The sequence below is a fragment of the Mirounga angustirostris genome, unplaced genomic scaffold (genome assembly GCF_029215605.1).
Source record: "Mirounga angustirostris isolate CCGP_5_RB_7025 unplaced genomic scaffold, mMirAng1.0.hap1 SCAF_10, whole genome shotgun sequence".
Lineage (NCBI taxonomy): Eukaryota > Metazoa > Chordata > Mammalia > Carnivora > Phocidae > Mirounga > Mirounga angustirostris.
The window spans coordinates 125,167,656-125,744,371 of NW_026991718.1; the positions used below are offsets into that span (position 1 = coordinate 125,167,656).

General features: G+C 47.3%; 2 protein-coding genes, 2 long non-coding RNA genes and 2 pseudogenes across 18 annotated transcripts; 4 read left to right on the plus strand and 2 right to left on the minus strand.

Moving 5' to 3' along the window:
- Positions 1-36,009: 36,009 nt before the first annotated feature.
- Positions 36,010-54,468, plus strand: LOC123850636 (uncharacterized). Of its 2 annotated transcripts, none has more exons than XR_006792386.3 (4): positions 36,010-36,335; positions 47,929-48,057; positions 52,729-52,845; positions 53,294-54,468. It is a non-coding gene; the product is annotated as an uncharacterized LOC123850636 (long non-coding RNA). The 2 variants fall into 2 exon arrangements; XR_010405375.1 differs by lacking the exon at positions 36,010-36,335 and adding an exon at positions 44,639-44,941.
- Positions 54,469-117,626: 63,158 nt separating this feature from the next.
- On the plus strand, positions 117,627-118,461 carry LOC123850637 (S-phase kinase-associated protein 1-like; annotated as a pseudogene).
- Positions 118,462-135,570: 17,109 nt separating this feature from the next.
- Positions 135,571-266,914, plus strand: NCOA3 (nuclear receptor coactivator 3). 9 transcript variants are annotated; one of them, XM_064573321.1, is made up of 24 exons: positions 135,571-135,728; positions 204,872-204,953; positions 205,087-205,315; positions 238,455-238,559; positions 239,442-239,614; positions 240,086-240,186; positions 241,253-241,427; positions 241,826-242,014; positions 242,183-242,284; positions 244,980-245,120; positions 245,400-245,547; positions 246,506-246,897; positions 247,072-247,940; positions 249,356-249,491; positions 250,959-251,153; positions 251,527-251,766; positions 251,866-251,992; positions 253,211-253,382; positions 259,704-259,997; positions 261,102-261,215; positions 262,462-262,684; positions 263,806-263,980; positions 264,314-264,455; positions 264,752-266,914. In XM_064573321.1, exons 4-24 carry the CDS (start codon positions 238,474-238,476, stop codon positions 264,761-264,763), a joined length of 4,206 nt encoding a protein of 1,401 aa, XP_064429391.1. In that variant the 5' UTR covers positions 135,571-135,728; positions 204,872-204,953; positions 205,087-205,315; positions 238,455-238,473; the 3' UTR covers positions 264,764-266,914. The 9 variants fall into 9 exon arrangements, with proteins under 9 accessions (XP_064429391.1, XP_045741861.1, XP_045741860.1 ...); XM_045885905.3 differs by lacking the exon at positions 205,087-205,315 and adding an exon at positions 230,480-230,567; XM_045885904.3 differs by lacking the exon at positions 205,087-205,315.
- On the minus strand, positions 243,196-243,852 carry LOC123850692 (small ribosomal subunit protein eS1-like; annotated as a pseudogene).
- A 1,880-nt stretch (positions 266,915-268,794) lies between the features above and the next one.
- SULF2 (sulfatase 2) lies at positions 268,795-383,045 on the minus strand. 6 transcript variants are annotated; one of them, XM_045885911.3, is made up of 21 exons: positions 382,825-383,045; positions 356,059-356,334; positions 336,047-336,286; positions 305,649-305,800; positions 296,694-296,863; positions 291,314-291,464; positions 289,468-289,643; positions 285,991-286,119; positions 284,653-284,709; positions 284,051-284,180; positions 282,176-282,368; positions 275,148-275,376; positions 274,918-275,014; positions 274,460-274,554; positions 273,562-273,621; positions 273,012-273,181; positions 272,667-272,809; positions 271,504-271,627; positions 270,782-270,815; positions 270,526-270,579; positions 268,795-269,639 (listed from the first exon to the last, which is right to left on the minus strand). In XM_045885911.3, exons 2-21 carry the CDS (start codon positions 356,231-356,233, stop codon positions 269,609-269,611), a joined length of 2,610 nt encoding a protein of 869 aa, XP_045741867.1. In that variant the 5' UTR covers positions 356,234-356,334; positions 382,825-383,045; the 3' UTR covers positions 268,795-269,608. The 6 variants fall into 6 exon arrangements, with proteins under 6 accessions (XP_045741867.1, XP_045741869.1, XP_045741868.1 ...); XM_045885913.3 differs by lacking the exon at positions 382,825-383,045 and adding an exon at positions 382,620-382,777; XM_045885912.3 differs by lacking the exon at positions 382,825-383,045 and adding an exon at positions 382,123-382,260.
- A 103,671-nt stretch (positions 383,046-486,716) lies between these two features.
- On the plus strand, positions 486,717-489,873 carry LOC135361694 (uncharacterized). The gene is made up of 3 exons (XR_010405376.1): positions 486,717-486,912; positions 487,564-487,709; positions 489,528-489,873. It is a non-coding gene; the product is annotated as an uncharacterized LOC135361694 (long non-coding RNA).
- The last annotated feature ends 86,843 nt before the right edge of the window (positions 489,874-576,716 follow it).

Genomic DNA, 576,716 nt, shown 5'->3' on the forward strand with positions numbered 1-576,716 from the left:
GTTGCCCTCCCGCCACCATCCCCTAGGGAACACGGTCCACCTCTGCGGGGTGCTGCTTTGGGGGGAACGGACGTGTCTGCGGGTCTGTGGCAAATCTCGTGTGCCACTAGCTTCACGACCCAATGAGGAAATGAAATACGCCACTGGCGCGCGTGGTGGATTTTAACCCAGGATTAAAGCTTGTTGCATAAGCAGCTGCAGAGTCCTCCCCGCTTCCCCCACCCCCCTCTGATCACTTGATCACTTGAAATGTTTTCTGGGGCAAAGAGCAGGAAGCTGCCGGCTTATTCTGGCAGCTCTGCTCTGAGGAATGCTATTGGCATTCGGGTAGGTCTGAGGTTATCAAAAACACAGCGATTGGGCTGGGGACAGAGACAAAGGTATGGTGGCAGATGGAATCCGGGGAGGAACAGGGATTGAAAAGGAAGCCCGGGGCAGGCCTACTAAGGGCCAGTTCTGGGCTTGATGGAATGTGGCTGATAAGTGGGAAATAAAGAAACCAAATGTTGCCGGCCTCAATCTAGAGATCATTCGGTGGCCCTTCTCAAAACACCCCTTTGCAGAGTAGCCCCAACAGCTCTGGCATGCTTGCCCAGGGCCTGGTACTGTGCTAAATCAGCACTTTGCACTGACTGACTCCATGAGGTAGGGAGCATTGTTAGAGATTTGGAATCCAGCCCAGCGAGGTGAAGTGAGCTGTGCAAGGTCACACAGCTGGCAAGTGCCAGAGACCAGACTTCCAACCCAGTTAGGACTCCGCACCCCTAAACTCGGTACCTTCCCCTGCCTCTAAAGAAAGGGACAAAAGAGAAGCCGAACCAAGCAGAGCAGAAGCAAGGCTAAAATCTACCACGAGCAACTGCAGGATCGGTGTCTTCTTTTAAGGAGATCGACTCCTTTGAGAATCAGTTTTAAGTACTGAATGATGGAGCTGGGAGACCTTCAGCTCGGGCTCATTTAAGGCCCAGAGAAAGCTCCTCTCTCCCTACAAGCCTCGAGCAAGATGTTAAGCGGAACACTCTGCCATGTCTAAAATTAGGTTTTTATACTCCTGGAAATCAGTGGTTCTCAATGAGGAGTGGGTTTAGCCCCCCACGGCGGGGGGGATATGTGGCGATATCCGGAGACTTGGGGGTTTTCACACTTGGGGGGAGAGGTGCTATTGGCATCTAGTGAGTAGAGACCAGGGAACATTGCTAAACATCCTACAGCAAGGAACAGACACCCCACGACAAGGAATTATGCTGTCCAAAATGTCCACAGTGCCGAGGTAGGGAAATTAATAAGCAGTGAACTAATAAAAGTAGATTAAAACATGTCTCTCTTAATATTCCCAGGGGATGGAGAGAATCAGGAGACAGAATCAGGCTTACGGAAGCCACACAGAGTGTCTCAGTGATGAAGCTGGTCTCAAAGGAAAGGAAGGGCTGACCCGGCTCCCTTCCCCAGGCAACTTACTGCCGAGGCCTCGCTGAAATGGCTCTGCCCTCCTGCGGGCCTGCAGCCAGGCGAGCAGCCGAGCTGCAGCCTCAACAAGCTGCATCCCGAAGATAGCCTGGTCGCGGACTAGGAAAATAAGCACGCTCGGAGTTATCTGCCTCAAGCTAGCAGTAGGCCGCTGGGGCCGTTATGTGAACGGGCAGGATGGAGGCAGGGAAGTGTTTTAAATATCTTGTTTTGTTTTGTTCCTTTTTGGCCAATTGGAACCGAGGCCAACTTCGGGCATGGTGACAGAAGGGCTCACCTTCAGAGCATGGAGCTGACCGAGGCATGTTACAGCCACAAAGAGGTAATTAGGACTTGTCCCTACCTTAGAGAAGAGGTGCCCTCTGGAAGGTCTTTTTTTTTTTTTTTTTTTTTTCTTTTTAAACTTCTTCCTAGGAGGGGCTGGTAGGATCAAAAAAATGGAGGGAGGAGGGAAGGGCAGGGGGAAAGGGGGGGTGCGGGGTACATGACCACCAGGCAGATGGCCGCAGTGTGGGTGCAGAGAGACTTAAGGGATGCAGGAAGAAAATGAAAATCAGAAGGAAGAAGATTCAGGACCTCCCTTTATCTGCTCTTTTTACTTCCTAGCAATTACCATTATGGGAAGAAGAGCATGTATTTATCTGCTGTTTGTTTCTTTGTCCCACTAGACCAGGGGCAATGTCAGGAGACATTTTAGGTTGTCCTGTCTGGAGGAAGGAGGATGCTGTTGGTATCTAGAGGGTACAGACCAGGGATGGTGCTAAACACTTTACCAAACACAGTACCGCCATCCCCCCCCACCCCCGAAAACTAGCCAGCCCCAAGTATCACTAGCGCCGAGGCTAAGAAAGCCTGCCCTAAACTGAGAACTTTAACAAGGCAGAGCCTGGTCTGAATTCCTCACCTTTGTGCCTGACAAGTGTCAGAGCTCAGTTAAACACCACCTCCCACCCGGACAGGTGCACTCGTCTCCTACCTGAGCCCCCCTATCTGCCCTTGCAAATGCTTTCGGGGACAGGGGAGTTAGACTAGGAAGAAACCGGGGATTTAAACACACACACTACACACAAACAGGCTGCAAGCAATCCTCTGAAGCCAGACCTCATCCCTTCTCTGCTCAAAACCCATTATTGATTCCCACCTTGTTCAGAGTAAAAAGCCCAGTGCTAAAAATGGTCCACCGGATCAGTGCCTTGGTCCTGATCCCTGACTCCACTCGTGTCCTTCTCCGCTCCCAGGGTTCACTCTGCTCACTCTGCTCCCGCCACCCTGATCCTCCCATCTGTTCTTTCCACCGTCTAACCATCCCCTCCCTCCTCCAGCCCTTTCCCCTTGATCTCCTACTTCCCCTCCCCCCAGACCATCTCCCCTGCTCCCCGAACCACCTAACACAAACCCAGTTCCCTCCTGGGCTTCCACATATCTGCCTTCCCGCCTTCTCTTCTGCCATCACCATGCCCCCTCCCCGCTCCCCACGCCCTCCCCGATGCCTCGCCCTCAGAGCCCTCTCAGAGCCCTCTTCTTCCACGTTAACCTTTTCCCTTTCTTTCCACATCAAGAGGCAGAACCGTGCTGTGATTGAGTGCGTGGCTGTTGGTGTCAGATTGTCTGACGTCTGGGTGTGAGTCCAGCTGCCCCATTAGCCAGCTGGGCAGCCTTGCTTGAGGTACGAAATTCGCTGTGCCTTGATTTCCTCATCTGTACGATGGGGGCAATAATAATACCCACCCGGAAATTCACTGGATCAGGGAAGGGAGGTCAAGCACTAGACCCACACAACACACAGTGAGGACTCATGCAGTCGCTGTTACGATGTCCCTCTGTTTGCTCTTAGGAAATTTCTGGATCCTTCCAAGTCATTTTTCTTCCTTTTTTCAACATCAAACTTTCCAAAGGAGGACAAGGATAAATCCCGCTAGCTGGCATGCTCCAAGCATTGTGTCAGGGGCTGATCTGAGCAGTTTACATAAACTAATCAATTGCCCTCCTAAACCTGTGAGATGGGCGCCACACAATCATCAACCCATTTCCTAGATGAGGAAGCTGAGGAACTATCAATAGTCCCCTCCTGCTAAGAAAACTTCTCGGGCGCCTGTGTGGATCAGTCAGTTAAGTGTCTGCCTTCAGCTCAGGTCATGATCCAGGGGTCCTGGGATCCAGCCCTGCATTGGGCTCCCTGCTCCACATGGAGCCTGCTTCTCCCTCTGCAGCTCCCCCTGCTTGTGCGCGCTCTCTCACTCGCTCTCTGTGTCAAATGAATAAATAAAATCTTAAATAAATAAATCTTTTTAAAAATCTTAAAAAAAGGGACGCCTGGGTGGCTCAGTCGTTAAGCGTCTGCCTTCGGCTCAGGTCATGATCCCAGGGTCCTGGGAACGAACCCCGCATCGGGGTTCTCCCTCTGCCTGCCGCTCCCCCTGCTTGTGCTCTCTCTCTCTCTCTGTCAAATAAATAAATAAAATCTTAAAAAAAAAACTAAAAAAAAAAAAAAGGTTTGCTTATTATGCACTAGATTTCTTGGAAGCATACTTAAGAAATTGCTAACACAGGGGCGCCTGGGTGGCTCAGATGGTTAAGCGTCTGCCTTCGGCTCAGGTCATGATCTCAGGGGCCTGGGATCGAGTCCTGCATCGGGCTTCCTGCTCCTTGGGAGCCTGCTTCTCCCTCTGCCTCTCTCTCTCTCTCTCTGTCTCTCATGAATAAATAAATAAAATCTTTAAAAAAAAAAAAAAAAGAAATTGCTAACACTTTGCATCCAAGGGGTACTGGGTGGCCAGAGGTCAGGAATGGGAAGGAGATTTTTTATTTTTATATACCTTTTATATTTCAACCATATGAATGTATTACTTCTTCCAAGATAAATTAGTAAATGTAATATTAGGAAAATTCTGGAAGACTGTAAAAAAGGCAAAGAAAGATTAGTGGATGGCCTGTCCAGGCATCCCCATTGGGTCACCTGCACCTTTCATTGTTTCTGAGCTTTTTACAGCTCTGGCACCACTGGAAGGCTAATACTAATGCAGAAGACTTCCGTCCATAGACATGCAAATTTAGACCCTGGAATGCAATTGATGATTGCCCTGTGGATATTGGGGAGTTTTGCTAATTTTTGCATCTATTCACAAATTCATGTCAGCATTTCCTGTATGAGCTCGGCTTTGACTCCATCTTTGAATTAGTTGGACGATCGTACACATGCCCTCATTAATAATGAGTTACATAAAATACATAAAGCATGTTCATTTTATATTTGTATGTTACATAAAATACATAAAACGTGTTCATTTTATATTGTATGCAGCTGGTTAAAATAAATTATTTTGAATAGTAGTATCTTTCAAAAGAAAAAGAAGTCCTCATTCACTTCCAAGAAATCAATTTCAACAGGCTGGTTAGTCTTAGGTACACTGTTCGTTGATCAGCTAACATCTGATGCTGGACACCTCAGAGGTTCCAAAACACTGCCCTGCCCAGCAACGGCAGCTCTAACTGCCCGAGCTCCTCTTCCTCCAGACTCTGTTCTCTCTTGGCCATCTGGCTCTTCCTCTGGCCTCTGGAGCCGGCCTGTTGGGGGTGGGGCAGGGTGGGGCAGGGAGAGGGGTCCATTCCAAACTTCCTCCCTAAGGAACTTGAGCAAGTGATTTCACTTTTTTGTGCCTCAGTTTCCAAGTCTGTGAAGTCCTTACATCAGACAGTGTGGGGATTATTTAATAGAGGCACAGAGGACCTGCTCAAGAAATGTCAGATGATTTTTTTTTTTTTTAAAGATTTTATTTATTTATTTGACAGCGAGAGACACAGCAAGAGAGGGAACACAAGCAGGGGGAGTGGAAGAGGGAGAAGCAGGCTCCCCACAGAGCAAGGAGCCCGATGCGGGGCTCGATCCCAGGACCCCGGGAACATGATCTGAGCCAAAGGCAGACGCCCAACAACTGAGCCACCCAGGCGCCCCGAAATGTCAGATGATTTTGCTTCCCTTGAAACCATTTCATCTACTACCGTAGCAGATTCCAAATCTAAGTATCCAGGTCTTTACCTCTCCCCTGAACCCCAAATCTCCATATCTAACTCCTGGGCAGGCATTTTCTTGCCACTGATCCAGGCCCCTCTACCTCTAAGCACCAGACTTCCTGTCTGTTGCTCCTGCTTTCAAGAGCTGCAGGCCAACCAGATGAGTTCATGAAGAATTAAATGAATACATGAATAAGGTAAAAAATAGCCAGTTGAGACCAATGCTACGAAGAAGAACAAAACAGGGTGAGGGTAGAGAGAAGTGACCGGATTGGGGGGGGGGGGGTCTGCTTTAGACAGGTAAGAAGAGCTCCAATGAGGCTGTGACATTTGAGCTGAAGGAGATAACAGCCTTCCTGGTGGAGGGAATGGCAGGTACAAAGGCCCTGAGGCAAGCCTGAGCTTGGTAACTCCGTGTTTCTGAGGCACAAAAAAAATGGCCCATGTGTGGCTACAGTGAAATGAGGTGCAGAGTTGCTGAGCGTGGAGGTAAAGTCAGGGACATGGTCACTATTCCGTCTGCAATCCTTCCATTACTCAGACTCAAAATATTCCAGAATGTTCTTTACCTTTCCATACCCCCGCCTTTACCTTTCCATGCACCTGCCAAACAAAGCATTTCAAAACAAACCTTGGCTGTGATCAGTTTTCCTGATGTTTCCAAGAAACCTTCAGCAATTCTCCACTAATTAACGCAACTCTGACTCCCTTCCATCAGGACCCCTTTATCTGACTCCATACTTGACTCTCCCCCCTCATCTCCCTCTATTTTTCAGTAAAGCTGGAAAGTATGGCCCACGTAGGACCCACCATGGCTCCTTCTCCACGTATCCCTTATTGGGATAAGAGCCACCCTTCAAATCCAGGTGGCACCTCCTGCCCACAGTGTCTTTCTTTCCTGCTTTCTCACCTGGGTGCCTTTCTGGCTCCCAATCTCCTACACCCCCAGAGCATATACCCCTCCCTGCCTGTGGGGCTTCTCAGCGTGGGGGCTGCTGGGACCTCTTACCAAGCAAAGCAAACCCAATTTCTTGACTCCCTCAAACTAGCCCCTCTGCAGGGCTCCTCAGTTTGGTCCACAGAATCAATCACCCCAAACAGCTCTCTTGGTCCCAACCATGGGCCAGCCTGGGTGCTTGGCCCTGAGTGTGGTGGCTCTTCTGCTTGTCACCTAATCCCTTTGATGGGTGCCACCATCCCGCTCATAGGACTGCTCCTGCCTCTTCCCAATGGTTCCCAATCCTTCACTGTAGAATTGCCTGGGAATTCTGCCCCAGTTCCTAGGAGCGCATGTTCTACGTCCCTGGGAATCACACTGTGCAGTCAAAGCTTTGAATCCTGCTCTAAACTGGTCTCCTGCCGGAGGGATCCGGGTAACAAGACATCACCTGCCTGTTCAAAGCCTGCCATGGCAGCACTATTCATGATATAGCCGAAAGGTGAAAACAACCCAACTGTCCATCAATGGATGAATGGATCAACAAATGGATAAATATTCCACACAAGGGAATATTACTATTATTCAGCCATAGAAAGGAATGAAGCGCTGACACACACAACAACATGGATGAGCCTTGAAATCATGATGCTTTGTCAAGGAAGCCAGACAGCAAAAGCCACATATCGTATGATTCCATTTCTATGAAATGTCCAGACTAGGCAAATCCACAGAGATAGAGAGACATAGGTAGAAGGTTGCCAGGGGCTGGGGAGACGGGGGATGAGAAGTAACTGCTTAATGGGTACTGAGATTTTGGGGAGGCTGGATGGCTCAGTTGGTTAAGCATCTGCCTTGGGCTCAGGTCATGATCTTGGGGTCCTGGAGTCCTGGGATCCAGCCCTGTGTTGGTGTCCTGAGGTGCATGGGGCTCCACGCTCAGCGGGGTGTCTGCCTGTCCCTCTCCCTCTGCCCTCACCCTGCTCCTGCACATTCGCACGTGATCTCTCTCTCTCTCTCTCTCAAATGAATAAATAAAATGTTTTTTAAAAAATGGGTAGAGATTTCCCTTCTGGGGTGATGAAAAAGTTCTGGGTCTAGATAGTGGTGGCTTTCACAACATCGTGAAAGCACTTAGCGCCACTGGATTGTACAACTTAAAGTGGTTAAATGGCAAATTTTACATTATTTATATTTTATCACAGCTTTAAAAAACCTGTCAGGGCCTTCCTGTGTCACTTAGGATAAAATCCCAAATCCTCCACACACCCTCCCTCAACTCCCACCCATACCATCCCCCTCACTCCACTCCAGCCACCTGTCTGCCACCTTGCTGTTTTCCAAAGCAACTATGGCTTTTTTGGGTCTCTCTTTTGACCTTGAAGCTCGTATTTGGATCTTGGTCTTGAGTTTCTCATGTTATGTTATAAACTCCATGAGTATAGAACTGTGTCTTACAGATCATGGGTCCCCTTCAGCAGCACCACGACTATTTTTTTTAAATATTTTATTTATTTATTTGAGACACAGAGAGAGAGCACAAGCAGGGGGAGCGGCAGGCAGAGGGAGAGCGAGAAGCAGACTTCCCGCCGAGCAGGGAGCCCGATGCGGGACTCGATCCCAGGTCCCTGGGATCATGACCTGAGCCGAAGGAAGACGCTCAACCGACTGAGCCACCCAGGTGCCCCAGCACCATGTCTATTAAGGGAAGTCAGTGCGTGATGAATGACTAACAAAATGACTGCTCCATTCTACATGGTTACATCCACTTTCTAGCATCATGCTGAGCCTTCATCCTTCCCATTTTTTCTTTTCTTTTTCTTTTTTTTAAGTAAACTCTACCTCCAATGTGGGGCTCACAACCCCAAGATCAAGAGTGGCATGCTCCATCTACTAGGCCAGCCAGGCACCCCTATACCTTCCCATTTTAAATCACAACCTTTCAATCCCTTGCTCAAAACCCTCCGATGGATTCCCATTACTTTAGAACAGGAGTCTTAAACTACGGCTTTGGGCCAAATCACCTGCCCACCACCTGTTTCCCTCTTACCCTCAAGCTAAAAATGGTTTCTCACATTTTAAAATGGTCAAAATGGGGCGCCTGGGTGGCTCAGTCGTTGAGCGTCTGCCTTCGGCTCAGGTCATGATCCCAGGGTCCTGGGATGGAGCCCCGCATCGGGCTCCCTGCTCAGCGGGAAGCCTGCTTCTCCCTCTCCTACTCCCCTTGCTTGTGTTTGTTCCCTCTCTCGCTGTATCTCTCTGTCAAATAAATAAATAAATAAATAAATAATCTTTTTTAAAAATAAGATTAAAAAGGGCGCCTGGGTGGCTCCGTTGGTTAAGCGACTGCCTTCGGCTCAGGTCATGATCCTGGAGTCCCTGGATCGAGTCCCGCATCGGGCTCCCTGCTCGGCAGGGAGTCTGCTTCTCCCTCTGACCCTCCCCCCTCTCATGTGTTCTCTCTCTCTCATTCTCTCTCTCTCAAATAAATAAATAAAATCTTTAAAAAAAAAAATAATAAGATAAAATGGTCAAAAAGAGGGGTGCCTGGCTGGCTCAGTTGGTAGAGCATGCAACTCTTGATCTTGGGGGTAGGAAGGGGGGGAGTTTAAGCCCCACACTGGGTATAGAGATTATGTAAAAATAAAATCTTTAGGGGCACCTGGGTGGCTCAGTTGGTTAAGCGTCTGCCTTCGGCTCCGGTCGTGATCTCAGGGTCCTGGGATCGAGTCCTGCCCTCCGGATCCCTGCTCAGTGGGAAGTCTGCTTCTCCCTCTCCCTCTGCCCCTCCCCCCCCCAGCCACCGCTCATTCTCTCTCTCTCAAATGAATAAATAAAATCTTAAAAAATAAATAAAATTTGGGGCGCCTGGGTGGCTCTGTCGTTAAGCGTCTGCCTTCAGCTCAGGTCATGATCCCAGGGTCTCTCGCTGTCTCTCTCTCTGTCAAATAAATAAAAATTAAAAATAAATAAATAAATAAATAAAATCTTTTAAAAAATGGTTGAAGAAATCATAAAAGTAATTTGTAGCATGCATAAATTTTTTTTTTTTTTTTTTGACAGAGAGAGACACAGCAAGAGAGGGAACACAAGCACGGGGAGTGGGAGAGGGAGAAGCAGGCTTCCCGTGGAGCAGGGAGCCTGATGCGGGGCTCGATCCCAGGCCCCTGGGATCATGACCTGAGCCGAAGGCAGACGCTTAACGATTGAGCTGCCCAGGTGCCCCAAGTCGCATTTTCTTCTTACACAAAGCAGTTTCTATATGAGATCTCCAATAGATCAGCCATGGCCCTAATTTGGTATTACCCCTTCTTGCTCAGTCTATCAAATAGAATCGTATATAGTGGGGCACCTGGGTGGCTCAGTTGTTAAGCGTCTGCCTTCCGCTCAGGTCATGGTCCCAGGGTCCTGGGATCGAGCCCCGCATCGGGCTCCCTGCTCGGCAGGAAGCCTGCTTCTCCCTCTGACCCTATCCCTGCTTGTGTCCCTTTCTCGCTGTATCTCTCTGTCAAATAAATAAATAAAATCTTAAAAAAAAAAAATCGTATATAGTCACAATTTGTACATGAATTTTAAAAGGTCGAATACCAGTAATTTCAACTAGGGCAAAATGTAGAAACATAAATCAACTAATTCCCCCCTTCAACTGTTTACCACACTCTGGCCACCTTGACCTACTTTGGGATCCTCAAAATTTGCCACTTGTCTCCTGCCAACTAGAACCCACCCATTATGGACCTTTGCACATGCTCTTTCTGCTTCAGATCCTGGACCCAATGTCACCTCCTCCAGGAGGCCCCCTGGGATCACATCCTGTCACAAGAGTGGTTTCATTTTCTTCCCAGCACTTAGCACATTCTAAAACTTGGTGCTGTGTTTGCTTTTCAAGGAAACTTATCGTTTTCATATACACTGGCATGACCCCAGAGTCTAGAGCAGTCCTGGCACTGGGGAATCTCTCCAATGTTTGTTCATCGGGGTGAATGCAATACCTTGGGCTTCTGTACATACTTTTTAAATAGTTTGCTTACAACTGCGTACAAAAAGGTAACTAACAGGTACTTGCTAAGTAATCGGAGTGACTTCTATGGGCTTCAACCTCCTCCTACAGCCACCCCTGCCTCCACCGGCCTCCTCATTCTCATGACAACACCATCAGCACCAGCACCATCATCTCGACCTTAGAAAAGCAGATGGGGCTTGTTGAGCCTTCGCACACCTTACGTATTAATTAACTGAATTGTCCCAATAACTCCATGAACCAGGTCCTAGCTAGTCCTGCCCTCATTTTACAGATGAGGAAACCGAAGCACAGAAAGATTAGGTAACCTGCCCATCTGAAAAAGCAAGACGTTCACAAGAAAAATGAAGTCCAAGCCCTCTCGGCCTCTAACATCCCAAGAAAACTGCTGCTATGGAGACGGGACCGAAACAGGCCGGAAACTCCAAGGCGATCAGGAACCGAGTTAGTAGCAACAACAACAACAAAAACACACCAAAGACAAAGAAATCTCAGACACGGGGCAATCTGACCCAAACTCAACTCCCAGGAGCTCTTGGGACACCAAGCTCCCTCCCAGGCATTTCCCGTGCAGTTCTGAAGCCCCAAACCTGGATGTCACCCTTGACCTCTCCCTCTCCCACCTCCCAGCCCAGAGCCCAGTGGGATCTACCTTCGGAGCCGCTTCCATCGCCGACTCCGGCCGCGAAGCTCCATCCTGCAGAGCTGGTGGCCTGCTCCAGAGCCACCATTATCTGTTATCTGGGCAGGAAGGGAACAGCCTCCCACCAGCCCCCAGGCTCCACGCTGGTCCCATCCCCCACCCCGAGCAGCCAAGAGGATCTTTTGAAATTTCAATTTGGGCCAGGACACACCCCCCTCCCCACCCCCACCTCTAAACCCCTTCAAAGGTTTCCCATTGTTCTCGGGCCAAAGTCTCAAATTCTTTAACTGAGCTTTCGCAGGCCAGCAGGATTCCCTTCTGCAGCTTCCCCTTCGGGCTCTGTGCTCCAGCCGGATCCCAGCGTGCTTGGAAGGCTCTGAAGCCAGGCTGGCTGGGTTCAAATCCCGACAAGTGCCATGAACTCACTGTGTGACCTTGTGCAAGTAACTTAACCTCTCTGGGCCTAGAAAAGGTGGGTAACGCCTCCCAGAGTGTCATCAGAACTAAATTACCTCCTGTAGTGAAAGAGGTTCTTTAGCAGTGTTTGGCACCCTTGGGTATCACTGCTGTTATCAGGTAACTCATCCTTCAAAACCCAATACAAGGGGCGCCTGGGTGGCTCAGTCGTTAAGCGTCTGCCTTCGGCTCAGGTCATGATCCCAGGGTCCTGGGATCGAGCCCCACATCGGACTCCCTGCTCAGCAGGGAGTTGGCCGCTCCCTCTCCCTCTGCCCCTCCCCTCCTGCTCATTCTCTCAAATCAATCAATCAATCAATCAATCAATCTTTTAAAAAATTTTGTGTCACAAGGAACTTCACTTTAAAATACATTTACAGGAGGGGCGCCTGGGTGGCTCAGTCGTTAAGCGTCTGCCTTCAGCTCAGGTCATGATCTCAGGATCCTGGGATCCAGCCCCGCATCGGGCTCCCCGCTCCTCCGGGGAGCCTGCTTCTCCCTCTCCCACTCCCCCTGCTGTGTTCCCTCTCTCGCTGTGTCTCTCTCTGTCAAATAAATAAAATCTTTAAAAAAAAGAAAAAATAATATTTCTTAAAAAAAAAAAAACAATACAAAATTAATGTCTTCAGGGTAGGCTTTGTGGACCCACTTCCCAATAAATCAGACACAGCAACCGTACTATGTGTTGCCCTCATGGTGCTTATGGCAATCATAATTTAATACCCACTACATGTTTAATAGCTGGGTATAAATTCCCTGATTGATTTCTTATTTAGTGCCTGTTTTGTCCAAGTCTGTATCTCCGGCACATAACAGGTGCTCAAAAGTAATTTGGTGAATGTTGAGCAGGAAATGGCCACGTGAGTCAATTGCAAGAATGCCCGAATCTCTAATTTTTAAGTCAAAGCATTAGGAAAGTCGAGTTTTAATGAGGACTCACAACACTGAAGCCCTGTGGGGGGACCTGGGTCACAAAAGGAAGCTGCAGTGATTGGCAAGGCAAGTGACACTGGGCGTGGCCCAGAGGGGCTGCTCTCCAGGCCCAGGTCAGCCTAAACTACAAGGCCTACAAGGGAGCAGCTCAAACATGGGAGCTCCTGAGGAGCTAAGCCTGAAATGCTGAAGCCTAAGTCTCCAGGCCCATGTGCTGGGCTACCCTGGAACAGGTAGTTGCAGAAACCCCCTGGTTTCTGGGCCTTCCCTGCCTTGCCCCTTCTTGCTGCTCTTACCCACCCCTTTGGTGCCCCAGCCCCAGGAACGGGCTCGCCCTGATGTCTGTAGTCCCAGGGTGACCCCAGGCCTTCCTCAGCCTGACATCAGAACCTCTGTAGGGTGGCCAAGCTTAGCAAATAAAAATACAGGATGCTCATATTTAAATTTGAATTTCAAATAAATGGACAATTTTCTAGTCTAAGTATATCCTGTGTTTAATCTGGCACCCCTAATTCTCTGGTCCCATCAAACTCTCCCCTGCAATGTGTGCTCTCAGTTAACTTTCTGTTTTGGAGTCCTGAGCCACTTGGAAGGGTGACTCAACCCCTCCGATCTGTTTCTGCCTCTGGGTAAGGGAATGAACAGCACTAGCAGCTTAGGGTTAAAGACTGTAGCTCTTACCACCCAGTATAGATGCCATGAAGAGCAACTGGAAAGGCCATTCCCCCACTCCATTTTTCTGGACACCATCTCCTAAGGCCTTCACCACAAACCCATGTGAGTTATGCAGCAAGGAGGGCATTTTGTAGAGGAGGAAAACTGAGGACCATTAATTCAAGGAGGGCCAATAAGCCAAGTCCCCAGTCTTTAGGATTCTCATACTAAAAGCCCTTCTTGACTATCAGATGTGAATATGCAGTAAACTGTAAGCTACAGAAGGTCAGGGACTTGTCTTCGGGTTTGGGGGTGGACCCCCTAGAGCCCAGCACAGTGCCTGGCCCTTAGTAGGCATTGCATAAGTGTTTATGGAATCAGTTGAATACAAACCCACCAGAGTCTTCATGACACTGTAAGAGGGTAAAGGCTCTTGTGTGCTCTCCCCAACTCCCTTTCTCTCTGCCTCTCTCCGTGTTCTGGGTCTTGAACCCCGATCTGCCTTCTTGTGCTCTCTCCATAGCACCAGCTACACAGGAGATGGGGGAGGGGATGGTTAAGCTTCAGCGGGTCGGAAGTGAAGCAAAACAACAAAATGTAGTTTCCAAAAGGCAAGAAACATGACCGTGGAAGGTCAAAACAGCCATGCTGGTTGTTTTCTCGCTGGGAAGAAGGGACTTTGAGGACTTAATTCACCACAGTTGCTTTTGGTAGTCATTAAACCCCTGCCATACCTTACCATTTGCTGGCAAATCACCCTGAAACAGTAAGGGAATAAATAAATTCCCAGGAGAAAAGGATTTTCTAAGGTATCTAAGGAGATGTGTTGAATCCAACCCAGAGAACCCTTTGAGAATACAGAGCCACAGAATGGACATGCTGATTAACTCTCCCGGAGAATCAGCCACCAGCTAAACAAGGGCATCCACTAGACCTGTTCTTAATGGTCCCCACCTGGACTTGAAGTAGGACATGAACACTGGGGTCATGAACATTGGGGTCTGGCTCAGGGAATTATTTTCTATTTCCCACTGATGTTTTCTTTTGTCAGTGATAGGGATGAGATGGCCATGAGGGGTGGTCTAAACATTTGGGGTTTGAGACCCATTTCATCAGGACTTGTGCTCTTTGTAATTAACCAGAAGTGACTCGGAGCCATTTTCATTAGGTTCTTACCTTTGGGGAGCTTCCCCCGTGACCAGTGCTGGCCTGGTCATGGATCTCAATCTGACCAGAGGGCATTTCTCCATGGACTTCCCCTAATGACGCGCTCATCTGGAGAGATCCTTCAGCGTCTCGGAGAGGTCTTATCCGGAGATGCCCAGCCCCACCCAGCAGTCACCCTCTATGACATCGTGCTGCTGTACTGAGCACGGAGGTTATCAGCAATCACACCACGTGCTCCTCTTGTTTATTGACGTGTTGGCTCTTGGTCTCTCCCCTGGGCCCTTGGCACCACCGAGACCAGATGCGGGCTGACTGGTTCACTCTGGATCCCCAACCCCACAGCAGGCACTGAGGCGAAGCCGGGGGAAAGGATGGGTAATAGTAATAATCCTGTGTGCCGGCTTTTAGATTTTTTCATCTATTAAGCCACTGAATCCTCATGGCATTGTGGGGCAGGTATCTTGATTACAATGCTTTGCACTGACCCTTCCCTCTCCTTGAAATGCCCTTCCCCCAGATGTCCACAGGACTCACCCCCTCTCTTCATTCAGGACTCTGCTCAAATGTCACCGACTCAGAGACCTTCCCTCACCCCCTCCCTAAGGCAGCACCCTTCAAACCCAATCCCTGCTGGTAGGGGGTTGAACTGTGTCCCCCCCCAAAAAAGATATGTTCAACCCCCACCCCAACAGCTCAGATTGGGGCCTTTTTGGAAATGGATCTTTACAGAGGTAATCAAGCTAAAATGGGGTCAGGAGGGTGACCCTAATTCAATATGACTGGTGTCTTTATATAACAGGTAAATTTGGACCTGGAGACAGACAGGCACAGAGGAAAGTCGATGTCAAGAAAAGCACAGGAAGAAGGTCTTAGGAAGACACAGCCTTGGAGTGAGGTATCTACAAGCCAAGGAGAGCCAAAGTTGCCTATAACCCAGTAGAAGCAAGAAAGGGGCTAGAAGTATTCTCCCGCAGGTTTCAGCCTCACAGGGCCCAGCCCACAGTTTGGTTTCAGACTTCTGGCCTTCAGAATGGTGACACAATAAATATGTTGTTTCCGGCTGCCAGGGTTGTGGTGCTTTGTGAGGGCAGTCCTAGGAAACCAACACACCTGCTTTATTTCTCTTCCTTGCTCTGATCACCACCTGCTCACTGCACGTACTTCAGTCCCCTGTTGACTCCCAGCACCCACACGGGAACGTGAGTCTCTCAAGGCTGAGGTCTCATGTTCGCGCAGCTGTTACAAGGCCTGGCATTCATTGAGTCCTTCCAGAAATGTTTATTGAGCGTCTACTACATGCCAGGTCCTGCTGTAACTGCTGGGGACACAGCGTGAATGCAATAGACAAAGACAAAGGTCCTTGGCTTTTTAAAGCTTATGGTGTATTAAGAAGAGACAGATAGGGGCGCCTGGGTGGCTCAGTCGTTAAGCGTCTGCCTTCGGCTCAGGTCAGATCCCAGGGTCCTGGGATCAAGCCCCGCTCCGCGGGAAGCCTGCTTCTCCCTCTCCCACTCCCCCTGCTTGTGTTCCCTCTCTCGCTGTCTCTTTCTGTCAAATAAATAAATAAAATCTTAAAAAAAAAAAAAAAGAAGAGACAGATAATAAACAAAAAATGGTGATGAGGATTATGGAGAAAAAGAGATCAGGAAGGGAGGTGGGGAGTTGGGGTGGGCAGCAGTGATAATCAGGGTGGACAGAGGCCACAGGAGGGAGGGGACCGCTGAGTCAAGACCTGAATGAAGTGAGGGAGGAGGCATGGGAGTGTCTGGGAAGGGCATTGCAGGTTGGCCAGTGGTTCCCAGCCAGGGAGATTTTGCCTCCCAGAGGATGTTTGGCAGTTTCTGGAGACAGGGAGGTGCTACAGGCGCTCATGGGGAATGGCCAGGAATGCTCATGCTGACCATCACAGAGTGCACAGGACAGCCCCAACTGTCCACAGCACGAGGCCGAGAAGCGCGTCCTGAGAGTCTCTGCGTGCACGTGCATGCTGCTGGTGCTGCAGGAACAGCAGGGAACTCGCTGGGCTGGAAGGTTCTGTTCCCTGGGAAGACAGTAGTGCTGGATGAGGTCAGAGGCTACCCAGGAAGGGAGGGACAGGCGGGTCTTTTTTAAACAGGATCGCTATTTGAAGGAGCTCAGTTTTCATTCCAAATAAGACGGGAAATCACTGGCACCTTCTCAGCAGAGAAGAGAGACAGACTGACATGTTCTAAGTGGTTAACTTGGCAGTGGGGGCTGCAAACAGACTGACTGAGGGGGCAAGGGCAGAGGAGGGAGACCGGTGAGGAGGCTGTTGGAGTATTTCAGGCCTGGGGTGAAGGTGGCTCAGAGGGGGTGGAGACTGTGAGGTGGGGAGAAGGGGGAAGGTTCCGGTTCTACTTGCAAAGTTCAGCTGACAGGGTGGGAGAGGCTTCCAGGGTTTTGGCTGGAGCAGCCGGGAGAACAGGGGTGGAGTGGCCTGGATAGAACAGCAGTAGGAGGGCAGGTTGGGGGAGAACATGGGAGGGGAGGAGAAACCAGTAATCCTCCAGGTGGATAATGGGGTGCAGGGGGAGTTTGCGCTGGGAGCATAAATGAGGGGCTCATCAGCGTATAGACGGTATCAAAAGCCACGATATGGGGGTGCCTGGCTGGCTCAGTCGGTTCAGCATGTGACTCTCGATCTCGGAGCTGTGAGTTCAAGCCTCACCCTGGGTGTAGAGATTAGTTAGAAATAAAATCTTTTTTTTTTTTTTTAAAGATTTTATTTATTTATTCATGAGACAGAGAGAGAGAGAAGCAGAGGGAGAAGCAGGCTCCCAAGGAGCAGGGAGCCCAATGTGGGACTCGATCCCAGGACCCTGGGATCATGACCTGAGCCGAAGGCAGACGCTTAACCATCTGAGCCACCCAGGCGCCCAGTTAGAAATAAAATCTTAAAAAAAATATCAGCAGGCCACAATACCAATGTATCACCCAGAACAGGGGGTGCTAGGGACAAGAGGAAGGTCCAAGGGCCAATCCCTGGGGCTCTCCACAGCTAGAAGGTTTGGCTACAGTGAGCCAACAAAAATGACAAGAAGTTTCCAGTGACAGAGGACGAGAATCAGGACAGGGGTGTCCTGGGACCCCAGGAAGAAAGTGTTTGAAGGAGGAAGCAGTGGCCACCTTGTCAGATACTCCTGACTGGTCAGGTTGGGTGAGGCCTGAGCACTGACCACGGGTCCTAGGAATATGGGGGCCACTGACAAGCAGGTCGCTGACACGCAGAAGCGCTTGATCAGCCTTCGTTGATGCGATGTCTCAGATGACCTCAAAAGCTTGCCCCTCCCAGCCATGTGAAAGGTGCAGGGAAAGGTGTGTGTTCAGGTCTGACTCAGGCATTTTCCTATTGTGTGACCTTGGCCAAGTTCCCTGCCTGCCCCAGTAACCCCCAACATTGTCAGGGTAAATGAGATGATGACAAGTAAAAAGGCTCTCAGCCTTGAACACAGTGAAGTACCTTATAAGAGCCAGGGGTGATTGTTGCCAACGGAGCATTTATGTAAAGACATCATCCCTGAATTCAGCTCTCAAGGTCGCTCAGCTTCTGCTGACATCATTCAGCAGAGAACAGATTGAGAATTCTCAACCTTTCAAGAATGGTGCATCCTGTTAGAATGAGGTCCAAAACTTATTGCTTCCTGACAAAGATATGATACATAGATTATATTAATTTAACATTTATTTTGAATAGGAAATGCATGTATGTTGTAAAGAATTAAAATACAGAAAATGTTTTAAATTTTGTTTTAAAGATTTTATTTATTTGACAGAGAGAGACAGGGAGAGAGGGAACACAAGCAGGGGGAGTGGGAGAGGGAGAAGCATGCTTCCTGCCAAGCAGGGAGCCTGATGCAGGGCTTGATCCCAGGCCCCTGGAATGATGACCTGAGCCAAAGGCGGATGCTTAATGACTGAGCCACCCAGGTGCCCCTAGAAATTTTTTTTTTTTTTAAGATTTTATTTATTTATTTGACAGAGACAGCAAGAGAGGGAACACAAACAGGGGGAGTGGGAGAGGGAGACGCAGGCCTCCCGCTGAGCAGGGAGCCAATGCGGGGCTCGATCCCAGGACCATGGGATCATGACCTGAGCCGAAGGCAGACGCTTAATGACTGAGCCACCCAGGCGCCCCTGTTTTATTCTTTTTAAATGGTTGTGGAGCAGTATCCACTGTGCTGTTGTATCATTATTTATTTAACCATCTCCTACTGAGAGACATTCGGGTTGTTTGCAGTCTTTGGCTATTATGAACACAACAATAAATACACTTATTCTTCTGTCTTGGGCAAGGGTTATCTATAGGAAAAATCCCTAGAAGTGGAATTGCTGGGTCAGTGGGTCTCTGTATATTTAACCTTTGCTGAAAATACCTGCAAAGGTGTGTGTCTGTTTGAAATTTGGTATTATTGATCATCACATTACCGATGTGCATGCTTCTCGACTGTGTATGGGAGAAGGTATACAAAGGCGATTTTTTAGGAGCTTTATTTTATGTGTGTTGGGATGGGGGCAGATTTGGGGTGACAGTGCCTGAGACCTGAGGTAGCTGGGTCCTTATGGAAGAAGTCTCCAGCCTGAGGCTGGGCATTCTAAGGATCAGATGAGTCTCCTTCTGACAGAGATGGGGCCATCCTGCTGGGAAGACAGCAGGAGGGACAGGATTTAACCATTAATTAGCAGAATAGGTATTTGTCAAACCCACACTGTATTAGTTCAGCGTTCAGCCCTCAGGGCACTCAGAGAGATATTCCTCAAAAAACCTAGAGTCTAATGGAAGAGGTGAAGTCAAATGTAATATGAGAATTGACTTGCAAAGCTAGAGAATAAAAAGAGTGACAGTATGTGTGGGTGCTGCCTAGTGGGCAGCAGATATAGAATGCTCCTTTTTTATTTTTATTTATTCATTTGAGAGACAGAGAGCACAAGCAGGGGAGAGGCAGAGGGAGAAGCAGACTCCCTGCTGAGCTGGGAGCCCGACGACTTGGGGCTCCATCCCAGGAACTGGAGATCATGACCCGAGCTGAAGGCAGATGCTTAACCATCTGAGCCACCCAGGTGCCCCAGAACGCTCTTTTTTTAAAGGGTTATCTTTTTTTTTTTTTTTTTTTTTAAGATTTTTTATTTATTTGACAGAGAGAGACACAGTGAGACAGGGGAACACAAGCAGGGGGAGTGGGAGAGGGAGAAGCAGGCTCCCGGCCGAGCAGGGAGCCCGATGTGGGGCTCAATCTCAGGACCCTGGGATCATGACCTCAGCCGAAGGCAGACACTTAACGACTGAGCCACCCAGGCGCCCCGCCAGAACGCTCTTTTTAACAAAATATTGGGTGAGCTTGGATGTCCAGACTTATGGCAACAGTAACATTTAGTTTACTCTCCAGTGGCGCCAGGCACTGGGCAAAGCCATGTCGGCTCATGTAAATATCAGAACGATCCCCTAAGATTGGAGCCATTGTTGTCTCTACTTAGAGATGGGGAAACTGAGGCTCAGAGAGGTTCATCCAGTGTCACTCAGCAAGCGAAGGGCAGAATCAGGACGTGAACACGGTTCTTGCGGATACCAAGGGGGATGGGGGGTGGGCACGCAAGTGGTCAGACTGCAGGAGATGGAAACATTGCCTGCCCAATGCCTGAGAGTCTGGGCGCTCCGGCTCCCACATAGATGAGCTTGGTGGTGTTACTCTGGGAGAAATAAGCCAGACACAGGAGGACAGATGCCGTATGCTCCCACTTACAGGAGGTACCAAGACAGGCAAGTTCAGAGAGACAGCAAGTAGAAGGGTGGTGGCCCAGCCTGGAGGAAGGGGGATGGGGGGCCAACGTCCAATCCCTGTGGAGTTTCCCTTTGGGAAGGTGAAAAGGTTCTGAAGAAGGGCAGTAGTGATGGTGGTACAACCATGTGAATGTGCTTAATGCACAGAACTGTACACTTAAAATGGGAAAAATGGGAAATTTATATTAAGTATGTTTTAGCACAATTTTTTTTTTTTTTTTTTGCGAGAGAGAGAATGAGAGACAGAGAGCATGAGAGGGAGGAGGGTCAGAGGGAGAAACAGACTCCCTGCTGAGCAGGGAGCTCGATGTAGGACTCGATCCCGGGACTCCAGGATCATGACCTGAGCCGAAGGCAGTCGCTTAACCAACTGAGCCACCCAGGCGCCCTAGCACAATTTTTTAAAAAAGCCTGGGGTGGGGGGCGCCTGGGTGGCCCAGTCGGTGAAGCGTCTGCCTTCTGCTCTGGTCCTGATCCTGGGGTCCTGGGATGGAGTCCCGAGTCGGACTCCCTGCTCAGCGGAGAGTCTGCTTCTCCCTCTGCCCCTCCCCCTGCTCATGTTCTCTCTCTCTCTCTCTCAAATAATCTTTATTTTTTATTTATTTATTTTATCTATTTATTTGAGAGAGACATAGCGAGAGCAGGAACACAAGCAGGGGGAGTGGGAGAGGGAGAAGCAGGCTTCCTGCTGAGCAGGGAGCCCGATGTGGGACTCGATCCCAGGACCCTGGGATCATGACCTGAGCCGAAGGCAGACGCTTAACGACTGAGCCACCCAGGCGCCCAACAAATAAATCTTTAAAAAATACAAAAATAGGGATGCCTGGGTGGCTCAGATGGTTAAGCATCTGCCTTTGGCTCAGGTCATGATCCCAGGGTCCTGGGATCGAGTCCCGTGTCGGGCTCCCTGCTTAGCGGGGAGCCTGCTTCTCCCTCTGCCGCTCTCTCTCTCTCTCTCTCTGTCTGTCTCTCATGAATAAATAAAAATAAAATCTTTAAAAAAAATGTAAAAATACATAAGTCACGGGGATGTAAAAGACAGCATAGGGAATATAGTCAATAATATTCTAATAACCTTATGGTGACAGATGGTGACATCACTTACGGTGAGCATTTTGTAATGCATATAAATGACGAATTACTATGTTGTACACCTGAAACGACTATAATATTGTATGCCAAATATACTCAATAAAAACAAAGCCTGAGTCATCCTTGCCTCTTTTCTTATGGGTGTGACCCCACCAGCAAAGCCTAAGGCCTCACTTCTGTTTTTTTTCTTAAGATTTTTGTGTGTGTGTGATTTATTTCTTTTTAAGATTTTATTTATTTGAGAAAGAGAGAGAGCAGGAACAGGGGCAGAGGGAAAGGGAGAAGCAGGCTCCCCGCCGAGCAAGGAGCCCGATGTGGGGCTCGATCCCAGGACCCTGGGATCATGACCTGAGCCGAAGGCAGATGCTTAACTGACTGAGCCACCCAGGTGCCCCTTTTTTGGATTTTATTATTTATTTTTATTTATTTTAAGTAGGCTCCATGCCCAACGTCGGGCTTGAACTCATGACTGAGATCAAGAGTTTCATGCTCCACCAACAGAGCCAGCCAAGTGCCCAGGCCTCGTTTTTGTTTTTGTTTTTATTTTTAAGGATTTTATTTATTTATTTGACAGACAGAGACCCACAGCAAGAGAGGGAACACAAGCAGGGGGAGTGGAGAGGGAGAAGCAAGCTTCCCGCTGAGCAGGGAGCCCAATGCGGGGCTCGATCCCAGGACCCTGGGATCATGACCTGAGCCGAAGGCAGCCGCTTAACGACTGAGCCACCCAGGCACCCCAGGATTTTAGAATTTTTTTAAAAAGATTTTATTTACTTATTTGACAGAGAGAGCGAGAGAGCACAAGCAGGGGGAACAGGAGGAGAGGGAGAAGCATGCTCGCCTCTGAGCAGGGAGCCCGATGCGGGGCTCGATCCCAGGACCCTGGGATTAGGACCTGAGCCGAAGGCAGACGCTTACGACTGAGCCACCCAGGCACCCCCCAGGCCTCATTTCTAAATAAATCAGAGTCCAGCTGCTCCTTGGCACCCTCCCTGCACCCTGTGGAGCAGGAGTCCAAGCCCTCAAATAAGCCCCCACCCCGACCAGGGCCCTGGCTATCTCCACCTGCTGGGTGGCCCAGCCAGTCTCCTTAACTGAGCACGCTTCTACCCATGGTCAGGCCGCAGTCTGTTCTCTCTGACAGGGTGATCGTCAGATCTCATCCCTCCCCAGCTCAGAATCCTCCTGGGGCTCCCACCCTGCTTGGAGTGAAGTCTGAAACTTCACCACGACTTTGGAGTGATGGAGATGCTTCAGAACTAGGTGCACTAGTCGAGCACAGCACTGGGAACATACTATGTGCCACTGAATTGCTCCCTTTAAAATGGTGAATGTTATGTTGAGTTTCACGTCAATAAATTATTTACAAAAAAATTTTGAAAGCTGGCTGCAGTCCAGTGAAAATACTAAGATTTTGCAGCCCAAAAGGAGAGCTTGCTTAAGTTAACTTGTGACTCTAAAGAGAACCAGACAGTAACAAACCCCTTAAGAATGAAGTTTGCACAAATTCAGAAACATACCATTTTTTTAAGTAAACTCTATGTCCCATGTGGGGCTTGAACTCACAACCCTGAGATCAAGAGTTGCATGCCCTATCCACTGAGCCAGCCAGCTACCCCAGAAACAAAAACCATTAGCATGGCCCCCTGGACCCTACACAATCTGTGCCCCCAAGCCCCACTCTCTGATTTCAACTCCCTCTTGCCCTCCCCAGCTCACCATGCACCTCCATCTGGCTGTCTACATCATAACCCTTGGGGCCCCAGGGCCTTTGCACTTGTCACTTGCTCTCCTTGGCATCCTGTTCACTCATACACTTTTTTTTTTTTAATTTAGGGCACCTGGGTGGCTCAGTCGGTCAAGTGTCTGCCTTCGGCTCAGGTCATGATCTCAGGGTCCTGGGATCGGGGAGTCTGCTTCTTCCTCTCCCTCTACCTGCCACTCCCCCTGCTTGTGCTCTCTCTCTGCCAAAGAAATAAATAAATGTGGTTTTTTTTGTTTTTTTTTTAAAGATTTTATTTATTTATTTGAGAGAGAGAATGAGATAGAGAGAGAGAGCACGAGACGGGGGAGGGTCAGAGAGAGAGGCAGACTCCCCGATGAGCAGGGAGCCTGACGCGGGACTCGATCCCGGGACTCCAGGATCATGACCTGAGCCGAAGGCAGTCGCTTAACCAACTGAGCCACCCAGGCACCCTAAATAAATGTTTTAAAAAAAAGATTTTATGTATTTATTTCAGAGAGATGGAGAGAGCATTGGGGTGGGAGGGGCATAGGGAGAGGGAGAAGCAGACTCCCCATTGAGCAGGGAGCTGGAGGCAGGGCTCTATCCCAGGACCCTGAGATCATGACCTGAGCCAAAGTCAGATGCTTAACCTACTGAACCACCCAGGCGCCCCTCCCTCATACACTTCTTGACATCCTTACCCTCACTTGGTTAAGTCTCTGCCCAAGTGTCACCTCCCTGACCACTCAGTTTAGAACAGCACCCCCCCCCACCCCATTATTCTCCTCTCTCACCCTGCTTTGCTTCTCTCTATATACTTACAGCTATGGGATGGATTGCATACCCTCCAAAACTCGTATGTTGAAGTCCTAAGTCCAGTGTAAATGTGTGACTTTACTTGGAAAGGGGGTCTTTATAGAGGTAAACAAGTTAAAACAAGGTCGTTAGGGTAGGCCCTAATCCAATACCGCCTGTGTCCTTGCAAGGAGAAGAGATTCAAACAGGGACTGACACACTCAGAGGGAAGACAATGTGAAGAGACGCAGCGGACGGATGTCTAGGAGCCGAGGAGAGAGGCCTGGGACAGATCCTTCCCTGAGAGCCCTCAGAAGGAAACAACCCTGCCAACAGACACATTGATCTTGGACTTCCAGTCTGTAGAGCTGTGAGATCATTCATTCCTGTGGTTTTAAGCCACCCAGTCTGTGGCATTTTGTGATGGCGGCCTCAGCGAACGAAGCCACGTGCCACTACCTGTCCTCCCCCGGATCTGTCTCCTGTCTCCTCACCTGCTCCGAGGGCATCAGGGATTTCTACCTGTTTTGATCACTGCTGTAGGCCCAGGGCCTAGGACTGTGTCTGGCACGTTGCGGAGCAGGGGATGTGTTTCCAGAAGTGAGTGAGTGAGAGCCTGTTGGAGTGAAGGGAGCCGTGGGGGGGCTGTGAAGGGTGGGGGGCCGCCGAGGAAAACCACGTGGGCTTCTCCTCTCTGGCCGCTGTTCTCCAAATACATAGAGCTCTGTGTGACATTTTACAGGGGAAGAAATTGAGGTTCAGAGAGGAGAAGTATTGGAGCTGATTCATGGCCCCCAACGATATCTGAACTGTAAATGCTACCTTACCTGGAAAAGGGGCTGTTGCCGATGTGCTAAGAAGGGGAGACTGCCCTGGATTAGCCAGTGGGCCCTGAATGCAGTCACGCATATCCTTCCTTGTAAGAGGAAGGCAGGGGGGCTTAGAGGACAGAAGAAAAGAAGGCAGAAAAAAAAAAGGCAAAAAAGAAAAAAGAAAAAAAGGCAGTGTGACCATGGAGGCCAAGGCCAGAATGATGTGGCCACATGCCAAGGAAGCTGGAGGAAGCAAGGAGCAGGAATGGAGTCTCACCTCGTGCCTCCAGAGGGAGCACAGAGCTGCCGACACCTTGATTTCAACCCAGTGGCACTGATTTCAGATGTCTGGGCTCCAGAACCCTGAGAGAATACATTTCTGTTGTTTTCAGCCAAACAAAAACAAAAGCAACCCAGCTCTGAACAAGGAGCCTGAGCCTCTTCCCCAACTGCTGCACCCGCCCTGGACAGAGCCACGAGCCCGGAATTCCACGTGAGGCTACCTTCCCGGTCCATTGACATCCATCCCTGTCCTCCCAAGTTCTGTACCTTCTCTGTGTTTAGCTAGAGCCACCCAACTGTCATGTTTCTCCTCACCTGAAAACCCTTCCTCGCCTTCTCATTGCATTTTGGATCCCTTCCAAAATTCCTTTTTTTTTTTTTTTAAGTAAGCTCTACACCCAATGTGGGGCTTGAACTCATGACCCCGAGATCAAGAGTCCCATGCTCTACTGACTGAACCAGCCACGTGCCCTGGATCCCTTCCCAAATTCTTTTTTTTTTTTTTAAGATTTATTTATTTATTTGAGAGAGCGAGAATGAGAGAGAGAGTACACGAGATGGGGGAGGGTTAGAGGGAGAAGCAGGCTCCTCGCTGAGCAGGGAGCCTCATGCGGGACTCGATCCAGGGACTCCAGGATCATGACCAGAGCCAAAGGCAGTCACTTAACCAACTGAGCCACCCAGGCGCCCCCTCCTTCCCAAATTCTTAATGCAGCCGGCAAAGGCCTAGCCTCAGGGTCCAGAACTGAAATGCTTGCAGGAGCCCTACAGGGTAAGGAGGGACTGCCGAAGTTAAAACCAAATCTACAGCCCTCCTCTGCTCCAACTATTAGTACACAGGAATGTGAGCCCAATATGGCCAGACTTTATGGTTTTTTAAAAAGTCTGGGAAATCCATGGGCGCCTGGGTGGCTCAGTCGTTGGGTGTCTACCTTCAGCTCAGGTCATGATCCCAGGGGCCTGGGATCGAGTCCCGCATCGGGCTCCCTGCTCCGCGGGAAGCCTGCTTCTCCCTCTCCCACTCCCCCTGCTTGTGTTCCCTCTCTCGCTGTCTGTCAAATAAATAAATAAAATCTTAAAAAAAAAAAAAGTCGGGGAAATCCAGATCTTTATGGGAAACCACTTTTTAAAAAGACTAAACTGAATCCTTTTCTGAAACACATGGAACAGGGCTACTCCATGGGCTGTCTCCGGACCAGGAACCACTGGTTCTTGGCCTTGGGACCAGCAATCATGAGCCCTGCTGGCCTCTATCAGACTCCCCTGAGCCTTAGGCTAGTTTTAGTGTTTTTTTGTTGTTATATTTATTTATTTTTAAGTCATCTCTACATCCAGTGGGGCTCGAACTCACGACCCCAAGATCAAGAGTCGCATGCTCTTCCAATTAAGCCAGCCAGGCGCCCCTAGTTTCAGTTTTAGTTTATGAAACTGATCCCAGGCTCCTTCATTCTGCATAGCCTTCTGGCTTTCTGCTCTGAATATTGCCCCACTTTGCTTCCCCTTGAGCCTATTACTGACTCATCTAATTCTCAAATGTTATCCCGGGAGAGTCTTGTCCGGCTGCCCCCAACTAGGTTAGCACCCTCACCCCCCAGTTTTAATCACCCTTTACTCCTTTTTCTTCTGAGCACTTACCACATTTGTAAGAATAGATTAATTGGGGAGATCATTTGCAGAATGTCAGTCTCCCCATCCCAGATGGTCACCTCTAAAGTGCACAGACCTAGGGCGCCTGGCTGGCTCAGTCGGTAGAGCATGGGACACTTGATCTCGGGGTCGTAAGTTCAAACCCCACATGTAGCGTAGAGTTTACTTAAAATTTAAAAAAATACACCAAAAACTCTAATTAAATAAATTAAATTTATCTGAGCCTGGGTGGCTCAGATGGTTAAGCGTCTGCCTTCGGCTCAGGTCATGATCCCAGGGTCCTTGGATCGAGTCCCGCATCGGGCTCCCTGCTCAGTGCAGAGCCTGCTTCTCTCCCTCTGCCTCTGCCTCTCTCTCTCTCTCTGACTTTCATGAATAAATAAATAAATAATTAAAAAAATTAATTAAATTAAGTGCACAGACCTGGCTGCTAGGCAGGGCCATGTGACAAAGGTGCGGCCCGCTCAGCCAGGGGGCTTGGGAAGAAAGGCGCTCTGACATCACATGACCAGAAGGGGGCAGAGCTGCATTGGAATCCAGGACCATCTGATGCCGGGTGGGACGGCTTCTCTCCTGAGCAAGGTAGCAGAGAAGCTGCTTGCCTCCCTCCTAAGTATCAAGGTTGTGTTTTTGTGTTTCCAGGCAGGAATGAGGACAAGGGGGTGCCCGGCACCGACCACACAGACAAGCTCAGCCTCTGCGGAGGGCCAGGCCAGGAGATGGAAGGGCCTGAGTGAGGCAGTGAGTCCCCCAGCTCAGAGACAGGAAGCAGGGCTGCCTGTCGGGCAAGGCTGAAGGCAACAGGCCTTCCTGCCCTGGGGCTAAAAAAGTCTGCGCCTGAGCTACCCGCTCCAGGAAACGCTTGCTCCTGGAATACGGGAACCGGCTAAAATAGCTTATTTATCAAGTCTAATAAGTTGCTTGTCAAGACTCCCTTTGCTGCGCCCAGCGGCCCAAAGCTATTAAGTCAAAGTGCTGATTGTAACCAGTTCCTTCTTATAAGACCTGTCCTGAAAGCACCCAGTTCTAGGCCCCCCTTGACTTCCCCCTTCTGAGACGCTGCTGACTCTCTCAACAGAGGCTTTGCTTGAACAACAGGTTTTTCTGGTGATTGTTGGGAGGCTAAAAGCTGACATTCCAGTGATTGTTTCGGGGCAGTCTGGCTGTTACTGTAATGGGGCCACTACCTGATTTAGAAAGAAACTTCTCTGGGCAATTGATTCTGAGGTCAGCGTACTAAGCGTAAATCGTACAAGTGTCCTGAGCAACCCGTTCTCGACCCCACAGTGGAGAGTAGATACTATCTCTCAGCTGGTCCGACGCTGTTAGCTGCCATCTTTTTTTTTTTTTTTTTAAGATTTTATTTATTTATTTGGCAGAGAGAGACAGCGAGAGAGGGAACACAAGCAGGGGGAGTGGGAGAGGGAGAAGCAGGCTTCCCGCGGAACAGGGAGCCCGATGCGGGGCTCGATCTCAGGATTCCGGTATCAGGACCCAAGCCGGAGGCAGATGCTTAACGACTGAGCCACCCAGGCGTCCCTAGCTGCCCTCTTTTTCCCTTGGAACAAAGTAACTGTTTCTTTGAGCTCTAGTATGAAGAGTTATTCAGAGGTAAACTGCATGCAAAATATGCATCTTTAATCCTTAGAATCAAACTAGAAGGCCTGGACCGGGGAGACATACTCCTTCTGGTTTGCCTGGGATTGTTTCGGTTTTTTGTTATTATTTTTATTTATTTGAGAGAGAGAGCGGTCAGTTGCGTGCACAAGCGGGGATGCGGGGGGGGGGGGGGGGCAGAGGGAGAGGGAGAAGCAGGTTCCTGGCTGAGCAGGGAGCCCGCTGCAGGGCTTAATCCCAGGATCCTGGGATCCTGACCTGAGCTGAAGGCAGACACTTAATCACTGAGTCACCCAGGTGCTCCTAGAAATAAAATGTTATTTAACACACTTTTCTTTGCAAAAGGTGTAGATCCATGTGTTTGGGTAAATCAGAGGGACTTAGAGTGTCTCTATAACTACACTCAAAACGCACACGAGTTCTCCAAGTTAATCTGCTCTTCTCTACATTTTTTTTTAAAGATTTTATTTATTTATTTAAGAGAGACACAGCGAGAGAGGGAACACAAGCAGGGGGAGTGGGAGAGGGAGAAGCAGGCTTCGCACGGAGCAGGGAGCCCGATGCGGGGCTCGATCCCAGGACCCCAGGATCAGGACCTGAGCCGAAGGCAGACGCCTAACGACGGAGCCCCCCAGGCACCCCTCTTCTCTACATTTCTTGAGTGCAGACAGGCGCTATGGGTTTCTTTTGTTTTCTCCATAGACCCCTGAACTCACATCTAGGTATTTAGTGCTGTTACTTTATTTATTCCTTTGAAAAGCTTGCCTGGAAGGCCCAGAATCTAAACTTTTTCCAGTGGCTACAGTGCATGCCGACAGTAAATTGCTTATTAATCATTAACTCACCTCCCTGGCATGCATTTATGTGTTGAGATATTTGCTCTCTGTGTAAAAGGAAGACAATTCTGTTGCTGTAACAAGATGTAGGCTTTTCCACCCGTCAGCCTGGGCAGGCCCCCCTCCCTCGTTCTGAGATCTGTTGCAGCACTCAGAGACAGCCTCTTGAGCAAGGGGACAAGGGGGAGGCCAGCAAGGCCCAGGGCCCCACATTTAAGGCGGCACTGGCTCTCAGGCTCCCATGCTGCACTCGCAGCCTCATGAGAGTGCGTGCCTCCTTAAATGGTGGTTCTGGAAGCCTCCAGGCCTCACTCTGCTTCTCAGTCCAGAGCTGTAGAGTCCTGACTCTGTGACTGACCAGGAAGTGGCCAGTCCAGTGACATTTAATGTTCCAGAGTCTCTGGGTCTTCAGCTATGAAGTGGGGTTCTTGGTGAGGATTGGGGGAGCTCACACTGGCATTTGCCCTGTGCACAGCATACTGCAAATGTCTTTTACCATTTCTGCCCAGGGCCAAGCCCCAGGCCAAGCCCCTTCTGTAGTTTATCTAGTTTCTTCCTTACAGATACACATTAGAAGCTCCTGTTGCAATTCTGATTCTACAGATGAAGAAACCAGGCTATGAGAGCAGCAGATGGGCCTCTCTGACCCCAGCACTTTCCTCATTACCAAACACCGGAGGCTTTCCTGTAAATAGCAACATGGCACTTCCTGTCTGGTGGTGTTTAATCCTCACTGGGCATCCATGTCACCTGAGGAGTCTTTAAAAGCACAGATGCTTCCAGAAATTCTGGATTAGCTGGTCTAGGGATAGGCCCAGGCCCTGAAAATGCTTTTTAAGGAGCTCAGCTGATTCTAATGTGCAGCCAGATTCAGAACCACTGTTCTAGAGAAATAAAAGATTTAGATTAGCTCTAAAGAGAACTCAAAGGGGGCATTTTAAAACAAGATTTTATTTTAAAATAATCTCTACAGCCAAACGTGGGGCTTGAACTCATAACCCCGAGATCAAGAGGCCCGTGCTCTACTGACTGAGCAGCCAGGAGCCCCTCAAAGAGGCTTTTTCTGAATTTCAGCCACTTAAAGAGGTGTGCGTGTCTACACATACACATCACACCCCAAGTCAGGAGTGTAGCTTTGCAGTTAGTAAAACAATGTGTTTTTTTCCCCTCAATCCCAGCTCTACTCCTCAAAGGCTATGAATTGGGGAAAATCTCTTTACCTCTCTAAATCGACCAGAATACTATCAGAATCCCCTTAAGCACTGATTGAAGGACCTGCCCTGTAGCTTAATAAAAAGGTCGGATGGGATGAGGGCGGGGAGGTTAGATCTGGGTAGGGCTGAGAATTTGCATTTCTAGCAAGTTCCCAGGTGCTGCTCTTGGTCCAGGGAACACACTTTGAGAACCACTGCTGTGAGCTGATTATAATGAACAACCCTGATGAGGTTCACCAAGTCCCATTTCAGATCAATCCTCAGAGCCTGCAAGGTGCCTCTCATCGTATCCTCACAGCAATGGGGTCCCCTTATTACCAGTATTTTATGAAGGCAATAGGCTCCCAAGAGTGAAGGGACACGTCCAGGGTCAGGCAGCCAGAGAGCTGCGAAAGTCTGGGTCTGAACAGAACTAAAAGCAGGAGAACACCTGCGCGATCAACTCCTTTGCAGACACCACAGCAAGTCTGCGACCACCTGCCTGAGGTCACGTCCAAATCTGCGCGGCACAGCCCGGGCTGCGGCAGGCAGAAGCCTTCCCGCCTCCCCCGCGGGGAACACCAGCGCCTTGCAGAGCGGCCTGCGAGCAACTCCGTGGAGGCCTGGCGCCCCCTGGTGGCCGTTCGGGGAGCAGCGCCACGCTGCCCCGGCGGGGCGTTCTGCTCTCTCCTGCGTGAGTCATCGGCATTCTTCGGCCTCCTTAGGAACATGGAAAATATTATTCAGTCCATTCCATCCTCCGAAAGACCTCTGGGTGTTGAAAGGGGGTGGGGCCTTCAGAGCTGAGGAATGGAAAGGAAGGGCGGTGGACTGGGCCCTGGGGAGCTCAGGGGGCTGGGGTAAAAGGGTAAAAATGGGGAAAGCGCAGCTGAGAACAATCCGGACTTTCACCTTTTGACCTTCCCAAGACTCCTGCTGAGGAATTTCCAGGACTGAGCCTCCTGGAGCGGCTGCAGAAGGCCAGCTTGTTCTCCCAGTGCCGGCGCCCGCTGCCTGAGCTCGTCCATTTCTGCTTTCATGTATTCATTCAGTGGGTGTTTTTGAGAGCCTACTATGTGCCGGCGCTTTTCTAGGTTCTGGGGATACAGAAAGAAACAGAATAGACAGGATCCCTGCCTCCATGGATGCCCTCCCACCAGAGAATGACGGAAGGAAGGAAGGGAGGAAGGAAGGGAGGAAGGAAAGAAAACTGGAGGAAAATGAAGAAGGGGGATGGGGACCTCACAGAAAAGATGACATTTAAGAAAAAACGTGAGGGAAGAGAGGGAGAGAGGCAGGTATCTGGGGGAAGAATGTTCTAGGAAGTGAGAATGGTAGGAGCAAAGGTCCTGGGGCAGGGGCCAGTATGTATGTTTGAGGACTTGGACTAGGTTCTTCTTCTTCCCTTTTTTTTTTTTTTTTAAGATTTTATTTATTTATTTGACAGAGAGAGAGCACAAGCAGGGGGAGCGGCGGGCAGAGGGAGAATCAGGCTCACTGCTGAGCCGGGAGCCGGACACTGAACTCGATCCCAGGACCTGGGGATCACCACCTGAGCCGAAGGCAGACGCTCAACTGACTGAGCCACCCAGGCGCCCTTGGACTAGGTTCTTGATAATAAAGTGGGATATATTTTTTACTATCCAGGATCCACTTGCTCTGTTATTAATTACACTAAACTGACTCACTTTCAAAAACAAATACTTATTTCAGCCTCATCAGGGTGGGTTGAGGAGAGCATAGGAGGTGGCAAAGAGTGAGATAGTAACTATAAACAAGGCTTTGGGAGAGTTTATTTTAAAAAAGAGTAGAGGGGGATGCCCAGGTGGCTCAGTCAGTAGAGCATGCAACTCTTGATCTCAAGGTCCTGAGTTCAAGTCCCATGTTGTGGGCAGAGTTTACTTACAAACCTAAAAACAGGGAGGGGTCCAAGTGGATAAGAAATACTAAGACTTGTGTGCATGTTGACCTTGGATGGCCCTGGGATTTGGGTCCTGGAACTGCCCGCTTTCTAGAGGACCTTTTTCAGTGCTAAGATTTTATTTTTATTTTTTAATTTCTTAAAAGATTTATTTATTTGAGAGAGAGAGTGAGAGCATGAGCAAGAGGGCCAGAGGGAGAGGGAGAGTCTCAAGCAGATTCCACACTGAGTGTGGAGCCCCATGTGGGACTTGATCTCTTTTTTTTTTTTTTAAATGGATTAGAAGAGTGTAGTAGTTTTTTTTTAAGATTTTTTTTTTTTATTTATTCATTTGACAGAGATAGACACAGCGAGAGAGAGAACACAAGCAGGGGGAGTGGGAGAGGGAGAAGCAGGCCTCCCGTAGAGCGAGGAGCCCGATGCGGGGCTCGATCCCAGGACTCTGAGATCATGACCTGAGCCGAAGGCAGACGCTTAACGACTGAGCCACCCAGGTGCCCCGGGACTTGATCTCTTGATATCACCCTGATATCAAGACCTGAGCCGAAGCCTGCCTGGGTGGCACAGTGGGTTAAGCGGCTGACTCTTGGTTTCAGTTCAGATCATGATCTTGGGGTCATAGGATTGAGCCCCATATCTGGCTCTGCACTCAGTGAGGAGTCTGTTTGAGACTCTCCCTCTCCCTCTGCTCTTGTGCTCTCTGTCTCTCAAAAAAATAAAATCTTTTTTCTATTCATTTGAGAGACAGCACAAGCAGGGGGAGAGGCAGAGGGAGAGGGAGAAGCAGACTCCCCACTGAGCTGGGAGCCCGACATGGGGCTCGATCCCAGGGCCTGGAGATCATGACCTGAGCCGAAGGAAGACACTCAACCATCTGAGTCACCCAGGCGCCCCAAATAAATAAAATCTTAAAAAAAAAAAAAAAAAAGACCTGAGCTGAAACCAAGAGCTGGACACTTGACCTGACTACACCACCCAGGCGCCCCCAGTGCCAAGATTTTAAATAGCATCTTGATGCTGATGACTTCTCCCTTTATATCTCCTCTCCCCTGAGCATGTCCAAATTTGCAGCTATTTACAGGCATCTCTAACTATTATCAATTGTACAAAACAGAATCATTGATTGCCTCTTGCCCCACCAAAATCTGCTCCCTTCCATAAGGCTTTGATAAGCACAAAAGTAGGGAGTGGCTCTTATTTTCTTTTTCCTCTCATTTCCCAACCAGGAGTAGCATCCCTGTGGGCTTTGGCTTCCATCCCCTTCTCTACTACACACCATCTCTTGGTCTCCCTGCCTCCACCCTTGCTCCCACTGTGATCAGTTTTCTACACAGCAATTAGGTGGATCTGAAAAATCCAGTCATGCCAGACCCTTACTTAAAATTCTTCATCAGGGGACTCCTGGGTGGCTCAGTCGTTAAGCGTCTGCCTTCGGCTCAGGTCATGATCCCAGGGTCCTGGGATGGAGCCCTGCATCAGGCTGCCTGCTCAGTGGGAAGCCTGCTTCTCCCTCTCCCACTCCCCCTATTTGTGTTCCCTCTCTCGCTGTCTCTCTCTGTCAAATAAATAAATAAAATCTTAAAAAAAAAATTCTTCATCAGTTTCCCATAACAATCAGAATAAAACCCCAACTCTTTTTCCAGGGCTTTCAAGATCCTCCATGATCTTCCTCTGGCCTCTGATTGCATCTCATACATTCTCTGCCTACTTCGTTATACTCCAACCAGTCTATTTGCACTCCCTTTCCTGTGTTTCTCAAATAGATTCCCTTCCAAAGGCATTTTGCTTGAGAGACTTTCTCCAGCATCTTCACGAGGTCAGCTCCTTCTGATCCTCCATGCTCAGCTTAAAATGTCACCTCCTTGAGAGGCCTGCCCATTCTGAAATGGCCTCCCAGCTGGACACTTTCTTGCAAACATGGCTTCCCTGCTCACCCTGCCCCCCACACCATGATCTATCTCGACTCCTCTAGTCCTCATTAGTCCCTGCCACCTGGATTCCCAGCTTAACCCCAGCCCTGGCCTTCCGGAAACTGGTTCTTCAGCCCTTCCTTGAGTCAGTCAGTTCCTCCATAGCCTACCAATAAATTCCGTATTTGCTCAATTTAGCCAAAGGTGTTTTTCGTCCCTTGCAATGAAAGAACCCTAAGGGTGGGGTGCCTGGCTAGTAGAGAGTTCAGTTGGTAGAGAGAGGGACTTTTGATCTCAGGGTTGTGAGTTCCAGCCCCATGTTGGGTGTAGGGATAACTTAAAAATGTCTCGCTGTGTCTCTCTGTCAAATAAATAAAATCTTAAAAAAGAAATCGAAAGTAAGGAGGGAAGGAAGGAAGGAACCCTAAGGGTTATAGCCTCCATTATCAGGGTACCAAGAGAAATCAAACTATATTTGAGTAATGCCTTAGGTCAATAAAGAAACAATAATGATAATTGGGGGGAGAACAACAATAACATTAAATTAATAACACTTATTGAGGACTGTATTAGTATGTAGGTTCTTTTTTTTAAAGATTTATTTATTTATTTATTTGAAAGAGAGAGAATGAGAAAGAGCACATGAGAGGGGGGAGGGTCAGAGGGAGAAGCAGACTCCCCGCTGAGCAGGGAGCCCGATGCGGGACTCGATCCCGGGACTCCAGGATCATGACCTGAGCCGAAGGCAGTCGCTTAACCAACTGAGCCACCCAGGCGCCCCGGTATGTAGGTTCTATAGCTAGCTGTACAAAGACCAAAAGGGAATAGTTTCATTTCTCACTTAATAGTCCATCTATATAAGGGGCCAAGGGTAGCCCTACCTTGTTGCTCAGTATCCTCAACATGTGGCTTCCACCTTAAGGACCAAGACAGCTGCATGGGCTCCTGGGCTCTCAGGTGGGACTAGAGAGGCGGGGCGCTGTCCCTCCCTTTCAAGGTCCTGATCCGGGAGGGTGCCTGCATTCTCTGCACTCGCATCCCATTGGCCAGAACCTCGTCACGTGGCCACGGTTGGCTGCAAGGAAAGCCAGCAAACCTCATCTTTAATTGGGCAGCCCTGGCTTCCTTCTAGTCACATCTGGCAAAGATAACTATCCTGATTACTAGCAATGTAAGCATACGTTTTACATTTACACAAATAGTCTCGTGTCAGAGGGTTCGTTGGGTTTATTTTTTCACTCAATTTTCAAGATCCATGCATGTCTATATGAACAACTAGTCATGCTTTCTAGCGGCTTCCCGGTACTGTGTGCCTCCGGCATAGTTAACCAATGCGCCCCCCTTGCGATGGGCGCCCATCGCCGTCTCCACCTCCACCTGCAGCCTCCACACGTGTCACTGCCCTAGGCGTCCATGTGCACATCTGTGCACTGAATGAGCAGTTCTTTTAAAAAAAAAATTTTTTTTTTATTTATTCATTTGACAGAGAACAAGCAGGGGGGGCTGCAGGGGGAGCTGCAGGGGAAGAGTGAGAAGAGGCTCCCCATGAGCAGGGAGTCCAATGCGGGGCTCGATCCCAGGACCCCGGGATCATGACCTGACTGAAGGCAGCTGCTTAACCAACTGAGCCACCGAGGCGCCCCTGATTGAGCGGTTCTGCGGACTCCATCCCCAGGAGAGGAGGTGCTCAGTCACAGGGGAAATGAGTGACAAGTACGGCCAGACTGCTCTCCGGCAGAGCTGCTCCCAGTCTTTACTCCCACCAGCTGCAATGGGGGCTTCTATAGTCCCCCAAAGGTATTTTGTTCATCTTTGTTACACCTATAAATGGACATCTGTTGTTTTTGCAAGGCCAGATCCATTCTTCCTTTTTCCAGTCACTGGACGCTAGGTTTCTTTTGGGGAACCATGGCCAATCTCAATGCACGTGACTCAGATGAGCGTGACCTTGCTCTCTCACTTCCTGGTTTGACCATGTGACTGAGCACTGGCCAAATCACTTTCCAGCTCCCAGCCAATCAAGTGAAGGCCCAGGACTGAAGAAGCTAGGCCAAATTAGAGCCAACTCAGCTGAAAGATGACTAAACCATGATGTTGTTGCTTGTGTCCCTGGAACCAGCCATGCCTGAAGTGGATATGCACTGAAGCTTATAATGACATAAGCCAATAAATTCATTTTCTGTTTTTCTAAATAAATTAATTAATTAATTTTAATTTTTTTAAAAGTAGGCTCCGCACCCAGTGTGGGGCTTGAACTTAGGACTCTGAGCTCAAGAGCTGCATGTTCTACCAACTGAGCCAGCCAGGAGCCCCTCATTCTCTTTTGAGACTGATTTGAGTTGGGCTTAGGAAAGCCACAACCAAAAGAATTCACACGTAATAACAGCCCTTGCCCCATCCATCCTGCCACCAAGCATGGTAAGTCACAGAACAAATGTTTGTTGAATGAATGAGTGAGTGCACGTGTGGGAATAAATTAGACATGAGAAGTGGCCACCCAGTGATAAATACTCCTACGAGTTCTCCAGGAGTTCAGATGAAATAGTACTGGGAAGGCTCATAAATAAGAAAATGGGCTTTAAAAATTCCTTTTGCTAAATTCAAATCCTAAGGCTAAGATATATGTAAGCTCCTTCGTTGTAGTTTTTGTTCGTTTTGCTTTGACAATCAGGTAACCCTCATTGAACTAGGAAGGTAACTTAAAACCCCACCATATTCCCCTTAGAGGGTTAGAAATGAGACAAGCAGGTATAAGACTTTCTCTTCTGCAGCTTTCTAGGGATGTTTTCCTTTGTGTTTATTTTTATGAAAAGTGTGGTACTGAGAAATCCAAAGGATGAGCACATTAGTGCCGTCCATTTTTTTTTAGTTTATTTATTTTTTTATTTAAGTAATCTCTACACCCAATGTGGGGCTCAAACTCACGATCCTGAGATCAAGAGTCCCATGCTCATATGACTGAGTCAGCTTGGCACCCCTAGTGCCATCCATTTGACAATGATTTGCCCTAAAAGTAAAATTTGATTTTTTTTTTGCCTTTGGGTTTTTTGTAAAGATTTTATTTTATTTTATTTTTTTTAAAGACTTTATTTCTTTGAGAGAGAGAGACAGCATGAGGAGGTGACGGGCAGGGAGCAGCAGACTCCCTGCTGAGCAGGGCGACCAATGCAGGGCTCGATCCTGGGACTCTGGGATCATGACCTGAGCTGAAGGCAGATCCTTAATCGACTGAGCCACCCAGGAGCCCCTAAGATTTGATTTGATTTGATTTGATTTATTTTGAAGATTTAATTTATTTATTTGCCAGAGAGAGAGACAGAGAGAGAGCACAGGCGGCGGGGAGCAGGAGGAGAGGGAGAAGTTTACTCCCCGCTGAGCAGGGAGCCCAATGCGGGGCTCAATTCCAGGACCCTGGGATCATGACCTGAGCTGAAGGCAGATGCTTAACTGACTGAGCCACCCAGGTGCCCCTGATTTTATTTTTAAGTAATCTCTACACCCAACGTGGGGCTTGAACTTACAACCCCAAAATCAAGAGTCGCATGTTCTACTGACTGAGCCAGCCAGGTGCCCCATGCCTTTGGATTTTTTTATTCATAAGAAACTAATATGTGTAGGGCGCCTGGGTGGCTCAGTTGGTTAAGCTACTGCCTTCGGCTCAGGTCATGATCCTGGAGTCCCGGGATCGAGTCCCGCATCCGGCTCCCTGCTCAGCAGGGAGTCTGCTTTGCCCTCTGACCCTATCCCCTCTCATGTGTTCTCTCTCTCTCTCAAATAAATAAATAAAATCTTAAAAAAAAAAAAAAAGAAAGTAATATGTGTATCTGATTTTTTAATACTTTTTTAAGTAAGCTCTATGCCAACATGGGGCTTGAACTCAGGAGTCACATGCTCTACCAACTGAGCCACTCAGGTGTCCCTGTATTTGATTTTTTTTTTTTAAGATTTTTATGTATTTATTTGACAGAGAGAGACACAGCGAGAGAGGGAACACAAGCAGGGGGAGTGGGAGAGGGAGAAGCAGGCTTCCCACAGGACAGGGAGCCTGATGCGGGGCTCGATCCCAGGACGCCGGGATCATGACCTGAGCCGAAGGCAGCCGCTTAACGACTGAGCCACCCAGGCACCCCTGTATTTGATTTTTTTTTTTTAAAGATTTTATTTACTTATTTGAGAGAGAGCACACAGAGAAAGAGAGGGAGAAGCAGGCTCCGCGCTGAGCAGGGAGCCCAATGCAGGGCTCGATCCCAGGACCCTGAGACCATGACCCAAGCCTAAGGCAAATGCTTAGCCGACTGAGCCACCCAAGTGGCCCCGCTGTATTTAATTTTTTACCAGAGGTCTAGCAGACCAGAGAGGCAGTGTCCTTTTCCCCTCCAACCTGTGCCCCTGTCACCTTCTCTAGGGACAGCCACATAACTAGTTTCTCTTGTCACTTCCTAGAGAGTCCCTAGCATATATAAGCTCTATCAGCCACGGCTCTTTTTTTTTTTTAAGATTTTATTTATTTGACAGAGAGAGAGAGATAGCGAGAGCAGGAATACAAGCAGGGGGAGTGGGAGAGGGAGAAGCAGGCTTCCCACTGAGCAAGGGAGCCCGATGTGGGACTCGATCCCAGGACCCCGGGATCATGACCCAAGCCGAAGGCAGACGCTTAACGACTGAGCCACCCAGGCGCCCCCAGCCACGGCTCTTGATGGCAAGCAACAGAGACCCGTGCTGGCTAACCTCAACTGCAGAGGGGTTTATGGGAAGGATATGCGGGGAAGGGCAGGTGCTTATAGAATCAGTAGGAAGGATAAAGACCATCAGGAAATGAGGGAGGCTAAGCGTGGAAATTCTGCCCAGGTGAATGTTGCTGCCACTCCATCTGTAGCTGCCCCTGCCTGAGTATGCCCAGTTATCATGCGCAGGGTAGGTCCAAATTCTCTGTACATTTCTCTTGGCATCACTGGCTGGAGAACTGAAACTCCTGGACAGAACCATCTGATCGCCCAGGTCATGTGCCTATGCAGCCAAGTGGTGGAGAGAGGTTCTCTTTATTTGTAATTTTGAGAAATCTTGCTCAATTTCTTTCCAAAAGATTGTTTCAGTCTACACTTCTAACAACAGTCCGGAAGAATTTATGTTGCCCCAGAGGTGCCAAAAGAGCATGAAGAATAAAATTTTGAACCAATCGTGGAAGCATCTGTGCGTGCTCTCCAGCACTTGAGAAGAGATTAAAAGCACCTGACTGTTCGCAGTGGGCTGTCTGAGTCCCTACAGAATTCAGGGATCCCTTTATAGTCCTGGATAAGAAGAGAAAAAAGCCACCTGGGTAATACAGGTGTAATTGGCCCCCCACGGCACTTAGGTGGTCCCTTTGAAGATCAGCCTCTGTGATGTGGGGGAGAGGGGGGTGTCTGATTTGTTTTTATCTCTATTTTTAAGTCCTGAATTTCCAATTCATTAAAAAAGAAATCCTGGGGGCACCAACTCTCAAGGAGCCCATTAAGATTTGGCTTTGGGGGATTGGCTTTTGAATTGCCAAGCAAAATGAAATCACAAATATAATTATGTCATTGTACCGTTGGGTCTAAGTAGCATAAGAAATGAATCACTTAGTTCGGGGTGGGGGCGGGGCGGGGGGGGTGCGGCTATCAACAGCAGATAACCCGATGAAGAGTGGCTTACATTTTCTTCCAAAACAAGGAATCTGGAAGTAGGTAGCTGCTGTCGCTGGGTGAATGGTACCAGAGCCAGGTACTCTTGATCATCTTGGCCTTGCCCTCATGGTGCAGCAATCTGGCTGCAGCCGCACCAGGCATCGTGTCAGCATTCAAAGCAGGAAGAGGTAGGGAAAGGGCTGGAGCCAGTTGCATCTGTCCCTTCTATCAGGAAAATGAACATATTCCTGGAAATCCAACAGCATAGTTGGCAACCACAGCAGCAGAAGCACTTTCCAGCTTCCAAAATAGGAGGAAGAAGAGAGTCAAAGGTTGAGAGCAGTTGCGGGGCTCAGCCCATTGGCTAGATCTGCCACAAGAAAAGTCAGAAAATCCACAGTGTTTGGAATATTGAAATCTCTTGTCCTTCCTTTAGTTCTTGCACCTAAATGATGGACACTGAAATAATTTTTCATGTCTATATACATCCACAGGAGACTTAATAGTAATTCACTATGTGAGTTATTAAGGGCTATTAAAATGCAGTATTCATGAACTAAAATTAGCCGACTTATCCACACCGGTGTTCTGCCAAGACCATCTGGCTGCCACTCAATGCTTGATGGCCTTGCCTTTGCATAAATAGCTGAGATTCCTACAATTTAAGGAAAAGACACTTTGTTAGTGGTGTTATCTTGAATTAGTTATGGTTCTCAATAGCTGCTTCTATTTCCTGTGTCCTAAAAGGTATTATACCCTATTGTGGGTTGAACTGTGCCTTCCAAAAAGATAGGTTCAAGTCTTAATCCTCCTCCTTGTAAATGTGACCTTATTTGGAAATAGGGTAATTAAATTAAATGTAATTAAATTAAAGTGAGGTCATACTGGATTAGGGTGGGTCTTAATCCAATGACTAAAATCTTTATACGGAGAGAAAACAGACCTTCGTGCACTGTTTATGAGAATGTAAAATGGTGCAGCCGCTGTGGAAAACAGTTTGGCACTTCCTCAAAAGGTTAAACATAAAATTGCCTCATGACCAATTCCACTCCTAGGGATATACCCGAAAGAAGTGAAGGCTGGTATTCAGACAGATACTTGAACAGACAAATGTTCATGGCACCACTATTCACAAAAGCCAAAAAAGGGAAGAAACAACCCAAATGTCTATCAACTGAACAGCAGCTGTTCTATGCGGATGTTGGAAGGTTACTCAGTCCCGGGAAGGAATGGAGTACTGATACATGCTATGGGGTGCAGGAACCCTGAACACACTCGGAGGGAAAGAAGTCCCATGCCTCCTGTAAGGGTGCCATTCACATGAAGTGCCCTGAATAGGCAAATCCACAGAGACGGAAAGCAGATTAATGATGGTGTGGGCGGGAGGAGGGGCGCGGAAGGAGAGGGGCACACGGGGGGACACTAACAGGTGTGGGGCTTCCTTTTAGGGAGATGGAGATATTTTAGACGTCCGTGATTCACTAGGTGATGGTGGTATAACACTGTGATTGTGCCAAATACCACCGATGGTTACTTTTACATCATGGGAAATTCACCTTAATTTTGAAGGAGGTGGGGGAGAGGGAGGAAGCAAAGGAAAAAGAAGAACCATAAGAATTATTGCCGGTGGCCAGATGAGAAAATCCTTATACGTTTGTATCTTGTTACAGCCCTTAGGTAGTTATCTTTTAACATTTTTTTTTAAAGCTTTATTTATTTATGTAAATAATCTTTACACCCAACGTGGGGCTCAAACTCACAACCCCTGGGATCAAGAGTTGCATGCTCCACTGACTGAGCCAGCTAGGTACCCCAGTATCTTTTAACATTTTAACATTTCTTTTTTCTTTAAAGATTTTATCTATTTATTTGACAGAGAGAGAGAGCACAATCAGGGGGAGTGGCAGGTACAGGGAGAGGGAGAAGCAGGCTCCCCAGTAAGCAGGGAGCTGGGTGTGGGGCTCGATCCCAGGACCCTGAGATCATGACCTGAGCCAAAGGCAGACGCTTAACCAACTGAGCCACCCAGGAGCCCCAACATTTTAACATTTCCATGGAATAGGTTCCATTCTTAGGAACCAACGTAAGGATATACATGAAAGAAGATTTAGGCAGTATTGTTCACAGTGGCAAAAATGGCAAACAAAGGGGGTGCCTGGCTAGCTCAGTCAGTGGAGCATGCAACTCTTGATCTCAGGGTCATGAGTTCGAGCCCCACGTTGGGTGTAGAGCTTACTTAAAAAAAATTAAAAACGGCAAACAAAGTAAATATCCATCCATAGGGAATGGTTGAACACCGCATGGTGTAGCCACGCTACATGCTGGAACATCCCACAGTGCACCATCACTGAAATGCTCTCTGCCAGGTCACCTGGACGGATTCTCATGTGATACTGTTAAATGAGAAAAGCAGGGTGCAGAAAAATGAGGATAACATGATCTTATGTAAATGTGTGTGTGGATATATGCGTGTTTGTATATCTATATGTACCCAAATATATCTGTGGACATGTCTTTGTATAAAATCACATGGAGAAAAAGATGGGAGTATATGAACTAGAGGTGAGGAAGGGAGATGAAAAGGAGAAAAGAAGAGGGAGAAGCCAGCCAGAAAAAGGAAGAGAAAAAACAGAACGATTTCACTTGAAAAGGAAAACCCCTCAATATGTACGATATGGTCCCTCTTATAATTGTATGTAAAGGGATGCCTGGGTGGCTCAGTTGGTTAAGTGACTGCCTTTGGCTCAGGTCATGATCCTGGAGTCCCAGGATTGAGTCCCACATTGAGCTCCCTGCTCAGTGGGGAGCCTGCTTCTCCCTCTGACCCTCCCCTCTCTCATGTGCGCTCTCTCTCTCTCATTCTCTCTCTCTCAAATAAATAAAATCTTAAAAAAAAATTGTATGTAAAATTATGTACATGTACATAATATACATGTACAAAAACTTTAAATCATAAACTTACTTTCAGTTCATTATAATCAATTAAACAGAACCAAGTACAGAATTAGAATTACTATTGCATTGGCTTCCTCATTATCAATTAATCCGTGATGGCTTCTTCGTGCAGAAGGTAAAGCTGCATATTTGCATGAACAGTGTTTCTGGTGTATAATTTCCCACTTATCTGGCATTATAATATGTATGCATTATGATTCAAGTATGAATTATTCAGAATTTCCCCCAAAATATATCCAGAATCTTCCATATTAATGTATGTGACTAAATAATTAATATAAGTAGCTTACAGCATCCCTGCCCCCACGGGAAAGAGCATTCAGTCTTTGCCTGCTGGGCAACTGAGGCCCTCAAAGGAGATTGCCTTTGCCCGTTGGTTTCCTCACTTTTATGATGCGGAGAATGAGCTAGGAGACAGAGGGGGAGCATAGAGCTGCAAACCGTATTTTCACCTGCTGAGCATCCCTTAAGTGGACTATCCCACCTTCATTGTCGTTCCATTTGGTTCCTCTACAGCCACATCTGGGTTTAACTTCTGCTGTGAACATGTGCAGTGGTGGAGGGAGGTGGGGGGTGAGGGGGTGGGGTGGGGTGGGGGGGTGCGGGGCGGGGCGGCAGGTAGTGAATCAGAGGACACTGTTCATCTGGCCACTGTGACTGGTTCAGGGCTGGACACATGACCCAAGCTGGACCCATCAGAGGATTCGCTTCCTTCCTTCCTTCCTTCCTTCCTTCCTTCCTTCCTTCCTTCCTTCCTTCCTTCCTTCCTTCCTTCCTTCCTTCCTCTCTCTTCTCTTCCTTCTTTTTAAAGATTTTTTAATTTTTATTTGAGAGAGAGAGGCAGAGGGAGAAGGAAGGAAGAGAATCCCAAGCAGACTCCCCACTGAGCATGGAGCCTGATGCAGGACTTGATCTCATAACCCTGAGATCATGACCTGAGCCAAAGCCAAGAGTCGGTTGCTTAACCAACCGAGCCACCCAGGTGCCCCCAGATTTTGCTAAACTGTCAAGATGTGCAGCCAAAGTTGTAAATCAGTGAGCCAGGTCAGGTGCTCCTTGGACTTTATTGTGCCTAAGGGTCACCTGGGTCCTACTGCAGAGATTCCCATTGAATAGGTCTGGGCCCAAGGATTTATATTTCAAACAAACTCCTAGATAATGCTACTCCTGCTGGTCCTCGGACCTTTGAGAGCCTCTCATCTAACAGGCTGAGAGGAGGGAGGGGAAGAGCATAGGCTAGCTGATGAATGCAGGGCTTGGCAAGCCAGGCCCTGGAGCAGTTGAAAGGAGTTGGGGGGTGGGGTGGGAGAGCTAAGAAAGGACAAGGACCTCTAATTAGTATTGCTGTGAATTTCTTGTAATGTTCTTAAGAGATGTGCATGGGAAATGCAATTCCTTTTTAATATCTTTTGGCTGTTGAACTGTTTCTCTCTTTTTTTTTAAAGTTTATTTATTTATTTTTTAGTAATCTCTACACCCAACATGGGACTTGAACTCACCACCCCTAGATCAAGATTCACATGCTCCACTGACTGAGCCAGCCAGGTGCCCCTGTTGAACGTGACATCTCCAAGGCTGAATCTACACGGGTCTCTGAGTTTATGAAGGTTACAAGTGTCCCGCTATTCTCCATTGTTGTCACTGATTTTTTGGTCCAATTGAAAGTGAACACAGGTGAAGGGCCATGGAGAGATTTTGCCCCATAGAGTGGGTCACAGACTAGAGAGAATTAGCTTCTGTGGAAATGAGAGGTTGAGGGGTCTTGTGGAACTAGAGAAAATGGTTTACCTTAGAGACCATATTAATTGATCTAGCACCCCCAGCAAGTGTTGTTTTGTGTTGTCTGTGGTACATTAATGCTTCATCTGAGTTCTCTCCAGATTAAGGGTTGGATTCTGGGTTTTTTTGTTTATTTCTTTGTTTCCTTTATTATTTCTTTCTTTAAACATCTCCTCAACATTTACCATGTGTCAAGCCTTGTTTAAGGCTCTGAGGATACAAATACAAATCAAACCAAACCGAACGTAGCAAAGACAGCTGCTTGACCACTAATATCTTCTTTTCTCCTTCTTTCTTTAATAAAAGAACTCATGAGTTTTGGCTGGCACAGGATTGTCCAGTTGATGACTACATTTCTGACCTTTTTCTTTTTTTTTTTTTGGATCTAAGTGTTCATGTAACCAAGTTCTGAGATGTTTATGAGAGTTTATGTGAGATATGAGCAGAAATGATGCAAGCTCATTTCAGATCATGCCATTAAGTGAAATGGATATGTTCCCTCTTTGCCCTTTCTCCTGCCCTTTACCACTGGCTGGGATACAGATGTGATGGCAGAAGCTAGTGCAGCTACCTTGGACATGGAGATTGAAATTGTGTGTTGAGTTTGTCAATGCTATTACCTTAGAACCACCTAAGTCTGGATTGGTAAGTGCGAGAAAAATAAACTTGATTTTGTTTGAGCCAATAACTTAAGGTCTCTTTGTTATAGCAGCTGGGATATTGTACCCAAACTAATAAGTCTCTGACCCCTACCTCTAGTGGAGGCAGTTAAAAAAAAAATGTGTGTGTGGGGGGCGGCAGAATTGCTCAAACAGAGATAATCCCTTAGTGTTGTGGGGTTATAATTAGGTCATGCCCAGCATAGGCTGGGATGCTGATTGATGGAAGGAGGTTATTGAAGAGGATCTCTGAAAAAGATCCCCACAGATGGAAATTGGAGTAGTGTTGGACACTTGATTCGAGTAGGATTCTTTGGCTATAAGTAACAACATCAAAATCCAACAAAGACTTTTTATTCATGGATAATTCAATGGAGTCATCCATTTATTCAACAAACATTTACCTATTACCTACTATGTTCCTGGCTCTGTTCTAGGTGCTGGTGATAGGGCAGTGATTAAAATAGTTAAAAACCCCAAATTAAGGCAAAACTCTGCCTAATGGATCTTACAATCTAGTGGGGGGAGAGATTTATTATCTCACAAAACAAGAAATCCAGAGATAGGTGGTCTTGTGCTGGTGGATACAGACAGAGGTTCAACACTATCTTCAAGAACGCATATTCTTTCCATCTCTTCATTCTGCTGTCCTCAGTGTGCAGACTTTGCCTCAGCCTTGTAACCTCATAGCTGCAAGATGGCTGCCACAGCTCTAGGCATCACATTGCGTGCACATTAACCTAGTAAAAGGACAGGGACTGTTTCCTCCTATCAGCTCTTCTTTTTTTCCCTAGAAGGAACACTTTTGCAGAAGTCCTCAGCAGATTTTAAGTTCCATTTTCTAGAATTGTACCATATTCCTGATAAAATCACTGGTAAAGGGTAGGAGACGACCATGACTGGCTTATGTTTGTGGTTTTCAAACTCTTAAATATTATAATGACCCCAAAGAGCTTTGGTTTTTGTGGTTATATTGACTGATGTTTGCTGTTTTAAAAGGTAAAACTGAAAAATTAAAATATATGCATTCATTAATTCACTTAAAATTACCCTTTACATGTTAACTTAAATAATAATTTTTTTTTAAGATTTTATTTATTCATTTGAGACACAGAGATACAGAGAGAGAGAGAGAGAGCATGAGCAGTGGGAGAGGGAGAAGCAGGCTCCCTGCTGAGCCAGGAGCCCCATGTGGGGCTCGATCCCAGGACCCTGGGATCATGACCCGAGCTGAAGGCAGATGCTTAACCATCTGAGCCACCCAGGCGCCCCTTAAATAATAATTATTTTAGTGAAAAATGGCATTTCCCCCCAAACAATAATTAGTGGAAAAGTGACATTGTTTTACATTTTTCTTTATCTCTTTAATGTCTGACGTAATAGAAGAAGCTGGATTCTACTTTCTCCTTCTGCATTTAATCCATTGTGATATGTTGTTTTGCTTGAAATATGTAAAGAAATTCTGGCCTCACACAGATACGTTGTTGCAAAAAGGAGGGCCTCATGGACCTCCTGAAAGGGTCTCAGAGACTCTCAGGGGTTCTTGGACCACACTTTGAAAACCACTGGCATGGATCAATCAAAACTCACTCCTAGGCTATGAAGAGGCTTACCACCATCCCTGATTCCACTCAGCTCCACCTCCCCATAAACACATGGCTGCTTCCATTCCTGAACAAAACCAAAGTTCTCTTAGCAAACAGAAAGGAGGGGAGGGGTGCCTGGGTGGCTCAGTTGGTTAAGCGTCTACCTTCGGCTCAGGTCATGATCCCGGGGTCCTGAAATGGAGCCCTGCATTGGGCTCCCTGCTCCGCGGGGAGTCTGCTTCTCCCCCCCCCCCCAGCTTGTGCTGTCTCTCTCTCTCTCTCTTCTCTCAAATGAATAAATAATATCTTTAAAAACTTTTTTATTTTTTTTAAAATTATTTATTTATTTGTTTAAAGATGTTATTTATTTATTTGACAGAGAGAGACACAGCGAGAGAGGGAACACAAGCAGGGGGAGGGGGAGAGGGAGAAGCAGGCCTCCCGCGGAGCAGGGAGCCCGATGTGGGGCTCGATCCCAGGACCCTGGGATCACGACCTGAGCCGAAGGCAGCCGCTTAACCATCTGAGCCACCCAGGCGCCCCTCCAGTGGTGGTTTTCAAACTCACTGCATCTCATAGGGAGAAATACCTTTAATGTATACTACATACATGCATACAGCAGAGAGAAAAGTTTTATAAAATACTTAGCCTTGAGCGCCTGGGTGGCTCAGTTGGTTGGGCGGCTGCCTTCGGCGCAGGTCATGATCCTGGAGTCCCTGGATCGAGTCCCGCATCGGGCTCCCTGCTCAGCAGAGTCTGCTTCTCCCTCTGACCCTCCCCCATCTCATGTGCTCTCTCTCATTCTCTCTCTCTCAAAAAAAAAAAAACAACTTTTTTTTTTAAAGATTTTTATTTATTTATTTGACAGAGAGAGACACAGCGAGAGAGGGAACACAAGCAGGGGGAATGGGAGAGGGAGAAGCAGGCTTCCCGTGGAGCAGGGAGCCCGATGCGGGGCTCGATCCCAGAACTCTGGGATCATGACCTGAGCCGAAGGCAGACGCTTAACGACTGAGCCACCCAGGCGCCCCCCCCAAAAAAAAAATCTTAAAAAAAAAATACTTAGCCTTACAACATGCAATGCCCTCTGATATTTTCTATTCCTTTTATTCCATTCTCTTTCATTAAAAAAAAAAACAAAAAAAACTTCTGGCCATAACCCATTACATTCATTTCATGACTCACTAGTGGGTCATAATCCTCAGTCTGAAAAATACTGCTTTCTAGGGACTTGTTGATTGATTGGACAGAGGGGCTGGACTGTGGTATCCAAGATGAATGGAATTAAATAAGAATTGCCTTGAAAGTTGACCAGGGAAATTCCCTGAGATGCCCATGTTGACTTTGCCTTTTTCCCTATTGCTTGTATTAATTCCTTTATGTTTAGCAGGGGGAAGTAGGTTCAACTCGAACAGCCTTAAGTTAAAAAAAGAAGAAGAATTCATTGACTCACAGAATAGGAAAGCCCAGGAGTTTTCGTCAGCTTCAAGCGCAGCTGGGACCAGGTGCTCAAATGGTGAGTATCTGTCAGTCCCCACCTACCAACTCTGATGCCCTCCATATTGGCATCAATCTCAGGCAGCAGTGGCTCCCTTCAGCTTGCCAACTATAGAAATGACAAAGGAAAGGGGCACCTGGGTGGCTCAGTCGGCTGGGCATCTGACTCTTGGCTTTGGCTCAGGTCACCATCTCAGGGTTGTGGGATGGAGCCCTGTGTCAGGCTCCTTGATCAGCATGGAGCCTGCTTGGGATTCTCTCTCTCCCTCTGCCCTCCCCCCAACACTCGCTCTTTCTCAAAAAACAAAACAAACAAACAAACAAAAAACAACAGAGGAAAGAAAACTACATCTTCCTGGTGGTTCTACAAAAATGTCCTCGTGCTGGTGCTCACTGGCCAAGCCTGGGTTGTGTGTTTACCTTGGGAAAGGGATGTTGAGGTCAGCTTCATCTGAACCACATGGGATGAGGGTGGGCAGACTGTGGCTCCCCAGTGGAGAACTAAGAACCTGTTGCTTGAGGAAGAGGAGAGTATTTAGAGCAGGCAAAACCAGCAGATGTTTACTACTCCAAGCACCATGAGGAAAAAGGAAAATGTTGAGTCTTGAACACTATTATATTCCTGCTGATTGGCACAGACTAGGCTCAGAAAATACTTGTTGTACGAAAAGGCCTATTTTGTTTGTGTGAGAGAGTACCCTGGGCCAATTTGCATGTTTCAAAAGGTAAAAGAAGTAAGGATAGACAGTTCAATGGAAGAGAATAGAGAGGCCAGTTTAGACTAACACATCTATGGCCAAGTGATTTTTAATCAAAGCATTAAGGTAATTCAGTGAGGGAAAAAAGTCTTGTTTTTCAACCAATGTTGTTGGAACAATTGGATATTCATACTGAAAAAGATGAACTCAACTCCCACTTCACACTATACATGAAAAATATTCAAGAGAGATCATAGACCTAAATATAAAAGCTAAAATTAGAAACTACTAGAAGAAAATACAGGACCCTGTTGGGATGGACAGAGATCTTTTATTTATTTATTTATTTTTAAAGATTTATTTATTTATTTGAGAGAGTGAGAATGAGAGAGAGTACATGAGAGGGGGGAGGGTCAGAGGGAGAAGCAGGCTCCTCGCTGAGCAGGGAGCCCGATGCGGGACTCGATCCCGGGACTCCAGGATCATGACCTGAGCTGAAGGCAGTTGCTTAACCAACTGAGCCACCCGGGCGCCCTGGACAGAGATCTTTTAGACAGGACACCATAAGCACTAACCACAAAAGAAAGCATTTATTTATTTATTTTATTATTGAGAGAGAGAGACCGAGAGCGAGTGGGGGAGGGGCAGAGGGAGAGAGAATCATCAAGCATGATGCCAAGCTTGATCTCAGGACCCTGAGATCATGACCTGAGCCAAAACCAAGAGCTGGATGCTTAACCCGCTGAGCCACCCAGGCACTCCATATATTCCTTTACGAATTCTTTTTTTTTCATTGTAGCCCCAAACTGGAAACAACCCAAATGCCCATTAGTTGGTGAATGAATTAACAAATTCTGATGTATTAATATAGGGACTTCATCTTGTCGCTTCCATCTCCCTGGGACCTAGAACTGTTGCCTGGCACATAGTAGGCAGTGTAATAAGATTATGTTGTGATGGTTGTTGATTCGAAACTTCGAATACACAGCATATATAATAATAAAATTATGTGAATATTTCCCACTACAGAACAGCTGTCACAGAAAGGGAAGTAGAGCTTCTTCTATGGTTCCATCTTCTACCAAGTGGCCCTGATCCCAGGGCTGCAGTTAGATTTCCCACTGTCCCCGAGTGTGGTGGCACTTTTCTACCAACGGCGTGCTGGAGCTGGCCTGTCCCAGCACACAGGAAGCGATTGTGCACCTCTCTTTCCTTCTCCATGCTCGGTGGCCTCATGCTGGCAGCTTGAAATTGGCCACGGAAGGAGTATTTACATCCCCCCCAACTGGAACAGACAACAAATCAGGGCTTCTTTCCAAGAGCCAGTTGACCCTTTACCAGCACTCCACTGCCAACCGCTGTCCCTAATCCCTGGCTGCCTCTTGGTCTTCTGCTGGCTTCTCGGATTTTCCATAACGAGTGTAATCAATTCCCCACACCAAATTCCCAGAGCGAGTATTTAAAATCCTCATTGATAGAAGAGATGCATTTCTTTACCTTCTGCTTTTAGAACATCTAGGTCCTTAGTAATATAATTTGGGTGGAAAAAAACGGACTTTCTTCTTTATGTTATTTTTCATAGAGCCTGTTGACTTCATGTTCTAATTTCTTGCTCTTCTGTCTCCCTGGGCCTGCTGCCCATATGTCATGCATTCTTAGCTTAATTCTACCGTCTCTTGCATACCATGCCTTTTTGCTTGTTTTGGTTTCCATTTTCATTTTTCTGGCATACATCTTGAATTCATTTTTGTTAGAAGGGTTAGGCGTGTTTGATATGGAAATGGAGGTCTAAAGCACTTAAAAAATTTTTCTTCACGCACTTTTTTGCTGAAAAATTTCAGCTCCATATTCTGAAGGATTTCCTTGCTCCGATATTTCCACATACTAATTTGGTCTTTGGCCACGTTTCTTCTATTTTTCAGCATATTCACGGGCATAACATTTTTTTCAGTAACCATATTTCTAATCTCTAGAAACCTTTTCCTATTGTCTGATCGTTTCTCTTTCATTACAGCCTGTTCTTGTTCTGAGGTGCCTTCTTTCTTTCTTTCTTTTTTTAATTTTGAAGATTTATTTATTTATTTGGGGTGTGGGGGGAGAGAGAGAGCACATGCAAACAGGGGGAGGGGCAGAGAAAATCCCAAGCAGACTCCTCGGTCAGAGCATAGCCCGGCATGGGACTCAATCTCACGACCCTGAGATCACGACCAGAGCGGAACCAAGAGTCAGACACTTAACCGACTGAGCCAGCCAGGGGCACCTGAGGTGCCTTCTTCCAATAAAGTTTGAGGGGTTCTGGCTGGCTCAGTCAGTAGAGCATGTGACTCTTGATCTCAGGGTTGTGAGTTCAAGCCCCACACTGGGCATGGAGCTTACTTTGAAAAATAAATAAATCAGGGCACCTGGGTGGCCAGTTGGTTAAGTGCCTGACTCTTGGTTTCAGCTCAGGTTGTGATCTCAGGGTCTTGAGATCAAGCCCCTCGTAGGGCTCCGCACTCAGCAGGGAATCTTCTTCAGATTCTCTCTCCCTCTCCCTCTGTCCTTCCTGCTCCTGTGCTCTCTCTCTTTCAAATAAATAAATAAATAAATAAATAAAATCTAAAAATAAATAAATAAATAAAGTTAGAGATAACCGTGCTTGTATCTATAGACAAAAATGTGGCAAGAAAAAAATTTTTTAGCACAAACAACGTTGAAACAATAATCAAAATAATAACCAGCTTTCAGGCCTGTTGTGTTGGTGAGGCTGCAGGAAAAAGACACTGGCATACATCCCCCCAGTGACCTTTGTGGGGCAACTTGCCCATATGTAGCAACAGCAGTCTGGGGGCACGTGGCTGGCTCAGTCGGTGGAGCATGCCCCTCTTGGTCTCGGGGTTGTAAGTTCAAGCCCAACGTTGGGTGGAGAGATGACTTAAAAAAAAAAAAGTTCTCTGGCATTTTCCCCTTTGATCCAGCAATTCTGCTTTCAGATCTTTGTGTCACAGATACACCTGTGCACATACAAGAGAAAGTGAGTACAAAGATTTTCAGTGCCGTATTATTGGTCATTGCCAGAGCAGAAACAACTGGAGTTTCCCTCTATAGGGGGTGACGCAGCAGCCCATGGAATCGTGTGCAGTGATAAAGAAGGAAGAGGAAGTTCTCTTTGTACTGCTGTGGAATGATCTCCAGGGTATTACCGCTAAATGAAAAAAATAAAAAATGCAGAAAAAGCTTATACAGAATGCCACCTCTTGTGTAAGGGAGCTAAGCATGTATATTTCCTTAAAGAAATACAGGAAGGATTCACAAGACTAAGAAACGTGTTTGCCAGTGGTGTAGGGGAGAGGGAGGAAGTGGGTGCACAGGGATGGGTGGACGTCAGTTTTTTCAATGGATTACTTTTTATATCCCTTTGCTTTTTTTTTTTTAAGATTTTATTTTTAAGTAAGCTCTACATACAACGTGGGGTTTGAACCCAGAACCCCGAGATCAAGAGTCACATGCTCTACCAACTGAGCCAGCCAGGTACCTCTCACTTTGCTTTTTGAACCTTGTGGATGTTTTTTATTAAAAAATTCAATAGAGGGGCACCTGGGTGACTCAGTCAGTTAAGCGACTGCCTTCTTCTTTTTTAAAAAATTTTATTTATTTATTTGACGGAGAGAGCACAAGTAGGCAGAGTGGTAGACAGAGGGAGAGGGAGAAGCAAGCTCCCCGCTGAGCAGAGAGCACGATGCGGGGCTCAATCCCAGGACCCTGGGATCATGACCTGAGCTGAAGGCAGACACCTAACCAACTGAGCCACCCAACAGGCACCCCAAGCGACTGCCTTCTGCTCAGGTCATGATCCCGGGGCCCTAGGATGGAGCCCTGTGTCAGGCTCTCTGCTCAGCCCCTTCCCCTGGCTTGTGCTCTCTCTTTCTCTCAAATAAATAAATAAAATCTTTAAAAAAATTAAATAGAAAAAATTTAAAGCCAAAATATATTGATCATTTATTATGTGCCAGGTTCTAGGGTGAAGGCTTTTTATACATCATCTCATCTAAACCTCAGGCCAAGAAGCAGGAGTAAAAACCCCATTTATGGAGGGAGAGACTGATGCTCAGAGAAGTTAAGTTACACAGGTAAATTGTGACTCTGTGATTTGGACGGGGGTATGTCTGACTTGAGATCTTTGCTCTCAACCCTAGTCGGACCACGGCGGTTAATGTTTAACAACATCCACATTTCACCTCCCTTTTGCATATTTTATTTTCCTCTTCCTGTGTTCCCACCCAGTCCCTGCCCAAATGAATACATAATCCTGTGTAACTGTCATTGTAGGGAAGTTTCAATTTTCTACTTTATAGATAATATTTTCAACCTTAGCCAAGACAGCAAAGGAGAGGGATGGACTCTGTCTCAAAAGTTTGCCACTTGGACAGGAAAGAGAGCTGCCCTCATGGTGACTCATTAAGACAAGATGCCTCCAAGGCAGGGGAAAAAAATGTGACTAATCTTGCTTCAACATCAATATGAATTGAATTGATCTTTTTTAAACTTTTTAAAAAAGATTTTACGTATTTATTTTAGAGAGAGAGTGAACGGGGAGACAAGCAGAGGGAGAAGGAGAGAGACAATCACAAGTAGAGTCCACGCCAGAGTGTGGAGCCCCACGCAAGGCTCGACCCCACGACCCCACGATCCCAAGACCACGACCGGAGCCAAAACCAAGAGCCAGATGCCCAACCAACTGAGCTACCCAGGAGCCCCTTGATTTGATATTTTTAGAAACTTGTGACCCAATTCATTGTTCCCTCTTTAGAAATTGTAACAGGCGTGCATTGGTTTCCCGTGGATGGGGTGACAAATATCCATCACAAACTTGGTGGCTTAAAATGACAGAAATTTATGCCCTCAGCCATCTGGAGGCTAGAAGTCCACAATTAAGGTGTCTGCAGGGGTGGCTCCTTTTGGAGGCTCTGAGGGAGCATTTACCCCATGCCTGTCTCTTAGCTTCTGGTGGTTGTCAGCAACGGATTGTCACCAAGGAGGGTGTCCCTTGGCTTTGTGACCACATGGCTCTGATCCCCTGCCTCTGTCTTCACGCTCCTTCTCTGTGTCTGTCCTCTAATAAACATACCCACCACTGGACTTGGGCCCTCTCTAATCCAGTATGACCTCATCTTTTTTTTTTTTTTTGAAGATTTTATTTATTTATTTGACAGAGACAGACACAGCGAGAGAGGGAACACAAGCAGGGGGAGTGGGAGAGGGAGAAGCAGGCTTCCCGCAGAGCAGGGAGCCCGATGCGGGGCTCGATCCCAAGACCCTGGGATCATGACCTGAGCCGAAGGCAGACGCTCAACGACTGAGCCACCCAGGCGCCCCAGTATGACCTCATCTTAATGATACGCTACCCAAAAATATGGCACTTGGGGTACATTGAATGTTTTAAGCTGAAGGAATCTGAGAAACACAGGGGCAGGAAGGACTTTTTGAAGCAGGTCATACATAGACCCTCCGGTGAAAGGTGCCCTCCCAGTGCTGGGAGGAACGGGGCACTCTTATCTCGGAAGACCGAGGGAAGCCGGGAGAATCTGAAGGAACAGGCCGCGCTAAGTTTCCCCGTTTGCTACTCTTAGCTCACATCCCTTTTTGTCCTATCACATTTTCCCACAACTCTCCCCTCTTCATCAAATCTAGTATAAAAATACTCAAGTGTAACTGTTTCTTTGGGTCTTTATTTGCTTGTAAAAAACTGCTGTGTCCTGTAAAAATTCTATTAAATCTATGTTTTCCTCTTGGTTAATCTGTCTTTTGTTTTGTGGGGGCTCCAGCTGAAAACTTCGGGGGGTAGAAGGAAACGATACTGGTTCTCCCCTATATTAACTCGATTATATCCGCAAAGGCTCTATTTCCAAATAAGGTCACACTCTGAGGTCCTGGGTGGATATTAACTTTGGGAGACACTATTCAACCCAGTCAGGGTGTGAGTATTTTTTTTTAAGATGCTATTTATTTATTTTTAAAGATTTTATTTATTTATTTGAGAGAGAGAAAGTGCACAAGCAGGGGGAGTGTCAGGTAGAGGCAGAGGGAGAAGCAGGCTTCCCACTGAGCAGGGAGCCCGATGTGGGACTCGATCTCAGGACCCTGGGATCATGACCTGAGCTGAAGGCAGATGCTTAACTGACTAAACCACCCAAGATTTTATTTTTAAGTAATCTCTCTACCTAACACAGGGCTTGAACTTACGACCCCAGAGATCAAGAGTCACATGCTCTACCGACTGAGCCAGCCAGGCACCCTGGGTACTTTTTTTTTTTTTAAGATTTTATTTATTTATTTGACAGAGAGAGACACAGCAAGAGAGGGAACACAAGCAGGGGGGAGTAGGAAAAGGGAGAAGCAGGCTTCCCGCGGAGCAGGGAGCCCGACTTGGGGCTCGATCCCAGGACCCTGATCATGACCTGAGCCGAGGGCAGATGCTTAACCGACTGAGCCACCCAGGTGCCCCGGCACCCTGGGTATTAATTCTCATTCCATTTTCCTAAAATTCTAGCCTCCGCTCCATGGTCTGTGTGTATGTGTGTGTGGAAGGGCAGAGCTGAGAGGTTATGTTAGTGAACTCTAGAAAGTGTAATTCCTTCCCCGGCACCAGAAATAGTTTCCTTCCTGCCTGGTATATAACAGGGTACTTAGTAAGATTATGTTGAGATAGGGGTGGGGGGTGCCTGGGTGACTCAGTCGGTTGAGCAGCTGACTCTTGATTTCAGCTCAGGTCATGATCTCCGGTTCCAGGAATCGAGCCCCGAGTTGGGCTCCATGCTCAGTCTGCTTGAAGACTCTCTCTCTACCTCTCCCTTTGCCCCTCTCCCCACTCAGGCACACTCTCTCTTCTCTAAAATAAAAAATATATATAAATCTTTTTTAAAATAAGAAGATTATGGGGGCACCTGGGTGGCTCAGTCGTTAAGCGTCTGCCTTCAGCTCAGGTCATGATCTCGTGGTCCTGGGATTGAGCCCCGCATCGGGCTTCCCGCTCAGTGGGAAGCCTGCTTCTCCCTCTCCCACTCCCCCTGCTTGTGTTCCTGCTCTCGCTGTCTCTCTCTGTCAAATAAGTAAATAAAATCTAAAAAAAAAAAAAAAAAAAGATTATGTTGTGATGGCTGTTGATTCTAAAATTTGAGCAGCCTCCACAATACAATTATGTTAAGTCAGCAGCATCTTGATTTTCCTCCAGGAAGACTCGCCTTTCTCTTGCTCAATCCACGCAGTTAGGAGGAGCTAACCCTACTCTCTGACTTGATAAGTGGGCGTGTGACCAGGCAGCCCTGGTCAATCAGAACATTCTGTCATCCTGACCACAGTGATTGGTTCAGGAGATGAGCCCGTGACCCCAAATTGAGCCCATCAGAGCCTTTGAGATTCAGTCGTAGGCTTTTGCTGGAGCCCTTAGCCCTGCGTTCCTGTTTGCATGGGTTACCAAACTGAATATAAAGCTGGAGCTTGAAGGGCCCCCCCGGGAGTGATAGGCTCCCTGGTATGAAGTCAAAACAAAGGAAATCAGGGCCAAGAGATGGACAAGACAGATTCCCAATGATTTTGTCTGAGCTTCTAGATCCAGCTGTACTTGAACACAGTCTTTAATCTGGTCGACCAAGGATAAGCCAAAGAATTCTCTTTTAACCCAGCTTGAGCTGAGTTTCTGTTATTTGCAACTCAGAGTCCTGACTAACCGAACATCCCTTCAGTTTCCTTGGATTTCCAGTTGATGGCTTAAAGGCAAATGAGAAGAGAGGGTATGCTAGTGAAGTATGGCAAAGGAAGGGGGCCCTTTCAGGTTATCTGATTCTATGGGGTTCTGTGCCTTGCTTTGTCTTTGAGCTATTTTGCAACTCTATAATTTGTACACAACTGGTAATAATGCAAATGATTCTTGCCCATAGAGATGCAAATGAATTTTGTCCAGTGGAGACCTAATTGCTGGGCAATCTATGGAAGAGATGGTTCCAAGCACTATGTGTTGCCCTGGGGATGCTGACCTGTTTTGTGCCTATTAGTAATTTCATTTCATCATTCCCGACTGCCGAAATATAATACGTCTGTGGATTCTCCTTTGATTCAAAATTAACATCTTACTGTTCCTTTATTTACTTATTTATAAAAATATTTTATTTATTTGAGAGAGAGAGCATAAGGAGGGGGAGGGAGAGGGGCAGGGGCAGAGGGACAAGCAGACTCCATGCTGAGCATGGAGCCTGACGTAGGGCTCCATCTCATGACCCTGAGACCATGACTGGAGCAAAAATGAAGAGTCTGACGCTTAACTGACTGAGCCACCCAGGCGCCCTCCCCCCATGGGTGCTATTTTAGATAAGGTGATGGAGAAGGCTTCTCTGAGAAGGTGGCATTTAATCAGGGATGTTGAACCTTGGTTTTCTCATCCATAAAACGGCTTCTAGGCGCTCCAGGACTTATTTCCAATGAGTTTATTGATTCTTCTTTCAATTGAAAGAATAGCTCTGCACTGATCTCATTGACAGTTTCTCTTATAGCCATTTTTTGTGTGTGTGTGACCAGTAACAATAATTCATAAGTCAGCTGACAAGGAGCCAAATCTTTGTTCATTTGGCTGACCCAGCATCTATTGCGCCCTCCCCTGGTAATGACACCCCAGTTTTCTGTTGGAGAGCTAGCCCTTCTCCACTCTTAGTCCGTGTGGTTTGGGAAGGCTCTTCCTATCCTCAGGATCCAGGAGTACGCATAAGACACAAGCCTGATCAATGAAAGCATCATCTCTCAGGCCAAAGTGATTGGTTCAGAGTAATTCGGGCTGAGCCAATGGGAGCCCTTCTCAGAAGTTTTCTTGAAACTTTTGTCAAAGGGATTGCCTCTTTCCATTGGGGTTGCGAGGCTGGTGGGAAGGAAGCAGAAGCAGCATGTGGAGAAAGCTGCAGGAGGGTGAAACCAGCATGGAGAAAAAAACCTAAGAGGATAGAGAGTGGTGACTGACAGCTGTGAGCCCCTTGCTTCAACTATGCCTCATATCTCCCCAACTTTTTGTTTAAGCTTGTTTGGGTTTGGCTTCTATTACTTACCAATGAGACTCCTGACTAATAGAAACCTCAAGTCATTATGGCAAAATGCTCTAACTGCTTCTAAGATATGATCAGTTTACCTAGATTACCTCCATAATTATTTTGTCATTGCTTAGTGATTGATAGCCTGGAGCCAGCCTTTGGAATCAGAGAGAACTGAGTTCAAATTAAATCTCCACTACTTACAGCATGCCTGGGTGGCTCAGTCGGTTGAGCGTCTTCCTTCGGCTCGGGTCATGATCCCAGGGTCCTGGGATAGAGCCCTACGTCGGGCTCTCTGCTCAGCGGAGAGTCTGCTTCTCCTTCTTACTCTCCCTCTGTTCTCTCTCTCTCTCAAATAAATAAATAAAATCTTTAAAAATATATAAATACATCTCCACTACTTACTATGTGGGTGAGCTTGGGGAAGTGTGATCAAGCAGACAGAACTGTACATTTAGTATCTCTAGGCTCAATGTGAAGTCACAAGCAAGACAAAATATTGCCATGCCTGTAGTCTAGTGGGGGACTTAACTTTTTCTGAATCTCAATTTCCTCAGCTGTCAAATGGGTACAAACATGGTACCTGATTTTCCATATTGCTGTATGAAATATTGCTATCTTGTTATTATTACTTCACTCAGTAGGCATGATCAAGAATCCGCATAGATTTAGACTCCCTTTCTGTAAGCTGGAGCTTGCTTCTTTTATTTATACACCATATTTATTTATTTATTTTATTAAAAAAAATTTTTTTAAAAGATTTTATCCATTTATTTGAGACAGAGAGAATGAGAGAGAGACAGAGAGCACATGAGAGGGGGGAGGGTCAGAGGGAGAAGCAGGCTCCCCGCCGAGCAAGGAGCCCGATGCGGGACTTGATCCCGGGACTCCGGGATCATGACCTGAGCCGAAGGCAGTCGCTTAACCAACTGAGCCACCCAGGTGCCCATATACACCATATTTATTGATCACCCTCTATATGCCTGTCAACCTGGAGTAAAGGGGGCACGTGTTCAAACCCCAGCTCTCCCACTGTTCCGTCTTGGCCAAGTGGCTCAAGCCTCTGAGGCTTAATTTCCAGAAAGACAGGTGATAAAACCTATGTCAAAGTGAAAATAAAAGGAGAGAAAAATAAGCAAAAGGAGAATTAAAAACATACGGAGCAGGTCAAAGAGGAGAAGGACAAACAAATTACAAGCGTGTCGGAGGTATTTCATGGCTGTTTGTCCCACCCGTCTCTCGCTGGAACACAGACCAGAACCACGCTTTGTGTTTGCGATGTTCTTCCTCTACTACTTGGCCGAGTTGAACTCATGCTGCTTCCTTTCTCCTTAAATATCCTTTCCTCTGGACAGGATGTTCCTGAAGGAGGTCACGAGGCAGAACATCCCTGCTAACTTTAGTTTGCTATTTCCAGCCTCAATTTATTCCTGGACAAATCCACCACGGACAGAGATATCCTCCTCAGGTTGGACATTGCTTGCATGATGCACCAGAGTTTTGTGGGACTTAAAAGCTTAGTTTCACTAACATCTGAGCCTTAAAACTTGGTGTGCATCTCGGGGGGAGTGCCTCATCTCGTCTAAAGAGCTCTACACTGCAGAAGGTCAGGCATGGTGAATGTATTTTCTGCATTCCTTTTTTATGTACATGGGGGAAAAACCACAATAACAAAAACCACACACACGACATACACACATGCACACACGCTCCTCAGAACAGTCCCTCCAGGGGACTGAGAAGCTTGGGTATTTAACCACTGACTCCTATATCCCATCCACTGAGGATGACCCCTGGTGGTATCAGATCCTTGGCGCTTTTCCTGGGCTCTCTGCAGCCTGTCCTGGGGAGACCCTGGTATATGGGGGGTGGGGGGTGGGCGAGAACGTATCGGCACGATCTGCCATGGTGGTAGCTGACCTTGGAGGTAGGTCAAGGGGATTTGGGATGGGGCGCCAGGAGCATCAGCCACAAAGAGAATACGTATATTGGCTTGTGGAACAGGGAATACAGGGAAAAGCAGGTTTCAGGCAGTGCTGAATCAAGGAGCTCAGATGATGTCAACAGGACCTGGCTTCTCATCAGCCTTTAGGTCTTCTGACACAGTGTTGGCTTTATTCTCCACAGTGGCTCCTGGAAGATCCAGGCATCATCCTCCCTCTCCGGGAACCCCAGTAGAACAGGATGTTTCTTTTCTAATACCCAAGCTGACTCTCCTGGCCTGACTCGAGTCCAGCCCTCCTCTAGGTCCAGGAGGTTCTCTGATGAACCAGCCCTGAGTCACGCGCAGTGGTGTGCTGATAAATGTCTAACAACTGGCTTTTCGGGAAAGTAAAACTTTGATTTGTGGTGTTTGCCGGTTTCTGTGGTGTGAATACTCCCACGGCAGCCCAATTCGAGTTACCGACGTGATGTCACCTGGCTTACCAAACTCCAGTCTCGTCGCCAGCTTTCGTGAGCCTGCTGGAGCCAGCTCAAGCACACTGCTGGCTCTCGTACCTACCCTGAGCCACACCCCACGCTTTCCACATGGACAAGAGTGGGAAAGCGGTGGTCCCTTAAAGGAGAATCAGGGAGATGTTAGGAGGGTAAGAATGAAGAGATGCTGGACTGGCTAAAGCAGCAGGTGTCCATCAATCACACTAGGTCCCTTCACATTGACAACCTTAATGCTGACTTAGAAATGACCTAGACATCTTACAATAATAAGCAATCAAGGGCACCCGGCTGGGTGACTCTTGATCTTGAGCCGCACCTTGGGTGTAGACATTACTGAATAATAAAATCTTTTTTTTAAAGATTTTATTTATTTATTTGAGAGAGAGACAGAGATAGTGAGAAGAGAGCATGAGCAGGGAGGAGAGAGAGAAGCAGGCTCCTGCCAAACAGGGAGCCCGATGCGGGGCTCGATCCCAGGACCCCGGGATCATGACCTGAGCTGAAGGCAGACACTTAACCGATTGAACCACCCAGGCTCCCGTTAAAAAAAAGAAAAAAAACTTAAAAAAAGTACCATTTATTCTCATGTTCATGGGTCTGCAGGTCGCAGCTGGGCTTAGCGGGCCCATTCTGCTCCAGGCGGCAGGGTCACTGGGCTGAGTCTGCTCTGCATGTTCCTCCTCCTCTGCAGACCAGTGGCTCCTTGAGACATGTTCTTCTCAAGGCACCCACAAGAGTTCCAGAGGCCAAAAGCACATGAAAATCCCTGTTCACAGGACATTTGCTAACATTCCATTGGCCAAAACAAGTCACATGGCCAAGCTGCTGTGGGACTGGGAAGTGCATTCCATCCACAGTGGGAGGCCTTGCCAAGTTACTTGGCATTCACAGGTTTGTGAAAAGCTACTATGAGTATTATTTGTGTTATTCTGCAAATATCTCTGATCACTTAAAGCCTTATGGACATTCATCCAGGTCAGTAGGCATGGTTCTAACTGGCTCATTTAATATTTGCATAAAATTCCATAGTATAAGCATACTGTAATTTATCAACCATTCCACTAATGAACTAATGATGAATGTTTATGTTACATCAAGTATTTTGCCTTTTTTTTTGCTTTTTGCTTCAAACATTCTGCAATAAACATCCTGGTACATATATTTGTGTATATATATATATATATATATATTTTTTTTTTTTTTTTTTTTTTTTTCTATAGCAGGGGTTGACAAACCAAGTTCCACAGACCAAATCCAGCCCCAGCACATATTTTTGTAAATAAAGTTTTATTGGAACATTGCCAAATGCATTCATTTACATAATATCCATAGCTGCTTTCCCAGGACCCTGGCAGAGCTGACTCATTGACACAGAGACTGGATGGCCCACAAAGCACAAAATATTTACTCTTTACCAAGAAAGTTTGCTGACCTCTGTTCTATAAGGAAGAATCCCACTATAGAAATGCTGGTTAACAGGAAAGGGTATGAGTTTAAAAAAATTTTTTTTAAAGATTTTATTTATTTATTTGACAGAGAGAGAGGGAGGGAGTATAAGCAGGCAGAGCGACAGCCAGAGGGAGAGGGAGAAGCAGGCTTCCTGCCGAGCAGGGAGTCCAATGTGGGGCTTGATCCCAGGACTCCGGGACCATGACCCAAACCAAAGGCAAATGCCCAACCGACTGAGCCACCCAGGCACCCCATGAGTTTTTAAAATTTATTTTTTTTAAAGATTTTATTTATTTATTTGAGAGAGAGAATGAGATAGAGCATGAGAAGGGGGAGGGTCAGAGGGAGAAGCAGACTCCCTGCAGAGCAGGGAGCCCGATGCGGGACTCGATCCCAGGACTCCAGGATCATGACCTGAGCCGAAGGCAGTTGTTTAACCAACTGAGCCACCCAGGCGCCCGAGTTTTTAAATTTTTTTTTTTAAAGATTTTATTTATTTATTTGAGAGAGAGAATGAGAGAGAGCACATGAGAGGGGGGAGGGTCGGAGGGAGAAGCAGACTCCCTGCAGAGCAGGGAGCCCGATGCGGGACTCGATCCAGGGACTCCAGGATCATGACCTGAGCCGAAGGCAGTCCTTAACCAACTGAGCCACCCAGGCGCCCCGAGTTTTTAAAATTTTAATAGATACTGACATAATTATTTTCAGCACTTAGAATATTCATTCTTCATTAATTTTAAGAGTTATACATGCTTATTGTAAAAATAAAATGAATTACAGAAGTGTATACAGAAGAAAGCCCATTCCTCCACTGCAATCATTCTTACCAGTTTGGTGTAGTAGGTCCGATCAATACAACCAAGGCAGACACATAAACAGTGTCCTCCTTCCTTCCTTCCTTCCTTCCTTCCTTCCTCCTTCCTTCCTTTATTTATTCAAAGATTTTATTTATTTATTTGAGAGTGTACTCGAGAGAGAGAGAGCAAGAGCATGATCGGGGGGAGGGGCAGAGGCAGAGGGAGAAGCAGACTCCCCGTTGAGCAAGGAGCCCGTTGCGGGGCTCGATCCCAGGATCCTGAGATCATGACCTGAGCAGAAGGCAGATGCTTAACGACTTAGCCACCGAGGCGCCCCGTCTTCCTTTTTTAAACAAGAATGGGGATTGGTTTATTCCTATAGCTACGGTCCCTTAAATACTTCTATATTATTCTGCCCTCTTTCTGATGGCTCATAACCAAAGAGGTGACTGCGAGTATTTGGACACAAAAATCCCGGCAGCCAATGCCCTTACAGTAGAATTTCAATGCAACACATTGAGACTTAGACTATTTGTTGTCTCTGAGAAGCTAATAACCACAGGTTTTTGATGCCCTTTGTCCCCGAAGAGCCATTTTCGTATGACTCTTGTGCTTTAGACCATTCAGCGGCTTCCCCGTTCACTGAGTTAAAAATTCAAACATTTACTGTGGCCTGCAAGGCCCTCCATGCCCTGGCCCTCAGCCACTCTTCTCCTGCCCATTCTCCCCTTGGGCTCTGTGCCTTCTTGCATTTCCTCAAAGTTGCACCAAGCCCTCTCTGGTCCTATCCTGGGTTAGTCAGAAACTTTTGGTTACGAGAGACAGAAAACCGATTCACATTGGCCTGTATCTAAAGGAGCACATTGACTTGTGAACCTGAAAAGTTCCAGAATGGAATAAGGAGTGGATGGCTCTAATCGCCACTGGTTGCCTCTGGTCTCTGCTGTCTTCTTTTTTTTTAAAGATTTTAAGTTATTTATTTGACACAGAGAGAGCGCAGCAGAGGGAGAGGGAGAAGCAGACTCCCTGGACTCCCTCCTGAGCAGAGAGCCCAATGTGGGGACTTGATCCCAGGACTCCAGGATCATGACCCCCCGGAAGGCAGACACTTAACCGACTGAGCCACCCAGGCGCCCCTAGTCTCTGCTGTCTTATCTTCATTCTCGGTCTCTCCCAATGGGAAGGGAAATTGTCTCTAATCTTGTGTCTTAATTCACTACCAGAGTGTAAGGAGTATTCTCACTTCCTCCCAACTGCTCTAGAAAAGGCCGTGTGGATAACACTCCCTGAATCAGCTGAGGTCAGGTGACCATCCCCAAACCGACTGCTGTGACCAGTCATGCAGGATGCACACTGATTAGGCAATCCTGGGTCTGGTGCCTCCCATCTTCCCCCCCACCCCACCCCCTTCCAACACAGGAGGCAGAATCCGCCCCACATGAAACTCAAGTAGGGCAGTCAGGGAGTTCCTCAAATGGAAACCAAGGTGCTGTTACCAGAAGAAGGAAAATGGCTGCTGGTAAGCGAAACAACCATTGTCCGTGGCTGGCCCTTCATACCTATTGTTCCCTCTGCCTGCGACGCCCTTCCCCCACTTTTCACCCTGACAGTTTTGATAGAAGAGACAAAAGATTGAAAATGGCACACATGTCTATGAACATAAGAGACTGGCAAGAATAGTGGTTTTCAAAATGTGTTTTTAAGATCAGCTGCGGCACCTGGGCATTTGTTGGAAATGCAAATTTTCGGGCCCCACCCTTGATCTACGGGTGGGCCCAGCATCTGTGTTTTCACAAGGCCTCCAGGTGATGCTGCTGAACGTTTAAGTTTGAGGAGCACTGGGGGAGGATATTCATGTTCACACACAGAGGAAAGCTATTGGGTACTCCAGTTGCAGAAACCCTATTTCTAGAGGCTTAGACTTTGAAGAAGAACAAGTTGCTCGTTAGTTACAAGAGCAGCAATCGTTTTTCTGGTGCCAAACTTAATCATTCAGATTGTTTTATGCCACAGCTCCTGTGGCTTCCGTGGCTCAGCAGGTGGGCTCTCGTAGCACCTGCTCAACACTCTTCTCTCTTGCCTCGAGGCCAGAGCTAAAGATGGGATTTTTCCAGCCCCTTTCCCTTTGAAGCTATGTGAGAGGAAGCCTGCGGAGGGGATACTGGAGAAGATTTGATTCCCCTTCTGAAACATTAACAGGGACAAATGCAACAAGCAAGGCCTGTTACTTACCACCAAATGCATATTTAAATTTTTATTTATTTGTTTGAGAGAGAGAGCAGAGCAAGGGAGAGAGCACAAGCTCGGGGGAGGAACAGAGGGTGAGGGAGAAGCAGACTCCCTGCTGAGCAGGGAGCCCGACTTGGGGCTCGATCCCAAGACCCCGGGATCATGACCTGAGCCGAAGGCACATGCTTAACTGACTGTGCCACCCAGACGCCCCAGCCAAATGCATTCCTAATACATGGACACAGTGTTTTGGGGTCTATAGACTCTTCAGATCCTGTTCGAGATCCTAAGAATAAAAAAGGCAAATATATTGACTCCAAAATATGAAAAGAAAAACATAAAATAAAAATTAATATGACTATAAGACATAATATTATAGTAGCATTATTAATTGTGAAATTCAGTCTTCATAAAAATGCCCCTAAATATGGAAAGTAATATGTCGGTTAGATTATCTCACTTTGCAAAAATGCAAGTGATGTATGTGTGGCGATTGCTTAGAAGCCTTGGCCCATAGCAAATTCGATGAATAATAATCTAATAACTTAAATTACAAAACTAATGTCAAGATTTTCTATAACAAAAAATGACATTAATGAAGGATATGGGTACATTAGAAAATCTCTTGTAAGACATGAGGTGGGACTTTTTTCGTTGTCAAACAGTAAGTATTCTTTTCGGGATCATTGTAGGGCATCGCTAGAGTCTGATAAGCCAAATAAACATCCAAGCCAATTAAATATCTAAGCTCCTAAGATGAGAAAACTGCCAAAATGAGCTTTAGGAGCAAGTGAATGGAGCAATTACCTTTTTTGTTTGAAACGTTGACCCTCCAGGGTAGATACTGTGAATTGTCTCATAGCGATTCCCTCCTTCCTCTAGGTTATTATGTTTCTGTTATTTTGCATTGCCTGTCACTCGTAGCAAAATGAATCACGACTGATTGATAGATTTGTTTGATTTTTAAATTATATGCATGTGAACAAAATATTATCGATAGTGGTGGTGATTACACACCTGGATACAATTACGCACACTCATTGAATTGTACACTTAAAATGGGGTGAATTATATGGTGTATAAATTACATCTCAAAGAAAGCAGGGCAGAAAAAGAAAAAAAAAAAGAACGTTTGAAAAATGTAAAGAAAAAATATCTGTGTGTATTAGAATTCTCCAAAGAAACAGAATCAGGTGCTCGCTTTAGCAGCACATATACAAAGAAACAGAATCAGTAGGAGATGTGTGTGTGTGTATTACTATATGACAGTATATGTATTTAATCTCTTTATATAAGGAATTGGCTCACACAATATTGGAGTTTGGCAAACACGAAATCTGCACAGCCAATGTCCTCGTTCAAGTCCGAAGGCCAGCAGGCTGTGGTAGACCCAGGAGAAGGTGATGTCCTAGCTCAAAGGCCATCAGGCTGGAGCATTCTCTCTTATTCAGGAGCGAGTCAATCTTTCACTGTACCAAGACCGTCAACTGATTATATACGGCCCACCACATTGTGTGCTTTACTCAATCTACTGATTTAAACGTTAATCATATCTAAAAACATGCTCACAAAAACACACAGAATAGGGGCGCCTGGGTGGCTCAGTCGTTAAGCGTCTGCCTTCGGCTCAGGTCATGATCTCAGGGTCCTGGGATCGAGCCCTGCATTGGGCTCCCTGCTCAGCGGGAAGCCTGCTTCTCCCGCTCCCACTCCCCCTGCTTGTGTTCTCTCTCTCACTGTTTCTCTCTCTGTCAAATGAATAAAATCTTAAACAAAACAAAAACACACACAGAATAATACAGACACATGGGCACCCCGTGGCCCAGTCAAGTTGACACACAAAATTAACTGTCACACCATGTATGTATTACATTAGTACAAAAGGCAAACAAAAAAGGAAGCTCTTTGCATGATATGCCTGTAAGCTTACTTTTCTTTTGTCACTGAAAACGTTATCCTTGTGTATGGAAAATATTCAAACTGTAACAAAATGTTATATGATTAAAAATAAAAGTCCTAGAGGCACCTGGCTGGCTCAGTTGGTGGAGCGTGTGACTCTTAATCTCAGGGTTGTGAGTTTGAGCCCCACATTGGGTGAAGAGATCACGAAAAATAAAATCTTTAAAAAAATAAATAAATGAAAAATAAAAATAAATAAATAAATAAATAAAAGTCCTAGACCCTCTGGCCAGAGTCATTCACCATTCCTGATTTCTTGTTTTTGAAATATATTTTTGAAATGTCTTATGCTTATACAAGCATAACTCTGTGTGTGTGTGTGTGTTTGTGTGTTTTGGGGGTATTAAACCAATGTGTAAAAATAATTGGTCCTAGAACAAGACACTCCATAGCCCAACATCCAGAGCCTAGCCTGGACGACATAGACAATAGAGTTCCTTGCAAAGTGTAGAAAGCCTTCTCCTTCCTTCTCTGATAACAGGGTCATGCAGGAGGCTGGGAGCCCTTGTGGGAAAGGGAGACGTGATTTAGAACAGCAGGCTTTGAACCAGGGTGCTGGTGCCCCTCGGGAGCCCAAAGAGAGTTTAACAGAATCAATTTTCAGCTCCTCTGCTTCCTTTTATACCTTTCTTGCCAGATTCTCTTTCCCACTGCCCTCTGCCCAGTACCCTGTCTGTCCCTTTACAAAGGAGAGTCACACCTCTCCTTTCTTTTGTTTTTTTAAAAGATTTTATTTTTAGGGGTGCCTTGCTGGCTCAGTCGGTGGAGAATGGGACTCCTGATCTCAGGGTTGTGAGTTCGAGCCCTACACTGGGCGTAGAGATTACTTAAATAAATTTAAAAAGTATATATTTGAAGATTTGGCAGAGAGGACCAAGTAAAATTTCCGTTCCATTGTTCACGGCTTTTTAAAAATAGATGATGGTGGAAAACAAACTATTATGGTATTGATATTCTGTAGGGAAAATTTCAGAGTGAAGAAACTATTTTAAGATGTCAGTATTTATAATGTGCAAACATTACATCCTTTCAGCTACTTCAACAATGTGATTTAAGAAAAAATGTGTGACTATCTATACAGTAGTTTGAAAATGTCTTGAGGGGCGCCTGGGTGGCTCAGTCGGTTAAGCGTCTGCCTTCGGCTCAGGTCATGATCCCTGGGGCGTGGGATTGAGCCCAGCATCGGCTCCCTGCTCAGTGGAGAGTCTGCTTCTCCCTTTTTTTCTCCCTCTGCCCCTCCTCTTGGCTCGTGCTCGCACGCTCTCTCTCTCTCAAATAAATGAATAGAATCTTTAAAAAAAAAAAAAAAGAAAAGAAAATGCCTTGAGAAAATAAGTGACCAAAAAGGTTGAAGACAATTAAGAAGGGGAGAGGGAGCCTGGTGGCTCAGTTTTATGGCTTAGTGCATTGTGATGGGGGAAGAGAAAATCAGAGGGCTGAAGGCCCGGAGGGGAAAGAGTGTGCAATGGAGGGGAACGCTAGGGAGGAGGGCCTCAGCCCACACCTGATTCTGACTAAGGGCGGGAGCGGGAGGCTGTAAGGGGCCCTGCTGATGAAAGGCGTCATAGAGGCATGGACAGGCAGAGAGCAGGCCCAGTGAGCACTCCCAGGACATTCCTGCACGCTACCTGCCATGGGGTAGATGATGGCTAGGCTTGAGGTGACCCTGCAGTGAGGCGGATGGGCAAGGCTTGGCTGGGCCTGGGTGGAGGTTGCCGCAGAAACTTACATGGAAGTCTCCAGAGCTGGGCCAAGGTGGAACCCAGCCCACAGCATACACATGGGCAGCAGATGCCAGGAGAAAGCCTCGGGATGGGACCCAACCAGGTACCCCTTGGAGGATATCCACCCATCCCAAGCTAAACACCAGCTTACATGCAGGGTCAACACAGTTATGCAGACTGTGCACTGCACAAAAGCACCAGGCTGAAGAGGACTATGATTCAGCTTTTGCTCTGGTTCAGAAGGAACTTTTTTCTAATTTGCCTTTCAGAGGGAAATCTTTAAAAATTACATAAAGACCACCCCCGCCCCCGCCATAGGCTGGGGCAGATGGCCTACAAAAATGTGTATAAACGCAACATTCTTTAGGTTTCCTTTCATAGTGGGAGCTCGCTATGGGCTGCAGTCTATAAGCAAGTTTCAGCCTGTAGACAGGTGTGGTTTGGCCCATGCAGTATATTGATGCATAGAAAAATGTCACATGGGGTGCCTGGGTGGCTCAGTCGTTAAGCATCTGCCTTCGGCTCAGGTCATGATCCCAGGGTCCTGGGATGGAGCCCCGCATCAGGCTGCCTGCTCAGTGGGAAGCCTGCTTCTCCCTCTCCCACTCCCCCTGCTTGTGTTCCCTCTCTCACTATGTCTCTCTCTGTCAAATAAATAAATAAAATCTTAAAAAAAAAGAAAAATGTCACATAAAAATCCAGATTTCCTGTTTCCCTTGTAAAATAAGACCCTGGAATGATAGCTCTTCATTCCCACATGGCAACCAAATGCTGCTGCCGGTGGATGGAGTACATGGTCTCCATTTTCCCCCAGTCCCCACCATTCCCTATTGTATCCAGCTAGCTGGGTTCACTCATTTGCTTTACCTTCTTGACCCCTATAAAGAGCATTTGGTTTGTGATCACTACCCTACCATGCTACGCCTTGCCTTCTTCATTCAATCATCTCTCTCAGAGATGGTTCAATACGCAGAGTTGCCTCATCTTTTAAATGGCTATAGTGACCCTTTGTACGTTCCTTTGTATCTCTGACTTAGAGCATCCCCTATTAATGAACATTTAGGTTGTATCCAACTTTTTGCTACACAAACAGTGCTGTAGTGAATGTAGTGAATGTCCTTGCTCATGCTTCAGACAGATGATAGCATGCCAGAGCAGGCTTATACCTGCTCCCGAGAGCCAACTGTTCAAAATTCAGGAATCTTTTTTTTTTTTTAAGATTTTATTTATTTGAGAGAGAAAGAGCATACGTGTGCATGTACATGAGAGAGAGAGAGTGTGTGCACAAGCGGGGGAGGGGGAGAGGGAGAAGCAGGCTTCCTGCCGAGCAGGGACCCGATGCGGGGCTCGATCCCAGGACCCCGGGATCATGCCCCGAGCCGAAGGCAGACGCTTAACGACTGAGCCACCCAGGCGCCCCTAAAGATTTTATTTTATTTTTTATTTTTTTCCAAAGATTGATTTATTTATTTTAGAGAGAGAGCATGTGCACACACAAGTGGGGGGAGAGGCAGAGGGAGAGAAGCAGACTCCCCACTGAGTGCAGAGCGGGGCTCGGGGCTCAATCACAAGACCCCGAGACTGTGACCTGAGCTGAAACCGAGAGTCGGTCACCCAATGGACTGAGCCACACAGGCGCCCCTAAAGTTTTTATTTTTATTTATTTATTTTTTAATTTTTATTGTTATGTTAATCACTATACAGTACATCATTAGTTTTTGATGTAGTGTTCCATGATTCATTGTTTGTGTATAACACTCAGTGCTCTATGCAGAACGTGCCCTCTTTAATACCCATCACCAGGCTAACCCATCCTCCCACCCCCCTCCCCTCTAGAACCCTCAGTTTGTTTTTCAGAGTCCATTGTCTTATCATGGTTCGTCTCCCCCTCCGATTCCCCCCTTCATTCTTCCCCTCCTGCTATCTTCTTTTTTTTTTTTCTTAACATATAATGTATTATTTGTTTCAGAGGTACAGATCTGTGATTCAACAGTCTTGCACAATTCACTAAAGTTTTTATTTTTAAGCAATCTCTATACTCAACATGGGGCTCAAACTTACAACCCTGAGATCAAGAGTTGCATGCTCCACAGACTGAGCCAACCAGGAGCCCTAAAATTCAGGAATCTTAAGAGCCAGTTGTTAAAATGTAGGTTGCTTGAAAGCAGCTCTGGTGGAAATATTTCCACCACGGGAGCTGGCAAATGCTACAAATCAGGATGTTTTCCCTCTCCTGGAAAGCCCTTCACCAGCACATCATTGCCAAAGGGGAGGCTGAAGCGTTCCAAAGGTCAGGAGTCAGAGAGAACGGCCAGTTAGCACCCAGAAGTCAGAACAGGCTTTGGCCTGAGAGGAGGAACTTACAGGTTAGGGAAGGAATTGAGATCTGGACAGCTGATTGACTTTTTCCTGAAACTATGGACCCTCTGAAGTAAAACCAGAGCTCTATGAAGGTGGGGATTTTTTTTTTTTAAGATTTTATTATTTATTTGACAGAGAGTGGGAGAGAGAACGACAGCGCAAGCAGGGGGAGCAACAGAGGGAGAGGAAGAAGGAGGTTCTCTGCCAAGCAGGGAGCCCAGCATGGGGCTCGATCCCAGGACCCTGAGATCATGACCTGAGCCGAAGGCAGATGCTTAACCGACTGAGCCACCCAGGCGCCCTGAGCATGGGGATTCCTGATCATACAAGGTGCTCGCCAATCTTGGTTTAATACCCAAACACGCTGGTCACTAGGACAAGTACTATTGCCTAGAGCTGAGGTCAGAGATTATTACACAAGCTCCAAGATTCCTCCCCTGTTTGTGGTGGTGATCAAATCGGAAAATGAATGCAAATATTTGGGAAAGTGTAAAATAGCCTCCCAAAATATTAGGCGAGTGTTAGAAAATGCCCGTGTGATGATTTCCGCTTACAATAATCACCCCCGTCTCAAGGAAAAATCAAATCCTGTGGTCCCGGCCCAGTAACATGGCAACATCCAATGCTTCCACCCAGCATGGCCTGATTGGCCATCATTTCATGCCCCCAGGAAAGGAAAGATACAGGATTAGGAAAAACAAAAGGTCCCCACCATTATCGATGACCATATTTGTGGAGGTTGAAAAAGGTGGTTTGTCCTCATAGGATTGTGAACTCGGTTCTTTTCTTTTCTTTTTTCTTTTTTTTTTTTTTAAGATTTTTATGTATTTATTTGACAGAGAGAGACACAGCGAGAGAGGGAACACAAGCAGGGGGAGTGGGAGAGGGAGAAGCAGGCTTCCCGCTGAGCAGGGAGCCCGATGCGGGGCTCGATCCCAGGACCCTGGGACCATGACCCGAGCCAAAGGCAGACGCTTCATGACTGAGCCACCCAGGGGCCCCTGTGAACTCAGTTATTTTCACAGCAGGACTAATCAACCACATTTGGGGATAATGCACACTGGACAGGAAAATGTAGAAAGCAGAATGTTTCTGATCCGTGACTCTCTTTTCTCATGAGATCTCGGTGACTTTCCATCCAGGTCCTGGCACCCTCCCTCCTCGGTCCTGCGGACATCCAGGCAGGACAAAAAATCTGCCCCCCATTTCTTCCCAGATTCCTTCCTCAAGAGCCCCCCCCAGCCCCCTGCACTGGTCAATGTTAGCAGCTCTTTCTTGATGTGTAACTTGTCCCCACGCAGTAGGGACTCGACAGCAGGCCCATGCTGGGGGAGAAAGCAGGCATCAATTTCGGCAGCCCCGAAATCAGGGCCAGAAAACCAGACGACTGCTCTCTGTTACCGCTCAGAGACAGGCTGCTCCAGGGTCCCCCTAAGCTGGGGTTCCCAGATATGAGTTCAAGGTGGCTTAAAATGTCCCCCCACATGATGAGACGGAGGCAGAGGGTAGTCCCTGACGAAGGTGGCCACTCAAGACAGATGGCTTTGCTGTCGGTGGAACGAGCCCTGTGTGTGGTTGCTGTGTGTCTCGCTCGGGCCTTCGCTTCCTTCCTGTCAGCCATGGGGGAGCATGCGGCTGCGAGGGACACCCCAAGTCCATTACCCTGCGGAAATCAGGTTAAAGTGCTTAGTGAGAGGGCGCCTGGGTGGCTCAGATAGTTAAGCGTCTGCCTTCGGCTCAGGTCATGATCCCAGGGTCCTGGGATCGAGCCCCGCATTGGGCTCCCTGCTCTGCGGGGAGCCTGCTTCTCCCTCTCCCTCTCTCTCTCTCTCTGTCTTTCATGAATAAATAAATAAAAATCTTAAAAAAAAAAAAAGTGCTTAGCTAGAGGGGACCAGGATGCTGAGGGGTGAAAGGATTTCCAGGCAGCCCCATCCCCTCCTGCCCTCGTCTCTCTTCCCTCTGCCTTGTGGAAGCTCCCACCACTCAGACTAAATCCTCCGCACAGAGACCGGAAATACGAATTCTCTGTGTTCAGCACAGACCCGGGCCAGAGCCTGCTGTTGATACTTCTGCCTCATCACCTCTAGGCCTGAGGTCTGAGCATTGATGGTCAATCCCACGATGCTCGTGACCCTGTGTTGGTTTTGTTTTTTTTTTCTTTTTCATAATTTGAGAGCCTCAAAAAATGGGCATGGCTTGAACTTCTCTCGCCTTCCTTGAGCCCCTGTCTGGTTTTTAGCTGGGAAGGTCTGGCCTAATTCCCACTCCACAGCCTTGCTCCATCCCCAGGTGTCAGCCCCTCAGTGAGGTGGAGGTGGGACCTTTGGGAAGATGGGATCTTGGGTTGGGCTTCTCCAGAAGCCGGCCAGAGACAGATTCTGGTGCAACAGTTAATTTGGGTGGTGGTCCCAGGACGTCACCAGTAGTGAGGCAGGAAAGGGAAGAAAGCCACCCCGGTAAGTTAAGGAACAGGCAACCTCCCTGAGGAAGTGGGGTGCAAACCCTCTGGAGACATCTGGGAAGGTCCAAGGCATCTAGAACACATCTCAGACTTATCGCAGCTGAGGGCTGAGCCTTGCTGCTGAGGGCTGCTCGTGGGACAGCTCCCCAGCACCTCTGCCTGCCCTGCGTGAGGTCCAAAGAATGTTCCCAAGTGGGGAATCACAGGAACATGCAGTAGAAACCCCCAAATCTTGGTGGCTCATGCGTCAGTCCATCTGTAGTTTTTAGGGGGGCTCTGGAAATTGCAGTCACTCATGGACCCCAAGTCATGAAGCAGCTGCCATCTTGAGAAGAAAGAATGCTGTCCGGAGAGTCCCAAATGGCAATAAAATGCTCCAGCTAAAAGTGACACATCTCTTCTGCTCACGACTCTTTGGCCAGAATTACTCACACGGCCCCACCCAACCGCAGGGGGAGAGGAAGTACCCTCGGCTTGAGCCTGGATGGCAGAGAGCTGGGTGCACAGAGTACCACGACTTCCCACTGGCTCCAGCCATTACAGGATAATGTGCAAGCCCATGAGCATTTCACACGTATGACTTCCCAAGACCCAGCTCCTCGATTTCCAGTCCCAAAATAATCAGGAGAATTGGCTATATTGGGCCCGCATTCCTGCCTCGAAACTCCTGGTTGAGCTGAGAAGTGACCATCTCCTACAGATGGAGTCACGCTTCCCCTGCCCCCACCCCGTCCCCATGGGGCCCATTTTACTCCTTTATGTTTATTATTTCGGTGTCCGTCTTCCTCTCTAGAGAGTCAGGGACCATGTTTGCCTTATACTCTTAAAATTTCCTAAAACTGGGTGCTTGGGTGGCTCAGTTGGTTAAGCGACTGCCTTCGGCTCAGGTCATGATCCTGGAGTCCCTGGATCGAGTCCCGCATCGGGCTCCCTGCTTGGCAGGGAGCCTGCTTCTCCCTCTGACCCTCCGCCCTCTCATGTGCTCTCTCTCTCTCATTCTGTCTCAAATAAATAAATAAAATCTTAAAAAAAAAAAATTTCCTAAAACTTTCTACCACTCCCCTGCTCACTTCCATTCCTACACCCACACTGTTTCCTTGCTGCTCCTCTAGCTTGCACACGCCCCAGGGTCTTTGCACTGTGCTCCTTTCTGTCTGCCAAAAACACTCTCCCTCCAGAGCGCCTGTGGTTCCCATACTTTCTGACTTGGTGCTGATGTACATCCTTGGAAGTCAAGTGTTAAAAATGGCGGAGCCAAAGGGGTGCTTGGCTGGCTCAGTCAGTGGAGCATGTGACTTTTGATCGTGGGGTCGTGAGTTTGAGCTCCACATTGGGTGTAGAGATGACTTAAAAATAAAAAAAAATTAAAAATTAAAAAAGATGGTGGAGGGCGCCTGAGTGGCTCCTTGGTTAAGCATCTGCCTTTGGCTCAGGTCATGATCCCGGGATCTTGGGATTGAGTCCCGTATCTAGCTCCCTGCTCAGTGGGGAGCCTGCTTCTCCCTCTCCTCCCCGCTCATGCTCTCTCTGGCTATCTTGCTAAATAATATAAATCCTGGGGCACCTGAGTGGTTCAGTTGTTAAGCGTCTGCCTTCGGCTCAGGTCATGATCCCAGGGTCCTGGGATCGAGCCCTGTATCAGGCTCCCTGCTCAGCGGGAAGCCTGCTTCTCCTTCTCCCTCTCCCCTTGCTTGTGTTCCCTCTCTCGCTGTCTCTCTCTGTCAAATAAATAAAATAAAATCTTTAAAAAAAATTTAAAAAATAAAATAAATAAAATAAATCCCAAGATTTTATTATTTTTTTAAAAGAATATCTCTACACCCAGGGGCACCTTGGTGGCTCAAGTTGGTTAAGTGTTTGCCTTCAGCTCAGGTCCTGATCTTGGGGTTCTGGGATGGAGCCCCATGTCAGCCTCCCCCCTCAGAGGAGAGCCTGCTTGTCCCTCTTCATCTGCCCCTCCCCCCACTTGAGTGCACTCTCTCTCTAATAAATACATAATATTGTAAAAAAAAAAAAAGAAGGGGATGCCTGGGTGGCTCAGTCGGTTACGCATCTCCCTTCAGCTCAGGTCATGATCCCAGGGTCCTGGGATTGAGTCCTGCATCGGGCTCCTGGCTCAGCAGGGAGCCTGCTTCTCCCTCTGCCTGCCACTCCCCCTGCTTGTGTGTGCACTCTCTCTCTCTGACAAATAAATAAAATCTTAAAAAAAAAAGAAATTTCTACATCCAACATGGGGCTCAAACCCACAACCCTGAGATCAAGAGTCACATGCCACACCGACTGAGCCAGTCAGGCACCCTGAGACTGAACTATTTTTTTAAAGTCAGAGCCTGGTGAAAAATGTAAAACATTATAAGCAGTAAGCAACAGCCTAGACCTACGTCGATCCCTTTGGATATAACAGCATGGAGAGTCCAGCTCAGCACTCTCCACTTCCAAATAACACCCTCACGGAGTTAACATTCTCCTGTCGGAGCAATGGCTTACATTCTTCACATTCTTAACAGAGATTTCTTGGCCACTAGGGCTTCTGATTTGAAAGCCTTGCCCTAAACTTGTTTCAATCTATCTTTGATTCAGAAAGGCTCTGCTTATTTCCATAGCAGCTGTGTTAATTAATGATGGTGATCAGACTGAATGAAAGGGGAAATTAGTAAACCCTTCCCTGGCCACTTTCATCAAAGGGAAGAATGCTAACAGGCACTGATCGCTTGACTCGGAGATCTCACCTCCTTGGGCCTTTCAACCCACACTCACACGCTGAAACATCACCCCAAGACTGCAACTGCATGTCTGTTCTTCCTCGTGTGAGGAGGCCCATACATGCTCAGTGTTCTCGACTGAATTCCTCCTAGAAAATAGAGCCTTCAAACTGCATGAAACATGGACTGGTAAAAAAAAAAAAAACCCTACCACTTTGCCCGTAGACTTCATAGCTGCACGATCATGTAATGTGTATTGTTGTGTTGTATTATTTTTTTCATGCTGTTTTGTCATGTTTTATAGTGTATTTTATTTGTTTGTGATCTACCTTATAAGAATGAAAACACCCTGGGGTCAGGGGTCTGGTATTGTTCCCTTATATATCCTCAGTATCTATGTGAGTGTACAGCAAGTATTCATAATATGTTTTTGGGATGAATAAATGAGTAATCTGTTTAGTATCCCAAAATCAAAGCATTTAAAGAAAAAAAAACAGCACCTAGGTGGCTCAGATGGCTAAGCATCTGCCTTCGGCTCAGGTCATAATCCCAGGGTCCTGGTATCGAGCCCCACATCGGGCTCCTAGCTCAGCAGGGAGCCTGCTTCTCCCTCTCCTTCTGCCTCTTTCCCTGCTCATGCTCCCTTTCTCTCTCTCTCTCTCTTTTTCTGTATCTCCTTGTCTCACATGAATAAATAAAATCTTTAAAAAACATATAAAAAAATCTGAATTCAAAGTAGATTGATACAGTGAAAAACAGGAGACAACTGAAATATGCATGAATAGGGGAATGGTTCTCTACATTACGGTGTATCCATGTTTTGGATTATGGGATCATTTAGAACACGTTAGGTTGAATGTAACAGAAAATCTAATAGTAACTGGCTAAGGGGATCACAGGTACAGTTGTTCCTCGTCTTGCAAAATCCTTGGCAACCTAGGCCCCTGGTTGGATCTGGTTCAGGGGCTTGATGTTTTCCATCAAGGACAAGGTTTCTTTCGATTTGTCTGGTCTGTGTCCTACGGCAGGAGCTAGACACAAAAGATGGCTCCCAATCCCATGAGCACAAGGTGGCCGTCAGAACTCCAGCAGTTATGACTCTTTAGTTATGTTCAAAGAGGGAGAGAGAGAGCTCCTCTTACAGATGTCCCAGAAAATCGAGCCTCTCACTAGCCTAACTCGAGCCCTGTGCCCATCCTTGACCTGAGAATCATGGCCAGAAGATTGGCTCCCATGGATTAATCTGGGTCTATGCCGCATGCCCGTTCATAGAGCTGGGTGCACGCCGCTTTCCGTAAGATACGTGGGCTGTGCAGGGGAAGTGTGGTGACCAGAAGGACAATTCAAGCATTTTCCAAAGAAAACGGAACAAAGATATGATCTATTTTCTATGGTTAAATGATTACATTTAAGCAAAAAAACAAAACAAAACAAAACACAAAACAAAACAAAACACCACACACTATTTTCTATACTTGCATATATATATCTATGTAAATGCATACAAAGAATTTTGGAAGCTTCCACTGCAAACTTACAGTAGTGATTAGTTCTGGGGAGGGTCCCAAGATTGGGAATTGTAGTTAAAGGGCTATTTTATTTTTTTACTTTTTTTTTTTTTTTAATCAGGGCTATTTCAAATGTACCTAGAAAAATGATCCTCAATCACAGGCAATTCTGCCCTCCGACGCTAGTCAATGTCTCCAGATATTTTTGGTTGTCACGAGGGGGCTGGGGAGGGGGAAAGTGCTCCTGGCATCTAGTGGGTGGAGGCCAGGGATCCTGCTAAACATGGAGCACAGAGCTGTCTTCAGGAGCGAGAGTTATCTAGCGTAAACTGTCAAGAGTGCCGAGGACGCTGGGAAACCCTGGTCTATCTGTCTGTCTAGAACATTTGCTTTTTACAAGAAGATGGGATCCAAGTTTTACTTGCATAGTTACAAGCTGATTTTTTTTTTTAAAAGGATGTCGTGGATACTGTGATATGCCCTCCACATACCCCTTCAGGACCAGTTACTTATTCCCCCAGCTGCCAGGAGTTTTGGCTGCTGATGACTCACAGTTCTAGGGAATTCTTCAGAAATTGCCCTTGGCTAAAAAGGAAGCTGCTCTAAGATGATGAGTCCTCTTCAAGGGTAACCTTTATTCTTGAGAAACCTCAGCACTTTTGACACTGTGGGACAATACTTCTTTGTCGTGGAGGCCGTCCTGTGCGCTGTGGGATGTTTAGCAGCATCTCGGGCCTCTTCCCACTAAACACCCAGTAGCACCCCTCCTCCAGCAGCAACAACCAAAATTTCTCTAGACATTGCCAAGTGTTGTCTGGGGGCCAGATTGACACCCCCCCCACCCCCTCCACCCTGCATTAAGAACCACCGCCGGATCCAATGCCTGGTTGATGCAGGGGTACAAAGGCCCCGCCCCCAGCCTCCTTTCCAGAACATGTCTGAGGGCCATCCCTGCCTTATGGTCCCACAGGGGGTTGGCTGAGGCTTTCACTGCAATTGCCTCTTCATTCGATTTCTCCCTCTGCACCACCTGCTCCCGACACCCCTTCACAGGTGTCGTTCGCAAGAGCTCTTCCCAGTAGATGGTCTACCTGTAAATCTCCCTCCCAGAATCTGTTCCCGGGGGCTGAACAGGTCCCTGGGACTGAAATCAAGGTAGCAGAGGGCTTAAGTGACTTCTGGAAGGAACCACCACAGGTAAGAAGTGGAGCTAAGACTGCAACCTGTCTCCTTATTCCAGAAATGGTGCTCAGAAGCAGTCAACTTCACAATCTTTGTCTCCACATTGGGCTCTGCAGACACCACAGGGAGCCCGACTTTCCCATCCCCACTCCTACCCCATGTGTGTTTCTATAATTGAGGGAGCAGAAGAAAAATGCATAGAATGTGAAACCTGATGGCATTACCTTCAATTCTTCTTCTTTATTGCTCCTAAGCTACATACCGTACAGACACACTCGTCTGCAAGCTTTCAACCGGTTGATGGGCAGCAAGTCCAAACATGTAGACATTTGAACTACAAGTAATTAACACAACCGCTTACAGGCCTCTGTTCGGAAAATGTTTTCCTTTGGATAAAAATACAGATGTGAGATAAAAAGGCCCATAGAAACATCATGGTTGGGACAAGGTCGTTGCTCAGTGGGAGGTCCATTTCTAACAATATGGGACAGTTAGGGAAGTTAGAAGCCCATGGTCTGGTGTGAGTGCTCTTACCATAGCAATAATTAATAATAATAATACTATACATTATTTTAATCATTATATGATATATACTAACAATAAGCATTAATTGAGCCATTGCTAAATGTCAGGCACGTGTTTTATATACACATGCTTTTCTTAAAGATCTTATTTATTTATTTGAGACAGTGAGAGAGAGAGCCCGAGGGGCAGGGAGGAGCAGGGGAGAGGGAGAAGCAGACTTCCCGCCCAGCAGGGAGCCCGATGCCGGAATCGATCCCAGGACCCTGGGACCATGACCTGAGCCAAAGGCAGACGCTTAACTGACTGAGCCACCCAGGTGCCCCTATACATATTTCTGTATTATATTTTCATATATTATTAAATATATTATATACTGTTTTATATTAGTATGTATTTTGCATATTATATAATACTTATATAATGACATATAAGTATTATATGTGGTATGTCATATCATATATCATGTATCAATGAGAGAGATAGTATTATTATCTTGTCCACTGACTGATGAGGAATCTGAGGCACAGGGAAGTTTAGCAACTTGCTCAAAGTCCACAACTAGTAACTGGCTGAGCCACTCCAGCCTGCACGACTGCTCTTAATTTTCCAAAGGTGTCGTTCCAACTTGGAGCACAATCATTCAGTTGAATTCATTTATTAGAAAGAGGGGGAAAATGGGGCCCTGGGTGGCTCAGTCGGTTAAGCGTGGTCTTTGTCTTAAACTTTTATCTGTTTAAACTGGTCAACCAGGTTCAATTAAGGAACCCCGTATAAATGCTGAAAATGTATTGCTGTTCATTGAGCCTTTTTTTTTTTTTTTAAGATTTTATTTATTCATTTGAGAGAGAGAGCGAGACAGAGAGAGCACAAGCAGGGGGAGAGGCAGAAGCAGACTCCCCGCTGAGCTGGGAGCCCAACGTGGGGCTTGATCCCAGGACCTGGAGATCATGACCTGAACCAAAGGGAGACACTTAACCATCTGAGCCACCCAGGCACCCTGAACCTTTTTCTTTTTAAGATTTATTTATTTATGAGAGAGAGAGAGAGAGACCACAAGCAGGAGGGGCAGAGGGAGAGGGAGAGAGAGTCTCAGGTAGACTCTGGGCTATGTGCAGAGCCCAATGCAGGATCTCACGACCCTAAGATCACAACCTGATCCGAAACCAAGAGTCGGGCGCTCAACTGACTGAGCCACCCAGGTGCCCTACTCTTCACTGTATCTTTTTATTTTTTTTATTTTTTAAAGATTTTATTTATTTATCTGACGGAGAGACAGCGAGAGAGGGAACACAAGCAGAGGGAGTGGGAGACGGAGAAGCAGGCTTCCCGCGGAGCAGGGAGCCCGATGTGGGGCTCAATCCCAGGACCCTGGGATCATGACCCGAGCCGAAGGCAGACGCTTAACAACTGAGCCACTCAGGCGCCCCTGTTCACTGTACCTTAAAAGGAAAACATAATTATGGATTAGTGATATATTTTCAAACATTGAAACTGGCAACTTTCTTGGAACACATAAGTATCTTATTCAGCTACTGATCCTTCAAGTGTCCCACTTTTTTTCCAGTCATGCGTTATATGCAAAAAAGCAGGCAAGTTGATCCATTATTCAGTGTTTAACACATTCTGCACAGAACATCTCGAAGGAGTGTTGCAAGAACTGGAACTGACTTTGTCACTGTCTCTGTGCTCAGAAACCCTGACTTGGGTTTTATATTGGTTTGTGTTTGCTTTGCCACTGACGGGCAGGAGCTGATCAGGTTGAACTTCCTGTATAATAATTCACAGAAAAGTTATTTATGGCTTCTTAATCTTCCTGATCTGAAGTAGCAACTTAGGGTAAAGAAAGAGTGGGAGGAAGTGGAGCATAGAAAAAAAAAAAAAAAGGAGGAAGAGAAAAGAAATAAAAGCCCAGGGTGATGGCCAGTGTAGACGTCCTTTATGGGAAGAAAGTGTTCAAAAACACAGGCTGAGGGCGCCTGGGTGGCTCAGATGGTTAAGCGTCTGCCTTCGGCTCAGGTCATGATCCCGGGGTCCTGGGATTGAGTCCCGCATCGGGCTCCCTGCTCCTTGGGAGCCTGCTTCTCCCTCTGCCTTTCTCTCTCGCTCTGTCTCTCATGAATTAAAAAAAAAAAAAACAAAAAACACAGGCTGAGTAGTATATCGTATTTGGTGTCATTTATTTTAAAATCTAAGAGAGGAAGTTAAAAACCAAAACAACACTTAGTTCTGAGATTGAAAACTTCCTCTCTCCCTTTTAGGTTTATTCAAGAAGTTTAGCAGAGTGGCCTGGAGTCCGATTGCCTGGGTCCAAATCCTACTTCTGCCACTTCCTAGTTTTCCTGAATTAATACATATAAAGGGCTTAGAAAAGTGCCTGGCTCTTAGTAAACACTCATAGATGTCAAATAATAATAATGTGATTAGAATAATAAAAAGAAATAATTTTAGTTATCATTGCTTTAGAGGGACACTCCTTTTCCTCACATTTCAATTCAATTCATCACGTATAGGCTTAGTTCTTTCTAGGTGCCCAAAGTTGTGTTCCATCGGATAAAACTCAGTTGTAGATAACATCAGGCTACATACTATGCTTGGGGTTGAATCTCCTGGAACCACCATTTTTATGTGAGTTGTATGTTGGGCTGGGAGAGCAAGCAGGCCTGGGGAATGAAGACTTTGAATGATCAGATGAGCCCATGGTATCTAAATAGTGATGAGTCTGATTAACATGATTTGTTTGCAGATAAAACATGAGCAGATTCCAAATGTACTACTTTACTGGGTTGAGTAGTGTCCCTCAAAAATTCATGTCTACCTGGAACCTGAGAATGGGACTTATTTGGAAATAGGTTGTTTGCAGATGTTAGCAAGTTAAAACAAGGTCATAATGGATGGGGCGCTGGGTGGCTCAGTCGGTTAAGCGTCTGCCTTCGGCTCAGGTCATAATCCCAGGGTCCTGGGATCAAGCCCCGCATCGGGGCTCCCTGCTTAGTGGGGAGCCTGCTTCTCCTTCTGCCTGCAGCTCCCCCTCCTTGTTCTCTCTCTCTCTCTGATAAATAAATAAATAAATAAATAAATAAATTAATTAATTAATTAATTTAAAAAATCTTAAAAAAAAAAAGGCCATACTGGATGAAGGTAGGCCCTAAATACAATATGACTGGTGTGTTTGTAAGAAGAGAGAAATTTGGACAGAGAGGCCCAGACACACAGTGGAGAAGGCCATGTGAAGACGGAGACAGAGATTAGAGGGATGCATCTACAAGCCAAGGAACAGTAAGGATTGCCAGCACCAACCAGAAGCTAGTGGTGGCCAGGAAGGATTCACCCTTGGAGTCTTTGAAGGGAGCACAACCCTCCTGACACCATGATTTCCATCTTCTGGCTTCCAGAGCTGTGAAAGGATACATTTCTCGGGCGCCTGGGTGGCTCAGTTGGTTGGGCGACTGCCTTCGGCTCAGGTCATGATCCTGGAGTCCCGGGATCGAGTCCCGCATCGGGCTCCCTGCTCGGCAGGGAGTCTGCTTCTCCCTCTGACCCTCCCCCCTCTCATGTGCTCTCTCTCATTCTCTCTCTCTCAAATAAATAAATAAAATCTTTAAAAAATAAAAAAATAAAAAAATAAAACCATCAAGTTTGTGGTAATTTGTCATTGCAGTCCTAGGAAACTCACACTCATAACGAGAGAAATGAAAATTAAAATTATACTGACAAGCCATTTTTAACCTGCCAGTTTGATAAAGATCAAAAAGTCTGATAGAGATGGATTGGGGACTTTTTCTTTCCTTTTGAACTTTTTGAATACTGAAAACTAAATTAAAATTAAAATTAAAAAAAGTGAACATATTGGGACTCCTGGCTGGCTCAGTTGGTAGAGCATGCGACTCTTGATCTTGGGGTTGTGAGTTCAAGCCCCACATTTGGAGTAGAGCTTACTTAAAAAATAAATATTTAAAAAATTAAAAAGTTGGGGCACCTGGGTGGCTCAGTCAGTTAAGTGCCTGACTCTTGATTTTGGCTCAGGTCTTGATCTCAGGGTCACGAGTTCATGCCCCACATTGGGTTCCACACCCAGCATGGAGCCTACTTAAAATAAATAAATAAATAAAAAGGAAGGAAGGAAGGAAGGAAGGAAGGAAGGAAGGAAGGAAGGAAGGAAGAAAGAGAAAGAAAGAAAGAAAGAAAAAAGTGGACAAATTCCTTTTACTAACACATATTTTTTGCACAGCCAGTGAGCTAAGGATGGGTTTTTATTTTTAAATGGTTGGAAAAAAAAAAAACAAAAGAATAATTTTTTTGACACATGAAATTATATACAATTCAAGTTTCAGTGTCCACCAGTAATGTGAATTGAAAGTCAGCCCCGCTCATTCATTCGTGTTTAGGGCTTACAATGGCCGTGCTGAGATACTGAGGTAGAAGAGTCACAGAGCCTAAAATATTTATCTGGCCTTTTTTTTTTAAAAAAGATTTTACTTATTTATTTGACAGAGAGAGACACAGCAAGAGAGGGAACACAAGCAGGGGGAGTGGAGGAGAGAGAGAAGCAGGCTTCCCACGGAGCAGGGAGCCGGATGTGGGGCTGGATCCCAGGACCCTGAGATCATGACGTGAGCCAAAGTCAGACACTTAACCCACTGAGCCACCCAGGTGCCCTCCTGTTCTAGATTAAAGAACAAAATAATCATTTGCATACTTATAGAAATAGAAGGGTCTATTTAATATTGAATGGCCATCCCATGAGGACTTTTTTTTTTTTTTTTTTTTTAAGTAAATCCTACACCCAACTTGGGGCTTGAACTCATGACCTGGAGATTAAGAGTCACACGCTCTACTGACTGAGCCGGCGAGGTGCCACCCATGAGGACTTTTCTTTTTTTAGGACTTTTTAAAGTTAAACAGCTCATGAAAAACTCAAAAGTAAACTGGGAATTTTCTTGCTCTTTCTTAAAGAACATTAGAAAAGCCAGGGCTTTTGTAAACTTAAATAAGACCTTTACCCCACCTGTCTGGGCCTCCCTGCTCTCTAAGCCAGTGAGGCCATCGGAATGAGAACGGATCCGAACCCCCTTTCCCTTATCTTATTGAAAATTCAAAGTATTTGATGTTAACAAAAAACCAAATGACCTAGAACTACATTTAAGTTTTCCTAAAGTTAAATCAAAGCTTTTTGTTTTTGTTGTTTTGATGGTAGGAAGAGCACTTTATCACCAATAAAACAAGTATAAAGGGATACCTGAACCCTTGAAAGTTCAGTTCTTGGTTTATGAAAGAAAACAGACCCATGTAAAAAGTTAGGTCATAATAGGATGGTCAATAGCTGTATTTTTCAAACTTTTGGACAACGATCCACAGTAAAATAGAAGTTCTATACTATGACCCAGCATACATGTGTTCACACACATACTGAAATAAAAGCATTGGTTTTAATATATGTCATTTAGTGCATTCTGGTACTTTCTACGTTGTTCCATCATTTAAAAAAATTATTGTGTTGTATTTATTTATTTATTTAAAGATTTTATTTATTTAAATAATCTCTACACCCAACATGGGGCTCAAACTCACAACCCTGAGATCAGTAGCTGCATACTCCACCAACTGAGCCAGCCAGGCGTCCACCCACCCCCCACTATTTTCTATTCCATTTTGGTCTAGTCTGGTCTGCTTATAAATAAAATATTAGTCATAACCCAGAAATTAATTTTATAATGTACTAATGGATTGAAGCCTGATGTTTGAAAAACACTGGTCTATATTCTTTAGGATCATGGTCAAGCAGAATGGTCCCAGGAAATTGTTTAAGTTAAATATGATACAAGCAAACAGTATGGCCATATAATCATTAAAATAAATGTGGTGAAGGTCTATGTACTGATGCAGAAAGTTGTCCCCAGAATATATTTGCAAGTTCAAAAAATGGGTTGTAACTAGCACAGCACTGGGCAGGACCTGTAGCTGCAGGTGACAACAAACACACACACCCCTATCCCACCTTTTTTTTTTTTTTAAAGATTTTATTTATTTATTTGAGAAAGAGAGAGAGAGAGAAACAGCATGAGAGGGGATAGGGTCAGAGGGAGAAGCAGGCTCCCCGCTGAGCCGGGAGCCTGATGTGGGACTCGAACCCAGGACTCTGGGATCATGACCTGAGCCGAAGGCAGTCGCTTAACCAACTGAGCCACCCAGGCGCCCTCCCACCTTTTTTTTAAAAAGATTTTATTTATTTATTTATTTATTTTATTTTTTTAAAAGATTTTGTTTATTTATTTGAGAGAGAGAGAATGAGAGAGAGCACATGAGAAGGGGGAGGGACAGAGGGAGAAGCAGACTCCCTGCCGAGCAGGGAGCCCGATGCGGGACTCGATCCAGGGACTCCAGGATCAAGACCTGAGCCGAAGGCAGCCACTTAACCAACTGAGCCACCCAGGCGCCCTAAAAGATTTTATTTTTAAGTAATCTCCACACCCAACATGGGGCTTGAACTCACAACTCCAAGATCAGGAGTCGCATGCCCCTGCAACTTTCCCATGGCTTCAGCAAAAAGGAGATAATTGGTCATGCTTGATCCACAATTCCCTCTCTTAGAGTTGGTCTATAAGGACTGAAGGTGGGTGAAAGACACTTTACACAGGAAAAATATGGGTAGTATTATGCAGAGAAGAGGGGTGCTACTTAAGGCACAGTAGAGGGGCACCTGGCTGACTCAGTCAGTAGAGCATATGGCTCTTGATCTCAGGGTTGTGAGTTCAAGCCCCATACTGGATGGAGAGTTTGCTTAATGAACAAAACAAACAAACAGACAAACAAAAAAGCACAGTAGAAATATGCACAATATGAGCTAACTGGTGTTTAAGATGATCTAGGCAAAAATATAGGGAGGGATAAGTACATAGTGATTTGCTAACAGTAGATCTCTAAAGGGCAGAGTTGCCAGAAGAATGTTCACCTTTTACTTTATTCCCTTCTGTATCATTTGCACTTTTTACCATGAATGTCTTGCTTTTAGAGCCAAAATTTTTTTTTTTTAAGATTTTATTCATTTATTCAACAGAGAGAGACACAGTGAGAGAGGGGACACAAGCAGGGGGAGTGGGAGAGGGAGAAGCAGGCTTCCCGCTGAGCAAGGAGCCCGATGTGGGACTCGATCCCAGGACCCCGGGACCAAGACCTGAGCTGAAGGCAGACGCTTAACGACTGAGCCAGCCAGGCGCCCAGAGCCAAAATATTTTAAAAAGCAATGAAAAATATTCTCATCTTAAGAAAAAAGTCAAAATATCTAGAAAAGGCCAATCCGCAAAGATAGAAAGTAGATTAGTGGTTGCCTGGGGCTGGGGTGGGAATGGGGATTAAAGATAAACAGCTGAGAGGTTTTCCTGAAATGAAAGAACTGCATTATATTGAAATAGTGCTAAAAATCATCGAATTGTACACTTAAAAGGGGTGAATTTTATGACCTGTAAATTATACTTCAATAAAACTGTCTTTAAAAGGGGGGGGTGCCTGGGTGGCTCAGTCGGTTGGACCTCTGCCCTCGGCTCAGGTCATGATCCCAGGACCCTAGGATTGAGCCCTACATCAGGCTCTTTGCTCAGCAGGGAGTCTGCTTCTCCCTCTTGTGCTCTCATGCTCTCTCTCTCAAATAAATAAAAAAGGGATATAAAAGAGGAGAGGAACCCAGAGGAAAGAGGAGGATGAAGACTCAGAGTCCAACCAATCCATCTGTAGGATTTTGGATGCAGTTTTTAAAAACTGTATACTTTCGCCTGGCTCCAATCTTCCAGCCGTCCCCAGTCTCCGTGATTTCTCAAAGATTACTGACTGCGTGTTCTTGATCACATCTGCAAATTGTCTCAGTCCTTGGGAATGTAATTCATCAGGTTTTAAAACTTTCTGACAAGGTGAATAAGGTAAAGAAGCCCCAGAGCTGAACGTTTTCCCGGGGCCTCCTGAACCTCTCCCCTTTGTGTGTGAGTCTCCTCTGATTACTTCTCCTTTCGTCTGTGTTTATATTTTGTGATTTCTTAAAAGCGAGTTCCTAGGCAACACAGAGAGCTGGGGTGGTTGTGGTGCCCCATGAACTAGGACTTGGGGACCGGGCTGCTGGTGCGCCCCTGCCCCAGTTTACTGCTCCACAGCAGTAGACATTCATACTGTAGTCTATCTAGCAACCTTTCCTCTTTCTGGAAATTGTGCCCCGAGTTTCCGGGGGGATTTCCTCTCCCCCACTTGACCTCTCTGGTTCCAGTGGGGCTGACCCCCACCCTTGGGCTCTAAGAATAAGCAAGTGACTCAGCTCCACCAGGCCACCAGCATGGCTCATCTCAGGCCCCGATAATTAGCTCAGAGACGGGCATGTGGCCCAAGGCCGTCCAATGAGAGTCGGTTCTGGGATGTTTACCAGAAATACTGGAAAAGAAGTGCGTTTTTTTTTCACCATGCTGTGACAGGATACCATGTTGTATCTGCTATGGGCCACCGTATGGGGAAGGCCTATCAAAGAATCAAACTGTGCGGCGGGAAGGTAGAGTGGTGAGGTTAGCTGCCTTCCAAGAACGAAGCCAACACTCAGGAAATGGACCAGGAGATGAACAAGGAGAGAGTCCTGACTCACTGTCTGGATCCATTCATACCTGAACTTGCTGCTCCCTGTGACCTTTGCAGTCAGGTGAGCCTGTGAATTCTCACAATTTGATTTGGGTTTCTTTTTTTAAGATTTTATTTATTTATTTGAGAGAGCGAGCGTGCACCGGGGGGGGGAGGGGCAGAAGGAGAGGAGAAGCAGACTCCCAGCTGAGCAGGGGGCCCAATGACGAGGGGCACAATCCCAGTCACTTGCTGTTGAGAATCCCGATTAATACAGTGTCCTTGGCTGAGCTGGTTCATCTGTTGTCTCCATTTCCTTACCTGGGGAAAAAAAAAAAAAAGGACTGATAATGAGATGTGGGAATCGAATGGAACAATTTATTGAAAACCAACAGAGAAGGATATAAAGATTACACCAATTTATACTACTGTTAATAGTGTTTGAGAATACCTGCTCACTTCCCAACATCTTTTTTTTGTCTTTTCTCGTTTTTTTTTTTTTTTTTTAAGATTTTATTTATTTATTTTGACAGAGAGACGGAGAGAGAGGGAACGCAAGCAGGGGGAGTGGGAGAGGGAGAAGCAGGCTTCCTGCTGAGAAGAGAGCCCCATGTGGGGCTGGATCCCAGGACCCTGGGATCATGACCCGAGCCGAAGGCAGACGCTTAACGACTGAGCCACCCAGGCACCCCTGTTTTTTCGTATTAACAGAACTCCAGTTTCTTTTTTTTTAAATATTTTATTTATTTATTTGAGAGAGAGAGAGAGCGCCTGAGTGCAAGAGCGGGGGAGGGGGGCGGAGTGAGGAGCAGACTCCCCACTGAGGAGGGAGCCTGATGCAGGACTCAATCCCAGGACCCTAAGATCATGACCTGAGCCGGAGGCAGACGCTTAACCGACTGAGCCACCCAGGCGCCCCAGGACTCCAATTTCTATTCTACTCTACTGCCACTGGAATAAAAGTTAAATTTCCCAGCTTCCCTTGCAGTTAGGTATAGTCACATGACTAAGCTCCAGCCAATGAGATGTGAGTGGAGGGGGGGGGCTTCCAGAAAGGAAAGGGTATGCTCTCCCCTTTCTCTCTCTGCTTTCTGCTGCCTGGGATGCAAATAGGACAGATGGCGCTCCAGCCAATACCGTGAGTCATGTGACTTTAAGAATGGCGAGCTAGAGAAAGCCAGCAAACAGACAGAAATCAGGTCCCTGCGGAAAACGGACCCACCATACCAGCTCTCACCGGCTGACCTACAGACTTCTTTCACATCATGAAAGAAATAGACTCCAACTCACTTAAATCCCCAATTGGTCACGCGTCTCTTACTTATATCCAGACCTGAGTCTGACAGTGCCATTTTCCCTACACCCTGAGCAACACATTGCATTATAATTGTTTTCATTTTGAAAGTCTGATAGATGAAAAACGACACCACTTCATCGCTTCAAATTCATTTCTCCTAAGAGTTTATCTTTTTATATGTTTATGAGCCCATTTGTTCCCTTTTTTGTCTGTGAGCTGTCTATTCTCATTTGCTTCTTTTTCTTTTTTTTTTAAGATTTTATTTATTTGACAGAAAGAGACAGCGACAGAGGGAACACAAGCAGGGGGAGTGGGAGAGGGAGAAGCAGGCTTCCCGCCGAGCAGAGAGCCGGATGTGGGGCTCAATCCCAGGACCCTGGGATCATGACCTGAGCCCAAGGCAGACGCTTAAGGACTGAGCCACCCAGGCGCCCCTCTCATTTATTTCTTAACTCCAGGCTCAGGCTGCCTCTTTTCTTGGTTGTAAGACGGCTGCCAGCCACTCTTGGATTCTATGTCATGTCAGCAACCTCAGCGGAGAGCTCACCACTTTCCTAGGTGATCCAACACAAGGTTGGGGACTGTCAAGGGAGAAAGAACACAAGCCACAACCTGGAGGAACACATTTGCAAAAGACATACAGTAGTTACCCCTTATCCACAAGGGATATGTTCCAAGACTGCCAGTGGACACCTCAAACCATGAATAGTACCAATCCCTATATATACCATGTTTTTTCCTATACGTACATGTGATAAAGTTTAATTTATAAATTACGTACAGTAAGGGATGAGCAACAATAACTAATAATATAGGGCAATTATAGCAACACACCATAATAAAAGTTAGGTGAATGTGGCCTGTCTCTCAAAATATCTTATTGTATTGTACTCATCCCTCTTGTAGTGATGTGAGATAATAAAATGTCTACGTGATGAGATGAAGTGAGGTGAATGACATAGCCATTGTGATATAGTGTTAGGCTACTATTGACTTTCTTTTTTTTTTTTAAAGATTTTATTTATTTATTTGAGAGAGAGAATGAGAGACAGAGAGCACGAGAGGGAAGAGGGTCAGAGGGAGAAGCAGACTCCCTGCCCAGCAGGGAGCCCGATGCGGGACCCGATCCCGGGACTCCAGGACCATGACCTGAGCCGAAGGCAGTCGCCCAACCAACTGAGCCACCCAGGCGCCCTTTTTTAAAGATTTTATTTATGTATTTGACAGAGAGAGACACAGTGAGAGAGGGAACACAAGCAGGGGGAGAGAGAGAGGGAGAAGCAGGCTTCCCGCGGAGCAGGGAGCCCGATGCAGGGCTTGATCCCAGGACCCAGGGATCATGACCCGAGCCGAAGGCAGACACTTAACGACTGAGCCACCCAGGCGCCCTCCTATTGACTTTCTAAGGATGTATCAGAAGGAGGATCATCTGCTCCGGGACTGAGGTTGACCTTAGGTACTGAAACGAGGGAAAGTTGAACAGCAGATAAAGTGGGAGAACTGTATTTAGTAAAAGACTATTATCCAAAATATACAAAGAACTCTTAAAAACTCAACAGTAAGAAAACTAACAACCAGATTTAAAAAACAGGCAAGGGCGCCTGGGTGGCTCAGTTGGTTAAGCGACTGCCTTCGGCTCAGGTCATGATCCTGGAGTCCTGGGATCGAGTCCCGCATCGGGCTCCCTGCTCGGCGGGGAGTCTGCTTCTCCCTCTCCTGCTCTCTGTCTCTCATTCTCTCTCTCTCAAATAAATAAATAAAATCTTAAAAAAAAAAAAAAAAAGAAAAACAGGCAAAAGACCTGAACAGACACCTCCACAAAGAAGATATACAGATGGCAAATATATGAAAAGATGCTTTACATCATATGTCATCAGGAAAATACAAACTAAATCCATAAGTAAATACCACTAAACAGCTTCTAGAAAGGCTAAAGTCAAAAACACTGACAACACCAAGTGCTGACGAGGATGTGGAGCAATAGGAACTCTCATTCATTGCTGGCAGGAATGCAAAAACGGTATAACCACTTTGGAAGACAGTTGACAATTTCTCACAAAACTAATACTCTTGCGGAGCCTGGGTGGCTTAGTTGGTTAAGCGTCCGACTCTTAGTTTTAGGTCAGGTCAGGGTCTCAGGGTTGTGTGATCAAACCCCACGTCAGGCTCTGTGCTCAGCAGAGTTGGCTTGGGATTCTCTCCCTCTCCATCACCCTTTGCCTCTCCCCTTACGGACACACGTGCTCTCTCTCTGACATAAATCTTTAAAAAAACAACCAAACTAAAAAAAACTAGGCATACTCTTACCATACAATCCAACAATGTATTCCTTGGTTAAATCCAAATTAGTTGAAAATTTACATCTACACAAAGCTCTGCACATGAATATTTATAGCAGATTTATTCCTAGTTGCCCAAACTTGGAAGGTTTCTTTCAGTAGGTGAATGTGGTATATCCAGACAATGGAATATTATTCAGAGCTAAAATGAAATGACTTACCAAGCCAGGAAAAGACATGGAGGAATCTTAAATGCATATTACTAAGTGAAAGAAGCCAATCGGAAAAGGCTATTTGCTGCATGATTCCAACTATTTGACATTCTGGAAAAGCTGAAACATTCTGGAGACAGTAAAAAGATCAGTGGTTGCCAGAGGTTGGGGGAAAGAGGGATGAAGAGGTGGAGTGCCAGGGATTTTCAGGGCAGTGAAACAATGCTGTGTGATACTATAATCATGGATACATGTCAGTATATATTTGTCCAACCCTATAAAATCTGCAGCACCAAGAGTGAACTCTAATGTTAACTATGGACTTTGGTTGATAATGATGTATCAGTGTGGCTTCATTGATCATATAAATGTACCATTCTGGTGAGGGATGTTCATAGCAAGGAAAGTATGTGCAGTGGGGGAGGACGGTTAACCTGGGAACTCCATGCTTTCCACTCAGTTTTTTTTTTTTAAGATTTTTATTTATTTATTGAGAGAGAGAGAGGGAATGATAGAGAGCATGAGAGGGAGGAGGGTCAGAGGGAGAAGCAGACTCTGCTGAGCAGGGAACCCGATGCGGGACTCGATCCTGGGACTCCAGGATCATGACCTGAGCCAAAGGCAGTCGCTTAACCAACTGAGCCACCCAGGCGCCCCTCCACTCAGTTTTACTGTGAATCCAAAACTACTCTAAAAAACTGAGATCTATTAAAAAAAAAAAAGGGTTTGGTCCTGACTGGGTCAGATGGGGTCACATGTCTCTATCTGATCAACTGAGCATGCTGATGGATTAGGCGCAGGTGCATGTCCCTCTCTGGAACCTGGAGTGGAATCAGCCCTCCAAAAGCACATGGAATGGGGGTGGGGAGGGAGAGCACTTTAGAAAGAAAATAAGAAATAAGGGTTTGTTTCCTGAGAAGAGGAAAATGGATATTGGGGAGGGTAAATCAATAAACATTGACTATCCAAGCAAAGAAGAGAATCAAATCTTAGAGCAGCAAGTCCAGAGGCCTGGAGGCAGTAAAGAGATGGAGCTTGTGGGCAGACTGAGCGACGCATTCTCTTTTAGGCATCTAATTAACTCACTTTTAAGTCACAACTTTTTTAATTTATTGGGCACCAAATATGGGCCAGATCCTATGCTTGGAGCTAAAGAGACTTTTGTGAATAATAACTCAGTGGACAACAGTCCATTAATTTTCAAAGGCTTACTTAATGTTTATTCAATGAACATTTAGAAGACCGGGTAAATTTCATCACTCCAAAATTAAATTACATATGGCCTAATTCGAATATCCACATTCCTTCTCAATCACTGCATTTTCAGAGAATTCAAGGATTCAGAGGAAGCCAGAGCAGTTACATGACTCACCATGGACCACCCCTCTCCCCCCGCAAGACTCCCAGGACACATGGCTAAGTTTTGACCTTGACTAACTATAGTGACCACTTAAAGGAAGGAAAGTGCCCACCAAGAGTTGCCCATGGTTACTCTTGAATAGCTGGACCCCAAACTATGTGCATCAATTTGGAGATTTTGTAATTGTTCAAAAGAGTGGGACAAGAAGCCTAAATTAATTGATTTTTACATAGCCTTCAAAAAAAGTTTTTTAAATAGCCTTTTAAAGCCAACAACACCAATGCTCTCTCTCTCTTTTTTCCCCAACTCTAATATAATTCATGAAACAAAATACAAACTTCTTTTATTCTGAATTTTAGTCTCTGGACACTTTGAAGTGGTTTTGTTAGTTCTTTAGATTTTTCTGCACTAATACTGAATTGCTCCATTGCTGTTTCTTTTTATCAAAAGAAGGTAACATCAATTTCTTTGTTCCCTCCACCCTGAACTGTTCCTGTTTCTACTATTAAAGAGATGTTTACCTGACTCAGATAAAGACATGCTACATCATTAGCTCTTTCGGTTAATCTGCAGTTATGAAGCACTTAGTATGTACTTGGGTACCATGGAAAACATTAAAGAAATGGACACTACAGGCCGTCCATTAAGGAATCAAGATTCAGTCTGTGTGATTTTAAGCTAGTTACTTAACATCTCTGAGCTTCTGTTTCCTGAACTATCCAATAAGGATGAGACATCACTCTTGCAAGGATCTTATTTACTCATTTGTTCAACAAATATAGTTCGAGCTTCTGCTCTGTGCTCCACACTCCTCCAGGAAGTAGGGAGACAGAACAGGGCTAAGAACTGTAGAGGGTTTTTTTTTTTAAAGATTTTATTTATTTATTTGAGACAGAGAGAATGAGAGAGAGAGAGCACATGAGAGGGGGGAGGGTCAGAGGCAGAAGCAGGCTCCCCACCGAGCAGGGAGCCCAATGCGGGACTCGATCCAGGGACTCCAGGATCATGACCTGAGCCGAAGGCAGTCGCTTAACCAACTGAGCCACCCAGGCACCCCTGTAGAGGGTTTTTGGTGGGGATGGGAGCTGGGCTATGAGCAGGAAGCATTTGTATGTGAGCATTTCTGGTATATTACCTAAACAGAGCTCAGAAGAAAAGAACATACATCTTACTCAAGGCCAGTGTATTAGGTTGTCTATTGCTATGTAACAACAATTTGTTGTTAGCAGCTTAAAACAATACACTTTTATCTCATAGTTTCTGTGGGTTAGGGATCCAGGAGGGTTTGGCTGGGTGGTCCTCATCAGGGTCTCTCATCTGGCCGCCAGCCTGTCACTGGGGCTGCAGTTACCTGAAGGCTGCTTAGGGCTGGAGGATTTTTCTCAGCTTACTCACGTGGTTGTGGTAGGAAGTTTCCATCCCTTGCCACATGGGCCTCTCTGTAGGACTGTTCATGACATGGCTTTGCTGGCTTCCCCTGCAAAACAAGTGATTTAAAAAAAGAGAAAGAGAGCGAGCAGCTAAGACAGAAGCTTCAGTGTCTTTTATAACCTGATCATCACTTCTGGGGAATTCTCCTGTTTGCCCAGACTGCCCTGGTGCAAGGAGGGGGTGGGGGCCACACAAGGGTGTGATGGCCAGGAGACAAAGATTCATTGGGTGCCATTTGGAGTCTGGCTACCAGAGTGCCCAGTTTTTTGTGATACTTTTTCTCATTTAAAAAAATTTTTAGGGCGCCTGGGTGACTCAGTCGGTTGAGCATCTGCCTTCAGCTCAGGTCATGATCCTAGGGTCCTGGGATCAAGCACCGCATCGGCCTCCCTGCTCAGCGGGGAGTCTGCTTCTCCCTCTGCCCCTCCCTCCCCCTTGTGCTTGCTTTCTCTCTCTCTCACAAAAATAAATAAATAGAAATACTTCCTTTTTTTTTTTTTTAAGATTTTATTTATTTATTTGACAGAGAGAGACACAGCAAGAGAGGGAACACAAGCAGGGGGAGTGGGAGAGAGAGAAGCAGGCTTCCCGCGGAGCAGGGAGCCCGATGTGGGGCTCGATCCCAGGACCCTGGGATCATGACCTGAGCCGAAGGCAGACACTTAACGACTGAGCCACCCAGACGCCCCAAATAAAAATACTTCTTAAAAAAATAATTTTTTTTTTTTAAAGTAGGCTCCACACCTAACGTGGAGCTTAAACTCACAACCCTGAGATGGAGTTGCGTGCTCTACCGACTGAGCCATCCAGGCGCCCCTCTTTTCTCGTTTTATTTTTTAAAAGATTTTATTTTTGGGTAATCTCTATACCCAACATGGGGCTCGAACTCACAACCACAAAATCAAGAGTTGCACTCTCTACCAACTGAGCCAGCCAGATGCGCCTCTGTTCGCATTTTATTTATTTTTAAAGATTTTATTTATTTGAAAAAAAAAAGATTTTATTTATTTGACAGAGAGAGACACAGCGAGTGAGGGAACACAAGCAGGGGGAGTGGGAGAGGGAGAAGCAGGCTTACCGCTAAGCAGGGAGCCGAAGTGGGGCTCAATCCCAGGACCTGGGATCATGACCCCAGCCGAAGGCAGGCGCTTAACGACTGAGCCATCCAGGCGCCCCTCTTTTCACATTTTAAATCACTACTCACTTTTATACTTAATTTTGTACTCACAATTTTGTATATATACATATATATATATATATTTTTTTTAAGAAGCATCCACCTCTACCCCACCACCAATCGTATAAACATCAGGTCCCAGGAAACCTGGGTCCATCTCTGGTCCTACAACAAGTCTGCTTTTCATGACACGGGGAGTGATAGAGGTTTTGCACACAGGGTCAGAATCAGGACCCAGTCCAGGGAAATTGTTTGCTCAGGACCAACCCTGCAGGTGGAAGGTGTAGATTTCAGCTCCTCCCCCCTGCCCTCCCTCAACATTCCTCTGGAAGCTTAAGCTGCTGGAATTAAAGCAGAGGTTTTGATGAGTGGCGAAGAGATAAAGTCTTGTTTGCACATTGTAATGGTGTATTTAAACATTTTGACAATGATCAGGTGAGCTCCTTGGCGAGTATTGACCCCACTCTTCTGTAAGTGATCCTACCGGGCAGGAGGGCCCCTTGGCCACGTGACTGGGGGACTCACAAGTCAATTGACTTGCTTGGTTTCTTTTTGCTTAAGCCACACATCTGAAGAAATGCACTTTTTTTGGTTCTTTGTTTTCTTTCTTAGTGCACTAAGAAGAACAAAGCTGGCTTTTAAACCCTATTAAAGTTTTTGAGGCTCAAGCTGTGAATTAGCAAAAACAAACAGAACAAATAAACAAAACAAAAAAAACCCAACAACAACGAAAAAAAAAAAAACCCAAAAAACAAAACCCAACTCTTTTGGTCCTTGCTTGAATCTCTGTGATCTGAGATAAATCAAGCCCCTCTCCCCCTCCCCCAGGTAGACACCTAATGATGTGTTGGGATTTGCTTAATAAAAGAAATGGCCACCATTTATTGAATGCCTATTTTGTGTCATGGTATCTGCATATATTATTTCATTTGCCACTCATTTAAGAGGGCACGATGATCCTCATTTTGCAGATGAGGCTCAGAGACACTATATGATTTGCCTAAGGTCACACAGCATATAAATGATCAAATTGGGCTTAATGGAGGTCTGCCTGAGGGGTACCTGGAGGGTTCAGTCAGAGGAGCATGACACTTGATCTCTTGATCTTGGGGTTGTGGGCTTGAGCTCCACATTGAGTGTAGATATTACTTACTTACTTAATTTAAAAAAAGAAACCAAAAATGGAGGTCTGCCTGGTTTAGGAGCTCATGTTCTTTTTACTATGTTGCCCTCCCCTATCCCCAGATAAGGTCAGATTTTTCCATTATATGATTTTATAGCATCCAATAGTTTTCTGCATATACTTACTAAATTTCATTATTGTGGGGCACCTGGGTGGCTCAATTGGTTAAGCGACTGCCTTCGGCTCAGGTCATGATCCTGGAGTCCCAGGATCGAGTCCCGCATCGGGCTCCCTGCTCAGTGGGGAGTCTGCTTCTTCCTCTGACGCTCCCCCCTCTTGTACACTCTCTCTCTCACTCTCTCTCTCTCAAATAAAATCTTTTTTTTTTTTAAGATTTTATTTATTTATTTGAGACAGAGAGAATGAGAGACAGAGAGCATGAGAGGGAGGAGGGTCAGAGGGAGAAGCAGACTCCCTGCCGAGCAGGGAGCCCGATGCGGGACTCCATCCCGGGACTCCAGGATCATGACCTGAGCCGAAGGCAGTCGCTCAACCAACTGAGCCACCCAGGCGCCCTCAAATAAATAAAATCTTTAAAAAAAAAATTTTTTTTCATTATTGTAATAGTTACCTATTGTGTAACAAACTACACCAGAACATAGTTGCTTAAAACTATCATTTATTGGACCTGGCTGGTTCAGTTGGGGGAGCATGAGACTCTTGATCTCAGGGTTTTAAGTTCAAGCCCCACATTGGGTGTAGAGATTATGTAAAAATAAAATCTTAAACACACACACATACACAACTAAATCATTTATTATGAGCCTTCTTTTTTTTTTTTAATAAACTCTACCCCCAATGTGGGGCTTGAACTCACCACCCTGAGATCAAGTGTTGCATGCTCTACTGACTAAGCCATTCGGTACCCCTCTTTCTTGTAAGTCTTTGGGTTGGTATGGGGTCCTTCTGTGAGTTACACCTGGGTTTGCTCATGCAGCTGCATTCAGCTGGAGGGTCAACTGGGACAGCCAGATGGCTGGGTCTCTCTCCTTCTGAGGTCTTTCTTTCAGGACTTTTTCTGGCTTGGTAGACTCAGGTCAGAAGAGTGCCAAGACAGCGAAAATGAAAGCTGCAAAGCCTTTCAAGGTCTAGGCTCTAGAACTTGTGCAGAGTCCTTTCTATCCTGTGATACTGGTCAAAGCAAGTTCCATTAAGCTTCGTATATGTTTAAACCATGTTGACCTTTTCACGGCTATGTCCACAGTGCCCAGAACAGAGCCTGGTACATAGACTATTTGCTGATATAAATGAGATTATCACAGTGTATTTTTCTCCTAGCACAGTGTCTTTTTTTTTTTTTTTTTAAGATTTTTATTTATTTATTTGAGAGAGAGAGACAGAGATAGCAAGAGGGGAGGAGAGGGAGAAGCAAGCTCCCCATTGAGCAGGGAGCCCCATGCAGGGCTTATCCCAAGACTCTGAGATCATGACCCGAGCTGAAGGCAGACGCTTAACCGACTGAGCCACTCAGGTGCCCCTAACACAGTGTCTTATACATCGAAGTTCCCTAAATGAGGGTTATTTATTTCCCAGGGGAGATAAATAATATAGGTGATCTTTTTTTTTTAAGTTATTTTTTTTAGTACTCTCTGCACTCAAAGTGGGGCTTGAACTCATAACCCTGAGATAGAGTCACATGCTCCTCTGACTGAGCAAGCCAGGCACCCCTGTTTGTTTTTTGTTTTTTGTTTTTTAATGTAAACTCTGTCCCCACTGTGGAGCCGAAACGCACCACCCCAAGGTCAAGAATCACATGCTCTTCTAACTGAGCCGTCAGGTGTCCCTGGATGATCTGTTATTTCTAGGGAAACCTCAGATTTCCACAGAATGACCTTCATTGTTCTCTCCAACCTGTCTCCAATCCTCTGTTATCTGATACCCAGTAAATTGCCAGAGATGCATAAATTAATGGAGAGGCAGTAGAAGATAAGAATGAAACAGGTGGTCATGAAGTTCAAGTCCTGGTCCAGCCTCTCGTTAGCTGTGAGACCTTGGACAAGTCATTTAAACCCTGTGCTTTTTGTTTCCTATTTTATGAAACAGATACAATAATAACACATATTTGTCGAGACTCATGAAAGAATTAAATGGGTTCATACTTGTGTAAAGTATTAACAAGAAGAGTTGGCCTGCAGTTACTGTTACATAAAAGTTTATTAGTATAATTAACCTATAGGGCCTGACCAGTTTCCAATGAGTCACTTTCTTAAGATACAACATAGATTTTTTTTTTTTTTAAGATTTTATTTAGTCATTTGAGTCAGAAAGATAGAGAGGGAGAGCATGAGCAGGGGGAGAGGCAGAGGGAGAGTGAGAAGCAGACTCCCCGCTGAGCCAGGAGCCCGATGTGGGACTCAATCCCAGGACCTGGAGATTGACCCGAGCCGAAGGCAGATGCTTAACCATCTGAGCCACCCAGGCGCCCCACAACATAGACTTCTGAGAGCTGTTCTGTTTCACCCAACAGTCTTCAAAGAATCTGGAAGCCATTGAGATGAGCTCTGAACAAGAGAGAAAGCAATCTTTTTTTTTTTTTTTTGACAGAGAGATAGCACAAGTAGGCAGAGTGGCAGGCAGAGGGAAAGGGAGAAGTAGGCTCTCTGCCGAGCAGGGAGCCCGATGCGGGGCTCGATCCAAGGACCCCAGGATCATGACCCGACCAAAGGCAGCCGCTCAACCGACTGAGCCACCCAGGCACCCCGAGAGAAAGCAATCTTTCCCAGTTCATGGCTGGGTAGCTTTAATTTACCGACTTCTTTTCTTTTTTTTTTTTAAAGATTTTGTTTATTTATTTGACAGAGAGAGACACAGCGAGAGAGGGAATACAAGCAGGAGGAGGGGGAGAGGGAGAAGCAGGCTCCCCGCAGAGCAGGGAGCCCGATGTGGGACTTGATCCCGGGACTCCAGGATCATGACCTGAGCCGAAGGCAGTCGCTTAACCAACTGAGCCACCCAGGCGCCCTAATTTACCAATTTCTAATTTCATAGACAGTGTTTAGATTTTTTTTTTTTTAAAAGATTTTACTTATTTATTTGATAGAGAGAGACACAGTGAGAGAAGGAACACAAGCAGGGGGAATGGGAGAGGGAGAAGAAGGCTTCCCGCCGAGCAGGGAGCCCGATGTGGGGCTCGATGTGGGGCTCGATGTGGGGCTCGATCCCAGGACCCTGGGATCATGACCTGAACTGAAGGCAGACGCCCAACAACTGAGCCACCCAGGTGCCCCCAACAGTGTTTAGATTTTTAACTGTGGTTTTCCATCAGTACGAACGAGGATGCCTTTGATGGGGAAGTCAACTTTACAGGCTTAAATAGAAAAGTTATATTATAGTATGGAGCTTTCCTTTATTGTATTATTATTATTTTATTAGGGAAAATTTCTAACATAATCAAAGGGAGAGAAAATAGTATAATCAACCCCCGTATCCATCATCTGGTGATTTGAGAAAACCTCGTCAACTATATTGTGGTCTGCCTATAAAACGGCATACTGCAAACTTTAGAAAGAAAAAGGTGTATTGTTCTGGAAAAACATGTCCAAAAATATGAAGTGGAAAAAAATGAGTTGCAAAAAAAAATAAAGTCTACACATTTTGTTTCCATTTGGTATAAAAACAATGTATTTTACCAGCACATATTTGTGACATTATTGTTTATTCTTACAGAGCCTGGAAGAGCAGGAAGGAACAGCCCCTTCCCAGAACGCCCAGCAAGCTTACACCCAAGCAAACACACACAGTCAAGGAAGGTGGAAAACTGGGTTTTCCTCAATGATTCATTTTGCAGTGCCTACCAGGTCTGCAGGGCACGAGATCGGGAAGTCGGCTCCCTCCTCTCTGTTGTCTCCCAGACTCCAGCTCAGGCCTGGAGGGGGCCTTGCCATCTTGGGGGTTCCCTGTTTGTCGTTTGAACTCACAATTCTCTTGACTGTGCTTGGAACTGTCTTAGCAGGACGCTCCAGTCTTCTGAAGTTCTCAGAGTGGAATGTTTGTAAGACATACACCTGTTTCGGGGCGCCTGGGTGGCTCAGTTGGTTAAGCGACTGACTTCGGCTCAGGTCATGATCCTGGAGTCCCGGGATCGAGTCCCACATCGGGCTCCCTGCTCGGCGGGGAGTCTGCTTCTCCCTCTGACCCTCCTCCCTCTCATGCTCTCTGTCTCTCATTCTCTCTCTCGCAAATAAATAAAAAATATTGAAAAAAAAAATTAAAAAAAAAAAAAAGACATACACCTGTTTCTCTTGCTTATATGAGTGCCTCCCTGGGCCCTGCTTTCATGCTTTATCATTCAGGTGGGGAAGGAAACAAGGGTGACAAGCACAGTGAGATCCCTTTTTGCCTCTTGTGGGCTTGGAGACACTGGACGCTGGTATCTCTTGAGTGTTCACCTTGAGCCAGACACTCTGCTGAGTGCTTTATTATTTATTTATTTATTTATTTATTTTTGAGTGCTTTATACTTAAAAACAACAACAACACAACAACTCCTTTGGTGTTTGCGACCACCCTGAGGGATGGGGCCTGTGACGGTGTGCCTTTTAGGGACACAGAAGATGCGGAGAGTCAGAGATGTGCCCAAGGTCACACTGCTAAGTATGTGATGCTTCAAACCTCAATCTCTTTTTTTTTTTTTAAGATTTTATTTATTTATTTGAGAGAGAGAATGAGACAGAGAGAGAGAGCATGAGATGGGGGAGGGTCAGAGGGAGAAGCAGACTCCCCGCTGAGCAGGGAGCCCAATGCGGGACTCGATCCCGGGACTCCAGGATCATGACCTGAGCCGAAGGCAGTCGCTTAACCGACTGAGCCACCCAGGCGCCCCTCAAACCTCAATCTCTTAAACCAGCTGCCTCAACATAGAGTGTTCTAGAAAGACAGCAGAAAAAGGGCTCATAATGGTTACCTCTGGGGATGGAGCCTGGGCTGGGTGGAAGGGTCCTGGAAAGGGGTGTGAGGAGGCTTTGATTTCCCACCTAATAGTGGGGCCAGGTAGGTGATAGAGCTAAGCTGTGGCTAAGATCAGAGCACAGACTCAGGAGCCAGAAGTGCCTGCCCAGCTCTGCAATTCAGGATTCTCCCTGCTCAAGTGCAGACAGTGGGGATTGTAATGCCGACTTCACAGGGTTGCTGTGAGATTTCAGTGAGTTCAGATATTCCTACCACAGTTCAAACAGTGCTTTGTCACACAGTAAATACCATACAAAATTTAACTGTCATTATCCTGAGTATCATTGGCATTGTTTTCATGAATATGTATTACTTTTAAAATAATGGAAACAATAAGTTAGTTCTTTTAAAAGACCAACTACAGTGTCTAGTAAAGTTAGACATATGCCTCCCCTATGACCCAGTAATTCCACTCTTGGGTTAAGAGAAATGAGTGCACATGGCCACAAAAATACTTGTTCAAGAATGTTCATAACAGCTTTTTTCCATAATAGTCCACACGAAAATAGCAAGTGTTCATTGACAAGAGGACAGATACAGAAAAGGTGGAAGGCATAGTGAAAAAGTAGAGTCCTCAACGATAAAAACAAATGAACTACCAATGCGTCCCATAGCCAACATGACTGAATCTGAACAACGGTATTTGAGTGAAAGAAACCAGATACAACAGAGTTCATTCTGGGGGCGCCTGGGTGGCTCAGTCTGTTAAGCGTCTGCCTTCGGCTCAGGTCAGGATCTCAGGGTCCTGAGATCGAGCCCTGCATCGGGCTCCTTGCTCAGCGGGGAGCCTGCTTCTCCCTCTCCTTCTGTCTGCTGCTTCCCCTGCTTGTGCTTTCTCTCTGTCAAATAAATAAATAAAAATCTAAAAAAAAAAAAAAAAGTTCATTCTGTATGGTTCCATTCATATAAAGTCTAAGAATAGGCAAAACTAAGGGTGACAAGATCAGAATAGTGCTTAACTGGGTTTGGGAAGGGATAAAGGGAACCTTCTGGGGGATGGAAATGTGTTGTACTCCAGAGGACAGTGCCAATGTCTGGAGACATTTCTGGTGGACACCACTGGTGCAAAGAGTGAGAGCACCTGGCATCTGGTGGGTGGAGGCCAGAGATGCTGCTAAACGTCCCACAGTGCTCAGGACAGCCCCCCACAACAGTTATCTGACCCAAAATGTCAATAGTGCTGAGACTGAGAAGTGCTGGTGTATGGTTTAAATTGCTTACACATGATCCAGGAATTTCCGCATCCTTGTGGAGACTCGCCATTATTAGAAGCACAATCTGAGTGGCAGAGATGACTAGTTACCCTGAGGGTAGACTTGTCACTTCAAAACAGCTGCCCAATAAGGGACATTTCCCAGCCCCCTTTGCATCTGAGTCCAGCCATGGGATTCGTTCTTGCAAATAGAATGTGAGCAAAAGCAAAGAAACAATGTGTGTTAGCTCAGGGCCAGGCAGTTGGGAAACGTGTGCTTTGTCCACTCACTGCTCCCTGCCAGTGCCGGATGCCGACAGTGATGGACAGCCATCAGTCAACTGGCGACACAGTGCGGGAGAGCGATGTGAACTGGAGATAAACTTCTGTTATGCAACCCCGAAATGTTGGGGTTTATTTGTTACAGTGGCTACTGTTACTGTAATAGAGTAGTCAATAAAAAGTATAGTCTCGGAAGGGCAGACCTTCCAAGCTGATCTATGAAGGAGTAGTTAATTTCACTTGTAAATTCTCTGCGAGCAGGGATCATATGGTACACATTTTCTTAATCCCCCATGATACTAAGCACCATCTGTCCTTTCTCTCTCTCTTCTTTCTTTCCTCCCTCCCTCCCCTTTTCCTTCTTTTTCTTTTCTTTCTCTTCCTCCCTTCCTTCCTCCTCCCTTCCTTCCTTCCTTCTTTCTTTCTTCTTTCTACTTTCTTTCTTTCTTCTTTCTTTCTTTCTTTCTTTCTTTCTTTCTTTCTTTCTTTCTTTCTTTCTTTCTTTCTTTCTTTCTTTCTTTCTTCCTTCCTTCCCTCCTTCCTTCCTTCCTTCCTTCCTTCCTTCCTTTCTTTCTCTTTCCTTTCTTTCTTCTTTCTCTTTTTTCCCCCAAAGTCATATAGCTCTATGGATTGGAAGAGAACTTAAGTGTCTTTTTGTAATCTTTCCAAGGTACTATTTATTGGACCACAAAACATCAATTCCTACACTGTCATCTCATGTGTTTTGGGGTAGGATATACCTTACCTAATGCTCGGAATTGGGTTCTGATTGACTTAAGTCAATTGATACATTTTCTTTTCCCTAGCATCAGAGTTTGGTTCACAGATGGGCACATAACCAAGTCAAAGCCAATAAGATAAGATATTAGCTGGGTGCCTGGGTGGCTCAGTTGTTTAAGCGACTGCCTTCGGCTCAGGTCATGATCCTGGAGTCCCGGGATCGAGTCCCACGTCAGGCTCCCTGCTCAGTGGGGGGTCTTCTTCTCCCTCTGACCCTCTTCCCTCTTGTGCTGTCTCTCATTCTCTCTCAAATAAATAAATAAAATCTTAAAAAAAAAAAAGATATAAGATATTAGCTGAGGCTCCTGAAGGGAAAACACTTCTGTTAGCGTGTGTGCGTGTGTTTTAAGTAGGCTCCCAGAGCCTACTTAATGCAGGGCTTGAACTCACGACCCTGAGATCAAAACCTGAGCTGAAAGCAAGAGTCAGACACTTAACTGACTGAGCCACCCTGGCGCCCTAAGACCTAAGTTCTTTCTGCATTTCTTCTCTGCCGCTTTCAGCATGTTAGTTCTGCTCACTTGTGGTGGCAAAATAATGCCCGCAATTCCAGACATTCAGGTCACAATGTCATGTATCTCTGTTAATGAGAAAAACCTTTCCCAGAACCACTCAGCAGATTTTTCTTCTTGTCTTGTTGCTCCAGAAGATATCCCGTAACAGTGCGCAAACCGATCACCGGAAAGGGTCTGGATCAATATGACTGGCCTGTTTCCATCTTGATTCTGTTCCTCAGGCTGAGGCTGAGACCAGGACCCATCTCTCTGGAAGTACATGGCCACCAGGAGAAGGGGAAAACCCGATCACAACCAGAATCCTGATTTAAAAAGGGAGAATTTAAAAAATAATAATAATAAAATACAAAATAAAAAATAAAAAGGGAGAATTTTTTTGAACAGGCCAACAATAGTCTGCAGTATCTTTTGCCATTTATTACAGATATTCATATATATGTTATATTGTCTATTGCAAGAAATAGAAAGCCCAGAAGGAAAAAAAAAACGGAGAAATTTATCAGCATGCACATCTCAGATGATAGGGACATTCAGCTTCAGATATGGCTGGATCCAGGCAACAATATCATCAATATTTGGTTTCTCTTTTCATCTCTTGTCTCTGCTTTCTTGAGTGCTGACTTTATTCTCAGGCAGAAGCTTACCAAATGATGACCAAATGATGACCACAGAAGCTACAGTCTTATTCCCTACTCAGCAATGAGTATCTTTTAGGCAACTGTTCCAACAGAAGTTTTAAGAATTGAGCTTCAGGGCGCCTGGGTGGCTCAGTTGGTTAAGCGACTGCCTTCGGCTCAGGTCATGATCCTGGAGTCCCTGGATCGAGTCCCACATCGGGCTCCCTGCTCGGCAGGGAGTCTGCTTCTTCCTCTGACCCTCCCGACCCTCCCCCCTCTCATGTGCTCTCTCTCTGAGTCTCTCTCTCTCAAATAAATAAATAAAATCTTTAAAAAAAAAAAAAAAAAAGAATTGAGCTTCAATGACTTGACTTGGATCACAACCCTATCCTTGAACCAATCACTATACCCAGGAGGAATGGGAAATTCTCATTGGCCAATCATAAATCTTGTCTCCATGGGGCACCTGGGTGGCTCAGTCAGGTAAGTGTCTGCCTTCGGCTCAGGTCATGATCCCAGGGTCCTGGGATCGAGTCCCGCATCAGGCTCCCTCTGCCTCTGCCTTTCTCTCTCTCTGTCTCTCTTGAATAAATAAAATAAAATAAGTAAATAAATAAATCCTGTCCCTACCTCTGAACCAGAAAATGAGGTCATCACCATATCCAAGCAGATTAAGAATGTGGGAAAAGGGGCACCTGGCTGGTTCTGTTGGTAGAGTGTGCAACTCTTAATCTTAGGGTTGGGAGTTCGAGCCCCACGTTGGGTGCAGAGCTTACTTAAAAAAAAAAAAAAAGAGGGGCGCCCGGGTGGCTCAGTCATTAAGCGCCTGCCTTCGGCCCAGGTCATGATCCCAGGGTCCTGGGGTCAAGCCCTGCACCAGGATCCCTGCTCAGCAGGAGGCCTGCTTCTCCCTCTCCTACTCTCCCTGCTTGTGTTCCCTCTCTCTCTGTGTCTCTGTCAAATAACTAAATAAATTTAATTTTTTAAAAAAATTAAAAAAGAAATAAAAAATAAAAATAAAAAAAGAAAGAAAGAAATGTGGGAAAAGAAACCAGAATGCTACCAAATTGCACTTGAAGTGACTGGATGACCCTGAGGGCACCTCCCAGTCCCAGCATGCTTTGCACGGAGGCAGGAGAGTTGGGTCTCTAGGTCCTTCATTGAATCCTACCTGTGGTTCAGACCTGTTTTCTGTACTTTGTCCCTTAGGCCAGGGCTGCTCAGAGGCTAATGTGCCTATGAATCATCTGGGGGGATTTTTTCAAAATGCAGAGTCTGATTCAGCAGGTATGAGTTGAGGCCTGGGGGTCCACATTACCAGGGGCCACGTTGAGAGGCGTGGAGTCTAGTGCCTCCTGTATATTATGTCACCTTTCCAGAGGAAACCACAATTGAGTTAAGGAAGAAAAGCAGATCATATAAACTTCCCTTTTTATTTTTTTTAAAGATTTTATTTATTTATTTATTTGAGAGAGAGAGAATGAGAGAGAACACATGAGAGGGGATAGGGTCGGAGGGCAAAGCAGACCCCCTGCCGAGCAGGGAGCCCGATGCGGGACTCGATCCAGGGACTCCGGGATCATGACCTGAGCCGAAGGCAGTCGCTTAACCAACTGAGCCACCCAGGCGCCCCTAAACTTCCCTTTTTAAAGAAATTTAACTTAAAAGGCGAGTCAATTTAAATAAAAAAAATATTAAGTAAATAATAATGAGGTGGTTTGTGGCTGTGGCAAAAATCCCAAAGGATTTTTCTGCGAGTGAGTGACTAAACTTTGGGGAACTCTGGTAGAGCCAGAATCTCTTCTAGAATTTTTTTGGCTGAACCAAGCTGAACCAAAATTCCTTGCATGAAAACTAGTGCTAGAGAAATCTTTTTTTTTTTTTTTTTTAAGATTTTATTTATTTATTCGACAGAAAGAGACAGGGAGAGAGGGAACACAAGCAGGGGGAGTGGGAGAGGGAGAAGCAGGCCTCCCGCGGAGCAGGGAGCCCGATGCGGGGCTCGATCCCAGGACCCCGGGACCATGCCCTGAGCCAAAGGCAGACGCTTAACGACTGAGCCACCGAGGCGCCCCCATGGCCTCTTTAAACCTGGGGGGCTACTTTTTTCAAAACAAGACCTTCATTTTTGGGAGAGGAGGCATTGTGTACCCTAATTGCCGGTTGCAAAAACCAAGTGGCCAGGGCGTCTGGCTTTTGAAGTCTTGCGGAACATACTTATAAAAGTTGGCAACGCTGGCAAGGCCCGGAGTGGCATCCAGAATCCAAGGCCTTGAAAGATCCCAGCGTGTTTATTTACAGAAAGCTTGCCTTTGCTGACCAGGCCGCTGGAAACCCAGCTGGGCGGCGGAGAGACCGCACGCGGGTGCGCGCATGTGTATCAGTGCGCGCGCGCGCGACCGTCCCTGCTCCTCCAGCTCCTCCAGTTCTCAACACCCGATTCCAAGGAACTGAGGCCCGTGTCACCTCGAAGTTACTTTCATTTACCCCTGGCACATCAAATGCGCATTTCAGAGGGGCTTGACAAGGCAGAGAGAGTGCAGACTAACCCCAGAGGGGAAGTTCAAGCCGGTTTTTTGCCACCCTTATCTGCACCAGCGGCCTCCCAAATACTCAAATCTCATTTGCATTAATTCCGTGAAAAGTGAAAACTGGTAAAACAAGATCGCATGTTTTGATTCACTAAAAAATCTTTATTCCACAACATGGCTGCTCAATCTGGTTAATAGTGAGGAAACCGCTAAGGCTGAATAATGGGGTCATTTTTTCTTTTCTTTTTTTTTTAAGAGAACAGCCTTACTGTATCTTCTGTGTCTGAAGACGAAGGATAAAGGAACCCATACTAATTCTTTGGCTTGCCTCTGACCAAATAAAATCTTTGGTAGGCTGGCCTTCTCTCTCCCCGTCCCCCCTTTCTTTCTAAACTTTATTGAATATTTCCTATGATCCTGCTATCTGTTTGGGATATAATAAAAACCCAAACAGGGGTGCCTGGCTGGCTCAGTCGGTAGAGAGGGCGACTCTTAAAGCCCCACGTTGGGCCTAGAGCTTACTTCAAAACAGAACGAAACAACAACAGAAAAATCTCAGCTCAGATGGAGTTCAGTTTCTGGGCAGGAGTGACAAACTCAAATGTACAGCATGAGCCCGGGATGCAGGGAATAGAACTGGGTTGTGTAAGACAATAGGTGATAACTTTCACTCGGCTTCAGTGTCTGGGAGTATCAGGGAATGGTGGGAACTGTGGTAAACTGGAGAGCCTGTGCCCTTCTCCAGGTTCTCATACTGACCATGCAGGAAAGGAGACCCTTTTTTCCCACACCCTTGTGTTCACATTTTGAAAGAAGACAGAAACTGATAGAAATCCAGATCCTCAGTTAAAATCTACCAATATCCAAAGACTGGCAATTGATTTAGACTTTTTAAAACATTGTATGGGTCAAATGGAACATATCTTTGTTCTGGAGTTGACTAGTCTAAAAGAGTAGCTTTCAGGGGCGCCTGGGTGGCTCAGTCCTTAAGCGTCTGCCTTCGGCTCAGGTCGTGATCCTAGGGTCCTGGGATCGAGCCCCACATCCGGCTCCCTGCTCCGCGGGAAGTCTGCTTCTCCCTCTCCCTCTCCACCTGCTTGTGTTCCCTCTCTCGCTGTGTCTCTCTGTGTCGAATAAATAAAATAAAATATATATATTTTTAAAAAGAGTAGCTTTCAAACGTTTTTGATCTTGATTCACAGTAAGAAATACATTTTATGTCATGATGGCTCTTGCATGCAACACACACTCCTGAAATGTAAGTTTCCAGAATACTTTCCTTTGCTCTGGGTGATGCAGTATTTTCTTCTCATTTCTATTCTAGTCTTATCCTATCCTAACCTACTCTTTGACAAAAAAGACTGGATGGGAGAGATTAAATTGCTTTCAAGACACATTAATGGATCAGTGCACAAAGTATGGAAAACCGAGTCACAACACGAGTCGCAGTGATGCTCAGCACTGGCTACACGTGAAATCAGTTACCTGGGGAATTCCGAAAAAACACTGATGCCTGAGCCCTACCCCAACTAATTAAATCGTCCATCTGGGCACAGGGGTCTGGGCTTTGGAAGGTTTCCAATGCACGGCCACTACTGAGAACCCCTGCTCTGTATTCACTTCCAGACCTAACTTGGAATCCAGGCGTGGTCTTTTCTAGCTGTGTGTCCTGAGGCAATTTGCTTCATCAGAGGCTCCCTTTGCCCAGCTGGAAAAGGGGGATGATAACTAGTACTTAGCTTGTTGAGTTGCTCAAGGATTAAATGAGATAAGATATGTAAAGAGTTTTGCACTGGGGCCTACAGTACTATATATGTGGCAGATGCTCTATCAATAGGGGCTATTGTTATGTGTGGGAAAGACAAATTTAAACAAATGAGTTATGCAGAGTCCCAATCAGACCTTCTATTGAAAGACCGCAGGTTCTGTTCACCGTTTCTACCTGCTGCCTCTGATTGCGTGGGGAAGTGGTCGGGCTTTGTTGCTTTTACTGGAGTTAGTAGGAGAGATGCTGGCAGAGCTGAATTCATTTACATGTTGCAGATGTGTGATTCTTGTTAAAATAATTACACTAGTAATAACAGTAACACAGATATCCGGTGATCAACGATCCTAGTTTCCTGGGGACTGAAGGGTTTTGCAGAAAGTGAAGATAGGTGTCCAGCTCATCCTGGTTTGCTCAAGACTTTCTGAATGTTAACACACAATGCACAGGCCAAATCCGGCCCACTTTATTGTTTTGTGGTTTTTTTTTTTTTATTTATTTGACAGAGAGAGACACAGCGAAAGAGGGAACACAAGCAGAGGGAGTGGGAGAGGGAGAAGCAGGCTTCCCGCAGAGCAGGGAGCCTGATGCGGGACTCGATCCCAGGACCCTGGGATCATGACCTGAGCCGAAGGCAGACACTTAACCATCTGAGCCACCCAGGCGCCCCTTTTTGTGTTTTTTTTTAATTGAAATTTTTGTTGAGCTAATTGTGGATTTCACATGCGGTTGGAAGAAATAATACAGAGAGAAGCTCCTGGCTGGCTCAGTCAGAAGAGCACGTGACTCCTAATCTCGGGTTTGTAAATTTGAGCTCCACGTTGGGTATAGAGATTACTTAAAAATGAAAATCCTGAAAGAAAGAAAGAGAGAGAGAAAGAGAAATACAGAGTGATCTCTTGTATAAATTTGCCCATTTCCCCCCAGTGATAACATTATGCTAGTATACACGTACACAGGAAGTATAATATCATGTTCAGGCTATTGACATTAATACAATCCACCAATCTTATTTAGATTTCCCCAGTTTACCTTGTACTCATTTGTGCATGTGTGTGTGTATTAGTCCTATACAATTTTTTAGAAGATTTTCTTTTTAAAGATTTTATTTATTTATTTGACAGAGAGAGACAGCGAGAGAGGGAACACAAGCAGGGGGAGTGGGAGAGGGAGAAGCAGGCCTCCCACAGAGCAGGGAGCCCGATACGGGGCTCGATCCCAGGACCCTGGGATCATGACCTGAGCCGAAGGCAGACAGACGCTTAACGACTGAGCCACCCAGGCGCCCCTAGAAGAGTTTTTTAAATTAATTTCTTTTTGAGAGACAGAGAGAGAGAGAGTGGGCATGGGAAGCAAGGGCAGAGGGCAGAGGGAGAAGCAGATTCCCCACTGAGTACGGAGCCCAATACTGAGCTCCATCCCAACACCCTGGGATCATGACGTGAGCCAAAGGCAGACGCTTAACCGACTGAGCCACCCAGGCGCCTTAGTCCTTTACAATTGTATCATCTGTGGTTATGTATCTACTGCCATGGTCAAGATGCTGAAACAGTTTTAACGCCACAGGGGTCCTTCACCATGCCCTCTTGTAAGCACTCCCACCTCTCCCAGATTATACACCAGTCTTCATCCCTTACTCTTAGCAACCACTAATCCAACCCCTATTTCTAAAATGTCATTTCAAAAATGTTATACAATTAGAACCATATAGTATACTACAGGGATTTTTTTTTTTTTCCGGCTCAGCGTAATTCCTGGAGATTCATCCAAACTGTAGTGTGTTGTGTATCAATAGTTCGTGCCTTTTGACGGCTGAGCAGTATTCCATGATAAGGATGTGCCTCAGTTTATTTACCTGCTGAAGCACATCTGAGCTGGTCCTTGTCTTCGGTTCCTTGTCCTGTTTTTAAAGAAAAATATAAACTTTTATTGGCACACGGCCATGCCCATTTGTTTACACACGGTCTGTAGCCGCTTTCCAGGGTTGGATAGTTGCACCACAGACCAGATGGCCCACAACATAAAATATTCACTACCTGGCCCTTTATAGGAAAAGTTTGCCAACCTCTATTCTAAGCACTTCACATATATTAATCTACTTGACTGTTATCACATCCATATGCTGTTGCTCTGATCATTACTCTCTTTTTTTTAAAGATTTTGTTTATTTATTTGTCAGAGAGAGAGAGAGAGAGAGAGCACAAGCAGGGGGGAGCAGCAGGCTCTCCGCTGAGCAAGGAACCTGGTGAGGGACTCGATCCCAGGACCCTGGGATCATGACCTGAGCTGAAGGCAGATGCTTAACCAACTGAGCCACTCAGGTGTCCCCATTATTCTCCTTTTACAAGGAAGTTGAAGCACCGAGAAATGAAGTCATTGCTGAAGGCCACGCTGCTGAGTCAGATTTTGAACTCAGGCCGCCTGGTTCTAAGTGGCTCCCTCCCAACCGATGATGCCATGCTGCAGTCCATTAACTCAAGGCAGGGGACCGCAAAACAGGAAAGGCAGCTTCCCAGTGACTTCTCTTGGCAGGCTGAGGGGATAATATGTGCCCCTGGTCCCTTGCCTTCTCAGGAGAATAATGCTTAGAGCAGAGCTAAAACTTCCCACCGGTTTGAATGTAATGATTCCACATAGACTTTCTTTCATTTTTCCAGGACTTAACCAAGGCTCAGACCCAGGGCTTGGTCACCTGGTTTCCACAGCTCTGCTGGCAAACTGGAAAATTTGCACAGTCATGTCCACTTGTCTCCCAGGGATCTTCAGATAAGTAGGTACCTGCTCCCAGAGAAAACTCCCTGGACCGGGGGAGGCTAATTGGTGGCTTTTTAACAAAAATAACTTCCTTTCCTTATTTTAGACGGGAAGCCGTATGCCCAGGTGGGAAGATTTGCGTCTCCCTTTAGGGCGATCTTGATTTTCCCAGGATTGATGTGGGCAGTTTCTGGGATGCAGCATTTTACTAAAACCGGGAAGGTCTCAGGCAAACCGGGAGGAACTGGTCACCCTAGTCCCAGCCCAGATGTGGAGGGAAAGGGTGGTTTTCCCAAAAGACGAAGATTACAAAAGTAGCACGTCTGTTCTTGCAGATGCTCTTGGTTTGTTCTTTTTTTCCTAAATGACTTGAGCGCTCCACGCAAACAGAGAGGTTCTTCACCAGTACCCAGTATCTATTTCTTGAAAACAGGGGCCCTAGCCTACCTAGCCCTATATAGTCATTCTCGTGTTCAGGAAATGGATCATGAATGTAAAACTATTTTCTACTCTACCCCCTCCTGCTCAAATGTCCCCAACTATTCCAATCAAGTTTTTCATAGCAGCATTTTTTTTTTTAATTCTCTTTCAAGACAGTGTTTTGTTTTTTAAAAAAAAAACTGTGTTTTTTTTGTTTTGTTTTGTTTTCCAGAGTCTAGGACAGTTCTACAAAATGTCCCTTAGTTTGGCTTTGTCTGATTGTTTCCACAGGTTTCAGTTCAGGTTAAACTGTTTTGGCAAAATACTACAAACATGATGGTGTGCATGTCCCTTCCTGAGGAATGATTTTTAAATTTCTAACAGGTGACCGTTCAATCTTTCGGAGGAGAAAATATTGAAATCACTGAAAGGAGAAGTACCCTGGCCTAGGTCATATCTACTTCTTAGTTGGTGAGCCCAGACTAATTTTGGTTTCCGTTTCCCTCTGTGTCTACGTAGTTCCTCAGCTTTCTGAGTTCTTAAAAATAGACCCCCTGCCCCCGCCCCCACCCCTCCTGCCATAGTATGCTTTTTTTTTTTTTTGGTCAGCACTCTGCTAAAAAAACCAAAACACTTTTTTTTTCTTATTATTTTTGCACACGACTCGGTTTTCTCCAACAAGGCCTGAACTGCTATTGTTTGCTGCAAACTTCTTTGCATCCAATCCTTCCTCTTTTCAAGATAAGGCCTGTTTTTCCCAGGGCTCAGGGAACCACACCTACAAGAGCTGTTCCAGGCACGTACAGCATTGTTTTCCTTTCTCTGATAAGCTTCTTTTGCTGAGAGCACTCCCTTTGTCTCTTACCTGTCTCCACAGCCCTCTGCGATTCACTTGTATTTTCTTTCTTTTTTTTTTTTAATTATTTATTTATTTATTTGAGAGAGAGAGAGAGAGAAACAGCATGAGAGGGGATAGGGTCAGAGGGAGAAGCAAGCTCCCCGCTGAGCCGGGAGCCCGATGTGGGACTCGATCCCAGGACTCCGGGATCATGACCTGAGCCGAAGGCAGTCGCTTAACCAACTGAGCCACCCAGGCGCCCTCACTTGTATTTTCTTGTGATAGTGAGGCCATTTCTCTTAGGATGCCAGTTGATTATCCCTGTGCTGTCTGTTCTTGATAGCCAGTTAGCTGACCATCCCCAGAATCATGGCTTGATTCTAAAGCTTGAACAGAGCACATATCAGAACCTTTGGGGGCCCCGGGTGGCTCAGTCGGTTAGGAATCTGCCTTAGGCTTAGGTCATGATCCCAGGTTCCTGGTTGGGCTCCCTGCTTAGCAGGGAGTCTGCTTCTCCCTCTCCCTCTGCCCCTCCCCCTGCTCATGCTCTCTCTCTCAAAGTCTTAAAAAAAAAAAAAAGAACCATTTGGAGGGCTTGTTAAATCCTAACTGCTGGGCCCTACCTCCAGAATTTCTGATTTAGTAGTTGTGGGGAGGGCTAGAGGATTTACATTCCTAACCTGTTCTAGGTGATGTTAATGCTGCTCGTCCATGGCCTACATTTTGAGAATCACTGGCATAAGCTGGCATTTATATAACAGCAAACCGATTATATTAAAGTATTTAATTAATTAATTAATTTATTTTTAAAGTAAGCTCTACTCCCAACATGGGGCTCGAACTCATGACCCCAAGATCAAGAGTTGCATGCTCTACTGAGCCAGGCAGGTGCCCCTCTATTGAAATATTCTAAAGTAGGGCGCCTGGGTGGCTCAGTTGGTTAGGTGACTGCCTTCGGCTCAGGTCGTGGTCCCTGAGTCCTGGGATCGAGTCCCGCATCGGGCTCCCGGCTCGGCGGGGAGCCTGCTTCTCCCTCTGACCCTCTCCCCTCTCATGCTGTTTTTTTTTCTCTCTCTCTCTCTCTCAAATAAATAAATAAATAAAATCTTTAAAAAAAAAAGAAATACTCTAAAGTAAATTACAGACATTATAACACCCACAAAACTTGACAACCCCCTCTTCCCAGGGGCTCAAACGTCTGCTTTCCCTTGTTCCCCGCATCTAATCCATCTTGAAGTTTTCTCTGTCCTAGCTTCAATCTGTACATCTGTACCCCCATCCAGCCTTCCCTCCTGCGCCATCCTAGCCCAAACACATGTCGCTTCTCACCTGCATACCCACCTACTACCTGGTCCTCTCCCAGTCCTGCCCCCCCATCACCCACCTGATCTTTGGCACCTGAGTCAGATCATGTTGCCCTACCAAAAACACATCCAGTGGCTATTGCTATCACAATTGATTGCAAACTTCTTTTACAACTGACAAGAGCTTGCATGCCCCAGCCCCTGCCTCCCTGCCTGCCATTAATGTTTACTTCTGCTTGGCTCATCACACTCCAGCTGCACCTGAGGCCTCCGGGTTCTGCATACACCAAGCCGTTCCTAAAACAGGTAAGCCTGGCTGCCTCTAGGGACAGAAACTTGGCATCTCGGGGAGAGCAGAAGAAAGGAGATTTTTACCCTGCCCCTTGTAACTTTTTAATTCTTTTTATTTTTTTTTTAAGATTTTATTTATTTATTTATTTGTCAGAGAGAGCGCACAAGCAGGGGGAGTGGGAGAGGGAGAAGCAGGCTCCCTCCTGAGCAGGGAGCCGGATGCGGGACTCTATCCTAGGACCCTGGGATCATGACCCAAGCTGAAGGCAGACGCTTAAGGACTAAGCCACCCAGGTGCCCCTCACTGATTTTATATAAACTTTATTTCAAAAGGGAACATTGGGGCACCTGGGTGGCTCTGTAGGTTAAGTGTCTGGCTCTTGATTTCGGCTCAGGCCATGATCTCAGGGTCATGGGATCGAGTCTGTGTTGGGCTCCACACTCAGCGGGGATTCTGCTTGATATTCTCTCCCTTTCCCTCTGCCCTTCCCCACACGTGCACTCTCTTTCCCTGTCTCTAAAATCAATAAATAAATCTTTTTTTTTAAAGGAAACATTATATCAATGTGTAAGGAGAAAACCTGAGTCCCTTGACATAAATGGAAGGTAGAGTTAAAGACAGTGAAGCAACATAACATGATTACATTTTGGCTAGATATGGTTACTTGCTGGAAACTTTAGGATTTCTGATGGCTTGTCCTTTGTTCAAAAAGGAAATTGCACCACACTGAGACTTCCTACTGAAGGTAGAATTGGAAGATGATCGAAAAGGGGTGATTTTCTCATAATGCTATTTAGAGTTGTCTGAATATTTGACTAAAAATCATCTCACCTGCCCGTGGGAAAACATTGAGTTCAAGCAGCTCATTTCAGAAATAGAGAAACTGAGGCCCAGAAAGGGGAATGTATTTTCCCCGGGACACTCATTTGGGAATTTATCAAGTTCTTTGGAAGGTAAGCTTTGATAATGGAAGCTACATGGGACAAGGTCTGGAACACAGCAAAACTCAAGAAACGTGTCCTAACATGTTTGTCATCATTTCTCTTGAGTAGTTATCATCTGTGTAACTTACCTGTATGGGGCAACTGACATTTGAATTTTTTTTTTTTTTAGTAGGCTGCACCCCCAGTGTGGAGTCCAATGCAGGGCTTGAATCATGACCTTGAGATCAAGACCTGAGCTGATATGAAGAGTTGGACACTTAACCAACTGAGCTGGCCAGGTGCCCCGACATTTGATCATTTTTGTCCTTAACTAAATTTTCAGTTCCTTGAAGGCAGGGAATGTATCTCATAACATATGCTTTATTTATTTTATTTATGTATTTACTTATGTATTTTTTCTTTTTTAGTAGTCTCTATGCCCAACTTGGGGCTCCAACTCACGACCCGGAGAGCAAGAGAGTCACATGCTCTACCACTGAGCCAGCCAGGTGCCACATCAATAAAAGCTGATTTTTTAAAATATATGTTATAAGGGGTGCCTGGCTGGCTCAGTTGGTGGAGCATGTGAATCTTGATCTTGGGGTCATGAGCTGGAGCCCCACGTTGGGTGTAGAGATTAGTTAAAAATAAAATCTTTAAAAAAAAATCAGCTTTTATTGAGATATAGTTCCCATACCATAAATTCACCCACTTAGGGGCACCGGGTGGCTCAGTTAGTTAAGCGTCCCACTTGGGCTCAGGTCATGATCTCAGGGTCTGGGATTGAGCCCCACATCAGGCTCCATGCTCAGTGGGGAGTCTGCTTGCCCCTCCCCCTACTGGTGCTCTCTGTTTCTCTTAAGAAATAAAATCTTTAGGGGTGCCTGGGTGGCTCAGTCATTAACCATCTGCCTTTGGCTCAGGTAATGATCCCAGGATCCTGGGATCGAGCCCCGCATCGGGCTCCCTGCTCGGTGGGGAGCCTGCTTCTCTCTCTCCCACTTGCCCTGCTTGTGTTCTCTCTCTCGCTGTCTCTCTCTGTCAGATAAATAAATAAAATCTTTAAGAAAAAAAGAAAGAAAATCTTTAAAAAAAATTCACCCACTTAAAGTGTACAATTCAAATAAAAATATATTAAGAAAATTAACAAGTCTACAATGGTTTTTCGTGGATTCACATCTACTACCATCACTGCAATCAATGTTACATTTTCATCACCCCCCCAAAAAAAACCCTGTACTCATTAGCAGTCAATCACTCTTTATGCCTTGCTCCCCCCATCCCATGGTAACCACTGAGCTATTTTCTGACTCATGGTTTTGCCTGTCTGCACATCTCATATAAATAGAACCCTACAATGTGTGGCTTTTGGTGAGTAACATCTTTCACCAGGCCTAAAGTTTCAAGATTCACATATGAAGCATCAGTACTTCAGTCCTTCTTGTGACCGGATAATATTCCACTAAAGGATACACCACATTTTGTTTACCCATTCATCAGTTGATGGACACGTGGGTTGTTTCCACTTTGGGGCTCTTACGAAGAAGGCTGCTATGGACAGTCACGTGCAAGGTTTTGTGTAGATGTATGTCTTCAGTTCCTTTGGGTATCTACCTAGGAGTGGAGTTGCTGAGTTATGTGGTAACTCTAGGTTTAACCTTTTTAGGAGCTAGATTGTTTTCCAAAGGACCTGCTCCATTTTGCATGGTATCTTACACTATTTTGCGTCCTATATTGGTTTAGAACTTTTGGTTGCAATAGATGGATCTACTTCAGGAAAGGGTGGGCTTCTGGTAAAAAGATTCACTGGAAGTGGCCTTGTTCTCCGCCTTTCTCTTCTCGTACGTGAGACCGCTCTGTTCTTGTCAGCCTACAGCCCGCAGTCGGCCTGAGACCGAGCACCATGCCTTCAATTAAGTTGCAGAGTTCCGATGGAGAGATTTTTGAGGTTGATGTTGAAATTGCCAGTCTGTGACTATCAAGACCATGTTGGAAGATTTGGGAATGGATGATGAAGGAGATGATGACCCAGTTCCTCTACCATATGTTATCGCAGCAATATTAAAAAAGGTCATTCAGTGGTGCACCCACCACAAGGATGATCTCCCTCCTCCCAAGGATGATGAAAACAAAGAAAAGCGGACAGATGATACCCCTGTTTGGGACCAAGAATTCCTGAAAGTTGACCAAGGAACACTTTTTGAACTTATTCTGGCTGCGAACTACTTAGACATCAAAGGTTTGCTTGATGTTACATGCAAGACTATTGCCAATATGATCAAGGGGAAAACTCTTGAGGAGACCCGCAAGACCTTCAATATCAAAAATGACTTTACTGAAGAAGAGGAAGCCTAGGTACGCAAAGAGAGCCAATGGTGTGAAGAGAAGTGAAATGTTATGCCTGACACTGTAACACTGTAAGGATTGTTCCGAATACTGGTTGCACGGCTCTGTTTATAATTGTTAATATTAGACAAACAGTAGACAAATGGCAGCAGTAAATCAGTTGTTTAAGCAGAATATTGTCCTCCTTGCATGTGTAGTTTGAGTACAGATTCCAAATGTATGGCTGTGTTTCTTCTAGTATGATCAAAAATTTCTTTTTTCTTTGCTCTAAATAAACCTGAACTGTGGGTTCTCTGTAGAAGGTGGCATTTTGGGCTTTCTGAAACTCTCTTTGTAAAGCGATTTCTGCCTAGTTTATTGTCTAGTTAACTTTAGTTTAATGACCTTTTAAAAGTTGGCATTGTAAATAAAACAAGTTGAAAAAAGTTTTCTGAAATAGAATTAACAACATATTCTCTTTATTCATGAGTTGGAAACTGGAAAAAGGCTACCTGAGGTCAATGTTTTGAGTGGGGTTATTAGGATGTCTTCCAGCTTCCTGGAGTCAAGGAGTACCACTGGTATTGATTAGCCTGTATGTAGTAGGGCTCCCTTAATTGGATCTAAGGACTTGTTTTTGCATTTTTAATCCTCAGCTTTGACTATGTTGGTTAGAGACTCAGTTACTACTCAGTTTGTGGTTTTGGGGGGAATATAACTAGCCAGTCTGTTAGCTTTTCGATTAAAAAAGACAAATAACCCAGGGTGCCCGGTGGCTCAGTCGTTAAGTGTCTGCCTTTGGCTCAGGTCATGATCCCAGGGTCCTGGGATCGAGCTCCGCATCGAGCTCCCTGCTCCGCAGGAGGCCTGCTTCTCCCTTTCCCACTCCCCTTGCTTGTGTTCCCTCTCTCGCTGTCTCTCTCTGTCAAATAAATAAAATCTTAAAAAAAAAAAAAAAAGACAAATAACCCATGTGGTTATGTCATCTTCTTAAAATCATGGATCCCATGTGGGGGAAACTTCACACTATTTGCATGTAAAAAATAATTTAACCTTTAACGTTAAAATGCCTGGCAAAACCTAGAAAGCATCCATCACGAATGCAAGATACTTTCAATAAAAAGTAAGTTACGTAGTAGGTGGTAAATGGTTTGCTTTTGTGTACTTAACTGTGTCTCTTCACTTACTATTAAATGAGTTAAGTATATGCACGGTTCTGTAGCTGGAGACAGCTTGCAGGAAATTCATGTCCTAGCTTGCTGGAGGCTGCTGACCTAACCATCGGGTTCTGTTAGACTTGTGTCTCTTCTGATTGTCATGATCTGGTTCCCTGGAGCCAGTGCTTCAGTTATTAACTGGTGCACGTGGCCGCACAAGACTGCACTCATTGTTCCCAGCCTCTGCCCAACAGTAGAATGAAATTTTCTTGGTGCTTGAGACGGCTCACAAATTGTTATGTCTTTTTCTTTCCTCCTTGTGCTCCCTTTTCTCTTGCTTTCCCATTTAGCATCATCTGTATTCACATGGAGTCCTACTGCATTCTCTTCATGTTTACTGTGAGCTGTTTTGGCTCAGATCATTTGCTGATAGTAGTTTGCCTCTGTACTTCACTTCTCATTTGCCCTGAATCTGTATCTTATTTAATAAAGTCCCATATACTGTAAAAAAAAAAAAAAAAAAAATTCACTGGAATCTTGCCTGTGGCATAATCTTTTTTCCCCTCCATGATCCTTACAGAAAGCCAGCAAGAGCGGATTAAAGAAACCTCATAGAAGGAACAGACTCAGGATCATCTCTTGTTACCCATTTGGTCATGCTGCCATCCTGCTGCTCCCGGGATGCCCCAGGTGAACCCCCACCTTTGTGCCCTCTGCCTGTAGTTCCCTTCCCTCAGATATTTTGAAGGCTCCTGTCTTGTCACCATTCCTGCATCACCTCAAATGTCATTTCCTTTCAGGAGCCTGACCTGACATCCTAAGGTAGCCTCACCAGCCCCCAACCTCTGTTTTGTCACCCTGTAGTTATTTCTTTCCTAGCCTTGGTCATTTTCTGTAATGATTTTGCTTACTTTTGTGTTTGCTTTGGGATTATCCATCCCTCTTCCCTGTCTCTCCACCACCACCCCCAACCCAGAACTCAAGCTTTATGGGAGCTGGTCTGTCTTCACCCTGCTATTTCCCATTTTAAAATAAGTGCATGCGTGTTACTTCACACGGTAAAGGGGACTTTGGCAATGTGATTAAGTTAAGGATTTTGAGATGGAGAGGTTATCTGGAATTATCTGAGTGGGCCTGATGTAACCATAAGGGGTCCTTATAAGAGGGAAGCTGGAGTGTCAGAGAGAAGATGTGACAACTGAAGCAGGGGTAGGACTGATGGGACTCCTGGCTTTGAAGATAGAGGGGGGCCTTGAGCCAAGGAATGTGGGCAGCCTCTAGAAGCTGGAAAAACAAGGAGACAGATTCTCCCTAGAGCCTCCAGAAGGAATGCAGTCTTCTATTTTAGCCCCATAAGACCCACTCCAGACTTCTGACATCCCCAACTGTGAGATAATAAATTTGTGTGGCTTTAAGCCACTCGGTGGCAATTTGTCATAGCTGCCACGGGAAATAAAAACAGCACTTAATAAGCACTCAGGTCAGAAGGTGAGTGAATGAAGGCCTCCCAGGCACTCCGAGTTCGGCTGGTCTTGGCCACATGGTCACAGGCTTCCACCATGCCTCTAGCGAAGTTAGCGCTCTGCCCTTCACCAAGTTCAATTACTTTCTCTATCTCTGGGTCTCGATGGGGCGTCTTGTTTCCCTCCCTGGCACCTACCAGCTTCTCACTCTCTATGCTGCTTGGTTCTTGGTCAAACTCGTTTATCTTTATATACATGAAATATGTTGTCCTTTTCTCATATTTTGGTTCCTTTTTTCTGTCTTTATAGGCCACTCTATTATATCCCATCTCTTCCAGGGTTCCTATCCTCACATCCTATCTGCTGGGGGTCTAATCGCGTCTCGACTTGTCTGCTGAGTCCTGGCTCAAGGAGGACTGTTTCTGGAGGCTGTACTTGGGGACCCTAAGAGCCCAGGACCTCACTTACTGTGCTCTCATTTGCATTTCAACCCAAGACCCTCAACGCCTCCCTCTTCTGGCTCTCGCAGTATCAGTGTGCCCTTAACTGGTTTGGTTTTCAGTTCCATTTTTGTTTTTTGGCATGTGGGGATTTCCCTCACTTTCTTGTGAACTCAGTTTTTCTCTTGAAAGAGTGTTTGTTATCTTTTACCCAGAATTGTCAGATGTTTTTGTGTGGGGCGGGTCAGGTTCTCTGAGCCTGCTCTATTGCTGGGGAGGAACTACCTTCGCTTTTCTTCTTTTTTTTTTTTCTTTTTTCTTTTTTCTTTATTTCTTTTTTTTATTTGAGAGAGAGAGAGAGCACATGAGAGGGGTTAGGGTCAGAGGGAGAAGCAGACTCCCCGCCGAGCAGGGAGCCCGATGCGGGACTCGATCCCGGGACTCCAGGATCATGACCTGAGCCGAAGGCAGTCGCTTAACTGACTGAGCCACCCAGGCACCCCGTTTTTCTTTTTCAGTATCTTCTTTCTGCCTCCTAGCTCTGAATATTCAGTTTCTATTCTTCAGGTCCCACCCTAGTCCATTCTCTCTGCTCTTTAGCCCTTCAGTTGCAAATCCTTTTATTAACTAGCTGATTCACTCCATAGTTTTTGTTTTTAAGTGTATTTATTTATTTATGTAATCTCTACATCCAATGAGGGGCTCAAACTCACAAGCCCCAATATCAAAAGTCACACCCTCTTCCGACTGAGCCAGCCAGGCGCCCCCTCTATAGTCTTTTTTTTTTTTTAAGATTTTATTTATTTATTTGACAGAGAGAGACACAGTGAGAGAGGGAACAGAAGCAGGGGGAGTGGGAGAGGGAGAAGCAGGCCTCCCGCTGAACAGAGAGCCCGATGCAGGGCTCCATCCCAGGACCCTGGGATCATGACCTGAGACCTGAGCTGAAGGAAGATACTTGATGACTGAGCCACCCAGGTGCCCCCACTTCTATAGTTTCTAATTCAAATTCACACTGAATGGAAATCTGACAAATCAACCTATTTCCTGTTTGGCCCAATATTTTTGCGCCCAGCCACCTCAAAAACCACTAGTCAGCCCATGCATTGGCTGCTCTTGGAGCTGATGCCCAATTGTGAGCCAGTCAGCAGTGGCGTGAGCAGAAGTGACCAGTTAATGGTAGGTACCAAAGACAGTGACTTCTGCCCTTCCTTTAGAAGGGACCCGTGGGTGGGGCAGTCATCATAATTGATGCATAGTGGCTTAGCCTTTTTTTTTTTTTTATAATGACTATCCTTAACAGACTCTGCAATCCAGTTGATTGATAATAGCCAGAGGGTGGTTTAAAAAAAAAATTCTTTTTTTTTAAGCTAGACTCTTCTCTTGGCTTATACATTCACCCCTGGCATAGATAATCGTTTTCATGCCCCAACACATCCATTCCTCCGATGTTCCTACTCTATAATCACTAAATAATTAGAAGAAGGTTTATCCTTTAAATAAGCTCACTGTCATCACTTTAAAACCTAACTTCATCAAAAAAAAAAAAAAAAAAAAAAGAAGGAAACTGCAATTCCAAGACTGGGGTCAGCCAACCTTTAAAAGCTTTTGAGATTCCATATGATGGGATGCCGGGCAGCCAGTAAAACATAATGAAGCTGCTCAGTGTGTTCCAGTGTGAAAAGACCTTCCAGATACCCACCAAAAGTGAAAAAAGTTAAGGGCAAAGTAGAGCATATAGTGTACCATCATTTGTGTTACAAAAATGTATCTCTCTCTCGGGGCGCCTGGGTGGCTCAGTCGGTTAAGCGACTGCCTTCGGCTCAGGTCATGATCCTGGAGTCCCGGGATCGAGTCCCGCATCGGGCTCCCTGCTCGGCAGGGAGTCTGCTTCTCCCTCTGGCCCTCCCCCCTCTCATGTGCTCTCTCTCACTCTCTCTCTTAAATAAATAAATAAATAAAATCTTAAAAAAGAAAAAAAATGTATCTCTCTCTCTATATGTGTGTTCATTTGTAAACGCATCTCTTAAATTAACACCTACGAAACTGGTAATGGCGGTTGGCTCTGGGAGAGTAGTTGTGTGGTCAAGGGATTTTACCTGGCATCTTGTTTGTGGAATTAATTTAATTAATTTATTCATGTACTTTTATTTGTTTTTTTGACAGAGAGAGGGGTGGGGGAGGGGCAGAGGGAGAAAGAAAAAGTCTTTTTTTTTTAAAGATTTTATTTATTTATTTGAGAGAGAGAGAGAATGAGAGAGAGCACATGAGAGGGAGGAGGGTCAGAGGGAGAAGCAGACTCCCTGCTGAGCAGGGAGCCCGATGTGGGACTCGATCCCGGGACTCCGGGATCATGACCTGAGCCGAAGGCAGTCACTTAACCAACTGAGCCACCCAGGCGCCCCGAGAGAAAAAGTCTTAAGCAGGTCCACGCCCAGCGTGGACCCTGATTCGGGGCTGGATCTCACCACCCTGAGATCACGACCTGAGCTGAAATCAAGTGTCTGACGCTTAACTGACTGAGCGCCACCCAGGTGCCCCTTGTTTGTGGAATTTAAAAAGAAAGCAAAAAGAGGAGGGACAGTGAGAGGGAAAATGTAAAAATAGCCCCAAAGCCAAGGTGGGAAGATTTTGCCGGCGTGTCCTCAAATTTATCCTTCTCTGGAGGGGAAGGGGTGGGATTGAGTCTGGTTCCTCAAGGCCACCATCTCCCAGACCATCGCCTACCCACTTGTCACTTGAATTTATCCTTGGCTGGGCGGGGAATGGGCAGGGAGTGGGGGATTTGGTTTTCAGTTTTATATACTAATTCTGGCAAAAAGGCTTGGGGTTATGAAAGAGAATGTATGGGCCAAAAAGTCGCCCTCCTTGCTCACTGCCTTTAAGCATTTGACTGTGAATCACAGTGACGAATATATTTCACACTGTGATTCAGTATTCACACTTCTAAATATACTTGAGATAAAAATTTTAAGAAACAACGCGTATTATGGGAGATCCACTCTGATATTTCATAAAATTCCATCACCGTGTTTTAAAATAGTGGGCAAATCCCATGATGTTGATTTCCAAACCCACAAATGGGTTTTGATTCACTATCTGGAAAACATATCGTCTCCTGAAGCCAACTCCAGTACTGCCTATTGGAGACACTTGATGTGGCCATCTTCAAAGATGTCTTTTCCCATCTGAAACAAAAGCTCCAGGAGCGCCTGGGTGGCTCAGTCGTTAGGCGTCTGCCTTCAGCTTAGGTCATGATCCTGGGGTCCTGGGATCGAGCCCCGCATCGGGCTTCCTGCTCGGTGGGAAGCCTGCTTCTCCGTCTCTCACTCCCCCTGCTTGTGTTCCCTCTTTCATTGTGTCTCTCTCTGTCAAATAAAAAAGTAAAATCTTTAAAAAAAAAAAAAAAAGCTCCAACTTCGGTGATTCTTCCATTTCAGAACTTTGAGCTGCCTTGATCCAAAACATGACCATTGCTAGAGAACATCTCTGTCTCCTCTCATGGCCCCCTCTGGTCCCATTCCTCTGCTAGTGCTGGGAGGGTCCTAAGTTTGACATCATGAAGTTCATTTAGAAAGATTTCATTAAAGCAGTGCCCGGGTGGCTCAGTAGGTTAAGCGTCTTCCTTCGGCTGGGGTCATGATCCCAGGGTCCTGGAATTGAGCCCCATGTCAGGCTCCCTGCTCAGTGGGGAGTCTGCTTCTCCCTCTTCCTCTGCCTGCCACTCCCCCTGCTTGTGCATGCTCTCAGTCAAGTAAATAAATAAAATCTTAAAAAAAAAAGATTCTCTCCCTCCCTCTGCTCCTCTCATCCCCTTCCTCTCTCAAGAAAAAAAAAGGCTTCATTAATAAGATCTCTACTTCTTTATATTTTATGATTACTAGTACCTGTTAAAATGTTGCTTTTAAGAGAGAGGTACAAGGAAATTCATTGTAATAGTAAAAGAAAGGAAACAAACTGAATGTCTACTAATAACATCCACATACTTATAAAAAAAAGCATGACAGCTCTCTATGTACTTTATGATAAGGTCCTTGCCAATAAATTTTCATGATACATTACTAAGTGATAAGGGGCAAAACATTGTGGACAGTATGCTCTTGTTTATATAAGAAGCAACACATCTATAAGTTTGTGTAGGTGTAGACTATCCCTGGAAGGACATGGTGATGGTCAGGGTACCTGGCTGGCTCTTGATCTCAGGGTCGTGAGTTCGAGCCCCATGTTGGGTGTAGAGATTACTTAAAAATAAAATATTAAAATATTAAATAAAATATTAAAAATATTTAAAAAAGAAAAAAAAGGAGATGGTGATGGTGGTAATCCTTGGAAAGAGGACGACTGGTGAACAGGAGTAGGGAGAAGCTTTCTTTTTACTCTATACCACTTTATACCTTCGGATTTTCTACCATTATTTATTTATTTATTTATTAAAGATTTTATTTATTTATTCGACAGAGAGAGAGACAGAGAGAGAGCACAAGTAGGCAGAGTGGCAGGCAGATGGAGAGGGAGAAACAGGCTCTCCGCCGAGCAGGGAGCCGGATGTGGGGCTTGATCCCAAGACCCCAGGATCATGACCCGAGCCGAAAGCTGCTGCTAAACGGACTGAGCCACCCAGGCGCCCCTACCATTATTTAAAAATGTTTTCTTTTCATATCTCTAAAAATGTGAAAATTACTAATTTCACAACTGCATTAACCACAATGGACGCTTAAAAAAGAGCTTTATTGAGATATGATTCACATGCCATAAAATTCACCCTTTTAAAGGGTATGCCGCAGTGTTTTTTTTTTTTAGCATATCCATAGTGTCACGCCATCATTACCGCTATTTAATTTCAGAATATTTCATCCCCCCAGAAAGAAATGCTGCACCCCTCCTTCGCCACCATCCCCCATGCCCCCATTCTCCAGTCCCTAGCAATCACTAACCTACTTTTTGTTTCTTTAGATCTGCCAATTCTGTACATTTCATATAAATGGAATCGTGTGATATATGTCTGGCTTCTTTCACTTAGCATGATGTTTTCAAGGTTCACCTATGTTATAGGATGAATCAGTACTTCACTCCTTTTTGTTGCCTGATGACAGTCCATTGAGCGGGTATTTTTGTTGAACCATTTTTGTTGAACCATTCATCAGTTGATGGTCATTGGCGTTGTTTCCATTTTTTGACTATTATGAATAAATGCTACGAACATTTCTGTACAGGTTTTGGAGTGGACTTATGTTTTTGGTTTTTTTTTTAAAGATTTTATTTATTTATTTGAAGAGAGAGACAGCGAGAGAGGGAACACAAGCAGGGAGAGTGGGAGGAGGAGAAGCAGGCTTCCCGCTGAGCAGAGAGCCCAACGTGGGGCTTGATCCCAGGCCCCTGGGATCATGACCTGAGCCAAAGGCAGATGCTTAATGACTGAGCCACCCAGGCGCCCTGTTTTATTTTTATTTATTATTATTTTTAAAGATTTATTTATCTTAGAAAGAGAGAGTGAGAGCACAAGCGGGAGGGGCAGAGGGAGAGGGAGAGGGAGAGAGAATCTCAAGCAGATTCTGTGCTGAGCCGGGAGCCCGATGTGGGGTTCGATCTCATGACCCTGAGATCATGACCTGAGCTGAAACCAAGAGTCAGATGCTTAACTGACTGAGCCATCCAGACGCCCACGTGGACTTACGTATTAAATTCTTTTGGGAATATACCTAGGAGTGGAATTGCTGGATCATAGGGCAACTCTATGTTTCACATTTTGATGAACTGCCAAACTGTTATCCAAAGTGGCTGCACCATTTATAGTCCTGCCAGCAGTGTATGGAAGTTCCAATTTCACCTCAAACTTGCTGATGCCTTTTTTTTTTTTTTTTTTTTACCTTTAGCGCTCCCACAATGGGTACTTTTTAAGCATTTGGTAGCAAACTAATTTTTCCCAAAGCAAACACATTTAATAAGTCTCAGAAAGAAAAAAAAAAAAAAGCAAAAAGTGAGCCGGGCTTAAGATTCTTCCACCTGTGTGGAGTCATTTGCCGGTAGTGGGGACGGGCAAGCCTACTGTAGCCAGTCCAGGTGCCAATTTCAACTGGTTCATGCGACACCTCTGGAACAAAAATCACAGGTCACCAACCCCTGATCCAGGTTTAAAGCAAGAGGTGTGAACCAGGTTACTCCGGGTCAGAAAGCTCAGGCTGCTCTTTACTCACCAAAAATTTGCCTTAAATGTGATTCTTCACAGAGGTGTTTTCCCCTTTTAAGCAAAACAACAAATAAAGCGTTCGTTGGTCTTAAGTCTCTTCTGCCTGTCTGTCTGACTCCCCCTCAGCTGTGTGTCCCAGCCAGGAGTGGAGAGGTTCAGAGTACACATAGCCTTGAGGTGGAGCCTGGTCCCGGGCCAGCTCATTTTCAGATTGCATATTTCAAAACAGAGTTTTAGGCAGATGCAGGGCTTAGATATCCACACAAGCAGTCTATTTTCACTTGCAGGGCAATTTCAGACTGTAGTAAGTATAAAGAGGCAAAATGGGCAGGGAGGGGCGGGGGGGAGGAGGAAATTGTTACTAACCTTTGGGTATTAATTCCTGCAAGCCCTGAGTTTGGACCTGCCATACGCTATCATTATTAACATTTATTGAAGGTGTACTTTGTGCTCGATACTGTTTTTAGGGTTTTCACTGTATTGTTTTATTTAATCCTTATATGAAATAGGAGTTATTTTATTTCCCATTTTAGGAAATGGAGGCACAGAAAGTTCAAGCAACCAGTCATTATCACACAGGTTTATAAGTAGCAGAACCAGCTGAGCAAGTCAGGCAGTGGGTGCCAAAGCCCACACTCTTAACCACTAGGCTATACTGTCACACAATAAAAGAAGGAAGAATGCAGGGGACCGTGAGGGGGGCAGGGACAAAAGCAGAAGCTCTGGGCTACACCAAACAACTGAGAAACATTCACTCATCCCCTCAAAGTGCATGGTTGAAATAGTAAATGCTTGGATTCCCAGATCCCCTTGCAGCCAGGGGTCCCCATGGGGCCCATATCTCCAGTATAATGAGATGTAAGGGGACATTTGCTGTGGGGGCAGGGGGCAGTGAGGGGGAGCCAGAAACTTTTGGGAAAGAGTTTTAGTCTGAAAGAAAAGTGGAGAGATATGGCATCTCTCTTGACACCTAATCACTTTTCTGCTTCCTGAATTTGAACTGGCATGTGAATTGATGTGATTCTTCAGCTGTGGCAGCCATCTTGTGTCCATGAGGCAATAAACTAAGGACAGAAAGCCAATATGCTGAAAATGGTGGAACAGAAAGATTGTAACATCCTGGCTCTTTTTTTTTTTTGTAAGGATTTTATTCATTTATTTGAGAGAGAGAGAGCGAGAGGGGGAGAGAGCACGAGCAAGCATGAGCAGGGGAGTGGCAGAAGTAGAGAGAGAAGGAGACTCCTCGCTGAGCACAGAGCCCCATGCGGGGCTTATCCCAAGACTCTGAGATCATGACCCGAGCTGAAGGCAGATGCTCAACAGACTGATCCACCCAGGTGCCCTCTCATCCTGGTTCTTGATGAACACACTCTGGAACTGTCTACCTCTAGACATATTATATGGGACAATTAAATGTTTTTATTGTTTATGCATCTATGGAGAGGCAATAAAGCATAATAGTTAAGATCTTGAGCTTGTGAGTCTGGGTTTATATCCTCCTGACTCCAGCACTTAGGAGTTTATACCCTTGGGCAAGTTACTAATTTGTTCAATGCCTCCATTTATTCATGTGTAAAATGGAGATACTAAAAGACCCACTGCTTAGGGTTAGCACAAGGATTAAATGAATTAATATATGCAATGGACTTTGACTTGTGTCTGGTAAGTCTAAGGTTTCTATGAGTGCTGGCTAGGATTATCTTTTTTTCTGCTAGAAGTTTCTCCCCCCAAACTTTTTTATTTTGAAAAATTTCAAGTCTACAGAAAAATTTCACTAATACAATAAACACCTGCATACCCTGAATGTAGATTTACTAATTATTTTCAAATATATTTTTTAAAGATTTTATTTATTTATCTGAGAAAGAGAGCACGTGAGAGAGCACAATCGGCAGGGGGAGGGGCAGAAAGAGAGGAAGAAGCAGATTCCCCGATAAGCAGGGAGCCATATGCTGGGCTCCACAAGGGGCTCCACACGACGCAGGGCTGGATCCCAGGACCCTGCGATCATGACCTGAGTCGAAGGTAGATGCTTAACTGACTGAGCCACCCAGGCGCCCCTAAATCTACTAACTGGTAAAATTTTGCCACATTTGCTCACATGCACTTTCTCTCTCCATGTGTGTGTGTGTGTGTGTGTATTTTTCCCCCCTTGAATTATTTGAGAGTAAATTGTAGGTAGGCTAGTTAGTATGATTACTGGTCTAGTAGCCTGTTACTTGCATATCCAACATGTGACACAAGCTAGACCAATTGAACAAATTCCTTTTTTTTTTTTTTTAAGATTTTTAAGTAATCTCTTCACCCAAGGTGGGGCTCAAACTCACAACCCCGAGTACAAGAGTCACATGCTCCACCAACTGAGCCAGCCAGGCACCCCTGGACAAATTCCTCTTTTGAATTTGAATCTTGGAATAGGGTGATGAGAATATAGAAAAAAAAAAAAAAGACTGATCTCTAGATTTACTGCTGATTCCAGAAAAGATATTCAGGATCTTCTTTTCCCCTGGTTTCTGACATTTCTGGCCTGATCCTCTAGTCTTCCCTTTGATTCTGTGAGTTCCTGCCTATCATTTCACTCCGTCCCAGAGTCTATTGTTGTTGCTTGCAGCCCAAGAGCCCTGACCAGCACAGCTGCCCTTGAGGAAATGAGCACCCATCCTGGGAGCATGGAAGCAGAGGCTCTGTGAAATCAGAAAGGTTGTAGGAGGAATCTCTTCATTTTTGGAGGGCTTTAGCTAGGTGACCTTCTGATCTCATCCTCACAGTGTTTATGCTTCTGTGTCCCTAGGCCAAGCCAATTTTATTGGGGTAGTTTCAGGATTTGAGACTACTCTTCCTGCCTACTGAAGGTTCTTGCCACAGGTCATCAAAAGTCCACATATGCAGAGTGTTTCGATTATCAATTGCTGAGCAACAAATCACTGCAAAATTCAGTGGTTTAAAGCCCAACCATTTCATTATCTCTCATGACATTGTAGGTTGATTTGGCTCAGTGGGTGGTTCTTCTGTTGTTGGTGGGAGCTGTCTTCCCTGAGCCCCCAGGGACTGGAACGTGCAAAAAGGCTGACTCATATGGCTGGCAGTTACTACTAGCTGGGATCTTAGCTGGGGCTGTCGATTGGACTGCCTCACTTTTTTTCCATGTGGCTTGGGGTTCCCATAACATGGTGGTTCTAGGAGGAAGGAAGCGGAAGCTGCCAATCATCATAAGGTACGACCTGAAAGTCCTACCATATAATGTCCACCGTTTCCATTCATCCAACAGTCCTAGAGCCACCCCAATTCAAGGAAGAGGAAATAAAGTCTACCTCTTGATGGAGGAGTAGCTTGTGCAAACAGGAAGGAATGATAGCAGGCATCTTCACAAACTCTTTACTACAGCGTGTCACTCATGTGGCTTAGATTTTAAGTCTAGAAGAGTGTTTCCCAGATGTCGCTCAGTACGGGATTAGGAACAGCTGCCATCAAAACCCTGCCAAAGTCAGCGCAGAAGTTGCTTCCTCCTGGAAGCCTTTTCCGATACCCCTTGAGTTAAAAGCTCTATTCTTGGGTTCTCAAACAACTTGTACATATTTAAAAATTTTTTTGTTTTTTATTTTTTTTTAATTCTCTATTGAAATTCAGTGTAGTTGACATATTCTGTATGATTAGTTTTGGTGGTAGAATTCAATGATTCATCAGTTGCATATAACACCCAGTGTTCATCTGTTAATGCCCTCCTTAATGCCCATCCCCCAGTTACCCCATCCCCCTCATCCACCTCCCCTCCAGCCACCCTCAGTTTGTTTACTAAAGGTCAGCATCTCTTATGGTCTGCCTCCCTATTTTTGAACATACTTTTTGTTTTTTAAAAGATTTTATTTATTTGACAGAGAAGGAACACAAGCAGGGGGAGTGGGAGAGGAAGAAGCAGGCTTCCCGTGGAGCAGGGAGCCCGATGTGGGGCTCGATCCCAGGACCCTGGGATTATGACCTGAGCTGAAGGCAGATGCTTAACGACTGAGTCACCCAGGCGCCCCTGAACATATATTTTTTTAATTGTTATTTTTTTTTTTTTTAAGATTTTATTTATTTATTTGAGACAGAGAGAATGAGAGAGCCAGAGAGCACATGAGAGGGGGGAGGGCCAGAGGGAGAAGCAGGCTCCCTGCCGAGCAGGGAGCCCGATGCGGGACTTGATCCAGGGACTCCAGGATCATGACCTGAGCCAAAGGCAGTCACCCAACCAACTGAGCCACCCAGGCGCCCTATTTTTTTAATTGTTAATATCAGTGCCACTTTGTGTGAACATATGTATTTTTATATATGTACATATTTTGGTTACATAAATTAACCCATTTATTATAGGCTAGCAATGTCTCAAATGGTGGAGCTTCTACTGGTCTCTTGAGTCCTTCAGACTTCCGATGGCTGCCTTTACCTTGATGGCAGAAGCAGTGCTATAGGTCCGGGAGCACCAGCGACGGTTTTCAGGCAGGAACCACAACGCCAGATCCCCACAGCTTCTCTTTTCATCTTGGTTTTGCCACAGAAGGAGCAAGTGTACTTTCATGCTGGCTCATTTCAATCTTCTTCACCATTTTCCTGTGGGAGGCACCATAACGGTCCCGTATTTACATACAACTCCGACCTTCTTGCTGTGTTTAGTCATTTCGCCACAAACTAGGTCTGAGACCAGAGAGCTGAACATACGTATATGTTAATAGAATTGATAGATTGATTTCCTTTTTACCTTCTTTCCTTTCTTCTTCTTCTTTTTTTATTTTTTAAGATTTATTTATTTATTTGAGAGAGTGAGAATGAGAGAGAGTACATTAGAGGGGGGAGGGTCAGAGGGAGAAGCAGGCTCCCCGCCGAGCAGGGAGCCCGATGCGGGACTCGATCCAGGGACTCCAGGATCATGACCTGAGCCGAAGGCAGTTGCTTAACCAACTGAGCCACCCAGGCGCCCTCTTTCCTTTCTTCTTTTCCCCCTTTCTTTTACAAATACTTATTTTTTTATTTTTATTTTTTAATATTTATTTATTTATTTGAGAGAGAGAGAGCGCGAGCACATCTGTGAGTGGGGGATGGCCAGAGGGAGAGGGAGAGAGAATCTCCAGCAGACTCCCCACTGAGCACAGAGCCAGCTCGGGGCTGCATCCCAGGACCCTGAGGTCATGACCTGAGCCAAAACCAAGAGAGGCTTAACTGAATGAGCCATCCAGGCGCCCTCTTTCACAAATATTTATTTATTTATTTATTTATTTTCTTTCACAAATATTTAAATACCTACTGTAGGCCAGACACTAATCTAGGTGCTAGAGACACTGCAGTGAACTGAACAAACTTCCTGCCCTCTTGGAACTTAGGGTTTGGAAGACCCACCCCAATGACAATAAGGAGCAGAGATCTGAATGACAATAGGGAGCAAGCTAGGAGGAATGAAAATTCCAGACAGCAAAGGGAACAGCAAGTGAAAGGCCCTGAGGCATGCTTGGAAAGTTCAGGAAACATCAAGAATGTTAGTATGTGGCATGGGGTAAGAAATGAGAAAAGAGGGCCCCTGGGTGGCTCAGTCGGTTAAGCGACTGCCTTCGGCTCAGGTCATGATCCTGGAGTCCTGGGATCGAGTCCCACATCGGGCTCTCTGCTCCGCAGGAAGTCTGCTTCTCCCTCTGACCCTCCTCCCTCTCATGCTCTCTGTCTCTCATTCTCTGTCTCTCAAATAAATAAATAAAATCTTTAAAAAAAAAAAGAAAAAAAAAGAAATGAGAAAAGATACATTAACCTGAGGTCAGAGAGGGAAGCAGAGACCAAGTCAATTAGGGCCTGCGTTTTATCCCAAATGCAATAGGATGTCACTGGAACATGTTCAGGTGACATAATTTAGTATATGATTTTTTAAAGATCCCCCTGGCTACTGTGTGGGGAGTGGTTTATGGGATCACTAAAGGGAGAAGCAAGGAGAGTGGCAGGACAGCTGCAATTGTTCAAGAGAAAGTTCATGCGGGTCTTAGCATTCATCTCTGGGTTCTCAACATCTAACATAGTATTTATTATCTGTTGTCTGATGAGGGATTGGACCCAAGTAACATATACAGTCTGAGCGAGTACTATTGCTAAACTATGTAATGGGTATTGAGAATACATCAGAGAATGAAAGAGATAGAAGTCCTACCTTCACAGAGTTTTCAATCTAGTGAGGAAAAGAGGTATTAAATGCCATAAGTAAACAAAAATATATGGTGTTTCCAATGATAAAAAGTGCTATGAAGAGAAATGAAACAGGGAAAAGGGATAGAGAAAGCTGGGACTGCAGTGGTCAGGAATTTAAAATAGAGAAATCAGGGCACCTGGGTTTCTCAGTCGGTTGGGCATCTGACTCTTGGTTGAGGCTCAGGTCATGATCTCATGGGTCCTGGGATCAAGCCCCGTGTGGGGCTCAGCGCTTGGTGGGAAGTCTGCTTGAAGATTCTCTCCTCTGCCACTTCCCCTGTGCTCGTGTGTATCCGTGCTCTTTGTCTCGCTTTCCCAAATAAATAAATAAATCTTTATAAAATAGGGGCGCCTGGGTGGCTCAATTGTTAAGCGTCTGCCTCTGGCTCAGGTCATGATCCCAGGGTCCTGGGATCAAGCCCCGCATCAGGATCCCTGCTCGGCGGGAAGCCTGCTTCTCCCTCTCCCTGTTTGGTTCCCTCTCTTGCTGTCTCTCTCTCTGTCAAATAAATAAATAAAATCTTTAAAAAGAAATCTTTATAAAATAGAGAAATCAGGGAAGGCCTCACTGAAGACGTGACATTTGGACAATGACCATGGGGGAGATGAGGGAAGGAGTGATTTCAACTTTAGGGGCACCTGGGTGGCTCAGTCAGTTAAGGTTAAGCGTCCGACTCTTGATCTCAGCTCACGTCTTGAACAGGGTGGTGAGTTAAAAAAAAAAAAAAAGTAAACTTTCCAGGGGAAAAAGTGAACTAGATAGAAGTAGCAAATGCAAGGTCTCTGAGGCCAGTGTGTGCTAGGCATGTTGAAGGGGCCCCAAGGAGTCCAGTGGACCTGGAATATAGCAGTGAGTTGGACAAGAACTGAGAGATGACTGAGAGGGGAAAGACAGGTTGTATGGGGCTTTACAGGTTACTGCAAAGAATTTGGATGACAGACATAAAGTGACTTGGTTTCTACCAGGATCTCTCCGACTGCTATGTTGAGAAGGGACTCCAGGTTGAAAGGCTGGAAGGGAAGGAAGCTGGGAGAACAGTGAGGAAGCTACTGCCAGTCCCGGTGGGAAATGGCTGTGGTGTAGCATAAAGCGGTGATTTTGTTTCTAGTCACACTCAACACACTTAATACTGATTCAACAGTATTATCTAATGTATAGTCCATATTAAAATTTCCCTCCCGAAGTGCTTTTTACATTAAGGAGAAAACCTTGATCCAATCGAGGCTCACCTAATGCGTTTAGTTCTCACCTCTTTCCCGCTTTGGTATTTTTAAGAGCTCAGGAAAGGTGTTTTGCAGCCTTTGTCCCACATTCTGGATTTGTCTGATTGTTCCTCTATAGTTGGGTTCAGGGTAGCTATTATTTGGGCAAGGATTCTACAGAGGAGGCATAATGCCATCCCCATTGCATCATATCAGGAGACACATAATATCAGATCCATTATTGGTGACGCTAAGCGATAGTGTTGGTGATTAGATCTCCCGGTTAAGGTGGTGTCTGCCAGTTCTGTCCACTGCAAAGCAAGTTACTCCGTGGGATGATACTTAGGGACTGAATATATAGAGAATATACTGTTGCCAAACAACCTTTCGCCCAGTGGCTTTAGCATCTAATGCACAACCCGGTGGCTTCTGACCTTGGGCCTCAGTTTGCTCATCTGAAAAATGAGGGTAACAGCGATCCCAAAAGGCTGCTTGTTTTGAGGATCAGTGCTTGGCACACAATAAACGCTCCGTAAATGTTAGATATTACTGGACGAAGGCAAGTGTGACAAGATTAAGGGCAGGGCCAGAGCAGCATTCTAGTCCTCCGGACCCTGCCGCAGCTCCCAGGCAGCGATCGAGGGAGAGCGGCCAGAGGGTCCACACCGCCACGCCCTCGAGCCGCGGGAGCTGGGCGGAGCGGGGGCACCTAGCGCCCAGGCCGCGCAAGGCCCCCTGGGACCGGTAGTGCTGGGCGTGGCCTCGGGACTACATATCCCGGAGGCCCCCGCGCCGCGGCTCCAGGCGCTGCCGCCTCAGCCCCTCCACAGCGACGGCGGCGGCCGCGGCGGCTGAGTCGGTGGTGGCGGCAGTGGTGGCGGCTGCGGGCTGAGCGGCGAGTTTCCGATTTAAAGCTGAGCTGCGAGGAAAATGGCGGCGGGCGGTGAGTGGAGATAAAGGAGGAGCGGCGGCGGGCGAGGGGGTGGAGTGCGAGGCGGAGGGAAAGGGCGAGTCCCGGGGCTGCCGCGAGCCGGAGGCTGCGGCTCCGCGGAGGCACTGAGGGGCGCGCCGAGAGGGGGGCGCGCTGAGATAGTTTCGGGGTGTCGGGGCCGCGCTGCTTCTCCGCAGTCCGGGGCGGCCCGCAGCCGGAGGAAGGGGAGTCGAGGTGGGGCGGCAGCCGCCTTGGGGGTGCAAGGAGGCCCCCGCGCGGAGGGGTCACCCCGACGAGTTTGGGGGGACCGCGGGGGCCCGCTTTTCCTTCCTGTCCCTAAAGTTTTACCTTCTCCCAGCCCTTAGGGCTGCTTTAACGCTCCCCGCGCCCCCCTCCTCCCGCTGCCTCGGCTCCTTCGCAGTTATTCTGAAGAATTAGGGGGCGGGGGAAACCGCACAGACCCCACTGACCCCCACACCAGCCTCCCCGTCGCACTCAGAATCGGGCTGCATTTTGTTGCTGTGTTTCCTCCTTCACTTGGGCGTTTTTAATATTTTAACACGAATTATCTGCGGAATTTCATTTTGGGCACGGGTAGGTTCTCCGCAGTTTTCTCAGTGAAAAGGCATTTTGCTACCTCTGGTGTGAAGGTTGGGAAATGGCAAGTGGGAAGTTGGCGGATCGAATTTGGGGTTTGGCTGTCTTTATTAGTACTATTTTTCCCGTCCCTATCTCTGATCTTACATACATTGATTCAATTTATAATGATTTAAATTGTCTTGCACATGCTTTAAAAAAACAAACACCCCAAAACCAAAAAACCATGAGTCGTTGGAAGGCTTAGTTGCTTCTAGTTTGAGGGCGCTTAGGGTGGAAAAGTTAACCAAAAGAGCAGTTGTGAGAGGGAGAAAGCATCGTTTCAGAATCTCACTAAGCAGGAGGAGTTCGGGATTCCTAAATGGAATGACATGAAAGGTATGAAATTCTCCCGAAGTCGAAACTTCTTTTTTCCCCTCCCGAATGTGAAGACTTCCTTTTTTGCAGTTTTTGAGCAGCGCTTCAAAGCCAACCTGTTTTTGTTATTAAGCCTGTACCGTAAAGAAACAGGAAGGCGAGTACCAGCTGTCTTGCTGCAGTGGGTTTAAATGGATTTGAATGAGATGAGTGAGCGGTAGTAGTATTGAGTGAGATTGCTGCATCTCCTTGATTTAAATGCCTGGCCTCGGATCCACCTAACTGGTCCCTGGCTGCAAGAAAGCTTCAGTATGTGTTGCAGCAGGTTGTATAGAGGATGACGGAAAAAACCAACCCCCCCCCCCCAAAGAAAACAACAACAAAAAACCCCCAAACATAGGTCTTGTGAATGCCGCATAAACTGTTAAACGGAAATCTGGAAGTTCATGAAATGTTCTTGAAAAAAATTTAAATTACTGCTCTATTTAGGTTATACCAGATATAATACCCAACTGGAAAGGTACACAAACATTGAAAAATGAGTCTCTCCTCTAAACCCTCCAATTTGGGCTCCTTGGAGGCAGTGACTTTTACTGGTTTCTAGAGTATCTTTGGTCTTTGGAATAATTATTTTAAGATTTTTACTTGAAACATATCCTTGTTGGGTGCCAAAGCAGGAAAATAAAATGAACAGGAGAAAGGGAAAATGTGGAGGGAATATTGTTTTCTTTTCACTGTCTTGAACAGATGTTGATAGCTATTAAGAAAGGGCTTCTGAACTTACTGCTTATGTTGCCTTGTGTACTAACACCCTTAAAGAAGTAACAATCTATGGGGCTTTAGGATGAAGAATGCTGCCAGGGTTCATTGTTTGTATGTAAGATGAAGCCTCTGTTTGTAACATGTAAAATGATATTGAACACTATGGCTCCTGTCACTGGAGGTTGCTTCAGGTTCTGCATTTAAATGAGCAGTAATCTAGGTTGCCTGTGATCCTAAATTATAGTGGTATTTTCTGTATTGATAGAAGTGACTTAATTGTCCAATCAGTATTAAAAAAAGGTATATGCCAGCTTCTAGCATATAGAACTACATTTTGGACATGAGGATTGTGGAATAAATGGGAAGCTGTAATGTTTCTAGAGGAGTTGTATGAAATATTTTTACCATAAAATATTCCTTACCTACAGAGGCTTTGAAAATGCAAAACAGCCTCAGCATAATTAACAGATTTTGTATTTTTGTAAGTTTTAGAATGGTGGTTTGAAATTTACCAACACTAACAATTCATTAAAAAAATTCAATGATACTAGAGTTTAGGCTATTAGGAATTATATTAAATCATTTCACTATATTTTGAAATTCAGTATACTGTGCACCCACCCCCCCAAGAGTTACTTCTTGGGGCACCTGGGTGGCTCAGTCGATTAAATGTCTGCTTTTGGCTCAGGTCATGATCCCAGGGTCCTGAGATCGAGCCCCGCATCACGCTTCCTGCTCAGCGGGGAATCTGCTTCTCCCTCTTCCTCTGGCTGCCGCTCCCCCTGCTTGTGCTCTCTCCCTCTCTGTCAAATAAATAAATAAAATCTTTAAAAAATTAAAAAAAAAGGGTGCCTGGGTGGCTTAGTTGGTTAAGCGACTGCCTTCGGCTCAGGTCGTGATCCTGGAGTCCCGGGATCGAGTCCCACGTCGGGCTCCCTGCTCAGCGGGGAGTCTGCTTCTCCCTCTGACCCTCCTCCCTCTCATGCTCTCTGTCTCTCATTCTCTCTCTCTCAAATAAATAAATAAATAAATAAATCTTTAAAAAAAAATTAAAAAAAGATTTCTTATATCGGGGATATATTCTTATCCCTATTTAAGAATTATTTCAATAAATCCTCCCCCCCCAACAAATAAATTAGAATTCATTCAGTAAGGAGTCTGTGTACTGTTGGACCCTGGATCCTTTTTCTAGGCGATGCGAAATAAAAAATAGTTTTTGAAATGGTCACTTACTAAAGCCTTCTTGACTGGTCTTTTGAAATAAACTTCCTTACCGTGTCAGGGACATAATAAAGAGAAGTTTTTTTTTTTTAAATTGTTTTTATTTAGTCTTTTGTGTATTAACTGTATGATTCTAGAATATTTTTTATTTTTTTTGAAGATTTTATTTATTTGACAGCGTGCGAGAGAGAACAGCAGGCAGAGGGGCAGGCAGATGGAGAAGCAGGCTCCCTATTTCGGAGAGCCCGATGTGGGGCTTGATCCCAGGACCCTGAGATCATAAACTGAGCTGAAGGCAGACACTTAACTGAGCCATCCAGGTGCCCCTCGAATAGTTTCTTTTAAAGACTACTGTGTTTTTGAGAAGTTTTTTAAAAGAATAATTTAAAAATATTTTAGTTTGGACAGTAGGGTAAGATAAAAAAACAAACTACTATTGTTCTGTGCCAAATTGGTGTTAAAATAAATGGCTTTAGGGTTTCTTTTGCATTTTTTTAGACTATATAATGTCAGGCCTTGGCCTGAGGATGTAGACTACTTTTGAAAACTAGATTTGTTGCAAGTTTAGAATGAGTATAGCCTCCAGTGGCTGTCTACACTGGAAAGCAACCACAATTTAATGCAGTTGTTAAATCTGATGCTACCTAGGACTAGAAAAACGAATTGTTGATCATGTTGACGAGTTTCTCACAGGTTAAACCAGAGAGTACCTGTCCCAGTTTGGTTTGAACTTACTATATATTCTGTAGTGTAGAATATTCTTTTTTTTTTTTTTTTTCCATTATTGAGTGGTTAAAGCTCTGAGAGCAGAAGATTAGTACTGGAAATGTATATTAACTTTTCTTCTTTCTCATAGTTCAACAGATTAAAGAAATAGGTGACTGTATGTTTAGATCCTCACGGATAGCATTGAGATTGAGTACTGCAGTAAAACGTAGGCATTTTCTTCTGTTTTATTGAGTGCTTTTTGGGGGTGGGGGAGGGGATTACAAAATGAACATTTCTCCGTTAAAGTGGAGGAGGGGCTCTATTGTAATGAGGCTTATTCCTTCATTTTGTTAGTGTTTGCTGGGTAAATTCATTTAGCCCATTGGATTTCTGATAGGGTTTCTGGGAGATTGTTTTGGGTTAAGGGTGCAGTTTATCCAGAGTCTAACCTTATTTTCAGCTCCTAACAAATGATGGAATTGACTTGAATTTAATCGCCTTTCCCTTTCCTACCTTCTGGTGGAGAGTTGTTAAATGAACAGGAAAATGGCCAGAAGATACACAGCAGGAGTTGAAAGGAAGACCTGTGCTGTCTAGGAGGCTGATTTAGCCACAGACTGGATAATCTTAGACTACATACTGCCAGTTCCCAACTTTGTCAGCATTAACTCAGTTTGGTAGATTCTGCCAGCCTGCCTGGGTCAATTTACAGGGGGGTAGTAATAAAGGTTTATTTAACTGTAGTAAATTTTGTGGCCTAGAGGCAAAGGAAAGAAGTCTGATCTATCTGGCAAACGGGCTTTACCCATTTCAAAGAATATTTTAAGAGCAAATGGACTAGTCTTTTTTTTGAGTGTAACTTTTCTTGTCTGCTGGTCACCTATGAAGGTATTCTTCTGAAATGTTTAATTTCTTTGGTTAGAGGTTATGAGTGAGGGTTCTGAAGTTTCACTTTTTGGAAACTAGGCTGATTAGATTACTAAATTTAACTCTTCCTCATCCATGTAAAGATGAAAAGGGAATATTGGCATGAGTACCACATAGTAATGGATAATCTACTGCTCCCTGGGGCTTTGCTTCTGGTGGCTATAGCAGCTGAGTAGGAGTGGTAGATGGATAGATGGGAAAAGACTGCAGAAGTCAGCATAATCCTCAATTAGGATAAGCCTCATGGTTAATTGAATGTTGAGTGTACAGGTTAAATCTCATTATAACAAACTCCAGGGGCCTAGCTAAATTATTTTGTTGTACTGGGATTGAGCGTTTTTGAATATTGTTTGAAATAGATTTGTCTTTGTTTTTGTTAGAGGTGTTGGAAAAATTTTTATTTATTGTAACAGTTTGACAAGTTGTTACTCATGAACCAATGTGTTTGACATTCATTTTTAATGCTTTTGCCTTTTAAAAAAGGAAAGAACACATGTTTAACTGGGTATATAATTTATCCCCCCTCCCTACGCCCCATGTCTCAGTCTAGAGTAGCACCATTGGTTTATCTCAAAAACCACATAAACTTATAAGTACGACTGCCACCATCAAAGTGTGGTCATAGGAAATGGGAAATTCCCCAGGTTTCCAGGTGACTGCTGCTGGTAATTTTTTCTGCCCTTGGTAACTTTTTTTTTTAAATATTTTTTTAATTTATTCATTCAAGACACAGAGATAGAGAGAGAGAACACGAGCAGGGGGAGAAGCAGAGGGAGGGGGAGAAGGAGGCTCCCCGCTGAGCAGGGAGCCTTAGTGCGGGGTTGGAGCCCGGTGCGGGGCTCGATCCCAGGACCCTGGGATCATGACCTGAGCAGAAGGCAGACGCTTTAACCATCTGAACCACCCAGGCGCCCCTGCCCTTGGTAACTTTTTAAAAATAAATGAATATACTTCATTTTGGTGTGAACTTTACTTTGTCAGCAATAATTAAGGTAGCCCTTTTCCATTGATCCAGTGTAGTTCGAGACAGAGATCTATATGGTGTTTAAAAAAAAGTGATGGTAGTATTGTAGTCATAAATACGGAATTTTTCAGAAACAGGATTAATATATGTATGAGAAAAATACTATTATGCTTGGCCAGAAATAGTTTTTTTTCCCTGCCCTGTACTTTCAGATTGGTGTTCGGCGAATTTAAGGCATTTACATCTCAGAGAGTTGTGATTGGGTGTAGCAAGACATTTTTGAAGTCATTCTTTTAAATAGATGTTCCATGAAGGGGGGAAAATCTGAAAGAGGGAATTTCAAAGCAACCCAAGCAGTGTTTTGAAAGTTCTTGAGTCAAGAATAATGACTGGCTAGTAGGCAGGAAGCCTGCAGTTGCATTGTGGTATTGTTCCTCCATCTTATGCATTTGAGAACTTAAGCACAAAAGAGGAGAAAGCGTGGGGAGGGGAAGAAAGAGTTTTAACAAAAAAAAAGGGGGGGGAGGGAGACTTTTAGAGTAAATATTCTTTGCTGTTCTGTTTAAGTGAAATCTAAAACCAAATTATTTTTACTTTGAGAGGAAGTGTTTATCATAATCTAAATGTCCTAAACTGACATTTTTATAAATGAGAATTAATTGTTACTAGTGGAAAGAGCAGCATGATCATACGCTCAGTTTTAAAACAACTTTAATTAAAAAAAAAAAAAATCTCGGGGGCTTGGCTAACTTACTCGGAAGAGCATGTGACTCTTGATCTCCAGGCCATGAGTTCGAGCCCCACATTGGGGGTAGAGATTACTAAAAATAAACTTCTATAAAAAAAATTTACATGTGAAAACCTTTGAATATTTTCCCCTTTTGTTACCTAATCGTTTGTTAGCTTGTTACTTTAAAAATGATACTTACCTGGGGCACCTGGGTGGCTCAGTTGGTTAAGCAACTGCCTTCGGCTCAGGTCATGATCCCGGAGTCCCGGGATCGAGTCCCACGTCGGGCTCCCTGCTCAGCGGGGAGTCTGCTTCTCCCTCTGACCCTCCTCCCTCTCATGCTCTCTGTCTCTCATTCTCTCTCTCTCTCTCTCTCTCTCTCTCTCTCTCTCGCAAAAAAAAAAAAAAAAAAAAAAAAAGATACCTGTGAAGAGTTGAGAATAATTTGTAAGCTAGTACTGTAAGCTTCCTACAAATCAGTCTTTAGGTCTTAAAATTTACGAAACAAAGGGGGTGGAGTATGTGGTCTTCCAGGGCTCATTATATTAGAAAATTTTATAAACTTGAAGCATTTTATAAATATGTAGAATGTCCTTATATTTAAATTGTTTTGGTCAAACATTAAATGGATTAAGCTCTTTATACCAGATATGGTAATCTTTCAGTGTTGACTCATCAGTTTGGAGTAGGATGACTTTGAGCCCTTGACTTCACCCTAGTATATGCTTTAAGCTGCAAAGTGTGTGCTTGCATACATGTGCCTCTGTAAGCGGGAGGGGGAGAGAATTTTCAGTCCCCTCCTTTTGTTGTAAGAAAATGAAGTCATATTTTTCTTTACTCTCAGTAAAGCTGTCATCAGTGAAATGGATTATTGAATTTAAGTCACTCTGTAGAGTAGCTGTATCAGCTTGATTTTGTTTCCAGATTGAAATTTAGCAACTTTATTTGAAAATGTTTTAAGGATTACCCAGTGTTCTCTTCACCAGATTGTGTCTTTTGTCTAAACACATTCTGCTCCATCCAAGCTCATCTCTTTTCTCTTTACCTGTCTGGTGGTGGTTGTGTTTTATAAGATTTTCATCCCAGCCAAGATGTTTGGCCCCCTTGCTGTCAGAGCACGTGTTTGGCTGCATCTAGGAAAATCTAACTTTGCCAATGAGAAGAATAACTACACACGTTACATCCATTGGAAGGCCAGTAGTATCTTCTTCATGTAATAAGACAAAAACTATTACTATGTTAAGTATTAAGAATATTTCATCAGGAATCAATAAAATGAATTCAGAAGCTACTTTCAAAGTGCACAACCACATCTAGAATGGTGGAAGCCTTAGGTGGATGGATCCCAAGTTAGGTGAACCTGGAATTGGGAAATTGTCCAATAAACTCCAGTTTTCTTTTTCTTTCCTCAAAGTACGAGATACCTCCCACATGTTACTTTTTAAACGGACTTTTCCTACCACCGTTCTTTTAGCCTTAAGCTTTAATCATCTTCAATTTGCTATTGTTTGGCGACTGCCCACTCCGCCGTACAAACACATACTTAACCAGTGTTTATTAAGCTTGTAGTATTAAGGCACTGTGAGAGTTAAAAAGGTTTTGACCTCCAAGTGTGCACAATCAATCAATTACTCACATCACTTCACTACAAGGCAATCTATTTTGCTTCTAAAGATCAAGAAGTTCAGAGGAGGAAAGGGACTACTTCTGACCAGGTGATCAGGATGCAGGACTTTGAAGAATGAGTAAGATTTTAATATGGAGAGAGCAGTGTCTGTTGGTGAGAAATCATTAGTAAGAGCTTAGACGTAAGGTATTTTAAGACTTGGTCATTTAAATATTCAATAAATGTTAAGTGAGTGGATTTGAATAAACTGGTTTTGTTTTTGCAGAGTCCTATTGATACATTTCTCTTAAATATATTTTCATTACAATTTCTGAAACTGTAGTTCAAGCCCTTTATTTCTAGATTATGTAACAGCTTTCAAAGTAGTCTCTGTTCTTTCCTTAAGTCCTCTCTGTACTTACTAAACATCATTTTGATTACAGTTTTTGCTTAAAAATCTGCACAGTACAATCCAAAATCCTTAACCTGATATTCAGTTCTTATCATAGTCTTTTTAAAATTAATCTTTCCCATTTTTGTTGCCCCTTATTTCAGTCACGCTGCTTCTTTCTGCCTCTTCTCCCTTGCTATGTAGGCCAGTCTTTTAAGGTCCGGTTCAGATCCTGTCTCATTTAAGTAAATTTCCCAGACCACCACAACGGAAAATTTGGTTATTTTCTGATATTATTGTCTCCTCACATGCATAGGAGTCAGTATTTATTGATTGGTAGGACAGATTCAGTCAAATTGTCTATTTTTTTGAGGTGGGTACTATTCCTATAATAAGCTTTTGAAATCCTGTATTATTTTTTCAGTCATACTCATTTTAAGTCCCCCCAAATGCTTGGTGTTTGGATATGAAAGTTTCTAGAGTTCTAACTCTCAAGTCCACTTTTCTATCTGGATATTGAGATAAAATTAGTGTCCTAAAGATTTGCTTGGGACCTATGTCTCCCTCATAAAGTTGTCCCAGATAAATCATGTCTGGGTCTTAGAATACATTCATATTTCCCAAATGCCCTAGGACTGGAAAGTCCTTCTCTGAGTTGTTCAAATGTTTTTATTCAGTACCACTGTTCTCCACAAAGAATTGTGCTAAGCACTGTAGGTGTTAAAAGCCCTTTGTGATATAGGAGCTTATAATCTAGTTGAGAAATAAGTATAATTGAAAAAATACAGTTGCAGCAATTCATAAATAAGTGGTTCAGAAGTTCAGAGGAAGAAAAGGTCGTTTTCAACTGGAATTGTTGGGAAAACTTAATGGAAGAGATGGGTTAGATCTAAAGGGAATTAGTTGCTGCTTCTGATCCCTCTTTCCCACATCTTTTATTCTATAATGCTTAGTTGCAGTGAAAGAAAAAAAAGTTTTTTTTAAATTGAAAAGGAGGCATAAACTTGGTGGAGTTGAAGCAGTGCAAAAAGGTATACCTTGAGAAAGTGAGGATCATGGTCCCCCAGGTCTTTGGTCTTGATAGCTACCCCCCTTCCCAAAGGCTACTGAAGTTAGAGGATATTCTCTACATATAGTTGTGGATGTCTCTCTTTCCAGTATTTTTCAGTATTTTTTCCCTAATCTCTCCCTCTCCCTCTTTGTTTCTTCTTTTCCTCTTTATTTCTTTTTTCTTTTTTTTTAAGATTTTTATTTATTTACTTGACAGAGAGACACAGCGAGAGACGGAACACAAGCAGGGGCAGTGGGAGAGGGAGAAGCAGGCTTCCTGTCAAGCAGGGAGCCTGATGCGGGGCTCGATCCCAGGACCCTGGGAATCACAACCCGAGCTGAAGGCAGATGCTTAACGACTGAGCCACCCAGGCGCCCTCCTCTTTATTTCTGATTAAAATGGGGCTCCCACTATGTTCATTTAACAAAACAACTTGGAGAGCCTTCTGTATCTCACATTTTTATTTTATTTATTTGTTATTATTATTTTTTAAAGATTTTTATTTATTTATTTGACAGAGACACAGTGAGAGAGGGAACACAAGCAGGGGGAGTGGGAGAAGGAGAAGCAGGCTTCCGGCAGAGCAGGGAGCCTGATGCGGGGCTTGATCCCAGAACCCTGGGATCATGACCTGAGCCGAAGGCAGATGCTTAACGACTGAGCCACCCAGGCGCCCCTTTATCTCACATTTTTAAAAGGCTATATAATATTCCATTGTACAGATGGATTTTGTATAACCTATTTTAACCAGTTCTGCATCGCTATTTCCAATCTTTTACTATTTTGATTGTTACTGCAGTGAACTATATGTAGATCTGTGTGTAGGCTTGAGTATATCTCAGTATAGACATTTTGGAGGTGAAATTTCTGAATCAAAGGAAACATACATTTAAAACTTTAATGGTTCTGGGGCGCCTGGGTGGCTTAGTTGGTTAGGTGTCTGCCTTCGGCTCAGATCATGATCCCAGGGTCCTGGGATCCAGCCCTGCATTGGGCTCCTTGCTCAGCAGGAGCCTGCTTCTCCCTCTCCCTCTCCTGTGTGCTCTCCCTCTCTCTCAAATAAATAAATAAAATCTTAAAAAAACACAAAACTTTAATGGTTCTTTCCTAGTTGCTTCCAAAGAGATTATACTAAACTTACACTTTCACCTGTTGCTTATGAGAGCCACATTTCTTCTTTCTTTTTTTTTTTTTTAAAGATTTTATTTATTTATTTGACAGAGACAGAGACAGCGAGAGCAGGAACACAAGCACGGGGAGTGGGAGAGGGAGAAGCAGGCTTCCTGCTGAGCCAGGAGCCCGATGTGGGACTCGATCCCAGTACCCTGGGATCATGACCTGAGCTGAAGGCAGTCACTTAACCAACTAAGCCACCCAGGCGCCCTGTTATTTCTTTTTAAGTAGTCTCTATGCCCAGTGTGGGGCTCGAACTCATGACCCCCAAGATCAGGAGTCACATGCTCCACCAACTGAGCCAGCCAGGCTCCCCTCTTACTTATCTTTTGAAAACTTATCCCTTCTCTTGCTTGACCGCTTGAAGGCATGAAATCTATTGTTCATTATCTAAGAGTATGAAACTAAACTCCTTCCCGTGGAATTCCCAAAGCCTTTCATAATCTGACTCTAATCTACATTTCCAGTATTATCTCCTTGATTCTATGTATTTTGTACTCTAGTTGCTGTTAAGTTTCCCTTGTTCTGTCTTCCCCGCTCTTATCCTAGTAAAATTCTCTTTCCTGTGTTCTGATTCATATTCTTAGATACAAAAGATAAAAGCTACCATTTATTCAAGCCTGTATGCTTGGACGGTTGGGTGTTTAATGTACATCATCTCATTTAATAGTCTTTTGTACTGTAGAGTCCTTTTTTCCCTTCAAATGAAGTCTTCTACAAAACCCTGTTCAAAATAGAAAATGTGATTTTATTAAAATTTATTTTCTAAGTTGAAATTTAAACTGTTTGCTGGTTATAAAGGCAGTGAAAATGAGATTGCTGTGATGAATATAAAAATTTGAAATTGGGTTATGAAGAACTATTATGGATCTAAATCCATCTCTGCCTCTAGTTTATTTCTGTATTATGAAAATCCCAACTCATACAGAGCTTTGGTTGCAAATGGTCTCAGTTCAAAAATATTTTTTGATATATATAACAGTTACACATGGGACAAATTAAAAAGGTACCAAAGAGAATACAGTGGAAAGTAAGGCATCCTTCCTCAGCTGTCTCCTAGCCACCTCCCTATCCCGTCTCAGAGTTATTGTTAACTGTAGTCATTGTTAACTCAAGGCATATAAATGCACATGCTTAAAAGCTTTTAAGTTTAGTGAATTTCTCCTACATTTTTGGGTAAATTTTATATTAAAGTGTAGCATACATTCAGAAAAACGCACAAATATAGGCAGATAATTTTTTCTTTTTTTTAAAGATTTTATTTATTTATTTGACAGAGACACAGCGAGAGAGGGAACACAAGCAGGGGGAGTGGGAGAGGGAGAAGCAGGCCTCCCGCAGAGCAGAGAGCCCGATGTGGGGCTCAATCGCAGGACCCTGGGATCATGACCTGAGCCAAAGGCAGACGCTTCACGACTGAGCCACCCAGGCGCCCCTATTAGTGCTATTTCTTTGTATAGGTATATCCCAGTTTATCTGTTCACCTGTTGATGAACATCTGGGTTGTGTTCAGTTTTTGGTTATCAAAAATATAGCTTCTTTGACATTTATATACAAGGATTTGTTGTGACATAGGCTTTTATTTCTCTTGAGTGAATGGAATGTCTGTTATATAGTAATTGTATGTCGAACACTTAAAAATTTTAAGAAACTGGGGTGCCTGGGTGGCACAGTCGGTTAAGCATCCGACTCTTGGTTTCTGCTCAGGTTGGTGATCTCAGAGTTATGAGATCAAGCCCCAAATTGGGCTCTGTGCTCAGTGCAGAGTCTGCTTGAGACTTTTTCTCCTGCTTCCCCAATGCACTTGAGTTCTCTCTCTCTCCCTGCCCCCTGCCTCTAAAATAAAATAAAATCTTAAAAATATTTTTTCTTTTAAAAGAAACTGCTACTTGTATCTCAAAGTGGTTGTACCATCTTACATTTCTCCCAGCAGTGTATGGTAGTTTTGGTTATTCTACATCCTTACCAGCACTTGGCATGGGCAGTCTTTTTTTTTTTTCCACCTTCTTTTTTTTAAAAGATTTTTTTTATTTTTGAGTAACACCCAGCATGGGGCTTCAGTTCACAACCCGAAGATCAAGAGTCCAGGCTCCACTCACTGACTGAGCCAGCCAGGCATCTCGATATGGTCAGTCTTTTTAATGTTAGCCATTCTAGTGGGTGTATAGTGGTATTTCATTGTGGCTTTATTTTTAAATTTTTTAAAAAGATTTTATTTGAGAGAGGGAGAGAGAGAAAAAGAGAGAACAAGCAGGAGGGGCAGTGGGGAGAGGGAGAAGCAGGCTCCTCGCTGAGCAGGGAGCCCGACGCAGGGCTTGATCATGACCTGAGCCTAAGGGAGACGCTTAACCAACTGAGCCACCCCTGTGCCCCCATTGTGGCTTTAATTCGAGTTTCCTTAATGACTAATAATGTCGAGCATATTTTCATGTACTTATTTAGGTCAAGTGTCTGTTCATATTTTTTGCCCATTTTTAAGTTGGGTTGTTTATCTAATTGAAATGTAAGAGTTCTTTAGAAACAACCCTTTTTGGATATATGTTTTAGAAATATTTAATTTGAGGGGCACCTGGGTGGCTCAGTTGGTTAAGCATCCAACTCTTGATTTTGGCTCAGGTCATGATCTCAGAGTTGTGAGATAAGAGCCCTGCATTGGGCTCTATGCTGGGTGTGGAGCCTACTTAAGATTCTCTCTCTTCCTCTGCTCCACCCCGCACCCCCCTGCTTGCATGCTGTTCTCTCTAAAAAAAATAATAATTTGAGACTGTGGTAGGCCGTTTCATTTTCATAACTTTTTGGAAGAGCAAAAGTTTTTAATGTTTTTGGAATTCAATTTATTCATTTTTGTGTTTTATAGTTCATGCCTTTTTTGTTGCATTTAAGAATTCTTATCCCAACACAAGGTTATTAAGATTTTCTCTTATGTTTTCTTCTAGAAGTTTTATAGTGTTAGCTCTTAAATTTGAGTTTATGCCCATTTGAGTTAATTTTTGTATATGGTGTGAGATAAGAGTTGAGGTTCATATTTTGGTATATGGCTATTGAATTTTTCCAGCACCATACATTTGCCATTGCATTGACTTGGCACCTTTGTTGAAAATCAGCCAAATACGTGCAGGTCAGTTTATCTGTCTGTCCTAACCCCAGTCTTGAAATCAGATAGGATAAATCATCCAACTCTGTCTTCCCCCCTCCCATTTGTTTTGCCTCTTCTACGCCCTTTGCATTTCTTTTTTTTTTATTTAAAGATTTTTATTTATTTATTTGACAGAGAGAGAGAGAGCGAGAGCAGGAACACAAGCAGGGGGAGTGGGAGAGGGAGAAGCAGGCTTCCTGCCGAGCAGGGAGCCCGATGTGGGACTCGATCCCAGGACCCTGGGATCATGACCTGAGCCGAAGGCAGACGCTTAACGACTGAGCCACCCAGGCGCCCCACCCTTTGCATTTCTATACAGTTGTTAGAAAAATCTTGTTGATTTCTGCAAAATCTCTGTGGGTGGTTTTGATTGTGATCCCACTCTGTTGTGGTTTTGATTGTGATTGCATTGAATCAATTGATAATTTGGGAAGAATTGATTTCTTAAAAATGTTATGTCTTCTAGATCGCTCTATTTAGGTCTTCTTTAATTTCTCCTAGTGTTTTGTAGTTACCAGCATATAGCTCTTATTGTCAAATTTATCACAAGTTCCATATTTTAAAATGTGATTATAGTTTTTAAAAAATTTCAACTTTCCAATAATTTTGTTAGTATACAGAAATGAGTAATTTTTATATCCTGTATATTTTATAACCTTGCTAAACTCATTTTTTAGTAGTGTTTATGTAGTTTGCTTAGGATTATATACATAGGTGATCATGTTGTTTGTGAATAGTTTTGTGCAATTATGCTTTTTGTTTTTTTCCTTTTTTTGTTTCTTTTACCTTTATTGTAATGACTAATGCTTCCAGGACAGTCTTGGGATTTTGATTGTGATCAGTTTGATCAGTTTGGGGGAGATATCTTTGATCTTTGTCTTACTCTCAGTCTTAGGGAGTAAGATGTTACTTAAAGTTCTGCTGATCTGCTTTGTATCAATATATCCTATCTCCCCTCCTTTTGTTACTGAGTTTTAAGAGTTTCTTTTTTAAAATGTATTTTCTGGATATACCTCTTTATCAGATGTATTTTGCAAATATTTTCTCTCAGTCTTTGGTGGTGCAGATCTTTATTGGTGATCTGCAGTGTCTGTGTACTAATGCTCAAGTTTTGGTTATATATATATTTTGGGGAATAACAAGTGCTTTAAAGCTTGGTTAGCAGTTATTATAATCCCATTTTTTATTCATGTAAATGGAAGGAAAAACTAAAATTGTTAATTTAGAACATATCAGTTCTTTTTTTTTTTTTTTTTTTTAATTTGACAGAGAAATAGAGAACACAAGTAGGCAAAGCAGCAGGCAGAGGGAGAGGGAGAAGCAGGCTCTCTGCTGAGCAGGGAGCCTGACGTGGGGCTGATGCCAGGATGCTGGGATCATGACCTGAGCTGAAGGCAGCTGCTTAACTGACTGAGCCACCCAGGCGCCCCTAGAACATATGAGTTCTTAAACACAGTAAATTTTCTACTGTATTTAACTATTAAAAGTCATTTTTCATCTTAAATAGGCTGGAGCTTGATGTGTCTTTTTACCTCCTTAGTAAAAATGCAACAATAAGTTCTTGTCTACTTTCTCATTTATTATTACAGATTAAGATTAAAAACATCAGATTTTTCAGTCTGGTATAATCCTAATGAAAAAGTGTTGAAGACCTTTGTAAAACTCTGAATCTTAGCCATGCCGGTTTGTCATTTTTCCTTCTTTAACCCTTACTGATCTCTGTGACTTAACCTCTGTAGTCCTTTCTCACCAAGCTACAGTGTATACTGTCTTCTCTTTTCATGGTTTGTGTGCCTTAACTATTCTGATTGTATTAGCTTTTGAATGCCTCCCCTACAAGCTAATGAGAAAAATACCAGCTTCACAATATGCTATTTATCACATTTAGTATTTATATTGAATTATTGGAACCTTAAATCACCTGAGTATTTCCCTGGATCCTCTTTTTTTCCCCTTGAAAAGAGTGACACCTTAGTTTGCTTACCAGTCCCCTCACCATAATTTGAAGATCTCTATTTTAATTCTTTTCTGTCTGAATTATTCTTTCTGTCATGCTGGAATTTTGGGATATTTTGCAATTTACATTTAAGAAGGCTAGTTTAAAAAAAAAAAACAGTGGAAATTTCCAGCTTAAAAAAATAAAACAGCTACTGGTCTAATAACTGCTTTGCAGGAAGAAAGAAATATGAAAAAGAACCGCAGACGTTCTGGATGTCAGCCTGTGAAATTTTCCACGATTCCTTATAATAACATGCAGGCATGCTTATACTGCTGGATTCAGTGCAACTGCAGTTGTGCTCTGAGTGGAATTTGAAGCTATTCTATCAATGATAAGATGGCACCTGGCCAGCTTTTAGTGATGAGTGCATAAATTCACACATCTAAGGTACTGTGTGTTTGTTTCATCTGTGGTCATAACACTGAACTTGCAAAGTTACTTAATCTTTAGATTCCAAAATTCCTGTTTTGAATGAATTTTGTTTTTTTTATTTAGTAGATTCATTATGCCCCTGAGAATATAGACACATAAAGTCATTATTGTGTAGATAACTTGTTTTATACTATATTGAAGAATGCTCAGAAAATTAAAACAGAAATTTTACACTTGAATTTTAAATTTCTTGAATTTTAAAATATTTTCATGAGCTTGATACTAATTTGGTGTGGATTCAAGAAACACTTTAACCTCTATTTCAGGTTCCTGTTAATGTTTCAAAGGGTCAGTAGACTTCAAGTTGATACTTATGTTGTGGTTTGGCTATTTCAAATTTGAAGGCAAATCCTATTACACTGTTTTCCTAGTGAAGGAAGTCCCCAGTTCTGTAAACTGGCAGAGCAGAATGGTGAGCAGATTATAAAAAGATTGGGATTGCCCACTTCTACTTTGCTTCATCTCTTTCATGGTAAATGCCTACCAGTGTTTTTAAGGAATCAAATTAAAAAATTCCGATTTTATGAATTTAACCTTTTAAATCCTTTTTTATGGGGGGGGTGGGAGTGGCAGAAGGAGAGAGAATCTTTTTTTTTTTTTAAGATTTATTTATTTTAGAGAGAGAGCACGTGTGTGGGGATAGGAGCCAAGGGAGAGGGAGAGAGAGAATCTCCAGCACACTCCCTGCTGAGTGTGGAGCCTGACGTGGGGCTCAATCCCATGATCCTGAGATCATGACCTGAGCTGAAATCAAGAGTCAGACCCTTAACTGATTTTGTTTTTAAGTAATCTCTATACCCAATGTGCAGCTTGAACTCATAACCCCAAGATCAAGAGTCACATGCTCAGGGTGCCTGGGTGGCTCAGTCGGTTAAGCAGCTGCCTTTGGCTCAGGTCATGATCCCAGGGTTCTGGGATTGAGCCCTGCATCGGGCTCCCTGCTCCGTGGGGAGCCTGCTTCTCCCTCTCCCTCTGCCTGCCACTCCCCCTGCCTGTGCTCCCCCCCCCCCGCACCGTCAAATAAATAAATAAAAATCTTAAAAAAAAAGTTAAAAAAAGTCACATGCTCTATATACTGAGCCAGCTAGGTGCCCATAACCTTTTAAAATTCTTACGCATTTCTGCAGTGAGCAGTTTGGATGTTCAAAGTGATATAGCAGATAAACAGACATATCTTTCTGTGTTTGAACACCCCTGAGTCATTTATATTTTGGAAATAAAGGCATATAATGTATATCTTTTTCAGGACTGTTAGGTCTTAGAATTGAACAACAGTGTTGTGGTATAACCATAGCCTCCACCTCTTCTCTGTGGTCTCTTGCTCCTCCTTGTACAGTCTCATCCTTCCTCTTGATGTCTCCTGTATCTATAACTCTTCTGTCCTGTTCATGCCCTTCTTGTTCTCAGTCCTTTTTATCTCCCAACTATTTTTTTTTAAAGATTTTATTTATTTATTTGACAGAGAGAGACACAGCCAGAGAAAGAACACAAGCAGAGGGAGTGGGAGAGAGAGAAGCAGGCTCCCTGCTGAGCAGGGAGCCCAATGTGGGGCTTGATCCCAGGACTCTGGAATCGTGACCTGAGCCGAAGGCAGATGCTTAACGACTGAGCCACCCAGGCGCCCCTATCTCCCAACTATTTTATCCCTTTCCTCTTGGCCTAAATTTTCTTTTGGCCCCATAGCCTTTTTTGTCTTTGTCAACTTTCCATCCTTCAAGTATCTCATTTTTTCTAGTTACTCACTGTTAACCAAGTCTCTTTACCTGTGGAAGACTTCTTTGCTCCAGGTGTTCTCTGTTCCTGTCAGATTGATTTTCTTTTTGTCTTCGACCCCTGAAACATACATCCTCACACTGTCCCAAATCCTTTAATTCTCATTTCTGTTTCCATGTTTCAGTTTATTCTACAGAGATTTATTGAGTGCTAGCCATGTGTCTGGGTGTTCTCTAGATGTTAGGGATATACCAGGGACCAGAATGACTATGAAAAAAAAGCCTCATAAGGAGACTGGAAAGTGGTGTGTATGTGTGTTGTGGGATTTACACTTTAGATGGGTAGTCATGGTTACCTTCTCTGAGAAAGTAGCATTTGAGCAGAGTGTCCAGGAAGTAAGCTTTGTGAATATTGGGGAGTGAGGAGTGATCTGTGGAGAGAGAACAGCCAGCGCAAAGGCCCTTTGGTAGGAGCATTCTTGAAGACCAGTAAGGTGGCTAGTGTGCTGGAGCCCAGTGAATAAAGGAGTAAGTAGGAAGAGAAGAACTCTGAGAGGTAACAGTGGTGGCTGTAATGTTTTCAGCTTTTACTTTGAGCATGGTGGAGAACCACTGCAGGTTTTTTATTTTTGGTTATTCCAGAAAGATCTTCTGACCATCCACCCTCCCCCCCCCCATTTAAAGCATTTCATTTTTTGTTACAAAAGTAATTCATGTTCATTTGGAAAATACAGAAAAGTACAAAGGAGAAAATAAAGAGCAAATAAAGATTACCAGTAAATGTCATTCTCTGTTATTGAAGATTTTGTGTGTCTTTCTTTGTGCTTATATACATACATACATACCCCTTCTTCACTGTAGGGTTTTAGCAGACAGCAAATAAACTGAATTAGGCTTTAAAGAGATCCCTTCAACTGCTTTATGAAAAGTAGCCTTAAGAGGGCAAGAAGCAGGGAGATTTATTAGAATGCTATTATTGTAATCCAGGTATGAGATAATATTGGCTTAGACCTAGGTGGTGGCAATGGAGGTGATAAGAAGTGGTCAGATTTTATATGTATTTTGAAGGTATAGCCAACAGAATTTCGTGATGGATTCAGTGTTGGGGGGATGGTGGGTAAGGGTGGGGCAGGGTAATAGAGAAGGAGGGAAGAATCAAGTGTGACTCAGATGTTTTTGGCTTGAACAACTAGAAACCTTTGGTTTCATTTTTCTTGTCAAACTATCCAAGGTTCAGTTCTGGCTCTATCTTTTATTATGTGTTTTTCCTGTTCATTTGAACTTGTGATTATTTCTTTCACCAAGTTTCTAGTCTGTTCTGCCCACCTTGGCACTTGGTACCCATCACAAGATGCCATATATAACAAATTGCTTCACGGGTATTAGTCTCCCTAACTAGTTAGTGAGCATCCATTTATTTATTTGTTTATTTATTTATTAAAAAATTTTTTTTAAAAAGTTTTATTTAAGTAATCTCTGCACCCCATGTGGGGCTCAAACTCATGACCCCAAGATCAGGAGTTGTATTAGAGGATCATGCTGAATTTATGAATCTGCTCAGGGACTAATAACATTGTGGCCATTCAGTAAATGTTGATTAACTGTATACTTCTCAGACTTGAGAACAAGGTATGAGAAAAATCTTAAAGTAAATGCCTATTTTAGCTTACTTTGCCATATTGGCATCTTTTGAGAATGAATTGTTTTAGTTCCCTCAGTTATTTTGAGTCTAAAAAACATTAAATACTTTTTATTTCCATAAAATGTTATCTATTTTCTTGAATTCAGCAGTATGAAGACTTTTTTTTTAATTTTTTTAATTTTTAATTTTTATTTTTTTATTTTTTTTTTTAAGATTTTATTTATTTATTTGAGAGAGAGAGAGAGCACATGAGGGGGGAGGGTCAGAGGGAGAAGCAGACTCCCTGCTGAGCAGGGAGCCGGACGCGGGACTTGATCCAGGGACTCCAGGATCATGACCTGAGCCGAAGGCAGTTGCTCAACCAACTGAGCCACCCAGGCGCCCATGAAGACTTTTTTTTTTTTTTAAAGATTTTATTTATTTATTTGACAGAGAGAGAGAGAGAGCACAAGTAGGCAGAACGGCAGAGGGAGAGAGAGAGGCAGGCTCCCCGGTGAGCAGGGAGCCCGACGCGGGGCTCGATCCCAGAACGCTGGGATCATGACCTGAGCCAAAGGCAGACGTTTAACCGACTGAGCCCCATAACTTTTTTTTTTTTTTTAAAGATTTATTCATGGGGCGCCTGGGTGGCTCAGTTGGTTAAGCATCTGCCTTCGGCTCAGGTCATGATCCCAGCGTTCTGGGATCGAGCCCCGCGTCGGGCTCCCTGCTCACCGGGGAGCCTGCCTCTCTCTCTCCAGCTCCTCCCCCCGCTTGTGTTCCCTTTCTTGCTCTCTCTGTCAAATAAATAAATAAAATCTTAAAAAAAAAGTATTGATTCATTTACTTTTCGGGGGGAGGGGAAGAGGGAGAGCATCTCACGCAGATCCTCTTACCCCAAGCAGCGGGGCCGGGACAGGCCCTCCCTCACCACCCATGAGATCATAATACCTGAGCCAAAACCGAGAGTCGGGCACCCAACTGACCGAGCCACCCAGACGCCCAGACTTTTTTTAGGTGGGCTCCATGCCCAACGTGGGGCTTGTACTCATGACCCCACGATCAAGAGTCACATGTTCTGTCGACTGAGCCAGCCAGGTGCCCCAGGACTTTCTTTTAAAATACTAATTTTTTACCTGATCTGTGTAAAGCATCCTCAGGGATAAAAAGATGAGTAAGAAAAGGTCCCTGCCCAGAAAGGAGTTTAGGCTTTGGTGCAGACAACATAATATACACACAAATATGTGTCCTTCATGAATATAACATTGTATTATGATTTAATACAAAGCAAATTGTTATAATGCTTTTGGCATTCTAAAGGTTATAGGGATTCTTTGCCTCTTTATTAAATGGTGTTAGACTTCTGTACCCTGAGTTCTTATTTTGTAAAGTAGTTTTTCAGACTTAGTCCTAACTGTTGTTACTTGTTGATGTCAGTTGTGCTTATCTACCTCCTTTCCCTTTGCTTTTCTTTGCATGAGATTTCCTTGGAGCCTTGTATCAATATTCTTTTTTCTATGTAAAAGAGCCTGATATTCAAATCTTCAGCTACAATTAGCTGCAAATCTTTAACTACAAGCTTTGGAAAAATGATTTGTTGACACATTTATAAGATGATTTTTAAAGACCTAATTTGCTGTCTTGTGTGTCATGTTTCACAAATAACCCAAATTATTACTCCTCTTTCAAATGAATCTGATGTGTTTTATTTTTAGGAACTAGAGATGATGTTATATCTCCCTTGTTCTTTTTCTTTCTCCTTTTTTCTTCTTTCTTTTTTCTTTTCTTTCTTTCCCTCCCCTCTTTCTCCTTCCTTCCTTCCTTCCTTCCTTTCTCCCTTCCTTCCAATTTAGTATCTCTTCTGGTTCTACTTTTCCCCAAACTTTTACTTAGAGCAGAAATGCTTGGATGCCCTGTTTTGCTTCCAGGACTTTATTTTGAGTTTTGGTTGTGTTTTAGTATCTTACTTGGGTTGCTTAGCTTTTTCAGTATTTGGGACAGTCTGTTGACTTAGTTGTGATTTTTTTACTTTTACTTTCGTGTGCCATAGAAAGTATATGTACTAATAGAACATAAACTCTGTGAGGACTGGGAGTTACTTTGTTGACTGCTTTATCTTTAGTGCCCAGAATGATGGCAGGTACATAGTAGGCACTCAGATATTTCTGGAATGAATTCAGAGAAGCAGTAGCAACAGTTCCTGTTTATTGAGCATATACCATATGCCAAAGTGCTGAGCACTTTGAATACATTTGGTGGCATTTCCATCTGTACTCTGAAGGAATTGTTTCCTCTTCATATGATAGTGTGTGAATCGCTGTGAGGGAGGGAGGGAGATTTATTGAAGATGTTGCCAGCTGTTACAAATTTAATCAGGTTCAAGTTATACAACGCATTATTTTATGTACCACTAGGTAAGAAATGTAAAACTGCCAGTTCAGCTATGGGATACTGAAGATAGCAGGACATATTCTGAGTTCACAGATGAAAAAAATTCAAGAATCTCTGAAATAAGGAATCCTCTAGTTTTATATAAACTCTCATTTAACATAAATGTTAACATTTAACATAAAGCCTTCTATAGGTGGGTATTACTGTCCTTATTTTAGAGATGAAGGAATTGAAGTTTATAGGTTAAGTTCACAGGTTCTCAAGCTAGCGGCAGAGGATCCAAACTGAGGTCTCGATTTCAGAGGCCATGCCCTTTTTACCACCTCACATTGCTTCAGGAGTTAGGGAAACAAAATCGTACATTGGCCTATCAGCTCTGGCTTGAAGATTCTTAGTTGGTATGGCTTTGAGTGTTTTCTTAATGTAACTGATTTTTTTCTTTCTAAATCCACAAATATCTTTGTATTTACTATGTACCAGCTACTCCGTGTTTTTATGTGTATACAAAACAATATAAAGCCTTATCTCTTCCTCTCAAGAAATTTATAGTCTGTTTGGGGAGATGAGAAATAAACATGAAAGTTAGATAACTAGAGAAGATTTGAATAACATATCAGAGAATAATGAAAGAGGTTTAACAAGGCAATGCAGGATTAATTGCCAAATAAATTGTACAAATAATTGCTTTCGGAGTTCAGAGGAAGGAGAGATTGCTTGAGGCTGGAGTAATCCAGGGAAGGATTTAAATGAATTTCTAAGAGATAGTTTCAGTTAGGGAGATTATTTACTCACTTTATTTATTTATTTATTTATTTATTTATTTATTTATTTATTTATTTAAAGATTTTATTTATTTATTTGTCAGAGAGAGAGAGACAGAACACAAGCAGGGGGAGAGGCAGGCAGAGGGAGAAGCAGGCTCCCTGCTGAGCAAGGAGCCCGATGTGGGACTCGATCCCAGGACCCTGGGATCATGACCTGAGCCGAAGGCAGCTGCTTAACCAACTGAGCCACCCAGGCGTCCCTATTTACTCACTTTAAAATTGTATTAGTGTTTGTTACAAATGGAACTGCAGACTGTTGAACATGAAGAATTTGGTATATTAAGTTTTTTCTTCTCTGTATGAGAGCAGAGGAACTGCCTCCCATAGTAAAGTAGAAGAAATCATGTGGTATCAGGTAGATGGGGAAAACACTCATTTTAGAAGGGTGAAAAAAGGGGTGCCTGGGTAGCTCAGTTGGTTAAGCATCCGGGGTAAGCATCTTACTCTTGATTTTGGCTCAGGTCATGATCTCTCAGGGTTGTGGGATTGAGCGCCATGTCGGGCTCTGCAGTCAGCACGGAGTCCGCTTGGAGTGCTTGGTTTGTGTTCTCTCTCAAATAAATAAATAGATAGATAGATAGATAGATAGATAGATAGATAGATAGATAGATAGATAGAGGTGCCTGGGTGGCTCAGTTGTTGGGCGTCTGCCTTTGGCTCTGGTCATGATCCCAGGGTCTTGGGATCGAGCCCTGCGTCGGGCTCCCTGCTTGGCGGAGCCTGCTTCTCCCTCTCCCACTCCCCCTGCTTGTGTTCCCTCTCTCGCTGTGTCTTTCTCTGTCAAATAAATAAATAAAATCTTAAAAAAAAAAAAAAAAGACTTCAAATAAATAAATAAATATCTTAAAAAAAAAAAAGTGAAAAAAGAAGAGGGAACTTCCTGTGTGCCCTGAATGCCACTCTTGTCTCATTTACAATCAGTTGTACTTTTGAACCATTGCTAAGGTTATTTTTTGTGGCTCTTGGAGTCCATGATGAACTTCTAAAGGTTGGAAGCAAGCAGTAATCCCCTTTATGTTATGTTTTGCAATATGGCCTTTTAGTTAAAGATGCACAGCAAGCAAATAATAGTCAATCATATTTCAGGAGGATATGATGGACTGGCAGTGTTTTAAGACTTCATGCCTGAATCAGACACTCAGAGCTCAACATAGGGTTGAAAAGCATGTTACTTGTTTTACAGATCAGTCAGAAGCAAAACAGTAAAGGCTTAGAAAACAAGACAACTGCCTTTTGGAACTTGTTGGATAATCTTGGGCATTTTATTAAACCTTCTGGAGACATCTGAGAGCACACCTAATGTTCTCCGCCCCCCCCCCCCCCCCTTTTTAAGAGAGAGCATTTGCAAGCATGCGAGGTGGGGGTGGAGGGAGAGGGGGAGAGAGAATCTTTTTTTTTTTTTTTAAAGATTTTATTTATTTGACAGAGAGAGCGCGAGAGCAGGAACACAAGCAGGGGGAGTGGGAGAGGGAGAAGCAGGCTTCCCGCTGAGCAGGGAGCCCGATGTGGGACTCGATCCCAGGACCCTGGGATCATGACCTGAGCCGAAGGCAGACGCTTAACTACTGAGCCACCCAGGCGCTCCGGGAGAGAGAATCTTAAGCAGGCTCCATACCCAGCACGAGCCCAACATGGGGCTCGATCTCAAAACCCTGAGATCATGACCGAAATCAAGAGTCAGATGCTTACCTGACAGAAGCCACTCATGTGCCCCTCTTTCCTTTTTTTTTTATTGTTAAACAAAAATTAGTAATACAGGTACATGGCTAATAAAAATTCAAACTCTGGAAGTCTATGAAGTGAGGTTTCCCTCCCATTTTCTTTCTTTTTTTTTTTTTAAAGATTTTATTTATTGGGGCGCCTGGGTGGCTCAGTCGTTAAGCGTCTGCCTTCGGCTCAGGTCGTGATCCCGGGGTCCTGGGATCGAGCCCCGCATCGGGCTCCCTGCACCACAGGGAAGCCTGCTTCTCCCTCTCCTATTCCCCCTGCTTGTGTTCCCTCTCTCGCTGTCTCTCTCTGTCAAATAAATAAATAAAATCTTTAAAAAAAAAAAAGATTTTATTTATTTACTTGACAGAGAGAGAGAGTAGCAGAGGGAGAAGGAGCAGTAGACTCCCTGCCAAGCAGGGAGCCCGATGAGGGGCTCGATCCCAGGACCCTGAGATCATGACCTGAGCCGAAGGCAGACACCTAACCGACTGAGCCACCCAGGCACCCCTCCCTCCCATTTTCTTTTGTTTCCCTTGTTCCTTTCTTAGGCAGTCACTTAGTAGCATTTTCTTTTGTGTATATTTACAAGCATATCTATGTTTTTATAATCTTTATAATTTATATATGTTCCCTTTTTTATGAGCACAAATTGTAGCATATTAGAAATACTGGGTTTTATACTTTGTTACATTTAACTATGTATTTGAAAATGGTTTTGTATCTACATACAGTTCTAATTCTTTCATTTTTTTCAACACATTGTCATTTTATTAATTTATTTAACCAGTTTATCACTGATGGACACAGATTGTTTCCTATATGTTGTCATATAACAGCAAAGAGTGCTGAAGTGAATTTTCTTGTGCACATTTCATTACAGTTTTGCGTCTGTAATATTAGGAATGAAATTAAATATTCTTCTCCCCACCAAATGTTTAAAGGGTATTTGTATTTCTTTATTCAATAAACTTTATATTGTTTAGCCACTTTTTTAGGGGGGGTTATTGGTCTTCTATTGATTATTTTCATGTAATAAATTTCATATATTTAAACAAGGCATTTGCCTTTGAAAATGTCTTTGGGGGAAAAATGTGAAGGTACTTGTATGCCTTTTTTTTTTTTTTTTTTAAAGATTTTATTTATTTATTTGAGAGAGAGAGAATGAGAGACAGCATGAGAGGGAGGAGGGTCAGAGGGAGAAGCAGACCCCCTGCCGAGCAGGGAGCCCGATGTGGGACTTGATCCTGGGACTCCAGGATCATGACCTGAGCCGAAGGCAGTCGCCCAACCAACTGAGCCACCCAGGCGCCCCTGTATGCCTTTTTAAATAGTAGTGAAATTATACTTTTTTGTCTGATAAGAATTGCTTAATTTTACACTAAAATGCTTTTCCAGTATTTTTTTTTTTTTTTAGATTTTATTTATTGGGGGGGAGAAGGGGAGGATGGGAGCAGGGGGTGTGGCAGAGGGAGAGGGAGAGAATCCTAAGCAGACGCCCCATAGAGTGCAGAGCCCCACTTGGGGGTGTGATCTCATGACCCTGAGATCATGACCTGAGCTGAAACCAAGAGTTGGACGCTTAACTGACTGAGCCACCCAGGCACCCCAGTATTCTTTTTTTTTTTTTTTTTAAGTTTATTTATTTATCTATACCCAACGTGGGGCTTGAACTCACAACTCCAAGATGAAGAGTTGCATGCACCTCTGACTGAGCCAGACAGGTGCTCCTCCAGTATTTTTCATTAAGTTCTTTGTAGCTCATCTTACACATTTTTATACAAGATGAAGTTATGCTTTTTAATGTATATCTTGTATGTAATATACCTAATACATTTAAAATATTTTTATTGTGGTAAATACATAAAATTTACCATTTTTAAGTGTACAATTCAGGGATATTAAGTACATTGTGTTGTGCAGCCATTGTTACTCTGTATTTCATAACTTTTTCATCATCCCAAACAGACCTAGTATGTTTTTAGGTAGCTGTTTCAATTTATAACTTCACAACTACTCTCAAATTTGAAAGAATACATGTGAGCTCTTTTCAACCCAGAGTCCTAGAACTCTGTATCCTTGCTTGAAGGAGAGGTTTTGAGAAAGACACAGCTATAATTGGGTAAAAGTCAGTTATAATCTGAGAATTTTCTACCGATGCTCATCTCCAATTTAGGTTATTGTTTTCTTTCTTTCTTTCTTTCTTTTTTTTTTTTTAAATTTTATTTATTTATTTGACAGAGACACAGCGAGAGAGGGAACACAAGCAGGGGGGAGTGGGAGAGGGAGAAGCAGGCTTCCCGCCGAGCAGGGAGCCCGATGCAGGCCTCGATCCCAGGACCCTGGGATCATGACCCGAGCCGAAGGCAGACGCTTAACGACTGAGCCACCCAGGTGCCCCGGTTATTGTTTTGTTGATCCTCTTTCAGCAATACTACTTCTTTCTTTCTATATTTTGGCAGATTTCAAACCTAAAAAGAACAGTATATTGGCCCCCATTACTCATCAGTCATTCAGGTTTATGGCAGTGTTGTTTCATCTGTATCTCCATTTACTCCCTTCCCCCATATTATTTTTAAGCAAATATCAGGCATCATATGATTTCCTTAAGTATCTCTGAAAGATAAGGACAGCCTTTCAGAAAAAAACAAATACATAACCACAATACCACTATTACATAACAGAAAAATTACAATATATCTTAGTAGCACCAAATACACAATTTAATCTTCTAGTTCTTTCCTTTGTTTGTTTGAATCAAATCCAAAAGAAAGTCACACATTACAATTTGGTTGTTATGTATCTTAAGATTCTTTAAATATAGAGTACTCTTCCATCTCTTTTTGTCTTTTGAATTTATTATGTTTTTTCCCCTGTAGTTTTCTTATTGTCTAGATTTTGCTGAGTATGTTTTTATCATATTGTTTAAATTGGCCCTCTTTTTTTTTTATTTAATAAATTGGTAGTTGGCTGTCAAGACTTGATCAGATTAAGGCTCAGTTATTACTTTTGGTAAATACTTATCTATTACTATGTAACAAATTGCCTCCCAATTTAGCAGCTTAAAACAGCATTTATTATCTTTCATGGTTTCTTTCTTTCTTTTCCTTTTTTTTTTTTCCTCCTACAATTTCTGAAGGTTAGGCTCGTCTGGGGGGTTGTGGCTCAAGGTCTGTCACAGAGAGGCCTTCATCAGGGCTGCAGTCATTGGAAGATTTGACAGGGGCCAGAAGATATGCTTTCAAGGTGGCTCACTCACATGGCTGTTTTAAGAGGTCTTGGTTTCTTGCTTGAGTATCCTCAAGGCCCTGTGCAAGAGCAGGTGATCAGAGAGGAAGATAGGAAGAAAGCTGTGATGCTTTTTATAACTACAGAAGTGACATACCTTAATTTCTGCCCTATTCTTTTGGTCATCCAGACCAACCCTGACACTGTGTGGAAGGGGACTCCTTAAGGGTATGAGTTCTAGGAGATGGGGATCACCAGTAGCCATTTTGGAGGTTGGCTACCACAGTGAGACTACTTCCCATGTGGTGTGGTTTATCAGGAGACACATGATGTTGTTTCTCTTTCTCTTTGTGATATTAGCTACTGATGATTAGTATGCTTTATCTGATAATTTACTAGGGGTAACAAATGCTGATACTCTTTTTATTTTTTAAAGATTTTTATTTATTGAGAGAGAGAGAATGATAAGAGCGTAAGAGGGAGGAGGGTCAGAGGGAGAAGCAGACTCCCTGCTGAGCAGGGAGCCCAATGCGGGACTCGATCCTGGGACTCCAGGATCATGACCTGAGCCGAAGGCAGTTGCTTAACCAACTGAGCCACCCAGGCGCCCCTATTTTTTTTTTTTCAAGATTTTTATTTATTTATTTGTCAGAGAGACAGAGATAGAGTACAAGCAGTGGGAGTGGCAGGCAGAGGGAGAAGCAGGCTCCCCGCTGAGCAGGGAGCCGGATTCGGTACTTGATCCCAGGACTCTGGGATCATGACCTGAGCCAGAGGCAGATGTTTAATCAGCTGAGTCACCCAGGCATCCCTAATGCTGATATTCTAATTGTATCATACCCTTTTCATTTAATAGCTGTAATATTTCTATAAAGAAACTTCTAGGGGCGCCTGGGTGGCTCAGTCGTTAGGCGTCTGCCTTCGGCTCAGGTCATGATCTCAGAGTCCTGGGATCGAGCCCCGCATCGGGCTCCTCGCTCTGTGGGAGGCCTGCTTCTCCCTCTCCCACTCCCCCTGCTTGTGTTCCCTCTCTCGCCGTGTCTATCTCTGTCAAATGAATAAATAAAATCTTAAAAAAAAAAAACTTCTAAACAACTATTTGGTCCCCCAGTGTGGGTATAGTTCACATAGGAAAGGCAGGATCAATGGCTCTTTCTCTTTATTTACTAGTTTTTATTTTTTATTTTTTATTTATTTTATTTTTTTAAGATTTTATTTATTTATTTGACAGAGAGAGACACAGTGAGAGAGGGAACACAAGCAGGGCGAGTAGAAGAGGGAGAAGCAGGCCTCCCGCAGAGCAGGGAGCCCGATGTGGGGCTCGATCCCAGGACCCTGGGATCATGACCTGAGCCGAAGGCAGACGCTTAACGACTGAGCCACCCAGGCGCCCCTGAAATTCATTCTCTAATAAATTTCTCAGGAAGTGCTTATTCCTGAGTTCCACTATGTTTAAATGTTTGTCTGTAGCTTTTAATACTTGAAACCTGGTTTGGCTAATTATAAAATTCTTTTCTAGAGTGTCTGTCATTCCATTGTCTTCTGGCAAAGAGCATCACTGTTACAGTCTTATGTCAATCTGGTTTTCTTTATATGCGGGCTTAGCTTTTTTGTCTTTGCCTGAATGTCCAAAACATTTTTTTCATAGTATTTTTATGTATTGCTGTTGGTCATTCTGACTCATTTTTCCTCAGGCATATACTAAGTCCTTTCATTATGTAGTTTCAACCCCTGCCCCTGTCTCTTGGTCTTTCAACATCAGGAAGGTTTTCTTGGCTTGTGAGTTTTTTTGGTTTGTTTTTTGCTTTTTGTTTTTGTTCCATTGCTTTGTTTTTTTCCTTTGGAACTATACATTGGATTATCCATTTTCTTCTTTGGGACATATATATTCTATACATATGTTAGATCTTTGTATATTATTCATGTGAGATAAACCTCTCTATTTCCAGACTTGTATATCCACCTGTCTTCTCAACCTATCCATTAGGATTTTTATTTTTTATTTTTTTATTTTTATTTTTATTTTCATTTTTATTTATTTATTTATTAGAGAGCGAGAGTGAGAGAGCGAGAGAGAGAGAAACAGCATGAGAGGGGAGAGGGTCAGAGGGAGAAGCAGGCCCCCCACAGAGCAGGGAGCCCGATGTGGGACTCGATCCCAGGACTCCGGGATCATGACCTGAGCCGAAGGCAGTTGCTTAACCAACTGAGCCACCCAGGCGCCCCCAGGATTTTTATTTTTTACATATTTTGTTTTACGTTTTAAAAAAGTAATCACTATACCCAATGTGGGGCTTGAACCTACAACCCCAAGATCAAGAGTCACATGCTCCACTGATTGAGCCAGCTAGGTGCCCCTATCCATTTGGATTTTTTTTTTTTTTTTAAGATTTTATTTATTTGACAGAGACATAGCGAGAGAAGGAACACAAGCAGAGGGAGTGGGAGAGGGAGAAGCAGGCTTCCCGCAGAGTGGGGAGCCCAATGCAGGGCTCGATCCCAGGACTCTGGGATCATGACCTGAGCCGAAGGCAGACGCTAAACGACTGAGCCACCCAGGTGCCCCCTATCCATTTGGATTTGTAATAGACATCTCAAAGTCAACATGTCTAAAACTCAACTCCTGATCTTCCCGCTAAATCTTCAGGAAGCCTTCCATTTCTCATTTGGTGGTTTTTCCAGTTCAGGCCACATACCTAGCCTCCTCTTCCTCTCACTTCCATATTTCTCTCTTTAAGATGTATCTGTAATCTGGCCACGTCTTTATACTTCCACTAGCCAACATCTTCTGTTGCTTCAGTTACTGTAATAACATTCTAACATGTCTCCTTGCTTTTACCCTTGCCTCCTTACAGTCCGTTAAGAACATAAGATTTGGAGTGATCTTTTTTAAAATCATAAGCCAGTTTGTCATTCCTCTCAAGAATCTGCAGAGGTTTCCCCATTTCACTCAGAGTAAAAAGTGAAAGCCCTTATCTTGGTGTATGAAGCTCTGCATGACTTCCCCTTATGTATCTTCGATTTCACCTTTCACTTCTCCTTCTCTCTTCTTCCCTCATAATCCAGTGCTGTTCTTCATCTACTATGGATACACTTCTGCCTTTGGGTGTGCCCTCCGTGTGGGATGCTTCTCTCATCATCTTATCTGTTTAACTGACATTCTCCTCTCTCCTCAAGTCTCACCCTCCTGGTGAGGCCCATTCTTACCACCCTATTTAACACTGGAACCTCTCCCTTCATAGTTCTGTTCTTTTAAGCTACCATGTACTTATTTATTGTGTTTAACAGTTATATGTTTTTCCCTGATAAAATAAAAGCTCTATAAGGACAAGGATCTTAGTCTCTCTTGCTCACTGATACATCTCAAACACTTATATAAGTGCCTGGCAGGGGCGCCTGGGTGGCTCAGTCGTTAAGCATCTGCCTTTACCTCGTGTCATGATCCTAGGGTCCTGGGATCGAGCCCCACATTGGGCTCCCTGCTCAGCGGGAAGCCTGCTTCTCCCTCTCCCACTCCCTCTGCTTGTGTTCCCTCTCTCGCTGTCTCTCTCTCTGTCAAATAAATAAATGGAATCTTAAAAAAAAAAAAATAAGTGCCTGGCATATGGTAGATGTTCATTATTCATTTGTTGAGTAAGTAAATATGCCCTATATTTCCTTGAAAGGAGGATGTCCTTCTCAAACTGTTACCCACCCGTCTGTGGCATTAAGATGTTTTTTTCTGTGGCAGAGCATGTGTTTTATCTTTAAACTCCATGGGACTACATTAGGGAAGTCCCTGGTTTCTGTTGGTTTTATTTTAGTTCTGGTCTATTTAGGCTGGAATTGCATCTACAAATCCATTCAAGATGGATGTTGACTCTGAAATTGGTTAAAGATAGGGTGGCCTATGAAGAAACTGAGTAGTAGTTAACCATTTATCATATATACAGGGAATTAATTTTTTATTTTCTTATTCTGCCAGTCAGATAATAAAAGGTTTCTTTCTTCATTGAACTCTTTTTTTAATTCTTTTTTTTTTTAAGATTTTATTTATTTATTTGACAGAGACATAGCGAGAGAGGGAACACAAACAGGGGACTGGTAGAGGGAGAAGCAGGCTTCCTGTGGAGCAGGGAGCCCAATGTGGGGTTTGATCCAAGGACCTCGGGATCATGACCTGAGCCGAAGGCAGACGCTTAACGACTGAGCCACCCAGGCGCCCCTCTTTTATTGAATTTTCAGTGGCAGTTTGAGGAGAGAAGATAGTAGGTACAGGCATTAATTAACATGCATTTGAAAATTGCTTTAAAGAAAAGTGTATGTGCATATTATGTCTTCCCAATATTTCTGTAATTCTGTTTGAGCAAATTAAGAAAGTTGCAGGAGTCTAGAAGAGATTCTATCATGGTAGTTTATTGAGTCTCCCCAAGAAAGGCTACTCTGTTCTGCACAATGGGATCAGGTACAAGATGTGACATATACCAGTGGGGCTTCCAGTTGGAGAACATGTTAAAATCAAATAGTGTTTTTTTTAATAAGATTTTTTATTTATTTGAGAGAGAGAGAGAGAGAGCAAGAGCAGGGGGAGGAGCAGAGGGAGAGGGAGGAGCAGACTCGCTGCTCAGCAGGGAACCCGACTCGGGGCTCAGTCCCAGGACCCCGAGATCATGACCTGAGCCGTAGGTAGTCACTTAACCGACTGAGCCACCTAGGTGCCCCAAGTCAAATAATGTTGTAAAGGATCACAAAGAAAACCATTTAGTGAGGTTTAAAAAAATTATTAGTTACTATTGAACATTTGTTATGCAAGTATTATTTTTCTCTGGATTGGATGTTAATGCAAAAAAACTTAAAAGGTGTTGTAAAATCTTTCTACAAAGTTAATACATGTTCTCTAAAGGCGATAGAAAATTAAAAGGTTAAAATAAACCCAGGAAAGATCATTTTGTGCACACCTTTTCAGGTGTGCATAGTGCCTAAGAAATGGAAATGGGATTATATTCTGTATTACAATATGTGAACGAGGGGCGCCTGGGTGGCTCAGTCGTTAAGCGTCTGCCTTCGACTCAGGTCATGATCCCAGGGTCCTGGGATCGAGTCCCACATCGGGCTCCCTGCTCTGTGGGAAGCCTGCTTGTCCTGCTTGTGTTCCCTCTCTCGCTGTGTCTCTCTCTACCAAATAAATAAAAAATCTTTAAGAAAAAATACATGAACGATTTTAGAGGCCATATAGTATTTTTTTTTTTTAAGATTTTATTTATTTATTTGACAGAGAGAGACACAGTGAGAGAGGGAACACAAGCAGGTGGAGAGGGAGAGGGAGAAGCAGACTCCCTGCAGAGCAGGGAGCCCAGTGTGTGGGGCTTGAGCAGAAAGCAGATGCTTAACGACTGAGCCACCCAGATGTCCTGAGGCCGTATAGTACTTAATTGTGAATATATAATTCAGTTTTCTGATGTGCATTTAGTTCTGTTTTTTTTTTTTTTGCTAGTTTAAAATACTGTAGTGGAAGTCTGTCTTTATGTGTTATTGAAGTGAAACCTTTTTTATGAACGTTTAATTAACCTAGGGGCGCTGGCTTGGCTCAGTCGGTGGAACGTATGACTCTTGATCTTGGAGTTGTGAGTTCGAGCCCCATGTTGGGTGTAGAGATTACTTAAAAATAAAATATTTAAAAAAAAGTAATTAGCCTTAAATTTGTATTTCTTTTTCAGATTAGTTTAAAATTGTACATAAAATTAAAATTTTATGGTACCCTTATGAAAAGAGCATGGAGTTCTAAGAGTCATTTATTGACACTAGTTAAATAAAATTCTTGAGAAGTTTGATTTATCATTTGCAGTTACGGGTTTTTACTATGGTTTCTTTTTTGGTAAGTAAGCATTGGAATGAAGGTTGCTTTAGGTGAATAACTAACATGCCTTCAACCGACTGCAGGGAGTTTTTTTTTCTTTAAATACTCGAGACTGTTTGAATATCAACTTTTATTAAGAAGTGTAATGAAAGGGGGCACCTGTGTGCCTCAGTCGTTAAGCATCTGCCTTTGGCTGAGGTCATGATCCCAGGTCCTGGGATCGAGCCCCCATCGGACTCCCTGCTCAGCGGGAAGCCTGCTTCTCCCTCTCCCACTCACCCTCCCCCTGCTTGTGTTCCCTTTCTCGCTGTCTCTCTGTCAAATAAATAAATAAAATCTTAAAAAAAAAAAAGTGTAATGAAAGAAGCTCCATCATAACTTCCCCCTAATTCATTGTTAATTTAGGCAAGAATTAGTACTGTGTGTCTTTGCCTCCTGTACATATATATTTAAAATTTTTGTGTAGTACTGTAAGGAACTTATTATTTTTGTTTTAAAATAGTTTTAATAATATAGGAGCTTATTTTTTGAAAGAGGGTCAAATGCCTTTCTTCCAGTTTCATTTGCATGTGTATTTATACATAGTTTATTTAAACACAATTAAGAAAAAAGTGATGTTTTCTGATTTTATAAAAAGTACTGTTTATTAAAATGATGCACATTTAAAAAATTCATTACAAAAAAGTATATTTAGAGATAGCAAGTACTAATATTTTTGTATGCCTTTTTCTACGTTTTTCTATATAGACTATAGCATACGTTAGAAAGAAGGGATTTTTGCATCCTGTTCTGTAATCTTTTATTATTCCATCTTATGTGATGGACATCTTTCCAGGTTAGTAAGTTGAAATCCATACAATTTTTATAGTTCCTACTACGCTTGCAACATTTTTGTTTCTTTTCTAATTTCCACTATCTTTTAAATTGATCCTCTGCTGATGTTAGTTTCTAATTAGGCATGTAAAGTATAGATTTCTCAGTACCTCCTTAACTAAACAAGACCAAGACTTGCATAGTTAGCTTTGTGCTTTAAAAATTCCCATCTGCCCCCCCCCTTTTAATTGGAAAAAGCTTATTAGGGAGTTTATTTGTAGTGAAAAATCCAGGAGATGAAGTCCTCTTGTTTTTTTTTTTTTTTAATTTATTTTATTTATTTTTTATTTTTTTATTTTTTTAAAGATTTTATTTATTGATTTGAGAGAGAGAATGAGAGAGAGAGCATGAGAGCGGGGAGGGTCAGAGGGAGAAGCAGACTCCCTGCTGAGCAGGGAGCCCGATGCGGGACTCGATCCCGGGACTCCAGGATCATGACCTGAGCCGAAGGCAGTTGCTTAACCAACTGAGCCACCCAGGCGCCCCGAAGTCCTCTTGTTTTATAAAAGTGTGTCCTGAAGTGAAAAATAAATTATTTTTGGCTGTGAATGATTTAAATATTTCTGTAATTTTAGCTATGATAGTCAATAATATATTTAATGCCTCCTGATTACAGAGCATGTCTACTAGATCCCTTTTTCTTTTTTTTAAAGATTTTATTTATTAGAGAGAGATACGGGGAGCACAAGCAGGGGGAATGGGCAAGGGAGAAGCAGGCTCCCCGTTCCCCCCGCCCCGGGGGCAGGGAGCCCCATGCAGGGCTCTATCCCAGGACCCTGGGACCATGACCCAAGCCGAAGGCAGATGCCCAACGACTGAGCCACCCGGACGCCCCTACTAGATCCCCTTTTCAGTTTGTTTCCCTTAAAAGGTTAAATGTGTTTTTTTTTTTTTAAATTTTGTTTTTTATTTATTTATTCATGAAAGTCAGAGAGAGAGGCAGAGGCAGAGGGAGAGAAGCAGGCTCCCTGCCTAGCAGGGAGCCCGATGCGGGATTCGATCCCGGGACCCTGGATCATGACCTGAGCCGAAGGCAGATGCTTAACCATCTGAGCCACCCAGGCACCCCCAAGGTTAAATGTGTTTTAAAAATAAGGTTGTATATAAATTAAAAAAACATTTTTTTTGTTTTATTAATGTTAGTCACCATACAGTACATCATTAGTTTTTGATATAGTGTTCCATGATTCATTGTTTTCGTGTAATACCCAGCTGTGTATAAATTTTTTTTAAGATTTAGTTTATTTTTGCTCGTGCAAGAGAGAGCACACAAGCACGAGCGGGGGAAAGGGGCAGAGGGAGAAGCAGACTCCCTGCTGAGCAGGGAGCCCAATGAGGGACTCGATCCCAGGACCCTGGGATCATGACCTGAGCCAAAGGCAGATGCTTAACCGACTGAGACACTCATGTGCCCCTCCCTCATACACCTCTTGATATCCCTACCCTCACTTGGTCAACTAGCTGAGCCACCTAGGCACCCAAGGTTATGTGTGAGTTTTAAAACACTTAAGCTGTGAGTCGATAAATGTGTTTTCATGTTAAAATAGAGATAAGCAGGTAGGTTTTTGGTCATGTAGTATAGGGTAACTTTTCTAAGTCATTCTGTATCTTGTCTTTGAATTCTTTCCTTTTGTATAGGGGAAACATACCTTTTTCCTTTTTAAGCATTTTATTAAGTCAGGAGACCATTTAAAGTGATGGGACAATTTTTCTTCATGCAGCAGTTATAGTTCGAAATACTGTAAATTGCAGTTTTTGGAATTTTCAGATTTGCATTTTAATTTTAATAACTCTGGCTGATTATAAATAAAATATATTTTTCTGTTTTTGAAATTTGACTTTAAGATTGTTTTGATGTGGTGTGCTTGGGTGGTTCAGTCATTTAAGTGTCTGCCTTCAGCTCAGGTCATGATCTCAAGGGGTCCTGGGATCAAGCACCGTGTTGGGCTCCTTGCTCAGCAGGGAGTCTGCTTCTCCCTGCTCGAGTGCACAGCTCTCTCTCTCTCTCAAATAAATCTTTTTTTTTGATATTTATTTACTTGACAGAGAGAGACACAGCGAGAGAGGGAACACAAGCAGGGGGAGGGGGAGTAGGGTCTGTGAAGGCTTGCTTAAGGGGTATATGAGCACAGTTTTAAAAATCTTTCATTATGAAATTTCAAACAAAAACTAGAATACTGTAGTGAGTTCTCCTGAAACTATCTTTCAGGTTTCAGAAATTACTAAGTCATGGCCAGTCTTATTTTTTATCAGATTTCCCATACTATCTTGAAGCAAGTCCCAGATAACTATTCTATCTATAAGTGTGTTAGTAAGATTGTGTATTTATTTATTCACTTATTTTAGAGAGAGTGGCATGCATGGGGGGTGGGGCAGAGGGAGAGGAAGAGAGAGAATCTCAAGCAGACTCGCTGTTGAGCACAGAGCCTCGTGCAGGGCTCCATCTCAAGACCCTGAGATCATGACCTGTGCTGAAACCACGAGTTGGCTCAACTGACTGAGCCACTCAGGCGCCCCTAGTATCTTCAAACTACACTGTTTAGGGCACCTGGGTGGCTCAGTCGTTAAGCATCTGCCTTCGGCTCGGGTCATGATCCCAGGGTCCTGGGATTGAGCCCCACATCGGGCTCCCTGCTCGGCGGGAAGACTGCCTCTCCCTCTCCCACTCCCTCTGCTTGTGTTCCTTCTCTTGCTGTCTCTCTGTCAAATAAATAAATAAAATCTTAAAAAAAACAACAACTACACTGTTCAAATCAAAACAAAACTCACATTATCTCACCTTAAATTCCTTGATGTTATATCCAGGCATATTTGAATTTTCAATTCCTTGAAACTGTTTTATAGTTTGAGATTTTATTTATTTATTTATTTATTTGAGAGAGAGAATGAGATAGAGAGCACATGAGAGGGGGGAGGGTCAGAGGGAGAAGCAGACTTCCTGCTGAGCAGGGAGCCCGATGCGGGACTCTATCCTGGGACTCCAGGATCACAACCTGAGCCAAAGGCAGTTGCCCAACCAACTAAGCCACCCAGGTGTTCCTAGTTTGTTTGAGTCAGATGTACATATTACAGTTTGCTGTTACATCTTTTCTGTTTCTTAAGTTCTTACTGCTTTTCTTTTTTTACCTTGTGGTTTATTTATTGGAAAAAATGGTTTTGTGTTCTGCAAAATTTTCTGTAGTCTGGATTTTGCACCCAAGTAGTGTCATTTAGCACATTCTTCTGTCCTCTGTATTTTCTGTAAATTGGCAGTTGGATTTGGAGGCGTTGACACAAATCACGTAAAGAGAATTATTTTCTGGATTTGTAAACTTTTGTTCTTTTATTTAAAAAAAATTTTGGGGCACCTGGGTGGCTCAGTCGTTGAGCGTTTGTCTGCCTTCGGCTCAGGTCATGGTCTCTCGGTCCTGGGATTGAGTTCCGCATCAGGCTCCCTGCTCAGCAGGAAGCCTGCTTCTCTCTCTCCCACTCCTCCTCCCACTCCCCCTGCTTGTGTTCCCTCTCTTGCTGTCTGTCTCTCTGTTGAAAAATAAATAAAATCTTTAAAAAAAATTTTATTTTTAACTGTCTTTTTTTGTTTGCTTGTTAAGATTTTATTTTTAAATAATCTCTGTGCCCAACCTGGGGCTCAAATTTATCCCAAGATCAAGAGTTGCATGCTCCACCGACTGAGCCAGCCAGGCACCCCAACTTTTGTTCTCTTAAACCCTTTAGTTGGCCTGGCTGAGAAAGCTTTGCAGAGTATCCTTTCACAGTTGCTCTTTTAACTGCCAAAAGAAAGGAATAATTCTTACTGTGTTGCCTTGATACTGGGTGTTTAAAAAAAATTGGCATTTGAAACAACACATGGACAATTACAAATGTGTGTCAGGTTTTAAAAAGTGAATGACTCCGTAACAAATCATCTGTTGGTCAGGTGCTTCTGAGTGTGTTTTCATCAAAATTGAAGGGAGAGTTAATCAAATTGCTCTCTGAGAGATAATGAAAAAATGATTTTTGATGATAGTTCACTGAGATTTTTGTCATGAAACTAAGAGTGCATTGAAAGAATTGAGTGTCGTTGCTTTCACATAACTCCTTCCACTTAATTATCTACTTACGTCAGCAAAGTCTTATTTATAACTTATAAATAAAAGTGTATAAATTAATGAACACTGTGGCATTTTAGCATTATTACTTAGATACCTGTAGGCATGGGGCTTGGGGTCCGGGAGAGGAAGCCCTGCCCATGTATCTTAACAGGTTCACTTATAATGAAAAATGTACTTTTAACGTGTATTTTACCAAAACTTGTAATACACTTATATTTTGAACAGTTACATCCTAGTAACGATTGTAGTAATAATGCAGAATAAAATGTGTTTTCAACACTTAGAAACTGTGATTAGATGGACTTTCATTATTATTTCAGCTTACATACCCTTTTGTTGTAGAGATTGGATGATCAATAAAATACTTTCAGGCATAAAATAATATTCCATTATTGTCAAGTACTGTGAATGAAGAGTAATGGAAATTCGTATTCCAGGAGAAAGGAACAGTTATAAAATTTCTGGCTGTTAGTGAGGAATGATCATAATCCAGTTTCCTTTGAATACTTGAGTGATGTAACAGTTTATTAAAAATATTAATAACAACATCTTGCAAAGAATTGCTTTGTAACTAGTTAAGTTGATGAAAACTTAAATGTCAATGTACAAATGTTCTGGGGTATGTAGTTTTTCAAGATTCTTTTGGTAGATGAGCAAAACATCTGAAGTCCCTTGGCGCTCACTTGATGTCAGGCGCTGTGTTGACTATATTGGTGATAAAATGACTAAAGAGTTACATTCCTGGCTTTCACAGGGTAGATTCCCTAGGCAAAAATACTACATCTATGTCTGAAGCAAAAGACGCATAACTTTATAAAAACACCAAATGTAAAGACGCTGTGTACTAACTACTTCTCTTCTCCCACCCCCTTCTTGGCAAACAAGCAGCTGGCTCTTTAGGGTGTATAAGCAGCGTTACAAATCCATATTTTATTTTATTTTTTGGTTTTACAAATCCATATTTTATATTTGCAATTATAAGTCAGCCCTTTTCTCCCTTGTGTGTTCTTTATCAAAGCACAGGCTGGAAAATAAATATTCTTACTAAAATGAATTTTTTGGACAGTGATTAAAGAAGATTAGAGGGCGCCTGGGTGGCTCGGTTGAGCGACTGCCTTCGGCTCAGGTCATGATCCTGGAGTCCCTGGATCGAGTCCCGCATCGGGCTCCCTGCTTGGCAGGGAGGAGTCTGCTTTGCCCTCTGACCCTATCCCCTCTCATGTGTTCTCCCTCATTCTCTCTCTCTCAAATAAATAAATAAAATCTTAAAAAAAAAAAAAAAGAAGATTAGAATAGTGGTGATTGTGTTAAAAATTTTAATCGTTCATTTTTAAAAATTAAAAATTATTCATATCTTAGTAATTGATTTTGCCCATATAGGAAACAAATAAAGGAAAAAACAAAAGAATAATTTTTGCCTGGCTTAATACTTCATCATTAAGATAACATAAGTGCCCCTCCTTCACAAAGAATAAATAGGAAGGCTAAAATAAGGTTAATATAAACATTTTTTTAAACTAATTTTTTTGGCTTGAAGGAAGCTCTGTCTCCCTAGGTTTTTAAATCCGCGTGCACCAGGTTGGTCCTTTTGCTGAGGATGAGGCACTTTTGTGGTAGTGTTGCCATGGTGACTGCCTTCCAAGTGCTGCCTCAAGGTCACTCATCACTCATAGCCGGGAATACTTGGATTTTGTTAAAGAAGAATATCCACATTCAGTGGACAAAATGGAGTTAATTTCCACATTGCACTGTTCAGTCAAATCTAGCAAAATTATATTTGTAAACAGTATTTTGTGTTGACAGTATTGGTAAACTATATTTTCTTTGACTATTGAATTTTAACCTTCCCGATAAGGCTAATGATGTATCTAGAAATTATCCATAGCCATATATTGTAATAACTTGATTTTATCCCATTTGTGATTTTGTTTTAGCACAACTTTGTTTTATTGCATTTATGTTTGAGTATGTCTGAACATACCTGCCTCAATATTTGTTTTGTGTTTTTGATATGAGACAAGGGCAGAGATTAACATTCCTTTTTTTTTTTTGGTAAGCTTAGCTTGGTGTATTTAGTTGCCAGTTGCATCAGCTTTTGTTCATTTTAGATGATCATTTTATTTTCCCCAAACTGGATTTCAGAGCTCTATTGTCTACCTGGCTTCTATTTCATGTACTCTTTGTCTCATACAGCTGTTAGTTTTCCTTGTCCTTACTTTCTGGATTTTTATCTTTTGGTTTAATAGAGATGTTCTACCATCAAAGATTTTCTTATATTGTTATCAAACTGGGTTTCAGTGAAGGAAAATAGTAAAAGAAATGCCTCCATGCATTATTTATTTTCTTATGAATCTTGTTCTGAGGAGAGAAGAATCAGAGCTATGTGCCTCGATTAGGCTGGAAGGTGACTTTGAAATCAGAGATGAGAAACATTATTCTGAAAAGGAAAGTGCCATTGAAACAAACAAAAATTACTATTCGAACGTATATGGCTAGAAAATTTGGTCTTTCAGCTAATTAGTATCTAACTAGTTGCCCTACCTCCAGGGGAATTAGATGAATTGGTTCTCATAAAGCATTTCATCTCTGCTTCTGCAGAGCAGACACCTTTTGTGATGTCTGATCAAGATACTTTACATGCTTGAAATTTCAATGAATGCAGAGCTCTATAGATAGTATTGCAAATATGCCAGGTAGTATATGCCAGCAAATGTTTGTTTCATTTATGCATATTTATGAAACCAAGTATGTTATCTGATGCTATTTTTGCTAATTTATTTGGAAAAAGGAATTTATTTAAAACTGTAAGCTAAGATGTGAGGCAGTGTGATCTAGAAAAAAGAGTATTAGACTGGGAAGTCAGGGCCCTGCATTGATCTTCTTTCTTACTGTGTGAACTTGGTCAAGTCACTTTTTGTACTTCATTTTCTTCATCTGTATAAAACAAGGTGGTTCCATTTTCATTGTGACTTTCCATGATTCCAGTTTCAGTATTGTTCTGTGTGTTAACATTGGATTATTGTCTGAAACAGGGGAGTATTGCAGTTCATACTATTCTAAAATGCTGAATCTTCACAACTAATTTGTCTATTTTGTTTTTCCTTAAGTACCATTAAAGTGATTCTGTGTTCTAGGTGCGTATTTAACTAGATTATTTTGAAAGGAGGGGAGGAAGAGTTTGAGAGTGTGACTTGGTTATGTGGCAAGTAATTAGCAGTTTTTAAAATGTTTTGTGACCAACTCCACAAAGTTAGAATTGACTGTAGAAATAGAAACTGAAAAATACAAATAGAAGTTGATATTGACTATCTTGAACATGGGATTAATATAGATTCTAGACTTTTTCAATAAGGAGGGAGGGTTAATGTGTAATATATTTTTCTTTGAAGTTTTCCTTAACACATCCCATTCCATAGTACAGGAAAGCATTAGTCTGAAACAATGGCACACATCCCTGTTTCTTTTTTTAGTAGGAAAAAATTAATATTTTGAGTTTTAAAGAAGTTTGTAGTTTAGAGGATGTGTGAGCAAAAAGTGAAAGCTATTTGTGATTTGGTATTAGATCTTTTCATACTCTCTTCCATGCATATATAAACACACAGGTTTTACTTTGTTGGGTCATATTGTGCTTATTCTCTCATGTTTTAGTCAGTATGTAGAGATGTACTTCATTTAAAAAATGACAAATATGGTTCTAGTATGGTCTAACGTTAAACCAGACCTCTGTTGATTGCCTGGTAAAACAGTGTCACAAAAAAAAATATCCTTTTTCTTCCACTTTTACCCACTTGTGCAAGTATTTCCAAAGAATAGATTTCTCTAACTTAAATTTCTGGGTCAGAAATGTTTGGATAGGTATTTCAAAATTGCCTTCCAGAAAGGTGTAAAAGTTGATAGTCCTGGGGTGCTTGGGTGGCTCAGTTGTTGAGCGTCTGCCTTCAGCTCAGGTCATGATCCCAGGGTCCTGGGATCGAGCCCTGCATCGGCTCCCTGCTGTGCGGGAAGCCTGCTTCTCCCTCTCCAACTCCCCCTGCTTGTGTTCCTTCTCTTCGCTGTCTCTCTTTCTGTCAAATAAATAAATAAATAAATAAATCTAAAAAAAAAAAAAAAGTTGATAGTCCCGTTAATAGTGATATCTACTTTTCATGCATATTTTCTTTGGATGATGATTTTATCATAGCTCCTATTTATTTATTTATTTATAATATTTTATTTATTTGAGAGAGAGAGAATGAGAGAGAGCATGAGAGGGGGAGGGTCAGAGGGAGAAGCAGACTCCCCACCGAGCAGGGATCCTGATGCGGGGCTCGATCCCAGGACTCCAGGATCATGACCTGAGCCGAAGGCAGTCGCTTAACCAACTGAGCCACCCAGGCGCCCCTCATAGCTCCTATTTATTGAGTACCCTTTTTGTGTTAGGGATTGTGCCAGGTGCTTAATATAGGTCTCTCTAATCCTAATAATCTGGTAAAATACTATTTCATCCTCATTTACAGTTGAGGAATTTGAGCATCAGAGAAGTGGATAACTTCCTTAAGGCCACATAACTGGCAAATGGCACCAGTGGGGTTTAAATGGCCATTTCTTTGAACCCAAAGTTTGTTCTGCCCAAAAACAGTGTCTCTAATATTGCTCATGTTGAGAGGACTGTCTTTAATAGGTACACATAAAAATTCAGAATATGCATATTTTCCTTCAAAAAAGTGATTAATATAATACATGTTAATAATGCTTTAGATCAGCCATAGCCCAAATAGTGTAAATAATGTACTTTATTAAAAAAAAGTGTGCATGATATGTAATTACTGATTCTGGCTTTAGGTATTTGATTTTTTGACTTTGGAAGTGTGTCTGTTTCTTTTTTAAAAGGTTTTTTATTTTTATTTATTTTATTTATTTAAAGATTTCATTTATTTATTTGACAGAGAGAGACACAGTGAGAGAGGGACACAAGCAGAGGGAGTGGGAGAGGGAGAAGCAGGCTTCCCGCCGAGCAGGGAGCCCGATGTGGGGCTCGATCCCAGGACCCTGGGATCATGACCTGAGCCGAAGGCAGGTGCTTAACGACTGAGCCACCAGGTGCCCCTAAATACTTGTTTTGTTAGCAGATTTTTTGCTCTACTAAACGTAAACTTGGTTGATTTAGCTAGTAATTATAATAACTCATTTTTATAAAAAATTTTTTTGGGGCAGAGTTTAGAAGAAGTAAGTATTCATTAGAAAAGAAGCTAAGGAAGTGAAGAACAGTAAGAGGAATGTAACTTTTGCTACCTGGCTCTTGCTTTCTAAGATTTCTTCTATTATAAAGCAGTAGTATGAATAGTTACTGTTTAAATCACTTGATACATGTAAGGATCCTAATAAGGATCTGAGTATTTTAAGTGCTTTATGTAATTCTCTCCTAATTCTCACAACAACCCCATAAAGTATTTTTTTAAAAATAATTTTATTTACTTATTTGACACAGAGAATGGGAGAGAGAGTATAAGCAGGAGGAGCGGCAGAAGCGGGCTTCCTGTAGGGAGCCTGACATGGGGCTGGATCCCAGGACCCTGGGATCATGACCTGAGCCTAAGGCAGATGCTTAACCAACTGAGCCATCCAGCCCCCCCCCCCCCCGCCAAAGTATTTTTTATGTCTGTTTTAGGATGAGGCTCTCAGCTGGATAGATAGTCTTTCTGTATCCAAAGTTTGTAATCTTTACTGTCTTCTCATTTTCTACGTATTTGAAATGTGTCTTTTATGACTGGTTTCTCTACCATATTGTACATGATTTCACCTTTTCTGGCAGCCTGGTTTCCTCACATATTGCAAAGCATGGAGGAGCCTTAGGTTTTCTTTTTTGTGTTTGGCAGAATTCCGAACATCATTCCTGGAACAGAAAACCGAAGGCATTTGGTGTTTTATAGCATGACATTAAGTCATAAGTGTGTGTGTATGTTTTAAAACTCCAGAAAACTGTAGTAGCTGTGTTGGCATCTTTCATTATATTTTAACCTTTTTTTTTTTTTTTCTTTTTAAGAGGGAGTGAGAGAGAGTACGAGCAGGGGGAGGGGCAAAGGGAGAGGGAGAAACAGAGAATCTTTTTTTTTTTTTTTTTTAAAGATTTTATTTATTTTTTAGAGAGCGAGAGAGAAACAGCATGAGAGGGGCAAGGGTCAGAGGGAGAGAAGCAGGCTCCCCGCTGAGCCGGGAGCCCGATGTGGGACTCGATCCCAGGACCCTGGGATCATGACCTGAGCCGAAGGCAGACGCTTAACCATCTGAGCCACCCAGGTGCCCGAGAAACAGAGAATCTTAAGCAGGATCCACTCCTAGCGTGGAGCCTAACTCGGGGCTCCATCTCATGACCACCTGCAGATCATGATCTGAGCTGATATCAAGAGTCGGATGCTTAACTGACGAAGCCCCTAATTATATTTTAATTTACTGAGTCCAAGAGATTTATATCCATACCACAAATTATTTGATGGCAGGCTTATTCTTTTTTTTTTTTAAGATTTTATTTATTTGACAGAGGCACAGTGAGAGAGGGAACATAAGCAGGGGGAGTGTGAGAGGGAGAAGCAGGCTTCCCGCTGAGCAGGGAGCCCAATGTGGGGCTCAATCCCAGGACCCTGGGATCATGACCTGAGCCGAAGGCAGCTGCTTAACGACTGAGCCACCCAGGCACCCCGATGGCAGGGTTATTCTTGTTTTTCAGTACTGTTTCACTTTATTTTCATTTGTGCTTGTAACCAAAAAGATAGTCTTATGTATAGTAGAATATCTTCTTCAGAGAATTTCTCAAATGTTACGAGGTTTTATGTAAAACCTTCTTATATATTAGTAAGTAACTTTCAGATGTTTCGATTTCTTTATGGGGAATGATTCTGCCCAGGTCTCTGAGCATCCTGCATATTCACCTGTATCTTTACTCTCCTCATTTATTTAATCAAAATTTTGTGTGCCTGCTATCTATTAGGTACTGTGGCTAAAACAATGCAGAGACTCGGGCTCTGTCTTCAAGAGGGGGAAGAGCAAGAAGAGAGGCATTTACCAGGTGGTAAGCGCAGTAGGGATGTTCAAAGGTGTTATTGGGCTCATTGGAGGAGTGTATAACCTAATTTGGGATTGGGAGAGTGGGCTGGAAGAGACAAAGTGGAAGCATCTGGGTAAGCTTTCAAGAGGAAGAGTGTTATTATAAGGTATAAATTGGAGGAGGGTACGTCAGTAGAATAGCATTCTGACCAAAAGTGGCTTCTGCAACAGGACTTGGTGCAGTTGGGTGTTCTCTGGGGAATGTTAAATTCTTTAGTGTGGGTGGACCATTAGGTACAAGGAGAGGTCTTTAGAAATGAGCTGAGAAAGGAATTTGAATTTTATAGCCATGGAAAGATTGCCCTGATTCAGCTGAGGATTAAGTGAAGAATAAAGGTAGGCTTTTGGAGTAATCCAGGGAAAATGTACTACCTAAACCATTAAAGGGCAGTAGTAATGGGGTTAGGATGAAGTGGACAAATTCGGGAAATATTAAAAACTAATGATACTGGGGGATGTTGGTAGGGCAGGACATGGACTAATAAGAGCATCTTGTGTCTCTGAGGTCCTGATTTGCTTATAGTAGGTATTTAGTAAAAGTTTGTTGAATGAATAAATGAAATTATAAACATACTTCTTTTTGCACTTATGCATGTTTTTAGATATCTGGGTATTGCTGTTATGGGAATGTAGTGGTGGAATTTTCACAGAAGTCTATATAAAAAGTGGCTAAAAGACAAATTGTCAAACTGTTTCCTCAAATTTCTCCTAAGTTCACATTATGTGGGCGCCTGGGTGGCTCAGTTGGTTAAGCGACTGCCTTCGGCTCAGGTCATGATCCTGGAGTCCCAGGATCGAGTCCCATGTCGGGCTCCCCGCTCGGTGGGGAGTCTGCTTCTCCCTCTGACCCTTTCCCCTCTCATGCTCTCTCTCACTCTCTCTCTCTCCAATAAATAAATAAAATCTTAAAAAAAAAAAAAAGTTCACATTATGTGCAGACCTTCTGATAGAATTCAGGCCTTCTCAATTCAGGTGTTCTTCGTGGTATCTCATAGGATACTTTTTTCTTGTGGTCACACAACATATTTACTTGAACCATACTAAAATTTCATATACACCCTTTTGAAGGCTTTATTTGGTATTTTGTTCTGAAGATAATAAATTACATCTCAACTCTAACTTAACCTGATTGGTATATTTTGAGAAATGGGAATTGTTGGGGAGGAAAATTTACCTCTCCTTTTCAAGGGTCTTTTAGATTGGTCCAAGACTTAAATTGACATGAGACAGATTAACAGGAGAAAATCAATTTAATTGTGTGTATAAGGGGTCTCCATAAGAATATGAGGCCCACAGGTAGTCAGGCAGTTGAGGCTTATATGCCATTCAAAGCTAGGGAGAAGGGGCTGGGGTCAAGGACTTCAAAGGGAAGGAAGACAATTCACAGGAAGATGAGATGGAGTAGATGTTTGCTGGGCCATACAGAAACAATAGGACATAGAGCAGCTGAATTTTAACATATAATTGTTGCTAAATTTGTACTTGTCTACCACATCTACTTCTTATTATACTGTAGTTATCTCTGGTGATAGCTCCCTTCCTGGAATAGGTCTTCTCTCTAAATTCTAGGCAGTTAGGGGGAAGGTCAGAGGTTCTTCTTGAGTCTTCTCTTTCTTGGAAATAGCCTAAAATAATCCACATGCCAAAAAGACACATTTTGGAATGGCAAATTTTGCTCCTCTACAAATTGAATTGACAAAATTGGTTTTGACTTTCAAAAATAGTCACGGGAAAGATGAGAATCTCAGTGGGCAAGCAGGAAGGATGAGAAAGGAAGGATGGAAGTGTTCTTCACACTAGGATCTGTGAGATCTGTTTGAGAGTTTGCTTTTAGTCTACTGCTACTCAAAAGTGCAGTCTGCTTTCCTGCAGTATTTGTATCATTTGGACAATATTAGAAGTGAATTCAAGGCCTCTACCCAGGCCTGTAGAATTGTAATCTCTGGGGGTAGGGCCCAGGAATTTAGCCCCTCCCACCCAGGTGATTCTGCTCCCTAACATTTGAGAAGAAGTGCTAGGCTAGACAATAAAAAAGGAGGAGTCAGTCAGTTTTCTCTTTTTAGGAGTATGATTAACTCCTTTTTTAAGGAGCATTTGTCCTAGGGCAATCCTAAAAAGTCAGGGTTTCTTGAAAGCAGTGGTTTTCAAACTTTAGAGCACACCAGAATCACCTGAAAGCTTAAATCACGGATTGCTTGGACCCCATCTTCAGAGTTTACTGTATAGCATAGGGTTCAAGAATTTGCATATCTGAGTTCTCTGCTGCTCTGGGAACCACAGTTGGATAGCTACTGCTCTGTGACAAGTGGAGTGATAAGGAAGGTACATTGAGCATGGAGTAGGAAAATGGGGGTTCTGATTCTGGCAGAATCTTGTCACCACTAATGGTTTTCTAGAACCAAGATTCCGAATTATGAAGAATAGGAAACGAGACTATATGCCTAATATCCCTTGGTTATGTATTTAGGTAGTTGTTGGGTACCTGTTTTCTACCTGTGTGCTCCTCCTCCCCCCAAAATTGCAAATTTGTTGCTATTGGGTAATTTTAGAATCAAAATTTATACAATCACAGTGATTAATACAGTTTAAATTTGGGGAGAAGGATAGTACAAGACGCATGAGCTTGGAATTCATGCTATTCTGAGTTCTAATTAATCTCTCTTCCTTCAGTTGTGAGACATTGAGCATGTTATCCTAACCTATCTAAACTTTAGATGTCTTATACATGGATAATTAAATGCTGTGCAGCCTAGGATTCTAGTAAATGTTTGTTCCTTTCCTTCTGTTAATGGTAGGATCTAGTTTAAAATAATTTAAGCAGTTTGTTTCCCTAGGTTCAAAATGGTGAATGAAAATAATTGGGTGACAAAAGGGGTAAAAGTTATTTGGGATTAATTGTATGTAAGACACATCATATATAGTATAATTCGATCAGTTAATGGGTGGTGCTAACCTATTATTTACTTATTTGAGAGAGAGAGAGAGAGGAAGAGGAGGGAGCATGCGTGCACACACGTACGCACACAGGTGCACGTGAGCAGGGGGAGAGGCAGAGGGAGAGGGAAAGAATCTCAAGCTGACTCCCCCAAAGAGTGCAGAACCTGATGCGGGGCTGGATCTCATGACCCTGAGCCCATGACCTGAGCTGAAATCAAGAGTCAGATGCTCAACCTACTGAGCCACCCAGGCATCCCAAACCAGATTTTCTTTTCTTTTTTTTTTTAAAGATTTTATTTATTTATTTGACACACAGAGAGATAGAGAACACTAGCAGGGGGAGCGGCAGGGGGAGCGGCAGGCAGAGGGAGAGGGAGAAGTAGGCTCCCTGCCGAGCAGGGAGCCCGATGTGGGACTTGATCCGAGTACCCTGGAATCATGACCTGAGCCGAAGGCAGACGCTTAACCGACTGAGCCACCCAGGCGTCCTGCAAACCAGATTTTCTTAATCTAGATTCCAGTTCAAGGCATTTAGGGAAACACTGAATAAATCCTTTTTGGGCAAGTGATATGCCTCATTTTTTTTAATGAATATGAACTGTAAGATGAAATCCAATAAAATATTCTGGTTAAAAAAATGGTTTAAGATTTTTGGTAAATGGTGTGGTTGCTGAAAAGAGTTTAGGCAGATTATAAGTATCAAAACCTAAATATAGGGAAAAACAAATATTAGATGATTTGGAAGGATGCAAGTTTATTTTGGGCTATGCTGGGTTAGGGAATGTGTGCTAAATGCCAAGTCATTGCACCTATTCAGTGTCCTTGAACTTGAGATTACCTTATTTTTGAATATTATGTTGCTGTTGCTTTTCATTGATTGGTTATATTTTATAAGAATGTTGTGATTAGAAAGTTCTTTATAAAATTTTTTTTTTCCTATTTAAAATGTTAGGGACGTCTGGGTGACTCAGTTGGTTAGGCGTCTGCCTTTGGCTCAGGTCATGATTGCAGGGTCCTGGGATCAAGTCCCACATCGGGCTCCTGGCTCAGCGGGGAGCCTGCTCCTCTCTCTGCATGCCACTCCCCCTGCTTGTGCTCTCTCTCTCTCTGGCATATAAGTGAATAAAATCTTTAAAAAAAAAAATGTAGGGGCACCTGGGTGGCTCAGTCGTTAAGCGTCTGCCTTCGGCTCAGGTCATGATCCCTGGGTCCTGAGATCGAACCCTGCATCGGGCTCCCTGCTCGGTGGAAAGCCTGATTCTCCCTCCCCTACTCCCCCTGCTTGTGTTCCCTCCCTCGCTGTGTCTCTCTCTCTGTCAAATAAATAAATAAATAAATAAATCTAAAAAAAAAAAATGTAGTATAAGACTTAAAAGAATTTTTTGCTTGGGGGTGCCTGGGTGGCTCAGTCAGTTAAGCGTTTGCCTTTGACTCAGGTCCTGATCCCAGGGTCCTAGGATCGAGCCCTGCGTCAGGTTCCCTGCTCAGCGGGGAGCCTGCTTCTCCCTCTCCTCCCTGCTCGTGCTCTCTGTTGTTATCTCTCTCTCTCAAATGAATAAATAGAACCTTTTTTTTTTTTTAAGATTTTATTTATTTGATAGAGACAGCAAGAGAGGAAACACAAGAAGGGGGAGTGTGAGAGGGAGAAGCAGGCTTCCCACTGAGTAGGGAGCCTGATGCAGGACTTTATCCCAGGACCCTGGGATCATGACCTGAGCCAAAGGCAGATGCATAACGACTGAGCCACCCAGGCGTCCCTGAATAAAAAAAATCTTAAAAATAAAAGAAAAGAATTTTTTGCTGGGCTTTTACCTGAATAAATCTAATTAATGGCTCTAATGTAGTTAAATGTAAGCAGGTTGGTTTAAGCAGAGTGGCTTAAATCTGCTTAGAATATTTTTATTACATTAGGATTTCCAATTTATCACAAATGGAATCTTAGCATACTTAAGGGTGTGCTTCATCAGAGTGGACAAATCACAGCTTCTGGAGTCCTTCCTTGTCTGTGAAATGAGATACTTTCCTGATAAGTTAGTGTATATATTACTGTAATTAACACTTTTATAGTACTGTAATAATACGGTTATTGCTTTACTTTCTACTTGTACTCTACAAGTCTCTTGGTGATGGAAATTTTAAGTTCTAATAGGAGATTTATTAGTGTCTTTCTTTTGAAAGCCTGAATGTACTTCCTCCTGTAATGCTTGAAAGAACTGCCTATGTGCAAACTTTTATATTCTTCAAGACTTGTGCCAAAAGTAGTGTTTCCTGTTTATGCATGTGTCTGAAAAGATATCCATGTAATAAACAGAAGTACCTTAAGTGCTCACTTGGTACTTACAGGCTTTGTCATTATTAGGAATTGTTAAGGTCGTATTGCTTTTCTTTCTTTTTTTTTTTTTTTAAATATTTTTTATTTATTTGACAGAGAGAGAGATAGCGAGAGCAGTAACACAAGCAGGGGGAGTGGGAGAGGGAGAAGCAGACTTCCCGCCGAGCAGGGAGCCCGATGTGGGACTCGATCGCCGATCGCGGGACTCCAGGATCATGACCTGAGCCGAAGGCAGACGCTTAACGGCTTAGCCACCCAGGCGCCCCGGTCGTATTGCTTTTCTTCTGTGTGAATCTACCCAGCTACTCTGGGTTATTGATGGGAGTAAGGAGCTGCCTGTGAAACTGGTTTAAGATATTTTCTTTCCCTGATTTATTTAGCCACATGTTTGTGCCTTTTGTATTTAATCCAAAAGTATCAAAATACTTTGTAATTTTATAAGTTAAATTTCTTCTTGGTAAGATAGCTCTGGGGTTTTTGTGTGAATCACTAACAATCTGTACTTCTGTTTTGGTAACATCTGAAGTTTGTATTTTCCCACTACTTAACAGTCCTCAGAACAAGTTTATTGGAAGAGATTTTCATTGGAAAATCAGATTAATTTTCTTGACAAGGTAGAAACTGTTATTACAGTATATTTAGCTTGGTATATTTGATAAATGTTTCTGAATTGGTAGGAAAAAATCTTAAAATTTTTACCTTTTTTATGCAGATGATATTGCAAAGATTTAACAGTTGTGTGAGAATTTTAAAGAAGAAAACTTCCATATGGAGTTAATAAGTTTAAATGTATCATTGAAGCAAGTTTAATTTATCATTGAGAACTAACATGGTTGGATTAATGACCCAGAGATTGCATGAAGTCTCTGATGAAGAATTTTCATGTTACTTTTCATTTTGGAAGTTTTGGTTGGCATTGCAGAAGTGAGCTATATGGTGTGAAAATTCTGCAGCCTTATTTTTGAAAGTTTTATACAACTCAGAAAATACAAAACTTATTACTTGTGATACTTAATTTGTGTTAGATATCCACTTGAGAAGTAGCATATTTCTTTGTAATTCTTAACATTAAAAATTAATAAACTTTATTTTATAGAATAGCTTTAGATTTGAAGAAGAATTGAATAGATAATGGAGTTCCCATATTCCACCCCCACCCATCCCTTTGGTTTCCCCTATTAACATTTTACATTAGTGTGGTACATGGTACACTTGTTATAATTAATGCACCAATATGAATGCAATATTATTAACTAAAATCCACAGTTTACAGATTTTTTGTGTTTGTAGTTCTGTAGATTTGACAAATTTGTAATGTCTTGTATCTGTCATTACAGTATCCTGCAGAATCGTTTCAGCTCTTTAAAAGTTACCTGTGCTTTACCTACTTATCCTCCTCCCCTCCCCCTGCACCCCTTGCTGCCATTGGCCTTTTTGCTCTTTGTATAGTTTTGGCTTTTGCAGAATGTCATGTAGTTGGAATCATATAGTATGTAGCCTTTTCACATTGGCTTCTTTCACTTAGCAATGTGCATTTAAAGTTCCCCCATGTCTTTTCTTGGCTTGACCACTCATTTCCTTTTGTTGCTGAATAATATTCCATTGTATGGATATACAACAGTTTAACTTATTGGAGGATATTTTGGTTTCTTTCGGGTTTGGGAAAGTATAAATAAAGCTGCTATTAAACATTTGTTTGTAGGTTTTTTGTGGATATATTTTCTGCTTAATTGGGTAAATACTTACGAGTGTGATTGTTGGATCCTGTGATAAGAGTGTGTTCAACTTTGTAAGAAACTGCCAGTATGTCTTCTTAAAATGGTCGTACCATTTTGCATTTCCCCCAGCAGTGAAGGAGAAATCCTGTTGCTCTGTATTCTCATCAGCATTTGTTACTGTTGTTTTTAAGATTTTAGCCATTCTAATAGATGTGTGGTGGTATTTCATTTTAGGGTGTTCGTTTTTTTATAAGGACAGCGATAGTGAGAGAGAGCACCAGCAGGGGGCTAGGAGGGCCAGACAGAAGGACAGAGAGAATCTTAAGCAGGCTCCACGCCCAGCACGGAGCTCGATGTGGTCCTGGATCTCACAACCCTGAGATCATGACCTGAGCTGAAACCAGGAGTCGGACACTTAACCGACTGAACCACCCAGGTGTCCTGGGGTTAAGATTTTGTATTTCAAATGCAAAACAAGTTTAGGAATATTTATAAATAAATTATAACCTTTTCACATCCCTTTTATTTTGTGATCCTAAGAGCAAAAAAAACTAATACTGGAAATATGAAGGCAATTTCAAAGTGGAGGAAGAGTACTAGTCATCTTGGGGATTAACATTTGGTGCATTTGCTAAACTTTTCTTCTTTATCCTGTGATTCAGTTTTTATATATTGCTGCATCTTGCTTTTATCTGTAATTGTGCAGAATTTTCCCTTAAGTAGTGTCTATGCCCAAAGTAGGGCTTGAATTCACAACCCTGAGATCAAGAGTTGCGTGCTCTACTGACTGAGCCAGCCGGGGACCCCTGTGCGGAACTTTTAATAATTAAAGCCTGCATCCATTTTGTGATCATTAAAGGTAATGCTGGTGAGAGCATTTGTTTTCCTAAGCTTTGTCTGCATATATGATACATAAGCCATCCTCCAAGCTTTGCTTTCTTGGGTTTCATCTGAGGTCTGGAAGCAGATAATCTTCCTTCTGATGTATTATCAGAAGGCCAGTAGTAGCCTAATGCTCTGTCACAACACCTATGTCATTCACCTCACTTTATCTCTTTTATCATCCTCCATCACATGATTACAAGAAGAAAGGGAAGTGTAGTACTTAGAGACCATATTCACATAACTTTTATTATAGTATATTGTTCTGTGTTATTGTTGTTAATCTTTTACTGTGCCTAATTGATAAATCAAGCTTTATTGTAGGTAAGTATAGGAAAAAAACATTATGTATATGGTTCGGTATCGTCCCTGGTTTCAGGCATCCACTGGGGTTCTTTGGAATGTAACCCTTGCAGATAAGATGGGGGGAGGGGAGACTACTGTACTTCTTTGGAAAGACTCCTGGAAGTAGAATCTGGATCAAAGATTTTTTTTAAGAGTCTTGGTGCATAGTACCTAATGTTTTTATAATCTGTTCTTTTTATATTACATTAAGGAGTTTAATGATGTGTGCAGCTTAACAGTTTTATTGTGACATCTTATTTAAATTTAATTTTTATTTTAAAATACTGATTATAAAGTTATTTGTAATCCCACCTCTTGAAAAAGCATTCCTTTACTTTAATCGTTTATCAAAATTATATGAACCTTTCTTTACTTTCCCCCAGGTATAAACAAATATATCTGTGTAGACATTCTCATACTCTAAAAACAATCATGTTAGATGTTGCCTGCAAGTTGTTTTGTCCGTTTGTTTCATGGACATCTTCTTATGTGGTTATATATGTACATCTGCATTTTTTTTTTTTAGAATTTTAATTATTATATTTATTTGTATATTTTTATACTGCATTCTTTTCAGTGACTGTATAAACAACATTTTGGGCTATCCTTTCTTTAACCATTTCTCCATTAATTCAGCAACTATATGTTGAGTACTTGTCACGTGCTAGTTACTGGAGATAAATATTAATGAATAGAACATACTGGAACTGGAGTCTCTTACCTCAAGGAACTTGAATGAAGTTAGTTCCTCTTCCCCTACTGATGCTCTATTTGTTCCTTCCTCCCTTTTTTTTGCTCTTTTATATCAGATAGCCTTATACATACTTTTATATCTTTGTGTACTTGTATATTCTTAGCCTTGGAACAAAGGATACATGCTTAAAGTGATTAGTTTTTGCCACCTGATGCTGTTTTCTTTCATTGTTTTTTTATTTTACATTTCCCTATCTCTTGGAAGAATTGTGCCTGTTTTCATGTATTTATTGACCATTTGTGCTACTGTGAACTGCCTATTCTGATTCTTTGACCATTTGTCCTCTTATGTTGTCTTTTCTTACTAATTTGTAAGGGCTTTTATGTGTTCTGAGTTTTTATTCTTTGTCTGTTTAGACACTACACGTTTCCTCCCAGTCTGTTATATGCCTTTTAGATTATTTTTCATTTTTCCTTAATTTGGTATTTAGAGAAAAGTTACAGCACTTACATAAAGAGGTACTGGGTGTCCTTCAGTGTTCAGTGTTAACATTTCAGTTAACATTTAGTTAACATCCCTCTCTTGTTGTCTCTGTCAAATAAATAAATAAATAAAATCTTTTTAAAAAAATCATAAAATTAATGTTACAGTATCTATTCTATAGATCTTATTCTGCATCTCACCAGTTGTCCCTATAATGTCCTCTAGAGGGAAGGAAAATCCAAGATTGCACACATTGCATTCAATTGTTAGGTCTCTTCAGTCTTCTTTAACCTGACAGTTTCTTACCTATCTTTGTGTTTCATGGTATTGATACTTTTTTTTTCCCTAAAGATTTTATTTATTTATTTGACAGAGAGAGACATAGCGAGAGAAGGAACACAAGCAGGGGGAGTGGGAGAGGGAGAAGCAGGCTTCGCACGGAGCAGGGAGCCTGATGTGGGGCTCGATCCCAGGATTCCAGGATCATGACCTGAGCCGAAGGCAGACGCCTAACCACTGAGCCACAGGCGCCCCTCTTGAATGAATTATTAATATGATTTTGCAAATGGTGATTTTCTAGTTCCATCATTACTTTCTATATTTATTAGTTGGATTTGTCCTGTAAGGAAGAGCTTTTCCTTTGTGTGTATATTTTCAAATTAGGATTTCATGAAGTTTTAGCTTTTTCAATGGATTATAATCCTTTACCATTATTATCTTGTTGCTCAAATTGTATGAGATTTGTCCAGTTGATGATTAACTTTGGTTATGGGTTTTTGTTGTTGTTATATGGCATCTATAAAAATATGCTAATTTTTAATGTATTGATGATCTCTTTAGGCTTCTGGATTTTGTGTTGTACTTAGGGGAAGGTCTCTTGCCTTAACTCTGACTCCCGACTCTTGATGATCTAAGTTCCATGATTTTCTAAGCTTGGCTGCTTGCCTTCTAATCATTCCATTGCTTGGAAGCACCATACTTGGGGAGTGGCTGGGAATGGAGGGAAGAAGGTGCAGAGAAGAAAAAGGTACATAGTGTAATGTTTGCTGGCATAGCCAGAAACACAACCATTAAGGCACTGACACTTGTGGAAATTTAACCCTTGGAAATGGAAATTCGTAAGTGTCATCACACTTCCCCTTTTCAAGCAGTGTGCTAAGTGTATTTAATCTTCTCCTAATGATACACAGGACATTAGGAGCATTATTATTATTATTTTTGCTGTGGGTGATATCTCTTGTACCTTCTGAATTAAAAAGGATTATTTCTCTTTAGGCAGAATGACTGTAGAGTCTAGACCACTTCATTTTTTTTTTTTTTTTTAAAGTAGGCTCCATACCTCGCGTGGAGCCCAATGCAGGGCCTGAACCCGCGACCCCGAGATCAAGACATGAGCTGATATCAGTAGTTGGACATGTAACAGACTGAACCAGCCAGGCGCCCCTAGACCACTTTAATTTAAGAGTTTCTGTGTTTGCTTACTATTTTAACTTTTATTTTCTATTTCACTTTTGTTTGCCAGCCAGTTAGCTGTACTGTCTTGCTGTTGTCAATACTTTGCTTCTAGTAGCCTCTTCTTTCTAATATGCTATTGCTTTTTTTTTTAAATGTCCTTTTTTTTTTTTTTTTTTAAGATTTTATTTATTTATTTGAGAGAGCACGAGATGGGGGAGGGTCAGAGGGAGAAGCAGGCTCCCCGCCGAGCAGGGAGCCCGACGCGGGACTCGATCCCGGGACTCCAGGATCATGACCTGAGCCGAAGGCAGCCGCCCAACCGACTGAGCCACCCAGGCGCCCGCTATTCCTTCTAATAGCCTCTCCCTTCTAATATGCTGTGAGGTTGGGAAACCAGATACAGTTCTAGTAAGCTGGGTTTAAATAAAAAATAAAATCAAGTGTGAGGCCCTGGGAGTTTCTCTCAGTGAATGGATGGGCTGTATATTTTTTGTACCCAGAGACATGGCTTTTCCTGACGTATTGGTGGTAGTGAAGATCTCAAATCATTCAGTCTTTTTAACTGCCATTTGAGATAGGTAGGGCAAGAGATGTTATCCTTATTTTATAGAGGAAGAAACAGGTGGTAGTCATATAATTGGTAATTAGGAGAGCTGAAATTTGAATGCCTTTTCCCTCCAAATCCATTAAATAAGTATTGTTTTTAGTAATATTTCTTCGCCTCATTCATTACTAATACTTCCCTGGAGAGCCATGCTGTTTACTGGTTTTAAGTATGGTTTTTTATTGACTCGATTAAACTTAAATTTTAAAATGGAACACATCACTTTTTAGGCAGATTATCTAGCACATAATTGTCAAGTTCCTATTGGTCTATGGTGTGGGTCCCAGACTAAACGTGGGAAGAAGATTGAGACTTGTTGGACTTAATGATATAATAAAATAGATAATTGATTAATAATACTTAGTTTCATCGTCTGTTAGTGCTGTCGTATTTAGTGCTTTCTGCTTGTAATTGTCTTTGCATAGTTGGTTCCTTTCAGTTCTCGATTAAATATTGTATCCTCAGAGAGTCCGCTTCCTGGACCTGCTTTGTACTTTCCTCCTTTTCTATATTGTATCACCCTATTTCTTTCCTTTATGGCACTTATCAGTTTCTGGAAATATTTGTTTATTTGCTGTTTGTTAATACCCAATAAAATGTATAAGCCTCGTGATTTTTATCCTTTTTCCATCTTTAGAGTGTATCTCATCTGAAAGGCATGTGTTAAGTCTTTATAGACTTTGAGCACCTTTTTTTGCCATGCTTAGGGACTAGGCTGTCTGAATTTAAGGACTTCTGTGAGGGCCTCATGCATTGTTTACCTTTGTATCTACAGAACCTCGAATAGCAGTAGTGTACAATGTGGTATAATTCCAGCAAACATTTGTGAAATGAATGGAGGATTTCTACTTATTGGGACTATGTGGTAGGCACTGTAATGACAGCCTGTTAGCTTTTTCACTTGAAGGTATGGTTGAGGCTTATAGTCCAATATGCTTTTATTTATTTATTTTTAATTTTTTAAAAAAATATTTATTTCAGAGGGGGAGAGAACAGGAGCGGAGGGGAGGGGCAGAGAGAGAGGGAGAGGCAGACGTCTGGCTGAACAGGGAGCCTGTCATGGGGCTTGATCCCAGGACCCTGAGATCATGACCTGAGCCAAAGACAGACTTTTAACCGACTGAGCCACCCAGGCGCCCCTCCAGTGTGCTTTTAAAAGAGTATATGGTGTGGAGTCCCTGGGTGGCTCAGTTGCTTAAGTGTCCAGCTCTTGGTTTCAGCTCGGGTCATGATCTCAGCTTGGACTCCACACTCAGTGCGGAGTTGGCTTCAGATTCTCTTCCTTTGCCCCTCCCTTCTGCTTTCGTTCTCTCTCAAATAAATAAAATCTTTAAAAGGAAAAAAAGTAATATGGCAGGGTGCCCGGGTCGCCTAGTCGGTTAAGCGTCCGACTCTTGGTTTCGGTTCAGGGCACTGTCTCAGGTTCATGAGATTGAGCCCTGGGTGGGGCTTGGGGCACAGCACAGAGTCTGCTTGAGATTCTCTTTCCCTCTCCTTCTTCCCCTCCCGCTTCTGCTTGCGCATGCGCATGCCCTCTCAAAAAAAATTTTTTTTTTTAAAGATTTTATTTATTTGACAGAGACACAGCGAGAGAAGGAACACAAGCAGGGGGAGTGGGAGAGGGAGAAGCAGGCTTCCCACTGAGCAGGGAGCCCTATGCGGTCCTCGGTCCTAGGATGCTGGGATCATGACCTGAGCCGAAGGCAGATGCTTAACCGATTGAGCCACCCAGGCGCCCCAATAAATAAATCTTTTAAAAAAGTGAAAGAGCATGCAGCATAGTTACATTATTACTGAGTAATAATATTTTATATGGTGTAATACTTTGAATTTTTTGTAATAGAATTTTTCAGTTGTGGGATGGCCAGTCTGTCTAGTTTGATGCTATAGAAAATACTTGAATTTTTTAAAAATACTTAACCTGTGAACCTTACAGAGTGATTCTCAAACTTGTATCTATGAGCCACTCTGGGCAGAGCAAAAAGTCATGCAGGCCAGTATTTTGTTTGTTTTTATTTTATAGCCAATGCTTCCTTTCAGGTTCTATTTTTGGCATAGAAGCTGCATTGGTACAGGAAGACCAGGCAGCTAGCTTCCCTGACCCTTGTTGAGTTTGTCTTACTTGCCAAGTAAGGAACACATTGGGTACTTGGATAAAACTAGGGGAGAGGAATGATATGGTTGGAGATGTGCAGGAATGATTGCATCTCCTTCACCCTGATGTATATGACAAGAAGCTAACTGCTGCTTAATGCTTTGCTTTGTTCTATTTTTGGAATAATTCACAAGGTCGAACAAAGATTGCATAGAGGCTAGGAGAGATTGAGGAAAAATTTACCCCTCTGAGTGCCTCACAAGGTGTTCTGAGGAAAAGGTATATGAATAATTAATTTTACCCCTTGTCCATTTTTAGAGTTTGCCTCATTTCAAAGGCAAGTGATCAGGTCTTGTTGAATGAACCCTTCTGAATGCCTACCTCTGCCATGCCCAGTAACTAGATTGTCTGAATTCAGGGACTTCTCATGGTATTTTTTACTTGGTTGACTTCCTTTTCCTAAAATGATTTTAAAAAGCCCTTCACATATATGGAAAGCTCTGTGCCTATTAAATAATAGTCCTTTCTTGCCAGTCCTTAAAAGGTAAAAGACTTAAAAAAAAAATAAAGCTGTATCCATTTATTTGAACTTGAACATCTAACATCTGTTCAGTTTTTTGTTGAAGTTATTGAACCAGACTTCAATCAAAATACAATGATGGAGGGCGCCTGGGTGGCTCAGTTGGTTAGGCAACTGCCTTCGGCTTAGGTCATGATCCTGGAGTTCCAGGATCAAGTCCCGCATTGGGCTTCCTGCTCAGCAGGGAGTCTGCTTCCTCCCTCTGACCCTCCCCGCTCTCATGTACTCTCTCTCTCTCATTCTCTCTCTCAAAATAAATAAATAAAATCTAAAAAAAGAACTAAAAAAAAAATACAATGATGAGGAGTGTAAGGGGAGGGACAAAATTATATTCTCAATTTATTTTATTTTATTTTTATATTAATTTTATTATGTTAGTCACCATACATTACATCATCAGTTTTTGATGTAGTATTCCATGATTCATTGTTTTTGTATAACACCCAGTGCTCCATGCAATACGTGCCCTCCTTAATACCCATCACCGGGCTAACCAATCCCCCCCACCCCCCCATATTCTCAGTTTATGTCATTGAAATACCATGCGTTTGAACATGCTGATGATTAAAAAAAAAAGACAGGTATTGTGTTTATTATACAACCACTTAAAATACAGAGGTGATTATATGTCTCTGGAATATCGTTGGTCCTGTATAACTCCATTTGGCAGGTAGGAAAAATGAGGCACACAAAACCAATATAATTTATCCAAGATTAAATAGAAAATTAGAAAATGAGCATATAGATTTCCTTACTCAATATTTTATCCAATTAGTTGAAATGTATATAGAATCTCATAGAGGACAGCCAAAGTACTTAGTATGGTTTCCTAGCTGTACATAGTAGTTGCTCAATTAAATCTTGATATTAAATCATTCAGGGAGAGGGTTTATGCTAGTTACTGATAATGTTTGTTTTGATGATATTTTTATTTTGAGTGTAGAAACAGTAATACTTGTATTAATGTAGGTAAGAGGAAAATTAATTGAATTTCAGTACAAAACTTCAGCGAGTATTTTGCAATATAGGCTTTTATTTTGAATTTCTACTTTCATGACTTCAGGTTACCCTTGGTTTTTCGATCAGAGAAATTGAATCTCTGATTCTATTTTCTTCAAGGGCCTGTCTCTTTCTTTGTAGGCTGTTTTGCATACAGATCTTATTGTGTTAATGCTAAGTTTACTTCAGTATTTGGTATTAGATGATTTATGTAATACTAGTAGTGAAATGTTTTATTTTTATTTTATTTTATTTTTTAGAAGATTTTATTTACTTACTTGGGGGAGATAGAGACCTAGATAGAGCAGGGAGGGGAGGGAGAAGCAGGGAGCTGGATGTGGGGCTTGATCCCAGGACCCCAGAATCATGACCTGAGCCGAAGGCATATGCTTAACCAGCTGAGCCCCCCAGGTGCCCCAAAATGTTTTAATATATTGTAGCAGTGAAGAGATCTTTTTATTTATTTATTTATTGAATGATTGCTTTTAAGTAATCTTTTACACCCGATGTGGGGTTGGAACTCACAGCCCCGAGATCCACCTACTGAGCTAGCCAGGCACCCTGACGATATCTTTGACATAGTTTTGACATGAGCATTATATATAATGAAATAAATTTCTGTTTTTAAATATTAATAACTGGAAATATGTTAATCTTTATATTTAACCAGAAATTCTGGGATCTTCATGTTGTCCCCTTCTTACATAGCTGCTAGTGTAGATGGAAGTTTATCTCAGTGTTAATGAATGCCATCACCATTCCCTTCCCCCCATCCTTGCTCGGGAGCCTAGTTTGCCTGCAGCTGCAGTGGTAGGCATCTTTCAGGAAGTGACCTTGGCTTGTATTAATCAAATTCAGAACACACAAAAAAGCTTCTTGCTAACATGCTGACTTGATGTAAAATTTTATCGCATCCATTTTCTTTCAAAATGAGGCCATCTTGTAAAAAGAAGATATACAGACGACTCCTCTAACTTAATATATAAAAGGCGCTTCTGCAAGCCATGCTTAAAAATACTAGATTTTAAATGTAGATTTTTTTATTGGCAAATATGCATAAACATCATGAAGGCTTGTGAATTGTTACTAGAAAATTACTTGTTTTAATGCTGAATTAAAAAAACTATGTATCAGCATCAAGTTTCTTTATTACTACCTTAACTGACATTAAATTGCTTTGGAAACTTTATACACTATATGGATTAATTTTGAAGTCTTCTAGCGGTCATATATTAAGGCACTTTTTTGTATTGGTTATATACTTTTATATATTGGCACTTTTGTATATTCTATATTTGGGTGTTCAGAAATAACTGGTTTCTAAATTTTGCTGGTTTGGATAAGAAAATGAGTATCTTACATGAAATCATTTTCTTAGATAGTGGTAGTGCCTACAGGGGCTTCTAAATAGAAGTTTAAATTTAAGTAAGACTGCTAAAACTCGACCACCTTCTATTAATGAGCAGTATTGCTAACTACTGATTCACGCATCTGCTTATTTAGGATTTAATTGATCATTTTGATAGAACTGTTAATATTGCCTGTTTCACTTTTATCATGTAATGCTTCTAAGAAATTTAGTCCTTTAATGTAGTATAATTAAGGTGTGTAAAGGTACAGATCTTCATTTTACCCTTGTTCAGTGTTAAATTTTGAATGCCGAAAACAGTTATTTAATGGATTAGTTTAGTGATGTTTACTGCATTCATAGATTTACATAAAATGAATGAACGAATGAACTAGGGAGCACTTGTGTGTATTGCCAAAGGGTTCACTCTTGAGTTTATTGTGTGAAAAGATCACTCCTTGGTACTGAAGTGTTTGGAAAGGTGAAATATGGGAAAAGAAAGCTTAAACCTTAGGAGCTGTACCTGCATTTTGGTAGATGCAGAGTATGAAAAGAACAGGTATGTTGCATGTTTATATTAATGATTTGGAGAAGAGATGAGGAATTTATGCAAATAAAAAATTGGAATGTAAATAAAACTTAAAATGTTTTCATTATCTGAGTTATTTTTATTATTTATTTATTTATTTTGAAAGATTTTATTTATTTGACAGAGGGAGACACAGCGAGAGAGGGAACACAAGCAGGGGGAAGTGGGAGAGCGAGAAGCAGGCTTCCCGAGAAGCAGGCTTCCCGCGGAGCAGGGAGCCCAAGTGGAGCAGGGAGCCCAGTGCAGGGCTGGATCCCAGGACCCTGGGATCATGACCTGAGCCGAAGGCAGACATTTAACGACTGAGCCATCCAGGCACCCCTATCTGAGTTATTTTTAAAGCATTCACTGGAGACACACCAACATCTTTTTTTTCTTTATAAATTTTTAATTTAAATTCTAGTTTGTTAACAGTGCAATATTGGTTTCACAAGCAACATTGTCTTTCATGATATTATAAATTGTTCTTAGAATTGCAATCTCTTGGAGATAAATCTTTCTCCTTAACCCAAGTTCACTCTTTGTCTTGATTTGATACTAGCATTAATGATTAGTTTGTTAGATATTATAGGATAAAGAAACTGGTTTCAAGGAGAAAGATAATTACTCGATCATTTCTTCCCTCACATACCTGTTTAAAATACATGGTCTTAAGTAAAAATTGTCACCTTGAACTTAAAATGTTCTTTGCCCCTCTCTAACCCCCTCAAAAAAAGAGAAGAAAAATCGAAAAATGAAATCCTAACAAGAAAATGAATGCATGCAGTCCTGGTAGCCAATGAGTTAATGTTCATTTGCAGCCTGAGGGGTCAGCATGCAGTCTCTGTTTTCTGATTGGCTGCTAAAAGGTGAAATGGAAACCACTGTAAACTTTTGACCCTGTAGCAGTTCTTGTGGAACGCCTTCCACTGGTGGAGCCCAGAGCTTCGCTCAGCTCCCCACCCCAATCCTCCCACCCCCTTTCCTGTATTTATTTTGTGTGATCGTGCAGCACTGCATGCAGTTTTTCCAAGAGCCGGCGGGGTGCGGTGGTGGTGGGGGGGGAGGGGGGGATGGGGAGGCCGAACAGGCACCAGCAAGTGACTTGCTTGCATGACTGTTTCAGTAACCATGTTAGTACTTACTACAGCTTAGCCAAAGATATGGGGGCTTGTTAATAAACTGGTCTGCCAACTGGATTTTTTAGTTGTTTCCTTTAATCTCAAGGTAATTTTAAAAATGCAGAATGGTTATATTACTGCCATTGTTCATCAGTGGATAGTATTGTTGTGTAATCAAAGTGTATGGCATAGTTTCCTGGATATGTTGAGTTAAAAATAGCTTTCATTTTCAGCAACCTTTATATATCCCATTAATATTTCCTATGTCTCATGTGATTTTTACACAAATGGCTAACATTTTATGAAAGTTTTTTTCTTCTTTACTTTGTCTTTTATTATAAAGGCATTTTAGTTATGATAACTGTGGAAAATAATTGTAGAAATTATCTGTACATTTGAATTTCATGAATTCTCTGTCTCTCTGCTGAAGTAAGTGGTTTTGGGTTTGTTTTACAGTGACCACATCAGTCCTTCGAAAAAGGCAAGGTAGTTCTCTACTCTCTTTTAATATTCTCATTGGACTCTACATCTTCATCTTCTGGTTCTTCCTTGTATCGCTGGTGTCTGGTGCCATGTAGTGAGTGGATGCTCATCACATATTTGCTGAATGAATGGAGTTGCATTTTGGCCTATTGATACCTGCTTCTCCTTTTCTAATTAGTGATAGGTACTATATTTTGCTCATACTTCTTGCAGGCCAGTGTAACACTTGGCATCTCCTAGGTACACAGGAAGCATTTAGTTAATTTAAATGTCTCATACAAGGTCCCTTCAAGAAGCTGGACTTCCAAAACGTAGGTTTTCTGAAAGCAAGCAAGGCTTCTGTTTTCACTGCATCATTTAAGTTTTTAGGTTGACTCCATATAGAATTAAACTTTTATTGTAATTTATTAAATGACTATGTAGAATAAATTAGTATGAATCAGCTTAGTCCTTTCTAGTATATATCACGAGATAAGTAGTAATACATTGTTAGTTTTTTTTTAACCCTGTCCTTACTTTACTAAACATGTATATGCTGTAATTTGAAATAATTCCTGCCCTCCCTTGTAAAAAAGATTATGGTATTTAAAAAAGTTTGTCATCAATATATTACCAACGTACACTTGGGTACCAAATACATTTTTGCTTACTATTTATTAAAACACATAATGGACTAATAGTAAATAAATTTTTTCTTAAAATTTTTTTTAAACTGTAAGTTTGCACAGCTCCAAAAAAGTGGCATCTCTAGAAATAGTTTTAAATTTTCATATGATTTTTAACTTACATTTGGTTCTTCCCTTTCAGCTTAGCTACAGATTTGTTGGGGTTGACTGTTGCAAGTAAAATCTGTTGTTACAGTTTTGGAAAAAACCCCCAAAAAACAGCACCTATATATTTGATAAATCTGAATTGCAAAATAATGTTTCATTTACACCAATTTTATGTAACCCTTACCTTGAAATTGATGGGTAAACTTATTCTGTAGTGTTTTGGAGATGAGTGGGCAAGAGCCGACTTTTCCCAAAGAGGGTGATCCCCATCCCTATGATTTTTTTTTTTAGGGAACTGAGGAGGGATTCCCTGGGAACAGTGAGCTTAATACGATTAATAGTAGAGTCCTTGTTCCCTTTCCATTTTCAACAGCAGAAGAAAAACGTGTTCATGATCTTCAGTGGCCTCTTTTGCCCATTTACTGTTTCCAAGCATCAGGATTGTATAGTTTGGATTTTCTTCTCTGTCAGTTCCCCTCCCCCAGTTTGATTCTTTGTTCTGGCCTTGAGGCACATCTTCTCAGACTAGCTATTAACAAAGCTCAGTTTGATTTTTTTTTTCTTTCCCATTAGATTTCTACTGATGCAGGCTTTGATAATGTGGCTCCCATCAGTCACATTTTTCATTAATTCTAGTAGAAAAATTAATCCCCCCCCATATTTAGTATTTTGAGGACATGTTATTTAGTTTTTGTTAGTGTGATTTTTGTTTGTGTGATGGACCAAAGTCCAAATTACGAAAAGGGGTAAGAATATGCTTACTTTTGTTAAAAGTAAAAAATAAAGTCCCAAGAAATCTGCTAGGACTGTTGGCTTTGCAGAATCTTGGTTCTAGATAACTTAACTGCAGTTTTCCAGGTCCCCTACTTCACAGTACTTTTTATTTATTTATTTTTAAAAGTTTTATTTATTTGTTTTTTAGTTATCTTTACACTCAGCATGGGGCTCGAACTCACAACCCCGAGATCAAGAGTCGCATGGTCTTCTGACTGAGCCAGCCAGACACCCCTGGTATATAGTACTTTTTAGCTTATCTACCCCTTGCAAGGTTCTGGTAGGCAAGCCAGTCATTGATCTATGACTTTTTGGGGATCACTGTAGTCCAACTGCACATTTCCTGGGAGGGGGACATTTTGGAGATGGTGTTTCTTTGGATCCAGGGGATTATGGGGTACAGATTAGCTTGGGTTAGCACTCCTTTGGGTATTTCTTTTTTTTTTTTTTTTAAAGATTTTTTTTTTTTTTATTTGAGACAGAGAGAATGAGATAGAGAGAGCATGAGAGGGAGGAGGGTCAGAGGGAGAAGCAGACTCCCTGCCGAGCAGGGAGCCCGATGCGGGACTCGATCCCAGGACTCCAGGATCATGACCTGAGCCGAAGGCAGTCGCTTAACCGACTGAGCCACCCAGGCGCCCACCTTTGGGTATTTCTCACCAGCAGTGTAATACTTGTATTAATGTAGGTTCTCTTGTCAACCTTCCACACTAGGCAGCAGTACTTGTTTCCTGCTTATGGTACTAGGTACATTCTGACTCAGATACCTTTTCCTGTCCACCCCTCTTGTTCTGTAGGTACTAACCCTACCCCACAACCTTTGTCCTTCCCCCATAAAAAGGAGCAAAACAAAAGAACCATTTCTGAAATGAAACTTGATTTAAAACTAGGCCAGAAAGCCTTGGGCTTTCTTTACAGAAGTTCTGCCTGCTTTTCCTTTCACCTTCTTCTAATTAAATTAGATATCATAAAAATTCAAGTAATAAAACACTGAATTCATTTAAACACTAAAACTAATGATTGTTTTTTTCCCCCTATTTTTTATTTGAATTTGAATGTACTTGGACATTCTTAAGTTAGGTGTCAAATTTTTAAAAAGATTTTATTTATTTGAGAGAGAGCTCAAGCAGGGAGAAGAGGGAGAGGCAGGCTCCCCACTGAGCTGGTAGCCAGATGTGGGGCTCTATTCCAGGACCCTGGGATCACCCTGAGCTGAAGGCAGACGCTTAACTGGCTGAGCCACCCAGAGGTCCCTTAATTTATTGAGTATTTATGTATCAGGTACTGATAAGTAATTTAAGCATTTTCACTTAATCTTCGCAAGAACCTTGAGAGGATTGATCCCCGTTTTATGATCATAAATCTAAGGCTCAAAGAAGTCTTTAAGTTGGGTACCTAGTTAGTAGGTGAAAGCTGGGAGTTGAGTCTAGATCTGGTGGACTCCAGAGCTTCTGCTCTTTTTTTATTTTTTTTAAAGATTTTATTTATTTATTTGAGAGAGAGAATGAGAGAAAGCACATGAGAGGAGGGAGGGTCAGAGGGAGAAGCAGACCCCCTGCCGAGCAGGGAGCCCGATGCGGGACTCGATCCCGGGACTCCAGGATCATGACCTGAGCTGAAGGCAGTCGCCTAACCGACTGAACCACCCAGGCGCCCCGAGCTTCTGCTCTTAAACCATATGCTAACAAGTAGTCATATTATTGTGGATTAGAAGATATATTCCAAGAATCCGCTTCCTTTTGACATCTCAATTATAAGCTAGAGACTATACTGTAATTAGAAATAGATATGTTAGTAGATATAATAGCTCTTTTTTATACTTTAATTGCATGGCATTTATACACTACCTGGATTTTCCTCCTATCCTTTTTTGAACCACATATGATGAGCTTCCTTGCTACCCCTCAATTTTCTCACCTTTAAATTGGGTTTCGCATGTGCAACAGACCCTTCACATGATGCAGCTAGATTGTGATTGGTTGATCCTATATACTCCATGCGGATTGGCTATGGCTATGATACAGAACTTGTAAATATATTGCTTTTTCTTGTACCCCCTCCCAACAGACTTGCTAATTCCAGCATGAACTTTAGGGTATAGTTATGGCTGTTGTCTTCATATATATACACCACTAGAATTATTGGTAGTCAGATTGTTGCTTTATTGTTATATTTGGAAGTTTGTAAGGTGAAGGTGAATGTTTTATTGGCTCACTTTCTTGCTGTACTAGAGGCTGCTTCCTCCAGTGCAAGAAAGCTGTTTATATGTTCATGTATTTTATTGCAGATTATTTTTGAAGAACTGCCTTTCATTTTCCTCTCCCACTTAAAAACATTTCCTTTCTTTTTCTGTATTATTTAAAGATTTTATTTATTTATTTGACAGAGAGCAGAAGCAGGGGGAGCGGCAGGCAGAGTGAGAGGGAGAAGCAGGCTCCCTGATGAGCAAGGAGCCTGATGCGGAGCTCCATCCCAGGACCTTGGGATCATGACCTGAGCTGAAGGCAGACACTTAACCGACTGAGCCACCCAGGCGCCCCTAAAAATATTTCTTGTTGATGACCCAAGTGCAGTCTTTTCTAGAGGGGAGGAAAACATCCATGGCTTTTTTTCCCTTCTCTTTTCCTTTTCTTCTTCCTTCCTTGCTTGCTTTATCCATCCACCCATCCATCTGGTAGATATTTATCTTTTTGGACTCGCTTATTTAAGCATTAGCTTCTGCCACGATATTGATATATATATATTTTAAAGATTTTATTTGAGAGAGAGTGAGAGAGTGGAGCGGGAGGGGCAGAGGGAGAGGGAGAGGCAGACTCCCCACTGAGCAGGGAACCTGATGCAGGGCTCCATCCTAAGACCCTGAGATCACGACCTGAAACGAAGGCAGATGCAGAACCGACTTGAGTCACCCAGGCGCCCCTCAATATTGTTTTTTATTTTATTTTTTTAAAAGATTTTATTTATTTATTTGACAGAGAGAGACACGACGAGAGAAGGAACACAAGCAGGGGGAGTGGGAGAGGGAGAAGCAGGCTTCCCGCCGAGCAAGGGAGCCCGAGGTTAGGCTCGATCCCAGGACCCTGGGATCATGACCCGAGCCAAAGGCAGACACTTAACGACTGAGCCACCCAGGCGCCCCTCAATATTGTTTTTAATTGTTATTTGTTGAGCATTCCTTTTGGACAGGTGGGGACACCCCCAATTCACATTACTGATCTGGTTTGATTACTTTTCAGGACTTGGAGTTGGTTTCCTCAACCCCTGTTTTTCATTATCCATGTTTATAAACTGTGACAGGGTATATTGTATATGCTATACCTGACTTTTAAGCAGAAACAGTATTATATGGCAAAATAAGGCATCATCTCAAATTCCTAGGAAAAGGCCTTGTACTTGATATAGCATGTTTTGTTTTTGCTTGTTTCATATGTCCAGAGAAGGGAATGATGGGGAAGATTGACTTGTGTGTGACTAATACTACTACTTATATTAAAAAGAAAGGGCAATAAAATTCAATACCATTCCCCCCTTTTTTGTTTGTTTTCAGGATCAAAATACTTGCTGAACAGTGGAGTCACAGACCAATAAAAATAAGCTCCTACTTGAACGTCATTTGACTGGTTAGCCAGGTAATTCACTTTTACTTTGATTTCATCCTTTGTGATTTTCTGTCTACGCCCTCTGAAGATCCTGACCTTTCCTTTTATGATTTAATCTTAAACTTGTGTCATATTTCATGTTTCTCTCTCTCTTTTTTTTTAGTTTTATTTATTTATTTGAGAGAGAGAGTGGAGGGAGGGGCAGAGGAAGAGACTCTTCAAGCAGACTGCCCACTAAGCGCAGAGCCCGAAGTGGGGCTCCGTCCCGTGACCCTGAGATCATGATCTGAGCCGAAACTAAGAATCGGATGCTTAACCGACTGAGCCACCCAGACACCCTCGTGTTTTTTTCTTTAATGATAGCATTAATTGAATGACTGGTCTTGAAATAAGTGGGTATATATGTATATTCATATATATGTGTATATATACAAACATAACTTTTTGGGGGAAGAAGGGAACTATGTGTTACAGTTTAATATGAGATACTACCCTCCTACCCCTTTTCCCTTAGTGTGAATACTTTAATGGGGTTTATTCAAAATCTGAATCCCACTTATTTTTAAAACTATTTCACCCTGTGAAGACTAGTTTCCCCAGATTGCTTGTGCTGGCATATAACATCTCATCTAGCACCAGGGTAGGAGAAATGAGAATAGAAAAAGTTGTCTGATAGCCAAGAAAGCAGTTATGCTTTGCTTAAATTTCTTTTTGTTAATAATAATACTGTCATTCTTTTGGTTAGCTCGGCTTGAAATCTGAGTCATCTTTGAACCGCGCCCCTGCCCCCCCGCCCCGCCCCTTTGATATATTAGCAATTTAGTAAACAGACCTTATCTGGTTTTCTGTTTTCATGTCTCCTGTATTTGTACCACTTTCTGCTAACATCTTACTTCCTAGGCCAAGATCTTGTATTTGTTCAAATGTCCCTTTACTCTCTCTTATCTACTGTTTCTAGCACTTGAAATTTTGCTTAGAAAATTTCCTTAAGTATGTCCCTTTAATTGCCTCTGTTTTGCTCTGAGTTTCTATTCCCTGGCTTACAGAAAAAAAGTACAAACTCCCTTCTCTGACATTTGAAACAGTCCTTTATCTGGGAATCTCTCTAAACCTCTGGTCTCAGCTCTTGCTGTTTCCCTGTAAAATCCTTCAATTAATTATGGTATATACCCATTATATTCTGAACATAGTAGAGAACTATCTCCATGCTATTTATTAAAAAAAACCTCTTTATTTGGAAGTCATTTCCAATTTATGAAATTGACAAAAATAGAGTATAAAGAACATCTAGATAATCCTTTAGCCAGATTTACCCACTTGTTTATCGTTTGCATCTGTGTGTGCTCTCACTCTTTCCTTCCCTCTCTCTAAATGCATGCATAGTTCTTTTCTGAACTATTTGAGGGTAAGTTACATTTGTTGAGCTTCTTTCTTCTAATACTTCGTATTCCCTAAGAATAGGGTCATTCTCTTATATAACTATTGTACAGTTACCAACTTCATAAATGGACACTGACACAAATGTATGGTCTGTCTTCCAGTTTGGTTGGTTGACCTAATAAAGTCTGTTAACAGCATTTCCTTTGCTTCCTGTACAGAATCCAGTCTAGGGTCGGGTACTGCATTTACTGTATTTATTTCTCTTTAGCCTCCTTTTTCCTGGAATATTTCCATAGCCTTTGTCTTTTATGGTATTGACATTTTTAAAGAACACAGCCCTTCCCCCCTTTTAATAGACTGTTCTTCATTTTATATTTCTCTGAAGTTTCCTTGTGATTAGATTGAGGTTATGCATTCTTGGCTGGAATATTGTATAGGTGATGTGACATCCTGAGAAAGATGCACAACTTCTGGAGACACATGATTTCTTCTGTCCCTTCTTGTGATGTTAATATTGATTTTTTGGCCAAGATGTTGCCAGATTTCTCCACTGTATAGTTTATTTTCCTTCCATGCAACAAGCATTTTGTGGGGAGATAATGCAAATACCATGGTTCTCATCACAATTTGCCCTAGATTTAACATTCGTTGATGATTTTTATTTGATCTTATTTTTCACTGTGTTGGTTCCAAAATGGTTATTTTCTGATTCCCTTTATGAGTCAGCCCTTGACATTGTTCTGTAATCAAGGGCCCTGTCTGTCAGTTTGGACTCATGAATTACTAGGTTTTTCAATTGATAAATTCATTACCTAATTATTTTGATGCTTCAGTTGTCCTAGGTTTAGAAAGTAGAACTCTTTTTTTTTTTAAATAAATACTTAAGCGATAGAAAGTGGAACTCTTTTTTTTTTTTTTTAAAGATTTTATTTATTTGAGCCAGAGAGAATGAGAGAGAGAGAGAGAGAGCACATGAGAGGGGGGAGGGTCAGAGGGAGAAGCAGGCTCCCTGACGAGCAGGGAGCCCGATGTGAGACTCGATCCAGGGACTCCAGGATCATGACCTGAGCCGAAGGCAGTCGCTTAACCAACTGAGCCACCCAGGCGCCCGAAAGTGGAACTCTTAATCAGTCTCCCTGTCCTTATGGGGAGGAAAGTGTTAGAGACTAGGATCTTGCGGGGATGGGGGAAGGTGTCCTCATTGCTCGTGGGTTGACCCTTTCAGTGGATAGAGCTAGTAAAATATGCATGCTTATACACACATATGTGCATACACCAACATACTTGTACATAAGCACATTCATAGCAACATGCATATACATAGTTTAGAAATCATGAGTTTATATCAGTATGTCCAGCTTCACTCCCTGTCTACAGGGCTCTTTCTCTGCACTTACCATTTCATATTTTTACATCCCTTTTTATGTTGTGAGAAAACTTGGCTCCCAACATTGTCAGTGCACTTACTCATATACTCTATCATACATCTCAAATAATTTCAGAGTCATTTTGCCCATTTCACCACAGTAAACAAACTTAATTAAAGTGGAGAATTTATATGTAGTTCTTCACTGCCCAAGTGAAGAACTTAAAACCATCCTGCCCAAGACTGAGAATGAATAAATAAATATTGTATTCTTAAATTACTTGAATCAACCTCCCCTTCCTTTCTTGCTTTCCCTTTCCTCTGCACTTTTCACTTTTCACTCCAACTTTCTGTATTCATTTGAAATGTAATTAGGTTCCTTTGTTTTTCAGTTTTTTTTAAAGATTTTTTAAAGATTTATTTATTTATTTTTGAGAGAGAGAGAGAGCGAGAGCGCCCTAGTGCACAGGCCCGTGTGGGGAAGAGGGAAGGGGCAGCCAGAGCGGCAGGGGGAGGAGCAGAGGGAGAGGGAGAGGAAGAGAATCACAAGCCAATTCCCCACTGAGCATATAGCATGGAGCGTGGTGTGCAGTTTAATCTTTTGACCCTGAGATCATGACCTGAGCTGAAACCAAGAGTCGGATGCTTAATTGAATGACCCACCCATGTGCACCCCACGTTTTTTAAAGTGGGCTCCATGATGGGAGCTGGGAGCCCCAACGTGGGGCTTGAACTCAAGATCTTGAGATCATGACCTGAGCCAAAATCAAGAGTCAGTCGCTTAACTGACTGAGCTACCCAGGTGCTCCCAGTTTTTTTAATGCTCCTTATTCTGATTGGTTTTATTTTTGAATTTGTAGAAAACAAGGATATTTTCAAAAGTTAAAATATACAAAAGATACACTTCCCTTCTGTATCCTTTCCATCCCATTTCCCCCATTTCACATAGGTAACCAACCTTGCTGTTCCCCCAGCCCCTTTCTCATTTATTTTTTACATAGTTTCCATTATGTGCATATACCATAGTTTACTCAAGCAGTAGCCTATGTATAGGTATTATTTAGGTTGTTTCCAGTATTTTGCAATTAAAATAATGCTGCAGTGAATAACCTTGTGAATATATATTTTTACATTTTGGGAGTGTACCTTCAGGATAAGTTCCTGGAAGTGAGACTACTGGGTTGAAGGGTAAATGTGTATGTAGTTTTTGTTAGATATTGTCAAATCACATTCCATAAGGATTACACCATTTTGGATTCCCAACAGCAATGTATGAGAGTGACTGTTGTTTTTAACCACAGTCACACTGCAAAAGTTCTTTTAACTCAGCATAATATATTTTTTAGATGTATCTGCATTATCGCATGTATCAGTAATTTCTTTTTATTGCTGAGTAGTATTCCATTTTGTGACTAGTTTCTCATTTTTGGCTACTATGATGGACAAAGCTGTTCTGAACATTCAGGTACAGTACAGTCACTGTGTAGATTTTCCCCTCTTGAATAAATACCCAGGAGTGCAATTGCAGGGTCTTATGTTAAATGTATGCTTATCTTTTTATTTTATTTTTTTAAAGATTTTATTTATTTGACAGAGAGAGAGACGAGGAGAGAGGGAACACAAGCAGGGGGAGTAGGAGAGGGAGAAGCAGGCTTCCTGCCGAGTAGGGAGCCCGATGTGGGGCTCGATCCCAGGACCCTGGGATCATGACCTGAGCCTAAGGCAGACGCTTAACGACTGAGCCACCCAGGCGCCCTGCTTATCTTTTTATTAAAAAAATTTTTTTTGTTTCAATTTTTAAATTAAATTCTAGGTAGTATATGCTTATGTTCTTTTTTTAAGATTTTATTTATTTGAGGGAGAGAGAGAGAGCGCGCAAGAGTGAGTGAGTGAGCAAGAGCGAGCACGAGCTGGGAGAGGGGCAGAGGGAGAAGCAGACTCCTCTCTGAACAGGGAGTCTGATGCGTGGCTCTATCCTAGGACCCTGGGATCATGACCTGAGCCGAAGGCATACACTTAACCAACTGAGCCACCCAGGCACCCCAAGTATATGCTTATCTTTATAAAAAAACCTGTGAAACTGTTTTTTGAAGTGGTTATATATTCCACCTGCAAGATAAGAGTTCAAGTTTGAATCGCTCCTATTTGGTATTGTCACTTCTTCAATTTCAGCCTGCATTTCCATGATATCTAATGATACCGTTAATAGTTTCTTACTAATCACACATAACCCCTCTTTTATGAAGTGTCTGTTTAAATATTTTGCCCATTTTAAAAATTGGGCAGTTTTCTTATTGTAGGAGTTTTTAAAAAGTATATATTCTGTCTACTGATTGTTCTCAGATACATTTTAAGAGTACTTTCTTTTTTTTCCCTCCCTTTTATTTTAACTTTTTTTTTTGAAGAATAGGCATTTTGAATTTTCAAGTACAACTTACCAATTTTTTCTTTTGTGGTTAGTGCTTTTTTTACGTACTAAGAGATCTTTGCCTGTTGTAGGTTATGAAGCTCTTCTCCTGTGTTTTCTTATAGAAGTTTTATACTTCTGACTGATATTTAGGTCTCTGATCCACTTTGATTTAATTTTTGTGTATGATGTGAAGAAAGGATTGAGGATCAGTTTTTAAAATGTGGATATTCTGTTCCAGAGCTATCTATTGAAAAGACTCTCCTTTTTCCGTTGCATTGTCTTGCTAACTTAATCAACTGACTGTGTACAACAGAATCTCTTTCTGGTCTTTTTTCTCTTCCATTGATTTATATATCAGTCTTTTTTTTTTTTTTTTTAAAGATTTTATTTATTTATTTGAGACAGAGAGAATGAGAGACAGAGCATGAGAGGGAGGAGGGTCAGAGGGAGAAGCAGACTCCCTGCCGAGCAGGGAGCCCGATGCGGGACTCCATCCCGGGACTCCAGGATCATGACCTGAGCCGAAGGCAGTCGTTTAACCAACTGAGCCACCCAGGCGCCCCTATATATCAGTCTTATGCCCACATACATTGTCCTGATTACTATAGCTTTTATAGTAAGGTTTGAGAGTAAGTAATGTGAATTTTTCAACCTTTTTCCTTGTCATGATTGCTTTGGCTAATCTAGGGCTTTTGCATTTTGATACAAATTTCAGAATCAGTTTGTCAATTCCTGTAGTTTTTTAATCACTCTGAGAAACTGCCCTGCAAAATCTAGCTAGCTGGGACGTCTTAAACTGTGGTCATTATCTTGTCAATTCAAGATTGCTGGGCTCTTTTTGGGTTCCTTATCCCTGTGCTGTGATGTGGAAATTGCTTTCTGGCAGAAAAGCCTGGGTAGTGGTAGGATTCTTGTTGTTGCCTCAGATGTTTCCTGTATCTCACGGACCACAATTTTTCACTGCCTGTTCTCTGATACCTGAATGTAGTTTGTTATAATTTGTCCTGTTCACTGTAGGATAGCGTTTGTTACTTTCTCTGATTGAAGAGAAGTCCCACAATTGGATTCTTGAGTTTATTAAAAAAAAAAAAAAAGGCTCTTCTCATGTATTGGCCGATTTACAGTTTTGTTTTTTTTTTTTGAAAAGATTTTATTTATTTGACAGAGAGAGACACAGCGAGAGAGGGAACACAAACATGGGGAGTGGGAGAGGGAGAAGCAGGCTTCCCGCTGAGCCTCAGGGAGCCTGATGCGGGGCTCGATCCGAGGACCCTGGGATCATGACCTGAGCCTAAGGCAGACGCTTAACGACTGAGCCACGCGGGTGCCCCCGATTTACAGTTTTTTTTTAAAAAAATTTTTTTTTAGCATAGGTGCCAAAATACGTGTTAACCATAAAAATCTTCTTTTTTTAATTAACACAATGTATTATTTGTTTCAGGGGTACAGGGAACCATAAAATCTTTGAGCATTTAAAAAAATATTTATTTTTTTAAACATTTTATTTATTTGACAGAGAGACAGAGAAAGAACAGTAGGCAGAGAGGCAGGCAGAGGGAGAGGGAGAAGCAGGCTCCCTACTGAGCAGGGAACCTGATGCAGGGCTCAATCCCAGGACCCCGGGACCATGACCCAAGCTGAAGGCAGATGCCCAATGACTGAGCCACCCAGGCGCCCCCCAAAAATATTTATTTTAGAGAGTACGCGAGTGTGTGATTAGGGGCCGGGGTTGGGAGGGGCTGAGGGAGAGAATCTTGAAGCTGACTTCCTGCTGAACGTGGAGCCTGATGTGGGGCTCAGGCTCACGGCCCATGAGATCACCACTGAACCAAAACCAAGAGTTGGATGCTCAACTGACTCAGCCACCCAGGCGCCCCTGAGCATTTTTTAAATTATTTTTTAATTTTTATTATTATTTTTTAAAGATTTTATTTATTTATTTTACAAAGGGAGAGAGACACAGCGAGAGAGGGAACACAAGCAGGGGGAATGGGAGAGGGAGAAGCAGACTTCCTGCTGAGCAGGGAGCCCGATGTGGGGCTCAATCCCAGGACCCTGGGACCATGACCTGAGCCGAAGGCAGACGTTTAACGACTGAGCCACCCAGGCCTCCCTGAAAGTGCATCCTTCTGTAAGCCTTGCTTTTCCTCTTGTAGGCTGGTTGGCAAAGGACAGTGAAATAGCCAGCACGCAGAACTACTGTTAATGCATGGCTGAGGATGTTGGTGATTTCATAAGCATTCTGGGCACTGCACTTCCATGAAGTAGGAATTGGGGCTCCACACCAGGTGCTGCTTCTCTCGTCTTCCCTGGGATGGAGGAAGCCCTTAGTAAGGGGCATGTTCTCATGAGGAGATAGTCACCACTGGAAAGTAGTTCAGCGCTTTGAAGATATTGTTCCATTGCTTTGTTGTTTCTGAAAAGATAACTTTTATCCTTGTTCCTCTGTATGTATGATCCTTTTTCTTATGGCTGCTTTCAAGATTTTCTCTTTTTGTTTTTAAACAGTTTGACTCTGCTGTACTCAGGTCTAATTTCTTTGTGTTTGTTTTCCTTGGGATTCTTTGAGTTCCTTCAATGTATAGATTGGTGTTTTCATTAAGTTTGGGGAAGTTTTGCCCATTATTACCTCAAGTATTTTGTTCTTTTCCTCCTTCATCCTGATTTCTCTGACTCCAAATACTGTTTGTTAGATCATTTGATATTTCTTGCATATACTTAAGGCTCTGTCCGTTTTTCTGCAATTCTTTTCTTTCCGTTAGGCTCAGTTACTTTTTTCTGTCATTTCCAATCTGAGTAATATTCAAAAATAAAATGCTTTTTGTCTCATCTTAGAGCCCACGGTAGAAAGGGGCTTAAGATAAACTAATGGCTTTATCAAAGTTGTATAACTAATTTGTGGTGCCATTGAATTAGAACCTAAATCTTGATTCTTTGCAAATGTCAGACCATTTTCTTTCTGTAATTTGTGAACTTTTATCTTGTAGTAAGTTGCTATCTTGTTAAATGTTCATGCTGCTATGTATAGGAGTAGGGGTGGTGGTAGGGGATCTTCATTCATTTTCTGCAATTTTACAATGTTTAAGTTCTTCTTTGCTTTAAGAAATGATTTTCAGTGGAAGAATTTAAGTATCACTGAATTCAGTAATACCTTAAGAACTAATCTTTTAGATGACATTCCCCAGCAGTGAAGATATGTCTATGGTTATTCAACAGAAATTCATCTTTAACCACAGAAGTTTTAAAATCATGAGTTTTTAGACTCTCATCTTATGATATCATTCATGGCCTTGGAAATTAACTCGTTGAAGTACAGTCTCTTACCAGTCTTTTTTACATGAAAATTTCTTAAACCAGTTTTTGTGTCATCTTAATTAAAATGAGACCACTATGTAGTTGGATAAAGGAATGAAAATATATTGCCAAGGTCAGGATAATTAATAAGTGCCTTTATATCACATTTTACTAACATTTTAGTTTCTAAAAAGTTCTGTCATAACCTTCTAGAGAATTTGATACTAAAAAGGTATTAGTAGCTGGGGCACGTAGGTGGCTCAGTCGTTAAGTGTCTGCCTTTGGCTCAGGTCATGATCCCAGGGTCCTGGGATCGGGTCCCGCATCGGGCTCCCTGCTCCGCGGGAAGCCTGCTTTTCCCTCTTTCACCCCCCCTGCTTGTGTTCCCTCTCTCCCTGTGTCTCTCTCTCTCTCAAACAAATAAAAAAATAAAAAAATAAAAAATAAAAAAAATAAAAAAATAAAAAATAAAAAAAATAAAAAAATAAAAAGCAAGTACATTAGAGGCACCTGGGTAGCTCAGTTAGTTGAGCAGGCAACTGTTGATTTCGGCTGGGGTCGTGGTTTTGGAGTCATAGGATGGAGTCCCAAGTCAGGCTCCAAGTTCAGGGAGAAGTCGACTAGAGATTTCTCTCTCCCTCTGTCCCTCTCCCCAGCGCACCCTCTAATAAACAAACAAACAAATAAATAAATCTTTCAAAAGTAAAATAAAAAGCAAGTCCATTACACTCATTTTTGTAAAGCTAGAAAGAAAAACTAAACATGGTTCAAGAATACACACGTGTGGTTTTTTTTTTTTTTTTAAGTTTTTAGCAAATAAATTACGATATCTGTTACTTCTGGGACAGAAGCAGAAGGAAGAGTAAGATGGAGAAACACACAGGGAAGCTGGTATACCTAGCAACTTTCCAGTTCTTAAGTAGTGGGTTCATAGGTGTTTTCTGAAGTTCACTTCGTAGCACATATAATATATACTCCTGTTTATATAAAATATTGCATAATTTTAATGCTAAATTAAAAAACACTAATGTTAAGTTAAAAATGTTAAGTTAGGGCGCCTGGGTGGCTCAGTTGGTTAAGCGACTGCCTTCGGCTCAGGTCATGATGCTGGAGTCCCGGGATCGAGTCCCGCATCGGGCTCCTTGCTTGCCCCAGGCGCCCCTGTACTTGCTTTTTAAAAAAACCTTTGATTGCTTGTAATATTCACCCATGTTGTGTATAATTTATTTTTGCTACTACTATATTGTATTGTTTTGTATGGCTTTATTTTTTAAATTTGGGATGGATGGTCATTAGTGTCCTCTGGTTTTTGATGTATGAATGAAATTTCTTTTTTTTTTTTTAAAGATTTTATTTATTTATTTGACAGAGAGAGACAATGAGAGAGGGAACACAAGCAGGGGGAGTGGGAGAGGGAGTAGCAGGCTTCCTGCGGAGCAGGGAGCCCGATGCGGGGCTCGATCCCAGGACCCTGGGTTAATGACCTGAGCCGAAGGCAGACGCTTAATGACTGAGCCACTCAGGCACCCCATAAATGAAATTTCAATTTCATTTTTGTGTATTTTGTTGCAAGATTATTTTTTAAATATTTTTAATTTAAATTTATTTAAATATTTATTTAAAAATTTATTTAAATATTTATTTAATATTTAACAAATAAATTTGTTAAAGTTTTTAAATATAAACTTGACTTTAACTGCCCATGTACTAAATTTGCTTTTCCTGTAGAACTTCTTTAGAAAAAGTAAATTTTCTTACTGAAATAGCCCTCTTTTATTAGCTAATTTATTTTATCTTATACCAGTCATTTATTATTTATCACAGGATTAGCAATATGCGCTGCTATTTTCCTTACATAACTTTAAGTATAGTTTACATTCAGTAAAATTCACCAGCCTTACATTTATAATTTGCCGAGTTTTGACAAATGTAACCATTACCACAATCATGATATAAAACACTCCCACCATCCTCTGAAGTTCTTTTGTCCTTCTGTGCAGTCAGTCCCCTCCACTGAGATAGCTGGCAGCCCCTGGTCTGCTTTAAGTCGTTAGTTTTGCCTTTTCTGAATTTCATATATATGGTATTCCCGTTATGTATATAATGTACTTTTTGTAATTTTCCACCATCCTTGGATAATTCTGTTCTTTTTCTTTTTTTCTCTTTTTGCCTTTCAGTTTTGGAAGCTTGTATTGATCTTTAAGCTCACTAATTTTATTTTTTTCTTCCTCAGCTGTGTCCCGTCAGCTGATGAGCCCATCAAAGGCATTCATTTCTGTTAGTGTTTTTGATTTCTAATATTCCCATTTGCTGCTTTCTCAGTTTCCATCTCTCTGCTTACATTACCCATCTGTTCTTGCTTGCTGTCCACTTTTTCCATTAGAGTGCTTAGTATATTAATCATAATTAAAATCCCACAATTGGTTTCCAATTTTTTTTTAATGTTTTTAAAGAATCTGGCTTTTTTCCTGTTTACTAGCAAATTTTAGAGGTTTCTTTGGATATATCATCAAAATCTGCTTTCACTTACCTGCGCTCATGATTTCTCATTTAAGAATATAAGTGACCACATAAAAACTTGATATATGTTCATAGCAACATTATTTATAATAGCCAAAAAAAGGAAACAACTTAAATATCCATCAGCTGATGAATAAATAAAATGATAGTTCCATACAGTTAAGTATTCACAAATAAAAAGAGATGAACTACTGATATATGCTATAACATGGATGAATTTGAAAGGATTATATGAAGTGAAAGAAGCCAGTCACAAAGGACTAGATACTGTATGATTCCATTTGTATGAATTTTCCAAAATAGATGAATCATTAGAGACAAAGTAGATTAGTGGTCTCCCTGGGGTGGGGGAGAGGTGGTGTGAAGTGGGGGAAAATGGGATTAGGGGAGAGAACAGTAAGGAGTACTGGGCTTCTTTTTTGGGATAATGAAAACGTTCTAAAATTAATTGTGGTGATGATTGTACAACTCTGAATATATTAAAAGGCATTGATTGGATACTGCAAGTGTATGGTATATGAATTATATCTGTATGAAGCTGTGAAAGAATATACCTGATACATAGAATGTAAGATCTCTGTGCCGCCATAAAGGAATTTTCTGGAAAAATATTGTTACTTTTCTCACGGCACTGACCTCAGAAGGTTTGCTATCTATCCCAAACATTTCTGGGTTTCAAAAACAACACATTAATTGAAACCTCAAGGTTTTCTAAAACCTTATTCTGTCTTTGTTATAGTAGTCAGCCTCTAATTATAGGGCTTATGTTAATTCCAGCACCATATCTTTTTCATGTATCAAGAAAATATATGTCAGAGACTTTTAAAAAATTATTTATTTTAGAGAGAGAGAGAGTGCGTGAGTGGGGGGAGGAGGGAGAGAGAGAGAGAGAGAGAATGAATTCTCAGGCCGACTCCTTGCTGAGCGTGGAGCCGGATGCGAGGCTCAGTCCCAGGACCCTGAGGTCTTGACTTGAGCCAAAACCAAGAGTCGGATGCTCAAACGACTGAGCCACCCAGGGACCCATGTCAAAGACTTTCTTAAAAATTAATTCATTATATGTTAATAAAAAAAATTAATTCAAAGTCATACCCAGACCTATCTGCACTTTTCTATTTGTCCGTTAAGTGTTTATAAGGTGCTTATGGGCATCTTATAGTAGTACATCTGGAAATTTTGCTCTTAAGTGTGTAACATCCATTTAAAAAAGTACCCAGTGGGGCGCCTGGGTGGCTCAGTCATTAAGCATCTGCCTTCGGCTCAGGTCACGGTCCCAGGGTCCTGGGATCGAGCCCCGCATCAGGCTCCCTGCTCGGCGGGAAGCCTGCTTCTCCCTCTCCCACTCCCCCTGCTTGTGTTCCCTCTCTCGCTGTGCCTCTCTCTCTGTCAAATAAATAAATAAAATCTTAAAAAAAAAAATAAATAAAGAAGTACACAGAAAGCCATAATTTTGGTGGATCTGCTGTTTTAGGGCTGATGAAGTGCTATGGTTATAAGCGGAAAAACCAAAGTTATTTTACTTTAGATAATCTGACCACACTTAGTCCCTTACCCCCTTTTTATTTTTTCTTTAGGTTTTTTACTTTTAAGAGGCTCCTTCTGGGGAAGGAGTATTTAAACTGTGGAGATTATATGATGATATGTAGGAGAATATTAAAAGCTTAAACATTTTAGGCGTGCCTGGGTGGCTCAGTTGGTTAAACATCTGCCTTTGGCTCAGGTCATGATCTTAGGGTCCTGGGATCCAGCCCCATGTCAGGCTCCCTGCTCAGTGGGGAGACTGCTTCTTCCTCTCCCTCTGCCCTTCCACCCCCACTGGTTCTCTCTCTCTCTCTCTCTCTCTAATAAATAAATAAATAAATAATCTTAAAAAAAAAAAAGCTTAAGCATTTAAATTTAATGTTGATCAAACAACTTACTTTAAAAAGAAACTTTTTTGAGTGTAGGTTCCATACTATACAGAGATGCCCTTTTTTTTTACACTTTATTTATTTGTCAGAGAGAGAGAGAGGGAGAGAGCACAAGCAGGGGAAATGGCAGGCAGAGGGAGAAGCAGGCAGGGAGCCTGATGTGGGACTTGATACCAGGACTTTGGGATCATGACCTGAGCCAAAGGCAGACGTTTAACTGACTGAGCCACCCAGGCGCTCCAATAGTTGTATTAAAGCCAAAGACTGAATGTTAAGCTGGTTTGCTTTAGATGAGGCTTTCAGAATATGTAGAGAAAATTGTTAAAATTTTAAGATCCATCTTTGACTTGAACAACAAACTGAACCGCACTAAATTCAGTCACTGTTTTTTTGTTCTTGATGAAAATGGATGGAGATAAGGTTTTAGTAGTTGTTCATAGTCAAGTCTCATAAAAAAGGGCAGTTTTATTGGATTTTTGGAAAATATAGACATAAAAAAATTTGTCACATTGGTAATAACATAGCTCATGTAGTACTTAATTTTGTAACTTAATTAAGAAATATAATTGGTGTAAATATCAGCTCAGCGATCTAGAAAGTGAACTGCTATACAAATAGTCCATTTTATACCACTGTTATAAATGGCCCTATCATATGCCAAACTCTCAGAGTAATTACTTTCTTATGATTCTGTCTTTGTTTCCAAAACCTGTTTTGATAAGAATGTTTTTGAATCTGTGTAATATTTAACATATAAAGCCTGCGTTATTTTGAAGTTGATACTGAAAACCTCTAAACTTCTGACCTTGAGTAGAATTTGGTATGTATAACCATTACATGCAGCTGCTGGATTCAGAATTGCCTTTTCTGGGACTCTGCTTTGTGAAAAATAATGTGTATTGGACATGAGTGTATGGCAGCTGACATTTATCAAGGATAACAGGAGCCTTACTCATTTTCACATTTTAAAGTAACTTTGAAAGCTTTGCATGTGCACACATGCTCAACATATGTTCCTAAGATTTAAATACATTTTTCATCATGTATCAATGAAACCAAATTTCAGTCTTTAATGAGCTTCAACGTTAAACTTACTCTGTGTGAGTACACAAACATCTAAAGATCAGCAGTGTAGGATATTTAATTCACTTCCACAGAATTTTATCTTTCATACTTTAAAATTATTACGAGTGAAAATGTACCTGCTTGTATTCAGGGTAGCAGTCTTGTTATGTAATGTGTTATTTGGCATTTCTTTCATTCCCCTACTATAAAATTTGGCCCTAATGTAGAAAACTGGATTATAGAAATTATTTTTTTTCTTATCAATGGTATATTGCTCTTCTGTTTGAAAAGATTTTTATGGAGCTAGTTATTTTACTGGAGGGTGACATAAATAAATTGGGATTGCGTGATTTTTAGTCTTTGTTCTTAGCCTTTTAAAATTTTCTTTAAAGATAGATTGTGATAATAAAAAGAATTCTAAAATAAAACTGCAAAATTCATAATGTGTTGGCAAACTTGTTAATTAAAATAACACCTTTAAATGGTTGGTATGGGTTTCAGACACTGCAGCCCTTCAATATATTGATACGCAGATCACACTGACTTGCTGCAAGGTAATAGGAGACATGCTTTGACTTCTGCAGATAAATTGGCCATGCATAGCTGTAATCCTACTGTCTTTTCGTTTCCAGATGTGATTGAATAGTATAAGGCCTTTGATACCTAGGTCCTGGGTAATAAGTTGAAACTTAATTTTTTGTGTGTATGTGAGTTTTTACTTGGGCTTTTGATAAGCCTGTTTTGTGGTATGAAGGTACCATGTAAATTCTGGACGTTTTATTACTTAAAAAGCTCTGCCTGAATTTGAAATATAAGAAGGCTGAGTTCCATTTTTCCCCCCATTTTCCTTTTGGCAGTTAATAAGGCAGTCATTTTATTTATTTATTTATTTTATTTTATTTTTTATTTTTTATTTTTTTTAAAGATTTTATTTATTTGACAGAGAGAGATAGTGAGAGCAGGAACACAAGCAGGGGGAGTGGGAGAGGGAGAAGCAGGCTTCCTGCTGAGCAGGGAGCCCGATGTGGGACTCGATCCTGGGACCCCGGGATCATGACCTGAGCCGAAGGCAGACAGTTAATGACTGAGCCACCCAGGCGCCCAGGAAGTCATTTTATTAAGAGTGATAAATAGTAAAAAGAATTTTAAATTTAGACTAGTTAAATTGCCAGTGTCTTTACATTTTAAAAAAATGCAAAGCAATTATGAATTTTAACAAGAGTTTTCAAAGAAATCATCCTTAATCACTTGTGACCTAAGTGCCCTTACTGTTTCTACAGATTCTTTTCATACAGAAATGCACCATATTAGAGAGTTTTAAAGAAAATACTTGAGGGACGCCTAGCTGGCTCACTTAGTAGATCATGTGGCTCTTGATCTCGGGGTCATGAATTTGAGCCCCACGTTGAATATAGAGATCACTTAAAAATAAAGTCTTTGAAAAAATAAAGAAAATACTTGAAATGTTTCCATAAGAACAGTTTAAAACTACTACCAAAACTTTATTTGTAGATATTAGTATCTTTGAGAATTTAGTACTTTCCAAAAGACATCTCTTTATAATCCCCTCCTAGGTACCAAGGTTTAGGCAGTTTGCAAAAGTTCTTCAGCCAGTGTGGGAATTAGAAAACCAGTACATTTCCTGAATTCATGTGGGTTGTAAATGTAGTTACTTTATAATCACAGAGGCAAAATTCTGTTTTTTTTAATAACCTTGGTTCTATCTGTAAATCATGAGATTCTTTAGGGAGCCATTTGTTAAGACTTCCATGTGCTCAGATAAGCTTTGTTTTGGTCTATGGTTTTAATTATTTCAGCAGCCTTGTAAAGATGTATTATGTCCTGGGGCGCCTGGGTGGCTCATTCGGGTAAGTGTCTGACTGTAGATTTTGGCGCAGATCATGATCATATAGGGCTCGGTGGTGGGCATGGTGCCTGCTTAAGATTTCCTCTCCCTCTGCCTCTCTCTCACCCCTCTGCCTCTCTTAAAAAAAAAAAAAAAAAAAAAAGACTGGTATGTCCATTTTAGAGAATAAGAAAGAGCTTCAGAGACTTAAATTTGGTGATACTATGCTGGGGCTTAGATCAGCTCTGAAGTCTTTTCCTTTTATTTCACTGTGCTGCGTTCGATTTGAATTCATCAGTTTTCTTATCCACTTCACTGATTGTGTTTGTGTGTGTGTGTGTGTGTGTTGTGTTGTGTTGTGTGTGTTTAGGAATTAATTCTTTATTTAGAGTTTTCAGATATGGATTTAAGCATCCCGTGCTAAGTTAGGATATTTGGTGCTCGCATAATGGGTGATACTATCTCTCTTTTTATACTTTATATTTTATGAAGGTTTGTAATCCAGTCTTTTCATAACGATTTATTGTTTTCATTTATTTTTTTCATGGCTGTCAAATTTTTATCTCTTAAGGATCATAAGCATTTGTTTTAAACTTACTTAAAGATTTCATTTTATTGGGTGGTGAATTCATCTTCCAGTATTGATGAATTTCTTGGTCAACTTTCTTAGTTCTGTTTTCACATACACTTGGGAATTTTCATTTACAATTTGCATCTTAAATGGGAAATTTAGTTTTCCTTTTGTTCATTTGGTGCTCTCCATGTGACCCCTTCTCCCTGGCTTGGTACCCCTAGCTCTGTTTTTGTTGCCTTCTCCCATATCCACTCTACCTTTAGTCTAGGTCCAGGACTCCAGTCTGAAATATTCTTGCAATATTAGAGAGATGATGATTCGTCTACACTGCAGGTTGTAGTATGATGTGATCAGTAACTTGTTATTGATGATCATAGCTTCTCTTCACCTTCTTTTCAGCAATTTTTGGTTTGGTTTTTACCTATGAGCCTTGCTTTTGGTCCTGTTATCTTGTGCATGATTGGATTTCCTTAAAAAGCAGTTGCTACTTTCTGGTCCTGAAATTCAGTGGGTTCATGGAGTCATCAATTCATTACTGTATGTTTGCTCTGTGTTTTGGTCCACAGACATATTTGTTATGTTTGAGCATTTCTGTGTCTTCCAAAATTAATAAAAAATACGTACTTTATTTGTCATTATTATATTTAGAGCAGAGGGGAAGAGTGGTTGGTTGAGAGCAGTAGTCCATGATGTCATCTTATCAGAAAGTCCTGTACTTTAAAAAAATTTTTTATTAATTTTTAAATTTTAATTCCAGCATAGTTAACGTAAGTGTTATGTTAGTTTCAGATGTACAATATGGTGATTCAACAATTCTGTACACGGGTCAGTGCTCATCGTGATAAGTGTACTCTTAATCCCATCACCTATTTCACCCACCCCCCTACCCACCTCCCCTTTGGTTTCTTGGTTTCTCTCTCTTTCTCTCTCTTTGCTTTCCTTTGTCCATTTGTTTTGTTTCTTAAATTCCACATATGAGTGAAATCATATGGTATTTGTCTTTCTCTGACTTATTTCGCTTAGAATTATGCTCTCTAGCTCCATCCATGTTGTTGCAAATGGCAAGATGTAATTTTTTTTTTTTTAAGATTTCATTTACTTATTTTAGAGAGAGTGCAAGAGCGAGTGGGGGGTGGTGCAGAGGGAGAAGGAGGGAGAGAATCTCAGGCAGACTGTGTGCCGAGTGTGAAGCCCAGTGTGGGGCTTGATCCCACAACCTTGAGATCATGACCTGAGCTGAAACCGAGTCGGACGTCTAACTGACTGAGCCACGCAGGCGCCCCAAGATTTCATTCTTTTTTATGGCTGAATAGTATTTCGTCGTACACATACACACACCCCACGTCGTCTTTATCCATTCATTTATTGATGGACACTTGGGCTGCTTCTGTAATTTGGCTGTTGTAAATAATGCTGCAATAAACATAGGGGTGCATGTAACCTTGTGAATTAGTGTTCTTTTATTTTTATGGGTAAATTACCCAGAAGTGCAATTAGTGGATCATATGGTATGGTAGTTAGTTTTTAACTTTTTGAGGAACCTCCATACTGTTCTTCCACAGTGGCTGCACCAGTTTGCATTCCCATCAACAGTGCACTAGGGTTCCTTTTTTCCCACATCCTCACCAACACTTGTTTCTTGTGTTTTTGATTTTAGCCATTCTGACAGGTGTGAGGTGATCTCCATTGTGGTTTGAGTTGCTTTTCCCTGATGATGATTGACGTTGAGCATCTGTTCATGTGTCTGTTGGCCATGTTTAGGTCTTCTTTGGAGATATGTCTGTTCATGTCTTCTGCCCATTTTTTAATTGGGTTATTTGTTTTTCATTTTGAGTTAAGTTCTTTATATATTTTGGATACTAACCCTTTATCAGATACGTCCTTTGCAGATATCTTCTCCTTTTCAGTACGTTGTCTCTGGTTTTGTTGATTGCTTCATTTCCTTTGGTGTGCAGAAGCTTTTTATTTTGATGTAGTCAGGAAGTCCTGTTCTTTTGATTTTACAACCTGGCTTATTTATATAGGCTTGCAGATAGTAGATACTGAAATATTTATTATATGAATGTGAAGAGGATCTTGGAGAAGCCATACCAGTTTCAGACCTTCAATCCCAATCTTAATCTTAGTACAGTGGTTCTCAGAAGTGTGGTTCATGGTCCTCTGGGAGTCCCTGAGAACTCTTACAGAGTCCACACAGTTAAAACTATTTTCACAATAACCCATTATTTACCATTTTCATTCTTTTGATGTTTGCACTGATGCAGATACAGTGGTCCCGAAAACTACTGGCACCTTAGCTTCAGTCAAGGCAGTACTGCTACAGACTATCCTAGTGGTCATTATATACTTTACTTTCCCGCACTTGGAGTTAAAGGAAACAAACAAAGCAGCATTTCTCACTTAGGATTGTCCTGCATGAGGCAGCAAAATTTGCTCATTTCATTAAATCTTGACTCTTGAGTACTGTACTTTAAAAAATTCTGTCTAGTGAGAATGGAAAATATGCAGAAAGCGCTCTGCCTACCATGGTTATCCTGGGGAAGGGCCCTTGTGTGATTGGTTTGGGTACTGAACTAGCCACTTTTTTCATGGAATACCATTTTTACTTGAAAGAACAGCCAGCAAGCTCTGGTTATTGAAACCTGAGCATTTCACAGATAGTTTCTTGAAACCGAGCAAGATGAACCTATTACTTCAAGGAAAACCTCTGTTGGTATTTGTTGACAGTGATAAAATTTGAGTTCTCAAGTGAAAATTGTAATGTTGCTAAATTTGAATCTGCCACCATGAGTGTAACCGCTTCTCAGTACTTAAAGACTTTCAAGATGAGATGCATGGTGATATTAATACGGAGTTTTTGATATTGTATCATGAAATATATCAGTATTTTAAAATCTGCTTGATCAGTGAACTGATACGTTAAAATGACAATGTTTGATGTTACAAAATCATTCATGGGTAGAAGATTTGCTCAGAGTGTAAGCTAGGGGAGTATATTTTAATGTAATAGCATGAAAGTTGATCAGTAGTTTCAGATTTCACTTTGCAACTAACCTTTAAGAAAGTACTTACTGCTTGTTGAGTTTTAGCATAATACCAAGGAAAATTATCTACAGTTTGCAAAAGGCTATTGCGATAGTCCTTTTTAAAAATAAGTACATGTCTCTGAGGCTGGATTTTCTTCATGTTTTTGTCACATTAACATATTGCAACATACTGAATGGAGAAGTAGATAAGCAAATCCAGGTATCTTCTTTAAGTCAGACATAAGATTTGTAAAAATGTAGAAACAATACCACCTCTCTGTTTTGTTTCAGAAAATTTGTTTTCCATAAAATTGTGAAATTGTTAACACAATGCGCTTGTTTTAAAATGAATTAATATTTCAAATATTTATAAGGTTAATTTTGAATATGGTAGCTATTGATAGGTATAACCCACATAACAAAGGCTGTTTGGCGTTCCCAGTTTTTAAGAGGTAAAGGAATCCCGGTATCGAAACGGTTGAGATCACTGATGTAGTGAATTTGGTTGGAACTCCAGAGGCATTTGACCTAAGCCTTTCACCCTGCTTGTGTATACTGGTTGTTTTGATGCACATCGGAATTCTGCTGTAGCTGTCCCTGCTCCGACCTCCTTACACAGGAGGGACTGTCTCTGCTCCGACCTCCTTACACAGGAGGGGCTGTCTCTGCTCCGACCTCCTTACACAGGAGGGGCTGTCTCTGCTCCGACCTCCTTACACAGGAAGGGGGCCACAGCTAACTAGTACGGTTTGGCCATTTTCAAGGACATGCAGTTGTCATGTACCCTGAATCTTTCTTTTAGGAGTGAGATCCAGATTGACTGCCGAAGGTTAGGACTTTGAACACTTGTCTAACATGGTGTGCCGTATCTGATACGCAGTTGTTCCTGCTTTTGAATTAACAGGTCAGCTATTAATTTCCAGTGGGAACCTTTCATAGCACATAGTACATTTTGTGGTACTCTATTTATTAGTTTGTTGATTATGGACCCTTGTCACTAGCTTATTGAAGGCAAAAAACTCTGTCTCTTTTGGCCAGCAGTTTATCCCAAGCACATGGCATGGGGAATGCAGTCTCCTTTGTTTATGTATGTGGACAACACTCAGTATGTTGAAGAATGACCAGTTAAAGACTTTTTTCCCCCTCTAGTTTTATTGAGAAATAATTGACACACACCACTGTATAGGTTTATGGTATACAGCTAGATGGTTTGATTTACGTGTATTATGAGATCAGTACAGTTGGTTCTGCTAACACCCATTTTCTCCTGTAGATACAATAAAAAGAAAAGAAAAGAAAAAATTCTTAGGAGCTACTCTCTCTCTCTGTTTTTTTTAAAGATTTTATTTAACACAGAGAGAGAGCACAAGCAGGGGAAGCAGCAGAGGGAGAGGGAGAAGGAGACTCCCCGCTGAGCAGGGAGCCTGACAAGGCGCTCCATCCCAGGACCCTGGGATCGTGACCTGAGCGAAGGCAGACGCTTAACCGACTGAGCCACCCAGGTGCCCCAGGAGCTACTCTCTTAACCACTTTCCTATATATCACACAGCGGTGTTAGCTGTAGTCATCCTGTTGTATATTACATCCCTAGTGCTTAGTGACCACTCTTCAGATGTTTGCTGGTGGGTTTGGGTTTTAACCAATTTAGGTGTATGCCTGGTTTTACAGGAGTTCATAATTAAATTTTTGCCTCTAATGTTCTTCAACAATAACGAGGTGTCCCCAGTCTTCATTTACTAGACACATGTAGGCTGGTTTTGTGAAATACAAAAAGCTCTTTAAAATCATGAATCATGAAACTGACCTTTGAAAAGCAGTGGAGGAAAAAAAACAACAACCAAGCTATGTTTTACTTAAATTATTTAAGTGATGCTCTTTTTGTCCTATTCTTCAGTATTTTACATTCTTTCTTGCTGCAAATTTCTTTTCTGGTTACAATCATGATCTAGAAGACAGATTTTTAGCTCCACATAGTAGTAGTATACTAGCTATATTTTGACGGGTATTTAGGGAGGCAGTTGAGGCTTTTGTTCAATTAGACTTTGGTACTTTTTAACATTTCTACCAGTGTTACCCTACCTTCAACAGGTAAAGGATGTTAAGAGTGCTTTCTTATTTTCTTTTTTTACTTTGATATATATGTTCTCCTTCAGTATTTGTATTTTTGTCATCCTGAAATTGATAATGACTTAAAGATTTATTTGAAGAGATAAATTCTGTTACCAGATGTATAACTTCTAGGAATATGGAAATGTTATTTTTAAAAAACGACTCTTTTGAATTTAAAGTTATTTAGGCTAGGAGTGGAATTATAATCAGTGAAGAGTAATATGCTGTGAGGTCAGAAAAAGAAAAAAGGCAGTGGAAACAGCACGCAAGGACTGAGCTACAGACTAACCTGCAGTAAAGATGATGACCCATTCAGGAAGTCATGAGTCAGACTTGCCATGTTGTGTTGCTAGCGTTAGAGAACATCTGCTCCAGTGTCTTTGCTTTTATTAAATATTTTTTTTATTTTTAAGTCATCTCTACACCCAAAGTGGGGCTCAAACTCACAACCCCGAGACCACGAGTCGCATGCTCTCTGACTGAGCCCGCCAGGTGCCCCTCCTTTGTTATTGCTTTTAAAGAAGGAAATCTAGCTAAGATGGGTTTTACCCTTGATACATCTCTCTCTCTTCCACCTTCAGTATTTTTCTTCGAAAAATTAATTCAAGTTGCTTTATCAACTTTTCATTTCCACATTGTTAATTTTTATAATGTTAGTGTCACAGGTAAACCCTCTGTAGCTACTTAATGTTTTTGATATTTGATATCGGTGGACAGGGCTACCTTCAGTACTGTAGGGGGAGTGTCTTGTTACTTTTAAGTTTTTCACTCTGCAGTACTCCGGTTCAGGAGTATCAGTGCTGCCCATGACTTACGGTTCCCATTCCCTGTAGCATTCATGGTGTGCCTGCTGCTACTTCCTGTTGCAGCTTTCTTTACCAGGTGGCTAATGTCCACTCTTAAGTATCAACATTTCTTTTAGTATCATTTTTTCTTCTCTGAGGCAGATGGAAAGAATGGGTTAGGAGAGAATGGGGCACATGCTGTGATCATCCCCCCCCTTTACATCTTTATTGCCTATTTATTGAATCTGTATCAGATTTTATTCCCACGCTCTGCACATGCTTCTCTAACCCTTATCTTTTTTTTTTTAATTAATTTATTTATTATTTGAGAGAGAGAGAATGAGAGACAGAGAGCATGAGAGGGAAGAAGGCCAGAGGGAGAAGCAGACTCCCTGCTGAGCAGGGAGCCCAATGTGGGACTCGATCCCGGGACTCCAGGATCATGACCTGAGCCGAAGGCAGTCGCTTAACCAACTGAGCCACCCAGGCGTCCCTAACCCTTGTTTATCTTAATCCAGTGCTTTACCACTTACCTCGAGGGGGCTAAAAACTTTGTTTCTCACTTGTTCCTCTTTCTCTGCTGCTTATATTTTCATTATATGCCAAGAGAAAACCTTAGATATAGTTTTGATGTAGAGATATTTACATCTATCAAGGAAAAATTAAACCACAAATCCAGAAGTAAAAAGAGATCATAAAGAACCACCACTGTGTGCTTTTACGTAGTACCTTTGAAGGTTTGTTGATACCCTCTTTAGAAAATCTTCTAAAATATGCCTCCTTATTCTTACGTCTTTTAATCTTAAGAAGACAGATAGCTGTTACAGTAATTTGTTCTCTTTTCATGGTTTTAATGGCTACTAGCTATGTCTCACCACACTATTTCAGTGGGAGAATGTTTTGAATTCCAGTCAGCTACCTGTAAGTTTAGAATAGCCTGAATAGTCCTGGCTAATTTGTTTTTTGTCTGAAACCTTTTAATTTGTTGCCATATGGGATATTTGTAGCTATTTGTCTTTCAACAGAGAGCAAATCTGAATCTTTGTTCTTGGTATTGAGGGATTACCATTATTCCCTTTGTCAGTTGCTTGCTTTGTATTGCTTTTCATGCTCACATTAAACATATGCATATGTGAGGTGTGATTATTACCAGATTTTACAGGTGATAGGCTTTTTAAAGGTGACACAAGTTTACCTTTTAGTGAAATTGAGATTCTGCTCTTGAGTTTGATTCCAGCAAAGCCCCATTGTCTTTTCATTATGTCATAGTAAATCAGCTGAAGGATTCAAACGTTTGAGTTTTTTTTTTTTAAAGATTTTATTTATTTGAGAGAGAGAATGAGAGAGAGAGAGAGAGAGAGCCCATGAGAGGGGGGAGGGTCAGAGGGAGAAGCGGACTCCCCGCTGAGCAGGGAGCCCGACGTGGGACTCGATCCCGGGACTCCAGGATCTTGACCCGAGCTGAAGGCAGAGGCTTAACCAACTGAGCCACCCAGGCGCTCCTACTCTTATCTTTTAAAAACTTCTTCATGATCTCAGCAAACATCTATTTATTTATTTATTTATTTATTTAAAGATTTTATTTATTTATTTGAGAGAGAGAATGAGAGAGAGAGAGAGAGAGAGCACATGAGAGGGGGGAGGGTCAGAGGGAGAAGCAGGCTTCCCGCCAAGCAGGGAGCCCGATGCGGGACTCGATCCCGGGACTCCAGGATCATGACCTGAGCCGAAGGCAGCCGCCCAACCAACTGAGCCACCCAGGCGCCCGGGTTTTGTTTTGATAGGCAGCTTGGAGCCACTGTATTTGTTGGAGAGGGAACACTCAAGTGAAAAATGACGTGTCAAAAAGAAGCAAAACTGCAGGCTCTTCTTGCATCTTCTCTGTATTTTAAGGAAGATTGTTGAGTTGGTGAAAAGTACAACTAAGGGGATGGTAAAGAAAAGGAGAGCTGGAGTTGGAAAAGGAACCGGGAGAATGGTGGGTAGTAGCAGGAAAAAAGAAAGAGGAAGGAGTTTGTAATGAAACAGTCTTGTACAATTTTTTTTAAAGTTTAAGAAAAAAGTTTGTTTGTTTATATAAGTAAGTAATCTCTACACCCAGCGTGGGGCTTTGAACTCACAACCACGAGATCAAGAGTTGCATGCTCCTCTGACTGAGCCAGCCAGGTGCCCCTTATATGAGGTTTTTTTTTTTTTTTATAATGGTTTAGAGCTTACAGTGTAGAAAGTGGAGACAGAAAAGAGAACAGGAGTAGAGTGCAGTGTGTAAAACAGTGTAGTAGAAGTGTGAAAAGTGCATCAGGATAAAGAAGGAAAAACTTTCTCTAATTGGGAGAGTTTGAATGGTTTCATCAGAGGTGACAGTTGAACGTAATCTTGAAGGATGAGTAGGAGTATTCTAGATATTAGGAGATTTAAAAAGGAATGACTTAGGGCGCCTGGGTGGCTCAGTTGGTTAAGCGACTGCCTTCGGCTCAGGTCATGATCCTGGAGTCCCGGGATCGAGTCCCGCATCCGGCTCCCTGCTCAGCAGGGAGTCTGCTTCTCCCCCTGACCTTCCTCCTTCTCATGCTCTCTGTCTTTCATTCTCTCTCTCTCAAATAAATAAATAAAATCTTAAAAAAAAAAAAGGAATGACTTAAACAGGAAATAATTCAGTGATCATCCTTTGTCAGAATCTCTTAGCATAGGTCATTTGGGAGGCTGCTGCTGGTGGTAGTGGCCGTGCTGAGGAAGAATGGACTGATGGTATGTTTAGAATGAAACTCAGGTGTGGAGGGATTCAGTGCGTTAAATTGTAGGATCCAGTGTTACCTTTAAAATAAGGAATTACCTAGCTAGTTAGTATGCTGTCAGGAGAGTAATTTGATTTAGATGGAAGTGGCTTGCTTAACTCCCTCTGCACAGTGTGTATTTGTGAACTTCAACTCGGTTGCTTCTGTAGAGGTTGAGAAGTCTCTTGGCAACAAGCTTCCAGTTGCAACTAACATCTGCTTTGGCTAATTGGTATGCCCAGTTCTGGTAGCAGAGCCTCTGGGGGGTTTGTGTTTGAATTCAGCTTCATCAGGTTTAAACTGGAACATAAATGTGAAGGGGCTTTGGGGTCAGCCTGTTGATTGAGAATGAAAAGGCAAGACATACAAAGGGAGAAGAGAGAATGAAACCTGTGGATAAAATAGCTGTTAATTTACATTTGGATGCTTTTTGGCTTAATTTGTATATTAAAAATGGGATGTTTTACTCTGGTGTTCTCTGCTATCCCCTTTTCAAGTTTGCTGGCATTATAAACTAAAGAAGACTGAGGAGAAGAATGACCAGGACCTAAGGATAATCCATTTTTGGCATAAGTCTGCACCAAGGTAGTTTATTGTAGACACTGCTCATCTGCTTTTTCTCTTTAAAAAACAACTGTAGGCTCGTGGTTTCCTATCATCTGTGTTCCCATGACACTTTATGCAGTGCCTTCATTTTAACACTTACCAAATTATGTTGTTACAATTGTTTATGCTTTCTTCTTCTGCTAACTTGAGAGTCGTAACAGTGTATGGTATCATTCATCTCTCTTTCCTGGACCTAAAATGGTTCTGGCCATGCAAATGTTTGAGCTGAAATAGAATTAAATTGAAAAATGGATTGCATTAGGTGGTTTATACTTGATCCTACTAAATAGACATAACAGATTATCAGCAACAAAACAAGAGGATATTGCCAGTTAGTTTTTATTTGAAACTTTCTCATTTCTGTCTTTGTCTCCTTTCAGCTCTTACCCTGTTTACCAGAGTTGAATTAAAACATAAAAGTAGGGGTGCCTGGGTGACTCAGTTGGTTGGGTGTCTGCCTTTGGCTCAGGTCATGATCCCAGGGTCCTGGGATCGAGCCCTGCATCGGGAAGCCTGCTTCTCCCTCTCCCACTCCCCCTGCTTGTGTTCCCTCTCTCGCTGTATCTCTCTGTGTAAATTAAATAAATAAAATCTTAAAAAAAAAAAAAAAGAAAACAAAAGTAGGAGACAATCACTGGAAGAGACATCTAGTTGATGAGAAAGCTTTCATAGTGGTTCCATGTTTACCCCGCCCTGGCTACACCCCATGGTCTCTTAAACACACACAGGTTATACTTCCCTCGGTTCTTTAGTCTTTTCCTCTCTGGTGCTGGTTCTCTTGGAGCTGTACCACAGATTGAAGTAAAACCTTTAATATGATATTTTAGAAATACAGTTTTGTAGGATTAAGGCTTTAACTAGTGGTGACTATATACTAAATTGTGTTGAGTAAGAGTGTCAACTTGGAACTTGAATTTTGGGTAGTGCTTTTATATATGAATGTCTCATAATTTTTCCCAGTGGTAATTTTTTTTCCTAATTGGATTGAGCAGTCTTTGCTTTTACATAGAGCTTCAAGTGGTTTTCAGTAAATCATTTCAAATCCACAGTTGTTGTTTGAAAATTTTCCTCAAGTTACTGTGATTCTCAGGACATACCAGAAACACTCCCTAATTAGCATTATTTAATCATACCTTGTGTAAGTCAGCCAAACAAGCCTGAGAAATTAAATTACTAGTGGGATAGTCAAAGTTTTTGGCCCCAGCATTTAATCTTAGAAAACCCAAGGCTAAAAAGACTTGACACACTTTTTCAGGGTATAGCTCATGCATTTCTGATCTTAAGTTTTCTTCTTGCTGTGTTAGCCGGTGACTGTTATTCATCTCAAGTGGAAGTAAGGATCATGGTTAATATTAGACCACCTCAGAGGGCAGTTTATCTGGTGACTTATAGAGTAGTGGTTAGTTTTTAGGAGCTTGAGGGGAATAGCAGCATTAGTACCTGCTGGGTTTGAGTGGCTCCTTGCCTCTATCCCTGGTACTCTGCATACCCCCCAACCCTGAATGTACAGCTGCTCTGTGTTCTTACTGATGAGTTGAGAAATTTTCTGGTTAACTGGTTGGAGGTGGTGTGATTTAAAAGTATAAATGGTTTATTTTTGGTGAGGAATAAAATGCCCAAGGAACATTTGATATATATTTTATTGGTTATAAAGTTCTGAGTCCCAGTTCTGCCATCTGGTATCTGTGTGTGACCCAGTGGAAAGTTACTTAGCTATTTCCTTATCTATAAAATGGGAATAGTAATGCATACTTTGGAGAGTCATTGTGAGAAATTACATAGAACATGTTATGCCCAGCACTGTATGGCCACAAAAGTTATCCCCTTCCCTTTCCCTTATTAATGTAGGAAAAGTAAAATATTTTATTTATTTATTTTTAAATTTTTAATTTTTAAAAAATTTTTCAATTTATTTTTATTTTTTTAGCTTTTATTTATTTATTTGACAGAGAGACACAGCGAGAGAGGGAACACAAGCAGGGGGAGTGGGAGAGGGAGAAGCAGGCTTCCCGCAGAGCAGGGAGCCCGATGTGGGGCTCCATCCCAGGACCCTGGGATCATGACCCCAGCCGAAGGCAGACGCTTAACGACTGAGCCACCCAGGCGCCCCAAAAGTAAAATATTTTAGTTGGTCTCTGTGCCATCTGAGATTTACTGAGTAACCTATCTCCTCTCCGTTTTGGATTTTGGCATCGCATGGCACCCCCCCCCCCCAGTCATATGCACAGCCCCCCACTATGGGCATTAGCATTGTTGATTGGTGTCTTTTCCTTTTGGACAGGAGTACTTCCTGCATCCTTGTCCATCTGGCTAGTTTGTCGTACACAATCAGTATTTTTTTCTCGTATATTAACTGCAGATAACCCAAACGAAAGCTAGTTGATGCTGTTCAGTCATATACCAACATTTTCATGACTTTTGAGCTGGCAGGTATAATTCTTTTCTGCTTTTTAGCCAGAATTAGTTTAGGAATGTTCATTTTTTAGCAGTTTAACTTGTATTCTGAGCATGTCTAAGCTTAAACATGTACCATAGCTTGTTGTGTATAGAAAGGCCTGTAGTATTTATATAAGGAATTCTAACCAATTCCTGTTAAGATTTTTTCATTTTAAATCCGATTTTTCCAAATAATATAGCAGTAGGTAACATTAGATTTTGATAGCATTGAAAGTTATTCTAAATTGCTACTATCTATATTTGAAGTAAATTGCATAGAATATCTTGCTTAAATGTAATCTTAAAGTGTGCGTTGTTGTATCAGTATATTGAAGTAGATAGCACAGAACTCTTTAGTAGAAACCTTTTAGAAAAAGAAAAAAAATGTAAAACGGCCCAAGGATCTAGACGGCTGAGTTCACACGGAAATGAATATATTTTGGGCCCTTGGATTCTGATTCAATAAGTTCTCCACTCTAGTCCTTTTCTTTCTTTCTCTCTCTTTTTAAAAAAATATTTATTTATTTAGAGTGAACATGAGCTGGGGGTAGGGGTAGAGGGAGAGGGAGAAGCAGGCTCCCCACTGAGCAGGGAGCCTGACCGGGGCTTGATCCCAGGACCCTGAGATCATGACCCGAGGCAAAGGCAGATTCTTACCCAGCTGAGCCACCCAAGTGCTCCTCTAGTCTTTTTTTATACTGTGGTGTCATGGGCTTGAAAAAACTGTGATTGGATTGTATTCTACCTGGAAGTGTAGTTGAGGTGTATCTCTAGTTTTATAATCACTTGGGGGACGTCTCTTCATTCGCAACTTCAGAATATATCTGCAAGTCATTATTGGATTTATGAGGTGATTTCAAGAGTACAGATTACTTGGGGGGGGCAGATATATATTGTGGTCTTTTTTTTTTTTTTTAAAGATTTTATTTATTTGACAGAGAGATAGCAAGAGCAGGAACACAAGCAAGGGGAGTGGGAGAGGGAGAAGCAGGCTTCCCGCAGAGCAGGGATCCCAATGCGGGGCTTGATCCCAGGACCCTGGGATCATGACCTGAGCCAAAGGCAGACGCTTAACGACTGAGCCATCTAGGCGCCCCTATATTGTGGTCTTAATTCTCTACTGTGTAGGTGATCTTTAATTGTAAGGAGTCAGACTGTAGAAGGGGGTTAATATTCATAGACTGTTCTTATAATCAAAGACACTGTGAGACTCTTGTGCTATATTATTTCCCCTTTGAATATGGATTTTACCAGCTCCATATATCCTCTAAACTAGATGGGTTGTAATTTAAGATAAAAATGTAAGCTGTACAGTTACTGATTTATGTTTCTTTTAGAATTTTTTTGGAAGAATGATCTATTCATGGGCCTAGTGTGTAATCCGTTCTCCCCTTGCACCCTGATTATTGACTACTGACTGAAAATGGTCTAGATTTATGTGTGTATGCTAGGCATTTACCTTTCATACCTTAAAAAGAATAATTTACCAAGCTAGATAATATATCCTCTCAGGTAGATATAGTTTGAGTCCATCTCTGCCAGTGAGAAGCAGGCAGCAGACTGGGCAAATAAAACAAATGCTATTTACAATTTTTATGTTTATAACAAAGATTAATACCAAATAAATAGAAAACTGTAAAGTATGTCATAGTCATTTGTGCTCAGGAATAATTGTATTAGTTATTGTATATACTGAAACTTATTTTTTGCACAGAAATACTAGTTTTCATTTTCATGTTGAACATTTTCTTTATCCTAATGAAATTTAGGAGATGCATTTGCTGTATTTTTTTTTCGTTGTTGTATGGTATTTTATCATTCATTCTTGGAAGTCCTGTGGTCTTCCAGGTGTTGCGCAATAAATGTGACTTGGTGTCAAGGTTCATATCTGAGTAACAACTAGGCAAGAAATTGGCAAACCTGTTCTTTAAAAAAAAAAAAAAAGAGAATGATACTTCCATGGTTTTACATTAGAATTTTGTGTTAATACATTTGTGGATAATTACCTTTGTTACTAGAGATCAGAGGATTCTGTAAAAGAGTAAATTTGGTACCACATAGACTACACAGTCGTATGCACATTATAGCTTCTTGTTACGCCAAATCAAGAGAAGGAGTCACATACGTATATATGGACACATTTGGCCTACTTATATTTCTCTACATGCACATAAAAATTGATGTAACGTGAATGACTTGTATGCCTTTCTGGTTTAGACTGGTAATTGTGATTATTGATTTCTTCCATACTAAGAGATTGTCATGGTTTTTCATTCTCTACTGATGTAATTTATGCCTTTAAAACTCCTTTTGGTGACATCCTATATCAAGTGTAGAAGTGAAAAATTTAAAAAGTTTGAACTATTATATAGTTTAGAATGAAGGGAATTCCAAAGTATGACTTAATAAGTTGAATGTTCCATTTATTCAATATTTATTCAAGACATTTATTGACCACTTATTAAATGCTAGGCACCTTCAACTGTACTGGAGATTCAGCTTAATATTTAATAGCAAAGTAAGGTGAAATAATACTGAGACTCTGGAATAAATTATGTCTTTCAAATTAAAGAAATGCTATTTGTTCACCAAATAGTTTGCCATTCAGTTTTGGGGATTCAGTTTATGTTTGATATCAAAGTAAGGAAATAATATTCAGGATGTGGAATAGATTATATTTTTAAAGTAAAGAAATGTTACTATTCACTGGATGGTTTGCCACTCAATTTAAAAATAACTTTGTGAATGAAGCAAGTATAAAACCAGGTGTGTATTGAGATGTAGCTAAAATTATTTTTTTGTACTTAAGGACTCACCGTTTTTAAATATGAAAATTGGAAATCAAAACTGAACATACTTTAAAACTTTTTTATTTGGAAATAATTTTAAACTTAAAAGTTGCAAGAAAAAGAACAGTACAAAGAATTAAAAAATTTTTCTTCTGCCAAGATTCACCCTTTGTCAATATCTTGCTGCCCTCCTTTCTCCTCTCTTCTTCCTCTCCCTCTTCTTTGCTTCTCTTTCTGTTCCTTTTTTCACTCACTTAAAATGTGTATAAATCCCATCCCTCCACCACTGGGGGGTCATTTGCATATATAATGGTCCATTTACTGTAAATATTAAGAATAAGGATAGCCTCTTTTTAAAAAAATATTTTATTTATTTATTTGACACAGAGAGAGAGACAGTGAGAGAGGGAACACAAACAGGGGGAGTGGGAGAGGGAGAAGCAGGCTTCCCGCTGAGCAGGGAGCCCGATGCGGGGCTCGATCCTAGGACCCTGGAACCATATCCTGAGCCGAAGGCAGACGCCCAACGACTGAGCCACCCAGGCGCCCAAAGGATAGCCTCTTAAATAAACACGTACAGAACTCAAGTAAATTTCACATTGATAAAATATTCTTATCGTCCATATTCTAATTTTGTCAGTTGATCCATTAATGTCCTTTATAGCACTTCCCCCATCTAGGACAGAATCCAGTATGGGATCAAATACCCATTTGTCATTTCTTTTTAGCTTTCTTTAATCTGGAATATTTACAGATTTTGTCTTTTATGAGATTGTCATTTTTGAAGAATACGGTATTTCTGGCATTGTGGGATCTGGGTATGTTTCAAAATCATAATATTGAGCCACTATTTTTTTTTTTTTTAATTGATTTATTTTAGAGAGAGGGAGAGAGTGTGTATGCCCATGCAGGCCCAGGGGCAGAGGGAGAGGGAGAGACTCCCAAGCGACTCCCTGCTGAATGCAGAGCCCGAATGGGGCTCCATCTCACAACCCTGAGATCATGACCTGAGCTGAAATCAAGAGTCTGTCGCTCGACCCACTGACCCACTTAGGCACCCCATATTGAGCCACTGTATATCAAAGATATGTTAAGTTCTTTTCTCTCCTTTTCTTGGAAACATCTCAGCTTTTCAGCTTTTACATTTTACTATCAAAATTACAGGTAGAATGAATTTTGTTGGTATTTAATTCATACCTACAGCATATGTAAAGGTGATGTCATAATCTAGAGCTCTTGGTTAACGATCATGTGGTTTTGATTTTTTAAAAGCTGCATATTTAAGTTTCGTTGATTTTGAATTTTTGTCTCCTTTCCTGGTATTATTTTGCCACCTAGTGGAAATTTATATCCTTCACTACATGTCTAAAAATCTAGATGGACTGCAAGATGCATTTTAACATACTCAGAAAAAAGTAGTTTGGAAAGTTTGAACTTCTTGATGGACTTGGAATTCTTTAGAACAATGATTGTCTTCCTAAACAAGAGTTTAGGACAAATAAAGTTCTTAGTAAGTGAAGGCTTAGTAGAGGTCTTAAAATTATGAGCTGTTGAATGTTAAAACCTGTTTTTGTTTCAACAAGAAACACCCTACATTTATTTTCTTTATCATTGAAATCTTAACCAAAACATATTACATTTCCATCAGTTAATATTAAGATAATTCTTGCTATGTGGATCTTATCAAAAGCCCTTCTCCCCCCCCGAGCTTTTTTTTGTGTACGTCTTCTCTCCAGGCCTAACATAGTGGAGTTTATGTGTTATTTACACATTCCAGGTTTATTTTGAAGTCACAGAAGAACAACACGGTGGGTAACAAATACTCATGAAATGGTTTAAAGGAAAACCATGTGGTACCTTGAAAATAGCCTGAAAACAATTTAGATTTTTATCATTTGAAGACTCCTTACCAAATGACAAGATAAGCTCTAATTTGTACTTTCTTGGGTAAAAATAAAATGTAAGTTTTTTTTTCCCCCAAAGATTTTATTTTTGGATTTTATTTTTAAGTAATCTCCACACCCAGTGTTGGGGCTCAAACTCACAACCTCGAGATCAAGAGTCACCTTCTCTACTGACTGAGCCAGTCAGATGCCCCCCAGGATTTCATCACGTGGAGAGTTGGCGGTCTTTTCTTCTTGTTATTAAATATGAAGAAGATGCCTTCCTTATCCTTTGTAGTATTTAACATACACATTTTTAGTAGGATTTGAGAAACATTTTAGTCTTGGAGTTGGACGTTCTGCATAATTAAACTGGAATGTGAACTCGACATTGTCTTCAGAATACGAATTTATAATAAAGAATATTAAGAATTATCTAACCATGGGGATGCCTGGGTGGCTCAGTCGATTAGGTGTCTGCCTTTGGCTCAGGTCATGATCTCAGGGTCCTGGGATTGATCCCTGCGGGCTCCCTGCTCAGTGAGGCGTTTGCTTGTCCCTCCCTCTGCTGCTCCCCCTGCTCTTGCTGTCTCTCTGTCTCTCTCTCAAATAAGTAAAATCTGAAAAAAAAAAAGTATTATCTAACCATGTAGGGAGTGTAGTTCTGTATTACAAAATTAAGCCACTCAAGCATACAGCAGCTTTATAGAGTCATGGATATTTTATAATATTTTCATCTTATCATTATTCTTTCTTAGTTGCTGATGTATAGTCACGATGAGCGGATTAGGAGAAAACTCCTTGGATCCACTGGCCCCTGATTCCCGAAAACGCAAATTGCCATGTGATACTCCAGGACAAGGGTAGGCAGTGTATTTCCAGATGCTTCACCAAAGGCTCCTCCCCCTACCGTTATATTTTTGCTTAAAGATAGCATTCAGCTTTCTGTTATATATATTCTCTGGTTATATATTTTTTTGTCTTTGCTTAAATAATATGATTTCGCTTTGTACTAAGTAGTGTGGCATAGTGATCAGATGGACATCCTTATGATGCAATAGAAATTTTGTTGCTGATTCAGGTAGAAGCAAGAATCTTATACTAACACCTTTGATACGGCCGTTATCAAGCATTTCTTAGTGGAGGTAGTAGGAGTTAGGAATAGATAATTAAGATTATCACAAGTAAGACTCTTTGAATTCCTGTAGGAAAATGTTAAGTTGGTATTTTGGCATTTGTGGGGTTTCATCATTCTTTTCCTGAATGAAGTTCAAAGTTTAAAAAATAGAAATCAGATACTTCATTTTATGCAGTGATACTCTAGCCTTTTTAGTATTTGCCAAGGTCAATATGACTTGAGTTTTAATGTAATTGTTGCAAAGTAAAAAAATGACCTGTAAGCCATAAAACCTTGTCATTAATAAGTAGCTAACACTGTTTTCCTTATTATTTGGTGTTTTACTGTCTCTATGAGGTAAAGACTATGTATCCTCATTTTCTGGATGACGAAACTGAGACTAAGTCTGCCCAAGGCCACCAGGCTAACAAAGAGGTGGACTTGAATTTAGGTTTGCCTGAATGAATTTCTGCTCTGTTGTACTACTTCTTCAAGACAAGGTTTTGATGGTTTCTTTTGGCTGAATTTAATTTGTTCCGATACGAAGGTACTGATGTTGTATAGAGACTGGTTCTGCTCGCTGCTCTTTTGTGATGGGTATATTCATGACCTCCCCCTTCTCTCTCAGTTTTACCTGCAGTGGTGAAAAGTGGAGACGGGAGCAGGAGAGTAAATATATTGAAGAATTGGCTGAACTGATATCTGCTAATCTTAGTGATATTGACAATTTCAATGTCAAACCAGATAAATGTGCAATTTTAAAGGAAACAGTAAGACAGATACGTCAAATAAAAGAGCAAGGTAATACAAAGTAAGAAAAACACTCAAGTCTGATTTTCAGGAGGAACTTGTTAACTGTGTTTACATTTGTCTTTTTGCTTCCTTGTTGCTCATTGGTGGACCACTGCTAATTGAACCTAGCCTGTGTGGGACTGAACAGATGAGTTGACCAGCTTTACTCTTTGAGAAAGTTAATAGAGAAGTAGATAGAGGCTTGTTTCCTCACCCTGTCATGTGTTAGCTTCCTTTCAGGAAGCCATGGATAGTACATGTAGTAGTGAAGGAAAATTGAGGGCATCTTCTGCCCTCCTCGGTAAATGCTAAGTTTTAACCTTTAAAAATTACAGCATTGCTTTCTTATCAGGAAATGTAATATATGTGCATGTGTATGCCCGCGTGTGTGTCTTTGTTCTGGGCACTGTGTGAAGGTGAGTTTGATCTGTAACTGACACATACGCTATTTGTATGTAGTACTGCCTTGTGTCTTTTCAGGAAAAACTATTTCTAATGATGATGATGTTCAGAAAGCTGATGTGTCCTCTACAGGACAGGGAGTTATTGATAAAGACTCCTTAGGGCCACTTTTACTTCAGGCAAGTATATTATACTTTTGAGGAATTTTTAAGACTTACTATATACACTTTCGTTTCCTTAAATAGGTTTGATTTACCTGTAGCACCTATAGCATGTTTCTCTTACTTTGAAGTAGGAGTTGGGAGCAGGGAGGCTCTTCATAACGTGCACCTGTTAACTTTTCTTCGTTGTTTCAACTAGTTTATTCCAACTACTTTTTAGTTGATCAGATCAGCTTAGTTCTTTGTAAATTTTCATTAGGGAGTCGTGTAGTGCCTATAGCTTGACTTGGTATCAAGTGGATAAACAGATGCTAAGGATGATTTTCTTACTTTTAAAGCTCTTTTCAAGATGTAATTCTTCAAAAACTAGATTAGACAGTGATTCAGATTTTATGTTGACTGTAGTTATCTTTTTTCCCGAGTTCTTTTTATTTTTTATAAAACCTTATAATAATTGTGCTAATGTCAATAGAAATGGTAAATGGTAGCTGATAATTCTGGTGGTTGTTAAATCAACAGTAGTTTTAAAAATTTCTGTTTAGTACTAAGTCTGGTGTCTTAATAGGCTAAGCCTGCCATAACAAAATATCACAGATTGGGTGGCTTAAACAACAGAAATTCCTTTCTTTTTTAAGAGCGAGAGAGCAGGGGAGGGACAGAGGGCGAGGAAAAGAGAGAGAATCTTAAGCAGGTGTGGATCCTGATGCGGGGCTCGATCTTAAGACCCTGAGATCATGACCTGAGCCGAAATCAAGAGTTGGACACTTGACTGACTGAGCCACCCAGGCACTCCCAGAAATTTATTTCTTAAAGTTCTGGAGGCTGGAAGTCCAAGATCAAGTGTTGGCAGGCTTGGTTTCTCCTGAGACCTTTTTCCTTGGCTTGTAGATGGTTGCCTTTTCCGTACGTCTTCACATAATCTTTCTCTGTGTATATACATCCTTAGTGTCTCTTTTCTTATATATGAACGTCAGTCCTATTGGATTAGAGCCCTGTTCTTATGAGGGTTAGGGCTTCAGCATGTCAATTTTGGTGGGGTTACAGTTCAGTCCATAATAGCCAATATTAACATATCCCACTATAGGCATTGGATGGTTTCCTGTTTGTGGTGAATCGTGATGGAAACATTGTATTTGTGTCAGAAAATGTCACACAGTATCTGCAATATAAGCAAGAGGACCTGGTTAACACAAGTGTCTACAATATCTTGCATGAAGAAGACAGAAAGGATTTCCTTAAAAACTTACCAAAATCTACAGGTAGTCTTTTAATGTGTATTTTCTAAATAAGTTAAAAAAATTTATCTTTTTGACCATTTCTTAGAAAACTGAATGTACATTTTGGGAAGTAAAGTGATCAGCCTTGTGCAGAAAGGCAGGTGGTTGGTTAATAGCAAAGCTTTCATATATGACCTCGGTGAATTTAGAATTTGGTACACATTTATATGGGGCCAAAATATATAGCGAATTACAAAATTGTGAGATTTCTGTTGAAATGGAGGTTATTCCAATATTAGATATATTGCCACTGTGAAATGTCTGTGTAGAAGTTACTGTGGAAAACTTAGTAATGAGAAAATACAGCTTAAATTCTTGATGATAGTCATAGATGGAGTTGCCAGCTTTTTAAAAAACTTCTTTTCTTTTGTTTTCCAAAGTTAATGGAGTTTCCTGGACAAATGAGACCCAGAGACAAAAAAGCCATACATTTAATTGCCGTATGCTGATGAAAACACCGCATGATATTCTGGAAGACATAAACACTGGTCCTGAAATGCGCCAGAGATACGAAACAATGCAGTGCTTTGCCCTGTCTCAGCCTCGAGCCATGATGGAGGAAGGGGAAGGTAAGATTGACCACATGTTTGAGATATCTGCCAAACAGTGGACAAATTTGTAGTTCTGTGATTTCCATTGTTGTATTCATTTAGTGAATTCCACATCCTTGGTTGCCTATTGAATAGACTTGTCCAAAAGTTAAGTATAATCCTTACCTGGTTAAATTTTTATTATAGATTTGCAATCCTGTATGATCTGTGTAGCACGCCGCATTACTACAGGAGAAAGAGCATTTCCCTCAAACCCTGAGAGCTTTATTACTAGACATGATCTTTCAGGTAAACGCTTGGTGTATGTGTGTGTGTATACATTTTGTTCATTGGAGAGTTTTTATAAAAGTTAACTATTTCTATAGCCTGCACTATGATGTAAGTGCCTACACCCACTGTCATGAATGCTTTGCATGGATTATCTCTTATGTTTCTTATGCAACTCTAAGATTCACTAAGACCCCTGGCATTTGTGTTGGGTATATTTGACACTTAAAATCCCTCAAATAAATAAAAAATAAATGTAGAGGCACCTGGCTTTCTCTCCAAATAGCATTTCATATCAGAAGTTAATATTTCTTTCTCTAACTTTAAACCCATTTTTCATAAATAAGTTTTCAAAAATACAGGTAATTTAATGAGAATTACTGGGAGTAATTCTTAATGTCAACATGAGTTTCAGTTTTTTTTTTTAAGATTTTATTTTTGAGAGAGAGGGAGAGTATAAGCAGGGGGAGCAGCAGAGGGAGAGGGAGAAGCACGTTCCCTGTTGAGCAGGGAGCCTGACGTGGGGCTCGATCCCAGGACCCCGGGATCATGACCTGAGCCGAAGGCAGACGCTTAACGACTGAGCCACCCAGGCGCCCCGTTTTGGAGAGGTTTTATTCTCTGTCCCTGATGTAAACTTTTTCTGAGCATCTATTTTGTGTTTGTCATCTGGCTCTTGGAGCTAAGCTCAGGGGAGGTGCTTGAGGATAGAACATCCTTATTCTGGGCACAGCGCATAAACATTTACTCTTTTCCTGGAATACATTTGTCCCTTCTTTGTAGGGTTGTCATCTAACCCCCCCCCCTAAGGTTTTTTTAAAAAATATGTCATTAAAGGTCTGAATTTGAAACAGATTCTTAGACTGGGGCCTCTGTTTGTCAGCTCATTTGCCATTAGTGCCTTTGTCATCCCCAGTAGCATTTTTAGAACTCTATTTTACCATGTGAAGCTGTCTGAGTTTTCCCAATCCAAACCTGCTTTTCTTCAACATTTTAACTTTTTTGACAAACACATCATGGAGAGGATAAATAGATTAGGAGAGATATAGAATAGCTTTCCAGTCTGTTTGGAATCAAATTATTGACTACTTCTTGTAAGTCATTTGTCTGTACCTTTTGGGTCAGGATTTCTATCACCTTCCTGATTTGGGGGACCCTGTTGGTGCTGAGCATAAAAGGTCATCTGGATCTGGGTATTGCATTTTTTTAGTAAGGCCTGTGCAGAATAGACAAAAACAACCATTGATAGTCTTGACAGTAACATGAGCTTTCAATCATAGTCTGACATTTTGTGACGAGGGAGCATATTTTGTTGTGGATATGCATGTCCTGAATGTTGATCACACAGTTTTTGCCCAGGGCATCCTCAGTAATTATTTTGAATTTTTAAAATGTGACTTCAACATTCTGCAAATCAGCAAGGCTCACTTCAAAAGCACAACTCTTCAGGCCATCAGAGGCAATTTTGGTCCCTTTGACAAAGTTCTTATGAATAATGTTTTTGGATTATTCCTTATATGGAGCATAGCTGGTACTTTCTCCTCATACCACTCTTTCTTTGACAGTGGGTCAACTACTTTCTTCTTGGCTCCTTTTTAAAAAAATATTTTTAAATTTATTACTATTACTATTACTTACCTACTTATTTACTTACTTACTTACTTACTTACTTACTTATTTATTTATTTATTTATTTTTGAGAGAGAGAGAATCTTAAGCAGGCTCCACACCCAGCGTAGAGCCTAGAACTAGGCTTGATCTCATGATCCTGAGATCATGACCTGAGCCAAAACCAAGTTGGACGCTTAACCGACTCAGCCACCCAGGCACCCCTCTTCTTGGCTAGTTTTTGACATTTTTTGTAAGGTGTTTATTCTTGCCGTCTTGCCCTGATACTGCTCAGAAAGTGTGGAAAGGCATAGCTGTCCATTTTTTAAGGACCATCTTCATGAAACCTTTTATTTCATAGCATTTTTTTTTTTTAAGATTTCATTTATTTATTTGACAGAGAGAGAGAGACAGAGAGGGAACACAAGCAGGGAGAGTGGGAGAAGGAGAAGGAGGCTTCCTGCTGAGCAGGGAGCCCAATGTGGGGCTTGATCCCAGGACCCTGGGATCATGACCTGAGCTGAAGGCAGACGCCCAATGACTGAGCCACCCAGGCACCCCTTCATAGCATTTTTGAGTTGTATAAATTGTATAGTCAAATACACTAGTTGTCTCTAGTGTATTTGATGTTAAGCAAAAGTCAGAAACTTCCAGAATTGTAGAAATGAGTATTTGGTTAACCGTCCTGATTTAGATTTTAAGTGTCCAAAAATGCAGTCACCTCTCAGATGGAAAGAATTGTTCCTGCTAGCTGTGTAGGCAGGTATTTTCTTAGTCTTCAGATGTTAAATGTCTTCAGATGAACAATTTTAGTGGTAGGTGTTGTTTTTTCCTTTAAGTGAAAATGAACCTAAGGTTATCTGGACACGTCATATTCTGTACATTCAGAAAGTGAAAGGAGTTTTGTGATACTCTTATGTTTTGTACAGTAGAACATTTAATGTAAGTGTCTTGTAGGACTATGTCCTTAAAAAGAAAAGTTCTGGATATAGCAGAGAAAGTGGAGCAAAGATTTAGTGTCTTTATTTTATTCTTCAGCACTATGCCATTCATGTGCAACCAGTAAATACTGTGGGTTGGATTTAAATCTATATTTTCTGTTTAATAGGAAAAGTTGTCAATATAGATACAAATTCACTGAGATCCTCCATGAGACCTGGCTTTGAAGATATAATCCGAAGGTGTATCCAGAGATTTTTTAGTCTTAATGATGGTCAGTCATGGTCCCAGAAACGTCACTATCAAGAAGGTAAAGAATTTTGAGTTTGATTCTTGGTCTTGTTACTGTGTTTGTGTACCATAAAGCATTAAGTATATACATGGCCATACATGGCTGCTTTTGTGTGGGGGTTGGGAAAGTGATTCTTGAGCAGTCTTCTTTTAGCCTGCTTATAATTTTGGTGCAGGTCCATTCTTTTCACTGGAGTTTGAAAATGTGGCACTTGAAGTACATTTCCTTTCTCTCCTCTCTTATATGTATCTATTTTGTCAATTGTAGTCACTAGTGATGACGTATTTTCCCCAACAGCTTATATCCATGGCCATGCAGAAACCCCAGTGTATCGATTCTCATTGGCTGATGGAACCATAGTGACAGCACAAACCAAAAGCAAACTCTTCCGAAATCCTGTCACAAATGATCGGCATGGCTTTGTCTCAACCCACTTTCTTCAGAGGTAATGGTAAATTACTGGGTCTCTTCACATTAAATGCAGCAGTGTTCTCAAGGTGCTTTAGTATTAATTTAGAAAGACGTTGGATTTGCTGAAGTGAGTTTAGATTCCTGGATTGTTACACTTATTTTACTTACTTATTTCTTAAAGATGTTATTTATTATTTGACAGAGACACAGCACGAGAGGGAACACAAGCAGGGGGAGTGGGAGTGGGAGTGGGAGAAGCAGGCATTCCACTGAGCAGGGAGCCTGATGCGGGGCTTGATCCCAGGACCTTGACATCATGACCTGAGCCGAAAGCAGACACTTAAGGACTGAGCCACCCAGGCACCCCTTATTTTACTTACTTTAATGTGCTGCCAAAGCGAGCATATATTTTTAAGATTATATTATTATGTGAAAATGAGGATTTGTTCATTAAATAATTACTTCCTAGGAAAGCTGGGGAATGGGAAGGCTAGTGGATAAAAGAGCGTAAAAAATCTGACTACTGCTTTTACCTTTCATTTCTGATATGTTTACGTTGCTTCTAGTGACTGAATTTGAAATTTAAAAGTAGACTTTAAGAAAAAAAGATACTATTGCTGTTGCTAATGGTAAATGCGCAGCACATGGAAGAGCAGAATATTTATGCGTTAATTATCTTGAGTAATTTGCAGTTACCTCCAGGTCAGCCCCTTGAGGTGTGGCAACTGTAGTAAACCCTGCTGCGAGCCCAGCTACCATAGTTCTTGGCCCTTCACGGTGCTGTGCTTGTGGTCACTCATTTAAATTCTGTGGCATATTAAAAAATACGTTACTGGGTTCATAACTGATCAATATTTAGATTGGAATTGACACTAAGTATTGCCTAGGAAGTTAAACTCCTGGGCACTTATTTCATCATTTAAAAAAAAAATGTGAGTGCTTTAATGCATGCCTGTAATATTTTGGTGAAAGTTTGTCCTCTTTCTTTGCAGGGAACAGAATGGGTATAGAGCAAACACGAATCCTGTTGGACCAGGCATTAGACCTCCAGCAGCCGGATGTAACAGTTCGGTAGGCGGCATGAGTATGTCGCCAAACCAAGGTTTACAGATGCTGAGCAACAGGACCTATGGCTTGGCTGACCCCAGCACCACAGGGCAGATGAGCGGGGCTAGGTATGGGGCCTCCAATCCCATAGCTTCAATGAACCCTGGGCCAGGCATGCAGTCACCATCTTCCTACCAGAACAGCAACTATGGTCTCAACATGAGTAGCCCCCCACATGGGAGCCCTGGCCTTGGCTCCAATCAGCAGAACATCATGATTTCTCCTCGTAACCGTGGGAGTCCAAAGATGGCCTCACATCAGTTTTCTCCTGTTGCAGGTACTGGTGTAGGCATTTCCTTTTCTTTATTTCTTCTTCCTCAGTAATTCTTCTCTTCTTGCTCTGTTGTAATCCTTGTAAAGTTTGTTCATTTTATAAAAAACTCGAGTTCAGTGACATTTTTGTTACAGTATCCAGTAGTTAATTCTTTCCCTTATTTCTCTCCCAATCCAGGTGTGCACTCTCCCATGGGATCTTCTGGTAATACTGGGAGCCACAGCTTTTCTAGCAGCTCTCTGAGTGCACTTCAAGCTATCAGTGAGGGTGTGGGGACTTCTCTTTTATCCACTCTGTCTTCACCAGGCCCCAAATTGGATAACTCTCCCAATATGAATATGAGCCAGCCAAATAAAGTGAACAGTCAGGATTCCAAGAGTCCCCTGGGCTTGTATTGTGACCAGAATCCAGTGGAGAGTTCAATGTGTCAGTCAAATAGCAGGGATCACCTCAGTGACAAAGAAAGTAAAGAGAGCACTGTTGAAGGGTCAGAGAATCAGAGGGGTCCTCTAGAAAGCAAGGGTCATAAAAAATTACTGCAGTTACTTACCTGTTCTTCTGATGACCGGGGCCATTCCTCCTTGACCAACTCCCCCCTGGATTCAAGTTGTAAAGACTCTTCCATTAGTGTCACCAGCCCGTCTGGGGTCTCTTCTTCCACCTCCGGAGGAGTGTCCTCCACATCGAATATGCATGGGTCACTGCTGCAGGAGAAGCACCGGATTCTGCACAAGTTGCTGCAGAATGGGAATTCACCTGCAGAAGTAGCCAAGATTACTGCAGAAGCCACTGGGAAAGACACCAGCAGTACGGCGTCTTGTGTGGAAGGAAATGTCAAGCAGGAGCAACTAAGTCCTAAGAAGAAGGAAAATAATGCACTTCTTAGATATCTGCTAGACAGGGATGATCCTAGTGATACACTCTCTAAAGAACTGCAGCCCAAAGTGGAAGGAGTGGACAGTAAAATGAGTCAGTGCGGCAGCTCCACCATTCCTAGTTCAAGTCAAGAGAAGGACTCTAAAATTAAGACAGAAACAAATGAAGAGGTAATTTGTTTTTCTCTATTCCAGCTTAGTCATTGTGTTTAATCATTGCATATCTGTGTTAGAAAGACCATGTGTTATATGCAAAATCTTATCTTCTGTTTTAGGTTTATGTGATAGAAGTTACCCTTGAGCTGTCATTTCTTTATAATTTTTTGGGCATCAGTAAAGTGCATTTTTATTTATGTATTTATTTATTTTAAAAAGATTTTATTTATTTATTTGACAGAGAGAGAGACACATAAGCAGGTGGAGTGGGAGAGGGAGAAGTAGGCTTCCCGCTGAGCAGGGAGCCCGATGCGGGGCTCGATCCCAGGCCCCTGGGATCATGACTTGAGCCGAAGGCAGACGCCTAACCGACTGAGCCACTCAGGCGCCCCAGTAAAGTGTATAATGATGGAAATACCAGATGTGTGTGTTTTAAAATGTGACTCGTTAACTCGAACCAGTTGGTAGCCAGTTTGAAAATTTTCATGGAGGTTTTTATTGTTGGAATGAGCAGATTGGGTCTTTTAAAGGGATAGTAGAAAGAAACGGGGGAAAAAAATTTGTATTAAGTAACAGATTTTGATTTGTACCTAAAAACAAATTCGTACTAGGGGCGTCTGGCTGGCTCAGTTGGTTAAGCAGCTGCCTTCGGCTCAGGTCATGATCCTAGGGTCCTGGGATCGAGCCCTGCATCGGGCTCCCTGCTCGGCGGGGAGCCTGCTTCTCCCTCTCCCTCTGCCTGCCTCTCTGCCTACTTGTTCTGTCTCTCTATCTCTCTGTCAAATAAATAAATAAAATCTTTAAAAAAACAAAAACAAAAACAAATTCGTACTATACGTGATTTCATTCTATATAAGGGTTTCCCATACTGCTTGAGGATCACTCTTCTGGGAGACTTCACCTGAGAAAATTAAAGTCTTGGGGGAAGGCTTACTGTTAGGATGTCTGTTTAATTTTGTTTAACCTAGTGCTCTCCAAATTGTGGACCAAGAACCGTTTTTAAGACATGCCTATGAATCTCTTACTGAACGTCAGCTTGTTGCCTTTATTATTAATCACATTTGTTTTTTGAAGGTAGGTGTAGAGGCAGACCTCTCTGTCAACTAATGATCCTGACATTAGCTGGAAAATATCCTACAGTTTGAGAATTAAAGTTCTAGTGCAGATTAAAAAAATGCCCCTTCGAAAGCAGTTCCAAACCCAGAGAATTTATTTCAGTACACTGATCTAAGTTTCAAGGAAGAAGATTTGGGGGTAGGGGTCTTAAGAAGCCAGACTTTAAGTTGGACATTACTGTTTTAGGTAACTATTGTATTTTACTTATTCCCATTTTATTTGTGTTCTTCTGATGAATATGTTTATACCTATGTATCTAGTAATGTTAATTAAAAAAAAATTAACACAGGTTAATTAAAGAATTTTTTTTCCAGGGATCTGGAGACTTGGATAATCTAGATGCTATTCTTGGTGATCTGACTAGTTCTGACTTTTACAATAATTCCATATCCACAAATGGTAGTAATCTGGGAACCAAGCAACAAATGTTTCAAGGAACTAATTCTCTGGGTAAGAAAGAACTAGGTTTTATTCTTGCTGCCTTTTAAAAGTTTCTGCACATTTGTATGTAGTTACCCCTTGAACAACACTGGTTTGAACTGCACGTGTTCAGTTACACACGTAGATTTTTTGGATAAATACAGTACTGTAAATGTATTTTCTTACGATTTAAAAACAACAACAACAACAATAAAAAAAAAAAACCCCAAAACCCAAAACAAAAAACAAAACACAGGGCTTGAACTCAAACCCTTGAGATCAAGACCTGAGCCGAGATCAAGAGTTGGACACTTAACTGACTGGGCCACCCAGACACACCTCTCATGATTTTCTTGATTTCTCTAGTTTATTTTAACACTGTAGTATATAACACACGTAACATACAAAATACATGCTAATTGATTTATTGATAAATCTTTTGGTCAAAGTAGGCTATTAGTAGTTAAATTTCTGGGGTCAGTAGTTATATGGACCATGTGTTGGGGGCTCAGTGCTCCTAACCCTGTGGTGGTGTTCACGGGTCAGCTGTACTCTTACAATAAGATGGGAATCTAATTAGCATTTTTAACTTCAAAATACATATCGTGCCTCTCAGGTTTTTTTTTTTTTTTTAAATAATTCATAGTGCATATGTTTTAAAAAGTTTCTTGGACATTTTCCTGTTTCTTAAAATTTCCTGCTTCTAACTAATATGCCAGTAATCATGGAACTTCTAGGAAAATGTTTGTCTTTGGTTGCTCCAGATGAGTAGTAGCTACCAGAGCGTGTATTTTTGTTAGGCACAGAGACTTGAATTAAAAAGCAGCTAAAACTGTAGATTGAAACTTCTCCTGTGACACTTGTGGGACCTTGTCATTTAGCTGTGAGTCTTCTCTTCTTCTGGTGTGTGCTGGTTCTCCCCCAGCCTCTCTTCCACAGCTGTGTGGTTTTCTCATTCATCAATTTAAGAAAGGTATACTGCAGGTATTAAAAATTCACAGTTATCAGGAATGGTGGTTACTCACTTTCAGTGGCACCATTTCCTAAACTGAAATGGGTAGTCCGATCAGTCAGATAGATTGGAGAAAGAAAAAAGTTAGGGGGAAATACCACATTTCATTCCTTGTTTGATTAGCAGGCAACTTCTCTAGTTAAATTTAATTTTAAATTTTAAACAGAATCCACTTAAGTACATATAGGGAAGAACCTCTAGGAGTTTGAACATTGATAACATTTTCAGTATTAAGTGAAGCAGAATATGAATGACCGTGTCAGGCTGTGGAAGAGTACATCAGCCAACACTGGGACTCTTGTTTCTACTGTATTTGGAATATGAGGATTTTTTTCTTCTTTTTGTTTTCTTCTGTACTTAGTGTTTATTTTAGTAAGGAAGACATTCTTGTGTGGGTGGTATTGGTATTTATGTGCTGTGCTTGGTTACTTAATGTACTGAATCATCAGAGGATTCTTACGTATTGTGCATCTGTGTTTCAACAGGTTTGAGGAGTCCACAGTCTGTGCAGGCCATTCGTCCCCCATATAACCGAGCAGTGTCTCTAGATAGCCCTGTTTCTGTTGGCTCAGGTCCTCCAGTAAAGAATATCAGTGCTTTCCCCATGTTACCAAAGCAGCCCATGTTGGGTGGGAATCCAAGAATGATGGATAGTCAGGAAAATTATGGCTCAACTATGGGTATGTTATTTTTAATCAGTACTTACGATTAAAATTTTCTTTTGGGTAAAGCAAATTTAAAATACTTAAATCCATTTAAATAATTTGGATTAAATAATAGGTTTTTGAATAACAGTAGCATAATATTTCTTTCATGAGTTTCCTTAATTTATTCTTCATCGTGGTTATTTTAAACTTTCAGGGAAGCTAGTTGAATATGTGGCAACAATTGCCTATCAAAAATGTCTTAAAAAATAAATGTCTTAATAGTTGGCCAGCCCTGTTCTTCGGAATACAGCACTTTTTTGGTCCAGTTTGCGTGTAATTACTGTACTTCTATAGGAAGGATTTTAGTGTAATCTGGGAAAGACATAATCATTTCTACCTGTTTTAGGTGGACCAAACAGAAATGTGACTGTGAATCAGACTCCTTCCTCAGGAGACTGGGGCTTATCAAACTCAAAGACCAGTAGGATGGAACCTCTGAGTGCCAACTCCATGGGAAGACCGGGAGCAGAGTGTAATGCTTCCTTGCCCAGACCTGCAGGGGGCAGCTCGATGCCCACCTTGCCGCTGCGGGTCGGCAGCGTCCCAGGGGCGAGACCAGTGTTGCAGCAGCAGATGCTTCAAATGCGTAAGCATCCCCTCCGTAAAACAAAAGAGATCAGACGATTTGGGGTCACTTTTGCTGTTGCCTTCTTTGAAAACGCATCCCCTCTTTTTCTTCCACCAGGGCCTGGTGAGATTCCCATGGGAATGGGAGTCAGTCCGTATGGCCAGGCAGCGCCATCTAACCAGCCGGGTTCCTGGCCAGATGGCATGTTGTCCATGGAGCAGGGCCCTCATGGGACTCAAAATAGGTGGGGCTTTGTTACGTGACTCTGTTGAAAATGCTAGCATTGGATTATCTAGACAAGGGTCAGAACACAGGAGCAACCCTGAAAGAGAATGAGGAAAACTCACTGTGATTGAGGTGCTTGGCTGCCATCTGGGCGTTTCTTGTCTGTGTAAAAATCGAGGCGAGGCAGCAAGCCAGCGAGGGAGGAGACCGCCTCATTGTTCAGCTGTCAGGACCAGTGAGTGCTCAACCTGGAGAGGGTAGATGACCACCAGTTTGAGAAGATAAATGGTGTTCAGGGGGTGAGCCTCAGTTTTCTGGCAGATTAATTTTTAAGGATTTTGATAATTCTTTTCTAAAATTATTTAAAACATTTCAGGGATGGTGAAAGTGAACTGTAGCACTCTGTTTTTGTGAAAGAAAGATGTGGATTTTGTCTGTATTTCATTTTTATTTAGCTTGGTCAGTAACTCATTTGCATGAAAGAAGCCACCTGTAAAAGTCAAGTGTAACTTGAATTCTTTAATTAAGCAAAGAAAAAAATCGAGCTATTGAGTAGACAGTGGCATAGCTATGTGAGTTTATTAGCTTGAGTGCTTCTCTATTCAATGGAGAACAAATAGTCTCATGATGGAATTTTTTTCTGAGGCAGAATGAATATCTGGTTCTGTGTCCTTCTAATATGTTGGAGGACTGTGGCACCTTACTGTAGGTGTATGGAGTTTGTATTATACTTGTTAATACGTGAGCTCTGTGGGCCAAGGATAACAAAAAGTTATTTTGGCAGGTCCCGGGTTCAGTTTGCTGATAGTTCAACATTTCTGTGTTGGGTTTTTTTTTTTTTTAATTTTCCTGGTCCTTTGTTGATTTCTTCAAGTTAACAAATAGCGTAACTACTACCACTTCTATTCTTGTACTAGCCCATCCCCCTCAGCCTCTGCTATCCCCTCACATGTCTGGGGATCTAGTAGTTACATTTTGGTGGTGGGATTGTAAATTAGATATGTGTAAGCTAGATGTGGTGGTTGTAAGATGGCCTGGCTCAGTTTAAAATTGTGGGCCTTCAATTTAAGTTGGTGCCATTTGCTCTTCTCTGTTACTTGGTTTATTATTTGTACTCGTCATATTTAAGTTATTACTGTGTATTAAAAATGTGCGTGGTTACTGTGTGTGTGTGTGTGTGTGTGTGTGTGTGTGTGAGGAAAAGCAGCATTGACATTGATTGCAAATCTCTTTTTAGGCCACTTCTTAGGAATTCCCTGGATGATCTCCTTGGGCCACCTTCTAACCTAGAAGGGCAGAGTGATGAAAGAGCATTGTTGGACCAGCTGCACACTCTCTTGAGCAACACAGATGCCACAGGCTTGGAAGAAATTGACAGAGCTCTGGGCATCCCTGAACTTGTAAATCAAGTAGGTGGCACTAACACGGAAATGGAGGTGTATATGTGCACGCTCTCAAATGAGCATGTGTGTGCGCACATCCATGAAGCCACGCACGTGAATGCCTGTCTGGGAATCTTTCCTGTTAACTTGAGTTACATCACTACATTCATGGAGGCCAGTGTTAAATTTAGAAATCATATTGCCAGCAGCCTACTGTTTTGTAAAGCTGTCCAATTTTTGGCAGCTATAGAAATGATCCAATAAAATTTTCTGTGCGGTTTTATTTATTTATTTATTTAAAGATTTTATTTATTTGACAGAGACAAACATAGCGGCGAGAGAGGGAACACAAGCAGGGGGAGTGGGAGAGGGAGAAGCAGGCTTCCTGCAGAGCCAGGAGCCTGATGCGGGGCTCGATCCCAGGACCCTGGGCAGATGCTTATTAACGACCGAGCCACCCAGGCGCCCCTTCTATGCAGTTTTAAAAATGCTGTTTTTTACTTATGTTAGTTGAATCCTCATTTTTATAATTAACTCTTTTTACTACCTGGCCAAGCAGTGTATACTCTGAGGAGACAAGCTTTTTTTTGTGTCAAACAAAACCCAGTTACAGTAGTGAATATGAAATATGAACATCTCAACAATAGCATCTCTCATTCCCAGTTACCTGTGCAGCCTTATGAAAATATGTCATTCACAAACCTATGTTTTTGAAACGGAAAGAACTGTGTGTGTGTGTGGGGGGGGGGGGGCAGTGTATAGGTACGTACTCAATGATAATTAAGCAGGATTCTTAGGGGGTCACACAAAGGATCATACTCCTCTGTGGCAAGCACTGCCACAGAAGTTTGTAAAGGGTGGGTGGGAAATGTAGAGCAGTGATGATGTATGTCTCTAGCAATACCATTTTCATGCCCCTGGTGCTGAAGAACGGCATCTCACGTGGCTGAGGGTGGATGTGAGGGCTACACAGAGACCGATAAGCTTGAACTACCCCTTAAAATTTTATTTAAGCCGGAAAGAGCTTTCTCTGTTCTAATGATAAAATAGTTAATGATCATTATGTAAAATCTGGCAATGACAAAAAAAAAGTACATATTAAAAAAAAAATGAAAAATCCTCTTTAATCCCTCAGTCATCTTTTTAAATTTTTTATTTAATTTTTTATTTTTTCATTTTTTAAAGTAATCTCTACGCCCAACATGGGACTCCCAACTCACAACCCCGAGACCAAGAGCCACAAGCTCCATCCACTGGGCCAGCCAGGTGCCCCTCAGTCATCTTTTTTTGTTTAATATATATGTCTTTAATTTTAATAGGCATGTAGTATCTACTATAGAGAACACTATTTAACCAGTACTCTACTGATGAAAGTTAAATTGTTTCTAAATAATTATCATAAACAATTCTATGAATTACTCCCATCCTGTTCACTTAGTTTTTCTTACCTACAGTCTGAGAGAAAGGTTGATTGGGTTAGAGAGAGTGTATATTTTAGAGTTTTGTAGGTGGTTTTCCTAAAGGATCATACAGCTGCTTTCCTACACAGAGGCTGAGGATTGGGGTTCCTCACCCTCACAAGCACTGTGCTGTGGCCCAAGTAGATGAAAGACACAGTGTGGACAAGCAAGTGATGAAACAAATACTGAGCATGATTATTCTTTTAAATCTTTCCCAGTCTGATTGGCAACAAAGATGCTTGTTTTATTTTTATTTTTTTAATGATTTTATATTTAAGTAATCTCTTACACCAGTGTGGGGCTCGAACTCACAACCCCAAGATGAAGAGTCATGTGTTCTTCTGACTGAGACAGCCAGGCACCCAGAGGTGCATGTGTATGTGTGTTTGTTTGTTTGTTTTTTCCGAAGAGGGAGAGAGGAGGAGGCTGGGAGGAGCAAAGGGGAAGGAGAGAGACTCTTAAGCAAGCTCCACGCCTAGTTTGGAGCCCAGTGTGGGGCTCGATCTCACAACCCTGAGATCATGACCTGAGCCGAAATCAGGAGTTGGAGGCTTGACTGCCTGAGCCACCCAGGTGCCCAAACATGCTTGTTTTAAATTGTATTTTGTTGATTTGCAAGACTGAACATATTTCATGTTTTTTGGTCATTTATATGTTTTTAAAATAGTTTCCTGATGGGGTTTTTATCTGCAACAGTACTTTATGCAAGTTTAGTTATTGACTTGTTGATTCTTTCATTGAACAAGTATTTGTCTTCTGTATGCCAGTTAGTCTTTTTTTAGAGGCTGAGGGGCAGTAATGAACAAATTAATTTCTGCTCCCAAAGCTCAGATTGCACTGGAGCAGGCACACATCAGGCAAGGAGCCACCCGGATGGAGGCAGACATGGTGTGGTGGAGATCAGCACGAAGGGCCTGTGTCACAAAAGGACCTTTTCTTAGGGTGTCAGCATTTTTCTCTAATTCTCTAAATTACTTTCTCTGAAATAATTTCTTCTATCTGAGCTGTGATTTGAAGGCTGTTTACTTGTCTAATATATTTGAATAGTTTTCCCAGTTTCTTTTTAGTGGGGGCTTGTTGTAGTCTTACTCTTTAGTTTAAAAATGTTTGTGTTTTCAAGTCCAGAATGATGAGATAAAGAATTACTGGGGACTGGGGTGAGTGGTCAGGAAAGCTTTTTTTGGGCAGATGACATGTAAGGTGACATTTGAAGGATGAGATGGAGCCAGCTCTGCAATCAGCTAGGGGAAGAATGTTCCAGAAGAGGTACAGCTAACTCAGAGGCCTCAGGCAGGGAAGGGCGGGGTTCTACCAAGCGACTGAAAGTCCGTGAGAGCAGAGAGGGATTTCTTTGAGCCGTCGATGGAGAAGTAAACGGAAGCTGGTTCCACAAACCATCTTATGGAGTCTGGAATTTTTCTGTTATATTGGGAAGCCATGGAAGATTTTAAGCTTGCTTTCCTTTTTTGTTCTAGTTAATTTTTATTTTTAGCCAAGTAACCTGTGTTTCAAACTGTAAAATGGTACAAAAATAGACTTTTTGAAAAATCACACGCATTTGCCCCACTCAGAGATAGTGAAACTCAAACTATTTGGGGTATATTTCTAAGTACTATGAGTATGCAGCTATTCTTCTTCAACTTCAGTCTGTATCTGTTGATTTCCTGTTACGATAGCTGACTGCATTCATTTTCCCTTGTCTGAGAACCTCGGGGTCAGGTATGCTCTGGAATTCAGGAATTTTTGGATTTAGAAAGGTAAAATGGTGCATATATGCCATTTATTTTGTGGTACCCCTGGTGTAGTTTTGAGCAAAACTTGTCATTTTAGGCATGACGTTAAGTGTATTGGGCCCTTGTGTGTCTGAAAATATCTTTATTGCATCCCCTGCATGTCTGGCTGTGTATTAAATTTTGGGTTGAAAATAATTTCCTCTTAGAATTTTGAAAGAGTTGTTCCACAGTTTTTTGGCGTCCACTGTTGCCATGGACTCATATTTCAGTCTGATTCCTGCTCTTTCGTGTGCGACCCATTGATTGTCTCTGGAATTATTCAGGAACTTTTTCCTTCTAAAGTTGCATGAAACCTTATCATGGTGTGGGTCTTATCTCATTCATTCTGCTGTATGTCAGATGCACAGAGACTCCTTTTGGTTTGGGGGTATTTTTGTGTATCGTTTCTCTTCTCTCTTCTTTTTAATTTGTGAGTTTTAATTGCATTTATTGGTAATGGGGCTGAATGTCTTTTTCTTTTTAAAAAAATTTTTTTTAGGGTTGAATATTTCTAAAGCTTATCAGACATGTCATTTGGTATCATTTCTTTAATCATTTTATCTCCTATATTTTCTTACCTCTTTGGGATATCTATTGACATGTTGGGTATTACACTGAATCTGTGTTTTTTAATCTCTATTTTCCTTGTTTCTGAGTTACTTTTTACTTGTTTGTGTCCCTTTCATGTTGGAAGCTTTCACCATCACATATCTTGAAATCCTTGACTATCTTTTTATATTTAAGTATGATGTATTAAAAAGAATCAGTCTTCACTGAAAGTATTTGATGGGGGGGCTAGCCCTTTTATTTCAGGACTCCCCAAATTGCAACATGTGGAGCTGTTACCACCTCCTCTTCTACTCACACTGTATAGTTTTCCTTGCCTGGGAATTTTAAATTACCTGGTTGCATTTTGGGAGCTGGGCTGGGAGGCAAGTTGATGATACCAGAGTGTTAAGATATAAAATATAAAAATTTTACTAGAAATTATAAATAAGATTTCCTGTTTTCAGCTTCTGCTTGCTCTTACCTCTCTGCTCTGCTTGGTGTCCCAGAACTGAAGTAGTTGAGGGAGTAAGTAGGTAGAAGGTATAGCTACATGGCTATGCAGAATTGGGGAGCAGGTTAGGGGCTGGGAGGTAGCTGCTCCCCTGCTCTCTACTCAGATTCCTAACCAGCCACGTTTGAGCACTTTGCCTGACCCTCTACATCCCCAGTGGAGTCTGTCATTGGCTCCGTGGGAAACATTTGCTTGGGTCTTACATGTTTTCCCCTACAGGCACATGGATCTCAGCTTCTCTACTTTCTTGAGTTGGTTGCTCCTCTCTTTTTCTGTCTTGCAAACGCCTGTTGAAATACTTTGTTGCCTTTCTTATTCTCATTGCTTTGTGGATAGATGCTACCTTTCATTTATTTATTTTAATAAATAACTTTTTAAAAAGATTTTATTTATTTATTTGACAGAGAGAGAGACGAGGAGAGAGGGAACACAAGTAGGGGGAGTAGGAGAGGGAGAAGCAGGCTTCCCAAGGAGCAGGGAGCCCGATGTGGGGCTCGATCCCAGGACCCTGGGATCATGACCTGAGCTGAAGGCAGACACTTAGCCGAGTGAGCCACCCACGCGCCCCAGGATACTACCTTTTAAATTCTTTGCTATTCCTTTAGTAGAGTTAGCAAGAGAAAGGAGGTAGACATGCAAGGTTAATCCATGTTTAACTTACAGTATGATTTACTTTATAGAAAGAGATTTCAGATTCCTTTCTGGAGAAGGGAATTAGAATGATGGGACAGAGCAGATGCATAGAACCATTTACTACAAGAGTCCAAGAATGTGTCTTGGAGAGGGTCATAGCAGTGGAATGGAAGAAGGGAAGGCTGTGTGATACGTCATATGGAAGAAAAACTGACAGGACTCGGTGGACTGTGTGTGCCTGTGTGTGTGTGTGTGTGCACGCACACGCTTGGAAAGGGAGAATGTGAGGAATCCAGATTGCTGGCTTTAGTTCTGGGCACATGGTGTTGCCATGTTGCCATGAGGGGAGGATTGGAGGAAGATCCGGGTCTTTTGGGGGAGGGGCTGTTGGGAATCATGACTTGTTTTTTCTGCGCGTGAACTCCTGAGATGCCGGTGACATCCAGGTGAAGTTGTTAAGCAGGCATTTGCGTAAGCAGAGTCAGAACTCAGAGACACTTGAACTGGAGACGAGTTTGGCCGTTGTCGCTAGTAGATGAGAAGACCAGAGTAGAAGATGTAGCTAGAGAAAAGAAGAGGGGCCTAGGACTGAACCCTGATGAATGCCTACCATGCCTCCAAGGAGAGGTCAGAGAGGTGGGGAAATCGAGGGTGGGGTCACTGTCACAGTGGGGTGACGTGTGTTTTGGGGTGAGACTGTTGCCTGCACACATACACTGTGTGCCCGTGGATAAGAAGGTAAAGGTGAGCGCAGTACCTGACAGGCTTTTCTTGTCTCAGTGTGGCAGGCTCTTCACTCCTTCGGAACATTTGTTTTCACTGTTGTTCTGTTACCTGTTCGACTTTACTGCATACATATCCTTTGCATGTAGAGAAGTGATGCCAAGCACATAGCAGGCACTTGATAAATACTTGTTGAATAAATGGGTTTCTTAATAATCCCTCCAGCCATACAAATTGTAGTGGACGGCCACCTTTAGGTTTTATTTGTACAACTAGTAATACGCTTCGGGGGATATGAGATTATGTTGATTTCCCCGGTCTCTTCCAAAATCACCTCTGATCACCATCAAAATATTCCTATACTAATTATATGAGAATTGATCACAATTTTAATTAGTTTTTTTATACTTGGCTTCGGAGGTCTGTGTTGGTACAGAAATCTGGTCTGGAACAAATAGCATTTCTCCAGGTACTCTTTGTCTGTGTGAGACTGTGCTAGGCACTGGGACACATTTGTGAAAACATGGGTCATGGTCTGTGTTCTCATGGAACTTCAGACAATAAACTTGATTTTACTTTTGGAATTCTGCGGCATCCTTGTTTGCATGTATTGACTTTATTTTTTACCTTCCTTGGAGCATTTGATTTCTGTTGCTTTCCAGATGTACTTTACTGTTCATTTATGTGTTTGATGTTTAAGGGACAAGCTTTGGAGTCCAAACAGGATGCTTTCCAGGGCCAAGAAGCGGCAGTAATGATGGATCAGAAGGCAGCATTATATGGGCAGACGTACCCGCCACAGGGGCCTCCAGTGCAGGGAGGCTTTAATCTTCAGGGACAATCACCATCTTTTAACTCAATGATGAATCAGATGAACCAGCAAGGCAATTTTCCTCTCCAAGGAATGCACCCAAGGGCCAACATCATGAGACCCCGGACAAACACCCCCAAGCAGCTCCGGATGCAGCTTCAGCAGAGGCTGCAGGGCCAGCAGGTAAGCAGCCTCGAGCTCGCCTCAGCCAGACACGCCTTCCCTCTGGCTGCCTCCTGTTTGATTGGTTGTCAGGCTTTGTTCTTCAGGGCTTTTGCCACTGCCTCTCTCTCTCTCTTGCCATCTCACACTTTTTTGTTTTGACTTTTGTGTAACATTTGTTTGTACAGGTAGTTCCTTGTTAGGGAGTGGTCCTGCTGGAATTGGTCAGGTCCTCCTTACCTTTTGATAAGATTATTCTATTGTACAGGTTAAAAAGTGAAAAATGTCCGAGGGGATGGCACTTGGGGGAGAAAAGTATTTTTTGATGGCTTAGAGGTAGATGATTTCTATTTTTAAAAAAGTCCTTAATATTCATACCAGATACTTACTGATTTGAACATTCTTTTTATGGAACCTCTGCTTTCTAGATGTTTTATAAAACTTCAACTCTCTTAATATTCTAAACTAGGAGTTTGCTTTTTTATTGTTTCCTTAATCTCCAGCACATCTTTTAAAATTTAATTATTTATATTGTTTATGTCTTGGGTATGCTGAGTTATTAAATGTGGCAGAACCGAACCATATAAGCTGATGAATGAGTGAGTGTCAGGTCCAGTGAGCCAGAGACTTCTAGGGTATTAATACTACTAAAAGTCAATGTAGGTACTCTGCAAAGCTGTGTTAGTACAATCATGGTATCGTTTTACTTTTTACCACTTCTTTCCACTAAAAGTTACTTAGGAAAAGCTAACAGAAGAGGTAGTTTATTTAGTGTTGGTCTGAGCAAATTAAAGCTATTTCCCTAATGGCCTAAACAATCCCACAGAAAATCTGACTTAATGAATCCTTTGAGTTTCTGTTGAAGATACTCTTTAAGCTGCAGATTTATATTTTTATTTTTCTTCCTGATGCCAAACAATAAAGCTTCATATGCTTGCCAAGGACTTTTCAGCCTGAATTTTTTGAAGTATGGAAGTATACTGGTTCAGTGTAGATGTGACTTAACCAGGTTAATGTGTTGGAAGTAGCATCATGATCTTACCGGGTGGTGCTGAGGATTTAGAAAGCTGTTTGGGGCTCAGTGACACGCTCCACTTGCATCCTAACCAACCTGTCTCTCCCCAGTTTTTGAATCAGAGCCGTCAGGCCCTGGAGATGAAAATGGACAGCCCCACTGCTGGGAGTGCTGCCGTGGTGAGGCCCATGATGCAGCCCCAGGTCACCTCCCAGGTGAGGAAAGTGAGTCTGTCCACAGTCACTCCCGTGGGCCCTGCACAGGGCCTGGTCCGTACTTGGCCCTCAGTAAATGTATGTTGAAACACAGCAGTTCCCAGTTTCTTGTGTAAGAAACCATTCCTTGCTCTCATCACACTTCCTCTTCCATTCTTCTCTCTTGCTGGTGATGAGGAAGAATCAGGAGGGGAGGCTCTTTTATTAAAACCATGGATTCGTGTTTTTTTAATTAATTCCCTTTGTGATTTGCTGTGTTGTGAAAACAGCTGACACTTTTTCGGGATTTAAAATAATAAATCTGTAAACTTTTCTTTGTTTCTGGGTTATGAAACTATATGCTCATTGGTAAAATATGAGATTGTAAGAAGAAAAAAGTAAATAATACATAATCCGACTCTCAAGGACTATCTCTGAGATGACTTGTTTCCCATAGTGGGAAGGATGATGTTCAAGTTTTCTGTACCTCCAGCTCAAGGTGGAGACTGTCCTAAGGTATTTTCTTAATGTGCACGAGGCAGATGACCACACAAAAGTCCTTTACTGTGGTTGGAAAGACTGTTCATAATGATTGTAAAAACAAACAAAACATCCCACTCTGAAGCGCCCAGTATTTGCTGTCTTAGGCCTGCTTGGAAGTACTTTGATAATCCGACATCTTGAATAAGCTGAGCTACGATGCCCTCCAGAAAGATAAAAGTTTGCTTTTTGCAGTTGCTTTCTCCCAGCTGATAGGGCCCAAGTCAGCTTTTTGGTTCTGTGCTTTGACCATGTTACCTCCTGAACTTCCAGACAGCTGCTCCTAATCCTCCATCTCTTGTTTCAAAAGCTTTCAGAGACTATACAGGCCCTTCTGGGGTAGACTCCTGTTTATTGAGTATAACCCCGTTCTTTTGGCGGGCCCCTCCTCCCACCCTCTTATTGCTGTCCTTTTCCATCTTGTAGTTTTATTTCATAGTTTCTGAAAAACTTGTCCTCAAATTCTACCCTTAAATGTTCTCTCACTTTGAGGAATGTTTTCAGTGTGAAAGTTTGACAGCTTGCCCAAACAGTTTCCAGGGCTCTGTTCTGCACCCCGTCTGCCCCACCTAGCCACGATGCCTTTACCAAAAGGAGGATTGTGCATTTTTCCTTTTGTAGGAAGAAAGGCATTGGGTGTTTTTCTCTCCCGCCTAATGTATGGTGGTGGTCCCGTGTGTATGAATTGGCTGGTTCCTGCTACGTGTGTGTAACTGCATTCTTCCTTGGGTATTAGCAGGGTTTTCTGAACGCCCAGATGGTGGCTCAGCGCAGCAGGGAGCTGCTGAGTCATCACTTCCGACAGCAGCGGGTGGCCGTGATGCAGCCGCAGCCGCCGCAGCCGCAGGCCTTCAGCCCGCCCCCGAACGTGACCGCCTCCCCCAGCATGGATGGGGTTCTAGCAGGGCCCGTGATGCCGCAGGCTTCTCCCCAGCAGTTTCCATATCCACCAAATTATGGTAAATTTTGATGGTGAAAATGGCTTCCCCAGAGTAACAGATCTGTTGCACGTTAAACGCCAAATAGTACTTACTCCCTTTTTGTCATTAACTAGAAAGATAGAATTAATTAAAAATAACAGAACAAGGGATGGTGACCAATGAGACTGACAAGGCACAAGTAGAGGCCAGATCAGACGAACCCTAGAAGTCTTGAAGAGTTTGGTGTCATTCTGAAGGCGGTGGCAAGTCACTGAATGTTCATAGATGTGTTTAGATTTGCACTGGGGCAAGGGCACTTGAGGCCTGTGAGGCACCTGCATCAGAAGGACAGCAAGGAGAGCAGGGAGAGTGGAAGACGGGAGGACAGAGCACCCCAAACAGGAGACGATGCTCTTGTAGTCAGAATGGAGAAAAACTGGTTGGTCTAAAAAAAACAAAAACAAAAACAAAAAAAACCCCAGAAGTGGTTATTGTAGTGCACAGGTGATTGTAATCCTGGTAGATGATCTGTCAGAGTGGAGCATTCCCCACCCCCCCCGGTCTTGTTTTTTCAGCTCCCCACATTCTTAATTTGGAAGAAAGACCACCAGGTTCTATCCCCCCCCCGCCCCAGTATGTCCCAGTATATCCCAGTCTAGTTGAACTCTACAGGCTTCGAATGCTTGGTCATGTGAGTGAGAAGAATGCCATGTGGGCTTTGGGGTCCTTTCCTTGGTGACTTGGGTATATTCATTACAGTAGTGCAGCTTACATCTTCAGGTCAGTCTTTGAGAGATTCCAGGAACATGGTGGGAGTGGGGATAGAGTATCTTTTGGGGAGATTACATTTTAGGTGCACGTCTGCCAGCTGGGGACAGAGGGACAGAGTGATGTGAGTAGCATGAGGTGGAATCCCTTTTATACAGAAATCTCCGTGAAGTAACAGCTCTTCAGGTGGTCTAGATGGTCTGCTCTGTGCGGTAAGCCCATTCCTTCAGTTGTCTTCTCAGTGAGAAGCAAGAGGAACTGGCAGGCAGTAGCTTGCGGCACTGTCTTCACCTGCCTTTAGAAGAGAACATAAAGTTTCTGTAGAAAACGGAGACTCTGAGGAAGGTCCCCCTTGAGCGTTGCAATTTCTTTTTCTTCCTTCTTTTTTAAAGGAATGGGACAGCAACCAGATCCGGCCTTTGGTCGAGTGTCTAGTCCTCCCAATGCAATGATGCCCTCAAGAATGGGTCCCTCCCAGAATCCCATGATGCAGCACCCTCAGACCACACCCATGTATCAGTCCTCGGAAATAAAGGGCTGGCCGTCAGGAAACTTGGCCAGGAACAGGTGAGGAACAGGGACTTGAAAAGTCATTCATGTTCTAGCGCCCAAAAGTACAGGCAAGTATCCTCTGCATTTTTCAGTCAAGCCTGAGTGGATGGAGAGATCAAAAGGCCTGGGTACATATTAGAAAGTGTGTTATTTGGCTCCTCCATTTTGAGACTCCTTCCTGCCCTCCACGTGTCCACAGGCAGCTGTGGAAACACAGAAGGCAGGGGCAGTCTTCTCCCTCGGGTTCTCTGCTGAAGCAGAGACATTTGACAGAATCGTGGTGGTCTCTATGTGCATGTCGGTTGTGACTAGAGTGACCCGGGTGGTAATCTCACACTTTGTTTACAGCTCCTTTCCCCAGCAGCAGTTCGCCCACCAGGGGAGCCCTGCAGCGTACAGTATGGTGCACATGAATGGGAGCAGTGGTCCCATGGGACAGATGAACATGAACTCCATGCCCATGGCTGGCATGCCCATGGGTCCTGATCAGGTATGGGGGGGTCTATCCCTTCCTGTTCTCAGAAAGTTTGTCCTGTTCTCTGGAGAGAGCCAAAGCTTCATCTGTAATCTAAAGGACCTCAGCAGGTTTTTAACTTGGGCATAGAACTCAAAACTAGAGTCATTGAAATACTTGTGGTTTGAAGGCACTGGGCCATTCAGTACCTTTGGTAATGTGGCTTAATCTAAGGGATCTGAATCTGTCAGCCACAGTCCTGTTGCAGGCGCTGTGGATTCTGTGTTGTACAGAGCGTGTGTTTTACTCACGTGTCTTCTGGTTGTTAACAGAAATACTGCTGACACCCTGTACATCAGGACCTCCAAGGAAATCACTGTACAAAATGACCCGGCACTGGGATTATCGGGAGTAAAGAATCATCGTCCTGCACACCCAGCTCTGAGGAAAGAACCAGCTTTGAACTCTGGGAAGGGTATTCCGAGTGATGTCATTTCAGCAGGACTGGGTTTGAAGTGGACATGCGATGTCTCTCTGTATTATTCCTCCTCCTGTGTGTCATGGAGTTCAAAACAAATATTTTTGGCATTCTGCCTCTTAGGAATGGGATTCTGGAGGTACGGAGTGTTACTGATCCCGAAACTCTCTTGTGTCCCTTCTTTCTGCCTGGCTGTCAGAGTGTTTCAGATAAATGTGGGTGGGCTAGAGAACCTCGGAGAAGCCCAGAGAGGCAAGGAGGTCTGGTTTCTCCAGTGGCAGTACTGGGTGGAGAGCACAGTCGCGGCCTTCACGTGTCCTTCTCACGACCAGATAGTTCTGTGTCCTCACCTGACTCTGTCCCGAGAAGTTGGCCTTTCTGAATTCTTGTCTTCTAATGATGGTGTTGAGTTGTTCCAGCCCTGTTCTTGACTGTCCTGGACTTTTTCCTGAGTAGGAACTTCCTCTGTCCCTAACTGTCCTGTAATACTTCACCTCCAGGGGCTGTCCTTGATGTCACATGGCTTTGCGGAAGGGACAGTGAGATGACAGTATTTAGTTGCAGCAGTAGCAATTTTTCACATGCTAACGTGCAGCCGAGTGCACTTTATTTAAAAAGTAATGGATAAATGCAATATTCTTGAGGTCTTGAGGAATGGTGAACCACATTCCCGGTTTTTGTCTGAACTAATCCGTTGGACACGAGCGATGGTTTTTGTTGTTGTTGAAAGTACTGGTGTCACCCTTTGCCTATATGGTAGAGCAATAATGCTTTTTGAAAATAAACTGCAGAAAACCCAAGGCCAGGTACTGCATTCTGAATCAGAATTTCGCAGTGTTTCTGTGAATAGATTTTCTTTTGTAAATACGGCCTTTAAGATATTGTATTATGTAAAATATGTATATACCTTTTTTGCAGGTCACAACAACTCATTTTTACAGAGTTTGTGAAGCTAAATATTTAACATTGTTGACTTCAGTAAGCTCAGTGCGGTGAGGCTACGCACAGACGTCCCCTGAATTTTGTGGCCTGGGCGAGGGCATGGTGGTCGGAGCCCCCCTCCCCCATGCTCTGGTGTTAGAGGCCTCTCTCTTTTCAGTCTCTTAATCTAAATGCTTTTTAAAAAGATCATTTGTTTAGATGTAGGAGTTTTAAATTTGTCTTTTAAATTCCTCTACCAGAACTAAGCACTTTGTTAATTTTAGGGGAAAGAATAGATATGGGGAAATAAACTTTTAAAAAAAGATACCAAGAATTTTAAAAGATCAAGCAATTTGATTTAAAAAAGAATCTTGGATTTTAAGTGGTCCATAAATTAAACAATAGCAATTCACGGTATTTTGTTTTTTAATCGAGTATGTTGCCTCTTCATCCACTGTAGGAGTGCTCTAAGGTTTTGGTTGCTAGGACCCAAATCCCACATTGAGATCTCAGGAGTAGACCCCTTGATGTGTGTTTTCTAGTGTCTGCTCGGTTGTCACTCGGAGGCGGCACGCTCCTTGTCCCTGAGAACCGGAACAGCCGCCAGGTGGTGTCTCAGGGAGCTCAGCCTCCAGGGCGGCCGGGTCTGCAGCTTCTGAGCTGCGGTCTGGCTGAGCTAGTGCCTTTGCACTCCCTGCCACCGCCCCTTTCTGCTCTTGCCAGGCTTAAGACACTTGTCCCAGTCCGTTGGGAATAGAGAGAAAAGTCAATTTTAATTCCTTTTATCTGGTTTACTTTATTAGCTTCAAATAAATAGTTGAATGAAATTGGATTTTAAAATGTCTGTGAATTTCAAAGGTCTGTGGCTAGCTTTGGTGTCAATTTCCTAGCAATAACCGAGAGCCAGTTAATTTTTCTTTTATTTCATACATGTTTAGCCAATTTTTCTAGGTGTCTCTGAAGGTAAGATCATTTAATTTCTTTGACTTATGCATAAGTGAAACCTGTATTTCCAGAACCACCACTGGAACAGATTTGGGTTTGACACCCTCTCCCCCACCTCCTGGTTAAAAATAAATCGAACATTGTAAATCCATCAACTTCCATCATAGTGGCCTGTACTTTTCAGATAACATATCCTCCTGTCTGGAGACAGAGATGTAGCTGAGTAAGAGTCTCGGTCTTTTTAGATAGAATTGTGTCACATATATCTGAACCTTTCTTGTTTTAAGTCGTGTGTGGGGAGAAACGGAATGGTGCTCTTACCTTTCTTGACTTTTAAAAATTACAAACAAAAAATACAAAGTTTTGTGATTCTTTTCCTCAGTCCCAACTCCAGGCTAACTGGAAGGCAGCACCCCCTTTTTATATGGGAAAAAAAGGAGAAAGTTTATTATAAGTTTTTATATTTTCTACTTGTTCATTTTATTGGTGCAAACTTAAGAATTTGATTTTCTTCTAATAGATGCCGTCTTTTGAGATAATTTGTTTTTACCTTTATTGCCCTTTTATCTTTTTTGGATACTTCTCTTTGTACTCCTGCTGCCTACCTCTCCTTACCCCCACCCCCCACTTTTTTAAACCTTGGTATTTGTTTCATCTGCTTTTAGAATGTGCGATATTTCCAGTACCTACTTTTTTGCTGAATCCAAAGATATATAAATATAAATATATATATTTTATAAAGATCAAAATGATATAAAGGAGATACGTTTCTTCTTAAAAAAAAAAACAAATAGAAATTCATTGTTAATGTTCATATTATGATGCCACTTTTCTAAATCATGCATCTTGATGGAAAAGGTGTAAATATCAATCACCAGGACTGCTTAGTTAATTGGTATTTAATATCTAGGTGAGTTGGGGGTATGGGGTGGGGGAGTACAGAACGTACTTGGCTTGCTGTCCTCGAAAGGACTGCCAGTTGTCCATATGCCTGTCCAGTTCCATGCGTTTTGTTCACGAGTGGGGGCGTCATAGGAGTAAAGCCTGTAGGACAGACGAAACCCCCTGCTTCGGGGGAGCAAGCTGCTGTTGAGCTCCCAAGGTCAGCTGTTTAATGAGCGAGGTGGTTTTTTCTTTCCTTCTTTCTCTCTCTTTCCAATGTGTGGAATTTCGATGATGGAAATGTCATTCTGAGAGCAATATTTAAAATTCTCAGGAATTGACTTATAGTATTGAGAATGAATTCAGTTTCAATCAAGTTTACATTAAATGTTGCTTTTAAAAATCTGAATCGTTCTTTACACTGCAAAGAATCCAGACCACATGGGATAACTTACGAGATGATTGAGTGGTAAGCTCTGACGACTGCTTTGCTTATCATTTTGGATGTCATTGTAAATAAAGGTTTCTATTTAAAATTGAAGCCTAAGAGCTTCTTTCTCTTTTCTTTTTTTTTTTTTTAAATCCTGATTGGATTAAGGAATCCTGTTTCAAATTATTCTAGCAATCTCTCTAAGGTTAACAGAACGCTGGAAAAGCACAGAGCTGTTCTCAAAGGTGAGCACTTTGGGGTCCTCTTCACCGTCTGTTTGGTGAGAAGCACATCAGGCTGGGTGATGGCCGAGGAGGGAGGGTCCTCCTGTTTCTTGCTCCTGGCCTCTGACCGCTATCTATCTTTGCCGGGCTGGACAAGCTGGTACACAGAGAGGGGTTGGCTAATACGGTGAATTGCTTTGCAGTCAATGAACATTTTTAAAAAAGTGAGGTCCTGAAGCGGGTGTAATGTGAGACTTACCTGCAAGGTTCCTGGAGTATGATAAATTTTTGTCATTAATTTATACCCATCTGTTCCCCCTTGGAAAAACCTAAGTGTCTCCTTCCAAAAGGGTGTTGACTGCTTTTTTAAAAAAACCAAGCACACCAAAAAACTCCCAAGAACGGCCTTTTACAAAATGTTAAAGTTACCTCATATGAACTGCTGGTCGTTGGTTGGGACTTTGAACACTGTATGACAATACTTAGACTACAAAATTTCTTTACAAATACAATTTTGTTAAAACCTGGGACATAACATACATCAACTTCGTTTCTTTCCAGTACTTTAAAAAACGTCAGTTCTGGGACAGTTAACAAAGCAATACTGGCAGAAATGGTATCTGGTCAGGAATAGAAATGTCCACAACTGCAAGGGGTTTTCGTTACACTGGCCACAGACCATTTATTGACACCACCACTCTCGAAAACTGGGTTTTCTTACTAGATTCCCCTGCGAGTCCCCACGCTGGTTACACGTAAATAGTCTCCTATGTACAGTGAAGTCCGTTTCTTCAGAGACCGCCTGCATCATGGTGCTCGATGAAAGTCCCCTCTTCTGTGCTGCTGAGTCCTTGTCGAACTCGGCCCCGTTTCCAAACGTCCGCAAGTTGCGTCTGTCCTGCTGCAGCCTTAGGTCCTTCTTTGTGACGAACCAAAAGAACAAGAGGATTTAAAACAGGGTCGTTCTTCCCCTAGGATTTTAAAAAAAGTTCCAGTGACTTAACACCGTTGGGGGAAATTTCCAAAGAAAATCTTTCTCCTTTGGAAGCCTCTCAGAGAGGGTTAGTGGTGACCGTTGGATCCGAAAATGCCTTTTGTGCAGCTGGTGAGGTATAATCCAAAGCAAAAGCAGGGGCAGAAGCGGACTTCCTGAAAATTCACGGCTCCCGATGGCTGTCTTCCAGAGCGTGCCATGCTGACGGAAAGCAGGTCCCGTGACTCAGGCCCCCCTGGCCAGGAGCCCAGACCCGCCTGAAATGGGTCGGTTCGGTCAGATGGCGCCTCTGGTCTGGAGGCCCGCCGGCTGCTTCTAACCTTCCCAGCCTTCCCACAGCTGTCCCCTGCGGAGCAAAGCAGACCCCTCTTAGTGCCTGAGGAGGCAGCCCCGACGCGGCTGAGCGCGCTTTGCCACAGGGGAGAACTGCCAGGGCCCTGAGCAAGGGCCTGCTCCCACCCGGTCACCCCGACTTCCAGCGGCGGCTTGCATGCTCCGTGGCCGGCGGAGGCTGCACTGGGGACATGACCCGAGAGATGATGTGCTTTAATTCTGGGAGCGCCAAAGAACTGCCTGGCCTGCCCATTAGTATTGTCCTAAGAAGCCACAGGCGGTTTCTGTGCGGAGAAAGAAGGGAGAGCACAGATGGGAGGCTGCGCACGGCAGCGCACCAGGGGGGTCCGTCGGCCTGCATGGTAATCCAATGTCAAATGAATGGCCAATGTGAATTAAAAATCCTCACACATATCTGCGTGTTTGGATTTTCACGGTGAACTGGAGGATCCAAGCCGCATCCCACTGGTGCCGTTCCCTTTAGACTCAAGGTGGCCCTTTCAGGTCGCCCCAGTCTCAGCCCTTCAGCAGCCTCTCTGGCGCTGGAGGGAGACTTCGGGGCATGGATATTTTGGGGGCCATTTCATGAGGCCGCCCCTGCTGCTGACATGGACCAGTTAGCCCTTCTGCAGCCACAGCCTTCGAGGTGTCTGACAGGTGTAACGTTTACACGCTTCTCAACCTCTAAGGACTACATTGAGTCTTCCAGGCCCAGATTATGCTATGGAGAACAAGCGTGTGAGACAAGGTATTAATCTAAAACACAGACCTTCCTGCTCCCTGCTCGTGACACGAACAGAGACAGGATTACGAAAGAAATGGCATGCACACAGAACGGCTTCGGCAGAACGAAGCAGGGCAGACCAGATCTCTGTTTGTAAATTGTTTCCTCCACTCACAGCGATTTGGAAGAAGGTCTCTTCATCTCTGGCCACTTTCGACGCTGAAACTGCCTAAGTTTTCGGGTGTCAAAAAGAGAGGGCGTGTTGGCCTCACCCAGAAAGAGCCTCCCCCTTCCCTGGTGGGCGCTCCAGGCCCCTGGCAGACCAGAGAGCGGGCAGGGCCTCAGCCTGACTCGCGCCACCTCAGAGGTTGGACCACAGGATGGGCCAGCCTAGCGGAACGGTCTCGGGCTTTAACAACAAAACCAGGTACCTGTATTGCTCATAGCTTCCTCCATCTTTAAGTCCTAAATGAGACAGAAATGAACAAAAGAGAAACTGAGTTTGGGGCAAAAATGGCACCAACAATGACAACTGCTTTATAACTGCCTTTTCTGTTTTTGTCATTCATGACGTTGACAGTGTCCCCTCGGGCAGGTGGAGTGGCTGAATCTTGACGTGAGTGTTCCCCGAGACTCACGTAGCCTGGGGATTGCCTGTCCTCTAATGTCACCAGCTGAGGCACCCTGATGTATCCGTTCAACAGTAACCTGGGGCGTGGTCCCGGTCGGGGAGGCAGATATAGGCAGGGACACCTATGCGACAGAGGACAGGAAGCCACGGGCCCCAAGAGCGGGGCAGCGGGGAGATCCTGTGGCTCGGCTCTGGGCAAGCTTCCTAGAGCATCGGCGGCCTGACCAAGCGTGTGGGCTTTGGGATCAGCCGGCCCGGTCGTGTGACTCCTCCCAGACGGTTGTCACGGGGTGATCAGATACTGTGAGACCCGTAGCACGGTGACCAGCACAGCGTGATCGCGGAGCGTCGGGACTGACAGCAACACAGCACTTGGTGCATGTTAGGGAGGGGATGTTGTACCACTGGTGAGGATTCACCAGCCCCTGGTGGTGCCCGGCCCTTCGGACTAGACTGACCCCCTACATTCCTTCCAGCGGTAACCCTGCTCCCCACAGGCCCCACGTCGGAGCGCCTCCTCACCCAGGTCCATGTTCCGAGTCCGGGGGTTGCACTGCTTGTAACCCTTGCAGCTCCTCAGCTCCATGAGCTGCACATGGAGCTGGTTGAGGACGTCCCGGTCCAGTGTATTCACCGCATTCATCAACTGGTTGGAACAGAGGTTTCAACAAGGTGAGCGCAGGGACCCCCACCAGCTTCCACCACCGAGGGCACTTCCTCCAGGCAGGTTGGGAGCAGGGGTGCTGGGGGCCGGGGGCCTTTACTCTGCAGGAGCTGGAGTTGGGGACAGTCTGGACTGACTCGTGCCCTCTCCCCCAGGACAGAAGGACCGCTGTGAGCGGCGGCTCCGGCCACTCGGTGTGGCCACTCTCCCCTCTAGCTCCAGACCGTCATCCACAGCCCCTCAGCGCCACCTGATTGCTAAGCTGCCACTTGCGGAAGGGATGGGGAAGGGATGGGTCAGGGTCCTGGGTCCTTGCCCACTCTGGGAGCTACTGGTGACAACGTGCACGCTGTGCCACCCGCTTGTGTAAAATATGGGGATGGCCTACCTGGGCAGAAAGACCGGCAGCCTGTATGGTGGTTAAAGACCAAGTTAAAGACCAAAGAGAGTGGGGCCGCTGGCCTTTAAAAGTCAGGTTTCGGATAAAATGACTAGAGACACCGAGACTGGACAGACCGAGGCCACACTGCTGGGAAGCTCCAGTGCGGAAGAGCTCAGTGGGGACCGGCCGTTTCAGAGGGGACACACCCAGGCCGCTCACCAGAGACCGGTGGCACCCATCTTACATGTTCTGGGCCACTGGGCCCATGTCTTCCAATGATTAATACTCGGAGACACTTAGGCAAGTGCCCGGCATGTCGTGAGTGCTGGCTGTAGCCCGTTACCTGTGTGGTCCCCGTAGGCCCCCGAGTGTGCAGGGTTTGGTCTGACCCTCGGGACCCCCCCCAAAGCCCTCCAGTTCTAGGAGCCTTCACACTTAGCCCTAAAGGCTGCTTCACCACTGGCAGGTGCCTATGGAGGGAGAAGCCGTTCAAGACCCAGATTCCAGGGGCAGGAGGACGCACCGAGTCCCTTCTGAACCCCCTCCACCTGCCTTCGGGGCTCAGGGGGACTTGGAAGATGTGCTGCCACTTGCTCAGGGGGCCCCCATCCCCGCTCCTGCAGCCTGTGTTGTGTGTACCTGGTAGGGATCCGTGTTGAGATCAAAGTACTCGAGGAAGCCCGTGGCGAATTCGCAGAAGAGGAAGTTGTGGGTCTCGTTGATGGTCCTCATGCACCAGTAGGTGTTGTTGTTGGCGCTGGTGCAGGCGCAGAATGGCCCCACTGCCAAGGGAAGGGGGGGCCGCACCCGGTGAGCAGCCCACAGGAGTTCCGCCTGGGACCCGGGGCCCCCTTCTGCCCCCAGGGCTTGTGACCCCCGCAGTCCTGGGCCGGGGCGGGGGCGGGGGCGGGGCCGGGGTGGGGGCGGGGCGGTCCCCGTGCGGCCCGGAGCAGCCCCCCCGCCCGTGCCTGCCCGCTCGCTCACGGGTCCAGAGCGGCGCCGTCTGCCAGTGCTGGTTGTCGTGGGTGAAGCACGTGAGGCCCGGCATGCTGCACGTGTCGTTGTTCTGCAGGCGCTTGAGCAGCTTGCGAAGTTTCTTCTTGCGCTTCTGCTCTCGCAGCAGCCACACCTTGTCCTTCTCCTGCAGGCCCTTCCTAGGGGCACACAGGGCCACACCCTTCACACCTCCCTCCGCCCCCACCTGCAGCCGCCTAGGGGTCCGGGACCCTGAGCCTCTGCTCTTCCCGCCCGAAGTGGGGCGCACTGCCGTGGAGGGTCCCCCAGGCGAAGGACCCCTGGCCAAGACCCACTGCGGCTCTGAGGCCGCGCTGGGGGCCAGGCCGAGGGTCCGCCCCTGCAGCCTGCTCCGCCCCCGCCCCCCCCGGGTAGGACCCCCTCCTGCCACAGGGGGGCGTCGGAGAGCCGCTCTGGGATCCCGCCTTTTCAAGGACTGCCGCGTACCCCTCAGGGAAGGGCCAGCACCTCTTTCCTGCTCCTGTGGGCTTAGCTCCCCCGAGCCTTAAGCTGCCCTTACCTGAAAGGATGCAGACTGGAGCCTTTGTGCTTGAGGCGGCCTTTGTGCTGGGGGTGGTAACTGTAACAGACCCCGGGTGGCCGAAGCTGCTTACAGGGCAGCTCCTGGGAAGGGCGTGGTGCAAACCGCGGTCCCCTGGGACCCCCGGCCCGCTTTCTGGGGAACCACCGCCGGGGCGGCAGCTGCCTGGCTGGCCGGCCCCTTGCCCTGGAGGCCGGCTGGGGGGCCCTGGGTGGGTGTAAGTCAGCAGCACTGGACGCTGGGCTGGCATCTCCAGGTCGGGTGCCCCCCCGACCCCTGCCCACCGCATGCTGGCTCAGGGCCAGCCCTTTCTGAGAAGGGGGCACACTGGTGCAGGAGCCACTGGCCACCTGTGGCTCTTCCCATTTACATCAAAGCACAAGTTCAGTTCCCCTGTCACCCCGGCCACACTTCAAGAGCACAAGAGCCCCGCGTGGTTGCTGGCTGTCATACTGGGTGGCGTAGACGCAGCCCGGCTCCAGCGTCACAGAATTTCGGCTGGACAGCAACCCCCAGGCCGCAGTTCCCCGAGTTGGCAACGTGGACCCTGGGCCAGGAGGGCTGTTTCTGGAAGGGCAGTCCGCACAGGCACCTCCCCTCCTGGGAACCAGTCCCCGCCCCCCCCCCCCCCCCCCTGCAAGAGCCTGCCTCCATGAGCAGGTGCGTCTGGCCGGCTCCCCGGGCCGCGGTCTGTGCCCACTGCAGGCAACGGGCATGTGAGTGCTCACTGGTTTTTTGTTCTCCCTCTGAGGGAGGAGACAGGGCTCTAAAGATCCTGAAAGGAGCCCCGGAGGGGAGGCTGTGTCCCCAGCAGTGTCCTGCAGGAGCACAAGGGGCCTTTCTGGGGTGTCCTGGCTGCTCTTCGCTGCCTCCTCACCTGATTTTGTGACAGTCACATTCCTCGGGCCGCTTTTTCTTCAGGTGACCCCGGACTTCCCGCAGGTTCTTAATTTTGTTCTGCAGGGTTTCGATCTGAGGCAGAGAGCAGGAGAGGAGGCTATGAAACTCTGGGGCGCTGGGGGAGAAGGGACGGCCTGGGGCCGAGGGGCCCTGGGTTCCACCTGCTGAAGGGGCCAGGCTCGTGAGGACCAGCTGAGCCCACCGAGGCCTTGTCGCCCCCAGGCTCGTTGAGAGGACTGGCTGTGGCGGGAGCATCTGTGAGTGAAGCGCGGTCCTGGAAGGACAGTCCTTGACTACACTGTCCTCCCCTGCAGCCTGGAAGTGGCCTGTCAGATGCCCGAGGATCCTGGGCAGGCCTCTGTCCCTCCCGGGGTGGCTGGTGGTTGCTCCAGCTCAGGGTGGGGGGAGAGTGCTCCCGGCCCAGAACCTCCTCACCTCGTGGTCGATGTGCAGCTTGTGATCTTTCCAGGCCTGCAGGGACTTGTACAGATCCAGGTCACACTGGACCGTGTCGTTCTCGAGGATGTAGCACCTGCTCGAGAGAAGGGGCCACGTGTGCTCTGAGGGGCTGAGGGGGACCAGCCAGGGGCCCGAGGTGTGGGCTTCCACCCACCCCCCAGGCCCCAGCTGCCCCCCACACCCCTGCCCTCCGCCTGGACTCTCACCGGTGTGTCACTTTAATGGGGTTGGGGGCTGAGTAGTCTGGAAGGCCCCCGGTGCCACTGAAGTCTCCGCCGTCCTTGTCGTCTGGGTCCTCAGGGGCCCCTGGCCAGTGCCGCTTGGTAAGGTTGTGGGGCTGGGATGTGTCGTCCAGGCCTGTGCGGTGAACCCCGCCATCCATCTCGATGGCCACCGAGCGGATGGAGCGGTTCCGGGCATAGCTGGTCTTGTACTCTGTGGGCGTTGGCGGGTGGTTGGGTTAGTGGGGCTGGACAGGCTGGCCGGTCCCTCTGGGCAGCGGCCCATTGATCCCGAGACTTGAGGGCTCCTGAGACCTACCTGCCCAGGAGGCAGGACCTGGAGGGAGCCCAGTGGGAAGGACCACACGATGATTCAATTGGGAAAAACTGAAGGCCCAGAGCTAAGGAGGATGTGGCTTGAGATGATGCCCAGAAAGAGCTATGTGGGGACACATGTGGTCCATCTGTGTGATGGAATGTTTGGCCACAGAGGAACGAGGCCATGATGTACGCTACCATGTGGGTGGGTGTCCACCACACGACGCTCCGTGAATGCAGGCATGAGAGGTCCCATGTTTTATGGGTCTATTTGTTCAGAATGTCCACAGGAGGTAAAGAAACTAAAAGCAAGTTAATGGTTGCCATGGGATGGGGAGACAGTACTGGGGTTCCCTCTTGGGGGTGATGGAAGGTTCTGGAATTAGAGGTGGTGGGTGCACTACACTGTGAATGTAGTACATGCTTCTGAATTGTAGACTTTAACATTGTAAAAAAGGTAAATTTTATGGTGTCTGGACCTCACCTCAATAAAAAAAGAAAAAAAAAAAACGAACGTGGATATAAAATCATTAAGTAAGGAGATTAAATCGGTAATCAGAAACTTCCCAACAAACAGAAGTCCAGGACCAGATGGTTTCACTGGTGAGTTCTACCAAACATATAAAGAATTAATAATACCAGTCCTTCTCAAACTCTTTAAGAAAGAGAGGAGGAGGGAACACTTCCAAACTCATTTCATAGGCCAGCATGACTCTGATATCAAAACCAGACAAAGACACCACCAGAAAAGAAAATTATAGGCCAGTTTCCACATGAACATAGATGCAAAATCCCTCAGCAAACCGAATTCAATACATGAAAAGGATCAAACACCACGATAAGGACGGTTCACCATCTGCCAACCAAGCTCTATCGTGATACACCACATTTAACAAAATGAGGGATAAAAATCATAGGATCATCTCAGTGGATGCAGGAAAAGCATTTGGCAAAATTCAACATCCACTTATGATAAAAACTGTCTGATAAGGACGAAGTTAATATCCAAAATAAAAATTTATACAACTCAATAGCAAAAACCCAAACCATCTGACTAAAAAACGGGCAGAGAATCTGAATAGACATTTTTCTAAAGAAGACATCCAGTTGGCCAACAGGTACATGAAAAGGTGCTCAGCGTTGCTCATCGTCAGGGAAACGCACATCAAAACCACAATGAGCTATCCTCTCACTCACACCTGTTAGAATGGCTGTTACCAAAAAGACAAGAAATAGGGGCGCCTGGGTGACACAGTCGGTTAGGTGTCTGCCTTTGGCTCAGGTCATGGTCTCGGGGTCCTGGGATCGAGTCCCTTGTTGGGCTCCCTGCTCAGCGGGGAGTCTGCTTCTTCCTCTCCCTCTGCCCTGCTCATGCTGTCTCTCTCTGTCTCTCTCTCAAATAAATAAAATCATCAAAAACAAAAACAACAACAAAAAAACAAAAACGAAAAGACCAACATGGATGGACCTAGAGGACATATAAGGCTAAGTGAAACAAGTCAGGGAAAGACACATACCACCTGATCTCACTTATACGTGGGATCTAAAAATAAACCCAAAACAAAACAAAACCCCGAGCTCATAGATACAGAGAACAGACTGGTGGCTGCTAGAGGTGTGGGGTCGGGAGTGGGCGAAATGGGTGAAGGGGCTCAAAAGGTACAAACTTCCAATTGCAGAATGAGTGAGTCCTGGGGATGCCATGTAGGGGATGGTGACTATAGTTAATAATACTGTATTGCATATTTGCAGGCTCCTAAGGGAGATCTTCAAAATTTTCACAATAAATAATAAAATTTTTGGCACTGTATGGTGACGGATATGAACTACCTATTGTGATAATTTTGCAATGTCTGCAGGTACCAAATCACTATGTTGCACACCCAAAACTAATATGTTATATGTCCCTTATACCTCAATAAGAAACAAAGACACTAAAAAAACCGCAGTAATTTGAACCGGAAAAGAAAAAAGCTAGGTAGCCCGTTCTTCTGGATAGAAAAGGGAGCGGCTCGGGGGGAAGTCTCTCAGCTTCCCCGTCTGATTGGCCAGCAGGGAGCGGGATGCTCTCCCCGGAGCTGGGCAGGGACACAGGGCTCGGAGGCATTTTTTCCAGGCTCTAAGTTGGCTACTGAAAACTGAGGCCATGCAGGCTAAAGCCAGAGCCTGGATTTCTTGCATCTTCTATACATTAAAAGACAAATTTGATCAGGTTGCTAACATTAGAGAAAAGCAGGGGTGGGTGGTCATGTAGGAGTGCAGATTTCGAGCTTCGGAAGAGAGAACTGAAGAAGTGCCTACACTGTCCCCACTGGGTCCACGGGCAGGAGCTGACGCCGTTCCTTTAGACAGGCGGTCTGTTCTGTTGGCCGTGGCCCTCGCCACCCCTCCCTTCTGTCTTAAAACTCCGCACCCTTCACTCAGGCCTGGCCCTGCTATGCATCCAGTCTGTAACACTGCTGGTCTCCAGGTGCATCTTTCTGCAGAAGGGCCTGGAGCCTGGCTCCGCCCCACGTGTCTGCTGGGCTCCCAGTGGCCACCAGGTGGCGCCTGAGGCCCGAGGCTGGGAACTCCCTGTCCCAGGCAGCCAGGGGGGCCCCTGGGCTGCAGGATCTGCTCTTGCTGCCCCCACTCCTGGGGCAGGTGTTTGTATCTTTCAGTTCTCAGACCCCTTCTATCAGAGTCACACGGGCCAAAGGATCCGGGGGCCCAGGTCCAGGAGAGGCCTCTCTTAGCAAAACCTTGGGCCAGCTCTCGCCTTGGCTTTTTCCTTTCTGAGTCCAGTCCCTGTGAAGCCACAGTCCCAGGGCCCCTGATGCACACAGTGTGAACCGCTGTCCCCGTGGGGGCGGCTCATACCTGCCCATGAGGGCCGTGAACTAGACCCACCGGGTTCTTGCTGCCCCTTTTGTCTTGCTTGCTTAGGAGTCAAGTGCTTTGGGTCTTCTCGGCTCCATCCCCCAGCCATACACCCAGAGGTCCCCAAGCTATGGCCTAAGGGCCGAATCTGGCCCTCTGCCCGGTTTTGTAAATAAGCTACTGAGTCCACAGCTCTTCTCTCGCTCCAGTGACAGAACTGAGAAGTTGAGAGACTGTTCAGCCTGCAAAGCCTCAAATATTTACTCTCTGGTCCTTTGCAGATGAGGCTGCCAGCCCTTGTAAACCTTTGCCTGGACGTGAAGCCACACTCCTCGTTCTCCTGGTCACCCTGGTGGGCTTTGTTTCCAGGGGTCCTAGAGGGGCCCCCGCTGACCCTGCATCCTGGGAACAGAGGGGCTTCATAACCCTGTGGCCAAGAGCGTGGGCTCTGGAATCTGACTGCTCGGGTGCAAATCCTGAGCAAATGTGTGACCCCAGACAATCTGGTTAACTCCCGAGCAGCTGTGTCCTCACGACGGTCCCTGCCCTGCAGGGCTCTTTGCAGCATGACCTGAACAGAACTGGTAACTTCTGCAGCACCTGGAAGTTGGCATCAAGCAACTGCTCTGTGGTTCGAGGGCGCTCGACAGCTGGGACATCCTTGTCCGAGGTCACAAGCAGAGCCTATCTACCTCCCTGGGCCTGGAAAATCCTGGGCCCTGCAGCCTGCTCTCTGGGGCTGGGACCCACAGGGTCTTTGTACTCCCTCTTCCCAGACTGAGAACATGTACAGGCCCGGCTCCTTCCCCACACTTGGCTCTCACTTAGGCATCAGCCAAGTGCCCATCCCAGGGTGGCCAGCCCTCTCCTCCTGGGCACGCCGCTGTGTCATTTCCTCCACGATCTTCCCACTCCGTTAACTTGCTTACACCTTGTCTCACCCACGAGGCCCGATCTGCGTCTCTCTCACTCAACTCTGTAACCTCAGCATCTGGCGCATGGTAGGGCTGCGGGTTTGTTGGGAGCCTAAGTGAGTAGAGAGTGGCCGCCTGGGCCCACCGCCCCGCTCTGGGCTGGCTGGCCCTGCCGGGCTTCCTCACGCCACAGCTGGTGTCCCAGTGGATCACGGCGGGCTGGGGTCTGAGCTGCTCTAAACTGGGGCTTCTCAGCCTCAAAACTGGTGAGATTTGGGGGCCAGATAATCCTTTGTTGTGGGAGACTATCCTGTGTGTTGTGGGATGTTTGCAAGTATCCCCAGCCCCTACCCACCCGATGCCAGGAGCATCCCCCCAGGGGCAAAACTGTGGAGGGGTTGAGCACCCCTCTGAGCTGGCTGCTCAGAAAGGGGCAGAAGTGCTCTGTTGGCAGGCACTTGCAGGAGGACGAATGTGGGGCCAGGGGATGAGGCCTGGGCCCCGATTCAGCTGCGTGACCCGGGCTTTCCTGTGCATTATAAGGAGGGTCCCCGCCTTGGCCCCCGGGTTGCTGTGAGGTGCGTCTAAGACAGAACTTCAGTTACATCGAGCTCAGGTGAGAACTTCGGTTGACTGGAGTCTCAGCTATTTTGGTGCATCTTCTTTCCTCTGAGTATTAATTGGGGAAAAAAAAAAGCTTAACTGAGTCACAACTTCTCGTACTATTTGAAGATTATGCACCGTGCCATGCGCTGAAGCAAGGAGGTGTCAGCTGTGGAATTCAGTCTGGAAACCAATCCTCTGAGTTGGCTACAAAAGAGCTTGGCAGCGACTCATGGGCCTGTGAGGAGATATAACGGGGGGCCCCCAGCCGGAAGCTCCATGGAGGGACCACCTGCTTGGCGCCGAGGCCTGGCGGGTCAGAGGGGCCTGCCGCTGGACGCCCGGGCCCTCGTTAGGCCACCGTGGAGTATCATTCAGCCTTACAGGAGGAAGGGGACTCTGACCCATGGATGACCCTTGGGGACGTTATACTGAGTGAAATAAGCCCGCGCAAGAGGACAAGCACTGCACGATTCCACTTATATGAGGTCCCCAGAGCACTGAGATGCCCAGAGACGGCAACACAAGGGTGGTGGCCAGGGACGGGGAAGGGGGGTGGGGAGTTTCAGCCTAATGGGGACAGAGTTTCAGTTTTGCAAGATGAGAAACTCTCTAGGGACGGACGGAGGTGAAGGTGGCACGACAGTGTGAAGGTGCTTAGTGCCGCTGAACTGTGCACTTAAAAATAGAGGGGCGTGGGGTGGGGGGTTCCAGGCGGTTCAGTGTCTGACCCTTGGTTTCAGCTCAGGTTGTGATCTCGGGGTTGTGAGATCGAGCCCCACATCGGGCTCCCAGCTCAGTGCAGAGACTGAGATTCTCTCTCCTTCTCCCTCTCCCGCTCATGTTCTCTCTTTCTCTCAACTAAATAACTCTTAAAAAAAAAATAGTTAGAATGGTAAACTTTATGTATTTTACCACTCTTAGGAACAAAAACACCCAGAACTAAAATCTCTACTAGGCTTTGGTTGTCCTTGGGTCAGGGGGCCCGATGAATGGGCGGCATGGGAAACTGCCCAGCCCTGGAGGGGACACGTCTGGCCCGCTGACCAGGTCTCACGGAGACCAAGGGCTGGCACCCAGGGGCCTCTGAGCATGTTCCCGGCACAGGTGCATTCTTTTCAGGGGAAGCTGAACCTCGCAACGGGGCCAGGACTAGTCCAGAGTGATGGGAGTTTTGCAGTTGGATCTAGGAGTCCACTTTCTCTGCTCGTTGGCTCTCTGTCCTTCCTCAGCCCCTGCGGGGAGTGAGCCATGAAGTCTTAGATGGCTCCTTGCATTGGCACGCAGGCTCTTTCCCACTCATCCAAAGGACGGTTGATTCTCGTTATTCGAGCTGGTTATGTTCTATAAAGTCACCCGAACACTGAGTTAGCCCACACCACGCCACTGCTCCTAGGGGAAAAGGGGGGTTCGGTTCCTGTGAGCCTCTGGTCACAGCATGTTTGTCAACTGTCAGTACAGAACCTTATCTGTGTGTTTCTGTTTAAAGACACCTCATTTAATAGAAACCGTTGATCCTTTAACACTGAGCTCCCGGCCAACAGCGCTGTGTTTCGTGCCTGAGGGAAGCTTATCTAACCCATGTGTCCTCTCCTTGGGGCACATCCTAGCCTTCCCGTGCTTGGGGACACCACACAGCACGTCAGCACCAGGCTGAAGAGTGACATCCCCGGGCAAAAGCACAAAATGCAAGAAACGCGATGCTAAACAGCCGTGACAGAGATGCCCCCACACGGTACCAGAGCGGAGGCTGGAAAGCAGGGCATTGCCTCGTTCAAGCTCAGCTGGGCGCGCGCGGGTGGCGGGACTCAGAAATTTCTGCCCCTCCGCACGTGCCGTGAATGACCCAGAAGGCACCTTGAGTACTGATACAGGGGCTACAGGTAAATCACTGCGAGTAAGACCATCTGCAGATAATGAGGATCCTCTCTCTGCCATGGCTCTGCCCTCCAGGCCCGTCCAGAGCCCGACTCCGCTTCCTTGCCCGCGAGGGGCCGGCCAAGCACCCAGGCTTCCCGCCAGGTCTCCCCAGCGGCCTCCGCCCGCTCCCGCCCCCTCGCAGCCCACCCAAGTGGCAGCTGGAGGGTCCCTTGAAAACACAGATCTGACCTTGGCTCTTCTGCTCAAAACCGGCCGCTGGCTTCTGGCCTCTGAGTAAGGGCCGCCGGGCGCCCTCCCGCCCTCCCCCCGGCCTCTCCCGCGGCGGCCCTGCGCAGTGCTCAGCGCGCTCGCGCGTCCTCTTCCCGCCTCGCCGCCGCCCTGTCGCCGCTCCCGGGACGCCACCCGGCGCTGGGACGCGGCCTGCGGGGCCGCACTTACTCTTCTTGAGGAACTTCTTCCGGCGGCCGGCCAGGCTGAGCTTGTAGCCGCCGTCGCAGGCACACGTGTCGCCGCCGCCCGGCGCGCGGTACTTGGGCACCAGGTTGGAGAGCGCCCTGCCCCCGAGGCGCGCGGGGCCCTTGCACTTGTGCAGCTTCAGCTTCCCCGACGCGTCCTCCACGCACTGCCACTTCTGCAAGACACAGCCGGGCCCTCAGGCTCCCGGGCTCGGCGCCGCGCTCCCCATCCAGCCCCGGCCCGGCGCCCGCCGCCCGGCCCTCGCTGCGTGGGACGCGAGCCCCGGCTGCTCGGCGACCGAGGGACGGGACGGACGCACGTCTGCGGGGGGCGGGGCTCACGGCCCCGAGGGGCGGCCGGGTCAGCAGGGCCACGACTGTGTCCTGCCCGTGGCTGACTGTTGGGGCTGGTGTCCTCAGGGCTCTAGCTGGGGGGCCAGAGACTGACGCCTCCCCAGCGGGCCCGGGCCCCAACCCCCACCTCCAGGGCTCTTTTCCTCTGGGGCTCGCAACGTGCTCTGATGCCTGCCCCTGGGCCGCCCTGGGACTGCCCGACCCCCAGTCTGGGCGGCGCCGAAAGGATCTGAACAATCCAGGGGGGACAAAGGCCGCTGGCCCAGCACCTCCCTCCTGGTAGCTCCACTGGCGGGATCTCCCCAGCACGCAGTCCCCGGAGGGCAGGGCTTTCTGCTGGGGACATTCAGGGCCATCGCTCCAGGGCCGGGAACCACGCTCGGCAACCAAGGGAGCAGCGAAACCCAAAGTTCTTGTCCAGAGACACAGACGGGCTTCTTCCCAGACGAGACATCCTCCACACACGGGGAGGAGGGTCTGGGGGCTTATGAACAAACAGGGGTGGGGGGCACGGCCATGCGGATGGGCCGGTCCTGAGTCTCGTGGTAAGACGGAGCTGCCCGCGTGGACCCCGTGAGAGAGCCACCCAACCCGCGCCTGGGCCTCGGAAGCCGCGGGCTCTTAGTGAGAAGCGGGACAGGAAGGCCTGGCTTTATTTGTACCTATGGGCGCGGCCCGAGTTACCCCGGGGGAGCTCGAGGACTGAGACAGGGACACACGGCCAGCACCCCTTGGGCGGGGCCACCCTGCCTGCTTCCCTGCCCCCCCACCCCCAGAGCCCACCTCGGAAAAGCCAAGTGCAGACTCCTCCTGCTCTCTCTAAATACTATGTGGTTGTAATTTTCTTTTTCTTTTTTTTTTTTTAAAAGATTTTATTTATTTATTTGAGAGAGAGAATGAGATAAATCATGAGGGTCAGAGGGAGAAGCTGACTCCCTGCCGAGCAGGGAGCCCGATGTGGGACTCGATCCCGGGACTCCAGGATCATGACCTGAGCCGAAGGCCGTCGCTTAACCAACTGAGCCACCCAGGCGCCCCGTGGTTGTAATTTTCTTAACACTTCTTGTGAAATCAGCTCCCTTTTTAAAAACCTTCTTTATTTAAAAAGGCAGCTTCCTGTTTCTCCTCTCACTGGAAAGCCAGCACCGAGAGGCTCCTGTAAAGTGAATTCAAGGGAACTAAGGCAGTATCCGAGGCTATGAACAGGTGCGGAGGCCGGAAAGGGGGCCGAGCGGGGGCTACCCAGGAGCTGAAGCCCCACTTGCCCCGTAGGGCGCTTCTCCTCCCATAGGATCACGATTGAAAGGGAGCTGAGGAAGGAGTCGCTTTCTGAGCGTCACCTGGTATCACCCAGGGGTGTCACACTCGGCAAACACCACGCCTCAGAGGCCCCGGCCCGGCTGGCTCCGCGGACTGAGGGTTGAGGGGCAGCCCCGGGGAGGGGACAGCTCCGGGGCGGGGAGGGAGGACAGCAGCCCCTGGGGCAGCGGCCACACTTCCTCACCTGTCCCAGCTGCTCGCACGCCGTCTGGTACTCCGCGCGCTGACACAAGTCTTTCACGCGCTGGTATTTGGGCAGGAAGTTCTCCTCCTGAGCGTCCACCTTGTCGTTGTCCCTCTTGTGGAGCAGTTTGCTGTGGGGCAGGGAGTGGGACATGCGGCTGGCCTCTGGGCTCCGCAGGAGCGTGCACCTGCTTAGGAGGCGGCCCCCGCGCGGCCCGGGAACTGTCACCACGCAGGACGCGGGTCCCGCCTGGCCACATCCTCTGTGTTAAGAGGCTTAAGAAGTGAGAATTTTATAAGAAACCTCCCAAACTGCATGAACTGGCAATAAATTAGGAAACATTTAAGACATTGTGTAGGCAGGAAAACATGTCTGAAGGGACATGTGGCCTCCAGACGCAAGTTCTGTATCAACCACGGGAACAGGGAGCGGGCTTCCTTTGGGTCCAGGTGGCTGTGGACACAAATCTGAGGGAGTCCCTTTTGGGAGGGACCACAGTGGCTGTCTCCCTCCTGCCCCCGCCACAGGGACAGGTGGGGCTGCCAGGAGCTTCCTGGGGTGGGAAAGTCAGGGGGGGGGGCCCTCCAGCCCCTGGCACTTACCCTCTCTCCACCAGGAAGGAGTCCCGCCAGACCCTCATCTTCTTTTTCAGGTGAAACCTGGAAAAGTAGCACACTTCCACGTTCTCATCAATGTGGGGGCCTCACGCATCCCCCCCCATTCTCCAAGAAGCAGGGATGGTGCCTTGGTTCACAATCAGCACAGACCCGGGGCTCCAGGGGCAGCTGGGGTGGGGGGAGCGGGCCCGGCAGCGGGCTGCGGGGAAGGCTTGGATGCTCCCACCCCTCATGGAGCAGAGCTGCGTCTTCCCCAGAGATGGGGGTCTGAAGGCCCACTGGGAGGAAGTGGCCCGGGTCAAAGGTTTTGGAGTTTTGGGGGGATTTTCTTCTTTGATCCTTTGCAGTTGGACGTGTGTAATCTGAGTGTGCATTTCATACGGTTTCACTCTACTGCTGTTTCCCGGATAGGGGCTCAGGCTGCCGGAGGAAGCCTCCATCCTGCACCCGACTCCCAGGGGCCCCGGCTCCCAAGCCAGCACGCCTCCTGCCCCACATGTGCCGTTTTACAGCCGTACAGCTCAGGAAACCTCATAGTCAAAAGGGAGGAGGCTCTGTGGAGGCTCTGTCCCCCCTTTAGGGGGACCCTCTGAGCTGCAGGAGGGACAAGCAGGAGGCTGTAACCGCACTTTGGGGTGGTGAACCCGGTGGGCAGTCCCAGTGCTGGCCACCAGATGTCGCTGCTGCCATGCCTGTCCCCCGCCAGACTCCGCTCACCCTCCCACCTGCCTAGTTTTTCACATCACCGTTCCCCTTCCTGCTTCCGGGACACCTAGAAATATGGGCCCATCACAGCAGCCGGCGTTAAAGCCTTAGGGCGCCGTGATTAGGGGTGCGGCCTCCAGCCTAGAGTCTGAATGCCCAGAGTTGGCTCCACGCTGGTGAGAGACGTCCAGCAAGTTGCTGGACCTCTCTGGGACTCAGTTTTCACATTGGTAAGACGGGATCCTCACAATGCCTCCCCCACCGGGTTACTGTGACGATCAACATGGTAAATCCTCTGCAAAGTGCTCAGAACAAGGAAGTGCCAAATTAGCGTTCACTGCTGTTGTTGTTATTACTTTCAGTTTTGCACAGTGTTAGCCCTGAGAGGGTCCTCAACTGGTCACCTGGCTATAATCCAGGTGGGAGGGTGGAATCTCAGAGAACATCTGTCTTTCCCAGGGCAGGTAAGGAGTCGGGATCAGGGACCCTAGAGTGCCAGCTCCGGACTCTTAGAGACACACCCCCCTCTCAGACACACACGATGAGGCCATGAGTTCATGCAGTTTGGGGAGCCTGGCACCCCTTCACCCCCAGTGCCAGCCCTGCTCCCCTGCTCACCGATTCACTGGCCGTTCCGTATCCAGCAGCTTGAGGATGGACTTCCCATCCATATCTGAGGGGATGTCCAGACCGGCAATGTCCAGGATGGTGGGGGCCAGGTCGATGTTGAGGACAATGTGGGGATTCCTGAGGGAGGTGGGGAGAAATGGACTCGGCCACCCGGGCATGGTGCCCCGGCCTCGCTGGGGAGAAAGGGTGGCTGGAGGTAGGAGGTCGCCAGGGACTCACACTCAGAAGGTGGGGAAGCTGTGATCTTGTCACTCTCCTGCACCCCAGCCCTCAAGGCTCCCTTCTGCAGCCTCAGTTCCGTGGAGCCCCCCACCCTCCTCACCCCTCACCTTCTGTGCACTCCACACATACCACCGGGTACTGGGATTAACAGGCCTCTACTTGGCTGCTGCTTCTACCAGGGATGCCCTCCCTGCCTCCCACTTCCCAAACACAGGACACCCCCCTTTAAGAGCCTCTCTAGACCCTGGACCTGCCCCCACACCTGTCTCTGAACCTGTGATGCAAACGCTGGTCCCTGGCTGTTCTTGGCCAGGCTGCTGTCTGGCCTCAGGGCCTTTGCCCTCGCTCTTCCCTCTGCTGGAATGTTCTTCCTCCAGATGCCAGAGGAGCACTCTCCCCCGCCCCAAGTTCTTTGCTCAACAATTACCAAGGATGCCCAAGGATGACAGACTCTGAGGGGCCCCATGATCCCCGCCCTCCAGTGTTCACACCTTTGTGTGATCCCCTCCCCTCAAGGGTGGGCCAAACCAACAGGGTCTGGCGAAGGTGATGAGACGTCATATGGAGGTTATGTTACGTGCTGTACAACTTCATCTTACCAGCTGGGTCTTTGTCTACTTTCTCCCCTGGTCGGCTCCGAAGAAGCGAGCCGCCCTAGATCATCACCCCCCACGAGGGTGAGTGGTGAATATTCTAGGGGGCAGGCTGTGTGACTTCAGGTCCCCTGCTTGCACCCGAATAGCCCCAGCCCTGCTGAGTCCTGCTTGCAGCTGAAGCAGAGGACCGAGCTAAGTGGGGCCCCGACTTCTGAGCTGCGGAAACCGTGAGATACCACCCGTGTGATGTTCTCACTTGCTCAGTTTGTAACGACTTGTTATGCAGCATAGATTACTATCACAAGACCCTTCCTGAGGACCCCTCCTCCTGCCCCTGCCCCTGCCCTGAGTCCTCATCGCCCCCATTTACTACATATTTTAGTCATATATCTGGTTTACCGTCTGTTGCCTATTTAGAATCTAATTGGAAGGCAGACACTTCCGTCTGTTTTGTTTTCACTTCCTAGCACTTTTACACTTAGAATACACAGTAGGTGCTCAATAAGTGTTAGCTTAGTGAATTTTGTTATTTATCTCCACCATACGTCTGTCACTTCTCTTGTCTACTGTTTCTGCCTGGTGGTGTTCCCAGTGTGGCGGTAAGGGACTTGAGGGATGTGCCCAATGCAGGGGTTGGCCCCTGTTGAGTGCATGATGGCCATGTAGGCATGCTCTCCACCAAGGCGGCTTGGTGTCCCCCACCCCATTCCCTGGGCTGAGGGGCAGGGCCTGGGTCCTAGGGTTTCAGTTGTCTTTGACCCCCTCCTTCTCCCCAGCCCAGCACCTTGCGAACACGAGACTGGTAGCCAGGCGTGCTGGGAGGGGTACAGGGGGTGAGGCTGCGTTGTGGAGGGGCTTGAAGGCATGACAACTTAATCTGTCAGGCGGAGGGAGCTGGAGAAGACTGCTGGGTGAGCAGGCGCCAAGTGGAATGCTGGCAACCAGCAGCTGAGCTGGCTTGAGAGCGTCCAGCAGTCCTGCTCCCCAGGACTAGGTGGGATGGACAGGATTGCTTTTCCCACCCAGCATCCACACCCTGCTTGGTGGGAACAGTGCCGAGCCTCACTCAGATTCCACCGCCCGATGGACGTGGTCTGCTCACTCAAGGTTTTCTGTCACCCTGGCTACCGTGATTGGTTCAGGGATGGACACGTGGCCCAAGTCAGGCTGGTGAGTATCAGCCTCAAGGCTTCTGTTCAAACCACTGTTTGGTTTCCTAAACTGGATGGCTGGAAGTCATGGTGAGTGTACCACCATGAGAGAAAAGCCTGCCTGAGAATGAAACCAATTCAGAGGAAGCTGGGCTGAGAGACGGAAAATGAGAGCTTCCTGATGTTATTGTGTGACTGTTGGATCCAGCCATGCCTGAAGCCGATTAGCCTTGGACTTCCCAGTTGCTTTAGTTCCTATATTCCTTTTACCTTTGTTTTTTTTTTGGGGGGGAAGGGGGGCCTTATCTGGCTTCTGCTTGCAACCAAAGTCATCCTAGCCTTCAGCCCCAAGCCTGACATTAGCCCTTTCTTTCTCTTGTCCATGTGGGGTGTGGTTTTGGGTCTTATGAACCAGATCAGAGACTCTGAGGCTGACCAACCCATGATGTCAATGCCCGTAGAGTCTTTAGTGGGTCAAATTCCTTCGATCTACAGTGGTGGCTCGAGGTTTCAGAGAGGCAGGAGTAGAGGCTGCCTGGCTTAAAGCCCTGACATACCACATGACCTCAGGCAACCTAACTTCTCTGTGCCTCAGTAAACAGGGTCGTGGTAGCATCCACCCCACAGGGTTGTTGGGATGCTCACATGACTTATGGGGCTGCAAAGGGCTCAGACCCAGGCTGAAGAAAAAGCTAGATAAGCACGCCTATTATCATAGCTCTCCTTCCATGGGGACCCTGAGATCCAAGGACGGGGAGGGATTTGTTGAGATAGGCAGGCAGAGAGCCATCAGCCCAGCCTTGAACGCACATAGGCCGCCTTCTGGAATTGTCACCAAGCGTTCTTTCCAGGGGATGGAAGTCAGGCCAAGTAAGAGTCTTAATAGCGATTTAGCTGCATTTCGAAGAACCATTTGAGTTGGTCTCTGTGATACGCACTTGATCTGAGGAAGCCAGCGCTGTGCTCCCTTGCCTTTCCAGCCCCTCCCGGCCCCGCCGTGTGGCATTTTTGCTGCCAGAACGTGGCAGCTCAAAGGTTAGCCCACGGCGTCCTGGAGGAAGGATGGGAGGGAGACTGTTTCCCTCTGAGCCGTGGCCTGAGCTGGCCCAGCTGACCTTGGCAGACAAACCCCCCCGCCCCACCGAGGCGGCAGGGTTCCTCCCCGACAGCCGACAGCCGCCCCAAGGATCACCCGGGCCAGGCAGAAATCAAGGCGCCTTCCACGCGCTGGTCCCCCCTCCCCGATTCGCTGGCATGTTGCCCCACAAACAATCGGTTTCACAGGTGCTCACGGCCCCCGGACTCTCCTTCCCCAGCAGAGGGCTATAAAATGTGTCAGCACCCACCCCGGGCGACATAATCAGGGCTTCCCTGGGCACCGAGGCTCACCTGCCCAAATCACGTGCCGCCCAAGGGAGTGGCTTGGGGCCAGTGGAGCCCGGAGGCCTCCCTGGAAACGCGGGGCCCGGGGTGGGGTGGGGGGGTGCCGCACTTACAGCGAGCCGGCCTCCACGTTGGGGCCCCTCACGTAGAACGGGACCCTGATGTCAAACTCGTAGGGCATGGACTTGCCCTTCACCAGGCCGAACTGGCCGATGTGGTAGCCGTGGTCGGCCGTGTACACGATGTAGGTGTTGTCCAGCTCGCCGGTCTCAACCAGCATGTTGTAGAGCTGAAACGCGGGCGAGGCGGTGAGGGCGCAGGGCAGGGCTGCGGGCACCGTGCGCCCTCGGGCGTGTCCCTCCCCGGCTCCGGGTCTTCGCTGCGCCTCACTGCTGGGGGGACTGACGCATTTATAACTGCAGTGACTGCAGCCTCCCACCTCCCGTCGCTTCCTGCCCCCCTTCTTCACGGCGCGTCTCCCCTTCTGTCTCTTGGGCGTGTTTGTGGATTAGAGTGGGGGGCTCCACGGGGGCGGGAGCTCTCGTCACCGTTCTCTGCTGCATTCCCGTGACACTAGCACTCTGCCAATGCTGCTGGGTGAATGAATGAGTGAATGAACAAGTGAATGAATGAGTGGATGAAGGTGGACTGTGGCCTGGGGCAGGTGTTGGTGATCTACGACAGTGCTGTCCAACAGAACCTTCCGCGGTGCTGGTGAGGTCAGTGCCTGTGAGATGGTGGCTGCCGGCCGCAGGTGACCACTGAGCACCTGCACGTGGCTAGTGTGACCCCGACACTGAATTTTAAGCTGCATCGATTTAATTAAATTTATTTATTTTTTAAGATTTATTTGAGAGAGAGAGAGAGAGAACGAGTGGTGGGGAGGAGTGGGGGGGAAGAGGGAGAAGCAGACTCCTCACCCACTGAGCAAGGAGCCCGCCATGGGGCTTGATCCCAGGACCCGGAGATCATGACCTGAGCCAAAGGCAGCCACTCAGGCGCCCCATGGATTTTAATTAAATTTAAATAGCCATATAGCCATGGAGTGACTGGTAGCTCAGTCGGTTAAGGGTCAGACTCTTGATCTCAGGGTCATGAGTTCAAGCCCCGTGTTGGGCTCTAGGCTGGGCGTGGAGGCTTCTTAAAAAAAAAAATTTAAGGGGCGCCTGGGTGGCTCAGTCATTAAGCGTCTGCCTTCGGCTCAGGTCATGGTCCCAGGGTCCTGGGATTGAGCCCCGCATCGGGCTCCCTGCTCAGCGGGAAGCCTGCTTCTCCCTCTCCCACTCCCCCTGCTTGTGTTCCTGTTCTCGCTGTCTCTCTCTGTCATATAAATAAATAAAATCTTTAAAAAAAAAAAATTTAAATAGCCATGGATAAGTAAAAAATTTATATATCCATACAATGGAATACTATTCAGCCATAAAAAGAAAGATGTGCGCTACCACATGGATGAATCTGGAAAATGTGATGCTGAGTGAAAGAAGCCAGACACAAAAGACCACATGTCGTGTGATTCCACTCCTAGGAAGCGTCCAGAAGACGCAAGTCCACAGAAACACAAAGCTGGTTAGCGGCTGCCTAAGGACAAAGGGTGAGGCAGTCCGGGGGTGATGGCTGAGGGCCGTGGGGCTCCTGTCTGGGATAATGAGCATGGTCTAAAGTTGACTGTGTTGATCACAAAGCTCTGCAATATATTAAAACCACTGGGCTCTACACTTGCGTGAATAATGTAGTATGTGGATTATATCTCAATAAAGCTGCTAAAAAATGTACCAAACGGAACAGGCCTAGCACGTAAGTGTCATGAAGGCAGAGGCTTTGTCGGGACCACTCAGGGCCATTTCCCTGGGGCGGGCACACCGCCGGCTCATTCTGCCCCCATTTCCCTTCCCCTGCAGCTGATGGCACTTGGGGACCAGGTGAGGGCAGGGAGGGCTGCGGGCGGCGGGGGCGGCCTACCGTCTCCATGGAGTCGTCCACGGACATGAGGGTCTGCAGACGCTTCCGCTGCAGCATGTTGGTGAACTCCATGTGGATGGGCTTCATGGGCCCCGTGTAGCGCATGATCCAGTGCTTGTCGGGGTTGGGCGCGTAGTTGTAGCTCGGCGTGCTGCGGACAAACACACGCCCAGGTCAGGCCGGGTGCGGCGCTACCCCAGCCCCCCAGGTCTCCAGCTCCCCAAATCCCCAGTCCCCTAGCCTCCCAGGTCCCCAGCCCTCCAAGCCCCCAGCCCTGCAGGTCTGCAGCCCCCCAGGCCTCCAGCTCCCCAAATCCCCAGTCCCCTAGCCTCCCAGGTCCCCAGCCCTCCAAGCCCCCAGCCCTGCAGGTCTGCAGCCCCCCAGGCCTCCAGCTCCCCAAATCCCCAGTCCCCTAGCCTCCCAGGTCCCTAGCCCTCCAAGTCCCCAGCACCCCCAGGTCCCCAGCTCCCCAAATTCCCAGTCCCCTAGCCTCCCAGGTCCCCAGCCCTCCAAGCCCCCAGCCCTGCAGGTCTGCAGCCCCCCAGGCCTCCAGCTCCCCAAATCCCTAGGCCCCCAGGTCCCCAGGCCTCCAGGTCCCCAAGTTCCCAGTTCCCTAGCTCCCAGGTCCCCAGGCCTCCAGGTCCCCAAGTTCCCAGTTCCCTGGCCTCCCAGGTCCCCAGGCCTCCAGGTCCCCAAGTCCCCAGGCCCCCAAGTCCCCAGCCCCCCGTGCCTCGGGGGGAGCAGCCTCCTGCACTGCTTGAATGCCCATCTGGGGAAGCCGTGGCGGTGCATCAGGGCTCTGCTAAACCTTATGTCAGCGTTTCTCCAGTGCATGGTGTGCACGCGGGAGGACCAGGGGTCACCCTGCCTTAAGTGACCGGGAGCTGCACAGTGAGAACATCAGTCCCTCCCAGCTCAGCTCTGCCAGCCAGCCCACAGCATCAGACCCCAGTCTCAGTCTGGTGTGAGTCCCCTAACACCTCCCTGGAATTTGCTCTGCTCTCTTTCTTAAGAAGGGGACAGGCTCAGGTCCAGAGCCTCCAGCAGGCACAGCCCCCCACTCAGATTTCCTAGCCTTGCTTTGATTTTTCAGTTACCTCGGGCAAGGGAGGGTTATTGTGGTTAAAGCACGACTAGAGAGCTTCCTTTTGCAATAGGTTTTGGTTAAAAAAAAAAAAAAAAAGAAAAGGGACGTTGGCTAAAAAATCAGGTCAGTAATAGTCATGGATGCATGGCCGAAAACGTGAGGATGGTGCCCGAATGTACATTTGTCACAATTACTCTTCCCGTTTCTTCTCATCTCCCAGTTACTGAAGAGGAAACAGAGGGGACCTGCCCACAGTCTCACAGAGCAGGCAGTGGAGGCAGGGGGTGACTTCTGCCGTGGGGTCTGCTGTGATGACTCACCATACTGAACAAATCACCAGAACCTCTGATTTCTTCGGAGCTCTGACCACATTCCACGTACTGGGCGCAGCTCGGAGGGTTCACCTCCTACCATCTCATCACCACTCACCACCCTGGGAGCAAGTGCCATGTTTCCTGCCCCAACGAACACACCGAGGCCCAGCAAGGGGACTAACTTGCCAAAGGAGAGCCGGGCTCTGAACTCTAGGAGTGGATATGGTCGCCCACTGCCACCGTAACATAATCACCTCCCTGACACGCGGGCCTGTCTGGAGACCATCCCATCCGTACGTGTCCGGCCATCACTTTGGCCAAGACACTCCTGCTGGAGGATGGAGCAGCTGAAACACGCAGGTTAATGTGGTTCATGGTTTTGGAAGTTGCCAGGTGATTCTAGTCATCTAGTGCTCTGTCCCAAACCAGGAGCACCTCTGGTCTCCTCAGCTCACGCCAGGCCCTGGGATCTCAGCTCCAGCATACCCCACCAACATGCGGGGTATCCTGGGTGGGGTACACCGCTGATAGGAAGCATCCTATTCACCCCACAAAATGTGACATCCCTCGTGCTGGTCTGGTTCCCCTCACATCTGACCCCCTTCCCAGTCAAAGCTGAAAATAAAGGTTGTGTTTCCACTGCCTGAAGACAAAAGGCTTTTCAAAATGGCTAGGAAGGGGGCAAGGGGTGGCGAGCAGGGAGTGAGGGCGGGCGACCAGGCCTTGCAGAGAGGGCAGAAAGCCCCCTAGCGCCTCCCCTGGCCCACCAGGACCTCTGCAGCCTCTCGGATATCAGAGTATCAGAATGTTCGGGGAGAGGTGATGATGCTGCGGCTTTGGGCGGCCTGACAGTTATGGAGACCGTTGCTATGTAGTGTGGGGGTGAATCACAAGCCTTGAGATTCCTCCTGGACTTTGCTTTGAGTCCCTGGCTGGTCTCCCGCTGCTAAATCCAGCCCGGCCCCCCTGGCCTCCTTTGATTAAGAGCAGAGGTCTGGCTCTCCTGTGGGCCGGCTTAGGGCCTGACCCTGCATGTAGAACATTCCTAGGAACAAGCCTCCCCCCAGCCCCGAGGAACTGGAAGGGGACTGCTGGGGGCAGGGGCTGTGCAGACACGCCCTCAGAGCTGTTTGGTGGTATGGGAAAATTGTTCCTGGAGGCCCAAGGGGCCGGATTCCAGGATGCAATTTTGAGCAATCATCCCTGAATCTACTAGATTCTATTAGGCTGGTGTCTGCCCTCGAGAGCAGTGAGGGGTGAGTTTGTCAGGAGTCTGCAGTGGAAGGATTTCCAAAAGCCCTTTCTCGGAGACCTCTTTCGGAGCAGGATCTCAGATCCGGAGTGTGCAGGGCCTGGGGACCTTCTCAGGCCAGTGCCAGCTTGCTGGTCACCTGCAGGAGGCCAGTCTCCTCCAGGGTCCCATTTTCACAAGAACCCAGCCGCTTGCGGAACAAAGAGGGGAAAGCCTCACCTCCGCAAGAATCTGAGGAATGTGTGGTGTGTTCACAACAGGGCCTGAAGGCGAGCATCCCCTCCTCTCTGCTGGGGGCAGCAGTGGGGGTGGGGGGGAAGAAGGACGTGCCCTCCAGCCTCTCACTGTGCAGCTGGAGTCCCCAGGAGGGGGCGAGGGCCCTGACACCCACCACCTCCAGGCTGTCAGTGCGGCCTGGCTCCCATGGGTGACGAGAGGCCCATGAGCCCACAGTCGGACGCCACACTCAAAGGGAGCTCTGGGGGCTGGTGGGGGTTGGGGTGTCTCTCTGTGTGTGTCTTTGTATTTTCCGTGTGTGCATGTCTGCGTGTTTGTGTGTGGTTGTATGTGTGTGTGTCTGGGTATCTACGTGTGTATCTAATTTGTATTTTCATGTATGTTTGTACATCCGTGTGTGCATGTGTCTGTGTGTGTCTGTTTGCATCCTTGTGTGTGTGCACAGGTATGTGGGGCAGGGAGCGGGATGGGGTCCCGGGCAGGTGGAGCGGGACGACGCTGCATCAGGCAGCATCTGGGAGAGCCCACGGGGCCCACATCAAGAACGGGACACCAGGCTTGACTGGGTGGCAGTCTGACAGGAGCCTCCGGATCGAAAGATCTGGAACTCTGACCCACCAGCAGGGCCCTGTCCCCTCCTCACCCCCCTTGACTGTCATAATTAAATAGCCCAGCTGCAGAAGTTTCTGGTTTTTGGTTTTGTTTTGGAAATGATTATACCCCAGAGATAGGAGAGCCTTCCAAACATGCCCCTAATAAGGCAACGGGGGTTCTTTGCGTAAGTAATAGCAGGCGTTACTCATGTTCAATTTCTATAATTTTCATTTCAAAGGGAAAATAAATGAGCAGGCAATGTCAAACAATCTCATGAAACTGCTGCTGGGGAGGAGGGATGCCAGCGCCTCTTTTAAAGGAGAAGCTGCGGAAGCGAAGCCCACCTGCCCCCCCCCACCCCCGGTGGCTCCCTAGGTGGGACTGAGCTGCGCACCCGCCTCCTCCCGCCGCGGGGAGCCGCTGGTGGGGGCAGCTGGTGTCCCCGGCGGACGAGCGTGCCCACAAGTCAGGTGTGCAGAGAGGCAGGGCTGCCGGCTGGGGAGCGAGGCAGCGCCGTGGCCCCTGGAATGCGGCTCACCATCTGTCCACTCTCCTCCCCGAAGACCAGGGGATCGGGAGGTGAGCACACGGCCCCATCCTCTCGGAGCCACTCTGGGCACTGTCAGAAAGTAATTACAGCCAGGGGATGAGGAGGGCAACGCAGTCTGATTATAATGACAATTAAACACCCGGAATATTCAGGCGGATTCCAAATTGCCCTGTCCTTGTCGCCCGAATGTCACAGCAAGGGCTGCTGGGTATCACTGCTAAGCGGGAGGTGGCTGGAGGCAGGAAGAGAACTTTCCAGAGAGATTTACTAGCCAGCTGGAGGGAGGAGGACAGGACGGGTGGGCAGAGAGATGGCAGGTGCGGCTGGGGGCAGGATCTGAATCTGGCTCTGCAGTTTCCCGGCTGCAAGTTACCTCGCCTCTCTGTGCCTCGGTCTCCTCATCTGTGGAATGGGAATGCCAGGTGTGGTAGGCAGCCTCCACGATAGCTCTCGACGGCCCCCCCTTCCTGGCATTCACACCCTGTGCTGCCCCTCCCACACTGGCAGCACTGGTCGGTGCGACCAAGAGAATATGGCACAGGGATGGTGTGTCACTTTTAGATTAGGTCACAAAAGACTCCGGCTTCCATCTCAACCTCTCTCTGTCTATGCCAGGCCCCCAATCCATTCCTTCATCTGAGATCATTTGCTTTGGAGAAGCCAGCTGTTTGGCATGCGGTGAGGACACCCAAACAACCCTCCGAAGAGGCTGGCTGGTCGAGGAGCCGCCCTGTGAGCCCCGGGCTGGCCGCAGGTGGCTGTAGCCCTCTGGCCGACAGCTGGATTAGAACCTCGGGAGACCCTGCGCTAGAACCTTCCAGACAGGCCACTCCCAGGTGCCTGACTCACACACACACACTGTGACCTAATACACGTTTGTTTTTAGCTGCTCAATGTCAGGGTAATTTGTTATGCAGGAATGGATACATAATACTTTGAGGGTTGTTGTGAATATTCAGGGATTTGGTGCAATGTAAGGACTCAGCACGGAGCCTGCCACATGGTCAACAGCTCAGGAAAGGCTGCTTAATATATTCATAGTCTGATGAAGCTACAGACCACTTCTCAAAATGATTTAAAATGCATGAAACAAAAAACACAGGATCACAAAGGAAACCCATTATACCGCACTGCACGCACAGACCTCTAGGGGGGAGGACGAGGGTCCCAACTTAACAACATCCGTCCGGTGTCCCACAGGTGGGCAATGCGTTCCTGGGTTCTTTGCACCAGGAGGATTTGAGACAAGGCACAGCTCCATCACGGTCGTGCCATTACCATCCACAGCCCAACCCTCCCACCTTCACACCACCCAGCGGCCCTGCGGGCAGGGTACCGAAGCTTACATGTGCTGGGACGCGTTGGGGAAGAGGCGTGAGTATTGGGGGGCGGAGTCCTCGGGGCCGTGGGGGGCCGCGTGGCTGATGACCATTAGGACGGGCCGGTGTGGGTACATCTTCTTGGACGTGCGGAAGAAGCTCACGCTGTCATTGGTGATGAGGTCTGTCAGGTAGTCCTGGGGTGTGGGGAGAGACGGGAGAACTTGTGAGGAGCTGGGGCACTGCAGTGACCCAGACAATCCCTGCCCCCCTGGGGCCGATCGTCCAGGGGCAGAGAGACAATCAATGAGCAAGGGAATGGTGTCTCGGGCTGGTGCGGAGCCACGGGGGGGACTGCCGCTCTCTGTAAGAAACCCATCCTCACTGCTTGATTGTGGACCGACATGCCTACGTGGTTGTGATTAAACATGTTTTTTTAAAAAGCCACCAGGAACATCCCTAATGCAATGATACAGCATCCAGAAAGAACAAACTCGAGCCACTTGGATTGATATGGACAGACCTTACTGGCCTGGCCCTGGGTGAGAAAAGCAGGCTGTGGAAAGACCTGCACAACGCAACACCACGTGTATACAGGCGAAAACCGCACAAAACATATTGTTTGAGACATCTGCATATGCAACAGTAGAACAAAGGCATCCAGGGAGCAGCAGGGGGCTGGTTTCCTCCCGGGGAGGGCGCGGGGCAGGCCAGGAAAGGGGCCCAGGAGGGTGACCCGGGGGCTCCTATGGCCTGTGATATCATGGTATCGCATGCTCCGAAACGTGTGTTCTGTGAGGACCGGGTCTGCCTCTCCAGGCTGCCAGGAGGGTTGCAAGTGCTTGGAGGTGAAAAGCCCTTGACATGGTGCCCTGCGCGTAGCCAGCTCTTGACAAGTCGGCTAACGTTGGCTGTCTTGGTGGTGTGGCAGATTTTCCGCATACCTGAGGGCACCCGCCCTCCTGGGTCCTCCTCAAAGCCACTCTGGCGCCAGTTCAGGCTCTGCCGACCTCTGCCGGGGGCAGCATCTGGCACGCTGCACACCCTCCCCCACCCCAGTCATCCATGTGGATCGAAGGGGACACCGCCCTGACTCCAGGGGTGGGTGGTGAGCCCCAGGCTGGCCCATGAGGACACACCATCTCTCTGGCCACAGGACGTGAGCATCCGGGCATCAGAGTGAGGGATAAGGGGACCTGGGCCAGGGTGGTGGTGGCATTGTCCAGTCATGGCTGGGAGCAGATTCACTAGACAGGATGTGTCCATTGGCTGCATGTGGGGGAGGGGGGAAGTCGCCTCCCCCTGCCCCCCCTGCCCCCCCTCACACCCTGCCACCTGGTTTCTGGTTTGAGTGAAGGGTACGGGGGGGTGGGTGTCCAGGAGAAAGAAAATGTCAGGGTGAAGGCAGGAGTGCTAAGTGCTGGACAAGCTGAGCTGGGTGCCGGGGGTCAGCCAGGAAGAATCAGGGATGGGGGTTGTTAACAGGAAAGGTGAGACAGGGGAGGCTAAAAGATGAATTTTCTAGAACCTGGAGATCAGCTGATAGATTATGAGGAACTCTCCTCTCTGCCCCCTTCAGCCCTGCGCCAGGCCCATTCCCGCTCTCCTAGGTGAGGGGTTAGACTGCCCCGGATGCCCTCCCAGCCGCGCCCATGCAGGTGGGTGGTGATGTCAGCTTCTGGGGACTTTGCTCCTAGCTGGAGCTTAGCAGCCACAGCAGTATCCCCCTTCTCCATTGTGACCTCCGACTGACTTTGATCAGTAAACCAAGAGGAACCCAGTGCATCCCTGGAGATTGTTACCCTGTGGCTCTGGGCAAAAGTGTCCATTTCCTCCAACTGGTCATTTAGCCGAGGAAGCCTGTGGGGTGTGGGGCGTGCTCCTGGGGACCTCGGTGACAGGACAGGCTGGCCCGTCTCAAGCCCTGCCTCGTTCTTCAGGCTTGGCTTTTGCCGCTGTTTCTCATTTATGTGCTCACTTAACAAATACTTGTTGGGTGCCTGTTCCCAGGGTGCCAGGCTTCCTGTTAAGGGCTTGGGATGTGGTCACAGGTCCCCGTCCCCATGGTGATCACAGTCCTGTGCTGGTTGTGGAAAAGCATTCTCATTATCGAAAAGAAGGCAGGGGACCTGGGAGGGGCAGGAGGTTTTCACTCGCTTCGGATTACTTCTGGCTGCTGGGGGTGGGGGACAGAGACTGTAAGGACAAGAGACGGGACCACAACTGGCATGATGGCAAGTTCCTCTTCTTGCCTGGCCCTGGGTGCCCGGAGAAATGCGTCCCATGGGTGTACCCTGGGAGATCCTCACATTTCTGCCCCATGGAAGCCTGTGGTTCTACCTCTTGTCTGAACTTGGGTGAGATAAGCCAGCTCACCCCAAATTCCTCAGAGCATCCCCCAAACTGGGGTCTCCTGGCTTCCAGGACTAAACTTTTTGCTTGGGAAGCCCACATGAGCTGCTTTAGGGCTGTGCCTTGAGAACGATGGCTTTGCTTCTGAGACTTGGTTTGAGAGCAGGGATGGGGAGGCAGAGAAGGGCGGCTGCCCCCGCCCCCCCAGGGGGCAGCCCTTAAGCCTACCTCTTGATATTCTCTTCACTTGGCAAGTCAAGCTGTAACAGAGGGTCTCTTATTCTGAGCCACTGGCTCCCTGGGCAGCAGGTCTAACTTTTATTCTGGATCATAGTGCTGGTCCCACCCCTGTGGAAGCTTCTACAGCAGTTTGTGTTCAAAAGAGATTCGTATCCCTTTAAGGAGCAGTCGTATTTCATGAAGTTGAGGGCTCTGGAGTCAGAAACTCTGGGTTCGCACCCCAGCTTTATCACCTGCTATTTGTGGGCCAACCACTCACCTTTCTGCATCTCAGTCTCTGCATCTAGAAAATGGGCCCGATAAGAGTCCCTTCTTCAGATGGTGGTGGGAGCATTTGACAAATGAATAAAGCACTCAGCAAGGAGCCCGGCACTGAGAAAACCCACAATGAACACTGGCTCTGATTACTGTCACATGTTTGCTCAACTGACCTTCACAGCAACTCTGAGAAATGGACTTCGTGCCCATTTGACAGAGGGGGAAACTGAGGTCACAGAACTAACAAGCCACGCACTCAGAGCGAGACCTCAAGCCTTTGTATTTTTTGTCTGCCCCATCGCTTTTCCCTCACAAACAAAATTCTTAATGAGTATATGGTAGTTTACACTAAGCATCAACAAACCGTTTCTGTAAAGGGTCAGCTAGGAAATGTGTGAGGCTTAGCAGGCCAGATGTCGCAGCTGCAGCTACTGCTCACTGTCACTGTAGGATGAACAGCCACCGTGTAGATGAATGGGCATGTCTGCGCTGCCGCAGAACTAGAGGCCTGCTAAATTGTAAATTTCATGTCATTTTCACTTGTCACGGAAGCTGCTCTTTTGATTTTTTTCAACAAGTTAAAACTGTAAAAACCACTCTAAGCTCAAAGGTTAGACAGAAACACTCGGCGGGCAGGACTTGGCCCACGGGCCCTAGTTCAGAGAATGGATTTGGAAGCCAGATGGCCTGGGTTTGAATCCTAAGCTTTACCACTTAACTAGCTGTGTGGCCTCGTTCCTTAGCCTCTCTATGCCTCAGTTTCCTTATGTGCTGGTTTTGAAGAGTAACAGCATATACGGTGTAGGCTATGGTGAGAAATGCAAGGGGTAATTCTGTATCATGTAGAAGGATTTCAACAGATCTGCTGCATGTTACGTCTAAGTGAGTGCTACTCATTATTCCTCAAGAATCACACGCCTGTGCTTTCCACATGAAGATGAAAACAGTACAAACAAATCTGGTTCCCTTTCATCACTCCTCACCCCTGCTTCTGATCTTGGCCCCTCTTGCCCCTCACCAGGAAGTACTTTTTCAGATGTGTTGTTACATGTGTTATAGTATTGCTTTATGCATCTTTTTTTTTACATTGATCAGATCATACTGTGCATATTCATTTAATCATTCAACAAACACAGCAGTGAATACAACGAACCCACACGCCTGCCTTCAAGGGCCTTGTATTCTAAAGCGAGGAGACAGACATAAAGTGAACCAGTGCTCCACACAGGTGTGGTGCATCAGTGGTGATCAGCTGGGGGGGGAGGTGAGTTGGGGGAGTGCCCTTGACACACGGTGGTCTAGGAAGGTGACATCTGAGCAGGGGCCTGGAGGAGCTCTCTCTGCAGCCTGCGCTTGGCTTCAGCCCTATGTCCAAAGCCCTTTTGATGTAAAGCCATCACACAGAACCCCCTTGTCTTTTTCTAGAATCCTCCAGGGTAGGGTTCCTTTGTGGTCATTTAATCACTTCCTGCATTGGTGGCCTTCGTTGATTTCTTTTAGTAACAAAGCTGCAAGCAACAGCCGAGCCAGTTCCCCTCCTGCCTACGAAGGAGGCTTCTCCAGAACACAGCAGGACAAATGCTGGATCAAAGGGTCCCATTCAAGTTTACAGAGACCGCCACCCCTCAGGGCCTTCCCACCACCTGGGCCTTGTCTACTCCCCACCTGGAGGCCTCTTCTGCGACCTGACCCTGTCATTCCTAGCCCCCTCCCGCCGCCAGTCTCACCTTCCCCAACCCTCCCTGACCATCAGCGCGTGCGCTTTATCGTTCCTCTCTTGCCATTGCTGCCTCTCTCTCCACTTTGCCATCAGGACCCTTTCCAGGGCATCTGGCCTTGGGAATAGTGACTCAGGACAGAGTCCTCAAAGGGCCTTTTGAAGGAACTAGGGAAGGACCGTAACTTCTTCCCCAGCTGGGCCTCCTGCTGAAGCCACGGAGGCCAGCAATGAATCCTGGTGGAGGCATCTCACCCCTCAGGCTGCTGGAGCATGGGCTCCCCGGCTCTGCCCCCACGGAAATGCCCAGCTCACTCTGGCCCCCACTGCCCGCTGCCCGCCTCAGGTCTCAACCCTGGACCTGCGCCAGCTCTGACTCCAAAGGGGCCCCCATCCCCCTGTTCCCAGGCCTCCACTAACAGGGGGCCCAGGAATCCTCCCACGGGGTTGCTCTCATTCACAGGGGAGCTGTGTCTGTGGCAGGAAACAGGGTGAAAGAACAGCCACTGTGTGTCCCGTCCTCAGCCCCAAAGGGACTCTGAGTGTCCCTGGATAACTTGATTACAGGGCCGCTCTGAGACCAGGCATGGACATGGTGAGGAATTTTAACGAGGACAGAGTGGATTTCTCTAGGTTTTGGAGGATCTTCCCGTGTTGAGTCTGGGAGGAGAGAAGCAGCGTGTTTAGCCCTAAGACACTACAATTTGTGTTTCTAGCTTAGAAATCCCCCCACCAGGACTTTGGAATTAGTTCACCTGGGAGGGAATGGAGGCCTGCTCTGTGCAGAGTGAGACACAGAGCGAGGGGCGCAGTGCTGCCCAGGTGATGTCACATGTGGTTTCTGCCACCGGGGCCTAAACTGATCAGACTCAGTGAGGGGACACATCAGTGGTGATCCCCTATCAAAGGCAGGAGGGATCCCCAAATGTGCCGGTGTTCCCCGAAGGGGAGTGGGATAGGGTGTTTTTAGGCCATTGAGCATCTGCTCAGCTTTCTTCTGTGGAAACTCTCCATTTTCATATGGGCTCTATTCTCAGCTGATGTCCAGGGTCTGGCTCCAGGGCGGGGCTCCCACTGTCCCTATCTCTGGTTCAGGAGCGGAGCGTGTGACTACAGCCCATTGAGACACTGCCTCCCTCCCTGGCCACACTGACTGGCTCAGGGGCAGACATGTGACTGATCCAGAGCCAGTGAGATGCAATGAGACTTGCTGGGAACCCTGGGAAGGAGACTCCCTCACTTGCAGCTGGGCAGGAAGGTGAGAGGCTGGAGGGAGAGGAAGGGAAGGGGAAAGATGGGGAGGACAGAGAGGGAGGGGGAGGGACTGTAAATGGCACTGAAGAGAAGAAAACAGCTTAGAGGAGAAACCACCACCTAAAGATTTTGTTTGAGCCCCTGGATCCAGCTATGTCTGATGCCATTACTGTTGGACTAGCTAAATCAGCTGATATGTTTCCTTTTCAGTTGAGCCACTTTGAGCTGAGTTTCTGTTCCCAAGCAGTTGAGAGAGGTCAGTCTGATCCAAGAAAGGATAAATCCTGTAGTCTAGGGCACCTGGGGAAGGATTCATGGAAGAGAAGATGGATAAGACTTGGATTAGTTCAGGGCGGGAGAGCACTAGTAAAGATTTGGAGATGGTTGTAATAACCAACAAGGCTGGTCTGGTTGAACTGGCTCATACTGGGGATGCTGAAATAGGAGATGGGGCTGGTGTGTGTGTGTGTGCATGTGTATGCACATTATTACGTAGGCAGGGGTGTGCCCATTTTCCAGATTTGGGAAATGAGCCCCTTAGGAGTAGGGAGCATAACCAAGGCACATAATGTGTTGAGGTGGGGCTCCGAACCCCAGTCCTCTGCCTCCAAGGGAGAAACTGACTGCACAGTCCCTGGAGGGCAGTGGGCAGAAGAACAGCACAGTGCGTTGTGAAGGCCGCGCATCCATGGGTCAGGTCTGGCCCTCAGGCAAACATTTTTTTTTTTTTAAAGATTTTATTTTTATTATTTATTTGACAGAGAGACACAGCGAGAGAGGGAACACAAGCAGGGGGAGTGGGAGAGGGAGAAGCAGGCTCCCTGCAGAGCGGGGAGCCTGACGCGGGACTCGATCCCAGGACCCTGGGATCATGACCTGAGCCGAAGGCAGTCACCTAACCGACTGAGCCACCCAGGCGCCCGCCCTCAGGCAAACTTGATTCACGCAGGATGTTAGAAGAGTCTGAATTAGCCGCCAATCTTTAAAAATCAGGAGATTTCACAGGGAAAAACACATAAATTTGTAGCTTCTGCTGAAATATCAGAAAACCTGGCCATCTTGGGCCCACATTTCTACATGGGACTGACAGGCCTGATCTGAGTTGGCCGCCCCCTCTTAGACAGATACATTCTCCATAGTCCCCACCACTCCCTACTGTGCCCCCTTCTCCCAGCTTGCTATCCTGTGTGTGGGACTGCCTGTCCCCTGGTGACTTCTGCCTGCGGGGGACCTTGTGTAGTGATTCAGAGAGAGATGAACTAGGGAGGGGAGCCCCGAGGAATCATCAACACTAACCCAGAGAGCCCTGCTTGTGACAGTCAGCCAGGCCGAGGGCTGGTGGCAGTGACAGTGGGGAAGGGAGAGAGAAAGGAAGAACGTTGTGGGGTGGGGGTGGGGGGTTGAAGAATGGATCAAGAAAGCTGCAGGGGGATGCAAGAGCTGGCTTTGAAGATTTAGCTGGGACAGGGATATTTGCTAGTCTCCGGATTTTTTTTAATGGAAAGTTTAGATGAGACCTCACTGTTGGTCTCCCATCCTCCTCCTCCTCCTCCTCCTCCTCCTCCTCCTCCTCCTCCTCCTCCTTCCTCCTTCCCCCTCCCCCTCATTTAAGCCAAGAATCAGCACACTATAGCCCGCGGGCCAAACCAGGCCCACTGCCTGTTTTTATAAATAAAGTTTTATTGAAACGAGCCGTGCTTATTTGTGTACACATCACCTATGGCGGCTTTTACACGACAATGGCGACTTAAGTAGTTGCAACAGAGACCGTACACCGTACGGCTTGTAACTGTAACATATTTAGTATATGGCCCTCTACAGAGAAAGTTTGTTGTCCTGATCTGAACTACCATGTATTGAGTATTACTGTATAGAAGGGGCTCTTCTGATGCTCTATGGGTATTAACTTACCTGGTCCTCAAAAACCTTTCTGATAACACGACAATGAAATACCACTATACCCTGGTACAAGAGAATACTAAAAAAGACAGTACCAGTGTTGATGAGGAACGTGGAGGAACTGGAACCCTTATAACATTCCTGGCTGGGGCTGTCAACTGGTTCAACCACAGAACCTATCCTGTGTCCCAGGGGTTCTCCTCGCAGGTGTGTAACCGAAAGAAAGGAGTACCTATGTCTACTCAAAGCTGTGTGTAAGGATGTTCACAGCAGCCTCATTCATAACAGGCCCCCACTGGAGAGAGCCAAAATGTCTATCAGGGGTTGAGCGGATTCACACCTGCAGTCTACACAACATCGCTACGCAGCACGAGGGGACCACGCGGCTGATGACGTGCAGGCACATGGAGGACTGTCGCAGCCGTTAGGCTAAGTGAAAAAAGTCCCGACCCAAAAGAGCCCATACAACATGATTCCATTGACGTGAGGTTCTAGAACAGGCAAAACTAATCTGTGGTGATGGAAGTTGGAATCGAGGTTACCTCAGGGGTGGAAGTTTTGACTGGAAAGGTGTACAAGGGAGTCTTCTGGGGGCTAGAAATGCTTTATATCTTGGCCGGGGTGGCCCACCCATATGTGAGAATTCCCCGAGCTTTCCACGTCAGATCTGTGCACTCTGTCTCATATCAGACAAATTAGTAGGACTAGAAAAACTACGACACGGGAACAAACACATACACTGAGGTACACTCATACAGTGGAACACCACACAACGAGAGTGGAGGATCTACGCCCCACCCCGCCCCGAGACAGCAAGGATGGGTCTCAATGTGGTGTGAAGCCAAAGGAGCTGGATGCAGAATGAGGGTGTCACGCTGCAAGGCTGAGCTGTGGCCGTCCCTGTGGGAGGGCGGTTGGTGGGAGGAGTTACGTGAGGGGGCTTTGGGGGCTGGCGGTGATAGTCTGCTTCTTGACCTACCATGTGCTGGTGACATGTGCCTGTTGGGTTGGTGAACATTCACTGAACTGGACTGGACTGTCTGTATGCACACTTCCTCTAAGAATACTCGGCTCCAGCATCCTGTGACCAATACTCTCAGACACAGACTATTATTTAAGAGATGAACACATGGAGAAGCAGAGGTGCACGTAGGCTGCTTGAGGTCACTCATTTAAGTTAGCGTCACTGTCAGTAAGCCAGGTAGTTCAGCTCCCGGGTCGCGCTCCTAACTGTCCCCCGGCCAGGGACAGGCAGGACTTACCTTGGAGTAGTCAAAGCCGTGCTTCTCCTTCACCCCGTTCCGACAGAGCGTGTAGTTATAAAAACGGGAATTTTTAAGGAGGCCGACCCACTCCTTCCAGCCAGGCGGCACATAGGAGCCATTGTATTCATTAAGATACTTCCCGAAGAAAGCTGGAGGGGGAGAAGGATCAGGAGGCCACGTGAGAAAGCAGACAGCAGAAGTCTCCTCTGTCCCCCGACCACCAAGACCACTGTGTCCCCAAGGCGTGAAAACAGCGCTACCCTCTGAGCCTCCTCCTCAAATGTTTTTATGTGCATAAGATAAAATATATAGGATTACAGAGAAAATAAGTTATTTTGAAATATAGTTATCTAAATATTAAAAGAATTTGCCACATAGTAGCATGTCCTCTTACAAAAGATATTACCTTGCAAAGAATAATGGTTTCAAAGTAGTGATAAGTGAAAATATTTTATTTTGTGATCTCTGTCACCACTGCCATGGAATATTATCATATCAGTGATTCCTACCAATGATAAAATTACAGATTCTCTTGTGCTATGTTTCATGGCCTTCCTTCCTAATGGAAGCCAGTGCTAAGTGATGGTGTAGGTTTGTAAAAATAAGAATGCAATTCTTTCCCATTCCAGCTGACGGACCCCTTGAATTCTGTCTACTGCATGGTGACCAGAACGGCTAATATCAGACCATGAATGATACCAATTGTCGTTGGGGATGTGGAGTAACAGGCCCTTGATACGCCTGCCAGGGGAAGTGCAGACTAGCCCAACTCCTGTGCGACCCTGACTGGCAGGCTCTGCTAACCTTGAACTCCCTCATACCTCCTGACCCAGTGATTCAAATCCTGGGTATTGACTCAGCAGGAAGGCATCCATTCATTCCCCAAGTCATGTGCAGGACATGGCTCAGGGTAGCACTGTTCATGGGAGCCAAGAACTAGAAACAAGTCAGATGCCCATCAACAAAAGCAGGGTTGAAGACATTGCTGGAGATCTGTATAGTGGAATGAATACCACTCCGGAACAAGACAGAACGAACCAGTGCCACGTTCAATAACAGATGCAGCTCAACCACCTAATCGCGTTGAGAGATAAACCAGAGATGAAAGAATGCTGTACGATCTCATTTATATGACGTTCAAAAAGAGGCAAAACAGATCTATGGTGTTGGAGAACAAAGCAGGGGTTCTCGCTGGGCGGGGGGCGTACTGCTTGGGGGACAGGCTGTTCTATCTCCCGCTGGAACCCGGCTCTTCCGTTGCTGAAACCCCACTGGGCTGGACATTCAGGAGCCGTGCCCGTCTCCACATTCGCCTTTCACACCGGCAACAGGGCTTACATAAAGAAAATCACCCGGATTCCTCATGAAGGGGATATACCCCCACACTCTCTGTGGCTGAAGAGGTAACACGTAAGATCTTTATGGTACTCTCTTGTTCTTTTTTCTTCTCAACGAGCAAGTATGATTTTTTTTTTTTAAGATTTTATTTATTTATTTGACAGAGAGAGACACAGCGAGAGAGGGAACACAAGCAGGCGGAGAGGGAGAGGGAGAAGCAGGCTTCCCGCGGAGCAGGGAGCCCGATGCGGGGCTCGATCCCAGGACCCTGGGATCATGACCTGAGCCGAAGGCAGCCGCTTAACGACTGAGCCACCCAGGCGCCCCGAGCAAGTATGATTTTTAATAATTACAGCCTATAAAGCCATTTTGAAGAAATAGAAAAATCTGAGGGTTTTTCCAGAGACAGAGGCCCTGTGCCAGCTCTCCTTTGGATGAGGACATGGGGGCTCTGAGACACGCGGGAGCTGATGCCGAGAGCTCGGGAATGGGAGAGTTCCAGATTGTTGAAGGGAGTGAAAGAGATTTCACCAGCAGAGTGCTCAGCGCCGTGCCTGGCAAACTGGGAGTATTCAGTGGGCGCCAGTTCGAGCCCGAGATGAGAAGAGACAGACAGCGGAGGTGAACATCCGTAAAGGGAGGAGTGCCCTGGGGCGAGGCGCTAATGCCAGCAGAGGATGAGACAGGTCCCTCTACCTGGAACCTTCGAGAAAGCATGGAGAGCTGCCTTGGGCCTGGTGCTCCCAGAGAGGAGAGGCCTGGGCAGGGAGAGCGGGGATGGAGCTGGAGCCCTCCATGGGGGTTTTCCTGGAGGCCTGGCAGGTGGCTGGCCCCGCCTGGGAGTGGGAAGCCCCTTTAGGCCCCAAGCAGCCATTCCCGAATGCCCATGGCACGTGCCTCCAGTCCTCCCCTGGCATGCAGGAAGTGGGAAGGTGAGGAAACACCTCCTGGAAGGATCTGGGCACTGGAGGAGGTGAAAAGAGGAAGGGAGGGTCCCAAGCAGCTTTGGGGTAAGGCCCAGGGTGGGGGCCCCCTTTGCGCAGGAGGGCAAAGCCAAGCCAGAAAGAACCCTGGCATTCTGGGGGCGAGGGGCAGGGAAACTGGCTCTGAGTCTCAGGGAAGGTCAATATTTAGGTGGTGGGTGCCTGGCTGGGTGTCAGGGCGTGAGGACTGAGATGTGGGCTGGAGTAAGGCACAGCGGTGCCCAGCACGGGGCCAGCGGAAGGCCTGATTCCCCTCTCTCGGGAACACGGCAGGTTCAAACACGGCTGCATCTGTCCCCTGAAAGCAGCGGGGCTCAGCCGGGGGTGGTTTCGCCCCTCCGGGGACACTTGGCAATGTCTGCAGACATTTCTGGTTTTGTCACAGTTGGGGTGGGACATGCTGCCGGCAACCAGGGGGTGGGGGCCGGGGATGCTGCTCAACATCCCACAGTGCTCAAGATGGCCCACAGCAGAGATTCATCATCCTGTGTAAAATGTCAACAGTCTGTAGGTGAGAAATCCTGCCACCTGCACGTCCCTCTCTTCCACAAAAAACCGCACAGGGAGGGCTGGAAAGGCCCCTAGAGATCAAGTCCAGTCCAGGAAATAAGATCTACTAAACCTCAACGACCTTATTCCTCACGTTTGATGTGTCTTTCTACGTGTAAGGAGGTCTCCTCTGGTAACACTTCTGGCCTCCCTCCACTCTCTCCTGTTCCTCCTCCTTGGGGAAGGATGACAAACGGCAGGGGTCAGCAAACATTTCCTGTGAAGGCCCAGATAGTAAATATCGTAGGCTTTGTGGGCCAGATGGTCTCTATTGCAGCTACTCAAGAGTTGTAGAAAACAGTCACAGACAATACATAAACAAGTGGGCGTAGCTCTGTTCCAATAAAACTTTATTTACAAAAATAAACATAGGGCCAGATGAGTAAAACAATTGGGGGGAAATATTAAGGAAATGAGAAATCAGTGTGCCCACCGATGGTAAAAATCAGGGTGGCAGCACAATGAATCTGCTCTATTTGGGGTAACACTGCCTTGGGCACGTATGGATTCACATATCAACAACTATTTATTAAACCCCAGTGGTATGCCAGGAGCTGTCCCAGGCAATGGCAGCACAGCAGTGAATGAGGCTACCAGGATCCCTGCCCTCATGGGGCGGATTTCTAGTGGGGGACAGTGACAAATAAGGGTGGTGTTGTTGGTAACACCAGTGATGAAGGAAATAAAGGATGGTGTTGCAACAAAGTGGCCAGAGTTGGACCCCTGGAGGCACCACTGTGTTGAGAGGTCAGGGAAGGCTGCTGAGGAGTGATGAGAATGAGTCAGGGAGAACAGGAGTACAAGGGAAAATGCTCCAGACAGAGGCAATAGCAAGTGCAAAGGTCCTGAGGTGGGAACAAGCTTGGGGGGCATTTGAGGACCACAGGGAGGCCAGTGAGGGAGGGAGAAGATGATCTTACAGGGTAGAGGGACAAGATCATGAGAAGAAGCAACAGGAGGCATGGCAGGGAAACTTAAAAGGGTCCACACATCCCCTGAAATATTATGCATCAGATTTTGCATTTTCCTGGAATTGGGACACATTCTGAAAGGAACCCAAGACCACGAGTAATTTCAGAAGCACAGAACATCCCTCAGTTTGCAGAAGGGCGAATGAATGAAAGCTCTGGGTAAAAGGCACTCTGAATTCCCTGCTAGGAAAACTGGGTTCTCTCCCAGGTCCCCCAAATCTGGATTGTGAGCCTGTGGTTTGTCCCTGAAGATCAGGACCAAGGTCTTCCTGATGAATGTGCAACTCAGAATGCTAAAAAGTTTCAGTCTTGGCGCAGCGGTGGGATAACTCTTTCTTGGGGGCGAGAAGTGAGGCGCCTTGGGAAGCCCACCCCTGCCCATTATCACCCAATGCTACGGGCGTCAACGTGTCTATAGCGATTTCCTCTGCTGGAATCCCCCCTTTGACATCTCTCTCCTCTCTCCAACCCCCAACCATTAAAAAATCCCGAAAGAGCTGATTATTCAGGCTCCCCAAGATCCCAGAAAACAGGGCTTTAGTCAAAGGCTTTTAGTGCCAAATTAGATTTTGCTCTCATTTGATTAGATTTCCCCAAGGCAGTTTTTAAAATGGTTATTCTGGCACCACTTGAGGTGGGCGCCGCAAATTTGCTGGGCCCCAGGGCTCCAGGGCTGGGACACACAGCCAGGAGAACGAGCTGGAAGTAAAATCAAGATTACAAATACAGCCGTGTCGTGGCTGGAGCCCGGAGTCACCGAGCTTTTGCGCCTGGGACACCACAAAAGCTAGAGCTGCAACCTGAGGGCTGGTGCAGGGGGGGAACAACTTGGCAGGCAGGTTAGGAGGAATTAAATGCCAGGCCAGGAAAGGCCACTGACAACGTGCTGGCTGACGCTGCCCCTAGGGAGCAGGCTGGCATCAGTCGAAAGGATGGAGCTCTCACCGCCTCCCGTGTGCCAGGCACGGGGTGGAGACTTCCACCTGGCAGTGGAGACTTGTGTTTAGCCTGCTTGGTTCTGCCTGTGGTCCTGTGGGTACCACCACTTCCTTCCTTAAGTACACATGGGCTGACCTTCCGACTCCAGAGCCGCAAGCATAATCTCAGCTCGACCAGTCAGAGCACTGCTTTCCCCTGGCTACTGTCATTGGTTCAGGGACGAGCATGTGACCCAAGATGGGCCAATGAGCGTGAGCCCTGGGATTTTTAGGGAGCGACTGGAAAAGAGAAGTTCTTCCAAGGGGCTCAAAGCTGATGGGATATAAACCGGAAGCTGCTGGCAGCCATCTTGTCACCAAGAGGGGAGAGTCTATTTGAACACGAAGTAGCATAGAGGAGAGCAGCATGAAGGGGGTGGGGAGGGAGGGAGGAAGGAGAGAGAGATGAATAGAGAAGGAGAGAAACTAGTTTGAGTCCCTGGGTCTACTCTTTTTTTTTTTTTTTTAAGATTTTATTTATTTGACACAGAGAGACACAGCGAGAGAGGGAACACAAGCAGGGGGAGAGGGAGAGGGAGAAGCAGGCTTCCTGCAGAGCAGGGAGCCCGATGCAGGGCTCGATCCCAGGACTCTGAGATCATGACCTGAGCCGAAGGCAGACGCTTAACGACTGAGCCACCCAGGCACCCCTCCTGGGTCTACTCTTACCTGGAGCCAACTTTAATGCTTTTTAGCATTTTCAGTTATATTAGTGGTTCCGAATCAGGGGACATTGGGCATCGGGGACATTTTTTTTTTTTTAAGATTTTATTTATTTATTTGAGACAGAGAGAATGAGAGAGACAGAGAGCACATGAGAGGGGGGAGGGTCAGAGGGAGAAGCAGGCTCCCCACCGAGCAGGGAGCCCGATGCGGGACTCGATCCCGGGACTCCAGGATCATGACCTGAGCCGAAGGCAGTCGCTTAACCAATTGAGCCACCCAGGCGCCCGGGGACATTTTTTTTTTGTTGTCACAGCTGAGTGGAGAGATACCAGTGGCATCTAGTGGATAAAGGCCAGGGATGCTAGTAAACACGCTACAGGGCACAGGACAGCCCCCCAGGACAAAGAATTACCCACCTCCAAATGTCCGTAGTGCCAAGGCTGAAAACATCAACCAATAAACCCAATCACTCCACTTTTGGTGGTTGTTATTTGCTTAATTCGGTTTGAGTTGAGCTCTTTCACTTGCAATTAAAAGATCCAAGGAAAAGAAGATGAGATGCTTAGTGGAGGGCGGGGTTTGGCAAACCAAACCTGGGCTGCCACCTGTTTTTGTGAGTACTTTCATTGGAATGAAGCCACACCCATTTGTTTATACACCATTATGGGGACACACGCACTACAATGGCAGAATTGAGAGGTTGCAACAGAGACCACATGGCTGTAAGTCCAAAATGTTTACCATCTGGCCCCTTGCAGAAAGACTTTTCCAACCCTTGGCATTAGGAGCAAAATTCCTTGTGTGGGGTTAGGGCTCCCTTAGGGATTTGAAGCAGGGCTGGGTTTAACCTGGAGGAAGTGGGGCCAGTTATGCAGAAGTGGACTCTGAAGGGGGTCACAGCTGCGAGGGCGCCCCACAGTGCAAAGGAATGACCCCATGCTGGCACAGCAGTGACAAGGACAGAGCAGCCAATCACAGGCCAGCTTTGCTTTGCATGGTCCTGATGTGCACCCGTCAGTTTCCACAGTTGAGTTGAATGGTCCCAGTTTAGCTCGCATGGTACGTGAAGTGTAATTTTGCACTAAGTACAAACTGCGCTACTGGCCCCCCAGTCCACCAATCACTGTGTAAATAACAGACGCACAGCAGGATCAGTGGCCCAGCAGGTCGCTGCTTGCACAGCCTACTGGTGACCGGTTCCCATGCATCTGTGACTCAGTTCAGGCACAGACAACAAAGCGTGTGGTTAGGGAGCCTCCTCGTCTCCTGAAGGTAAGTCTACAAGACATGTTACAAAAGTGGACTGTGGAAGGGGAGAACTGGCCAAAAGAAATGAAAGTGCGACCAAGAAATGAAGCTAGCTGGCGTGGAAAGGCGAGGGGCAGAAAGTAGGAGTTGGAGAAGATAACACAGTGTGGGAAGCTCTCGATTCACAGCCCGACGGCGTAATCATGGGTATAAATGAGGAAGCGTGATCATGACAGAAAGGATGAAGACGTCCCAGAGGAGGTGACTGGCAAAAACACTTCACATTAAAGCGGCTCTCGGAGATAGGTCGCCACACTGAACGCTGTGTGTCCTTGGGCAACTAGTTTAATCTCCTGATGCCTCAGTTTCTCTGCTTAAAACATGGGGATGATGACAATGTCTACCTGGTACGCTGCTGTGAGAACTAATATACATACATGTGCACACCCCGTCTTATCGCCCTTTCGCTTTCCTGAGCTTCACAGACACGGCATGATTTACGAACTGAAGGCTTGTGGAACCCGGTGTCCAGCAAGCCTACCAGCGCTCTTTTTCCCACAGCATTTTGCTCACTTTGTGTCTCTGTGTCATGGTTTGGTGATTCTTGCCATATTTCAAACTTTTTCATTATTATTATATTTATTACGGTGACGTGTGATCGGTGATTATGACGTGCTGGAGGCTCAGATGATGGTTAGCATTTTTTAGCAATAAAGTATTTTAAATTAAGGTATGTGCATTGCTTTTTTAAGACATAATGCTATTGCACACTTAATGGACCACAGTATTATGTAAACATAAGTTTTATATGCACTGGGAATAAAAAAAAATTTCATTGGACTCGCTTTATTGTGATATTTGCTTTGTGGCCGCAGTCTGGAACTGAACCGGTGATATCTGTGGGGTATGCCTGTTCTGCTTAGACCTGACACATGACATATGCCTGCTAAGTGTTGGTTCTTTATGGCTAGCGGGTCCCCCTTCCTAGCCATTGCTTGTTCTACTGATACCTTATTTATTTATTTAAAAGATTTTATTTATTTGACAGAGAGAGACAGCGAGAGCAGGAACACAAGCAGGGGGAGTGGGAGAGGGAGAAGCAGGCCTCCCGCCGAGCAGGGAGCCCGATGCGGGGCTCGATCCCAGAACCCTGGGATCATGACCTGAGCCGAAGGCAGACGCTTAACGACTGAGCCACCCAGGCGCCCCTTGATACCTTATTTAATACAGTCCCCACTGAGACGGATGTCAAAACCCACCCTCCCCACCACCAACTTTGAGGGGATTGTTAACCCCCAAGTCCTTCTGAAACCCTCCCTTCTGGTCCCGCGGGCTCGTGCAGGCAGCTCTGTGGTAGAAAGCTCTGTGCGCCTGTCCCCCTCCTAGCTGCTTTCTCCATTTGTCTGAGTTAAGTGCTGCTGGGGAGCCATTCTGAGTCTGATGGGAGAACCAGGCCCTTCTGTTATCTCTCCCAGCCCTGAATCTAACTGAAATTGCCTCCCTCATACTAATCACATTTGTGGTCTGTAAAGGCTGGGTCTTGCAGTGGCTGGATAAACCCGGCAGAGGAGGGCAGACCAAGGCAGCATCTTGGGTCCAGGGGAGTTGAAGGGTTTCTGCAACTGGAAACTAACAGGAATCCTGGGGCCATCTCTCTGTGCTGGAGAGCGGGTCCGGCGGGGATGGGGTACGATGTTGTCCTAAACATCAGGGCAGCCATGAGTTACTTCTCTGGGTAACACAGGAGGTGATATGGGAGAACAGTCAAGAGCACGTCTCTGCAGCTAGACTCTCCCCGTCACCTCCTGATCGCAGAACGGCAAGTGACTTCACCCCTCTGTGCCTTGGTGGGCAGACAGTGGCCTACTGTCATATGGAGGGAAAGAACCGACATGGGTAAGGAACCTGTGGATAGGACCTGGCATGTCCTAAGTGCCTAGCAAGTGGCAACTAGTGGGACTCACAGCACCCAGTGCCAGTGGGCAGCTTTCTCCCTCCCATCATGGGCCATCTGGATGGAACTATCAGCAGGGCTGCTTTAAGGACACTGGCGTCTCTCAACACACAATTATCTCATACCATCTCCACCCACATCTTACATTAGCGATAATGGATAAACAACTCAGAGTCGACATATCCCAGAGTTGACTGGTTGAATCATGCTACATTTCAGTAATTACATTCAAATAGAAATAGTTCACTAAATATTTATTCATTTTGATTTGGCAGTTTCCTCCATATTTTGGAACCAATATATCCATGCATGCATGAACACACACACACACACACACACTTTCTTTCAGGTAACCCCTGGGAAACCATAGCCACTGCACCCCTGGTTCCTCCCAAATACAAAGGTCCCAACTGTCAATCAAGGTGCCCTTTCCCACCTACGGGGTGGGTGTATGGCTGAGCTGGGCCAATCAGAGTCTACCCTGGGACTTTGAATCTTGAGCTAGGAGACTCAAAGGCAGAAAAAGGGCTGGAGTTTTGTAAGACCCCCTGAGGAGACAGGTGCTCAAAAGTTGCAACCTGGGGGCACCTCGGTGGTTCAGTCAGTCAAGTGTCCAACTCTTGGTTTTGGCTCAGGTCATGATCTCATGGGTCATGAGGTTGACCCTGCGTCGGGCTCTGCGCTCATGGGGAGTCTGCTTGAAGATTCTCTCCCTCTGCTCCTCCCCTCACTTATGCTCATTCTCTCGCTCTTTCTCTCTCTCTAATAAATCTTTAAAAAAATTGTAAAAAAAAAAAAAATGCTGCATCCTGAATCCACAGATCCAGTGTTTGGGAATCCAAATAAAAGAGGCAAGACCATCAGGGTGATAAAGTCTCAAAAGTGACAGAAATGTGTCTTGCTTCTTCATCCTCATTTCCTTGCTCACAGTGGAAATGGCCTCCCTCTGATCTTGCTGACTCCCCTTAAGCCTTCCCAGAACCCAGTCACCCCCAAATGGCCAGGAGGACCCTTCTGAATCCAAGACCATTCTTTTTTAAAATTTTTATTGTTATGTTAATCACCATACATTACATCATTAGTTTTAGATGTAGTGTTCCATAATTCATTGTTTGTGCATAACACTCAGTGCTCCTTGCAGAACGTGCCCTCTTTAATACCCATCACCAGGCTAGCCCATCCCCCCACTCCCCCAAGAACCCTCAGTTTGTTTTTCAGAGTCCATCGTCTCTCATGGTTTGTCTCCCCCTCCGATTCCCCCCCTTCATTCTTCCCCTCCTGCCAAGACCATTCTTGCCATCCCCCTTCAGTGACCTGTCCACCTGTCTTGTTACCTCTGCCCATGTCTCCCACCCCTCGCCCCTCTGCTCACTCTCTTCTAGCCACTCCGGGCCTCTTCTTCCTTAAAACACACCAAACTCACTGCCACCTCAGGGCATATCGCATCTGCTCTTCCCTCTGCCTCACACATGGGCCTTCTCTCTGCTCACGTGGACTGACTCCTTCTTACCATGATGTCTCAGATCAGACGGCACCTCCTCAGAGGAGTCGCCCTATTTCAAGGCCCCGGTCCCTCTGTACCAGGCTGTCTATCTTCTTTGTGGCCCTCAGCACCCTCGGAAATCACCTGCGGATGTGTTTGCTCTCGTTTGTCATCATTTCCCCACACAGGGGCCTTTCCTGGGCGCCATGGCACCTGCCCAGGACCCGGCCCGCGGCGGGCGCACAGTCATAGCTCAGACAGGGTGACTGGGTTGATGGTTTTGGGTGAGACACAGGCCGCACGGTGCAAAGCTGCCCCTCGCCAGTGTTTTAAGCTCTCCCCGCCCCTGGGAGGGTAGGAGAACTGGAGATGCCCCAACTAAATGTTTTATTAAAAGGGATTTCTATTACAGTGTCTGCAGACGAGAATGCTGGGTGTCAGCGGAGGTGGCCAAGAGGTCACCCCAGAGCCTGTGTGCAGAGCACACCCAACATGCGTCGGGCCAACGGGGGCGAGTGCTCCCCAGGGGACATTGGGGGCCGTGTCTGGAGGCATTTCTGGTTGTCCCAACTAGCGGAGAGGGTGCTGGGGCCTCTAGTGGGTGGAGGCCAGGGATGTGCTAATCAGCCTCCAGGGCCCAGGGCGGCCCCCACCGCAGAGCAGGACCCGACTCCACAGTGGCAAGTAGTGCCTGGGCTGAGAACCCCAGTGACTCAGAGGGGGTGCGGTGAGGCTCTGAAGGCTTGGTTTCTGGGCTCAGAGGGCCAGGTTTGAGCCCTGTCTCCTCGGGTAAGTGAGCACCCCTCCCTAAGCCTCGGTGACTTCATCTATAAAATGGGAACAGCAACAAATGAGATCATGTCTGGCCCAGAGTAAGCACTCCAAAAAAAGGAGCTGTGAGGGTTCTCAAAATATAACCTGCTTCCTTTTTTGGGGCGGGGTGGGGGTGGGGGATGAAAATGCAGTTCTCCGGAGAAATGAAAACGGGTGCTAGAAACCAGCTGTGACGCCGCCTTGGCAAATCACAAGGCCCCTCCGAGACTCCAGTGATGAGCCTGGGGAAGGCTGCTGATATGGCACAGAGGGATCAGCTGGGCACGACACTCATCTGTGAGCAATGACAGCCTGGCTGCGGAGCTGAGCCAATGACAAACAATGCTTCCCAGGGTGATTCGGAAAGGTCAGTGAAAAATGAAGTAGAACCTTCTGGAAAGTCCATCTTTCCTGGAAGAAACCACTCCATTTCACATGCCCGGAGTTTGGGAAAGCAAAAAGGGGTCTTTGCTCTTTGTGACATCTTCTAAATTCCAGTCGTCTGTGGGCCTCTTTCCCACGTTTTGTCATCTTTAGGTATTGTTTGCACGGTCACAAACTTCCTGTTTTCCCTCAGGTCACTCGGTGCCAAGCAGGCGTTTCGAACTGGACCCTTGCTCGGTCCCCTCAACCTGCTTCTCTCCCAACATTCCAGTCAATGCCAGTTGCTCAGGCCACACACCCGGGGGGGGGGCGGTCTTCAGCTCCTCTGTGCCCACTCACACCCACTGACGGTCTGTCATGGTGCCTCTACCTTCAGAAGGGACTCAGGACTGAGCGCTTCCCACATGTCCCTGTGACCGGCTGCGTCCCAGCCACCACCTTCCCTCACGGGGGCCTTGCTAGAACCTCCTCCCTGGTCTTGTGCTACAATAGCCAGAAACAATCTGCTAAACCACAGATCTGATAAAGCCACAGTTCTGCTCAAAACCCTGTGATGGCTCTACATTGGACCCCAAGTAAAACCCCAGAGTCCTTGGCCTACCCCCTCCCTGACCTCGTCTCCCTCACTTTGCCTCGGTCCATTCTGCTCCAGCTGCAGTGGCCTCTTCCTGTCTTCCCAAGGCTTGAAGTTCATTTCTGCCTCAGGGCCTTTGCTCTTGCTGTTCCCTCTGCAGGACCGTCTTCCTCAGACCCCTGCATGGATCACTTCCTCACCTTTTCCAGGCATTTGCTTGAATACTACCTTACTGGGTTACATTCCCAACCATCCTGTTCAAATGAACTCTCCCTACCCTGGTGCTCTCTCTTCTCCTCACTGTTTCTGCACAGTATTTCTCACCATCTGACTAATTTATTTGTCTTTTGGGTTTTATCACCTGCCTGCCCCACGAGAACATCAGCTCCTCGAGGTCAGAGCTTTCTGTACTCCTTGTTTCTGCCTGTGTCCCTGTATCTAGAACAGAACTTGGGAAGCAGGAAGGCCTCAACAGACATTTGTGGTGTGAATGAGGGAATGACTGAACCTCCGAATACCCAGGTTCTGGGGGGGCCTTGGGGGATCAGGTCCCACTGAGGGAAGAGCATTCTCATTGCCCATTACATGGGGTACATCATCTTTGAGTGGAGAAGCAGGGAGAATTGTTACATTATTGTCTTTCTATTTGATTTCGTGGCATCAGTTTGATTCTGGATCTACTTAACCCACACGGGGCATGACTTCACCGCGGGGTGCTCTGCAAACCTGAAGAAGGGCCCAAGGCCAGTGTCATTTAACAACGTTCTGGTACCTAAGTCCCTTTAGATTCTTAACGATTCCTGAGGACCCCAAATAGATTTATTTATGTCGGTTTTATCTAGCGATAGCTACCACGTCAGAAAGCAGAGAAATTTAAAACACATTAATTCATTTAAAAATAATAACAATAAACCTCCTTGTTAGTGTGTATTTTTAAAAATGCTAAATAGATTTTCCCCAAACAAAATAGAATCAGTGAGAAGAGCTGTACTGCTGTCTGTGTTTGCCAATCTCTCTAATGTCTGGTTTAATAAAAGGCAGCTGGATTCACGGATCTACTCCTGCGTTCAGCCTGGTGAGCTATGTTGTTTTGGTTCTGTTTCAAGAAAAATGGCCTTTTGAAATAACCGTGGGTGCGTTACACAGCCTCAGAAAACACTATACCCTTGAAGCAAATAAGGGTGAAGGGCAAATCCTGTCTCAGTATTATCATGAAGAGAGTTCTGGGTCCAAGGCTCTTGGGCCCCACTTTGAGAACTGCTAGTTTGGAGGGTAATGATGTTCCCCAACAACCCAATGAGACAGACACGCCTTTTGTCTCCAGTTTACAGTTGGAGGAACTGAGGCATGGAGAGGTGAAGTCCCTTTGTGCCCAGCGTCCCACAGTGGCCGGTGAGTGGCAGGGTTGAGACTCGAAACCAGGGGGCCATCTCACCCCCTACCTCGCCCCGCCTCCCAGCAGGATGGCACCCCCAGTCCCTGCAGATGGAAGCGCCTCCTGTCGGCTGCAGTCGGGGAGCCGGGGACACTCGTGAGGGAGAAAGGAAATAGCAAGTGAGCTGCTCAACAGCTAAAGCCAGGGGCAAGGACAGCCGGACCTCGTGATCCCGCAGACCCTGCTCCTCCATAGGCTCCAACTACCCTCCAGAGTGCTTCCTGCTGGAAGTCCAGGTGGAACAGAGATTCCACACTGAGGTCATTCCCCACGCTCCATGCTCCAAGATTTATCTGCCTGTGGACTGCTGAGGGAAGGCCACTCCCTCGCCTTTCTCAGAATGCCAGCGTGGGAACACAGGCAGGAACCAGACATCACCTCGGTCACTCTGTCCAGACGTGTAGGAGGGGTTCAAGGGGTGTTTTTGTCTTGGGAGGTAGTTGGGTGTGAGGCTGAGCATGGGCTCTGGAGCTGACAGCCCCGGTTTAAATCTAGCTATTCCCATCTGCCAGCTCAGTTTTCCCAACTATAAAATGGGGATAATAATATGCCTGCCTGACATAGGTGCTGGGGAGAGTTCAATGAGGAAACACAGGGAAAGTGCCCCCCAAATGCTGGTTGCTGTTTGTATTATAACATTATTTATCGGGATGTTGTGTATTCATTCATTCATGCATGCATGCATGCATGCATGCATTCACTCATTCAGTAAACACTTAGAAGACTACTGCTTATTTGCCAGGCATGGTTCTAGGTACTAGGGACACAACCGAACAAAACAGAATAAATTGACAAACAACTAAAGCCACACCCTCGTGGAGTTACGTTCCAGGATTGAGGACAGTCTGAAGCAGGGAAACAGGACCCCTGGAGGCTGTCACGGTAATTCAGGAGAGAGGCTGGGATGGTTCTAAGCAGGTGGGGGCAGAGGCCTGGGTTGGTTTTCAGGCTATTTTTGCAGTTGGAACTGCCACGGTTTGCGGATGGATTAGATGCAGTGTGGAAAAGAAGTGAGAGAAGTCAAGGACAATTTCAAGGTTTCTGTCCTGAGCAACAAGGACATCCGCCCATCACTGAGGAAGGGGGCACCAGGGGAGGGGCGGTTTCTGTGGTGGGGGTGACAAAGAACTCGAGGTCACACACATTAACCATGAGGTTCCCGTTAGCTGGGCAGATGAGGTGGAGACGGAGTGGGCAGCCTGGAGGTATGCATTCAGGTTCAAGGGCAAGGTCTGGGCTGGGAGGAGAAATGTGGGGTCGTCAGCATTTCGGTGGCATTTGGATCTGTGGAACTCCATGAGATCACCCAGGGAAGGGGTTCTCAATCTATAGATCCCTGAATGGGGATGGGAAAACGCCATCTGTATTGATTTTCATGACCCCCTTACTACTCTCTCCCATAATGAAAGAAGGCAACAAATCAGAATAACAGCACTAACTGTGCCTCTGTCACCAACAGAAGTCACAGGTGTTTTCCTATCATGCTACAGGTAACCAGACATCTCGAGATATCACTGAAGTCAGCACTACTACGAAATCATGCGAGTTATCAGACCCATCAGTTATCCCCCCCAAAACCACGACACCACGTCATTTAAAGTGTGAAGAAGCATACCCATCACAGGTTATAAAGTATTTTGATACCACTGGCTTCTTTTGTAATCCCGTGTGTTTCCTTCTTTGCATTTAATTTGAGCGTATTCTGAAAAGGATCTACACAAATGCCGAGGGGGACACGTGGCTCTCAGAGAGGTAAAATCCCCAGGGAGGGAAAGAGTATTGCTAGAGAAGAGGGCCCTGGGCTCCCGAGGAAGGGGTCAGGATGATGGGCCACCAGCCTAGCAGATGGAAAGGGGCTGCAGGTGGGTTAGGAGGAGGACCCAGCAGGAAGCCAGACGTAGGAAGCATTTCCAGGAGTTTGGCGGGATCAGCTCAGCTCCCGCTGCTAAGGATGATGATGGTTCCTTCTCCAGGATGAGCGAGCATGCTGACCACAGTCCCCACCAGGCATTATCACTTTTGAAGTGCAGCTCAGCTTCTGCCCGGCCCAACGCTTTGAGCCCTAGAGCTGGGAGTGTATTGGGCTCAATTATTTCCCGGTCACTAGTTTATGTAAGAAGGGGCACATGTGGTATGATTCCGTGCCTGCAACCTTCCCTCTGCTCTGGAGTACATCAGCTCCCTTTCTTCCTCCTCCCCTGGGAGAGTGCCTACATAATTTACAACCAGGCCCACAAACTCAAATGGGAGTCAGGTGCTCCGGTAAAATGAATGGAACGGACCGAGGATAAGAGGAGAGGTGTGGGGGCGCCTGGGTGGCTCAGTTGGTTAAGCGACTGCCTTCGGCTCAGGTCAAGATCCTGGAGTCCCGGGATCGAGTCCCGCATCGGGCTCCCTGCTCGGCGGGGGGTCTGCTTCTCCCTCTGACCTTCTTCCCTCTCGTGCTCTCTCTCATTCTCTCTCTCAAATAAATAAATAAAATCTAAAAAAAAAAAAAAAAAAAAGAGGAGAGGTGTGCAGAGAATGGCGATTCTAGCCATGCCTGTGAAGTCTCAGAATCTGCGGTGTCACCCCAGTGCCCCTGTGCCGCTTCTCTCCACAGAAGCAGAATTACTAGCTGGGTCCAAGGCTAGCAGAATGGAGGTGACATTCTCAGCCTCCCTCACTGCGGGAAGCGGCCATGACCGACTTTTGGAGGAGATGTAGGTGGGTGGAAGTGGTGTGAGTTCTGGTAATGCGCCTACAGAAAGTGGGGGTTGCCTCCCCCTGTATCTTCGACTTCCTGCTGGCTGGCTGTGGACGCGGTGAGCCATTCTGGACACGGGCAGCCCCCCAGGATGGTGGGGCAACATCACAGAAGGAGCCTGGGCACCAACACCAGGCCTGCCAGATCAGCCCTAGGCTGTTAGTGCCCAAACTGTCAAAGGAGAGAAAAATAAGCACTCTAAACCACTGCTCTCTGGGGACTGAAACACCTTTAGCTGTACCTATATTCTAGCAAATACCGGGGGGAGCTGTGACACAAATCCAGCTGGCGACTGCCATCTAGGAGGGGACAGCAAGCCTTTTTCTGCCAACGCTCAGACTGTAAGTAGTTTCGCTCTGCAGCCATGTGGTCTCTGTTGCAATTGTTCAACTCTGCCACAGCAGAGCATAAGCAGCTGTAGACAATACGTGAACGAAAAAGCTGTGTTCTAATAAAACTTTATTTATAAAAACAGAAAACAAATTTCTGTGGGCTGCAGTCTACTGACTCCTACTGTCCAGGAATTTTGCTAATATTTGGCCAGTTCATTTTTTTTTTTTTTTGAGAGACAGAGTGCACACGAGTGTGTGGGGGAGGAGCAGAGAGAGAGCGAGGGAGGGGGAGGAGCCCAACTCAGGGCTCGATCTCATGACCCTGAGATCATGACCTGAGCCGAAATCAAGAGTCAGATGCTTAACTGATTGAGCCACCTAGGCGCCCCCCCACCTCTTTTAAAGCAAAGTTTGGAACCTGAACTTTTTGGTGAAGTTTCCAGATTTTAAACGACACCTTATAATTCAAACAGAACGTATTTGGGGTTAAAGTGTGAACTCGGGCTGTTGGCTGCTATTTTGCAAGACCCACATGTGGTCCCAAGGGGTGCAGAATAGAGGCTGAACTGGTCCCGGCCAAGGTTCAATCTCACCGCTGCTGCCCACAGGAGGGCCCTGGGTTGTGAGACCTTCACCATCCATCCTTTGGCTTTGGGGGCTCCTGATCTGGGCAGGGGAAAACAATCCCACTAACTTTCTGGGGGTGGAGCTGGGGTCTCCTGAGGTACAAGAGATAAATGAGAAGGAAATGCTTTTGCAAACTCCAGAGCACTATAAATATTAGATGCAAAATGCCACAGGACTGAAGTCTTTGTTTTTTTGGCAGACAAATTGGCTGGGGAAGCAGGGCTGGGAAGAAAGGCATTAAATAAACCCTGAGCCCCAAAGCTCTTAGGGCTGGGGCATTTCTGATATTCTGTAACTGGATCCTTTTAACTTTGGGCTGCTTGCAAGGTTACAACATGAGCCTCTTTCTTCTGCTTTTGAAAAGACACCAAACGCAAATTGCTGCACAAAGTGATAAATCAATGCCGTGAAAGTTTGGGAAGCCAGAGATGGGATCTTGCTGAACTGAGAACTGTGGGAAAGCAAACGAGGAAGGTGGGGGCATAATTACACGCGAAGGAGGCATCTTGTGCTGGAAGCAGAGAGAGCTGGGAGAAATGCCCTCCCCCCACTTGCCCCTTGATGGGGGGAAAGCTGGATTTGGGTTTCTATAGTAGACATCTGCTTTATTTTTCTGCCCAGCATCCATTCTCCTGTCTTTTGGTAACTGTGCCTTCTGAGGTACCTATTCAAGTGAGACTGTTTCTGGCTCCCGGTTCCTAGGCTAGGCACCTGACCTGGGGTTTGCCAATCATGGTGTCTCCCTTCCCCTGGCCTCTGGGGTTGGCCAGTCAGGGTGTCCCCCCTCCCCTGGCCTCTGTGATTGGGTAAGGGAGGGGCATATGACCCTCGCTGAGCCAATGAAAGCCTCCCCTGAGACTTTTGCTGAAGCACTGGGAAGAGGCTCTTTCAGCCAGGGTCACTACACCGGTGGGGTGGGACCTGTGAAGGCCATCTTAACGTCACAAAGCAGAATCGTCCTAAGCATAAAGCTAACCCAAATGAAAGAAAATCCAAGAAGCTGAAAGACAGGTTCTGGTGACAATGTTTGAGTGCTGGGACTGAGCTACATTTGCCTGGACTAATTGCAATTATATTTCTGAATGCTGGAAAGGGGAGACAGTAATCCAAATTCCATTTTGTTCTCATTTTCTGCTTACTTCAAGCCTAAGGCCAAAGAGTCATCTGTTCATTCAAATCTTTACTGGGTACCCAATACCTGCCTGGCACTGTTCTTGGACAGGAGGATACAGCAGTGAACACAATAAATTCAAAACACCTGACATAATTTCAAGGGGATGATAATAATGAATTCAAAACACCTGACATAATTTCAAGAGGACGATAAATCCTACAAAGGACATAGAGCAGGGTATCATGGTAGAGAGTGACAGGGGTTGGAGAGGGCTAATTTATGCAGGGAGGTCAGGGAAGCAGCAGGGATGTTAGAGACAGAAGGTGAATGATGACAAGAAACAAGCTGTGTGAGCAGTGCTCTCGGCAGATGCAACCACAAGTGCAAAGGTCCTGGGGCAAGTGTGAACTTGGAATGTTTGAGGAACAGCAAAGAGGCCAGGCAGTCTGAGTGTTGTCAGAAAGGAAGAGAGGTAGGAGATGTGCACAGAGAGGGGAGCTAAGCAAGGCCTTGGCAGCTCTAGCAAGGAACTGAGTTTATTCTAAGGGCATCGGGCAGCCAGTGGAGGGTCTTGTGCAAGGGGTGACACGATTAGAATGGCATTTTTCAAAGCTTCCTCTTGGTGCCGGGTGCGGAGGAGGAATGGCTAATCACTGGGGAGAGGCAGGGACGAGCAAATAACCAGAGTGAAGGCCTAGGGTTGCTCCTGCCTGTTTGCGGCAAGCTCATTGCTACTGAGGAAGGCTGAGCTGTCACAGTGTTGAGGTGTGGAGGGCAGGCTGCTTGGGCCTCGAATTACAGGCTGCCCTTGGCCCCCCACTCCTTGGGAGGGTCACGCACCTCCAGCCAAGGAAGTTGGGGCCCATCCAAGCCCTGGAAACTTGATGAGCTGGGCACGGCGGGCTTCCCTATGGCACCGGTGACAAGTTTTATCGCTGCTGAGTCAGCATCAGGAAGGGCGGTATTTGAAAATCTTTCTGCCCCTTTTAAAGCATGGTTTTGTCCAGAAGGATAGAACGGGTGGGGGGCTGGGGGTGGGGTGGGGAGGAAACCCACAACAGACTCTTAGAACAAGGCCTGGGGAGACTGTCAATCATTGGATATTTAATTATCACCTTGGAGGAAGGTGACACTAAGCTGATGCTTTGAAGAGGAGCTCCCAGTGCCATGAGGCTGATGTCCATTTCTATAACAAATATTTTTTTTTAAAGATTTTATTTATTCATTTGAGACACAGAGATACAGAGACAGAGAGAGAGCATGAGCAGGGAGAGAGGCAGAGGGAGAGGGAGAAGCAGGCTCCTCGCTGAGCCAGGAGCCCGATGTGGGGCTCGATCCCAGGACTCTGGGATCATGACCTGAGCCAAAGGCAGACGCTTAACCGACTGAGCCACCCAGGAGCCCCTCTATAACAAATATTTTGTAACACTCCCTTATTTTCCTGAAAGAAAACGGCAGGTGACAAAAACTACCTAGGCACATTTTTATTTCCCCCCCAAAATCAATACAATGCCGTAATTACAGCCTGCAAGAAGAATAAAAGGAAGGCAATTTATAACAAAGAAAAATTTCCGTATGAACTTTTGAGCCCATCCATCAAGGAGACGCGATGGAGTCGTCAGGTGGCACCTAGACACGGATTCAGAGGCCTGTGAGAGACTGATGCAGGCTGGGTGGGCCCACGGCACTCGCAAGCCAAGTGCTTCTGGTGGTCCTGCCCTCAGTGCTGAGACTTTCAGGAATGTGGGATAACTCCTGGAACAGCTTTGCATTCAAGTATGATATTCCTTCCATTTACTGACCACTCACATTCCTGGAAAATTCAGAGGATCCTAAAACTGTGCAGAATACCTCCGGTGGTTATGCATAAAAAGGACTTAGGATCAAGGCTCAGATCACAATACATGTAAAAGAATCCATTCATATAATGATCTGGTGGAAGATCTTCTATCGGAAGCCGCATAGAACAAAAGGGAATTTGGGAGCCCCATCGGGCTCTCCCTCGCACAACAGGCCACAGAAGGTCCCTGGTTCCTGCCCCTCGGACTCCAAGCAGCATCCCCAACTTTGACAACCACCAGAAACACTTTCACAGATTTTGGCCCCTAGGGGGCAGTGTGTTCCCTTGGGAACCACCGGTTAAAAAAAGTTTGTAACCAGTGGCCTGTGGGCTGAATCCATCCCACAGGTGTGTTTGCTTTGGGTCTGCCTGCTGTTTTTATTTATTTATTTTTTAAAGTAGAGCAAACAGTCTGCATCTGAAATCTGGACAATTTGATGTAAAAATCTGGGTGTCACACTTCTGACAAATGGGAAGATCTGGCACCTCTGGGCCCATCTATCATCCAATGGGCACCTCTGCCTGGGCTCTGTGGCGCTGCCCCCTTCCCCGCCCGGCCCCTCCAGGCGCTAGGGTTTGGTTTCTCTGGGCAGAAAAGGGCTCACGCAGGCATGGTGGAGAGCGGACTCCTCCGTGGCCTTGGGAGGGCTGACACAGAGGGGCGCCCCGTTCCCCTTCCTTTGCTGAAAGCTCTCTCCCCATGACGGCACAGATGTGTTCTGCTGGAAGTGACCTGCTGGCTACGGGGTGGGATGTGCCAGGTGCTCAGAGAAGGAGGCCCTGGCCGTGGACAGGTGGGACCCACAGGCCCAGGCCGTGGACAGGTGGGACCCACAGGCCCACAGGCCCCTGGGTAGCTGCCCCGTGCTCCTGAAAGCCTGACCCGTGGCCCAGCCTCAGGGCGGCCTGGGAAGGAACCAGATCATGGAGCTCGGGCCTCAGGGGAAACACCGCAGGAAGAAGGAGGGGATGCACCCACCTAATGTGAGGATTAAGGAAGACGAATCGTGTAAAGCGCCTGGCACGGTAAGGGCTCAATAGGCACAGCTTGCATTTTAAAATTACTGTCGTTGTCGTCGTTCTTTTTATCTTCTGAAAGGTCTGTGTCCCCCTCCCCAAAATTTTACTTGAATTACACTCTACCCCAAGGCCGTCCAAGAGGACTTTTTGTGACGACAGAAAACAGTCTATATCTGCACCATCCACTCAGACACCCACGTGTGCCCAATGGGCACTCGAAACGTGCCTAAGATGACTAAAAAACTGAGTTTTTTTTAATTTTAAGATTTTATGTATTTATTTCACAGAGAGAGAGATAGCGAGAGCAGGAACACAAGCAGGGGGAGTGGGAGAGGGAGAAGCAGGCTTCCTGCTGAGCAGGGAGCCTGATGAGGGACTCGATCCCAGGACCCTGGGATCATGACCTGAGCCGAAGGCAGACGCTTAACGACTGAGCCACCCAGGCGCCCCTAAAAAACCGAATTTTTATTTTGACGTAATGAACTTAAAGTTAGTTCCCAGTGACCAGTGGCCGTGCTGGGCCCAGCAGCTCTAGTGTAGACCCTTCTAGAATGTTCAGGGGAGTTGCAGTTCACGCCAGGGAGAGACTGCAAAAGGTCACATTTAGCCTGAAAACTCCCTCAAACCGTTGGAGACCTGTAGGCAGGCTTTACACATCCACCCAACATAGCATCCTGCTTCTCACTTTTATTTGACTTCCGCGATTATTTTAATGCCCACCAAAGTTAGCGACTCCCTGAGTGAAATAAAAGTTAGAGACCCTGCGAGAGGATCCATAGCAAGTTGCCCACGGGCTGGGCGGCCACCACGCGCCATGCTTAGGACCCCAGTGGACGGCGAAGGGGGAGGCAGCAGGCTTTTCTGAGAGTCCTTGGTTGTCTGCAGGGTTTGCTCATTTAAAGATTTTATTTATTTATTTATTTATTTATTTGACAGAGACAGAGACAGCGAGAGCAGGAACCAAAGCAGGGGGAGTGGGAGAGGGAGAAGCAGGCTTCCTGCTGAGCCAGGAGCCCGATGTGGGACTCGATCCCAGGACCCTGGGATCATGACCTGAGCCGAAGGCAGTCGCTTAACCAACTGAGCCACCCAGGCGCCCAAGGGTTTGCTCGTTTAATGCAAGATTATGCAGCTTTAATGGAGGTTAACGTGTCACTGCGGGGATTAAATCAGGTGGTCTGCATGAAAGAACCCAGCTGAGGTGGGTTGACTTGCGTCCCCCAAAATACACGTTCAAGTTCTAACTCTGGGTACATGGGAACGTAACTTTATTTGGAAATAGGGCCTTTGTAGACGTCATCGAGTTAAGACGGGGTCATACGAATTAGGGCGGGGCCTCATCCAGTGACTGGTGTCCTTAGAAGAAGAGGGGAATTTGGACACGGACACGCACGGGAGAAGGCTGTGTGCAGAGAGAGAGGGACCCTCGGGGAGGCAGAGCCGGGAGCAGTGCAGCCGCAAGCCAAGGAACGGCAAAGATTTCCAGCAACCCCCAGTAGCTGGAGGAGACAAGGAAGGATCCCCCCCAAGAGCCATCAGTGGGAGTGTGGCCCCTGCTGACACTGGATTTGGGGCTTCTGGCCTCCAGAACGGTGAGAGAATAGAATTCTGTTGTTTGAAGCCAGGCAGTTTGTGGGGCTTTGTTACAGGGGCCGCAGGAAACCCTTACACCAGCTACCAGCTGCCGAGTTGGGGACGGAGAGGGTCTGCGCTGGAGTGTCGCCTGGGGGCAGAGAGGAGTCTCCACCCATCAGCCTCACACCCAGCTTCTGAAAAGTTGGGAAGCAGGACCACCTGCTTCCTGTCTTTCCAAGTGGCCCCTTTCTCTTCCAGCCCCAGGGAGCCCCCCTCGCAGATGTGTGGGCACTGGTCCCATGACCCTCAAGGGTGGGGTCACAGCAAAGGCACTGGGTAACTTATACACATACGTTGTAACGCCACTGCACAGATGGGGAAACTGAGGCTGGAGGGGGCCAGGTCTCAGCTCAAGGTTACAAAGGAGTTAGAAGTAGAACCAAGTTCTCTAGACTCCTGCACCAGTGTTTTACTTGTTTTGAAACTTAAAGATCTTGGAGAAAGGAAGTCCCCCCTGAAATCTGAGTTTGAAGAAATTCAGCTTGAAGATGAACGTGGATGTGATACACGTGTCCCTCTCAAGGACACCCTGGGCCAGCCTGGGCCCTGGAGGGCTGCCTGACTCCTGTCAGCATCCCGAAGGTGGGTCTACTTTGCGGGGCGAGTGAACACGCTCTGTGGTCACACCCCCAGGCCGGAGAGAGGGGGCAGCTGGACAAGGGAAGAAGGGAGCTGTGTGTGCAAACGTGTGTGTGCTCACTTGAGGGGAGGGGAAGGGAGCGGGGAGCACAAACAGGAGAGAGGCCAAGCACAGAGAAGGCTGCCATTGTGAAGGCGGGACAGCTGCACCAGGAGCCCCCGAGGAGGCGCCCACAGGAAGAATCCAAGTCCTTTCTTCTGTGTGTGTGCAGAAGGGCCCAGAAGAAAGGAGGAGGGGCTGAGATGGTGGGGGTGGGGAGAAGCGAGCCGGGAGAGAAGAGAGGGGTATAGAGAGATGGGGAGGGTGGTGGTGGGGGCTGCTGGCTCTGGACAGAACACGCAGACTCATCCGCTCGTCCTGCCATGACTCGCCGCTCGCCAAAGACGGGGCGCACCCTCTTGCAGGCACGGGGGTGCGGAGGGCACAGCTGTCCCCCCTTCCATGGAGCGGGCGTCTCAGAAGGGAGGCGACCAGCGAGAGCAGTGGCAGAGCCCACGTTAGTGCTGGAGAGGGCCAGAGAGCCGGGCTGAGCAGGAGCCAGGCCAGGGAGTCCTGAAGGGGCGGACGGGGACATCCCTTAGCTTGGGAGGCTGGACAACAAATATACAGATAGATGTTAAGCGGTGACGAGAGCTCTGAAGGAAAATAAAGCAGGGTGAGGGGATAAAGAGGGGACAGGAACCCTCTTTTGGATGCGCTAGTCAAGGAAGGCTTCTCTGAGGAGGCGATAATTAAACAAAGATCTGAGGGAAGTGAGTGAATGGGCCACGTAGATATGTAGGGAAGAAGTTTCTAGAAAAGGAAAGAATAAGCACAAAGTCCCTTGAGGGGGCGCCGGGTGGACTGTTTGAGAAACAGGAAGGAGTAGAGCAACGGAGGGGGAGGACAGGAGGTGAGGTGGTCAGGAGGTGAGGGGCAGGGGGGCGGATCATCAGGACCCCGAGGTGACTGTGGGGGGCCCATGGGGGCACTGCAGGCAGAGGAGAGACAGGATCCCTCGGGCCACTGAGGCGGGAACGGAGCGCAGCGGGTGAGGACAGGAGCGGCGTGCAGGGAGGAGAGGGCTGTGCCATGCAGGCGAGACATGGTGGCAACTCCAGGAAGGGTGGTGGCGGGTGAGCTCTGGAATATCCCGAAGAGAGCACTGGCGGGATTTGCTGATGACTAGATGTGGCGTGACAGCAAGGAAGAAAAGCAGGGACGACACGAATGTTCCGGAATCCTGGAGCCGCCAGGGGAGACCATGGGACACGTTCGGGGAGGGGGACGCGATCAGGAGGCTGCTTCGCACACGTCAGGTTTGAAATGCCAGGCGCGGGTCCAAGGGGAGATGGTAAGTAGGCAGCTGGAAGCTGGGGTTCAGGTTCAGTGTGGGGTTCAGGGCAAGAGGATAAAGGCAGATCAAACAGAGTGGTGGAAAGAGGGAGGGGTGAGGATTCTTCCACAAAAAGAAACAGAGGAAGGCACCTGAGCACCAATCCTCACATCTGCGCAGTCCTACACACGCACGCACGCAGTGAGTCTTGCCAGGGATGCCACCATGCCCAGGGCCGCCTTCCTGGCCTCTTGTGCGAGAGGCAGCAGGTTGCCCCAGCCTCACTAATACCTCATGTGCCCTGCCAGGGCCGGCGTCATGGCCCAGAGCCCCTGCCCCCCCAAGTGAGGGCGGCCGCCCAAGGTGGACAGCCAAGTAGTGCAGAGCCTCAGCTGACCTCCCTCCCCAGCTTTGTGTGAGCAGAAGAGTGAAAATAATTGGGGTGCTCAAGGCCAAATTTCCAAACAGCTCCAACTGGGGGCCCTGATGTAGTCTGGGCTTGTAGTGAGAGGCCTCCCCCCAACCCCCGGTGCATTCTAGAACATGATGAGGGAGGGGCTGAAAGCTCACCACCAGTGCCCACATCCCTACAAAAGTCTGTACCAGATGGCAGAAGCTGGGCACGGAGACCACCTCAGAACTGCCAGGCTCAGATGGTAGCGTGGAACGAGAAAAGCGTCATCCCAACGAGAAGACAATGGGCACTTCTGTCTAATTTGCCAGCAAGCGCCAGAAAAGGTGTCCTCCCCCACCCTGCCCCCCCGCAAAGCAGTGTAGTGGAAATCTGTGATTGCCACCTCAGTACGTTCTCCTTCCTCCTCATTCCCACAGTCCTTGATTTCCGCTTTGCTGGAAGTCACCAAATTGCTCGTGGGCAGTGGAGTTGCCCATGTGTGTTCCCACTGCTAATGTGTGGGACTCGGTTTCCCCACATCCCCACCAACCTTTGGTGTGATGGGGCCTCTGCGTATTTGCTATGGCCACTGTTGCCTTCATTTGCATTTTGCTGATTACCAGAGGGATTGAGCACGTGCTGCCAATTTTAATCCATGTGCACAACTTATTTTCACCATCCAAGCTGATCTATGGCAACATTCCTGGGAACACTGCTCTGGGGTGGGTCATGCGATGCTATGCTCCTTGTGTAAATCATCACCACCATCAGGGCTAACACTGCTTAAGGGCTTACTGTGTGTCACTGTTCTAACATTTCATCCCCACAAAACCCTAGGAGCTAAGTAACATTCTTATCCTTCCTCGAGGTAACCAAGACTAAGAAGTTAAATAACGTGTCCAAATTCACTCAGTTAGAAAGTGGTGGAATCAGGATTTGAACCTAGGCAGAGTCCTTGCTCTTAACCGCTTTGCAAAGAGCTGGGAGGAATCTCATTGCCAGAACACTACAGAACTTGACCCATGGGTATGCAACGCGAGCGAGCACACTCAGGCAGCTGACATGTGCTAAAAGTTGACTGAGTACCTTTTGTAGAAACTGAGGATGCAATTCATCCCTTTCAGGGTGTTTATAATTGAGATCCCAGTCCCCGGGGACAGAGGAAGCCAACATACAGAAATACCCAAGAACAAACTGGTATTTATCCTTCTTCTACTTTGCATGTCTCACTTCGTCCTTTGTCTGTCTCTACTGCAAGCATGGGGTAGCAGAAAGTAAGATGTTTGCCAAATGAAAACGCCAATCTTGTAAAAGATGCCAGGTTTTGTAAAATTAATTAAAGGGATGCTGGAGGATAGCTCGAAGCACACGCAAATCCATTGACAAACAATATTCTGATCCATGAGGTAACTGAAGAAGAGGCCGCTGGAAAGGATGAGGAGATAGTAAGTACTTCCTGGGGGTAAGATTCAGAAGTCAGAGGATTTAGAGAGGCCCTTGGGAAAACTGACCAAATCCCAAATGCTTCTGCAAAAATGACCTGTTATGATTTTGCTGTGCAAACTGCAGGTTCTGTAAAGGACATCACATTCTGTTATCGCTTCAATTTGTTGGACAAGTCACCCCCCCCCCCCAACTATCCCTTCACCAACCCACTTGCTTAAAGAATCAACCCATTAGTCACCATCACAACATAACATTTGTTGCTATGAGATACATCAAATAAGGTAATTTTCAAAATTTTGTAGTTTTTTTTTCCAAGATAAAAGGCCCAACTAAACGCACTAAAAGCACTATTTACATGATATGTTGGCCCACAGTTGGTCCACTACTGAAGGAACGTTTTTCTGGTTTCAATCTTGCACAGTTCAGGCTGATCTCTTGTAGTTGAAAGGGGGTCACACACAAGTGGTTGTGAACTGTTACTATAGTTTGATAATCTTCCCTCAGTATCCGCTGTCATCTTCTCCTACAGAAAGGAATTTCTAGCTGGGAAAATGGTCACCCAGAGTGGAGACTGCATTTCTTAGGTTCCTCTGCAGTCACATGTGCTCATGTTACTCATTTCTCATCAATGAGATACAAGGAGAAATGCAAAGCAGCTGAATCTCTGATCAATTTAGTAACACCTAAATAGATAGAGCAAAGGCTAATAGACCTAAAGAGAGAGACAGATGGCAATACAATGATAGTAGGGGACTTTAATACACCACTTTCATCAACGGATAGATCATTTAGGCAGATAATCGTAAGAAAACATTGGCCTTAAATGACACGGTAGACCAGATGAACTTAACATTTACAGACCATTCCATTCCCAAGGAACAGAACACACATTCTTCCCAAGTGCACATGGAACATTCTCCAGGACAGATCATATGTGGGACCACAAAACAAGTCTTAACACATTTAAGAAAACTGAAATCGTATCAGGCATATTTTCCAACCACAATGTATGAAACTAGAAATCAATCACAAGAAGAAAACTGGAAAATTCACAAATATGGGGAGAGTCAACAACATGTTACTAAAACAACCACTGGGCCAAACAAGAAACCAAGAGAAATTTTAAGAAAATACCCGAGACAAATGAAAATGGAAAGAAAACATCCCAAAGTGTATGGGATGCAGCAAAAGCAGTTCTAAGAGGGAAGTTCATTGGGATAAATGTTTACATCAAGAGACAAGAAAAATCTCAAATAAACCACCTAACTTTACACCTCAAGGAACTAGGAAAAGAAGAACAAAGCCCAAAGTTAGTAGAAGGGAGAAAATAACAAAGATTATAATAAAAATAAATGAAATAGAGACTAAAACAACAGAGAAGATCCATGAGGCTAAGAGCTGGTTCTTTGAAAAGATCCACCAAATTGACAAATCTTTAGCTAGACTCACCAAGAAAGAGAAAGGACTCAAACAAAACCAGAAATGAGAGGTGTTATACAGAAATACAAAGGATCATGAGACTACTATGAGGAATTATGCACCTACAAATTAGACAGCCTAGAGGAAATGGATAAATTCCTAGAAAGATACAACTTACCAAGACTGAATCATGAGCAATTAGAAAATGAATAGATCATTTACTAGTAAGGAGATTGAGCCAGTAATCTAAAACCTCCCAAAAAACAAAAGTCCAGGACCAGAGGGCTTCATCGGTATGTTCTAACAAACATTTAAAGAAGAATTAAGGGTGCCTGGGTGGCTCAGTTGGTTAAGCATCTGCCTTTGGCTTGGGTTGTGATCTCAGGGTCCTGGGATCGAGTACTGCATTGGGTTCCCTGCTCAGCAAGGAGTCTGCTTCTCCTTCTCCCTCTGCCTGCTGCTCCCCTCTGCTCGTGCTCTCTCTCAAATAAATAAACAAAATCTTAAAAAAAAATAAAGAAGAATTAATATCAATCCTTCTCAAATTCCTCCAAAAAACAGAAGAGGAGAAAACCCTGTTAGACTCATTCTATGATACCATAACCAGACAAGGACACCACAAGAAAAGGAAATTATAGGCCAATATCCCTGATGAACAGAGATGCAAAAACCCTCAACAAAATATGAGCAAACTGAATTCAACAATACAATAAGAGGATTACATCCCATGATCAGGTGGGATTTACTCAAGGGATGCTAGAAGGGTTTACCATATGCAAGTTGATCTATGTGATATACCACGTGAAGAAAATGAAGGATAAAAACCATACGAGCATCTCAACAGATGCAGAAAAAAACATTTGACAAAATCCAACATCTATTTATGATAAAAACTCTCAACAAAGTGGGTACCCTCAACATACTAGAGGCCCTATAAGACAAGCCCACAGCTAACGTCACACTCAACAGCGAAAAACTGAAATCCTTTCCTCTAAGATCAGATCTGAAGTTTTCTACACAGACCTTCTGGTCAGATGTTCTAAAGGCGGAGTGTGAGCTACATTCTGCCTTCAGACAGCCTTTGTTTGGCCCCTACGGTACATTTTTAAAAAAATTGAGTTCGGCAACTTTTTTTTTTTTTTAATATCAGCAGATTTCAGCTAAAAATTCGGTGAGAAATATTTGAAAGTTGGTACCACTGAACACAAAACAAATGGCTATAATTATCTGGACCTGAGTGGCAGACGCCCCTTCCAATAGGAGCCCTCTGGTCTGCTGCAGGACCTCTGTCCCGATTCTTCTATTTATATTCAGGTCCCCACAACTACCTGGGAGTGTACCTGTGGAAAATTCTGACACCTGCGGTTTTCTGTAGAGACCCAGGAACCAACAGGCTTATGTGTATAGGATCGAGGCCTTCCTGGTTCTCTCAGGAGGATCCCCTTTCTGGGTGATTATGGCAGGAGAATCAATCTGCAAGGAGACACACCTGCCTCTTGATCCCCACCACCCCAATGGGCCCCACCAGCCACATGTGTATCCGAGGAGAAGCCCCCCCAGTCTGGAAGGCTGCTTCATCTCTGAACTGAGTTGAGGGAGACGTCGATCCTTCCCTCCTGTCACTCCCACCAAACAAGCCCCTTGTCCCTCGGACACAACTTCCCCGGGGTAGCAATATCTCAGGCACGATGTCTGATTTCACGACTGCCTTGGTTCCTTACCCAAGGTGGGGAGTATTCACTTCTTAACAATTCAATTTAATTGGGTTTGGAGGATTTTGCGTGGTGCTAGAGGTAAGTGTTTTCACTGTGTCTTTGTCCCAGGCCTGGCGGGTGAGCCTTGGGAACCGACCAAGGTACCTCCCGCAAGACAGACAGGAAGCCCCACTCGCTCTGGGTCCACCCCCCCACCCCCGCCCTCCTGGAATAGCACACCGCCACACTGACCACAGGAGAGATGGAGCGTGCTGGGGAGTGCAGACAGCCAAGTGTAGACAAACCGTCCATGTCAACTCCCGGGCCAGTCTGCAGAGGGGCCACACAGTCCCACATATGCTTCTCTCCATTTTCCACACCAATTTTCATCCCCACCCCCACCCCAATGTTCTGGAACCTTCTTCCATACTGATGGTCCGAAGTCAACAAATCAGTCCCCAACATAACCCACGGTGAATGCAAATTGTGCATAAGTACTTCCAGCCTCTCTCTGTATTATAGTTCATATTTTAAACGGACTGATTTTTAAAAAAAATGCCAATTCCTTTGAAAAGGTCCGTTTCTTTCACTACTATAGGCAAGTCATTTTGCCTTTTTTCTAATGCATAAATGCACAACTTTTATATTAAAATGAAGTTGTCCGTGGGCCACCTAAGATCATCTAAAATCCCGGCAGGTTAGGGACCCCGGGCTGGCGTGAGGCCAGGGCACCTGGCAGCCTTTCTGACGCTCCCTGCCCGCCCGCCCGCCCGCCCGCGGCCTCCTGGCTCCCTGTACCTGTCCGGTACCCCGTGCTGTTGAGGTAGACGGCGAAGGTGCGGCTCTCGTGCTGTGCCTGCCAGGAGGGCGAGGAGCAGTTCTCGTTGTTGGTGTAGGTGTTGTGGTTGTGGACGTACTTCCCGGTGAGGATGGAGGAGCGCGAGGGGCAGCACATGGGCGTGGTCACGAAGGCGTTGATGAAGTGCGCCCCGCCCTGCTCCATGATGCGCCGCGTCTTGTTCATCACCTGCATGGAACCTGCAAGCAGGAGCCAAGGTGAGGTGCGGCAGGCCAGCTCCTAACCCGTGCCCCAGGGGGCCACGGGACAACAGTGGTTCTCAACCGGGTGGCACCCCCCTCCCGGGGGAGATTACATTTTGGAAATCTCTGGGGACATACGGGGGGCACCACTGTCACGTGTGGGCAGGGGCCAGCAAGGAATGTCTGTGCAAGAAATTTCCTGGGTCTGCAGTCCCACTGGGTGGTCATGGGGAGCGGGAAAATACCTGTTTGTAAATGATCCAAGCCTAGAGTGGAACTTTGTTTTACGTAGAAACAGAACATCTTTTTTGCAGGATATTAATGTACAGTGTATTCCCCCCCCACCTTTTTTTTTTTTGGAAAGCAACCACTATGTAAACCAAGGGAAGATTTTTTTTTTTTTAAAGATTTTATTTATTTATTTACTAGAATGAGAGAGAGAGACAGCGAGAGAAGGAATACTAGCAGGGGGAGTGCGAGAGGGAGAAGCGGGCTTCCTGCCGAGCAGGGAGCCCAACGTGGGGCTCGATCCCAGGACCCCGGGATCATGACCCGAGCTGAAGGCAGACGCTTAACCGACTGAGCCACCCAGGTGCCCCACCAAGGGAAGATTCTACTTTGTTTTGTTTGGAACTTTCCCAAGAATTGTTCACTTTTACTGGAATCCGGTCATGCCAGCTCACTGGGGTCACCCTCTTCCTGCACACTCCTCGGCCGAAAGCTCTCTGCTTCTTTGTCCATGTCGTCCTTCTACTTTGGAATCCACTTCCCACCTCTCCCCAGATTCAACCCACCAGCCAAGGCACACCTCTTCTAGTGATCACTCTGGCTTCTGATTCCGTGAGCTGTTACTCTGCATGCAGCATATGTTATTAGGGCTTAATTATATACCACCAGGTGTTGTGGCTTCATTCATGCCTTTTCTTGTTTCTCAATGAAGCTGTAGCAGCGAAATTCACTTAGGAAGGAAAGGGAACTACCGTGTTCTAGAAGCCTACTGTGCACAGGTGCTTTCATGGTCACTGCCCTGCTGAGGGCCCCACGAGAGCAAAGACTGTGTGCCTTGCTCGGTACTCAATCCTCGTGCCCCCGTGGTATATGATACACCGTTGGCAGTTAGTAAATGTTTGCAGAGTGGATGCGTAACACCATGGCTGGTATCTGAATATTTCGTAGGTTTAGAGAAATATCCAATGGAAATCACTTTCCGCTTTCTTTCTCTCTTTTTTTTTTTTTAAAGATTTTATTTATTTGAGACAGAGAGAATGAGAGACAGAGAGCATGAGAGGGAGGAGGGTCAGAGGGAGAAGCAGACTCCCTGCCGAGCAGGGAGCCTGATGTGGGACTCGATCCCAGGACTCCAGGATCATGACCTGAGCCGAAGGCAGTCGCTTAACCAACTGAGCCACCCAGGCGCCCCTCCGCTTCCTTTCTGTGGCCACCCTCAGTTGCTTTCATTTTTCCTTAAAGCTCTCAGGGTCCGTCATGGCTTGAGTGATGCAAAGCCTTCCCCCCTCCCCCCACATGTCCACGTCATAACCCTCAGAACCTGGGAATGTGACCTTACTTGGAAAAAGGGTCTTTGTAGATGTAGTTAAGGATCTTGGGGTGAGATTGTTCTGGATTACTTGGGTGGGCCCTAAATCCAATGACAGGTGTTTTTTAAGAGACAGAAGGGAGAAGACCCACAGACACGAAGGGGACGGTCATGTGAGGACGGAGGCAGAGGTTGGAGAGAAGGGCCTCCAGGAGCTGGAAGAGCAAGGGAGTCTCCTCTAAAGCACCCCCCCTTTTTTCTTAAGATTTTATTTATTTAATTGACAGAGAGACACACAGTGAGAGAGGGAACACAAGCAGGGTGACTGGAAGAGGGAGAAGCAGGCCTCCCACCGAGCAGGGAGCCCGATGCGGGGCTCGATCCCAGGACCCTGGGATCATGACCTGAGCTGAAGGCAGTCGCTTAACCGACTGAGCCACCCAGGCGCCCCTCCTCTAAAGCCTTTTGAGGAAGCATAACACTGTCAACACCTTAATTCTGGACTTCTGGCTTCTAGAACTATGAAAGAGTAAACCAATACAGGGCCTACCAGGCATTTGAAGTTTTTGCTGGAGAGCTGCCGATCCCAATCACCAACAGCCCCTTGGAGATGCAATGACGACTGATCAGACCCACCTCAACCCTCTGTCCCTACCAGAGAAGAATGAAAAGGAGATTTATAGGGCTCTTTTTATCCCATCTTTCTGCCAAATAGGGATGGAAACAGAGTTAGAACTTTCCTGAGGCAAATATAGATCATATCTCCTCACTGTTTAAAACCACTGGATAGCTTCCCATGGCACTCAGAAGAAAAACTGAATTCCTTACCATGGTCTAAGACTCTTCCAGACTTGCCCTTGCTGCCAACCCACCTCCTGTGTTCCTTTGACCTCATCTCTCCCCTCCCCCTTGCTCACCTGGCTACACCGGCCTCCTCATGGTTTCTCAAATACTCTAATCTCATCCTTGCCCCAGGATCTTTGCACTTGCTATTGCTTCTGCCTGGGACTCTTCCTGAGACTCTGCTTTGCTAGCTTGTCCCATTATTAGATCTCAACCCAAGGTCACCTCCTCAGCAAGGCCTAGCTGGCCTCCCCGTCTGAAGGAGCCTCCACTGTTTACTCCCTCTCACACCAGTGTATGTTTCTTCTTGACATTTATCTCCTTCTGAAATGGTCTCCTTTACTGGTTCATTTGTTTATGATCTACTTTCCCTGGACTGAGAGTTCTGGGTAACTCAGGGCGCTGTCCAACGCCCCCCCGGGGAATATGTAATCGGTGCTCTATAAAAACTCAGAGTGATGGAAGGAAACACAGCAAAGCCTGCCCTTTCCAGCCCAGCACTTGAGGTGGTTTTATAAGGGATGTCCTCCTGGAACCAGGTGTGTTCCCTGAGCCTCTCGGCTAAGGCTGCCAGCAGTGGGTGGAGGAAAGAACCAGCTTTGTGTTATGAACGGAACAGGAATCATCAGGCCTTGGAACTGTGTGAACGTCTCTTCTCAAGGTCACATGCCCTTGCAAGAAGCCCCAGGGGACCCAGCTGTAACTGTAGGCAATTAAGGGTTTCTACCAGGTATGACGCTTCCCTCTGGAGGGGACGGATGAGGTGGGCTTTCCAAGGCCTGCCTCGACCATCTGCTGCTCATGCGCTGGAGCCTGCAGAGGGAGCAGGGCATGGTCTCAGGGTCCGGCGGAGCCGTGGGATGCCACCGGCCTTGGGCCCCGCCTGGGGAAGTGGCAGGATTGCAGGCAGGCCTTCTGCTTGCCCATCAGTTCTTTCTACCTTGAATTCTTACCGCAAACAGATATCAAGGTCATGCCGCTGAGGCCCCAGGCTTGAACACTAGCCACATTCCCACCTCACGGCCTTTGCCTGAGCTGGGCCCTCTGCCTGGAGGACTCCCTCCTAACCTCCCTCAGGTTATGGAGCAAATGTCAAATATCTGAGTGGCCTTCCCTGGCTCAGAATGGACACTGCTACTCTTGCTTCTGGCACCCACCACACCCCTCCCCTCCCACTTCTCCCCACAGCACCTCCTGCCCTCGGACACCACTTCTAGTTCACCTCTTTGCACGCTGCCCGTTGCCCCTCCTGGCTCGGCCACATGGGGGCAGGGATCTGGGCCTACTCTGTTCACTGTTATATCCCCCAGCCTAGAACAGTGCCTGGCACACAGTGCGTGCTCAGTAAATATCTGCTAAATTCACAAAACAGGATCTTCCTCTTTAGGTTTCTATATAACTCAAGAGCCCCAGCTGGTTTGTGTTCACGGTGCTTTTTGTGCAGTGGATTTGGAAAATCTGACTTGAAATAGCATTCAATGGATCCCGTGTTCTCCAGTTTGCCACACTCCCCAGCGTGCCCTGTAGTCTGGCACCCATTTTTGCCCATTCGTGTTATCTGCCAGGTCCCTGAAGGCCTTGTTTGGCAACCTCTTAATATAATTTCGTTGATGAGACAGGTCCAACCTCCTCCTGGGGCAGAGGGCAATGTTATATGCCAATAATAATCATAATTATTAACAGTAGTGAGTCTGGTTGGCTGTATGCTTGCTCTACGCATCATGCTGGGCATGTGTCAAGCATCATTTTACTTAATCCCCTCAACAGCCCTTTAGAGGATAGAGAGTTAAATGACTGGTCAGAGCCACAGAGCTTGGGAAGTGGGATGTGCGGACTCAAACCCAGGCCTGTCCGACAGGAATGGGTGGTGCTGGGTGTCATGTTCCAGAAACGTATGGTTCACACCACTCAGGAGGGAGTGAGAATACAGCCAGGGAATGCACAGAGCTCTCTATGCACTTGGTCAATTCTTGGCTTCCGTGAGGCTCAGAAGGGTCCTGGGCTGCATGTTGGGTCCCCTCATTATCATCCCAGAGGTGGCTTTAGCTGGTACATCAGCCATGGGAGCAGCACAGAATCACATCGCCAAGTACTGGGGATGCCCGTGGTGGGAAAGTACTCCCTTTACTACTGATAAGCTCCAGGAGAAGGTGTCAGTCGGTGCTGTCGCATCCTTAACACCTACACGACTCCTGTCTCCAAGGGGAGCGAGCCGGCCGCCTGCTCAGAGCTCAGTGGGCAGCGTTATTGGCTTACAAGTTTAGTCGAGTGGTTTAGTGTCCTCTGCTTAGGACAAGCGATCCTGGCTTCTCTCAGTTAGGGTGGTGGAGGACTCTTGTTCTTTGAAACAAAACAATTACAGCTGACTAAAAGAGGTCAATACTAGTACAAGCAGCACATAGGTGAGAAAGTTCTGGAAGGGCGTTTGGCACACACTGGCTTCGTGCAACCTAGAACCGCGCTCACAGTGAGGTCACGTGGCTGTGCTCTACACACGCCCTAAACTGAGCTCCTGTGGTCACCGGTCCCCTCCTGCCTCCTCTTTCTTCCAGTTACTTATACAATAATCTTGCTACTCCTTGGTCCCACCTCTCTGTTCCCACACCCAATCCATCAGCAAGGCCTGTTGCCCCTCCTCCCAAGTATATCCACCATGCGGCCTTGTTGCCTCCTCCCGGGGCCCCTGGTCATCCTCCCTCCTCCGAATTAGGCCAACGGCTTTGCTTCCTGACCGGACGCTGACCATTTACTCTGCGAGGAGCAGGCAGAGAGCCTTCTCTCCTTAGCACCCTCTGCGGTTCCCACTCACCACAGAACAGAGTCCCTGGGGTCATCCACAGGCCTTGCTGGATCCAGACCCCCTCCCTGCCCACTCTCGGCAGCCACAGGGTCCTCGGCTCTGCCCTCAGACTTGCCAGGCCTGCTCCTACCTCCGAGCCTTTGCCTCTTCTGCTCCTTTTGCTTGGAATGCCTTTCCTGCAGCACCCCGATGGCCTGTGCCTTCACCCCCTTCTTGTCTCTACTCCCGAACCCTGACAGTTCAGACCCCTTCTTTAAGTTTCTGAGTCTGTGTTATCTCTAACGAACGATATGCTTTTACATATTTACCTCTTGCTTGTTGTCTGCCTGCAGCCCCATGTCAGCACCAGGAGGGCTGGGGTTACCTGCGCCTCCCAGCCCTGAGGCCCAGGGCGGTGCCTGGCACAGGGCTGGCGCTCCGTAAGTATTCCTCACAGGAACGCATCCAGGGCATTCCGCGCAGAACCAACTTTTTGCCCGCTCTTGACACACTACGGGGAGAAAGGCCGGAGCGGCTGGTCTTAAGAACTCGGCCTCTCTGGGTCTCCGGGGACTGTAGGAAGGACAAAGCTGGCTCCCCACCCGGCCTGCCAGACCCTTCTCCGGGAAGCAGGGGGCCGCCACCTGGTGCGTAATTCACCTGCCGGCAGCAGGCCCGAATGCTGCGCTGGCAAAAAGTGAACAGCCTGCGGAACCGTTTTGTATTTTTAACGGGCTCAGATCCAGGGTCTCCAAGTGCTTACGTCTCCCTCATTTCCCAAGGGGCTGAGCCATGGTGGCCCGTCGTCGTCCCTGGGCCCGGCTGCTCGGGGCACTCACCCCTGCCCAAAGCAGCTGGGTGCAGGGGAGCGGCGTCAGTCCGCTGCCCAAGTACAATTTACCAAGGCCCCGAAAGGACGGCGGCGTCTGTGAAGAAGCAGCACTAGAAGCCAAGTGTCCCCGCGGGGACAGTAACCTGCCTTATTAAAACTGCCGCAGCGACGAGGCTCTATAAATCCACATCTGGGACACCAAACCACAGCATCTAATCTGCTCGCCCAGCCCAGCCCAGCCCTGACGCAGACGGACAGACAGCTCTGACGGGAGGGGAGAACCTGGAGGATGTGGCCGCGCAGAGAGAAAAGCCAGTTTTTCATATTTTAAATGACGGCAGGCGGGCCAACCCAAACCTGCTTTGTCCCACATAAACTTGGGGACATGCAGACAAAACCAGGCCCGGTTTCCTTCCGTGATTGAAACTTCCGACCTTGCCGGGCCAGGGCTGAGGTCCCCCTGACACTTCTCCGTGACTCTCATGGTCCCCCCCCCCACAGGTGATGCCGTGTAACCCCCCCACGACACTCCCCTGCCTGTCCCTTTCTGATGGCTTTTTGGGGCCTCCTCAGTATGCTGCCTGTGCTATTATTTATCATTATCTGATATCTTTCCTTAGAGTGACTTTAAGCAATAAACTTTAGCCTCAACCCAAGTAACTACATGAAATTCTGTGTCTGATAGGCTAATTCAGATTTTTTTGGACGTACATCAAAACAAGTTTGTAAGTAGTCAAATCAAGGTTTGTTGAGCTGCCACACGAGAAACCTGTCCCTTACCTGTCCTAGAAAGGCATTTCGGGAAACACTGAATCAACGTGCTTTTCTAAAGGTCTGGGTCAGCGCAACCGCTCTCTCTAGGGAACGGGCAGGTGCTGGGGACTTTCAAGATTCAAAACATGACCCAATTTTTGCCACTTGCAGGGCTTAGGTGGTTCCTAGCTACTTTCTGCCCCAGAGGCCTGTGTGAGCTGGGAGCAGATGCACCCCCCTGCCCCTCTAAGACAGACTCCCGTGGCCCCCGACGTGGGTGGCACGGGAGGCACTGATTATGATGGATAACTAAGGAAATGATGCCTCCTAATGTTTGTTTTTTTAAAGTTATAGGTCAACGATTAGAGTCTGTGATGTCATCCCTCCTTGGAAAAGCTGTGGCAGGGAGACGGGATGCAGGGAAGAAAGAAAGCCCTTTGGTAAACCCAGGGTCTTGACTTAAATCAGCATTTTCTTTTTTCTTTTCTTTTTTTTTTTAAAGATTTTATTTTATTTATTTGAGAGACAGAGAGTGAAAGAGAGAGCACAAGAAGGGGTAGGGTCAGAGGGAGAAGCAGACTCCCCGCTGAGCAGGGAGCCTGATGCAGGACTCGATCCTGGGACTCTGGGATCATGACCTGAGCCAAAGGCAGTCGCTTAACCAACTGAGCCACCCAGGTGCCCTAAATCAGCATTTTCTACCTGTCTCTCACCTGGACTGCTGAGGCAGACTCTTCAACTGGCTTCTGATTTCCGTGCCCTCCCCTCGGCCCTTGCACTATGCTCTCCACTCAGTGGCCAGAGGGTTCCTTTGATAAAGCATGAAGCTACAGCATGATTTCCTCTGCTCGAACTCTCCCACCAATGGTCAGAATAAAAGCCAAAGTTCCCAGTTTGGCCCAGGAGACCCCATGTGACCTGGACACTGATTTTCCCCAGCTACAACTTGTACCTCTGTCCCCCACTTTCCCTCTGCTCCGGCCATGCTGACCTCCTCACCACTCCTGGAATGCACCAAGCACGCTCCTGCCTCAGGGCCTTTGCACTTGCTGTTCTTGCGCCTAGACACCCCCCACCCCGGCCCCTGTGTCATCCAGCTCTTTGCCAATACTACCTCCTCAGGGAGGCTTTCCCTGGGCTGTGTTGACTAAGCTCTCTCCATCCTCCCCTTCTTGCTCCTTGAGAAAATGTTCTTAGCCGATTTATAAACTGTAGATAATGGTTGTCTCTGAGATGAGCACTGTGAATGGTGGATGGGGAAGGCTTTGCTTTGAATTATATGAGTATTTTAAGGCACGACTGTGTCACTCATATAATTTGAAATACCCAGGAGGCATGGGACAGAGAAGAAAACTGCCTGGAAACAGGCTAATCTATGAATACTCCATGATATGTGTTACATTTCCACCTGTGCCTTTCATTTGGAGAAAAGATAATCTAGCCTAGAATGTTCTGACAGAGGCCTTTTGGCAAGGACCCCTCATATCTGTAGCGACCACAGGTAACTCTGAATACTAAACAAGAGGCCCCAGTCAGAAGGCCACAGGCAGGACCTGCCCACAGAAATGCTTAGTTATGCTTTTTTTCAGTGTATCAAGAATGCTACAGATTTTTTATTTTTTTTTTTTAAGATTTTATTTATTTATTTGAGACAGAGAGAATGAGAGACAGAGATCATGAGAGGGAGGAAGGTCAGAGGGAGAAGCAGACTCCCTGCCGAGCAAGGAGCCCAGTGTGGGACTCGATCCCAGGACTCCAGGATCATGACCTGAGCCGAAGGCAGTCGCTTAACCAACTGAGCCACCCAGGCGCCCCAATGCTACAGATTTTTTAATGAGCTTTGTGGACTCTTGGCATTTTTGCTTTCATGGGCCCCTTCCTCTGTGAAAAAAATTAAAAATTTCTCCTCATCCCAACTCTTTTCAGGTTCACAGACCCAATTCCAATGTGGGGCATTGCCTCCCGACCCCCAACACCACCAAACAATTCTGGGAAATCGGTAGGGTGTCCAAGAATTCAACTCATTTTGGACACTGTCTACCTGGAATCAGCCCTTAAGCTCAAGTCCCATAAGTCTGCCCCCCAAGCCCCACCTCAGATGCTAGATGTCACCTGGGCTTCTGACCTATAGGCCACAGATTAGTGGTTCCAATGACCTCCTCCTTAGGTTCTTTAATTTGCTAAAGTGGTCCCAGGCTGTTTTCTCCTGTCCTGTGGGTTGAAAAGCAGGAGCTAAGGGGCCACCTGACATGGGGGCCGGCTGAGGGTGAAGGGGACAAGACCCGTGTCCTCTGCAGGTGCCATCCTTCTCTGAATGATTCTTTTTGTCACCTGTTTAGTTCTGTAGGTTAAACAGGTTCCAGTGCTAAATGTGTTTGTGGGTGTAATGCATACATGCATGCTTCTGTTCTGGACCGAACACGGGGCCCTCCCTCATCTGTAGGTATCGAAGAGTCTGAAGAACAAAGTGTCAGCTGTCTTATGAAACCACTGACTTTCTTTGGGCCTTCATTCCCTTCTGGAAAATTACAGCACGTGAATAGCTTTAGGTAGAAGGTTTCTTTTGACCATGAAATTCAAGGACAATTCTAGAATGCTCTCTGTCACCTTACACAGTATGCTCGGAAGGGCTCTAGAGGCATGTGGCCTGAGTTTGAATCCTGACTTTGCTACTTCCTATTAACCCGGTACCTTGTGCAAATGATTTAACTCCCCCATGTACCTTGCTCGGTGTCCTTGTCTGCTTCCTTCCCATGGGATGTTCCAAAATTTAACTGAGGAAAATATGTGCAAAGTTTTTAGTGCAGTATAAGGCGTACCAAAAGCACTTAAGACATGTTAGCTGTTACAAATTTTAGTTATTGTAGCTCCCAAGTACTGTGGAACACAGAGTTCACAGAGTGCCTCGGGACAGAATCTGGCCTGTGTGTTTGATTTAGTTGTGCTTGAAAGGTGTTTAAAAAGTTAACTTGATTGCTGACTTTCTTTCCTTTCTTTTCTTTCTTTCCTTTCTTTCCTTCCTTCTTTCCTTTCCTTTCCTTCCTTCCTTCCTTCCTCCTTTCCTTCCCTTTCCTTCCCTTTCCTTTCTTTCTTTCTTTTTTTTTTTTTTTAAATAGGGAGATTTCACATCAATCTAGCTCTCTGGCTTTGCTTGAAAAAGACAGAGATCTGGCCTTGATGGGTCTAAAGGTGAGCGGACCTGAGTAACAGGGGCCCAGTTTAGAAGGTCTACTCTGGTTCTTCATGGCTCCCCACTTCCATGTTTACAGGACCTGCCTGGCCCTAAAGGCACTGAGTTTACAACCTGTAGCTATTTCTATTGCAGCTGAAGGCACCAGCTAAGTAAACCATCAAAGTAACACTTACTATGACCCAGAGCCCCAGAGAGAGCAGGCTTTAAGAGGGGGAGGAGAGCGGTGGGTCTGGGTATAGGCTAGAACAGAACCTTGACCTGGGGCAGGGGGCAGGGAGAGAGGAGGAAGGGCCATCAGCTCAGGCCACAGGTGGCAAAGCACCTGTGGCCTGCGCTGTCCTCCTGCCACTGGTGACCACCTGCCAGGCTGGCATTCCCATGGCAGCCCTTGTCGGGTCCTTGAGTGTCCCTGGAATGCCCGCAATGTCACCGGATCAGCTTGTCAACTTTAACAACCACGGGAGGCTGGCCCCGGCCGTACCACTGCCCAGGATAGCTCTGTGCCCACAGTGGGGGGGGGGCGACAGCGACAGGAAGGCCTGGGGATGAGCCGCAGAAATGGAGGCCACACCTGGGCAGAGGGACTCCACTGTTTCCTGAACAATGACATTTGATTCCCCTCCTCATGGCCAACTATTGCTGTGCCTTCAACTCGACCCGGAATAATTACACCGGATGCCTGGGACCTGCTGCTCAGACCACTTTTCTTCGCGATGGGGCAAAGTGGGGGTGGGGGCGCTCCTGACTCTGGGATGTCACAAAATACAATCAAATGCTGTTGCCGGTTTTAGCTCCAAGAAGCCAGGGCTCAAAATGGGTTCCTCAACCCGGTATCAGTGAAGCAGATGTCGAAGAGGCCGTGTTGGAATTCTATGAATGGACCCTGGACTATCAGAGAGAGCATGAAGTTAATTTTTCCTCCTTTGCCTTCTGCTCGCTCTGGCCGAAAAGCTTCTGGGAGAGAACTGTGATACAGCCCTTCTCAATGGAAGGGAGGTGGCCCAGAGGCCCTGGGAAAGGGCAGGTCGCAGCACTCACGGGTCACGGCCTCCCTGAGGAGCTCCACCCACATCCCGTTCCTTGCCAGAGGCTATGTCTTCCATGAGGCAGGGCCTCCGGGGTTGTTTGGCCGACTTGTCCTCATGGGCTACACAGAGCCGGTGACCTAGCCACTGGCCTGGTGGTGATGTGTGCAAAGTGGCTGGATGTCTGTCCGGAGCCTGAAAACCTGTTCCCCTGGTGTCCCTGTCCCTGTAAACAGCACTGCCATTTGCCCATCCACTCAGCCAAAACCTCAGAGTGATTCTTGATTCTCCTCCTCTCCCCTTGCAATCCAGCCACAAGCCCTGCCTGCTGACCCTCAAAACAGAACCGGCTCCATCCCCTTGCTCTCTCTGCAGGGCACCCATGGGCTCCTACCTGGAGCCACCCACTGGCCTCCCTGATTCTGATTTCGTCCCCTGGCCACTACCCCTCTACCTGCAGCCAGACTGAGCCACTGAAAACATGAATCATGCATACTTGACTTGCTCACAACAGCTTGGTGACTTTCTATAGGTTTTGGAATAAAATCCAGACCTTCCCCCATCATTCTCCCCCTCACTCCCCAGGTCCCGCTGTCCTCCTCGAAGTTCCTGGCAAGCCCATTCCTGCCACGGGGCTCTTGCGTTTATCCTGCTACCTGGGATGGTCCCCCCATCCCAAGTTCCCATGTGACCGTCTCCTTCTCATGGTGCAGGTGTCACCCATGCCCTTCATACAACATCGCCCCCGGTCCTCCCAGAGGTGCTGCCCCTCACTGGACCCTTGCTCCTGATCTCTGGTGTGGGAGAGACCCCGGTTGTCCACCAATATATGTTTCCCCTTCCTAACAGGCCCTGATTTTAATCTTTGATGCACCTAGCTAGGAAATACATTTCCCAGACCGTCTTGCAGCTAAATGTGCAAGTGGTCCTTCCCTTTGGCCTTCTCGATCAGTTCTCTGTCCAGTGATTCAGCCCCGTGAGCTGACCTAGATGGGCTGTATCCACAACTGTCTTTACCCTCTGGTTTTGGGCTGGATTTGGCTACTGGAGGGCCCTGGGAGATCAGCAGAAGAGGAAACGGATGTTGGGGTATGCAATCCTCCATTTCTCTCCCCGTGATATCAACACAGGGGGACAGCTCCTGTTGGGTGGCCCTCTGCGTTCCAGTAACCATTTGCTCCCCTCATCCCCTTGGGCTTGGGATAGGAATGGCTCCAATGTTACTAAATAGATTTCCCCACACTTGCTTGCTCACACTTTGGCAAAATATAGTTAAACCCTCCTTGAATAATCCAAATTTGAGTGTGCCCCACATTTCTTGCTGAGATGGTGTGGCTAATTAAGTAAGTTCTGTCTGTGTTGTACGTGATGTCTGGAATGAGGTCCTTAAGGGGAGCTGACTTAACTTGAAGTTCATTCTTTTTACCCTTTTGCTTCCTCCTTCTGTGATGCCTGGAATGTGGCTCTGATAGCTGGAGCTCCAGCAGCCATTCTGAACCATGGGGGTGACCTTAATGAGAGAAGCCACACAAAAAGCATGGCAGAACAGAAAGGCAGAGGAGCTTGGGTACTTGATAGCCTTAAAGCCACCATGCCAGCCCTGGAATGCCAATTTCCAGATATTTTTATGTGAGTAAGAAGCAAAATTCTATCTTGTTTAAGCCACTGTTATTTTATATTTTCTTTTATATGCAGCCAAACCTAATCCTGATATAGTTAGCTTCCAGAATTTAAGTGATCTCCCAAGTGTTGCTAAATTAAAAAAAAAAAAAAAAAAAAAAGGCCTGCAGGAATGTGCTTGGCAAGTTGAACGCCAGGGTGGGTCTAGATGAGCCTTTCTTCCTCCTGAGATAACCTGTAGCCACATGTTTTTGTAACTCTAGTGAGAAACGGCAGGAATGTCAGGAGTTGGTATCTTAAGAGAGGCCGAGTTGGAAGTTACACTGATCTGGTGTCCAGAATCTGGGCACACTCTCCTGGGCTTCCAGCCATTTGGCCCCTACGGAGTACCCAAGCCTGAAATTTAGAATTGATTTCTGGAGATCAGTCTGTAGTACAGGGTGTGGTTTCCTTGTGTTCACAGATGGAAAGTGGAAAACAAGTGCCTGGCCAGAAACCCTCCTGAGCCTTTCTCTCAAAAGCCTGCCTCTCCCACCAGGCAGCCCTCTGGGTTAGGGGCCTGCAACTTTCAAGATCACAGACCCCTTTGGGTCTTGGACCCAGTAAAGCACAAACAGGCACACGATCTACAGACACTTCTTGCCCCCTCCCTGGCCCTCGCTCACTCCTAGCTCGTCCAGGGCTGGGCCTCTTGCCTGAACTTGCGACTCTCAGAGCTGACTGCCTTGGACAGCTCCTCCTGGTTTTTCCCAGCCTCTGCAACTTACCAGGTCCAGAAACTGAACCGAGCTCCTGACCAGAGCTCTCCCCATCTCTGTCAGTAGAGAAGCCCTCCTTGCAGTCATTCAGGCCCAAACCTTGGAGTTATTCATGACTCCTCTCACCCACTCCACATCAGGTCCATCAGCCTATCTTATCAGCTCTACCTGATAACGAGGGGCAGCATCTTCTTCCCCCCACTCTGGTCTGAGCCACCATCATCTCGTGCTTGGACTCCTGCCGTAGACCCCTCCCTGGGCTCCCTGCTCTTATTACATCCCTCCAGTTTATTCTCCATATCATAGCCAGAGGAGTCATATTAACACATAAGTCAGATAATGCCCCTCCTCTGCTCAGTGTCCTCCCCTGGTGTCTGTAGCACTCAGAATACCAAAATCCTCCCTCCGGTTCAAAGACCCTGCATGATCTACCCTTCCACCATCAACCCATTACCTCTCAGACCTCGCCCTTGCTCACACTGCTCTGCCGTCCTGGCTTCCCTGCAGCTCCGTGAGCCTGGTGGGACTGCTTTCTGCCTCAGGGCCTTTGCACCCACTGTTCCCTCTGCCTGGAATGCCCTTCCTGGGGGAACTCTGTTGACTGGCTCCTTCACCTTCTTTGCCCAATGTCCCCATAAAACCATCACTCTCCCTCTCCCTCTCCTTACTGACTTCCCTTCCTTGTTTTATCCCCCTCACCTCTTTTCACTATCGTAGGCACTATATACTTTATAAATCTTTTCTATTAACTCTTGCATGAGTATGTAAGCTCCGTAAGAGTAGAGATTTTGCCTATTTCTTTTGCTGCTGGATCCCCTCTGGCACATGCCTGCTGAATGAATGAGTCTGTCCCATAAGCACCCTGCTTTGGAGAGAGCCCTGTGAGTGTGCCCTGAGCATCTCCTAGACTCGACTGCACACCTGGTGCCTGCCTTCTTCTGGCACCAGTTCTTGAATTTTCCTTTAGGGGACACACCTACTCCCTCTCTGAGTCCTCATGGCTCCTGGGCGGTTGGCCTCATTCCTGACTCCAAGGATGTGCATGTGACCCAGGCCAGCCGATCCTTGTATTCCGTCCCCCTGAATGGTTCACGGTTGACCAGCTGTCCCAGGGAGGACCAGATCTAAGATACTTCATTCAGGGCCATTTATTGGTACGCATGGGAGAGAGACACTCTTTCTACAAGGATGGCTCACTGTACCATTAACGCAGGTCTGGTGAAAAGCTGGGTTGAGGGTGAAGCCAGTTTGGAGGAGAGCTGAGAATAGGGAGATGGAGAGCAAGATGAGAGCCAGGCAGAGCTCCTGGATCCAACCACATTTGAAGCTCAGAATACACTTGGACTTTTTATTTACTTGAGTCAAATAAACTCCTTTTTTGGTGTATGGTCAGTCAGGTTTGAATTGGGTTTCTGTCACTCGTCACTGAGAGAATCCAGACTGACAGAAAGTGGTTGTGAGACATGGGTTTTTATATCCAATGGAACACTCGTTTCCATGGCATTTCTGTGGCCCCTCCAACATCGCCACTTGGTGGCCTTTCATCAGCCACAACGGCACGACTCCGTTCCTGCAGTCTTGGGGGGCACACCTGGAATCTGGCAATCTGAGGGGGCCTCAGAAAGACAGCTTGTTTCTACCCTGTGTGGACCCTCTGGAGATAAGCCCCGATATTCTGGGGCTTGGGGATCTGTCTCCTTAACCCCCAGGCACAAGAGCCCCTTAATCGTGGGGCTCCAACATGAAAAGCCCATGGCTCATGCTCACGAAAGCCCCTCCCTTTCGCAGCTTCCATCCTGCTGACCGGGGCCAGGAGAAAGTCTCGGTGAGATGCTGTTGTCCTCACCCTTCATGACAAAGACACGCCAGCCTTGTGGGAGGCAGCCGCTTGCCCAAATGCAGAAACACTGCTGTTCTCATTGTACTTGGGTTTGCAGTGACCTTTTAAAAAAGGCAGTGGAGACTGGTTTTTCATTTACAGTCATAATTTAAGACTTCCTTTTCAAATACTATTTAAGCTTCAAAAAGTACGTCCAGTTCAATAAAATCTCAAATAATGGAACAGACGGCCCTGGGATGCCGCAAATGCTCCACAAGGACTGAATCTAACTGCTCTTGGTGTCCCCAGGCCTGTCTGAACCGCTAAGGCTCACCAAAGGTTTGGCCGGATCGAATCCAACCAGTAAACCCTGGCAGGGCTCCCCAGTGACACAGCCTATGTGGCCCAAGGACACCAGATGCAAACAAGACGCCGGCTTCTGTGTGTTTCTCCTTCTCTTATGCTTCTGGTAAAGGCGGCCAGCCAAGCCCCTGCTGGTCTCCGAGGATCACCCAGACACAGGGATTTTCCCAATCACCTTGACAGTGTATCCATAATGGAGGCTGCTTCCTGACCCCTGTGTCCTGGAACCAGTTCCTCTGGGGGTATGTGACGCTTCTGAGTGACAACTCAGGGAAGGGTGTCAGATGCACACGAGCAAAGAGCAAACGAATCTACGGCCTGCCTTCCCCCGCCCCAAACTCGCAATGAGGGCACGAGACGAGCCCCTCTGTCTGTGTCCCACCCCAGTTCTCTCAACCAGACCCTAATTAGGATGGACGGCTGTTCTCCACCCGGGACTGGAAGGAAGCCTGGAATTAGCTCAGTCGAGAAGCCTTCAGCCCCGAGAACCATCAGAGCTGCCGCACGAATGAGCAGAAAATAGCAGATGATAAATTTTTTAGGACCACCCTCTGCGTTTCGGTTGTAGCAGACTGTGAGATAATGGGCTGGCCTTTTTTGGAACATGCATTATTGATCTGGGTCTGTCTAGTGGTTTATAAAAAGCCCACCGTCCCCCCGCCCCCCCCACTACCGTCTTCCCATCCCTCACCTCCCGAAAGCTGCACAGCCTCCTTCAAAAGCCAGTTCCGCTGGGGAGGGGGTGGCTCGAGCGTGGAAGGGAAGGTTCACAGGCACTGGGCATCTATGCAAGGTGGTGTGCGGCGTGGGAGCTGACAGATGCCCCAGAACACGAGGGCTCTCAGTGCACCGAACCCACTGCCTGGAACTTCTCTCTCAGCGTATGCTGAGATGCATGCATAATGACATTCCTGGCAATGGTATTTGTGACAGTGAACGCCAACTAATGAACACACGAACAATCTAGAAACAACTCAACAGCCATTCCAGGAGACTGGTTAAGTAGAACAGTGGTTAAGACCAAGGGCTCTGGTTTCAGTCTTGCCTGGCTATAGTCTAGCCATGTGGGTGTGACCTTGGACAAGAAACTTCATTTTCCTGTGCCTTAATCCCTCCCTCTGTAAAATAGAGTGAATCTATGTATTTCAAGTTAGCTGTGGTTCTCCTTGCTCTCCTCCCTCCTGTGTCCTTATCATGCCCATAGATCCTTTTTCTATATTTGCATATTCTGTTGGTTTTATTCGAGAGTCACAGATGTAAACGTACGATCACATTTTGACATGAGGCTTAGCTGGATCACATTGCTGCCCCCAAAATGTGTTGTTCCTAAGGGTGGCTGTTCAATCATTCACCTTGGTTCAGGTCAAAAGTCTAGGAGTAGCCCTTGATCTTCTTCTTTTCCTTAATCCCCACAACCAACCATTTGTCGGTGCCCCACCTGTGACTGCTCCCACCCTGGGTCCAAGCTTCCATCACCCCCTGCCCAATTCCCGCAAGCCTCCGAATGGGGCTCCCCGTCTCTGTGCTCTTGCTCTTGGCAATCCCAAATGGAACATCAGCCAGAGGGATCCTGCTGGAACCTAAGTCAGCTCACGGCCCCTGCTAAAGGCCCCCAAACCCATGTCCATCTTACTAAAACTTAAAACCCTCATCGTGGCCACAAGGCCCCTCATGACCTGGTCCCAGTCGACTCCTGGCCTTATCTCTCTCCACTTCTATCCCGGCTCTCTCCACCCCACAACCTTCCTTCTGTCCTAACCTACCAAGTTCACTGCTAACTAACACTGTGTCTTTGCCTTTCTGTTCTTGGCCTGGAATGTTCCTTTCCCATCCTCTAGCTCCCAGCACGGTGCGCTGCACAGAGTTGGATGCTTAATAGGTATCTGCCGAACGCACAAGTGGGTGTCTGGGCAGTCTTGAACTCCCAGGCATGACTACCATCGAGGGGCCCTGTGAAGCAAGACCTGTGTGCTCAGAGATCCGGGTGCTACGTGCAAGGGGTCTCTGCAAAATTCTACCAGAAACAAAACTTGCATCCCTATGGCCATGATCTGTAGACTCCCCATGGTCATCAAACACAGTTCAAGCTAGATGCTGCCGGACAGATAGGTATTCTGTATGTCCAACTGTCAATAAAGGCTCTGGGCTTTGATTGCTTCCTGGCTGCAAAGTCTTCTTGCACTTGATAAGCTCCCTGAGAAAAATCTATACTTGTGATCATTAACACAAATCATTATAAGGAGCAACTGGGATGTATATAAATCACCTTTTCTTAGCAGTTAAAAAGGCTGGTGTATGCTTTTAATAATGGATCCAAAAAGAGTGTAGATTCACAGTTGGATCTTCACCACAATCTCAGGTTTCATTGCAAAGGCTTATCCAGTAAACCTTTACATTAGTTGTCATCTATAATATTCAGTTGTCCTTTGACAGTGGATAGAGGCTAAAAAGCCCACCCCTCACCTGGTCAACTATTGGCACTCTCTACCACAACCCACGAGAGCCTCCAAGATTCAGCTCCATCCTCTCTCTCCAGTCTCTATTCCAGCTCCCTTCCCCAGGCTCCAGCCCCATGTGTCTCCTTGCTCCTGCCTCAGGGCCTTTGCACGTGCTGTTTTCCCTTTTTAAAAGGTTTCTCTTCACAGTACACAGTAGCACTGATGATTAGAAGGGAAATCTATAGGAGGAAAATGCACAAGGTGTTGTGTGTTGTCCAATACAGTAGCCACAAGCAGCTATTGAGCACCTGAAAGGTGGCTAGTCCTACATGAGATGTGCTCTAAGTGTAAATTACAGGCCATATTTCAAAAACAATATAAAAAATGCAGCTATCTCCTTAATGACTGATATGTTGAGAGAGAATCATCTGGACGTATGGGGTTAAATAAAATACATTATTAATTTCACCTGTTTTTTTTTAGCATTAAAAAATGTAGCTACTAGAAAATTTAGAATTGCTTCTATCATTTGCATTTATGGATCCTGTTATATTTCTATAGGGCAGTTCTGTGTATGGTTTCCTGTTGGAGAAATAGAACCTGTAAAATCAGTGACTTCAAGGTGGTGGTGGTGGGGAGAAGACACAAGCTAGGGAGAAAGAAGGCTTACCCTGAGGGAGACCCCCAATGGTGAGCTGGAAATATCAGTGGAGCTTGAGCCTGGGGAGCAGAAGGTGCAGCTGAGACAGACTCTGGAGGGCTCGCTCTTGGCGGCCTCGGGTGTGGAGGCTTGTCCTCAGGCAAAGGGACACGTGGGGGAGAAAAGCCTCACGCAGGTGCAGCACGCACTGCTCAGACGGAGGAGCCTATGGTCTGGTGTGGGAGCGCAGGGCTGGAGCCAGGGCGGCTTCTGCACGGGCCAAGGAGTGGTGTGGATGGCTCGCGTGGGGAATGAAGGCGCTGAGACTGTGAGCTGGAGAAGCTCTGAGAACATCAGCCAGAGGCAGACACGCCTGCCATCGGTGCAAGTGAGCTGGACCCTGCCAAGGGGCCCTGTCCTCACCCGCTTTACCCGGAGCCAAAGCACCGCGAGGGGAGGGCGCTCCACAGAGGAGGCGGGCAAGCTCATCCTCCTGAGGCACCGTCTTTGTGAACAGGGTCAGGTCACTAGCAAGAGTGTCCACCCTCCCTGTCCCTGGATGCCACCAAGGACGGCTGAGCCCACCTGAAGTGGTTAAGACTGGAGGAGCAGGGCCCACATGTGCCTGTGTGTATACACACACACACACACCCCGGCTGGCTCCTTCTCAGCTTCAGTGTCAGCTCAAACATCACCTCCTCTGAGAGGCCCTCCCTGATTACCAATTCAAAGTGGCTCCCCCTCCCTGCCCCCATCCGGTACAGCACCCTCTTAGTATCACCAGCCCGTTTCTCCCTTCTTGAAATGATCTTCCCCGTGACCTTGCTGATTACCTGTGGCCCTCACTCCACGACAGTAGGGATAGTACCTGTCTTACTCATTACTGAAGTTCCAGGCCCTGCGATCTTGCCCGGCACACAGCAGGTACTCAATAGAAACTGGGTGAAAATAATGAATTGGACTCAGCATCTCTCCTTAGGACTTCTGGAGCAATCCAGGAAGGGTTCTGCCTCAGGAACGAGTTGGACACCCCTTGCCTTGCGGACCAAGCTGCAAATGCACACGTGGGGGACAAATCCCCATGACTTGGTTTACATCCAAGCGAGCTCCACAGGTCTCCACGGCCAACCTGCGTCAGGAGCCTCAGAGCCTGCGGGCCGGCTGCTTACCGAGCTCCACGTCCTGGTCGTCCGTCAGCACCAGGATGATGTTGGGGCGGATGTTTCTGCGGTCCCTCTGAAACCTGCCTTTCAGGCGGTGGTGGGACAGGAACGCCGAACTTCCCCCCAGCAGAGAGAAAACGGTTGCGGAGAGCAAGCAAAGCAGGAGGCTGGGGGGGGCCATTTTACGTTCTGCCGATCCAGGGCTTCTGGCAGGACCCACGAGTCTGAAGTGGCGTTTTGTGGACGTGTCTCTGGTCCCTTCTTCCCGCTCTACTCACGGATCTAAAGTAGGAGGAAAAGAATCAGGTCAGTCTTTACGTAAAGGCCGCCTGACGGCTCGGGCTTGCATAATGATTCCTTGCATGGACAACGAGGGTTCCTTTGATCAGGGGGAGCTGGGAGCAGAGGAAACCTAACTCGGAGAAAGTGAGAAGGAAAGAACTTACAATGTGCTCAGGTAACAGAGTGGCAGGAAAGCTTTCTGTGACCGCTTCTGCAGACAAGATTTCTCCCCTGGGCTGGCAGTCTTCTGAACGTGCTGGTGGTGGCCCTGGCCCCCATCAGATAGCCAGCCTATCTCCGAACCCGCCAACCGGTTCAGCAGACAGATCAGCCCCAAAGAAAGGAAAAGAAGGAGCCCAGACATTTCTGGGGGTGGGGAGGCAGAAGTGCGCAGGACGCAGTCCCCGCTCTTGGGCAGCCTGTGGCTCAGGTAGGGTGTGGATGAGCAGGGCTACACAACCCTGTGTGTGTTCCAGTCACAGCTCTGTCACTCGCCAGCTGGGTGTCCTCCCCCTCAAGCCAGTAGGGGACCTCAGTTTTCCCGTGAATAAAATGAGGAGACGGGGTTGTTATAGGAGCTCAAGCCAGCAGGGATGTGTGTGAAGGCGCCCTGCAGACAGATCCCATAGCTGGACAAGTTATTCACATGGGTTTTAAGTTTGCAGAATCAACAAAAGGACAAAAGAGAAAACTGAGGGCTAAAAAGCTACGGGAGAAGAGCTGTCACAGTCTGTTGTGACCTCGGTCACTCCTGGACCCCCCAGGTCAGATGCGGTCACAAGCAAAGGTGGGAGGGAAGGCAGGATGGGCGCATCTTGGCTTGGGCAGGTCTGATCTTGTTCTGCTCTTTGCTCTCTGTGGTCATTTTTCTACTTCTTGAGGAAATGAGCCTTCAAGTCTTTCCAGATATAGACTTTAGGTCTCATTTATTTAAAACGAGAGAGAGTGAGCAAGGAGATGTGTCAGGAGGAAACCAAGCTTGTTGGAGGTGGGGCCACGTGACCTTGAAGGACTCTGCCCACCTCCCCCCCACCCTTGCCGAAGTCCCAGCTCAGGGGACTCATCAAGGGCTCTGGTCCATAGAAGGGGATGAGCCACTGCAACAGCCCCCTAAGAGGTCCCGTTTCTCCCGACTGCACCCCCACCCTCCGATTTCTCCAGGGCACCAGCAGGATCTTCCTAAAATGCAAATCCCATGTTATCACTCTGCAGCCTAGCCCAGGCTGAGACCAGCAAGGTGTTCAGGGCACAAGATAGAAGGGACTCACTCACTCCAGGTGGCACCAGTGCGAGGCACTCACTTCACTTTAGCCCCAGTCCTGTCCCTCACCTGCTCAGACCCTCCCTTGGCGTCCCTAGCCCAAGGAATACAATACACACTCCCTACCAGGGCCTACAGGTGATTCAAGTGATCCAGCCCCTGCCTACTTCTCCTCCTTCCTCCCAATTGCTCCCCAGCCCCACGGGTTTCTTTCTGTTGACAAGTCAAGTGTGTTCCTGCCCCAGGACCTTTGCACTTGTTCTTCCTTAAGCCTGGAAGTCTTTTCCCAGATTGATTTTCTATCCTGGGCTCACTCTCCTCTGCCAAGTCTTGGCACAAATGTCACCTCCTCAGAAAGGCCTGCCCTGATTGCCCTATCTAAGGTGGTGCCCCCACACGAGGCACTTTCTATATTTTGTAACCTGTTTTATTCTCCTCACAATCCCTACTACAACCTGTAATTATCTTAGTTGCCCAGTTCCCCCCACTAAAGGGTCAGCCCCACGAGGGTAGGAGGTAGGCCTGTGTTAATCACAGCTGGGTCCCCAGCACTTAGTATGAGGCCTGTCACGTAGTAGTAAGCACCAAATAAATATTCTGAGAGCTAAAGGAATGGAGATTTTGTTAAGATCCTCTGAGTTCTGCAGACCGAGGGACGTGGGACTTGGCAGGGCCATGCCATAACCTCGGTATGGAGGCTCAGAGGCATCACCAACCCCATTCCCCTGTCATCCTCCCCCAGGAAGGGTCCCGGGGTGGGCTGCTCTTTGTTCCTCGGATCCATTTTCCACTCTGCTCTGTGCCCTAGGAAGCCAGTCTCGCCTCTGCAGACTGCACCTGCCCCATCTTTGGCTTCCTGCGGTTTTGCCAGTGGGAGTTCTGCTGGGAGGCTGCTGCGCAGGGGGAGGCAGGACATCAGCGTGTTTATCCAACTCTGCTCCCCGCCTTGCATCAGCGGCACCCCAGTGCCTTTGTCTCTCTAGGCTGGCCACTGTTCTAGCTTTCCTCCAGTCCTGGGGGCACCCCTCAGCCTCCGCTTGCCCCTTCAAGCCTGCGGGTAGCGATGACTCTCCTCCCTTCCTAGCTCCCTCCGGGGGTTGTAAGATTCCTTGTTTGCTCCCTTACCCCAAACTGCTCCTGGAAGTAATGCCTTTAGTCGACACTCTTGGGGGCAGGCTGGGAGCAGAAGCAGGCTCCACGCAGTGCTTCCCTCCCCAGGGGCCTCCAACAGGACATCTGTGCAGGGAGGGGAGATGAGGGTGATCACATTCTCAGGAGCACTGACCTGGGAACCGTGACTTTCACAGGCCCTGAGGGCAAGCATCAGCTTCCATCTTGTGGCCTGTCGACAGCCAGATCCACCGCACCAACTGTGTTTTGAGCACCTGCTGTGTGCCACACTGTGGATGGGTAAGACATGGACTTTGGACTCACTCGCTGGGTGACGCCAGGCAAATAACTCAACTCTGTGCCTCAGTTTCCTCATCTATAAAATGGGTGTGGAGGATGAAACGGGTTCATACAGAGCGCTGAGACCACAGCCTGGCACACGGAATGACCCAGAACACATCATTCACAGAGTAAACCATTCCTGGATGATGGTTGCTGTAGTTGTGGGTGGGCTGTGACGGGCGCTCTGCTTGCAGAGTCTCCTCCACTCCGACCACCTCCCACACAGGTATGAGTGCTGTCCCCATTTTACAGTTGAGAACTCGGGGGCTTAATCACGGGCCTGAGATCACCCTGGGGAGGAAATGGCAGAGATAGTTTGACCTCTGCTCCCCCTTGACTGCTCAGCGTGGGTCCCCTCCCCTAAACGCACCTTTCCCAACGACCCCCATTCAGGTGCCACAGCCCCCGTTGCTGGTCTATCTGCACAACCCTTCTACTGTGACATGGCCTTATTTAAAAATAAAAACATAAATACGTGTTTTTGGAAAAGCAAACTTTCTATCCAAGGGTAAAGGAAAAATTGGCATTCCCGTCTCCATCAAACTAACTCACACAAAATGAAAGAAAGCAGACACTGTTACTCAGTCTCACAGCTTCTCGTTCCTTCCTAAGGCTCTAAGCTGAGCTCTGTGCCCACCTGCTTTCCCACCTGTACCTGCTCTCTTTCTAGGTGTTGAAAGGAGTCAAAATGCATTAGCACCATCCCAGACTTTCTGCTGGCGGGAGTGGGAGGCCGGGAGAGGGTTGAAAAGGAGACATGTTCCACCATCGAATCGGTCCCTGAATTACCCCAAATCATGGGGTTGTCCTCCAATCATGTTGTTTATCAGTCTGTGTCCCACCCGCCCCTGGAAACACATCAGGATGCTTTGTGCTTTGCACTTGAACTGATGCACCAACCATCTCACCTTCATGTGTGAAACGCACATTCATGTGCCTTCAGATAGACATCAAGCACTAAAATAACATCGAGAGACTTTCCAAGGGATGCCCCACAACTCTCTTCTATCAGAAACAGAGAGCTTGCAATGCTCCAGCCCCCGATCTGTCCATTTTACGTTTAATCTGCATTTCCGCCCATCCAATTATACCCATTTTATTGATGAGGAAGCCGAGGCACAGAGAGTTAAAAGTACTTTTCTCATTATTACATGGTTAAATAAGTGGCAGGCATGGGGTTCAAACCCAGTCTGGCTCGACAAGACTGCTCAAACAGAAGCCCCTGGAAGCAGACCGCTGAGCAAGTTCCTGAGGCTCCCAACCTGTTTCCTTCCTCATTTGTCAAATGGAGCAGCAGGTGGCCAGGTGTCCTCTGAGGGTCTTTTGGGGCTCTGGACCTGTGAGGGAGGTATGGTGCTGGGAGCTGCAGCCTGCATTGGGAGCTCTGGGCCAGATGGTGAGTGGAGCTGGGAGACGTGATCATTGGACTCTGTTCCTGGCACCCATGTTGGTTTTCTCATGCAGCCCCCCAACCACAGTCCCCTTCAACCCCTGCTCCCCAGCAACTATAACCCACCAGCCAGGATGCTCCCCCTCTGGATAGAAGTCAAAGCTCTGTGACTGGAGACTGGTGAATAACAGGGGCTAATTATTTCATCAGATCACGTCATCAGTAGGTCGATTTTTGATGAATTCCCCCAGCTCTGACTTCCCCTGGCCTTGTGCCAGCCTCTCTGGATGCTGAAGAAATCAATTAAAAATGACACATGGGATTCTGCCTCCATTTTTTTTTCCTCCTTGGAAAAAGATTCAAAGTGGTTAAACGGAGAGTATGTGGTGAATTGTACAGCACCAGCAGCCCGATGTTCTGATTATCCCTCGGACACCTTGTCTCATTCCCACCAGCTTGCTGCAAGGTCCGCCTGACTCCTTCTCTTTGTCCTGTGTCTTCTCACAGACCTTGGCAAAGGCTTGCCAGTCGAGGAAGACAGCTCTGGAAATGTCTAGTATCCCAAGTGTTCAGAAGCATCACTCCTGCTTCTAGATTTATCTGTTAATCTGCACAGAGGAACAAGTCTCTGGTGGACCAATGACCCCTCGGCCCCACAGACCACAGCTTCGGGGAAGCTCCCGGGACCTCACCCAGGCCTGTCCAGAAAGACCCAGATGGTAGTCTTCCTCTGAGGATCCCCAAATTGCCAACAAGATTAGCCAAGAGGAGTTTGGGAATGATTGGGCAGCTGAGGGGCTGGGAGAGGAGGATGTGGCCGGAGGCAGAACAAGGCACTGACCGGATGGAAGAGTGCTCAGGGAGAAGGGGAGAAAGGGGACTGTAGGGTGTGGAGAGATGCCCCGTGTGCTGGGGCCAGGTGGTCCAGACAGCTCGGCCACTTATGTCTTCCTTCATTTACTTTATAAATTTTTATTTAGGGCCTACTATGTGCGAGGCACAGTGTTAGCTGGTAGGATAATCCTGCCTGGATCCTAACAGCCTCCTAACTGGTTTCCCTGCTTCTACCCCCTCCTCCTTCTATCAAGTAGCCAGAGGATCCTGTTAAAACCAAAGAACCTGTCTCCTTCCACCGAAAAGCCTTCAAGGGCTTCCATCTCATGCTGAACAAAACCCCAAACCCTCCAAAGGGCCAACGAGATCCTACACAGTCTGCTCATCCCCTCTCGGACCTCATCACTTTTCCATTTTTTCCCCTTGCCCACTTGGCTCTGGCCACATGGCCTCTGTGCTGTTCCTTGCACATGCCAGGCACGTCCCCACCCCAGGGCCTTTGCACTTGCTGTTCCCGCTGCTTGGAGCCCTCATCCAGGTATCTTCAAGGCCCTTTCCTCACCTCCTTCGGGTCTTTGCTTACATTTTGTCTTTGTAGGTTAGCAGAAATCTCTTCCCTTCCCACCCCTGACAAACTACGTATTTTACCTCTTTCTTTATGGGTCCCCCCTCCCCACCCACTCTCACTAGAGTGTCCGCTTCCTGAGGGCATGGATTTTTGTCAGCTTTGTTTCACATCTGTATCCCCAACGCCTGAAACAGTGTTTGGCACATAGCTGACACCTTAGCTATTTACTGTCTTAGCAAAGAATTTTCTCCCCGCTGGAAAAAACTCCTCCAGCTGGGGTTGGGGTCCCTGCCACCCCCTTACTGCGTTAGGTAGGGGCAGCCTGACTGTAGGGCGGAGCATGTGACCCAGGTAGAGCCAATCAGCACTTCCTGGCTCCCTAGCTGCAGTGATTGGCCCAGAGGCAGACATGTGACCCGGGCCTGGCCAATGGGAGAGAGCGGCAAGAAGCCGTGGGATGAGTGGCTGGGTGCAGGGAGCGGGGGAGCCGTCCTTGCCAGCAACCGGGAGGCTCCGAGGGGATGCTGGGGACACCGGGCTGAACCTGTGGCTAGTCACAGGCTCAAACAAGTAGCCTTTGCTGCTTTAGCAACAGGAAGCACCGGGATCAGTACAGTAAACACCCTTAAAGAACAGTGATGAAGAATAACTGATAATTATGGGGTACTTATCACAGGCCCTGCCCATTTCTCAGCACTTTTCCCGTTCCCCACGTCACCCTTACAACATCCTTATGAAGTTGGACGTTCTACTTGCAGGTGAGGAAGCTGAGGCACGGAGAGTTTTCGAGAACTTGCCCACGGTCAGGCAGTTTGGAGGTGGAGCAGCGGAATATCGTCCCTTGGCCCACCTCCTCCCCATCCTCTGTGCTTCCCTGCGCCCTGGGAGGTTCACTTGGGTGGACCACATCAGTGGGCTCCATGCTTTCTCACACCTGGTGGGGTTTGGCCGAGGGGGAGGGGGGACACCGCCAGGGGATGGGAAGGTGGGAGGAGGGGCCCGGGCACTTGCCAGGCGTCCTTCCTGCCCAGGTGCTGGGAACTGAGCACATCCCTCTATTGCTCTGCTGGGGGCCACAGCCCCTGTGGGTGGCCCTCTCCAGGTTCCAGCAAATGCTCCCCACTGTCCCCAGCCCCAGGGATCTGTATATTCATTTTCTTACACTCTGCTCACACCTTTATTGGAGGGCACCATCTGTTTCCTGCAGGGCCCTGGGTGGGTAAAGCAAGCAGACCTCACAGCTGAGATTTGCACCCAGAGGTCCTGACCCCAGAGCCCCATCTTGACTCCTATTCTCATTTGGAAACCAATGAATGATACAAGAAGTTGTGGTTAAGTGTATCGCACAAACAGGAAGAAGAAGGGGGAAACTGCTGGCCTGGGGGGCAGTCAGAGAGGGCTGCCTGGAGGAGGTCTTAAAAGTTTAAGAAGCCTAAGAGGAACAAAGTTCTGAAGAATCCACAGGGTTTTTCTGAAGAAGAGGGTGGCGGACAGGGTGCTTCCGGCAAGGGAAACGGCCTGAGCAAATAGCAGGCTGAGTGGGAGGGATGGAAATGTGTGGTCCTGAACCTCACAAGCTCAGAAGTTGTCTAGACAGGGGATGACACAAGCACATCTGTTAAACCCTACACTCCCCTGGCGTCTCCCCTTCTTCCTGGTCACAGGTTTTTTCCAGCCTTCTCTCTTCCTCTCCAGGGCTGTCAAGAAAGGACAGGAGCTCCTGTAACCTACGGATACAGACTCTCCCTGTCTTCCCTCCCAAGGTGCCAGGGCATCTGGGGGCTCTCTGTGCCTGGTCTTAGAATTCCAGCGGGAGGCAGGGAACTAAGCCAGCTCTCCAGAGCAGGACACGAGACAAGAGAAGGGTCTTTCAAAGGGAGGAGGCAAAGATCAGCCTTCAAGACAAGGGCTCAGGATCTGGAAAGGAAATTAGGGCATAAAGAGAAGGGCTTAGGAACCCCATTGCTTGCATAACTATTCATTTGACAAGAAATCCTTAAAGACCTACTATGTGCCAGGCACAGTTCTTGGCACTGCAGATAAAGAAATGAAAAAAAAAAAAAAAAAAAGTCCCTGCCCCCAGGGAGCTGACGTTCTAAGGAGTCAACAGATCAAAAGCTAGAGTCAAAAACCTTTAGCTAAAAGTGAGAAGTGACAGGATTCACTTCTCGGCGAACTTTTAGGACAGGACCATGGAGTATAGTTAGAGCTCAAAGAAAGCTTAGAAACGATATATTCAAGGTGCTGGAAAGCTGACCATCACAAGGTTTTGTATGTAAAGTGAGTGGGCATGATTCACATGCCCGAATATCTGAGCATCTGTGGTCGAGTACTGTTTCATGATCAGTGAAAAAAAACCAGACACAAATCTCTAGTCTCATGGAGCTGACAGAGAGAGTGGAGAAAGCCAAGCAGATAGATATGTACTAAAATGCAGCAGGGAACAGGCTGAGAAGGGGGGCGGGGGGATGGGATCTGGAGCCAGACAGCTGGCATTCAAATCTTGGTTCCACTATGGACTAGTTCTTGGGCAAGTAACTTACCCTCTTGTGGCCTCAGTGTCTTCAACTGTAAAGTGAGGCCACTAAGAGCCCCTAAAGAGTTGTGAGGAGGAAATGGCTTAATGCCTGTGAAGCCTTTAGAGCAGGACTGTATACAGTTAGGTGCCCAATACATGCTGTCTAGCATTTTTTGTTGGGTTTGGGCCAACGTACTTTCTATAACAGCATCCAGTTTTCATCTGGGGATCTTCTCCCCGATCTTTGGTCCATAAGGTTCAAATTAGGCGGCAGCTGCAGAGCTCCAAGGCTAGACCATGGGATCCAGACCCGAGCCAATCAGAGCCTTCCAATCCCTCTTCCTCAGTGATTGGCCAATCAGAGTAATCTGGGCATCTTCACCTAACTAGGAGGAGATGCCTACCCTTTCCAACTGGCTAACTGGTTCCACGTCATTCCACCATGAAGGTAAGGGAATCCTGATGCCATCTTGCCTCATGTAGAGGTGGAATGAAGCCAACACACAGAAGAAAACAGAGCTGAGAAATGGTACATACTTGGGTTTGGAAACATTTGAGACCTGGATCTAGCTAAACCTGAAGGAGGAAGATTTACATCTGGATTCTTTGTTTCAGGCGCCAATAGATTCCTTTTTCTCTTTTGACTAGTTTGAGTTGTTTTCTTTCTTCTTAGGTCAGCTTTCTCACACGTTGACTCCTTAGGGACATGAATCAAATTCTCTTTGTTTCTTAGGTCGCTCCAAGTTGCTTTCTCTGTCACTTGCAACCGAAGGAACCCAAATGGTAGAGCAAGCTGGAGACAGAATGTTGACTCAGGTGGCTTCCCAGCCACCTCCTGCCTCTGTGTAGACAGACCTGACAACATGGCTTGCTAGCCCTCAGCCTGGGCCTGGGCCCAACTCTCTGCCTTACTGTAAGCAAACTTTCTTCATCCTTATTTGTCAACCGATAAGAAAAAGGTGGTGTGGAAAAGCAGAAGGAACGTGGGCGTGGGAGTCATGAATTCTGGTCCCAATTTGGTCTCAGTTTCCTCATCTGCCAAGCCAAACAGACTGTTCCTGGGCACAGCCCTGGAGTTTGGGATGGGTGGAGTCTGACAGGTGGAGAGAGGGCCTTCCCTGGCCACCCTCCTGGAAGCAAGCCTCCCTGTTACTCTTGGCCTCATCCAAATTTTGTTCTCTTCAGAACACTCATCACACGTGCGATTCTTTATGCACTCTTCTATTCTGGTCTTTATTTTGTGGCGGTTGTTTTCTCCCTCGAGCTCTGCAGGGGTAGGGCTGTCTCTTTTCTTTTTCTTAAAAAAGAATTTTTAAAAAAGATTTATTTATTTGAGAGAGAGAGCCCTTGCAAGCAGGGAGAGGGGCAGACGGGGGCGGGGGGGGAAGAGAGAGAGAATCCTCAAGCAGACTCTGCACTGAGTGGGGAGCCTGACGTGGGCTCGATCCTAGGACCCTGAGACCATGACCTGAGCCCAAACCAAGAGTTGGACACAACCGACAGAGCCACCCAGGCGCCCTAGGCTCTTTTCTAAATAGTCTCAGCCCCTGGCACAGCCTGGGTGCTAATTCTTCCAGTTACTCAACAAATATTTACTGAGCACCTACTATGCACAGGTCCTATCCTATGTGCTGGGGATCCAGAAATAAACAATCTTTCATGAATCAGACACAAAATAAATCATAGGCCTGAGGTGATGAGTCTTAAGGGTGTGAGGCAAGAGAGGGAGGTCAGAAGTGCTGGTGGGGGAAGGCTGCATCTTTAAATGGGGGGGGGTCAGTTGGGCAGAGTCTTGAAGGAGGTGAAGGAATGTGCCTTGCAGATACTTAGGGGAACGGTGTTCCAGGCCTAGGGAAAAAGCAGTGCAGATGTCCTGGGGGAGGAGCGTGTCTGGGAGTCTGTGGCACATAATGGGGGCACGTGTAGCTGGAGTGGAGTTGAGTGATGGGAAGGCTAATACTTGCAGTGAGTGGAGGATCTGGAAGGTTCCAACCTGGGAGTGTTGAGATTGGATGTAGATTTTAACAGGATCCTTCTGGCTGCATGTGGAGAACAGACTGCAGGGCGTGAGGGTGGACTGAGGGAGGCCAGCGAGACAGCTGCCTGGACAGTGCTTGGACGAGGACAGGGGCAGTGAGGGGGCGAGATGTGAGATTCTGGATATTGTTAATGAATAAATGAATGAATGAATGAATGAATGAATGGAGGATAGACTGGCACACGCCAAGTGCTCCAGTGATTATTTCTAACCATTGACCTTCAACCTTAGCAGGAGAATAAAATCTTTTTTTTTTTTTTTTTTAATGCTCAGGGACTCATGATCAGGGACAGCATGGCTGGCTGGTCTCTGCTTTAGAATGGCTGAGGCCACAGCTGAAATGACAGAAGGGCTGGGGACTTGATTCATTGGGTGGCTGCTACTGGCAATTGGCTAGGACCTCAGGGGGGCCTCTCCTTCCTCCCCACATGGTGGCCTCAGGGTGGGCTCTGATTTCTTATGTGGCAGCTTCTGGCTCGGAAGGTGGGTGCCCTAGCGATGGGCAGTGCTGCCTCAGTTTTTCCAACTGAACTCGGTCTTCTCTGCTGTCTCCCCAGTGTCACCCCCACCACATTCTCTTGGTTTCACAAGACTGGCCAGATTCAGAAGGAGGGACAGGACCCCACCTTTCCATAGAGGAGCGTCAAGGTCACGGCAGAGACGAGCATGCTGGCTATCTTGAGGCCGTCTTGGAAACACAGGGGAACCTGCCAAGTCCCAGAGGCCAGGGCACCACGGCAGGGGGAGCCATGGGCCTCTCTCGGGCACACAGCACCCTTTCTAGGAAGTGAAACTTAAACCGAGTCAGATTCCGTGTCTGCATCTGGCAAGCTTTGGAGTCTGTGCCCATGCTCAGTTCAAAGATCCCTGAGCCTCAGGAAGCCCTGGGTGACCCGAAGGCTCCCCGGACCCCAGGCCTCCATCTCATAATGGGGTCCAGAAAGGGGTTCAATCAGTGGTGTCAGGTCCAGAAGGTTCTGAAGGGAGCAGAAGAGGCAAAGAGAAAAGCTTGCGCTGCACGTGGAAAGCCTCTCACCCCCATACTTCAGAGAACGAAGCTTCTCCTGTTTTATCAGCATGGAAACCATTAATTCCCCCTTAAAAAACAAACAAACAAACAAAAACCTTCTCCCTCCTCGTTTTTAAGTAGAAAGGAAGCCCCCAACTAACCCAAAAACCCCAAGTGAAGTGTGGGACCAGGCTTCAGGGAACTGGCCCCTAACTGCCCTCACTTCCCTCCTGCTTTGGTGGGAATGACACTCCTGAGGCTCGCCCCTTGGCCCTCTGAGCCCACGGCCACTGTGCCCACGGAAGCCATCCAGGAGGGAGGCCACCGTGTCACTGGGCAGCTGGCTGGCTTGTCGGGGGTGGGCGCCAGGCCATTCTTTGATTTGGGGGGGGTGCATTATAGGGTGTCTACAGCCTCCCTGGCTTCCCTACGTGGGACATGTGAGTAGCACCCACCCCCGGCCATGGATAGCAAAAATGTCTCCAGACATTGCCTCATGTCCCCTGGGGAATGTAATCGCCCCCAGGGGAGAAGCCCTGCCGTAAATGGATAGCAGCATAAAGAAACAAATGCAAAGACACTGCAGTTGGATTCTTGCTTGCCAAGGGCACTGATCTTTTTCTTACAAGGGGAGCAGGCCGCCTTGAAGACCACAAAGGAGGGGTTACAGGGACTCCTTCCCTGATGACTCAGAAGAGAACACCATGAAATTCCATGTCATTTATGGCATGACCCCTAAAACGTGGCCCCTAAGAGGAGGACCACTGGGTCCTGCCCACCGGAAACCATGCCTTCATCCAGTCGATGGGACTGGGTTGGCCAGAGCCCAGTGGGCTGGCCCACGGCTTAGGCTCAGAAGCCTGGATGTTGTTTGGTTACTTTTGGAGAGAGACACCTGTCTGTAGTGGCCTTTGTCTAAAGTGGGGCCTCAAACTCAAATGCCTGCAGGGGCTAGGCAGGAGAAATGAGGGACGTGGTCTGGATTTAGGGGGACAGGTTGGGGGGTGGGGACTGGACCACAATGGAGAGGTCATTTCTAAAGTGAAGACATTCAATACATTTTAAACACTGAGCACACCGAGCAAAGCTCCTCTGGAGCTTGGCCATAGGCCTATTTGCAACCCTTCAAAGCTATGTGATCTTTCCTGAGCACCTACTGTGTGCCAGGTGCTCCATAGGATGTTGGGAAGCAGCCATGAACATGGAGCAGGTCAGGCCTCTGCCCTCAAGGAGCTGACATCCTGGTGGGGGAGACAGATAATAAAGGGAGATGAATTTCAGGTCGTTTTAAGAGCTTTGAAGAAAATCGTCAGGGACACAGGATAGAGAGTAAATCAGGGGAGGTCCCTAGGAAGGGGTGATGTTTCAGGTGAGACCAGAAGGTGGTGAGAAGCTAGTTGTAGGGGAAGTGCTTTCTAACCAAGGGAAAAAGCAAGTGCAAAGGTCCTGAGGTCGGACTGAGTTTGGTTGAAGAACAGAATAAAGACCAGTATGGCAGAAGCAGAAGTGGGAGCCTGCCATAGAGGAGGTTGGACATCACCTTCCCTTGGCCCACACCTTCCACATAGGCCACACCTGTTGTTCTTGCGAGGTGTTTAGGGGAAATGGGAATCAGACACAAATTCCCACGTCTGTTCTTTGTTCTTTTGTCTCAGCTGTGGACAGAGGCTTCCCTGGGAGCAAGTTACAAAGTTGTTTCTGCAAAAGGCCTTTGGCCAAAAGCAATAAAGTTGGACCTGAACAGAGTCATTATTCATCCCTAATTGTGGGCCGGCTCTCAGTGTAGACTGAGACTGTAGATCTCAGCTGGGACTGAGGATTCCAGTCTCCTATTTTTTAACCCCACACTCTTGGTACAGTTGACCCCCACAGGACACGTATTTATGGTTCCAGAGACTGTATGTAGTTCCCTTCGAAAAGAACATAAAGGGATACAGATCTGTTTTGGCGGCCCTGGTATTAATCTTCTCATTCTTTCTTCCCTTTCCACCCAAGCCACAGCCGTGGGCGCCATCCTCACCCATCATATGCCCCTGCGATTAGCAGATGAGCTTCTCATTAGCTCACCTTGGAAACGGCCCGGCGTTTACAATTATTTGAGAAGCTTGTACTCATCGGCGGGGGAAGGAGTCAGAAGCAAATTTTACCAAATAAGTCACTAAATTTAGAGACGCGAGTGGAGAGAATTTCGCATGACAGGTCCATTTCCAACCCTGACATGCTGTGCAGTCTAATCAGCAGCTGGAAAGACTGCCACAGGGAGAAAAGCCATAGGTTAGAGGTGCTCCTTGTGCTCGGATCAGCTTCTCCCGCTGGTGGTCTCACTGCACTGGGGGGGTTCACCGGGTATCAACAGGTGTACTTTGTGTCACCCTCTCCTGCCATGTGACCTAGTGGTAATCATGTGACCAAAGTTGGTCAATTAGACTCTCTTACGGGGCTTTTGACTCTTAAAAGGAATGTCAAGAGCAGAAGGAAAAATCAGGGTGCATTTGTCCCATTCGAACCCCTCCTCCAGCAACTCCTGCTGGGGGTGGGGGGCTAGAGCTTCCTAAGCTAAAGCCTTAGAAGGCCTGGCAGCTTTCATTTTTGTGTTTTAGGAGTCAGGCTACCCCGAGACCACCATACTGTGAGGAAGGGCAAGCAGCTGTGGGAAGAGGCCATGGGGAGGAGGATGGAGGATTCAGCCGATGGCCCCAGTGAACTCCCACCTGATGACCAGCACGAGCCGCTGGCCATTTGAGTGGAGCCATTGTGGACCTTCCAGCTGGTATCACAGGAAGCAAGAGAACCAGCGGGCAACCCACAGAATTGTTACAAATACACTGTTGCTTTAAGCCACTGAGCTGGGGGCCATCTGTTACAAAGCAGAAACACAACCAAAGAGCCTTGAATGACACTGATTCGAGCCCATTCCTCCAACTGAAATGTCACAAATGACTGATGATGAATCAAGATGTTTGGTCTCCAGTGGCCAATGGCTTTAATCAGATGAACACTTAGAGGAGAACTCATTCACTCATTTTTCCATCATTGTTTCAAACAGCCAGTGAGCTGAGCACTGAAGGTACCAAGATGAACAAGCGTAAGGCGCTCCTATTCCAGTGGGAGCGCCACACATGGTGCCTCAGTTCGCTCAATTTCAAAATGGAGATGATAATAGGCCTTGATCAAAAGCTTTGTGGTGATGAGGAAATGCTTGGCAACAAGCACCCAATAGCTCTTAGACTTCTGTTATTATTGTAAACAAAGTTGCAATGCATGGTCTCTAGAAATGGTGGCTGTTTGATCTGAACAAAGTGTTGTGGAGGAGGAATGAACTCCAAGGACCATGTGGGCCAGGCAGGTGACATAAATGAGTCAAGTGGGCTCAGTGCAAGAAAACCCCACACACTCTCTTCTCTCCAGCTCTCATTCTACACTTTTGACAGAGGCGTAAGAACAAAGAAGTACTGCTCCACAACGAGAACAGCAGGGCATGTGCAATGACCAATAGCAAGTGACCCTGATTGCAGCCTCAGACAATAGGGAATGGGGCGGTGGGGGTACTGTGGCAAAGTGGAGAACCCACGATCAGTGGGGATGGGAACTCAGGGTGGCCAAATATGGCCCACATCTCCCTATTTTTCACAAGCTGGAAACTCTAATTTTTAAAAGGTAAAATCTCACAATTTTTAAAGACCTGACAACTAACTTGAAAAAATGTTCAAAACAGCATGTAGGTTAAACATTTCTGTGAGCTGAATATAGGCCCTGCTTAGACAGCTTGTGACGTCCTACTCTAATAGGACAGAACAAGGAGAGACTTCTTTGTGCTCCACTTTCCCTGTCTGTGAAATGGGGATTAGAAGGTCTCTGTGCTATAGATGGAATGTGTGTGTCTCCCCCAAAATCCTATGTTGAAACCTAATCCCCAATAGGATAGTATTAGGAGGTGGGGTCTTTGGGAGGGTGGAGCTCTCATGAATGGCATTAGTGTCCTTCTAAACTAGACCCCAGAGAGTTCCCTTGCCCCTCTGTCATGTCAGGACACGAGAAGGCGTCATCTGTGACTGTGGAAGTGGTCTCTCACCAGACTCTGAATCTGCTGGCACCTTGACCTTGACCTTGGTGAGAAATTTCTGTTGCTTATAAGCCTTCTAGTGTCTAGTCTTCTGTTACAGCAGCCTGAACAGACGAAGAGGGCCGGCATCACGAAGTCACCATGTGTTCACCTGAGTGGGCATTCAGAACGCCGCCTGGTGTGCAGAAATGTGAGCTTTCAGGAGCGTGAGTTCAGGAGAGGAGGTGAGAGAGGCAGGTCTTCTGAGCTGTGACAGCTCCTTTCAGGAGGGGCCCGTATGGGTGGGGGGAGAATAGATTTCCCAGGGCACCTGCAGAAATGTCACGCCGCTGATCTCGCATATTAACATTCATGTCCCCAGCGGAGCCTTCTGCCACAGCCCTTCCTCATCCCCACTGTGGCCTGAGGGCGATGGCCGCCCCTCTCTGAGCGATGTCAACATGAACCCCAGCTCCAGTTCAGGGGCCGGTGAGTGCAAAAGCAACCCTCCCCACTCCCACCTTTGCTTTCTGCAAATGACAAACTGGTTTTGACTCCTTTGCCTTGAGCAGTCACCTGCAAGCAAGGATCCCCAAACACTAGATTCAGACCCAGCTGTACATCTTCAAGCCTCCTTCCCAGATTCCTTCATCCAAAAAATATCTCCTGAGCACACAGAGTGCCAGCCCTGTTCTGGGTGCTAGGGATACAGAGGTGAACGAGACAGATCTGCTTCCTCTAGCCACAGGGCTTGCTTTTAGTGAGAGGAGAGAGACAAAGAACAAATCAACAAATAAGCGCATTGAGATAACTGCAGAGAGTGGTAAGTGTTATAAAGCAGGCGTCATTCTAGGTATTATCTAAGGATGTGATGTTTGAGCTGAGACCTGACGGATCAGAAGGAGCCAGACTTGTGATATCCAGGCAGGGGGGACAGCAAGTGCAAAGGCCCCGAGGTTGGAACAGGCTTTGCTGTGGCCAGTGTGACAGTGTAATAAGCTTGGAGGAGCGGGGTGTGAGTTGGGGGCCGAGGCCAGGCAGCCATAGTACCCATAGGACAGGGTAGCCTATGGCAGGGGTCTGGACTTTACTATCGGCACAACAGGCCACCAGAAGGAGGGTTTTATTACAGGAGCTGCCACCACCTATTTGCAGAAATGCCTAGCAGAAGGCACCCCATCCAGCACCTTCTCTTTCTGTGTTAGCAGTCTGAAACTTCAGCTGTACATGGGAGTCACCTGGGAGCTCTAAAATATCCTGATGCCCTGGCCCTACCCCCGGGGCACTGATTTAATTGGTCTGGGGGGTGGCCTGGGTGCTGGGATTTTTACAAGCTGCCCTGGAGATGGCTAGGAACTTGTGCTCCGCTTATGAGCATCTCCTGAGTACGTGGTGACAAGCCCACCTTGGGCTTCCAGGACCGGCTCAGAGTCCTATAGGGTTGGTCCCCAAAGTTTGCTCCCTTCCTGAGCTGGCCTGGCTGAGGCCTAAAAGTCAGGTGGGGGGGGTCAGGTGGGGAGTGGGACATGGCGGAGCCCATCAGCTCAGGAAGCCTCAGACTCGAGCTCTAGGCCCAGTTACCTCTTCTACTTGTGGCCATCTGTCCGAGCTGGACTCCCTCCTCTGCGGCGGGGGGTGGAGGGGGGAACCACAGCCTTCCTTATGGGCAGGGCAGTTGAGAGAGGTGGTGTAGAACCCCTTCGAGAAGCTAAAAAGAAAGCAGTGGATAGTTCCCCGCAAAACCAAAAAACAGAACTACCCTATGATCTAGCAATTTCACTTCCAGTATTTACACAAAGGAAATGAACTCACTATCTCGGAAAGATACCTGCACCCCCTTGTCTGCTGCAGCCTTATTCGCGACGGGCCCAGACACGGAAGCAGCATTGGTGTCCGTTGAGGGATGAGCACACAGAGAAGAGGTGGTGTGTAGACACACATCATGGTCTGGTCTATCACTCAGCCATGAGAAAGGAGACCCTGCCATTTGTGATCATGTGGATGGACCCGGAAGGCATTATGCTTAGCGAAATAAGTTGGACAGAGAAAGACAAAGACTGTATGAGCTCACTTAGGTGTGGAATCTCGAAACAAAACAAAACACGGAACTCACACACAGAAGAGACTGGTGGCGGCCAGAGGTGGGGGGTGAGGGGTGAGCAAAATGGGTGAAGGTGGTCGACAAACAGGTGCAAACTTTCAGTTATAACTGGGGACAATGTACAGTGTGGTGACCATGGCTCATGAGGCTGTGTTGAGTATTTGCAAGTTGCTAAGAGAACAGATCTTAAAAATTCTCATCACGAGAAAAAACCATTTAACTGGGTGATGATGGATATTAACTATACTGTGGTAATCATTTTACAAAGTGTACGCATATCAAATCATCGTGTTGTACACCTAAAACCAATACATTGTTAAAGGTCAATTATATCTCAATTAAAAAAAAAAAGCTAAAAAGGATCTATAAGTATAAGCAACGACGCCTGACTTTGGGAAGCAATTTTCATGCGTCCACTCACGTACTCGTGTCTCACTGTGAGTGCCAGTGGTGGGGAGGGTGCAAGGAAGCTAACTAGGATTATCTCCATTTTACAGAAGAGGGATCTGAGGCTCAGAGGGGCAGAGCAGGTATGTGAATCAGGATGTCGGATTCTAGAGTGCATCTTCTTAACCACTGGGACACACCGATTCTCAGAGATGTGTCTTATGTCCAGTCTTCTCTACCTTCTTCATCTCCTGCCTGGGTGGAAGCCACACCCGGATGGACCCAAGAACACGTCAATAAGAGGGCAATGAGCAGGAAGAGGAGCCTGGGGACAGCTCTGAGGCAGAAGCTGTGGGTGCCCCCCCAAGGACCTTCCCCCGTTTACAGGACCCCAACTTTGTTAAAGAGGTGGACTCTTGTCTTGGCAATAAACCAGCATTAGTCTAAGCCCATCGTTCTCAGAAGGGTGAAATCAGCCCAAAGGGGTGTTTGCAGGAATTTGTGAGGATTCTTTTGCTTGTCACAGTGACCGGGGGATGTTTCTGGCATCTGGTGGGGGTACAGGGATGCTGGATAATTTGTAACGCTCCACACAGTGAAGAACAGCCCCATTTCCAGCACGACTTTCCAATGTCCCACAAGACACTCACGTAGGTGAAACAGCTTTTATAGTTACCTGACCTCAGAAATGAACCCCATTTCACATATAAATACAAAAGATGTTTTGCCTGGTTCTCCTCTACACTGAATTTTCTGGGAATGCAACCACTAAGTAAACTGAGGGAAGACTGTAGTTTGTTTTGTGTAGAAATTTGGGGTAATTGTTCACTATCTGGGAAAATCACATTGTTTATGGCCATAGCACTTGTGGTATTTGAGCTGTCCAAACCACATGTTCATACCCCACTGCGTCTGTAATGGTCAGATTTATGGGATCCCACACTAGTGCGGGCATCTGACTGCTTCATTATGTCTTCCAGTGTAGTGTGTCTAAGATATTGCCGTACATATGTTTACCTATAACTCACTTTCCTCTTGGTTTTCCTTTAAATTACAGTCGGGGTATTTGATCAATTAAGAAATGTGCAGATAAGTTATATTATCTATGAATTTATTTCAGGTAAACTTGGCAAAAACATTTGTTTTAAGAAGAGGGTGTCTGATCTGCTAATTTGGGGAACCACTGAGCTAAGTCAAATGAAAAGCCCATTTCCCTTTGCCAGTGTTTGGCTTAGGCTTGAGTACAAAACCCAACCCTGCAACAATGAGGCATGAAGCAAAGTCTGCTGGGATGAGGGTGTTCTTGGAAGGATTTTGCTCTCTGATTAAAAGACAAACAGCATGGAGTCCTGCTCTTTGTTTCCACTTTGTATGGAGATGTAATGTCTGGAGCTGCAACAGCCACCTTGAGACCATGAAGCAGCAAGGCCAATGACATGACAAGGACAGAGGATCTGAGGACAGGAAGATCCTGGGTCTCTGAAGACATTATTGTACAAACAAACTGGCTCCAGGGCTCCCGTCTCAGACTCTTGTTAAGTGATAACTAACGTTTTTATTGCATAAACCACTCTCAGCCAGGAATTCCGTTACTTGCTGTGAATACATCTTGAATCACATTCAAATGATTAGGACACTAAGAACTGTAGTAGGATTTCCTCTTCTCTGAAACATCCAGAAAAGTGGTCTGTGGATAGTGTCTGTCTCTAGAGCAGGCCAGTAATGCAGCTTTTGGATGATCTGATTTTCACCAGAGCATGAACATCTCCTGAACTTCTGGGAGCTGATCGTTTTTCATTCTCTTTCGAAAAGCTCCTCTTTTCTGGCTGCTGAGGTGGGTCAAGTCACTGAATGGGGCCCTGCCTGGGAGCCAAGAAGAAAGTCTATTGGCAGCATTCTTCACCTAATACATCTGGCTTCCACCTGGCCAAACACATCTTGGGTACTGCTCGTCATCCCGGGGGAAGGCCCTGTCCATCAACTCACACTTACAAGACCTACGTATGTTTTGGAGTGTGTAGAATTCAAAATGGCTGTGGTCTCTGGTGAGAGAGAATTCCATTTAGGCTGGGTCTGGGCTGGAGGAGAAGCTCTGAAGACCATGCCAACAGGTGTTCTACCAAGGAGGCATCATGTTGCCTGTGAGGCCCAAGATCCCACCTGATCTTAAATTCCCAAGGGCATCTGTTGTAGCATCATGAATATTGAGTTCGGTCTGCTCATCACTGAGCAATGAGGAGATGGGCAAGGGAAGGCTCAGCCTGGGCCTTTGGGAATTTCTCAGGAGCATGTGGGGTGTGCTAAAAATACTCATCAAATAGATGCAGAACAGGCATGATGGGAGGAGGGGACCATACCAGAGAATAAAATACATTTTCCCTAGACGATTGTGTCCAGCCCCATGGCCTCAAATAACATCGGTGCTCTGCTGACTCCCAAAAATTTAGGCGGCCAGCCCCAACCAGCTCCAACCAGCTCCAACCAGCTCCAGACTTGTGTATCCAGCAGCAACTGAGCGCTCAGACCCGCAGGTCATCTCAAACCCAGCACTGCCATGACTGATTCTATTGGCAACATTCCCCCCACCCCCAAACCTCTCTCCTAGTCTCATTCAAGAATCTCCAACCCCCCCTCCCCTACCCTGACAGGCTGTCTGATCACCCCTGGTTCCCTGGCACAATGGTGTTTGTCGTGGGGGCCGTTGTGTGCACTGGGGAATGTTCAGCAGCATGCCCGGTCTCTGCCCACTAGATGCTTCTAGCACCCTCTCCCCAGTTGTGACAACCCAAAGTGTCTCCAGACATTGCTAAATGTCCCCTGGGGGGCAAAACTGCCCCTGGCTGAGAAGCCACAGTTCTTTCCTTCATTCTGAACATGCAATGCACCAGAAAGTTCTGCTGGCTCTGCCTCCAAAATGATCTCCGATTCACCATTTCACTCCGTGTCCACCGATCGCACTGCCACCCAGGCCAGGATCAGCCCCCACCCACCTGTCCCACCTGTCCCTCGAAGAGCATCCCTCACAGGCTAGCCATGAAGATCTGCCTAAAACAAACCATATCGTTCCCTGACTTTAAACTCCTCAATGGTTTTCCATTTCCTTTGAAACAAGATCTAAAGTTCTCACCATGGCCCATTATTTCTCACCACTGACCTCATCTTCTGCCGCTCCCCACCCCCAGGTTTCTATCTGTGTTTTAAACAGGTGTCTCAGGCCACTCCTCTCCACTTCCAAGCCTTTGCACTGGCTGTTCCCTCTAGTCGGAATGCTCTTCCCTCAGATCTTTCTGAGGCTGGCCCATTCTTAAAATTTAGGTCACAGCTCAGAGGTCACATTCCCAGAGAGGTCTCCCCTGTCACCTGCCAGAGCGCACCCCCCGCCCCTCCCCCATCACGCAGCCATTCTCCATCATAGGCTATTTTTTTTCCATTGTAGAGCCTGTCACTTCCCGAAAGAGCCTTATTTGTGGACTTTGCTTGTGCATTATTATCTGCAGGGTTCTCTCTTGTTCATCCCAATGCCTAACCAGTGCCTGGCACACAGTAGCTGCTCAATAAACATGCGTGCCCTGACAAATAGGAGGAATGCTCTCTTGCTCTGTACGGCAGTTTCCTAATACCTTCACACCCCTAATCTCACGTGGAGCATTTCCCCTGCCCCCCCAACAGCCCCTGCATTAGGCAGGAAGACAAGACAGGCACACTCCAGGGGCCCCTTTCCCAAGCCTCCCTGCCGAGGTAGGACACACACGTGGTACTGTGGTTCACTCTGCAGCACCCAGGGCCCTCCTTGGGAGTTTGATTCAGCAGGGTCTGGACTTTGCATTTTTAAAACAAATACCTCCAGATGATTCTCATGTAAAGAGAACATCTGCCCCTGGCCGCCAGAAAACACAGAAACAAGGCCGGGCTGTATCTTTCAGACACTGAGGCAGAAAAGTCAGGCCTCCAATGCCTGATGACCCCAGTGGAGAGGGAGGGGACGCCGCTCACCCAGCAGCTGTTTCCATGGTGCCCACCTTGACCAAAATGATGACAGGTCCCTCTGACCAAATTAGTGTTCCCCTGCGTCACAGGTATTGGCTATTTGCCTCCCCAGCAATGAGGCTTCCTTTCACTGGCATGCCCCCAACTTGTGCTCTCCAGGGCTTCGGGGGCTCAGTCGCTCTGTCCCTAGCTCCAGGGTGGGGCCCGGGAGCGTGGCCAACTCATTTCCTTGGCCAGTGTTGGTCTGGAGTGAGCACATGACATAAACCAGTCCCATCAGAGGGACGCCTGGGGCGAGGATGGGCATTTCCAGAAAAGAGGCTTGTTCTTTCCTGTTGGGCTTGAATCAGAGACAACAAGAGGACCACTCTTCAGCAGTCAACCCGGACACCTCAATTATGATAACACTCAGTATTCACTGAGGGCCTGCCAAGCTCAGACGCCGTGCTAAGCACTTGACATTGATGATCTCATTTCATCCTTTACCACAAACCAGGAGATAAGTGCTACGATCATCGTCATTTGCTGGATGACAACACTGCGGCACAGAGAGATTAACTAATGCTCCCCAGATCACACAGCTGGGCAGGTAGCCAGGCAGTCTGGCTCCCCTAACCACGGAGCTAGGGCCTGCCCACCCCCTGGAGCCAGAGGGAAACCAGCCCCGTGGAAGAAAGAACAGAGATGCAGGGGAACAGATACTCATGACAGCATCTGAGCCCTGACCCAGCTGTGCCTGAAGCTAGAGTTACCTGAGCGTTTTTTGGTTATAAAAGCCAACACGTCCCTTCTTTTCTCCTTATGCTGGTTTGAGATTTTTTTCCTCTTTCTGTTGCTTACAAGAGAAAGGATCCTGATTACTTTACAGTCTTTTTATGAAAATACCCCTAACTGATATTCCATTTGCGACTTGCACACAGCAGCTGCTCAGTAAACACCAACAGATGTGGGTGGAGACTGCTTTTGTGCCCTACCTCCCCACCCCACTGCCCCCCTTCACTGCTGGGTGTGTAACCCTAACACCCGACTGCGGCCAGGCCAATGCCACTTCCCCTTTCGGCTCCAAGTGAGGCCTAGTTCCCTAGCAACCATCCCAATTAGGTAATCATGCCATTTATCAGGATGCCAATTAATTATAATGATCCTAATGATTTTCCAATTAGGTAGTGCCTTGAATCCAATCAGGGGCATTGCAGACTCCCCAGGCAGGGCTCATCACAAGGAAGGCTGAGGCCCTCACCTGCAGGTCAGCTCTGAGGAGCCCCACCTTCCATGTCCCCCAGCCACGCAGGGCCCAGGCCTGGTACAAAGCTGGGAACCTCAGAGCCACCTCTCCAGGGACAGGCCAATGTGACTCCATCACCAACCACAAGAGGGCCTCACCTGTAGGAGAATTTTAACCCTTCCACCATTGTGCCTTCAGTGGGCATAAACCTTCACCTCAGATGTCATGCTTTTTTCTTCCAATTTTAGTATATGTGCTGCCGAAGCGAGCACGTCATGCTTTTTTCTATCAGCCACATTTGATCTGTCTCTTTGCATTCCGAGTAGGGGAGAGTGTGTGCGTACTTGCAGGGGGATGGGCAGGAAACGTGGCCAGGCAATTGCACATTTTCCTTAGGGTAAAACCCCCTTGCAAACCAAATACAAATCTGAGATTCCCCTAAATACTGGAGATTTTTGGAGGAAAGTGGGATTATTGATGGGCTTCTGTCTTTCCAACTTTTATTGTCTAAATGTGTTTTCTTCCACTGAGCATGTACTTCTTCTACGTTTGGAAGAAAGACCAAGGTCATGGAGGGAGGAGAGCACAGTGGGTCAGAGTGGACGCCGGAGCCTCAGGGCCTCTTAGATCCAGGCTCTCCCACTGACCAATTGTCAGGAAGTCATGATCCGCTCTGTGCCTCCACTTCACTCTTCTTTAACATGATGAGAAGCACAGAACCTATCTTACAGGGTTTTTGTGTGGATTAAACAAGTTATTATGTACAAGGGGTTAGATCAGTGTTTGGCTCATAAAAACACCACCATCGTAAGTCTAGATTAAGCTCTTTCTTCGAACTGCAAGCTGGTCAAGAATTCTAATACTCTCTTGGAGGACAAGGCTTTTGTTTTCTTTCTGGGGGACTAAATCTAAGAACAGACTTGGCAGAGTTGGGTGATATTCCCAGTCTGGCTAACTTAGGAGACCAGAAGCTGCCCCTTGAGGCATGACCAAACAGATAAATTAAACCTATCCAGGGAAAGGAAGAGAGAAATGTCATCCCCAAATCAAATGGCACACACGTCAGGGTGCGTAACTATACTTCAGCTAGGTCCTGTGGATGGCAGCTGAACATAGCTGTTGGGCAGGGGACACACGCATGCGTGTGTGTGCGCTCATGAACACGCATGAGCGCGCGCGCACACACACACACTCTCCCACACAGCCACACCGTCCTCCTCCAAGCCTAGGCTTTTTACAATTAACTCATTATTCAACCCTTAAGTTTGAAAACTTAACATGTTATTAGGGTTTTTTAAAAAGCCATAAATTCAAATAAAAAAACCCCAAAACTATACGCAAAGCCCAAACACCAAACCCACATTGACTCTCAGCCATGGCAGTTAAAACACTGGGCATTTATGTACATACACTTGGCTCGAGGAAGGCAGATTCTTCATGTGCAAAAGTCCAAGGAGTCATCAGCCAAGCCTGCCACGGTTGCCCTTCGAGTTACTTTTTAGAACACTAATTTACACCCCCGGACGGGCTGTTTTGATGAGTGTTCTCCCCTCCATGACGGAGGACAAGCAAAGCTGGGAGAACCTCTCTGACAAGGTGAGTGGTCTCCAGTCTGTCCCCTCACCCTCTTTACATATGTATGAATGGCTTTAATTAAAACCCTCCCGTGGTTCTGTGATGGGTGTCGGAGATGCAGTAAGAAGTCCCCTTCGCTATTAACTACGAGAGGAAAGTGGCGCTTGCTGCCCTGGGGACAGACCCCATTGTCCTCCAGGGAAAGCCCATCCTACCCACGACTCTGTCCCCAGAGAACCGGCTCAAGAGCAGCCTCCCCTTCCCTTCCCCGAAGGAAGGGAGGGTGGCGCTGTGGGACCGAGGCAGGGGCAGATGGAGGGGGCCAGGGTGGGCATCTCAGCATGCACAGATGTGCAGATGCCCAGATTCAAACGTAAGCTGAATGTAATTACTTGGTTAATTAAATATTGACTTTTAACTCAAAAAGTGATTAAAACAAGCTGCCAGAAAGAGAGGAGAGGGGCAGGGAAGGAAGCAGAAGTTTCAGGAAGGAGGAAGAGAAGGATGAGGATTGTCCTACTGTGTGCAGGGGACGTGGTCTTCAGTCTTAGGGCAGGTAGGAAATTGCGGGCCGAGGTCACTGTGCAAAACTAGGATTTGCGGGTGTCTCTACATTTTCCCTACGTAAGACCGTCTCTCTTTACGAGGCTGCTCTCCAAGTGAACCGAGCGGGCTTCTGGCTCAGGGACTAGATACCGATCATCGCCTTTCCCTGGAACTAATGCGGTACCGGGCACGAGGACATGCTCCAGAGATGCTTTTAGAACGAATGAACTACTATCAAGAATTAAATTAAAACAACAACAACCCAGAAAAGAAAGAAAAGTGCACTCCTACAAATGGCCTCACGGTCACACTTCTGAACCCCTCGGGAGCCCGCGGAGGGGAGCATCTCTCTACAAGGCGATGAGAACTGGGTCTGACCTGGCCTGGGAGGAAGTTTGTCTTTTCAATCCTATTTGCCCTTTCGGTATCTGCGAGTTCCCAGCCACCCTGAAGATCCGGTCCACCGCTTTCCCGTGTCCTGCCTGGACAAGCCCCACGTGGTCTGGCTTCTAGCCGGTCCGTTGGGTCTAAACTCAAAGGGGTCAAGGAGGCCATCCCCCCGCGGCCGGCGGGCCCGGGCGCGCCTCCCCCGGGGTCCTCTAGCGCTCCGCGCGGCTTCCGCGGGTCCGGGGCGCGGTGGGAAGTGCTCACCCGCTCGCCCGGCCCGCCGGCGGGGTCAAACGGGTCACCCCCCCGCGGCCGGCCGGCGCCGGGGCCGCCCGCCCGGTCCCACCTCCGCGCGCCCCGCTGGGGCCGGAGCCGGGCGGTCGGGACCGGCCCCCGCTCACCTGGGCGTCGCTGCGACGGCTGGGGGGCCCCCGCCCCGCCCACCCGGGCCCCGCGCGCCCCACTCACCAGCGCGCACGGCCCCGGCGGCCTCACCCGGCGCGGGGCGCCGCCGCCTCTGCCGCAGCCCGGCCGGGCCGCGGGGCGCAGGGGACTCCGCGCCGCTGCCGCTGCTGCCGCCGCCGCCGCCGCCGCCGCCGCATCCCCGGCGAGTGCCGCCGCCGCTCCTCCTCCCCTCCTCCGCCTCCTCCCGCCTCTCCGTCGCCCCCCCACCGGCTCGGCCGCGCCGCCGCCCCCCGGCCCCCGCGCCCCGCCCTCGCCAAAGTCCGGCTCGGCGCCCCGCCCGGGCCGCTCTCACATCGCCCCAGCCCGGCCGGCCGCGCTGCCCGAGCCAGCCCCTTGGCACGGCGCGGCCCGCTGCCCGCCCGCCGGCCTCCGCGCGGGGAAGGCGAGCGCGCGCCGTGGCGGGCGCGCCGGACCCCGAGCCGCGGGCGGGGGGGCCGGGGCCGGGGGGACCCGCCGCGGCGCCCTCCCTGCGCGCCCCCCGCCCCGCGCCAGCGCTTTACCTCCGGCTCGATGGCCGCGCGGCCGGGCCGGCCCGGTCCCGTGGCCCTCCGCGCACGGCCCTGGCCCCGAAGTCCGGCCCCGGACGGGGCAGCGGCGGAGAGCGGGGGTCCGCGCAGCTCTCGGCCTCCCGATGCCTCGGGACCCGACTGGCCGCGCTCCCGGCGCCGAGCGCGCACCCTCGCCGGGACACGGACGCACACTCACCCGACACACACTCGCTCCCGCTCGCCCTCGGCGGAGAGTTGAAACAGCTGTGGGATTCGCCCCGGAGCTGGAAACGAGGGAGGGACGCGAGCCAGAGCCGCGCGCGCGTGTGTGCATGTGTGTGTGTGCAACACACAGACGGGGGGGCATCGCTAATAAATCAAATACTGCAGTAAAGTGTGGAGGACCACTGAGCAGCTCCACTTGGCTGGAAACGAAGAGAATCCTTGCCTCTTGGCCGCTTTTTCTCCTCCCTCGGAGCTGGAAGGAGCCAGTGTTCCGCGAGGCGTGTGACAGCCCCGGCCGGGCGCTCCCCTTGTAATGACACGTTAATAAATGTTTTCTTTTATCTGCTTTCACAGGGCTCGCCCCGGTCTGCAAACACCCGACCGCCTTTGCTGAAAGCCCGGCGCTGGCCTCTGACTACACACATCTGCCTTGGGAGCTGCGGGCTGGAGCGGGAGCCCCCAGCTAGATCGCGGGGTGAACTGCCCACGCGCCCGGGAAGCTTCCTGAGATACGAACTTGAACTCAAGTGAAAAGAGCTGCGGTGGCTCAGAAATGGTCCGGGAATAGGAAAGAAAGGAGAAACCGGCTTCCTCCTCCGAAAGGGGAGGAACTCGACTCAAGGTGGTGCTGTCCACCGCGGTTTCCACTGTCCCCAGTGCCACGGCAGAGGCCGGAGGGGGACGGGGCTGACAGGGGTGGGCAAAGAGCCGGCAGACAACCAACCGGTAGCAGCAGAAACAGCGCTGAGTTAAGGGGAGACAGACCCTGCTGTGGATAAGTGCACTTTAGGCAACAGCGACTTAGTGTAAACCCAATAATCTTACAAGGAAAGTATCATTATGCCCATAATACAGCTGTGGAGACCAAGTCACAGAGAGGTTAAGTAACTGGCCCAAGGTCAGACACTTGTTAAGTGATGGACCCAGGATTTGAACCTGAGAAGCTTGGCTCCAGAGTTCCCCTCAGTCCTAGGCCGTTTACTTTTCAGTCCAGCATCTCCTTTCTCCGGCTTAGTCTTCCTTCATGCAAGTTAGGGGTGTCCTATTTAGTAAATAAAAATACAGGGGGTCCGCGAGGTGTACAAAAAATTCTTTGTATATTTGAAATTCAAATTGCATGTCCTAACCCAGTTGGAGGCGCTGGAGTCCCCCACCGTATTCTCCCACTTTAGCCAGGCCAGATCAATTTATAGTCTAAATAAATCAGGAAAACCTGGAACTTCTTTTTCTGAATCAGATTCTGGCCTTGCTTTTGGCACCACTGAGGTTGCTGATCTTCTGCCCTTCTTTTGCCTTAGAACAAAATGTCAGGCTTGCTTCTTTACCATCATGGACCAAAAAATAAGGGAGCCTCCGTTCCCTTCTTGACTCATCTCTGCAGGAGGAAGAACACATTTACTGCAGAGCTTCCAGGATGATGCTGTCCCGTAAAAGCATCAGGCAGGCCCTGGTTGTAATTTAAAATTTTCTAGTAGTTGCATGAAAAAGTACAAACAACAACAGCAAAAACCAGGTGAAATTAATTTTAATAATATAGTTAACCTAGTCTATGCAAAATATCACTTCAACATGCAATCAATATAAACGTTTTTAATGAGATATTTTACATTCTTTTTTCTTAGGGAGTCTTTGGAATCTGATGTGTATTTTACACTTACAACATCTCACAATTCGTACCGGCCACGTGGGGCTGGGATTCCCATAGAAGACAGAAAGTACAGTTCTAATAGTTTCTGTGGTCCACTGCTGAGCGTTTCTACCAGGTTATCTTATGTAATCTTTGTGACAATTTTTCAAGAAAACTTGTGCTTACAAAGGTCAAGGGTTGTGACCAAGGTCACAATGTTGGCAAGTGGGATTTTAACCCATTTGAGACTGTGCCTGGCTTTGGGACATGTATCTCCTGTGATAGTAATTTTCTCCCAGGTCCTCAGAGTCCCATGGGGTGACTCCGAGGCCTGGGGTAGAGAGGGAGGTGAGATCTGTCTTTTGCCTGCTTTCATGTTGGAGAATATTTCAGAGGTGGGGCGGTGTCTACCACAAAAAAGTTAAAAAATACACTGCTTTCCTTTAGGCCTCAGGTTCATGAACACAGCTCTCCTTTCCCTAAATGGGCCCTGCCCACAATTTTCTCCTCCGTCTTTCCCTCCTCATCAGGGACCCCCAGTAGTGGAAGGGCAACTCACAGTCCCCTACATGGGGCTGTAGGCGGGGCTGAAGTGATGTCATTTGATTATCATTTTTAGGTATTTATTCTTTCCATTGTTGCTGTTAAAAGACCGAACATCTTGTTTTGCCCTTTATCCTTCCTCAGGAAGGAGGCAGATCTCGTGTGTAAGTGCCTCTTTGTGTGTGTACCTCTGTGTGCCTGGACACATGCCTGTGTGTGTGTGCAAGCAAGCACACGTGTGTGTGCTCACTGCAGGCAGGTGCTGTGGATCGGGTTTCAGGTGAGGACTTCACTCGCAGAGTCCAAGGGGCTGCAAAGCCCCCTCTGGCCACGTCTCATTCCCATAATTCAGAGCAAACTCCCTGGTCCTCTGGGTCTGAGGCCTCAGCCTGACTTTTCCAGCTTCCCTCCAGGCAGGAGGGGACTCCTGGCCCCATCTGGGAGCTCCGTGTCTGCCTGGGAGACTCGAGGGTCCTCCTGGGCTCCGATGTCCCCCAGTCTGCGGAGTCGCTCAGCCACTGAGCCGGGGGCCTGGGTGGGGCCCCAGTGCGATTCTGGGGACCCCCTGGCCTCCTGACACTCCATCCCCTGCCCGTCCATCTCCAACCACCCCACCTGGGACAGCTTTCTCCCCTCCTGTCCCTCGTCACCCTGATGGCACCTTTCTCTGTGTGCGTCCTGGCTGGATGATCGGGCTTTTCAGGTTCCTCATCCCGGTCCTGACTCCCCACCCCCTTGCTGGTTTAACCTCAAGGGGACCTTTCTGTTGACACCCACACGCCTCATTTCATCCTTCTGTGAGTTCCTTGGCGGCCCTCTGTGCAGAACGCCCGGCTGCTTCTATCCCCCTTGCAAAGCCAGAATGCTGTTTTATTTCCGGGACTCCTATACAACAATTAAAAAAAAAGAATCACTCCTGCTGTGTGTTTTCACAGTCAAGAGGCTGAAACTCAGTCTGATTGTCCGAGGACTTCTGGCTGCATTTGGGTTGGAGTAGATGGGATTTTATGAGGTTGTAAAAGTCAAGCTTTTAACATGTCTCAAACAAATTGGCATGTGAAGGAGAAGCATTAAAAGTGGAAACGTGGCCACAGATGGGAGGCCTGGGAATGCGAACACGCCACCGAACTGGGGCGCAGGTGGCTTTAATAACCCGCACCAGTTTGGCACAAAACAGAGAGGTCGTAGAGTCACCCCCAGGGGCTTGGGATCCAACTTCTCAGCTCCTGAGTGGGGACGGTTTTGCATGGGTTTTTAAAATACGAATCCCAGCATCATCCCTAACGTTAGTTATACATTTGTGGTTAATCCTGCTGAGTTTTCACTTAGACCCAAGCTGTCATGGTCGGTAGAAATGCAATTGCATTAGAGAGAAACTGTTTACATTTCTTGAGATATTGTGATAATGAAAAACAGCATCATAAACCCCCATTAAATCAGAAGAACATTAATTGTATTTCCTGCTGCCTCCCTGGGCTGGCTCGCTGACACAGACGTACTTTACTTCAGCAAAACAGGGCTAATCTTTGCAGCACGGTACCCATCCCCCCCTTAATTATATGTAATTGTATAGTCTAATTTATTCCAACGCCCGACACCTAAAAGTGCACATTCATGAATCAAGGGTTAGATTGGGAGGTAAGAGAATTATAAATGGGTGTAATTGCAGTCTCCTGGGGGCTGCTTATGAGTGATCTCAAAGAGTCATGATGTTTATTCTGAATTCTTTTTTTTTTTAAAGATTTTATTTATTTATTTGAGAGAGAGAGAATGAGAGAGAGAGAACACATGAGAGGGGATAAGGTCAGAGGACGAAGCAGACCCCCTGCCGAGCAGGGAGCCCGATGCGGGACTCGATCCCGGGACTCCAGGATCATGACCTGAGCCGAAGGCAGTCGCTTAACCAACTGAGCCACCCAGGCGCCCCTATTCTGAATTCTTACCAATGAAAGACAGTTGCCCTGCCTCCAGTAAAGAACACAGATAACAGTGACAATTTGTCTAGTTGCTTAGCAATACACCACTCGTTCTTGTTGGGATAAGTAGGCAAAAAAAAAAAGATTAAATACATGAATTTCGTGTAATTTGTGATGTGATGAAACGGGGCACACAAGCATTAGTCCACAGGTAATTGAGTATTAAAATGAGTAACGTGGCTGTGGGCAGCGCAGTGACAAATCTGTGGACAAAGTAGAGCTCTGTCTTCTGTTTCATTCTAAAAATCTCAAACCAAGGAGTTGAAGGAATAGTAGAGTAGATATGCTATACCTTACACCTGGAATCAACAGTTGTGAATATCTTGCCATGTGTGCATTATACATTGCTGCGCCATTTGAAAAAAAGTCGTGGATCTCCTGAGACTAAGCTGGCCTCCCAGATGGCTGCCCCTTCCTTATCATACCTAAGGAAATGACCAGTGATTCCATAATCATTCCCCAGCTTGCTCACATTAACAGAGCCACCAGGGTGTCTTTCTCTTTGCTCCTTAAGTCCTTTTCTGACTCAGGACCTTTGAACTTGCTGTGCCATCTCTCTGCTTTTGCTCCTTGTCATCATTCAGATCTCAGTTCAGAAGTCACATCACTGAGAGTCCTCTCCTGTCTGTTTTACCTAAAGAGGTTTCCTGGTCTCCTTCACTTTCTATTCTCCCTCCTTATTTTATTGCCTTCCTATAGCATGCCACTCTATAAACAATTCTGTTTTTATTCTGTGTCTGTGACCACAGTCCATTAGCAGCTCACTGCCCCTCGCCCGCCACCCCACATGCACCCCACACTAGTAGTTGCAGAAGAGTGGGGCTACATCTGGTTTGTTTGCTGTTGTGGGCCTTCTGCCCGTTACAGAATTTGGCACATAGTCAGTACTCCATAGGTATTTGTGAGATGAATGAATAAATACACCTGTGTGTCATGTTTTCAAACAGAAGTGATAATAAAATGGAGAGATCGGGACCCCAGTGTTTAGACGCAAAGCCACGGAGGCTCAATCCCAGTGCTACCACTCACCCGTTGTGGGTCACTGTGGGTCTCCATCCTTTAAATGACTCTGCCAAATGGGGATAATGACCATAGTCTCTACTTTCTAGGGTTGTTGTGAGTTAGTAATGAGTTTATATACAAAGTGCTTAGAACAGTGCCTGGCACATAACGACCCGCCTTCCTCGTGCACTTATAATTAATGTTAAGTCTGCTAGTCAGAGGCCTGTGATTTTAAGCACCATTGGCCACTAGCAGGCTCCCACAGAAACGGTCTCCAAGCATAATGCCCCAGGGAAAACTTCTTGGAAGTGCCGATGTGGCCACACTGTTGGCCCCATGCTGCCCTGTGAGAGGCCAGTCAGGTCTGGAAAAGGCTCTGTTTGTTTACAGTGGGCATCTGAGCTGATGCGTCAGGGCCCATCGCTAAATATTTTGACTCACACCCTTGAGACCAGCCCTTGGAGGCTCACCCAGGAGCCAAGGCATGGGAACCTGGAGAGGAGGGGACAAAGGAGCCTCCTGTCCCTGCTAAAGGAGAGTGAACCCAGTGGCATGGGCTTTGACTCAGCAGGTCCCCTCCCACTGCTCTTGGTAGGTAGACTGTTAGGAATGTTACTTAATTATTGGCCTGTGCATTTAAAAAAAAATTTTTTTTAAGATTTTATTTATTTATTTATTTGAGACAGAGAGAATGAGAGAGAGAGAGCACATGAGAGGGGGGAGGGTCAGAGGGAGAAGCAGACTCCCTGCCGAGCAGGGAGCCCGATGCGGGACTCGATCCAGGGACTCCAGGATCATGACCTGAGCCGAAGGCAGTCGCTTAACCAACTGAGCCACCCAGGCGCCCTGTGCATTTTTTAAAAAGGATATTCAGTGCAGATGTCCATATGCAAAGCCCTGTGGGGAAATACAAGTTTTTAAGCTAAAGTTGTAATAACATATGAATTAGGAATCAGGGAAAGTATTGGAAATTTGAACAATAAAAATTGCATCTAACTGGAGATAAAATAGTTTATTCAGGGAGTGTGTATGGGATACATAGATATTCACTTTTTGGGGGAGAAAGAGAGTGTGCTTCCAGGGTCCACTTGTCCAATTTTTATAACAAGAACTCTACTTTCCTTTGGGGAAACTGGTTCCTACTCTATTTTTAATCCCCGAGCCTCTGGTGGAGGGGCTTTGACCCCTTGCTTCAGATTTGGGCAGGGAACCCAGACCTGGCCAATCTGTGTATTTCATGCTGTGACCAGTGAGTGGTTCAGACATGGGCACATGATCCATTTTGAGCCATTGGGAATCAATGGCCTATTTTCATTTGCTCTGTTGAGTGACAGGAGCTTTCTTACCCCTGGGTTTGAACTGGGTGATCATTACGAAGCCATCAGACACCACGTGCAGGCTTAGAACTGAAGCAGAGGCAGAGTCATGAGGTTGATGAATTATACTGTGATTCCTGCCTCTCTGGTTCCTTCTACAGGCCCCGTAGAATTCTCTCCCCTTGAGTGTGGGCAGGACGGTGGATATGATGGGTTTCACTCCCCTGATTAGGTTAAGGGGAAGGGATTTTGAAGATGTCATTCAGTTGACCTCGAATGAATCAAAAGGGGGAAAGTCCTGGGTGGGGCTGACTCAGTCAGGTGTGAATCCTTAAAAGGGACAGGGCAGGAGAGGTGGGGGCTGCTTTCCTGGAATCAGAGATGCTCCGGCTGGCCTTGAAAGGGCAAAATGCCATCCTACGGAAAAGACCACTTGGCAGGGTGTGGCTTTTGCATGACAGCAAAAAATTGGGGATCATTGTCCTATAACTAAAAGTTGAACTGAATTCTCCCACGGCCAGGGGGTGTGGAAGAGGACCCCGAAGGTGAAATGACATCGCAGCTAAGGCTACTAAGTCAGACCCTGACCTCAGCCTGCTGTGACCCTGAGCAGAGGACCCAGCTAACCCATGGCCAGATTTCTGACCCATGGGAACTGTGCGATAATAAATCTAGGTTGGCTTAAGCTGCCAAGTTTGTGGTAATTTGTCCTGCAGCAATAGGAAATGAAGACATGTATGAAAACCTGGATCAAGCTGTGCCTGAAGCTGGATTGATAACACAGGAACTTTCAATTATGTGAGCCAGTAAATCCTCCCCTTCCCCCGCCCCCCTTTGTCTCTCAAGCCTGCTTTTTAGCAAATCCCAGGACTGCATCCCACTGACCTGGCTTATTTCCCACACTTCTGCCTGAACCAGTCATTAAGCCTGGGGACATGACCCATGGTGCTGTGATTGGCCCCATCTGGGTCATGGGCCTGAGTTGGGAGCGTGTGCTTGTGTGATTTGCCATCATGTCATGTGTCTCTTACACCCTGACCCTGAAGATAGAGATTTCTGTCCACGACCTCCGTGTTCTTTTTGATCCTCTCCTAGTAGCTGTGGAAGGTGTGGGAGGCATCATGGTCTACAGCGGAGTTGGCAGACTTTTAATATAAAGGGACAGAGGAAAGAGTTTAGGCTTTGTGGGCCACGTACAGTCTTGGTCTTTCCTCCTCCTCCTCTTCCTCCTTCCCATCCCCCCAGGCCCAGGGGCCCCTGGGGGGACGTCCAGAGCTGACACTTACGTAGACACCACCGTGTCACACCTGCTCAGTCCCTGTGGTGGCACCTCAGACCTGTTTCTTAGAGGAGGCCTGGGGTCTCCAGGAGACGCAGTTACTGCAGGAAGTGGAGCAGCAGGGGGTCACACCTGTCCCCAGGTCGTCTGGTCCTAACGAGGTTCGCCGGGCTCCCATTCCCACTGTACTGATTTGAACAGTGTCCCTCTGGAATTCCTGTCCATCCAGAACCTCAGAATATGACCTTATTTGGAGAAAGGGTCTTTGCAGATGTAAATAGTTAAGATGAAGTCATACTGGGTAAGGGTGGGCCCAGTCCAACGACGCGTGTCCTGATAAGAAGAGCAAACAGGGACATAGACACAGGGAAGGAGGCCCCGTGAAGAGGGAGGCAGGCATGGGAGGGATGCAGCTGCGAGCCCAGGAATGCTGAGGACTGTGGGCCACCCCCAGAAGCTGGGAGAGGCAGGGAAGGATCCTCCCTGGAGCCTGTGGAGGGAGCGGGACCCCATGGACACCTTGATTTCAGACTTGTGGCCTCCGGAACTCCAGGACGGAATACATTTCTGTTGTTTGAAGTCACCCAGTTTGTGTTGGTTGTTACAGCAGCCCCAGGAAGTGAACGGGGGTCACTCCTCCTCCCTCGGGGTGAGTGTGTGAATGATGGTGGCAGTGGAATGAAAGGTCTGGAGTCATGGTGACACCAGGGTGCGGGTCTCAGCCCAGGCCCCAAATCAGAGATTCCGATTTAATGCGGTAGCGATGGGCCTAGACGTGGGTATTTTTTCAAAAACAACGTTACTGAGGTATAATTTATATACCGTTAAAATCACCCACTCTAAGTGTACCACGGATTGAATTTTAAATTTCCCGGGTTGTGCAACCATCACCCTAATTCAGTTCTAGAACTTTCTCATGACCCCTCCTAATAAGGTCCCTCATGGGGCATGGATCGTTTTAAAGCTCCCGAGGTGATTCTAACCTGGGGCCGGGCTGAGAGCCCTGCTCAGGGTGGGGGCCTCAGGAAAGACAGGAGAGTGGCCATCAGTTTGCCTGGAGGCTGCTGAGGCCCACGACTGCCACTGAAGTGAGTGTAGGTAACTTTCGAGAATGTCGATCAAACCTCACAGGAGCAGTGGTTGTGGGGAGGGTAGGAAGGGTGGGAAGGGTAAGGTGGGTAAAGATAGGGATGGAGGCTGGGCTGCTGGGATGGGTGGGCCAAAGCCCAGGCCCAGGCCTAGAAAGGTCCATCTGGGCTGTGGATAGTGCTGGGGTTGGGGGTGGAATGATAAGGAGGGAGGCGCACACTCCACATTTCCACCTCCTCTGGAAGTTAGGAGGGGAGGATGGGGCTATGAACTGGGATGGCTGCGGGGGAGTCTGCCTGCATGACCCCCGGCATGGCCCAGAGCCAGGCACAGGGGAGTCACTGTTCCCAGAGGGGTGAAGCACCATCCCCAGGGACACACTGCAGGCCAGAAACAGAGGAGAATGAAGGTGCCAGGAGTTCTGCTCGTTCCACCTTGGCCCAGTTCTCTGAGCCTGGGAAGACCCTGCAGCTTGGCTCGGTCAGCTCTGTCCTGCCCAGTGTCCAGGGCTGGCCCCTTCTCGCAGCCCAAAGTGTTCATTTACCTTCCTTCCAGTGAGACCTTGCCTCGCTCCACGGCTCCGTCCCAAGAAGTGCCTCCTATCGGTCACAGTGGCATCCCCTGCTTGGCTTCGCAGTATCTGTCACTTGGCACCCAGGCTTATCGTCGTCCTGTGATTGTTCCTGGTGACTCATCCATTTGTGCTTATATCCGGTCGTCTGTGGCTCTGGCAGGTGCTGTGCCCATGAGAGCGGGGCTGCCGGCCAAGACTGCGGTAGAGGCCTCTGCCTCGAGCTGGATTTATCCCGGTCTGTCCCCTTCACCTTGGAGAGAGGACTTGGGAATAGAACACCTACCTTCATAGTGAATGCTGACTGCTTATGTCCGTGGGAACTTGGTTGCGGATGGAAGACCCGCTTGGTCTAGTTAAGACAAGAAAGGGATTGGTTAGAAGATCTTAAGTATCCCCAGATCTGCGGGAGGGTCAGCATGCAGGCTGTGAAGCCGGGCAGCCAGAAAAGACTTCAGCCCACACCATGGGGGCTGTTCTGGCCACACGTTGCTACCGCCGGGTCTGTCCTGATGAAATTGGGCGGGGACTCTGAAGGCTCAGCCACCGCTGAGCCCCAGGAAGAACCAAAAGCTTTGCCACAGTGTTTTCTAGAAGCTCAGATCCCTCGAGCACAGCCATCACCACCCAAAGCTGAATCTGTGTCGCACGTGGGGGTGTCTGATTGGCAGAACCTGGGGCACATGACTGCATCCCAGCTGCAAAGAAGTGTGGGAATTCCAGTTTCTGGAATTGGCTTGGGAGGGTGGGACTCATCGTGGGATGTTGGCAACACGTAGACAGGGAATTGCGTGGCCACAGACACACAAAAGACAAATACCTGCTCCATCTGCGGCATGCGGGAGGGCCGGCCGAGCACTCCACGTCTCTCATTTTACCTTCGTCCTTATAGTTAGGGAGCCAACGATCAGCAAGGGGAAGTGACGTGTCCAAGGTTGCAGGGAGCTCAGACTCCAGAACCTTCATCCACCTTCCAAACTCAGGGCTAGATGGAAAATGTCACAGATCGCCAGCCATCTAGATGCCCCAATGCTGGCCTGGGGCCCCAACCACAAGTGAGTGGCACGCGCAGTCACAGGATGGGCTCTGGTCTCTTGCTCACTTAATCCTTTGACTGACGCAGGAAACCACTTACAGTTCGTCCATCCATTCACAGCCAGATCTCATAAAATCATCATGTGCTCATGGTCAGAGGTCTTGGGCTCTGGTGCAGCTTCCGGTTGCTCCGCCTTGAGCCTCGTTCACTCTCCGATCCTCATCTGTAAAATGGACAGCTAAATCTTGCTCCACTTCCCTCCCTCCAGGACTGTCCTTTGGATCAGATGTGAACGTGAGTGCCCAGTGAAAGTGTCAGCTGCAGGACAGCTCTCTCCTTTGTTGACCTTATTCCCCACCAGCAACTTGTGGATAAAGGGGAATGCCTGTAGGAAGCTCCCCTCACTCTGCTTTAGAAGGAGTCACGAGTGGGGCTTTGGAGCTCTCCGTGATGTCTGCTTAGACAAGACGTGGCCTGAGGGCTTCTTTGCCTCGAACGGGGACCACACCCCACAGGCCATTAGCGGACACTACTGGGGATGGATGGCCACAGTCTGTCTGCGTCCGCCTGGGTGCAGGTAGCAGCAAAGACCCCCCAAACCAGCACCGTTCTTGGCTTATCCACAGGCAGAGTGCTGGTCCTGCAGGCATTTCAGAGCAGGAAGCCAGGCCTCCCTTGGGGGGAGATGTGGAAAGGGAAGCCCCATGGGCTGCTTTTGGGGAGCCCACTGGGGCGGGCTGGCCTGGCCTTGGAACTGCTATGGAAGGTGCCTTGATCAGGGTTATCAGAGATCCCAGCAGGCTTGCACATCTGGGGTGAGATGCTCATTTATTCATTCAGTTTACAGATCTGTTTAAAGTTGGGACTAAGTCTCCGTAACTCGGCCTCAGAGCCTCGGGCCCAAAAGGTGACTTTCATGACCCTGCTTCCAGAGACTTAGAATCTAGTAGGAGAAAAAGATACATCGACTGAGCTCAACAGAGAGTCTGTAGCAGAACATCTTTGTTCTTACCAACATCTGCTGCTTTCTTTCCCTTGCTAGTAGAAACTTGATGTTCTTTGGGGGGCAATGTACCCCACCAAAAGGGTGGCTTAACTTTTTAAGCCAGGGTTTCTCAGAGGGTGGTCATTGGACCAGCAGCATCAACATCACCTGAGACCTTGTTAGAAATGCAGACTCTCGGGCCCACCCCCATACCAGGGGATCCTGACTCTGAGGGTGGGGCCAGCAATCTGTTTAAATTACCCCCTGCTCCCCCCGCCCATCGTATGTGTGGGCACATGGCCAGTTCTTGCCCATGAGATGTGAGGAGGTATCTGCTGGGGGCTTTGGGGAAATAGTTTTCTTCCTGCTAAGAAGGTAGAAAATCTTAGAAGGTGGAGGTTCGGCCTCGGGGCCCCTTCTGGCTGCTCCAGATGTGGACTTGGGTGCACAGAGGCCTGGTACTGGGTGGAGAGAGGCATCATATGGCCAGGAGGGGGCTGGGGATGACCCACAGAAAAGAGCCAGAACTGCCCAACCACTTGGGGACCTTGTATTAAGAAAACAGTAAATGTCCTCACAGCATTGCCATCTGTGGCCAAGAGCGTCCGCACAGACCCGGGTTCATGGGAGTGATGATGAGCCGAGTATTGACGCTAACGTATCCTAGCCTTATAATAATGTCATACAAGGCCTTTTCTGCCTCTGTAACTTTTCCGCATGGGTAATTTAGAACTGCTTAACCACCTCATACCCGATAGAATGGCTACCAGCAAAGACTCCAGGAAATAACTAGTGTTGGTGAGGATGTGGAGAAATTGGAACCCTGTGCCCTCGGGGGGCTGGGGGTGTATATAAAATGGTGTAGCTGCCATGGAAAACAAGATGGCAGTTCCTTAAAAAATTAAAAATAGAATTAGCACAGGATCCAGCAATTCTACCACTGGGTCTATGCACAAAAGAATTGAAAGTGGGTTCTCAAAGAGATATATGTATACCCATATTCAAAGCAGCATTATTCACAATGGTCAAACGGTGAAAGCAATCCAAGTGTCTACTGATGGATGGTTACGATGGTAAATCGTATGTGTGTTTTACCACAATAAACAAACAAACAAACAAACAAGAAAAACACACACACCCCCCTCTTAAAATCCACATCCCTTTCCTCATTTACATCTGCCCGCAGATGGTCTCTATAGCTCTTGCCTCTCCTTCGAGTTCTGGTCCCATACGTCCCAACCGGCTTTTTGACATCACCACCTGGATCTTTTGAAGGCAGCTCAGAGTTCAGTGCGCCTGAGCCTGAACTCACGACCTCCCTCTCCAAACCCGTTCCTCTTGCTCTGTCTTTGGGGTACCTGACACTTCCATCCATTGTAAGTCAGAAGGCAGCCTCTTCCTCAGCCTCCTCCCCCACCCAAATCCATTGTAAATTCCTGGTGATCGCCCTTCTTGAATACCAGCCACGGGCAGCCACTGTGTCCAATCTCCTCCAGGATTGCTTCTGATGACAGCAGTGGGGCCCGACCGGGCTCCCTGTGCATGCCCTGGTACCACCCAGACCCATGCTTTGGGGCAGAGCTAGAGTGAGTTTTTCCAACTGCAGATGATTGATTCCATTTGAGTTTCCCCCAGTAACCAATGCCATATGCAAAGATTTCACAGAAGGATCCAGCCCCTCCTGGAGCCCATTGCCATGCAGGCTCTCGTGAATTGATGTCACATCTATTACACGAGCAAGCTGACTGAGTCTCTCAGATTTGGGGGCTGACGTCGGGGGCTGCGGGTGGGACAGATGTCACTGGTGATCAGTGCCTTCGATTGGGATATCCCAGGTGCAGACTCTGAGACACGAATTTGAGAGCACGGGGTTTATTTGGGAGGTGATTCCAGGAAACACTGGCCGGGAGCAGGGAGCGAGAGCGGGAAGGCAGGAAAGCAGTTCAGGGCGTGTTATGAAGCCTGCTGGTTGGGAGGCCAGCTGGAGTTCACCCCCACGGAGAAAGTCTGGGATGAGCCAGTCAAATGTGGATGAGTTGCCCCAGGAGCCGGGGACACCAACTCTGACAAGTCATTCCTGGGGGGCTGCTGCCGGGGGTGATAATTCTCTGGCACTTTCTGCCTGCCTCGCGCGGGCCAAGTGGTCTGCTGAGGTTGTGTTCAAAAGCCCTCAGGCAAAGAGCAGCAGATATCGGCAGTTGCATTTGGGGGGGGGGTTCCAGGGCTCTGTGCAGGGCACGGCCAGCGCCTCCCTCCCAGCAGGGGGATGACAAATGACGCTCATTAAGTGACTCAGACCCTCAGGACAGAACATAGAGACACGTGGTTTGAAAGCTCATCCTTCTGAATTGTCCTTTCCCTCAAAGAGGAAAGTCTCAGTTTGTGCTAATGGGGCTTAACTCCTTTCTAAAGCTCCGTCACCTCCCTTTTGAACCCAGGGAGCCTGTGTAAGAGGGAAGGAGGGATCATGGCTCCTTCCTGCGTGTCCCTGGGACCTCCTCAGGTGACTGGACAACCAGGGTGTGCAGCCAGGGGAAGGATAACCAGGGCGGGACCAGGGCCTCGCCCGCTCAGCACTGACCTCCCCTTCTCAGGCCACAGGGTGTGGTCCTGTCTGTGGCCAAATGGAGCCTGCAGAGTTCCGGTCCCCTGCCCTGCGTGAGACCAGAGACGGCTTGTGCTGGTGGCTGTGGGTGCCAGGCACCCATCTCTGGGTTGGGTTTGGGGAACCATCAGAGGCCGAGGCCTGAGCAGGAGGCCCTCGGGTGGCCATGTAGCTGTGAAGGGGATGAGGCAGGGGTGGGTGGGAGGGAGATGCAGGAAGGCCTCGTCCAGCCCCTTCTGGCCTCCCAGTGGAGGAGTGAGGCCCAGCAGATTCCCTGGGCTGCTCCCGAGCTGAGCATGTGGGCAGGGTGGTCTGGAGGGCGGTCAGGGGCAGAGTTTGCCAGAACTGAGGCCGTGTGTGTGTGTGTGTGTGTGTGTGTGTGTGTGTGTGTGTGTGAGAGAGAGAGAGAGAGAGAGAGAGAGAGAGATGGACAGGTGGACAGACAGACAGTCTGGAGGAGGTTGGCAGGGAGAGCGGAGCAGGGAGTGAGGTGCCCTTAGAGGAGGGAGGTGTACCTGTGGGCAGTGAGCCTGAGAATAGGGCCTGAAGGGGGATGATGTGAACAGGAGGGGATCTGATGGGTTAGGACAACCAGTCCTGGTTTTATTTTATCAATAAAAACTACAGCAGCCAAAATTCACCAAGCGCTCCCAGGCATTAGACAGTGGCCTGAGCCCTTTACATGCATTTTATGTAAGTATTTTTATTTAACAAATACTTGTGCTTGCTCTGTGGAGGCACTGTTCTCATTGTTTACAAACACAAAAAACAACTAAATAAATGTTTTATTTTATTTTTAAAATATTTTATTTATTTATTTGACAGAGAGAGAGAGAGAGGGAGCATAAGCAAGGGGAGCAGCAGAGGGAAAGGGAGAAGCAGGCTTCCCGCAGAGCAGGGAGCCTGATGCGGGGCTCGATCCCAGGACCCTGGGATCAGGACCTGAGCTGAAGGCAGCCGCTTAACCAACTGAGCCACCCAGGTGCCCCTAAATAAATGTTTTAAAGCATTTAATCATTAAACCATCCAATCCTCACAAGAATCTCATGATTCCAGAGTCAGGCTCCTCCCCATGATGCCTGGGTTTCATCATTCTGATAAAAGGTGGAGGGTTAATTATGCATATTACCCATTTTACAGATGGAAAAACAGAGGCACACAAGGGTTAACAATTTCTCAGCTCGAAAGTGGCGAGCCAGGACCCAGCCCAGCCTGCGGGCTCAGGCCCACACTGTAACCACCTGGCTATGCGCCCATGATAATGAGTCCTTTGAAAAAAGGTGAGTCACTTACCTTGGACATGCCTCAGTTTCCTCATTTGCCAAGTCGGGCTCTAGTAATCCTGCCCTACTGACTCACAGGGCATGGCGAGAGAAAGGATCAGGGCCAAGTCTCCCAGAAACTTCCATCAGGGAGGAGCCTTGGCCTGGGAGAAAGCTGGTCTTAGCCAGCTCTGCCCCAGCGCCCTGAGTGCCCGTGGCCATTCACGTCCCCTCGTCACCTGCGTTTCCCCACCTGGAGCATGGGTGGCCTGGGCTGAGACCCCAGACTCATCGAGCTCCACGTGTCCCTGACTGTCCGGCTCTGTCCTGACGGACACTGGGGCCGCCCGTGCTGACCATCCAGGAACTGGGCCACTGGAGATGGCATAGCCGACAGTCTCAGACTTGTTCTAGGAAAGTGCACTCGGGGCCAGACTGGCTCGGCGGTGATCCCTGTGGCCCGATGACCGCGGGGAGATCCTTTGTGCTGAGAGGCACCAAGCCTAGTGGGACTTGGGCTCGTACAGGGTCTTCCTGAGGGACACTGGACAAGGCGTCCAGCCCCTGGGTTTGGGCGCTCCGGGCCAGCTTCTGTTGGTCTCCCCGAGTTCTCCTTTGAGGCAGCAGGCTCAGAACAGAATCATTCACTAGTTCAATTCATTCATTCAGCAATTCTTTACAGAGCAACTCCTGTGTGCCAGGCGCTGTTCTAGGCACCGAGGCTAGAGCTGTGACCGGAACAGACCGAGGCCGTGTTCTCAGGGAGCTGACTTTCCAGCAGAGGGGAGAGGGGGGCAGTGACCATTAGGGCACACCTCCCGAGTACAATCACGTAGACGTACATACATCTACGTGTGCACACAGACATTCAAATGCAGGTATGCACACACACAACATACATGTACATGTTACTGTGTGTATTCTAGGTAGTAATAGACGCTATAAAAATCAGGCAAAGTACTGGAATAGAGACTTCTGGGGGGCTACTTTAGTTTGAAGGGCTTGAAAGTCCCCTCTCTGAGGTGTGCCATTTGGGCCCAGACCTGAGGGAATTAAGGGAGTCTTGCATGTGCATATCTGGAGGAAGAATGTTCCAGACAGAGGAAACAGCATGTGCAAAGGCCATGTGGTGGGAGCTTGCCCAGCATGTTCTAGGAAGGTCAGAGTGGAGTGGGCGAGGGAGAGAGTAGCCAGTTATTATGTAAGGCCTTCTAGGCCATGGCAAAGAAATTTGGGGCACGTTCTGAGAGAGATGGCATGTGATTTGAGACTTGCCCAGAGGACTTTATAGAGTGTGACTTGATATCTGAAAGGGTTCCCCTGGCTCCCTGTGGAGGATGACCTGTGCTGTGGGCAAGCGTCAGCGCCGGAGACCAGTGAGGAGGCAGCAGCAATCGTCCAGTGGGAGACGGTGGATGCCTGGACCATTCATGGTAGAGGTGGGGAGGGGATCAAATTCTGGCTACGGTTACAGGTAAAGCCAACACCAAGTGATTTAACCAAGAACCAACACTTCCTCTCTGAAATCCCATCTCTGAAGTTTCCAGGGCAGTTTTGACTTTCTCTTTAAAGACTCAGCCTGTATTTTATTCTAATAGCTGGGGTTCATTCCCCCTGAGGAAGGGCAGTCCTGCAGTTAAAGAATGAATGGATGAACATCCCATCAGCACCCACGGTGCCCCGGGGCCACAGAGGAGATTTAGCCGGGCTGCCACTGGTCCAGATGGGTTTGTTGGAAAGTGCCACATCTGTTAAAGGGATTTTGAATGTTAAAGAGGGATATCAATTGCGGGAAGGAAATTACTGAGTCTTCCAATACCATCAACTGGGGAAGAAGACGGATGGGGCTTTTATGGACGTGTAGTTTGTCCCAGTAAAATAAAACATCTTAAAACCTGTCTTCACTGCATCCAAGTGCTGCAGTGTTGTTTAACAGAGCAGTTTACATCTCAGCGATGAGTCTCTTAAAAACAAAAGACAAAATAGTGCTTTCACCCACCTAGCTGGCTTTCTAAAGCAACTAAAATGAAACTATACATTTAGTTGTGCAATGAAATCTACAAAGCACCTACTAAGGTCAGGGCCCTGGGCTAAGGAGGAGAGAGACGGTTCAGATCTTGCTCTCAGAGGCATGGCTGGCCGGGGACGTGAACAGGGACATAGACTCGCACGCAGGGTCTGGTGGGGGTTAGTGCAGGGAGAAAGGTCCTAAGGTTCAGAGAAGGGAGGGATTGCTGGGCACTGGGGGATGAGAGAAGGCTTTTTGGAAGGGATGGTGTGTCCATTAGCTTGCTTTTGTTGGTGTGTAACTGAAATTCCTAATGAAACTGGCTTATACTGTAAGGGAATTGGTTATGTCCCATGACAAAGTCCACGGGTTAGGTAGACCCCAGGGTGGGTTAATTCAGTGGCCCTACACCACCAGCCTCTCTGTTTGGCCATCTGCTGTTGTCAGTTCCCCTCTTGGTCACAAGATAGCTGCCAGCAGCAACTGGAGCCACATGTCTCCTGGTCCAGGTGGCACTGAGAGAGAAGCCTTCAAGTGGGAATAAACCGTCTCTCCTGTACCATTGACCAGCTTAGCCCGTTGCCCATTCTAGACCACTAACAACCTCCAGGGGACTGCCATACAGTGATAATCATTGACAAGTCAGGATGACCCTGGAGCTGAGGCTCAAGGCAGTATCCCCCAAGCCAAGGGACTGCCCGGGGTGTGGCTGGACAGCAGAGCAAAGCTGAGCTTCTGTCTGGAAAAAGGAATGTGGGAAAGGATATTGGTTAGCCGTCTGAGCAGGGCACTGGTGGGTTGGTGAGCTTTTAGACTAGCAAAGACAACAACCACCACCACCACAATTTAATAATAATGAGTATTTTTTACAATCCATTAATTGCACTTAGGGCTTTCAGTGCAGAGTAGGATCTCTTCCTATCCAAAGCCCCTCATCAGACTCACCTGATTACCTGAAGCTCTCCATTCCTCTGTAAATGCATAGACAGAAACTTACAGCTTGGAATTGGTTCTTCCTAAATGCTTGTTTACTGAAAAAGTTAGTGGTTTTTTATTTTTAAAGATTTATTTATTTGACAGAGAGAGAGCGAGAGAGGGAACAAAAGCAGGGGGAGTGGGAGAGGGAGAAGCGGGCTCAGCAGGGAGCCCGATGTGGGACTTGATCCCAGGACTCCGGGATCATGACCTGAGCCGAAGGCAGATGCTGACTGAGCCACCCAGGTGTCCTTGAAAGTCAGTGGTTTTGATCCCCAAACTGTTTACTCTGGGTAAACTTGATACATCTTGATGCATGTACTTGATATTGTAATTGCAGAACTTAAAGAAATGTAGCCAATGGATAACTAGGAGCACAAAAAAGACAGCGAGCTGCTGCTTTGATGAATTATTTAGAAAGATCTGAGGGGCACCTGGGTGGCTCAGTTGGTTAGGTGTCTGACTCTTGATTTTCCGCTCAGGTGGTGATCTCAGGTGGTGGGATCTACCCCCGTGTCAGGCTCAGTGCTGAGTGGAGAGTCTGCTGGGGATTCTCTCTATCCTTCTCCCTCTGCTCCTCTCCCCACTCTCCCTCTCTCTCTCAAATGAATAAAATCTAAAAAAGAGAAAGATTTAATAAGAGCAAAAAACTTAAAGAGACTAGAAAAATATCCAAAAGCACGCTAACACAATAATAGCTGCTTGCCGTGCGTGGCCACTGAGCACTTGAAATGTGGCTGATGTGACTGAAAGACTGAGTGCTTGATTTTGTTTGGTGTTAATTAATTTAAGTTATTAAAGGCAGATACGTGATTCAGTTATTGGAAAACTCTGAAATATATTTGGGGCCAATTGTTTACATGAATCTATTAACTCGAACTCTAAATGAAGATCAAGTGTTTCTGATACACACAGAGATGCATTGTGAATATACAATGCACACCAGATCTTGAAGAGTTATATGAAAAAAATGTAGAATATCTTAATTTTAATACTTATTATATGTTGAAATGATATCTCAGATACGTTTAGTGAAATAAGATATATCATTTAAATTAGATTTTTTTAATTTAATTTATTTATTTGACAGAGAGAGACACAGCGAGAGAGGGAACACAAGCAGGGGGAGTGGGAGAGGAAGAAGCAGGCTCCCTGCCGAGCAGGGAGCCGGATGCGGGACTCGATCCAGGGACTCCAGGATCATGACCTGAGTCGAAGGCAGTCGCTTAACCGACTGAGCCACCCAGGCACCCGATATATCATTTAAATTAATGTCATCTGTTTCTTTTTCATTTTCTTCCTAATGTAGCTACTAAGAACTTCAAAATTACATGCATGGTTTACATTATATTTCTATTGGACAGTGCGGGTCTGGAAGGATTCTGCATTCAGAGCACTTTGCAAGTCCTCATTCCATGTGAAATAAATTAAAAGTGAACATCGTATGATTCTATGAAAGGAAGGAGACAATAAGAGACTCTAATAGCAGACTCACATTAAAAAACAAGGTCTTAGCTCTGTCATAAAAATCTTCACCAGTTAATGGACATTTAAGTGTTTTCTGTTAACCTGTGTAAGGATGCGACTGTAATTTTTTATTCCTCAATGTACCCACTGTACTTTTATTAATGGACCCACTGCTGGTCCCAGTTGTTCTGGATAAGAGGGCTCCTCTGGGTTTTACAGCAGCCCTTGGAGGTCAGGGCAGGGATGATGATTCCCACTTTATTTCATTTTATTTTTTAAGTAGGGTCCACACCCCGTGTGGAGCCCAACGGGGGGGCTTGAATTCACAACCCCGAGATCAAGACATGAGCTGAGATCAAGAGTCTGATGCTCAACCAAGTGAGCCATCCCGGTGCCCCATGATTCCCACTTTAGAGATGGGGAAAACTGAGGTTCCAAGAGGGAGAATAATGTGCTGAGGACTCCATAGACAGAGCATCGAGGGATAGGGTGGACTTGAGTCCTGACCTACCTGACATCATCCCAGGATTGCTTTCTTCCTGCCCCCGAGCTGCCTGGGTCCTGGACACCGTGCTCTGGCTGCACATGGAATAAGCCAGTTATAACTCAGAACACAACAGAATCCTGCTTTCTTGGGGATTTCGTCAGTCTCTCTAACCCAAAGGCTTTAAGGCTATTAGGACTGAATTTTGGGGATTCCCAGGTTGTTGTCTTGAGGCAGAAATGATCAGTGAACCGAGTGCACGCTTCCTTTGATGGCTTTAACTGGGTGCATGTTATGGACTGCATGTTTACGTCTCCCTAACTCAGATGTCAAAGTCCTAATCTCAGTTTGATGGTATTTGTGGGTGAGGCTTTGGGAAGCAATTAACTCAATGAGGGTGGAACCCTCGTGATGGGATTAGCGCCCTTCTAAGAAGAGACCTCTAGGAGAAAAAAACATGCTTCCACTCTCTCTGCTCTGCAGTGTGAGGATACAGCGAGGGGCTGGCTGCCTACAAGCCAGGAAGTGGGTTCTCACCAGGAGCTAAATGGGCTAGCACTTTGATCTTGGACTTCCCAGCCTCCAGAACTGTGAGAAAATAATTTGTTCCAGCAGCCTGAGCTGACTAGGACTCCACGGTCCCGCCCTCCTGCCTTCCCTCCCCTGGTTGACAAATTAGGTGCATCTCAAAGGCACTCAGACCCACTCAGCTTGAAGAACAGGTGCATCATTCAGGAAGTAGATCCACTCCAGGATATATCAACACCCAACCTCACAACCAATCTGAACATTTCCCAGATGCTCCTTCCGGACATCCCTCTTCTCTCAGATGGGGGTGGTGGTCGCTGGCTCATGGATGTTTCCAGAACTCTCTTTAGAACGACTCGGTTCCAACACTTCCAGCTTTAGGACTTCAGCCAAAATTCCAAGTCCCTCAGAAAAGCCTTGGTCAGTCCCATTGCACTGGATTCACTGCCTCAGAAGGGTGGGACTCGTCCCTGGAAAGAGCAATATTGGTGCCTGGGGCTGTCACCGAGGCCCCTCTTCTTCCAGCAAGGGCCCTGTCCGTGTGTGGCCAGCGGTCCGTGGTGTGGCCTGGACTTGGGCTCTGCAGTCCTGTGGTCACGGGCCCAGGAGTGTGGACGCTGCCCCACCTGACTCTGCTCCCCTGGGATATGTGGCTTCTGATGGGGCCCGTGTGAGGGCATCCAGGGGAGGGGTGAGCTCGGTAACGCACAGGTGCACTCAGGACCCCATCCCCGCACACGGGCAGGGCCCCATGTCAGCTCACTGTCCTCAGCAGGTCGCCAGTAGGGCTCACAGACGGATTGAGTTGAGAGACTGTCCTGGAATCAGGGCTTTGGGCTGAGAAGAGAGATTTCTGTAGGAACGCTGCGAGATTTAGCCTGTCATGGCAACTTTGCTTCCAATAGCTCTGAAAGGTTGACTGTCCTTAAACCGAGAGCAGAAGGGGCCGTGGGGAGGAACGGTGGCCTTGCTCCTTGAGACGCGCCCACTGTGCCGGCTGCCGTCAGGTGGCCAGACGCGGACGGACGCTCCAAAGCTCTGGGCTCAGGGCCCGCTGCCTTTTCTCCTTCTGCTTCTTAATTAAAAAAAAAAAAAAAAAAAAAAAAATCCCAAAGCCTCCATTACTGCGGATTCCCTGACATTCTGCTGTGGGCTAATCTTTTGGAAAAAGCATAGTCTTTCTTGAGTGTTTCTCTTCTCTGAGTATTCTTCCTCTTTGATCTTGAGACCAGGGAGAAACCCATGCTCTTACTCAATGCTGGAAAATACACTCTTGCTCATTCTCAAGTCTTCCTTCCTCTTTCCTCTCTCTCTTTCTGGCTGGTGTTTATCTTTCTTTTTTGGGGCAATGGATGCTTCATTCCCTGGAGGCTGAAAAGGAGGTTTGAAATACTGTGGCGCTATTATGATGAAGGTCCTGATGATAAAGGCGTGCTCCTTCCCACCCTGATCCTGGGCCACTGTGATACATCCCCTCTAAGATGACTAACTCCAGCTACTTTGAATGCTTATAGAACACAGCACGGAACCAAGCTGTTTGGATGAAGGTCTTTCCTGGGCAAGCAGAGAAGAGAGCTCTAGAGAAAAAGAAGCATGTCTGGGAGCGGCCTGGGAGCTTCTATCTGCTGGCTCCTTAGTCCCATCTTTGGTCGATTTATTCAATGAATATTTATCAAGGAATTTCTGTGCACTACACTCCATCCCAGGCCCTGGTACGCAAGAAGGACAAGGTCTCTGTACACATGGAGACCACATCTAGGAGGCAGAGACAGGAAATGAATAAGGAGACCAATAAATGATGTCATTTCAGACCATACTAAGTAGTGTAAAATAAAGTATGTTGACGTGATAGTGAGGGATGGTGGGGGGGGGCTGGCTCCCATTAAGGATGGTTGTCTATAAGGAGATGATATTTGAGTTGAGACCTGAATGAAGGAATATACCAAGCAAAAACTAGTGGAAGATGACTGAATACATAAACAAAAATGTGGCATATCCATAAAACAGAATATTACTCAGCCTTAAAAAGGAAGGAAAATCTGATATATGCCATAATATGGATGAATCTTAAGAACATTATGCTAAGTGAAATAAGCCAGTCACAAAAGAACAAATACCATATAATCCCACTTATGTGGGGGTACCTAGGTAGACAAATTCATAGAAACAGAAAGTAGAATGGTGGTTGCCAGTGGCTGGGGAAGAGGGGAATGGGCAGTTGTTGTTCAATGAGGACAGAGGTTTGGTTTTGCGAGATGAAAGGTGTCCCATCGATGACTGGTGATGAAGGTAGCATGATGGTGTGAAAAGTGCTAATGCCAAGGAATTGAACACTTAGAGGTGTTTAAGATGATAAATTTAAGTTATGTTTATTTTTCTGCACTTAAAAAAAATGATCTGGAGACAGTTTCAGTCTTACGGAACAGCAAGTGCAAAGGCCCTGTGGTAGGAATGAGATCGACACATTTGAGAAACAGAAAGTGGTCTAGTGTTTTAGGAACCACGTGAGTAGTCAGTTGGGGAGTGGAAAGAGCTGTGATTGGAAGGACAGACAGGAGCCAGAGCAGGCTAGATCTTGTAAGTTTGGATTTTATTTATAGATGTGAAAAAAGGGTCCCAATAATTACCCCAAAGCCAAATAGCCAGTAAACAGCCATGGCAAGAAGTACTAGTGGTCTGCCAAAAGCTTTCTTCCTTAGTAGTAGAATTGCTGATTATCAGCTGTGCGTATTGCTGCTCAGAGTGATGACTATAGTTCCCAGCTTCCCTTGCAACAAGGCATGGTCATGTGACTTTGTCCTAGATAGTGGGAAGGAAGGGAAAGTATCGTTGGCAACTTTAGGGATGTGTCCTTAAAGGGAGGGGGCGTTCCCTTCTTTGTCTTTTGTGCCTTCCTGCTGTCTGGAATGTCAATGTAATGGCTGGAGTTTCAACAGCTCTCTTGGACCCATGACACACGTGAGGAGGTGGCCGGTGACTTTGGACTGGGGAGCTGGGAAGCTTTTTGAGGAGGGACCGTCTGATGTGGAGGAGGCAGCCGAGGGCAGGCACATTTAGGGAAGGTCACTCCTGGTGGAGGCGCCTGGAGGGGGACAAGCTTGAGGGATGTGGGACACAGCAGTGTTGGGCAGGGTGGCAGGCGTGGGGTCAGCGTGGGCAGAGACGGGACCTGAGAGGAGCAGGGTGTGACCCATCCGTCCCCACGAGAGGGGCACTAGATGGTTTTCCGAGAGGTGCCGTGACAGGTGCAGGAAGGGTCGTTCGTGGGCAGGAGGCGGGCAGGGAGGCCAGGACGAGGCTGGGCCAGCGTCCAGTCCCCGGTGCTGGGAGGTGGAACGAGGCAGCATGTACTCTGCAAACTGTAGAGCGCCGCCCATCTGAGGGACGTGGGCTGGCACCCGCCGTGGGCTCAGTGACATCTCAGGCTGCTGGCGGTGACGAGGCGGATGACCTCAGAGCATCCTTCTCAGCCTGCGTTTCTGCAGGGAAAGGTCTGACCCCGGCGACGAGATTGATCCCAGCATAAAAACACGTGGAGCTGACAAGGCCAGAAGTGAAGGTCACCAGAGTGTCGTCACATGCGTTCCTGGTGATGATGATGATGACGTGGATGACAATGATGTGGTGTCTAACATTTCAAACCCTCACTGTCCTGTGGGCAGACGCCGCTGAGCACTTTCCCGATACTTTCGGCTTTCATCCGTCCAATGGTCCTATGCACAGGGGACTGTCATTATCCTTGTTTTACAGATGAGGAAACCGAGGCGGGGACAGAGTAAATAGCTTGCCGAGGTCACACGGCCCCCGAGCCGTGGGCTGGGATGTGAGCGCGGAGAGTCCGTCTCCAGGGCTGCGTCTCAGGAGGCTAACAGGATGTCCTGTCTACCTGCACACGTAACCGCGCATGAGCGGTTTCACTCTGTGACCTTCTTAGGTGAAATTTCTTAGCATTCCGACATCTGACTTCCAAAAATGCAAAATGAAAATACTTCATCCAGGTGTTTCCTCTTTTCCAGACTCCATCCTTCCCCCGCGACCTCCCAGTCTCTCTCCAGACTCTGAGCCACCACCCCTGCTAAGACGGGCAGAGCCCCATTTCCCAAGAGCCTGAGAAGAAGGGCTGGAGAATCGGCAGGTGGGGGGGTCTGGGTGTCCACCTGCAAGTGAGAAAGAGCAGGCTCTGTAGCTTCACGACCCGAGATGGACTCTGCTTACGTTCATGTTACACATGGGAATCCACCTGCAGTGGGAAAATGAGGGGCTTTGAGCCATAATTCCTGGATGGAGAGACTTCTCTCTCACGTGAGACCATAAACCCGAGATTATAGCAAAGATGGCCCTTCCCAGGGGGCCGGACTGTAGCTGAACGTGAGCCAGACGTTCCGCTCTGTGGAGCCAGATCTGCCCGCAGCTGGGCTGGAACAGCCATCCAAGGCTCGTCCCTGACCCGCTCACCAGAAATGCATGCCAGTGACCCGAGGAGCTTGGCGGTGGTTCAATCCCTGAGTAATAAAGATGGAAACACGATTTCCAGGGATCAGGCGAGTGAATACTCATACCACGTGAAGTCTGCCGTTTGGTGCTCTTTGCTGAGCAGAATCCTGCCGTTTGGACATCGTGGGCTGCTGGTGCAGTGTCTACACGGCACGTCTACACAGCGTGGCAAACCCTGCTGCCCACGTGGAGCCTGACAGAGGCACCCCGAGATTGAGCTTGCAGGAGAGCTAGGTCCTCCTTGAAGTTCCGAGGAATTTATGACTGTGGGTGCCTCCTGTCCCCCATTTGTGATGCCCTACATCCTAGGTCAGATCCTCAGAAGCTCAGGTCCTGTGCTGGGATTTTCCTGGCCCTGGGCTTATTAACACGTGACAGTCTGAGGGGTCCTAGCTCACAGGGACAGGGTGGGCCGGGGGCAGGGGTGATGTCCTTAGTCTAGGGCATCTCTTCAGGTGCTGGGAGGGGTTCGTCTGAAGGGCATAGGGGGCCCTGAAGCCATGGGTGCCTCTATTGGGCTGCAGCCAACAGTGGGGTCCCCTGGGGATCAGGAGGATGTTTTCTCACAAAGGCCACACCTGTTCCTCCAAACCCCACTTCCCTTCTTTTCTTTTCTTTCTTTTTTTTTTAAGTAGGCTTCATGCCCAGCGTGGAGCCCAATGCAGGACTTGAACCCACGACCCTGAGATCAAGACCTGAGCTGAGATCAAGAGTCAGACATTCAACCAACTGAGCCACTCAGGCGCCCCAACCCACTCCCTTTCTTAATGACTGGTAGGCTCTGGTCTCCCTGGGAAGGAGGGTGTTTTCCCTTGCGGAGGATCATGGGGTCGTGCTAGGCAGGGACTGTTGGAACCAGTGTTGCTGCTGGGAAGTTCACAGTACGTAGAAGGGTGCGATGGGTGGTGAGGAGCGTCAGGATGGTAGTGAAGAAATGAGATTTCCCAGAATCTCTTGCAGCTTGGGTTTTGCATATGAACTTGGCTCTGCCGGGTGGCTCTGCTTGTCTGGACCTGGGAGACAGAGTGAGGCTGCAGCCTCCCCCGAGGTCTGCCTCCCTTGGACCTTTTGTGGTGGTGCTCTCTGGAGTGAGGGGGGCACATCAGGGGACCCACAGAGGTGAATGGGACAAGAAATGCTGCCAGTGGGAAAGACAGTATCTACTGGACACAGGAAACCTGAACCGAGATCCCCGTGGCTCCCACGGGTTATCATTTCTTTGTTTGTCTGCTTTTGAGAAAGAGCTTATCAAACCCTCTCCCCGCCCCATTAGAATTTTTGCTCTGGGAGGGAAAGGATTTCGTTTGCCCCAGTGCCTGGCTCAGTATGTGTTTGTTGAAATATTAAATTAATAAATAAATGAAGGCAGCCATCGTCCCTTTCAACTTAGAACCTAGCAGAGGGCCTGGCAGGTAGTAGGACTCGATAAATATTTGTTGAATGAATGAATGAGTGGATGAATAAATGAATTCTCTCAATCCTTCCCCCTCCACACCTGCCTCTTCCAAGGTCTTCATCCCTTCCCCCATCCCTGTTTTCTGGCCTCTTCTGGGAGATTTGGGGCCTGCCCGAGCACTGCCCTGCGGCCCTCCCTTAACTGACCCTCTCCTGCCTGGGTGACAAATGTCTCTCAGCTTTGGGAGCCTCGGAGGTTTCATGCACTGTGCAGCCAAGCGCGGGTACTCCCAGCTCTGCTAGCCACCTCCAAGTGTCAGGCTGATCCAGGAAGATTCTCCTACTTCCAGTAGCTCACTCCCTGCAGAACCCATGGGGTTGCAGAACATCTGACTGGCCTGCTGCCCGTGGGTCACATCCTGCAAACAAGTTCCTGCACAGACAGACCCAGTTCCCGAGAGGCGAGGCATCAGTCATCTCCTACCAGCACCAGCACTAAAAATGGCATTATTTCCCCAAACACAGCTGCACCTGTGGAGGCGAGAACACAAGGCAGCCTATTTTTAGCAGGTGACAGACTGCACACACACGCGAACGCACACACGGGAGCTACAATTAGCCTGTTGCTCAAAGGGTGGAGTTGCCAACCCAGTGCAGGGTGATTGCCTTGGGGGTCCCTTCACCTCGGCATCTGTGTCTGGTGTCTGGCGTGGGAAGGAGCCAGCGGCACCGGGGAAGGCCCTGGGGTTCCCCGGGAGTCCTGGGCAGGCGGCCAAGGCCTTCGAGGGTGTTGTTCCCCATCCTCGCTCACCGCCTTTCTCCTCCTGGCCTGTCCGTTGGCAGAAGGCTCGAGCCAATGCTCAGGTGTAAGTGCTGTCCTCCTACCGGGATGACCTGGCCAGGCCGGGGTGATAAACATGCCCTGTCACTTGGTGTCAGGCTTGCAGGTCACCTGTCTCCCACCCACGGCTGCCCCGCTGGGGGACAGGGCAGGGGCGGCTGAGCTGTAGCAGAGACCATGCCTCTCCATGTCTCTCATAGTAGCAGGGAAGCTGGCGGCCTAGAATAAAGGCTACACTTCCCTTGTGACCGAAACGTGGCCAGTGGAAGGCGGGCACCGTCCTTCTCTTTACGTTGGCTGGGGGAGAACAGGTGTGCACGGTGATGCAGAAGGAACCTCGGTTTCCCTAATTGTGCAGTTGATAGGCAGTTGTGCCTGCCTCCTCTGGTTTCTATTAATCAGGAATGTTCTCAACTGCCAAAGGACAAAACCCCCATAGGCCAGGGTAAAAAGGAACTTACTGGCTCAGGCAAGTGGAAGTTTCCAGAAAGAGCGGCCTCAGGCACTGGCTTAGGAAGAAGCGAGAACCAAAGGGAGGAATTCTTTAACAAGAGAAACATTTACTCCATCCAGGCTTCCAAATAATCGTCTCTCGCTTTTGCGGTGGGTGCAGGTGGACCCCCTGGTGACGGCCACCCTGCCGGGGACAGGCTCCACCTCGGCGAAGCTCAAGGAACACCGGGGACCGGTGGGGGACGCACAGCGCGGTCAGAGCACCCTGGCTGTGGGAACGCACGGAATGCGGGAAACACTGTCTGTCTGTCCGTCCGGGGCCCCGCCCGCGCAGCAGACCCGCGCCTGTTGTTTTCCCAGTAAGGTTGATGGGAGCACACACCGTGCTGGCTTGTGAGGCCCAGAGCAGCTGGATGTGAGCCGGGCTGCGGGCTGGACGGATGCGTGCCCAAGTCCCGCATCCGTCTACAGGGTCTCCTCGATTCGGGGCTGACGTCTGCGTGGCGCCTCCGCCCCGCTTCCCGCCCCTGCAGCCCGACTCCTCTCTGCACCTGTCTGGCTCTTCGGGCTCCTGTGGGGGTCCCGCATGCGCACACGGCTCCTGCTCCCCCTGTCCCTCCTCCCCCAGGTTCCAGGCCAGAGGCCGCAGGGACGGGCACGTTTTACTGGGGACTCCGCAGCGGCACAGACGCAGGCGATGTGGGCGATTTTCTGGATGCCCCCGGCCCTTGGCCATGTCCGCCAACTCCAGCATCAGGAGGTGCTGCTTAGCGACCCCCAGACTCTTCTACCTGCTTCCCCCCCAAAACTGCTGCGCATCACCCGACTATAGCTTCCCAGCCACTGCTTTGTGGTCTTCCTCCAGCCTTGGCACCACACGGTCCACACAAGTGGCTTTTCTAGATCATTCCTGCCCTAGGAAAGTTCCTCTCCTCTGAGCCGCTCTCCTCCCAGCGGGTGAAAGGTGCGTGTCCTCCCCGCTGCCCTCCTGGTCATGATCGCGGCCACTTCTGGCTGTCTGCTGGCCGCCAGCGCCCGGCCTGCGCCTTTCCCGCAGGAGCTGACTTCTCTGCTCAAGGGGGGGCCTGTTTCCCCATTTTACAGACGAGGAAGCCGAGGCTGGGGCTGGAGAAGGGGCTTGATGCGGGGTTGGGGTTTGCGGGGCGCTGTCTCACCCTGGGGCCAGAGCTCCTCACTGTTGCTCACTGTTTTCTGTTTTCTTGTCTCTTCTTGAGATATAATTGAAATACAATATTGCATTAGCTTTTGGTTCCAACATAATGATTTGGTATACGTGCACATTGTGAAATAATCACCACAAGAAGTTTCGTTAAGGTCCATCAGCACACATAGTTACAAAAAGTGTTTCTGTCTTGTGATGAGAGTTTTTAAGATCTACTCTCTTAGCAACTTTACAAAATACGATACTATATCTTTAACTATGGTCACGGTGCTGTACATTACATCCCTGGGACTTATTTCTCATAACTGCAAGTTTGTACCTTTCAACTCCCTTCACCTATTTCACCCCCTCCACCCACGCCAAACTGTTTACCTAATTTTTTTTTTTACCACTCACCAGCTTTTGTCTCTGTTTTCCCCCCACTCACACATCACCACGATGATCCTCTATTGAATTTCTCTTTAAACACACTTTTGTTTTCACTAAAAAACTTTTGCTTGAAAGAGAACTATGTCGGCAGAGTGGACGGAAATGCAGCGCGTCTCGCTGGAAAAGGATGGTAACCATAGGAATAAAACAACAAGCCTGAACAGAGGGGCTGCCTTCTGCTCCGAGCCCGGGGCCCGTGCTCTCTTTGTTCCCAAGGATGACAAGCAAGGCCCAGGCAGGGGCTAAAGGCGTATTAGCAGCAAATCATGATGCTGTCTTTGAGGTCATCGGAAGTGGAGATGAATCAGTCCAGGATTCAGTGTCACTGGATGCCACATCCATCTGCTCTGTCAAATTACCTCACGTTTGCCATTTGGGAGGACTTGGCAGGGAGGAGGGGCTGGGAAGGGTGGGAGAAGAACCTTCTAGGCATGGGGAGCAGAATGGCCCGAGCCTGAGAAGAGAGGAGGCCAAGTGAGCAGAGAGAAGGCAGTGGAAAAAGAGGGCAGAAGAGGGGCCTGAGGCCATGGTCAGGGGCTCTGAGCGGGGCAGCAGGGAGCCTTGCGAGGGTGGCAAAGCCAGGGGTGGGGGGTTGGATGAGTGCTGTTGGAGTCCAGGTAGCCCTGGGTGAGGAAGAGGATGGGACAGCATCCGACCCATGGACCAGCCCCAGTTTGTCCCCTGTCCCTCCCTTGGGGCTCCCAGACACCCCTCCCCAGCAGGTGCCCAGTGCATCTCTCTGAGGCTGAGCTTGAGGCATAAATGGAGACTTTGAGTCTTTATTTCCTGAACCCACGTGTCAGTCTCTCGGCAGCGACCCCTAGGTCAGCTCAGGGAAAGGGGTTCAATTATGGTCAATGGCGACAGCCCCGCCTGTCCCCGGTGACATGCCCTGGATTGGATTTCTGCAGCCCTGCCAGCCCTGAGGACCGCCCTGCTGCCCGGGCCAGGGACCTTCTCCGCCAACCTGCCACTGCCCGATCGAATCCATTGACTCCCCGTCTCTCAGCGCTTTCCCTGAAACATGAAACATGGGATGGTTTCAATGATTTACTTATTTCAAGCCACAGGGTCCTGGCAGTGAAGTCAATAGGCTTGTGTTAAAAATGATTTCCCTTAATTATTCAGGCTCTTGAAAGAACAATGGAAATACCTTAACGTGAGTTGAGCCCCTGTAGAGATGAGGCCCAAGGCAGAGGACTGGGGTCTCTAAACCCCCTGCCCACACACGTGGCTTCTCCAGGGTGCAGGCAAGGGGTACTTGCTTCAGCTGTAGGTGGTGAGTATTGATAGAGTATCTTTACCATGTGGAGTCATATGGAAAACGACGTGGCCCTGACCTTCTGGGAGCTGACGGTCTAGTGACGGGGACAGGGGGTGTCCAGAAAGGCTGACCAGAACTGCAGCACAATTATGGCTTCACAGAAAGAGGACTTGACCATGTTAGGAGCAGAGTGGAGATGAGCTGGGGAACAAACACTGGAGAAAGGATATCTGATGTTTAAATATTTTTTACAAATTAATCCTTGTTCATTCATCATCGGTCGATGGACATCTGGGCTCTTTCCATAGTTTGGCTACTGTGGATATTGCTGCTGTAAACATTGAGGTGGTGTGTATACACACACACACACACACACAAGGAAATACTATTCAGCCATCAAAAATCGAAATCTTGCTATTTGCAATGACGTGGATGGAACTAGAGGGTATTATGCTAAGTGAAATAAGTCAATCTGAGAAAGACAATTATCATATGATTTCACTCATATGTAGACTTTAAGAAACAAAACAGAAGATCATAGGGAAAAGGAAGGAAAAATAAAATAAGACAAAATCAGAGAGGGAGACAAACCATAAGAGACTGTTAACTCTAGGAAACAAACTGAGGGTTGTTGGGAGGTTGCTGGAGCGGGGATGGGGTAACTGGGTGACGGGCACTAAGGAGGGAACGTGATGTAATGAGCACTGGGTGTTGTATAAAGTGATGGATCACTGAACTCTACCTCTGAAACTAATAATACGCTATTTGTTAATTAATTGAATTTAAATAAAATTAAAAACAAACAAATCGCTCCTTGTTGCTTTGTTGTTGTTTCTTTGGGTACGAAGGAAACCTTAACAAAATTTAAAACATAAAGACTTTTGCAGGCTACATGCTGGTCATGATCAAATGACATTAAAACAAGTAATAAAAAGATATCCATGCTGGAAATATTCTGTGTTTTGATGTGGCAATGCTTACCCTTGTGGATATATTTGTCAAAGCTCATTGAACTGGCCACTTAAAATAGGTGCATTTTTGGGGCACCTGGGTGGCTCAGTCGTTAAGCGTCTGCCTTCAGCTCAGGTCATGATCCCAGGGTCCTGGGATCGAGCCCCACATCAGGCTCCCTGCTCCACGGGAAGCCTGCTGCTTCTCTCTCTCCCACTCCCCCTGCTTGTGTTCTCTCTCTCGCTGTCTCTCTCTGTCAAATAAATAAATAAAATCTTAAAAAAATAAAATAAAATAGGTGCATTTTACTGGAAGCATCCTCTCCCAAATAACTCCTGGATCAAAGCAGAAATCAAGACTAAAGCGATATTTCTAGAAAAATAGTGAAAAGGAGAAGAGTTCACATCTAAACTGGGGATGTGGCTAAGCTGGACATGGAAGAAAATGTGTGGTGTTGAATGCCTGCATTATTCCAGAGGAAGGAGCAGTGGTACAGGCAGTTAATTCCTTAAAAATAGGGGAGAAAAAAGGAAAAAAATCAACCAAGATAAAGTGAGGGAAAGGGAATAATAAGGACAAGAGCCCAAATGGAATATGCGCATGATCGGCATCTAGAAGATGAGCTTTCAGAGGAGCTGGGGAAGTAAGAACGCAGGCTAGGAAAGGTGGTTTTGTGTTTCAGGAGCTGGAAGGTTTTTGGCAGGAGAGCATTGTGCGGGGAGCTGGGTCCAGAAGGATGGCTTTGACCGCAGGGTGGAGAGCAGCTAGAGGTGGGGCAACTAGAGGTTGAAAGAGAGCGCTTGCCTGGCCCCTCTCTCCTCCTCATCCGGGGATCCTGAGCATTTCCTCAACTCTTTTAAACCATTCCAGAGGGTTGGGTTGCTAGTGGCTCTGCCCCACCTCTGGGGGACACAGACCAGAGATGAGAACTTGAGAGGGTGGATGCATCTGCTTAAAGTCGCATCATAACCAAAGACACCGGAGGTCTGGTGGGGTCTGTGATGAACTTGTACCCCGGCTGGAGTGGTTGGGGCCAGCCTGTCTGGATTCCCCATCAAGGGAAAGAGCATGGACAGGGAGGACCCCGGGGAACTCAGGCACGGGAGGGGCCAGCCCAGCCAGGTCCTGGGAAAACCCTGCGGGTCTAGCTGCCCTCGCTGGGACACGATGAGGCAGGAAGGCAGGAGGAAGGCAGGAGGCCAGAGCAAATCCCCTAGGGAGAAGGCCGAGAGGGGTTCCTGGGGGATGGGCTCAAACACCGTTGGCAGGCAGTGGCCCACCTTTAAAAAATGTCTTTGTCTTCCTCAATCAAAATCCCACCAGGAGTAAAAATATATTGGAGTATAACGTCCCTCAGAAGATTGCCTGGATCACAAATGCAAACGTGATGAATCATCACAAGGCGAGGTCCACATGCCTGTACCCAGTCCCCAGATGAGGAAGTGGCTTTGCTGTTAATAGAGGTCATCTGCATACAATCTCGGAGGGGCACATCTTCGTCCTCTGCCCAGAGAGCCTCAGTCTCCCCCGCTGTTGTACTTGAGAAATCGATGTGCCATATTTACGTCCTGGACTTCCTGTGTTTTCAGGTTTTAATTTCATCCTGATTCTACCTGGCTGGACAACCATTACTCCAGATCATAGAACGTAGTTTCAGAAATCTGGAAGAGATGGACATATTTGTTTTAACTGCCAGAAGAAATCCACCCAGGGGGTTGGCCAGTGGAGGCAGGAGCTCAGCTCACCAGTCGGCCAACAGTGGGGACAAAGAACATGCATGTCCCCGGATGGCAATTGAGACCTGGGAGCTGCTTTCTGGAAGCCCTGAACCAGCTAGGACTCACGGGGAGGAGCCCCGAGGGCTCCAGGGATAGGTCTGAGCTGGTTCTACAGTTAATCTATTTGAAAAACTCCCACCACGACCTAAAGAACAAGTAAGCTCCATGTCACATCATCCCAGCTTCTCCTGGCTCTTCCTCTCTCTCTCTGTATTTTGCCTCAGTAAGGAAATATATTGTGGTTTCTGAAGGCAACTGCTTTCTCTTCCTCCCCTGCGAACAGCCGAGCAAAGAATTAATTTGGAGTTTTGCAATGTCGGGGCCTCTCTCATTAAATTACTCCCACTGTCTCTTGGAACCCCTGGTAACTTGGTTTAATGATCTCTCATTCCTCACATCCTAGAAAAATGCTGCACGTGTCTCCCTGCACCAGCAATCTCCAATCTGTTGGCATCTTTAGGTTTCTTTGGCCTTAGCCCCCTCTCCAAGGCCTCATCCCCTCCCTGACCCTGTCCATGGCCCTGTTCTGGCTTCCCAGCTTCCTGAATCTCTTGCTTATCAGCTGTTCTCTCTGCACTTCTTTGCTTATTGAATTCCCATGTTTTCTCCTCCTACTAAAAATTCTACCTAGCCATCCTTGTTTGGAAAAAACAAACTGAAATGATGATGGTCACTACTACGTTTTTACCAAAAGTCATTGCCTGATGGTTTACATTTGGTGTGATGGGACAGGTAGGCAGCAAGGAATGGTGGGCTTGACCTATGCTATTGAAGTAATGATCCTCAAGCATTTCATTCGCAGAAACAAACGGGTAAGAAAGGGACCTTTCACTTCTTCCGATGACCCCCTGATTAAGTGTGATGCAGGAGAGAAGTACATACATCCCCTTGCAGTCTGGAAAATTCAAACAAAGAAAGGAGTTTGTTCACATCAAAGTGAGGACAAAATTCTATATAAAGAACTATGATGGATCTTATTGCACCTCAAACCTCTGGAGACTGTCTCATGTGAATGTCTGTTTTGTTTCCCTGAGTCTTTGGCCCCCATGTATCCAAGTCTGCAGGAAAGTGAGTCAGCAGCAGTGTTGGGACTGAGGAAGGGCGAAGCTCAAGGTGACCTTGGGATCAAGCTCTGAAAAGCTCCTTGCCTCAGTCAGGCCTGGGGCAAGGCTGAGAAAGAAGATGGAATCTGTCTTGAAAGGCTCAGCAGGGAAGAGGGCTGGACATTTCTAGATTGTTGCATTTGGGGCTACGGGCTTGACCACAGGCTCAGCACGTTTAGTGCAAGGGCTACACTTGGAGATACGGGAATGCAAACCAAGTTAGGGCCATGTATCAGTCGCCTATTGCTGTGTAACAAATACCCACTCCCACCGAACCCCGAATTTAGTGTTCAAACAACACCCATTTATTACCTCCCAGAGATTTTGAGGGTCCCAGATTTCTGGGAACAGTTAGCTGGTGTTTGTGGCTCAGTATCTCTGGGAGGCTACAGTGACGATGTCCCCTGGAGTAGCAGTCTTCAAGTCTTTTAGGGGCTGGAGGAGACTCCCTTACATGGAATTACACAATCACTCCATTGGCTTCAGAGAGAGACAGACGGAGAGACAGAGACAGAGAGACAGAGACAGAGAGAGAAGCTGCTGCCCTTTAATAACCTAATGTTGGAAGCGACAGGCCATCTCTTCTGCCATGTGCTGTCGGCCATATGCCCCAACTATGGGAGGGGACAGCAGTGTGCCAGGAGCGGGGACCAGGGGAGGCCAGCGCCCACAGGCTGGATGTCTCTCTTTTATTCGGGAAGGATTTATGAAGCCCCTGCCAGGAGCCAAGCAGCACTGTGGTCTCGGGGGGTTCAACAGGAAACAGAACAGACCAGGTCTCTGCCTGAGGGGTTTCGTATTTTAGCAGAGAGGCAGACAAGATACAAATAAATAGGGGCACCTGGGTGGCTCAGTTGGTTAAGCGACTGCCTTCGGCTCAGGTCATGATCCTGGAGTCCCGGGATCGAGTCCCGCATCGGGCTCCCTGCTCAGCAGGGAGTCTGCTTCTCCCTCTGACCCTCCTCCCTCTCATGCTCTCTGTCTCTCATTCTCTCTCTCACAAATAAATAAAATCTTAAAAAAAAAAAGATACAAATAAATACATAATATGTTGCATGAGATGCGCATATTTTCCACATCTTTAACATCTCTAAAATTCGCACATGTCTTGTAAGTTGATGATGCTACATCAGAGTATATTTGACAGTTTATTTTCTTCTCTCCAGGGAAGGGCACAAATACCTCGTTAAGAAGATGAGTTTAATGAAGAGGCCATCAAATGACCATTCACAGCGGGGCTGGGGAGTGGGAACAAGGGGAGGGCCGTGCCGTCCACAGGGAGGAGCTTTAGCTCTCTGGGGTCTGGGGGGCCAGAGGAGGGGCCACGGTTTACCTAGAGCTGGGTTGAACTTCAGCCAGGAGAGGGGGCTGGCATGAGCTGTGTGTGTTGAGGATTGCCCATCCAGCATGGAGGAGGCGAGAAATCCACATCCCAACTCTCCCTGGTCCTGTCCTTAATCTCTGGCCAGGGCTCACATGGCAGAATCCAGGGGGGAATTGGAGGTGGGGGGTCTGGGGGAGGCAGTCTCTAGCGGTCAGCCTCCCAAGTGGAGAAGGGTGGAGAACAGGCATGGAGAAGCAAGAATGTAATCAGCATGTGGGATGAAAGGAGAGTGAATGAGAGAGGGGCGATACCCCAAGAAGGCAATCAGAAAAAGCCTGGCCTGAAGTCACAGCTGAGTGAAGACACAGGTAACAGGGATATCTAGGGAGTGTCCCAGGGAGGGCACCTGAGTGGGCGTGAGTGTAGGCAGGGGAGAGTCACAAGGGAGCAGGTGCTCCTGGGCAGAGTGAGCGTGAGAAGTGAGGCCAGGGATAAAGTTGGAAAGTTAGGAAGATTCTGGATCAGGTGAAGGGCCTTGGGGGCCATGGTGAGGAGCTTGGGTTTGTCTCAGATGTGGCTGGAGCCACTGGGGATTTTGAGCAGAGGAGGGACATGGTCCCCGGAAGGTTTGCACAGATGCCTGTGGCTGCCATATGCTAAGTGGCCTGTAGGGGGCGAGATGGAGATAGAGGACCAAGGAGGAGGTTCCAGTGGACAGTGGAGGTGGGAGAAGTGGTCAGGTTGAGGATATATTTTGAAAGCATGGTCGGTTGGATTTGTTGATTAATTGAAAATGATATGAAAGGGAGAGAGGAGTCAAGAACAAACCCAAGGTCATGCTACATAGATCCTACGATGTGCTCAGAACATTAGAATTTATTAACTATGATCAATTTACAATTAAGAGCATATTGGTGGATACTGTAAGTGGCCAGGCATTCTTTAGAATGTTCTGATGGTGGAAAACAAAGCTCAGCACTGTGGGAGCTCTGATGTTCACCCCTCGACACAAACAGTGTGTTCTTTAATATCCAGAGTGTGTCATTAAAGTTGTCCCATGGCTACTTGTATACTGGGAAGTGGCCAGACTGCTGCAAACCTGAAGACTGTCCGTGTCATCGGGAGAAATAGGATATTAATACAGGAAGGTGGAGTGCACGGGGCTGAGTGAACCACGGTGGGTCCTGTAGCCCCTGATAAACAATAGGAGGAGGAGTCCTGTGTCCCACCAGCTGGTGCTGGGCTCAATGACAGCATCCAGACCACCATTGTGGTCAGTCGGTTCCATGGGGAAGCAGGGCCATGCTGAGCAGAGTAGCTCAGGTGAGCCCGTCCAGGTGAGCAGATGCTGTATAGCTGAGAGATGCGAGGTCAGGAAGACGGCCTGAGGGTCAAGCCGGGTGGGGAAGGTGGGAGGTCGAGGGAGGGGATCCTGGACAAAGGTCCAGGAAGACTCCAGGATCTATCACCATTAAGGGCCCTCGGCTGCAGTGACAGCCGTGTAACTCAATACAGAGACGTGGGGGCAGGCCTGTGGGGTGTCCTTGGGCGCAAGGACCGAGCATGGAATGGGCACTTCTGGGGCCACGTGGAGGTCTCCGCAGCAGGAATTGTAGGGCAGCCTGGTCTAGGCACTGCCTCTGGAATCCACCACACAACTACCCTCAGTCTTTGGACTTGAAGGACACAGAACCGCAGAGCTATTGCAACCTCACGATGTCACACTCGAGGATCGGGAGGCCCAAAGTCACGGGGTCAGCAAGTGGCAGAGGGAGGCTGCGCGTCCAAGCCCAGGGACAGCCAGACTTAGGATTTTTCTACTGCAACAGAGTTTCGCTTACTTTGGACATCCTGGAGTTGCCTTTGTGATCAGTGTCATTTACATTATACTATCTCTTCTGTTATTAGCTTTTTTTTTTTAAATCCATTGAACTTTTTTTTTTTTTAAGATTGTATTTATTTGCGAGAGAGAGAATGAGAGACAGAGAGCATGAGAGGGAGGAGGGTCAGAGGGAGAAGCAGACTCCCTGCCAAGCAGGGAGCCCGATGCGGGACTCGATCCAGGGACTCCAGGATCATGACCTGAGCTAAAGGCAGTCGCTTAACCAACTGAGCCACCCAGGTGCCCTGAACTTTTTATTCATAAGTGTATGGCTAGTTTTATTTTGGTCCAACACCAAAATTTCTATTTGCTATGGAAATAAGCAACATTCATCTGAGAAGGATCCAAATCGTCTCTGGAGGTACGTGTGCCGTGTTTTGGGAAACCCTGTGTCATAACCTGGGTATTTTTCCCGCAGGAGGATGAGGCAGACTGAGTATTTGTTCTGTTGAACAAGAGTTCTTTGTTTGAAGAAAAGCAAATAAACCGGGTCCAGAGTAACTGGAACAGGTGAGTTTGGGGGAGCTGGGGGGATGAGGTCCCGGAGGTGGGGGCGGGGGCTGGATGGGGAGGGCTTTTCCTCTGAGGGAGTTGGGAGCCCCGGGAGTTTGGATAAGGGGGGGAGGGGAGTTCATGACCGAGGTCCTGGCAGGCTCCCTCCTGCAGCGGTAGGGAGGATAGACTGTAGGGCCAAAGGCACAAGCAGGGAGCCTGGGAGGTTGATGCTGGCCTGAACCAGATAGTGTTCATGGAGGTGGAGAGAGTGGGTTGGGTCTGGGCCCATTTTGCAGGCTGTGATTTTCCCTTGTCCTGTGTCAGGAAGGCCCGTTCTCAGAACTGTGGCAGACAGAGCGCTCCTGCCTGAACTGATGTTATCACAGGTACACATCTTCCCTGGGTTCAAGGGACTCAGGATGCTCCTTCCCTCCTATAAGTGAGTTAGTGAGTTTAGGGGTCAGGGACCACCAGACCCCTGTGGCTGGTGGGTCAGGGTGTTGGTGACCCACCCCCCCACCCCAGGGCAGAACTCGGGGCCGGTGTACCCACTGGGGAGAGTCACCAGGGCATGGGACATAGTGTGGGGTTGGGGGGCAGGGAGATCCCAGAGCCCTAATCACTGGGCTTTTCCCCACTGCCCAGTTTAAACTTGCCTCAGCAGATTCCCTTTTTAAGCCGGTGGAAGATTGATGATTTCATTATTCGTGGCACTTGGCAATAAATCTGGGAGTTTCGGCTAAAGTGAGCACTTTCCCCGCGTCGTGTCTTTGCTGAGTGTTATTCATCATGTCCAATCACTCGTTCACCTCGGGGAGCCCTGGCCTGGGTGGGGTGGGGGGTGGGGGGTGGGGAGTGGGGGGGCAGGAGGGGTGGCAGTGCCTCCCCGACTTGACATCTTTTACTCTTTAAGCGCAGGGGGAGGGGACCGCACAGGAAGGGCCAGGGCTGGGAGGGCGGGTGGAGACTCAAGGTGGGCTGGAGCAACGAAGGTCTCCACAAAGGCCAGAGAATGAACCAGAAGGGGGATTACAGGAGAGGCCTCGGGGCCTCAAAGCCCGGCCCTTTGCCAAGAAAATCTCCCATGGAGTAGAGGAGGTAACGCAGCGAAGAAAGGAGGAGAAACTGCCAAAGAGTTCTCTGCCAAGGGAGTGTCGAAGATTTTAATTCAAGATGAGATGTGTTCTTGTTTGTGTACGACTAATTTCCCTCCCAAATGAAGGGTTTTGTCTGTCACTCGGGTGTTTCAGTAGCAACCATGTAATTAAGGTAGAATGCGTCTCTCTCTCTCTCTCGTTTGTGAGGCGGGCTGTTTGCATTAACATGTTGGGGAAGCAAACGTGGCTTGGGCTGCTTCCTGGGTCTAAGGAGGAAAAAAACCTCAAAACAACAAAGAAAGGAAAAAAACACCTTCAAATAGACTTGGCTCCCGCAGGGATGACATCATCTGGAAAATGTGAGCAGGGACCATCCCCCGGAACAAAGAGTCCCCAGGTTCCAGATCCCATTTGGGGAGCCGTGAAGAGGAGAATTCAGTGTCCAGAGACTCTGGAAACTGGAGTCGGAAATTCACGCGCCTCCAGGGCCAGGTGGGAGTGTGTGTGTGGGGGTGGCCGGTGGGCTGTATTTTTTCACACCAGTGCATTTTGTTTGCATAGTAAATACAGGGGTACGGACTTCAATTCCACTCACACAAAAAAAATGCATTCACGTTTTTCCCGAACCATATGGATCTCTTAAATTAACTCCTTTTTTTCTTTTTGGCTTTTAATATAGAGATGGTAAATTACTTTCCTACTGCAGCATAACAAATCACCACTAATTAAATAGCTTAAAACAATATCCATTTATTACCTCACAGTTCTGTAAGTCGAAGTCTGGCGTGATGTAGCTGGGTTCTCTGTGAAGGGTGGTACTAGCGAAAATCTAGGTATCTGCAGGGGCTGTGGTTCTCGTTGGCAACTTAGGGTTCTCTTCCAAGTTCGTTTCCTTCTCATGCCTTCCATGGGGACTTTGGCATCTTCAAGCCAGCAATGGCTTTGAATCCTATGCCCTAGTCTTCTGCTTGTCAGGGCTCATAATCATGGGGGTGCGCTACCTGGATAATCCGGGACCATCTCCCTATTGTAATGTCAGCTGATTAGTAATCTTAACCACATGGATGAAGCCCCTTTTCCATGCAGTGGGATGTGATCATGGAAGTCACATCAGATGATGGCGATTATGGGGTCCAACCCAATATTGAGATGATAAATAACTTGATACAAAAGATCAAAGGATCTGAACAGACATTTCACCAAAAAGATACATGAGTAACAACTAAGCACGTGAAAAGATGCTTAATGTCTTTGTTGATGCGACGCAAAATCACCAAGTGATACTGCTATGCACCCAATGGTACCAGTAAAATTGAGAAAGTTTGACGAGACCAAGTGTTGGCAGGTATTTGGAACGTGGAACATGCCTCTGTCACTGGTAGTAATTCAGATAGTACAGCTGCTTTGTTAAAATAGTTTTACAGTTTCTTCTAAAGCTAAACACACACTTACCATTGGATCTAATGATCTCACTCCTCAGTATTTATCCCAAAGAAATGAAAACCTCTGTCCGCTTAATGACTGGCACTCAGATGTTTATAGCAGCTTTATTCATAATAGCTCCAAATTGAAACAAGACGAATGCCGGTCAACAGATGTTAAGTGAAGAAGCCAGACACACAAAAAACTATGTACTGAATGTTCCATTTACATGCAATTCCATAAAATTCAAAACTGAAGAGACAAAGAGTAATGGTTGCCAGGGGCTGGTAGTGGGGGGAGAAATGAACTGGAAAGGGGCAGGAGGGAGATTTTTGGGATGCTCTATATCATGACTGTTGTGATGGTCACATGACTGTATTCACTTGTCAAAACTCATCAAATTGTTCACTTAAAATTGGTGACTTTCACGTATGCAAATTCTATCTCAATAAAACTGATTTTTATTTTTTATTTTAAGATTTATTTATTTATTTGAGAGAGAGAGAGCGAGCTCACGAGAATGGGGATGGAGGGGCAGAGGGAGAGGGAGAGATAGTCTTAAGCAGACTCTGTGCTGAGCATGGAGCCCGATGCTGGGCTTGATCTCACGACCCTGAGATCATGACCTGAGCTGAAACCAAGAGTTGGACTTAACCGACTGAGCCATCCAGGCGCCCTTAAAGCTGACTTTTTTTTTTTTTTAAGATTTTATTTATTTATTTGACAGAGAGAGACACAGCGAGAGAGGGAACACAAGCAGGGGGAGTGGGAGAGGGAGAAGCAGGCTTCCTGCAGAGCGAAAAAAAGTGAAAAGAAACACATATATTTAAAAAGCATATGAAAAGAAAACAGAGATCACAACTTTGAGACCCTCTGCTCGGAGTCTCAAAAGGCTGCACAGTGTTGGTCATCCGAAGCACAGGTGGATTCATCCCTGGCAGAATGAATTTCCTTGTGATTGCAAAACTTATGGCAGCTTACTTCTTCAACGCCAGCAGTAAAGCATCTCTCTGGCTTTGAATTTCTCCCTTCAGGGAGGTCCAGGGCTCTCTTTTAAATGGCTCCCTGGATTAGGTCAGGCCCAAGTGGGAGAATCTCCTTTTTGATTAACTCAGACTCAGCTGATTAGGGACCTTAATGACACCTGCAAAATCCCTTTACCTTTGCTGTATAACATAATGTAATCATGGGAGTGAGATCCCACTGTGTTCACAAGTCCCACCCACACTCACGGGGAGTTCAGTATACACTAAGATGCCCGTACACCCCAGGGTGGGGGGGGGGGCAGAAATCTCTGGTGCCATCTTGGAATTTTGCCTACTACATAGACTCTTTGTTTAAAAGGATTTCTTTGCTGGGAATTCTTTCCATCTTTCCCTCTTGCCACCATCTTTGTCAAAATCTTATTTATCCTTGGAGACCTGGCTCAGATTCCCTTTTTTTTTTTTTTTTAGATTTTATTTATTTATTTGAGACAGAGAGAATGAGAGAGACAGAGAGCACATGAGAGGGAGGAGGGTCAGAGGGAGAAGCAGACTCCCCACTGAGCAGGGAGCCCGATGCGGGACTCGATCCTGGGACTCCAGGATCATGACCTGAGCCGAAGGCAGTCGCTTAACCAACTGAGCCACCCAGGCGCCCCAGATTCCCTTCTTATTCACAACCATATTAAGGTCTTGGGCAGATAAAAGTTGGGGTTCACCTTCCTCTCTCTGAGTCCAGATGACTTCGTCTTTGTCAGCATTGTGTGTCTAGACACACATGTATGCATTCACTTGAATGGATCATATGGTACCTGCTGCCTGTTGTGGATGGCCTCACATCTGCCATCTCCATCAACACAGAGAGCCTGCACTCAAAAACAAGACAAAACACAACCTTCTATGTTTTTCTTTCTACTTGTATAACCCCACAATCCTACAAAGTGCACCACACACGGACATGCACGCATACAGGTATAAGGGCATTTTCTTGTGGGGGAGGATAGTCATTGTTTTATGAAAATGGTATTATGTAATAGACTCTTTTCTGCGTCCTGATGTTCTCACTCAATATTTTGTAGAAACACTCAAGTCATCTCATATAGCTCTAACTTTAAGTTAGTTCTTTACATGGAGGTGCAACATGCCGCGTATTGGATATATTTGCAAAGTTCTCGCCTCCTCTCCAGAAATGGGAATTTGCTTTGCTTCTGGTTCTGTGCCGTTTAAACAATGCTACAGTACGTGTTCCTGTCCACACTGGTACGGATGGGATGGATTTCCAGCAGCTCAAGAGCTGGGTGTAAACCAGGCCGTTCACACTTTTTAAATTTTATTAAGTGTTGCCAGATTACGTTCAGAGAAGACTGTACTATTCCACATTTCTACTAGAGTATAGGAGGGTTCACTTGCCCCATGGCCCAGCTAGCAGTAGGATTTATAGCCCTTTTAAATTTTTATCAGTCTTACAGGGATAGTCACAACTCAGAGCCGAATACGAAATTTCCTGACTACTGGTGAATTTAAACATATTTTCCTTACTTTTTTCCCTTTTTGTGGCTGTTTTTCTTCCTTTCTTTTTCTTCTCTTTCTTTTTTTCCTTTCCTTATTCTGATATTGGGATTTGCTTTTTTGGGAGTGGTCTCTTTATAACCTTTGTTCCTTTTCCTGGTTACAATGTAAGAGTGCCCTGTATACTATAAATTTAGCCCTTTATCTATTGTTTGCTTTACAAATAATTCCACAGATTTATGGCTTACATGTAGATTTTATTTATGTGATCTTATGGTGTGCAAAACGGAAATATTCAAATATGTCTATCTTTTCTTTTATTCCTTAGAATTCCCATCCTTACTTAATTTGTGAGCTCTCTCCAACTACTGTATTGTATTTGAATTATCCTAGATTTTCTTGTAAACTTTTTATTTTCTTTTTTATAATTAAGTCTTAATAAGGCACTAGGATTTAATTTTATATAATGCATAGGATGGGATCTATTTTAACTTTAGTTTTCCTGCAATTGGGAAACCAATTTTTTTTTTAAAGATTTTATTTATTTATTTGACAGAGAGAGACACAGCGAGAGAGGGAACACAAGCAGGGGGAGTGGGAGAGGGAGAAGCAGGCTCCCTGCAGAGCGGGGAGCCCGATGAGGGGCTCGATCCCAGGACCCTGGGACCATGACCTGAGCCGAAGGCAGACGCTTAGTGACAGAGCCACCCAGGCGCCCTGGGAAACCATTTGTGTTGGTATGGTTTGTTAAACAGCTCATTCTTGGCCATGTGAATCGAACCAGCCTTTTTATCTGATGTTACTCAGTGGTTTCTTGGGTGCAAACTTTTATTTTCTCTTTAACCATCTGGAGTACACGGAGCAAACTGGAGTGCCTCTGCTTTGTTTGGTCATCTGTTCGTTTAATGTTAGTTGGTATCTATTGTGTTCTAGGCTGAAGAAAAATGTCCATTCTCTATTCTCTGTTCTTTTCTTTTGGTCGAGTATTAGATATAAGACAAGCATGGGAGAAGTATTACTCGGCCACCAAAAAGAATGAAATCTTGCCATTTGCAGTGACATGGATGGAACTAGAAGGTATTATGCTAAGCGAAATACGTCAGTCAGAGAAAGACAAATACCATGTGATTTCACTCATTTGTGGAATTTAGGAAACAAAACAGATAAACATGTGGGAAGGGAAAAAGAAAGGAGAAAGGGAGAGGCAAACCATAGGAGACTTAATGATAGAGAACAAACTGAGGGTTGCTGGATGGTTGCTGGAGCGGGGATGGGGTAACTGGGTGACGGGCAGTAAGGAGGGCATGTGATGTGATGAGCACTGGGTGTTATAGGCAACTGATGAATCACTGAATTCTACTCCTGAAACTGTTATTACACTATATGTTAACTAACTAGAATTTAAATAAAAAATTGGGAAAAACATTTTAAAAAAGTGATTTTATTTTTTTTATTTTTAATTTTTATTTTTTAAAGATTTTATTTATTTATTTTGAGAGAGAGAGAATGAGAGAGAGCACATGAGAGGGGGGAGGGTCAGAGGGAGAAGCAGACTCCCCGCCGAGCAGGGAGCCCGATGAGGGACTCGATCCCGGGACTCCAGGATCATGACCTGAGCCGAAGGCAGTCGCTCAACCAACTGAGCCACCCAGGCGCCCTAAAAAAGTGATTTTAAAAGTTAAAAAAAACCACACACACAAAAACCCCAAAAGACAAGCACTGGAGGTCCTTGTCAACCAGGGAGAATAGTCCCTTCAAGTGAATGTACCAAAGACAGGGACACCAATGCTCCAAATAAAGAGGACAGGTCTGGTGGAAAAGTGTTAGAGGTTCTGACTTCACAAGTCAAGTGAAAAGTTTCAAAGGAAGAGTATTTTCTTATATTTAACAAAAGTGATGCGCTAATTGCAACCGCATACTGATACTTAGAACCGAGAATGAAGGAAGTACTGATTTGGGGCTATCATTTTCCCATAACCCTCCTGCACCTCACACTTAATGTTCACAGTTTGAGCAAAGGAAGTTTTGTTTTTGCAAAGTACCTCCTGGCTTATGGATTTCCCCAAGGGATTCTTCATTCTTTCATACACAAATAGTTCTCTTTAAAAGCACCCATCAGCTGATCTCCTTTCACTAGTCTAACTGCCCTGTCTTCAGGCGTCAGTTGGCTTTGTGAGCGCTCCCAGTGACGTCACTTTTAGGGAATTCATGAAAGGCTGGAGCTGTTGCAAGATGTGTTTTCTCACTTTGCATTTGGTTTTCATTTATTTGCATTACGTGGGCAGATGCTTTGTGTCACATGCAAGGACACTTGCCTTTGAGGACATGGGGTGGCTGGTAGAGGGGAGACAGGTGCTGGTGGGAACCTGATTTTGGAGATTAATTGTATCAGCGGTCAGTTAATAAGTGGACACTTTTGGGCTGTGATGACCTTGTTACTCTTTACGACTTTGTAGTAACTCTGGGGATTCAGTTCAAAAAGATTATGTTGACAAGGACTTTTTTCTATAAGCAGCTATAATCTACGAGAAATTTCGGGGGAGTGATCTGGTTGTTCCAGGAAGGGAAATTCTTGTCCAGTTGGGAAGCTCATGAGGAAGTGGTGATGGGGGTCTTCCTGGGGTGGCAAGAGCAGGCTAAATTGTCCTTGAAGGATGAGTTAGATTTGGACGTGCATCTTGCTTGATGGGACGGCCGGGAGCCCACAGATTGCTCCTGAGTGCACCCCTCTGAGGAGAGATTATTTTGCAAGCAGACCACCTGGTTTGCTCAGGAGAAGAAAACAACAAATATATGTATTTCTCTTTTTTTTCCCTTTGGTGGAGAAGTTGCAATCATCTGGAAATTCTTTGGGGATGGTCCAAATGCCCAAGACCCCACAGACACAGACTCTTGAGCTCTGACTCCACGCTTGAAAGCCAAGGTTCCTTCTCTGCCTCTCCGGTACCAGCCCAGGGCCAGGCACGAGGCAGAGCTCAAAGCAAGGGGTGTCTGTGACCCACCAACCAGGTGAGGTCAGAGGGGACACGGCCTGCTGGCCTGTAGGACATCCCACAGTAAGGATGAATGTGACTGTTCCCGGACAGATTCAGGCCAGATGTTGTGTTGAGATTGTTAGAGAGGGAGTTCCGCCTGGCCCATTGCAGGGAGGGAGACTGTAATGTCATCAGGATGTTGGGTTTGAGTCCTTGATTGACATGGTGTTCACCAGATTTCTCTGTTGTGAGGACCCTTTCCCCCTTTGTAACTGCTAAGTAGCATGTTAGACTTTGGGGCCATGTTGGCATCCAAAGTTTCCTCCAAATTTTCCCCCCAATGGTTTTGGCGTTCACTGAGGGTCTGTAACTGAGCCTGATGGTCACACACAGTGATTTTCTACCCCCGTCATGCCTTGTGCATTTGTTAGCTTCCCTTCTTCCATGAAGAACTGTCTCTTCTGATCACCAATGTCAGTGTCAGTAAGGACTCAAGGGTTCTTTTTTTTTTTAACACTATGTATTCACATCCATTACCATAATTGTTTTATGAGCAAATATTTCTAGATTTGGCAGTGGGAGCCCCTTTATTCCAGTTTCTGTTTCCTTGATTTGTCCCATCACCCTTTGAGTACTTCCTGGCTTTCTGGTGCGAGATAAAAACCTTTGGCAAAATCATGCAAGATGAAAAGGAAGGTGCATTGTTGTAGGAGCCGAGTCAACCAAAGGCAATAACCAATCATTTAGAATTAAGGAAAAAAAGCTCTAAATTTGGACTGTACATTAAACTGTATTTCTGTGTCCACATTAAATGTTACGAGGGTAAATAAGGTTCGGACAACTTTGCAGGAGATCGTTCTTTTAAATGACGTACACACTAAAGTGTTTAGGCATGAAATATCATGTTTGCATCATTCTCTCAAATGATTTGGTCAAAAAAAGGGGGGTGAGGAGAATCCAGACCCATTTTGTAAATAATGCACATAGAGACAGAAGCAGGCATGGCATGGTGTTAGCAGGTGGGGATTGAGATAAAGGGGATGCTCACTGTACTTGGGCTTTTTTTTTTTTTTAAAGATTTTATTTATTTGACAGAGAGAGACACAGCAAGAGAGGGAACACAAGCAGGGGGAGCGGGAGAAGGAGAAGCAGGTTTCCTGCAGAGCAGGGAGCCCGATGTGGGGCTCGATCCCAGGACCCTGGGATCATAACCTGAGCCGAAGGCAGACGCTTAACGACTGAGCCAGCCAGGCGCCCCTGTACTTAGGCTTTAAAACATTCCTGTAGCTTTGACATTTTTCAAAATAGTCAGCTGGGGGAAACAAAAATAAAATCAAATAAATCAGACAGAGAATAGGAACTGTGGGCAGAGACAAGCCTTTGGCCCTTTGCCTGCCCTATAAAACGAGCTCCTATCACTGCTGTCTCTGTGTGACAGGAGAAATCTACACACCGTTTGCTTTTACCAACTAAAGGTTAACTCTAGACAGATTTGAAGAGCAATTGTCTCTCTGTCATTCAGGAGAAGGATAATAAGGCAACGAAGGAGGCAGGGAGGGAAGGAAACAAAGAAGGATGAAGGAAGGAAGGAGTGACGGGAGGCAGGAATTTAAGGATCGGGATGTCTGAGCCAGGCGCTGTGTTGGGTACTTTCTTCTACATTATTCATCTATTTCTACACTTGATCTTAGCCAAAAGGCCGAGAACAACAACCTTTAAGAGACAAGAAAATTGCGGCTTAGACGAGTCAAAACCCTGTCTCGTGGGCACAACATAAAAACTGGTCATCTCAGATAATAAAGTCCGGGGGAGAAATAGGATTAAGTCAATTAGTCATAAGGAGAGAGAGTCAAAAGCTCCCTGAACATAGAGATTGTTCACATCCTGACTGTAGAGGCCACTTTTAGGCAGCAGGCTTGAGGGAGAGAAGGTACAAAGGGCCCACGGCCACACTCTGGCAGAATCTAGATGGGTCCATCAGGAGACCCCCCTCAAAATATCCACAGGCCCTAACTGACCCATGGGCTACTTACAACCAGGCACAGTTACCAGAACGGGAAAATTCCAAACGTCCCCATACCTCCTCACCTTCCCCCTTGAAATACAGCCCTGACCCACTGCCTCGGGGCAGACGGTCTCTCCTTTGCTGTCCTGCCCACTGCTCACTTGTGGTGTATTCGATAAACTGCTATCCCCTGCCTCAGGTGAATCCTTTCACCTGGTCCTTTGCCATATTTGGGGCCCCCCATCCGCTCTGGAGAAACACCACACTGACCATGGTTTACCTGTTTTTCAGAGAGAGCTTTGTAGCAGGAGGGACTGTGGATCCTGGAAAAGCCACCCGGACCTCTCCCCTTAGTGGCACCTTGGCCCAGAGGGCGAGTCTGGGAGAGCAGGTACCGTCCCCCTCTGCCTGGTACCTGTTCCGAGGAAGCCCTGGCGCCCCTTCCCCAGCAGGTGGCCCACCCATGTCTTCGCAGCAGGGAGGGAGGCCCCTGGGGACGTGGCCTGCAGGTGAGCCGTGAGGGGGCAGTGGGGCAGGTCAGGGTGCAGCCTCCGGACCCCCGGCCTGCGCCCCGTGGGGGTCACAGCTCCCCGGGTAGAAACAAAGCAGCTTCCTCCTCCGTCTGAAGAGCTACGAGGCCTGCAGGCTTCTGCCCTCTGCCCCACGATGCAGTGGCAGGCGTGTGAAAATTAGGATATTTTGTTTGGGGTGAATGGGTGGGTCTATCCACCCCTCCCCAGCCCGCCCCGCTCCATGCCCTGCCTCCCGGGAAGGAAAGGACACGTCTGCTAAGACACTTTCTGATTGCACTCGGGTAGAGATTTAAGCAAATTAGCCAATTAAGGCAGCCCCACTAACTACATTCCACATTCAGGCAGTTCGCTATTTACTTCCCACATGGACAAAGAAACTAAAAAAGGAACCAAATCAACATCTCAGGAAGGAAAAATATCTTTAATGAACGAATTAAAATGAAGGATTTCTTGATTATCGAAAGCATCCGAAATGATTCTCACTCCAAGTTCGAGAGCCAGTGGCCCTTCCCAGACCAGTTTCTGTCATTCCTTCTGGAAGATGCTGAGGAGAGAAGTGGTCTCAGCGGTTTTGGGGCTCACGATCCCCTTCCAGGGAAGTGGGGGAAAGGAGAAAGCTGGGGTCTGGACCCTGGGGGCAGAGCCCAAATCTGATATCAGGGTTTCCCCCCAGAAGTCAGGCTTGTGCTGGAGCTGTGACCCCAAGGGCGTGTTGGTCACCTGGTGCTTTAGGAGAAAATGGCCCTGGTTTGTAGCCATGGTGTAAATCCTCCTGCCAGGCCGATGCCAAACTAGCAGGTCGTGAACTTCCTGGACATTCCACAGTCGGCTCTCAGAGCTGCATCCTCTGCACACGGTGGGTGTGAGGGACCAGGCGGGTCCCCTCTGGGGGGTCTCCTGGCAGATGTCAGGGTGGGGGCCACCATGGGGCCGCGGTGGGCATGCACACCTCAGCACAGAGCAGCGAGCGAGCCTCGCCCACAGAGTCCGGGAGGAGGAGGATCTGGCAGATTCCAGGCCAGTTAACACTGGCGGAGAGAAGCCTGCGGGCAGAGCAAGGGCAGGCTCTCCGGGGGAGAACCCACTCTGAGGGACTAGAGAGGCCCTGGGGAGGCTCCAGAACCCCGAGGCTGTTTGGGAAGGACTCTCCTTTGATGAGGCTGTGGAAGTCAAACCTGGAAGGAAGGGTAGTGAATGGGCTACAATTCTACCAGAAAAATTAGGCAAAAAGTTAATGCTTGATTCTTTTTGATTACTCTAAGAATTAGAGCACATCTCCCACTATCACCTAGAAGTTGTTAAACGTGAGATAAAAACTTATTTTTCCATCAAATGTAGTTTCATTTTTCTGAATAAAGCCTTTGTTCAGAAGAGGTGGTTGAGAACAGGAACTCCCTGCCAGTTACTAGCTGGGCAACCTTCCTGCCTCAGCGCCCTCATCTGTGAAATGGGGATGATAATAACAGTATCTATGGTGTGGAGGATTGACTGCTTTAATGTATGTAGAGTACTGACAACAGTCCTGGACTGAAGTAAAAGGTAAATGTTGGTTAAATACATCACAAATATTTGCTACGAAACTTTGGTACCCAATTTAACTGGATTTGCCTAAAATTGCCGTTTTATCTGTTTGGATCATCCTCACATAATAAAGACCTCATGTCATCATGCGTGGTCCTTGCTGGGAAGGAAAAACAATGGCATCATGAGAGGGGCTTTGGGGGACCAGACCTGGGCCCTGGGTCAGGGTGTGGGCCGATGAGAGACATAGAAGGATCCCTCCAAGGAGGTGACATTTCATCTGAGACCTGACAGGTGGGGTGCAGGTAACTAGGTGAGGGATTGGGAGTGGGGTAGATACTCCAAGAGGAGGGAACAGCATGTGCAAAGGCCCTGAGGTGCCAGGTGTGTCCAAGGCCAGAGGAAAGACCAGTGTGGCCGGGACCCCGTGGACACTGCGAGTGTTGGGTGGTGGGTGTGGTGAGGGGCAGGGACCTGGGGGAGTTTGGGCTCCGTCTTAAGGGCTGAGGGCCCTCTGGAAGGCTTGAAGCAGGGGTATGACTGGGATCAGACTGGCCTCTTTGGATGTTCCCAGTTTATACTGGGATGCTTTCCTGGTCTGGGGCTCTTGTTTTCCTCCTCGTTCCCCGTCACAGCCTGTTTCACAGCGAAGGGCCTGGGTAGGACTGCGGAGCTCTGGGCCTTGGTCACATCTCAGAGAAAACCAGTGCAGAAGGTCAGAAATACTGAGCAGGGAACTCCGGTGTGGGCAGCAGGGGTCTGGAGTCAGTCAGCAACGGTGTCTTGTTCTGCGGCCAAGTCAGATGCAGGGCTTCGAGCAGAAGCTTCGGGATGGGTCCAGAGTCATGGGGACGATGGGCTCCGAATGGCAGGACCAGCTTTGGGGGCGTTGACCGGTGAGCACTGTGGCCGGGATTCAGATCCCATCCGGGCGACTGTGTGCGCGGGGCACCGGGAGACACAGGTGCATCTCTGTGCAAACACCCTCTGCACCCGCGGTTTGCACCCCTGCGAGATGTGCAAATTATTGCAATTCCTCCAGGGGGTACACCCGGGCCTCTCTGGTTCATCTGTGTTTGTTGTGGGTTGAATGCACAGCTTCATTAAGTAAATCAAGGGGCATTTGGAGTAAAATATAGAGAATTAACTAAAAATCGGGGGAGCAGTGAAGTCCGTCACGGGGACGTTTATGAATAATTAAGGGACCAATGCCCGGCTGTATTTCAACGAGACGCACGCTCGGCCTGTCGCTTCTCCCTGCCTGGCACGGGCGACCCTTTGTTTTGCAGCGTGACGAGTCTTCTAATTAAATCTTATTTGTCAAGAAGGCGAGATGTATTTGTTTCCCCAGGCTCCCATTGTTGTAAACTTTGCAGTGTTTCCTCTGAAAAATGCTCCTTTTCTGCTCAGCGGAGCCGGCTTGCTGGTGGTCCCCTCTCCCACTGCGAGGGGGAAATGCTGCAAGTTCTCTGTCAGGCCGTCCATTCCCCCCTTAAAGGGTCCCTGACATCACCGTCCGAAGATTATGGCTGGGGAACAAGAATACAACTGCACGTTTACATAGCGCGGCAGGGCGGAGTCACTCCCCTCGCCCTCCGATGGAGGAGCCTGTCGATCGCCCGTGTTAATGACCTCGGGCTCCAAATACGGTCATCTCTGCCTGTCATGTGGGGGGGTCGCTCTTGACACCGTGTCAGCTTCTCAGACGCCTGTAATGCGCTCCAATTAGCGCCGCGTCCTTCATCTCCTACCACTCAGTCTAATGGCTCTACTTCGTGTCCCTCGGCAAGTGCACACCATGCGTGTCATCTGTACCTCTGTGTGGAGTAGGAAGGGCTCAAGTTCAGGTCCCTGGTGGGGAAACAACACAATTTCAAGTTCAGGGACATCCTCTGCAATCAGCATCAACTACTCGTCAAGAAAACAAGACCTTGGCATTGTTGGTGAGTAGCAGATCCTTTATGAGCTCATCAGCATAATCCACGGTCCCTGATCTATATCAATATCAATAAGAAACCACTTGAGAGGATTGGGAAAACATGGCATCCCTCCCTCCTCCTCCTCCCAGTCCACATTGACTCATCCATGTATGAAATTGTGTCTTTGTAATGGCGAAACATGAAAAATCCTCTGTAGTCAAATTAATATCATGGGAGCAGAGAGTGGAAATAGGTTATTATATGTCCCCTTGTTCACCCTCCTCCCAGCAGACGGAAGTAAGAAACAGGAGGCCCAGATGCAAGTGTGAATTCACGTGCAGGTGTTCGGAAGAACCAGCACAGGCTGAGAAAGGGAAAGCGGGGTCGATGTCCCAGGTAATGTGTGGGAAAGACTTTTATTAAAAGCATCACTGTCATCCAGGCACAGCTTTTAGATTCTGTCACAGGTTGTGCATCCTGTCTCTTGTCAATGAGCCTCAACGTTTATGCCAACATCTAGAGGACGTGTCGAAGCATCTCTGAGATTCCTTGAGCCGAAGGCAGGTGTTGGGGTCCCAGCTCTGCCACCGCATGAGAGCTGGGCAGACCACCTGCCCTCCTTGGGCCTCAGCTCCCGCATTGATAAAGTGCACACTCCCTCTGACCTTGCTTGGTGTTGCCCAGTGCAGGACAAAGCAGCCTGAGAGATGGGAGAGAACCTGCTTCTGCTGGGGTTCCAAGAAGAGTCTCGATCTGAGGACACCCTGACGTGTGTCCTGGGGAGAATGACGCCTTGAAGTTGCAAATGGGTTGTGCAGGAATCACAGCCTCTCATGGAACAGCAAACCTTCCACTTACCCAAAGTTCCCATTTGGGGTGGGAGATCCCTTGCTCACCGATGGGGGGAGTAGGCGGCGGTCAGAGCACAGTGGGGTCCCGTGGACCTGCAGCGAGTCAGTTTCTGGAGTGCGAGACAGGTGAGGCTGAACAAATCGGATGGGGTGGGTAACCTGCATCGGATACATGTCCCTTACCGTCTGCATCTTTATGTCCCCATTTCCCTCTTCCAAAAAATAAGCTCCCCAGGGAAGAAACTTGGGTTTTTCTTCCCTGTTGTATCTCAGGCACTTGCAAGAGTGTCTAGCCCACGGTGAGCCTTCAAGAGCTATCTAAGGAATGAACAAACATACAAACCAGTGCAGTCTCAAAACCAGCTTGGCTGGGAAAGGATGAAGTTGTGGTTCTTGACACGAGGATTTGTAGCAACTGTGGACGTAGAGCCTCCAGGCGTTCCCTGAGCTGCAGCCTCTCACCTCCTCCGTGCCTTGCCTCCCGGGATGGAGGTGGGGTGGACAGGGGGGTGGGGATGGTCTGGCTCCCCCTTACATCCCTCCCTGCCCCCTCCACTCCCCGCCAATTCCCTCCCCTCAGGGGACGCTTTCCCGGCTGCTGCCTTTGATCCAATGTTTGGGCACATCCCATTTCTTCCATCAGTCCCAGGCCGGAGTTTTACAGTAGGAATGAAGACACACAGCCTGAAACTGTTATGACTTAGCTAATGTGTCTGCTTGTCCTTCGGTCGCTCTGGGAGTCACGTTAAAGAAGCAGGAAGGTAATGCTGGCCTCATAGAATGAGTTTGGAAGTTTTCCTTCTGTTTCTATTTTTTGAAACAGGTTCAGTAGAATAGGTATTATTTCTTCTTTGAATGTTATCCAAAATCTATAAAGAGCTTCTCAAACTCAACACCCAAAAAACAAATAATCAAGTCAAAAAGTGGGCAGAAGACATGAACAGACACTTCTCTGAAGAAGACATACAAATGGCTAACAGACACATGAAAAAATGTTCATCGTCATTAGCCATCAGGGAAATCCAAATCAAAACCACACTGAGATACCACCTTACACCAGTTAGAATGGCAAAAATGGACAGGGAAAGAAACAACAAATGTTGGAGAGGTTGTGGAGAAAGGGGAACCCTCTTACACTGTTGGTGGGAATGCAAGTTGGTACAGCCACTTTGGAAAACTGTGGAGGTTCCTCAAAAATTTAAAAATAGAGCTACCCTATGACCCAGCAATTGCACTACTGGGTATTTACCCCAAAGACACAGATGTAGTGAAAAGAAGGGCCATATGCACCCCAATGTTCATAGCAGCAATGTCCGCAATAGCCAAACTGGAAAGAGCCGAGATGCCCTTCAACAGATGAATGGATAAAGAAGATGTGGTCCATATATACAATGGAATATTACTCAGCCATCAGAAAAGATGAATACCCAACTTTTACATCAACATGGATGGGACTGGAGGAGATTATGCTAAGTGAAATAAGTCAAGCAGAGAAAGTCAATTATCATATGGTTTCTCTTATTTGTGGAACATAAGGAATAACATGGAGGACATTAGGAGAAGGAAGGGAAAAATGGGCGGGGGGAATTGGAGGGAGAGATGAACCATGAGAGACTATGGACCTGAGAAACAAACAGGGTTTTAGAGGGGAGGGGGGAGGAGGGGTTGGTTAGCCTGGTGATGGGTATTAAGGAGGGCACGTACTGCATGGAGCACTGGGTGTTATACGAAAAACAATGGATCGTGGATCACTACGTCAAAAACTAATGATGTATGGTGACTAACATAACATAATAAAATTAAAAAAAAAAAAGAAGAAGCAGGAAGGTGTTTGCTGAGCACACTCCCCACACTGGGCAGCAGATCCTTCCTTGGAGGCAGATGGGGGCATCACACCTCCCGCCCACCCCTGACAGGGGATGGTCACCAGGGGACAGAGGTCACAGCCCCGGCCTGACCTCGGACTGTCCGGGTGTGTGTGAACAGGCAGGACCCTCTTGGAATGAGTCTACACAATGGAAAGAACGCTGAATCCCTCAGATCCTGAGATGCACCTGTTTCCATGCTAATAGCGCTCTAATGTGGTGGCGTCCTCTGATCGCCGGGCCTTGTGATTACATCGTGATTTAACTGTCAGTGTTGTCTTGCTTAGTGACACATGACACGGTGATGCATCATCGCATCCATTTGTCTGAGATGTGGGGAGTGCAGTGTCATCTGCCCCTGACCAGCTGTTGGAAGGTCAGATGTGCCCCGTGAGGTCGAGCGGCCCTTGCGAATCATAAACCACCGCACGGCCGTTCGTTCGGGCTCTGCCTGCTGAGCGTCTTTGGCGGACATGCCTCCTCTCCAGGCCCCAAGGTCCTCATCCCTTACTAGGGATGGGGGAACGGACGTGACCTTGAGATTTGCTCTCCTGGGGGCTGGGGTGGAGGGGTGACTCCGGAAACCCCAGGCCAGGGAGCACAGCCAGGCCGCTCTGAGCAGAGATCTCCCAGACGAAATGGAGAGGAAACCTGGGATGAGATGTCTCCCAGGTGCTTCCAGACTCACGTTCTAGGATGGGTAAGGGTCTCCTGAGGTCTCGAGGGCCGGGCAGCCGGTAGTGGTTGGTGTGCCCACCTCTGGGGCACCAGTCACACGCACCCCGGTGGGATCGGGCCCTGGAGGTGTGCAGTGAGCGACCCGTATGTCCATGCCTGTGAGGTTGGTGCCGCTCTTCCGGGAAAGGGTGACCGGCCCCGAGCACGTGCTGCTCCTTGGGCCCAGGGAAAGCGGCCCCTGCAGGGGAAATGGAAACCTGAGGAATGACACCGTCCCCGGGAAGTGCGGGCAGTGACACACGGGTGTGTGTCGGCGGAGTCTACACCAGGCGAATGCAGCCCGTCACTTGTTCCTGCTCTGATCCGATTACGGGCAATCGACCGGATGCTCTGCAGTAAAAGGAAAGCCCGGCCAGGCACCTGCAGGCAGGAGTTTCCAGGAGAGTGACAGTTCTGACAGCCCCCACGGCACCAACCACAGCGCGGGAGCCACACTGGGGACAGAGAGTGTGCAGATGACCTGACCCGAGGCATTTGTACCCATGAGCCTCAGCTCCTGGTTTGCTACTTTCAGAAACTGTGGCTTTGTTTTCCTACATGAAAAATCATTTTTATTATTAAAGTTGTAAATATTCATTGTACAAATAAATAATCCTGTGAGCAAAAGGAGAGCTGCCTTTTCCGTAAAAAGCCATCCTGTGTCCCCTGAGCCCGCCTGCCTGTGCAGAGAAGCTGAGAGTCATTAGTTCGGCATTCAAGGCTCACGGTGGTCCATCCCAAGTGACACGTAGGGGACAGAGCCATTTCTGGCTTCCCACGAGCCACCCCCCACCCCGGGGCTACCTGCCCTCCTTTTGGGAATCTCCCATCCTGTGTGAGGGTGTTGCAGGATCTTGCCCGGTGACACCTTCCACTGTGAAAACTGAGGCTCGAGGTCCCGCCTCTCCCACCCTGCTTTCCTGGCAGTGGGCGCTGGCCTAAGGCTGGCCTGTCACATGCTCTTTCCTGAGACTTGGTTTTGAGCAAGTCAAGGAAAGAAGGTCGACTGCAGGGAGGTCACGTGTCCCAGGGCAGCGTCTGGGTCAGCTGGTTCTGGGTGTGAGATGCCGAGTCTTGGCCCCACGGCTCCTGTGGTTCCCACCTGGTCCCCCCGACTCCTCCAGTCTGTGGGGCTTGAGATCCTGTGGAGAAAGCCCGTTGTGCTCCCGTCACCCAGGTGGGTCTCTGTCGCTCACAGCCAAGGACCCGACTGCATCATGGGCGGCCTGGCGGGGTAGGTGAGGATGTCCCTCAGCACCCGCCCTCCTGCTACCGGAGGAAATGATAATCCTCTGGGGCCAGTTCTTAGCTACCTGCCTGTTTTGAAACTCTGAGATCTTGTCCAGGCGAGAAAACAGGGTCCATGTAAGGTGCGTTCTGGTCGTGCAGACACCCGATGAGACCACTGGACCCAAGCAAGGAGGGGCGCGCACTGCCAGGATGGGGGACATGAGCAGGAAGTGGCAAGCGGGAGGTGAAGCCCAGGCTTGAGAGGACAAGCCGTCCCCATACTGGATGGCCATTCTGCCCCTTTCCCTGGGGCCTCCTGTCCTCCCCGGCCATCCACGCAATCTCTCTCGTCTTCCTGCCTCTCCGATGACATGGCTGGAAATGGTGGCCCCTGGTCACCCAGTGTGTGTCTCCTTAGTTCAGTGATATTTGGCACTTTCTTATTGGCCCCGATTAGGTCAAACGTGGCTGCTGGAGGCCACCCTGCGAGTGTGCGGGGCTGGCATGGGAGAAGGACCGCAGGTGAGCACGGGCCTCAGTTTGTCCACCTCGGAGCCCTGGGGACGGTGTCTGTTTCAGGGACGCTGTGCAGGTCGTCGACACACACCTCCCTCGCCGAGTGTCGGAATGGATTAACCGACCCCCCTATCAGAGGGATCTACAAATTACTTTTTAATAAATGGCCTCTTTGGAAAGTGCTCCAGGGAGAAAGATGATCTCTGGTTCTTATAGCCCAAGTCTGTTTCCCTTTGAGATAAGGACTGATTTGTAACACTCATCATAAAGCATTAATTTTACTTCTGTGGGACGAACTCCAGAAGCATTTCTATTTCGCAAGCCTATCAAATTATAGGCGGTTTTGAGCAAGAGTTTTCATAAGCAGCGTGTCTGGCTTACCGTCAATAATACGAGAAGTCTCAAAAATAATTAGATTATCTCCCTCCATCTCCCCTCCCCAGTGAGCTGATATGTGTGAAAATGTAAGGAAGGGGCTCTGTGCCGAAGGCTCCATGTCCACACAGAGCATGACAAGCCCGCCTTCCCCAGCCATGCGAGCTTTGATTTTCTTGGTCTTCTTTTTAATCAGGCCTCCTTTTTTTGTTTGTTTGTTTCATTTTAATGTGTTGAAATATAAACTGCATACCATGACATTTGCCCCTTTAAAGGGTACAATTCAATGGTTTTTAGTATTCACAAGCTTGTGTGAACATCACTACGAATGCCAGAACATTTTCATCCCTTCAAGAAGACCCCACACCCATGAGCAACCGCTCCCTGCAACCGTCTTAGGTGATCACAGAACCTATTTTCTGTTTCTATGGATCTGCCTGTTCTGGACATTTCTTATAAATGGAATCATTTGTGCCTGGCTTCTTTCACTTAACCTAATGTTTTCAGGATTTATCCACATTGTAGCATGCATCTTTCCTTTTTATGGCTGCATAATAGTTCATGCAATGGTTTTATGTGTAGAACAGTTCATATTTCAACAAACAAGCAAGCAAACAAACAAAGCAATGGAAGGTCTCATGTTGCTGACGAGTCTAGAGGTGTGGTGAGCAGGATTCTGAGGTGATTCCCAATGGCCCTTATATAATCTCCTCTTGAGTGTGGGTACAGCCCATAAATATGATGAGATATTAATCCTGTGGTTATGTGATGTTATGTGACAAAAAGGATTGTGCAAGTCTAGTTCAGGTCGTTACTTAGTTGACTCAGTTAATCAAAAGAGAGATCATGCAGGTGCACCCGACTTAATTACTCCCGCTCTTTTAATCTGAGTCTAGGGATAAGAGATAGAGGACGGTGGGGATTCAGAGCATGTGAGGGATTCAATGCGCTGTTGTTGGCTTGAAGAAGGAGGGACCCAAGTGACAAAGACAGTGGGAGTCCTCTAGGAGCTGTGGATGGTCCCAGGTGGACTTCCAGCAAGAACACGGGCACTTGAGGCTGAGGGACACACGACACTGAATTATGCCAACCACATGAGCTGGCTCAGAGGCATATTGTTTCTGTCAGAGCATCCAGGTGAGAACTCAGCACCTTGCTTTCAGCCTTGTGATGCCCTGAGCTGAGAGCCTACTCATGCTGTGCTGAACTCCTAACCTACAGAACTGTGACCTAAAAATCAGATGTTGTGTGGTATGGAGTGTGTGGTAATCTGATGTAGCAGTAGAAAACGAATGCAAGAAACACTCTGACTTCAGGTATGGCTGTATCCAGGTACTTAAAAAAATGTCACCAGGACTCAGTTTCTCTGCATCTCTCAAGTCTAATCCCTTCCCCCTACTCAGGTCTCAATAATGTTTGGGGTCCCTTCGTGGGGAGGGCACCAGCTGCTCCTTCTTCACCCTCCCTCCTCCTCTGCTGCCTCCAGTGCCTCCAGGGTTGGGACAGCAGCAGGAATGTGGAGGCATGGTACAGGAGAAAGGGTCTTTGCCTTTTTCATGCCAGTGATGACTGATGTGTAGCAGGTAAACAAATGTTGGCGCTCTTGTCTGGTATGTTTCCTTCATTAATTCATCATTCATTCATTGAATAAATATTTACCAAGCACTGCAACGGCAGGCACTGTTCTTGGCACTTGGGATACAGCCATCGAGAAGACACAACACCTGCTCACATGGAGCTTGCATTTCCATTAAGACAGACAAGCAGAAGCCAAATATCTATGTACATTATTTAGTACCTTAGAGGGTTGCAAGTGCTATGGATAAAGGCAATGGGGGGTCGGGGTGTGTGGTCCCTTGACCCCCTATAGTTCTCTGCAGCATTCATGCCTCCCTGAGTGCAGACTGCCTAGGGCTTGTGATGGTATTTTCAGGTGAATTTCTTGTTCTTCTCAACAGTGGGAGGCAGTTGGGAGTGTCTTGGTTCTCCACAGGGACCATCAATTAACTAAACCTGCAGGCACCTTGACAAAGGGCAATGAGCTCAGGTAACGTGGCTAAACATACCTGCACAGACAGAGTCTAGCACAGGGACACAGAGGCCAAAATTATTTGCAAGTCCATTTGTCAGTCAATCAATATTTGTTAATAGACAACATCCTGGGGAACAGGCATGCATTCATTCCTGGCCTTCATGGAGATTCCAGTCTAGAAGGGGAGATAGCCGTTCAAAGAATAAATAAGAATGATCACATGATAATTTGAGGGTGTACAAAAGGCTCTGAGGGGAATATTGGATTCTAGGAAAGTCTAGCATTTTCCTTGGGGTCAGGGGACAAGGCCTAGGGCTTAGGGGTTGGGAATGGAGGGAAAGCATATGGAAAGGGAAGACAGCAAGGGGAAGTAAGAATTCACCAATGACTGCAGGTGGGGGGAGGGAAAGAGTGGTTCAGGCAAAGGGAACAGCATGGACCAAAGCCTGGAGGTGAGGACGATACCATGGCTTCCTGGAACAAAAGACCATCCCACAGGCTGGAGGTGGGTGGGGGGAGGAAAGATGGGGAGCTCTCCTTCATTGATCTATTTGTCTCTTCTGCCAATCCCAGACTATCTTGATTACTGTAGCTTTATAGTTTGTCTTAAAGTTGGGTAAGGTCAGCCCTTCAATTTTGTTCTTTTCCTTCAATACTCTATTGGCTATGCTGGGTCTATTTGCCTCCCCATAAGAACTTTAGAATCAGTTTGTTGAGATCCACAAACTACCTTGCTGGGATTTTGATTGGGTTTTCATGGACTCTGTAGGTCAAGTTGGAAAGAACTGACATCTTGACAATATTGAGTCTTCCCATCCATGAGCATGGAATATCTCTCCACATATTTAGTTCTTTGATTTCTTCCATCAGGATTATAGTTTTTCTCATATAGACTTGTAGATATTTTGTAAGATTTATACCTGATTATTTCATTTTTTGGGTGCTAATGTAAATGGATTTGAACTTTTAATTTTAAATTCCACTTGTTTATTGCTGGCATATAGAAACACAGTTGACTCTCTAAAAAAAGATTTATTTATTTATTTGAGAGAGCGAGAGTGTGTGCATGTAGGGGGAGGGGCAGCTCCCTGCTGAGCATGGAGTCTGATGAGGCACTCCATCTCACGACCCTGAGATGACCTGAGCCCAAATCAAGATTTGGATGCTTAACTGACTGAGCCACCCAGGTGCCCATGACTGACTTTTTAATATCAATCTCATATCCTGAAACCTTGCTATGATTTCTTATTAGTTCCAAGAGGGTTTTTTGTTGTTGTTGTTGTCGATTCTTTCAGATTATCTGCATAGAGGATCATGTCATTTGCAAACAAAGACAGTTTTCTTTCTTTTTTTTTAAAATATTTTATTTATTTACTTGAGAGAGAGAGAGCGAGCAAGAGTGAGAGAGCATGAGCAGGGGAGAGGGGCAGAGGGAGAGGGAGAAACAGGCTCTCTGCCAAACAAGGAGCCTGATGTGGGGCTAAATCCCAGGACCCCAGGACCATGACCTGAGCTGAAGGCAGACGCTTAACTGACTGAGCCACCCAGGTGCCCTGACAATTTTATTTCTTTTTAAAAATCTGTATACTTATTTCACTTTCTTGTCTTATTGCATTAGCTAGGACTCCTAAATAGGGAGCTCTGCAAAGCACAATGAGTGCAAAAGTTCTGAACTGGGCTGAGTCTGTTCTATTTGAGAAACTGTGATAAGGCCAGTGAGCAGGAACTTGGCAGGCCTGGGCATGGTAGGCTGGGGGCAAGTCGGGATGTCCTAGGGCAATGGGAAAGTTTTAAAGGATTTTAGGGAGGGGAATGACATTTGGGGACACTGCATATTCTGGGAATCTCAGTAAATTCATAGTTTGAACGTTAAGAAGATTACTTATGTGTATAGAGACAAAGGGTAATGTTTTTATAACTGTGATGAAATCATATAGAAAGTACTTGACACTAATTTTTTAAAAGATTATCTAAAACGATAGATTTATTTCTCAAATTCATGACAGTTATGCATTTTAAAATTTTAATTTCAATTAATTAACATATATTATATTACTAGTTTCAGAGGTACAGTTCAGTGATTCATCAGTCTTATATAATACCCCGTGCTCATTACATCACATGCCCTCCTTCATGTCCATCACACAGTTACCCCATCCCCCCAACCCTCTCCCCCCCAGCCACCCTCAGTTTGTTTCCTATGATTAAGAATCTCTATGGTTTGTCTCCCTCTCTGGTTTTGTCTTGTTTTATTTTTCCCTCACTTCCCCTATGATCCTCTATTTTGTTTCTTAAATTCCACATATGAGTGAAATCATATGATGTTTGTCTTTCTCTGATTGACTTATTTTGCTTAGCGTAATTCCCTCTGGTTCCATCCATGTCATTGCAAATGGCAAGATTTCATTTTTTTAATGGCTGAGTAGTATTCCATAATATATATATACCACATCTTCTTCATCCATTCATCTGTTGATGGACATCTGGACATAGTTTGGCTATTGTGGACATTCCTGCTATAAACATTGGGGTACAGGTGCCCCTTCAGGTCACTACATTTATATCTTTGGGGTAAATATCCAGTAGTGCAATTTCTGGGTCATAGGGTAGCTCTATTTTCAACTTTTTGAGGAACCTCCATGCTGTTTTCCAGAGTGGCTGCACCAGCTTGCATTCCCACCAAGAGTGTAGGAGGGTTCCCCTTTCTCCGCATCCTCACCAACATCTGTCATTTCCTGACTTGTTAATTTTAGCCATTCTGACTGGTGTGAAGTGCCATCTCACTGTGGTTTTGATTTGAATTTCCCTGATGCTGAGTGATGTTGAGCATTTTTTCATGTGTCTGTTGGCCATTTGTTTGTCTTCTTTGGAGAAATACCTGTTCATGTCTTCTGCCCATTTCTTGACCGGATTCTTTGTTCTTTGGGTGTTGAGTTTGATAAGTTTTTTATAGATTTTGGATACTAGCCCATTACCTAATAAGACATTTACAAATATCTTCTCCCATTCTGTTGGTTGTCTTTTGGTTTTGTCGACTGTTTCCTTTGCTGTGCAAAAGCTTTTTATCTTGATGAAGTCCCAGTAGTTCATTTTTGATAGTTATGCATTTTAAGATTGACAGAGAAGAGGGGGGTCTGGCTGGCTCTGTCAGAAAAGCATGTGACTGTTGATCTCGGGGTCGTGAGTTCAAGCCCCACACTGGGTGTAGAGGTTACTTAAATAAATAGATAAACTTAAAAGAAAAAAAGATTGACAGAGCAGAAAAATTTACTGGCTGGCACAAAGGTGTTAAAGGTATCTATTTAAAACCAAATCACCAATTTTTATACTCTCCAAAGTAATTTGACTGCTGTGTTTCTTTTGTTAGATGCAAACAAAGAATATTAATGAATGCTTTGAACATTTCTTTCCTTGAATTATAAGTTTTGATAGCAGAATTTTAAAGATTTTATTTATTTATTTATTTGACAGAGAGAGAGAACAAGTAGGCAGAGGGAGAGAGAGAAGCAGGCTCCCCGCTGAGCAGGGAGCCTGATGCGGGGCTTGATCCCAGGACCCTGGGATCATGACCCGAGCCGAAGGCAGCGGCTTAACTGACTGAGCCACCCAGGTTCCCCAATAGCAGAATTTTAATTGAAAAATAAACTATCAATTATTAAAAGACCTGTATATTTTATGACAGTTTCTATATTTTGTGGAAATTACCAGAGAATATTGTGCTGTTTACCTGGTAGCTGTTGGCAGCTCTAAATAACTTTTTTCTTCTGATTTTAAAAGATTTGCTCATTCTCAAAAATTTGGAAAAATACTGCAGAAAATGGAAGCCAATTCTAACTATACTGCTCATATGTTACCATTGTTGGTGTCTTGGTTTATCTCTTGAGGATTTTCCCTGAATATGGGTGTAAGTCTGATGAGAGCACAGTATACATCTTTTATCTACTGTTTTTTTCTCATTTCACATGCTATCATGAACATTTTCCATACTACTAAAAACTTCATGTAAACCTATTATAAAATTATCCTCCAACATTCCCTGGACAATTTATGCAATCTTCTACATTCCTATGGTGTTGGACATTTGTTTTCAATTTTGCTGTTAAAATTTATGTTGCAATGAACATCTCCCTACATAACTTTGGTTCATATTTATGAATAACTCCTCAAGATAAAGTCTTCTGAGTACAATGGCTGCATTGGGAATTAGTGCTTTTTTAAAAAAGCTCTTGATGGGGCCACCAAATTGCTTTTGGAAACACTGGGACTGAAAGCCCCATTGGTAGGTGTTCTGTGTTCATGGAGCTTCTCTGAAACCACAGAGGAGCGGGTCAGGAAGGGGCATGTCTGTCTTCTGATAGCAAAGCCCCCCGGCTTTGTCTCTCTGACCCTGCGTTGGGAAGTGGCTTTCCCCCTGAGACCCGCACTGTGGGCATTCTGTGCCCCTGTCACCGTGTCCTCACAGGCACAGAGTAGTACATGTTGAAGAGTGTTTGTGTTCGATGTGTTTTGTTCCTTTCATTTGCTGAGAATTCGTTGCTGGGACCGGCTAGGCCGGGCTGGTTCTACCTTCTCTGTCAGGGGGACTGGAACCCCGCTTCAAGCCAAGAAGAAGCCAAGTCCCTGCGCCCCTGAGAGTCATTTGGGGCCCAGCAGCCCATCTGGCAAGGACCCCCCACTCACTTGGAGAAGAACGGTCAGTAACCCAGAGTGTAGACGGGAACTGTTCTGTACCAGAATCCACACCTGCTCCCTGATGGGAGGCCTGGGAACCCGGCTCTGGTTCTCAGTCCCCCCAGTGGGGCCGCCCCGTTAGCATGTGGTTATCGGGCACCTTGCAGATGCTCCAGACTCGTCCCTTCTAGCCTCTCTGGTTCGGGGAGCCTGGGGACACAGGCTCATCTACTACACGTTGTGGCAGGGTGTCCCGTCCTGCTGGCGCCCCGTCTTCTGACGCCTCACCCGACGATCTAGGCACCAGGTCCCGCAACCATTTCATCCTGGAGGCTGATCCCAGAGCCTATTTCACGGCTCATTCAAAAGGAAGATGAGGAGGAGTATTCTGTGCCATCTAGTAATGATTTCATTCCCGAGGGACCTGCTCAGCAGCAATCCCAACACAGCCCAGTGCCTGGACCGTTTGCAATTTGCCATTCTGATTAAAACCACCCAAACCCCATCAAGCTCTGCATTGGACCCCCAACAGAGGCGGCACCACCAGGCCCTCGGGGACACACGTCCCATCTGGTCACCGTGAAGGAGGCTCGGACGGGGAGAGGAGAAGAGTGTGTCTGAATCACATCAGGCCGTGGAGGTGGGAAGTGATACCCACCAATGACAGGAATCCAGACCCCCCTGAAGACAGCCATCCCTGTGAAAATACATCTGAGAAACGTTAGCCCCAGAGGACAGAACAGAGCCCTGTTCATGCCCGTGTTTCTGGGCACACCCACTGCCCCCCCTTCCCCCTGTCCTGGCTGCTCCCGGTGGAGACCCTGGGGACAGCCTGGCCAGCCCTTGAAACAGGGCACCACGGGGCCTGAGTGGAGGAGCAGGGGCTTGGCTGTCGGCGGGAGGTTTCAGGAAGGGGGACATGAGCCACAGTCTGCATCGACATGCCGGGGCCAGCTTGATGCCCCTGCCGGCCTGTCCCCGGGTCCCTGCAGGTCTCCATGGTGCTTCTGCAGCTCTCCGTGCTCTCCGGAGCCTCGAGGTCCCACGGGTCCTTGAAGAGGCTCTGTCCTCCACCGCGAGCCAGGAAGGACCCTCCTGGGACCGCAGACTCCGAGAACCTGTCCCGGGTGAAAAAGATGGTGGCTGCACCGTGGGGGCTCTGGGGTCGCAGGCGGCAGAATCCACGCTGAGTTCTGAAGCAAGGATGAGAGCACATGACCAGAAGGGCGTGGGGAGCAGGGCACCAGGCTCGGAGGGCGGGGACCAGGGCGTCCTCGGGGTGTGGGCCGAGGAGCGCACGGGAAGTTTGCTGTTGGGGCAGACGGATCAAACCCTCCAGGGAGAACAGATGGGTCCCCACCCACAGGAGGCGGTGGGGCCACAGTGCCAACGGCCACCCCAGGACCTGTCCCCAGCGCAATGCCTCTTCCCCGACCCTGGCCGGGACCCTCCCCCCTCTCCCCTGCCTCCCCTCTTTCCTTCCTTCACCAGACAGTATTAATTAGCTATAAACTGCCAGAAATGACTCTCAATATTTAAATTTGAGTTGTCACCAAACTTGGTCTTGTATTTGCCTCTCTTTGCACCTCGATCTCTAAGATGAAAAAGAGAGCCCTGTGAGTCAAGTGGAGAGTTGCGGAGGGACCTTCAATCTGTCAAAATGGACTTTTTCATGCAGGAAATGTCAGCAGGTGGAAATGGATGAAATCTGGCACCATGTTGCTTGCGATCCTGAGGTGAGGGTCTTTGAAGTGACCTTTATTCCAAAGATATCACAGTAAAAAACTATTATAAAAGATGCTCTCATGAGTGATAGGAACCTGATACACACTGTATTCATCAGGGGTCTCCAGAGAACAGAACCAGTAGGATGTGGATGTATAAAAAGAGATTTGTTTTGAGGAATTTACTCACACAATTATGGAGGTCGGTGAGTCCAAAATCATCAGGATGGGCTGGCAGGCTGGAGGCCCAGAGAAGAGCAGACCCTGCAGCTCAAGTGTGAAGGCTGTCTGGTGCAGAATTCCCTCTTCCTTGGGGGACGTCAGGCTTTCTTCTATGCAGGCCTTCAACTGATGGGATGAAGCCCACCCACATTGTGTCGGGCAACAGCTTTACTCCAAGTCCACTGATTTAAATGATGCTCTCAGGGGCACCTGGGTGGCTCAGTCGGTTCAGCGTCCGACTATTGATTTGGGCTCAGGTCATGATCTCAGGGTTGTGAGATGGAGCCCTGTGTCGGGCTCCAAGCTCAGTGCAGAGTCTGCTTGTACCTCTCCCTCCCCCTCTGCCCCTCCCCCAGCTCACACTTTCTCTCTCAAATAAATAAATAAATAAATAAATAAATAAATAAATAAATAAATCTTTAAAAAATTAAATAAATGATGCCCTCCCCCAGCTCACACTTTCTCTCTTAAATAAATAAATAAATAAACAAACAAATAAATAAATAAATCTTTAAAAAATTAAATAAATGATGTTCTTATCCCAAAACGCCCTCACGGAAACATCCAGATTAATCTTTGACCACATAGCTGGTCACTGTGGCCTGGCCAAGTTGGCACAAAATTAACCATCATGCCTGGGTTTGGATTTTCAATCTTCTGGTTTCTGAATGTCAACGAGGGGTAGGATGTCCATTTTCTGTTCCCTGGCACAATGGTCATCTATTGCTCCTTCCTGCCCATGTCTCCTGAGAACCCCATCTCAGGAACCACCATGCCTTCATGCTTGGGCCAAGGGGTCCCATATTCCGTTCCCCTGGCCCCTGTGATTGGCCCAGAGATGGGCCCATAACTCAAGGCGGGACAGTGGGAGAGATAGCTGGACTCCGCTGAAGCTGTGGCGAAATGGCTATCCTTTCTGTTGGAGTCACTGAGCTGAAGGCCAAGTTGTAAACCTATTAGAGCCATTGTTCTCTACCTCACCAGAAGAGCCTTCTTGAGAATGAAGTAAACACAGAGGAAGGTGCAGTTGAGAGAGACGGAGGGAGGGAGGGAGAGAGAGAGGGCAGCTGGGGGGACCCACAGGAACCTCTTGAAGCTCTGGATACAGCTGTACCTTGAGCAAGAGGAACATACGAACTTCCTCAGCTATGGGGGCCGGTGCACTCTTTCTTCGCTTAAATAGTTCACATTTGGTTTCCGTCTCATGATTTGGAGACCAAAGATCCTGATTAATAGCCCCAGGAATTGCAGACCTGAAGAAACCTAGATAATAATAAGAGGAATTAAGTCATGATTATCATGACTGGCAGAGACAAAATTATATATAATTGTGATTATCTTTTTACTCTGATATTAAAATACAAAATATATAGAAAAATAGACCCAAGCAAAGCTTTAGGAAGTTATTTCATGGAGAAGAAATGGAGAGCAGAGATTGATTTGAGAACTTCTGTTTACGAGGAAACGTAGAGTTTAGCATGTTCCTTACTACATTGGGGTGCAGATGATTTCCTCTGAGCCTTGGTGGCACAGCCGTACCCCACGGCACCCCAACGAGTACCGCCTCTGCCTGGTTAGGGGGAGGTCTGCTACCTGACAAACACCTGAGGCCAGCCTCTTGTGCAGGAAGAGCATCTCTGGTCCTCCTGATGTTCATCCACGTTCCTGCCATTTCATGTATTTTATTTGTAGTTGCTTTACTAAATATTAAATAGAAAAAAGAGCATTTATACAATGTGGGTAAGATGTAAAGAACATGGATGCAAGGAACACATGTGACCTCCCCCGAGTTTAAAACATAGAAACTGAAGAAATAGAACCTTTGATGTTCCTGGGGGGCCACTTGTGAATCCCAGCCCTTCCCCCACAGAGGGAACCACTTTCCTGATTTTGTCTTTATTATTCCTATGCTTTTCTTCCTAGTTCCACCACGTGTGTGTGCATCACATATGTATATAATATAGCTGTTATAGACTGAATATTTGTGTCCCCCCCGTCCCAAAGTTATGGCTGAATCCTAACCCCCCAAATGGTATCAGGAGTTGGGGGCCTTTGGGTGATTGGGCCATGAGGGTGGAGCCCTTGTGAGTGACATTAGTCATTAGGAAGAGACACGAGAGAGCTCTCTTGTTCTTTTTGCCCCGTGAGGACGCAGTGACAGGATGGCCTTGCACGAACTGGGAAGCGGGCCCTCACCAGACACAGAACCCGCTGGTGCCTTGATTTGGGCTCTCCAGCCTCCAGAACTGTGCGAAACAAATGTTTGTTGTTTAAGCCCCACCATGTATGGTGGTTTTCTATAGCAGCCCAAACAGACTGAAGACAATTGCATTTAGTTTTAGAACTTTGATATTAGGAATTCTACTATTCTATTCACACCTATTCTATTATGTGTGAATGTTTCTGCGTGTCCGCTTGCTATGGGCATTTATGAGATGTCTATTTTTGCTCACCCTTCTCTTCCTGAGATTCATCCATGTTGACGTAGTTGTCTGGTTTTGTTCATTTGTCACGGCTGCGTGGCTTTTCATTGTGTGATGGGGACAGGAGACATGCATGCATTCTCTCACTGATGAGCACCTTGGGGCATGGAGGACGGTGTTGCTACGAACGTCTTATGCATTTCTCCTGTGCACGAATGCAAGGTTCTCGCCAGTTGCTTTTCATTTTTTTGATTTCACCCTAGATAAGAAATGTGATTTGCATCATAGCCCAAACACACACACACACACACACACACACACACTTTCACATGCATATATGACAAAGAGATATCACGATGTATTCTTATCCTTGTAATGGGTGACGGTGCTTCGATCTATTTTATTTACTTAAAAAATGCTGGTGTTTTGAAGATTCTCTGATGGAAGCCGTGCCCTTGTTTATATACCTAGGAGTAGAATTGTTGGATCATCACGTGTGCACGGCACCATAGTAACTAGAAAAAAACAAATGGGTCTGTGAAAACGGTTGTAACAACTTCTCTCTCACCAGCAGTGGGTGAGAGGTCTCTCGCTCCATGATCCCCCCAACGCTTGACTTTGTGGGGTTGTGAGATTTTCGCCAATCTTGTGGGTGTTACGTGGTGTCTCACTATGTTTTAATTTGCCTTTCCTAAGTGCTGTGGAAGTTAGGAATGTTTTCATGTTTTTCTTGGCCATTCACTCACATTTCCTCTTGTGTGGAGAGCTGGCTCAAGTCTCGGCCCGTTTTCTACCGGATTGTTGGCATTTTTGACTTTCCCTTTCCTGAGGGGATTCTTCGTGTGGTCTGGATATGAATCCTGGTGGCTATATGTGTGGAAATACTGGTTCTAATATACCAGCATCAGCCTGAGGAAAGCCTCTGTTAGTTTGTCGGATAATGTGAGGGATCCTGAATATCGGTGGGGTGGGGGCGCTGAGCCTGGGAGAGAGTCTCTTTAGGGCAGTTGGGGTTCTGGGGGGGACAGTGAGCATCTTCTGCCTTCTCACGAGGACCCCGGAACTGTGCAAGGACCTTGACATAGATGGCCTCGCTTAACGCTCACAAAACCCCGATGAAGTCAGTATTTTTATCTTCATTTTATAGGCCAGTGAGAATCCGAGAGGTTAACGCACATGCAACTTCAGACGTCTGGTGAAGGCAGAACCAGAGTCAAGAGTTCAAGTCTGTCTTACTCCCAAACTGGTGCTTTTGAGACCACACTGCTGCTTCCTTCATGAGGTGGGTACTTTGAGGTTTAGTTTACAAATGAGAAAATAGATGCGGGGACGGTCTAAGCGATCTGTGTCAGCCTGTGTGGCTAGTGCGTGGCCCTGATAGGATTCAAACTCAGATGGACCTAACTCCAAGTGTCCTGTGTCCTCACTGCCTGTCACCTGTTTGTGGAATCAGTGGAGGAGAAAACCACAGGGTGGGGATAGTCATCCCAACACAGGTGTGGGGAGAGAGCCCAGAATGCCCATCCGGGGCTCCTGTCCAACGCTCCAGCCCCTGCTTGCGGGAAGTTCACAGCTGATTCACCATTGCATTAACCTCCAGCATCTGGGTAAGTTTTCTTTTCCTTTTTTTTTAAGATTTTATTTATTTATTTGTCAAAGAGAGAGGGCGAGAGAGTGCACGCGCACAAGCAGGGGGAGCTGCAGGCAGAGGGAGAAGCAGGCTCTGCACTGAGCAGGGAGCCCGATGCGGGGCTCGATCCCAGGACCCTGGGATCATGACCTGAGCCGAAGGCAGATGCTTAATGACTGAGCCACCCAGGAGCCCCAAGAATGACTTTTAACTTCCCCAAATGGTTGAAAAAAAATTCAAAAGAAGAATATTTCATGACCTGAAAACTACATGAAATTCAAATTTCAATGTCCATAAATAAAGCTTTGAATTTTTTTTTTTAAATTTTATTTATTTGAGAGAGAGAGAGACAGAGATAGTGAGAGAGAGAGCACAAGTGGGGAGGAGAGGGAGAAGCAGGCTCCCCACAGAGCAGGGAGCCCGATGCGGGACTCGATCCCAGGACCCTGGGACCCTGACCTGAGCTGAAGGCAGACGCTTAATGACTGAGCCACCCAGGCGCCCCTGGGTAAGTTTTCTACTCAAAGATTGCCGTCACTCCCAAGCTAGGAACTCCACGAGAATGCTCCCCATGGAATTGCCGAGGCTGCACAGCAAAGCAAAGAGACGCCCCGACCCTGTTCACTATAGAGCAGAGAGAGCTGAGAGCCCTGAAGGCCATTCTGGGCTGACCCGCTGGACTTCTGGGGGTCACAGCCTGGCCCCTGGCAAACCACTGTGGCCGTGGGTGGGGTGCGCCCATCGGCTCAGCCTGGGTCGCAAGCCCGGGGCTGGGAGGGAGGCTGGCCCCACTGAAAACAGCGGGGCGGAGAGTCGGGTCGGGTGGTTTCCCAGGGAAACTGCGTGTGCATTAGGGACCGAAGTGGGGAGGGCTTGGGAGGAGAAAAGAGAAGGCACAAACCATCTCCGCGCTAACGGAGTCCATCGGCGGACATGCGGCACCGTAACAGCTCTGTTTGAGGGCGCGGTTTGGGAGAGCTGGATGGTTCATGCTCCTGTTTCACGTCAGGGAGCCCCTCGGCCCCCGAGGCGATAGCAAGTGGTACTTGCAAGTGCTCTAAGAACCACAATGTCCAGTGTGACTTTACAAGTCCCCGGAGGGTCATACGGTCGGTTTCCCCTGACCATTCATGCCACGGAGGCTTACGGAGTGCCCAGTGGGTGTGGGACCCGGAGCGAGGGGCGGGGGTTCCGGGGACAAGCCGGGCGGGGAGCTGCTGTCCTCGCGGGGGGCCGACAGAGAAGAAGCAGGTGCACAGACGCGGGACCCAGAAAGTTCAGCGTGACCAGCGCATGGAGGCAAGTAAACCGCGGCGGCGTGATGGCGGGGTTCCTGTTAGATCGGGGGTCCCCCGAGGAAGGGGCTCGGGGGCTGAGACCCAGGGTGTGGGAGCAGCTGCCGGGGGCTCCGGGCAGAGTGTCAGCGGCCGGCAAGGCGCCCCCACAAACTCCGAGTTAATCGCTCGTGGCTTCTGGGGGAGCAGCGACCTCTCGGATGGTCCTCCTTCCCGCTCCTGTCTGTGGCCTTCGCGGCGAGGGCGGGACTGCAGTTGCCACTTTGCTGCCGACTCGCCCGGCCTGAGCATGTCCCCTGGGTCATCTGTATTTGCCCTTCAGCAAATGGAGGGACGCAGATTCTCGAACTCCACCCTAGTTATTTTAGAACACACAAGTCCTTCCGAGTCCCGGAGGTTTGCCCGTCAGTGTAACCTTAGGCACGCGTGCATTCACGCATGCATTCCACAGAGATTTAGGAAGCGTCTGCCTCGTGTCTGACACCGTTCTAGGTCCTGGGCACAAAGCAGCAAGAAAACCAGACACACGAACAGGGAGATCCCTGCCCTTGAGGGGCGGATGTCCTAATGAAGAAAGACGAACGCTGCCAGGAATGTAAATCAGTGGAAGGAATGGTCTGTGGGTCCTGGCCAGTGCTTTGGTGGGAAATAAAGCAGGGAAGGGACAGTGAGTGTGCAGGATGTGGTGGGGGATGTGTTCTCCAAGTGGGCTCCTGGAGCTTTCCTTGAGAGAGTGAGGGAGAGGGAGCAACCCCGAGAATCTCTGGGGGGAGGAGCTTTCCCAGCTGATGGAATGGTCGTGCAAAGGCCCTGGGGTAGGCCTGCACCTGGTATTACCAGGCACAGCCAGGAGGGCAGGGAAGCCAGAGAGGAGGGAGAGAGGGGTATGAGCCAGGGGGAATCAGAGTAGTGAGGAGGGGCTGAGTCGGGCAGGCCTCCAGGGCACTGTAAGAACTTGGCTTCTACTCCGAGTCAGGTGGGAGCTGCAGAGGGTTTTGACCAGAGGAGTGACAAGACCTCATTCCACTGTTGGTTTGGTTGAACTCACTTCTTAAACAGGACTTGGCCTCGGCCGTCTCAGAGTCCCGTGGCTGCTGACACGTCCACTCCTGGCACCTGCCTGGCTGGGTGGCCCAGGGCCTGCTCTGCCTGGGCCTCTCATTTGTGGCATTTCTCACGTTCATGGCCTTCCGAGCCTGGCCCATTTATGAGCCTCATTACACCTTGGCACAGAGAATGAGGCTCAGCAAATGGCTCATAAAGCATCTTTTTAAAGGTTGATGGTCACTGGCGAGGGAAGAAAGGGCCACTGAGCATGGATGCTCTCTTTGATGAGGAGGATTTTCGATTAAGTGAAATGAGAGCCACGCCTCCTTACAAGTACCTGGTCTGATTACCAAGCAGCCTCGGGGTGTCTTGGAGGCTGGGCCCGTCAGCCCCGTGTGAGCACAAGAGCTGGTACCTAAGCGGCTGCCAGGTGGGGGGTCAGGCGGTCCCAGCCCTGCTGCCTGCTCGGCGCAGGTGAGCTGTGCGTGTGCAGACACTGCGCTGGAGGGACCGCGCTCTGGCCAGGAACTCCTGGGAGGGCAGGGATGAGGTCTGTTTTCGGATTCGTCGTGCATGGGGCCTGACACCTGCTCTGGCCAAGGCAGGTGTGTAGGTGTGGGGTCGATCTCAGATAATGGGCCCTGCTCAGTGGCCCCGGGGACAAGAAGGGAAATGAGCCTGAGAGTGCTCTTGGCCACACCTCACCAAACTCCGACAGTATTTCCAGGCGACATTGCTGTACTCGGTGTTCGTGCATTAGTTGGGACGAGTGTCAGCCGAGGCTATAACAACTGCCTCCAAACCTCGAGGTGGACACACGCAGGGCTCTTGTCTCGGTCTCTCTGCGTGGAGAAGCTCTCCTGGCAAGATCTCCTCTAAGCCATGGCTCAGGGATTCAGGTTCCTTCAATTTCATGATGTCACCATGCTCAGCTTGTGTGTTCAAGGTCCCCGTGTCAGGGGACTGGAGACGAGAGGCTCAGAGTGTTTAGGGTTCAGTCTGGCATTGTCATATGTCCCTTGCACCTTTGTTCTCTTGGTTAGAACTCAGGCCCATGTTCCCAGAGTCACGGCAAGGAGGCTGGGGAATGTCATTGTCCTGTGTATCCAGGAAGAGCAGATGGGGTTGGTGAGCAGGTGGCCAGTCTCGGTCACACCTGGTGAGCTCGGCAGCTGCAGACACTGGGAATGAGTTATTCATTCACCCAGCATGCACTGTGTTTCCTGAGCAGACCCCGTGCCAGGCACTGGGGACACGTTGTGAACAGAACAGATGAGGTTCTGGCCTCATGGAACCTCCATTCTCATGGGGGAGAGACAATAAACTGATAAACAACATGAATGTTTGCTATAATGCCAGTTAGTGATTAGTGATGAATGCAGGGACCGTAAAGGAAGACAAGGGACTGGAGAAGGAGGAGAGGCTCTGTTTTACATAAGAGGTCAGGGGGCTGCTCTGGTGACTCTGAGCAGGGACAGGGAGTGAGGGAGCAGGCCTGGGAACCTTCAGGGAGAAGAGGTTTCCAGGCAGAGGGAAGAGCGATGCCGAAGTGCAGAGGCCAGCATGTGCCAGGCTGTTTGAGGATGGTGGGGAGGCTGGTGGGGCTGAGTGTGGCAGAAGAAGGCATCTGGGGTGGTTGGGGAAGGTCAGGGATGCAGAGAACATCGGTCTCCTGGGGGAGGGTTTTCAGTTCGTTCCTGGCTCAGGAGGAAGGTCTGGGGGTGCTGGGAGTAGGCGACAGCACGGCTGGGTCCTGGCTCGGAGGTGCTCCTCCTGCGAGGCTGGAGCCTGGAGAGGGCTTCTTTCTCTTCCTCCCCGACCACCCTCAGTTTCAAAATCTCTGTGGATTAGTACTTTTCATTCTTTGCAGCCCTGAAAGGAACATCTCTTTCCCAAGTCTCTGGCAGTGCCCTCACACAATCTGGTATATCTTATATTAATTATGACCTGAAAGGAGAAAGTGTATTAAATTCTGAGATTAGATACTATGAAGCAAGGATTTTGAAGAGAGGTATAAGCCTCATAAGGGCAAAGGGTGGATTAAAGGAAATGTGGGGTGGAGAAAATTTTCAGTAAATAAAACCACACCTCTTGGGTGAGTTTATTTTTTATTTATTTATTTTTTAAAGATTTTATTTATTTATTTGAGAGAGAGAATGAGAGAGAGTACATGAGAGGGGGGAGGGTCAGAGGGAGAAGCAGACTCCCTGCCGAGCAGGGAGCCCGATGTGGGACTCGATCCAGGGACTCCAGGATCATGACCTGAGCCGAAGGCAGTTGCTTAACCAACTGAGCCACCCAGGCGCCCTCTTGGGTGAGTTTATTGCCACAACCTTTCTGGAGGGCAATTTGGCAATGCAGAGCAACTGTACCTGAAGGTGCATAACTTCAGGCCCCAAATTCCATGGACAGGAATTTATCCCAGGGAAATAATTAGAAAAATATGCAAAGATGGATCTCTTAAGAATTTTTATAAGAGGAACGACGTATCAAAGCCTAAATGCCTGGTGGGGTAGGTGGGGAGCAGAGACTGCTATCCTGTGCCCTGACACCCAGGATGTTCTTCGGATGAGGAAGCAGGCACAGAGAGCTTAAGCAATTTACCCAAGGTCACCCAGCAGCTAGTGGCAGAGCTGGATTTGAACCAGGGAGGTGATTCCAGAGCTCACGCCATTCCCTACTCGGCTCTGCCACCTCCGGGGCCTCGAAGGGGGATGAGAATGTCCGCCTCGGAAGAACACAGAGATTTCTCTGGGAGGCAAGAGGATGGAGCAGGACGTGGAGGTCTGAAGTGGGGAGTCCTGGGGCCCAGTCCTTGGTGCTGCGAACATCAGGCTCAGATGGCAGGACCGTGGTGGCTGAAGTATCCCCAGGGGGCCTGGGGATGGAACCAGCTCTGCCACCCCTGCTTGGAGTGGGGGTTGTGTCCTTTGCTGCCCTGCCCTCCCATCGGCCCCCTTGGGGTCCCGAGCCAGCAAACTGGCCCTATGGCCTCCTGAACACCACGAGACCCCCCTACCCCTGCTTCACGAGGGACTGGGAAGGAAAACCTGCTTTTGTATGGGAAATCAGGTGAGATCCGGCTGCAAATAAGTGTATCTTTTATTTATTATATTTTATTTATAATATTATAATGTTCTTTATCATAAATATAAAGTATAAAATATTAAAATACAAAATATTATATTTTATTTATAATATTAATTATAATAAATAATATTAATGTATTAAATGTTTCTTTGGGCCTGGGGAGTGGGGCTGTCTGCAAGCCCCTGAGAACTTGCTCCCGAGGGCGGGTCAGAGAATGGGTGTGGGGTTCCTGGGAGGGCCCAGCTCTGAGCCTGCTCCTCTGCTGGGGGCCCAGCCCCCACACTTGGCCCAGGGTGGGCTTGGGAGACCCCAGGGCTGAGTGGCTGCAGACCAGGGTTCTGCCAACTAGCCTGTGCCCCCAGCCCCAACACCCTGCTTTGCAGGTTCTGGGCAAACACCAGAGGTCGTGATCTCTCAGAGTCTGGTGGGCTCAGCCCTCGTCCTGGCCCCCCTGACTGGGGGAGAAAGTGGGTTACCCCCCCATAACTGTAGGATGAATGTCGTCTGATCAAACACTGTCTACACCTGATGTTTACTCATTAACATGTGATCATTAGTGGGTGTTGCAATCAATGTAGAGGGTTGAACCCGGCATTTAAGATAGAAGAGACTAGATAAGTGCATGGCAGGGGCTGAGGGTAGGCAGTGTTTGGGGAAAATGCTGCTTCATTTTTCTATAGACATGTGTGTGTGCATGTGTGTATGTGTATGTGTGTCAGTGTGAAATGTGTTTCTCAGTGTGGGTTGAATTAAAGAAGTTCGAAAAACTGTCTTACAAGTTTTGTGTCACATGACCCAACTGGGAGGTCAGCTGGGGGGCCCAGCAGGTGTGGGCTCTGTTGATCTGGGGGGAGACAACCTGGGAAATAAAAGCGAGACAGAGCTGCAGGGTGGGTCACAGCGGGCCTGAATCCTGGGCCCGTCCTCCATCGCTGTCCTCCTTGTCACTCGGTCCCTACCCCATGTCCCTGCTTTCGCCTCCTTACAGTGCTGAGAAATGAATGCTCCAGGGGGGCCCCAAGCTAGGTCCCATGGAGTTGGGGCAATGGCCAGCTCTCTTGGCCCTTGGATGAGATAACCCCGAGGATCACGTCTTTGCTGCGGGCTCCCCAGCAGGTCGAGGCTCTATTCGCCCAGGGTGGTCACTTGCTAGAGGGGACACTACCCTTCCCAGGATCCTCAGGTCCATCTTCTGACAGGTGCCACGGGGCCAGGCTCAGAGTCTTGCAGATGACGCCTGGTTGCTTCCCAGAGAAACAGGCAGAACCCTCGCTGGCTGGCTCCATCCCTTCCCGGTCTCCCTGCCCCACACACCCGACTGGCGTTGTTTGGGCTCACCTCCCAGATAAACTACTTGACCTTGAAGCCTCACCTCAGGGTCTGACTCTGGAGAAACCAAAACCAAGACACAGGGTGGAGGGCTTACATCTGGTCTGTGTTTACCCTCTGCACGCGTGATGGACATATGTGCGTATGCATGCATCATGCGTGTATTTTCCCTGAGTTGGGGGATTTGCAAGACCGAGACGTGGGTACAATCCTGTGTCAAGGCTTCTCTGTGCGAGGCGGGGAGCCTGCGGTCCTCTCATCCGTCTCCCTCATGGGCCGGGAAGTGCAGGACAGAAGCTGCGCAGGGGGAAGGAGGGAGGGGAGGGGGGCGAGGCAGGCGAGGGAGGGGCGGAGGAAGGAGGAAAGAGTGGGAGAGGGGGAGGAAGGGGTGAGGGGGGTGTTCGTGGAGCTGGGGGGGCGGCAGGAGCAGCCTGACGGGGAAACACGAGTGTCCCTCAGCGGCCCCTCGGAGCTGAAGAACTCTGGTGTCCATCAGACCTTTGGGGCCAGTGTCCCCGCCAGACCCGGGGGGCCCGGACCTATGTGTGTGCAGACTGACACACTCGCGCACACTCTCGGGCCCTCACACGCAGCACGTCCCGTGTCACTGGAAGGCCAGGCCGTGCCTCTGCCTCCTCGGGCAGCCCCGGTGACCCTGCCGATCGGAGGCCAGCGTCCCGAGGGTGGGCCCTGGGGCCGGGCCACCTGCTCTCCCTGGCAACCCGGCCTCGGACCTGCCCGTCAGTGCGAAAGCTCGGGGCTTCCGGGCCTCGCCCGTTCGCTCGTGCACGTCCGCTGCTCACTCTTCAGGACCCCCGCGGGGATGTGGGGCAGCGAGGGACAGCACTGGCGTCTGCTCTGCGTGAGGGGTGAGTGGGGCACGCAGTTGGGATGAGGTTGGGGGCCAAAGAGCGTGAAAAATAGAGCCAGTAGTCCTTGGCGTACAGGTGGTAGGTAACACGGCGTGTGCATTAATCCCAAAGGTCCATCACATCTGGTGAGCTCTGAAGGGTCTCGCTGATGGAGTGAGGGTGGGGGGGAGAGAAGCCCAGCCAGTTCCAGTCTACCTCCCACACAGCCCTGGAGTCGCCGTGGGATCGCTGGGGGCTAACAACCGGGCACAAAACGTGGGAGAAAATCTGAACGTGTCCACCCACGGGGTGTCTGGGGGCTGGGGGTGGCGAGGTCGGTGGAAAACCCGGGCCCCACATGGCAGGACTCCGCGCTCTGCACGGCTCGCCTCGGGGTGTGGGACCCGGTGTGTGGCGGGCTGGGGCGGAAGGTGGAGGCAGAGAGAGCTGGGGAGAAAGAGCCGAATTTGTTCCTCCATCTCTAGCAGGGTCTCAGATGGGCCTGGCAAGTGGCAAAAGGAGTGAGGACCCCACCCCAGCAGCCAGCACCTTCCGAGGGATTCCTACCTGCCAGGCATGGTCCCAGCTGGTCGGGGTATGGGCTCGGCCCATCCCCAGTCTGAGCGGTGGGTCCCATTACCGTTGTGGTCACAAAGGGGCAGCACCAGGAGGCTGAGGGGCCGGCCCAGGTCACACGGCCGGCCAGGGGCACATGGACGACTCGGCACAGGAGTCTGGGGGGCAGGTCCCGGGCCTCGTGTTGGGACATGATGGGGAGCGGTGGAGACCGTCCACATTTTGGGCACAGGCCCATCTACAGGGGCAGCGGGACTCGCCCACCGATCGCTACACAAGGGGATGTGGGCCCAGGGTGGCCCCATCTCCCGAGACCTCAGGAGAATCAAGCTATCGGAGCCTCAAGGGAAATCTCCAGGTTTTCACACGTTGACGCTGGATTCACATTTCTCAGAAAACACCAAGGGGGAGAGACCAGATGCGTCCGCCAGCTGTTTTTGGCCAGTGTGACCTCTGACCCGTGGAGAGAAACAATCATTCTCGAACACTGTGATCATCAAGGGTGGGCTGGGTGGTGTGGGGGTTATAGGACGAATGAGATGAGGGGTCTCCCCCCAGGAATCAGACCCGCTTCAGCCGGTCAGTCACGTTTGGGGGTGACCGACCGCCCACTGAGCTAAAGCCGTTCAGGCTGCAGAGTTAGAGGGGTGACCCCTCCCTTGCAGCTGGGGGGCCGAGGAGGGCGCCCCGGGCAGGGGTGGGACACAGAGTTACAGGGATGTGATGGGAGCTGTCCTGACAAGTTCATGGTCCCGGAGTGGACAGTGGACAATGACCCCTACGTTCCGGGGTTGCCCTGGCTGCTGGAAGGTCGGGCAGTGCTGGGCCCCTATTTCCTTGTAGCCTCCACTGGCTGGAGACGGGGCTGTTCCTGTGGGCCACGCCCCCTCCCCCTTGCCCGCGCCCCCTGCCACCCAGGCCTGCAGCCACTTGCCTCTGTAGACCCCCCGGCCCCACGCCGAGCCCCGAGTCCTGCTGGGCCAGGGCAAGGCAGGTCCGCACACTGTCCTCCTGGCCCCTCGTGGGCAGAGCGACCCCTCCAGAGGCCGATGGAGGCCCCACAGGAACCATGTCCCTCACAACGGCCATCTCTCCCTAACAGGTCACTTCTGGAGGATGCCAGGTGGTGGACGCCAGATTTCGGCATCTGACGGCTCCCATTCGCTCCCTGGGAGCAAAGCAATCCTCCTTTGTGGCTCTGATGGACAACAAGTGGCCACCGTCCTTTAATTAGGAGGGAGCGTGCTCAGCTCTGGCCTCCGGCAGGGCCCCCTAAATGTCCCCGAAACCTGCCTGTGCGCTCTGTGGCTCCCTGCAGCCGGCCAGGGGCCACTGAGGCCACCGAGCCCCCAGCCCCGATCCGGCTCCCGAGTCTGAGAACAGCTTCCAGGAGAAGACGCCAACCAGCCAAGATTCCTGGCAGCCGCTCAATCCGGCAAATTATTTCTTGCAAATTACTTCTTAAGACTGAAATCCGGGCAGGACTCCGCAAGTTCACGGGCGTCTCTAATCTGCTGGTGTTCAGCCGCCTGGACACATCTGAGGGCAGGCTGCTCATCTGTGGGTGGGGGTGGGGGAGGTTGTGGAACCCGTGGCCGCCCTGATCAGCCAGGTGCCTCCTCTGCTCCTTCTCCTCTCCTTACGGAAAGTGGTTATGGCGCCAGGAGGAGGACCGGCGCCAAACCCACTCTGGCGCATCACCAGGACACGGGGTGTCAGGAGGCACAGGAGCGATTCTAGCACCGTTTCCGCTGGGAGGGGTCCCAGGTGCGTCCCGGACCTCCCTGTCTCGAGGGGCGCCCGTCTGAGGTTGTGCATGGGCACGAGGCGGGCAGGGGTGCGGGGTGCGGCTGAAGGGTGTCCGATCACCAGGCGCAGGTCACGGGCAGGGGGCCAGGAGCCCAGATGGAGACCTGGTGCTCACCCCAGTCACACAGATCAGAGGGCGGGGGAGGCGGGAGCCCTCGTGCCAGGGCTGAGACTCGGAGTCGGGGGCAGCCTGGCAGCGGACTGCGGAGACAGCAGGTCCCGAAGTGGCCGCACGGAGCCGGCCCTGTGCATCCCGCTTGCCCAGTCCCCTTGTCTGCGGAGATCTCCCGGGAGGGACCCACACCCACGAACATGCCGGTCTCTGTCACTTGGTCTCCCTTTGGTCACTGCAAGGACGGGGCTCACGGCCCTGCTGGTGGCCTGTCGGTGTCTCCCGCTCCCTGCCCTCTCCCCGTGCCCTGCTCCACGTGTGTGTTCTCTCTGCATCTGGTGCTTGGTGTCTGCGCAGCAGACTTGCTCCCAGGGTTGCTCCCAGGATGGCTGTCTCCCTCCTGCAGAAAGCACCCTGCGGGGGTGTTGATCTCCCCTGCTTCCCCGTCTCCCAGGGACTCCTCTCCCAGAGCCTCCCCGCCGAGTCCCGGTGACTCCCCGGGCCTCACTGTTGGAAGCCCCCGGGGTGACATCCCTCTCCTGCAACTCCAGGAAATATCTAGGGGTGGGTGAGCGCGGGGGGAAGCAGGTTAAACACGGAGTGTAGGGAGTGACAGACAGCAGGGGTATTAATTTTTCTTAAAGAGTTTCTAGGCTGCTGTTCAATTCCTGGTCTATATAAAAGTGTAGGCACAGGTTCCAGGAAAACTGATGTTCCAATACCAACTGTGCCTACATATCAATGATGCCCTGTGCACATCAGTTTGGACATCTGGTCTACTCACTTCGCTCTTTTGTTTTTTTTGGAATCCCTTGCGAGATGCTGGGCTTTTTCACCCAAACGGTAATGGTGGACAACAGACACACAGGCCAGGCACTGTGCTAACTGCAGTATCTCGTTTCATCTCACAACAGCCCTATGAAGTGGATGCCATTGTTATCTCCATTCTGTAGATGAGGAAATAGGCACAGAGGTTAATTAACTAGCCCAAGGTCGTCTAGCTGGTGAGTGGTAGAGCTGGGATTTGACCGAGGTAGCCTGGAACCAGAGACTATGTTCTTTTTTTTTTTTTTTTTTTTAAAGATTTTATTTATTTATTTGAGAGAGAGACTGAGATAGAGAGAGCATGAGCGGAGGAGGGTCAGAGGGAGAAGCAGACTCCCTGTTGAGCAGGGAGCCCGATGTGGGACTTGATCCCAGGACTCCAGGATCATGACCTGAGCCGAAGGCAGTCGCTTAACCAACTGAGCTACCCAGGCGCCCAGAGACTGTGTTCTTAACCATTCATTATAGGGGCTCTTAATACCCTTAGATAGAATTTCAGGAACTTTTGTATGGGGGCAGGGAGAAGGATGTTTCTCGGTGGGTCCTACGGGGCCCACTGGGAAGGGCGGCGTTGACTGTAACTCAGATTCCACTCTGCTTTGGTCTGTGCCCAGAGCCCCCTTCCTAACCCCTCCCAAGATCTGCTCCTTCTCCTTCCTTAGGACTGAGGTCAGATGACCCTTCCTCATTCCCTGAGTCCCCATCCAAGTCCGCCTGCCCGTCCCTCCGGTGCTTCAGCCTGGTTAAATTCCTTCCCAGTACGTTTTAGCCTCTGATATTGTCTGCAGTGTTGCTCATTGCGTGTGTCCCGCCAGGAGTGCAAGGTCTGTGGGGGCAGGACAGGGATCACGGCTGCATCCCCAGAGCCTAGAACTGGGCTTGGCACAGAGCAGGTGCTCAAGGATGCCTGTCGGATAAATACCATGAGCCGGAAGGAATCTCCACCATCGCCCCATCCAACCTGCTCTCTCGACAGAGGAAAATGGAGGGGGGGGGCTCCCGGAGCTGTGGCCCCGACCATGCGGCTGCATTGCCACAGGGGCCCACGCCACGGACACACCTGACAAGGGTCGTTGACCTTCCAGCAAGAGGGAAGTCATCTGTCCCAGTCTCGGCTCAGCCTCCAGAACCCACTCCATGAGGGTGCCCCCAAACCAATGATTTACTGTGAGCTCTTTGCTCTGTGGGATGGTGTCTTTATTTTTCCTTGGACCTAACCCTGGGCACTGTCCCTGCCATGCCTGTTCTGTAAATGCCCACCACCTGGACGGCTCAATGTCCTTTTTTTCTATTCTCTTGCATTTTGTCATAACTGTCTATTTTTGCAGGGTTGGATGCTCATCCAAGTAGTGTCCACTTTGGAGATGTGGCTGGTCAGTGATGGAATCTTTGTAGGCACCAGAGCTCAGAACTAACCAGTTTGGCACGCTTGTAAAGAGTTTTGCCCAGGCAGTGGTGAGCGAGGGAGGGATGTTTCCCCCACTGAGGTTCTGAGGCATTTTAAGACTTAGATTTGCATGCAAACCCAGTGCCTGGAAATGAGTTTTCAGTTGTCACAATGATTGGGGTAAAGATAAATGCCCTTCAATGCTTGGGACAGTCCCTTGTAATGAATTGCCTTGCACAAAATGCCAACGATGTCCCCTATTGAGATGCTCTGCCAAAACTAGAGTGAGATTGGAAATAAGGTGATGGGGGTGTCTGTTTCGTCCCCCATAGGCTTTCCTTCTTTTCAAATTTTGGTCAGTAAGCATTAAACTGGGGGAGGCTGTCCCTGGGACATCTGGTGGACACATTTAAGAGAACCACCTGGCCCTGCACGGCCAGGTTAGGCTGCAGGAGTGATGAATCCTGACAGATCCACGCTCCCCGGGTCCTCCATTGATGGATGCACCGCAGGCATTCCATCAACGAAGAGAGGGAGCCATGCTCCTTCTGGGTAAATCGTCTACAGTCACACCCCGGCATGCCTTTCTAATCACTGCGCCACCACGAGGAACCCTTCCCCTTCCCTGTACACACACAGGTGGGGCTCAGGCTTTCTGGGAGCGTTTTCTTGGGAATGGGTCTCTGAGAGTGGGTCCATCTGCTCCTCCCCAGACATCTGCACTGGTCAAACATCAGACGCCCAGGGGCTCAGGCAAATGCCCTGGGTCTCCCTCGACTCGTTCTCTCCCCACCACCAGCCCATCAGCACAGCTGTCTCCATGGATCTGCTTCCAGAAGTTACCTTACATGGGTCCCTTGGCTCCATCTCCCTGCCTCTCCCCAGCACCAGCCACCTTTGCCTTGCTGCCCCAGTAGTTTCTCACCTTCTACTCTAGCCCCACACAACAGTCAGAGGGACCTTGGAAGAGAGAAAATCGGACCATGTTTTTCCGCTGCTCAAATCCCTTCAACGGCTTCCATCACGTGTTGAAATTCTTCACTCCAGTCTCTCCCTGCCTCTGTAAACTTACTCTACTCAGGTCACACAGGCCTTGTTCTTTCTTGAACACCCTGGTCCTTTACCCACTCAGGGCTTTTGCATTTGCTGCACTGACTCCATCTGAGATGTTCCTTGCTTGGTTCTGGGCACTTCCAGCTCCTACTCATCCTTTGGGGCTCAGCTGAAAGGCACCTCCTCCACGAGGCCTTCCAGGATTACCTCGTCTACAGAGGTCTCCATCCCCTCTTCACTGTGCATCACACCACGCTGTTTTATTCTCTTCATAGCACAGATAATTGCCCATAATTGTCATGTCTGTCTGTTACCCCAATCAAATGTCAACTCTGTGAGGATAGGGACTGTGCCTCATTCACAATTGTAGCTCGTGTGCCTCAGACAGTGTTCAGTCGACATTTGGTGAATGAATAGTAATAATAATCAAAAAGTATCTAGGGTGCATACGACATGCCAGTACTCTTGTAAGCCTTTTATGTACCAGACTCCTTTAATTCTATCCAAGCCCATGAGAGAGGCTATTATTACTACCCCAGCCTAGATAATGAAATGGAGTCGCTGGGGAGTAAAGTGACTTGCCCAAGGTCACCTGGCTGGTCAGTGGCAGGCAGGAACTTGACCCTGTGCAGACCGAATTTAGATTCTTGGTGCTTCCATCCCGTGCTTGACTGCTGCTCACCGTGGGGATGGATGGAACATCAGCAATCCTGAGGCTGTGATTCTAGAAGGCACACGGTCAAGTGATGGGGAGAGAGAAATCTGTAACAGAAATAGATGCCCACGCGGGGCTAGGGAGCTCCAGGCTTGCGGGGCGGTGTGTTCATTTCCTAGGGCTGCTGTAACAACTGATCACAGACTTGGCTGATTAAGACAACACAGATTTTCTTCTCTTACAATTCCGGAGGCCAGAGTCTACAGTCAGTTTCACTGGGCTTAACGTCAAGGTTTCAGCAAGGCTGCGTTCTTCTGGGGGCTCAAGGGGAGAATCCATTTCCTTGCCTTTGGCTTCTAGTGTCCCTTGTGTTCCTGCACTCCCTGGCTTGTGGCTCCTCCCTCCATCTCCAGGGTGCATCTTCTCCATCCCTGTTTATGCTGTTACACTTTCTCGGACTCTGAGCCTCCTGGCTCCCTCTTGTAAGGACCTTCTAAAGACCTGTGTGGTTACCTTGGGCCCTCGCAGATAATCAGAATAATCTTCCCATCTCAAGATCCTTCACTTCATCACACCTGCAAAGTCCCTTTTGCCCTGGAAGGTAAAAATGCCCAGGTTCTGGGGATGAGGTCATGGATGTGTATGGGGGGGGTGTATGCATTATTCAGCTGACTCCAGAGGGTGGTTGGCAATTTTAAATGGGTGAAGCATAGTGATTTATCCTTGAAGGTCTAGAATAATGAGGTAGAGAAGAGGTATTTATGTATTTTTTTGTCCAATCTGAGTATGTGAAGGTTCTTCATAGAGTCTAGGCACCATCATTCCCTGGTCAGATCCATATTACACAGAAAAATGGAACAAACCAAATGCAAAGCAACACATCCCCTATGTGAAAACTACCAATATAATCGTCTACTTATGGATCTGTTCATTCATTTAGCAAGTATTGATCTGTACCTTTGCACATAACCCCGTCTGGTTTCTAGGACATAGCAGTGAACAAAATAGATGTGATCCATCTATTCTCATGAAGTCCCAGTTCATGAGGATAGACAATATACAGCTAAACAAATAAATACACAGAAAATTTCAGATTGTGAAAAACGTGGAACTGGAAACAGAATGGGGGATGGGATAATAATGGGGGATGGGGCCACTGTCTCATTTTGGGTGGTCTGGGAGGGCCTTTCTGAGGAGGTGGCAGGCAGTCTGAATCCTGAAGGATGAGAAGGGGCTGCCATGCAAGATCCGAGGGAACAGTATGCCAGGCAGAGGGAACAGCAAGGGCAAAGGCCCAGAGGAAGAAACAGGGCCTGAGAATTGAAGGACCAGGAATGAGGCCAGTGTGCATGCAGCAAAACGCATAAGAGTGTTGGAGGTAGGGACATGGAAAGACTTCCCAAAGCATCAAGTGGGATAAAAGGAGAGGGAATAGGGATGTCATTATGACTTCGGTGACAGAGGGCTTTGCGTCCAGCCCTATGCTCCAGAGACCGGGAGGACCTTCCCATTATTTCAGCTCACGAAGAGCCCTAACCTTCTCCCTTAAATCTCCATCAGCTGCAGCAGGTTGCCTCTGCGGGCTGTCACCCGTTCTCTGTTTATCAAAGGCTCTTGCAGGCACTTTAAAACATATGAACCCGGCCCCAGGCAGATGGAGGAGGCACGGAGAGCTTTGAATCAAAAGGAGATGTTGATCATCATTACCCTAAGATACACCTGCTTTCTCTTTGTTAAGGAATTAGACACAATACTTTAATCTTCAAAAACAGGTAAATAAAACTTGATCTCTTGACTGAAACAGGACCTGGAGGGAAATACATGTTTTACAATTCCGGCATTTGAGACAATATTTCCACATTCCCTTTTGTCTGAGTCAAGGGTTAGATTATGCAAAAATATTTTCTCATGCACAAGTTTATTTGTACTCATTGACATGTGTGCAAGGTATTTACATGTCGCACATATTTATAATTCTTTTCCAGATCAAATAAAAAAAAAGAAAATGCCTGCAAACCCTCAGTTGTACACACTTTCTGGTAAGCACGATGACTCACTTTTGCATTTTTTCCTCATCTCCCGCTTCATCCCTCCCTTTCTCCATAGTGTATGTCTAACATGACAAACCCGTGCTCCCACCCCTTTCATTCATGAGCACGTGGCGGGGGCATCTGTGATTTTTGTCCACCCAGCATCCACTCCTCCTCCTTCTGGCAGCTGTGCTCTGATTTTATTTTGGGCAGACGATTCCTCCCCTCTTCAATCCACTAGCCTCCAGTTTTTAGATTTGGCCTTGTGCCCCAGGCCTCGACAGTCAGAAAGTTCTCCCTCTCCACCCCCACCCACATTCTCTTAGGTCAAAGTGGTTCCTGGGTGACAAATGGAACTCAGTGCCAGACTTGGTTTGATTTACTGGAAAGAATCTCTCTCTTTTCTCTGGACTTGTTTCTGCGAGGCTGTGAGCCAGGCCACAGAACAGAAAGGTCCTGTTTGTGTGTGAGGTCAATGCAGAGGAAAGCAGCCAAGAATTGGAGAGAAATGGGGCCTTGTAGACATTATTAGCACTCCTGGATCCAGCCATGCCTGAAGCCATTACCCCTGGAGCAGGTTTTCTCAACCTCGGAATGATTTTACAGTTCCGGATTGGATCTTCCTTTGTTTGGGGGACTGTCCTGTACATTGTAGGACATTTAACAACATCCTTGGCCTCTACCCACTAGATAGCATGCTGCACATTCTCCCCCACTCCTCCACCGCCCCGCAGTGACCACCCCAAAGGTCTCCAGACGTTGCCAAATAGCCTTGGGGGCGTGTACATAAAATTACCTCCATTAAGAATCACTACCTTAGACAGTCCCTAGTTAGGTAGGTCAATAAATGTCCTTTTTCGCTTATGCCTGTTTGAGTTGAGTTTCCATGCTTGTCTCTAAGGGGAAAGCATTGTCTTTAGGATGCAGGGTGGCACCTAAATGGCTACAGCGAGCGACAAGACGCCCTGCTGCCAAGAAGCCAATTCCGACTGCAGCTAAGCAATTTTGTGGTCTGCAGCTATATCCTGAGGGGTGAGACAGAGAGCCTCTGAACTCACCTGATTGGTGATGAGAAACTGTCTCATGACCGCCTCCCAGGGAGAGAGGGAGGAGGGTGGGGGACCGGCCAGGAGCACCTCCTCACAGCCTGCCATCCTCTAGCGTTCCAGGAGGGTCATAAGACATTCTGCCAAAACTCAGATGAGCCGTAGCTCCAGCCTTGCCCAGGAGGCCCATGCCGATGCATGCAAGACCCCCAGGGGGCCGTGGTGCATTTGTTCCCTGCAGTTATTATGAAAACAGGGTAATGTCTGTGGCGGTGATTAAAACAATATTTTGCCACTATAATAACCAGTCCCAAACACATATGGGGTAGAGGGGGGGCTTCATTCATCTGTATAAAAAAACCAGGGGAAAACATCACTGACTCAAGTAGAAATTTTCAGTTTCTAAATCTTTTTTTTTAAAGATTTTATTTTATTTATTTATTTGAGAGAGAGACAGACAGAGATAATGAGAAGAGAGCATGAGCAGGGAGGAGAGAGAGAAGCAGGCTCCCGCCGAGCAGGGAGCCCGATGCGGGACTCGATCCCAGGACCCTGGGATCATGACCCGAGCTGAAGGCAGACACCTAACCGACTGAGCCACCCAGGCGGCCCGATATTTTCAGTTTCTAAATAGTTGGCATTTTCCAGGCCAAACATCCAAGACTTTTGGTTGTTAATTTCCATAGCTGGAGCAGACGCTTGAGAACACTGGGCGTTCCAAAGCTGACTTTTATGTCTGTCTCCACGCAGGGCTGGGGAGGGCTGCCCGGGTCACAGAGGAATTGTAACTCTTGCTTGGAAATCCTGGTTCTTCTCCCCAGGCCCTATGGGAACCCCGATGTGTACACAATAATAATGTGGGGATCCTGGCGCTTTGAGGTTTCATCTGAGAGACCGTCCCCTAAGGAATGTTCCCGCACTCCATTGTTCTCACTTGAGATGTTGCTGGAGCTGTGATGCTGTCCTCGTCTCTGGTCCCAAGAACGCAAGAGTGAGAAGGAAACGGAGGGCACTTCGGCGGGGAGGCCGGGAGCCAGGAGGTTGAGGCAAGAGCTCATTCCTGGGCTTTGGGAAGATGGAGGAGAGCCAAGAGTCTGGGACCCACTTCAGACTTTAAATTTTCCTTTCCTCCAGGGAAGACCCAAATTCACACCATCTCTGATCTCTGATGAGGGAAAGGTCGAGGTTTCCCCAGGTTCCTGTCCTTGGTTGGGGACCCCCAGGTTCACCACTTCCTTGATCTTGAAGTAAAATCAGGACTGGGGCTAAGTTGAGGCAGGTCAGGCACTGGCCTTGGGCACGAAAATTTGGGGGGTGCCCCCAAATCTCAGTGATAAAGATAAATATGATTTTAATGCAGTATTTTAAAAATCAAAACTAATGCAAAAACAATCTGCAACAAACAAAATATCAAATTTTAAAATAAAGACAGGATCTGTTATATCAGGAGTTAAAATTTGAGATATATGCCTCTAACTTCCTGACTGACTGCTAAACCAATCCCATTTTTAAGGATTATGATGAGACCCATGGCTTATTACATAAATAAAAGCCCTAATCAGCCAATTTACATCAGAAACAAATCCCGTGATTTTTTTTCTGAAACAGCTGCACCAGATTTTCACAATATTTTATGATCCAAATAGATACGATGTTTGAGTCATTCATTGATAGAAATGCCCAAGTGAGTTAGCTGACAACAAGAACAATCAAAACAAACCCTAATCTCAATGGCAATCCAGTTAGGGTTTATAAATCCAGCCACCAAAATTCTTGCAGTCAACTCAGGATCTTCACTTCCTCCGTCCCAAAGGACACTCCTTGAGTGAAATGAGGAGTATTTCTCAGGTCTGCAGAAACCCAGAGAAGAAAATTCATTTTATGATCTGAAGGGAGATGAAAAGCGTATTTTAACAGCGCATTTCAAATGCATTCCGTGCTCATGACAGAAACATCCAAGTACCTACCTCATTTAGAAAGCTGCAGGAGAGCAAATAATGAATGTGGAATATGCGAACGATTCATTTTGCTTTTTAAAAAATGCAACGGAGCCAGAGAAAGCCTCACAAAAGATCTAAAGACAAAAATAAAATCTCTGCTGTTTGCAAAGTCAAGGCAGTAAAGAGATGATTTAGCAAAAACAAACCTGAGATTTAACCTTAACAGAATTGAACGTTTTAATTTTTTAAAAGGTGGAGAAAATGCCATAAAAGGGTGTCTGCGGGTTAAGGAAACTGCTAGGAAAATGAGAATGATGCGCTCTGGGCTGTTCACAGCTCTGTCCCCGGAGTGTGAAATTAGCGACTGAGGCGGATTTCACAGGCACTTCGGGGGAGCGTGGCGGTGTGGCGGCGGATTTGCGGCAGGGGCCTCCCCGCCAAGTCCTGCCCACTTGCAAGCTGCTGTCGCTATTCATGCAAAGCACAGATAATCCCGAGTGTCTGGAGCGGTTTGCATTTATATTGAATGCAGCCTCTCTTTCCGTGGGGGTGAGTCTAGCCCATGGGTGGAGCGCTGGGGGTGTGGGGGGGAAGCGTCGAGAGACTAACATTCTCACCAAAATCCTATTTTCTCTTCTAAGGAAAACTCCATCCATATGGATTACGTTTGTTGGAAATTGTTGGGAAAATGTATATAAAATAGGAATATGGTTAAAAACGTTAAATCTTAAAATATCTCCTAGGGCAACAAGGAATTCTGAGTCTGAGTTTTAGGTCTGGAGTGATTGATGGTGACGTCCCCGTCACACCATCACGGTCTGGAGAGCTGACTCGGGGAGATGGAACAGAAAAGAGAAACCTCGGGAAACAGTGACTGGTAGGAGGGTTTTTTCCTGATTCTCTCTTCCTGTCTTGGTTTCATCCAGGTGGTTTTACACAGCAACCGAACACACGTGGGATTTTTCCTTGTCACACTCTCACCATGTCACGGTTAGATGGTCAGAACTGAGCTTGGCGCCAGATAAAGGGATTTTTCTTGAACTCCGATAACAGACCCCAGAATTCAGTTACCCCAATAACCGGAGAAAACAATTGTCTCAGGAGAAAATCTGAGTCGTTTTGGCAGCTTTGGAAGCACTTTAGACTGTTTTATTGGTTAACTTTTCGGAACATTATATTTTCTAAACACAACCCAATATCAATCATTAACAAATCACCTCCCTTTCAAAGGCAGCATTCTCCCTTTTATGGCCTCCTTGCTGTTGGCAGGTGTTTGACGCCTCCCAGACACCATTTGAACTTTGAACAGTCTTATGGAAAATTTGAGAGAGTGTTAAGAATCGGCTCACAGCTCTCGCCCACACACTGTAACAAACTTGTACTGACATTGGCTTAAACAGTTACAAAGTATGTTGGTTCTCATCACTCAACAGGTGAGTCAGCAATCCGAAGAGGTCTCCAAGGACCGGATCCTTTCCATCTGGGCTGTGGTCTTCTGGGTGGGCTTCTGCCTGAGGCTGGAGATGCTCCTGAGTAGTGAAGGTTGCTGGGTTCATAAGAAACAGTAAGTCGAAGAAAGCTTTCTCGGAGGAGCAAGCAGAAAGTTTTCTAGAAAGCCCAGCAGACCTTTCTGGAATCCCCTTGGCCCCAACTGCATCGTATGTGTGCTCTTGACCAAATCACTGCCAAAGGAAATGGTTGGGGTTACCCTCAGACTAGTGCTCTCATTGGGATAGGGTGGGGTCAGCTCCTCTGAGTCCCATGGGATGTGAGGGAAGCAGCAGGTTCCTGAAAAGTCAAGGATCTTTTTTGGGGGGAGGATAGGTCGCAGATGCTGTAGGCAGTGAACAATCCTCACTGCTGTCTAGGAAAAACCCACCACTTCCCCACCACTACCCTCACTGAAGGAAAACCCTGTTTTCTTCTCAGTCACCGCTCACACCAAACATTTCTGTGACCAGATGTGTGGGCTTCTCTCCACACCCACCAATTCTGCGATACCAGCTCGGCGTCCTATCATTCAGTTCAGGTCTGGCGCTGTCTACCTGGAGTTAGCATCAGACCCCACGGGTTAAGGGCTCAGTCTCACAAGACCACTCCCACTACAGATGCCAATCACAAGTCCCAGGCTGTCACCTGTACTTCTGGCCTTCAGGCTATAATTTGGGGTTCCCATGACCTCCTCCTTGCATTTGATAATTTGCTAGAATGGCTCACAGAACTTGGGGAAATACTTCCTTTTGTTTACTGGTTTATTATAAAGGATATAGTAAAGGATGCACATGAACAGCTAGATGAAGAGACACATTAGGAGTGGTCTGGAAAGGTCCTGAGTGCAGGCCCTTCTGTCACTGTGGAGCTGGGGTATCCCACCCTCTAGCACGTGGATGTGTTCACCAGCCCAGATGCTCTCTAAACCCCCTATTTTAGGGACTTGTATGGAGGCTTCATCATGCAGGCATGATCCATTATTAGCTCAGGCTGAAAGTTCCAGACTTCTAATCTCCGCTTGGTCTTTCTAGTGACCAGCTGCCATCCAGGAGGCCACCAAGAGTCACCTCATTAGAACAGAAGGCACATCTATCACCCAGGAAATTCCAAGGGATTTAGGAGCTCTGTGTCAGAAACAAGATCAAAGGCTAAATATTAGGACAAACCAGGGAGAACATCTTCAAGGGTTGGGGCCTGATACTCAAAGGGTTGGGGCCTGATACTCAAAAATAATTTCGCAGATGTGGAAATAGAGACAGAGAAAAGCAATAACTCATCCAAGTCCCCATAGTTGGTGAGTGACAGAGCCGAGCTTCAATTCTATGCAGCTTCCCTTGTGACCCCGTCCCTCCTCTGTGGTAGGAGGTGACACGTATCCCGCTGGGGAAACTGAGGCCTGAATTGTCATGTGTTACAGCAGTATGTCAGCAGCCGACGTCTCAAGCGGTTAGAAGCGGACGTGGAGCACGTGTATGTCCGCTACATTGGTGGCGGGAGTGTAGAATGGTCCCACCACTTTGAAAAACTCTTGGGCAGTTTTAGAAAATTAAAATGTACATCTGTTCTCTGACCCAGTAACTCCACCCCTGGGTATATAAGCAAGAGGCATGAAAACACATCCACAGAAAGATAAGAGCAGGGCGTTCATAGCGGCTCTCCCCATAATGGCCCTAAACTGGAAACAACCCAAGTGTCCCTCAACAGGACAATTAATAAATTAATAAACATGTAACATTAATATCCACATGGTGGAATACCACTCGGCAGTAAAAAGGGACCCACTTCTGAGGCATGCCACCGCATAGGTTAAGGTTATTATTAGTCAGGTGTGTTGCTTTCAGAAATATCTAAGTTCGGAAGCAAAATCACCAAAAATGGTTGATTCTGAATGTGGACTGAAGGGCACGAGGCAGAGGCCAAAGACAGATACTATATTCTCAGCCTCTCTGTACTTTTGCTAATTTAAAAAATCATGTACTATTTATTTCTTTTTAAAGGTTTTATTTATTTATTTGAGAGTGTGTGTGAGAGAGAGAGAGAGAGAGGGAAGACACAGAGGGAGAATGAGAGGGAGAAGCAGACTCCCCGCTGAGCGGAGAGCTGGACGTGGGGCTCGATCCCAGGACCCTGGGATCATGATCTGAGCCGAAGGCAGATGCTTAACCGACTGAGCCACCCAGGCGCCTCAAATCATGTACTATTTAATTTAATAAAACTTAAAGGCTCTGTTTCTTCTCTCCGCCCATGGACCCTCAGTCAACACTTTAGGTAAATAACTAGACTCCCCACTCTCTCAAGTTCAGCTTGGATATTTAGAGTCCAATTTGGAGAGAAGAGAGATCAAATATATAGAACTACACAACTCAGTCCAAAGCCAAGGAAATTGATCGTCTAAGTGACCAGGACTTGGTGGCTCTGGCCTGAGCATGGCTCAACAGAGGTGGCTCATTCCCTGGGGGGGGGGACAAGATGGGGATATGTCATATGAGAATGACTTTGAAGGTGAAGCCCCCATACCCTCAGGTCACGTGTGCGCACCCCCGAGGGATGCCACTGCCAGCCCTAACAGAGCCCCAGCCAGGAGCCCGTAAAAGAACTAGAAAAGGTGAGTAAAGGAAGGTGCGCTGTTTTACATAAATTAAGGATTCTCTGAGAAAATAGTTTCTCATGCTCATTGGCCCTGCAGTCTCTGGAGGAATTGAAAATGCAAATGAAAACAACCTTTGCTAAGGGTGCCTGGGTGGCTCAATCGTTAAAAATCTGCCTTTGGCTCGGGTCATGATCCCAGGGTCCTGGGATCCAGCCCTGCATGGGGCTCCCTGCTCCACGGGAAGCCTGCTTCTCCCTCTCCCACTCCCCCTGTTTGTGTTCCCTCTCTCACTGTGTCTCTCTCTGTCAAATAAATAAATAAAATCTTAAAAAAAAAAAAGAAAACAACATTTGCTGAACCAGGGCTCCCTGCTTCTGGAAAGCTCTAGACAGTGAATCCAGAACTTAAAAAATAAGAGACCCCCCCCAAAAAAAAATTAGAGGTTTGCCACTCATATTACATAAGTATTTATCACGTTGAAAGAAGCAGAACTTGGAATGTGATTTGTTCTACAGAAATTCTGTTTGGACAGCTCTTTCCATAAATATTCTAAGGTCAGTCTGCATTTGTTAACCTGCCCATTGTCTGGGTCCCACCCACCCCAGCTGTGCTCACACTCAGTGGGGGAGGGGATCCCCACTGCAAAGTGTCACACCTGCCCCACGTTAGGAATCCAGGAGATGCTTCTTGGGGTAAGGAGGAATGAAAGGTTTCTTTGTCCCAAATTAATTTTCTTCCATCTGGTTTTCAAGGGCTATATTATTAATATTTTAGGTAGATATTCCAATAAGACTTGGGTAATCTCTTGTTTAAAATGATTTTTTATTTATTTATTTTTATGAGAGGGGGGAGAGAGAGAGAGCGCGAGCGCAAGAGCAAGCATGAGTGGGGGGAGGGGCAGAGGGAGGAGCAGACTCCCCGCTGAGCAGGGAGCCCGATACGGGACTCGATCCCAGTACCCTGGGATCATGACCTGAGCCAAAGGCAGACGCTTAACGACTGAGCCACCCAGGCGCCCAAGACGTGGGTAATCTTTTATGGTTTCTTGTTTGTTGTCGGTTGACTTTGTTGTTTTGTTTTGGGGTCAGAACTCTATAAGCAGCAAGAATCTACTCTGGTTGCCAGAATAGACATGTTTCAAGTGTTTTTGATGTTTTGGTCACCCTGCTTAAGATGTGGTTTTAAGACACAGCTTCTGAGAGAGAGAACAGATTGTCCAGGCTTGGGTCAGTGGCCACCCCTTGAGGGGACCAGGAGCCTTGATTGGCAGATCCTCTAGCCTATATCCAATTGCGAAAAATTTGTTCCCCCAAAAGAACTGGAAGGCTGTTATCAGAGAAAGATAAAAATCCAATGGCAGTAGTCCATGGAAATAGTGGTTCTCAACCCTACTGACTAACTCAACACCTGCCTTTTTACAAATATTGTATAATGCTGTCCTACACCCCTGAAATGCAATTCATGAATAATATGACCTACACAGACACATAATTTAAAAAATTAGAATATTGCCCTAGCCATAATATCAGGGCGAAATAAAAGGAACCTAATCTGTAGAATATTGCTTATAATAAAAATAATAAAACAGTAGAACTATACAAAATTAAAGGATAATAAATATGCACTCAGGAGCAGCTATAGTCCAAGATTTAAAGAATCAGTGAGATGTTTGCTTGTGCTCTTGATGAATAAGTGGATTTAAAAGCAGCAAGACAGGGGCGCCTGGATGGTTCAGTCGGTTAAGTGTCCAGCTCTTGATTTCGGCTCAGGTCATGATCTCAGGGTCGTGGGATTGAGCCCTGAGTTGGGCTCTGCGCTGGGCGTGGAGCCTCTTTAAGATTCTCTCTCCCCCTCTGTCCCTCCCCACCCCTCATGTGCCCCCCCACCCCAAAAGGCAGCAAGAGAATCAGAAGCCAGCCTGTACAAGAAATATTCGAAATGAAAGAACAGATGTGGGGCGGACAGTGTAGTAAAACCTATTCAATGTGCATTAACAGGTGCAAGTCCTTTGTGTTCCTAGGTTTGAGACTGTTAATTATAAACAGGGCTCCTAGGGGAAGATCCAGAAAGACACTTAAAAGCCCCCGGGGGGACACAGTGGGGGGGGCTGTCTTGCATGTGGGAGGAGTTGCAGCATCCCTGGGCTCTGTCCATGGAATGCTAGTAGCCCCTGTAAGGAAAGCTTGGGGGAGATTCTGAAATTTAGTCGGTGTCTTTTTTTTTTTTTTTTTAAAGATTTTATTTATTTGACAGAGAGAGAGATAGCGAGAGCAGGAACACAAGCAGGGGGAGTGGGAGAGGGAGAAGCAGGCTTCCTGCAGAGCAGGGAGCCCGATGTGGGGCTCGATCCCAGGACCCTGGGACCATGACCTGAGCCGAAGGCAGACGCTTAACGGCTGAGCCACCCAGGCGCCCCTAGTCGGTGTCTTAACTCGCTCATCAACCTGGGTGATCTTCCCCTTTCCTTATCTCTGACTAGGCTGTTTTACAATTCTGGAAAGACAAAAGTTAATTTGTAGCAAACTGATAGTAATGCAAATAATTCCCGTCCATAGAAAACCATGTTATGTCCAGGGAGGGTTTAACTGACTTTCTTCCCCTGTTATGGAAGAAGCCAGTTTTATATGTATTAATGAAATTCATTTTAACACTCCCAATGACCTATAAATGTGTTTGCACTTTGGATTTTTCTTTGACTTAGTTTTAAAACTTTTCCGGTTCCTTCATTCATTACTGAGTTAAATATAACCTTTGACACATTCTTTAAGTGTTTGTATGACAGTCATGATTTTACTTTCTTTAAAAAATTATTCTTTAACAATCCCCATCCTTGTGCAACCCCAAATTAACCCCTCAACTTTTCAAACTCCCCATAAGACAATAGTCTACACATTGAGTCACTGTGTTAACACACACACACACACACACACACACGCCAAACCTAAGGAAACTGACTCATATTCTCGGATCCCTACCCTGTAGTCACATGGCACAATACTTGACTGAATGCTATATGGCTTCTGCTTTCCAAATGTTCTGCTCTGGGTTCTTAGGGTTGGAAGGCTCAGCCTCAGGGTGAGGTCGTTGAGATCACGCTTTGTTCATAGCCATTTTGATTTAACCAACGTCCTCAGCTTTTTGGCTCCAGCCTGAGGAAGATCACAACTCGAGATGACCCGGCACCCTTCGGCATTTATGTGAAAGGGAATTACCTCCTGTGTTAATTCTAATCTTCTCAGCCACGGTTGTTTCTTTGGTGTCGTGGGGGTATTTTTAAGCATCAAAAGGAAAAAGAAGGAGAAAATCCGAAGAGACCACCCCCCAAGTCTGAAATCCTGTTAAACCTCCAACAAAACCAAGCCCACCAGGGCTTGATGAAATAAGCTCATTAGCAGAAAAGGGCATGGTCATAGTGGTGAGATTCTGCGGGTTCCTTTGTAATCCCAGTTCCTTCCATCTGGATGACAGCGGACAGGGAGTGGTTCCCATTTTCCGGGTATTCTGGTCAGGCTGTGTGGAATGGAAGGGACTATGCTTTGATCTCTAGGGTCAGGGCTCATTTTCATAACCCTGGTCCTTTTAAGAGCAAGGGACAGAAATCATCACCAAAGGCTTGCAGCAGAACACGGAAAGGGCTTGGACATTTTTGTGCCCTGCTGTTTAAAGTGATCGTCCTGACAAATTAGGGTCGTGCCAAGAGATCAAGAGGTCAGGGTGGGGAGGATGAGATCTCCTTCCTAAAAGCCTTATACCCCAATCAAGATGGGACATATTACTAATATAGAGAAGAGGGTCTGTCTGAAGTGCTTTTCTTTTTTTTTATAAAGATTTTTATTTATTTATTTGAGAGAGAGAATGAGAGAGAGAGAGAGCACATGAGAGGGGGGAGGGTCAGAGGGAGAAGCAGGCTCCCTGCCAAGCAGGGAGCCCGATGCGGGACTCGATCCAGGGACTCCAGGATCATGACCTGAGCCGAAGGCAGTCCCTTAACCAACTGAGCCACCCAGGTGCCCTTGAAGTGCTTTTCTGAGGAATTTTACGATACTAGTAATTGCTGTCAAATATTCAAATACTACAAAATACTCCAAAGTGTAATTTGCATGCACAACATGTATGATGTGTTAGTTCCCATACGCCATGTAGGTGCACCTCTCTGTGCATCCCGCCTTGTTCATGCCACTTGAGCCCCTGCCCCCCTTCATTCAGGTCGCTTCTCTAACATCTTCTCCCTCGTGACACCATCCCTGGCCACCCATCTAAAATAATGCCTTCACCCTCTCTGCCTTCTTTTGCACATTATTTCCTCCATAACACTTTTCACTTCTGGATGTTATATTGCATTTTTTTTTAAAGATTTTATTTATTTATTTGAGGGAGAGAGAATGTGAGAGAGATCACGAGGGTGTGTGGAGGGGCAGAGGGAGAGGGAGAGAATCTCAAGCAGACTCTGCACTGAGTGGGGAGCCTGATGCTGGGCTTGATCTCACCACCCTGAGATCACGATCTAAGCGGAAACCAAGAGTCAGATGCTCAACTGACTGCACCACCCAGGCGCCCTGCATTTCTATTTTTTTTTAATTGGTCATCGTCATTCTTCCCATTAAAAGATCAGGTCCCAGAGAGCAGGGATTTTGCTTTGTCCAGTGCCTAGGGCAGACCTTCATGCATCGTAGGTCCTCAACCAGTATTTGCTGAATGAACGTGTCTCTACCATTCTTTAAAGCACCCGTCTAGACTCACCTCCTTCGTGAGCCTTTTGGGGTGCCCATGAGAATCAGTCCCTCTTTTCTCAATGGCCCCACTATATTCTTGCATCTGACACATGGTTTTTGAGCCTCTGGGTGTGAGCTTTTAGCTTCACCTGGGGGCTGCATCAGGGAAGACAACAGAATTCCTGCTTCAAGGAGCTGCCATTCCCACAGGGGAAAATGGGCAATAAACATGTTACTGGTAACTCCGTCCCGTTCTTAGATGCCCCTGTACCTCAGCTTAGAGTTACTTTGATCATTTGTTCAAAAAACATTTTTTGGTGGAGGAAAGGCTTACCATTTGACAGAATCTGAGCCAGGCATAGGAGATCTGAAAAGTGAATAAATGATCAAAATTAACTTTAAAGGACTAACAGTGTGCTGAGCAGAGAAGTAGTGAGGCAGATAGGACCATCACAATAGCAGTGACGTGAGGCATGGGGTAGAGCAGAGACGGTGGGTCAAATTTTGCCTGAGGATGGTAGCGGAAGAACCAGGGAGAAATCAGAGAAGGCTTCACAGAAGAGGTGACCGAAGCAGAAGGATGAGTAGGAGTTCACTCTGACAAGTGCTACTGAGGGAAAGGCATTTGGGCAGAGGGAACAGTCTATGCAAAGGTACAGAGGCCAAAGAGCTGCTGCTGACCAAAGAATGTGGCCAAATTTTCTAAATGACGACTCCACTTCTCATGTCCCAATCCAGTCAAATCCTGAGTTATCTTTTGAGAGTTGTCCAAGCGTAGGGCGTGGGGGAGGATGCAGAGAAGCACAAAGCACATCCCCTATCCTCCTGGACTTCTGTCTAACCGGGCAGGCAGCAGGCATGTAAAGAGAAGCAAGAGTGAAAGATTTGATTCATGTTCAAGGCATCATTAGATGACCACTGAGCACACATTGTGGATCTGTGCCTGATTCACTGGGTAAGGATAGAGTAGCAAAGCTCGTTAGATAGTGGCCAGGTCATTCATTCATTCATTTGTTCTCAAATATTCCTTGGCACTCACATTATGTACCTGGCACATCTGAGGTGTTTGGGAGAGAGCGGTAAACAGGAAAGATGGGATCCCTGTGCTTATGAAGCTCACACTGAAAATTCATCCCAAATGCAGGTGAACAGATGAGTGGATGAGACCTTTTCAGATGGTGGCAGTGCTGTGAAGGAAACACAACAGGGTGGTTGCTCGTGGGGGTGCGAGTGGGGAGCAGGGGTCCCCCGCAGCTACAGGGTCCAGGAGAGAGCCCCTCTCATCCCGCTTAGAACCGAAGCCTGAGTGTGGAAGAAGGCAGTGCGTGAAGGTGTTGGAAGAGGAAGTACATAGGCTGGGGGGTGGGACAGTCATGGGGTGTGTTTTGGGGAACAGCAGGGCCAGTGTGGCTGCAGGGGTGGGGAGCACAGAGTCGAGGGGGGTAGGTTGGCAGGGCAGGGGGTCAGCGCTCTGTAGCTCTGAGAGGAGGCAGGTCTATTCTCCGTGGGAAGGCAATGGACAGAAGCCTCCATTTCCACACATTGCCTGAAGGTGCCCTTCTCTCCTACTGGGGACTTCTGACATGGAGGAAGCCCTCATGACATTTAATTTAATTTAATTTAATTTGGGCCGTTGACGCCTATCAAGCTATTCTCTTGCCCTCCCCGAGGGTCCTCCTCTTTCCTGCCCTTGACTCTCCCCCTCCCACCTGCTCCGTCCACGTGGAAACAGCTCCCCTCTGATGCCGAGTCCCCAGGCCACCCAATTTCCTGTGCATTATTACAATTATTAAAACACAAAATCCAAGCACAGCTGTTATCTTTCTTGTTGATCCACAGAGGAAAAAAAAAAAAAACAGGCAGAGAAAAGAAGAAAATACAGCTCTGCAACGTTGGATCCTATCGGCCCCGTACAGTGAGAAAAAGACGGGGCGATTCTCCGGTTGGCATGTGATAGCTCACCGGGCGCTTGGCACAGGGACCTTTGAAACAATGACACCGCGTGGAGGCTGTCATTCACCGAGGCTCGCGGGGGCTCTGGCGCTGGGGAGTCAGAGAGGGGACCGCGTAGGTACGGGGCCTCAGTATATCAGGGAACCTTTATCGAGCACTTACAGTGTGCCGGGCACGCTCTGCACATGCACAAGTGTTCATCTAAGCCTGACAGCGGCCCTTGGAGAGGGGCAGTGGTATTAGCCATGTCTCATGGGGGGAAACTGAGGCCCAGGATGGTGAAGGGCTTGCTGCTACTCGTCGCACAGCTGGTGAGAGCTGGACCCTGGGTTTAACTGCACACGCTGTGTCTGACAAGCCCTGCCTGGTGGAAGAAAGCAGACCATGTGCTGGAATCACGGAAATCAGGATCCCGAGCTCCCCAGCCCCTTCTCATATGTGGTCATGTACCCTGTGGCTGGGCAGCCACTCAGGCGCCCCCGGTTTGTGGGAAACAGCCTTGCGCTCAGACATTGCTCCTGACGCTCCACGTGGGGGGTTAACACTCTTCCAGTAAATGTCGTCCGCTGCTGACTCTGGGGTCTGTGTGCACACACACACACGTGTGTGTTTGTGTGTGTGCGTGTGCACGCCGCAGTTAGGAGCAGCGTGTCGGGAGCCAGACAGCCTGGGCTTGGATCCAGGAACAACCTCGGGAACATTGCTTACACCATCCGTGCCTCAGTTTCCTCCTCTGTCACATAGTGACAGTCAGCTCCCACCTCATAGCGTCGATGTGAGGATTAGGTGCGTTCGTCCGTGTGAAGTTTAGGGGGCCCGGCGCAGGGTGGGTGCTGGGTGAATGCTGCCGTGATTACTGTTGTTCATCATCCCCCCATTTCTGTTGTTCGTGCAGCCTGAACCCCTTGTCCCCGGGGACGGCTCCTCTCCTGAGTGCAGGGGAGAAGCACCCTGGCTCCATTGGCACCCAGTTGGGTGACCCTGGGCGGGGTGCTTCACCCCCTATGCCTTGGTTTCCTCCTCTGGAAAATGGGGCAATGATCACCCTTACTACATGGGCTTGTTGCGGGGATTAAATGAGTTCTAGGAGCACTCGGGGTCATTAAGTGTTAGTTGGACTGTCCTCCCCTGGACCAGTATTGGGCGACTTGATGTTCACACGTTGTCTCCTTAGTGAGGCCTCCCTGACCAGGTATCTGATGGGGCTCTTTGCCCAGCCCTGGTCACTCTCCATCCCAGCACTCAGCAATGCACAGTTGGGGGGCAAATCCAGCCTGCTGTCTGAGGGCATCAGGGCTGCTCATCGTCCCAGGTGTCTCTGTCATCATGACTGCAGATGCCATAGATTCTGCCTCCTCTTCCCTTCATTTCTTTTTTTTTTTTTAAGATTTTATTTGTCAGAGAGAGAGAGAGAGAGCGAACAAGAGAGAGCACAAGCAGGGGGAGGGGCACGCAGAGGGAGAAGCAGACTCCCCCCCTGAGCACGGAGCACGTCGCGGGGCTCGATCCCAGGACTCTGGGATCATGACCTGAGCCAAAGGCAGATGCTTAACTGACTGAGCCACCCAGGCGCCCCTCTTCTGTTCATTTCTGACAAGACACATAGGTTTGCTTGGGGTAGCAGATAGTGAAGTCGGGGTCCAGAAACGTGCCCTATCTCAAACCTTGCAGTTGCCCAGGGGATCCACTCAGGGACCAAGACCTTGTAGGTCTTGGCTTGTCTGGACATAATCTCTCCCCTGCCACTCCCTCAGGGTCCTCTACATGGTAGGAGGACAGAAGGACTCACCCACCACCTCACCCAATGTCCCCCCGGTCTCCTCAGTGCAGCCAGACCGATCACTGGATGCACCACACCCACATCACCCTGCTTTCTAAATCCTTCTATGGCTTCATCTTGCCCTAAAAATGAAGACAAAAGCTCCCAAATGTGCTGTGTCAGTTGGGGTTGGCTTGATTGTGAGTAGCAGAGACTCAAAATAACAGTGGTCTAAGTAAAGTAGAAGAAACAGAGAAAGGCTCGCGTGCCTGGGCCCAGTAAGTCTGGGAAGAATGTCAGGAGGCTGTCAGAGAGGCAGTGACAGTCACATCCCGTGGGGCCGGTAGGGTGTGGACTTCACTCTGGGTGTGGGGAAGAAGCCAGAGGCTTCTGAGCAGGCGAGTAACATAACTGTGCTGACTTGGAAAGGATGTGCTTGTCTTAGTCTGCGTATTACATTTGTTTGAACGACTGTTCCATTAGTATCTGCCCTCCCACGCTCTACCCCAAATGGACCATCCATGATGGCAGGGACCATGCCTATTTCTTTCCTCAGCAGCCTCTGTCCTACTTCTAGCACATTGCTGGGCATACGGCAGACAGTCAATACATAGTTGTTAAGTCAAGAGAGAAGGAACGGAGAGAATGTTTAGCATGGACAGCAGGGTAGCCCTCTCTCTGCCTGTTTTCCCCGTGTCATATGTGTAAATCCCGGGTGGACTGGCTCCATCATCTTGCAGGCTGTGCTGACATCCAAGGTTTAGCATATAAAAATCTATCAGGAACAACCGCATTGATCCTGAGGTTGACTTCGTGCTGAGCAAGAATAAGTAATGACTCGAGCTACTTCGACAACAATTCAACCGTCTCTTCTTTGCCTTGAAGGAAAGTGGTTAAAGAGACAGAGAGGCCTTTGGGGAAGCGGTTCCAGCGGTGTGTGTCACCCCCGAGGAGAGACATAACTGGAGGATGATTTATTGCAGCCTTCTGGTGTGGGAAGAGCCAGTGGCTTACAGGGGAAAATAGCTCTTCCGTGGCCACCTGTCTGGAGAGTGGAGTGAGCATTTGTATTTCGTTTAGCTGTACAGAAACTCTGAACTCCTTTCCTGCACTCGGCAAACTTTACACCTTATAAATGGTCCAGCTACTCAGCCTGCCAGCCTCCCTTGCAGCTAGGGCTGGGGCAGAGGATTCTGGTTGTGCTCATCATCTGCACCCATATACATAAACTTTGAATGGGAGTGTTGTCACGTTGAGAAACAGGAACCTCATGAAATCGGTTCTGGGGATGGCCAGCAAGTGAGGGGGGCTACGCATCAGTGCTTTGAGCAGTGGGAGACACAATGTCTGTGCCCAGAGCTACCGGAGGTATCTTCATGTGAATAGCTCCATGGGATGATTTTCGGACCGAGTTCTTTGCTACGTGGCCTTTACGTTTGATTATCTGGCCCCTCTGGGAAATCTCCTAGCTACCCACTATGTTTTTGTAAATTCCTTTTCTGCTTAAATTTACTGGTATGAGCTCTGTTGTTTTCAGCTAACTGCCCTGACTCACACATGGTGTGAGTACTCGGAGGCAGAGAGGCGGATGGTGAATGAGGAAGGTGCGTGTAGGAGCTTAACCAGGCTCCTAGAAACAGGAAGCGGGTAAACAACCACAGGCTGTCTACAGCCAATCCCACTTACTTTCTCTTATTTAGTCATTCATAAATATTTATTAAGTACTGACTATACTGAGCACTGTGCTCACTGCTGGGGATAAGTACTGAACAGGGCAGACAAGGTCCCTGTCATCCTGGGGCTTCCATTCTGGCTGGGGAGACAGCAAGAGATAATCAACAAATGAATAAATGAGATACACTGAGATGGTAAAAGAAAGGCACACACAGGATGACAAGACAGAAGGTGACGACGGTGGAAGGCTGATTTCTACAAGGCGGTCAAGGACTAATTCTCGGACTTGCGGTAAATCTTGCGGATGAGAAGCAGCCGGCCAGGCTGAGTGTTCGGGAACACGGGTCCCGGGTGGGAGGTGGTGAGAAGCACCATGGCTCTGAGCAGGAAAAGATGTGGCCTGTTACAGGAGGGCTAAGGGAGAAGGTCATGCAGGGCTTCGTGGGCCACAGCAAGGAGTCTGGATTGTATCTGATGGGAAATCATCGGAGAGATTTATGCAAAGGAGTGACAGGGTGCAACTTGCCATGTAGCAGTGACAAGTAAGCCTGTGTGGTGGCAGGGCCCAGGGAGACCCAACACGTGTGAAGTGTTGTCTACCAGGGAAGCTCAGTAGAGACTCAGCACCCAGGGCTTTTGTTGGGGGCACCCCCCGTCTAGCCCAGGTTCCAGACGGGCAGAAGGAAAGCCGGTACACAGCATAAACCACACTGTGGTTCATCCGTGCCGGATAAAGATGGGGAGGGGTAGAGAGGAGAGATGTGCATGGATTCAGAATCTACTTAGGGGGTCGAGCTGTCAGGAAACACGGATGGTTTGGGTGGTGGGGGGTGTGAGAAAGGGAGGTGTCAGCCTCTGGTCGTCATCGGAGGGGGAATCCATTACCATCATGGGGCACTTTAGAGTTCAAAAACCATGGCTGCAGGTGTCTCTCTCACTTAGTCACAGGAATTTCACCATGAGGAGGATCTTAGGAGCATCTGGTCTGACTGCTTCCTTCAACAGATGAGCAAACTGAGGCCCGTGAAGGGTTATCCGGAGAGTTAGTAGTCGACAGGAGACCGGAATCTCCATTCTCTGATTTCCAAGTAAGTGCTCTTCTAACATGCCCTTTTGAGGATGGCTAGAAAGATCGGGAGTAATAGAATGTTAAGGCCGGAAATGACTGCATGCTGGTTACTAAGCTGGTTTCTCAGCCTCCAACCCACCCTTCTGAACTTTTCTGTAATGCCGGGGCTGAGACTCTACCCAGTCCGTTTAGCCTTTACCAGTTGGCTTTTTGCTGGGTCCCACCTATGTGGATTGCAACAGCCTGGGCCCCATCGAGAGGCAGAACCTTAGGGTGATTTAAATAGGGGAAATGTTACATAAAGAATTATTCAACTATAGGGGCACCTGGGTGGCTCAGATGGTTAAGTGTCTGCCTTCGGCTCAGGACATGATCCCAGGGTCCTGGGATCGAGTCCCGCATCGGGCTCCCTGCTCCTTGGGAGCCTGCTTCCCCCTCTGCTTCTCTCTCTCTCTCTCTCTGTCTCTCATGAATAAATAAAATCTTTAAAAAAAAAAAGAATTATTCAACTATGACAAAAGAGTCACTATGGGATGTAAGAAAAAACTAGCTTGTTTCCTAGGGCTAAGAGAGAGTCCCCCAGGAAGGACAAACTTGGAAGGGGAGCCCCTTCCCTGTTTGAGGTTCAGATCTCTTTGTAGGAGGTAGTTCGCTGGCCCCTGGGTTAGCTCACTGGTGGAGTGCAGTAACACCTAATGAAGTCACCAATGTTCCAAATATTCACCAGTTTGTCTCTCCATCCACCCCTGTTGCCATCTTGGTCCAAGCCACCATCATCTCTCACCTGATTATTGCCATAGTCGCTTCACTGGTCCCTTGATCTTGACCCTATATGAGGTCAGTTTCGGAAGCACAGCCTATGATGGAGATCCTTATGCACATGATTTATCGAAGAGGTGCTCCTGAGAGAAGGGAGTGAGGCGCACAACAGGGCAAAAAGCTAAGCAAGGGAGGAGAGCAACTTCAGCCTGAGCCCGTGGAGAGCCTGGAGCGTGAATTGCATCCCAGAGTTGTCCCAACTTGAGGCAAAGGGGGCTGTTGGCATTTGTATCTCCCTGTCACTCTGTCATTGGCTATCGGCTGCTCCGTGCTGTGCATAGGGATGAAAGCCTCCTGCACAAGGAAGCTCCCATTTGGCCTTAGGGCTATCCTCACTCTGGGGAGGGGGGCACCTGTGGGCCTCTGTCAGCTATGACTCAAAGCAGCCGGGGCCTGAGGTCAGGAAAGGGGGTCCAGGCAGGGCCCCCGGGGTCTAGGCAGGGGTCCAGGCGGGGCACCATCACCCCTCCCAACATTCTACTGATAGATGGGCGGTCCCGGTGGTCCTCCTCTGGTTCAGGGGAAAGTCAGAGATGGAATCCGTCCATCTTGTGTGGGGACTGCATGGTCCCTGGGCTGCTGTGGCATCTGCCAAGAGGTGGTCGAAAGGTCAGGAAATCACGATGGAGCTGGATTTAGAGCCTCTACTCCAACAGAGTTCCGTTTAAGCCCCAACCTTGCCGCTCTCTGGCTGTGCGACCTTGGGTGAGCTGCTTCTTTGCTCTGGATTCATTTCCTGTCGGCAAATCCGATCTGACACCTGCCTTCGGGATGGATTCTGGGTCTGTTCTCTGTAGCCCACTGCTCTTACGTGTTCGTCATGCATTGGCACTAATTTCGAACGCCCGTCTGGATGTTCCCATAGATTAAAAAGCTGCTTAGGATGACCTGAGCCCAGAACCAAATTCCGTTTCGCATAGACACACAAATATTTTTTTCACTGTTTTAAAATATACCAAGTTTTCAGGAATGAAACTATGGCATCAACTGAGGGAAGATCATACTTTGATTTTTTCAGGACTTCACCGAGGTCTGTTCACCAGGTTGAAAACTTGTATCACCAACGGCAAAGCCTCTTGTGCCGTCTGGGTGGCCCGCCCACAGCTGTCCTGGTCTGCGTCTGTAGCTTCATTCCCTGGGATTCTCCGTCCAAGTTCAGGCATCGGACGACGAGTGTATCCTCCAGTTGAGTCGTGCCAGAGTCTGTGTGTTGAAAAGTGTTTGATTTTATTATAAATTCCTTTCCTTTCCCTTTTATCTTATACGCGGGATTAGGATATTGATTAAAAAATGGGTATATAGGTAGGTTATGTTGATGAGGAATTTCATTTCAGTTGAATAGAAATCATTAAATATTTGTTTTAAAAACCAGGCATTGGCTCTGATAGAGTTGAGAACCACAAGTCTGAACAGAATTAGCAACGTCTTTTCTTTCCCCAGGGGACCCATAGCCGTATTTAGAGACGCCTTTGAGCTACTTGTTAGCTTGAGCTCAATTTTACAAGGACAGAGTCATTTCTGCCCTTCGGGCCAATCTAATTCTCCTTTGTTGCGCTATTAAGGAGTCTGCTGAAGACCCGAGTGATTTTTACCCCACCTCCCTGGGCTGTGTGTTCTGGAATGGTCCCTACCGAGGGAGTGTGGCTGGCTGGCTCCCCTCTGCCAGGCCGAGCAGACCTGGGCTTTTGCCAGATTTAGGTCTCTGTCCAGTGAGCGAGTAATTGCTTTCCTCCATGGGAGACACAACAACAATCAAGAAACAAACAAACACATTAAGAAAAAAAAAAAAAAAGGCAGAAACGCTCAGTCATGCAAATCAGGGCGAGCAGAGGGTTAAGAAAAGAGCCTCATTTGCATGTAGCAGCTCCTGCAGGCCCGGGCCCACCGGCCTCTCTCTAAGAAAACCCGCGGCCCAGAGCAGCAAACCCCCGGGCACATCAATGCACAGGAATAAAGGTTTGTCCCAAGCGGAGTAAACACCACCCGTTCCCAGGACACCGAGAGGCAGAAAATGATCTGGAGGTTAACTGGGTCATTAGCTGTGGCACAACATGGGTCATGCTGGAGGTAATTTCGTTCCCTTCCACCGGTGGCTACAATAAAGCCACTGACCGGCTCTCCCAGCGAGGGGCCAGTGACTCAGTGGCAAGCTGAGGTTTCCGGGATACCGGACCAAAGCTGTCATTAGGATTCATGGCACCTCTGACATCGCGGGAACTTTTGTGATGCAAAGTTCCATGTTGTCTAAACACACCCGGGACCCCGGAATCTGCGTGTCCTCGCTATGTGCGCTGCGCCCACAAAATGGGACACGCACAGACGTATTATTACATATAATATGTATCAAACCAGTTTTAATCAGGTAGCCAGGATTTGTTTTCTACCTGAAGGGTAAGACATGTAGACATAGAAGTGACAGTTACAGAGGGAGTTTATTATGCTTCTAGACTTATAGAAACACACAGGGCCAAGTGAAGAAGCACTGGGGTCTACCAGGAGGCAGAGGGAGAGTGGGGAGTCTGTGAGCAAGAGGCTTTCCTGTAGTTCCGGGCGGGGGAAGCTGGTGAGGCAGGGCAAGAAGGCTTAGGATTGGCTAGTTTGAATGATTTCAGTGGGCTCTAGGCACAGGATTTGTCCCGAGCTGCCTGGTACCTGGTGTGGGAGTGATGAAGTCAGGAAAATAGTGGCCAGGAAGTGGTGCCTGGATGGCTCAGTTGGTTAAGCATCTGCCTTAAACGTCTGCCTTCCGCACAGGTCGCGGTCCCAGGGTCCTGGGATTGAGTCCCACTTCGGGCTCCCTGCTCAGCCGGAAGCCTGCTTCTCCCTCTCCCTCTGCCTGCCGCTCCCCCTGCTTATGCGCGCTCTCTCTCTCCGTCAGGTAAACAAATAAATAAAATCTTTATTAAAAAAAAAAAGAGGGGAAAAAAAGAGCACTCCAAGGCTCCAAGGCGAGTGGTTTGCTATCTCAAGGAGGGGCAGTCCTTACAGGGCAGCAAGGTCAAGATCGTCAGAGCATCAGAACCCCCCAAAATAAAAGACATGGTTAATACATATACAGAGACACCACACTATACTCATGCGCACACACAGGCACACACGGAAAGCTGGGTTAAAACTGCCTTCTGTTCCTGTTCGTAGTAGTTAGATCACTTTCCCCAAAGCACGTCTTATTATACAATAGTATTCTTTTAATTGCAAGAACACTTGAGAAATTGCAGGGATGAAGTTAAACAAATCCGAGTGTTCTAATTATGCCTTCTGCATATGTTCTGCCTTTACATCTTGTTTGGAGAGTCTAAGAGCCAAACAGAGAAGGAGGCTCGGGCAGCGGAAGTCACGTGAGCAGAACCAGAGACAATTACAAGGGAGGGACCCCCCCCCCGCCCCCCGTCAGGGTCACCTCCGCAGGCACAGGGAAGCCTCTCATAGGATGCTACCTGGGTCTGGAAATCGGGAAGCAGGTGTTCGCCCGTGACAGTCTCACTTCCTGCTCCTCATTCGGAGGTGCCCCAGCCAGATGGCGGAGGCCCAGGAGGAAAGGAGCAGGCTGGGCTGAGGCCGCTGGCTGAGCCAGCCCTGGACTTCCAGCAGGGACGGCAGGGGCTTGCCTCCCACGCCCCAGCGCCCTCCCCACCCGCCCAGCACGCCCTTCCCGCCCAGAGTGGGGGCTCTCTCTGCCCCGAGAACATGCTTGAAGACTCGGAGATGTTCCCGGATTCACAGGTCCTGGGGGCACGTGGAGGCCTGTGCGCCCCTCTCCCTCATCCCCCTTCCCCTGGACTCACTGACCTTCCTTCTGTGCCTCAGACGCGCCAGGTTCGTCCCAACCCAGGGCCTTTGTCTGGGCCGTGAGTCCTCTTCCAGGCTGTCCCCAGCTCTTCGCACAGCTGCCCCTTCTCACCTTCCAGGGCTCTGCCAGGTGTCACGTCCGCAGCGGGGTCCCCTGACCGCCCTGTCCACAGTCACCCCCTCCACCCAGGCCCTTCCCAGCATGCCGCTCTGTTTTCTCTTCTGGGTACCACTCGTCACCATTGGAAGGGACCCCGGGGGCGTGTTTCCATGGTGTCATCTCCCTGGCCTTCCGTCTTGAGTGTGAGCTCCAAGGACGCAGGGACCTGCCTGTCCTGCGAAGCCCCGTATGCCCAGCACCGGCAGCAGCGCCTGGCCCGGAGGTGCCGCCCGGTACGTGGCCGGGGGACGGCTCGGTGGCTGAGCCTGGCATCCGGAGTCCTGGGCTCAGCTCCCGCAGGCTGTTTCCTGGCCCCCTGCCTGTCGGACAGGGACGCCTCCTGTCTGGGTGCAGGCTTCCTCCTCTGAGATGCGGGGCTGATACCAGAACACTTGTCTCCCAGGACTGCTGGGAGGCGCAGAGACAGAGGAGACCGACATCGGAGCTCGGCCAACCCGAGAGCCGAGGGGACGGGAGCGGCCCCGTCACAGTCACGGCGCACCTGGGTGGAGGTCAGGGCTCGGGCTGAGGGGCCTTGGTGCGTGTGCGTGCATGTGTGTGTGCGCACGGAACATTGTCGAATTACCACGTGGACCCATAAATAGTAGCAGCTGATGCTTCCTATGCCAAGCACGAATTCACTTAATCCTCACAACCACCTGTGCATAGGTCTTGTCATCATCATCATCATCATCAATGCTGTTCTACAGATAAGGGAACTGAGGCACAGGGAGGCGATATTACCTGTCTGAGGCGGCCCAGCGGGCAGGTAGAGGCGCTGGGGTCTGAAGCTGGCACTGGGCTCCAGAGCCAGAGTCCTTACCATACACATTCTCTCTGCTTTCTTTACATATTCTACTCCTCTTCTCCCAGCAGGACTGTGGGCAGAGCAGGCAGCAGCCCCGGGAAAACCCAGGCAGAGGGGAATGCACTTTATCGTGTGTTCACCCACAGAGGCCTCGATGTCTCTGGGACGCCATGAATTCTCTGTAACAGCAATTTTAGTAAGCCTCATCATTTCTCCAAGGGAAATCTTTTGATTTTGCAATGAGTAAGGGTGTGTTCAAAAGAAGATTTCACCACATATTCACCATGATGCATGGAATGTTCCAGATTGATATTCTGCGTGAGACTGGAGCCCAGTTGGAGCTCTAATGGAAAGGATTACTCCTCCATGGGGCGAATTTGCTTTATATCCCCTGACTCTGGCAGAGCCAAGTTTCTATAATAGGTAGTTCAACCAACCAGAAGCTTCTGTTCCAAAGACTGCTGGCTGTTCCCTAATATCCATCCCTCCTTCCTTCGGGCTAATAGACTCTGACATATGAAAGCTGGCATGGCGCTACCCAGAATAAAGCCTACATTTCCCAGCCTCCCTTGCAGCTAGGTGTGGCCGTGTGGCTAAGTTCTTTCCAGGGGGATATAAGAACAGCAATACGTACAGCTTCCAGGGGAGCCCTTAGAGGTCAGAGTCTCTGTCCTCCTCCTTTTTACCCACATCCTGATGGCTGGGTCCAAGCATGGCGCTGAGGCATGATGGACCATGGAGGGGAGAGCAAGCCCATGGGGGTGGTGAATGGACAAGACAGAAGGAGCTTGGACCTTGAGCTGCCATGCCAATCTGGGCTGCCCCCTCTCTGATGATTCTGGAGAGAGAAAGAAGCTGCAGCTGGAGCAGTATCCTAATGCATGGAGATACATGCCTCACCACAGCTGTTTGCACCCCACTCCAAGAGTGGGGTCGCACCAGGTACCTGTCCTTGTGAAAAGGGCGGCACTCTGCCTCTCCCATCAGACTTTAGCATAAGTCATGTTTTCTGGTATCGTTTGGTCTCTGGGCCTCTTCTATCCATCAGGAGTTGAGGCTCTTCTCTCCCTCCTCCCACACGACTTTCCCTGCTGCCCACGCCAGGGTTGAAAGCCCGGGCTCCCGGCCTGTCCCCCAACCACCCACAGTCCCTGCTCCATAGAGTGACCAGCCCGCAGCCCATGGCCCGAGAGACCCAGAGGAAGGCTGGGGGTTCCCGTGCCTCTTCCCTGACTGTGCCCTGAAGTCACACTAGCCACATGTCTGGGGTCCTGTAATGATACGTACCGGATGGTTACCACCCTGGGCAATGCAGATGCAGAACAGTTTCATCATAGTAGAAAGTTCTCTTGGACGACACTGGCCAGACAGACAAGGTTTTGAATCTAGCAAGTCATCAGGTGGGAAAGAGGCACCAGGCAAGAAGGAAATGAGACGTAAAGGGAGGTTTGACCAAAAGGTCCTCCCTCCCTCATTCATTCGATCCTTCATTCACTCACCGAATTCATTTCACATCTATCGAGCTCCTTCCAGGGACCGACCACTGTGCTGGTCCCAGGGAAACAAAAGAGAATTAGGCAGACACAGCCCCCAACCTCGGGGAGCTCAAGGTCTAGTCCGGGGAGGCAGACAAGAGAGAAGGAGGTGAATAAATCAGCAAACAAGACAATTTCAGAAAACAGCAAATGCCACAAGCAAAGCAGAGTGGGGTCGTATCCTGGGGACTCAGTGTCTGCGGAGGGGGAGGCTGGGACTTGGTTTAGGAAAACATATCATCTCTGGGCAACCCAAGATTACAGGCCGGGGGTGACGCCAGACCCTCAAAGGGGTGAGGAGTGAGATGCTCCAGAGCTCACCTCCTGAAAGGCAGGGAGGACCTGGGGCCAGGACACCCCTGAACTCTGGGAATTAGGACATGCAATTTTAGTAAGCCTCATCATTTCTCCAAGGGAAATCTTTTGATTTTGCAATGAGTAAGAGGTGTGCCGGGGCCCCCAGAAAGCAGAGAGGACGTGAAATGCAGCAGTGGTCTCAGCCGTCCGCGGAGTTTATTCCGAGGACGGATCAGAAAGGCTGTCAGGGAGGCCCCGCCTGGGCCTTGACCTGACACTTGCCTGGTGGGGGTTGCTCTCGTTTCCAGCTCTGGAGGCGTCAGCATCCCCCCCCTCAGAGCCCCTGTGCACGCACTGTCTCCGGGCACTCGGGGCATGTTGCCCCGTCCAGGAAGCAACGGGCTCCCGCTCGGTAGGGGCACCATGAGCCGTGGCCCTCACTGCCGCCTTCATTCCCAGGACAAAGCTCGCGGGAGGCCAGAGCCCGGGACGGGGCTGCGGCGGCCCCCACCGAGGGCCCGGGGAGCGCTGGAAGGCGGGAAGGGGACCAGGGAGCCTCCGCGACAGCAGAGTTTGACATCTGGCAAGGCGCGCTCAGCAGGGTTGTTTTCCTTGAACAAAACCTCAGAAATAAAGGTGCCCACCGTTCCCTCTGCAATAAGAACTTTCCATTTCTGCATGTGAGGGGCATGATGATGTCATTCAGGCTTCAGCACAGACCAGAATGTGTTCTCCTGGCAGGAAATGAGCAAAACCAACCCCAATTACGGTTCCCTGACAGTTCAATGATTTCAGCCAAAGACAATGACCCCACATGGCGCGGGCGAGGCCCACACAGGGTGATCATGAGCAATAACTGAGCAGGTTTAATGTTCTCTTGGTTTCTGGGCAGGCTGGAGGTTTCCCAAGGGGCCAGGGAGGTTCCTGCCTCAGACTGAACTGTCTCCTCCTGAATTCTCCTGGTGACGGGACACCAGGCCTGACGCAGGTGTCTCGAGGGCATCAGTAGGCTCATGCGCTGGTGCCTGGTCTTCAGGAAGAGCTGGGTCTGGGTGCTCAGACGCCATCCCCTGGGTTCAGCTGGTCTCCCGTGTCCCCCCTCCGCCCCGGCGCTGGGTCCCCTGCAGGCTCCACTCAGGGTCGGACAGCTGCAGGTGCCCTGTGCACGGTTGCAACGACCCAGGGTTCCAGTTCCAGCCCCACACTCGCTCAGGTCCAAGTCCAAGGCCAAGAGCATGATGCCATGGGAGCCCCCGAGTCACAGATGAGCCAGCTTAGGGCCCTCCTGTTGCTGAACCGATGCTGGGCAGTGGTGGCTGGTGCAGGGTCTGGGGTTTGGGGTCAGCTCACCCCAAACACATGCACTGAGGTAGGAAGGTGAATTCTCAAATGCCGCTCAGGCTCTGTTTACAGCCGAAGGGGAAGCAGACGCCGGAGCGGGCGGGGAGGTGTTCATCGCAGGAAGGGAGCGTGTAGGGTCACACCCCACACCGCCAGAGCGCCTTGCTTGAGGCAGTCGGACGGTTGGTGCCGAAGAAGCTCCACAAATTCCAGATTTAGTTTTGAACCCTTCAGCCCCCCTGGGAATGGGTAACCGTGCGCACGGTCCCCGAATCTAGGTGACGGCTACATTCTGTCTGCGTCAGAGAACAAGGGGGTTTGGGGACCCCACCTGCTGTGACACCAGGCCTCAGGGAGTGAGTGCAGCCCCTCGGTCACCAGGGGCCAGCTGTGCTCGCTTCTCCCAGCCAGGACCGTGCTCGGCTCTGAGCCCCGGCAACCAGCTCGGGGAGCCTGACCAGTGGTGGCTGGCCTTGTTCCTGATGAACAGGTGCGGGGCTGGTGCGGGGCTGCACAATGTCACCAAGGGCCACTCCTGCTCTGTGGCCCTGTCCTCAGCTTGGGCCTTCCCTCAGGGTCTCTTGTGGCTGCAGATGGTGTTGCTCCTTCCCCACCAGGACAGAGGAAGAGGAGGAGGGAGAGGAGAAAGAGAAGGAGTGGGAGGAGGGGGAGGAGGGGGAGGAGGACGAGGCTGAAACCGGAGAACAGTGCTTTCCCAGATCCCCCAACAACCGCCCACTGCCCCTCATGGCCAGAACGGTGTTACAGGGGCACAGCGGTGGGGGCTGGGTAAGGTTTAAGGGACTCATGACCATCGGATCCTGTGAGTGAGAAGGAAGGGCATGCCCTGGGTGGACACCCGGCGGTGTGCGTCAGAGTCCAGAGAACTGGCTCAAAAGATTGGTTTATGTGCAGAGGACACACACAGCTGCTTTCAGTCAAAGGTACATAATTCATATCTTTGCAGACGCAAATTCCTGCTTTTGCGTAATGAAGGCAACCAGACCACATGATTCTGCCTGCAAATATTCCACAGGGCCCCGAGCTGCTCCAGTGAACCATCATGTGGTTCAGATTCAACAGAAATCCCCAAATCTCCTCCCTCCTGGGGGTGCACAGACATGCTCTCCGCAGGGGCCTAGGTTGGCTGCTTTTCTGGGCCCAGAACGGATCAGCCCGAGCCCTGGTCGCCTGGGCCCACGGAGGCTCAGCGGTCCCTCCATCTGCAGACAAGCCGGCGAGGTATGAAAACCTCCTCGCCGGCCAGGGAGCCTTGGATCGTCCTCCAACAGCTCCAGCCTGGATGTGGTCCCAGAGAGAAATCATACCTCTTTAAAAAGCCACAGTGGCCCATTACTTCTGCTTGAAAATACCCCTGGATCTTCACTAGAGAGCAGGGGTGAGAGGCCCCGGCTGTTGTGCTCAGCTCTGCATAAAATCGCCATCAGCCAGTTGACTTCTATAATGAGCAAGCTGGTCGCTTCTGATGGGTGTCAATAAAATCCTTCCCCAGTATGCGGGACCTGGCTGAAGGTTTCAGAGTCCTGTCTGCAGAAGTCGTGGGAACATGCACAGTCACGGGCTCGTGCCCACGTGAAACGCCCTGTTGTCGTGGGCTTCACATGGGGGTGAGCCAAAATGACTGAATGGCGATTCCTGGTCTGCCTTTTGCCATATCCTGCCATACTTCCTCAAGTAAGCAGCAATCTCACAAAAATAAACGGGGCACATTTAAACAATTATTATGGTGATTTTCCAGCAGAAGAATATAATGAACCGTCATGTGCCCATCACCCAGATTCCACAGTTACCAGGATTTGCCCCACTCCCTCCGGCTGCCTCCCCTCTTTCCGCCAAAGTATTTTAAAGCAAATCCCAGACTGCGTGTGGATTTTTTATTAACATAACTGCAATGTCCTTATCACCGATCCTGTGCAGATTTCTCTGTCTCACAGACGTCTTTTTCTCGTTGCTTATCCAGAGTCAGGACTCAAACAAGAGCCGCCTGGCCTTTGGTTATGTTTACAGGCCCTCGGTGGAATGTGATCGGCTCTTTTCTTTTGTAGCTCGTGTCACTGCCGGGTGGAATTCGCAGGATCAGTGGCCCTAAGGGGCCCCACAGTCTGGATTTGTTGGTCCGCTGCCCCTCGGTGTCACATTCCAATTCCTCCACCTGGGAGGAGAACGGGATGCCTCTGAGCAACGTTGGCAAAGGCCGTGGTCTCCAATCAACCCAGCCTGGGGTGTCGGAGCCCAGAGGAGCAAGCCTCAAGCAGTTGCCGCAGAAAGTGACTGCGGTGTTTTAAGGACGTTTCCTGGGTTATTGTTGGCTAGCAAAGTCAGCGTTTGCTCCCAAGCGTCACCACCTCATTTGGTGTCTGCTCCGTTCCTTCATTCTGCAGGTGAAGACAGGCTCAGGAAGATCAATTTGCTCAAGGGCACTTGTCTCGTTGACCTGGGGATCAGCCTGACCCCCTGTTTCCACGGTTGCCCCACTGTGGCTTCCACCCCACATTCCAGCAGGGCTAATCAGCCCCATATAAACCCCTCCAGTTGCTTCCCACCCTTCTTCTTGTGAACCCCGGGGTCTCCCCTTGGCCCTGGAGGCCCGGCCTCCCCTTCTTGCCTCCCTGCACCCCACTATCCCCCACCGCCTCGGTCCCGGGCCTCCTCTCTGTGTCTTGTCCAGCTCAGACTTGCCTCCAGGCCTTTGCATGTGCTGTGCCCTTTGCCTGGAATGCTCTCCTGACAGCTTCTGCCTTGGCTGGAATGTTCTGTGTTCACCTCTCGAGAGGCTGTCCCTGACCTCCCTCTCTAACGTGGTCTCGAGGCCCTGCTTTCTTTCAACTCTCGGTTTGCTTCCTGTAGAGCAGTTCCGTCCTCTTTATCAACGTGTTTTGTTTTTTTTTGTGTGTGATCATTCACCGTCTCTCCTGTACTCTAAAGGCTTCACCCTCTGAGGCCAAGGCCGGTTGTTCCGATTCATAGGTCAGAGAAGGTGATTAGTAAATAACTGCTCAGAAAATGGTGAATCAATGCATGAAATGGGTCTGAATTAATGAATAAAATCTAAGGTAGGGGCGCCTGGGTGGCTCAGTTGGTTAAGCGACTGCCTTCGGCTCAGGTCATGATCCTGGAGTCCCGGGATCAAGTCCCGCATCGGGCTCCCTGCTCGGCAGGGAGCCCGCTTCTCCCTCTGACCCTCCCCCCTCTCATGTGCTCTCTGTCTCTCTCATTCTCTCTGTCTCAAATAAATAAATAAAATCTTTAAAAAAAAAAAATCTAAGGTAAATATGAATGATCTTCCCAAGAAGCCATATTATGGCAAATATAAAAGAAAGAAAAGGAAAGAGCCTGTCCCATCTGCAGAAAGCTGGGCTGTTAGGCCTGACTGCCATCCTTCACGGGGAAGAGGAAATAAGGGTGTTGGGGGCTTTAACTGCAAAGAGCATCTGTACACAGTCTCCACTTCCGATCGGGTCCCTGGAGCAGCCATCCACATTACAAAGGATAGGACTTTGCCTGCCTGCAGGGGTGGGAGGTCCACCCTCTGGCCCTCAAGGGGCATCTGGGCCCATGGCTGTTTGGTGTCTTCATTAAATTCCATAGAGCTCCGAGGAAATGCTTGGTTTGTTTTTGCCTCTCTATCTGAGGACCTTCCTTGCCCCCTGCCCCCGGAGGGCATGTCCTCAGCCCTAATTACATTGCAAGGACACTGAGAAGGGCTCTGAGTGGCCCTGGACGGAAGGAGACCGCGTCATCCCCCAGAGGGAAGCTAGGGCCTGGGAAGCATTTTCTTTTCCTTCCTCCCTTCGATTCAAGCCTGATGGAGGCGGCCTTTTCTTCCTGCTTCGCTCAGGCATCCCCCTTCTCTGCAGCCACATGTACCTGCTGCTTTGTCTGAGGGGCCTCACCGTGACTTTCATCATGTTTTTATTCCAGAATCACCTCTGCACCTGAGAGAAAGGGGAACTGGCTATAAAAAGGAATCATTTCTCTTAATTACTCTTAAACTCCAGAGAGACTCACCCAAGGGCAGGGAGCCGAGGTGGTGGGGTGTTTGTGAAAGCAGGGGCCATTAATCATGCTGGCCTGGCTGCTCACAGAGCGGCCTCCTGCAGACTATGTCACCGCTGCCCTCGGTGGCACTTAATCGATGGCCTTTCTGGGAGCTCTGAGTGATGCTGTCCCATGTGAGATGAGACTCCACCGGCAATGGCCTCTGGAGAGAATGTTCCAGAAGGCCAGGTTCTCCCTCTGCTGAGTATAGGGAGAGCTCACAGGGGATGCTTTGACCCACCCGGCGGCCCTGGTGTTCCTCAGACTCCGCGGATGCAGCCTCGGCACAGAATATTCTGTAGACCACGCTTCCTCCGTGTAGGCAGGAGGGAAGAGGCCCCTGACGAGGCCCCCAACTCCCTCCCTGTCCACTCACATCCACTCTGTCATCACCTCCCCTCGATTTCACCTTTGTCCAGTTCAGGTCAGCTGGCGAAGGCCACCCAGGATCCTGGTCCTCCCTCCTCCCCAGGCCAGCCCCCCACAGCTGTGGGGCCAGAGAGGATGCCCCCACTCTCCTGAACCCCCTTTCTCTCTCCCACAGCACGTCCACCTTGCACACACCCAGCGTCTTGCTCATTTACCTGGTTGAGTTCTAGAATGCAAGCTCTTGCAGTCGGAGTTTTGTCCGGAGATTTTTATCTCATGAAAAGCTTGAGGCAGCTCTAGGAGAGGGAGCAGCCCCCCCATGCCCTGTTTGCAAACGGGGTTCCGAGCCGCAGGTAGCCCACGTGGAAGGGCCGCATGGGGTGAGGCCGTCTGCTGGGGTCGGGCTGGGGCTCTGCACCCCGCCGAGCTCTGTGTGTCCTTGCTGACCGGGGACAGGATGAGTGAGGGGACACACGAGTCATGCCTGGAGCACCACTGGCCCTTTGCTTTCTGGACGGGCCACGGGACAGGCCAGAGGGGCCTGCTCTGAGGGCGCGAGGAAGTCACCGGACACCAGAGTTCCCTGTGCTCCGGTTGTCCCTGAAAGCACCACTGTCTCAGCCCCAGGAGCCCGGAGGTCCGTGCAGGGACGGGGTTCCGCACCCCGGCCTGGAGCATGGTTGGGCTGCAGCCCCGTCATGGGGGCTGTGAAACCCGAGCCTCAGTGACCCGCGCTGTCCCGGACTCGGTTCCCAGCTGCTGAGGCCATGCTGCCGCCGGCCCGCCCCGAGGTCTGAGCTGGTGACAAGGCCGCGGGGCCCGGAGGTGTGGCCGCTGCCCCTGCTGTGTCCTGTGTCCCGGCGGCTCTGTGCCCACTTGGTGGGTCTTGTCCCCCCACCCCCACCCCTGGAGAAGATGCCAAGGGATGGCTTGCTGCCTTCCCCGCGGACTTCCAGCACTCCCGGCTCTGAAGGGACAGACAGACGCCTTTCCTTGTTCCTTCTTCCTTTTTTCTCTTCTTTCTCTCTCCTGTTTGAGTTTGGGTTTTATTTGCCCTGAAGGGAAGCTCTGCTAGAAGGATGCTCACTGAGTGCTGCCCCTGACAGCAGGATGCGGGCGACAGTCGGGATGAGGCCTGGGGCAGCCACTCGGCGGACCGCACGTAAACTGCGAAGGGACGTGAACTCGTAGGAAAACTAAAAGAGCAAGAAGAACGGTGAAGTGAGAAGTCAGTCTAACACTTAAGCACCTGCGTCAGTGCCCAGCCCGTATGGGCTCCTGGCCGCGCACCTGGCAGCCTGCTCGGGGCTGTGAGACAGTGTTTCCGCCTCCAGGGCCCCCACGAGCCACCTGGGGGTCCGGCTAAAGTGTGGGGCCCCCAGTAGGACCTGGATGGGACCTGACATTCTGCATTTTCAGGACGCTTCTAGGTGAGGAAGATGCTGCTGGGCTGTGGACCACACTTTGAGAAGCAAGGCCTTGGGTTTTGACTTTGAACCTTCATGACCATCCTTGAGCTGAGAGAAACTGGTTCAGAGAAGGTAGGTGACCTCCTCAGGTAAGTGACCTCTCATGTAGGTGACATCTTCAGGTGAGTGACCTCTCAGGTAAGTGACCACTCAGGTAAATGACCTCTCCAGGTAAATGACCTCTCAAGGTAAGTGGCCTCCTTAGGTAAATGACAGTGTCAAGTAAGTGACGTCCTTGGGTTAGTGTCTTCCCTGGGGTCACGTGGCAGGTATACGATGGAGTCAGGATTTGATCTCCTCAATCTCAAAGCTCCCGTCTTAACCTACACACGCCTATAACTGCAAGTACATGGGTGATTTTCCTATAATTTTTCCTTAAAGTCTGTTTTGCATGATGGTTTTACTAATTAAAAGTTATAAGATGACTTCTCCTCAAAGTCACTAGACTACGAAAATTGCTCCCGCGTTAAAGCGCTCTTATCAGACTGGGAGAAGTGAGTGAACGTCCAGGTCGCCCTGGAAGGAGGGCACACGCAGAATCCGTATTCCCAAGCTCTCCGTGTCAGTGCTCAGCAGAAACCAAAGGCATTTTACAAGGACCCAAATGTGCAGTTGCTTTTATCATAATGTTTCAACGCAGACTCTTTACTGTGAGAGTGCTCAGTGCTCGAAGAGGTTGCTGTTACCTTGACGAATGTTTTCAATCGGGTGAAGCCCAAGAGGGAGAATTCTCATCTGGACACTAACCTGCACAAAGCTACAGTCTCTCGTCCAGGTGCCCTGCTTGTTTGCCCCCGAGCCCTCCACCGTGCCCATGCCCGGCCAGATCCCATTTGGGGTCCGCCTCTCACGGGCCTGCTTTAGGTAACCAGGTTGGGGGGCGGTACGTCAGTCCCTGTCTCCTTGTCTTAGGAGAGAAGTGGGTGAGAGGAGACCACCCAACAAACAGACAACAGCGATGCAAGCAAAATCCCCAAATAGTAGAGTCCAAAGGTAGTGAGGACAGGATAATTCATAATGTATTGTGCATGTATACCCCCTTTAAGATTTTTTTTTGAATGGGAACATGTGCTTAGAAACGCACCTCAGATTTATATGCAAGCAACAGTATTAAGTAAAACAAATTAAGTCATCTGATTAAGCAGAGAAAAGCAAAATTCCACATAGACAGAAGACCAGAACTCCTCCCCATTTTATAATTGGGACCATCCGGGTCCCTGGAGGAGAGGAGGTTTTCTCACTGCACTGTCTACGACTGCACATGTTTGCCGCTTGATTTTGGGTGTGTGGACGCAAACTCTGCATTGGGAGAGGAAGCCCTGATTGTCTTGCCCCAGTTGACCTCTTGCCCTGGGTGAACCCGGAAACAGGTATAGCCCGCTGCAGAAGGGCCAGCCTTGCCCCGTCCCCTGGGATCTGGGCCTGTCTCTTCTTCACCACCCTCCTTTGCCCACAAGGCTGAGCTAGGTGAGCTCAAGAGCCTCTTATCTAACTCCAAAGTGTAGATTTTGGGAACCAGGCTGTTTTTGAGAATGTGTGTATCACACACAGGGATTGGCAAGGGAAAGCCTTGCTTTATTTTTTATTTATTTATTTATTTATTTATTTATTTATTTATTTATTTGACAGAGAGAGAGAGAGAGCGAGAGAGGGAACACAGTCAAGGGGAGTTGGAGAGAGAGAAACAGGCTTCCCGCCAAGCAGGGAGCCCGATGTGGGGCTCGATCCCAGGAACCTGGGATCATGACCTGAGCGGAAGGCAGACACTTAACAACTGAGCCACCCAGGCACCCTTATATCTCACATTTTTAAAAGGCTATATAGTATTCCATTGTACAAATGGATTTTGTATAACCTATTTTAACCAGTTCTGCATTGCTATTTCCAATCTTTTACTATTTTGATTGTTACTGCAGTGAACTATATGTAGATCTGTGTATAGGCTTGAGTATATCTCAGTATAGACATTTTGGAGGTGAAATTTCTGAATCAAAGGAAACATACATTTAAAACTTTAATGGTTCTGGGGCGCCTGGGTGGCTTAGTTGGTTAGGCGTCTGCCTTCGGCTCAGATCATGATCCCAGGGTCCTGGGATCCAGCCCTGCATTGGGCTCCTTGCTCAGCAGGAGCCTGCTTCTCCCTCTCCCTCTCCTGTGTGCTCTCCCTGTCTCTCAAATAAATAAATAAAATCTTAAAAAAAAAAAATTTTAATGGTTCTTTCCTAGTTGCTTCCAAAGAGATTATACTAAACTTACACTTTCACCTATTGCTTATGAGAGCCACATTTCTTCTTTGTTATTTCTTTTTAAGTAGTCTCTATGCCCGATGCGGGGCTCCATCCCAGGACCCTGAGATCATGACCTGAGCCGAAGGCAGTCGTTTAACCAACTGAGCCACCCAGGCGCCCCAGGAAGGCCTTGCTTTAATCATCTGCCTCTTACTCTTATGTGACCCTGAGCTATGGTCATAAGGAACAGAAAACTCAATGCAAACAGGTTTGAACAACAGGAGATTGATGGGCTCAAGCTTTAAAAAGTCCTGGAGATAAAAGGCTTCAGGAATGATTTGATCGGGCAGTGGTTCAGTTTCCCTGAACTTCTCTTGATGTCTCTCTCTAGCAGGGGTCAGTGCTGATTTCAGATGCCTTCTCTCAGGATAGCAAGGAAAGGCTCTAGTGCTTCTAGAGCTGCATCCACATCTACATTGTCCAGAGAGAACCTCAGAAGAGCCAGGGAGCCCAGACAAATGTCTCCTTATATCTCAGGGCCCACCTGGGCCAGGTGTCCATCCCTGAACCAATGGAGGTTCATATCCCACATCCCAAGGAGTGGGACGAGCTGACTGGTGAGGACAATCATGGCCCACATGCTCCTGGAGCTGGGGCTGGGCCAGGCCCACTAGTCACGTGAAGAAGGGGGTGGCAAATAGTTGCCTACAATCTTCCAATAGGTCCCCATGGCATGGAGAAAGTCACTGGATCTTCTTCTTTGGCACAACTGAACAATGACTATGATAATGTGGATAATCATAAACTTCTTCTCCAACCTGGCAACATTGTCATAAGAACCAAAGGAAGGAGACAGACACTTTGGAATCAGCAAATCCCTGAATAACGGTTAGCAGGAGCAGATGCTGTGGTTATTACTGTTATTATTATTAATGCACCGAAATTTGTTTGTTTACTGTGAAATGGGTTCTTTCAGGATGACGGAGTGCTTGGTGTCAGATATCTCAATCAGGGACACTGAAAATTCTGTTTCTTTATTGTAAAATCGATATTGCATGAAATTGATTTTTTAATTAAAATTAATTTTCATTACAGAAGCAGTACATAAGGATCTTCCCCCTGTAAGGAAATCAAAACATTAGAGACGAGCCCAAGTCCCTGTTGACCTCCCCTGGCTGCTCCCTGCCCACACATAACCACTATTATCGGTGAGGTGTGATGAAAAGCCTGTGCACGGGCTTTTTCTTTTTTTTTTTTTTTAAATTTTAGAGAATGTTATTTATTTTTATTTTTATTTTTTTAAGATTTTTATTTATTTGCGAGAGAGAGAATGAGAGACAGAGAGCATGAGAGGGAGGAGGGTCAGAGGGAGAAGCAGACTCCCCGTTGAGCAGGGAGCCCGATGCGGGACTCGATCCCGGGACTCCAGGATCATGACCTGAGCCGAAGGCAGTCGCTTAACCAACTGAGCCACCCAGTGGTTGTCTGTATGGTTGGTTTCTCAGGTAACGTATGTACATATTTATCCTCTCACAAAGGCTTATTGAGTACCAGCCCTATGCTAAGCCCTCATGGAGGATACATTCTACTGAAGGAGTCAGAAAGTGAACAAACAAAACACAGAGCAGGGTAAAGAAATGGAAGGTGGATGGTCAGGGTAGGCTACCTGGCGGAGGGCTGGTCCAGCAGAGGAGGGGCAGGGGCCGAGAAGCAGGAACATGTTGCGCTTCCAGGATCAGAAGCAGGGACAGCAGTGAAGTGGGAGGGGCTCGGGACTCACAGGTGGACTCTACAGGCTTTTGAGCAATAAATGTATCTATGTGTATGTAGATCATAATGTTACTTTGTGGGATTTTAAAGTACATATACATATTCACATGTGTGTGCATGGGTGTGTGTGTGTATGTAGACTGATGTATGTATGTATGCACACATGTGTTTGTGTCTAGTATGTGCTTACTATTGTTTGTACCCTTCTGCCCTTCCACACAGTGGGTCTTGGGCTCCATCCACCTGTGTTCCGGGCAGCAGGCTCTGCCTCACTCCTCACTGCACAGCTCAGAGCTCTTCAGGGAGAGCCCACCACAGCTGGTTTAGCTCTTCCTTGTTCAGATTTTCGGCCATTAATCTCCTCCTCACCCATGTGCTCTTGTCCCTGGAATCTCTAAAAGGCCACCAGGCAGTCATTACAGAGTGGGGACCTTTGTCTGCCTCCTTCACTGCTGGGGGCCCAGAGCCTAGGGCTCCCGCGGAGCAGAGCAGGTGTCCGCTGGCCTCTGCCAGTCCACGGAAGAGCCCGCCTGTCCCAACCACACTAGACAGTGGGCAGGAGGCGGCTGCGGCAGGGACGCAAGGACGTAGTCCTGGACCGTTTCATCTGCTTAGAACAAGGAGATCCAAACGCTCTCTGACCACTCGGGAACTGTTTGGTAGGGTCCACCACAGCTAAACATAGGTGCGCCATGATGCAGAAGGGTGGGAGCCCTCTGCCCTGGGGCCACTGTATGGGCGGGGTCTGCACAGGGGCGGGGCGGGGCTAACCTGGGAGTGGGGGGCCAAGACAGGGGTGGGGACAAGCTGGGGGCGGGGCCCGGTCATGGGCGGGGCCGCGGGAGGGGCGGGGCCTTGCTGTAGGTTGGTGAAGGTCAAAGCCCACACAAAGTCTGTTACTCCAGAGTCCTTTCCAAGTGCTTCGTATTCCCTTTGCTGATGCTTCAGTCCCACATTTCTCACTGCTTCTGCTAACAGTTTTCATTATAATCTTAACGGTCACGCCAACATGTTTTTTTTTTTAAAAAAGAACTAGTGAAAAGGTGTCACTTTGGAGAATTTGCTCAGGAGAATAAGCTCAGGAGAATAAACTTGCCCAGGGAGTGCTTCTACAATCTGATTCTCTTGGAGGCTTGATCTGTGAGGGTCTGCACTGCCCTGTGAGTGCCTCCATACCCATTAAATAGTGAATCACAAGAGAGACCACAGAAGAAAAGAAAAAGCTTTCTTATTTTAGAACTTCCAATAGCATTTTGTTCCTGCTTTTGACCACATTTTCATTTTGCACAGGCTCCACAAATTATGTAGTTGGAGTTGCCTGGAGAGCTGTAATAAATCTCCTGGATGTCACCATTGCTCGCTCTGACCGGCTGCACGGTGTTTCTCAGCCGGCCGGAGGAGCTCTGAAAGGTCACCCCACAGTCTTACCTTCTCCATAAGTGGCAGCACTCACAGCCCCGAGGCCAACACCTGGGCACCATCCTCCCTCCTTCCTTCCACACTCTGCTTCTCAGCCAGCAGCGCGTCCTGCCAGCTCCACGCCTCCCTCTCACCTCTGGCACCGTGACTGGCTGGCTCAGGCCACCTTCCCCTCGTCCTGGCCTCCCGGGTCCCCCGCTCCAGCCCTGGCCCCATGCCCCGCCTGCACCAGCCAGACAGTCCTGTTCAAATGCGAACCAGGTCTTGTCCCGGTGGCTCTCACTTCCCTCGGAGGAAAGGCCGAAGCCTTCACAGGGGTCCACGAGCCTGAGAGGATCTGTCACCCCCTCCCCACCATCACCTGTCACCTCTCTGGCCTTATGTCCCCCCATGCTCTCCTTCGCCCACTTGGCTCCGGCCACACCAGCCTCCTGGCCGCTCCGCAAACTCATGCTACTCTCCCCTCTCAGGACTTCGTCCTTGCTGTTCCCTCTGCCGGCAACACGCTGTGCCCCACCCCGTCCCTCCTTCCAGCTTCACCCTGGGAGCCGAGCCTTCCCTGGCCGCCTGGTTACCCTGGAACCCCATTCCTGGCCGCCCCCCCACGATTCTGCTTCGTCAGTCTGCGTGCACCCGTCTGCACTGGATGTGGTGCATATTGTCCCTCTGCTCTGTCACTGTCTGTTGTCCCAGCAGAGCGTCAGCCCCATGAGGACGAGGGTCCCTTGCCGTGCTCACGGCTGTGTCCGCAGTGCCCGGAGCTGGCACCCGGTGCATACTCGCTGCATGGTCGAGGGCATGCATGCGTGCAGGAGAGCATGCCTTCTCTGCGGGGCCGTCTGCTCCCGGGGGGAAAGGCGCTTGCTGGGTGAAAAGATCCCCCTCTTTCTGTGAGAACACGGACGGACGTTCAGCACATAACGCCGAGCGGTACTTCTGTGGTATTAAAATGTCACGAGGGCCAATCCAGAAAAACTTGTCTAAAGTGGCTCCGTAGGGGACGATAATGAAATGAAGGTTGAGAAGCGAATTAGAGGAAGCCCAGACGGCCCGCGCTGCTGAAGACCACTCAGGATGTGCCACGCCGGGGACACTAATCACAGGCATTTTCCACGTGGGGAAACCGCGGGAGGAGTGGCTCGGAGCTTTGGGGAAACGTTTGTCCTGCCAAGGGACAGACTTACAAAGGATGATTCTTACATTTTCCTGAAGCCTCTAATTTCCTCATTTATCATTTGTCAGCGCCCGAGGCCCTTCCACGGCACGTGGAATGTTTGCACACATCTAATGATCCCTCTTGCCAAACAAACGTCACAGTCTCCACAAAAATTCGTTAACGCTGCCGAGGCTGCTAATTTCATCCATTAATAACACACTGTGCGTCGCACGCGGGGTCTGGGGCAGCTCCAGTCACCCTGTGCCCCGGGGCTCCTGGGGCCAGTTTCCCGGGAGCTCTTCTCAGAGAGGGAACCATGGAAACCGCCCCTCGCAGGGGTGCGGAGAAGATGAGCGGAGCGATCGGACGCCCCTTCCAGTCTCTGTGCTGGGGTGAACGGCGACCTGGGCTGGGGACCCAGGCCAGGTTTCTAGAACTCCGCCCACGCCGAGGTCAGCGGCCTGCCCCTGCTCCCTGGACTCACCCGTGGGGAACGTCAAGGAGGGCCTTGCACCAGCCCCAGGAAAAGGCAGAGCAGGCTGGTGCCGCTGCCCCTGGGAGAGTCTGGGGCGCCAGGAGGCCCCCTGAGGAGCGCTTTCCTCCCTCTCTCCCTCAGCTCGCCCAAGCTGACGCCCAAACCCCAGAACCCCCAGGTTCCAGCTGAACCTTCAGGGAGCACTCAGGTCCTGCCGAGTCCCAGGGTTCTTGTGACAAAGGGACAGGGGAACAGCAAGCACCCTCTGGATCCTTCCTTCTGGATTAGCTGAGGCAGCAGCATGCTGACGAGCTGCCTAACTTCACAAACAGAATCTCAGAAAATGGGAAAAAGTGTTTTATAAGTTGTTAGATACTCATGAGTCCCAGAACCTTTGAGGGAGATTGAAAACATCTCCAGGCTGGGTGTCCACACGACACAAGGGACTTGGGGGGACGTTACTTTTACAATAGAACCTGTATCCACGGAGAAGCCGGAGGTTTACTCTTCACTGAGTGCAGCTGAGACGTGTTATTTTGCACAAACCAGAAGCGGGGCACCCCAGCCACAATGGGGCCCTGACCTCCCGGCCTCACTGAGGTCCTGCTCAGGGCATGGGCCGGGCCAGGGGCCGATGACCTTGGAGACCGTGCACAGTGTGCAGAGGACAGAGACAGGGGGTACACGGGGAAAATGCCTATGCCTTAAAAACCAATTTAAGAATGCTGAATTCAGGCAGCTTTCTGCCTTTCCCAGTGCGGGGTGAGGCCTGCCTCTGTCGCTGTCCCAGCCCCTGCTCTGACAGTAGTCACATTCCCTGAGCCCTTCCAGACCCTGCTTCAGGCATTGGTCTGAGTGCTTTAAGCAAATTGGCCTTTAGCAGATTAATGCCCATGGGTGGGCTTCCTCGGATGGTGGCTCAGCCACTCAGCACACTGGCTTTGGCTGATGACGCAGAGTGGCCGGAGGAAGGCAGGTGCACGTCTGGGCAGCAGGGGTGACCTGCTCTGTCCATTGTCTGCAGAGTTTCCATAATCACCCTCATGCCCATGTCCGCAGACCATGGAGCTCCAGCAAGACATGGGGATTTGTTCTGTGTTCTTCTTCAAGCTCCGACGGGCTTGCACTTCCTTCCCTGATTAGAACCTAGAGACACCTCTTCCGGCCAAGTACCTATGTCAGGGTCCACATGGCTCCACTCTCTGGCCCTCTCCTGCCCGTGGGTTCTCCTACCCGGTCTCCTTTGGTTCTGACAAGCACGCGGCGCTGGTACGATCACTGTCCCCGCTTTACAAGCAAAGGGACACAAGGTAAGGAACTTGCCAAGGTCACGGGGATGGCTGGTTCCAACACACTTCAGCACACACAGATCTGAGGATGTATATCAGGGGGATTTCAGATCTCAAGCCAAAGTGACGTCACATCGCTGCCTCTTGGGAACGTCCCCTCCGCTCCCCAGAAGGCGTTAGACACAGTCAGTAAAGACACCTACGTCCCCTTGTGCACGGGGAAGAGAGCACGGTTTAATAAGAAGGACAATCTCATCTTCCCCACTGTCCTGAGAAGTTGATGGGACCGTCCCATGGGCTGTGTTCCACCCCAGCCACTCTAGACTCTGCCTCTGCAAAGCCCGGGCTTCCTGCCGGCGAGCTGGTATCACACGGGAATTCGGGATTGCTGGGAGTACACCAAGCACGCCAGATGCGGTGGGTGCTGGGGGCGACCGCTGACCCAAGGCAGGTGGCGGCCGTTTGTGGAAACCGAAGGCCAGTGCACATCTGGGTCTGAGGCTATGGGACCATGAGACCTTTTGTGTGAGCGCTCCTGGAGGACGGGGAGGAGCGGGGGGAAACCAGGGACGTAAAGTGCAGGGCCAGCCAGCCAGGCGTTAGTGAGCAAATTCAGAAAGTGAGCTTTGGAGGTCGGGCCACCGCAGAGCAACACGGCGCTGGATTACTAGCCACCTGATGCGGCCAACAATCGGAGCTGTGAGGCAGGGAGCTGGGGGCCAGCCAGGCACCTGGGGGGCTCGGTGCTGAGGCCCCCGCGGCAGGCAGGAGGGTGACCCCGGCTGCGGAGGCCTCCGTGTTTCCCGGATCCTTGCTCGGTTTGCTCGCACTTTCCTGAGAGGAAGTCTGTGCCTTTGACCCCCAACCCTGGTTACCTTGCTGCTCCCACGTGCCTCATATCACCTTTCCCAAGTGGACGTGGATGCAAGGGACCGGCTGTCCATGGAGCCCCAGAATGGAAGACAGGCCCTATCAGGCAGTTTCCTGAGCTTTGGTCCCTCGAGCGTCACCTTCAGATTCATCACCAAATCCTGTGCCATTATCTTATTTAATATTCCCTTTACGCCAAACCAGCTCCCACTTTTCTTAAATAAATTCATGCATTACCTTCTGTTTCAACCTCATCCCCCATCCCAATGGCATCATGGGCTTGAGGACAAGCTGGAATTTCCCCCCTAACTCACATTAAAATGAAAAAGCAACTATTAAAATTAAAAATGTGCTCCCATACTTGGGGGTGTGTAAGTTCACCAGCTGGTGCAGAGACATGCGTTCCAGTGGCTTAAATAAAGCAGGAGTTGGGTCCCCTCTGCAGCAGTCTCAGTGTGGGAGGCCTGGAGCTGGTGGCGCAGGTCCATGGGGGCGCTTGCCCTTCTTCTCTTGCCACTCTGTCACCTTAGGATGTTGTTCCTGGTCACCTGGTCCAAGGGGTGCAGGTCACATTAGGCAGGAGGGAAGGGAGAAGGAAGGTAGGGGTGCACCCATCCATTTGAGGACACATTGGGAAGGTGCATTCTAGCTGCATCTGATTGGGTGGAGAATTCAGGTTTGGTTTAGAATGCCACATGCCCAGCTGAGAACTGGGATTTCTAATATTGCACAAAGGGATGATGGGTATCGAGGGACCACCAGCAACCTCTGCCTCTTCTGTGGACTCCCCCAAATCATGACCATACCATCAGGGGTGTGCATCCTGCTTTTTGTGAAAATTAGTCTTTTAGGAGAGTATCTTTTCTGACACCACCATGGGGTGTAGGGATGAGCAATTCCATAAATCATGGTTAAGAGGACCTCACTCATCTCAGGGAGCAAAGGTTACCTGTATATTCCCCCAACACTGATGAAATCCACCACGTTTCCTGATGTTGGTCTCCTAGACACTGTGTTCATTTTGCTGATGTTACTTGACATAGAGACAAATGGGCTTGCTCAGAATTTCAAGTTATTTTGTAGTGAGACAGACCCACAGGGCTGAACGAGTGGTCAACACAATGTGGTCCAACCTCTATTTTAGGGATTGGTCACTGGAGTCAAAAGCTGGGAAGGGACTTGTTCAAGGTTGCACAGCTTAAGTCACAAACCAAAAGCCACCTGGGTCCTTGGGCTCTTTCCAGCAACCTCACCACATGCTTGCTGGTCCTGAGTTCACCTGCATTTGAGTCCCCTTTTGAAATAAGGAGATATGTGGATGCTGAGTGAAACATTGACTCTGTCCATTCCCTGCCCACCTCTTCCCAGAGACATCCACAATATTCCTTTAGCTAGTCTACAAGTTCCAAATCTTGGATGAGTAAACCATTCATGGAATTTCTAGTTGTGTTGTTATCTCTCAAATGTCTGCCACCCTAGATGAGGGGTGAGGTCTCCTATTCCACCTGCACCATCCCTCCCACCACCCTCCATGGGTCAATCCTGATTTTAATTACATCATAATCCTCATTTGTGTCATGTGACCAGGGAGATGTTAGGCACTGCAGAGCCAATTATTATAATATGATTACATTTTCTTTCATATGCATCTTTTGCTTTCCCCAGAGTTAGTAATTTCCTTTATTTTTTGCTTGCAAAATCGCTTACATATACTTAGTTCTTTCCAAATCCTCCATCATTTCATCCACTCCAGGGTTTTTCAAGTTGTTTTGCCCACAACCCGTGGTAGGAAATATATTTTACAACAAGGCCTGACAACACAACACACATAAGCTATGAAACTAAAATTTCACAACATAATATTCACCTTCACTATAAATGATACCCTTTGATATTTTCTACTCAATTTTGTTATTTCACATCTTAAAATGTTGGTTTGATCAGCATCAAATCATGAAAGTGATCTCAGGCCCCACTAAGGAGGTATGACCTGTACTTTGAGAGGCTCTGACTAGCCTCACATGGCCCTGCTTTCCCTGGGTCCTCCTGAAGCCTCTGTCCCCGCCACACTCAGGCGTGGTGACTCATGTGACTGACCAATGTTCCTGGAGACTTTAATATGCTCCTCTCTGGGATGATCCCCTGTTTGATGAACCCATGTCTTCTTTCTTCACTAATTTTCAGCTTCCCATGAGTAGTTTCCAAATTATGTTTTTTATTGAGGAAAACAAAATTTTTTATCAACTCTTCAGGCTATTTTATTTTTTCACCATTTCTCCAGTAACAAAAATAGAAGTGGGAAGGAGAAGATTACCATAGGAAAAAGCCAGGGAGCATATAGAATTGCTTTATGCACGGTTTTGGTTGTGCACGAATCCAGTGAAACCCAGATGAAGAGCCAGACCTCCAGCTGTGTATCATTCCTGGCAATATCCAGACGATGGGATGAAATGTTGCCTGTGGCTCTAAATCAGGGCTTTCACTCTTGGCTCTATTGACATTCTGGGCAGGATTAGCCTTTGTTACGGGGCATCCTGTGCATGACGGGATGTGTAGCAGCATCCCTGACCTCTACCCACTAGAGGCCAGTTGCCATCCTCCACCGTTGTGACAACCAAAATGTCCCCAGATATTGCCAGGTATGTCCTGGGTGCAAAATCACCCCTGGCAGGAACCTCTGCTCCCAGGCTCGGCTGCAGCCTGTACCTGCAGTTCCACGCAGCCTTGTGGCCAATGATGATGTGTCAAGTGGAGCTTGATCTGGCCGAGCGCATCCGCAAGCAGCCCCACCAGGTGTAATTTGCTGACATTTGTGATTTGCCATCTTAGTGAAGTGGGGGACAACACATGGACTCATGCAAAGCAGTGGGCTCAGGGTCCATCCCAGGTCGCATCTGCACAGTCTCAATGCTCCTGCTGGGGGGGATCTTTGCCTCCTCTGACTCCCTACAAACTAACATCGTGGATGCCCCAGAACTGACTCTGCCTCTTCCTGATGGCCTCAGGGGCAAATCACGGTAAAAATAATCTGGGGCTTCTGCGACTATTATCAAAATGGGCCATTTGGGGACCTGTCACCATGTCTGTTTCAGCATCGGTGTCTGTGATGACGTCTGTGGGGAACAGGGACCAAAGCTGCAGTCGATGCGGGGACCACAGACAATCCCGTGGCCAGGATGTGTCACTCACTAAGATGAAACCCACGTCACAACTGTGGGTCTAACGTTTCCTAGGAATTCCTTCCAGGGGCAGGAGGGATGTACAACCACACGGTGACTGTCCCGTGTTTCAGAGCAGGTCTCTCCCTGCCGGCGGCGAGCGGAGGGACCAGACAGCATCCCCGGGCAGCCAGCGCTTCGGGCCAGAGCCGCCACGGCCGCGCCCCCGACACCAGCCACGCCGACCAGTTCCCTGAGGCTCGTGGCTGCCATGTCCACATCTCCACCAGCGGGGCGGTCGGTGGTGGGGGACAGGAGCAGAAGTGACAGGAGAATGTCACAGGGGGGGTTAGGGGGATCCGGGGATGTTTGTTAGATTTGTCCTCCCAGGCCACCCACACCGCCCTTCCCACCTCACTGGTAGGCCCTGCGAAGGGTTCCCCGGGGGCCGCTGACCTGGGCGGGCATCCACCTTTGGGACCCTCTCGTCCCGTCCTGCTCACCCAGGTGGCTGAGCCCCGACTCCTCCCACGGCCGGAGCCCACCCGCGAACCTGGGGCCCAGCGCATGCGCACGGAGGCTCTCGGAGCCGAGGCGGGGTCCAGGGGTGGCCTGCGTGGTGGTCGTGGGTTTGTCATTGTCTCTCTGCAGTTCCGTTCTCAGAGCAGAATTCAATGGCCCTTTTAGAATGTGGGTCACCTCAGTGTCGTGTGTCCTAGAGGGAGGCATGGGGGGGGGTGGCGGCTGCTGAGCATTTCATGTAATTCTGTGCCTTTGTCCCCGCGCTAATTCTGGGTGTCACACGTCCCCTGCCCGCCCGAGCCGGGGACGGAGTGACTCACAGGTCTGTGTTAGCCGGGGCCTCTGCAGGAGCCGTCGCCCCCCTGGGCCCTCACTCACACGGACACCTGCTGCTTCCAGCCATCACGTCCATGCCACCGCTCAGTGCAGGGTGTGCAGTGACGAGTCTCAGGACCCCGTGGGTGAGCGGGGGGCTGGCCGGGGGACCCCGGGCCTGACGTCCTTTCCTTCTCGGCCCCAAGGTTTGAGGTTGGGACACAGCTGTCCTCTCTGCGGTCGATGGGTCAGAGCTCACAACCAGGCCCGCGGGTCTGCAGCGAGCCTTCCGATCCCTCTCTGTCCGGTTGTGCGGAGAGAATTCGGCCCCGGGGGTCGCAGCATGAGGGCGACCTCTCTGTCCGGTTGTGGCCCCGGGCCGAGTTGCTTCCTGCAGAGTTGCCTCAGGAGTAACAGAGTGAGGTTCACCCACCGCCCCTGGGACCCCCGAGCCTGTTTCTCAGGGCTCAGAACCCGGAGCAGGGGAGGCGTGAGATTCCCTGTCGTTTACACGTCCCAGCACAGACTTTAAAGTCACACGTGGTTACACCAAGTTCTTCTCATGAGCCTTATTTGTGCGATCAGCAGTGATGTTTATCTTCTGTGGTCTTCCCACTGTGGGATGGTGGGATCTGGGAACAGGTGTTTTGTGGAAACTGTCCTTGCTGGGGGGACAGAGACGGGGGTGGCCGGGAGCCCATCGTAGGCCTGGGAAGAGCCGGCCCAGCTCCTGGCTGACTCCTGACTCCATCCAGGGTGTGTGGGGGGGTGGTCTGTGGGGGGACATCACGCAGGGGAGGTTTGCCCCAGGCCAGGCAGGAGCACCCGCGAATAATGCTACTCCCCAGCGGAAGACCAGCTCCTGTTTGTTCTCTGAGAGGCCCCTGCAGGCCGGACACGAGTCAATAATGGCCCGCAGGCTGAGGGAGAGAAGACCTCAAAGGAGAAAGAAAACCCTTGGAAATCTTGTCTGTGAAGCACAGTCTTTGTTGCAGAAGTGCACTCCCCGCCCTGAGCTAACGGGGCGTCCCTGGGCTTTGTGGGAGCCTGCCTGGCCAAGGGTCTGGGGACGCGTGTGCAGAGCGGGGGTTCCGGAGAGCTGCAGGGACCTGCGTAGCCTGACGGCTGCAGCCACCGCCTGCCCATAGGGGACCGGCGAGGCTCAGGGACCCCCAGGTAGTGGTGGCAGGGCCAAGGCCGAGGTCCCAGCTCCTGCCTCAGCGCTCTCTCTCCCGGCCCCTCGCGGCCCCTCCCAGGCCCAGCCGTGCTGAGCGCTTAGAGAGGTCAGGCCATTTCGTCCCGACCATCACAGACAGGACACTGGGATTCTACCCATTCTGCAGATGGGGAAGGGGCCTGTGACTTGCTGGAGGTCCCACAGCTTTTAGGTGGCAGGCCTGGGACTCCAGGGCCCCAACCTCTGCTCTCCGCTCCTCACACAGGATATTCTGCCCCGTGACCGTTCGTTTTCCTCACAGTAAAAGAAAAGAAAGTGTAAGTTGTCGGGGGGATGACATTCCAACGAGACATTCGGGGGAATGTGTACACCCCGGGCCTTAACAGGAGCGCTTATAGCTTATACCAGTTTCTGCCCCGCGCTGTGCCCGGTCCTGCTCTGAGCACGCGTCTGGCCTTTGCTCGGTTCACCTTTAAACAAACGTATGTGATAAGATTTGATGTGACATCATTACCCCTGTGCTACACATGTGGAAATTTCTGGAGGGAGAAAAGAAATGTTCCCCTAAAACCCAGGGTCCAGGAATCTGTTTCCTTGGAAATATGCCCAGATGGGGCTTGACACCTGTGGGAGGCTATGTTGTTGATCAACACTGCTCCTTGTTCTACACCCTTTCTTCCCTGATCCGTGCCCCTTATCATGTCACTTTGGGGTTGTCCCTCTAGATGGGAAGTCTCTGGCTCCCTGACACTGAGTTTGATTGTGTGATTTTGTTTGGCTGGTGTCCTGCGGGCAGAGGGTTGAAATGTGCCGCACGGCTGGTCTTGACCTCTCGTCTCTTGCTTTGTTACGATAGGAGCGTGCTCTGGTCATCGCTGGTCCTGGGAAGATGGGGGCCACGTGGTGCAGCAACCTTGGACTCACCCTACAGCCTGAAGCCATGAAAAGCCAGGCCCGGCCTAGACGTGATGGACCCAGCAGCCCTGTAGACAAGAGAATGAGTAGCAGATGCTCGTTGTGCTTCACAGCTGCGTTTTGGGTGGTTTGTTACACGGCTTGGTTAGGCCAGCAGCTGACGGCTACAAGGCTCGTGAGGGGACACACTCCAGTGCTCAGCAGGATCTGGGTCTCCTTGCCCTCAGCATCTTCCCCCTAATGCACCACACTTCCCACTGCCCCCTGGAGCAACGTCATGTTAGACCCTGTCCCTGAGCACCACATCATCTAACACATGTTCCCAAGGGGCAGGTGCCAGGCTCGTCTTGTCTGTGTCTAGTGGAGTGGTGACATTGTGCCCGGGTTTTGTTTATTAGTGTTGTTACTTTCTTCTCATCAGACATTCAAGGACCCATCAGGTCCCACTGATGCGGAGAACATCTGCTTGGACTCAGTATGTCAGCCCACTTTCTACTTCTCCCACCTGTTTTCACGAAGCATTTGTCAGACCTAGAGTCGGCCTTTTCCTGGGGACAGGAAGACAGCAGGGGTGGTGTGTTCCTTCTTGGGATCATACATCACTCTGTTTCCTGCTTGTTCATCCTGGCATCTTTGCTGGAGAGAATCCACCTGGGTCCCCTCCTGATGACTGTCCTTCTGTGGAGTTTATGACTGAATAACCACCAGCATCATTATTATGACTCCTGTTTGGGAGCAGGTGCAGGGAGCACAGCTCTGTGTTTCCCTAGTCAAGAGAGAAGAGAGAAGTCAAGAGAGAAGTGTTGAGAACTGCTCCTCACCATGTGCTTCCCTGAGAGGTGCTGTTGGGCTGGGCTGCTCTTTATGTGCCATCTCCTGGCTTAGACTGCCTGCTCTGGAGGACATCGCTATCATTATTTCCATTGCATGGAAGAGGTGAAGCTCAGAGAGGTTCTGTAGCTAGCCTGAGGGCACACAGCGGCAGAATTTCCATAGGCAAGAAACTTTGGGCAATTTGACTAGAAGGGGCTTTAGGGGGCATATCTGTTGCTCTTTTCCAGAGCACTCTCCCTGTTTATTTGGGGCGAGTTTGGGGGAGTGGGAGGGAATGGACAGGGCCTGAAGCCTCCCCAGGCCACGCCTTGGTGTCACCCCGATGACAAACGGTAGTCACACTCAGGTCAGAGCCGAGGGGTGCGGGCCTTGGTGGGAGAGGTTGCCATGTCATAGCTGCCCGGTGTCCTCAGTCCCGGCGGCTCTGGCTCCCCCCAGCAGGTGCCCTGGAACACGCTCGCTGTGCACCCACATCCTCTGTGGGGTTCGGAGGGGTAGCAGGCGGCCGTCCCCTCTCCAGCCCATCCTTTCTCACTGTCTCCCCCAGGGTTCCACAGAGGCTCCGAACCTCCTCGTCTCAAGTGACCCCACCTGTGCCTTGTTGGAGTCCGACCTTTCCTGACGGAAGTAGCCCCTTGGCTTAACCTCATGTGGGGGCCTGGCAGAGAGAGAGAGCGGGGAAGTCACCGTGCCCCCTGTGCCCTGGGACCACCCACTCGGCTTCAGGTCCTGAGCAAGCGGCTGAGGAGCGAGGACGCCCATCGATGCAGCGAGGAACAGGGTGACGTCAGATGAGAGTGTGGCCCTTGCTTTCCTTGTATCTTGGAAGTACTGTTAAGCTCCTCAGTGCCTAGTTCTGCACATTTGTTCAATGAGAAATTCTTTGGGGAGGGACCTAGAATAAGCAGGAAAGAGAGGAAACAAGACTAACTGATCTGAGTGGGAGAAGGGGAGCACGAATGTGTGAGAAGCCTGAAGACAGTTGCAAGAGTTGTTGGTAAGTGTTGTAAAAATGTCTGGGAAAATCTTGCTGCTCTATGACTCTATGATAGCTCAGTAAAATGAAGCTACCGTTCAAGGAGTTACTAGAATCACCTCTGTATAAAAACACTTGTCTGCACACCGAAGCCCTTTATGTAGTCATTTCAGTGGCGCCTTGTTTTAAGTATAAATATAGGCTTTCAGGAGGAATAAAGAGCCTGAGGCTTCAGGTTCAGGAAAGGTAGGGGCACTTCTATAGATCTGCAGCTGGATGAAATGTTCTTGGTTATGGACTCAGAGCTGTGAAGGTGAGACCCTAGAGTTGCAAGCAGCCATTCTGCCACAGCGTGAGAGCATCCAAGAAAGGAGCCCAAACCCGTGAAGTCAGAGCCAATGATGGAGAGAGTGTGGGTCCTGGATCTACCCTTGCCTGCAACCCACGCTACCCCTGGAGTTCTCTGCTCATGAAACCAATGTATTTCTTTTATTTTTTTTTTTCTTAAATCTAGGTTGAGTTGTGTTTCTAGTACATGCAATCAATGATCTTGACCTATACCCACCTGAACTGTCAGGAGTCATGGATTAACGAAAAGGTGTCATGTCAAATTTAAATGGCTCATCCCCTCAGGATCCATGACAAGGGGCCTACAGACTGTGAAGCCACATGGAGCCTTTTCTTCCGGAAAAAGACGTGGCAGTGACATCGCATTTGTTCCCTTAGACGCAAACCCAGGGCCAGAGCAGCTCATTGTAATAGGAAAAGACACCTGTGGACAATCATTCAAGGATAATTCTGTAAAAGGACAGTTGAGTATTAAGCTCTCAGGCTGAAATTTGAGCTTTTATATGAAGTCAAATGAGCTTAGGAATATGTGAGCTGGTTTCTTAGAAGACAGAGCCTTGGTGACATGCCAATTTTAAACTGGAGGTGTCCAATTTTCCACCATTCTTCTGTCTATTACGGGAAAGAGGAGAGAGACATGTCCTGGGCATGGCGGCTTCCGCCAGGCAACCCCGAGGATGCCTGGGTCTCTTCCCTCCACTCAGGGCAGAGACGCAAAACCAGAGGCTGATCTCTGCCTCAGTGGAGCGTCTGTTCTCGGATGATGCTCAGAGCCATGTGCACCTGCTCCAGAACAGACACTTTGTTATATTGCTTTAAAAAATAAGAATACACAGAGATGCTCTATTTAAAAATAACCAATTTGCACAGGATGGTTTAAATTTCGCGTGGTGCAGGGGTTCCTCAGGCTGAAAGGTCTGAGCAGGTGCCCGCGCCTACCCTGGGTGTGCACCCAAGCGGGAGGTCCTGGGGGGGGCTCTCCAGGTGATGGCTCGTGGTGCGCACGTGTGGCCCCTGGACGGCTTCTCCGGCTCCACGCACGCTTCCCGCCCACCTTCACCTCTGCAAACAGAACCCTGGGAGAGCGTGGGGTTTACTCCCAGCTTAGGCTTAGGTTTTCCCTCCTCTCCATCAGGAACTTCAACTATCACAAGAGTTATTCAAGATTCCCAACTAAGGATGTTAAGGGCAGGTGTTTGTTTTTTTAACTAACAAACAACCACAAAAAGTAGAGAAAACCACCATATAGTCGTGCAAAGGGGAACTGTTTGTTGCATATCTATGTGCTGGAATGTCTACCAGCTGTTCCCATCTATGCTTCTGTCGTCTGCGGCACAGAGACATGTCTATGATGCGATCTGAGGTACGAACCAAGGCAGAATCGGAAGAGAACATATTCAGACTAAACCCTTATTTTATAAACTAAGGAGACTTTTTATATGTGCAGTAAAATCCTGGAGTTGCATTTTATTTTTTCTCTCTTCTGTAGGAATATTTTACAAACTGTGCTCTACCTTTCAGATCAGAAAAATAAATGAACGTCATTAAAAGCAAAGCTCCAGTAAAGGCACAGAGCGGCCTCGAGCCATGACATGTCACTGTCTTTTCAGCTGGAACATTTTTTTAGCTTCACAAACTCTCCTTTCTCCTCTGGGAAGGCCCCAGGGCAGGGACCCTGTCTTCTTTCTGTTTTGGTGGTGCCAGGAACATAATTAGGGCTCCATAAATAATTGATCATCACAAAGACCCCAAAAGGAGCCCATTCACTTCACCAGGGCGGCCTGCTAACTCCTGAAGTCATTCTCTTAAGTGCATTTCATTTGTTTTCAATTTTCCTGCTGCTTCGATGGATGGACACGGAAGCCAGGAGAGAGCCGGCTGAGAGACGACTCCATGAATGACAGCCGGCACGCAGGGCCCCGCGTGGAGCCCGACCTCAGGCACCTGCAGAACCGAGGGCCCCTCTCAGGGGACGGGAGGCCTTTCCTGCCTGACCCGACACTAATTGAACCCACCTTCCAGTTTCCTGGGTGAAAACGGGTGCTTGTCGCCAGGGTGCTCTGAGGCTCTATGATCTCAGAATCACTAAAGAGAGGGCATGATGTCTGAAATCCATCCTAAATCAGCGTAAGGAAGACCGACCCCTGAGATCAGAGGGAGAAGGCCCTGCTTCTGAGTCATTCACTAACAGGTGTTTACTGGGCACCCGCCCTGCGGGCACTGCTCTGGGTGTTGGGACAGGACAGGGAACCAAACGAAGTCCCCACTCTCATAGACCCTACCTTCTAGTCTGAGGACAAGCAATAGCCATTGAACCGACCATTGTATGACTTGTAGGGAGGTGATACTTGCTAGAAGGGATGATAGAGCTGCTGGGGGAGGTCCCATACATGGGCAGGGAGGGTCCTATATGTGAGGAGGTGAGCCAGTCCTGGGAAGAGCACAGCAAGCAGAGAGAAGAGCAGGTGCAAAGGCCCTGAGGCAGGAGAGCCCTTGGTGATGCTTGGTGAGGAGCAGCCAGGAGGCCAGGGCAGCTGGAGCCATGTGAAGGACAGGAGATGAGGTTGGCGGAGTCCGGGGCATCCCGTCTGCCACACCACAGGGCCCCACAGGCCAAGGGAGGGCACCGAGTGAAGCAGAAAGAAGGTGGCCCATAACCTGATGGTCACTGTCTTTGGGTAGACAGGCTTGAGAGGAGTAGCTCTTGGGGTGTTGTTCCAAGGTCAGCAGCAGCAGCGTCCCCTGGAGTCTTGTTAGAAATGCCAGATTGCACACCAGTCCAGCCCAGCTGATTTGGAACCTCTGGCGTGGGCCCGACCAGCAGCGATATTAGGGGCTCTCCAGAGGGTCTTGACGCTTGCTGGGGTTTGAGAAGAGCAAGGAGAGCTGGACCCCTGGCTCTGATCTTCATCTGGGAAACCAGAGAAATTAGGGTTGAAATGCCAGGGGGCCGAGGGTCACCATCAGAAGGAGCTTCCTAGGAAAATGGTCACATGGGGGCCTGGGCATGTGCATGTCCTGCAAATCTCCTTTAGGGTTTCCCTGGCGGGAAGCGATTCTCTGGGCCGGGTGGCACTGTATTCTGGGAAGCAGGAACATGGACAGAAGGGAAGAGGGTAGATGTGGCCTGATTAGGCCTTCTTAGTGACAGAAAGTGGGAAAATCAGCAAAGAGGGAGCGCTGTCCTCAGGGCTGAGGGGCAGGCCAGTGGAGACTGGGGCCATGTATCCTGTAGAGACCCCACGTCAGCCCCTCCCTCTGCTCAGAAGCATGTTCCCCCCCGCCCCCATCCTCAGTCCGTCAGCTCAGGCTCCCAAGCCCTACCATATACCGGGAGTGGGGCATGCAGTGGGGACGGCCCCCAACCCCATCTCCCGGGGTTGTTCCCATGGTGGTTGACACAAGCGTGAACAGCCATGTCCCAATTGTGTTGGGAACCCCTAGGACGGTGTCCCCAACCCTGAAGAGGTCGAGAAGTGTTCTATGAGGAGGTGACGTCTGAACTAAAGCTAGGGACATCAGGTGCTTGGCTGCGGGGGATAAAAACCTGGTCAAAGGAGCATCAATGACCAGAGGCTCGCTGTCCCCTGTCAGAAGGAGGAGGTGCCGGCTCAGGTTTCCCAGCAACTCAGCCTCCTCAGGGCCCAGGACCAGCTTCCCAGCCTCGCTGGGTGTTCTCCTCCTGGTCACAGAGGTGCCTTGGCCTCAGGCTGGGGACTCACGTGGGAAGCTATGGCCAGGAAGGGGTGCTGCGTGATTTGTCGCTCTCACCCCAAGAAGCTTCCTGGCAGCCCCTGACTCCCTCGGGTCTCATCCCCACCCTGGTCAGACTGTCAGGTCCCTCTGGCTCCCCCCCACCCCCATTCTTACACCAACTCACCCATCTCCAGCTGCCACCCTCACCTGTTCCCACTGAGGGCCCTATCTGGCCGTCGGGGCCCAGGCTGTCACACAGGTGTGGAGGGGGGAGGCTGACGTCCTGGAGCCACCAGCAGGGTGTGGGACTGAAGGGTGTGGGGACTCGAGGTGTGTCTTCTGCACAGATTCCAGGTGTCCCAGAGTAAGTCGGGGGGGGGTCCAGAAAAGTGATCGGTGTGACCAGAAGTAAGAGGAGGCTTGTCACATAATTCCACTGGTCTGGCAGGTGTCTGGGGAAGGGAGAAGGACTGCCGGGGAGGGGCAGAGCAATGACCTGGGGAAAGGACATCTCCCTGGTGAAGTTGACCCACAGGTAAGTCTCCAGTGACGTGAGGTAGGAAGCGCTCTGACTCACCATTCAGTGCTCAGAGAGTCTTGGAGACGGGAAATTCCTACCGGGAGGGAATAGCATCTTCTCTTCTTTCACAGCAAGATCAAGAGCATGAAGAGGGAAACTCAGCAGCACGCCCTGCAGAAGCATCTGGGAGTCTGCACAGCATCCGTTCCCTCCAGGCCTGTGACGCCAGAGACATGACCATCACTATCGTTTTCAGAAGAAGCTGTGAGTAAGGCTCCCTTGTCAGCTCTGGATTGAACACACCAGGGCCCTGAGGAGAAAAACCCGATTCTGGGTTGTGGCATGCATCTCCAAGCAAGTCCAGAAACATCCAGGGATAATGTTTAATTAAAGAGACATTATTCCTCCCCACCATATTTTCTGACTTTCTCAGCATCCCCAGACTCGTCACGGTAGCTCCCAGTTGCCGTGTGCTGGTCCGGTGTCAGGTGCTTCGTGGAGGCAGGGTCACCTTGGGGACCTCGGGTGCATGTGTCTCTCTGTCCATGGTCCCCCCTCCCCCGTTCTGCCCGTCCCCAGGAGGGAACCAGGTGTGGCTACCTTGTCGCAGGTACGTCCCCAGGGCTGAGGTGGGAGCTACTTGGGAGCAACGACCCTTCCTGTCTGGGAAGGACTCAGCTCACTGGAGAGTGTAGAGGGGGTGGGGACAGGGCAGAGAGAGAGCAAGGGCAGGAGAAGATTCCTGAAGAACAGAAAGAGGCACGTCCACGGATGCCCAGGGGAGGTGCCGGAGGGCAGAGCGTGGCTGTGAGGTCCCCACGTCTGCAGGGGGGAGCCCTTGGATCCCGCAGGGGGCTGGTGTGAGCTGTTTCTCCTTCTGTGGAGTTGGGTCTGGCCGTGGCTCTGGGCCTGGGCTGCGTGTTGGTAACTCCCGGGGAGCTTACACATTCCGGGCGCCCAAGCTGGCGGCAGACTCATTCCGTCAGAACCGGCGGGAAGGAGCCCCGGGGGTTGGTTGGTGTTTAGCCGCATTCCTGGTCTGTACCCCGCAGATAGCGGGGGCACCCTGCCCGCCTGGGCACCCAACACGTCTGCAGACATTGCCCAGGGGCCCCTGTTTGGGGGGTGGTGTGCGGAATCGACCCGGGCTGAGAGCCTCTGCCTTGTCTGAGCCCGAGTCCCTCAGGTTTCCGGCTGCGGCATTTAGTTCCATTTTAACACTTATCTAAGTTTTCCTACCTGCTTATCGCCTTTACAAACAGACCGCGAGCAGCGAGGAGGGCCCCCACTCTGACCCCGAGTCCGCAGTGAGGGCCACCCCTGGGCCGTGTGGCGCTGGTTCAGGGGAGAGGACACTGCAGCCACTCATTTCGGTCTGTGGCTTCGAAGCCACTGCCAACCCCGGGAGGCTCCCAGCTTCGTGCCACGCCTGTGGGTCCCTGACCCGGGACGGGCCTTCCCTCCTCAGGACACGCTTGCCAGCTGCAGGGTACGACAGAGTTATCAGGGGGCCAGTGGAAAGCCGAACCTCCTGCCCCCTTGCCCAGTGACAGTCACCCCTGTCCCCCCTCCCGCCCCGTGCTCCAGGCACAGCTCACGGCAGCTCTTGCCACGTGCTGCCTCATTTGCAATGAGTGGGTGCGAGCGCCCCATTATCAGAGATCGGGCAACTGAGGCACAGGGCGTTTCAGTGTCCTGCGCACATGCCGAGCGAGTGGGGGCAGAGCCCGCTTTGTCCCGAGGGGCCCGACTCCAGGGCCGGCGCTCCGTGGGGCACGTCACTTGGGGGAAGTGAAGGCAGTGCCCACCTCGCCTGCATCCGGCGCTAGCTCGGGTCCTGTTAGCGCGAGGCCTCTCTGACGTTAGAGACGCCCGGTGGGTCCCCACTCTGTTCCACCAGCCCCGCCGTGAGCGGACTGCGTGTTGCTCGCTGCTGTGTCTCAGCGTCTAGCAGAGTTCTCGGTGCAAGGCAGGAGCTTGTCACCGTTTGCCTCGTTTGACGGAATTGTATTACACTGCTTTGTACACTTCATCACACCTAACAGTGTTCTGCACAGACTAGTTGTTTGAAAACAATTGTCAAATGGTTAAATGTTTGGTCAATCAATAGGTTTTCAACTGAGAGTCCTTACAAGGGAATATCATAAATGACTATAAAAATGCTTTTATTACTGTATGTTGATTACTCCAATTAAAAGCTTTTCCCTAAGCATCAGAGAGCACAATGATTCAGTACTTCTCATTTGAAGCTCCGGTCTATTCGGTTTTGATATATGCAGGTTTGGAAACCTGTGAAATTTATAATATAGAAGCTGTGAAGCCAATGCTGGTGGCCAATTTAAAAAATTCTTATGGAAATTTATATTCATTAGAAATGATGGCGAGTTCTAGAATGGGATTCTGCAGAATCAATTTAAGGAAATTTGTTTCGGGGAGATAACCGAGGAGCAGTAAGCCGAGAAGCCAGTGTGGATGTGACATCCCCGAGAGACAAAACGGGACATGATGAATAGGGCTGAGCTCGGCAAGTGCTGAGAGCCCGTCCCAAGGGGGCCGCTTATTTTCTGACAATTGGCAACTCTATCTGTTAGTTACAAACGTGTTGTGGGACAAGGAGGAAAATTGTCTTCAGCCCTCGGAGAATGAGACAATTGTCCTCTTGACTTCCACACCCTCCTGCTTCTAAGTGACCCTTTGGGATTCATCAGTGGTGAGATCCTTGGGTATTTAACCAGGTTCCACTACGGGCTGTGACAGTCTAGATGGGAAATATAGCTGGCAGGCAGGGGGAAGGGAGGCCAGGGAATGGTTCAACCCTGGACACATTCTCTGAAAAGGGTACCTTTGCTACAGCCATCTTGTTGAAGTATCATGTTGATGTGAGTGGTATGAAGACAATGATTGAGACTTTCAAGCAAGCATTCTGAAATATGCAATTGTAGGAAGAGTGGTCAGCCTGTGAGACTCTCTCTGAAGGGGTTAGAGGTTAGTGGCTCTGCATCAACCGTCTGCCTCTCGAATGGCACAGACCCTATCCAGATCCACACTGAGGTCCACTGCACCCAGGTTAGAACCAGAACCAAGTTGGCTCTGCCACTTGCAAGGCAAAAATGCTAGAAGAATCCCCCCTCCCTGGAGGAGGGAAGTTTAGGGCTGGGAGAATTGCAGGCAAGCTCTCCTCTGGTGTTCTGTGGGCGCTGTTCATGCTAGAGCCTACGGTGATTCTCAGAGCTCACGTCTGGGACTGCTAGGTTCCCGGAGCTGAGTTTCTTTGCCAGGGACTGCCTCTCCTCCTGAGAGTGCAAATACACCTTCATCACTTCTAGGTGAGGAGTGAGAGGACCACAGAGCCATGTCAGCCAATCATTTCACACGGGCAACAAGACGCAAAAACAGTTTTGAATGTGGGACTGAAGGTCATGGCCACGTCACAGGGAAATTCCCTTTCAGGAGGCTCCCTCTGCACCAGAGAAATTGGTCAGCACGGACAAGTGTTTGTCACTGTCTCATTCTGTACCAAGTGTCGGACACACTCTGAAGCCATCCTCAAGTCCACGGGCTTCTGGCTCTGCAAGGGTGAGTTAAACTGGGATTTGGAAAGCTGCTTATGAGTGGGCTTAGTCACTTTCTTTGTAAAGGGAAGTCTCAAATTTAGGGACAAGGTGACTTTAGTTTGGACCCCCAAACTTTTTTTTTTTAGAGATAGAGAGTGCACATGAGCGGAATGGGGATGGGCAGAGGGAGAGAGAGAACCTTAAGCAGCCTCCATGCTCAGCCTGGACATGGGGGTCGATCTCACAACCCTGAGATCATGACCTGAGCCAAAATCAAGAGTCGGAGGCTTAACCCACTGAGCCACTCAGGCACTCCTGGGCCATAAACTTTTTAAAAGTACTTTTTTCTCATTCCATACTTCTACTTACCCAACAACACAAAAACAAAAAACTGGGAGGGCAGAGTGGAGAAGGAACACAATACTTTCTTCAGGCTCCAAGAGAGAAAATCCCCATAGTTAGTACTGAATTGCAGCAGGAAAAGGCCTGGAAATGGGTCTGTAGTTGGGGCAGGACACAGCGGGTGAGACTGTAAGAGGGCTGTACCTTGGCTGGGGCCAAAGCTCTTAGTAGCGGGCCTCATCCCCTGCCCTCCGTCTGGGGACCTTACGGCGCATTTCCCAGACTTCTGGGCCCCTGTCGTGACAGAGAATCTTCCTTTACAGGTGACGTTCTCACTGGGCACCCTGTCAGCCTCCAGTCTTTGTCCAACAGTTTATTTTTTATTTTTTTAAAGATTTTATTTATTTATTTGAGAGAGAGCATGAGAGGGGCGAGGGTCAGAGGGAGAAGCAGGCCCCCTGCCGAGCAGGGAGCCCGACGCGGGACTCGATCCCGGGACTCCAGGATCATGACCTGAGCCGAAGGCAGTCGCTCAACCGACTGAGCCACCCAGGCGCCCTGTCCAACAGTTTAGAAACCCCACTTTCTTTAAGACATTTTAGTTTGCAGAAGTGGACTAATCCACAGCCAAGCTAAACCCGAGGTGGAGCGACTACAAGGTGTGGTTGGTGGGTAGACAGTGGGGCTGGGGTCTCCCGGAAGTAGAGGAGTATCACCCAGAGCCCCCTCATTCAGATGTGCCTGTGTGCATGTGGGCGTGTGTACAGGGATGTGTGTGTTTGCGTGTGTGTGTTTTAGTGTGTGCATGCAAGTGTGCGTGTGTCCCGGTGTGTGTGTGCCTGTGTGTGCATGCCTGTGTGTGTGTGCATTTTGCCTCCTGCATTAACTCGAAGATCCTGGGGGCTGGGGCTCTGCATCCATGTCCTTCCCCTGAGTTATTAGCTCCCAAACCAGCTGAGAAAAGAATAAATATTTCATCAGTGAAAACGTTTGGTAACTTGGAGATGGAGATGGACCTACAGAAGGATCACGGTCCCCTCACCACTGTGATTGGTTCGGGTGCATCACGAACACAGGGCTAAGCCGATGAATGGTTGGCTTTCCCCTCAGCTATCCGAATTGAGTCAGAATTGGGCACGTGACCAAGTTGGCCCAATCAGAGTAAAGATAGGACTTTTTTTTTTTTTTAATAGACTTTGTGTTTTAGAACAGTTCTGTTTCACAGGGACATGGAGCAGAAGTTTCGGAGATCATGCCGCTCCATGCATAGCCTTCCCCATTATCAACATCCCCCAGCAGAGTGGTATATTGTTACCATTGATGAACCTGCATTGACACACAATGATCACCCGGAGTCCCCAGTGTACATCAGGGTTCACTCTTGGTGTAGCACGTTCTGTAGGTTTGGGTAAATGTATAGGGCATGTATCCATCATACAGAGGATTTTCACTGCCCTAAAAATCCTCTGCGCTCTGCTATTCAACCCTCCTTCCCCAATCTGTGGCAACCACTGATCTTGTTACTGTTTTTGGAGTTTTGCCTTTTCCGGAATGTCATATAATTAGATCCCCCCCATAGAGTATGCAGCCTTTTCAGATTGGCTTCTTTCACTTAGTAATATGCATTGAAGTTTCCTCCATGTGTTTTCATGGACCAATAACTCATCTTTTTAGCACTGAGTAATATTCTACTGTCTCAATGTATCATAATTTATTTATCCACCTACCTACTGAAGGACATCTTGGCTGCTTCCAAGTTTTGGCATTTTAAGTAAAGCTGCTATAAACATCCATCTGCAGGTTTTTGTGCGGATGTAAGGTTTCAACTCCTTTCTCATGTAGAAAATGAGGGTGACACTGTTGGCCTCGTCAGGAGCCGTGGTGCCTCCTGGGGCTGGGGTGTGACCCAGTGTCCTCCATGGTTTTCATCTGCCCAGCAGCCCCCATCCCAGAATCCTCAGAGCAACTACACCCCTACTGCAGGTGTCTTCCTTTTGATTGAATTATCACCTACATCCATGACTAAGAACTATTCTTAAGTGTAAATGCAGCCCATTTTTTCATATATACACACACCCAGGGTGACAGTTTTCAAGCAAAGATACAGACCATTTCCAACAAACAGGAGGCTCCCCCCAACGACTTCTGATTTGACACCCATCCAGAATTAACTACTATTCTGGTTTCTCTTATCATAGATTAATTTTGAAATTAGTTTTGCTTTTTCTTGAAATCATATATAGGAGGTCCAGCCATATTCACGCTTCTCTGTCTGGCTTTTTTTTCTTTGCTCCTCATTACATCTGTAAACGTGTCCATGTTGTTCCTGTAGTGGCGGTTCCTTCTTCTTTTTATTTTTAGGTTTACTTATTTATTTGGGAGGGAGTGGGAGGGACAGAGGGAGAGAGAGAAACTTAAACAGACTCCCTGCTGAGCGTGAAGCCTGACGTGGGGTTCGATCCCAGGCTGCCGAGATCACAAGCTGAGCTGAAACCAAGAGCTGGATCCCTAACTGACTGCGCCACCCAGGTGCCCCAATTCCTTCTTCTTTTTTACACCTAGCATCCCATTGTATGTATGAATAGACTCCATTCTACTGTGAATGGACATTAGTTTTAAAGGGTTTTTTTTCGTATGTAAGAATACAACTGCTATGAACACGCATGTATGTGTCCCTTGGTAGACGTGTGCGCTCCTTTCTCCAGGGCAGATTTCCAGGGTAGGAGGACTGGGTCATAGAGGAGGTGGAAGTTCAGCTTAGGAGATGTTGCCAGACATTTTCCAAAGTGGTTGTAGCAATTTTCCCTCCCATCAACAGCATACGAGAGCTCTAGTTGTCCCACATCTTTGCTGACACTTGGTATCTGTCTTTAAAAATTTTAACCATTTGGTGGATGTGTGGTGGTCTTTCTTGGCTTTAATTCATGCCTCCCTTAGGATCATGATATGAGGCTGATTTTTACACGTTTATTGGGTATTTGGATCTCCTCTTTTGTAAAAGTCTGTTCAAATCCTTCGTTTATTACTTAATCGGTTGTCTTTTCCTTATTGATTTGTAGGAATTTTCTATATATTTCAGATACAGCCCATTGCCGGGTATACATATTGTAAATGTCTTCCCATGACCTGAGACTTGCCTTTTCAATCCCTTTCACTCTGTTAATGGTGTTTTTGATGAATGGAAGTTATGAATTGTACTGAAGTTTGGTTTATCAATCTTTTCTTTTACAGTGAGATTAAGAGATCTTTGCCTACCCTTGTGTGCAGTTTGATAGTTTCTGTTGATTAAGCAGCCAAAGCAAGCTCACTGAGAATTTTTCCCCAAGTTTAAATAGCTTGAAGAGGAAGCAAAAAAATTCAGTTGGGTCTTCTGACTCCAAAGTGCATGCTGGTAACAGTCACGCTGTTTTGCCTTTCTGCTATCAGGACTCTTCATTGCAAGCGATTGGAATCTAGTTCTTAAGGTAAATAAGGAATTTGTTGGTTCGTGTAACTTAAAGGTCCAAGAGTATCTGGCTTCAGAAGGTGGATCCAGGTGCTGGCATGATATTATTAGGGTCAAGTCTTGCTCTTCATCTCATGGTTCTGCTTTCCTCTGTGTTGGCTTCATGGGTAGGAAGGCTTGTTCCTTCAGCAAGCACAGCTGTGGTAGTTTATGTCTTCCATGGGTGGCGACAACCATATTCCTGTTTCCCATGCTCATCTGTACTATGACCTTGATATTCCTGCCACTGAGAGGTGGCTCTAGGTCTGCTCTCCTTAAATCTGGGCAGTCCTGTGGTCTCAAAGACCAGGTCAGAAAAGGCACTGCAGCTTCTGCTTTGTCTCAGGGACACTTTCCTTCAAAGCTCTGAGCTGCTAAGAAGTCCTGCTATCCTGTGGCTGCCGTGCTTGAGGCAACAGCCTCATCTGAGGTCCCAGCCAAAAGCCAGCAGCAAGCATGAGGTTGAGACCGAATGAAGCTAATTCTGGATGATTCCAGCCCCTCACTGTCCAGACATCTTCAGCTGATGATACCTCCTAGCTGAGGCATCATATGTTGGGATACACAGAGAAACCATCCTGCTCTGCTTTGTCTGTATTCCTGACCCACAGAATCTATGAGATAATGAAATGGTTATTTTAAGCCCTTACATTTTGGAGTAAATTTGTTATGTGCTAATACTAGGTGGAATAACAGGCTTATCTCCTACCGGCGTCATGGCCCTACGAGAAAGAGGGTCTTCTTCTGACTGTTCTGAGGCAGGTCATCAGACCAGGCTGGGTCACATTCCATCCTAAGCCAGTGGCTACGGTCAGGAAATATCATGCTCTAAAAGGCCAGACTTGGATCACATGCCCGTTGGGAGTGGGGTCAGCCCTGGGAACTGCCACGGTGTTTGGGAATGGGGAGAGATGCTTCCCCAAGGAAAAATTGGAATGATATAGGGAAAAAGTGGTGGCTGGAAGATGGACAGGTGGAAATAACAGTTGCTCCTCCAGCAAGTTACTATGATAAATGATCTTAATTTTTGAATGAATAAAAGCAATCTCACCACACGGTGCTACAGGATGCAGCCGGGTCCTGGGGGCTGGGCACTTTGCTTCTTCCCCACGACTCTCCGCCATGGATCCTACTGCTGGGATCTCACATCTCCATCCACTCTGACATAATGCAGGGGATGGATGCTAATCTACCCATTTGGCTGATGGGAAGACTGAGCTACAAAGGAGAAGGCTTGAGCTGACCCCAAGCGGAGCAGGAAAGAGAAGTGGGGACTGAGCTGCAGGTGCTGACCCAGGAGCCCTTTCCTCCGGGCTAGGCAGACAGTCAGCCATGGGGACGTACTGACCTCCAGGACATCTGCAGTCATCGATGGCCTCTGTGGCTGCTTGGCCATTGGGCTAATCCTTGCCCCATCTGTGGGGAGGACCCCTGACAGGCTGAGGAAGACCCCAGGCCCAGATTCAGCAGGTCTATGGAACGGTCAGAGCCACTAAAGGTGACCCGTGTTAATCCCCAGGGAGTTAGGACTGGGCGTCCCAGTGCATCAGCCGGAGGAGAAATCAATACCCATCGCCTCCAGGACTGAAGTGCCTAATATTTTTTGAGCAGCCGAGGGCTCGGCTGACATCTGGGCCTCTCCTGCGCCTCTCACCGCACAATCATCTCTGAATGATCCGGTCAAGACCCGAGAAGGTGGAGAGAGGCCCTGAGTGTGTTTCTCTCTGATCGGGCTTCCCTGGCAGGCCCCACTTCAGAAGGACGGCCTCTCCCCCTTTCTGGACCGTTGGCCTGAAAGAGACAGCCACAGGTTGTGACTTTTGCCCAGAGGCCCCAACCTGTTAAACACTGCTATCGTGGACAGGAGTCGCCGAGACGTCGGGCTGTGCCCACGTCCGCTCAGCCGTCGGCCCCCAGCGGCCCTGGTGCATTTCTCTTCGTCCTGTTCCTGATGCTTCCCCCGGGGGTTTACCGGCCGCACAGCTAGGAGGAAACGGTCACCACGGACACCGCGGGCTGAGCTGACCAATCCCCCGTCAGATGTGTCCGACCGGTGAGTGGGGGGACGTGGGGGACCAGAGAGTGGGAGTCCCAGCTCTCTTCCCGGAAGCCACGATCCAGCTGGGGAGAGGAGATGTGGTCAATAAAGCCTTAGTTCATTCAACAGACACTTGCTGAGCCCCCCCTGGCACGTGCCAGGCGCCGCCCTGGGCAGTGGGCCAGGCGGTCACCGTCCTTTGCTTGTGGGAACAAAGGGGGTGGTCGGTGTGCCTGGGGGCAGGAGGGAGGAGAGCGTCCCCCAGGAAAGGCTCCTGGGGAGAGGGGCAGCTGTGCCGGGGCTTGGCGGGCCGGCGGGGATCCTGCCTGCTGGAAAGGGCAGGGGGGGGCCGTCTGAGCAGGGGCACAGCGTGGGGGAGGCTGTGGGCCACGGGGGCGCAGCAGGTTCGGGACAGAAAGCAGTGCGTCGTGGCTGCAGCAATGCATGAGGATGCTGAGGGCGGAAGGCAGGCGAAGGGCCCGAGGGGCGCCGGGGGTGGAGAATGCAGGGCCTGTGGGGGGCCTGCTGGAAGTGCCGAGCAGCGGGGAGGCCTGGCTAAGCTTTAGCAGGGACGCAATGTGGTTGCTGTGTCCACGGTATGGGGCAGGTGGGAGCGTGTGCCCAGGGCCAGGGCGATCCATGAGAGGGGAGAGGTGGTCGCTTGGTGGGAGAGGCGGTCACCCGAGCTAGGAGGGTGACGGCAGCGGTGGAGGAGAGGGGCGAGCCTGGAGATACCCAGGAGCTAACGCACTGGGGATGAGGTTGGCGATGCGAGGGAGAGGAGGGGACAGGAGAGATGCCCAGGACCTGGCAAGGACTTGGGGCATGGTGTCACCAGCCACTGAGGTGGGGACATCCACAGAGGCCACGGCCTGAGTTGGGTTGGAGGTGCCTGTGAGATATTCACATGTCACATTCACATTGTGGACAATGCAGGTCTGAAGCTCAGGAGAACCGGCTTGGCTGGGGACAGGGAGGGGGTCGCTGGGGACAGTGAGGGGGTCCCTGGAGGCAGCGAAGGGGGTCATTGGGGCGGTGAAGGGGTCACCCACATGTATATGGCTCCTGAAGTCATGGGGAGGCTGAGACCCCCGGAGGGTGAGCAGAGTGAGACGGGGAGGCTGCTGGACCTGCACCGTCCACTGTGGTGGCTACAAACCCCATGGACGTGTTTGTGTCTAGGGGTGTGTGTGTGTGTCTAGATGCATGTGTGTATGTCTAAGTGTGTGTGTGGGTGTGTGTGCATGCGTGTGCATGTGTCCACTGATGGGAAGGAACCTGAAGCCCGTGTGCAGTGGAGGCAGGAAAGAAGGAGGCCTGAGCTGCGGGAGGAAAGCCAGGCGGGGGAGCCGTGGCCTGGAGGAAGTGACCAGAGCTCGGGTTGACCGAGCTGGTCCTGACGCAGGCCCAGAATTGAGCACTGGGCCTGGAGCACGCCAGGGAAGACCCCCTCTGCCCCACAGGGCCCAGTATGACACCCACTTGACAGAGGAGGAGACTGAGACCATGGAGGATGGTGACATCCCCAGGGTCACAGACTGGAAACCTGAGCCCGAAGCCCTCGCCCCTGCTCTGCAGCCCACTGTGGGCGGCTGCGAAAGTGGGTGGGGGTCCGAGTGGGAGACCGGAGGAGATCTGGGGGCTGGTGGACAGAGAGGTGGGGAGAGGAATGCAGCGGAGCGGGGGTGTCGAGGTGGCGCCAGGCTCAGCGGGGACTCGACACGGGCTGTCCGCTAGCCCTTGTCGTGCGTCAGTGTCTGTGGTCTGCTTCCAGCCTCGTGTTGCAGGTTTGTACAGCAGGAGGGAAGAAGTTGACGGTTCCTGGGTCCTGTGGGTCCACAGCCTCATAGATCTGCTGGCTCACAGAGGATCCCTTGGGCCTTAAGATTTCTGCTCAGATCACTTAGTGTTTGAGATACGATCTAGATGCCTTTTGCGTTTTTGGTGGGAGTTGGAGTAGAGGTGTTTCAAATATTAGTATAAGAAGGTCACTTAGTTTTTCACTCGGAGATTATAAATCATTTGGAACTCTTTGGGGATAATGCATTTCACAGAAGCTCTGTCTGACCAGCTGCAAACTGAACGTTCAAATTCAAATGTCTCTCATCCTTGACTTTGATGTACCACCACGTCGTATTTTACTCATGAGCTGCAGGCCTAGGAGCAGTCAGCTTTCAGAGCATAGCACCCCAGCTAAAGGTGAGAAAGCCCTGTGCTCATCTGCTCTGGCTGCAAAAGGGCCCCATCCTGGGGCTATAAACATCAGACATTTATTTTCGCACAGTTCTGGAGGCTGGAGGCCCAAAGTCAAGAGATCAGCAGGGTTATGTCTTTCCCTTAGAAGGAGATGGCTGTCTTTTCCCTGTGTCTTCACATGGCCTGTCTTCTGGGCGTATCTTATAAGGACACCAGTCCCTATTGGATTAGGGCCCACCCTAATGACCTCATTTAACCTCAGTTACCTCTCCAAAGACTCTGTCTCCAAATATTGTCATGTCCTAAAATACTAGAGATTAGGACTTCAACATACAAATTTCAGGGGGACGCAATCCAGCCCATAAAGGCTATTTTTCACGAAAGCAAGGCTCTTCTTTCTTTTTCAGCTATCTCAGCCCACACTCAGATCTGTCATCTCCTGATTCTCAGAGTCATTAATCAAGCTGTCAACAAGAATTTACTTAGGACTTCTTGCTTTCAGGGTCAAGGAATAATGGATTGTGCTAAGATCTTAAGAATGAGACACTGAAGGCACAGCACGTTTGGTCCAGCTGGAGAGATGAAAATATTGTATTAAAAAGATGCCCCAATGTTCTTTTCCTATTGCCAGGAAAAACCGACAAGAGGAAGACCCTTCCTGGGGAGCACTGGAAATTCTTTTGGTAGTAGCGTTTACCATTTCTAGTCTCTTAAGGAATATGCTGAATGTTGCCCATATACTAGTTCCAGACTTCCCATTTTGCCCACATGTAATTGAAAATCCAGCCATTCTTGTTCTAGTGACTCAGCACTAAAGAAGTCATCAATCTCAGGTTTAAAATTAACTGCAAAATGTAAAAGAGACAATTCAGCATAGGGGGAAGGTAAGCAGTGAGCTCATCTTGCAAACTTAAAAGCATTTTGGAATAAAATAATCATACTTGGAAAACTGGAAACTGGAGGAAAATTCTGCCAAGTTTGTTATAAAAAACTCATTATGTATCTTGAAACTCTTTAGGAATATTTTATCAAGTGATCCATTTCCAGCAAGGTTATTTTGGGGATCCATTTGATACCAGCTGACATGCTTCTATTCTGCTCTGACTTTGAAAACCACAGCCCCTATATTACAGTCTCCAATAAAAGAAGTGAGCGGGTGGAGGCTGATCAATACATTTATTTCTATACCCGTCTCATTCCTGCTTTAGATGATGGAGGAATCTGTTGCATGAGTTCTGCATTTATTTTGGAAGAAAAGAAAAGGAAAATGGGGTGCAGTTGTCCCCAGCTGAACGGGCTCTTCATCTGTTCTCCCTGGTCATCCATGTGAAAGCAGGTCATTGCATACTGGCCTGGCTCATGGAGATGGCTTGTGAACTTGGCCACTCTACCTTAGATGAAAGCCCTATAGTCCAAGAGGGCCTGTGGCCCTTCCCACAGAGGCCAAGAGCAAACCTCTACCTGGTGAGCCCATCGTGAGATGGTTTTGTGAAGGCTGATGTCTATTTGTGATGCTGTGGGCTCCCTAGGGCTTGGTCCCCTCTGAGAGCAGATAAAAAAAGGGCTCATTTTTGAAGAAGGGGATTCTGTGTCTCTAGGTAGGGACTTCTTTCCTCAAAGGCTCCACAGTTGACACAACTTGGGAACCCCTAATGATTCCTTTGGCCTGCAGCAATGCTTCCCCTAGAGATCTCCATGGTCTGAGAGAGCATTCAGGGAGATCTTGACTGAGTAATGTGACCTCCATGTTGGGTTGGCAGGACTCATCTGGGTTCTGGTGTTTCTGGCTGATTAAGTTTCTCAAATTAGGTTCTTAAGTGATTACCTGTGAAGACCTCAGTGAGGTTAAAATTATAACCAGGCACACCAGGGAATTAGAATGTGAACGGAATATTTTGTGTTAGTAAACCATTTACAACTAATACCTTCTATCTTCAACAAGTGTTCCCCAGTGCATGGGGGACCACCACCACCACCACCTCCATCATCAGCATCATCTTCATCATCATCATTTCAGCTGCAGTCTGCATCAACAACTATTACTCATGAGTTGGAGGATGCAGGAAAATGCTTTGGTAAAGCAGAGTGCAAATGAAAAAACATACTGGTAACAAATCAACAGGTGGATTTCTTGGAAACAATTTCTAAACCAGTGAAGATTTAGAGCATGCTAACTGCTCTTTGCTATGAAAATACTGTAGGCTACTTGTAAGAAAGGGCAGAGACATGAGGCCCAGAAATAGCCCTTGTTAATGGTGAATACTTTGAAATGAATTGGTGCTATGTTTGACATATTCTGAATTTTATATGTTCAAAGTGGATGAGAGAAAAGTGAATCACCTGCAGAGAAAAAAATAAAATTTCCCAGAGTATGTTTTTCTTTTCTTTTTAAATGGGGCCACTCAGATGTGGTGCAATTTGAGTCAATCCAAATCCTGCCATGCTGTCATAGGGTGGATGAAACCAAATCAAAAGAGGGGGTATTTTTCGCCTTTGTTAATACTCATGCATGCATCATTGTTCTTTCTCTTCATGAAATAGAGAATTTAAAGGTTATTATAAAGCTCTCCCATATATTGTGCTGTCTAGGGAAAGCAGACAGCCAGGAAGGGAAAGAGAAGTAAAACTAGAAGACCCGAGAGGTCTTATAAAAGAAAGCAGAGTGTGTAATGATGTCAGACTATATCCTTGGGTACGTTTCCTTTGGTCCCAGAGACCATCACAATTTTCAGTTGAAGTGGACTCAATTTAGAATTCATTTCTACCTAAACCCAATCCCATCCGATAAGCCTGGAGGGTCCCCACTTTTTTTTGAGGTTGAATCTCTGAACAGTGTCTTCTCTTGGGTCCCCCCAGGGCAGAGCTAGAGATAAGCGCTCCAGTCAGGTAGAAGGGAGAAGTGACTCCAGGAACAGAAGTGGGGGTGCTGGGGAGAGTAACATAGAGAAGGAAGAGAAGCCAACCCACTAACTTGAGTTAGTTACTGTGTGTAGCAGTTTTAAAATATGGCCACACATTTTTTTTTTTTTTAAGATTTTATTTTATTTATTTGACGGAGAGAGACACAGCGAGAGAGGGAACACAAGCAGGGGGGAGTGAGAGAGGGAGAAGCAGGCCTCCCGCTGAGCAGGGAGCCCGATGTGGGGCTCGATCCCAGGACCCCGGGATCATGACCTGAGCCGAAGGCAGATGCTTAATGACTGAGCCACCCAGGCACCCCGTGGCCACACATTTTTGACACTCTTCCAATCAAGAGGTGGGACCTATGTCCCCTCTCCTGGCTTGTGACTCTCCCAGCAGCGGAAGCTATGCTATATGAACCTCCAATGCTAGATCAGAAAAGGCCATTCATCTTCCACCTGGTTTGCTAGAACCCTTGCTTTTGGGATCCCGAGTCCCCATGCAAGCAGTCCCCCTCCCCTGAGGCTGCCATGCTGCAGGCCCGCTGGTGGATAGTCCCAGTGACATTCATCTTTGAGCCTTCCCAGGCAGACATCAAGCATGGGAAGGAGTAAGCATCCAGATGATTTGGTCCCCCAGGGATCTGAGTCACCACCTAGCACTGCAGCTCTTCCTAGCAGGGGCCTTCAGACCCCATGGAGCTGTGTCTTAGCTGAATTCCTGACCCACAGCACCAATGAGCATAACACACCAGTTACTGCTTTATGCCACTCAGTTTTGGAGTGGTTGCCTACACAGCAGTAGACAATGGGGCCACGCAGGTGGGTAAGTGGGCTCCGTCCCATGGGAGAGCTTCTCAGGAACCATGCAGAGTGTGACTTCTCGCTGTCTGCTGATTCACAGGGAGGGGAACGTTTGCCCACTGACTCTCATCCCGGGCTGGCACTGTTTATATTTATCTTATGCTCCGTCTGGACGTTTTCTCCAGATAGTTCACGACTAGATCTTTTACTCCATCAGATCCTTGCACAAATACTGCCTTCTTTGGGAGGCTTTTCCTGCCCGTCTTTGCTAAATTGCATCCCCTCTCCTTCTGGCTTTATTTATCCCCACGGCACCTAATGCCCTCCAGCAATCTTTATTTGGGTTACCACTTTCTTCCCCTAATTAGAATATAGACCCCACAAAGGCAATAATGTTTGTCAGTTTGCTCCCTGGTTTATCTTTGGCTCCCAGAAAAGTGTCTGGCATGTACTAGGCATGCAATAAAAATTTACTGAATGAACCAAACAAAATTCATTGCCTGAAATTCATTGTCTCTTTATCATTTATCTTGCCCTAAAAGACAAAGAAATACAGTGTGCATAACTGTTAATGTTTGACAGAGAAAGACATATAATTGAAATTAAGGTTTTTAATTTTTGGGGAATTTCAAATGAATGTTATTTGATCTGGACTTTTCTGGGTCTACACTTTCTCTTCTCATTATGAGCTCAAAACGTGGACTCTAGTTTAACTTTTCATTCCTTCTGAAATACTGGCTTTATTTCCTGGGTGGCCCCATTATCTACTAAAGACATTTTAATATGATACGTTCAAGGTTACTGCTGATGTTTTAAATATTTCTCAAAACTTGTTTTGTTTTGGCAAGATTCAGAATCCATAAATACATTCTGTTATGTATTCTCTCAGTGTTTACATATTTCTTTAAAAAACATCGATTTTCCTTCTGTCTTAGAATTATGTTCATGCCTTTCTTTATTTGCCTCATAGCCTGCTGCCACGACACAAAAATTTGTTTAAAAGGAGAGAATAATTCGTATCTGCTTCCCCAATGGCCCCTAAATAAGTATTTTCCATCAGTTGATATATCTGCTATTAGAGTATGAAATCTGCTTTTATCCAGAGGCACACAAATGAATCTTTGCAATACCTATAACAACGTGTGTATCTTAGGGGAAAAAAAGACCTTCAAACATTCGTTATCTTCCCAAGCAGTGGTTTTTAGAAGCTGAAGTCAAAAGGACCAGGATTGTCTTGAGAGAAAGATAAGGCAGAGCCTTGGCAAAGAATGTAAAATCGCTTCTTCGCCGAACCTGGAACTTTGCTTAACCTGAGTAACGATGACTCCCCCTTGGTGTGACTGGCTGTGCGTGGTGGAAAGAAGCCGTCCCGCGCGGGTCCCTGTGCACCTGCTTGGTTTTCGTTACCTTCCGCCCCGGGGAAAACGGCCGATTACCCCGCAGCCCGGAGCCCGAGCTTGTCCCGCGCGGCCGCCTCTCGCTCCCGCTTGCCGTCGGGAGGCGTCCGGAGGCTGGAGGAGCTCCTGCCCCGGGGCGGTGCCGAGGAGACCCCGCGGCGGGCAGCGCCCGTGCTCTGCTCCTCTCTGCCCGGGAGGCGGCCGGGCGGGCGGCCGCGGGGGCGCCGGGGCCGCACGAGCGGGGTGGGCGCAGGGACCTCCCGGGCGGGCCAGGCGGGGCTCCGCTGTGCCAGGTCCCTGCTCTGGCTCCATCCAGACGCGGGACTCGTGACGGAAAGCCAGTCCTGCCCTCCTGTGACCCCTCTGTTTACGTCTAGTTATGTCCCCTGAAGGCCAAGTTCAGCCGGGAGCCAGTCGTCTGTGTGCCCAGAACGTGGAACACGTGCTCCCCAGGCTGCCTTCTGGAAGGAAGAGGGGCCGGTGGGCGGGGAGGCGCTGGGCTCCCATCCCTGCTCCCCAGCCCACTGTCCCCAGGGAAGCTGTCCCCGTCCCTGAACTCTCCTTCCAGCTGGGAGAGGGGCTTCGGGCAGTTCCTCCTTCGCCCAGCTCCTGGGGGGCTACCTCGGCTGACATGCGCAGAGCATTTGCATCGGGCACTCGGTGGGGCTCCTGGGTCTGGGGTGTTACCGGGCAGGTGATGCTTACAGCCAGAGCGGGGGTTTCTGGGGCCCCTTCGAGAAAGTTACCCGCGTCCCCAAAGGCGAAATGTAGACAAGGGCTCTGTTCCCAGGAGGATGTTGGCCCACTTCCAACACGAAGCGGCACTAAAAATGCCTCGGTGGCTAATAAAGGCCCGGGTTCCCCAAGAAGTAGAGCAGCCCGTCTAAGGGAGAATGTGTCCTTGATTAAGACGCGTCGCTGGGATCTTGACATTTTTCGGCAGTAAAGTTATCCCCCCATTTCTGGGGGAGGAGGCGGGGGGTGGGGGGGAGGTGCCGAGAGAGCAGCCCGGTGCATCCACATGGCGGGTGTGAGGCGTTCTGTGCAAACCCACCATCTAACGACCCCTCCTCCTGCGGTTGGGGGTCAGCGAGGATTGTGATAGGGGAGGGCTCCTGCGAGGGTCGCTGGCCCTTCAGTTTCCTCCATCAATCTGGGGCCCAGCTCTGCCCAGGCAGCCACCCGACCCTGCGCTTTGTGCTGCCCCCACGTCCAGATCCGGGTCAGTGCTCAAGCCAGGGCCTGGTGCATGGTGACCGCACGCGGGTCCCTGATGCTCACGGCCTCCTGGTCCCCTGGGCCCTGAGTGAGGCGTCCCAGCTGCTCCGTAGGCAGAGCCGCTCCTGCTTCCAGATCTGGCAAGTTTTCAACAAAGCTGCAGAAGACCCTGTGTTCCTTTCTTCAGGAAGTGGTGCCACCAAATGCCTGTCACCCAGGCCAGTGACCTGCACACGTGTCATCCTATGGGCCTCCCTCCTCTTCCAGCGTATGTCCAGTCCACAAAACTCAAACTAGCCTCCAGTCTGTCCACCCTTCCATCCCCCTGCTGTCACCCATGTCCTCACTTGGGTCACTACCACGACCCCTGACAGGTCCTCCTGCTGCCCTCCTCGCCCCACGCCCAGATCTACACTCCACACGCACCCAGAGTGAGAGTGAGCCCTGTTAGATACACATGAGACCTGTCACCCTGAGTCAGTGTGTTTGTGCAGAAAGGGGACCTACCTCCTCATCGCTCCCACGAGGCCCAGCACCATTCCCACAGGTTCCCCCAAATCATCTGCCACCACCTCCCCCTCACTCCCTGCATCACAGCCGACCGGCCTCCTGGCTCCCCCTGCAAACCCCAAGTCTTCCTGTCACAGGGCCTTTGCATGTGCTGCCCCCTCTTCCCCAAGACCTGCTGTCTCAAGCCCTTCCATTCTCTGCTCAGCCCTCACCTCCTCAGAGAGCAGCCCTGGCCACCTGTACCTTATGTCATGTCCCCATTTCCTGCACAGATTTTGTCACCATCTGAAATGGGTTTACTCATTTTATGGCCTTCTATTGTCTTTTGCGCCCACAGGAATGGCGACCAATGAGAACGGGGATCCTGTCTGTCTGTCTGCTGTTGGATTCCCGCTCTGAGAACAGGGCCAAAGCAGAGTCAGTTCTTGATTTGCATTTGTCCAGGAACTGCAGGAGAAGAATAGAATGGAATCTTAAGAATTCTAAAACAATTAAATCATAGAATATTTGAGTCAGAAGGAGCCCTTGGAAATCATTTAGTCACGCCCATTCATTTTGCAACTGGGTAAACTGAGTCTCAGGAGGACAAGTGATTTGCTCCACATCTGAGGCCCCGGGGCCAGAGAGGGACCTGCCGTGTGTATCAGGTGATGAGTGGCTGTCGGGGCTTCTTCTCCCCTTGACACGTGGCCAAGGGCAGCAGGGACAGAAGGCACAGACACACTGAAGTCTAAGTGACTAAAAGCAGGGGGGTTTGGAGGAGACGGAGCTGGTGGTGGGTGGACGGTGGCACAGGAAGCCTCCCCGAGCACGAGGAGGTCGATTGGCCTGAAGAGCAGGTGAACCCCAAATCTGATGGTCAACCCATGTGAGGGTCTTTGGCAAGAATGGGGTGAGGCCCATCCCTCGAGAATTTACCTCACGGCCTGAAGCACTGCTGACCGCCCGTCCCGGCCAGAAGGTCTTTCAGAAGGTAAATCAGCTTCTGCCGGGTTGTCTATCAGCTTCCTGGGCCGCCTTCACAAATCACCGCAGACAGGGGGCTTGAAATGAGGGAACCTTGTCTTCTCACAGTTCGGGAGGCCAGAGTCTGGAATTACGGTGTCGGCGGGGCAGGTTCCTCCCAGGCCAGCCAGGAGGACAAGGACTCTTTCTCTTTTGTTCTCTGGGGCGTCTCCAGACCGAGAGCTGGCCTGACCCGTCGGAGGGGCTCGGTAACACCAGCAAACGTCTTCTGAGGAGCCTGCCAGGCCTCGCTCTTCAGGTGAGCTCCGTCCAGCCAGCCGGGCCGGACACCTGCCTTATCCGCAGCACTCTTGCAGGCAGTGAAGGGACAAGCCAACAGGTCCCTGCCCTGAGGGGTCCCCTGCTGGCTGGGAGACAAAGAACAGGAAAACCAGCGGGCATATAGCATCAGGTGGTGATGGTCGCCCAGAGACAGGTGCAGCGGGATGGCGAGGGAGTGACAGGCCATTCGGACAGGGACTCGGGGCCACGGTGACAGGGAGTCAGGGTCTGGAAGGCAGGAGCCGGGGCCGTGTGGGTGCTGGGGGCTGGCAGGGGCGGAGGGCACCGCGGTGCCCGGCCTGGGTGTGTGTGCGGGGCAGCGAGGACCAGAGTGGCTGCAGGGACGTGGGAAGGGGGATGGGGGTCGAAGTCGGAAAGGCGCTGGGACCCGTCCCTCGGATGACCCTGCCGGCCACTGAGAGGACACTGGCTTTCCCTCAGCCTGACAGGAGCCACTGGGCAGGTCCGAGCCCATGAGTGTATGTCACGAGGACCCTGGGACCTGTGAGGGGACAGTCTGCGGGGCCCCTGAGGAGCACGAGGGGCGGGGCAGGCAGGTCCCGTGCAGCGTCCCCAGGACACAGCTGGGCAAGGAGGGGCCGAGATGCAGGGAAGGGAGGCTGGTGCTGAGCCCCCCAGAGACGCCTTCTGGAGGGGACCGGGCCTGAGCCCACTTCCTCTGGGCTCCTGAGCTTCCTTCCTTCGCGCTGCAAAGACGGCCACCTGTGTCATCACGGAGTGGGTGAAGCCGGCCAGACTCTGCGCTGTGTCTCCCTCTGAGGGACAAAGGTCAGTGTCACAGCAGTCAGCTCTGATGCTGGCTTCAGGCCAAGACCCTTAATATTCAATGAGAAATCTGCATTGATGAAATTTTCATTAAAGAAACATTATCCCTTTCACTCTCCTTGTTATTCTGTGGCTTTGAGTATCGGGCTAATTTGGGTTTGATTACCCTGATGATCTGAAGATTGGAGCATTATTAAAAATTTAGATGAGCAATGATATGTCTGGACCTCCCTCTCCTCTCTCAGCCGGAGCACAAGGGGCTCTGCTAATGAATTCGGGCAGCCTGGCAATTAGGGAATTATCTATAGTTTGAGGGAGCTTCGACCCCTCTGCCTTCCACGGAAATGAGCTGCTTGGCTTCCAGGGCACACAGATTTAATTGACAAGATGCATGAAAGGGAAATTCCAGTCCTAGATCCAGTTTTAGGGCTAACGAGCTGTATGTGTGTCAGTGCAGTTCCTTCCCCTTTCTGTGACTCACAGGTGTCCCGTCTGTAGAGTAAGGAGGCTGGACCAGGGCAGATGCTTAAAAGTGGTGGCCTGTGGGCTGAAATCAGCTCAAGGAGGGAATCTGTCCTGCACACTGTTTCATTTGTTTGATGAGCACTTTCCCAGACTTGTGATCTGGGGTTCTATGTGTTTCATGTATGTTACCTTGTCTAATTCTCCCACCCATGAGTAGATACACTTATTCCCACTTTACTAATAGGGAAATGCTGACCAAGATGGCTTAAACGACTTTCCCTGGGTCACCTGCTCGGCAGGATTTGAACCCAGGTGGTCTGACTTCCAGAGCCAGTGCTGTAAACATTTATGCCAAACTGTTGTTCTTATAATTATCATTTTTGGAAGCACACTGTTAAAAAATAATTGTCAGAATTTCAATAGCATGTATTTCTATATAAAAGATAGCTTATAAGGGCGCTTGCATGGCTCAGTCAGTTAAGTGTCTGACTCTTGATTTCCACTCAGGTCATGATCTCAGGGATCAAAATCCCATGTCAGGCTCCATGCTCAGTGGGGAGTCTGCTTAAGGATTCTCTCTCTCCCTCTTCCTCTGTCCCTCCCCCTGTGCTCTCTCTCTAAAATAAGTAAATAAATCTTTTTAAAAAACCACAAAAAGCAAAAAAAAAAAAACCAGCTTATATGTTAAAATAATTAAGCTCTTTCAATACTCAGTCTACATTTCCTCCTTGCTATAAACAGCTAGTACCAACATCCCCTTAGGATGGAACATTTTTCCCCAGGTCTGTCAAACCCCCAGTCCCAGAGTTTTCTCACTGCTGTGGCTGAATGTCATTTGCTTATTGAATTTTCCTTTTTAATGATGCTTGGCCTGGTGCTGGTAGCATTTGGGTTGGTAACCTCTGAGCTCAATGCTCTCTTTGTCTTTGCCTGTTTTTGGAAAGTTTGGTTTCATGAGAAAATAGCAACAAAGCCAATTTACCATTTATCTAGTTAAATATGCAGATATGCAGACACTCTTCAATCCTACCTTTCTAGGTATTTATGTCTTATGTTTAATATGCAAGAAGGGACCCCTCTCTATTTAGGTATGATAGAATAACATAGATCAGACAAAGGGAATACCTAGCAAAGCATAGTAAACTGAAAGAACAGAAGGGAGGAAGAAAGATGCTCGAAGGCATCAGAAAGCAACCCAGGCTGCCAGGACTTGAGGGTCCATGACTCCAGAGAAAGGTGATATATACACAGTAAGCCCCACATTCTTCACCCCTTCTCTCTTTGCACTAGTTTTCAGTTTATAAGTGCAGAGGGGTCCTGAGAGCAGAAAGTGGCAGTGCAGAACTCAATGCTAAGTTTACAGATCTGTTCAGATAAGAGTTGGAATTCGAGGCTACCAAGAAATCCAGCATTGGGGGGTCCAATGCATCAGACCCCTTAATGGTAAGTCTGACCTCCTGCAGCACTTTTACAAAGTATTTGCTGATTTCTAAGCTTATAGAACAAGATGCCAAGGAAATCAAGCCAAAAGGGGGGCTGCAGAGAAGCTAAGAAACTTAGCTGAGTGTTCACCGATACCATATGGCCCTAACAACACATATTAGAGTTCAAGACTCAAAAAACAGGAGTCCTGAAAAATGTGCAAGTCTTACAGTTGAGACCCTAAAAGGACTTTCTCTAGGAGCAAGCTCAAACTAAAATAAACTAGACCTTGTAAAGACTGTCAATATGCATTAAATGATCTTAACTCCAGATTTGATCAAGGAAATCTGCCCCTATCACTGTAGCTGGTGGAAGAATTCACTCTCTAGGGGAAGGCAACATCATTAAGGGACACTAAATTTTTTCAAATAAGACATCCAGAATTCATAAAAAGTTACCAAACATAATAGGAACAGGAGCCAATGACCAAACCAAGCGGTAAAAAAACAGAAGACAGGAAAAGACTCATAGATGACAGGTGCTGGAATATACCAGAGAAGAACTTTGAAATAATTATTATCCATGTGTCAACAGTGGGAACATTTTATCAGAGAAAGGCAATTTGTATTATTAAAGAGTCAGATGAATAGTCTGAAACTGAAAAATAAAATGAATAAAATAAAAAAACCACAAGAGATTGGTATGTCAACAGTTTAGTCAAAGAGGAAAATAAGTTTGTTGAAAATATCCACACTGAAGCATAGAATAAAAACATAGAAAATATGGAATATTGTGAAACGTTCTAAGATATGTGTAGTTGAAATTCTAAAAAAAAAAAAAAAAAAAAGGAGAGGGATATGTTTCAGAAGCACAACTTAAAGAGATTTTGAGGATTTTCCCATAGATGATGATGAACTAGATCAAGTTGCAGATTGAAGAACTCTTACGATGATAAAAACAAGGAAATACACACTTGATTGCATCATAGTGACACTGCCAACAGTGAAGAGAAAGAGAAAATCTTGAACTCAGCTAGAGAAAAACCACACATTGCCTTCAAAGGAGAAACAATGATGAACAGCTGACTTCTCAATGAGAACAATGGAGCCAGAGTATGATGGAAAACAGTGCTGAAAGAAAAAAAACCTGGCAACTCACAATTTTATACCCATCAGAAATATACTTTGAAGATGAAATAGGACATTTTTTAGAGAAGCAAAAATTGAGAGAATTTATTGCCCCAGGTCAGCACTTAAATATTTTTATTTTTTATTTTTTTAATTTTTTATTGTTATGTTAATCACCATACATTACATCATTAGTTTTTGATGTAGTGTTCCATGATTCATTGTTTGTGCATAACACCCAGTGCTCCATGCAGAACGTGCCCTCTTTAATACCTATCACCAGGCTAACCCATTCTCCCACCCCCCTCCCCTCTAGAACCGTCAGTTTGTTTCTCAGAGTCCATTGTCTCTCATGGTTCGTCTCCCCCTCCGATTTCCCCCATTTCCTTCTACCCCTCCTGCTATCTTCTTCTTCTTCTTTTTTTTTCTTAACATATAATGTATTATTTGTTTCAGAGGTACAGATCTGTGATTCAACAGTCTTGCACAATTCACAGTGCCTACCATAGCACATAACCTCCCCAGTGTCTATCACCCAGCCATCCCATCCCTCCCACCCCTAACCCCACTCCAGCAACCCTCAGGTTGTTTCCTGAGATTAAGAATTCCTCATATCAGTGAGGTCATATGATACATGTCTTTCTCTGATTGACTTATTTCGCTCAGCATAACACCCTCCAGTTCCAACCACATCATTGCAAATGGCAAGATCTCATTCCTTTTGATGGCTGCATAATATTCCATTGTATATCTATATACCACATCTTCTTTATCCATTCGTCTGTCAATGGACATCTTGGCTCTTTCCACAGTTTGACTATTGTGGACACTGCTGCTATAAACATCGGGGTGCACATACCCCTTCGGATCCCTACATTTGTATCTTTGGGGTAAATACCCAGTAGTGCAATTGCTGGATCATATGGTAGCTCTATTTTCAACTTTTTGAGGAACCTCCATACTGTTTTCCAGAGTGGTTGCACCAGCTTGCATTCCCACCAACAGTGTAGGAGGGTTCCCCTTTCTCCACATCCCCGCCAACATCTGTCCTTTCCTGACTTGTTAATTTTGGCCATTCTGACTGGTGTGAGGTGGTATCTCATTGAGGTTTTGATTTGGATTTCCCTGATGCCGAGGGATGTTGAGCACTTTTTCATGTGTCTGTTGGCCATTTGGATGTCTTCTTTGGAAAAATGTCTGTTCATGTCTTCTGCCCATTTCTTGATTGGATTTTTTGTTCTTTGGGTGTTGAGTTTGATAAGTTCTTTATAGATTTTGGATACTAGCCCTTTATCTGATATGTCATTTACAAATATCTTCTCCCATTCTGTCGGTTATCTTTTGGTTTTGTTGACTGTTTCTTTGGCTGTGCAAAAGCTTTTTATCTTGATGAAGTCCCAATAGTTCATTTTTGCCCTTGCTTCCCTTGCCTTTGGTGATGTTTCTAGGAAGAAGTTGCTGTGGCTGAGGTCGAAGAGGTTGCTGCCTGTGTTCTCCTTTAGGATTTTGATGGACTCCTGTCTCACATTTAGGTCTTTCAGCCATTTTGAGTCTATTTTTGTGTGTGGTGTAAGGAAATGGTCCAGTTTCATTCTTCTGCATGAGGTCAGCACTTAAATAAACACTGAAGGGAGTTATCGAGGTAGAGGGGAAATGATTTTAGATAAAAATTTGAAACACATGGGAGAATGAAGAGCCATAATATGAGTAAAATGTGGCATGTTTAATGAGTTTACAAAACAATAATAATAATAATAATAATAATGTCCTGCTGGGTTTATAATCCACATAGAATTAAATTAAACTGTGATAACAGGAACATCCAGAAGGATGCTAAGTGGTGGGACAGTGTCCTAAGGCTCTTCGTTGTTCAGGAAATGGTAAGGTTCTATTTCAGGGCAGACTCTCATTAGCGGAGGGTATATGTCCTGATCCCTAGTACAGTGTTAAAATAATAATGAAGCCATCAAAACAGTCTAATTGAAGTTTACAAAATAGAATAATAAAAATAATTGACAGTACAAAACAGGGCAGAAAAGGAGAGAAAAAGGTGATACAAATAGAAAACAAATAGAAAGTAGACTTAAATCATAGGAATAATTACATTAAATGTAAACAGAAAGGCTAAAAGTCTGGTTTTGTTTTTTCATCTGTAGCGAAACATGGATCTCTTTCTCACCTACTGCACTGTTTCAAAGGTAGATGTGAGTCACTCGAGGAGCTTATGGAAATGTGGGGGCTCTCCAGGCCCAAGTTCAATATTTAGGGGTGGGATTTGAGAAGCTGCATTTATAATAAGCACAGACCTGTCTTTGAGGGAATGAGAGGGAACAAGAATGAGGATAAATTGAAAACACGTAGTTAGTTCTTGTCAAACTTAGAGCTTAGCAAGGGGATAATACAAGCACACAAGTAAATGCAGGAAATCATAAAAGAATTGTCTTCAGTGAGGGACCTTTGCCCTCATGCAAATGACCCAGACTCAGAGATTTTCCTAAAACGTCACCTACTCAGGTCTTGACCACTCAGTACAGACCAGCTGTGAGGAGGATCCAAAGTGGGCAGGGATCCATCCCCATACTCGTCTATGTATTGACTGATGGAACTCAAGCACAGACAGTTAACCCGGGGCCGGAGAAGGAACCTGACACCGTGTGGGGACACACAGCTCCATCTCGTTCAGGACGCCAGCTCCCCCGGGGCCATCTGTGCACCCGGCCAAGGCCCTACTGGGGACAGACACAGATGGGGAGTTTCAAGGCCAATAGCAGCTAGCCTGGTCACTGGCTCCTGGTCTCCCCAAGGGTCCCAGTCCTTGGCAAGCGAAGGTGAAACAGGGATTTCATCCCAGGGCAGGAGGGGTCACATCAGCCCTGACGGGTTGGGAAGTTCTTTCCGTGACTGCCCCTGACGTGCAGGCTGGGTTTCCGAATCCACAAAGGTGGACCTCAAAGGGATCCCTTGAGGCAGAGGCCACGCGGAGTTTGGGGCACAGGCCTATCCCACCTCAGGCTGCCCAGGGCACATGTGCAGGGCTGTGAGTTTCTCCTGGGGGGCCTGCCGGGGCTGGAGGGGCAGCTCCAGAGCTCTAGGCTCCATGGCCCAATGTCCTAGGTCTGACCAGGGAGCTATGGGTGGCGGTGAATCTGGCCGTGCTAATTTGCTTAACTCTACCCCCCTCTGAAAAAAATTGGGTAGAATACAGGTGACTTCCTCCTATTGTCTCTTTTCATTTTTACACTGATAACGTTTTTTCTTTTTTTGAGCAGTTTTAGGTGGTTTTTTTTTTTTTTTCATTTCAATACCATTTTAAAAACACAGCTGTCCCACAGTGTTACATTAGTTTCAGGTGTACAGCGTGATTGGCCAAGTTTGTACATCATGCTGTTCTCACCACAAGTGTAGCCACCATGTGTCACATGGACATTGACTGTTCCCTATGCTGTGCCTTTTCTTCCATGACGTATTCATTCCACAACTGGAAACCTGTATCTCCCTCTCCCCTTCACCTGTTTTGGACAACCCCTCACCCCCAAGCAGGTTTAGGTTCATAGAAAAAAACGGAGCAGAACATACTGAGTTCTCAAACACCCCCTCAATCCCCTCCCTCCCTTACTTTGTGTGGAGCATTCGTTGCAATTGATGAGCCAGTATTAATGCGTGATTATTAACTATAGTTCATAGTTTACACTAGGGTTCGCTCTTTGTGTTGTATATTCTACGGGCTCTGACAAATGTATGAGGATCATACTCCCCACTGCAGTGTCTTACAGAAGAACTTCACTGCCTTAAAAATCCTCCGAGCTCTGCCTATTCATCCCTCCCTCCCCCAGACCTCGGCAACCACAGATTCCCTGATCTAGAGTCTCCCTAATTTTCCCTTTTCCAGAATGTCATATAGTTGGAATCATACAATCTGTAGCCTTTTCAGATTGGCTTCTTTTATTTAGCAATGTGCATTTACGTTTCCTCCGCATCTTCTCGTGGCTTGATAATATTCCATTGTCTGGATGTATCACTCTTTCTTATCCATTTACCTATTGAAGGATATCTTTGGTTTCTTTCAAGGTTTGGCCATTATGAATAAAGCTGCGGTAAACACCCATGTGTAGCATTTTGTCTGGACTCAAGTTTTCAGTTCCATTACGTAAATGCAAAGAGCACTATTGCTGGGTCATATGGTGAGAACACGTTTGGTGTTGAAAGCAACCACAGAACTGTCTCTTAAAGTCTCTTTTGTCCTTTCCAGACTTTAAAATTAATTTCTATGGACCCCCATAGTGCTCAGAAAAATTAATTTTAGAAGACGCAGCACTGGGGACATCATCATGAATTCACAAAAATCTGGGAGGAAGAGAAAACCCTAGTAGCCTCCAAAGGGAAGGAATTGCACTCACATTCAGGACCAGGACTCAGGATTCTACCCTGGGTTTGAAAGAGAGCGGTGCCTTCAAACTTCTTGGGAAATTCACTCCCAGTGTAGAGTGTGAACCATCCATATTATATATCAAGGACAAGGTCAGAATAAAGACACTGACCCATAAGATCATAGAGAATTATCTCTTCTGTGCCTTTTCTCAGGAAGCCATGGGAGGAGGACGTGCTGCACCAGCAGGGGGTGGGTCAGGAAAGTAGCCCCTGCGGGTCCCAGACAGGGACACAGGAGATCCTTCCCGGGGGAGAGGGGCAGGGTCTCCAGGATGAATCAGAGCACCAGGGGAACATCGGGATCACTGCCCCGAAGCAGATCTTGGGAGCAGCCCTTCCCTGGAGGGAGATGGCAAGAAAACCATCACCCTGTCTCCTGACCTGACGGTGTGAGCATGCTGAGGGTTGGATTATAGGCAGGGCAGAGAACGTAGGGATGGGTTAGTGATAGAAAACATAGGAAGTAGGAGAAAGTCAAAGTGATTGCTCATTTTAGAGAAACAAAACAAAACACAAATTTGTAAAAGGGACAATTGAATTTTATATCACACTGTTCATCTGTGGATGCTTTTTGCTTGACAATGGTAGCATGAGCAATGCACGTGCCTTAGGCACCACAGAGTCTCGATTTGACTGTCAGGATGCTGGGGGAGGGTGAAGGCTTGAGCAGAGCTGCTCTGTGGACTAAATCCTCCTAATTCTCTTTCGTAGCAGGAAGGCAGGAGGTAACAAACCAGCAAAATAAATGAACAGCTACGTAAACATATTACTCAGGAATACAGAAGTAGATACTCCTAGAAACACTAAACTTGCTGAAAATGGTTGTTTCTGGAGCACAGAAATCCATGGCAAGGGGTGGGGCAGGGGCCTGCAGGTTTTTACTCCCAGCCCTGTAATCCAATAATCTTTGACTTTGATAAAAAATTATAATTAAATTAAAAAGAATTGGTATTTTGGGGTGTAGGTTTCACATATAAAGAAAAACGTGCTGTGTCATGGTCCTAATTGCTTTTCGTCCTCTAAGATGTGGTTTTGGTTCTCATGTTGACACATGTAGTCCAAACTTTTTTTTGTTCACTCTATCATATTCCTTTGCGATATCACCGCCACTGTTCTTGACCCATTCGCCTGATAGACATTTGGGGATCTTCCTGAGTGTTCCCTCTTATGGACAGGCCTGCAGTGAGCATCTTGGTGTGTGTATGCACATGTGTGTTTTCCCCAAGTTCAATTCCTAAGACCATCCTTGCTGGATCGGAGGTGTTCATGGATAATGCCAAGTCGCCCAGCACTTGTCTAAAGAGCCAAAACAACAACAAAACATTTTTTTAAAAAAAATCTATCTGATTCAAGCTAGATTTTCTTTTCTTTTTTTCCCCTTTTACTGAGGTTTCTACGGTTGACTGCTTCCACCATATGTCTCCTCAACCTCTCTGTACCCTCTATTTATTTCTTCCACCAACACTGACTGATTGCTCTATTTTCCAGGCCCTGGCTGTGACACTGGCCACATGGTGACAGAGGGCACGGGCCCTGTCTTTGAGAACCCGAGGCTGGGGAAGAGACATGTGAAGAGATGATTAAGGGGCAGACAAGGGAGGTCATGGTGAAAGAAACAACAGCTGTGGGATCACAGGCCTGAGTGACCGCCTGGCCTCCTTCTCAGGGCGTCTCTGTCTCCCTCCCTCCAGCAGCTCCGTCCAGAAGCCTCTGAACCAGAGTCACCTCTCCTTCCTCTCTCTCTGTCCTCCCAACCCCAAATTGGCAGCACACCCTCCTCCTCACGCATCTCTCTGCCCTTGCCTGGCTACTTCCAGACTGTCTGCACCCCACAGGGGCCCTGAGGGGCCTGCCCACAGGGGAGTCACATCTGCCACACCTCAGCTCAAGGTGACCAGTGGATTTTCATCTCCTTCAGAGTAAAAACCAGTGACATTACAGAGAGTTATGGGCTGAAGTTCTGTGTCACCCCCAAACTCATATTTTGAAAGCCTACCCCCCCCAACATGATGGTATTAGGAGATGGGGCCCTTGGGAGGGGGTTGGGTCATGAGGGTGGAGCCTCCATGAGTGGGATTCATGCCCTTATAAGAGTCACAAGAGAGCTTGCTCCTCTTCTCTCTGATCTGCCATGTGAGGTTACAGGAAGTCTGCAGTCTGCCCGCTGGGAGAAGCACCAGAACCCACCTATGCCGGCACCATGATCTCAGACTTCCAGCCTCCAGAACCGTGAGAGAGAAATTTCTGATGTGGATAAGCCACCCCATCTATGGTGCTTTGTTGGAACTGCTCCAACTGCCCAACACACAAAGATCCTCAAAGGCCCGTAGGATCTTGTTCTTTCTTCCACATTTTCTGTCCTGGAGTATGACACCAAAGAGAGACAAACAGATAGTTTGTTGACCGGAACACGAGAGGAGCTTGCCTCTCCAACCCAAAACAGCCAGAACAGAACATTCTTTTCCTTAAACAGTGACCAAGTGTGTGAGGAGATCCTGGCTCTTGTGATCACTGCAAACATCATTATTCTAGAACAGTGAGTGTGTTAGGACTACTGCTGGCTTGTTTGGTGTTTCAACCAAAAACAAGCAGGAAGCAGGTTACCACCAGCTTCTTGTTTTCCAAGTGTGATGGAAACACAAATGATGGAGGCTCCCTGCCCTTGGTCACCTGACAGGTGGAACGAAAGGGGACTTGATTCCCTTAAAGACAGCCTCTGAGGAGACACTCCAGGCTGGAGGGAGCTGGCATGAGGCCGAGAGGGTCTCTGTAGCAATGCTTACCCACAGCCGAGTCCAGCTTGGGGCTGAAGAGCCCTGCTCCACATGCTTGGAGCTCAGCTGGAAGGGAGCAGGGACAGGGTCCCACCTGTGTAGGACCAGGTCCAGGCCTGAGGACAAAGTGGAGGGCTCCTGACAAGAAAGCTGGAGCAGTATTGTTAGCTGGTTCCATGTTCCTGTCATGGAGCCTGAGGACAGAAGACAGAAAGCCCAGCAGGGCTTTTCAGCTTCCAGGCGGCATGTCCAAGGGCCCAAGCTGCTTTTTGTCTGGTTTTCTTTCTTTATTAGGGAATGTTCTGTAATGACTAGAGCCCACTTAGAGCAATATGGATATTTTAGGGGTTTTTTTTCAGGTTTCAATTTTAATTTCATAAGTAATATAAAAATATATTTTATTAAAATGGAAATAGTTTGGAAGTATACAGGGTAAAAATATCCCCCTCTTCCACAATTCCACTCCCCTTCTCATATTAAACTCTACTATTATTTCAATATGAATTCTTCTAGCCTATTTTGTATGCCATACTTCTAGAAATGTGGACATGCAAACACACATATGTAAGATATGCATACATGTAATTATTCTTTACTTACTCTTCACAAAATAGATGCCTTGGTTGTTATTCTCTGTAAGTACATATTGGCCCACCTCATTCCTTTAAGTGATGACATAGTAATGTGTAGTATGGATGGACCATTAATCATTGTGTTGTAGATATGTGGATATTTTCCATTTATTTGTGTATTCATTTATTCATTTACTTTTGCTGTTATGAATATTACCACAGAGAACATCTTTGGGCATATATTTTTAAATATTTAATGGTATCTTTCGTTATGCAGAAGTTTTAAAGTTTAATGTAGTAAACTGCAAGAGAGACTCAACTAGAACTGATATGAGCAATTCATGTAACTGAAAACTCAGAGGTCAGTCTCCAGGTACTGATGGATCCAGGGGCTCAAACAGTGTCATCAGGATCCTGTTACTTGAGCTCTGTTCATCATAGTGTCACCTTTGGGCTCTCTGGAGTGATAAAGGGGCCTCCGGAAGTTCCCAAACCAGCCATATTTCTAGTCCACTTAAAAAAAAAAAAAATTCACTAGAATAATGAAGGCTCGGTCTAGAAATAAGTTTAAACACAAGTGCCCCTCCCCCAACACATAACAAGAAGGCTAAGGTAGTTTAGCTTTGAGAGTGATTCAGTAACACAGAATGTGAGGTCCGGGTGGATTTCTATGTAATTCTGTCAGCCTCTCAGGGGTAGTCCTCACAGGGCTGCTGCATCCCTAAGCATGTTGCGTTCACGCACAGCCCACAATGAAGCAGGCAAGGAAACCTCTTATGCAACACATCGCCCTTTTACTAGATCTGGCGAATCTTTCCCTGCCCACACCCCCCAACAGGTGCTACCTCGGATTCCATTGGCTAGAGCCAGTCAGGTGCCCATGACTCGCTGCAAAGGGGGATGGGAGAACAAGTAACTGGCCCCCTCTAGACTGGGGGCTGTGCTGTGCTGGCAGGAATAAGGGGTGGGGGAGCTGTTGGGTCGACATCCAGCAGCACCTGCCCCCGGGGAGCATCTCTCCCAGTCATTCCTGCTCCAGAGATGGGATTCACTCTGCTTGGACCGACTCTTGTCATGTGCTCATCCGGAACCACTTCTGGGTCTGGGGGATTCGCCAGCAGATTGGCCGGGGCAGGTCACATGACCACCCTTAAACCCAGATGGGGAGCTCATCCTGAACTCCGTGAATGGACAGTGGGAGAGTGACCATTTATTGGGGTACAGTTACCAGAAGATGGGGGGCAGGGAACGTGTGCTGGAAACTCAAAGCAGAAGAGAGAGAGAAGCTCCACGAACAGATAATAATCACTGTTCAGAGTACTGTCAATTTCTGAGAGTGAGTTTCTGGTGAGTTTCCCCACTTTCTCTCCACTGTGTCATCCTCTCGGAGTGAACCATGAAAAGGACTTGCTAATGAGCTCTTTTCCTTTTCCTCTGCATTTCCCTTGTTCTCACCCCCTCACACCTGTGCCAAATCTCCCTTTGTCTGTTAGGAGAGAATTCAGGGTCACTGTTGGCCAAGTTGAGTGCCCATTAAAGCCACAAATATCTTTAAAGACCTCACTTCCAGCCTGTGCCTCCAAAGGGCCTCTGTAGAGGTAGGTGTTAGTGTGAAGGTTAATGACATCTCCCATCTTCTATCGGAAGTTCTATTTCTGCTGTCCTAAATGGAAGACATCCAATGTTGCTTTAGTCTCCCTACCTACCTATTAGCAGCTTTTGAAGAATCAGAGCTGCACAAAGGCTTGAAATTGGTGAGTTCCAGCATGGGCTCAGCGACACAAGCAATGTGAATGTTCACAGCTTTAAAATGACTTGGCAGTCTGTTTATAAAATGTCCTGTGGTCTGAACGGAGGTGAAAACATGCTGCATATGTTAGTGATCCACTGATTGTTTCTGGAGCTAGGTAACCTTTGTGACCAAATTGAGAGAACAACTGGGACCTGAGCAAACAAATCAGCCATTAAGAATCCTGCCTCCTTCCCAGGCCTGCTGTACCTCGGGATTCCTGGGGAGAAAAATGAAAGGGAAGGAAGTTTAGCCATAAATGCAGGAGACGTGCAATCAGGCTGGACAAAGGTTGGCGAGGTTGAGGACTGTTCATTGCACTGGTGATCTGTGACTTCCCCTAACCCCCTCCTGGGTTAAATACAGGGGAGCAAAATGCAAAGTGACATGGGGGCTTGGAGACCAGGAGACACCGGGCAAGGTGCCTGTCCCGCCATCTCCCGCTGCTGCAGATCTCAGCACAGCAGAGGTGCACGCGTGTGGTCGGGGCAGATATGGAGGAAGGACCCTCTCAGTTCACCTCTTCTCAGTAAGAGGTCCCGTGTCTGTGAGTTCCTTCAGGTCAGGTCTGCAGAGTCCCTGTCCCCAGGCCGGCCACTAACTGTGACTGTCTAATTCAACAGCAATGTCACGGGGAGAGTGGATGGAAATTACTGGAGCTTTATATTAAACCAGGAGCGATGGATTAGTAAGTGGTATTAATGTATTTTAACCTCAGGCATATTGGGTATTTTAGATGAAATTTTATTTAGCAGAAAGTTCATTTTTACTCTTAAAAATGAAAGCACAATTTTGGGGAATACATCCTTTGTTTAAAAATCTAAATTTGAGGAGTGCCTGGGTGGCTCAGTTGGTTAAGCATCTGACTCTCGATTTTGGCTCAGGTCGTGATCTCAGGGTTGTGAGATCGAGACCTATGTGAGGCTCCATGCTGGGCGTGGAGGCTGCTTAAGATTCTCTCTCTCTTCCTCTCCCTTTGCCCCTCTCCCCAGCCCTCTCTAAAAACCAAAACAAAACAAAGCAAAAACTCTTAATTTGAGGAACACCTACATATATCAAAGAGATGTGACGATGTCCATTGAAGCACTGTTTGCTGTATAAAAAAACATCAGGACGCATACCAGCTTCTTATCACTGTATGTGTAACAGATTACCATTTTTTAAAAAAAGATTTTATTCATTTATTTGAGAGAGAGGGAGAATGAGCAGGAGGAGGGGCAACGGGAGAGGGAGAAGCAGGCTTCCCATGGAGCAGGGACCCGCATGTGGGGCTTGATCCCAGTACCCTGAAATCAGGACCTGAACCAAGGGCAGACGCTTAACTGACTGAGCCACCCAGGCACCCCAGGAACTTGGTGTCTTAAAATAGGAATTTATTCTCCCACAGTTGTGGAGGTCAGGAGTCTAGAAAGGGTTGGCAGGGCTGCTCTAGGGGAGAATCCACTTCCCTTCCTTTTCTGGCTTCCAGATGACACTGTGTTCCTTGGCTTGTGGCCCATCCCCCACGTTGATGCCGAGCCTAGCAGATCTTCCCATCTCTCTCCACTTCTGAAGTCACATCCCCTTTTCCTGACTCTGATGCCTCCACCCTCTTATGAGGACCCTTGAGATGACACTGGGCCCACCTGAGTCATCCAGGTTGCTCTGTCTATCTCAAGACCTTTTTTTTTTTTTTTTAAAGATTTTATTTATTTGAGAGAGAGAGTGAGAGACAGTACAAGAGGGAAGAGGGTCAGAGGGAGAAGCAGACCCCCTGCTGAGCAGGGAGCCCGATGCGGGACTCGATCCCGGGACTCCAGGATCATGACCTGAGCCGAAGGCAGTCGCTTAACCAACTGAGCCACCCAGGCGCCCTATCTCAAGACCTTTAAGTTAATCATGTGTACAAAGGCCCTTTTGCCATGTAAGGTAGTGTATTCATCACAGGTTCTGGGGATTGGGGTGTGGACAGCTTTGGGGGCCTGTTACTCAGCAGACCACAGAAAACCTGCATCCATCAGGATAGACAAGGTGCTGCCCCAGTAACAAATAGCACCCAAACCCCAGGGGCTTACACAGTGAAGATTGATTCTCAGTCATACTCCACAACCCTCTTAGGTGGAAGCTCTGCTTTATGTCATCCCCACTCAGGGACCAAGTGAGAGTGGTGAATCAGGCAGGTTCTTAGCGTCTGCCTTGAAGTGAGATGTGGGACTTGTGCTCACATTTCATTGGTCAAAGTAAGTCAGGTGACCACGACTGCCTGCAGAACAGGGCAGAGAAGGGTAGTTGTGCCGTCTGCCCAGAGGGAGGAGAACTGGAAACAATCCGAAACAACGAGTGGCCACCTCACAACCTAGATTCGCATTCCTCAGAGGAGGCAGTGTGACCTGGGGTTTCTCTGCACCGTGAGTACCATTCAGCAGACGTGGGGGTGAGGGACCTACATGCAACAGGGTGGACAGACCTCTAATGCATGTACCTTAGGGAGAAAAAGCAAGGGGCAGGACCTCATGTGACGGGAAGGATGGTCTGTGTAAACATGTGCCCACAAAAATACCATCTGGTCTGTGGAGAGTCATGGCTGTAGTACCTGGGAATCCATTCTGGAACCAGCCACTGAGAGCAGCATGGTGACCACCTCTAAGGAGGAGGGGTCAAGCCCAGGACTGGGAGGGATTCTACCTGTATTTATAAGGTTTTCATTTTTTAAAAAGGAGACCACCTTTAATATTTCTTATTTAAATAAGAAATAATTTTAACTTGATTTTTCCATAGCCTGAGGAGAACACAGAGACCCTGACTCTCATCCCAGGGCTTCACCCAGCACCCAAAGCCCCAGCCTGGGGCAGGAGTGCCAAGACTCAGCCCAGCCACTTACTTGCTCTGTGTCCTTGGGCCAGTCACTTGCCCTCTCTGTGCCCCAGTTTATTTTTTCACCTATGAAATAAGATACGGTGGTAAGAATTCTCCAACATGCCCCATTGCCCTTCCCTGTCCTCTTTCAAGGATCAAACTAGATGTCACATATGAAAGCATTTTGCACAGTTTTGTATAAAACACTCCAGATTATTTTATTTTTAAATAATACATTGGTATCTAAGTATTAATAATAACGAGATGATAGTTATCCTTAATCATCCAATTGCATTACTAACATTGTTGATAATTATTATTAACATATCTAGAAGCATGATATAAATGTATAACTAGAATAAAGTTCAGGTCAAGAACATCGACCTCTCTGGGACAAACCACCTTGTCTGTAAACTCAGCTACTGCTCGACCAGACTCTCTGAATGAGAGTGCATTTCCCCATGGAGCCACTGCCCTGGGCCAGGAACATTCTGTGAGCTTCCTGTGTCTGCACAGGTGGAAACAGTTGAGACTCTGGCGGTTTGCCATGTGCGCAAAGGTGAGCTCCCGAGAGCCCCCGCGGGCCTCAGCCAGACTGTAACGGGGAGGCCCCCTCTGATCCTGGAAGGAAACCCCGTAGGGCCTCAGCTGCCTCAGATCTTGGGCTTGGAGACAGGGAGGGGGCACGAGGGAGCTCTACCTAATTTAAGCATCCTCAGTCCCTCCCCATCCACCGCTTTTTTTTTCTTATTTCACACGTTGGGTGGGGTTGACCATGAGCGGATGCACCTTCTCCTTGATTGTGAATAACATCCCCGAATCCCAGTTGCGGCATCTGGCCGCAGGGAGTCTGGCTCCCGCGGGGCCCCCATGGGCTGGCTGGTGGCAAAGCAGCTGCCATTGCAGATAGGGCCCGTGTCTCCCTGTGCCCAGCCGCGAGCCCCTGGCCCACCTGGCTTCTCTCTACCCAGGACCTGCCCAGCGCCAGGGGCATCGGAGCGGGCCACCTCTGGCTGAGAAGTGGCTTCCCACAGCGGTCCTGTCTGAGCTGGCCCTCCACGTGTGGGCGGAGAATAAAAAGCACAAACGTGAGGGTGGATGACACCCAGTTAGAAGGATTATGCCCCGGCCATCATTTAAAAAGTGTTCTTTTAATTTTGAAATATTTTAAACAGAAAAAAATAAACTCAGCCAAGTGTTAAAACAGAGAAGAGGCTGATTTAAAATGCGGGAAGATTCACACTCTCGATATTTCTGTTAAGTTCTGGGATCCATTGAAGAAAAGCTTGCTGGTAAGAGTTTCTAGTTTCATGAACTCTGGGGAGTCAACTAATATAAATATGATCTTCCTCTTTTTTTTTTTTTTAAGATTTTATTTATTTATTTGAGACAGAGAGAATGAGAGACAGAGAGCATGAGAGGGAGGAGGGTCAGAGGGAGAAGCAGGCTCCCTGCCGAGCAGGGAGCCCGATGCGGGACTCGATCCCGGGACTCCAGGATCATGACCTGAGCCGAAGGCAGTCGCTTAACCAACTGAGCCACCCAGGCGCCCCCTTTTTTCCTCTTTTATTTTTAATTTTTTAAAAGATTTATTTATTTGTTTGAGAGAGAGAGGGAGCATGCAGGTGGGGGGAGAGGTAGTGGGGGAGGGAGAAGGAGAATCTCAAGAAGACGCCCCAGCTGAGTGCAGAGCCTGACGTGAGGCTCCATCTCACAACCCTGAGATCATGACCTGAGCAGAAATCAAGAGTTGGCTGCTTCACGGTCTGAGCCACCCAGGCACCTCTTTCTTCCTCTTTTAAAAGAAATCAAGCGCTTTGCCCCCGGCCCCATCCCCTGCCTCCATTGCATTTGGGTTCTTGGGAAGAGCCCACACCTCAGGACCTGCAGAGGATTCCTTTTCCACTGTCCCGTGTCATCGGTCGTGTGGCATTGTATGACTCAGGCTGGGACAATGACCCCTAGCTGTGGCCTCCATTGAGCGATGGTGGCTGTGTCTCCCCTGACGCTGGGTCCTTGGCAGGTGGTTCCCTCTCTCCCGGCTCTGGGGTGGGCCTCTCAGGGGACACCTGGTCTCCAAGCCCCTCCAAGCTGCCGTGGCATCAATCTTTCAGACCCCCCAGATTCAGGGCTTGAGGCGCTGCCAATGTTAATGTCCCAGATTTCAGCCAACAACTAGGGGACAGAGTAACATGCGTGGAAGCACAGTGTGACGTCGGGTGGTGGAGCTCGTGACTCTGGAGACAGGCAGCGTAGGTTTGAATCCTGATTCTGCTGCTTCACTGTGGGACCTGGGGCAAGAGAACCCCCCCGCCCCCCGACGTGGCCGGGGCTCTTGTCTTCAGAGTAGGAGAGTAACAGTACCCACCCCACGGCGTTGATAAGTGGCTTCAGTGAGATACTTCTGAGAAGCTGGCTTGCAACAGGGGACATGTCATATAAGGTTTGTCAAGAAAACCCCCAAGTCGGCTAGTCTCCTGTGTGTTCCTGACCCTCCGATGGCCCCTAAAGCAGAAAGGCTTCTCACCAGTGTTGTTTCACTTCTTCAACCCAGGGAGAGGGCAGATGGGGTTCCTGTCAAGGGCCACACAGCTGTGGTGTAGGCAGTTGGACTCCAGCCCGAGTCCCGGACCCGACTCCAAACCCGCATCCCTCCCGCTCCCCCACCCCCATGTTATTCCGTCACTCTAAAAAAATAAATAACAGAGTCAGGCTGAGCTAGCTGGACGCCCTCCTCTGTTTATTTTCCAGCATCTGCTTCATAAACCGTTGGGCGTCCATGTTAATTTTCCTTATTGCTGTTAACGTCGCCTTCCAATTATGCAAAACATTCAGGCACAGCAGCCCCTTATTACTGGGGCCCCGTCTTTGGCTGACATTTGCTGGTGTGTATCTTGGCCTTGACTGACAAAGGCAGTGACTTCTCATGTCGGCCTCATTTTCTTGTGCAAATGACTCCATGACCAGACGGGTGTCTGGGGGGCCAAGGAGCTCCAGAGGTTGTGGAGTAGGCAAAGGAATACTTATTAAAAAAAAAAAAAAGTCAGGGCCCAAACTCTAGGTTTACTTGGTTTCTTCAAAAAAACATACAGGTTGAGAGAAACTGAAAATAAAATAAAATAAAATAAAGGTTTCATGGAACTCTGTGGTTTTAGCTCTTTTCCTTCTATGGACACCCTAAAGTTCATGTGGCCCATTTCACTTGGCATCTGAGGCTCCCATGACGGCTCTGTTATGGCTGGTTTCCCAATTAAACACTGAATCATTCATTCTTTCAAGATCTAGTTATGACCGTCTATTATGTTTCAGGCACTGTTCTAGGCTCGATGTATATCGCAGATGATTGGTGAAAATCTTGACACTCTGGAGCTCACCTTCTGGTCAAGGACAATCAATAAAAAGATGACATGTATCTAGAATGAATCAGGAGGTGGCTGCTGCTAAGAAGGAAAATGTGGCAGGGACTGGTGGGGCTGGGGTGCAAGGGAGGCTCCTCAGAGGAAGCTGACATGGAATGGAGACCTGAAAGCCGAGAGGGAGGGATACAGGCTAATGTCTGGGGAGAGAATGTATTCCAGGCAGTGGGAACAGCAAATGCAAAGGCCCTGGGGCAGGAGCATATCTGGCATGTCTGAGTAGCAGTGTGGCCACAGCAGAGTGAAGGAGGCAGATGGGTGCCCAGAGAAAGCCAGAGGGGCGGGGAGACCAGACCACACCGGGCTTTGTAGGCCATTGTGAGGATTTGGATTTTATCTGAGTGAGGAGGACTTTGGAGGATTTTGAACAGAGGAGAGTGTATTAGTTATCTATTATTGTGTAATTTGTTACTGTATAGCAAATGACCACAAATTCAGTGGCTTAAAACAATACAAATTCATTTTCTCAGTTTCTGTGGCCTGGGAGTCAAACACTTTTAGCTGGATCCTCTGCTCAGGGTCTCACAAAGATAAAGTCAAGATGTCAGCTGGTTGCAACCTCATCTAGAGTCTGCATTAGGAAATGGTCTGCTTCTAAACTCCCTCAGATTGTTGACAGAATTAATTTCCTTGTGGCTGAAGGACTGGGGTCCCTATTGTCTGGCTAAGTCTTAGCTGGACACCACTATCAGCTCCTGGAGCTCGCCCTCAGGTCCTGGTCACCTGTCCCCCTCCATCGTAGCTCATATCCTCCTTCAGGAAGATCCTAGCTCCTTTAAAAGGCTCACCTGATTAGGTGAGGCCCATCCAGATCCTCTCCCTTTTGAGTAATTCAAAGTCAATGCATTAGTCACCCAATCATAGGGTGATATCCCATCATCTTCCCAGTTTCTGCCATACTCTAGGGGAATGGAGGCAGGAAATTGGGGACCCTCTTAGAAGCCTTCTTGTGACAGAGTGAGCAATTTGACTCATGATTAACAGGATCAGTCAGACCATCGTGTTAAGAGCAGACTGGTGGAAGGGCCAGGGCGGGGGCAAGGGCAGATCCCAGGAGATCAGTGAGGGAGGAGCCAGTTCTAACAGTGGCTTTGACCAAGGTAGTAGCGAGAGGGTGAAATGGCTGAAGCTTGGCTGTGGAGGTTGTGGAATGGATTGGATATTTTTGTTACATGGATTGAATGAGAAAAACGAAAGCCTGACGGGGGTCTCAGGGACGGTTCCAAGCTCGTTTGGTCTGAGAAACTCGAGTTTTGAGCTGTGACAGCTTATCAAATTGATCAAGAAGTCTACAGGTTTCCAAAGGGTTAGTTTTATGCTCATGGAACTCGAGGCAGACGCTTTCTCCTGCTTTGTGATTTCTTCATAAAAATAGCAATATATTATCTATGCAGATGGAACTTGTGTCATTAGGGTCCCAAATAGCCATTTTCATCTTTTAGGAAAACAATATAAAAAAGAAAATGAGATCGCCTTCAACTTCATCAGGTGTTGTTCCTTTTTTTTTTTTTTTTTTTTAACCCCAGCTCTTGGTTCCTGAAAAAATTGCAGCACAAGACAATCAGCGACAATAATTTGGGAAGAGCTACAAATAGGCCAGGAATTGGCTCCCTTTACTGGTTTTGACTTGCATCAGATGGAAGACAGATGAGTCGAATCAGGTCTGTTATGCAGCAGAAAGTATTACGATGTCACATGGAGCAATAAAGGTGCAAAAATTGAGCAGAAACATATGTTCTTCAGAAATTAGCTGTTAGCTACGTGCCTTTCTCTCATTGATGTTATCACTTCGAAATCCAATAGTATCTGAGGGAAAGGCAACAAGGCCACTGGCTGTTGGGTGGAGAGCTATCTTACACTTCAACAAATCCACTCATAAACTTGACACATGGCTTGTCCCACTCAGGAAGACAAGAGGGATGATATCTCTGCTTTTCCTCACGGCGTGTTATGGAAGAGCGGCCAGCTTGGCGTGCTGACTACGAGGTATGCGGCCATTCAATATGGGCAGGACGTCGGCACAACGTTCTGGGTTTTTCCAAGTACAAAAGACAGACGGCTAAAGTCAACACCACCCCTCTGGACTCTGGCGCCCATGGCTTCCTCCCATGACCACGAGATGTTTCCTGGCAGACGAAATGCTGCCTTTGCTACCTGATGTCTTTCTTCTTTTTGCAAAATGATGCTGCTGTATTAATTTCAGATACAAGTTTGTTAGGGATGCACCCTGGTGATCCACTGCACGTCGGGAACACAGCTCATCAAGAGTGCATGCTGCCAGAGTCCTCTCCCTCCCTCAGAGAAGCTTGCAGTGGGCAGGGGGAGGGGGTGCGGAGCTCTTTGTTCCATCCCCCCTGTCTCCTTGACCCGAAGATGAGGGGTTTCCATCTTGGAGGCTCCTGGGCTGAAATTGTAATAGTAGAAGGACAGAAAGTAGCTCAAATATTAAACCACGGATGACCTGCCATTTTTACTTGAAGTGCTGGAATTTTTCAGTCAATGTCGGAGGAAAGGAGGAGGTCAAGTCAGCTGGCTCAGCAAACCATCATCTCTAAGTGTTAACTGAACAGAGGCAAACTCCGAACGTGAGCACGATTCAAAGGGGCCGCTGAGCGGGTGGGCTTCGGTGTCTTGTGCCGCAATTGTGGTTTTAGGTATTTATGTCTCTTACTGAGACAGTGAGCGCCTGGAGGAAGAGACCCCTGCCTTCGTGCCTTATTCATCCAGGAGTCCTCTGGGTCCAGCACGGTGCCGGGCACCTTGGACGCTCAGCACTTGGGGCGAGCAGGTGTCCTGGTCTGAACGGGAAGATCCCCGTGTGCGCCCGCTTGCCTCCTTCATCTTTTTTTTTTTAAGATTTTATTTATTTATTTGACACAGAGAGATACAGTGAGAGAGGGAACACAAGCAGGGGGAGCGGGAGAGGGAGAAGCAGGCTCCTGGTTGAGCAGGGAGCCCGATGGCGGGGCTTGATCCCAGGACCCTGGGATCATAACTTGAGCCAAAGGCAGACGCTTAACGACCGAGCCCCCCAGGCACCCCATTGCCTCCTTCATCTTTAACAGCAGCCCCTTCCAATCCCACCGATGACTATGCCTCAGAACTGCCCTTTCGCTAAATTAAGCAGAAAGAGTTCATTGCAAGGATATGGAGTGCCTTTATCAAGAGATCATGTCTTGCCTCAGGTGATGAAAAAGTCAATCATAAGTAGGGGGTTGGGGTATAAGTCCAGTTTGCCCGGTATTGTCCCCATTTATGCCTATTGTTCTGGCATAATTGTCCAGAGTGTCCCTTTGCTCTCACACGTGTCCTGTGGACAGTACGTTATGTGGTCGTCTTCGACACTCGTGGGGTACAGCTACGTTCAGACATCAGATTCAGTGGTCATCAGGACATACAGGTCTTGGCTTCACTCTCCAGGACCAGATGGGGGTAGAATGGTCCCCGGGACCCTTTTCTGGGGGGGAGGTTCAAACAATGGACTATGGTCGGCCTGTTTTCTAGTAGCTTTCACAAAAGCCCGAGATGAACTTTGATTGGATCAGCTTAGGTCACATGCCTACCCTGTAATGAATTCCTGTTGCCAGGGCAACGCTGGTGCTGTTAGGTTTAACCTGGCTCTCATAGGTCCCACCTCCCGAGTGTGGGGTGCCTTTCCCTGCACACCATATTGACTGGGTATTGACTGCAGGGTAGAGTCTTCTAAATGAAAATGAAGTTGTTGTTATAAACTGCCCTCAACAGAATATGGGCCCTTTTGAGACAGGGATTTCTGTCCATTTTGTCCAATGTTACACCTTGAGCGTCTAGAAGAGTACTTGCTTAGAGTAGAAGCTCTTTAAATAGCTATTGAATGAATAAACACCGAGAAGACAAATCTCAAGTTTCCTTGACGCAGGCTCTTGTATAAAATATGATACACTTCATCGCTGCAAATGCTCTGAGAAGCAGCCTTGAAATAAAGGTAAACACAAGGACCTTCACCAAGATAAGCATCCTTCAGTGTGGCAGAAGCATTTGAAACCATTGACCCGTGGCCCATGTCGGTCTCCATACACTGATGTGCAGACCCTCCCCACATCTCAAGCGCTGGACTTTCCCAGGCCGTGTTTACAGCAATTCCAGTGATGTTTACAAGCCCTGTTTACAAGAGGATATTCCCTCTTCCAGTCAAATCAGGGTGCTGGGCAGGAAAGAACTCACAGGAAGCTGGTGTCTCATAGCCTTCTCTGTGAACTGCACACTTTGGAGGATTTTCTCGTTTGAGCTAATAATGAATTCTGGTTCCCCCTGGGAGTTTAGCTGAATCACTTACTAGAAGCTCTTCAAGGGCAGGGATTACATCACTCTGTTCCTTGCACAGTGCCTGGCACCCAGAAGGGGATGGAAAATGTGACCTTGTGGCTGAGAAGGTGAATTGGATCTACTGCAACCCCCCCCCACCTGCCACCCTTGGCACATTCCATGAACAGCTGTATCCATCAGCCAGGGTCTTGTGGTTGCAAGCAACAGAAGCTGGCTTTGGCCAGACTTACCAAAACAAGATTCAATGGAAGGATGTGGGGTGACTCTGGAAAGAACAGGAAGGGCTAGGGGACCAGCTCTGAAGGACAAGAACTGGGTCAATTCTGGGGTCCAGGGAGCAGGAACTCCTGGACAATCTCTTTTGGGCTTGTATTTTGAGGTGATGACCCCAAATCATTATTGTTTCTTGCACCAGTCACCCAATATAAAATTTCCCAGGAGAGAAGTTTGAGCTTCAGCCTCATGTCCACCCTCTGGCCAGAGCAGCATAATCATCTGCTCTGTTCAAATGGCAGCAGGGTGTGTGTAGAATCCTTAAGGGAAAATTGAGGTCCGGGGCAGAAGAGTGGGAAACTGAGGCTGGCCAACCCCCAGCAGCAGAAACCCACCCCAGCCAGTTTCTACATTACCCATCTAGGGATCCTCGCAGCCTTGGATGTGAGGTCTTCAGAAGATGTTGACTGCGCCCAACTTACTTCTACCTCTGAACTGGAATTGTGTCTCATTTATTTCTGTTTCTTCAGTGGCCAACTGAGTTCTGAACACAGAATGGGGCCCAAGACATGTTTATTGAGCAGAGGAATGATTGGATGCCTATGTTCAAGGGGAGAAAGCTCCAGTCAGACCAACATATTTCTGAGGGATGGGAGAAAATTTCACAGGTGTTCAGAAAACAAATATTCAAAACTCGGGAATAAGGCATAAAGATGATCGTGAGATCTTTCTGCATCAGGGTTGAGGACACTGTCACATGCCCCTGGGAAGGGACATCTGATGCTAAGGAAATGGGACTTGGACTTCCTAGGACTATTGGCTATAGCTCAGACATTTCACAATGCTGGAAAGGTAGAGGTTAACATGCAGAAAAATGGTAACATACAAGATGTCTTTTTCTTTTCTGATAGTACTAAAGACAACCCAAAAGCTGTAGTTCTATTGTCCAGGGAAATCCTGAAGTGGTTGCCTCTAACTTAGCATCGTACCACACCATCCTTCCGTTTCACTGCCCAGAACACTTGTTTGCAGATCCTGCTGTGAATCAACCATGCCATACTATTAATATCATCATTGAGGAGTTAAATAGATTTGACAAATGGTCACCATGTAATGTAGCTCATCAAAATTATGTTTTTAACATTTTGAGGATTATACTTTGACACACACTTGAGTGTGAGCACACACACACACACACATTCCCTCTCTTTCTCTCTCTCTCTCTCTCCTGGGAAACTAGAATCTTTCTCTTCTAAAACTGAACAGCTTTCATTACATGAAAATAGCACGTCCATGCCAAAAACACCTTTTCCTGGAATAACATCTGGAATTTATACTGTGACTTTCCTCGACCAAACATTAGCTCCAGCCTCCCGATCTCTCCATCGGGGCGCTGGGAATTTAACACTGCATTTGTCATCACCTCTTTGCCAGTTTTTGAAAGTGATGTAATTATGGTCAAGAGCAGAGCTGGGACGGCTAGGCTGAGAGAATAACTGGGGAGGGGACATCTGTCATGATGTGCAGTCATCCAGAACTTTTAGAAAGCCTTTTTGCATTCAGGGGAATATTTCCCCTGATGTGTCTGCACATCCTCAAAAGAGAAGCCAGAAACCCACCTTCCCAGTCTCCCCTGCAGCCAGAGAACAGGCATGTGATGGGGATCCCATGGATCAGCTGGGAACAAAGACTTGAGTGCCGAGGAGAGAGGTGGGCGAGGGGCGGCAGCGGGCAGAGTGCGTTCTGGGGAGGGTGGCCAAGAGATCTGGGGCTCTCAGAAGCTACCCGGGAGGCAGAAGTCTGTCCCCTTGTACCCCAGGCTCAGCGCCAGCGACTGTGAGCTACAGGCACCGTGCCCAGAGCCAGGGGTGAGGAGCCTGCCTTGTTCCTGGTTACAACCTCCAAGTCTGATTCTCTGGCTTTGTGGAGATCCTGGGAGCCACTAAATAAATTCCTTTCTGGCTAAACAAGGAAAGGGGTTCGAAATATGCCACCTCTAAATATGCCACTTTGGCATATTGATGATTCTGAACTGAAGGCATTTGAAAAAGCCCAGAGGCAGGAAGGGCTCTCTGACTTCCCATTTCTGCCTAAAAGCAGGTCATAAAATTTCCCACGAGAAAGATGTCCTCCCTACAGGGAGAAGAGCATTCTTATCACCAGAGACTGGGAGGCAATGCCAAAATGGATCTGTCCAAACAAACCTACTAACATAACCTTTATCTTCCATTAGTTTCCCCCATATACTTCCTAGTCACTGTCTCACAATTTATTGCCCCTAGTCCGAGCCGCCTTGTCTTGCCACATTCCTACTATTTATCATTCTTTGTTTAAAAAGGGGTATAAGCTTTGGGGCCTAGTGGCATCTTAGAGTCTTTATTATTTTTTTTTAAAGACTCCCATATTTAATAAAAATATTAAATAAAATGTGTATGCTTTTCTCTTGTTAATCTGTCTTAAGTCAGCTTAATTCTTAGGCCCAGCCACAGCATCTAAGAGGGTAGAAGGAAGTTTTGCCTCCCCTATGCTGCCTAGAGTGGATTCTGCTGTTTGCAATTCAGACCCACGCCTGATCCAAACCATGAATAATTGGGGAATGGGGACGTCAGAGGTGCCTGGATCAGAGATAGCTGGGGAGAGGGACAGGAAGCTCACTCTCCTGGATGTGTTCTAGCACAGCTGGAGTTTTTCATAGGACTGAGTGAAGTTTTGCATTGCCAACAGCTTACTTTGCTGACAATGCCTGTCAACTCTTACCCTGGGATGTAAGCACTATCTCAACTCTAATTATTCTTGAAGTTCCATCCAGCTCTTTGACTTCCTGATTCTATGATGCTTCTTAACCAGTGCGTGCAATTGAAGGTCATCTGAAGTTTGACTTGTATCCATCTTAGAAGGGGAAGAGTGAAATCTCCAGGGATTAACATGCCCACCACCTGGCATGCCAGCAGGGCTTAGCAAATTAAAAATATATAGATTCAAAAATTTGATGATCAGGAAATTACTCCTGAGATGAGCTTTCTTGTTATTGACTTCAAAGAAGGATTTGTTATTATGGCAAAATGAAAACAATGCATTATAATTTGATGTTTTCCATGCAAATGGAAAAGTAGCAGAAAATATCTGTCATTTCAGTTCAAGGGAGGACCCGCTTGGCAAAAGAAGAAATGTACATGCTGTCACATCAGGAGGTAGAGATTCGAGTATCCTCTGCCGTCATCAGGATACAACACGGCTTCGGCAGCCTCGAAATCTCTTTGTGCGGCCCCTTTGTAGCGCACCCCTCTTTTATTCTCCAGCTGCTGGCAACCACGGATCTGATTTCCAAACTCTGGAGCTTCCATCTCAAAAATGTCCTATAAATGGCATTCTACGGCACGTGACTTTGTAAGCCTGGCTCTTCTTCCTTAGCAGAATGTCTGTGAGATCTGTCCAGGGGACGCATCAACGGTTTTTTTCCCTCTTTTTGTTGCTGAATAGTATTCCACAATACGGGCACACCACAGTTGGGTTTTGTTTCTGTAATCCATCCACTCCTATTGGGGTTGTTCCCACTTCTCGCTTAATATAAATAACGCTGTGAACGCTGATGTCCACATGTTTGCGTGGACATGTGTTTTCACTTCTCGTGACTTGTGACTGCAGGGGAGGGGGTGGTCTCCTGGAAAATATATGGGGAATATTTTGTTACTAAAAATAGTGCGAGTGAGTGTGTTTGGGGGGGGGGCAAAATCAACACTTGTCTTCTACACTGAGCCAAGTGCTTTCTTTCTTTTTTTTTTAATAAAATAAAGTCAGTTTTGGTGTTTTGTCCTTGCAGTTCACCAACTCTCACATCTTTTTATAGCTCATTCATTATGAGAACAAAAGCAATGGGAGCTCTTTTGATTTCCGCAGTTGTGGTTAAAACATGTTGACCAGCCTCCATGTAGAACATATTTTCTCTATGTTTTCTCCTCCCACTTCTTAATGGATTTAAGATGAAATACACTCACAATGTGGGTGACAATTATGTAGCGCAGATAATCCCCAAATGGCACCATGCATCCAAGCCTCACTGGTTCATTCCTACCTGTCACTAGACTCTATTTCCAAATTTAGATCTCTTTTCACACAGCCATTAAAGTGTCCAACCTTGATGTCAGCACTTTTAAATGCTTCTTTCCTGTGCATCAGATTCAGTTTTGGGGAAGCAGTACTGATTTGCCCACGTCAGCAGCTATCTCGTCCGTGACACTTCCAATTTTTTTTTTTTGCCTGGAGGAAACTTGAACACCAATCATCTTTTGAGCAGAAGTTTAGGAGGATTCATGGGCTTTTAATGTGCCCATCTATAGGATATGGTGGGGGAAGATACCGGGTATAGTAATCTGGGTGCGCGAGGCTATGTTGCAGAAACCACCCTGAAGTTTCCATTGGCTTAACACAACAAAAGTCTTCTCACTCCCACTATGTGTCTAATGTGGGCTATTTGGGGGCTCTGATCATCATAGTCATCCAGTGACCCAGTCGGATGGAGGCCGGTACACGCCGCCCGTGACCACCACGGCATAGGAAGGGAGCAGAGCAAATCACAGTCCCTGCTCTTCCAAGCTTCTGCAGGGATGCTTCACTTTCTCTCGGATTTCATTGGCTGGGGGTGGTCACGTGCCCACAGGCAGCCAGGGAGTCCGAGCCTCCTGTGGGCCGGGAAGAAGTGGGGAGCCAGGGATATTGGGGAGCCCCGGCAATGTCGGGAAGAGCGCGTGCAGAGGGGAAAATTGACTTCATAAACAACTTTACTCACGTGATGATTTTCTCTTTGACTTTGGATCTCAGCAAATTATTGGGTCTCCGTGTTGATGGATTAAAGGGAAGTATTATTTGAGGTTGGGCATTTTTTTTGCACTCAATATCTCTATAATCTTATTTTTGTCTGCACGAAGGCATTAGCATACATATTCTGGGCTCGGAGCCAAGGTGAGTCATTTTGTCTGTTTCCTCGTCTCCATGGTGCCCCGGTCCTTGCCAGAACCAAACAGCCGTCCCAGGCAGGAGCTGCAACAGGGATCCTGAATCCCCCCCAAGCCTGGTGCCCGGTCACCCCTCCTGCTGGCGTGATGGAGCCCACCCTCCACATACGCCACCAGCAGGGCCAGGCGCCAGGAACAATGCCACTTGGAATCTGATAAGTAGCACTTGGTGCCCTGCCCAGATCAACTTTTCATCACCTTGGAAAAGGGACGGGCTTGGGACCTTTCAGTCCCCACCGAAACCCTCAAGCATGCCTTGGTTATTACTGGGTGGGATTATTGTTAACACTCTGCTGGGTGGTCCCCACCCCCACCTCAGGCTATGTGAAGATTAGAGAGGCTGAAAACGCAAAATGAAAATGCCAGATTTCTACTGGGGATTAGGAGGCACTCAACTCTAGCCAAGTTTTATTTTTCCTATTCTCAAGGAAGAAAGAAAGAGTGCAACCTGAACTCTCCCACCCTCTGTAGCATTCCATAAACGCATGAATTAAAAGAAGAAGAAGAAAAGAAAAAACCCTAAAACAAAACCAAACAATTTGGCCAGGCAGCCAGAATTTCTTTGCCTGAAATGTTCTAGTTTTCTATAACTTTGAGGTCAGCACACACAAGTTTCTAAGACCCATCTCTGGTGTGAATGAGGGATAAATCCAGGAGACTCAGGCTTCCTAAAAGTGGGAAATAAAAGAAAATGCAGCCTATCAACCGGCCCACAATTTATTCCATCAACCATAAAAAATTCGATCCGAATATTTGCTCAGTAGAATAACCACGTTGACCAATTCCTCTTACTCTGGAAAAGGCAGTTGCAAATTCACATGGCTTCAGTCTAGATTCACGTAGTCTTTTGCAGTTATTTCTAGGTGTAAACATTTTCATCGCAGAAAACCCGTCCTAAAAACCTCAATTTGTGAAATAAACCAGAAACAAGAGCTGCTCTGGGGGTGAGCCCTGCCCCTACACCCACCCCAACTGTTGTCTCTGAATCCTGCAGACCCAGTTCACACATTTTAAGAATCTTCAGCACAGACTGAGGGCAGAGCGCATTAGAGAGCATTTGGATGTTTCTAGGGGAGTTCTGGAGCGTCCCAGTAGCTGATGCTGATGTCCTTTCTAGCATTCAGTGTGTGGGATCAGGATGCTCCAGTATGACTTGCAATGGAAAAGACAAGCCTTATAGCAAAGAATTGTCCTGCGCAAATGTCCACATAGGCCTTACCTGTCTTTCAGGGGCAGGAGCTAAGGTTCACCTACTCAGCTTTAGCCTCAGTTTCCCTGTCAGGAGGAGCATGGCTCTCCTTGCACTGTGGAAAACAATGGGCCAGAAACATCTTGCCCAGGCTCCACCGTGGCCAAGAGTGGCCATGGGACCCAAGTCTGACTAATGTAACAGGAGAGTACGTTTATTCTGGGATCTGGAGAACCTTCTAGGAAGGTTTTCATCTTTAATAAAATGGACGCACAAGAAGAAACTTTTATTTCCTCGCTTTGAAAAGAATTGGTTGAGAACAAGATGCTAGGACCGAAGCAGCCGTTCTGTGATCATGAGGAGATATGCTTAACAACCAAGCCAAGCCTTCTGGGAGTGCAGAGCAGAAAGAGGAATGTAGTTAAGCTAAATCAATCATCGCTTCTGTTACAGGGGACAATAAACATGATTCTTTAAGTTTGTGTTAATCAGATATTTGGTTACTAACATCCAAGCACAGTTGAGTGGATATATTTTCCCACTTCAGATTCATCTAGAAGTATAGAGCAGAGCTCCAAGGGAATATTCTACACATACATTGACACTTTGATTTTTACTGGGGTTTTTCTTGTTGACTCAAAGGCTCTATAAACCGTTTCCGACATTGCAATTGATATTCCACTTCTGCCTGAGGGTAGTTGTCTTTGTTCTGTTAAGTAGTCCAGGAGCTTCTAGTTATCAACAGCCATTTTATACTTAAATTCTTTAGAATCTTTTAACTGTTAGGCCCGCCCCAACACAACCAAGAATACTCCATGATAGGAGGTGACATTCACTGTTGACTTTGAGATAGAGCAATTCTCCCTCCACTCCTCTCTCCTCCCAGTATAGACCCATATATGCCCCCGGAGAAGCAGGGAGGATGGGAGCTTGTGTAGTATCTAATACAAGCCTTTTTCTTCCCTCCCGGTTCCCCAACTCTGCACTCTGTTGCACCCCCAGAGACAGACCCACATCGCTGTCCAGAAGCCCCCTGCTACATGCAGGCTCAGCCATCCCACCTGGGAGAAAGCCCAAAAGGAAGGAATCTCTGATGATGGACCCATCAGCGTCTGGGAGGTGAAGGGGACTCAGGGTTCTGCCACCCCAGGCCCAGAGATGGAGCCGGGGCAGGGACACTGGGTCCCAGCTGAGCCTTTCTCTGTGAGCATCAGAGCCCCCGTGTCCTCCTGTGCAGACCTGGGGGCCCCTCGCAGATCCCAGCACGGATGGGACCTGACCATTGATCTCTGGTTCTGTGCGGCTGGATGATGTCTAGGTCCCCGTGGGGAGACGGCCGTGCCCGCAGCTCCTTCCTGAATCCTGACCGATGATCAATAGACAAATTACAAAGCAACCCGGCACTGTAGGGAGGAGGGCATCTTCACTCCCCAAAAGCACAGCAAAAATACCCACAGGGATCCTGAGAGGTCGAGTAGGGGTGAGGCGCCTGCTGGGTAGAATGAGCGAGGCCGCTCACAGTCGGAGGTATCTAAGGAAGACACGCAGATGCAGGGGACAGAAATCATTTCAGAGCAAAGCAGACAATGCCCTGGCCAGGGGTTATACACTTGCAGCCTGATTTTTTTTTTTTTTAAGTAGCATTTTATACATACAGAAAAGTGTTGGGTAACAGAGCATCTGGTACTCACTGCTCTATGATCAGAAATCTGACTTCAGAAGTGCATTTGAACCTTCCTGTAACTAACGATGCTAGGGGAGTGGCTACTTCTTGGGGAGAGGGAGGAAATCCATGGGATTTATACTTTTAATGAATTTGTTTATACTCCCAAATGTTACATATATTACTTGGCATAAATGGTATGACTGTTTGTATTTGTCTGTAATCTACTTAGTTTTATTTAATATAATATCTTTGAGCTGGATTCTTGTTGATATCTACTTTCTCTAGTTTATTTTAACCTCTGTACCCGCGCTGAGATCTCCAGTCAAGAGCAGACTCTGTGTGTTTCACTATCACAGACAAGGAACATTCTGGGGTACTGGTCCCTGGGCATTTGCCCAAGACCATCACTCAGGTATTTACCTGGGAGAGGAAGGGGCTTGCTTTTCTGGGCAAATCAAGGGAAGATGGAGAGCAGAGTTGGGGATCCAGAGCACAGGCAGGCCATTGTGTTTGACCTCTTGGGCCATCCCCACTTTTGATAAAGCCTCTGGATTTTCCTTTGGAGAATCAACCTTCCCCATTAGGTGCAGCCTTGGTGGGACTATTTGATCAAAATGGCCTTCCTGTCCCCACAAGCCAGGGTGGGCATATGATCCTAGCTGGGTCAGTAGGTGATGTGTATCTCTAGGTGATTTGAATCTGAGGAGGAAAAAATGCAATCTGAAAATGACTAGATGCGCTGTGGTGCCCTGAAAAAATCGTCTTTATTTCCTCTTTGTGGAACCTCAAAGATGACTCAATTCTTGTCTTTTAGCTTCCTTTTTTGAGCTAACCCATATCCTTCCAGGAGCTCCCTTCTTTGCTTAAGCTGGCTGGACCCTGTGTCTGTGGGTTGCAACCAAAGATCCTGACTGAGACAGCCTTCCAGGGAATATACCAAGGGTGGCGGGTGGGCAAGTCTTCAGTGGACCCAAGACAGGACA

What these genes read in the sequence shown, in the direction of transcription:
- NCOA3 (XM_064573321.1), top strand. Translation starts at nt 238,474, where the DNA reads ATGAGCGGATTAGGAGAAAACTCCTTGGATCCACTGGCCCCTGATTCC. An exon ending in TAGGGCCACTTTTACTTCAG is followed by an intron (nt 240,187 to 241,252) that starts GCAAGTATATTA and finishes ATCCCACTATAG; the next exon opens with GCATTGGATGGTTTCCTGTT. An exon ending in AGAGGCTGCAGGGCCAGCAG is followed by an intron (nt 259,998 to 261,101) that starts GTAAGCAGCCTC and finishes GTCTCTCCCCAG; the next exon opens with TTTTTGAATCAGAGCCGTCA.
- SULF2 (XM_045885911.3), bottom strand. Translation starts at nt 356,233, where the DNA reads ATGGCCCCCCCCAGCCTCCTGCTTTGCTTGCTCTCCGCAACCGTTTTC. An exon ending in TCCTTCCTGGTGGAGAGAGG is followed by an intron (nt 284,181 to 284,652) that starts GTAAGTGCCAGG and finishes CCTGCCCCACAG; the next exon opens with CAAACTGCTCCACAAGAGGG. An exon ending in GAAGAAGTTCCTCAAGAAGA is followed by an intron (nt 275,377 to 282,175) that starts GTAAGTGCGGCC and finishes CAACGCCCACAG; the next exon opens with AGTACAAGACCAGCTATGCC.